Here is a 576,716-nt window from a genome sequence, read left to right as displayed (position 1 = left end):
TCTTTGTATTTAATTTTTGTTAGTTTCATTAATATGTGTCTAGGCCTGTTTCTCCTTGGATTTATCCTGTATGGGACTCTGTGTTCTTCCTGGACTTGATTAACTATTTCCTTTCCCATATTAGGGAAGTTTTCAACTATAATCTCTTCAAATATTTTGTCAGTCCCTTTCTTTTTCTCTTCTTCTTCTGGGACCCCTGTAATTCGAACGTTGGTGCGTTTAATGTTGTCCCAGAGATCTCTGAGACTGTCCTCAATTCTTTTCATTCTTTTTTCTTTATTCTGCTCTGCAGTAATTATTTCCACTATTTTATCTTCCAGGTCACTTATCCGTTCTTCTGCCTCAGTTATTCTGCTATTGATCCCTTCTAGAGAATTTTAAATTTCATTTATTGTGCTGTTTTCACTGTTTGTTTGCTCTTTAGTTCTTCTAAGTCCTTGTTAAACGTTTCTTGTATTTTCTCCATTCTATTTCCAAGATTTTGTATCGTCTTTACTATCATTATTCTGAATTCTTTTTCAGGTAGACTGCCTATTTCCTCTTCATTTGGTAGGTCTGGTGGGTTTTTGCCTTGCTCCTTCACCTGCTGTGTGTTTCTCTGTCTTCTCATTTTGCTTAACTTACTGTGTTTGGGGTCTCCTTTTCACAGGCTGCAGGTTCAGAGTTTCCATTGTTTTCGGTGTCTGTCTCCAGTGGCCAAGGTTGGTTCAGTGGGTTGTGTAGGCTTCCTGGTGGAGGGGACTAGTGCCTGTGTTCTGGTGGATGAGGCTGGATCTTGTCTTTCTGGTGGGCAGGTCCACGTCTGGTGGTGTGTTTTGGGGTGTCTGTGGCCTTATTATGATTTTAGGCAGCCTCTGTGCTAAGGGATGGGGTTGTGTTCCTGTCTTGCTAGTTGTTTGGCATAGGGTGTCCAGCACTGTAGCTTGCTGGTCATCGAGTGGAGTTGGGTCTTGGCGTTGAGTTGGAGATCTCTGGGAGATTTTCGCCATTTGATATTACGTGGAGCTGGGAGGTCTCTTGTGGACCAGTGTCCTGAACTTGGCTCTCCCACCTCAGTGGCACAGCCCTGACGCCTGGCTGGAACACCAAGAGCCTGTCCTCCTCACGGCTCAGAATAAAAGGGAGGAAAAAAAGAAAGAAAGAAAGAAGATGATAAAATAAAATAAAATAAAGTTATTAAAATAAAAAATAATTATTAAGAAAAAAAATTTTTTAAGTAATAAAAAAAAGAAAACAGAGAGAACCCTAGGACAAATGGTAAATGCAAAGCTATAGAGACAAAATCACACACAGAAGCATACACATACACACTCACAAAAAGAGAAAAAGGGAAATATATATATATATATATATATATATATATATATATATATATATCGTTGCTCCCAAAGTCCACCTCCTCAATTTGGGATGATTTTTTGTCTATTCAGGTATTCCACAGATGCAGGGTACATCAAGTTGATTGTGGAGATTTAATCCACTGCTCCTGAGGCTGCTGGTAGAAATTTCCCTTTCTCTTCTTTGTTCGCAAAGCTCCCGGGGTTCAGCTTTGGATTTGGACCCACCTCTGCGTGTAGGTCGCCTGAGGGCGTCTGTTCTTCACTCAGACAGGACGGGGTTAAAGGAACAGCTGATTTGGGGGCTCTGGCTCACTCAGGCCGGGGGGAGGGAGGGGTACGGAGTGCGGGGCGAGCCTGCGGCGGCAGAGGCCAGCGTGACGTTGCACCAACCTGAGGCGCGCCGTGCGTTCTCCCGGGGAAGTTGTCCCTGGATCACAGGACCCTGGCAGTGGCGGGCTGCACAGGCTCCCGGGAGGGGAGGTGTGGATAGTGACCTGTGCTTGCACACAGGCTTCTTGGTGGCTGCAGCAGCAGCCTTAGCGTCTCATGCCCGTTTCTGGGGTCCGCGCTGTTAGCCGCGGCTCACGCCCGTCTCTGCAGCTCCTTTAAGTGGCGCTCTTTATCCCCTCTCCTCGAGCACCAGGAAACAAAGAGGCAAGAAAAAGTCTCTTGCCTCTTCGGCAGCTCCAGACATTTTCCCGGACTCCCTCCCGGCTAGCTGTGGCGCACTAGCCCCCTTCAGGCTGTGTTCATGCAGCCAACCCCAGTCCTCTCCCTGGGATCTGAACTCCGAAGCCTGAACCTCAGCTCCCAGCCCCAATCCGCCCCAGCGGGTGAGCAGACAAGCCTCTCGGGCTGGTGAGTGCTGGTCGGCACCGATCCTCTGTGCGGGAATCTCTCCGCTTTGCCCTCCGCACCCCTGTTGCTGCGCTCTCCTCCGTGGTTCTGAAGTTTCCTCCGCGCCCACACCCCATCTCCGCCCGTGAAGGGGCTTCCTAGTGTGTGGAAACTTTTCCTCCTTCACAGCTCCCTCCCACTGGTGCAGGTCCCATCCCTATTCTTTTGTCTCTGTTTTTTCTTTTGCCCTACCCAGGTACGTGAAGAGTTTCTTGCCTTGTGGGAGGTCTGAGGTCTTCTGCCAGCCTTCAGTAGGTGTTCTGTAGGAGTTGTTCCACACGTAGATGTATTTCTGATGTATTTGTGGGGAGGAAGGTGATCTCCGCGTCTTACTCTTTGGCCATCTTGAAGCTCCTCTCTAGTACAGTATTGAATAGTATTGAAGATAGTGGCCTCTTACTTTGTTCCTGATCTTAGTAGAAATGTCTTTAGTGTTTCCCCATTATATGATACTAACTTTAAAATTAGGTATATAAATTTTATCACGGTAACAAAGTATTCTACTGTTCCTGTTTTCTTGAGCATTTTCATCAGGAATTGGTGTTGAATTTTGTGAAAGACTTCGTCAGCATCTATACAGGTAATCATATGACCTTTTCCTTAGATTTATTAATATGGTGTATGTTATTAATGGATTTTAAAATATTGAACCAAAAAAAATTTTTTTAATTTAAAAGGAATTCCCTGGTGGTCCAGTGGTTAGGACTCCACACTATCATTTTCTTTTGACCTGAAGAACTTTCTTTAGTATTTCTTATAGTGTAGGTTTGCTATTGACAGATTCTCAGTTTTTGGGTTTTTTTAATCAGAAAATATCTTTATTTTGCCTGCATTTTGAAGGATGTTTTCACTGGCTGTAGAATTCTAGATTGATAATTTTCTTTTTTCAGCACTTAAAAGAATCACTTCATTTTTCCTAGTTTCCATTGTTTCTTATGAAAAGTCAGCCATAATTCTTATCATTGTTTCCCTTCTGGGACTTCAATTACATACGTATTAGACTGCTTGACCTTATTGCATAAATCACTGACACTCTGTTTGGTTTTTTTTTTTTTTAATCTTTTTTTCTTTTTGTCTCTGTTTGGATCATTTCTCTAAATGTTTGAACATGTTTATATCAGTTTTTAAAGTCCTGGTCTGCTAATTACACTGTCTGAAGCATCTGTGGATCTACTTCTTATTGTTTTTTTCCCTTCTTATTGTTTTTTCTCTTGATTGCGCATCATATTTTCCTGCTTCTTTACATGTCTCATAATATTTTTTTATATGCCAGACATTGTGCATAGAAAAAGGATAGAGACTGAAGTATATTTTGTTCTGTTCCATTTGATTTTTTCCCCAAGAGGGTTAACTCTTTCTATGTCTGGCATCTGAAGTGAAGAACTGATAACTCAAACTTCACAAGAGGTCAAGTTAATCTGTGACTAAGATACAGCTTTAATAAAGATTCATCTCATCTTGCATAGCCCAATGTTCAATCCCCCTGGGCTGCCTCCACTGAGAAACTAATCCTTTTATCTTATTAGTATTGAGTTTAGAGGGGTATTGCCTACAGTTGCAGCTAATTTCCATTCATCTTTGTATTTAGTTACACCGATGTCCTAGGTTCCAGGCATCTCAAGAATGTAAAAGATTATTCAAATTCTTTATTATTTTAAGCCCTGCCTTCACTGTTGCTCTATCAGCAAAATTTGACTTGGAGGAAGAATTACTATGCCAAGTAAACTAGTAGTGTGTATGGGGCTCCTGCAGACTCCAGTCTGCCCCCATCAGCCCTCATTATTGCTGATAGCTTGATTGGTTTCCTCTTGACCCCACAAAATCTCTCCATTTTTCATAGACTTTTTTTTTTTTTTTTTGCTACTTACCTTTGAAGGATTCCCTTTTTCTTTTTCTTCCTTTCTTTCCATCTTTCTTTCTTTCTTTCTCTGCTTACCTTTGGAATGAATTCATCATGACTACCTTGCATCTACTACTATTCTTATAATTTTAATTTTATCTGTTTTTTTGTTTTTTCTTCTTACCATGGGACAAAGTATAATGAGGTTTATAATTTAGGAAAATTCCCTAACAGTTGTATGGACGCTGGATTAAAGTGGTGAGTGGAAACAGTGAAACTTATTATAAGGTGATTGTTAAAGTGTGACCTAAAGATAATAACCTTAATCAAATCTATTAAGAAAGAATGTGGAAGAATGAGCCAATCTGAGAAATCAGGGTTTATACTTATGGCAATGTGGAAAGTCTGTAGAATGGAAATTGTTAATGGAAAATAAGATCACAAGATTGTCTAGGACCAGCTTATGAATCTAACAGGATTTTTTAAAATTCAGCAGGCCTTGAGAATTTTTGAGGAGAGGAGTTTAGAGATTAAAGTAGTAATTTTAAAATATTAGTCTAGACATGGAAAGGAGAACAGATTAGAGAGGAAAATAAATTTAAGAAAGAGAAAGTCAGATGGGAAGAATGTTGGCATAATACACAGGACTTACTAAATCTCGAAACTAGGGTGGTATAGCAGGAATGGAGATGAAAGAATAATAACGACAAGCAATAATAATCTTAATAAGTTTATTCCTTTTCATATTATGAAGGGGTACACCGTTAACTCTCAAAGCGTTGATTTGAATCTGTGTCACATTTGATCATTTTCAAAGTTACTATGTACTTCTAGCATTTGGTACCACCTTACTAAGTGATTTCTCAATGGACAATAAGAGAATAAAAGGAAAATTAACCAATTTCAATGATTAAGTTTCATAGCATCTGACTACAGTTAGAATCCAAGCTAATAAAGCTTCATAAATTCTAAAAAGTGTTCCCTATTAAAAATAATTTAAATGGGAACAGAATTATGGTTTCAATAATGCAAAAGAATAGTACAATTAAATATACAATTATAAAAGGTAAAGGATTCTAATCCTGATTTTCAGCTATCATGAGAATATTTTTCTAGATATGGTCAAACTGTTTGTAAACAAAGGCCTTCTCCAGTCTGACTGTGAATTCTGGATTATCCTGAAATAGAAAACAATAAGACCGCTACATCTTCCCTCTACAGCAGGGTTTGGCAAACCTTTTTCAAAAAGAGCCAGATAATAAAAGTTTTAGGCTTTATGAGCCATACAGTCTCTGCCATAACTTCTCCATTCTGTCATTGCACCATGAAAGTAGCCATGGACAATGTAAAAGTGTGAACATGGCTGTATTCCAATAAATATTTATTTACAAAAATAGGTGGTGGGCCAAGTTTGGCTTGTGGATCATAGTTTGCCAGCCCCTGCTCTACAGAGTCTGTCTATATGGGAATATCCTGGAGACTTTACTAGTATATTCTGGAGCAGTGCTCTCCAACAGAAATGTAATATAAGCCACAGAAGACCACTAAATTTTCTAATAATTACATTTAAAAAAATTAATTTTAACCATATGTTTTTTAACCCGATATATCCAGAATGTTATCATTTCAACATGTTACATTTATTAATGAGAAACTTACATTCCTTTTTTCAAACTAAGTCTTCAAAATCTGGCATGTATCTTATGCTTACAGTACATCTCAATTCAGAGCAGCCACAATTCAAGTGTGGCTATCAGCTATCATCTTAGACATTTCATTTCCAGAGACTTCATAGTTATCCAAGATCTAATTGCTTCTTTTTTATCCTGGAAATTACCCACTGGTAAGACTGTTTCTCACCCAGCAAGGTGTTCCTGGTACCCTCTTCCTTCCCTAGCCTCAACTTCATCAGCCTCACCACTAGAAACTATCTCAAGCATTGCTTCTCAAACTTTAATATGCATAAGACTTATTGGGAATCTTATTAAACTGCAGATTCTGTTTCAGTAGGTACAGGACAGACCCTGAGATTTTGCGTTTCTAACAAGCTCCCAAGTGGTGCCAATGCTACCAGTCCAAGGACCATACTCTAAGTAGCAAGGATAGAAAATACCACTCCCAAAAGGATATCCATAACTGGAACTGATGTCCTACCTTCCCCTAAGAAGCTATCAGATCTAATCCCAGCATGCCTAATGTCCCTGTTCAGGCCACCACCAGGAGTGAAAGTGTCTAAGGCAGCACCGCCCAATGAGAATATAGTGCGAGCTATTTATGTAATTTACAATTTTCTAGTAGCCACATTTATGTTTTTAAAAAGTGAAATTAATTTTAATAACATATTTTCTTTTTTTAATTTTAAAAAAATATTTATTTATCTTTTTATTGGCTGCACTGGGTCTTAATTGTGGCATGTGGGATCTTTCATTGCAGCATGTGGGCTCTTCGTTGCAGTGCGCAAGCTTCTCTCTAGTTGTGGTGCGTGGGCTCAGTAGTTGCGGCACACAGGCCTAGTTGCCCTGTGGCATGTGGGATCTTAGTTCCTTGAGCAGGGATCAAACTGGAGTCCCCCACATTGCAAGATGGATTCTCAATCACTGGACCACCAGGGAAGTCCCAATAACATATTTTCTTTATCGTAATATGTCCAAAATGTTATTTTAACATTTAATCAATATAAATATATTAATGATGTCTTTTAAATTCTTTTCTTTTTTTTTTCTTTTTTTTTTTGGTATTAAATCTTCAAAATCCAGTGTGTGTTTTATATTTACAGCACATTTTAATTCTGACCAGGCACATGTAGCTAGTGGCAAATGCATTGGACAGTGGAACTATAAGGTCATCGTCATGACCTGTATGCTTATCCCTATGTGGCTCTTTACCTCCCCAAGCCCGACCCACTTTCCCATCCCTTTCTATTCCCATCAAACCCTCCTACTATATTTTTTGGAACTACTTGTCTATCATCAGAAAAAAAAAAAAGCCCTCTATTATTAACCTCATCTCAAAAATGTTCATTTCACCTTCTTGCTCTAACTATAAACTGGTTATCCCTTAAGGTTCTGTTTCTCCTCCTTCCCTTTCAAGTGGTGGCTGCTTTCTTTCACATATCCTCAGGGCTTTGAAGTGGGATAGACGTCCTCCTTCCACTAATATTTTCCTCTGTCCTTTCTCAGATACCCACTATACCACTTCCAAAATCTAGATTTAAGAATTGCACTTCAAAAAACGTTTCCAGCTCACTCAAACTTCAGTATCTATATGCCAACAATTCTTCAAACCATTGTACCCACCCATCAGTTGATTCAGCCTCATATTCACTTTTCTCATACAATCAATCCTCATATCATCAATATTATATTTGGTCCATTACTGTAATCATTATGCTGCATACTGCCTTGCCCCTCTTTTCCTTATTTAACTTGCTGGTAAACCCAATATTGGTAAATCTATCACACCACCTAGTCTCAGCCCTTACCTAAACAGATAAATGTGGTTAGGGAAAACATGATCATGCTGACTGGTCACATTTAAATTTTTTCACTACAAATGTCAAATCATCCTTTATATTACATACTCTTAGTTGATAATTTCATGTCTTATTTCATTGAGAAATTAGAAACTATCAGAAGAGAACTGGTTCCTCCCATAACCAAATCTACTACCTATAACCTCTACCTTCCCTTCTGTTACAATGACTGACTTGTCCTTGCTCCTGTCTAAGGCTAAAGCCTTGACTTAAGGATTGAATCCCATCCCTTCTTTGGTCAAAGTCATGGTTCCTGCAATTATACACTCTCTCTTACACATCATCCTCTTCCTTTTCTGGTAGGATCGTTCTTGATGGTGTACAAACATCCTATGGTTGCCCCCGACCTTCCTTCATCCCAATATAACCCTCCAACTACCACTCCATTTCTTCGCTCTTCTTTCTGAGAAAACTCATCAGTAAAGTTGTCTATATTGCTTACTCGGCATTTTTCACACCCCATTTGTCCATAACTCACTTCAGTCGTTTTTGTCCTTATCACTCCACTGAAATTCTTTTGTCAAGGTGAGCAATGATTTCCATCTTGCCACATCAAATAACCAATTCTCAGTTCTCTTTTCTCTCAAACTCCTGGTGGCATTTTATATTATTAATTACTCCCTCCTTTTTCAAATATGTTTTTTGTTGTTGTTGTTGTTGTTTGGTGATGTTTTCTGGGTTTTTCTCCTATAACACTGGTTACTCCTTTTCATTCTCCTTTGATACCTCCTTTTCTTCTTCCTGACCTCTGTTTTTTGGAATGTCCCAAAGCCATCTTTGGGCCTTTTCTCTGTCTAAAGTTAATCCTGTGATGATCTCATCCAGTTACATGGCTTGAAATGATATTTATAAGTTTGTAATTACAAAATGTTTATCTCTCTTAACTCCAGATTTCTTCTGTGGGCCCCACACTATCTATTCTTGGATATCTAATGGTCATCTCAAATTTAACCTGGCCAGAATGAAGCTTTTTATTTCATTTTCAGTCTGTTCCACTTTACTCTTCTGCCACTCGGTTTAAAGACATCACCATTCTCTTCTTCATCCAATTCCTCAACAAGTTCTATAGCTCTATCTTCAAGATATATCTTGAATCCCACCACCTCTCACCACCTCCATTACCACCTTAAGTTCAAGACACCATAATAATTTCTTGTTTAGACTTCTAAGATAACCTTCTATCTGGTTTCCTTGCTTTCATTCTGCTCCTCTATCTGTACCTTTGAATTTATTCTTTGCAAAACAGCAGGAGTCACCTTAAAGCATAAACATATGACCTTTGATCACTTCCATCGTAGTTAGGATAAAATTCAAACTCCTTATCATGGCCTTTAAGAGTCTACTTCTGGCCACTGCTTATTTGTCCCAGTACTTTCTCCTCTGTCACTCCACTCCAGCCACATCAGCTGTATTTAAATTTTAATATGCCAACTTGTTCTGGTCTCAAGGCCTTTACATTCTGTCTGGAACATTCATCCCCAAGATCTTCAGAGGGCTTGCTCTTTTACATCGTTAATGTCCCAGCTTGAATGTCAACTCTGTAATAGATCACCCTGTTTCAAATAATTCCCCTTAACACTCTATTCTTTTAGATGGCTTCATTTTCCTTCATAGCACTTATAGCTACCTGAAGTTACATTTTTAATTGTCTGTTTACTTTCTGTTTTTTTACTCCTTCAGTAGAAAGTAAGTTCATCCAATGAAGAGATGTCATACTACTCACTATTGTATCTCCTGCATCTAGAACAATACCTGGTACACAGTGAGTACTGAGTAAGTGAGTCTGAAAGATTTCAGGAGACAGGTCAGTTGTCTGACCAAATTAGAATTAGCTGCTTCGCTTGTCTTCTAATGCTGACCTGGGTCATATTAAACCAAAGAGACGTCTAAGAATGAAAGGTTCTAGTATAAACGAATTCCTGTAATCTGCTCCATACCAGGGAGCTTGTTCCAATGCTTGTTAGTAGTTGGATGCAGAAATTCTCAGTGATCCCTGCTAATCAGCTAATTTGCCTCTTTCTATCAATACTTACTAGCTGTTAGTTTCTCCTGGCCAGTCTCCACCTAAATTCCCTTATAAGAGCTTGCTTTTAAATGAGGAATTTTCTTTGCTTGCTTTGCCGTCTCCTTGCTTGGCTTTTCTTTCTTTAACAAGCACAACAGCATGCTGCTGCATCTTCAAAGAGTAAATTAATTCCGTCCGCAAAAGGGTCAAGTGCTAGAAAGTGCATAGCCATGCAGTTTGCATGGCAGGATACAGAAGATATGATGCTAATAAGATTCTAAGATGAGAATAGCAGACTATCTCTGGGGATTCAGATGAAGGGGTCTGTAAATTTTAAAAGAAATAGTCTCCGAAAACTAATGATGTCTGCTTTCCAATTCATTAATAATGTGGAGTGGGGAGATGGGAGTGAGATCCAGGCCATGCTTTGAAATATCAAAATGTAACGAGGAAGAAAACAGTAAGAGCGATCTCAATGGGGTCATAAAGCTGGGAGAAGAAGGCAAGCTGTAAGAAGATGTGGTGGTGCTGGTTGGAGGGGAGGGAATCAATCCACCCCATGTGTGTATATTTATGTGCATATAGTACCTTTATCTATACACGAGTAGATAAAAAGTTCTTCTGCTAGGAAAAAAAACACTGCAACATTGATAAGGCTTTTGCAGTTTTCATATTTAAGGTGACTCAGAATATTTCAAGTATTGTAAAAACACATCTAAGCTGTCTGCCTTTCCATATTTACAAATCCTGCCCTTCACCTCTTTGCATTGCATACAAGGAGCTGAGTAACACAACCTCAACCTTGTTTGCAGTTAATAGTAGAAGAAAAAAACCCTCAGGCAAAGCCTAATGAACCAAGAGCAATTCTGAGCTCTCCTCTCTAATATCTGCCGAGGCAGTGTCTTTCCAAGGGCTGCCTGGACATATCGTGTGACCTTGCTGCTTTACATCATTACAATTTCCCATTACTGGAATGGTGTTTGCATGGAACGGCCGTTGTGCAGATACTATGGCTGAGTTTCTCCCTGCTGCATTCGGAGTTTGTGCTAATAGAAAATGCTTCTCTGCTTGAACAGTTCCCTTGAACTGGGGGGTGTACAGCAGCAGGAGAGTTTAGCTTTGGCTTTTATTTTGACAAAGCTATTACATTTTGCAGATTGAGGTTATGGTCTTTTCTCCTATCTCTGTATTTTATCTGCATGATATTTTCTGATATCCCTTTTAAACCCCCATTAGTTACGATTGAGGCTCTGAGGTGGCAGCCTGCCTTGGAGCCGTGATATCGTCAGCTTTTCTTACAAGCCACTAAATAGACTGACTGGATTCAGTAGTGTTCAGTCATGTGTAACCTTTCTAAGGGGACTAGCTTCAGAAAGGAGACACATATGTGCCAGACAGACACTTGTGTGTTTGTGTGTATGTGTGTGTATGGTTACTGCAACACCAAGGGACCAACAATCTTAAAAATGAAAGTGCATCCTTACTCTCCAGGGCCATGAGTTCCATCGGCCATGTCTGCCTTCTGAGCTTCCCTCTTCTGCCGGTGGCCAACTGCACCATGAAGCTGTGGAGGCTGACAGCATTGATGTCATTTCCAAACTCCAGGCCCACCCTCAGCCTGTTTTACTACCCTCCTAAGAAGCTGCTGTTCTGGCTATTCTTTTCTAAACTTTGTTTCATCCACAGTCATAGTGTTACATGTTCATGCAACTCTAATCTTATAATTTTAGCAGAAAGTTTCACAATAATGAGTGATTTTGCCCAGAGGGAGTAGAAATATTTCACAGTACTGGTTATACAGCCATAAATTGTTTAGAACCAACTGAAAGGGTGAGATTCCTTGGCCAGCCCTCCCAGATCTCTAAGCAAACCATAGCCGATTGAGAGATTTTGAACCCAAAGTTAGTGCTCTAATTTCTAAAGCAAGATAATGTGACCATTTCTTTCCCTATGGCTTTCCTATTTTAAGTAAGCACAGTGAATTCTTCCCAATAAATCCTTCTGAAACTGGGAGCGTAGCACAGCCACATGCCTTAAACACTTCACTTTGTCCACCTTCTCTTGAAAGTGTGGGATGTTGTGGTCTAGAGTGGGGAGTGTCACGGAGAGGGGGTTATAGAGGTGAGGAATTTATTTCCCCAGGAAATCTCATTAGCGATGCAGTGCCTGTTTTTCATTTTCATTGAGGCTTCTGCTCTTCGGCTTTGTTTTCAGCTGAGTAACTGAGCCTGAAAGCCGTCTGGTGACTCACAAAAGGTCACACTGAGAGTCGGGGGCACAGACCGGAGCACACTGCCTACCTGTGATTGATGTGTATTAAAGCTGTCTTGAGCCACTCATAAACACAGCAAGAATCCTGTTCTCTTTTCATCAGTGCTCTTGACCAAGACTTGATTTACTGTTTTGAAATCAGCTGCTCCTTCAGTCCTCTACAATAGCTTCTTTAATAGCTTGTCATAACAGTTGATGACAATTTGGAAAAGCTCACATATTCAATATATTTTTTAAATTGACTTTGTGCTAGTCTAGGTACCAAGGCTTTATAAACAGTCTAATTGTTCCCTGAGTGTTTGCTGACCAAAAGGAAAGTGTTGATGAATCAGACCCTCCTTTTCTATCTATGAAGGTATTGAGATGTGTATTCAATATCGTAGCAAATCACTGCTGAAAATTGGTTCCATGTCCCTGAGGCGACTTACCTCAAAAGGTGAAACAGCAGAAGTACCTGCTAGACAAGACTGACCAGCTCTGCTATTTCTTTCTTTCTTTCTTTTTTTTTTTTTTTTTTGAGATTTCTTGATGATACTCTTTTAAAGTTTGTCCTGACAAGGGATTGAAATTGGATGAGTGTTATAAGAGACAGTACAGTTCTTGTTCTAGTAAAGAATAATAATAATCATTTATACCCATTGAATGTGTTTGTCAGTTTGATACCTATGGCTGTATGATAATGAAGTTTAAGACTGATGTCAGTCTGACTGAGAGATTAGTTGTATAATCTCAGAAGAAATGTGTGCACAGCATATGTAAGATTTAACTGAACACAGCAACAATTTAAAACAAATCTCTATTTCTGATCAGTTGGTTACCTTTTGATGGCCTGGGAAAGTTGAACTGACCTCCGACCTCCCAACAGCCACTTCCACAGCGGTGTCCAGGAATGCCTGCTGGGGTGATCTTCAGAATATCTAATGACCAATTTGGCAAGTACAGCGACCATTCAGAATGGATTACCAGTCACACAGAATAGATGCCGGTGCCGCTGTTCCAGAACATCCAACTGAACATCAGCTCTGCTCCTTATTCCTCTCCACATGTACAGATTCTACCTATCCTTAAATTTCATTTCTTACATGAAGCCTTTTATGTTCCATACAGTTCTATTTCTTGATTCTGAATTCCTGCAATATTACAGCCTGTGCGTCCCACATGTCCCTATACCATGTGCTACGTTCCATTAGTAGTCTATTTTGTACTTCCCCACAGCACAGTGTTGTGCACATACATTTCAAAAATATTTTTGAACATAGAATATTCTGATGAAAATACCCAGAGATGATGTTTGAAAGTGCTACATTTGATATAGACCTAATTTGAATTTCCTTTGTGGACTTGAACTTGGTATCCAAGTGTCCCATTTTCTTTTAGAGGGGCCACCTGAAAAACATTTCAGCAAAGAACTGTAGCATCAAGACACTGTCACCAGTGCCTTTTCCACTGTAAGTTTTATTTTCTCATGTACTCTACCCATTTTCCAGATGTTGAGACACTTTGCTCCATTATGTTGAATTTGGAGTAGAATTGTGGGCACAGCTGCTGTAGCAATGGAAGAGTTTAGTTTTCACCAGAACCTATGGAGGTTTGTACACAGAATAGCTGAATTTATATAAATTAGGTCATAGTTTCAGATTTGAGCAGAATATGTCATTCCTCTAAAGAACAGAAAAAATTGCATATTCAGATAAATTTATAGAAAGTCCCCAAGTATTCGGCTTTTTGTTGAAAGTTTAGTTTGATTATTTGGAACTAGGAACATTTTTTCCCCACATAAATGATATCAAGAGAGTCAAGGTTTCAAGCTAGCCCTACAGTGAATCATTATTAAACCCTCCAGCAAAGAAGGGGGCCTGAATTCTGCCAAGAGGGTTTTGGAAAGAAAGGTGGAGATGGATTCTCTGAGAAAGACTGTGAGGGTAGCACCTCCGAGGCATTGGGTATGTCCCCAGGTGATGGCTAATGTATTTCTTTTGTAAAGCTAGAGTAGGATGTAAGGGCTCAAAAGCAAATGTGAGTAAGTGGAAAATTACGGGTTGCTTCCTGAAAGCAACAGGATAAGCCATGGAGGGCAGTAAAGTGAACATCAGAACAGAATTAGGAGAACTAGTTCTAGTCCTAGCTCTGCTACAACTTCTCTGGTTGACCTTCAGTGTGTCACTGCACCTCTCTGGGCCTGTTTCCTCATCTACAAAATGAAAGGCTTCTTGATACAAGGCTTCTTTCAGCTAGCGCAAACCATGGCAATCATCTTTCCTATAATGTCATCTCTACCCAAATCCTTGTTCTGTCCTCTTCATGTGCTTCCGTATCTTCTTCTATTTATTTCATTCTGCTGAATCCAGCCAGTCCTTCCACTTAACGCACTTCCTCTCACCTTCCTTTCCCCACAGGCTAACCATAATAAAATAGACAGGGCGGAAAAACACCTCCTGGTTATCATAGACCATATTTTATTTATTATAAATATGTCCATGCTTATTCTCTCTCTTAATCTGAAAACCCCTTGGGAACAAAGAATATACCTTCTTTTGTTTATTTCTGTAATATATGTTAAAGCACCTGATGGATGTAGAAAATAAGACAATGATGTTGACATGTTGATGTTGACAGTTTTTTTTAAAAGTATATTTGCAGAGAAAAATGAACAATGATTCCCTGCTAAAATCATTTAGACCAGTGAGGCACTTGGGAAAAACAAGTGGGATTTCAGAGGGGAGAAAGAAAAAAATAAGCTAGTTGGCTTGTTCACATTTGAGGTCTGCATGGCATTCTCCCAGATGAAAAACCTGGCTTACCAGGTGAAACACATCAAGTGGAATTTTGATTCACTTCCAAAATGTTGTATTTGGGGATTACCAAGGGGCATGAGAAAACTTTTTGGGGGGTGGAGGGCTGGTGGAAATATTTGATACCTTGATTCTGGTAGCAGCTATGCAACTGTATAAATTTATAGAACTGTACAACTTAGAAGGGTGAATTTAGTGAATGTAAGTTATGCTTTAATAAACCTGACATAAAATTAAAAGATTATAAAAGATACTTATATCTATGCTAGAACAAAGATAACCAAGTAAAGTGATTTGTAGACTTATTTATTCACTTATTTTAAACTTACAAGAGCAAAGTACAAGAAAAGATATTATATTTTAAAAATTAAACAAATTGACTAGGAAAAAAGTAGTATCCCTTTTTCTATTCTTTTAATATTTCTGAAAGCATAACAGAATATTGCTACTTGTGCATACACTTGTCATTAACTCTGTGCTAGTTCTAGTGGATAAAATTGGTACAAACCAATGCTAATTGCTTTTATGACACTGCTAATTAAAGCCACCTGTAACTATTTGGTTTGAGTTCTATGATTTCACAGTGAATTGAGAAGCCACTGAGTTTTATGCCAGTGTGTATATGTGATTATCCTCCCTTACGGAAATATAGATAGCATTATTGATTCAAGTTGGCTGCTTAGACTGTCAACGGTTACTTGAGTCTGATTGTTGTAGCTCAGGTTTTGGTACTTTTGTCAGATAAGAATGCTGGTGGCATCATCCAATATTTAGATGAATATTTTCAAAGCTCAATTTTTTTTCATATAGGTCCCTTAAGGATTATAGAACAACTTCCAAGCTTGCACTTTCATGAGTAACTGATATTCTTAACTTCTCTGTCATTGTATGTGTGAAAGGTTGCAAGTAATGGCTAATCTATTTTCCAGATCTGTTCTTTTCTTCCTTCATAATAGAGTTATAGCAAGTGATGTGGCTAGTCACATTTCCCAGCCTCCCTCGCAGTTAGTATGATTAAATGAGTAAGTTCTCTCCAATGGTATATGAGTGGGCATGATGTATACCACTTCTAGGGTGGGGCTTTTAAGAAACCAGGTGTGCCTTCTCTGTGCTCTCTTTTTCCTTCTACTAGATGGAAAGAAAGAGTTGGTGTGCGGTTCTCCGTTTTAGTGAGCAGTGGGAAAAAATCTTTCCCAGTGTGCCCGTAGAAGACTTCCTCTTACATCTGGAGGACATGGCCATACCTAGCTCCAAGACTATCTGGGAAATTGGGTATCTAGCTATTTTAGCCTCTACAGTTGGAAGTAGAAAAAGGATAAGGGGGTTAGGAATGGGTAGCCAATAAACAACGCCTGAAATAATGACCTAAGCACACAATACAATAAATTAGAAGAAGTAAAAAAACAATTTGGATGGAGAAAATTAAAAAGTTAAAAAGCAGAAAATAATAATGTAAGCAAAAAGCCTGAAAGGACTACTTAATAAAACCATTACCTGGTTCTTTAAAAGTCCAACATAATTGTACAATCTCTGGAAATTCTGATCAAGAAAAAATAGAGGAGACTAAAATAAACCACAGAAGACAAGTAAGATAAATATAGACATAGAAAAAATTTTCAAGTGTGAAAGAAAGGTAGGTTTGAATTAATGCTAACATATTTGAAATCTAAATTAAAAGGTTGATTTTTCTAGAAAAAAATATGTAACAAAAATTGGCTAAACAAAAGATAGAATAAGGTCATAGAAGAAATTTTAAAAGTAGTCAAAGATATATCCCTTAAGAAAAACCCAGATCAAATGGTATTATGGGTAAATTATATTAAAATTTAAACAGATAATTATTAGGTTAAGAAAAATTTTTCCAGAATATAAAAAGATGGAGAGCTTCCCCACTAACTCTATATGGTTAGCATAATCTTGATTATAAATCCATATAAATAACATTAAATAATAACAGAATAAGCCAATTTAACTGTGAACGTATAAATCCTAAATAAACGAAAGTCTACACTGCTTTCAAAGAAAATAATATATTTCTAACAGATATAAGATTCATGTTTTTGATTAATTAAAATTTATGTCTGGAATGCAAGGATAGTTTAACGTTAAGAAACCTATTAATTTAATACATTACATTATCAAATTAAAGTAGAAAATCACATAATCATATTAAAAGATGCCAAAGAACAGTTTAACACCTATTCCTAATTAAAAGCAGTTTTAAAAATCCTTTGGCAAGCTGAGAAAGATAAAAACAAATACCTTAATCCAATAAATGTTTATTACAGAAATCTGTAATAAACATTATAAAACATTATAATTGAAATGTTTGGCAGAGATGGCTAGCTGTACCCTACTACCAGTTCCGCTCGTCTTCCTTAGTAACGTAACCCAGATTTTTAGCCAGGGTTGTGGTTTCCTGGAATAAAAACCACATTTCTCAGTTTCCCTGGCTACTAGGTGTAGCCATGTGACTGGATTAGCTAAGTTTGACCAATGGATATAAATAAAATACCATGAGCAATTGTCCTTGTCAACAAGGATGAATTTCAAAAGCCCACAGTATCAAGTTACAAAAGGCTACACATGTTTTGATACCAACTATGTAAATGTTAAAAACACACCAGATAATAAATATAACTTATAGCTGCACATTAAAATCATAAAAATGTTTTAAATGTTCTTAAGGGTGAAACACACCAACATCAGAGTGAATGGGAAGGGAAAGGGTTGGTGCTTTAGCTGTGTTTGTAATATTTTATTTCCTTAAAATTAATAAGAACAAAAGGAAAAAAGTCCTGAACCAAATATGGCAAACAAATAGCTATTAAACTTGGGTCATACTAAATGACTCAGCTATTAAATTAAGGTTATATTATTTTATGTGCTTTTCTATGTGCATAATTTTAAAACTTTAGTTGTATAAAACAAAGACTTGAAACAAAAGGAAGTCAAAATAAAGCAGCAGGGGTGAATATGGAAAGAAGAAGCCCCATTGCTTTGTTCTCAGATTCCAGAGTGATTGAACATATATGAGCCTCAGGGTTTGGCCTAATTGCCTCCTCCCTGAGTAAATAAATGTCCCAAAGCAAAAGCTAAAGGTAGTCTCTTTGATTTGTCATATCCCAGAGATTGTTCTGATGAGGGAATCAATTCAGATGCTCTATTGCTAGCAATAAATTATTAAATGACTACAATCAGTGTAAAGCTACCCTTATACCTCTATTTACTGCAGGATTTGGGTTTTTTCTTTTTTTCTGAATTTATCTAATAACGTTAAATCAAGATATTAGAAAATAAAATGTAATACACTCCTTCATAACCAGAAACACAAAGGAAAAAAAGCCTAAGAATAAACTTAACAAGAAATATGCAAGATCTATGTATGTGGAACAAAACTGTAAAAATGTACTGAAAATCATGAAAGGAAATCTAAACAAATGGAAAGATCTATTCTCTAAATGAGAACACTCAATAATTTACCAATGTTAATTCTCCTCAAGTTAATCTATACATTTAAATTAAATCCCAATAAAATGGACCTTGCTAAGCTAATTCTCAGATTCATCTGAAATAGAATCTCCAGGAATATTTTTCAAAAGACAATGAAGAAAAGTGATCCATATCAAGTATCTAAATACACTACAAAGCTTTAATAATTGAAACAGTGTGGTATTGACAGGTAAATAGAAAACAGAACTGAATAGGCAGTCTAGAAACAGATTAATATATATGAACTTTTAATATAATAAATTTTGTATTTCAAATCAGAAAAGGGAGACAAAATAATATATATGCATATATTATATATATGATTATACCTTAACTGTGACATTCACAAATATAAATCCCAAATGGATTAAAGAGCTAAACATAATGAACAACAAATTTATAAAACCATCAGAAGAAAATATAGGAAAATATTTATTTTATGGTAGGGAGGGTCTCCTTAAACTAAAAACAATATCAAGAATTCATAAACAAAATGTACAGGTTGGGTTTCATAAAAATTGAGGCAAATTGGGAGAACATATTTGCAAGACGTATAATTGAAAAAGGCTTAATAAATAATCAGAATATATAAAAATCAATAAGAAAAAAATCCTATCAAATGTGAGAAAAAGATATGAAAATACAAATGTAGAATAAGAACAAAAACGGCCAACATACATGTGAAAAGATTCTCCATCTCATTAGTAATCAGGCAGAATGCAATTTGAAAAGAGTGAGATTTGCCAGTAGATTGGCCAGCACTTTAAAGATGAATGTTCCTTGGTATTAGAAAGAGGCTGGGGAGATGGACACTCTTGTACCTTCATTACCTCTCTCTTCTACTTTCGCCCTTTCTCACTACAGTCCTGCCATACTGGCCTCCTCATTTTTCTTAGTACACACCAGCTTTCTGTCCTCTTCAGTTACTTTTACTTGCTCTTCCCTCTACCTTGATCCTTTTCCCTCAGATATATGTGTGGCTTGCTCCAGTTCTTTCTTCACGCTTTTCTCAGAGATCACCTTTTTTAGCAAGGTACCTGTACCACCTAACTTAAACATGCACCCTGTCCCTTTCACTCCTAATAACTTTTGACCTGCTTTATTTTCCTCCACGTGTTAGATAGGTGGTGGGTGGGTAGCTGGGAGGTAGATAGATAGGTAAGTAGGGAGGTAAGTAAGTAGCCACTGTGCAAATCTTTTTTGAATGACAGAAAAAATACTGCCAGTGGAGAGAGTGTAAATTTGTACAAATTTTTGGAATATTTTGCACTTAATTAAATACTAAAATATGGGTACTCTCTGACCTAGCAATTCCACTTCTACATATCTGTTCTTAATAAATACATTTGTACACAAAGAAACATGCACAAGGATGAGCATGTACATTCAGTGCAACATTGTTTTTAATAATAAAAAAGAAACAACACAAGTAGCCAACAATTGGAAAGAAGTTAAATAAAATGTTGGATATTTATGCAACACAATACTATGCAGCTGTTTTAAAGAACAAGATGGATCTGTACCCATACATAAAGATATTCTAGTGTTATGATGTTATGTGGAAAACAAATCAAAAAAATAGCTAAAGTATAATCTCATTTATGGAAAAATAATCCAGTATGTGTGGATATATAGATATAAAGATACAGATAAACACATGCATACATATGAACATATAAATGCAAATTTAATGTATAAAGGATACACACCAAATTGTTAATAATTTATTAGCTTCTCTCTGTGGAGAGGAGTTTGGGTGTGGGAGAGCTGGTACAGGAGTATATCCTATATATTTCCATATTGCTTAGTCTTTTACAGTGAGAATATATTCATGTATTACATTTTTAATTAAAAATAGAATGTCTCCAAGGTTACCCTCTTTCAATGTCAGTCTCACTCATTTGTATCCTGAAATGCTCTCTTGGGTGGCAGTGAATGAGATGAAGTAATGACCAGTGTGCTGGGAATCGCGTTTAGAAGAGCATCGTGCCAGGGAACGTTAGTCAGCCACGGGTGCCCGCATAGAAAAAAAGGTTGAGAGCTGTGTTCATGCCCCATTGTTTCATTTCCTCCAGCAGCATCTAGAAACAAAAGAAGCTTCATTTTTCCTTTACTGTGGTCACAATGTGTCAAAAGTGCAGAAGAGGGTTTTGTTTTTTCTTTTTTTTTTTTATTTAGACACATTTCATACCTACAGAATAGTTCTTTGTGCTGTATTCTGAGTAATTTTAAATAAAGAAATGCTTCCCTGCTAGCATCAAATACAGTGAAATAAATTGCAGGGCTCAGGGTGCATAAATGAGTATGCTGGCTGTCTCGTCTTTTAACTCTCATGTGTGGATCAGAAAATATAATATATAGCACTCTGACTCACCTTTGCAGGAATTTTTAAATGTTTCCTTATGTGCAATTATTCTCAGTTGTTTTATTGGTTCTTTCCAACTTATACACAAGCATGTGTGTGCTATCACGTGAGAACACATACACACACCCATGCGTGCACACACAGACACACTCACACAGCCAGAACTGCCTGTCTGAATCCCAGGCTTTTTTCTGGATAAGCATTGCTTGACCTTGCGTCTTTTCGCCATCGACATCCTTTTAATGACTACACAAGGTTACAACTCACTGACCCATGGGCCAGTGACAACCTTCTGGGGCAGCTCTGTTTAAATCAGATCCCCTTCTCTTCCTCCTTTTCTCCTTGATTTGACAGGATAGAATTGAGTTGATAGGGTAGGAGAAGGAGGAAAGTGATTTCCATTGAGATGTATTAATAATGATAGAAATAACCAAAATAATAATAGTATTATCGAGCACTTGCTATTTGCTAAGCCCTATTCTAGGCACTTTATGGGTCTCATTTCATCTTCGCGATAACCTACAATTCAGATACTATCATTCGTATTACTATGTCCATTTTACAAATGAAGAAAATAAGGTGTAGATAGATTAAATAACTTGCTCGAAGGTCACACAGCTAGTACAGATATAGTGGCCTATATCCGTATCTCCACACATAGTAGATTATTTTTCCATAAATAAGATTATATTTTAGATAGTTTTCCTTGACTTGCTTTTTTCCATCAGGTTAGTTTTTCATATGTGTACATACAAACACATCTTATTCTTTATTATAGCTGTACCATCTTGTGTTACATAAATATACCATACTATATTTAGCTTCTGGCCATATCCCTCCACTACCATCTCCCTGATGAAATCTGGGGTGTATCTTTCCATGACTTTTTCCTTATTTATACCAACATAAAGGTATACATATACTTACATAGGTGTCTTATTTATGTATGAATTCCCTTCCCTGTATGGTTTTTAGCTAAGATTGGCTACATAGAAATTTGCATGAGATATGAAAGGCAAAAATGAAGCAGCAGGAATGATTAGATTGCGAAGGTTGGTATAGAGTCAGATACTGTAGCAGTTTATACAAATTTTTTGTGGATCTGGTCTCTCACCTTGTTGGCATCAGGTAGCAGCTGAGCCCACAGATTCTCCAGCTCCCACAGGATCTCCTCCTTAAGCTTCTCCTGCTCTTAGGTCACCTGTATGTTCCACTCCATGACTAAGGGCATCATTTCTCCAGCAGGTCACCCATGTCATCAAAGTTGGAGGTTTGAAGGAAGTGAAAGAGCCACTTGAGTTTCAGTTTGTCCTCCTAGGTTCCAATTTATCCTTGGAATGGCATGCGACTTCGTGCCCATCTTTCCCTTCCAACTGCCTATTGTGAAGACTTCAGACCCAACACTGGACACAGAAGCAAGTCATATATAAACTGCTTAACCAGCTCCAACCTTGACCTCGCATGAGGTCAAATCCCTGTGATAAATTCCTCATTCTATACGACACCGAGAAGTTCTCCTTCTCTGATTAAACTTTAATACAGTGTGTCTGTTTTTATCTAAATAGAATCAAATTATACACATTGATCTTTAACTTGCTTTCTTCACTGATAGGCCATAGAGATTCTTACAGGTCGTTACATCTCTTCCCCCACTCCCATACATTTCTCCATATATATTTACACACAATCACACTAAAATATAAATTTTTTTCATTCTAAGAATCTGATTCTGGAAATATGATTCTAGAACATGAATCTGGAAATCATACATTTTAAGTTTGCATGTTGATTTATTATTTTTCTTTTTGTCTCTTTCTTCTCACCAACTCCTGTCTTAAGTCCCACATCCACCCACTAGACAACTTGTGTAACAACTTTATGTATCCTTCTGAATTTTTCTTCATGCTCTTAGATCAATATATGAATTAATACAAACACTATTGCTTATATAAAGTATACTTCCCCCACCAAATTGAGCTACAAATTTTTCATATGTTAAATTCTCATATATATTATGATCTATTTCTGGATTTTCTATTCTGTCAACTTATGTATTCTCATGCTGATACCATATTGATTTGATTACAAAAGCTGTACAATATGTTCTTATATACAGTAAAGAACCCCACACACATACACTGTTCTCTTTCATCTTAATTATTCTAGAATATTTATTCTTACACATGAATTTTAAAGTAATAGGAGCTATTATTTTAAATTCTCTTAGGATCCTAATTGGAGATATACTTTCTTTTATATTAATTTGGGAGAATCACCACTTTATCACCTATTTCTCCTACCCAAGAACATGAAATGTTTTTCCAATTGCTTAAATCTTGTTTCATACCCTTCAATAAGATGGTATAGTTTTCTTCATATAATGCTGTGCCTTTCTAGTAATTTTATTCCTAGTTATTTTATATTTTTTTCAGTGTTGTGAACAAAATACTATTATTTTTATATTTTTATTCCTAGGTCTATATTGCTAAAATACAGAAAATATTTATTTTTAGCATTTATCTTGTATCCAGCCCCCTTAACAGATTATTTTATTAATTCTATCAGTCAGAATTTAGTCAGAGAAGCAGAAGAACTAGTATCATGAAAAGGGGTTTAATTATAGGAACAAGACCTTACATAATTGTGGGAGATGTTAGGAAATAAAGATCTAAAAAAGGAAGTTGGAGAATTAGAGAAAATTCACTACCTAGCCTTTTTAAAGGCTGTGTTAATGGAAATCTGGAAAGCTAGACATATCCATGTGCCAGAGAGGAAACGTGAAAGCAAAGTGGCAGAAAAGTTTCTGGAAATCTGCACCTCTGCATGGCTCCCACTTCTGAAGTCTTCAGTCAAGCATCTGTTGGAGGGCCTGGGGCTACTTTTGGTCAGTGGGTCTAGCAGCCAGAAGGTAGAGTTGAACATGGAGTAGAGGAAAACAATGACAAACTGGAATTCACTGGGCACCTCTGCATCTGTCCTGCATCATATCTGACCAAAAAGAACTTAAGAAATAGTGGCTACTACTCCACTTCCACATTCCAAGTCTCATGTGACTTTAGATTTTGGCCAACTCTTGCATGAAACCACAAAGGGAAAGGCTTCTGAAAAACATAGTCCCCTTTGTAATCTTGTTAATATTAGAACAATCCAGCACACCTGTCTTAGTGGGGTTTTTTCCCAATGCTCATGCATATTACTTATTTTCCTGCCACCTTGCAGTCACTAGAATCTCCAAGACAATGTTAAAATAAGAATTACCGTCAATGGACCTTCCTAAATAGTTCCTAATTTTAATTTAAATAGATTTAGAGTTCTGTTATTTTAGAAAGACATTTTCTTTTGGTTTCTGGAAAACCAACTTTATCATACTTAAGTAGATTCCTTCTGCTTATTACTTATTAGGGCTGACTTTTGAATTGTATTAAGAGTCTTTCAACATCTACATACTGATATAGTAATTTTGTTTTTCCTTTTGGATTTGGTGACACAATGAATTATGTTGATAGATTTTCTGATATTAAAATACTTTCATTCCTGAAATAAACCCTCTTGGTCATAGTGCATTATTATTGCAATGCATTGCTAGATTCCATTTGTTACTCCCTTATAACTTTTGCTTTTGTATTAAAAAATGAGATTACCCTTTTAACTTTTTAAATTTAAAAACGTGTCTTTTTTATTGAAGTATAGTTGCTGTACAATATTATATAAGTTGCAGGTGTACAGTATAGTGATTCACAATTTTTAAAGGTTATACTCCATTTATAGTTATTATAAAATATTGGCTATATTCCCCATCCCGTGTTGTACAGTGTATCCATGTAGCTTATTTTATACCTAATAGTTTGTACCTCTTACTCCCCTACCACTATATTGCCCCTCCCCACTTCCCTCTTCCCACTGGTGACCACTAGTTTGTTCTCTATATCTGTGAGACTGCTTTTTTTTGTTGTTATGCTCACTAGTTTGTTGTATTTTTTAGATTACACATATAAGTGATATCATACAGTACTTGTCCTTCTCTGACTTATTTCACTTCACTTAATGCCCTCCACGTTCATCCATGTGGCCACAAATGGCAAAATTTCATTCTTTTTTATGGTTGAGTAGTATTCTGTTGTATATATGTACTACATCGTCTATATCCATTCCTCTGTCGATGGACATTTAGGTTGCTTCCTTATCTTGGCAATTGTAAATAATGCTGCTATGAACATTGGGGTGCATGTATCTTTTCAAATTAGTGTTTTTCTTTCTGGGGGTGATATACCCAGGAGTGGAATTGCTGGGTTACATGGTAGTTCCATTTTTAGTTTTTTGAGAAAACTCCATACTGTTTTCCACAGCGACTGCACCAATTTACATTTCCACCAACCAACAATGTACAAGGGTTTCCTTTTCTCCACATTCTCGCCAACATTTGTTATTTATGTTCTTTTTTATGATAACCATTCTGACAGGTGTGAGGTGATATCTCATTGTGTTTTTGATTCGCATTTTCCTGATGATTAGTGATATTGAACATCTTTTCGTGTGCCATCTGCATGTCCTCTTTGGAAATATGTCTATTCAGTTCTTTTACCCATTTTATGTTCAGATTGTTTGTTTTTTTGATGTTGAGTTGTATGAGCTGTTTATATACATTGGATATTCATCCTTTGTCAGTCATATCATTTGCAAATATTTTCTCCCATTCAGTAGGTTGTCTTTTTGTTTTGTCGATGGTTTCCTTTGCTGTGCCAAAGCTTTTAAGTTTAATTAGATACCATTTGTTTATTTTTGCTTTTATTTCCTTTACTTTAGGAGACAGATCCAAAAAATATTGCTGCAATTTATGTGAAAGAGTGTTCTGCCTAAGTTTTCCTCTAGGAGTTTTATAGTATCCAGTCTTACATTTAGGTATTTAATCCATTTTGAGTTTATTTTTGTATATGGTGTTAGAGAATGTTCTCATTTCATTCTTTTACATGTAGCTGTCCTTATAACTTTTGCTTGCATATTAAAAAATGAGATTACCCTTTTTAGATTCATCTGTGTGGATTGCAGAGTATTTTTCTGGGACACTTCACAATGAAGACTCAGTAATTTGAATAGATCATCTGAGGAATTTATAGGTGACAAGCAGGATAGGGAAAGAGGAGGAGATTCAATGTTCACTCTCATGACAGCTTTCCTGTTGCTTGACCTCTGAGTTCTGAGATAAATTACTCACTGCACAACTGATATGTAGTCTCTCATGTCTTTCTCTTCAGCATGTTTATTATTTCATTATATGCTCATTAATGGGAAGGACCATCTATGATGTTTTCATATAACATTTAATTAGTCATTCATTTGGTGCTGAGAAGATAAAGGAAGGCATTCAATACAAAATGCTTTTCTAACTATTTTCTCTTATTTCAGTAGGAAATAAGCACTATTTTCTGGTCATCCCTCAATAAAATTAATATTTATACAATGTTAAAAACATAACTTTGATTCCATAAAGACCTCATTAGGAATCCGAGTTTTTTCATATATGTCAACCACAGTGATTTCAATAAGTTTGTATCAAGTTCATTCCATGAGCCTGATGTTGTCATTCAATAAAAAATCCAATCTGCTACTTCACATGTCCTCTAAACATGTAGATTTCCTACTTGAACTACTAAAAAATGCAGGGATCCTTGTACATTTATAATGTGTACAGTCTATTTGATATGAGGGAAAAGGAATAGGTTGCCTTAGTTCTTCTTTCTTGCCTTTGTATAGGGAACAAGTAGATATGGGCTTGTAGGGCAAATGCCAGGCTCACGTTGGAAGGACTCAGAAACAGAGCAAGAACTTTTAGGGGTCCAAGAATCCATAAAGGCAAATTGGTCTGCACCTGCCTCAAGCTGTGGTGTTAATATTAGTAGACAGCATGCTATAGAAATGAGAGGGAGAAAACTATAAAAAGTGATATTTAAATTGCTGTGGAAAGTGAAATTAAGAAAACACTCCCGTTTACCATTGCAACAAAAAGAATAAAATACCTAGGAATAAACCTACCTAAGGAGACAAAAGACCTGTATGCAGAAAATTATAGGACACTGATGAAAGAAATTAAAGATGATACAAATAGATGGAGAGATATACCATGTTCTTGGATTGGAAGAATAAACATTGTGAAAATGACTCTGCTACCCAAAGCAATCTACAGATTCAATGCAATCCCTATCAAACTACCACTGGCATTTTTCACAGAACTAGAACAACAAATTTCACAATTTGTATGGAAACACAAAAGACCCCGAATAGCCAAAGCAATCTTGAGAACGAAAAATGGAGCTGGAGGAATCAGGCTCCCTGACTTCAGACTATATTACAAAGCTACAGTAATCAAGACAGTTTGGTACTGGCACAAAAACAGAAATATAGATCAATGGAACAGGATAGAAAGCCCAGAGATACGCCCACGCACATATGGTCACCTTATCTTTGATAAAGGAGGCAAGCATATACAGTGGAGAAAAGACAGCCTCTTCAATAAGTGGTGCTGGGAAAATTGGACAGGTACATGTAAAAGTATGAAATTAGAACACTCCCTAACACCATACACAAAAATAAACTCAAAACGGATTAAAGACCTAAGTGTAAGGCCAGACACTATCAAACTCTTAGAGGAAAACATAGGCAGAACACTGTATGACATAAGTCACAGCAAGATCCTTTTTGACCCAGGTCCTAGAGAAATGGAAATAAAAACACAAATAAACAAATGGGACCTAATGAAACTTAAAAGCTTTTGCACAGCAAAGGAAACCATAAACAAGACCAAAAGACAACCCTCAGAATGGGAGAAAATATTTGCAAATGAAGCAACGGACAAAGGATTAATCTCCAAGATTTACAAGCAGCTCATGCAGCTCAATAACAAAAAAACAAACAACCCAATCCAAAAATGGGCAGAAGACCTAAATAGACATTTCTCCAAAGAAGAGATACAGATTGCCAACAGACACATGAAAGAATGCTCAACATCATTAATCATTAGAGAAATGCAAATCAAAACTACAATGAGGTATCATCTCACACCGGTCAGAATGGCCATCATCAAAAAATCTAGAAACAATAAATGCTGGAGAGGGTGTGGAGAAAAGGGAACACTCTTGCACTGTTGGTGGGAATGTAAATTGATACAGCCACTATGGAGAACAGTATGGAGGTTCCTTAAAAAACTAAAAATAGAACTACCATATGACCCAGCAATCCCACTACTGGGCATATACCCTGAGAAAACCATAATTCAGAAAGAGTCATGTACCAAAATATTCATTGCAGCTCTGTTTACAATAGCCAGGACATGGAAGCAACCTAGGTGTCCATCATCGGATGAATGGATAAAGAAGATGTGGCACATATATACAATGGAATATTACTCAGCCATAAAAAGAAATGAAATGGAGGTGTTTGTAATGAGGTGGATGGAGTTAGAGTCTGTCATACAGAGTGAAGTAAGTCAGAAAGAGAAAAACAAATACAGTATGCTAACACATATATATGGAATCTAAGGGAAAAAAAAAAAAAAAAAAAAAAGAGGTCATGAAGAACCTAGTGGCAAGATGGGAATAAAGACACAGACCTACTAGAGAATGGACTTGAGGATATGGGGAGGGGGAGGGGTGAGATGTGACAGGGTGAGAGAGTGTCATGGACATATATACACTACCAAATGTAAAATAGATAACTAGTGGGAAGCAGCCGCATAGCACAGGGAGATCAGCTCGGTGCTTTGTGACCACCTAGAGGGGTGGGATAGGGAGGGTGGGAGGGAGGGAGATGCAAGAGGGAAGAGATATGGCAACATATGTATATGTGTAACTGATTCACTTTGTTGTAAAGCAGAAGCTAGCACACCATTGTAAAGCAATTATACTTCAATAAAGATGTTTAAAAAAATAAATAAATAAATAAAGTGCATGTCTCTACTCTGAAAAAAAATAAAAATAAAAAAAAAATAAATTGCTGTGAAGCTTGAATTTGAGCCCTTTTCTACTATTCCAGAATCACTACTAATATGAGGGAAGCAGAGAGACCCAAGCCAATGAAAAGCTGTAGGAAGCTGCAGAACACATGAAAATCCAAGCTGGTGAATAAAATCTATCACGTTGGCAAAACAGTGTGAGTGAAAATCTTTTAAACATGCATCAGCTGCAGGGGCTGGATGTTGAGAAATACAAGGTTAAGATGATGCTGGGGAAAACTGAGGGTCACTCATGCTCACCCCTCTAAGAAAAGCCTGCCTATGCTGTATTGAGTCACACACCATCAGGGTGATAAGGCAAGCTCAGCTGCTTGAGACACATCTTTCCTATAATGTATATATCGAAAAGCACGGCAGAGGTGTTATGGCTCCCTGAATTGAATAATCTCTAAAATGAAGATTCGATATTAAATACTTCTGTTGCTATATTATTAGAGTTATAACAAATCTAAGTGCTAAATTCCCTTAAATATTTTGTCCTTCATATTAAGCTGGCAATACCATAAAGATAATAACTCAGGTAGAATATTTAACAAGTATTTATAGATCACCTACTATGTGCAAAACTACAAAGATAAATCAGAGGTGGTCCTGGACTTCCATGAGTAAAAGCTCATGTTCTAGTGAGGGAAATAGACATACATAAATAAATTTAACACCAAGCCGATTTTAACAAGAATAATAGTAGAGTAGAATTCTATCAGGGTGTGTGGGGGGAGGTGGGGGAGGAAGGGTGAATAAAGATGATAGTTTATATCACATTCCAGTGTGATCTAGGAGTTCTCATCCTGACTGCATTACTAACAAGTTGCATGACCTTCAGCAGGTCTCTGGGCCTTCATTTTCTCACCTGTAAAATGAAGGGGTTATTTTATAATGATCTCTCAGGTCCCACTTCAGAACAAAGTCTCTTTAATTTTATTTTCCTATTCACATAGCAGAATGACATGAGTAAAACTGTTCTCCAAAAAAAGCTTAAAAAAACATTTTGCCATAAAGTAGTTTTGGTAGCAGAGCATTTTACATTTACTTTGTACTGCATGTGTCTTCTTCCTGTACACATGCAAACCTCTCTCAAAGTAGCATATTAGACTCTGGGGTAAGAAATGTCAAAATATAGAAGAGAACAAAGAATAATATCGCAATCACTTATATTACACATTAAAAAATTAAATGTTAATCATAGAGGTAAAGTCCCCATAACCACCATCCCTCTGTCCAAATCTATTCTTCTCACTGTCTAGAGGCAACTACTACAATTTGCTTTAAATCTGTGCTTCAGATTCATTTATCATATCTTAACATACATTTCTATGCACAAATCCATAAGCTATACATAGATTTTCTGGTATGTTTTAAAATATATATAATATACTCTATTATTTTGCTTTTTTTACTACTCAATATTGTATTTTGGACCTGCCTATTTGATAGTTCATTCTTTTTACTGCAATATAAAATTCCATCATATCATTTCCCCCTTTTATGGATTTTGGGGTTATTTTCAAATGTCTGATACTACAGTCATTACAATGCTTCAATGAACATACGTGTATAAGGCTCCTTCTGCACATAAATGAAAGTTTCTCTCAAATATATATCCTGAAATGGAACAACTTGTTATAAGGATGTGCATTTCCAAATTTTATTAGGTATTGCCGTATGCATTCTGAAGTGGTCGTACCAATTTACAATCCCACCAGAGACGCGTGAAGTCCCCATATTCTTACCAGCATTTGGTATTGTCTGACATTTAAATTTCTGACAGTATGGATGAAAATGGTATTGCATTATTGTTTTACTAATGAAACCATATTTCGGTTGTGTGTGTTTGTGTGTGTGTGCCTTCATGAGCATCTTGGTCATTAGTTTGGCTGGTTTTTCTGATAAAACCTGCTTGATATAAACTAGATTTTCTTTTTTTTAATTTATTTTTTATTGAAGTATAATTGATTTACAATGTTGTGTTAATTTCTGCTATACAGCAAAGTGACTCAGTTATACACATATATACATTCTTTTTTATACTCTTTTCCATTATGGTTTATCCCAGGATATTGAATATAGCTCCCAGTGCTATATAGTAGGACCTTGTTGTTTATCATTCTATATGTAATAGTTTGCATCTACTAACCCCAAACTCTAGTCCATCCCTCCCGTCATCCCCCCCACCCTACCGCTTGGCAACCACAAGTGTGTTCTCTATGCCTGTGAGTCTGTTTCTGTTTTGTAGATAGGTTTATTTATGCCATGTTTTAGATTCCACATATAACTGATATTCATATGGTATTTGTCTTTCTCTTTCTGACTTAACTTAGTATGATAATCTCTAGTTGCATCCATGTTGTTGCAAATGGCATTATTTGGTTTTTTATATGACTGAGTAGTATTCCATTATATATATATACCATATCTTCTTTATCCATTTATCTGTCAATGGACATTCAGGTTGTTTCCATTTCTTGGCTATTGTGAATACTGCTGCTATGAACATAGGGGTGCATGTATCTTTTTGAATTATAGTTTTGTCTGGATATATGCCCAGGAGAAGGATTGCTGGATCATAAGGTAATTCTATTTTTAGTTTTCTGAGGAACCTCCATACCGTTTTCCATAGTGGCTGCACCAACTTACATTCCCACCAACAGTGTAGGAGGGTTCCCTTTTCTGCACACCCTCTCCAGCATTTGTTATTTGTAGACTTTATTAATGATGGCTATTCTGACTGGTGTGAGGTGGTACCTCATTGTAGTTTTGATTTGCATTTCTCTAATAATTAGTGATGTTGAGCATCTTTTCATTTGCCTACTGGCCATTGTACGTTTTCTTTGGAGAAATGTCTATTTAGGTCTTCTGCCCATTTTTCAATTGGGTTGTTTGTTTTTTTATTGTTGCTGTTGAATTGTATGAGCTGTTTGTATATTTTGGCAATTAAGTCCTTATTGGTTGTATTCTTCGCAAATATTTTCTCCCATTCCATAGGTTGTCTTTTCGTTAATTTTTTTTAAGGTTTCCTTTGCTGTGCAAAAGCTTGTAAATTTGATTAGGTCCCATTTGTTTATTTTTGTTTTTATTTCTATTACCTGGGGAGACTGACTTAAGAAAACATTGGTACAATTTATGTCAAAGAATGTTTTGCCTATGATCTCTTCTAGGAGTTTTATGGTGTCTTGTCTTACATTTAAGTTTCTAAGCCATTTTAAGTTTATTTTTGTGCATGGTGTGAGGGTGTGTTCTAACTTCACTGATTTACGTGCAGCTGTCCAACTTTCCCAGCACCACTTGCTGAAGAGACTGTCTTTTTCCCATTTATATTCTTGCCTCCTTTGTCAAAGATTAATTGACCACAGGTGTCTGGGTTTATTTCTGGGCTGTCTATTCTGTTCCATTGATCCGTATGTCTGTTTTTGTGCCAATGCCACACTATTTTGATGACTGTAGCATTGTAGTATTGTCTGAAGTCTGGGAGGGTTATGCCTCCTGCTTTGTTCTTTTTACTTAGGATTGCTTTGGCAATTCTGGGTCTTTATGGTTCCATATAAATTTTAGGATTATTTGTCCTAGTTCTGTGAAAAATGTCATGGGTAATTTGATAGGGATCACATTAAATCTGTAGATTGCTTTGGGTGGTATTGCCATTTTAACAATATTAATTCTTCCTATCCAACAGCATGGGATATCTTTCCATTTCTTTGAATCATCTTTAATTTCCTTTATTAATGTTTTATAGTTCTCAGCATATAAGTCTGAAAACATATTTTGGAATATACTTATTAGCCCAGCAGATTTACTCTTCTGTGAGCTGATGCTCCATTCCTTTTGCCATTCTTCTATTGGTAGCTTGTTTTTCCCACTCACTGATGTTTAGGAGATCTATACCTATACCTATACTTATAACTATACCTATTCCTATACCTATATCTGTATCTATATCTATTTTTATTTCTATATCTATATACATACTCTAGTACCAAGCCTTTATCTTTTTATTTACGGTAGAGATATCTTCTAGTCTGTCATGGATCTAGTAACTTTAGATTTTTTTTGTTGTATAGAAGTTTGGAGTTTCAAATTTTCTGGTTTGACCGTATTTTAAAATTCTTCCTTACCTTGAAGTAACTCTAGTAGTTTGAGTTTGTTTTTCTCTTTAGTTCTTCAGTCCATCTGGAAAATATTCTGTGTGGATGTTTAGGTAAAGAATCTATTTTTAGCCTCCTATGGATAGGCAGTTGTCCAAAACTATATACTGAATAATCTGTTCATTCACTCAAAGATTTGTGAAGTCACTTCCTTCAAATACTGAGTTCCCATAGCTGCTTCAGTCTGTCTGTGGGCTCTTTATACTAATCTGTTGATCTAGCTGACTCAATTATATATATATTTTCATTCTTTAGGTGATTGATGATATTTAGTAAAAGGATACTAGGTTAATGAATAGGTCCTTTTTTTTTTTTTAAAGGAATAACTGAACAAGGGAGCCTTTTTTTTTTTTCTTTTTTTGGCTGCATTGGGTTTTCGTTGCTGTGCGCAAGCTTTCTCTAATTGTGGCGAGCAAGGGCTACTCTTCATTGCAGTGCATGGGCTTCTCATTGCAGTGGCTTCTCTTGTTGCAGGGCACAGGCTCTAGGCATGTGGGCTTCAGTAGTTGCAGCACCCGGGCTCTGTAGTTGCATCACGCGGGCCCTAGAGCACGCGGGCTTCAGTAGTTGCGGTGTGTGGGCTCAGTAGTTGCAGCACGTGGGCTCTAGGGTGTGCAGGCTTCAGTAGTTGTGGTGTGCTGGCTCAGTAGTTGTGGCTCGTGGGCTCTAGAGTGCAGGTTCAGTAGTTGTGGTACACAGGCTTAGTTGCTCCACGGCATGTGGGATCTTCCCAGACCAGGGATCGAACCCGTGTCCCCTGCATTGGCAGACGGATTCTTAACCACTGCGCCACCAGGGAAGTCCTGACTATGTCCATTTCTAATACCTCAGTCCAAGGATTTCCCCCCACTCTGCTCTTCTGGGTATCCAAAGTGTCCTGGGGGCTACTGTGGAGAGAAGTCGTCATAAAGTAGGCAAATTATGACAGAACAAAGACTGTAGCACAAGTGGGGCATTGGGCCCACTCGTAAGGTGGCTAGGTGGCTTGTCAGCAAGTTCAGGCTGGAGACTGGACAATTTGAAGACAAAATTCTGATCTAAGGGAGTTCTGGCAGTTGCAGTGTGCTACTATGGGATCCTTCTTTGGTCTTTTCCTGGCAGCTCCTGGGCAGTAGCCCACCCTCAAATCATTCTCCTGGTGTAGGGTCTTTGGGATGGCTTCTCTTTCTTCCTTCATTTTAGTCTCCACTGCTTCCTTGCTGTATCACTCTTTTATCCTCTCCCCAAAGGTTCTGTTCTCTTCTTTTCTTTCACAATAGTCCTTGAGGGACAGTTAGAAAGACCGTCATAAATAGAGCCTTGAACAACCAAATCTCTACAATACAACTAGTTTCCCCTTCCTTGAGGATAATAAAGAAATTTCCTGGAACAAAGCTGCCTGATCTCCATTCCCTGGGGAGGAGAGACAGTGTTTTAACACTTGCTTACAGGATGGTCTAAGTAACTTCTAATTCACAAAAGAAAAGACCAAAGCAACAAAACTGACACATGACAAATAGTTTATATATAAAAAAATAGGTTGAAAATTCATTTTCTGCTCCATGTGGTATAGAAATTTTTCAGGAAGTAGAATGTTTGTTCTGTTGGATATTCTAACCTGTAACACTAATATAGGAAAAACCACTTAATCCTTTTAAGAGAAATTTCTACTCCACTTACACCTCTTACCAAATCCTTTCAAACTCTTGGACCCCACTTTTCTGAAAGGGAGAGTATCTTGATTGACTCCCTTTCCATTCAACAATGCACTTCCTAGAGTCACTTCCAAGAAAGCAAGTCCTAATTGTGCTACTCAATACTATATAACAACCTAAATGGGAAAAGAATTTGAAAAAGAATAGATACATATATGTGTATAACTGAACCACTTTGCTGTACACCTGAAACTAACACAACATTGTTAATCAACTATACTCCAATATAAAATAAAATGTTAAAAAAAAAGATGGAATAAGGAAGTTAAAGTTGTAATGCCTAATAACAGTTGCCGAAAGTTTGTGAAGATCGGCATCCCTGAACAAGTATGACTACAGTAGATTCAACCCCATGCGACATCCAGGGTACAGATGAAAATGTTTACACCTGCTCCCATGATGGTAAAGAGCTGGGCATCAAGATTGTAACATACTTTGGACTTACTGAAAAAAATCACAATTAGAAATTAAAGTACTATTATTACTTTCCCAACTTGAATTATTTAATATATGCTTTATTACAGGATACCCATTTACTTTGTTTCTGTGAATTACTGATTTTACAATACCACATGAAGATGTTGACTTACCAGCAATGGTTTTTTCTTCACTAGTTACAATAATTAAAATAATATTTTCCCTGGAATTGGGAAATATTTTTAAATTGGGAATTGGGAATGGTATATTCTGAATAAATTTTTCATAACTGGGCACCAAATTTGCCATTCCCAGATATGTTTTATTTGTAAAAATAGGTACAAATCATAAACATTTACACTTACTTATTTGAGTCCATTTATACTTAACAGGGTTTTCTTTTAAAAATCATAAATGACAAAATCAAAGACACTTGAGTTAAAATAACATTCCCACCTCTCTCCTTCCAGAGTTCTCTAACTCAGCACAGTGGTGCTTTTCTATATGAGTTTTCCTGGGGTCTGCTTTAAAATAAGTGCGGTAAAAAACATAAGTATGGCCAGCTTATTGCCTGATGGAAATTTTTCTTCATGATAAACATGTTCCCATTGTTCTAGAATTAGGGCAGTATTATAACTTTCTTTCACTCACCATTTTTTAGACTATTCTTGAATCCACCCTATCTTCCATCTTCTTTTTCTCCTTATTATCCTAATTGGCTTTCTAGAAAACTTATAAGAAGCAATTTGAACTCAACAGACTACACATGCACATAAAAAGTCGTTTCAAAGGATTAGAGAAAAGGCATTTTAAGACCTCTGGATAGATTGTTTTTATCAAAACATACTTTTTTGGTTTGTTTTTTGTTTTGCCTTTTTCCCTGTTTGATTTCCAAAACATTTATTGAATTGTTTTTCAGGGCACTTTGCTAAGCACTGTGGGAGATATTAAGTGAACAAGTTGCATTCTCTACCTTTGAAGAACTTTCCACTTATTGGAGAGGTAAAGCATTATATTCTGGCTTCCATTATCTGTATATTAGTGAACTAAGAGAAGCACAAACCAAAGAAATGTATAAAAAATACAAAACTTCTAATTGGGAAAACAAGGGAAAGTGTAATTTAAACTGGGTATTAGGGAGTTTCAAAAAGCAGAAATGATAGAGGAAGAAATGGGATTAGCTAAGATATTGGCAGAATGGAAACGAGGGCTTGCAGGAAACAGGGAATACGGCATTTTGGAGGGTAGGATTCTGCAGAGCAATAAAGGTTTAAGCCATTGGGAGCCCAAGTTCAAGGGAGCCAAGTATAAATCCACAGAAGTTGTAGGCAGGGAATAACAGGTTGGAACTCTGCTGTGGAACAACTGATTGGTAGTGGTGCATGAAGTGGTATGAAGGAGGTTTGGGGACTTTACAATATCTTTGTGTAAGATAATGAGGGTTAGACAAATGGCAGTGTAAGAACAGGGAAAAGAGAGGAAGATTGCATGGGGACCTGTGCCAAGGTGGCAGAAGTAATAAAGCATAATCCAGTTGCCTGATGGGCAAAAATCCTGGATTCTAGTCCCAATTTACTTATAATCTTTGAGTTATGAGTTTTCCTAGGGTCTACTTTGAACAAAGTGTGGTAGAAAATATAGTAGCCATCTAATTGTCTGATAGAAATTTTTTTCATGATAAGAGTAAGAGTTAAAATATTTTCAATAAAATTAGGCACATTAGAATGATTCAAAGAGAAACTTGAAGTAAGAAGTGCTTTGAGAGCAGAAGCAAGAAGAACTACAATCCTGCAGCCTGTGGAACGAAAACCACATTCACAGAAAGAGAGACAAAATGAAAAGGCAGAGGACTATGTACCAGGTGAAGGAACAAGATAAAACCCCAGAAAAACAATTAAATGAAGTGGAGATAGGCAATCCTCCAGAAAAAGAATTCAGAATAATGATAGTGAAGATGATCCAGGACCTCAGAAAAAGAATGGAGGCAAAGATCAAGAAGATGCAAGAAATGTTTAACAAAGACCTAGAAGAATTAAAGAACAAACACCAAGAAAAATTAAAGAACAAACAAACAGAGATGAACAATACAATAACTGAAATGAAAAATACACTAGAAGTAATCAATAGCAGAATAACTGAGGCAGAAGAACGGATAAGTGACCTGGAAGACAGAATGGTGGAATTCACTGCCACAGAACAGAATAAAGAAAAAGGAATGAAAAGAAATGAAGACAACCTAAGAGACCTCTGGGACAACGTTAAACACACCAACATTCACATTATAGGGGTCCCAGAAGGAGAAGAGAGAGAGAAAGGACCCGAGAAAATGTTTGAAGAGATTATAGTCAAAAACTTCCCTAACATGGGTAAGTAAATAACCACCCAAGTCCAGAAAGCGCAGAGAGTCCTAGGTGGGATAAACCCAAAGAGAAACATGCCAAGACAGATAGTAATCAAATTGACAAAAATTAAAGACAAAGAAAAATTATTGAAAGCAGCAAGGGAAAAATGACAAATAACATACAAGGGAGAGTTCCATAAGGTTAACAGCTGATTTCTCAGACTCCTACAAGTCAGAAGAGAGTGGCACGATATATTTAAAGTGATGAAAAGGAAGAACCTAAAACCAAGATTACTCTACCCAGCAAGGATCTCATTCAGATTCAACAGAGAAATCAAAAGCTTTACAGACGAGCAAACACGAAGAGAATTCAGCACCACCAAACCAGCTCTACAGCAAATGCTAAAGGAACTTCTCTAAGTGGGAAACACAAGAGAAGAAAAGGACCTACAAAAACAAACCCATAACAATTAATAAAATGGTAATAAGAACATACATATCGATAATTACCTTAAACATGAATGGATTAACTGCTCCAACCAAAACACACAGGCTTGCTGAATGGATACAAAAACAAGACCCATAGATATGCTGTCTACAAGAGACCCACTTCAAACCTAGGGACACATACAGACTGAAAGTGAGGGGATGGAAAAAGATATTCCATGAAAATGGAAATCAAAAGAAGCTGGAGTAGCAAGACACATATCAGATAAAATAGACTTTAAAATAAAGAATGTTACAAGAGACAAGGAAGGACACTACATAATGATCAAGGGATCAATCCAAGAAGAAGATATAACAAGTATAAATACATATGCACCCAACATAGGGGGACCTCAATACATAAGGCAACTGCTAACAGCTATAAAAGAGGAAATCGACAGTAACACAATAATAGTGGGGGACTTTAAGACCTCACTTACATCAATGGACAGATCATCCAAACAGAAAATTAATAAGGAAACACAAGCTTTAAATGACACAATAGACCTGATAGATTTAATTGATATTTATAGGACATTCCATCCCAAAACAGCAGATTACACTTTCTTCTCAAGTGCACTCAGAACATTCTCCAGGATAAATCACATCTTGGGTCACAAACCAAGCCTTGGTAAATTAAGAATATTGAAATCATATCAAGCATCTTTTCTGACCACAACGCTATGAGATTAGAAATCAATTACAGGAAAAAAGAAAGTAAAAAACACAAACACCTGGAGGCTAAACAATATGTTACTAAATAACCAAGAGATCACTGAAGAAATCAAAGAGGAAATCAAAAAATGCCTAGAGACAAATGACAATGAAAACACGACAACCCAAAACCTATGGGATGCAGCAAAAGCAGTTCTAAGAGGGAATTTTATAGCAGTACAATCCTACCTCAAGAAACATGAAAAATCTCAAATAAACAGTCTAACCTTACACCTAAGGGAACTAGAGAAAGACGAACAAACAAAACCTGAAGTTAGTAGAAGGAAAGAAATCATAAAGATCAGAGCAGAAATAAATGAAAAATAAAAAAACAATAGCAAAGATCAATAAAACTAAAAGCTGGTTCTTTGAGAAGATAAACAAAATTGATAAACCTTCAGCCAGACTCATCAAGAAGAAGAGGGAGAGGACGCAAATCAATAAAATTAGAAATGAAAAAGGAGAAGTTTCAACAGACACTGCAGAAATACAAAGCATCATAGGAGACTACTACAAGCAACTCTATGCCAATAAAATGGACAACCTGGAAGAAATGGATGAATTCTTAGAAAGGTATAACCTTCCAAGACTGAACCAGGAAGAAATAGAAAATGTGAGCAGACCAATCACAAGTAATGAAACTGAAACTGTGATTAAAAATCTTCCAACCAAAGTCCAGGGCCAGATGGCTTCATAGGTGAATTCTATCAAACATTTAGAGAAGAGCTAACACCCATCCTTCTCAAACTATTCCAAAAAATTGCAGAGGAAGGAACACTCCCAAACTCATTCTACAAGGCCACCATCACCCTGACACCAAAACCAGACAGAGATAATACAAAAAAAAAATTACAGACCAATATCACTGATGAATATAGATGCAAAAATCCTCAACAAAATACTAGCAAACAGAATCCAACAACACATTAAGAGGATCATACACCATGATCAAGTGGAATTTATCCCAGGGATGCAAGGATTCTTCAATATACGCAAATCAATCAATGTGATACACCATATTAACAAATTGAAGGAGAAAAACCATCATCTCAATAGATGCAGAAAAACTTTAGACAAAATTCAACACAGATTTGTGGTAAAAACTCTCCAGAAAGTGGGCATAGAGGGAACCCACCTGAACATAATAAAGGCCATATCCAACAAACCCACAGCGAACATCATTCTCAATGATGAAAAACTGAAAGCATTTCCTCTTAGATCAGGAAAAAGACAAGGATGTCCACTCTCACCACTATTATTCAACATAGTTTTGGAAGTCCTAGCCACAGCAATCAGAGAAGAAAAAGAAATAAAATAAATACAAATTGGAAAAGAAGAAGTAAAACTGTCACTGTTTGCAGATGACATGCTACTATACATAGAGAATCCTAAAGATGCCACCAGAAAACTACTAGACCTAATCAATGAATTTGGTAAATTTGCAGGATACAAAATTAATGCACAGAAATCTCTTGCATTCCTGTACACTAACAACAAAAGATCAGAAAGAGAAATTAAGGAAAGAATCCCATTCACCATTGCAACAAAAAGAATAAAATACCTAGGAATAAACCTACCTAAGGAGGTAAAAGACCTGTACTCAGAAAACTATAATCAACAGATAAAGGATTAATCTCCAAAATATATAAACAGCTCATGCAGCTCAATATTAAAAAACAAACAAACCAATCAAAAAATGGGCCTATTTAGAAGACCTAAATAGACATCTCTCCAAAGAAGACATACAGATGGCCAAGAGGCATATGAAAAGCTGCTCAACATCACTAATTATTAGAGAAATGCAAATCAAAACTACAATGAGGTATCACCTCACCCCAGTTAGAATGGGCATCATCAGAAAATCTACAAACAACAAATGCTGGAGAGGGTGTGGAGAAAAGGGAACCCTCTTGCACTGTTGGTGGGAATGCAAATTGATACAGCCACTATGGAGAACAGTACGGAGGTTCCTTAAAAAACTAAAAATAGAATTACCATATGACCCAGCAATCCCACTACTGGGCATATACCCAGAGAAAACCATAATTCAAAAACACACATGCACCCCAATGTTCATTGCAGCACTATTTACAATAGCCATGTCATGGAAGCAACCCAAATGCCATCAACAGACAAATGGATAAAGAAGTTGTGGTACATATATACAATGGAATATTACTCAGCCATAAAAAGGAATGAAATTGGGTCATTTGTAGAGACATGGATGCACCTAGAGACTGTCATACATCATGAAGTTAAGTCAGAAAGAGAAAAACAAATATCATATATTAACGCATATATGTGGAATCTAGAAAAATGGTACAGATGAACCAGTTTGCAAGGCAGAAATAGAGACACAGATGTACAGAACAAATGTATGGACACCAAGGTGGGAAAGTGGGGGGGGGGATGAATTGGGAGATTGGGATTGACATATATACACTAATATGTATAAAATAGATAACTAATAAGAACCTGCTGTATAAAAAATAAATAAATAAAGGCAAAAAAAACTGCTTTGAATCCTAATCTAGAACAAAGTACATAACTTCTCTGAATTTCTGTTTTCTTGTCTGTAAAACAGGACTAATAATACATACTTTATAAGTTATTTGCAAGGGTTTAAGGTCTAATGACATCATGTATAGGAAGTATCAATACAGTGCATAGAGTAAGTGCTTAGTAAGTATTAATGCCCCTTTCCTTTTCCTGGTTACTATTTCCAATCCTTGGCAAGACTGATTTTTTTCTAATTTATTTATTTTATTTTATTTTTTTTGGCTGTGTTGGGTCTTCATTGCTGTGCGTGGGCTTTCTCTAGTTGCGGCGAGTGGGGGCTGCTCTTCGTTGCGGTGCGTGGGCTTCTCATTGCGGTGGCTTCTCTTGTTGCAGAGCACGGGCTCTAGAAGGGCGGGCTTCAGTAGTTGTGGCATGCGGGCTCAGTAGTTGTGGCTCGTGAGCTCTAGAGCGCAGGCTCAGTAGTTGTGGCGCACGGGCTTAGTTGTTCCGCGGCATGTGGGATCTTCCTGGACCAGGGCTCGAACCCGTGTCCCCTGTATTGGCAGGCAGATTCTTAACCACTGTGCCACCAGGGAAGTCCCAAGACTGATTTTTGATGAGAATAACTTAAAGACTTGTACATATATTCTCTGAGGTTATTTACATGGGTTGATCTCTTCTACTTTTCTTGTTTTCACTTCATACTTCATCAATTATTTTTACAATGTATTGTTTGGATGAATTAAAAAGACACTTTAATTGAAAAAATTTTCATTCCAAATAAAAAACTTGATTTGGGTAAAATAAATGTAAGAATCATCAAATTTTGAAAAGAAAGTACCATACCACAATTTATACAATGAGCATGATTCTTAGAATTCTAGATTAACTCAAATTTTATAAATTTAATTCTGAATTTCATCCTTATATTGGTTTAGATTATAATTTCACATTTATTTAATCTGTCTTTTACTGACAATGGTCCCTAATACTTAAGTTTCAGTTTAATCTTCCTTTTATATAATTAATATTCTGTATAAACAAATTTGAATGTATTGGCAAATTAAAGAAAGTCTGTTGAGCTGTTTTTATAATATACAGGATTATTTTGTAATTTTCATGATGAAATTTATATGTTGTATCAGATTAACCATGAGTTAAAAAATTAAAATACACAAAGCAACATGGAGGAAAATAATTTTGAGGCAAGAATTGTGAAACCAGGAAAACAAAAATTAACAAGAGTGGTCAAAATAGTCTTTTTTTTAGGTGTTGAAAAGACAGAGATTTTATTATCCAGAGACCTTCTATGAGATAATTATTCAAGGACATACAACAGCAAAACAAAATGAATATAAGAATGAGGAAGACATGAAATGCAAGAGACTTGTGAGCAAAAGATTATTCAGACCTGGGCTTCCCTGGTTACTCAGTGGTTAAGAATCCGCTTGCCAATGCATGGGACACAAGTTCGAGCCCTGGTCTGGGAAGATCCCATATGCTTTTAAAAATTATTTTTAAAAAAGAGATTATTCAGACTCAACCATAAGTGTAATTTTTTTGTTGTTCACAAGAAATTAACAAATCTCTTATCAGAGTGGGAGATTTTTTAACGCATCTCTCAGAAATCTGTAGCTAACCTAGACAAAAACAAATGAAAACAGAAAGGTTTGAATCAACTTGACCCCAAAGAATTTTCGAGATGACAGCTTTGTGGCAACCAGCCCAGGTTGGAGCAAAAAGGCCAGAGGGCTCCAGAAGAGATGCCCCCTCAAAAAGGAACAAATTGATCAACTGACATATTTGACCCATTTGGGAGGAGAATTACAGCTCTGTCCAAGTTCGAGAGACTATGTCATTGAAAAGTAAACAGATGAAAAATCATATAATTAGTGACTCTAGTAAAAACAAAAACCTGCAGAGGCAAGAAAATATAACCATTGTATACTACATAACTCGGCTCTGAAGAATATTCTCATAGCCATAAAAATGTAAGCAATGAATAATGTTTTAGTAAGAAATTGTTTTATAACCATATTGGGAGGATGGGTGAAGGAGAATATAAGTGTGTGTGTGTGCACATGCACAGCATGTAGGGGAAGTGTAAGAGGTAAATCCTCATCCTCCATTCTACAAAGTCAGGATGTCATGCCTACACTAGAAAAAAATCAAGATGTTGCAAATACCACCATGTGTTGTGTTATTTGGAAATGTGGAGAGAAATATCAGAAGAAACAGCTAAAATATTTGATAGTATTTAGTTAACTCTGAAGAGTGGAACTTGGAGGTTAAGAGAGATGGAACAGGAAGCAAGGCTGCTGTTTTTTATCATAGCTTATAGAATATTTTGATTTCCAAAAACATCTACTTAAAAATACTGATAAGAACAAAAATAAATAAATCAATAAATCTGAAAAAGCAATTGACTAGTGATACCTCATCAGCATAGGAAATGATGTGTAATCAAATTAATTGAAGACCAAGATGTACAAAGAACTCAGCACACAAAAGTGTAGTGAGGAATACAGACCCATAAAACAGCAGACTCTGTGTAACTTGACATGCCCATGATATTTTTCTGTTATGCCAAATATTTTTTAAATGTCTTCTTGCTGTGAGTTAAAAATTACATAAATTGTCAGTGAAATGCTATTGCTATTTAATACATTTTAGTTATCATTTTAACTTCTCTAAGTCTGAGTTTCTTGTAAAATGGGAATAATGATTTTACCTTTCTCGTAAGGTTGTTGTGAGGATGAAATAAGATGATGCATGATACAGTCTGTTACTGTGCCTGGCATTCAGAAAGTGCTTGATGAATATTTCCTATTATTGTTTAATAATAATAATATAGCATTAATATTAGTAGGCTGTTTTCAATATAAAGTCTATTTTTATATTTTCAACAAACAAAAATGATTTATTGAATGTACGTCAAGTTACTTTGGACAATGTCTGCAATTGTTGACTTCATTTGCAGTTATTAATATTGACTAATATAATTTGATCATTATGGGTGATGTTGACACCAAAGTAGTAATTTTAAGTGTTTTTGATGGTAGGTATTGATCTAATCATGTGAACAACACTGATAATAACCTATCATTATGAGTACTGGATGGTTATTTTAACCCATACTTAATAAGGAACAAATAATTTCTGCTTCGCTTTTGTATCAATATCTGGAGTTCTTTTCTGTGTTTTCTAGGTTCTATAAAGGAGGCAAAGGTTTTGAAGACTATCAAAGACATCACAATGGTATCTTCCTAAGGGATTTAGAGGCTCTTCATCAACCAAAGGAAAAGCACCAGTGAGAGTCAGGATGTGATTCCAGGCAGGTGCCGCTGCTTATTTAAAATGTGTCAAGGTAAGGTGCCTGTATATGTTCAGATCTGTGCCAGCAACCATGAAGACGCAGAGACTGCAAGGAAGAAATACAGCAGTTTAGTGAGTACTAAGTGTTTCACATAGGCCATAGCATTTAATCCTGACAATAACCCTGTAAGGCAAGGCTTATTAGGCCCAATAAATGCCAGAAATATGGGTCAAATCCAGGTTCAAAGTTGATACTCTTTCCACAATACATACTCCTTCTCATAACAGGTATACTAATAAGTGCCTTCCTGGAGGGTGTTGTTGCTACATGACCTATTCTCTCAGGCCTGCCAGATTTTCATCTACATGCATGTTATTTCTCACCAAAATAAACATGATTTACAGAGGACTGAGCCTAAGTAATTTTGCTCAGTTACTCTGTATCAGGAGTCGGCAAACTGTTTCTGTAGACAGATGGTCAGTATGTTAAGCTTGGGGACCAAACAGTCTCTATTGCAACCACATAACTCTGACAGCCATAGATAATATGTAAATGATTGGGTGGGCATGGCTACATTCCATAAAACTTCATTTACAAAAACTGACAGTAAGCCATATTTGGCACATAGGCTGTAGTTTGGCCAATCCTTGCTCTATACCAAAGGTAGTCATTTTTTACATCATTCAGTCTATATAGTTTCAGAGTGTCAGAGTGTTCTGTCTCCTATACTCAAAATCTCCTTAGTACTATACCCAGCAGTGATTCCCCAGTGTCCCTCACCATAGAAGCCCTCATGTTTTATTACAATTCATCCTTGGAGAAGGGTGTGAAACAAGGACCCAAGCCTGTGCCCATCACAGTGAAATTTGTGTCATTAGAAGAACATTTATAAAGGCTCTCAGAGAACTCAGAGTTGGTGCCCCGCTGCCAGTATCAGAGCTGGCCCCATGGTAGGAAATCTCATGCAGAGGGTGGGCTCTAATTTCAGAGGATAAGAACCTGGCCTCCCATGGATGTCTCCGTTGGAACTATTGATTATGTAGTAGAACAAGATGAGATTGACAACACTTGAGCCACCAGCATCTAAATTCTGTGTAGGAAATTGTGTGCCAGTCAACTACACTGATATACCTTCCCATGCTAGCATGTGTCTTTAAACACCCCACAACTCTACCAAATTATTCATGTTGGCCTGATTTTTCCACTCTTCCTCCTTTTCTAGCACTTTTTTATTTTATATGCATGCGTAGTTGCTTTAGAGATATTCTGCTATGTTTCTGAACTTGGCTTGATCAGGGGGAGTAGGCAGGCTGTGATTGGAATCTTAATAACCTGTCAAAACAGAGCATTTAAATCCTGTTCATGTTATTTTCTTTCCTTCCCATGGAACACAGATAGCCAGAAAGACAAATAGGAGAGGCCCCTTGGTATTTTCCCCTTGTTTGTGTGATCCTAAGGGTTTTGATGATCTGGCCTTTGCAAGGTTCCTTGAGACTGTTCAAGCCAGCTTCGGCTGGATGTGACTTGCTTAATGATTTGGCAAGGATCTGAGGCATTGGAAATCAAAACAAAACAAAAAAGAAGAAAAAAAACTCGGATCATATCAGCATACATCATAACAATAGAATCATTCAGCATCTTATCTGGTTACTTATTATAGGTTGTGCAGTGATAGAAATGGAAATAATTTACTCTGGCCACTCTGTGTTACTGCTAAATCATTTATGTGCTATGAAAGGGTTTGCAAACTGTCAAGACTCAAAGATTCCCTAACTGCATTCTCCCGAGGAGTTCTCCAACACCATCCCTGGTTCTGTTTCATATTTTAAACATTTTCTTAGAATGTGAGCTTTATTATCCGTGTTCAAGTTCAGCAAGCCCTACTTTTCCAGATAGATCACCACCAAGAGATATGGTAATATAAAATAAAGCTACTTCTGACGTTTTGATGGTGAATGATATATGATATAACATGATATATTATGCTCCTTGTAACAATTTTTAATTTTTGAAATAGCTAATTCTTTGGGGGCCATTTAAACTTACATTTTTTTTTTTAACTTTGAGATACAATCCATTGTACAGATGAGAAAAAGAGGTCCAGAGAAGTTAAGCAACTTGGGCAAGGTTTATAGCTATTAGGTGGTAGTCCTGGGTTCACTAAGCAAGACAGTGAAATGATGAAAGTGCATTCCAATACTGGAGAGATTGTATCAGTAGAGATTTAGAGAGGGAGTCTAGTTAATGGAATATTGTAACAATCCATGAGAAATTAAAAGGCTAGACCAGAGTAGTGGCAATGGGGACAGCAAAGGGTGGAGGATAAAAGAGGATGGGATTTCTGTGAGATTTTTGGAAGAAAGGATCACAAATGGGATTTGGTAACTAGTTTCACAATGCGGAATATAGGAAAAGTGAGTCAAAGATGACTAAAGTGTTTTGAGCTCCAGTGATTAGAAGTAGGGAGGGGAGATGTTAGGGGATTAACCAGAGCACATTGTGCACATTTCTCTTTTCCCAGCCCTCTTTGCATTGTATCTGTAACTATTTGTTCATGGGTCTCTCTCCTCCATTAATTTTGAGCTCCTTATGCCTCATGATTTATATAGGCCCAGCACTCAGAACAGTGCTCCAGACATAGTTAAGTCTTCCGTAAACATTCCTTTGGAATAAACTTTAAACATAGTATTTAGAAGTCCTCATTGAATAGACAAATATGAGTATTTAGTAGGCAGTTGGAAATAAACAAAGGACATTTTAAAATGGTATCAGAGCTGTAGAAGTAGATTTTGACTATCAGAATGAGACAATATTTGAAATCCTGAAAACGGGTTAATACTTTGAATGAGAGTATGAAAGAGACAGCAAACTGAGTAGAACTGAGGGTTAAAGAAAACAGTAGGAGGCAAGAGGAAGACAGGAATCGAAACAGGATTGAAAAAGAGATTTTATTTAAAGGAATGGCTAATCATTAATGTCAAATGCTAAAGCTTCTGATGGTCTGTAAGAATCCAGAGGAAATTCATGTTTTCTTATTACCCATTTTATACTTGCTGTAATGGAATATTATATTTGAAGAGATAGTACAGATGCTATATTAATTAGAAGGCTTATTAGAAGGCTTATTGCTCCCTTTTAATAGATGTGTGTGTACTCCTCAGGGGAAAGGAAAACATTTGCATAGATAATCAGTCAGATGAAAAATAATTAATACATTACATGAGCTCATCATAAGCTATCCCATTTCAAACCACCCTCATTTAATCACCAGATATGGAATAACCATTAACTTAAACTTACTTGAAGTTTACCATTGTGACTTTCATACTGCCTACTATATTGCAATGCCAGATATTCTCCGTTAAAGATCTCTGTTTCTGATCTCTTAGCATTTCCTATACATTTTCCCTTTTAGACAAAAGGATTATATGTTTTGGATGAGTTCTGAAGTCATTTGTTTGGAAGAAATTCAGCAGAGTGACTATTTAAGTCTTGTATTTGCATTTGAAATACTTAAAATGTACTCATCATCCGGCCCACTTAATGTACTGAATTATGAAAACTGACTGCAAACATCCTGCATATATTATTTTGAAAATACAGTTGTTTTGTTGCTGTTCTTTTCAAACAATCACAAAATACCTCATCTTCTTAGTCAGCTATGAACTCAGACCATTAATGAAAAAGAATAAGTAAAGTTATTAGCATTATAAGTATTTTTTTTTTAATTTTATTTATTTATTTATTTATTTATGGCTGTGTTGGGTCTTCGTTTCTGTGCGAGAGCTTTCTCTAGTTGTGGCAAGTGGGGGCCACTCTTCATCGCGGTGCGCGGGCCTCTTCACTATCGTGGCCTCTCTTGTTGCAGAGCACAGGCTCCAGATGCGCAGGCTCAGTAATTGTGGCTCACGGACCCAGTTGCTCTGCGGCATGTGGGATCTTCCCAGACCAGGGCTCGAACCCGTGTCCCCTGCATTAGCAGGCAGATTCTCAACCACTGCGCCACCAGGGAAGCCCAAGTATATTATTCTTATAATATATCATAAGAATAAACAGTAGAGGACTTTATTAGGTAAGATATGAAATATCCACTCAGCTGCGTCTTGTAACATAATTGATACATTATAAGAAATGATCTCTATCCATGCATTCTGGAGTATACATTTCTCCTCAGTCTCAGAATAGAAACCCTAGAATGATTATCTTTTAAAAATCTGTTTTGCATTATAACTAAAATAACATATTAATAGCTATAGATGGAAATTTTAACAACTCAACAGGTGGAGCAAAATCTAGGTTACACACTTCAAAGAAATAATTAGTGATATGTAGGACAGTGGTGAGAAATTCACAGAAAAACAAGGAAATAACATATAGGTAAAAGCAGTTAAGATATAGAGGATATATTGAGAGGCTCCAAGCCACATCTAAAAATAGAACCACAGGAAATGAATAGGAGGAAAGAAGGAAAAAACTATATTTGAAGAGGTAATAACTTGTAAATTTCCAGAATTCAAAAATCAGTGGCCTTCACATTTAAATGTACCTTGAGGGATTTCCCTGGTGGCGCAGTGGTTAAGAATCTGCCTGCCAAAGCAGGGGACACAGGTTTGATCCCTGGTCTGGGAAGATCCATGTGCCACAGAGCAACTAAGCCCATGCCACAACTACTGAGCCTGTGCTCTGGAGCCTGTGAGCCACAACTACTGAGCCCGTGCACCACAACTACTAAAGCCCACACACTCTAGGGCCCGCACGCTGCAACTATTGAAGCCCGCGCACCTAGAGCCCGTGCTCTGCAACAAGAGAAACCACCACAATGAGAAGCCAGTGCACTGCAATGACAAGTAGCCCCCGCTCACCGCAACTAGAGAAAGCCCGCACGCAGCAACAAAGACCCGACACAGCCAAAAATAAATATAAAAATTAAAAAAAAAATGTACCTTGAATAGAGAGCAGGATAAATAAGTGTAAAATCACATCAAGTCACATTATAATGGATCTGTAAAGCATAAAGGATAAAGAAGAATCTTAAAAGCTACAACAGAGAAAAGGTAGATTACCTTAAAAAGGAAAAACAATTTAGACTTACAGAAATCTTCTCAACAGAAACAATAAATGCTAGACTATAATGGTGCTGGGGAGAAATAAACGTTCAATTTAGAATTTTATACTCATCTGTATCAACATTCAAAAAGGAGAGCAAAACTACAGACATTCACTATGCAACCATAAAAAGATACAAGTATATTAAAAACAAAGTTAACCCAGAGGGAGACATGGGATATATGAAAGTACAGCAAGCATAAAAATTGATAAATGTTATTAATGGCCAATCATAGAAAGACTTAGTAATTTTTTAGTTTCAAAAAGCTTAATCCAAAAGTATAGACAATAATAACAAGATGGTGGATGGTTATTGTTTAATGGGTAATTAAAGTACAAAAAGATCTATGTCATATACAAGAGGAAGAGAAACACAGCTAATAACTTGATATTTTAGACCTTAAGACACTTTATTTATAAATTAATGTTATAGTTTTCAAACCTAAAATGGAAAAATTTATCAATATTGTACACAGATAAAAAGGAGAGAAAAGCAAGGCAAATAGAAAACACAAAATACTGCTCAGAAATGTGGTCAGATATATCAGTAATCACAATAAATATGTAACAGGTTTATTGAACATGCTGGACTCAGTAAAATGCCATCAAGAAATAGTCTTGTTTTCCTCTCACTAATTCATTTCAGACTTCTGTCTGATCTGCTTTCTCCTAGATAGATCTCATAGCTTTTTGTCACTTTCAGATGTTAATAGACATGCTTCATTTTCAGTAGTAAAAAAGCCTAGTCTACTCTAAATAGAAACTTCAGTCTCTCATTCAACTTAAAGCTTCTGTCCCTCTGCTATCCCTTCTGCAGCTCAGACCTAACCAAGACATAGGAACTTGCAGTGGGGGAGTAGTCTCATATTTTGTTCTTTTATGATTCCCCTCTGCTCTTGTTCCCCTTCCTTTTCTCTGGGCTACCTTAGCCCCTCCAAGGCTGGAGTGGAAAGATATGGGGAAAGGTAACAGAGAATTCTATTATAGCTGTCATATGCCTGAGCATAAGAGATGTCGGAAGGCTGGCTGGTTGGCTGTCATAGAGTGCAAAACAGAAAACAATTAACAAAATGACAATAGAAAGTATTTTATCTATCAATAATTCCTTTAAATGTAAATGGATTAAACTCCCCACTCAAAAGGTATAAAGTGGCTGAAAGGATTAAAAAACAAGATCCAGTGATATGCTATCTACAAGAGACTCACTTTAGATATAAAGACACACATAACCTGAAAGGGAAGGGATAGAAAGAGATGATTAAAAGCAAAACTACAAAGGAAATTTTAAAATATTTAAATACGAATGCAAATTAAAGTACCATATGTTAAAATTCATGTACTATAGGGACTTCTCTGGTGATCCAGTGGCTAAGACTCCTGGCTCCCAATGCAGTGGGCCTGGGTTCAATCCCTGGTCAGGGAACTAGATCCCACATGCTGCAACTAAGAGTTCACATGCCGCAACTAAAGATCCTGCATGCCACAACAAAGATCCAGCATGCTGCCCGGCACAGCCGAATAAATAAAATAAATAAATAAATATATTTTTTAAATTCATGTACTATAACTAAATGGTAGTCAGATGGAAATGTATGGCTTTAGATGGATTTGTGAATAACAACACAGATTGAAACTAAATGACTTAAGTGTTCCACTCATGAAGCTAGAAGAACAGAATAAACTGAAAGAAAGTAGAAGAAAATAATATAATAGAGATAAAAGCAGAAATTAATACATTAAAAACAAAGAATAAGAGGATCAACAAAACAAAAAATAGTCTTAAAAATACTAAAACAGAAAAACTTATAGCAAGAATAATCAAGAAACCAATAGAAAAAACATAGATTAATAAAAGGATAAAAATAGAACAAAGGTATGGATATATAGAGAATTTTAAAAACACTTATGAATAACTTTATGCCAGTAAATTTGGAAACATTTTGAAACGGACTTTTTTTAGAAAATACAAATTATAAAAATGATTCAAGAAGAAATTAAAGTTCGCATAAACCAATAATCATTAAAGAAATTGAATTGGTAATCAAGGACTCCCCTACAAAAGACTTCAAACCCTGACAGTTTTACCAAATATTTAAGGACAGTTAGTTCCTATTTCATACAAACTTGTCCAGAAAATAGTCAAAATTTAAGGTATGCTAAATTCATCTTATGAAGCTAGAATAATTTCGGTACATAAATGAAAAAGACTGTGTAAGAAAAGAAACTGTTAGTCCAATTGCATTTATGAATATGAATCCAAATCCTAAATAAAACAAAAACAAATCAAATTCAGACAGGCAAAGTAAAGTTTATACCAGGAATACAAGGATTGTATAATATTTGAAAATACAGTGGTGGTGTTTATCATGTAAACCAAATAAAGGATAAAAGCCATACAGTCATCAAAATAAATGCAGGAGAAATGTCTATTTAGGTCTTCTGCCCATTTTAGGATTGGGTTGTTTGTTTTTTTGATATTGAGCTGCATGAGCTGCTTGTAAATTTTGGAGATTAATCCTTTGTCAGTTGCTTCATTTACAAATATTTTCTCCCATTCTGAGGGTTGTCTTTTTGTCTTGTTTATGTTTTCCTAAGCTGTGTAAAAGCTTTTAAGTTTCATTAGGTCCCATTTGTTTATTTTTGTTTTTATTTCCATTTCTCTAGAAGGTGGGTCCAAAAGGATCTTGCTGTGATTTATGTCATAGAATGTTCTGCCTATGTTTTCCTCTATGAGTTTTATAGTGTCTGGCCTTACATTTAGGTCTTTAATCCATTTTGAGTTTATTTTTGTGTATGGTGTTAGGGAGTGTTCTAATTTCATTCTTTTACATGTAGCTGTCCAGTTTTCCCAGCACCACTTATTGAAGAGGCTGTCTTTTCTCCATTGTATATTCTTGCCTCCTTTATCAAAGATAAGGTGACCATATGTGCGTGGGTTTATCTCTGGGCTTTCTATCCTGTTCCATTGATCTATATTTCTGTTTTTGTGCCAGTACCATACCGTCTTGATTACTGTAGCCTTGTAGTAGTATAGTCTGAAGTCCGGGAGCCTGATTCCTCCAGCTCCTTTTTTCTTTCTCAAAGATGCTCAACATCACTAATCATTAGAGAAATGCAAATCAAAACTACAATGAGGTATCACCTCACACCAGTCATAATGGCCATCATCAAAAAATCTACAAACAATAAATGCTGGAGAGGGTATGGAGAAAAGGGAACCCTCTTGCACTGTTGGTGGGAATGTAAATTGATACAGCCACTATGCAGAACAGTATGGATGTTCCTTAAAAAACTAAAAATAGAACTACCATACAACCCAGCAATCCCACTACTGGGCATATACCTTGAGAAAGCCATAATTCAAAAAGAGTCATGTACCAAAATATTCATTGCAGCTCTATTTACAATAGCCAGAACATGGAAGCAACCTAAGTGTCCATCGACAGATGAATGGATAAAGAAGATGTGGCACATATATACAATGGCATATTACTCAGCCATAAAAAGAAACGAAATTGAGTTATTTGTAGTGAGATGGATGGACCTAGAGTCTGTCATACAGAGTGAAGTAAGTCACAAAGAGAAAAACAAATACCGTATGCTAACACATGTATATGGAATCTAAAAAAAAAAAATGGCTCTGAAGAACCTAAGGGCAAGACAGGAATAAAGACGCAGACATAGAGAATGGACTTGAGGACACGGGGAGGAGGAAAGGTAAGCTGGAACCGAAGTGAAAGAGCGGCATGGACATATATACACTACCAAATGTAAAATAGATAGCTAGTGGGAAGCAGCCACATAGCACAGGGAGATCAGCTCAGTGCTTTGTGACCACCTAGAGAGGTGGGATGGAGAGGGTGGGAAGCAGATGCAAGAGGGAGGAGATATGGGGATATATGTATATGTATAGCTGATTCACTTTGTTATAAAGCAGAAACTAACACACGATTGTAAAGCAATTATACTCCTATAAAGATGTTTAAATAAATAAATAAATAAATACAGGAAAAGCATTAAACAAAAATAAAACCCATTCAATTTTTTAAAAATTAGAAGAGGATTTCAGGAATGTCCTGAACCTGATAGAGTATCTGTCAAAACTGGCAGTCAATCACCATGTAAAACAGATCTCCCACCCAAAAAATTATCTCAATAGATGAAGAAAAAGTATTTAACGAAATTCACCTCATTCGTGATTTTTTTAAAAAAGCTCAGCATGTTAGGAATAAAAGGGAATTTCTTCAAACTAATAAAGGGCTCAACTAAAAGTTACAGCTAACCCTATTCTTAATGCTGAAAAACAATGCTGTCCTCTTAAGATCTGTAACAGGATAAGATTTTCCTTCAACATTGTACAGGAGGTACTAGTCAGTGCAATAGGTAAGAATAATAGATTACATGCATACAGATTAGAAAGGAAGGACTAAATTTGCCTTTATTCACAGATGGCATAATAATCTTTACAGAAAATGCCAAAGAATCTTCAAAAAAGCTCTGAAAACTAATAAGTAAGTTTAGTAAGGTCTCATAATACAAGGTCAATATATAAAAATCAAATGCATTTCTATATATAGCAGTCAACAATTGGAAAATGAAATATAAAAACAGTAGTATCAGAAATATGAAATATTCAGGGCTAAGTCTAACAAAATATGTGTAAGATGTATATGCTGAAAATTACAGAGCACTGCTGAGAGAAATTAAAGAAAATATAACTACATGGAGAAATATATCATGATCATGGGCTGGAAGACTTAATATGATAAAATGTCAGTTCTCAAATTGGTCCATAGATTGAATGCAATCTTAATCGCAGCAACTTTTTTTCCCCCTAGAAATCGATAGGCTGTTTCTAATATTTATATAGAAAACCAGAATATCAAGAGTAGACAAAATACTTTTGAAAAAAGGACACAATTGGAAGACTCATACTACCTGATTTCAAGACTTAATATACAGGTGCAGTAATTAAGACAATACTGTATTGGAAAGATGTATAGATCAATAGAACATAATAGAGATTCCAAAAATAGATCTACACATGTGACATCAATTTGATTTTCAACAAAGGTGCTGAAGCCATTCACTGGAGCAAAGATAATCTTTTCAACAAATAGTGCTAGAAAAATTAGACATCCCTATGCAAAAAAACCCTCCTCAGTCCTTACTTCATACCATATACAAAAACTCTTAGATTAAAAAAAGATTTTTAGATAGAGCACCAAAAGCATGAACCACAAAAGAAAAAAGTGATACATTGAACTTCATCAAAATTTTAAAAATTCTACTCTGAAAGACACTTTTGAAAAATGAAGACAAGCCACAGGATGGTAGAAAATGTTTGAAGAACTTATATCTGATAAAGGACTTGTAACCAGAACATGTAAAGAACTTTCAAAACTCAATAATTTAAAAATAAGATTAAAATGGGCATGATTTGGACAGCCACTTTACCAAAGAAGATATACAGGTGGTTAATAAGCACAGGAAAAGATGTTCGACATCTTTAGTCATTAGAGAAATGCAAATTAAAACCACAGTGAGATGCCACCATACTCCTATTAAAATATCTAAAATTAAAAATTGATTATATCTAGTGTTGGCAAGGATTTGCAATAACTGGAACTCTCATAAACTACTGGTTTGGAATATCAACTGCAACAGTCACTTTGGAAGACAATCTGGCAGTTTCTTAAAAAATCAAACATATATCTACCCTATGACCCAACCATTTTAGTCCTAGGTATTTATTCAAGAGAATGAAATAAAAGCATATATCAATATAAAGACTTTTACATGAATGTTAATGGTGGCTTTATTCATAATAGCCTAAACCTGGAAACAACTCAAAAGTCTATCAACAGATGAATGGATAAACAGATTGTGGTATGTCTGTACAATAGAATACTACTCAAAAATAAAAAGGAATGAATTATTGAAATGCAACAACATGCATGAATCTCAAAATAATTATGTTGAGTGAAAAAAAGCCAGACAATAAAGAGTACATATAGTATAATTACATTTATACAAAATTCTAGAAACCACAAACTAGTCTATAGTAATAGAAAGCAGAGCCATTGTTGCCAAGGGCTGGAAGTAGGGAGAAAGAATATACTACAAAAGGTCATGAGAGGGAGTTCCCTGGTAGCACAGTGGTTAAGAATCCACCTGCCAGTGCAAGGGACACGGGTTCACTTGTGGTCCGGGAAGATCCCACATGCCGCGGAGCAACTAAGCCCGTGCACCACAACTACTGAGCCTGCGCTCTAGAGCCCGTGCCCCACAACTACTGAGCCTGTGTGCCACAACTACTGAAGCCCACGCGCCTAGAGCCCGTGCTCCGCAGCAAGAGACGCCACCACAATGAGAAGCCTGCACACTGCAATGAAGAGTAGCCCCTGCTCGCCGCAACTAGAAAAAGCCCGCAGGCAGCAACGAAGACCCAATGCAGCCCAAAAAATTAATTAAATAAATAAATAATTTTTTTTAAAAAAGAAAAAGGTCATGAGAGAATTTTTTGGATGATGGAAATGTTCTGTATTTGATTGTGGTGGTGTTTATACTATTGTATACACTTACCAAAAGTGTATACTTAACGAGTGAAGTTTACTGTATATAAATTACATCTCAGTAAATCTGATTTAGGAAAAAAACTATTGCAGATATACTGAATGGTTAAAGTTTTAGAAGCAATCATATTAAAATTAATCTTTAAAAAGATATCCACTATCACTCTTAATATTCACCATTTACTAACTGATATTAGGACTTACTACAAAGGAATAAGATCACCAATGGGGGAGAGAGAAAGAGAAAGGGAGACGGGAAGAGAGAAAGAGAAAGGGAAACAGAGGGAGAGAAGACATGGAACAAGAGACTAAAAGTACTTTATTTGAAAATGATATAATTATTTAAAAGATCCTATAAAATTTACAGACAAAAATACTGAAACTAAAAAAAAATTCAACAAGTTTGCTGAATACATATACACACAAAAATTAAAAACATTCCCTTTCTTTAGTATTAACTAACTTAAGAAATTGAAAATTAAAGTACTACTTTATCAAATAGAATCAAAAAGAAACTCAAATTATAAGGTGTCTATGAATAATTCTAGCAAGAAATCTCAAAACCTTTATGTATAAAAATGGCAAAGTATTATTGAAGGACATGAGAAGATTTGGATACATAGAAGAATATATCATGTTTATGGATGGAAAGTCCCACAATTATAAAGGTTAAATTTTTCTCCATACATATTAATGTACCCATTTCATGCAATTCCAAGCCAGTTACAAAAAGACCTTTTCATGAAAATTGTCAAGCTGAACTTAAAATCTATATAGAAGAATGCAGAGTCAAGAACAGATAATACTGTTCTGATGAACAAAGTTGTGAGAGTCTTGTCCTAACAGGTATCAGAAATTATTATAAAGCCATATTAATCAACCCAATGTGGTGTTTGCACAGGATCATGGGAACATAATAGAAAGTCCTAAAACAGATTTATCTATACATAGAGACTTGCTATACAGGGAAGGGAAAATCATGGACATTTACATTAATGGTGCTGGAGCAATTAGTAACTCATATGGAAAATAAAATTTGATCTCCACCTCAAATGACAAAAAAAAAAAAAAAAAAAATCCAGAAAGGGGGCTCCCCTGGTGGCACAGTGGTTAAGAATCCGCCTGCCAATGCAGGGGACACGGGTTCGAACCCTGGTCCAGGGAGATCCCACATGCCGCGGAGCAACTAAGCCCGTGAGCCACAACTACTGAGCCTGCGCTCTAGAGCCCGCGAGCCATAACTACTGAGCCCGCGTGCCACAACTACTGAAGCCCATGAGCCTAGAGCCTGTGCTCTGCAACAAGAGAAGCCACCACAATGAGAAGCCCACGCACCGCAATGAAGAGTAGCCCCCGCTCGCCACAACTAGAGAAAGCCCGTGTGCAGCAGCGAAGACCCAATGCAGCCAAAAATAAATAAATTAATTTTTTAAAAAATCCAGAAAGATTGATGACCTACATGTGGGAAGTGGGGTAAGCAAAGCATTAAAATTTATGAAGAAAATATAGGAGGGTAGTGTGGTAAGGGAGAACTTAATAACTAAAATGGAAAAAGCACAAACCAGAAAAGATGTTAATAAACTTGTCCACATTGAAACTTTTAAAATCCTGTTCAACAAAAGATGCCACAAACAAAATTCAAAGATAAGACACAGATGGGGCGTTTACAACGTATACCGTTGATGTATAGTCACAATATACACAAAAGGATTCATAACCACTATATTTAAAATGTAGTGAACAGTTATAGATAAATAAGAAAAAAGACAATTAACAGAAAAGTAAACAAAGGATAGGAATAGACATTTCACAGAAGACTAGACTTAACAGAAGACTAAACTCAAATAGCCACATTAAAATATGTTCAGCCTCAACAAGTAAACCCAGAATTGCAAATTAAGACAATAATGAGAAAATTTTTATTAGATTTTCAAAATATATATAATTTGATAATCACAAGTGTTGGCAAGGATGTGGAGTTAAGAAATAGTGAGCTTATAAATTGGTTACATCAAGTGGAGGAGCCATCTGGTAACATCTAATAAAGATGAGGATTTGTATATCCTATGATACAGTTTTGTTACAAATGGGAATATATTTAGGGTGGTGTTTCTAGCAGTGGACTTATTTGGTTTGGGATGGGACAATTCTTTATGTGTTACCACCCAACACATTGAAGGACATTGAGCATCTCTGGTCCCCAGCACTGTAGCTAGTAGTACTCGTCCTTGTAATTTGACAATCCAGAATGTTCCTACACATTTCCAGGCACTTTTCGGGGTGAGAGGGATACAATATCCTACCTAAGCTGAGAATCACTGCTCCATCGAAACTCTTTCTCACATGCAGAAGGGAACATGTGCAAGACTGTTTGTCTCAGCATTGTTTATAATGGTAAAAACTGGGGAATAAATGAACAACTAATTGACAATAGAAGAATGAGTAGAAAGTGTGGTTTATTCATATAATTAAAAACTTTTCAACTACAGGTATCTATAAGGATAAATCTCAAAAACATCACGTTGCATGAAAAAAGAAAGTTGCAAAATTATATATCTACTGTTATTCCACTCACTTAAAACTTATAAAATGCATAACAGCCCTGTATATAGTTTATATATATATGCACACATATGTGAGCTACATATATGTGTAAAAAGTATAAAAACATGCTTTGAATGATACACACAGGGCAGTGGTCACCAGTGGAGATGGAAGAGGAGATGAATGAGGTCATGGAAGGGTACAGAGTAGGCCTCAACAGTATCTGTAATGTATTATTTATGTAAAAGAAAAGAATGAATGAAATATAACAAAATATTGATTTGTTACGGTTGAGTGCTGAGTGGGCTACAGTTTCCCTGTGATTTCCTTGAGAAGTTATTTTTCCATAAACACTCTTCATTTTTAGCTACACCCCTTTGTTCTTTCTCAGTAGGAGAGAAAGTTACCTGATTGGTGTGTTTGAAGAGGAACTGGACATTCCCAACTTAGCACCTCTCTCCTCCTCTCTGCAGAGAGCTTGTGCTCTGGTCTGCTGTTGGCTACAAGGTAAGCGTAGTGTTGGAAACCAGGGAAAACTGTGTCCACGTGGCTACAGGTGCCTAAGCTGATTGCTACTCCGTACCCAAGCCATGTTTTCCAAACTTACCAGAAAGAAGCTGCTATTTAGAGCCCTATCTGCCTGTCTTTGTCTCTCTTACTTGTCATTTACAAGTTAGAAGGGAAGATGTGTTGTGTGTTTCTGCACATACCTAGGCCATATCCTCCAACATAGACTTTATTGGTTATACAGCACGCTTTATTTCCATTTGCCTGACTTCTTTGTCTCTCTCAATTGAGTCAGAACTTGGGTAGGGAGGATGAGGGATGAAATTTACTTGCCCTCTCAAACCTCAACGGTAAGTACAAAGATGTTTCTTATATTATTCTCTATATTTTAAAATAATGAACAAGTTTTTTAAAACATATATGTCAAGGTTCTAAATAATTGGAGATATATATGTATGTGTATACACACAGAGACACATACTCACTAATACACACACACCTCTCAATAGCTTGCTTTTTAGAATAGATTTCTCACAGTTATTTAAAATCAAGTAGTAATAGTTAATGAATTGGAAAGACCTGGCTGAACAAGTACCGTACTTAAAGCAAAATCAGAAATTCCATGCTGGAGAAATAAGCAACTTCTGCTTTTCTATCCACATGAATCAAATAAAAAGAACACTCTGGAAGCAAAGGCACCCATGTTTTGAGCCAACAAGGACTATGTCTGTATCATTTCTATTGTAAAAATATAAAAGAGGGACTTCCCTGGTGGCGCAGTGGTTGGGAATCCGCCTGCCAATGCAGGGGACAGGGGTTCGAGCCCTGGTCCGGGAAGATGCCACATCCCACGGAGCAACTAAGCCCGTGCGCCACATCTACTGAGCCTGCGCTCTAGAGCCTGTGAGCCACAACTACTGAGCCCACGTGCCACAACTACTGAAGCCCACGTGCCTAGAGCCCGTGTTCCACAACAAGAGAAGCCACTGCAATAAGAAGCCCAGGAGGGAGGGGCAAGATGGCGGAAGAGTAAGACGCGGAGATCACCTTCCTCCCCACAGATACATGAGAAATACATCTACACGTGGAACTGCTCCTACAGAACACCCACTGAACGCTGGCAGAAGACGTCAGACCTCCCAAAAGGCAAGAAAATCCCCACGTACTTGGGTAGGGCAAAAGAAAAAAGAAATAACAGAGACAAAAGAATAGGGACGGGACCTGCACCAGTGGGAGGGAGCTGTGAAGGAGGAAAGGTTTCCACACACTAGGAAGCCCCTTCGTGGGCAGAGACTGCGGGTAGCAGAGGGGGGAAGCTTCGGAGCCACGGAGGAGAGCGCAGCCACATTGGTGCAGAGGGCAAAGCGGAGATTCCCGCACAGAGGAGCGGTGCCGACCAGCACTCACCAGCCCGAGAGGCTTGTCTGCTCAGCCACCGGGGCGGGCGGGGCCTGGGAGCTGGGGCTCGGGCTTCGGTGCTAGCCGGGAGGGAGTCCGGGAAAAAGACTGCAGCTGCCAAAGAGGCAAGAGAATTTTTCTTGCCTCTTTGTTTCGCGGCGCGCAAGGAGAGGGGATTCAGAGCGCCGCCTAAAGGAGCTCCAGAGACGGGCGCGAGCCGCGGCTATCAGCGCGGATCCCACAGCAACAGGGACGCAGAGGGAAAAACGGAGAGATTCCCGCACAGAGGCTCGGCGCCGAGCAGCACTCACCAGCCCGAGAGGCTTGTCTGCTCACCCGCCGGGGCGGGCGGGGGCTGGGAGCTGAGGCGCGGGCTTCGGTCGGATCCCAGGGAGAGGACTGGGGTTGGCTGCGCGAACACAGCCTGAAGGGGCTAGCGCACCACAACTAGCCGGGAGGGTGCACGAGAAAAAGTCTGCAGCTGCCGAAGAGGCAGGAGACTTTTTCTTGCCTCTGTTTCGCGGCGTGCAAGGAGAGGGGATTCAGAGCGCCACTTAAACGAACTCCAGAGACGGGCGCGGGCCGCGGCTATCAGCGCGGACCCCAGAGACGGGCATGAGACGCTGAGGCTGCTGCTGCCGCCACCAAACAGCCTGTGGGCAAGCACAGGTCATTCTCCACACTGGCCCTCCCGGGAGCCTGTGCAGCCCGCCACCGCCAGGCTCCCGTAATCCGGGGACAACTTCCCCGGGAGAGCGCACGGCGCGCCTCAGGCTGCTGCAACGTCACGCCGGCTTCTGCCGCCGCAGGCTCGCCCCGCCTCCTCCGTACCGCTCCCTCCCCCCGGCCTGACTGAGCCAGAGCCCCCGAATCAGCTGCTCCTTTAACCCCGTTCTGTCTGGGCGGGGAACAGACGCCCTCAGGGAACCTACATGCAGAGGCGGGTCCAAATCCAAAGCTGAACCCCGGGAGCTGTACGAACAAAGAAGAGAAAGGGAAATCTCTCCCAGCAGCCTCAGAAGCAGCGGATTAAAGATCCACAAACAACTTGATGTGCCTGCATCTGTTGAATACCTGAATAGACAACGAATCATCCCAAATTTAGGAGATGGACTTTGGGAGCAGGATATATTAACTTTTCCCCTTTTCCTTTTTTTTGTGAGTGTAGATGTGTATGCTTCTGGGTGAGATTTTGTCTGTATAGCTTTGCTCTCACCGTTAGTCCTAGGGTTAGGTCCGTCCGTTTTTTTTGTTTGTTTTTTTTTTTTTTTTTGGCTTAAAAATTTTTTTTTCCCTAATAAATGTTTTCTTAATAATTTTTTCCTTATTTTCTATTTTTAAAAAATTTTTTAATAAGTTTTTTCATATTTTTTATTTTAAAAAATTAAAAAAATTTTTTTTCTTAATAAATTTTTTCTAAATAATTTTTTTCTTATTTTTAGTATAAAAAATTAATAAATCTATTTTTAAAAATTAAAAAAAAATTTTTTTTCTTAATAAATTTACTCTTAATAATTTTTTTTCTTATTTTGTATTATAATTGCCTTATTTTATTTTATTTTATCCTCTTTTTTTCTTTCTTTCCATTTTTTCTCCCTTTTATTCTGAGCCGTGTGGATGAAAGGCTCTTGGTGCTCCAGCCAGGCATCAGGGCTGTGCCTCTGAGGTGGGAGAACCAACTTCAGGACACTGGTCCACAAGAGACCTCCCAGCTCCACGTAATACCAAACGGCGAAAATCTCTCACAGATCTCCATCTCAACATCAAGACCCAGCTTCACTCAAAGACCAGCAAGCTACAGTGCTGGACACCCTATGCCAAACAACTAGCAAGAGAGGAACACAGCCCCATCCATTAACAGAGAGGCTGCCTAAAATCATAATAAGGCCACAGACACCCCAAAACACACCACCAGACGTGGACGAACCCACCAGAAAGACAACATCCAGCCTCATCCACCAGAACACAGGCACTAGTTCCCTCCACCAGGAAACCTACACAACCCACTGAACCAACCTTAGCCACTGGGGACAGATACCAAAAACAACGGGAACTACGAACCTGCAGCCTGTGAAAAGGAGACCCCAAACACAGTAAGATAAGCAAAATGAGAAGACAGAAAAACACACAGCAGATGAAGGAGCAGGGTCAAAACACACCAGACCTAACAAATGAAGAGGAAATAGGTAGTCTACCTGAAAAAGAATTCAGAATAATGATAGTAAGGATGATCCAAAGTCTTGGAAATAGAATAGACAAAATGCAAGAAACATTTAACAAGGACGTAGAAGAACTAAAGAGGAACCAAGAAACGATGACAAGCACAATAAATGAAATTAAAAATACTCTAGATGGGATCAATAGCAGAATAACTGAGGCAGAAGAACGGATAAGTGACCTGGAAGATAAAATGGTGGAAATAACTACTGCAGACCAGAATAAAGAAAAAAGAATGAAAAGAACTGAGGACAGTCTCAGAGACCTCTGGGACAACATTAAACGCACCAACATTCGAATTATAGGGGTCCCAGAAGAAGAAGAGAAAAAGAAAGGGACTGAGAAAATATTTGAAGAGATTATAGTTGAAAACTTCCCTAATATGGGAAAGGAAATAGTTAATCAAGTCCTGGAAGCACAGAGAGTCCCATACAGGATAAATCCAAGGAGAAACACACCAAGACACATATTAATCAAACTATCAAAAATTAAATATAAAGAAAACATATTAAAAGCAGCAAGGGAAAAACAACAGATAACACACAAGGGCATCCCCATAAGGTTAACAGCTGATCTTTCAGCAGAAACGCTGCAAGCCAGAAGGGAGTGGCAGGATATACTTAAAGTGATGAAGGAGAAAAACCTACAACCAAGATTACTCTACCCAGCAAGGATCTCATTCAGATTTGATGGAGAAATTAAAACCTTTACAGACAAGCAAAAGCTGAGAGAGTTCAGCACCACCAAACCAGCTTTACAACAAATGCTAAAGGAACTTCTCTAGGCAAGAAACACAAGAGAAGGAAAACACCTACAATAACAAACCCAAAACATTTAAGAAAATGGGAATAGGAACATACATATCGATAATTACCTTAAATGTAAATGGATTAAATGCTCCCACCAAAAGACACAGACTGGCTGAATGGATACAAAAACAAGACCCATATATATGCTGTCTACAAGAGACCCACTTCAGACCTAGAGACACATACAGACTGAAAGTGAGAGGATGGAAAAAGATATTCCATGCAAATGGAAATCAAAAGAAAGCTGGAGTAGCAATTCTCATATCAGACAAAATAGACTTTAAAATAAAGACAATTACAAGAGACAAAGACGGACACTATATAATGATCAAGGGATCGATCCAAGAGGAAGGTATAACAATTGTAAATATTTATGCACCCAACATAGGAGCACCTCAATACATAAGGCAAATACTAACAGCCATAAAAGGGGAAATCGACAGTAACACAATCATAGTAGGGGACTTTAACACCCCACTTTCACCAATGGACAGATCATCCAAAATGAAAATAAATAAGGAAACACAAGCTTTAAATGATACATTAAACAAGATGGACTTAATTGATATTTATAGGACATTCCACCCAAAAACAACAGAATACACATTTTTCTCAAGTGCTCATGGAACATTCTCCAGGATAGATCATATCTTGGGTCACAAATCAAGCCTTGGTAAATTTAAAAAAATTGAAATCGTATCAAGTATCGTTTCCGACCACAACGCTATGAGACTAGATATCAATTACAGGAAAAGATCTGTAAAAAATACAAACACATGGAGGCTACACAATACACTACTTAATAACGAAGTGATCACTGAAGAAATCAAAGGGGAAATCAAAAAATACCTAGAAACAAATGACAATGGAGACACGACGATCCAAAACCTATGGGATGCAGCAAAAGCAGTTCTAAGAGGGAAGTTTATAGCAATACAAGCCTACATCAAGAAACAGGAAACATCTCGAATAAACAACCTAACCTTGCACCTAAAGCAATTAGAGAAAGAAGAACAAAAAAACCCCAAAGCTAGCAGAAGGAAAGAAATCATAAAGATCAGATCAGAAATAAATGAAAAAGAAATGAAGGAAACAATAGCAAAAATCAATGAAACTAAAAGCTGGTTCTTTGAGAAGATAAACAAAATTGATAAACCATTAGCCAGACTCATCAAGAGAAAAAAGGAGAAGACTCAAATTAATAGAATTAGAAATGAAAAAGGAGAAGTAACCACTGACACTGCAGAAATACAAACGATCATAAGAGATTACTACAAGCAACTCTATGCTAATAAAATGGACAACCTGGAAGAAATGGACAGATTCTTAGAAATGCACAACCTGCCGAGACTGAACCAGGAAGAAATAGAAAATATGAACAGACCAATCACAAGCACTGAAATTGAAACTGTGATTAAAAATCTTCCAACACACAAAAGCCCAGGACCAGATGGCTTCACAGGCGAATTCTATCAAACATTTAGAGAAGAGCTAACACCTATCCTTCTCAAACTCTTCCAAAATATTGCAGAGGGAGGAACACTCCCCAACTCATTCTACGAGGCCACCATCACCCTGATACCAAAACCAGGCAAAGATGTCACAAAGAAAGAAAACTACAGGCCAATATCACTGATGAACATAGATGCAAAAATCCTCAACAAAATACTAGCAAACAGAATCCAACAGCACATTAAAAGGATCATACACCATGATCAAGTGGGGTTTATTCCAGGAATGCAAGGATTCTTCAATATACGCAAATCAATCAACGTGATACATCATATTAACAAATTGAAGGAGAAAAACCATATGATCATCTCAATAGATGCAGAGAAAGCTTTCGACAAAATTCAACACCCATTTATGATAAAAGTCCTGCAGAAAGTAGGCATAGAGGGAACTTTCCTCAACATAATAAAGGCCGTATATGACAAACCCACAGCCAACATTGTCCTCAATGGTGAAAAACTGAAACCATTTCCACTAAGATCAGGAACAAGACAAGGTTGCCCACTCTCACCACTATTATTCAACATAGTTTTGGAAGTGTTAGCCACAGCAATCAGAGACGAAAAAGAAATAAAAGGAATCCAAATCGGAAAAGAAGAAGTAAAGCTGTCACTGTTTGCAGATGACATGATACTATACATAGAGAATCCAAAAGATGCTACCAGAAAACTACTAGAGCTAATCAATGAATTTGGTAAAGTAGCAGGATACAAAATTAATGCACAGAAATCTCTTGCATTCCTGTATACTAATGATGAAAAATCTGAAAGTGAAATTAAGAAAACACTCCCGTTTACCATTGCAACAAAAAGAATAAAATACCTAGGAATAAACCTACCTAAGGAGACAAAAGACCTGTATGCAGAAAATTATAGGACACTGATGAAAGAAATTAAAGATGATACAAATAGATGGAGAGATATACCATGTTCTTGGATTGGAAGAATAAACATTGTGAAAATGACTCTGCTACCCAAAGCAATCTACAGATTCAATGCAATCCCTATCAAACTACCACTGGCATTTTTCACAGAACTAGAACAACAAATTTCACAATTTGTATGGAAACACAAAAGACCCCGAATAGCCAAAGCAATCTTGAGAACGAAAAATGGAGCTGGAGGAATCAGGCTCCCTGACTTCAGACTATATTACAAAGCTACAGTAATCAAGACAGTTTGGTACTGGCACAAAAACAGAAATATAGATCAATGGAACAGGATAGAAAGCCCAGAGATAAGCCCACGCACATATGGTCACCTTATCTTTGATAAAGGAGGCAAGCATATACAGTGGAGAAAAGACAGCCTCTTCAATAAGTGGTGCTGGGAAAACTGGACAGGTACATGTAAAAGTATGAAATTAGAACACTCCCTAACACCATACACAAAAATAAACTCAAAATGGATTAAAGACCTAAGTGTAAGGCCAGACACTATCAAACTCTTAGAGGAAAACATAGGCAGAACACTGTATGACATAAGTCACAGCAAGATCCTTTTTGACCCAGGTCCTAGAGAAATGGAAATAAAAACACAAATAAACAAATGGGACCTAATGAAACTTAAAAGCTTTTGCACAGCAAAGGAAACCATAAACAAGACCAAAAGACAACCCTCAGAATGGGAGAAAATATTTGCAAATGAAGCAACGGACAAAGGATTAATCTCCAAGATTTACAAGCAGCTCATGCAGCTCAATAACAAAAAAACAAACAACCCAATCCAAAAATGGGCAGAAGACCTAAATAGACATTTCTCCAAAGAAGAGATACAGATTGCCAACAGACACATGAAAGAATGCTCAACATCATTAATCATTAGAGAAATGCAAATCAAAACTACAATGAGGTATCATCTCACACCAGTCAGAATGGCCATCATCAAAAAATCTAGAAACAATAAATGCTGGAGAGGGTGTGGAGAAAAGGGAACACTCTTGCACTGTTGGTGGGAATGTAAATTGATACAGCCACTATGGAGAACAGTATGGAGGTTCCTTAAAAAACTAAAAATAGAACTACCATATGACCCAGCAATCCCACTACTGGGCATATACCCTGAGAAAACCATAATTCAGAAAGAGTCATGTACCAAAATATTCATTGCAGCTCTGTTTACAATAGCCAGGACATGGAAGCAACCTAGGTGTCCATCATCGGATGAATGGATAAAGAAGATGTGGCACATATATACAATGGAATATTACTCAGCCATAAAAAGAAATGAAATGGAGGTGTTTGTAATGAGGTGGATGGAGTTAGAGTCTGTCATACAGAGTGAAGTAAGTCAGAAAGAGAAAAACAAATACAGTATGCTAACACATATATATGGAATCTAAGGGAAAAAAAAAAAAAAAAAAAAAGAGGTCATGAAGAACCTAGTGACAAGATGGGAATAAAGACACAGACCTACTAGAGAATGGACTTGAGGATATGGGGAGGGGGAGGGGTGAGATGTGACAGGGTGAGAGAGTGTCATGGACATATATACACTACCAAATGTAAAATAGATAACTAGTGGGAAGCAGCCGCATAGCACAGGGAGATCAGCTCGGTGCTTTGTGACCACCTAGAGGGGTGGGATAGGGAGGGTGGGAGGGAGGGAGATGCAAGAGGGAAGAGATATGGCAACATATGTATATGTGTAACTGATTCACTTTGTTGTAAAGCAGAAGCTAGCACACCATTGTAAAGCAATTATACTTCAATAAAGATGTTTAAAAAAAAAAAAAAAAAAAAAAGAAGCCCGCGCACCGCAACGGAGAGTATCCCCGCTCACCGCAACTAGAGAAAACCCGCGCGCAGCAACAAAGACCCAAGGCAGACAAAAAAAAAAAAAAAAAAAAAAAAAAAAAAAAATATATATATATATATATATATATATATATATATATATATAAAAGAAATGGAAAATGGGTTTTAGAGGTAAAGATTTTAACTTTTTACACATCAGAATTATGGAGTGTAAGAAATTAGTAAAACAGGTATCAAAAGAGGTGCTTGGTTAACATAACATTATACTGGTTAAATTCACCAAACTTATTATCCCTTCAGGTTTGCTAACTCCTTCGCTTCAAGTCTCCTACTTTGTTGTTTTCCTTTTGACCACATTTCTATACTTTCAGGACAAGGGCTTGCCCTGCAGAAAAAGAACTTAGCTGAAATTAGAAGGTTTAATCAAAGCTTTTCTAGACAGCATGAACAATCAACAAACCCTGAACTGGGCAAAATGAAATGCCATTCAAATGGAAACAGCTAGAGCTTGCAGATTTCCCCAACAAAGAACATGATTCCAATCCTAACTCCCCCTCATCTCTTCACTACATACTTTTTTCCAGTGTTAGATGTGAATGAAATGTGGGTTGTTGGCAGAAAGGGGGTTGTGAGGGATGGGGGCTGAATAGGGAAGAGTCACACGACATTGCTTCCTGGTTGCTGCACAGAATGCAAGTCATTATTTTTCAGTGACAGTATACAGAGACAATTTGAATTTGTAGAGGTGCCTCTCTCTTGTGTCTTTTTTTCTTTTTTTTGGCAACAGTTTTCAGTTCCTAGAAATTGGCTCATACTTCAGCCTGTAGACATGTCTCAATGTGTCATTTTTTAACCGCTATGAGAGAAACAAAATGTGCTTCTGACTTTAGAAAGGAAGTCAGAGAAGTAAGAGCATATGTCGGATGGACCTCTGCATCTAGATGAAGAAATGAGCACAAACAGGTTTCTTTCCCAGCAGGTTGGTGTATTGTGTCATATTCTCAGCACTGTGGATTTATTAATTATGATTCATGGATAGGCATTCTATAGATTAAAAAGGCTGAAATATCAATTAAGATGGCCCAATTATACTGCTTCTAGAATAGACTACTTTCAAATAGATTCCCAAATTTTATAGCCAGCAATGGGAAATCCAACAAGAATGTAATAGATGTCAGATTATTTCAATAGTAAAACCACTAATTCTTCTTTTGCAGATGAATTTTGAAGAATAAATCTATATACTTCCACCTGGACTTTAATGCCCGAATGCTCATTAAAATAGAAAATAATCTTTACTCCTGAAAAGGTAGGATATTGTGTTTTTTAGGTTTTTTGTTGTTGTTAAATGAACTTAAACTCACGTTTGCTTACTTCTCAGTCAAATATATTTCACACTTACCATCTTTATTGAGTACAGCAAGGGAACAGGGGTTTATCTTAAAATAATGTAATGAATAGATTAGATGGAGAGGTATGTGCAGGGTTAAAGGAAGCAAGGAGGAATGGTGAGGTACTCAGAAACTAATTACAGTGGAAGCCATGTCCACCCACCCCCAAGCCTGAAGGGACAAAGGGAAGAATGGAGTTTACCAGAGTCCCTTGAGCGCTGAACATAGAAGAAGGGTTGTCAGATGGGAACTTTAGCCATGAAGGACCTAGCCCCTGCCAGAACACCAGAATGCTGGCAAACAAAGATAGAGTAGGAGGAATAAATACCCAGATCTCCTCTTGCCCTTCCACCTCCTGCTGTTGCCTCCATTGCATAAGGAAGTCCAGATGATGCAGTCAATAGAGGTCAGCTTCTCAGACATAGAGCTAGAGAAGAGCAAAGAATGGATCTGAGAGTTACCAGAATAACCAGCACACCACCCTTAGACAATTACATTCATCCATACATACATTCACATCTTTGTTCATGCCAGCGATTGTCTCAAATATTATATGAGAACATCATAAACATAAATCCCATTTCTCATTCATTCTAAACACTATACTCCAGCCACACAGTACATCCCAACATCATACATTTTGGCCTCGACCTACCCATCCAATCTCACCCCTGCTAACAATTTTGAACTTCATTCTCTAGATAATAGACAAAGTCTTTAAAGAGACTTAGGGTTGTTTTTTTGTTTGTTTGGGAAAATGAATCTGGAAACAGTTGAAATATGGACTTGAGTGGAAAGACATTGGTGGCAGGGAGAGTATAGCTGACACTCAGGCAAGAGAGTTCATGAATTCTTCACTAAAGTGGGCTTAGGATGAATGGATTCAGGAGTTGTTGAAATAGATTCTGTATGATTTGGTGACAGATTCGAAATGATGAGGGAGGAAGAAGCAAGAACTGAGAATGAAGCTGATGTTTCTAATTTTGGAGGCTAGATCAATTGTTATAACATTCATCAAGTTAGAGTAAATATAGAAGAACAGGTTTTGGTGAGAGAAGATAATGAATTTAGTCCTAGACATGTTAAATTTGAGATGCCCGAAGGAAATTTCTGAAGACAAATTCAGTGAGGAGAATTCTGGTCAAGATGGCTCTATAGGGACTTCCCTGGTGACACAGTGGTTAAGAATCTGCCAGCCAATGCAGGGGTCACGGGTTTGATCCATGGTCTGGGAAGATCCCACCTGCTGCAGAGCAACTAAGCCCATGCGCCCAAGTACTGAGCCTGTGCTCTAGAGCCCGTGAGCCACAACTACTGAGCCCGCGTGCCACAACTACTGAAGCCCGCGCACCTAGAGTCTGTGCTCTGCAACAAGAGAAGCCACCGCAATTAAAAGCCTGAGCACCAAAACAAAGAGTAGCCCCCGCTCACCACAACTATAGAAAGCCCGCACGCAGCAACGAAGATCCAAAACACAGCCAAAAATAAATAAAATTAAAAAAAAAAAAAGATGGCTCTATAGTTTCTTTTTTTGAGCACCGCCCCCCAACCCCACTCCACACAAAAACAGCAATTAATCAGATATAAAGAGAAAATTAGGGACTTCCCTGGTGATCCAGTGGTAAAGAATCCACCTTCCAACGCAGGGGACACGTGTTCAATCCCTGGTCGGGGAACTAAGATCCCACATGCCGCGGGGCAATTAAGCCCATGCATCACAACTACTGAGCTTGTGCCCCTCAACGAGAGAGCCCGCGTGCCGCAAACTACAGAGCCCACGCGCTCTGGAGCCCACACGCCACAACTAGGGAGAGAAAAACCCTCACGCCACAACTAGATAGAAGCCCGTGCACTGCAACTAGAGAGAAACCCGAGCAGACCGTGCTCTGTAACGAAAAAGATCCCTCATGCCTCAACAAAGATCCCGTGTGCCACAACTAAGACCCAACGCAGCCAAAAAATAAGGAAAATAAATTAAATAAAATAAATATTAAAAAAGAAAAGAAAATTAAGAGATATGGTGTATTCATAAATGAGATAAATACCCTTGAGACCAAAAAATGAAACAGAAACTTAAATTAGTGAGTGGCAAGAAGGGTTTGAATCCATGGATGAGGAGGGCTCTGGGAATGGGGACAATGATGACTGGAAGGCCAGCCCCTAAAATAGTTGTTCCTTGTTGCAGAAGGGAGTGGGAAACAGTAGCCAAACTGGATTTCTGAAACCAGGGACTAAGGTGGGGACTCCCCACAGCCCAAACTGAAGGAAGAGCTGCTGCCAAGTCTTGCCAGGGGCTTCAGGAGAAGCCAGACAACCTCAGTACCAGAAAATAAATGTCTTCTCTCTAGCTCAGTGACTCTATGGTGATGTGCCCAATACCACGGTGGGACAGGGGTCCTCAATCCCAAATTTAAGTCTTGGTTTTGGACTTGGGGCCCTGAGAGCTTGCCTGAAGTCAATTACAAACCATTAGACAGGAAGGAGGAAGGGGAGAGAGAGAGAAGGGAAAAAAAAACAGTTAAAACCCTCCCCACTGAAAGACCTGGCAAACTAAAGTTCAAAAACATAAATTTATGATAAAAAAAATAGAAATAAAATTTAATCAGAACACAAATTAATTCTAAATGATATTGATTTAATAGCCTAGTTGGACAAAGACTTTAAAATACCACTACGTTTATGTATATCCCACCCCCATAGGAAAATGTCCTTTAACGCATGACATAAAACATCCATTCTTCTCCTGATCAGGAATAAAAGGGTTTCCCTTTCTCAGGAGTTTGAAATCTGTTCAGTCTAGTGACCTGTTGGAAGGGCCCTTTGGGAGGGGTATAACTGGGGTCCTGGATTTTTTTCTATGAGTCATAATTGTTGAACCCCTTAGGAGTAGGAGTCTGCTTCTTCATCTGTTGTTCTTTCTACCTTTGTTCCTGGCAAAGGAACTTCTGGGTCTCCAGCATCACCCTGGTGTTGAAGCCATGTACCATTGAAGCCAGGTAGCCATTTCTGGAGCTGGAGAACCTGGGGTTTTCCGTGACATTCTGGAAGCCTTCCCCAGGGGATTAATTGTGCTCCCAAGAATCCTGGGAGACAGAGCTGGCATTTCTCCTGCTTTGCTGAGGAAGAAAATGGATAAATTCCCTTATCCATTTATTGACTGTGTGGCCTTGGACAAGTTGCTTAATCTCTCTGATAATCCAGTTTTCTTAACTCTAAAATGGGAATACTACTACTTACTGTGGCTACTGCCTTCTGGCACATAGTAGGTTTTTCATTAAAGCCTGCACCACATTTTTAAATTTCATCAGTGTTAAGGTTTTCTTTGAGGGAGGATTTGATATTTTTTAAATTGGTAAAATCCACTCATAGAGAAGTCTTGTAACATGGTGAGTGATTAAACTGAGTAATACTGTCTAGGATTTTAAAAAATGGGGTGTTAAGAGGCTTATTTTCTCATATATCTTGTGTGCTGACACTGAGAGCAATTCTGTAAGAGAAATTTCAAAAATGCTTTAGCAGTGATTAGTGCCGGTAGAGTTAGTGTATAATCTCCCAAGGTGACAACTTCGCTGTGTGGCGTGTAAATTCTGATTTCTTGTTCTACATCATGTATTTCACCAAATTTGTATATACCCTCTAAGCTTATGCATACCTACTTCTTTCTTTCTCTTACCAAATATTTTCCCTAATGGATTTTCGTTTGAGGTGGTAATTTTTTTTCTAGCCTAGAAAAGCCACTATACCGCTAAACCCAAGAGACAGAGATAGAGCAGCTGTGTGCTCCTACACTCAGATTCGAAAAGTGTCAGTGGAGAAGGGAGGGGCAGGTCAGAAGATAGGTTGTTATTTCCATTGCTGGCAATTTAGGTTCAGAGGCATTTCATCTGCAGTCCCCTCAAGTGTTGCATTGAATAAAAGTAGTAGCAGAAACAGTGGGAAGGGTGGTTGGGGGAGGGGCTGTGAACACTTCTAGCTAAACGCAAAGAGACAGGCAGCTTGTAGGCATGCATCCTCAGCTTGGAATAAGAGCCACAAGAAGCCTGAGAGCCAGCTTTTATTGAAACAAGATGCTGCTGTAGTGAAACAAAACACAGACTGAAATCCATCTACACTGGCAGAGTAGTATCGTTATTGAGTCTTTGCTCCTCCAGCCAGAAGGGGCTGTGTAGACGACTGCGTGAATGAGAGGAAGAATAAAGCACTGAAGCATTTGCATCTTGCCTAACATGAATGATTTAAGAATAGACATATATCACATGCATCTTTACTAAGAATGTATGTGCCTATAAAGATTTACTGCTTATTTTACATTCGACTCAACCAGCATTCTCATTTGCATTGAGCTAGACACCATGCAATACAGATTGTGTATGGGAAGCTTATTGTTTACAGAGATGTGGTATCCCACATTCCATTTTTAAGCCAGTTTTCCTTAGAAATATTGTTAAAGATGATGGGAAGCATCATAAGCTAGCCCTCAATTGTGTTTTTGACAAATAATATACCTAAAGTAAAAGACCAATACAAGGAAAATGAATTAAAAATAATGCTGCAGGAAAAGTAGAAATTTAAACAGGAAAAATATAATTGGATATTGATTTATTTTTCTTGTTTGTAATCTTGAGAAAATGACTTAATTAGTAAAATGAGGAAAAAGATGAAGACTTGTAAGTCTATGAAGGACATTTTAATGTACTTCAGGGATTGTAGAGTTTCAATGCACTGATGCTTTATTATACCTAATTTACCTCAAAAATATGACTTTCTTTTTCATTGATATAGATTTCAGAGTCATATAATAGATATTGATTAAGCCTGTTATATACAAAAGGTACTGTATTATGTGCTGTAAGAGGTACAAGAATTGTCCAAGACAAGTAACCCTTTATCAAGGTGCTGGCAATTTATTTGGGGAGATAAAACATACATGGTACAAAAGTGTATATAATCAATACCATGTGCAGAAATACAGACCAACAGGGAGATACAACATAGAAGCATGAACCTCAAAGACATAGAGCCTTGGTTTTTAATACAGACTCCACTGCCTCCAGCTAAATAACCATGAGCAAATTTCTTAGAGCTTTGGTGTTCTTACCTATAGAAAGGGGACAAAGTGATTAGGAATGTTAAATGATATAAGGCAAATGGCATACCTAATAAAGACACAAGGTCAGTACTTAATTGGTGTTGGTTCTCACCCTTCCTGTGGTTAACAGAGGAGTGAAAAGACTCACTCTACCTCTACCTGATGGATTAGTGAGGAGTAGATATTTGAATAGGACCTTAAAAACCTGGTAGAATTACAGGTTAGTTTATTTTATATTTATTTTATTTTTTAACTGCCCAGCACCTAAACTCCCTTCTGATAACTGGAGCATTCTCTTCCTTATGAGTTTTGTGGAAAACACCACACACTCATTTTCCAAATCTCTTTCCAGCTAGAGTTGGTCAATCAGCCATTACAACTATTAACAACATTCTCATATTTCGATATTAATGTTTCAACTCTAGGTGATACCTAATAGACTCCAGGCTGAGGTTCTTTATCCATTCCCGCTATATTCTGTCTTGTTATGTACACCTCGTTCCCTACCCACAATTTTCTTTAGCTATATGTCTTAAATTCTTCTGGTGTTTGCCTTTATGATTTTAAGTGATTATTTTTAAAAACTTATTCTTTGATTTATTATCCTATGAAAGTATTTTAAAAAAGGTTGTGAAAATACTGCATCAACCCCTCCTTCCATTGCTTCTCTCCATTGTCCCATCAAATTTTTGGTAGTTGTGTAATTTTTACTTTGTCAATGTTTTAGCATTTATAATCTTAGTCTTACAGGCATTGTGCATAAGGTGACTCTAAAGACACCAGATAAAATGCAGTTTTTACGTGATGATTGTATAGTCACCGTAGAAGCATGCAGCGTGATTGAATCAATAGAGAAAGACATGTAATCCTAGATCATTGAAAGTTTGTTATTCAAACGAGAAATATCTCAAGCACAAAGATCCCTACTCAGTATTCTTCACTTATCTTTCTATCTCCCTTTACTTTTCACTGTCATACTTAGTTTCCATTGTGTGTGGCAGGGGTTTTATTGTATATAATCCTCCTCTTTGGGTTCCTTTGTCATTTACTCAGAATAATCTACTTAAGTAATTTTTAAATATAGGATATGTGGGTGGTAAACTCTCTGAGTGCTTACATGTCCAAAAATTTAATTCCACATTCATATTTAATTGATAGTTTGGCTAAGTACAGATTTTTTTTTCCTCCTAAGGACTTTGAAGACTTTGCTTCAAAGTCTACTAACATCCAATGTTGCTGCTGAGATATTTGATATCAGTCTGCTTTTCATTCTGTTATAGCTAACCTTTCCTCCTTCACCAAAAGCTATCAGAGTTTTCTCTTAATTCTTCAAGTTCTGAAATTTTACAAGGATATGTCTAGGAAATTTACAAGGATAGGTCTAGGAAACAGAAAATAGCTCTGTTTCCTCCAGGATAAGGAGGAATATTTAGATATTTGGTACTTTCTCTTTTGTTAGATATTTGCTACTTTCTCTTTTGTTTTGTCGATTTTATCAAATAGCTATGTTCCTTTCTTGTCCATGCATCATTATGAATCAGGATCGTGGTTTCCTCTGTGGTCGATATATATGTTTGCCCAGTAGGCCTCACCAGTGGAAAAAAAAAAAAGGCTGATTTCCAGTTTCATGTAAGTGGCTGACTAGGTTTTGACTGACAGGTAGGGAGCAGGCAGGCTGGTTGGAAATTCCAGTGATTGTGAAAGGCAGGGAGCCTTTCTACTGGAGGTCAGGCACTTTTGCATGCACCATTTCTGAGTGGAACTGTCCTTTTTTGTTTCCATGTCTCGCTTGGTAATACAGAGGTGCTCAGTCTCTGCTCTGCTTCTCTCTTAATCCCCAGTACCCTCCAAGGAATCATCTCTGAGCAGACAAATAACTTTCTTCAGAGAGTAGATCTCAGGCTTTGACCACAGAGCAAAAGCTTCTGCTAACAATTACTTGATTTGGACAGAGAAAAGAGAAAGGGCCCAACCAAGCTCAGAATGCTGTTCTTTAGTAAATTATCCATCTCCTGCTATCTGTAAATGTTCAAAAGAAGCCCACTTATCTCTGGAACTGTGGGACTTTTTTTTAATCTACCTATCCATCTATTTCTTTTTCTATTTACTTCCATATCTATCTATATATATGTATATATGTATATTCATATATATTTATAACTATTAGCATATGTACCTTTTTATTGTAAAATAAAGCTGAAATACAGAAAACTATATGGAACAAATGTATATCCTAGTGAATTATTATAAGGCAAACACCACCTTGATCAAGAAATAGTACTTTTCCAGCCTCCCAGATGTCCCTCCATGTGCAATCACAATTGAAGCTTTCTTCCTCCCTCCTGACTGTGATGTTAGACATTTGCATTTCTTTATGTTTTTATGACCCATGTATGCATCTCTAGACACTATTGTTTAGTCTGCTCCTTTTTTTACCTTGATATGTCATTGAAGTCTCTATAGATTACTCCTCCTTTCCTTAAAATCTATTTGTTGAAGAACCCGGGCTATTTGACCCATAAAATTTCTTCTTAGTCTGGATTTTGCTGATTTCAGACTCATGGTACAGCTCAACGTGTTCCTCTGTCCCTTGTATTTTCTGCAAAGTTGGCAGTTGGATCCAGAGGCTGACCTCTGGAGATTCAAACCCTTTGACAAGAATTGTGTTCTTCCATCAGTAGACACATATGGCTGGCTTTTTTTGCTTTTGTTTTTGTTTTGTTTTTTGTTTATAAATTTATTTATTTATTTGTTTTTGGCTGCATTGGGTCTTCGTTGCTGCGTGCAGGCTTTCTCTAGTTGTGGTGAGCGGGTGCTACTCTTCGTTGTGGTGTGCAGACTTCTCATTGCGGTGGCTTCTCTTGTTGTGGAGCACAGGCTCTAGGCACATGGGCTTCAGTAGTTGTGGCGCACGGGCTCAGTAGTTGTGGCTCACAGGCTTTAGAGAGCAGGCTCAGTAGTTGTGGCACATAGGCTTAGTTGCTCTGCGGCATGTGGTATCTTCCCAGACCAGGGATCGAACCCGTATACCTTGCGTTGCAGGCGGATTCTTAACCACTGTGCCACCAGAGAAGTCCCCTTACTGTTTCTTAAATATGTCAAGCATGCTCCCATCTTTGGGCTTTGTATTTGCTGTTCTTTTAGCTAGTAATTTTTATTCTGTGAACTGTCTGGCCATGCACTTTGCCTAATTTTCTATTAGGTTGATGGTATTTTTCTTCTGAGTGTTCTATTATAATTGAAACTGCTATTCCAAAAGAAACATCATGAGTGGTGTGTTGGTAATCGACACTGGTGTGCTTTCACTTCTAACACTGGTAGAGAAAGGAGACAGTGAAAGGGACAAGGGCTTAAAGTAGATGAGCCTTAAAGGAGAAATAGAAGAACTCTCCGATTGCAATATCTTTGGGGACTTTCTTTTTTGCATCACTGATTTTCCTTATCCAGATCATTCTTTCAAACCATTTTCCTGCCAATTCTAAAAGGCTTTGAATTTGTTGAGCAACTATTATGTGACCACCACTAGGACTCATCTTCTGCTATTCTTTGTTGTTTTCCCACTCTAGTCACCTGACCTCCTTCTGTTCAATGAATAGAACTGTCCTCCCACAGAATCTTTGCATTTGCTGTTTCCTGTGCCTGGAATGCTCTTCCTCCGACTATCTACATGGCTGTCCTCCATTTAGTCATCTTCCAGTGACATCTTCCCTGACCATCCTACATAAATTTCAACACTTGTCCCCGAAGTTGTCTATTCTCCCTTGATTTATTTCTTCTCCTTAGCCCTTGTCATTATCTAACATTCTAAAATCTTAACTTACTTATTGTTATATCTTTTATCACCTCCTTTAGAGTATAAGCTCCAAGGGGACAGGTATTTTTGTCTGTTATATTCACTGCTCTATCCCTGAAGCCAAGAACAGTGACTGATGCATACTTGGTACAAAAACTCTTTGTTGAATTAATTAATGAATCTAAAAGTGAAGGACAGAGTCTTTGACATTCTACGAGTTTGTACTCTCACTGAAGAGAACACAAACACTAATCCATAAATAAAACACCTAAAGATATAAGTGTCTAGTGATGATGGAATGGAGTACCTAGAGTAATGTAAGAAGAGATTGCTAATTTTGCTTTGGAATTAGTAATGGGCAGGGGGAAGTGATGCCTGAGTTGTGTCATAAGATATTGATAAACCTGGATTGGAAGAGAGACATATGAAGGCATTCCAGAAAGAAAGAGTAATATGAGTTGGGTTAGGTATACAACCAATTACACTGTTCTGATTAGAACAGAGGAACCAGGTAGAAAGTAGTAAGAATTAAGTTTAGCTAATACCTGAATATATCAGTCAGGGTCCCAGCAAGAAACAGCTGTCATACTCAGAGTGAGAATTCGAGGAGGGCATACTGAAACAGCTACTTATAAAGGTTTAGGCAGGGGTGCAGGAAATAGCAAGGAATATTGCAGTATTCTGGAACTGGAGCTAGTAACAGAACAGGGTAGCTGTCACCACCCTAATCTTGAAGGTGAGGAAGAAGAGAGTTGTGTAGACAGGACATCTTGGGAGGTGTTGTGACATTCAATCAAAGGACATAGCTGCCCTCAAGTGATCTACAGAGAGGGAGCAGATCTCCTCCCTCCCACTGATGCCTTAACTGAACCAAGTGGAAGCCAGAGCAAGGGGCCAGTTGATGCATTCAGTTCATAGAGGTCAGGCTCCACAGCACGCAGCCGAGTGAAGAAGGATGCAGAGTAGATCTGGAGGGGCAAATGGAAAGTATCCAGCACCCCGAGGTTAAGATAACCTAAAAACTCTTGCTAGGAAGCCTTGAGAACCACTCACACAGGTCATCATCCCTTTGGTTGAGAAATGTTGCAATTTTTTTCCTGACTGTATACAAATTATATCCTTCTTACAAGACTGTTTTAACCACATCTTCATAATGAAAACATTGCTCAATCTGACATTTGATTAGTACAATACATAACACAAAATTACAGAGGTTCAAAGCATATGAATAAAGAAATTTTTTTAAAAAAAGAAATCAAAGCACCAGCCAATATATAGGTGACTCAATGACCAGTGAACATCTATGAGGCAAAGCCATTTTTAAAAATTGAGTAATAGCCTCAGTAAAAATGAACTATATTCTCTTTTTTGAGCTCTGTTGTTTATATTCTACCTTCTAACGCTCTTCTATTCCAGTAGTCAACTCTGCCGTTTCTTGTTTTACTTTTATTTCTTCAGATCTTCACCTACATTAGCCATTAGTATTTACCTACTTCTGTGTGTATATTTATAGTTATATAAAATAAATATTGATTATGTACATGAAGAAAAAGTAGACTTTAGCTTTACTGAAAGAAACAGACCAGATACCTATAATTCCTTCCAGCCCATACCTATTGTGGAATTCTATGCCAGTTCTTGGTAACCATTCCTTGACAAAACATTGTGTCACAGCTTCACTATCAGGGAACAGAGAGAAAAAAATTGGATACATGCGCAGACAACCACTGTCTTTGGTTCCATAGCTGTCGACCTTGAGTACTTGGAACAGGGTCTCTTTTCTAGCTACACATGTATTTTGACCTAGGCAGTTGTTCAAAATTTATCTGTACTGAAAACATAATTAGCTTATTTACAATAGCAGCTGTAAGCCCTCTCATTATTTAGTGATTCTTAAATTGGCTTAATTCTTATTTTCAGTTTCTTTACTCCTGCAATATTATTTTATTCCTACTGTAGTGCAGGTTAGCCTCAAATAGTTCAGGACCTTAGTACGAATAGTAAATCTTACAGTTATTATATAATAACTGTAAGAATTCAGAATTCTTTCAGAATTCTGGCTCTACCCAGGACAGTATTCCAAACTTTCTAGGAGATACAGATAATTCATGTAACCTTCAGCTCCTTTTTGAGATAAGCCATTTTCTACGGTTATTTTATTTAAATTAATTTGAAGATATTTATTGATGCCTCCGTATGCAAGCATCTGAATGGATCCAAAGATGAACTGTACCCACCCTCTACCCTTAAGGAGCTTACAGTCTAATAGACAGAAAAAAATATCTTTAATACAAATAGTGAATTAGGTTACTCAGACCTGAAACAGTGATGTGGAATTTCAAAGGCTGGGAAGATCACGTGGTTCAAGATTAGCTAAAGCGGTGAGTAGGATTTTAATAAGTAAGGACCAGCTATAGGCAAGAAAGTAACTGCTTTAAGCTCCTGTTTATTCATCTGTAAAACAAAAATAATATTATTTACCTCATTGAGTTTTTGTGAGGATTAAATGAAAGAATGAATATAAGGCACTTTGCAAAGCTCATGAAAAGAGCACAATAAATGTTAGCTTTAAAAATACCCCTCTCATAAAATAGATAGCTAGTGGGAAGCAGCTACATAGCACAGGGAGATCAACTCAGTGCTTTGTGACCACCTAGAGGGGTGGGATAGGGAGGGTGGGAGGAAGTTGCAAGAGGGAGGAGATATGGGGATATATGTATATGTATAGCTGATTCACTTTGTTATAAAGCAGAAACTAACACACCACTGTAAAGCAATTATACTCCAATAAAGATGTTTAAAAAAAAAAAAAGAATACCCCTCTCAAAATTCTAGCAGCAGGAATAGACAGGTGGTGTTGGGAGAGTCTGACACTACACCTGAGCATAGGGTTAGTAGAGAGGAGTAAGGAGAGATAAGGCAGCAGAAGAAATTTGAGTGAGAACTCTCATTCAGCAAACATTTATTAAATACATTTTGCTTCCTGGAAAAATAGGGGGAAATGGGGAAATGGTATTAGAAACTAAAGCTGACCTGTTAGGGCGAAGACTCTCTTTGCTTGTTTCCCACTGTGTCCCCAGTGCCTACAAAACAGAGCCAGGCACACATTTGATGTGGAATGACTATTTGTGGGATAACTTTACCTTGTTGGAGAGATGATGAGAAGAGATTCCATAATCCTCAGCATGAGGAAATCAGACTCCACAGAGACAAGTGGAGGAAGAAGAAGGAAAATACTCAAATCTCAAAGCCTCTGCTAGGAGAGAGAGAGAGAGAGAGAGAGAGTGCGTGTGTGTGTGTGTGTGTGTGTCTGTGTGTGTATGTGTACATATGTAAGTGCATTTCTAAGGACAGTAGATATGCACAATGGGTATGTGGAGGCCGGCTGGAGCAGTGGAGGGGGTAGAGAATGCTATTGCTTTCCGTAATGAAGTAAGCAGAACTAAGTTGATAGGGGAGCCAGCTGAGGAGGCGAGCTGCAGAAATGATAGGGAAGGAATTTTGGAAAACCGAGAAAGGGCCAGGAATATGGTGATGTAAAACCTCTATCCCTCCAAAATTCAAGGTGTTCACACACACACCCTGTGTGTGTGTTTCATACAAACCAAGTGCCAAGTACTTGTGTAGTACCAAGTACCACACCTGGATTGGTACAGACCAGGGGGAACGGACAGGCCAAAAGAAGTTCAATACCAGTGACATCAAATGTGTGGTAGGACCTGGACTTCAAGCCCCTCAAACCCAGGAATTTACAAAAATCTGGAGGAGGGCATTGGACTTCCCATCAAATGAGGTTTAGGGAGATCAAATCACTTGAAAAATTAATGTCAAATGTAAGGTAACTTCGGCTGCTTTGGTCATTGTAACTGATAACCTGCTGGCTAATTTTGGCCCAGGAATCATCTGCTCCAGAACAGGATCCATGTGATTTCCTCCCAGGTTTTGTGCTCCTCCTGGGTATTCCTTCATCACCTTTATTATGGTCTTTCTCCTGTATTGTAATTATTTATGTTTCTGCCTCCCCTATTTGATTGAACATTCAAGACTGGGCAGTGTCCAAGCTCATCAGCATCAGTACAGCTGGGAGGCTACAGCTAGAGTTACACATGTTTGTAAAGAGACACTGAGGCCCATTAGAGAAGGGAGTCAGAAATATAAAATCCAAGCCCAGAATGCACCAGTTAGGAACCAGAACAACCAAAACAAATAAACAAAAACATCAGAGACATTATCAGGGGCTCAGTTGTAATATTTTGACATAGCCATCCACATAGCCACATTTATCTCCAAATCTTTTTTTTTTCATTCAGTCATGTATTCAACAATATGTAGGTTAAAATTTTCTTTCAAGTCATGAAGGATTCCCCCACCCTTCCCCCAATAAGTATTTATAGAGCAAAAAAAAAAAAAATCAGGAAGGATTCACTTTTATAAGAATTGTCCTCCCACTGTAAACAACTAGAAAATAAGATAAAACATGTAAAACAACTGTTTTCAGACATTCTATTTAGGTAGTACAGGAATGTGATCTCTGAGAGACAAAAAACAAAAGAGGTGAGCCCTGTGATTGGTCCAGATAACTGGCTGGAGTTAGTTTCCAAGACACAGTCTGGGAAAAGAGAACCCAAAGAGAGGATGGTAACCTTGCTGAGCTGAGAAGCCTGAGATTGGTATCTCCAAATCTTTAAAATAAGGTGCTTTGGGATCTTTTTTGGTTTGCACTTGGTTTATCTATCACCACCATTTTCTGAAATTTTCAGAAAAAAAATTTTTTTTAATTTCAACAATCACAACAGTGGAAAAAATTTTTATTCCTTTTTCTGAAAGACTGTATTTATTCTTAACTGTCCTAGAAAGGATGGATGTGAGCTTCATGCACACGGTTAACTACTTAATCCACAAAAAGAAAAAGAAAAACTTCTAGTGATTGTAACACAAAGCCAAGTGTATGTGCTCTGCCTTTGTGTGGATGAAAGGGTTTGTGAGGGTATTTTTCCCTGTCTTTACTCTCTTGCCAACAAAGGAGGAACCAATTAGGCCAAATAATAATATTTAAAATCTGACAGCCCTTGGGAGCCTGAAATGAAAACCTAAATCTGCCATGTGGATGCTTTAGAGCCTGTGTTCTAAGTGTGACCAGGGACTCACCCCAGCCTGAAGCCACACGTACTCCCAGTGCCTGGACATAGCAGAACTAATTAGAGAGCTAGGATTCTCTGCATCTGAATGTCACTCTTTATATTTGTTGATGCAAGTTAGAATCCCTCTTCATGTCATATGAGAACAAAAACAGAATAGCCTAGAACACAGTGAATAGTATAGAGTACTCAACTTGTCCTTGTGCCTACAACAAAGCAAAAAGGGCTTGAGAGGGATTTTTAACATGTGAAGTGTTTGTGCAGAGACCTAGGACTTCTGTGACGGTGTGTACAGAAGAATTAAACAACAAAAGCACAAATTGAAGAATTTGTGTATTTTGCTGCTGTGACTTCTCCCTATATCCTCTTCTCTTTTTTTTTTAAAACTTTAGATGTCTCTTTTGATAAAGGAATAAAAATTGTTAAGTCTTTTATAAAGGAAGATAAAAACATAGTTTTTAATGTAAGCCAGATACTGTACATTTTTTTTATTGAATTAGCCAGAGAGTACAGTATTTTGTGTGTGTGTCACAGGCAGCTCTGTGTACATGTACAGGCAACAGGACTAGGGGGTGCATGGATGTTTTTCTGCATTGCCATCATGTGTGTTTGTGTCCTAGCACAGCCATGTGTGTAAGTTTGTGTGTGTCTGAGTGTGGCCGTGTGCAAAGGAAAGGGACTCCTGCTCCATTATTCCAAGCAATTAAACTCCGACAGCACTAGGATGAAGGGGAGGCCCTGATTTTCTTTTCCTCTGCAGTAATTGCCTCAGCAATCATCTTTGATCAGGGAAGAGCAGAGGAGGAGAGTCCTGAAAGTTGACATCCCTGGTATAAATATATACATTTACATACACAGGGGCAGCACAGCTCCACAGCTTTTTACTGACGTCTCTGACCTGAAACCATTGTAGCTCCATTGACACTTCATTTAATTGAATCCTTCCCTAGCAGTGCAGAAGCCAGAGGACTTGAAAGGGGGAGGGGAGAGGAAGGATGGGTAATCAAGGCAGACTCTTCTGCTTGAATGTCTAGAAATGACAGGGAAGTAATTGCTTTCGAAAAGCAAAAAAACAGAAATAGCACAATTTGTTCTATTTAGCAAGATGATAAAAGGGGATAAAGATATGGGGGTTTTGCCCCAAACATACCAAAATCCCTATTCCTGAAAATAAAACTGATTTGGATTTCTGTGCAAATAGGAATGAAATGGTGTTTTTAAAAGAAGAAGAAAGAAAATACAATCCTAAGAAAGAAAAATCCAGAGACTTTCCTCGTTCAAAATGGCCAGAGACAACGGTAAGTTCATTCTGAGCCCAGAGCGACAGCACAGCCCCTTTTGTCAGCTTCAAATCAGTGAGCCGGAGGGTCGAATCAGTTTAACCTGCCTCCGTGAAACATCACCCACCCGCCTGACCCCAGAGCGGCCTCATTTTTATGGATGCAGAAGCTCATGGTGTAATTCATTCCCCTGCACACCCTGCTCGTTCAGTCGTCTGCTTTTACCACAAAGGTACACTGCATATTCTCTGCCGGCTGAACAGATGAGATATCAGTCTGCTTCCTGCTTAATGCAGGAGTTACCCTGCCTTACAGCTGATGAGTAATGTCCCTTACCCGGCATCAATCTGGGGGCCTAGATCAGCCATGCAAATTAGCACATGTCCACAAACTCAGGGTTTTAAAGAAATCAATCTGGATCTGGAGGAATCAGGAAGCAGGTTTAGGAAAAATAAAACGTGAAGGATATTTAATAACCTTTGCCTCCTTTGTCATCAGCTCTCCATGTTTGCTTTTTTGGTTATACGTTAATGAGAACCTGAGAGTGTGTGCACAGCAGGCAGCTGCTTTGCCCTTTGCTTTAGTACATGGTAAGATCTAAAATGAACCAAAACATCCCAACATAATAACAATATGTTTCTAGTATATAGCACCTTTACAAAGCACTCTCACGTACATTGTTAAATTTATCTAGACTTTTCAACAACCTTGAGTAGTAGCAATAGCAGCAGCTTTATGACCCCTTATACAGATGAGGAAACCAAGGCCCACATAATTTAAAAAACTCACACAATTTTTCACTGTTGACAAGGAGGACAGAAGAGATTTCTGAGGTGCAGCAAGAGGGGCCCACTTCTGGACCCCGTATTAGAGGGCTCTGCTCTGGCCCTTCTCTGGCTGCATCTCATTCCTTCCCATTGCTTGAGGATGGGATGAAGGGAGGGTACCCACTCCACTTACCAGTCCTCCCCACCTCCAGATTACACTCCACTACCCAGGACTCTCGAATTTCAAGTGTGCTTCCAAGACCTGTATGGGACTCTTCCCTAGGGCCTTCCTCTTGGTCTGCACCACTAGGCCCAAGGAGTAGCCAAGGATGACTGTTTGCAGGAGCAGGGAATGAATGTTGGATGTGTAGGTAGAGTGTTCACACACATGTTCATGAAATCATTCATAGCAAGGAGCAAAAGCGGGGTAGAAAGAGAAGGGAAATGGGTTGGAGTCTGGGGACTGTGAGCTAATCACAGCTGTGATCTAAAGTCCAAGGATCCCTAACTAGTACCTGGCCTTCCAGAGTGTTATGAAGATATATATGTGTGTGTGTGTGTGTGTGTGTGTGTATGTATATACATATATACACAAATATACAAGTAGGAAGATAGAACATATTTTATGCAACCATTTGATATATAACTTTTAAATATTTAGATATATGGTATGTACACCTCCATTTAATCTTTTACCCCAGATTCTGCAAATGTTAGAGGTAGGCCAGTTGAAGTAGCATTGGTGTATATGGTAGAGATGAATGAAAATTTGGAAGAGATTATGTAATCTAGATTGGCATAAATTTCCATTAACTCTCTTTAAATGCTCAAACAATTTATTGGCCTTCATAATTCCAGCAGTTTTTCCAACAATTCATTAAAATCTGAAGTATCAATGTCTTCAATAATTAAGGGTACTAATGATGGCTCTGATGACAAAGTAAACAAGGATTTTATGTTTTATAAGTGTATTAACACAAGCTTTGGGTTAATTACTTTGCCAAGTTCCTAAATAATACTATATTGCCCTGAAAATGTTAATAATATCTTGGATAAAAGTGAAACATTTCCTCCAGGCAATTATTAATTCATCAGCGAGAGCAGGATTAAAACTTTGCCCCAGATTCTTGACTAAGTTGATCAGCTATCCATTTTCAGCAAGGGAGTCAGTTCTGAGAGATGGAAGGTAGCCCAAAGCAGATGAGAAAATGTGTTCATGTGTCTCCCTTCAGGAGTTCACATTTGGTTTCTATAGAGATCCTCCTGCTAACCTAAGGGACAAGCTAAATCTCATCTCTTCCGTGAAGTTCTCTCTCCTAACACTGAACTTCCATAACACTTTGTATTTTTCCCACATGGAGATTACATGAGGTCACATGTGTAGGCAGAGTCATGAAGCCTCTAGTATGGAATTTGGGTTTTCTTCTGGTTGCAATGATGAGTTCCTGGAGGGTTTTCATCATTGGAAAGATGCTATCCAGTTTACATTTTGTTCATTTCCCCATCTACCTCTTTATGCCAAACCATGAGACCCTTCAAGGGATAAACTGTCTTACTTACCCTCAAATTTTCCAGTGTCTGAGCAAAGGGCCTGTTTCTTAGCAGGCACTTAATAAATAGGTATTGAATGAATGAGCCTCTAATGAATGTCTCCACCTAAGCCTAAGCAAACTGCTTCAAAAAGAGACACAAAAAGTTCGTCAAACAGCTAGATATAGAATTAACTGTATAAGCCAGCAATCCCACTCCTAGGTATATATCCAAAATAATTGGAAAACAGATATTCACACATATATGTGTACACGAATGTTTATAGCAGAACTATTCACAAAGCCAAAAGGTGGAGACAACTCAAATGTCCACCAACTGATGAATGGTTAAAGAAAATGTGGTATAGCCATACAATGGAATATTATTCAGCCATAAAAAGAAATGAAGCACTGATATATGCTACAACATGGATGAACCTTGAAAAAATTATGCTAAGTAAAAGAAACCGGACATCAAAGGTTACACAGGTCATATTCCATTCATATGAAGTATCCAGAATAGGTAAATCCATGGAGACATAAAGATAGAAAATGGTTGCCAGAGGCTGATGAGAGGAGGGAATGGGGAGTGACTGCTTAATGGGTACAACGTCTGCTTTGAGGGTGATGAAAATATTTTATTTATATTTTTTTAATTTATTTATTTTATTTATTCATTTTTGGCTGCATTGGGTCTTCGTTGCTGCACGTGAGCTTTCTCTAGTTGCAGGGAGCGGGGGCTACTCTTCGTTGTGGTGCGCAGGCTTCTCATTGCGGTGGCTTCTCTTGTTGTGGAGCATGGGCTCCAGGCATGCGAGCTTCAGTAGTTGTAGCACGCAGGCTCAGTAGTTGTGGCTTGCGGGCTCTAGAGCGCAGGCTCAGTTGTGGTGCACGGGCTTAGTTGCTCCGCGGCATGTGGGATCCTCCCGGACCAGGGCTCGAACCCGTGTCCCTTGCATTGGCAGGAGGATTCTTAACCACTGCACCGCCAGGGAAGCCCTGAAAATATTTTAGAACTAGATAGAGGTGATAGTTAGACAATATTATGAATGCACTAAATGCCACTAAATTGTACACTTTAAATGGTAATTTAATGTAATGTGAATTTCATAAGAGACAGACACACAAACAGACTTTAAATCATTTAAGAAATTTGGCAGATAAAGGAAAGAGAGAAATGGGAGGAAGAGAGAGCTAAATAAATTAGTGACTCAGAAGGTTTTTGGATAACAGGAAGACTTTTGTGTATTTTAAAGCAAAGAGGAAAAGACTGAGAGCAGGGTAACTCTGGGGTCTTCCCAGGTCTGGGAAGCTGGAGACTCAGACATAACGCGACAGTAAAGAGCTTGATCACACACTCTGGTAAAGAGTGTTGCAACTGGGATACTTCAAGGAGAAATGCAACTGGAAGGAGCATTAGAAATGATCTAGCCCACACTCCCTATTTACTAGTTACTCCCGTTCAAGTGACTTTACCAAGCCCACAGCTGTGTAGTGGAAACCAAGTCTCCAGACTTACTGGGTATAACAACTATGTTTATTTTTACTATATTAATAGTTGGGATTATTCACAAAGACCATTTGCTGTTTAGTCTGTTGTTTATCCTTCAGTTTTCATTTTTTATTCAACAAGTATATGTGGTAAAGTGCTAGGAATTCAGGAGGCAGACATGTTTGGCAGATGAGTCCCACTTAACCCTAATTATAACATGTGTGCCATTAACTCCCAAGGCCCGGTAGCCTAATAATATTGCCAAGAAGCTAGCATGCTGGGGATTTATTTATCTTTGTAGCTCTGAAGTCTGATAGCAAAGGAAGTTTGTTCTGTGTGTGTGTGGTTATGGGTGTGCCTATGTATGAGAGGTATCTTTTATTAATTAATTCACTTTTTAAATAGGAAATCATTCTTAGAATGCAAAAAGTACAAAAGGTACACAGTGAAAATTCTCTTTTTCTGTGTCTCCCACCTACCCAATTCCTTTACCTAATGGCAATCCATGTTATCCAGTTTTTGTGTGTCCTTCTAGAGTTATTTTATGCATACGACAAACAAATACATGTATGCATATACTCCCCTCCCCATTTTTACACAAATAGCATGCTGTATACCCTGGTCTGTACTTTCTTATGACATCATGTTTATAGATATTTATGGTTTTTTCTGGACCTCTCCTGTTATCTATTTTATTTTCCTGAAATGGATACAGAGAAGGAATTTCTATGTAGGAGAGTCCTCAGTCATTTCTATAGCTTCATGATACCCTGTTGTTAGATAAGCCATTATTTTTTTAACTAGTCTCCTACTGAGAGACATTTAGGTAGTTTCTAATATTTTGCTATTAGAAAGCTGTAATGCATAGCCTTTTACATGTGCCATCTTACATGTGTGTGCAGGTATATCTGTAGAATAAATTATAGAACTGGACTAGCTAGGTCAAAGGGTATATACATGTAATTTTAATGTATCTTGGAAAATTGCATCCCATAGAGTTTGGTGCTGGTTTCCACTCCCATTAGCAATATCTGAAAAAATTTGTTTTGCCACATCTTCACCAGTACATTGTGTTGTCAATAATTTTGGAGTTTTGCCAGTATATTAAGGATAAAATGGTGTCTCAGTGAGGATTTAATTTGCGTTTCTCTTGCTTTGAGTGAGATTGTTTTTATATGTTTAAAAGTCATTTTATTTCTTTTCCTATGAACTATTTGCTTGTTTTCCATTAGGTTATTGGACTTTTATGCATTGATTTATAGCAGGTTTTTGTATATTATAGAAATTAGCAATTTGTTTATGATATGAATTACAGAACTTCCCAGTCTATCTCTCTTTTTACTTTGGTTATGATGATTTTTGCCATATAAAATTTTGTTTTATTTTTATTACAGTGACGTTATGTATCCTTATATTATGACTTCTGGGTTTTGTCTCATATTTTGCAAGGACTTCTCTCACTCCAATATTATTCTTTTTAATTCTCTCCTTATTTTTTCTAGTAATTTTGTGGTTTTATTTGTATGCTTTTAATTTATCTGAAATTTATTTTGATGCATTTGGTAAATTGTTGGGTGTTGTCCCAACACCATTTTTCCATCACTGAGCATACAATAAACACAAATGCAATTTGTGTTTATCCCTCCAGTACAACTTGAATCAAAATATGGCTTTGGATTTCCTAATGAATCAATATTGATTGAATTCCTACTATGTGCAAGGCATAATTTCGAAATGTTTTCTTTCTGATTTTCCCTTCGAGAAGAAATGTAGACAGGATTTTAAGCCTTGATATCCAGAAACTTCTTTTAGTAGGTAAAAAAAAAAAAAATCTTCAACAACAAAGGGTCTCTTGCTATCAGTAGGAACTAGTTATAACTCTCCAGTGAGACAGTGAGCTAGTTAAAGCTGCAAGCAAAGAAAACACAAATGGTTCTTTGTAGGTATGAGTCCTCCTCTGTCACTAGGGCAAGAAAATTAAATAGATGACAGGACAGATCTTTAAAACCACAATATCTATGAACATGAGATCCTGCTATGTATATAAAGACAGTGATGATAGACATTATGTAAATATTCACTTGAAATAGGGCTTGTGGGCTCAAAATGCACCAGTACCAAGAGATTCTAAAATAAGGCTTTGTCTTTTAAGTAAACTTTGCTTTAGTATAAGAAAGAATACCATGAAGACTGAAAATCTCAAATCCTGTATTGAAACAATTCTAGTTATATAAACTATTAATAGGAACTCAATGATTTGTTAGAGCTATTGATGAACTGTTCCTCCAGCCTTGCTTTTCTACAGTCTGTAATCACTGGCTATTTACTCTTTGACCTAATAGCCATCATGCTTCTAGCCCAAATCTACTAATTATCTGACATTGGAAACATCATACCCTAGAAAAGATTCTAATAAAAACCAAGTTGTACTCTATATTGCACAGATTCATAATGTGCACATGTGTATGTGTGATTTATCCACGTACAATGTTAAAGAAATATCTGTGGGGAGGGGGCAGGAATAAGAGCCAGGGGGTATGAGTCACAGGCAGAGGAGAGAGCTAAATGCAAGGAGCAAATACAGGGATACCCACTCTTTTAAAGAACATACAGAAACTAAGGGTGAACAGGAAGGAGAGGCATTTACAGTTTGATATTGCCCATCTATATCATAAATAGCCCTGATTGAAAGCAGCTCCAATAATACACCAAATTCTATAAATCATTAATTTTCAAATCTCTCTCTCCCATTGGGGTAAATCTGCATTTGCTACGAGGCGAGAGACAGTTGTTTTATTTTGGCTGCTCAGAGCACAACCTTCTCTGAAAGCACATGAAGAGAGAAATTCCCTATCAGCCCCTGTTCTTCTTAGGGCTATGAATGACTTTGCCTCTATCTAAACCTGCTAAGGAAAGGCTAAGGGCATTTATCTTTTTCTGGTTCTAATATAAAATGAGAAATTTTGGATGATTTCATTTTTTTGTATCTGTCATCAGAGAAGTGGGGATGTTAATGCCCACCCTACAGAGGTTTTCTTATGGTACATCAAATAACATGTGGTCTAGCAGGTAGCTAAACTTCAGTAAAAGGTAATGATGATAGTGATAATGATCAGTGTCTCACGAGCCAGAGGTGAGTGAAAATGACCTGATTCCATCATGCTTGGAATCATCTAGTTCCATCTAAGTCTCTCTACTACCGAAAACCCTTACTGTAGATCGAGCCTGGGTCCATCTGAGGATTTGTGAAGCAACATTGGTTCCTCCAGAGCACCAGCTCAGGCTGACCTGGTAACCTCTTGATGTTACCACATTACTTATTCCTACTTCTTTTGTGAGGCATAGGAATAATTTTTGAAACAGTAGCGATAAAAAAAAGTTTCTGATGAAATAATGAGCCTTCCTTATTTTGAGCTTTCCTTTGATGCTTGCCACCTCCCTCCCATTGTGGCTCTTTGTCCACCATTGAAAAGGCCAGTGTCCTCAATTTGTGCCCAGCTGGAAAGAGAACACTGAGCCGAAGAGTGCAAAGAAGCAAAGAAATCACACTGAGATGATATTTTCCTTTATGAGACATTGCGGCAGTAATAACAGAGAGAATGTCTTATGAGCTGACTATCAGTTTCAAATACGGAAAATGTTTCCTGGCTTTGGGGCAGTCATTATGCCCTTACATTTTAGATGTCACTAACAAAGCAAGTGAGAGGTTTGTCCTATATAAATAACATATTTAACATAAAGAGAGAAAAGAAAAAGATAAAAATGACTGCTTCCTAAATCCTGATATGTACCAAGAGTCCTGCACATTTGGTAAGAGAGTCGCATTCTTGATCCTGATGCTTTATTCTTACCCCTCTCCAGTTCACTTTCTTTTTTTCATAATGTCTTGCTATTTTTGTCTGATTTTGATACCTTCTTTTATGTCTTTAATTACTTTCAGTATACTTATTTTGCAGTCCAGATTGTTCAATCACCTGAAGTTCTCAGAGGTCTAAATCTGCTGTTTGCTTTGTCTACTACTCTCACTCATGGCTTTTAGTTTTGTAACATGTCAGTACATCTTTGGCAGGGCTTTCTCTACAAGAAACCTAGGTGACCTATATGAAGCTGTGGCCCTCCAGCATATTTCTGGATTTGCTCCTGCCCAATGCCACAAGAATATTACCAGCTTGAGACCAAGTTTGATTTTAATTCTTCAGCTTAGAGGTCACTGAACTTGGTGGGTAGTAAATATGATAAACTTCCAAACCTGTAAAGCATAGTCACAAATTCTCAGGGGAGACTTTCTGAGAATTTCCCATCCATGGACCAAGAAAAGACAAGCACCCTGTGATAACAGATAGATTTATTTTCCCTAGGCCATCCTTTTAAGGGTCACAATTTTACATGGGGATTATCCGTTCCAAATTCCTGACTTTCATGGGCCCTGTCCCCATAAGGGGTTAAAACCTAATCCCTACGGTCACTGAGACTGGGAAGTGCTCCTCAAGGCAGATACATTTTCCATGGCTTACTCCTCTCATTTCAGTTCCCTCTTTGTACCTGAAACTTGGGGAGTTCTGTACTTGCAAACTTAGCCGGGTTTTTTTGGCCACGTAACGTGGCTTACAGTATCCCAGTTCCCCGACTAGGGATCGAACCCGGGCCCCAGCAGTAAAAGCGCCAAATCCCAACCACTGGACTGTCAGGGAATTCCCCTTAGCCATTTATTTAAAAGACTGTATGTTCTATTTTATTTGGAACATCTTAACATTTTTGGTGGAAGCGTTTTTCAGATACCTGTTCCACCATATGGCTGGAAATAGAACTATCAATTCATTCTTTGTGCTGCAGCCAGAGAGAATTTTTCAGCATACAAATTTGATTTTGTTATCAGTCTTACTTAAAACTGGAGTTGCTTCCCAATGATCTTAGGGTGGAAACTAAAATTCATAACCTACAAGACCCTGAATGGACATTACCTACTTCCCCATCCTCATGTTGCACCATATCCCTTCTCATTCTCTGTGTTCTACTTACACTAGGGTTCTTTCCAGTCCTAGAATGTACCTCACTTCTTCTTACCATAGCAACTTTGCACATTCTGTTCCCCCTTTCTTGAACACCCTCACGTTCCTCCAGTTCACTCACCCTTTAGATCTCAACGTAAATGTGCAATTGCTGTTGTCTAGGTAAGTTGTCTAGTTGTCTAATATATGTGTATATTGACCCAGGTACCCTCTACTTTATTACACCTATCAAAGTTGTGCTTTTACATTTATTTTTGTAATTATTTATTTAATGTCTTTCTCACCCACTGGACTTCAAGCTCTGTGAAGGCAGGTGTCATGTCTGTTCTTGTTCACCATTTTTATTAGTCAGTAAAAGTAACACTAGCTTCTACCTTCACACTAACACAAAAAAATCCTGAAATCTCAATAATTTCATAACATAAAATTTTACTTCTCATGCCATAGTCAGATGCAGAATAGCCAACTCTTCTCCAGCTGGACCCCAGAGACCCAGATTGTACCACCATCTTCAACATGTTGCCATCAAGGTCACAGTGGAAGGAAAAGAGAACAAAGGATCTTGTGGGAGATTCTTATGAGCCAGACCAGGCATGCATCACTTCCACCCACATTCCATTGGCGGGAACTCAGTCATAAGGCCCTATTACAAAAGAGCTGGGAAATATAGATTACCTATGTATTCAGGAAGAAGAGGAGAAAATGGTTATCAGTGAGGACTCAAGTCTCTGCCACACCATTGTATTTTCAGCAAAGAGCAGTTCCTGACAATAGGAAATTCTCAATAAACACAGATTGAATGAATCAACAAATGGATGAATGAATGGATGGAGGATGGATAGGTGATGGAGGGTGGAGGATGGATGGATGGTTTTGTTGTCAGTGATTCAGCTAGTCTGTAAGTTCTTTAAGCATAGAGACCATATCTATATTGTTCATCATGATAGAGAAGTTTGGGGCATATATTAGGAGCTCACACAAGAATAAATGATCCCCACTAGTTGGGAGATTTCGTGGAAGAGATGGACTCCTAGTGAATCTTTAAAGAGTATGGAAAAAATTGGAAAAGCAATTTAAGAAGTGAATTTATGAAGGAATAGATAGGGGGAAAAGTAGAAGAAAGGTTAATGTGAATATGGTTGAGAGTAAAAAGGGAAGGAATCAGTGGAGAACAGAGAACCTGAGAGGGTAATGCCTCACCAGGCTAGTGTCATCTAAACACCGTGTCTGCCAAGTCCCAGACTCCATCATTTTCTCTTTTGATGTATTATAGCCTTACACCTAGGAATAAGGGTGCCTCTTTAGTGAAATAGCACCTTTTCCCCTCCCATTTCGACCCTTAGTGTTTAAAATGAGTAAAATGTGCTCAGGAAGTATGTATTTGGATTGGTCAGAAGTTGGTACTACAGAAGGCAGTTTGCCCCTAACCATGCAGAATGGTAAACCACACTAGTTCCAGCCCCAGCTGTCAGGCCAGGATTTCGCCCTAGCCCTTCTCCAATCAATACATAGAACTGCCTGGTGCCATCGGGAAGGAGCTGTATTTTAAAAAATGAATGAAGTAGGACAGCCAAAATCTTTCCATTCTTTATGTTCTCCTCTGCTTTCTGCCCAGGAATGGGGACCCTTGAGAGCTGCAGGTGAGCTGTATGAGGGTGCCACCCTCCCCTGACCCGAGAAGGGGCCAGGGCTACAAAAGTAACCAGCCCTACATTACAGCTTCTGAAATGCACTGTCAGAGTTAGTGACAGGGGAGCCGCTCTACCTCTGGGGCTACAGCAGTGCAGTGAGCTTTAGTGGATCAATACTTTAGTCTTGTCATGCTAATTGCTCATTGGTTGACATTCATGATCCTTCCTTGCTCCCTCCCTATGTAAACTCTTTACAGCTGGAACAACGAGATGCAAAAATCCTGAGCCTTCAAAGCCAGCTCCTGAAGAAGAGAGAGGGCCTGGCAGCTGAGGTATGGTGCTCCCCCATTTTCTTGCCCCCCCTTAAAAAAGCTTCATGTGTTTCTGCATGTCATGGTGTGATAGGGAGACGCACGAAAAAATGCCTGGGGTTAACACGCCTGCAACAAGTAAATGGTATTACCTTTTCAGAACAAAACAGTATCTCCTCTCCTTCCACTCCTCTTCCACACCCGTCCCCCTCAAAAAACCCAGAAAATAGAAAAATACCCACCCTTTCTATGAGTTTGGTTTTGGTCCTTCTTCTGTTTTGGTGAATCGTTCACCTTCCACCAGCTCACAATGAACATGTATCTGTACTGTCCTCTTTGCTCCCTGACTAGGGCATGTCAGACCGAGCTGCCGTGTATGTGTGTGTGTGTGTGTGTGTGTGTGTGTGTGTGTGTGTGTGTGTGTGTGTGATCACGCCTACCATATTGGCTTCCTGTCCCTGGAACATCAGCTTTTCTAGCTGGCTGAGCCTGTCCCCACAACCACTGTTGCCACTGAGACCACACCAACTCCTACCCTGTAAGCTTCAGGCCTGTGCTATGCAGGGTTTTGTTAAGCCGTTTAGTATTAATTGATTTTTTTTCCATTTTTTTCTTTCTTTCCCTGGGCGGGTCAATAGCTGGATGCTTCAGGAGCAGAGGATCTATCAGCTGCAGACCAAGCATAGGGAGACGCAGGCAGACCTGGAACAGAAACCCGGCCAGCTCCAGCCGCTCCAACAGTACTTGGTAGCCAGACAGTCGGCAGCAGGAAGTATGCCACGGGCCACGAGGCAGGAAATGACCCAATCCTCGAGGTCTGGTAAGTTTCCTCACTTTTGGAAAGTAAGGCAAATGATAACCAAGCCTGTTTTTCCTTTCTTGAAAGAGTCAGCAGCATTTCTGCTGATTTCAGTTAATGAGTTAAAGATCAAAATCGGGATGCCCCCCACAGATCTGCGAGGATGGAGGGGTTGTGAGGGAAGAATGGGAGTTTGCGGGATAGATGAGGGCTAACCAAACTCTGATCCTATGGTGAGCCACTGCAGCCAAGCAGATGTCCTGAGTATCGATCCCTGCATCTTATTGATTTCCTCTTGGGGCCAAGAATGGGGTGGACCTACGGAGGACAAGAGGAGAACCGACACCCTCCCAGAGGGCCATGCAACCGTAATCAGTGATAACGGTGTTAAGTGGTCAGCCTGGAGATGAGGTTTGCTCAGATCTATTGATCTGCACTCCCCTGAGATATAAATCCTTCTGAATTCGCTTCCGTGGATATAAGTATTTATAATTAAAATAGCCTAGGAGCCTCTTACAGGCACAGGGAGAGTGGCCCATCCCAGGGTGGGGTTTGATATCAGTCTCTTCCCTCTCCCTACTTTGTGCACTCTTCCCACTCTCTTGCATCTGTTTTTACATCTCGTTGTCTCTTTTGAACCCTATTTTGCTCACCCTCTGAGTGACAGGCACAATGTCTCAGACTATCAGAAACTGGGAAAAATCTATTCTTTCTGAATGCAGCCTCCGCCTGAGGAAGGAGTGCCGCTCTCCCCAGTCAAGGCTATAGTTTCTGCATTCAGGAGCCTGGACTCAGAAAGGAATGGGCTGTTTGGGGAGTGGGGACAGTGAGGGGAAGACTTCTTTCGTTGTTGCTTTGTTCTTGCTTTCATTGGGGCATCAGATTGGTTTCAGTAACAAACAGCTTTATCGCCCAAATGTGTTAACCAATGCCAAGACCCTGTGTTGCCTTGCTCGCTATGTTAAATCTGGGAGGATAATTTGAAGGGCCCCACACTCCCGTTTCTCAGCACCTCATAAATCTAAGCTCACATGAAGTGAGCAGAGCATCCCTTACCCAAGGGAAAAAGGAAGGATGCTGAGGACTTATTTAGGAGCAAAGCCCTTGAAGCCAGCCAGCAAGAACAAAACCATTGACCAAATCTTTGTCCACTGAAAGGACAACCTTATAGAGGATTGGAACTATTCAGCTTTAATGTTTAAAAATTTGGGTGGCAAGGAGAATGGTCTTTCAAATCATTTGCTGTGCTCCCTAAACCTACCATCTGCTTTGGTGTCCAGGATACAAATCTGTTCTTTCTGAATCCATCATCTGCTTTGGTGTCCAGGATACAATCTTTTCAGTTTTGGAACTTCTGACTACTTCCATCAGGTGTCTGCCTTGCTTCAGTGCTTAAACCTTGAACTGTGTGTCTTTGTGCTTCTGCCTCAGCAGGTTTCATTAATTTGTAATTGATGCCTACAGAATTGTTTAAGGACTTCTGGATTTTATGCTCGTCGAGGGTGTGTGTTAGGGTGTGTATGCACTGTCTAGGATGTGGGGCGAATTCACTGGGTTTTGCTTCTCCTTATTTTAGAATGTTTAGTCACTCTGGTCCATCTGTGTGAGTTAATAAATGTATGTCTGTGTATCTCTGTGCTGGTGTCTGTACTTGGGAAGCAGTGAACATAAGCAGGTTAGAGCAATGCCCCACATTTCTCTACCATTTGCATTAACTGTGTCTTCCCCAGATACATATTAAGCTTTGCTATTTTTTTCTTTATATTCAGAGGTGGTAGTTTCAGAACTCAAATCTAGCTCATTTGTCTCTTTTAGCAAATGATTGAGGGTTAGGGATTATTCCAATTGGCAGTCAAGGGTCAGTATTTTGGACTCCACTTGGCTTAGATAATTTATATAGAATAAAATCTAATAGGTATAATCACAGTAGCCTTGGCTTAAGAATGTTTCTAAGCATACTTGAGACTGATAAACACTTCAAGCTAAAAATGGAAGAATGTTCCGGTTAGTGACTTGTATGCTTCTGTGGTAATGGAGAGAATTGGAATGCAGTTCTCTTTGTTTGATTTATATGGCAACACCCAGAATGTGAAAGGTGTATTTTACTGTAGAAATAAACTTTCAACATTGACCTAGAGAACAGAAGACCCAGGCTGGTACTTAAATCCTTCTCTGCTAGGTTATAATGAAAAGCATAATTTAAAAGAATAGATTTTTTTTTTAGGAAGAAAAACCCTGACATTGGTGTCTTTCTCCCATTGTTTGCAATATTTGTCAACATGTGCTTGCATGATTTCTCTGAAAAACAAGCTTATTTGGAGAAAATGATCTAAGTTTTAGAATTGAATACGCTTCACTAATTAAATGAGTTTTCTTGTGATCTTAGTGCCACTAAATCTAAATAGCACATAAATTAATTCATTGCTGTCTTGTGCTACTGTTTCTACAGGTCGTATTTGAAAGCTTGTTGCCAGCCATAGGGAAATGATTTTATTATGGAATCATCTAGTGGCTTAGGATAACAATCTTCAGTGTCTGCTCTTGTAGGAATTTAGCCCCTGTGTTATAGATATAGTCATATGCTATATTTGCCTTTTATGTTTTACTACATAATGATATATTTTTCAGTCCCATTTTCCTAATAGGTTTTACATTCAACATATTTTATAATGCAAGGATAGAAATATTTCACTGTTGTTTCTATATTCATTGTGTAGAATATAATGATATCAATATTTCACTGTTATTTCCACGAAACCATGTATGTATCACGTTTCAAGCCTTTCTGAACATCTTGACATACTCATTTGATCCTTAGAGCAAACTTAGGAGACAAGTTAGAGCAAGAGTCATTATCTCCATTTTACCAATAATAAACATGCACAATGTGAGGCAGATATTTGTGTCAGACTTGGGCCTATGACCTGAGGCTATGGGCTCCTGGTCAAGTGCTCTTTGTAAAACTGCCTGCTGCTGCCATTAATGTTTAATAAAATTTTAGCATATTCTGTATTTCCAGCACCTATTACAACCACTGACATGCATATAAGGCAAATGTTGGTCGATCTTAATTGATCATTAGTATTCTACTCATGCAAGAAAAGGTTACAAGTAAGTATTTCAGGCATCTTTCTTCGGCCTTTATCATACCACAAGTAGCTGCAGAATCCAATGTCATGACAAATCTTTTTTGTTAGCCTGAGAAATTCTGTGAATTATTAATATGTCTAATCAATAAGCTTGCTCCCCAGAAACATGCCCCTGTCAAAACATAGTGACTATATATTATTTACTATAAGTCACTGTATTTCACAAAACCATTGCACACATATTTAGTCTTCATACCTACCAACATTTGCTTTTAAAGAAACATTATGTAAAATTTGAAGCATCTAGATGAAGTGCTTAAAGTCAAGCATAAACTTTTCCTCTTCCTGAAGAAAGCACTGCTCCTTCCCTCAACCTTCTCACCAGTTCAGGGATTCTTAACCTTCTCTGTGCCATGAATCCTACTGCCAGTCTGCCATAGACCTGAAGCCTATGGACCTCTTCTCAGAATAATGCCCTTAAATATATGAAATAAACTATATAGAATTACAAAGTAAATTAATTTATATTTAAATTCAGTTATCAAAATATTAAAATCAATTAAATATTAAAAACAATTTTTATGTTATATGTGTACTTTTTATTAACATGTTGATAGTTCCAGTGATGGATCTACAACTATAATTTTAAGGTGGTGATAAGAATAAGAGATATTTTGAGATTACCTACAACAATACATGATATGGCTGTAATATGAAAATAGCTGTAACCATTACTGTGGTTTGTTTCCTACAGTTATAATTGAAGGAAATGGTAAATTGTTCAATATTAGTGAAAATAAAGGTGTGATTTTTTTTCCCCATCCAAGTTCACAGACCCACTGAATTCTATCCATGGACTCTTTAGGAATCAGTGGATGCCAGGTTAGGAACCCCTACTCTAGCCAGTTCCTACTCATTTTTCAAAACTCAACTGAAGCATCATCTCATGTAATGAACTTCACCAACCCTCCCCCAGATGGAGTTAGCTGCCACTCTTCTGTGCCCCAAGAGAACCCACAACCTCTCTAACCCAACACTTAGCACAGCACAGGGTCTGCATCAATTTACTTGTCTGTCCCTCCCAAAGAGTACACATTCTTGAAGCCATGGGTCATGGCTTATATTAACACTACCCAGCACAACGTCTGGCACATGGCAGCGGTTCATTCGATATTGAAAAGGAAGAGGAAGGAAAATTCAATGAGGAGGAAGCCATAAGTCACAGAAAGTTAAAATTAACAAAAAATTAAAGTCAGTAGCTTAAATGTCTGCTTGAATCAAATTTTCCATTAATGGCACCTTCATATCCCAGGTAATAAAGATGTGGATGATGTTCTGCTTCCCTTTTAGTGCAACTCGCAATTTATAGCCTCCTAAAAAATCATAATCCCATACTGAGGGGCTAATAATAATAATATCCCAGTTTCAGACCTGTTTTTTTCCTTTTAGGTTCTCATTAATACAGACAAGGGAAAGAGTCTGTAGGGACATTGAGAGAAAGGACTTTCTTCACACCTTGAGCTTTTAGGGCTTTATCAGTCAAATTTAAAAAGCCAAGAAAAGTGATTTTGATTTTAAGGCACATATACAAATGCGTAAATTCTCCCTAAAACCATGTGTACTTGAAAATGATTGTTAAGATTTCCTTGAAAAATAGAATACTACTAATAAAACCCTCAAGTTCTTAGCACAAATGCTTTGTGTAGGATAAGCATAGATGCTTATTCACAGGAAGGTACCCTTTTAGACATGCACTCAACTTCTTAATATTAATGTCACATAAAAATCAGCATTTATTCATGCATATTAATGTTGTATGCACCTCTTCTTTCCCAATAATAAATACTTGCCGTCCCTACCCAAATGAATGGACATTTACATATCAATGTGAGGCTGCATATTTCTTGGGTACAAGTTGATTTTGATCTACAATGGACTTGTTTATTATAGGAAGAAGAGGATAGAGATCGAAATGGAGATAAAATTGGAAAAAAATTTATAACCATTTTTATTGTCTAGTAGCTGTTTTCCATTCAATATTTTTGTGCACGAATGCATATTGAACCTGAGTCTTTGATTACCAGTTCAATAGCTTTCAATACACCTCTCTCTATAGAATATCTTATTGAAATATACTAGTCAACCCAAAATTTAGATTACAAAATTGAATCTGAGTTAATATAGAGTCCTAAGATCTTGACTCGGATAAAGCTTATATCACACCATCCTTTAAAAAGACACTGACCCATGTGCACTACATGTATTCTACAAGTGATATCTTCTCAGGGTCATTGGTGACTGTCCACAGAGCAGACGCCTAAATATCCTTGTGGACCTGACTCCTATTACAGCATTCACCTACTTTCACCCACTGAAGCAGAAAGCTGAAAAAGTAGTATTCAAAGTCCTTTATTCCTAAACAGAGTGTTGGTGGAGCAAAGGAAAAAGATTGGACAATGACTCTGACGACAGATAGGGAGAAGTAGCTCGCGGTGGAACTAGGGCTCAGAGGATTAGTCTCAAAGCGGCAATCCATATTTGAGCCTCTTCATCTTTTGAAAGGAAGTTCCCACGTAGCCTTAACTGATATTCTTATCTCTAGGTTTCGAAAGATACATTGCTTATTGCATGCTCTTTTAACCTTTACCTACCTGCTTCTCTCTGATATTATCATTCTCCTCTTTCATTATTATTTCTCTCACTTCTGCTCTCCTTACTCTTTTGAAACATTTTATATTTTGAGTTAACTGTTACTTTAAATTTACCGATTTGGCATATAACCCTTGAGCTCTTCAGGAGAAAAGCCTACCCAAATCTAAAAGGGGAGAAATATTTTTAGCAGGCAGATAAATTGCTCTAAATACACAGAAAAACATTTGCTAAGACTTGTTTTGTAAATAAATATAGGCATTCATAGTTGATATGATTATGTTAGAATTACAGCAAGAATTTGATATTTATACTCACCCTTAATTTATGCAATGCCGTCTTCAAGGCAGGAAGGAAAATATGGCTCTCGAAACACAAGTCAAACAAGCAGACTGGGAAAGAAAGCTTAAATAATATACTATATAACAAAAATTTATTTAAAAGAAAGAAAGACCTGGACAAATAGACTGTTAACAGAATCATAGCTTGCAATAAAGAGATTGCATAAAGCAATTGGCTTATGAATTTAATAATCAATAGAAGTTATTTTCAATCATCCACATTTTAAATACTATTTGAAAATTATAAATATTTTAAAAATAGAAAAATATTTTTAAAACAGAACATTGTAAATATTTTCAAAACTATTCTCAGTAATTATCATCTATTAAATGTAAGCTCTGTGTCTAATAATACAATGAATCAGATGTGAAGAGAGAAAAACTGAGAGTATGTAGAGGATAATGGAGTCAAGAGCAGGAAGCAGCTTTGGGGATGGATAAAGGACAAATCATTCCAGACAAATGTGATCACTCTTTTAAATCGCATTATGAGATTAATGGATGAAGGGAATGCACTAGAGGTAATATATATGGATTTTACTAAAGCATTTGATACACTGCTCCATGAATTTCCACTTGCAAAATTAATTCAAATTGGGTAGAATATGTGCATGGTCACATAGATTGAAAATTGGCTGAAGGACCATAAACAAAGGGTAACGACAAATGGTGGTCCCTCACGTTTAGGTGGGAGACAGTGTCCAGGACAACCCTGAGGACTGATGCCCACTTTAGTATCATATAACCACCTCACTAATGATCTGGGGAAAGGGAAGGAAATTAAAGAATGTGCAGAGTTTGACATAGGAAGTGTCACAAACCATGATACAATTAGAGCACAAAAATGAGTTAAAAATAAAAGTGGAGAGTAAAATTAAACATAGGTGATACTTAACCTCTTCTCACAACTAAAAGAACAAAGGATTACTAGGAATATAGTTATATACAATTTTCATTTTAATTGTTAAAACACTGATTAGGGAAAGTCCATTTAAAACCATACTGTCATTAAATAGGGCGGTTCTTTATTCAGTTAGAATGTGAAATGTTATGCTCCTGGTTGCTCCAAATTTGAATTCATATAAAGAATTCATAGATAGGTTGGAGGGACAAGAGATTGATCTCTGAGAAAAGAATTTAATTATATCCACTTAAGTGCAGAACTACTAGGGTATCAGTAATTTCCCCAAATACCTGGTGAGTTCAGAGCAAATAAGCACCTTGAATGAACTTTGGCTCACTATAAGAATTTTTCTGATATAAATGTCTCCAAATACCATTTTGATAACTTCCAGGACAACTTTACTATTATTTCTGATGTTGTAGTTGGAATTGTTGAAACCATATAAAATGTCATTGTTTAGAAACAGAGTGAACTCTTAAAAAGTGGACTGGATGAAACTTGATTTTCCTTTAACACAGAGCAGGATCTTATTTATAATCAAAGCCCTTTCACATTCACCATCTCATCAAATCCTCTTAGCCACACTGGGAAGGGAGGTATTATCATCCCCAAATTACAGATGTGGATATTGAGGCTCAGAAAGGATAAGTGACTTGTCCAAGACTATGCTATTAATAAATGACAGAATCATTTCTAAAGCCCACATTTTGTGGACACCTAGCATTGGGATCTTTCCACTAAACAACACTGTTTCCCACGCGTATACCATGAAAGAGACCATCTCAAAAGCCATATACCAGGATCTGACCTTGACTTTGTTCATCCCGTGCTGAGTTAGAAAACATTATGGAAAGGACCTAGCATGGAATCTGGGACATGGAAGTCAATAATGTTTAGCTCCTTTTCTTTGCTTTTTACCCTATTTACAATTTCTTCCTTCAGCAAAGAGTTATCAAGTACCTAATGGGTGCTGGGCACTGTCCAGCTGTGCACATCTTAGTTTTTCTTCTTAATCATCTTGGTCTTCCTCTTAAGCTCAGGTCTCCCAAGTTCACCAGAAACTCCATGAGAGAAGACCCTGTGTCTGCCTGTTCACTGCAGTGTCCCCAACACCTAGCAAATACTCAAAATATACTTCCTGAGTTAGAGAGAAAACATTCAGCCTCCCGCCTCCAAAGCTCCCCTGAGCTTTGGCGAGGCTTGTGTGCCTGCTTAGTTCCTTCCCACAGCATCAAATAAAATGGCCCACAAGCCACTGCACACACTGAAAGAGTGGGAAAAAAGTCCTGGATAGGGGCATGAGGAAGCTAGATAATGAATGCATTTGTCAAGTTACTTTTTCTTCTCTTGCACCAAATCACCCCAAGGGCCTATATTGCCATGACTGATAACAAGCCAACCACCATGCTAAAGTAGTTGGCTACTGGGACATCCTTTGCTGAATAGTAAGAGACAGACATTCTGCTTCTCCTATGCCCATAGCCCAGCTGCTTCACAGAAAGCCCTGCAGAGGCGTGGCAGGAGCCCACTGCTTTGCAGCTTCTGGATAATCTTCCTTCCTGCAAATTTGGAAGGAAAGCCTTCATTATAGAAACACTTGGCACTTCTTTGGTGAATAGGCCAAGCCAAGGACACAGCAAGGGACACGTAGCCCAGGTAGAGATGCACAACATGGAAGCCCCCATGCATAAAGCCATGGCCAGGGTAAGGACCTGACCAGGGTCACCTCTCCTGCTGTGTCTGCAGTCAGTTCACATTCCCACTAAACAAAGGCAAAAGATGCACATCTGCTCAATGCCTGCCCTTTACCCAACGCTGCCTGGGAATGTATTACATCACAGATATTTCCACCCACAATTGAATTAGTTATATTATTTTCAAAAAGAATACCTTTGTCATTTCTAACCCTCTTCTTCTGCATTAGGCGTATTACAGTTGGGTGAGTGCACCTGAAGTCTTCAGTGAAGTGTCAGGTGTAATTTAGCACTGGGAGATGAATTATGGGATTGCCCTTTAGGAAAAGGCTGGGAGCTCAGCCCTGCCTGTCAAATAGGTCCCTGCCTTCTAGCGGACTCTGCAGGTGAATGAATCAGTACTTGGCATATCAGCATTTCATAGAGCCTCCATGCTAATGTCTTTTTGAAATGAAACCGAGAAAGCTGTTAACCTCAGTTAGCCAAGTGTCCCCTCTGTGACCGGGATAAATCATCAGTGTAGAGGCACAGAACTCTGTTCTTATGCTTTGGGGAATGAGAGCCAGGGCTGTGGAGAAACGGGTGGAGAGGGCCTCCAACTCTCAGAAAACTGAGGATGTTTATCTCCCTTAAAAGGGAAAATGAATATTACTTCTCCTTGCCTCCTGATTTAGCTGTTCTAAAAGTATTTTGAATAATTTGATTCAATTAGATAGCATATCCTTACTTATCCTTTTTCCAAGCCTTTGATCCCTCCTCAGTGAAGCCCCCCAAATATTTATATTATACTGTATATAATTACATTACAATATATGTGTGTATATGTATGTGTGTATATACATATTTATATATAAATGTGTATTAATCATATAATAGAAAATAATATGAGTAATATGTGTTTTATCATAATATATAATAACATATTATATAATTGATATATTAATATTATGTGTATATAGGAACTCCTGGAATCTCTCGCAACTGAAAATCTGGTCTTAACTGCCAGAGTAGCTATGGTCAGGTGACTAGGGATTCTCTATTCCCTACTAATTCTTGACTATTTTTCCATGGTTCAGGTTCAAACAACATCCATACAGAATCCTCACATCAACCTTGTGAGGCAGGAGTCGTTTCTGTTTTTACATTTGAAGAAACTAGGGTGCAGAGAAGTTAAGGGAGGCAAAACTTAGGGTCAAACCCAGGCCTTCTGTCATCTGTTCCTCAGTCAGTAGATGCCGTGCAGCCATCAGTGGCCACCTTCCCTCGTGGTCTAGCGGTTAGGATTCAGTGCTCTCTAGCCATCAGTGGCCAGATGCGGTACTGGAATTCTTTCCCCACAAACAGATACAAATAGATATGACCTAGGCTTGCAGCCTCCTTTTTTTTTTTTTTTTAATTTTTATTTATTTATTTATTTATTTTTGGCTGTGTTGGGTCTTCGTTTCTGTGCAAGGGCTTTCTCTAGTTGTGGCAAGCGGAGGCCACTCTTCATCGCGGTGCGCGGGCCTCTCATTATCGCGGCCTCTCTTGTTGCGGAGCAGAGGCTCCAGACGCGCAGGCTCAGTAGTTGTGGCTCACGGACCTAGTTGCTCCACGGCATGTGGGATCGTCCCAGACCAGGGCTCGAACCCGTGTCCCCTGCATTGGCAGGCAGATTCTCAACCACTGTGCCACCAGGGAAGCCCGCAGCCTCCTTTTTATCTTGAAGGCTCTTGACTGCTTCCTTCTCCAGGTGTCCCTAAAGGAAGGCTATTTGATTACTACATATGTCTTCAGCCCTTGGTATTTACAATCAACTGTACAATTGCTTTTATTAGTTCCAGTGTGCCATTATTCCCCTTCTCACTTCACCTGCCTGAGCTATGTGAGCTAGACGAGGGGGAGATGACTGAAGTTAAGGCCCATGACATTGAGTGTTCCAGAGGAGCATGGAGCAAGATGCTAGGAGGTTTCTCAATCAGCAGAGAAACAAAATAGGTTAAGTGGGCTGGAAGGTTTTTAGAATACTTACAGATTCATGGTAAGATTTACTCTCCAAAATTTCTTGCATCCTAGAAAAAAATTTTAAAGCATAAATTATAAAAATGGTAATAGAATGTTCATAAGCATTCAAGTGTTGTACTTGGAAAAGAAGCTTTCTTGCGTGCTCCCATCAGTCTTTGGTTGGAGAGAGGAGGGATCAGAATGGGAAGGAAACTGGCTTGTGTGGACAGAGTTCAAACATTGATGGGATACAAGATAAAAAAAATGTTTCAAGTCCACCATTGGGTGCAACTGCATCATTTTACAAAAGTGAAAACTGAGTATCTGAAGGGTTAACCAGTTTGCCCAAGGTCACAAAACTTAAGTTGAAGAATTAGGACTTGAATGCAGGTCTTCTGGTGGGAAGCCAGCAGAGGTGGTCTAGAGGCTTGCTTTCCTTTGTTGAAAATCTCACGTGACAGTCCCAAAGGAAAGATGAGACAATGACCATCCAGTGTTACTTATTCTCAAAAGAGGACAGCCTTTATTTCCAGGCCTGTTTTTCACTTTTGTTTACCCAGGCCCAGGCCCTGCCCACCCACTACCATGCCACACCCCCACTAGCCTTCCCTGACCTCCCCAGATAAATTTAACCATGCCTTTCCCCACGCTACATTTCTAACTTTGAGCAAACCTCTGTAGTTGCACATATCCCCAGATTATAATTTATTTATTTGTTTTTTCTACAGGCTGTTAAGTTCATGTGAACTTATTTACCTCTGCATCCTCTTATAGCTGAAAAATGACAGGGACTTCATAAATGTTAGTTATGTTGAATATCATTTTCTTTCTAGCAAACTGAAGTGGTCAGGTAATTTCCATCTGAGTTTCACATAATCTGGCAACGACAAAGATTGATTTCCTGGGCCCTCGTGTTGCGGTTTGAAGGTTCATAACAGCTTCTGCTCATTCCCTTGGCCTCTGTTTAAAGACTGATCAGGATAGAAAATAATTTGCAAGTTTTTCTTATACTTATGACTAAATAGTATTGCCAGTGATTCAGAGACCACCAAAGTGTGGTTTTTTCCTCAAAATTGAGATTACATTAATTTTTATTTCAGATTGAGCTACATCTCCTTGAATTTCCTTGGCATCACTTGAACAATAAAGGGCCAAAGGAAAGGAGGGGAAATATGAGAAAATTCACCATTTGTTTAGAACCTGAATTGCTGAGAGCTGATTATATTCACAAGATTAACACAGGTCTCTCCCCATCACTAATGATGTAGAGAAGTGTATGTTCTCCTAGCCTGCATCCTTGATCCAATAAGAAAACCTATGTTGAGGGAGAAATCTCATACCAACCTCTTCATTCTCCATACAATACATGCTGGGGAAACTTTTCTCCCAAAGGAACTCTACATCCCTTCTCCTTTGGTTTCAGCAGAGGGACCACACTCAGTCTTTTTAAGGATCCCTCAGGTGAAGGATGCAAGAAGAAAAAGAAATTTGACTAACACTGTTGGAGGCTGGGAACCTGCAGAAATTTGGAACTGTTTTTACTTTCTCAGTTGGGCTTTACTAACATCAAAGGTTGGCAAACTACAGCACATGGTCCAACCACCTTTTTTTGGTAAAGCTTTGTTGCAGCCCAGCCATACCCTCTCATTCACATAATGTCTGTGGCTGCTTTCATGATACAATGGCAGAGCTGAGTAGTTGTGACAGAGACATTCTGACCAACAAAGGCTAAAATATTTACTATTTGACCCTTTACGGAGAAGAAGTCTGTTGGTCCCTGCCAAGATTATCAGCCCTGAGCAGAGAAAAGAGGTAAGAAATCTAAATGAAAGCACAATCTGAATAAGGAGTTTATTAAAAGTTGGACCTAAAGCCAGCATTGTAAAATAGTTCAACTACTAGTCAGGACTCTGTTCAGGTGCAGGTGATAGAAACAACAGTGGCCTAAAAGAAATAGGTTTTATTTCCCTCACACAAGAAGTCTAGGTGGTTGCTGGCATTGATTCAGCACCCAACACTATCATCAAAAAACTGGGCCTTTTCTATCTACTTCATCAGAACTAAAGATGCTGAGATCTTGGCTGTTCTTCATATTGGTTGCAAGATGGGTGCTATGGCATCAACCATCATGTCCATGTTCAAAGAAGGAAGAAGAGGCAAAAAGGAAGAAGGATCATGCCCTCTGCCTGTTCCTTTCCACCTGGAAATGAGAGGGTTTCCCAGAAGCCCCTCTCCCACCCTTTCAGCAGATATCTGCTTATACCCCACAGCCAGACAAGTCACATATCCACCCCTTCTGCCTGGAAGGTTGGGAAAGCAAGTACTATCTACCACTCCAGACTCTGTGTTGGGAGGTTGCAAGAGACAGGGGATTGGGAATGGCTTTGGGGTAGCCAATCAACAGTGCCTTCCATAGACAGTTTTTCTCACTTTAGGTCTGTAGGCATGGAAGGGATGATCAATGAAGAATATTTATTAAGTGACTGAACATACAGAAAGTTAAGTTGATTATTTCCTTTCCTCCATATTAAAGAAGCTATATCCAGACAGGAATTGAAAAGCCTTGTCTAAAGATACTCCCAAGGGGGAATTCCCTGGTGGCGCAGTGGTTAAGAACCTGCCTGCCAATGCAGGGGACACGGGTTCAAGCCCTGGTCCAGGAAGATCCCACATGCCGCGGAGCAACTAAGCCCGTGCGCCACAACTACTGAAGCCTGCACGCCTAGAGCCCGTGCTCCGCAACAAGAGAAGCCACCGCAGTGAGAAGCCCGCGCACCGCAAGGAAGAGTAGCCCCCACTCACTGCAACTAGAGAAAGACCATGTGCAGCAACGAAGACCCAATGCAGCCAAAAATAAATAAATAAAATTTAAAAAAATAAAGGTACTCCCAAGGATCTCTCATGATGACAGAAAAAGAGCTGAGAAAAGGGCAGGTGGATGCTATTGGTGAATGGCAGGACAGATGACACCTTTTGTGTTTGCTCACCACATGGTTCTAATTGAACTGGCAAAGGGTAATTTATGGCTCATCTTAGGTACAGGCTCTACCTTGGAATTTGTGTTGGGGTTAAAAAGTGTTTGCCCCATTTCCTATAACAATGTGAACATACCTGCTTGTTGATAAACATTATACTAGTTCCTTTAAATATACCAATAAAATAATGAGATAAGGTCAAAATCTTTAGATTGGCTTAGTCTCATCTAACTATGAAATTGTAAGGAAATCTCTCCTGTTTTTTTAAGCTTACTACTTACAAAGCTATGTATTTGTGGTGTATATTCAAATTTTATTTATAATAGATAACCTCAAGAGTGGAAGAGTTATAAGTTTGAAACACATTGCATCGATACTATCTTAGAGACTTTTGTCATTGTTATAGCCATGTCAGTTTCATCTCTTCATCTATAAACTTAGGAAATGTTGCCAGATCTCACCTCCTACACAGACAACCAGAGGACAGAAATTAATCATAGCTCTACAGGGATTTAGTTCTACCAGGTGAGTTTTTCTGTGATTCTATTAGGGTAATAATTTAAAAAACAAAACAGGTTGCTTGCTTTTTCAGGGTCTAACCAGGAAAATGAAGCACTTCACGTATTTACAACAGAGGGAATTTAATGCAGGGAATTACATGGGGGAGCTGAGCAGCTGGTATGGGTGGTGAAGTTAACAACAGTAGGAAGCCACTACCTTCCCACAGAGACAAGAGGGGAAGGTGGTGCTACCAGAATCCAGGGGCCAGGGTCCCCTCACAGAAACTGGAATCCTGTTAGGCCTACGGGTAGAGCCAGAGCTGCAGAGGAGATAGAGTTGCTGCTGGAATGTATCTCAAAGCAGAGGGAAGGGGGGAAATGTGCCTGGTTTCTCCCTCCCTCTCGCCATTCTCCTTCCAGCTCCTCCCATCGGACAAACCTCGCTGGTAGCCAGTTAACTTTGGAGTCTAGAAATGCAGCCTGCGGGACTTCCCTGGTGGTCCAGCGGTTAAGAATCTGTCTTGCAATGCAGGGGACGCCAGTTCAATGCCTGGTCGGGGGACTAAGATCCCACATGCCATGGGGCAACTAAGCTCACACGCCGCAACTACTGAGTATGCGTGCCACAACTAGAGAGCCCGTGTGCCGCAACTACAGAGCCCACATGCTCTGGAGCCTGCACGCCACAACTAGAGAGAAACCCGCACACAGCTACAAAAAGCCCACGCCCCACAACGAAAGATCCCGTGTGCCGCAACTAAGACCCAACACAGCCAAAAAACAAACAAATAAATAAATAAATAAGAAATGCAGGCTGCAGGGGTTCAGCTCCCAGCCCTACAGAGCAGAACAGGGAAAGAATGAGGAATGGAATTGAAAACAAACACTCCCAGAAACAGCACAGAAGCCTCCCCATTGGTGAAGACCTACACTTTGGCCTCTAGCAATTATTAAGTTGTACCTCTCGTCTATCCAACTTGAGTTCTTCCCAGTGTTGGTTAGAATGGTTATGTCAGTACTGTAACCATCTTTATTGCATATCAGTGGATGATAAACATTACTAGACTTTGTAGGAAATGTAATAAAATCAAAAACAGAATCCCTGATTAGATGTAGTTTACCCTTACATTTATTTTTTTAAGTAATTTTATTTATTTTTTTATATTTATTTATTTTATTTATTTATTTTTATTTTTGGCTGTGTCGGGTCTTAGTTGCGGCACACGGGATCTTCGCTGTGGCATGTGGGATCTTTCATTTCGGCACGTGGACTCTTCATTGCAGCGTGAGGGCTTCTCTTTAGCTGTGGCGCATGGGCTCCAGGGTGTGTGGGCTCTGTAGTTGTGGCGGGCAGGCTCCAGAGCACATGTGCTCTGTAGTTTGCGGCACATGGGCTCTCTAGTTGAGGTGCGCAGACTCAGTAGTTGTAGCTCGCGGGCTTAGTTGCCCCGTGGCACGTGAGATCTTAGTTCCCCCACCAGGGATTGAACCCGCGTCCCCTGCTTTGGAAGGCAGATTCTTTACCACTGGACCACCAGGGAAGTCCCTACCCTTACATTTATAATTAATTGGAGAAGACTTCCTGAAAGAGGTAAATCCTAAAAGAGGAGGTAAAAAATTTCCCAGAAAGGAAGTAGAAAGTGGGAGTAGCCTAAAGAAGTGAGAAGAAAATTTTGCGTGGCACACAATATCTAACTGGAATAGATTCTGGGTGGACTTGGGTAACAAAGAAGTCAATGGAAAATTTTGGAGGACTGACAGAGAACTTTAAATTTGATCAATGGAGAACACAGTAAACTTTCCATGTGAAAAATGGTGTTGGGTTCAGCTGATCCTAGAAAGAGTACTAGGAAGCTGTTGGCATGATCTAGTTACAAGGTAGAGAGCCAGGTGGTTAACTGTGAAGGGGAATCATAGTGGGGTGGATAAGAACATAGGTGCTGCAGCAAGATTTCCTGGGTTCAAATCTCAATTCTACCACTTACTAGCTCCTTCTCTGGGAGACAGTAATAGTACTTACCTTGTAATGTTCCAAGCTTCAGTTTTGTGCCTGACACATGATAAATGTTAGCTATTATTGAAATCATATTAGTGGATGAGCTTACCAAGGAAGGAAGGGGGAAAGAATAAAATACCCTTCAGGCAGCTCCAATGAATATTTGGAACCATTTGTAATCTAAATTGTAGTTGAAATCACTGTGAATGCATAAACTGCCCAAGTGAGTTCAGAGGAAGGAAAAACAGAAAGCCCAGGACAGACAGAGGAGACAATAGAAAAAGTAGTCAGAGAAATAATAAGAGAACTCCGTGGACCAGCATATTAAAACCTCAGAGAGTAATAAAGTCTTATAAAACAATGGTCGCTTTGCAGGATATTGAAAATCCTGGATGGATGTCTTTTCAGTTTGCTGAGTTGGTTCTCTGCTTGCGCTGGCCTAGGCATTACCATCATTTTTGCACATTGCAGCATTTTAAGTGGTATTACTGGAGTAAGAGCCAATCACAATGTTGTATAAGTGTCTCTCATCAATGGGCATTAGAACTAAGTGATACATTATTCTTTCATAGGGAGTTGAGTGTACATCTCTAAATCTTCCAAGGGGACTAATTTGGTGATGATAAGAGCACATTTTTTCATGTGCTCATGTGATCAAGGGTACCAGATCCACCTTGGCTGGTATGAATTTCCTTCCTTCCCACTGAAGGCTAAAGACGTAAGGAGAGGGAGCTCAGGAGATGAAGCCACTACCGACAGCCACAAAGTAGCCAACATTGCTGCAAATGGTCTAGCATTAGCCTGATGCCTGCTCCAGCTGAGGCTGCATGTCTGGATGACATGCAGTTATAATGCCTGAGGTTTGGAGTGAATAATGGAGTGCCGGCCTGGGGTGGAGATAAGGAAGAGAGAGATGGGAAGACAGACTCGCTGTAGGGTTTTGTGTGTTCATTTTCCATTACTGCCTAAAGAATGGATGTGTAGAACTTCAGTTAATGGCAGCTTGGAGAAAGTACCTTTCTGTGTTTCTCCTTTAATTGAAAGTAGTAGGATCAAAGTGCTTAGGGGGACAGAGGCCAGCAGGGATGGGAAAGAAGCTGTGATCTTACCAAGGAGATCAAATAAGCAGGGTTTTGCAGGTCTTGAGGCTGTGTATCATAGCAAGGGAGAACCATTTCATTTATTTTCCTTAAATGCCTTACAGTTCTTTGTCTCTATTCATCACATGAGCCAACAATTAATTGTTTAAAGAAGAAGGCCAGCAACTGTTTAGTTTCTCTTATAATTAGGGTGACCATATAATTTATCCTTCAAACCTTCTGTTGATACAATGAATACTTTCACTGGGACAACAAACATAAAGTGGGTCTGTCCCAGACCGATTGGAATATGTAATCATCCTACTTACAACCCATTTCAAAATCTTTTTAGTTCATGTAGCATAGTGGTTAAGGTACAGACTCTGGAGCCAGACCAAGTTCAAATCCCACTTCTACTGGCAACTAGCTGTGTGACCTTGACAAGTCACTTAGCTTCTCTGCAGTTCAGTATCTTCAGCAGTGACCTGAGGCATAATGATTGTTCCTACACCTGAGGGTTAAAGTACTAAGTGAGTTAGTATGCAGACAGGCACTTAGGACAATTCCTGGTAGATAGTGTAAGCTGAGTTCTTATTGTTCTTGTTATTTCAGACTCTCTAAGATAAGGAACCTAATCTTACAGAACTGACACCTGACTTCTTGCCCCATGCCCTGACATGGATTTGCATTCAGGAAAGGTTTGCTGAATGCATAAATGAGAAGAAAGAAGGAATGAATAAAGGAAGAAAGGAACACAATTTTTATCCTTTACTTCCATTTTTTTCTTGATTCTTTATTCCTTCACTATTTTTAGGTTACTTTGAAGCACAGGGACACTGAAACCCACTCAAAAAATCGTTGAAATGCCTGTCCTAACCTAGCCTTTACTATACCCTGGGATCCCTTGGTTTTGACATTTCCTGTCATCACCTGGCCTATAAGCAACACTGGCCTGTTCTCACAGTCTGCTCTTCCATCTGTCTGACCCTCCCAAGCGCTTAGACCTTGCTCTAGAAACTTACATCTTGTCCAATAAAATTAATTTTGTCAATTAGCACTATTTCTACCACCTCAACGAGGCTTATCAGCAATCCTTTTATTCGCACTCTACATATTCCCCTAAGATATCATCTTTCCCATCCCTTCAAGCTCACAACCCACTCAGCTACACCTCTCTCTCAAGAGTTGACCTGCTTTCTGCTTTATTGAGATGATACTCTCCAACATGAACTCCTTCAACTAGCACGACTAAGTAATGTATAACCCCTCCTATTATCTTTTTGCCTGTCTCAGAAGGGAAAGTGCCTCCAACTCCTTTCCAGAGCTAATTCTTCTCTATCTGCCTTGATCTAAATCCATCCCTCTTCCTTCCAGAGCTCTGCTCCATCAGTTATCCCACTCTGTTTTGATTTTTTACAATTCTCCCAAATCCTTGATTCCTTCCCTTTTACATATTAATATGCTCATGTATTTTTCTACCTTAAAACAGCAAGGACAACCAAAATCCTCTCCTTCTTCCTTCTATTCATTACCAAACCTGAGAAAATAATCTATACACATTAGCCTCTTTCACACCTTAGTCATTACTAAACCCTTTTAAAATGACCTCTCATACCACTAATTTGAAACTGCCTTCTCTTAAGTTACTATTGACATTTTCACCCCTATGTCCAGTGACTTATTCTGAGTCCTTGTCCTCCTCAGTCTCCATATAGCATTTTATGTCGCTGATCACCCTGGCTTTCATGAAATATGTTCCTTGGCTTCCTTGACTTGGGTTCATCTTGGTTACCCTCTTGCCTCTTTAATTTGTCTTGCCTCTTCTTTCTGCCAAAATAGAGGTGCTCCTCCAAAGTTCAACTCTTCCCTTATGCTCACTCAATTCCTTTGATGATCTCAACCATTTCCAAACCCCTGACTATCTCCTCAGTACAGATGGCCCCAAATCTATATTCCTAGCCCAACAAATCTCCCATGCTTCAAGTCTACATTTCTAGCATTCTGCTGGACTTCTTCATTTACTACAAGCTAGACTCTTCTTCTTGACACATACTCCCAAACCAATTCTACCCTCTGGGTTTCCTGTCTCTGATAATAGCATCTTCATCCTCCCATCCCATCCCCCAGACTTCAAAGTTCAAATTACTTTTGTGCACCCTTCACCTAATTAGTCTCCAGATTCCATCAATTCTACCTCTGCCTCTCTCAAATCCATAGCTTCCTTTCCATAACCACTGCTGCTAGCCAGGATGCCACCTCTCATCTCACATATCACAACAGCCTGCTAACTGCTCCCATTTCTTCCAACTTATCCTGAATCTTCCACCACTCCCTTTCCTAATAATGTTTCATAGACTACAGGTAAAGGCACAAAGTCCTCCATCTGGGCACCCTGATTTTCCCAGAAGTAATTCCTACTGTTGGTCTTTACACACACTGCTCTCCAGCTGATCGAAACTTCACCTCTCAGAACAAGTTCCACACTTCCCACCTCTGAACCACATCTTCTTTCTTCTTGTATTAGTTTACTAGGGCTTCCATAACAAAACACCAGAAAATGGGTGGTTTAAGACAACAGAAATGTATACGTTCATGGTACAGGAGGCTAGAAGTCTGAAATCAAGGTATCAGCAGAGCCGTGTTCTCTATGAAGGCTCTAGGGGAAGAATCCTTCCTTGCCTCTTCTAACTTCTGATGGTTGCTGGCAATCCTTCATATTCCTTTAGCTTGTAAGTACTTCACTCCAATCTCTGCCTCCATCTTCATGTGGCCTCCTCCCCTACCCAGGAGGGGGTCCAAATTTCCCTACCCAATCTGTGTCCAAATTTCCTGCTTCTTATAAGGACACCAGTCATCAAATTAGGGCCAGCTCTAATCCAGTTCAATCTCATCTTAACTTGATTACATCTGTAAACTCTCTTTCCAAATGAGGTCATACTCACAGCTTTTGGCGAATAGAACTTCAACATGCTTTCTGAGGAGACACAATTCAACCCATAACACTTCCCCTCAGAGATGGATTTCTCCCTCCATCCAACTCCATCTGTCAAAATCCTTCTACTGCTTCAGAGTCTGGTTGATTTTCACCTCTGTCATCCAGTTGCTCATAATTCCCCCTCACTCCCTCCCTCAAAGTAACGTAGTATTTTGCCCCTTTTATAGCATAGCTATTTCTCCACATCTTCTCTCTGCTGCTAAATTCTAAACCTTTTAAAACATAGGACACATACATCGTTCATCTTTGTATCCCTCAAAATGCCTAGCAGAGGGCCTTTTGCTCATGAACTCACCTAGTTAAATCAAATTAAAATAAATTTCCTTCTAGATATGAAATTTTGACCATTCTCTATTTTTGCCACTTAAAGTAATTTTTCACTTTCATCATTAAATCTAAATGTTGGCCAGGCACAAAGAATTTCTACCTAGACTTACTTTTGCATTGAAATGTTTCAACATTAATAACATCTCTTTTTTTAAAAAAACTCTATAAATTGTTTTCTATAGGTCATTTTTCTATGCATCGATTTCTTCCTCAGATTATTTTGAAGTTAATATTGCAGGTGCCCTGAATTCTGTTGGAATCTAATCATCTGACATTCAGAAGATATATCAGGGAGTGGTCCGGGGAGCCTGGATTGAACATTTGACCTCAGCCTTATACGTAGTACATTGAGAATTGAACCAGCAGAGTCAAACACATGTTCCTTCTTGCCAAATTTTTATATTTTAAATATGTAAATAATTCTTTATTGTAAGGTTGTTAAAAAATATGTCGTATTCCCAATCCCATATTAGTTTATTTTTGATTCCTGAAAATTTTAACTTGGAAAAAGATGGAATAACTCATGAGTACTCATATCTTAATTAGAGTAGGTATGTATTCTAGTTTTTCAGCTAGAGTTGCCAAATATATATTCGTGTGTGTGTGTCTGTGTGTGCATGTATATGTATTCACGCAATGGCTGAAATCTGATTAATCCCCTAAATAGATTGAGCACATGCTCAGTGGGAGCATCCTGACCCTGGGCTTTTAGTCAAGGATATGGTTCTCTTTTTAATGCATATTTGGGACTGACAGACAGAATTACTAAGGATCAGCAGTCATGGGGAGAAAAGGAAAAACAAGTGAAATGGTAGACTGAAGTGGTGTTTAAGGGCCAGTTTCTCTGCATGCGCTTGCTCTACAGAAAAGGTCCTAGGGGCTGTGGGGAAATAGGTGGCCTCGGGGCTGTGAGCTAATGCAGCACCGGCTGCTGTTTGCATAGCTGCACAGCCCTAGGAGAGACCTGGGAAAGCTAGCTTGAATTCTAATGAATATTTACAATTACACTCCTCCGGAGCCGAATGCAATCACAGCGCTCCAGTCTACAAGTTTTATGCATCAAAAGAAAATGAGAGGAGAGCAGCAAAAATGGAGTTGCCTTTGGAGAGACTTATAAACACAGATCTCACCCCTTGTGGCAGAACTAAAATGCTATATTTCTGATAGGAGCAGTTTATTCTTCGGGCACCCTCCTTGATACGGGGTTTTGAAGTGAGAAAGTCTTCAGTAGATGGTTTTTAATTCTGAGCAAGGGAAACGTATGGAAGGAATTATATTACATAATTTTGATTTTGTTTTCTAACAGAAGACCCCAAAGGGAGTGAGAAAATCCCTAAGCCCATCACAAACTCCCTCTTCTTTCAGTTTGTGTTTTTATCCTGGTCTCATAGATTGTCCTTTCTTCCCAGGGCAGCCCTGGGAAAAGTTTCCACCATTTTGTGTCCCCAGTTTAAAGCCTTTGGATATTGATTACCAGTAATGCATGCAACCCCCTCACTCATTTTTTCTCATGAGCTGTTGATCCACACCAAAAATCTGGAGAAAACTGGATGGGAAAAATTAGTCAGAGCCTCTTGGACCCAGTGAGGCAATTTTAACTTTCAGAGGTGCCAGACTGGATGAAATTGAATGTTTTAAAAGGACTCTTATCAGAACCTGGTCTTGTGGTTCAGCTGACTAATCCCTTGGACTGTCGAGATTTATATTGGATTATTTGCTAGCAGGTTGGGTTGCTGCATTAAGCAGAAGTCCTCTCTACTACCCATCCATACTTTTACCTACTTAGCCCATTTTTTCCCGTCAAGATATTACTGTCTCTCATCATTCACCTTCTTGCTGACCCCTTCTACCACTAATCCACACATCCTCTCACATATCTATCTATCCACTTGCTTGTATATATCCAAGCTTGAAGCTAAGGGAGAACAGTCATGTGCCTGTATTTGTGTGACTAGCCATTGGTAAATCTGAGAAAGCATGTTTCCTTCTCAGATTATAATTCCTCAGATTCTTAGTTGGTTCTAGACACAGTGGAATTGCCAAACCACTGCGGGAAAAAAAGAAGCTTTAGGTTCCCATGGTGTCCATCAGCCTTCCCCTATTCTTTTCGTAGATAAATCATATTTTGTCATTCATACATAAGTGCTATGCAGACACAGCTTCAGGGAACTCCTCCTTTTAACTAGATTGCTGCCTCTAAACTTTCCTTGAATGAAAATCTGTAGCCACTATAGTCGTCATTTAGTAAGTCCCTACTGTATGCAAAGCAGCATATGGTCAATGAATGTGCAATACATGTGTAAATATTTGTTGTAAAAATCCATGGATGTAGGATTGCTAAAGTATGACAAAGAATCACCTTAAACTACTGTGCTTGACTGAGTCTTTACTCTTATGGTCAAAGAAGTATTACACTTCAGCTTAGTAACCCCAGGAGGTTAAAGATGCTCAACATTATTACTCTTTAGGGAAATGCAAATCAAAACCAATGAGATACTACTTTATACCCACTAGGATGGTCATAATTTTTCAAAAAGTAGAAAATAATAAGCACTGGCAAAGATATGGAGAAACTGGAACTGTCACATATCACTGATGGGAATGTAAAATGGTGTAGATGCTGTAGAAAACAGTTTGATGGTACCTCAAAAAGTTAAACATAGAATTGCCATATGGTCCAGCAATTCTACTCCTATGTATATGCACAGAAGAATTAAAAACAGTTTTTGTATTTATATACAAAAACTTGTATATAAATGTTCATATCAACACTATTCACAATAGCCAAAAAGTGGAAACAACCCAGATGTCCATCAACAGATGAATGAATAATAAAATGTGGTACATCCATACAATGAAATATTATTTATCCATAAAAAGGAATGATACATGCTACAACATAGCATGAAACCTTGAAAATATTATGTTTCACATCTTGAAAATATTACGTTAAGAAGACACTCACGGGGACTTCCCTGGTGGTGCAGTGGTTAAGAATCAGCCTGCCGGGAGATATGGAGATATATGTATATGTATAGCTGATTCATTTTGTTATAAAGCAGAAACTAACACACTATTGTAAAGCAATTATACTCCAATAAAGATGTTAAAAAATAATAATAATATGGCAACCTAAAAAAATAAATAAATAAAAGAATCTGCCTGCCAATGCAGGGGACACGGGTTCGAGCCCTTGTCTGGGAAGATCCCACATGCCGCGGTGCAACGAAGCCCATGCGCCACAACTACTGAGCCTGGGCTTTAGAGCCCGCGAGGCACAACTACTGAGCCCACGTGCCACAACCACTGAGGCCTGCATGCCTAGAGCCTGTGCTCCGCAACAAGAGAAGCCACCGCAATGAGAAGCCCGCGCACCACAACGAAGAGTAGCCCCCTCTCTCCGCAACTAGAGAAAGCCCACGCGCAGCCACGAAGACCCAACACAACCAAAAATAAATTAATTAATTAAAAAAAATAAAGAAGACACAAAGACCACATATTATATGATTTCATTTATATGAAGTATCCAGAATAGGGAAATCTATAGAAACAGAAAGTAGATTAGTGGTTGCTTAGGGCTGGGGAGAATGGGGTGGGGTGGGAGGAAGTAGAGGAGTGATGGGTAAAGTGTACAGGGTTTCTCTTTGTGGTAATGAAAATATTTTTAAATTACCTGTGATGATGGTTGTACATATCTGTGCATATACTAAAAATCATTGAATTGTACACTTTAAATGAATAAATTTATGGTATGTGAATTATTGCCCAGTAAATCTGCTTACAAAAAAAGAAAAGCAATTTATAAGCCATACTAAAAAACTATTAACTCAGTACTCTATGACTGTACCCAATATTTTTAGATAAAGAATAGTGTCATCCATTGTGTTGACTTTTCAGAAGTTTGTTTCCAACCGACTTTTAGCTATTTTTAGTAGTCCAGTCTACTGTTAAGTGGCGAACATTGGCCAAAAATGTTAATATCCAAAATAATGGCCAGAGGTCATGAAAGAACTGCCCAGAGAAGAGTTCCCAAAATTTTTACTTGCATCTGTGAAATAAATGGATTTTCTCTTTAGATGACTTAAGGGCAATACTTATTTGGAGATATAAATTCTGGTGTGTATGTTTTTAAAAAAAGCCATTCTTCACATATCTATGTATATATTGGTATATACATATAATTGGGAATACGTAAAGTATACAGTGTTTGTGTGCACACGTGTGTGTATGTGTATGTTCAATCTTTGATTTGTAACAGGACAAGTAGAAGGAAATGGAAATAATTTTTTTTCTACTTATTCATTCAACAGACATTTATTAGGCTCCTAATATATGGTACAAAAATCATACGACAAATTTTTCAAGATAATCCCTTATCTGATTCCATAGGGATAATCCAGATTTTTTGTAAATTCCAGAATTTAGACCAGAGACCAAATAACACATCAGTGCTTAAGAGCAAACTTTGTAAGATAACCAGCAGAGACTGGAGAAGTTCTTTGGCAAATATTTTTTAACGCTCCTAAAAGTGCCTTTGACCAGGAGAATATCCAAAGGTGGTATAAATAATTGTCTTGGCAATAATTTATGTATGGTTTCCATTGACCTACAAAGAGGAATCCATCTTCAATTCTTCCATTAGTTTCAGGTCCTCCATAGTACTAGGTACTATGTAACTTTTACCAAAATGCTTCCTGTTGGCCCTATTAACTGATGAAAACTGCATAATAATACAACAGGAGAGGATGTTATAGGTATTGGTGGTATCTTTGAAATCCTGTCCACTGTGCTAATGATCTTTGGATAAAAGAAGTCACGTGTATATTTCTATAGAATTATTTTAAGTTTTTGTCATTTTTCCTTCTGCTAAAAATGTACTAAGTAAAGTCATAATAACTAGCTAACTAATTGCCTCCCCCACTGATGTTCAACTTCTATAGCAACTGGGTTTGAGTGGAAATTTAGCCAGAAAATGATTTCTGTGAACTCAAGTGAAACTAATGATACCACCACATAAGAGTAAAACTGCCACCATCGTATAAAAAAAGTTAGCGCAGAGCAGATTGATATCTAAGAGAGGCCCTTTCAACCCTGCAGGCAGTGGTGTTTTCAAAAGTTTGCAAGCCGACTATTTTATCTGGTATTGTTTGAATGTTCAGATGTCCCCCAGAAGGACAGCTACATATTTTTCTAACCTTGAAATAGACATTCAACGGAAATGGGAAATAATGAGATTTGCCTGTACATTTCTGCTAATATATCAGTTCTCATTAATGGTTCATACAACCAAGATTTAGTTCCTTGGTCAACTTGACTCTCCAACCCACCTTCCAAAACTATTAGTTTGTACTGGTAATATATGACTTTTATTATCGTGGGAAAAAATGTTATTTATATACAAAGCTATAATCTACTTGGATTCCTACCTCTGGGTAACTATTGGTCCAGTCACACCACCCTTTTATGTTTATGTGTACATTTATAAAATACATATAAAATACACAAAATGATACCCAGAGGAATAAAGGAACCAACATTTGTTGCAAACATACTACATGCCAGTTGTTGTACTTGATATTTCATTTTAATCCTCAAAATAACTTTACAGTCAATGAGATTCCCATTTTATAGACAAGAAAATGGAAGTTCAGAGTCATTCAGCCTGTGACCTTTGACGAATGGTGGTACTTTTCCCAAGTGGAAAGTCAAAATCTTTTAAAATGTTCAAGGTCCTACAGGTACATACACACCCCTCCCCACCCCTTTTATCTCGGATCTCATTGTCTCGTCTCCTTCACTGTCCTCCAACCTTGCCAGCCTGTTCCCACCTCAAGGCCTTTGCACTGGCTGTTCTGCGGCCTAAAACCCCCTCCGCCTATATCTAAATGGCTCATCCCCTCATGTTCTCACGTCTTGACTCAAATGTTACCTAATAGGTGAGGTTTCTCCTGATCATCCTATTTAAAACCACCACCCACTCCCCAGTCACAATCTTTCTTACCATGCTATTTTCTTTTCCTGTAGCGTTTTCTACCCTCTAGTGTTATCTTTATTGTTTGCTCCCCTCGCTAGAATGTATGCTCCACTAAGACATAGATTGTTGTCTGTGTTGTTCTTTGATGCTTCCTCAGCAACTAGAGCTGTGCCTAGCATATAGAGGGGACTCATTAAGTATTTGTTACAGTAAATGAGAGACCTGATGACCTCAAAGCCTGTGCTCCTTCCTCAAATGACCCCAGTAATGAGCATCTGGAAATATTTTTAAATATTATTAGTCTAAATCTCTCTTTCTGCTCCCCAGTTTCTCCATCTCATCAAATAATGAGGAACAAACCCTCCCCTCAACTACCTGGCTTGTGTTTATGTGACTGAGGAATGGAAGGAGCAAGACATTATTTCCCTCATAACGTTGGGCCTTTCTGTCATATGTGGGGCTGTGGGAAGATGACCTGCGGTTCTCTGTGTGTGTGTGTGTGTGTGTAAGGACCGAGATTGTCATCTTTATAATTCCCCCAGAAGGGGATTGATAACTCTCTCTGCTAGCTACCCCACAAGCTTGGTGAGTGTGTCATGGTGCTGGGCAAGCATGGAGACCAAAGACCCAGAGGGAAGGAAAGGAGCTCTTTCCCCTCTGCCTGCTTGTAGCCTCCTAGGTCCGAAGAAGAGGTCCGTGCTCTGTTTGGCATTTGCAGTCTTGTTTTTGTTTTTTTAATATATTTATTTATTTATTTATCTTTGGCTGTGTTGGGTCTTCATTGTTGCACATGGGCCTTCTCTAGTTGCAGCGAGTTGGGGCTACTCCATTGTGGTGCATGGGCTTCTCATTGCGGTGGCTTCTGTTGTTGTGGAGCATGGGCTTTAGGCACACGGGCCTCAGTAGTTGTGGCACGTGGGCTCAGTAGTTGTGGCTCAGGGGCTCTAGAGCACAGGCTCAGTAGTTGTGGAGCACGGGCTTAGTTGCTCCACGGCATGTGGTATCTTCCCAGACCAGGGCTCAAACCCGTGTCCCCTGCATTGGCAGGCAGATTCTCAACCACTGCGCCACCAGGGAAGCCTGGCATTTGCAGTCTTGAGGGATGAAAAATAAATCTCAGCTTGGATTACATTTCTAGTTGGTTAAAATTCAGAATTTCATAATGAACAGTCACAAGGCTTAATGGATTTTGTGCTCTGCTCTCACTGTTGGATATTTGTTGAAATTCAACATGGAACTAATTCATCTTTGAAAGCCATCTTAAACTTTCTAATAACCCCTAAGCCTGTTGGAAGAAAAGCAATGACAGAAAAAAAATTCTTGTCATTTCATTGGTGTAGTTCTTTGTAGCCCGGAAATGAACTCATTTTTTTCAGTTTACTAAAAATATATATTTTTTGGCTGACTTGGTATATAATAAGGGAAAATAGGTGGATATAAAACCTTGGAAATGGTTAAATAAGCACACTTTTTTTTTTAATGCACAAGCTATCTCCTTCCAGACTTTTTTTCAATGTGTGTGTGTGTGTGTGTGTGTGTGTGTGTGATTATATACTAGAAGGAAATTTAGTAAGTTGTTATTTCTCAATTGTAAGATTCAGGGTGACCTTTATTTTCTTTATATGTCTGCATATTTTTCAAATTTTTTACCATAAAGTTGTATTGTGTTTATAACCACAAGAGCAATTAATTTTATTAGTCATGTTTAGGAATTTTACATCATTTTCTTTGAAGATCTACAGAAGGTATTCCCTATATTCATTGTGTTGCTTTGAATCTATTTGTTCTTTCTTAAGCCCTGCCATGACACTAAAAGCAACAAAAGTGTTTTATTAATTAAAAGACACTTTAATATTTTTTTCACGCTAAAAAGGCATTTTAAAAACCATGAAACCATTTATTCAGTGAGCTTTTTTTCTTCTGGAACTAATGAAAACACACACCCACACACAATATGTATATTTTTTTTAAACTTTGGAGAATGGATCCATAGAAAATGGTGCCCCCCATCTCCCACCTCCCTACACATTCATCTACTTCAAAATTTTTTAATTTCTTAATATGTTTACCAAAGGTCCTGGGGTCATATCTAAACTACTTATCTCATCAACTTACAGATGAAGAAAACAAAGACCCAGCTGGGAGATGCTGAAATGGAGGCACCTCCTTTTGAGCCCAGGCTTTCAGAGAGGTAAACCACATACCTAATCCTTCCTAATAGATTCCAGAAAGAACACGGATGAAACTTCTCTTGATCTTTTTTTTTCTTACACATATTTAATACTTTGAGCGCTTATAACCAAAAAGCAGTATTTAAAGAAACAGCACAGGTCACTTTTATTATATACAGCACAGTTAGCAAGATACTACCTTGAGTAGCTGTTTAAAGGGATCACACTTCAAAAGGTAATTGACCTAAATTCTCCTTCCTGCTCTGCACTCCAGTGAGTCTTGCCCATGTGCAGCCCTCCCATGCATCTCACACATGCAAGAGATACAGTAGGGTCCTGGGAAGCATGAGAATCTAGGCCACTGTGATTAAAACTAATTCAAACATTATTTTAATGCCTGTGTTTAGTTTGCTAAGAATTCTCAACTTCAGTGGGCGCCTAAGGGCTGACAGCTCCACTCTAGAATGAATCAGAAGTTGATTTATAGAGAAGAACACTTTAAAGTGATTACACCTGCTCTGGTCCCATCTGGTTGGGGGATGATGAAATGGAGTTCTGTGTCTCTGCTTTCAAAGTGTTTGTAATGATTTGATCATAAGCAACATCACTAAACACACATATCTGAAAGACGAAACTGTACCATGAGCAGCCTAATGTTACCTAATTTCTTTTGTTAATCCCACAAAGAACACTAGTGCAAGAACTCTTAGGGGGCGGGGGGGGGACAGATGGTCACAAATTCAGTCACATTATTTGGTGATGTTCGCATTCCAAGGTCGTTTCATTGCTCTGCCCCCATGTTGCATTTTAGCTTGTAAATTATCTGCTAGTAATAGTCTTAGGATAAGTGTGTAACTGGTTAATGTTTTTTACGACCTACAGGAACGCCAGTTTAAAGTTTTAAATATCCAACATATTAACTGGTTGTAGAAATCCTATCAGCATCAACTAACCACTGTTCCAAACATTTTTGGAACAAAATGGAATCAACAAACATCTCTGGTACATGATCTTTCTGGAGTGTTTTTGTGGCTTTCTCCCATTATTTTGGAAAATAATGTTGTTGCTATCATTTCAGAACACTTACAGAAGCAGACTTGGCATTGAAGTTCTGACTCATTTATAAAGCCATATGTTACAAATCACAGCTTTCTGTTTGGTACAAGGTGGATGTTAAGTTGGAAGATTTTTGTATTACCTGAGGTTGTCTGCTAGCAAAGAAAGGCATGGGAACCAATTTCTAACTAATATTCATATTTCTTGTATGTGTCATTGTATTAGCAAGTATCCTCATTGTGTGTTCCTCAAACAAAACCATAGCCATCACCCTTTAAATTATAAAATTAAACAGGATTTAAAAAGAGATGTACACTCAGCCTTTGTTACATAAAGAGTGAAGAAGGCAAAAAAAAAAAAAAAAGGTGAGATAGGTAAATGGCTGGGGGAAGGAAACAAAATCAAGCTCCTTGGAGCCTAGTATTATATGAATATGAGCAAAAACCCATAAGAGGTCACTTAATAATGAGGTCAAGAGTGCTGAATAATTTAACATACCCTTGGATCTTGATTTGTGACTGCCCAAAACTAATATTTCACAAGCCACATTGCACCTTGTCACAGAGTCCTATTTCTCCCTCAAGATAATGCCCAAGTATTAATGGACCCAATTTGGTGGAAATCACCTAATTGGCTGCAGTCACTTCAACTCGAACGTGACATTTTGGATTGTTCTGTAGTCACAGGATAAGTTAGAAGCTTGAGCAGCAGAATTGCTCTTTGTGATAATTGTAGCAGAAGCTTGTGTTATCACCAAAGCTTATTATTTTGCAAGTTGTACACTCAGCTTTTTGTAAAAATTGTACTGTAAGGAAAAATCCCTGAGGATGCTTCTTGTCTCTCCTGGTTCTTCTAACACACCCAGAGGAGGATGACCAAACAAAATGCTATGTGATTGTGTTTAAGCGCACTTAACAACATACCACTTGATAAAATATCTTAGTACCATGAATTAAACAGTTCCTTAATTCTCTGTATTCTTTAGGTTTTGTGCTTATTCAGCTAACCAAATTACTGCTAGTGAATGACATCAGTAAGGGCACTCTTTCTGTCTTAGGGAAATTGTGTACCTACCTCTCCATCAGACAGGTAAATGAGGAGTAAGAAGTCTGCTTCTTGCTAGCACTGTCATTGGCTTCCATTTTGTGCATAAGCATTGTGACTGTGAAAACAGTAAGCTTATTCCTGCACAGGTGAGGGCACCAAACAGTGGACATCTTTCTCTGATTCTTTGTTTTTCTATAATGCTTTATAGTTTCAGGAGGACATATCTTCCATCCTCCCTCTCTTCCTTCCTTCCTTCTATATTCATTGAGTAAATAAGATGATCCAGGCCCTGTGTTGGGCACTGAAGATACAAAGATAAATGAAACATAGTCTCTGTCCTCAAGGAGCTCCCTGGTTAATAAGGGGAGAAAGAAGAATAACCAATTAATTATAATCCTGTGCAATGAGTGCTCTAACCATATGTACTACAGAAAATGCTAAGAAGTCAGGAAGCCTTACAGAGAAGGTAATTCTGGGGCCAGAAAGATGAACAGATTTTTTCAGTTGGAGAGTGGGGAGTGATAAGAGGGGATTGGTGAAATGATTGCCTCAGGCAGAAGGGACAGCAGGTGTTAAGGACATCAAGATGTGGAATATGTGGCAGGTGAGGCCACATCAGAAAGGGATCATATGTGCCTTTGTGAAATAATAGAATATATGTATTCTATTATTTATTATAGAACTTATTATTTCATATATATATATATATATATGCCCCCAGTTCCGCTTCTAAATCCCTTGAAATTTCCTGGGTGATAGGAGTGTCTTTTATTCTAATGAGGTGACTCTTCGTGGGCTCATGGGTACCTTCAGGATGGGGGTTGGTCACCAGAAAGACTAAGCGGTGATTAGAAGCTTGGAACTTTTGGCCCCAGCCTCCATCCTCCAGGAAGGAGAGAGGGGCTGGAGATTGGGTTAATGATTGATCATGTAGTACGTGATGAAGCCTCCATGAAAATCCCAAAAGTATGGGGTTCAAAGAGCTTCCGGGTCAGTGAACACATCTGTGTGCTGGGAAGGTGGTGTATCCCAACTCCATGGGAACAGAAGCTCCTGTGCTCTGGGTCCCTTCCAGACCTCACCCTATGTATCTCTTCATCTGACTGTTCATCTGTATTCTTCATCATATCCTTTATTATATAATAAACCAGTAAACGTGAGTTCTGTGAGCTGTTCTAGCAAATAATTGGACCCGAAGATGGGGTCGTGGAAACCTCCAGTTTGTAGCCAAGTCAGACAGAAGTTGTGAGTAACCTGGGGACCCTCGACTTGCAATTGGCATCTGAAATGGGGAGCAGTCTTTGGGGAATAAGCCCTTGACCTATGGGGCCTGTGCTAACTTTGGTTAGTATCCTAACTGAATTGAATTGTAGGACACCCAGCTAGTGTTAGAGAATTGTTTGGTGTGGAAAACCCACACATCTGGTGTCAGAAGGGTTTGAGAAGTGTTGTGAGTACAAGTAAAGGAAGACAGAAGAGTTTTCCTAGACAGTCTTGTCCAGGTGTCTAGACAAGTCAGCAAGCTTCTTTGAGCTTAGGAGATACGCAGAGCCTATTTAACACTTCTCCATGCAGCAATAATAATGGGCTTTTAGCAACAGTCCATTACATATAGGGTTATATATTTTTCCTAGGCACTGGGTGCTATTAGCCAATGAAAGCTAATGTGACAACTGTAGCCTCCTCTGTCAACCAATGAGCATCAGCTTATCACTCTGCAAACAGTCTTACCCAATGAGCATTCTACCACACTGCCGGAGTTGAGTGTCTTTTGCGATGCTGATGTTTATTCTGCCATGATCTCGCTTTTTGCAATTTGTTTTTGCTCTGAGAAGCAGTTTTGATCCATGTGGCTAACAAAAGGTGTGCAAGTGCTGGTGCTGGAGCAAAGAAATAAAGAGTATCATGCTGGGTGTTCAAATACAAGTGCAATAGCAGCTGCTCAAGTGAATTTCAAGGAAATGGCTGGAGAGAGAGAGTAACAATCAGCAGACAATTAGAGACCCTTGGCAGTCTGACTTTGGGAAGGGCACCGTATAGAGCAGGGCATCTTGGGAAGACTGTGCGAAACCTGGCTGCAGGGACCTTGTGACCTCAGGGAAACTGGAGGGAACAAAGTGGCCATTGCCAGCCATTGCCATGATATTGGGAACACCTCTTTGTAAGGTCTACACTTTCATAACCTTGTGCAGTACTAATTCAGGTGGTACACCCCTTTCCTGAAATGAGTGCACCCCTGTGCAAAAAAAGTAAATGGGGAATTCATGGCTTATTAAGGTGTACCTCTGGGGCCAGGCCATCTGGGTTTCAAACTGAGCTCCACCAATGACCAGCTGTATCATCTTGGATATTAAACCTCACTGACCTCAGTTTCCCTATCTGTAAAATGGGAGTAACAATACTATCTACCAAACGAGGTTATTGTGAAAATAGAATAGTACTTGTAAAGCGCTTAGAATAGTGCCTGGCACATATTAAATGCTTGAAAATATTAACTATTATTATTACTGCGGTTATTGTTATTTAGTTTTCTGTCTGTAAAATGCAGAAAATTGACTAGCTCCCTGAGGTGTCTCCCAGTTCTAACATTACCTGAATTTGCCAATCCCTTTCATCCTAGGAAAAAAACTGTCAACTCAGAGGTTTTTGTTTTTTTTTTTTGGCTGTGTTGGGTCTTCGTTTCTATGCGAGGGCTTTCTCTAGTTGTGGCAAGCGGGGGCCACTCTTCATCGCGGTGCGCGGGCCTTTCACGGTCGCGGCCTCTCTTGTTGCGGGGCACAGGCTCCAGTTGCGCAGGCTCAGTAGTTGTGGCTCACGGGCTCAGTAGTTGTGGCTCACGGGCTCCAGACGTGCAGGCTCAGTAGTTGTGGCTCACCGGCCTAGTTGCTCCGCGGCATGTGGGATCTTCCCAGACCAGGGCTCGAACCCGTGTCCCCTGCATTGGCAGGCAGATTCTCAACCACTGCGCCACCAGGGAAGCCCCAACTCAGAGGTTTTGACTGCCCTCATCAAGATTACATGGGGAGTAAAAAGTAAGATGCAAAACCAGAATTGGAACCCCGGTCTGCCAGCCCCTAATCATGTGCCCTTTGTGCCCCTTGATGTACCAAAAACTAACCAGAGTGTTACCCAGAGGGGCCAGAGGGGCCCCTCACTCTTTAACTTCCCCTTCCCAAGGAGTCACAGAAACTAAGCCACTCATTTGTTTTTGTTTTTGTTTTTTAACCCTTTCCATTCCTCTGCAAATCAAGATGGGAAGTGGCAATCCTGGGGAGCAAAAGGGAATTTGTTGCCTTGGAAGATATACAACTAATGTTAGAATATTCCTCCCAGCATTTACAGCTCAAGCCCCTGCTGTTGGTCCCAGTGCCGTTAGGAGATTGATCATCCTTGCAGGGCAAGTAGTCCACTTTCCATCCAATGCTACAGTCAGTTTGCAGAAAAGACAGATCTTTGGATTTGGTCCTTTGTTCTAACTACCCTTTGCTTTTGTTTTATGTGGCTAGAATCCTAGCCATACTTGTTCCCCTTCTGCCACAATTATGGCCATTCTGCTCAGTGAAGACAGAGAAGAGCAGGGAGAGAGATGAAGGGGGACATACTTCCAGCAAACTGACCTATCCTCTAGTGTCAGTCTTGGTAAATTTTGCTTCTCTTTCCTACACTTATGAAGCCTACTTACATGTAGAAGAGACTCTTGGCTCTCACTCCTGGGAATGAAGCTTTCCTCTTTTGTTTATTCTCTCTCTTTTTCCTTGTCTTTGTCCATTTAAATATTAGAATAATCATTACCCTTTTAACAGCAAAAATATCTGGGCAGATTTTTTTAAATAAGTATTTTTCGTTTGCCTGAACTGATTTTATCAGAGGAGGTTAATGTGATCATTTTAATTTGCAAAATTTCTTCCTCTTTTTGCTTCTTCCACATTGGATTCTGAGCGCACATTTAATAATTTGTGATGGTTTGTATTTCAGCATCAGCTGGATATGCAGAATAGGCTCTCAACAGTCTCAGAATTTGATTATGACCAAGGAACCACTATTCTATAAACACTGAAAATTGGAAATTATCTCTAGAGCTGCTTGTTAACGAAGTCGAAGGCTAACCTTTAGGGCTCATTAAAATTCCACTGATGAAAACTCTCTCACATGTCTCCCTTTCATGAATCCATCCCTGTTACGAGTGCTGGTGTGTGGAAATTGGTTTGGGTCCTCCCCTTTTGCCCTCCCCTTTAATCTCTTGGTCAGGTTTAGGTTGAGATTTTTAAAGTTTATAGGTTTCTCTTTCTCTATATTCAAAGTATGTGTTGTGAATCCAAACAAATACAAATGGGTCTCTGAATGTGTAACTGTTCCTAAACCCCTCTGACCAGGCAGTCCTGCTGAATTTGCCTTCCTCCATAGGTAAAGGAATGAAGTCACCTAAGGGTAATTAAGAGGGGCAAAAAGAAGGATATGTTTTCTGTACCTGACAGTAGAAATAAGTATACAGGCAGGGGAGATAATGACAAACCTCCAAGTATAGTGCACAAGTGGTGGAATGCAATGAGTTGTTTTAATGAATTTATTTTTTAAATGACAGTCAGTTAAAATACAGATTCTTATCAAGAGATCCCTGCACGGTGACAGCAGCCACTGTCCTGTCCTGCTGATGAATAAGACCTTCTAAATCATCCCAAAGTGCTGTAGCATCCATGTTCAAAAGAGCATTTGAATTCACTTGGTACATCTCTGTAAAGGAAGGATGCCATTGATGGCATATAGCATCACTATTAGTATTGCTAAACAGATGGAAAATAATTGTTTATGGAATTTGTGTTTTAATCACATTAATGTATTTGGCAGGGAGATCCACCTAAGTACACAATTCAAAGCCTGCCTTTGATCTGAGCCCCTTAGGGGCATATTCCATGACTGATAAACTGCTCCTCTGAGTTCATAGGCAAATGATAAAAAGAAAAAAGAAGAAGAAGAAAGCCAGGCACCAGCCTCCCATTTGAGCATTTTGTCTCCTTGGAGAATCAGACAAGCTAGCCAGGCTTGCAGTCATGCTGACGATTCAGCACACATCTCACCCGGTTATACACCCACACAGGGCTCAGTATGAATGCCCTCATCTCTCACCTCCCCCTTCTCCAGTTCCCTCCTCTCCCTTGCACACAAACGCACACACATGCTTGATGCAAGAATACATGTGCTCTGTATTTTCAAAGATTCCTATTGCCTTTTATATGAGCCAGTTTAGATGCTTATAAAGTATTTATCAATAATAGCCCTTTTACACATTTTCCCCCCTTACCCGTCACACATTTCTTGGTTAGCACTATAATGTGACATGATAGAAATCAAAAGCTTTCCTTTTAATGAAAATGAATGTTCTAATTATGAAATATTTTGTCTTTTAAATATTCAGCAGTAAATTAGGCTGAGTGCAGCCATAGGCAAAACCAAACCCTGTTATCTTGTCAATTTCCCTCTTACCAAGCCACCAGAAACAGAATCTAGTGTAGAAAATTTGATAGCTACTGAAAGAAAAGGTTCTATGGATTCCCATTTCGGAAGTACAATCCCCATCTTTCCTCCTCTTGAGGAAGTTGATCAGATACTTCCCTCCCTTTAGAATAAAGAGATCTGAGGAGGTTTTAAATTCTTAGGTGGATTTTTTTGTTTGTTTGTTTGGTGGATTTTTCCCTCTCATTCTTTCTCCTCTGCAGAACACAACTAGTAAATGATTGGATCTTTGACAGAACAAAGGTATTTTTGATGGGCTCTGTAATCTAGTGCGCTAATGCACCCAGTCCCCTCATTGTCTTGCTGTCTGATCCCATCCCTTCTGCCAGACAGTCACTGCAGGATGAGTCACTTTTAATGTCTGATAATCAAGGTGAATTTTCAAAAAGCTGCCATTTTGGAATTATGCACTATATCACAGTGTCAGGGACAAGAGGAGGAGGAAGGGTGAAGAAAAGGCTAAGATAGACACCTACTGCTCATTCGGAGAACTGCAGGACACAGCCAGCACTGTGCCAGACAAGATGTGTCTGGAGGGTCTAAGTCGATCAAGGCATCCATAATGAGAAGGAGACTATGTTAATTATAAATTAAAAATAACTTCTATGATAATGAAGGTTATATGCACAGGAGAAAAACGCCTTAGTTAAAACAGACTGGAGGGATGGAATTAAGCACCAACCATTTGGGGGTATGGATTCTGTGGACCAATATAATGTGGTCCATTAAATAACCTAATACAAACTTACATTGGAAAAAGAATAGAAGTGAATTGTGGCTGTCTCCGTGGGTGCTGTATTGTCTGCCATCCTTATTTAAAGCAACATCAGCTGAGGGAGTTTACCTAACAGATGAATACAGCCTCCCTTCAACTAGGGAGACAGGATATTTCTGGAATCACTTAAAGGACTGAAACCTTTTTTCCCCCATGAAATGTCCAGGGAGATATCGGAAACCCCGGGTAAACAAAGGCCAATCTAATATTCTTGCAAGACTTCCACTATTCAAATATACGTTGGTCATTGTCTTCTCTAAGGTAATTAACTAAACCCATTGTTACGTTTTGTGGCTCTGGATTTTTTTTAATTGTTGGCATTGTATTAAATGGTAGGGTAGTTGAAGGAAAATGATATGAGAATAGCCTGCTACTTCTGTTGGTTAGTCAGATAAGTGAACACCTATAAATAGAACCAGGATGTTTTGACTAGGGAAATGCTGTCCTCATTACAGCTGGGAGATGCTGGGGCGATTTAAAGCTGAAGCTTCAAAGCCTGGTCCTGCTTTATACAAGCACGAAGGTTTTCATGGCTGTTTTAGTGGCCGTCAGAATCTGCAGGTGCTTCATCTGTCCTGGGGGAGGGAGGGAATGACATTTCTGAGAATGCTATTTTGTAACCATGATGAATGCTTACATATTTCCTCTGACAGAGGTATTTAAATACCTGCATATCTTCTTCAACACAAGTTATATTTAGATTTTTATACCTTGTTATTCTCTACCAAAGTTAACTAGTCCATTGTCTCCACATTCTCCACTCCCACTTTCACCACTATTATACACACGCGTACACACACACACACACACACACGCCCACACCATACTTAACAGCTGCAAAATAAGCAGAGAAAAGAAAATATTTTACTACCGTACTACTGTTCTCATGTATATAAAAGAAGATTAGACATATGGAGAATATTTGAGATGGAAATGACCCCTTGAAGATCTTTTGGTACAACCCTAATTCTACTAAAACAATAGAGAAATGACTTGTCCTAGGACACTCAGCCAGAGCGTGGCAGATGCCAGGCTAGCATCCAGGTGTCTAACTAGCCGGCTGGCATGCTTTCCATGGCAGCATGCTCTCTTCCCATTAAAAGAATCAGGTTCCTGCAGCTTGGCTAAACAGTGATTAATGCACAGATGTCACAATGAAAAAAAGAAAAACCTGAGGAAGAGATAAGAATCATATACATTTTCAACCATGATACATAGGAATAAAATGGAAAATGGTATAAAATGAAGAAAAGCAAAATATTAATAGAACATCTATCTAACAAAACGATCTGCCTACTCAGGAATTCTATTAGAAGGCAGAATTGTCCTTTGAGGAAAATAGTAGAGACATTTGGAACTAGCCAAGAAAGCAAATGCTGCTTGCAAGAGTCACACTGCTTTATTTCTCTCTATTTTCATCTGAAATATTAGAATAATTCAGTCATATATGAGCATGGATTCTAAGTGTAGTCACTGAGATCCTGCCTAGGCTCTGTAAATTAGTGACACAGCTGAAACTAGGACTAAACCAGCATTTCCTTCTCTGCTAGAATTTAGATCCTTAGAGGGTACAATCCTGCCTTGCTCTCTGAGAAAAGGTCTACCTGATATGACCTGATAGGTACTTTTGCAGCTATAATTTCCTTTTTGTTATATTCGGTCTCTTGCTAGACTAATCTCTGTCTGAAACGTTCTGCACATTTTTATAAAAATATCTCCCTGGTGCATGAGGACCCTGAGGTCCTGACCATGAAACCCTTGCATCCTCGAGTATATCCCCTATTTTAGTGTGAAACCTGATGGATTTTCTTCACAAACACAGTGACAACAAGGACATTCTTGGAGGCACTAGATAATATAATGATAAATCAGACATTATTATAAACCAGAGCAGGTCCTCCCAAGTATCTCTGCTTTTCCTTTAAAAGGACCTAAAGAAAGGCTGCACTAAGAATTTAAAAGGAGAGATAAAATTTATATCAATTGAGAATGTGTTTTAGCGTGATAGAGAATCTTTGGTAGCTAAAGGGAGGATCAAAAGATCAGGTATTGTGTTAAAAATGTTAACAAATAAGATGGAGGATGGTAATGTGATGGTCAACAGACAATGAAAGGGTTTTAAAAAAAACAAACTGTGATTCCTTCAAGTATCAAAACAAGTGGGCTTTCATAGTCTCTCTGATCCTACTTTTTGCTTCTGGGGGAGAAAAAATTGAAGAACATACATCTGGCTGGTGGGGTAAACACAGAAACATGCTGTGTATGTTTGCTCTGGACACCTATCAGGAGTATTAAAGGGACTTCTGTGTCAGTGTCTTGTTAGGAATAGGGAACATTTTGGGCTGGATAATCCTTTGTTGGGGGTAGGGAGTAGAGGCAAGAAGGGAGCTGTCTTGTGTGTTTTATGTTTAGCACCATCCCTGGCCTATACCCACTAGAGGCCAGTAACACCCCTTCCAGTTCTGACAGCTAAAATGTCTTCAGACATTGCCAAATGTCCGTTGGTTGAAAACCACTGGAGTAGAGGGAATGGTTCTCATTTTGGAAAATAGGCTCAGTTGTCCAATGTTTTGGAGACAGTCTACTTACACAATAAGGCCCATGTTTCTGACGATATGTTCAAAACAGAGCAGTCACCTCATGGTCCCTGATGTTGCCCATGGATTGACTGATGGCTGCTTTTCCCACAGAACTCAGAGCTCAAGATACCTCTAGTCAAATCTAGAGGGATGCGTGTCTCCAAAAAATTGAACAATTGGTTATTGACATATAGAGTTGACAGGGATCAAATAGGTACAAAGCCAACTACATTTTTGAAAGAGATATAATGTCAACAAAACATTTTGAAAGTAATCAAAGACCTGAATAAATGGTCATGGATTGGAAGATTTTTTTTTCCACATCTTTATTGGAGTATAATTGCTTTATAATGGTGTGTTAGTTTCTGCTTTATGATTGGAAGATTTCATTTAAGACTGCAACACTTCCCAAAAAGCCACCACCATATTTTTTTTTCATAAATTTATTTATTTATTTTTGACTGCGTTGGGTCTTCATTGCTGCGCCACAGGCTTTCTCTAGTTGTGGTGAGCGGGGGCTACTCGTCGCGGTGCGCAGGCCTCTCATTGTGGTGGCTTCTCTTGTTGTGGAGCACGGGCTCTAGGCGTGCGGGCTTCAGTAGTTGTGGCACGCAGGCTCAGCAGTAGTGGCTCATGGGCTCTAGAGTGCAGGCTCAGTAGTTGTGCTACACGGGCTTAGTTGCTCCGCAGCATGTGGGATCTTCCCGGACCAGGGCTCGAACTCGTGTCCCCTACACTGGCAGGCAGATTCTTAACCACTGCGCCACCAGGGAAGTCCTAGATATTTTTTAATATGACCATTTGAGACAAAAAATGACATTGAAGCCCCCAGTCTTCTATAGAAAGCAGGCTAAGCCACACTAAGAAGCACATTTTTCAATGTCCTTTTCAGATGTGGCCAAGGAGGAGAAAGGGGGAAAAGGGACCCCTCAGAGCCATGGAGAACAATGAACTGGGAAGCTCCCCCAGGGAACAGAACAAGAGCCCAATCAAAACACAGTCCCTACCCCTAAGGCAACCCTTACCATGTCACCCCACAAGGATTTCAGAATTGCTATGAATCAGTGACTATTGCATGATTTCCACTTTCCCTTTCTAAATGGGAGTATTTATTATAGTTACCCTATTCCTCTACCACCACTATATGTTGGGCATGTCAGGTGCAAGTATTGGCTTATTAGTTCATAAGTGAATGGATCAAGAGGAGCCATGTGACATCCAGTGCTTTGAGTTTGAAATGTGATTGAATAAGACTTTGGGGTGTCTTTTTAAAAGAAGAGGTGAAAGTATTTTGCATATAAAATAGGGGAGCAAATATTTGTCAATGAAAGAACAGACTGAGGCAGATTTTATTATTCTCAATTATTGGCTGCCCTTCTCTACAAAATGATGATACATACCACTCGTTTTCACTTGATTTTCAGCACCTATCTGTATGGGTGACTGTCTTTGATATTAGGCTTGACTATAAGACTTTCTTTTGCCAATGAAATGTGGGTAGAAGTAATGTGTACAACTTCCCAGCAGAAGATTAGCCATGTTATTATGTTTCAATCATCACTTCTTTTTCTCCATGTCCAACTGAAAACATTGAATGGGCACCACCAAATCAATTCAGAGATTTCAGCAGAAAGAAAGATAGCCATGATCTTGGTTAGGTCTTAGATGTGAGTCTTTTTAAAAAAATCAACCTTGTTTCTCAAAGCATTTCTCAATTTTATCTTTTGCTGGTTGGAAATGAAAAGTAGTTGCATTTTTCAATCTCATTTACAAATCAGCAAGTTCTTTCCTGAGCACTGTCATTCTTGTATTACCTAGTCAAATGTAGAAAATTGAAACTAAGGTACACTAGTAACATTCTGTTTCTTATCCTCTACACCTAAATCCAGAGCCAGTTAGGTAGATGATCTACCTTCCTGAAAGCCGAACTTAAGCAATGCAATTTTTAAATTCAAAAACAGAGAAATATCTGAAACAGCATTTGACAAAATCCAACACCATTTCATGATAAGAACACTCAGTAAGCTAGAATCAAAAGGAAAATTCTTCAATCTGAAAAAGGGCATTTACAAAACCCCAAAGCTAGTATCATAGTTAGTGGTGAAAGAGTAAATGCTTTCCCCCTAAGATCAGGAACAAGACAGGGATGTCTGCTCTCACCACTTCTAATCAACATTGTACCAGAGGTTCTAATCAGGGCAATTAGACAAGAAAAAGAAAAGCCATCTAGGTTGGAAAGGAAAAAGTAAATCTATCTCTATTTTCAGATGATATGATCTTGTATATAGAAAATCCTAGGCAATCCACAGAAAAAGCAACTATTACAACTATTGCAGGATACAAGATACAAGATCAATATACAAAAAATAAATTGTATTGCTATACACTAGCAACGAAAAATCCCAAAAATGAAACTATGGAAAAAATTTTATTTATAATAGTATTAAAAAGATACTTGGGAATGAACCCCTGAAGGTTTAAGCTAAGTAGAGCTCATTCTTTTCATCCATTATTATTTGCATTTTTGTGGATCCCTCCAGTGCTCCCTCAAAATGGTTCTACTTGAATAAGAATTTTGTTAGGTGTATCAGGTTCAGGGATAGGGGTGTTGATATGTGTACGTATAGTTTTGGGTGGAGGGTAATTATCCTAATGAAGGTATTTTAACCTATGTCCTTACAAGTGGGAGATTTATATGCACACTTAATTGAAGGTGAATTAGACCTTAGGTTTCCCTTTAGCAACTTCTAGTAATGATTTACCTTAACATTTTGGGAGTCACTTTACCAATATAAATAGCTTTGTACCCTTGTATATTTTCTTACCATGATTCTACATGATAGAGTTAATCACTCTGTCATCTGTACAACATCGGTACCTTGTATAGATTCCTATTTCTGCATGTCTCCTACCATTTTGTAATTATTTGTATACATGTCAGCCTCTGACACCAGACCGTGAAAACGAAGACAGCATTTTATTAACTTTGCATCCTCAATACATAGAACATGTTGAATGTGTGCTTGCCATTCTGAACTCCCACTTCCATGGGACTTCAGTTTTTCACCTGCTTGAAGGCTACCTCCCTGAAGTCTTCTTTCCTCCAAACTCTGTATGTCAGTCCCCTCAAAGTACAGGTTGATATATAAATTAATACATATCCTCTTTATGCATTATATCCATCTCCTTATTTCTAAAGTTACCAGTAACCATCATTTCACCATTGGCCGTAATGAGAAACAGCCCATGAGAGTCACATTAAATGTGTCTTCTAATGGGGTTTCAAGCCACAGTATGAGAATAGCTTATCTGTGAACAATATTTTAAAGGTAAGAAATAAAAATCTCTTCCCATCCTTTCTTTTCACTATCCCTCCTTCATTAATATTTCTTAGCCCTTTTAACAATAATAAAACAATAGTAGATCTGAGAAGCTGAGATCTTCCATCTACTGTTTAAGCACAGACTATGCATGTCTTTTCAGAGAGAGACAGCTGCCCTTGTATTTAGAATAAGGACAACAAGAAGCCTGCTTATAGCTCGTGCTTGATGAATATTTATTGTTCAGTACAGGCTAAAGAAACCTGCCCTGTAACTAGTGGTTCTATCACTGTGACTATCAAATCAGACATCGTGATAATTGATTGAGATTTGGGTGGGATGGAGGGACATTCTTAATGGTTGATTGACTGAAAAATCCATCACTAAACAATACAGTCAACATTACAGTCACAGCTTATATATTTCTGGTGAGAGTTTTTAATCCACACAGGCATTGTTTTTCTAGAGGTTGACTTGAAGCTCACTGGATTGACAGGTATTTTCTCATAAAGATCATGTCAACTTGACCTGACCAGAGTTGGAAGTTTTTCCAAGACCCAAACAGCCAAAATGTTTTAGATCTGAAAGAAAGATTATGAACATTAATTAACAGATTAATGTCTTCCCAAGAGTATATCTTTGTGAGAAAAGTCTCTGTCATTTATCTTGAATAAATCCTTTAAAACAGTGCTACTCAAAGTATGGTCCATAGAACAGTACCAGAGAACTGTTTGTTACTGGTTCATGATGAGATAAATAATACAAAAATTAAGAATAAACATTTAGAAAATTTTATAGCAGCTTGACAGAGTAGTTTTATGTCTGAGTAATATAGTCATAAAAAACAGGCATGGTATTTTGTATTTCTTTTATATTTCATTTTTCTGGTATTCATTTTATTGTGTTTTATAAAAGTATTAGTCTATGATGATTTGGATATTTTTAAAAACTGTTCTTTACCATGGATAGTTTGGGAAACACTCATTAAAATACTATGTCTCATTTCTACTAGTTTGCTAGTCTTATTTGCTTTATTCTAATTTCCAGACTTCATTACATTTTGTAGTCATTGCCATTTTCTCTGAACATGCTAAACTTAAGACAGTTTTCTCTCTTTAACTTGCAGGCAGCAGGTGTGTTATAGGCTCATGGTTTAAAGCCCTTAATATTTGGAGGTTTGTTGTGGTCATAAAGCTGAGGAAGCCCCCTACTAGTCCCTTTAACAATGTATTTATCATTTGGGGGGGTAGAAAATTTGTTCCTGTTGGTTGTGACTTTGGCTCCTGGAATTATCAAGCTATAACAGTCTTTAGTAAATGATCCTTTCCCTGCCACATTCACAAAAACCATGTGGCCCTTGCAACACTGGAGAAGTTCATCTTAATCCACCATGCCCTTCCAGCGTTACCAACCTCCACATCATCTCTGCACAATCCAATATATGTCGGTTCTCCATGAGTATTATTTCAAGTGAACTGATATATCGTTCATTGTTATATTTCATTTGATTCTTGTGCTGAGCAGTCAACCTGTCTCCAGAAGAACTATGTTTAACTGATTATGTCTTAACCTATGACATCATATTTTTTAAAGAACATGATTTGAAGACATTGATATCTATTGCCGTTTACAGCTCCTTTTCATCCAGATTGATTATATGCTCATGAAAGGGATGTGAGTGATGGAGTGGAGAGACCAAGACCAGAATCAGGGAGACCAGTTGGAAGGTTACCGCAATAATCCAGGCAAGAAAAATAATGAGGGGCTGATCCAGGACAGTGACAGTGGTGATGGAGAAGAAAGGATGAGCATGAGAAATATTTAGGCATCAGGACAAGAGGATTTGGTGTCTAATTAGATGTAGAGACTGAGAATGAGAAAAAGTTGAAGATGGCTCCCCAGTTTTTGGCTTGGGGTAACTAAGTAGAGGGTAATGAGATAGGAAGATATGAGGAAGAACAAGTTTGGAGAAATATGGGGAGAGAGGAGGTGACAGATTCAGCTTTGAGCATACTGAGTCTACCAGCGTGACGTCCAGGCAGTTGGATGTACAAGTCTGAAACTCAGGAGAGAAGTCTGGGCTACAGATTTGAAGTCATGGATCTATAAGTAATTAGAACCATAGAGTTGAATGAGAACATAGAAATGTGTAACACTTTAAAGTGTCTTTCAACCATTTCAATTTATTCAATTTCCCCTTAAAATTTAAGATTATAATTATGGTTTTTCTATCTTCCATGTGATAAAATAGGGTAAACCTGTTATATCCTAATAGTTTACATATGGGCATTATGGGATTCAATGAAAGGCAAAGCTAATCAAAGAGATCAGTTGAAATACTTCCTAAACTTGGAACTCTACCCATCTCCTGGTGTAGTCCAGATTATCCAACTCCCCCTCAGCCAGCTCTCCTCATTAAAAATTAGTAAAAACACACAAATGTATGTATTAGGATTTTATGTGTCAGCCCATTTGATTCAATTTAATCATCACATAACCCCCTAAGAGATATCAGTAAACTCATTTACAGATGAGAACATGAGCTTAGAGATATTACATGGATAGAAAATGGCTAAAGTCACCATACTTTAGCATTGTGAATCTCCTGCCATCTGGTAACATGGAAAGCAACATATTTAGTGCCCCACTCTGCACTGGTTACTCCAAATGCTGGTACCTCTGTCTGCCTCAATCAAATCAGGCACCAAATTGACTTCTTTAGCTGTACCCCCAAATACAAATAGGAGATACTAACGGACACAGGAGAGAGAGTTGTGTTTCAAATGAATGTCTTACCACTTTTTTGCAATAAATCTTACCAAAAGTGCATCAGGAGGCCTGGAAATATTCATCCCTCTTCACCCAGTAACCTTGCTTATACAAAATATCCTAAGGAAATAATCAGAGAGGCACCCCCAAATTTATTCATAACAAATAATTTTAGTGAGTATCTACCAGTCCCAGACACTATGCTGAGAACTGGGAATACAACTGTTAATAAGACATAGTCTCTGTCTTCCAGGAGCTCACAGTCCAGAGCATCAGGAGGAAGTGGTACCCACAGTGATAGAGAACTTGGCTGGGTATCATGGGAATACGGAAGAGGAGGATCTCACCAGCCTGGGGCAGAGAAGCCTTCCTGGAGGAAGTGGTGTTTAGGCTGAGTTGATCATACGTGTTAGCCTGGAAAATGGAAGGTAAGGACATCCCAGACAGAAGCAACAACATAAGCAAAATGGTTAGAAAAAAAAAACTACATCAGGGTCTTTCAGGAATGGACAGTTTGGTGATGTCATACACTGTGTTCTGGGGCCTCACTTTTACTCTGTAGGTCAGAGGTTCTCCCAGTGTGTCCAGAGCAACCCTAGTGTTCCTCAGAAGCTTCAGGGACCTTTTTCAACAGGGAGGTGGGGTGGGGCTGGGAATTGGTCCAGGCTCTGAACGCCACCCCTAGTTCCCTAGGAAGTTTTACTTAAGATATTTAAAAGAAGGGTTCCACTGCTGAAAAGAAAGTTTGGAAATATTTGATGAGGAGTTGTGGGAAATCTTTAAGCAAGAGAGTGACCAGAACAGATATACATTTCAGGTAGATTACGTTGGTGGCTATGGAGAGGATACCTCTCTCAGTATTTATTTATAACTAGAAACAATCTAAATGTCCAATAATGAGTGTGATAAAATAATAGTAATAATAAATAGCTACCATTTATTGAATGCTTACTGTGCGCAGGCACAATGCTAAGTGCATGTATACTCTATACCATTTAACCTTGATAGAAATCACATGAGGTGAATATTATCAATATTTTACAGATGTGAGAACTGAGGCTTAATGAGGATAAGTAACTGGTTTTGCATCACCCAACTATTAATGTGTGGGGTTGGAATTCCAATGTGTCTGACTCATAAGTGCATGCCATTCTGCTTCCTGAGTATGATAAATCCACATGGAGGAATGTTATTCAACCCTTTAAAATCATGCTTTCGAAGACTTTAAAAAGTTAAAAGTCTTTAAACTTAGTTACCCCAAATTCTATTATCTATAGAATAATGTCAAATAAAAAAACTCAAGTACAAAAAAATATAGAATCATTCCAATTTTATTAAACATATTAAAGTGTTCAAAGTATTTATCCCTGAGTGTTTGAACTGTAGGTAATTTTAATTTTTGTTCTTATATTTTCCTTCCAAATTGTCTAGAATGAGCATGTTTCTTTTATCATTGGAAGCATAGCTAAAAGTTATATATATATATTTTAAAACTTATTCAAGGTGAATTGCTGTCATCACTCATTCTCACCCTAGACGCAAGAGGAAGGATCAGTTAGTTCTTTAACACATCTTTCAGAACAACAATGCAAACTATCATATGTGTAGGATGTAAGGGAAATTGGTCTATGCTAATTACTAGTCATATAACCTTGAAGTTAAATTCTCTGGATCTCAGTTTCTTTGCCTAGGGAATGAGGAAGTTAAGCTAAATAGTCTATACAATTCCTAAAAACACTAAATTTCATATTTTTTTTTAGTACAAGTGAAATCAGATGGGGGCATAAAAGAAATATATTAAACTCTTCTTGCTTTAGTTAACATTTCCATGGGCATTTAGGGTGGGTTCTTTGACTGGGTCTTGGCTATCTGGTAATATAATAATATGCTCAGATGCATTCACCATCTAAGCACCACTCCGTGCTTTCACAAACATTTTTCTCATCTCAACTAACACCTTTCAATGTGAGCATTATTATCCCTATTTTTGCTGATGTAGATCAAGGAGTTAAGGAACTCACAAAAGGTCTCTCATGATATGTTTTGGCCAGATTCAAACCTAAATGCTTCTTTGTGAATTCCTAGAATTTTGTTCATTCAGACATGGAATTATTTGTTTGCTTATTTGTTTGTTTTATCATTTCAACTGCCTACTGTATTGGTTATGAAAAACACAATTCCTGTCCTCAAATATTTTGTATTCTAAAAGAGAGACAAGGTTCTTTTAAAGAAACAATCCTGATATTAAAATTAAGAATGATATGTAATGGGGACAAATGGAGGCTTTCGACAATGTCTCTGTATCCTTTAGTGAGAAGCAAACAAAAGGACATTATTATAAAATTGCAAATGGGGGCAGAAACAGTCACTTGTGATTAGTGTCAGGGTCATTTTAATGAAAATTAACCCCAGAAATGCTTGACTAAGCAGAGGAAACCAAGGCATCATTTGGATCCTGACAGAACCAGGGCAGTTAAATCTTTCCTACCTGCATATGAGCTTAAGAGACTAAATCAGTCCAAAGCCACTGGCCATGCTAATTGCTCTAATTACTATTGCAGGAAATACTAGATAATACCTATGAAGTATACAAGATAACCACAGCCCAAAATAATCTTGTAAACAAAGAATTCCCAGAGGAATACACAGACAGTGCTCACAAAGCCTGGACCAGCCCAGTTGGATAATAAAGCATAAAAACATGTAGTTTGACAGAGAGGATGGATTCCATAGCATAGGCTGTAGTCTCCTGCAGGGGATTACCCTGTTCAGTGAAAACACAGCACTGACAGGAAGAAATTGGGCAGGGCATTTCAGAGAGTCATTACTGGTAGCTTAGAGACACTTTGGCCCCTGAAGATTGCTTCTGCGTGTGTGTGTGTGTGTGTGTGTGTATGCATGTGCACACATGCACATGTAGCCTCAGGTAAAGGAACAAAATGTGGTAATTTGTTCATCTGCAGCCCAGCCTTATTTTGTGAAATGTGACTACTCATCTAGCATTTATGGGCTATGTGCAGAGGATTATGTCCAACTAAGAGTTTCCAGGATTTTGTGAGGGGCTATCGACTTCTTAAATTCCCTGCTGTCCTGAGATGAAAGAGTGAGCCAAGGTGGTAAGCTTGATCTCAGAGACTAAGTGAAAACAAGGTGTTTTGTGCATGATCAGCACTGATTTACCATCTGTACATCATTCGGTGCGTGGAGAAGAGTGTGTGGTTTTTCATTGCTCCTCCAGTAGGTTATCTTCTAGGTAAAGAAGTAACTATTGTGAAGTGCTCTAGTTGTTTGAGGAATGTTGGTATGTGGATAAAGTGGGATGGATAAAAGAGCACTGGACCAGAAGTGGGGAGTTGGCCTCAGCTCCACCACTATGACTCACAAGTAAATTATTCTACAGGTGCCATTAATTCTCCATTATCAAGAGCAGAATTACATGCTTATTTGCATAAGTAACCCAGAACAAATGAAATAATATTTCAAAGCACTTAAATTTCACTGTAAGTAAAGTATAACAAGGAGCCGTTTTACGGAGCCCTATGTGCAACGTACAGGTTCTGTGGGAGACTCAAACAAGATATGGTTCATAACTTTAGGAAGCTTGGAATCTAGTGAGGTGACAGACCAATGCACATACTGCAATCAGTTGAGGAGTAAAAGACGTTGAGATCATTGCTGTAGAAAGTTTACTCAGTCATTCAGCAAGTATTCAAAGGCACTGTGCACACTCTAAAAGTAAATTACTTCTCTCTGAGATTGGAGGAGGCAAAGTCATATAGCTTAATGGAAATGAGCATTTGGACTGGACATTGAATAAAAGGTTAAAATGTCTTAGCCAGAAGTGAATTGAGACAGGTGTGACAAAGGTAGTGAGGGAGTGAAAGGCATGGGAAATATACAGGGTGTGTTTGGGAAACAGTGAGTGGTCTGGTTGCACAAAAGTCAAAAATGTGTAATTAGAAAAGGAGAAAGCAGTGAGAGATATGCCTGAAAAGATCACTTGCGGCTAGATTCAAGGTGACCAAGTTGAGAAGCTTGAACTTTATTCTGTAGCCATCAAAGGCTTGTATCTATGCTATAGGACAATACGTTTGTCAGTGGAGTAAAGCAGGAGACTGGAGGAGAAGGGGACTCAGTAGAAGATTTTTGCAGGAGCTCAGACAAAAGATAGCCAAGCTCAGGCAGAGAGGGATGGAAAAGAGAGATGGATGCAGAGATATGGAGGATGCAGAATCCATAGAACATGGCACCAATTTGGACATGAGGCCAAGGAGAGGACAGAGTTGAAGACAACACTTCTCAAGTGTAGCTATTTGCCTTTTTCTTTTTTTTTTTTTTTGCCTTTTTTTTAAGCTTCAGAGATCTCAGTGCAGTACCCCTCCACTGCTGCCAGGCCATGTGTGCTTACTTCCTTTCCACTGTCAAATTCTGTCATCTGGAAAGGATGTGAAATTCATCCTATTTGGTAAAAGCTTACAATGTTACCCTTCCCAGGTATTTGCCCTTCAACAAATTTCTAAGCTTTAAGGTAGAGATAGAAACCTTTAAAAAAGAAATTTCTAATGTTAGCTAGTAATTTTCCTACTAACTAGGAAGTATTTTATTCTCAAGTTTCATACATTTCAAACTTTGCCTTCGTCCAGCCTTGTTTGTTGGCAGGGGCAATATTCAAAATACTGAATAACTCCTTACAGCCCAGTCACTGATTGGTCCATGAAGAACACAATTAAAAGCAACTGCTGGGACCATATCAGAACATCCAGCTGAGTATCAGCATGGATATTGGCATCTTTTGGGTTATTACAGCCTTACAAATAAGGATGGGCCAGCAGACCTGTAGTCAAGAATTACACTCAATCTTTTGAAAACTAGATTAAAACAGAATGAAAAGTAAACTCTAATTCACTGCACTGTCACTGAATTTCCAAAGCCTACTGATGCCAGTACACTACCTACTGATCCTGTTTCCTAGGCCAGGTAGGGAGGGGTTGTGAAAATTCTGTGACATGACACACCTCCTCAACATTAACCTTTCTCCCCTGCACATGGAGTTTTTTCCCCAGTACCTTTGAGATGCTTTGGAAGAAAAGAAGCAAAGCTGCCACTGTTCCTTGCCCTGCTGTATTCCACTCTTCATTCTGCATCCCAGAACAGCAGACCCCTGGCCCAGTGAAGCTGTCTGTCATGACAGGCTAGCCTGCCTCTTATTATCCACTCAAGATTATTCACTCCCTCTTTTATTTGAAAGACCCAAATAATTTTAAATACCACCCATAAGGCTGCAGCTGTCCCCAGAAATGGAATTCTGATTAAATTCCTACTGCTCCTTTAAGAGCCAACTTAAATGTCACCTCTGAATAATAACTGCTGACATTTACTCAGTGCTTACTCTGAGCCAGGCACTTTGCTAAGGGCGTCTAATGGATTTTCTCATTTCAGCCTCAAAATAAACCTCTGGGGTAAGTATTAGTATTATACCCATTCTACAGATGTGGAAACTGAGAGGTTAAAGAACTTACCCAAGGTCTCATAGCTAGTAAGTGGGAGAGCCAGCAGTCCAACACCTGGGCCCTCAGTGCTGGTACGTGGTAGGCATTCAATAAATGACCCAAATGATGGACAGTCTCTGCTTCCCTTTGCAGTGGTCTCAGTGTATCCTTTATAGCATCCTTCACATTTGCAGTGACTTATTCAGTGCTTGTCTTTCTAAATTCAACAATGCCACCATTATATCCCCCAAGACCTGGTACCGTGCCTGGCGTATTGTGGGTGTACAATAAATATTTGTGGAAGGAGAAGATAAAGGAGGAAGGAAGGGAAGAACAAAAAGCCTTTCTAATTTGAGGGTTGAAAAATACAGTGACCCAATATGTACTTTTGGATGAAAAGAAGCTGTGTCACTGAGGGCTGCATGGGTCTTAGATTTAAAACACCAGGGTTACAATCCCAACTCTGCCATTTCCTGACCAAGTAACTCCCACACATAGAACTTTAAGCCTCAGTTTCTACATCTTGTAAAATGGTTTTCTTCTTTGGAGATATTAAAGTTAAATGAAATCACATACATGAATGAGGTCAGCAAAGTGCCAGCTGCTACTCAGTAATCTTTGGTTGTGTTGTTGCATAAGAGATACACGGAAGGGATTGACATATTTCACATCATATAGCGGAGCATGTAGTCATCACTGATACATAACATATTGCAGGAGACCAATAACTGTTTTGAGTGATTAGGCCAAATGGCCATATGTCTAAACATTAAAATACGATGTATGCAAGTATCATCAGGATCATCTATTTTACGTCTCAATGCCATCTTTACCGAGACATGGATCAGTTTATATTTATAATGCAACTGCATTGTGCTATTCCTGGTCAGAATAGTTCAAACGTCTGTTCTTTTTTCTCCCTTGCCCTTCCTGCCTCCCAACAAGTGTATGTATTCCTTCCCCATGCTCTCCCTCCAATACCCTTCATCTGCCTGTCACTTTTCAAAGACAAGCTCCTCAGAATGAAATCTCTGCTTTCTTTGTTTTCCTGGTTTCCATTTTGTATCCTAAAATATTCACTTCAAGTTCCGCTTGACAGACATCCCTAATCTAATCTCCATGTCTGCTTTCTAATTTTCGCAGTCAGGATAAAACAAATAGGTTGGAGTTAATTGCCGGAGCAGCGGGCCGGAGCTCTGAGCTGTGATTTATGAGCTGAGGGCAGGCGCTCTGCAACACATTTTTCTTAATTTATTTTTAATGAGTCTCTCAATTAATTTTCTTGGAAACATCTTAATGATGTTGGAGGCGGGTGTTAATGAGGTCTGCACCAGCTCCTAATTTTGCGTATTTTAAAGTGCCTAATGTCATCTTGAACCCCTTCTTTCCATTTTAAGAGGAGTAGAGGGAGGGGGGAGATTAGTGTTGAACGGAGAATTTTCACTTTTCATGCCTCAGTCTTTGCTTAACCTTTCAGACTTTATGGGCTTATGGTGTGTCTCAGAGCAATCTCCTGCTTCCTGCTCCCCTCCCCCACCTGCTCTGGGCTGCCTGAGTCTGAGGAGCCACTGCAGGAAACGGAGAAAAGACACAATCCCCAGGAAACTGTGAGTTCTGGAAAACCATCAGTGGCCCTTAGTGAGGATGTCCAGAGGTGATCTAACCTTTCCTAAAGCAGAAAGTGGATAGGGGAAAATACCAGTAGAAGAAACAAATCAAGGGATGTCTTATTAGCATCTGGCCATTTGTTCAGAGAACATGGTCTCCCAAATGTCTCTGCAGAGCTTGGGGCACCAGATCCACCTCCGCATCCTGCAAGACCCAGAGCAAAGTGCCTGAGTACTATCTCTGAGCCCTCTCTACTACCTTTCAATTTCTTTTTTTTTTTTATTAAGTTATTTATTTATTTATTTTTGGCTGCGTTGGGTCTTCATTGCTGCGTGTGGACTTTCTCTAGTTGCGGTGAGCGGCGGCTACTCTTAATTGCCGTGCGCAGGCTTCTCATTGCGGTGGCTTCTCTTGTTGCGGAGCAAGGGCTGTAGGCGCGTGGGCTTCAGTAGCTGTGGCATGCGGCTCAGTAGTTATGACTCGCAGGCTCTAGAGTGCAGGCTCAGTAGATGTGGCGCAGGGGCTTAGGTGCGCCGCAGCATGTGGGATCTCCCAGGGCTCGAACCCGTGTCCCCTGCATTGGCAGGCGGATTCTTAACCACTGGGCCACCAGGGAAGTCCCTACCTTTCAGTTTCAAAAGCAGTCTCCACTAAGTCCTCATCGGTCTTTATTATGTATTTTCTAGTTAGAACTTATTTTTCTGATTAAATAGTCATTAAATGCTTATGATAGAAAATTTGGGAAGCACGAAAGAATGGATCAAATAAGGAAAACCAAATTCTAGTGCCGAAAAACAGCCGCTATTAAAACTGTGGTGTTTCCCTCTAGACGTTGTTCTTTTTCTATTCATGGGCTTTTGGTTTTATTTTATGCAATTGTGATGATGCTGAATATCATTTTTTCCCAGTTAACATAACACAAGTAACAAACTTCTTTCAAGCATAGTTTTTAATGACTGTTTAATATTCCATCTAGCAGATTTGTCATAATTTGAAAAACCATTCCACTGCAACTGGGCATCTAAGCTAATTCTCAAACTGTTATCACACATGCTATTGTGATGAACATCTTTGTACAGAAAGCTTTTTTACATTAGGGATTACTTCCTTTGGAATCGCCTGAGGAATTACTGATTTAAAGACTATAATCCTTTTTAAGACTCTTGATATGTACTTCCAAATTACTTTACAAAGAGTTATGCCAGTTTACTTCCAATAGTAATACATGAGTGTGTCTACTTCTTCAATCTTTCCATAGTATAGAGTATCACAGTTGTAAAAGATCTTATCTGGCAGATTTAAATGTATTTCTTTAATTTCTCCGCCAAGTCCGCTCTTGGGGTAATATTTCAGTTAAACTGAAGGCTGCTTTTACTCGAGGACTAACTAGACCATGAACCCCGATGTGGCCAAAGTTTTTCTCATGACATGTAGTAAAGACTCAAGAAGTGTTTGTTAAATTGACTTATCCACAAAATGGAAAGTTGAGGGTGTATCTCTGAGTGCCCTATTTCCACCTGGATCTGCCCAATGGCCTCTCCAGCTCAGCTTTCCAAAACTGAATGCATGTCTCCTCACCTCACCTTTCCCATCTTGAGTAAAGGTGGCCTCGTTGAGCAGTTCCCATAGGCTCCAGACATGCAAGTCTTCTGCAGTGTAGCCCTGCTCTCACCGCCTCCCAACACATGCACATTCAGTCAGCCATCAAGTCCTGTGGATGTACTCCCCACATGTTCATGGCTGTCTCTCCTCTTCCTTTCCCACAGTCCTGTTTCAGACCCCTGTCTCTCACCTACACTAGTGCTGTCTCTCACCTCCCAACGGTCTTATGCCTCCAGTTTCCCTCTGCATTTTAGCCTTTAATGTGCTGCCTTTTCCAACACAAACAAAAACCCTACAGAGATTCCCTCTTGGTATATAAAATATAGTCCGAAATGTCTATGTCATTAGGGTCTTTCACACAATTTGACCCCCTAGTACTTTACCCACTTCTCAAATATGTCATGCACTTTGTTCAGGCCATTTCTTTAGCCTGGCATGCCCTTTTTCCACTCCCCACATAGCAATTCTGTGCCACCTCTTCCATGAAGGCTTACTCACCACCTTGGCTTCCACCTATGCATCCCTTGCACATGGCAGATGCCTAGTGAATGTCTGGTGAATGAATAAGGCATCTGTAGAAATGTGTTTCCTTCAAAGCTGTTACCCACTGTACTTTCTGGACTGTTTTACACTCTAAGTTAGATGTTTATATTTGAAAGTTTAAAGAACCCTTTAACCTGGGGTTAGATGTTCATGTTTAAAAATTTTAAGAAGTCTTCAGCCTGGGCAAAAAAATAGTTTCTCAGGGCATGTCTGTTTTCTGGTAGACTCCATTGACTTATTGCTGGACATTTCTTATTTCCGTTTAAGTATCTTTTGAGTGCTTTTCCGGATGATTCCTTGTGCTCAGTGTAAGTATTGTCACAATATTCCCTGAGAAAAGACCACAGGTTCTAACTTTAGGGCATAATGGGTTCAGATAAGATTCTGTACCCAGATGCAGACTTTAATATCTAGTGGTCTTACAGTTCAAACAGAATCTCTCAAACATTATCTTAAAGCTGAAGGATTTTTTTTAAGCTTTCTGACCAATAGCAACAATTTACTTACAACTGTAAGATTCTGGTCTTTGACCCTAAGCACTTGTCAAATAAATTAATAATAAGTGAAGCTCTGACATCAGAGGCATTGTTTTTGAGATTCTTTTAGTTCTGGATTTACACAGGGTAAGAACAGAGATCACTAGTGGATGAAAGCCAGGATGAACAGGCAAGGGTAATAGCAATAGTTTAAGATTTGATGTTGGAGATGGCTGGCATTGATTATGTTACATAACATTACTATTGTTTCTAATATTGACCACTATATTTTAGCATTATTTTTAATACTATAATTAAATGAATCCCTCATTTTATTTTATTTTTATTTTTATTTTTTTTATAAATTTATTTACTTACTTATTTTTGGCTGTGTTGGGTCTTCATTGCTGTGCGTGGGCTTTCTCTAGTTGCGGCGAGCGGGGGCCACTCTTCATTGGGGTGCACGGGCTGCTCATTGTGGTGGCTTCTCTTGTTGTGGAGCACAGGATCTAGGGGCATGGGCTTCAGTCATTGTGGCATGCATACTTCAGTAGTTGTGGCTCGCGGGCTCTAGAGCATAGGCTCAGTAGTTGTGGCGTACGGGCTTAGTTGCTTCATGGCATGTGGGATCTTCCCGGACCAGGGTTCGAACCCGTGTCCCCTGCATTGGCAGGTGGATTCTTAACCACTGTGCCACCAAGGAAGTCCTCTCATTTTATTTTTAATGTTTAAAATTTTGTCGCCAAGTGTATCAATCATGTTAGGTTTTGCTATAGCAAACAACCTCAAATTTCAGAGACTTGACACAAACATTTATCTTTTGCTCACACAAAGTTTAAGGTAGATATTTTTAGTAGGATGGCATTTCTGGGCATCTCCCTAGTGAGTCAGGGTTCCAGGCTCTGCTGTCCCTAGGGCATTCTTGGAGTCCTTCAGTGGATCCTCTTCACTGGGCTGGCCAGTGAGTGAGGGGAGGGTATGTGAAGGGTTGCACTGCACATTTTAGAGGTCAGATGTGTAAGTGTCATACTTCATTTCAGGGGTGTGCTGGAGCCAACTCATTACAGCTTGCAGCAGCCACCGGTTCAATTTCCAGGCATTTTGCAAGCTGGTTGTTAAACGCAGACATTATTAAAAATTAAATTATATAAACATACAATTAAATTTTTAAAAACAAATTAAATAAAAAACAAAGGTAATAATTATTCAAACTACCTCTTTTACTACATTTTTCTATTATCTAGGCCTGAGATTATTTATGCCTCTTGTATCAGTAAGTGAGAAATATTATAGAATGGTGGCTTCTGTGCTTCTCTTCCTGACTTCATGTTCAATGACATCATGTTGGTTGTTTGAAATTAGATGATGGTGGGGGTATTTACACCATGGAAATTGGAAAACACTATAAATCAGGGCTTGATTTATTGTTTTGTTGATTGCCTAGAGACTTTTAAAAGTTATAGAGAAAGAAATCTATAGAGAAATCTAAAAATACAGATTAATTAAAATCATGTTGTATCTGTAGCCATTACACTATAAATAGCACAAAACATTGAGGAAATATTCTTCTAGTATTTGATAACCATTAACTGATTCAGCAAATAAGTTGCTGACATTACTAATAAACAAGTAAATTATAACATACGTCTTCATTATTTCACTTACTGAATAATGTAAAAGACAATATCAACCAATATTCGTGTTGGAACTATACTCATTCAACAAATTTGTAACCACAAGTTGGCTACAATACAAGAGTTTGGTAAAAATCAACAAAAGCATTCTGAGAGAATCAATTGGCTATATGGAAATTACAGTGAAGAATACTGCATATTTTAATGTAATGGTTACATTGTTAATTATAAATAATGTACTTCACAACCTTTCTATCAGCAAGTTTATAATAAACTCAAGCACATATGCATACACTGTTTTATGGGGAGCCCGTTGTTAAACAGTTACCAGCACACCACTGCCTCTACTTGTGCTCTATTAGCCAGAACTCAATTACATGGTTTCACCTAGATGCAAGGATTGTGCAGTAATTAGAGTAGCTATGTGTCCATGAAAGAGAAAACTGGATATTCATGAGCATAGAGGTCTGTCCCACAGTCTATCCTTCTGGTCACCAAGTATCAGTTTCTTTCTTCTCCCCACATGTAGGGCACACTCACCTCTCCCCAAGGGGGATGACTCAAAGTCCAGATCTCTCCATCAGGGCAGATGTAACTCTTCTTAGCATGGCAACCAATGAACTAAAAGAAGGAGTTATCTTCTCTCCATCCCACCCCCACCCTATATACTGTAGTGAAGCAGGGGCAAGAATTGCAATTAAAAATTCCTGGTCAGAAAAGGAATGAAAAGGAGGTACACTAAAGTCACTCATTCCTAACAAATGCTGGAGTCCTATGGCACCGGCATTGTGAAGGCCTCCTACCCTGTCAAGGACCCAGTTCTGCTCTCTAGGAAGAAATCCCTTCATCTATGGATCACATCTGAAATGGGTATTGGGAAGCTGTATATATTTAACAGTCTATGGCCTGCTTTCTGCTTATGCTAGGGAGCCTAATGGTGTTTTATGTCTCAAGCAGTTAACAGCTTCTTTAATCCAGACTCGTGGTTTCTTTAGCAGTACAGTTCTCTGAAAAACTAGTATAGGCTTCTGGTTTATTTGCTCCCCATTCAGTCCCATGAGCCAATAATTTCCTAGATATGATTTTCAACCCTGCCTCATATCTCCGCTTCAGTGCCCTCGAGCCAGTCTCCATCAATTCAAAGGCACTGGCTTGAGACCATCTGGAACCATCAATGGGAATGCCATACCTTCAGTCTGGTCTTTGCCACAAGCTGGGTCGTAGTTCACCTGAGAGGTTTCACCAGGCCTCTGTCACATATCCTCTACTGTTTGGGGTCTGGAAGGAGTGAGCTTTTTCAACCTTTTGACTATGCAAATGTCTGGACTTTTTTTTATTCCCATTAGTTTCTGTTTATAGACCTGCCAGTTCTCTCCTGAGTTCATCTCCTTCTTATAATAACAGCTCAGCAAAAGCAGCCAATGAAAATCAACACACATTACAAACAGTCTGTTTTCTACACCCTTCCTCTAGAGCTGCCTTGCTCCATTTTCTTCTAGCATCTAGCATTAAGAAATCTGCTCTCTCATGCCTCTGTAGGTGACCTGTTTTTCTATCCCCTCGGGAAACTTTCAGGATCTTCTCTTTATCCCAGATGTTCTGAAATTTCACAATGATATTCTTTGGTAAAGGCCTAATCTTAATTTCTTGGTCTGGATACTCTGTGCACCTTTTCAGCCTGAGATTCATGTCTTTAAGTTTGGGGAATTGTTTTGTATAATTTATTTGATGAGTTCCTCTTTCCATTTTATCTCTTTTCTTTCTAGAATTCCTATTAGTTGGATGTTGGGACTTCTAGATTAGGGGTCAGCAAATGTTTTTTGAAAAGGGTCAGATAGTAAATATTATAGGCTTCGGGAGCTATATATGGCCTCTGACACATGTTTTTCTTTTTTTGTTTAATGTACAAACTTTTGCAAATGTAAAAAGCATTCTTAGCTTAAGGGACATATAAAAACAGGCCATGGGCTATATTTGGTCTATGGGCCATTAATTGCCAACCTCATCTAGATATAAATATCCTATGTCCCTTATCTGTTCTCTCATATTTTTTATTACTTCTTGCTATAATTTCTGGGAGAGTTTCTTGGTGTTACATTCCAACTCTTCCACCACATTTTTTAATTCAGAAATCCTATTTTTAAATTCTAAGAACTCTTTCTTATTCTCCAAATGTTCTTTTGTATGACAGCTTCTCAAATCTCTCTAAAGATATGAACTAGAGGTTGTTTCTTTTGTTTGTTTTTGGTTTTGTTCTGTACATTATATCTATTTCCTCCATGTTCATTCTTTCTGTTTATCTATTTTTGTTTCTTCCTTTCAGTTTTGGGGTTTTCCTCAAACATCCTTGCCTGTCACTCCTATTTAAATGTGAGATTCTAAATGGGGGGGGGGACTTTATTTGGGTGTGGGAATAAGGCATGCCAACTAATGGGCTTTACTTTAGTGTTACCAGGTACAGAATGCTAGTGTGGGGACGTCTAGTCCTAGGGACCTCTAGTTTATCCAGAGAACAAACTTCTGATCTCCTGCCTGGAGGGCAGATATGTTGCTGCTGCTGTTCTGTGCATTGAGGTTAGGAGGTGGGAGGAAGGTCAGCTGTTCTGGTCACTGATTTTGTCCAGTACCTGTGCCTAAATCCCAAGCCCTTTATCCATATCACCCTCTAAATTAACTTCAAGCTGCGGCTTCCATTATTTGCTAAATGAGCCATCTCATTTAGTCATCTGCTTTCTAACTTCCAAAAATCATTGAACTTTCTTATCTGTTCAGTCACCCCTTTCACTCTCTTTCTATAGTGGGTTTGTATCTTTTTTTTTTCATTTTATTTTATTTTATTTTATTTTTTAACATCTTTATTGGAGTATAATTGCTTTACAATGATGTTAGTTTCTGCTTTATAACAAAGCAAATCAGCTATACATATACATACATCTCCATATCTCCTCCCTCTTGTGTCTCCCTCCCACCCTCCCTATCCCACCCCTCTAGGTGGTCACAAAGCACTGAGCTGATCTCCCTGTGCTATGTGGCTGCTTCCCACTAGCTAGCCATCTTACATTTGGTAGTGTATAAAAGTCCATGCCACTCTCTCACTTCGTCCCAGCTTACCCTTCCCCCTCCCCATGTCCTCAAGTCCATTCTCTATGTCTGCATCTTTATTCCTGTCCTGCCCCTAGGTTCTTCAGACCTTTTTTTTTTTTTAGATTCCATATATATGTGTTAGCATACTGTATTTGTTTTTCTCTTTCTGACTTACTTCACTCTGTATGACAGACTCTAGGTCCATCCACCTCACTACAAATAACTCAATTTCATTTCTTTTCATGGCTGAGTAATATTCCATTGTATATACGTGCCACATCTTCTTTATCCATTCATCTGTCGATGGACACTTAGGTTGCTTCCATGTCCTGGCTATTGTAAATAGAGCTGCAAGGAACATTGTTGTACTTGACTCTTTTTGAATTATGGTTTTCTCAGGGTATATGCCCAGTAGTGGGATTGCTGGGTTGTATGATAGTTCTGTTACAGTGGGTTTGTATCTTTTTAAAACTTCTGTACAATCATTTTAATAAGGTCTCAGATGTAAGCAGAGATAAACACATGTAGTTAATCCACCATATTTAATCAGGAGTCCTATATGTCTTGTTTTAGGATTTAAGATCACCTTGGATGAATGGAATGCCATTTACCGAGATCTGGAAAGCTGAGTACTATTTAGAGTGAGTGATCTGAGTGAGGATATTTACTAGGTAAAAGTGGTTCCTCACTGCCAGGCAAAGCCTTCACCATTGAGTGATACAGTGTAGAACATGTTCTGCTTACCAATAAGACTATCATGAGCAGGAACAGCTAACTGTGACCTAACTATTCTACTTTTTTTTTTTTAATTAATTTATTTATTTGTTTATTTTTGGCTGTGTTGGGTCTTCGTTTCTGTGCGAGGGCTTTCTCTAGTTGCAGCGAGCGGGGGCCACTCTTCATCGCGGTGCGCGGGCCTCTCACTATCACGGCCTCTCTTGTTGCGGAGCACGGCTCCAGACGCGCAGGCTCAGTAGTTGTGGCTCACGGGCCTAGTTGCTCCGCAGCATGTGGGATCTTCCCAGACCAGGGCTCGAACCCGTGTCCCCTGCATTGGCAGGCAGATTCTCAACCACTGCGCCACCAGGGAAGCCCCTATTCTACTTTATACTTGAATCTTCTTTAGTCCACTCCAGCCACATAAGTTGATATTCACATGAACTTCTGATACCACCCTTAGTATTAGAGGAAGTGAATATTTCTTTGCTGAGTTTGCTTTGCAGTGAGATATACTTTCAATATTGCTACCATTTTCATAAAGCACATTTTTTTAGAAGATTGGATGGAGTATTTAGATATCTCATGGTACCCTCTATACAAAAACTTTTGTGAGAATGAAGATATTTAACACTTCAGCCTTTAAAAGGAAGAAAATTCTGACATATGCTACAACATGGATGAACCTTGAGGACATTATGCTAAGTGAAATAAGCCAGTCACAAAAAGATAAATACTGTATGATTCCACTTAGATGAGGTACTTATAGTAGTCAAAATCTCAGAGACAGAAAGTAGAACAGTGGTTGCCAGGGGCTGGGGAGAGGGGGAATGAAGAGTTATTGTTTAAGGGTATAGAGTTTCAGTTTTACAAGATGAAAAGAGCTCTGGAGATGGATGGTGGTGACGGTACCCAACATTATGAATTTATTTAATGCCACTGAACTGTACACTTAAAAACAGTTAAGATGGTAAATTTTATGTTATATGCTTTACTACAAAAAAAATGGAAGAATATTTAACACTGAGCTTTATATTATATCATCATTAAATTCTTTCGGTGAACACCAATTTAGTATCTAGTATGTACCAGGAACTGTGGTAAGCATGGAGGAGTTAACAGCGAACAAAACAGACACAATCTCTTCCCTCCTGGAGCATATATTCCCATTAAAAAAGATAATAAACCAAGTATTTAAAATGAAGCAGGGTTAAGGAAGGTGAGTGACTAGCGTGCTATTTTGTAGGGTAATCAGGGAAATCCTCTCTGATTATGTGGCACTTGAGCAGAGATCTGAATGATTTTCATTTCTTATGCCATTTTTATAGAGAATTTATAATTGTGATTTAACCGAACACCCCCCGCCACACACACACACACACACACACACACACACACTAAAGAACTATACTTGGAGAAAGCTTTTAAATTTCAGTTGCCCCTGTTCCTACAGTTGATGTTTTTGCTATTTGAGTATTCACCTATGCATTCTCTTTGGCTTTTAGCCCACATGCTTTCATTGTTTATATTCACGTTAATAATTGTTATTTCATGACATAGACTGAACTTTTCATCCAAAGAAGTCAATGTGCTTGAGTTGATTATCTCTCACCTATGAGGATGAGGCATTATTTTCATTTTATTTGTAAGGAAACTGAGGCACAGAGACCTAAAATCACACGAGAAGTTTCTGGTGAAGCCACACACAAACGTAAGCCCTCTAGCTTCAAGTCTAGTTTGTTTCATAAGACCTGAGTCACCATGTTACTGTGGGAATTGAATTGACAACTTCTCTGAAAGCACCTAGTACACCCTTAAGTGCGTTGCAAAAATTATTTTTCCTTCGACATCTTTTAACTAATAACTGGCCCCTAGGGTGATAAAACCGCCCCTTGTTACCACTCCCTATCTGGAAAAGGACTTACCTAGCAAAGGATTCACTTGGCAGGCATTTTTCTTTCTTCTTTGATTGTTTCTAGCTTCTTCCAGCATATGGTAGTAGGTATTTTGGTGATTTGGGGAACTGGGAAGAGTTGGCTGCTGGATCATTTTAGTGACAAGTGGCCACGAGACTAACTTAATGTGTCCTTTGGCCTATGGACTCCTGGGGAGCATTGCTCCTGCTGTAGTAGAAAACATTTCACCTCCTCAACACTTTGTTTTGCTTTGGGTCAACCACTGGGAGACTCAGTAGCCATGGGAGTGAAATTGCCCCTGGTTTCCTCACAGCCTGTCAGTCACTGTTAAATCAGAGAAGGCTGAAAAGTGGATTCTTTTTTTGTCCCTGTCCAAACGTGGCAGCTGTTTAATTTCAATTAACAAACCTTGAAAAAGAATATTATGCCAGGACTAATTACAGCAGGAAGGGTTCCTTACTCATCTCCACTCCCCCTCCTAACTGAGGATCTGCAGTGTCCCCCAGCAGGGCTGTGAAGTTTGGGTTCTCAGAAATTCTGGTGCCTGGGGCTTTGATGTAGCTCTCTTTTCAAACGAGTGACATTTTAGGAAGCACAAGCTTCCAGGAAGGATTCATCTAACTTTTTAAAGTCTAAAAATTAGCTGTACAAATCAGACTCGTGTATACCCAAACGCCAACTTGTTCACATCAAACCCTTGCTTTTTCCTCTCTATAAATAGACTGGCTGCTTTCAAAGCTCCTCCTCCTCTCCTGCTGGGGAAGGCTAACCCCCTTCTCCTCCATGAAACAAGTATTTGTTCTGGTTGACACATTAGAATCTCTACCAAGAAGCAAAGCAACCCCTTACCTGCAACTTCTTAAGTGTCATTGCATCAGTCAAGTGTCTCAGCAGGAAACAGAATTCACACACACACACTCCCCCCACAATGGTACAGATGAAGAGAATTTAAGGAAGGGGCTACTGAGAGAGGAGGGGATGGGATTAAAAGAACAGTCAAGGAAGGGTGGGTCGCCCAGAGACTAGCAATAAGGGGAAGCTGTTACTACCCCTACGGTAGAAGGAATAAGGAAGGGACAGAGTCAGTGAGAACTAGGAGAATAGCCCAGCAGAAACTGTAGTCACAGAAGGATGTGATGTTTGCAGAGAGGCTGAATCAGGGAAGAAATCCCCTTCTGCTTCCCAGTCTCCTGCATGTGCCTCCCTGGCCAACCCAGACAGGACAGTTAACTGTTGCTTCTTGTGTATGGAGCTTGTTTTCCCAGTTTGTGTATAGTCAACTGTAGACCACTATTATGTCTTCTATTTGTTATCCCATAGGCCTTAACCTAATACTGAGCACATACATGCTCAATAAATGCTCTTATGTTATCTGAGTATAATTATTATAGTGTAAAAAATATAATTGAAAAAAGAGATATCACTAGATATTATTATTATATCATATGTATAATATATAGTGATATTTCTTCTTTCATCCCTTTGTACCTGCAAGGGGCTGATTCCAGGACCCCCTGCAGGTGCCAAAATCCACCACGCTCAAGTCCCTGATAAAATAAGGCAATATTTGCATATAACATATGCACATCCTCCCCTATACTTTAAATCATCTCCAGATTACCTACAATACCTAATACAATATAAATGCTATGAAAATAGTTGCAAATACAATGTAAATGCTATGTACATAGTTACTTTTTGGAACTTTCTGGAATTTTTGAAATGCAGTTGGTTGAATCTGAGGATGCAGAACCCAGGGAGCCAACTGTATATATTTTTTATTGAGATATACTTGATATGTAACATTCTGTAAGTTTAAGATATACAATGTAGTGATTTGATACATTTATGTATTGCAATATGATTACCACCATAGCATTAGCTAACACCTCCATCATGTCTCATAATTATCATTTCTTTTTTTAAAATATTTATTTATTTATTTATTTGGCTGCACCAGGTCTTAGTTGCGGCACATGGTATCTTAGTAGCAGCATGTGGGATCTTTTTAGTTGCGGCATTCAGGCTCTTAGTTGTGGCATGTGGGATCTAGTTCCCTGACCAGGGATCGAACCCAGGCCCCCTGCATTGGAAGCATGGAGTCTTAACCGCTGGACCACCAGGGAAGTCCCTCATAATTATCATTCCTTTTTTGTGGTAAGAGCATTTAAGATCTTGTTTCTTAGCAATTTTGAAATATATCATACAATATCGTTAACTATAGTCTCTTTTCTTCAATTATATTTTACACTATAACAATTAATTAGGGCTTCCCTGGTAGCGTAGATGGTTAAGAATCCACCTGCCAATGCAGGGGACACGGGTTCTAGCCCTGGTCTGGGAAGATCCGACATGCCGCGGAGCAACTAAGCCCATGCGCCACAACTGCTGAGCCTGCGCTCTAGAGCCCACGAGCCACAACTACTGAAGCCCGTGCACCTAGAGCCCATGCTCCACGACAAGAGAAGCCACCGCAGTGACAAGCCCGGGCAGTGCAACAAAGGGCATCCCCCACTCTCTGCAACCAGAGAAAACCCGCGCAGCAACGAAGACCCAACGCAGCCAAAAATAAATTAAAAAAAAACAATTAATTATACGCAAATAATCTAACAAGAGCATTGATTGAGCACCTATGTGTAATATGATAATAATATAGAGTGATGTGTGAGTTATCAATGTAAACCAACGAGTAGGTCTCAACCAGAGAGGACCCTCTGTTAAATAAAGAAAACAGTGGAATCAGAGAGAAATGACAGTTAAATGGCATGTTGGCCAGGTACACTGTGCACATGACTTTCTGGATGCAAGTGCTATTTGAGAGGCATTTCCGTGGTCTTTTTTAAGAGGATAAGTGATGAGAGGAGAGAAACTCAGTTTCCAGGAAAAAGGCTCAGCAGGGCTGAGTGCCCAGGCCCGAGTGCCCAGGCCCAGCTGGCTATGTGGGATCTATTTAAGAGCAGAGGGGGGGAAGGGGGGCAGCACAGGTGAAACATGGAACTAGGATTCTAGAAAATCATCTAGAAAAGTTCAAAAAGGATTTTGTCACTACTTATCTCTAAGGTATTGCAGAGTCTGAATTCCTTCCTTTTAAGAATTGCGCTCTCTCTCTCTCTTGCTAGATCATTGATTAGATGGGGACAGGTGTAAGGAAATGTCACTGTGCCACTGTCAACTCACCACGTGGTCCAGCTGACAAAACTGCAGATTCCTCTGCTCCTTCTGACCCATCTGACACTAATGCTTGAAATGTGTATTTCCCCGTATTTAAGTAAATGCTAAGGCAGTCGTCCTGCTGTTAAGAAACAGATCCATTTTGCATCAATGATGAAAATCCACAAATATCATGGAAAAATTAACTTTGATTCTTTCAGTATGCTGTGTGCACCTTTATCCACAACACATTTTAGATCATGGGCTGAATTTTTCCTCTGCCCCAGATCATTGCTGAGCCACCTGCTTCTGCCAATAGTTGCCTGCCAAAAAAGCAAAATAACTTAACTTTACCTTTGGTCAAGTATACTTAGAATAGAAAATTGTGTATTCAATTTAATAACCTTCCAGGGCAGTGGGGGTGGGGTGGTGACTGGGGGCAATGAATGTCTGTGTGAATTACCAAAGAGTCAAGTTAAAAAGTCTCCTCCATCACGTAAATAAACCTTGGTTGACCCTGCTGCCCCTTCAGGTTAGCATGTGGTTTTTCTCCTTCGTTTGGCTGCCAGCATTCTCAAGTGGGTGATTATGTCTTCCTGCCTCCTTTCCCCCATCACACATTCGTTATTTAGCTCCCAAAAAGCTGACTTCATGGCACTTGTGATGGTTAATTTTACATCTCAGCTTGACTGGGCCAAGGAGTGCCCAGACATTTGGTTATCCTAGGCATGTGAGGGTGTTTCTAGATGAGATTAACATTTGAATCCATACACTGAGTAAAGCAGATTGCCCTCCCCAATGTGGGTGGGGCTCATCCAACCAACTGAAGGCCTGAATAAACAAAAAGTCTGAGCAAGAGGGAACTCCTCCTGCCTGAGCAGGGACATTGGTCTTTTCCAGCCTTCAGACTCATACAGAAACATCTGCTCTTCTTGGGTCTGGAGCCTGCTGGCTTTCAAATTGGAACTTATACCATCAGCTCTCCTGATTCTCAGGTCTTTGGGCTTGGATTTACACATCAGCTTTTCTCGGGCTCCAGCTTGCCGACTGCAGGTCTTGGGACTTCTTGGCCTCTAATTCCTTATAGTAAATCTCTTTAATACACACATGCACACACACACACACACACACACACTTTTGGTTCTGCTCCTCTGGAGAAGCCTAACACAGCAGCATTGAGGCTATACTTTCAAATGTCACCAGTGCTCTCCCTGTCTGGTTCTATGGGCTGGTCTCCACCCTCACCCTTGTTGATGCTGACATTCACTGTTCTGCCCACCCCTTGGAGGTCCTCCTTCCTCTCTCTGTCTCTTGGTTCTCAGTCCTCCTCTCACAACCTTCCCCAATTCTCACTGCTGCAATTCCCATTTCTCTATGAAATCATAACCCTGAGTTGCCCTCTACCTTTCATCACAGTATCTCCTACCACCTATTAGCCGTTGCTCCTCAATACTCCCATCTCATCTAAACTTCAGTGTCTGAGTCTTCTTTCCCTTAAAATCATCTCTTTCTTCTCTTAATTCTTACTGTGGCTGAACACCTCTGTGTCTGCTTCCCCCACCCCAGGTTCCAATAATCACCAAGTCCTATTGGTTTTTCCTTTCATCTCCAGACACTCCTTCTTTTCATTCTCTCTGCTTCAACCCTAGCCCAGCCCTCATCCCCACATGCAATAGCCTTCCCGTTGGCCTCCCCACCTCAGTCTCTCTTGCTTCTCCTTCACCCTGCACACCACTGCCAGATGGACTGTAGCAGAACATTATTTCATCACATCTGTCCCCTCCTCAGTGACCTCCAGTGACTTAAGGAAAAGCCCAGACTTCCTTCCTGAGCCTCTAAGCCTCACCACCATCTGACCCACCCTTCCAGTGTGGCTCTCAAACAAGACAGAACTCCAGGTATTGGAGCCATGTTGCATAGGACTGCCCACCTGACACACCCTGTACTCCTTCCAACACTGAAAAATATAGAATGTAAATGACTTATTTTCTGATTCAAAATCCCCTTCCTACCTGCATTTTTTTTAACTTTGAGATTACATACAATCTGGGTGAAAATATGATTCACAGGAAGTTCACTATAAAACTTTTAGGGAGATAAATATTTCCTAGCCTGCTTTCAGTTGTTACTATTAGCTACAGTCATCATTGCTGTGCTCAGCTGAGTGAGCTGAGAGCAGTGACTCTTAAACCAAACTCCCTGGGTTTGAATCCCAGCTCTACCACCTACAGGCTGTGTGGACTTCGGCAAATCCCTTAACCTCTTGGGACCTCAGTTTCATCATCTACAAGATAGAAATAGCAATAGTCACACTCATAGGACTGTTGTAAGGCTTTATAGAAAGTGGTTAGACCAGTATAAATGCTCACAATAAAGGCTGAGCTTTAGCATTCATCACATTGTTGTTGCTGATGGTGAGCTACCAATGTACTGAAATTACCCCACGCAGCTGCCCTCCTGCAATGCTGGTATCACAGCCATGAATGAGTGGGCATCCTGATGCCCCCCATCTTGGCTCACCCTCAAAAGTTGTAAATATGTACAGGTCATAGAGGCCCCCTACCTGGAGGTGCCTCTGATTCTGTCTGTTTCTCAGACACTCCATAAGGGCTGTTACATACGTTATCTCATTTCAACCACTCAACCACCCATACAATGAAACTGAGGCTCTCAGAGACTCAGTAATGTGCCTAAGGCTACACAGCTAGAATTTCAGCTCAGATCTAGCTGTGCTTTTTTCTTGTGCCTCTCTGGTTTTGTCCTGTCTCTGCCGTACCCTCCAAGTTACTCTCGCTCACTTCCTCAGACCCCTCCACCCCATCTTCCAATAAATTGTTATCTAGTCAGGACATTTACTTATTTTTAGTTGATTCAAACAGAGGCAAAGCAGTGAGATATCTTTTCTGGCTCTCTGGTTGTTGTAATTGGAGCTTCCACCTTCCTAAGCAATGGAAAAAGAAGAGACTGAGGCCTTCAGAGCACCTGATACTTCTAAAGTTTTCCTGCTTATGTTATGCCATGGGGTGTTGAGCGCGATAGGCAGGACTGACCTGCTATGGCTCCTGCTTAATTGTTCCCATGCCAAGGAGGCTCAGAGTATTGTACTTACCTTTTTTTTGCAGCTCAAATGCATGATTATCACAACGTTAGCAAATGGGAGAGGTTTATAATCATTCCACACAGTGTTACAAGGGCATGCATTGCAGTCTGGGGAAGCCTGTTTCTTATGTGCCTCCAGTGGTTGTACTGTCATTACTGATTTAGTCAGTATAAGATCAACTAAGCTGAAGTAACAAACCCTGAAATCTAGTGGCTTAATACAACAAAAGCTTTTTTCCTTTTCATGCAAAGTCTGAACATTGGGGGTCCTCTGTGCAGTGCCTCAGGGATCTGGCTCCCTCAATTTGGGGCATTGCCATCTCAACAGGAGGCTTCCAGAGTGACCGTGGCAGGAAAGGAGAGAACACAGAGGTGGCACATGGGCTCTTAAACACCTTAGCCTGGAAGTGACACATGTCACATTCACAAATACTTTAGTGGCTATAACTCGTCACATGGCCCTACCTAACTGCAGATGCGCAGAAGAATGTCATCTTCCTGGGTGACTAGGAAGGAGAGGAGAACAGGATATGCAAGCACAATAGTAACCACTACCATAATATTTACATGAGAAACTACCAGAAACATAAAAACAGAGTTCCCCAAACTTGTCCTGATGAGAATACACTTTTTTAAACTATAAAAGTAATACATCTTCATGATAAAAAATAATTCAAAATGCACAGGAAGGTACCAGGTGAAAAGGAATGTTTCCCCTCCTGTCTTATTGTTGCCCTCTCCCTCCCATCCTTCCCAGAAGTTTCTTATATATCCTTCCTGCTGTTCTTTTTTACACAATAATATGTCTTAGTTTCATATCAAAACAACACATAGAGCTACCACCTTCTTTTAAATCCTTACATGAATTTGGTATAAATGGCCAAACAGCCCATTTAGGTTTTTTCTCATTTATTGCTCTCATAAACAATGCTATCTTTGGATAGTTTAGTTGATGTAGTACATCCTAAGAGAAATTTTTACATGTGGAACGCAGAGTCAGAGGGTATAGGCATTTTAAATCTTGAAATCTACTGCCAAATTGCCCTCTCAAAAGGTGATAGGTACCAATTTGTATTTAAACAAAAAATGGTGTACCTGCTATTTAAATATTGGTGACATTAAGAAATTTTCGTGGATTTTGTTAGACATGACAATGATACTTTTTAAGTTCTTATTTGTTAGGGATAATTACTAAAGTATTTATAGGAGAAATGATCTGAAGACTTAAATTTGCTTTTTAAAAAACTTCAAACAAAAACAGATACATAGATCAATGCAACAGAATAGAGAGTCCAGAAATAAATCCATGCTTATATGGTCAATTAATCTGTGACAAAGGGGGCAAGAATATACAATGAGGAAAAAAGAGTCTCTTCAATAAATAGTGTTGGGAAAAGGGAACAGCTACATGCAAAAGAATCAAACTGGACTACTTTCTCAAACGTATATAAAAATAAAATCAAAATGGATCAAAGACTTAAAACATAAGACCTGAAATCATAAAACTCCTAGAAGAAAACATAGGCAGTGTACTCTTTGACTTGGTCTTAGCAATATTTTTTGGATCTGTCTCCTCAGGCAAGGGAAACAAAAGGAAAAACAAACAAATGGGGCTACATCAAACTAAAAAGTTTTTGCACAGCAAAGGAAACCATTGACAAAACAGAAAGGCAGCCTACTGAATGGCAGAAGATATTTGCAAATGATACATCTGATAAGGGGTTAATACCCAAAGTACACAAAGAACACATACAACTCAACATCAAAAAAACAAACACCCGATTAAAAAAATGGACAGAAGACCTGAATAGACATTTTTCCAAAGAAGACATACAGTTGGCCAACAGGCTTGTGAAAAGATGTTCAACATCACTAATCATCAGGTAAATGAAAATCAAAGCCACAATGAGATACCACCTCACACCTGCCAGAATGGCTATTATCAAAAAGGCAACAAATAACAAGTGTTGGCGAGGATGTGGAGAAAAGGGAACCCTCATGCGCTATTGGTGGGATTGTAAATTGGTGCAGCCACTGTGGAAAACAGTATGGCGGTATCTCACAAAATTAAAAATAGGACCACCATATGATCCAGCAACTTCGCTTCTGGGTACTTACTGAAAGAAATCAAAACGCTAATGCAAAAAGATATATGCACACTAATGTTCCTTGCAACATTATTTACAAGAGCCAAGATATGGGATCAACCTAAGTATCCATCAATTGATGAATGGATAAAGAAGATGTGGTATATACATTCAATGGAATATTACTCAGCCATTTTAAAAAATGAAATCTTGCCATTTACGACAACATGGATCGACCTAGAGGGTATCATCTAAGTGAAATAAATCAGACAGAGAAAGACAAATACTGTATGATCTCACTTATATGTGGAATCTAAAAATCAAAACAAAACAAAAACAGACTTACAGATACAGAGAACAAACGGGCGGTTGCCAGAGGGGAGGGTGTTTGGGGGTTCGGCAAATATGTGAAGGGGATTAAGAGGTATAAACCTCCGATTATAAAATAAATAAACGACCAGGATGTAATGTACAGCATAAGGAATATGCTCAATAATATTGTAACAACTTTGAATGGGAACAGATGGTTACTAGACTTATCGTGGTGATCAGTCATTTCCTAATGTATGTAAATGTTGAATCACTATGTAGTTCACCTAAAACTAACATAATATTTTACGTCAAATATATTTCAATTAAATAAATAAATGAATATTTTAAAGATTTAAAAAAACTCAAGCAAAAAAAGTGGAATGGGAATGGATGAAACAAGAATGGCAAACCCTTGATCGTTGTTGAAGTGGGTGATTCATTATACTCTTCTCTGACATTTGTATATATTTTATATTTTCCATAATAAAACGCTAATTCTTTAGGTTTACTCTAAGAGAAGATGTGTGAGACCCTCATCACAGCACATTACCAACTTCCTGATTAAAGTCAGATATGCCCTGGGTGAGAACACTGTCTAATGTGGTCGGTCAGTCGGGAAGAATTGGAGGGAGATGGAGATTTAAGATGAGGAAGAAACTAGAGTTATAAGAGAAACAGGAGGAAGAGGTTGAAGAAGGAGAAGTAGAGAGGTTGCCATCCTCTCCATCCTCCCTTCCCTCCAGGCAAACCACACAGAAGCTCCTGCTTTCGAGGGTGGAATTGCATTTGGGCTTATAAGACTGTGCTCAGCAAGGGAGGGTGCATGGCAGTGGGTAAGGAGAGAGGAGCAGGGTGAGCAGGGGGAAAGAGAGAAGAAAGCTCACCGAGTACGCAGCACCTCCTTTGGTGAAGCCATTTGCCATGATGGGGAAGGCCTTGGGCTTTACATTCAGAATTCCAGATTCACATCCCTCCCTGGGCCAAGCAGGTGTGCTTATCTTCCCAGCAGTGCACCCAAAATTGTTTGCAGATCAGCCAGAATCAAGCCAGTATTTTGATGATTCCCCTAGTGCCCCTAAATTGTGACCATGGATGTACAAGTGTGTCTGTGTGTAAATCTGTGTGCCCAGCAGGAAAAAGAAATAATACCTGTGAGAGAATTCAGAAAGAGAAAACCCTAATTTTTAGGTAAGAACATGAGCACTTAGCAGAGTGAAACCAAGTGTGAGTGTGGTTGGTGATTACGTCCTCCTCTGGCAAGTTCACTGAAGAAATGTCTAATCCAAGAACTGTCTTCTCTTAGGATCTGAAACCCTGATCTCTAAGAATTCTGTGCAAGAGATCACTATAAATGAAAGGTCCCTGCATGGACATTCTTAGAACTTCATGAAAGGAAGGCACTCTGCAGCCAGATGACCACATATGTGTACTGAGCGTATGTACTGCGCTCTGCATCTGCATCATTGATCCCAATCCTGTCCTTGCATCATACCCTCTCGTGTATGTAGCAAGAGCCAGCAAAGTGGCCAAGACTAGGATGTGTTGGGGTCAATATACCCACAGCAATCCAGGATGCCCACAGGAGGTTATTTTCATCCTTGACATCCAGCTGCAGTTTGACATACCCTTGTGGTTGCTATAGAAGATGCCACAGAAAGGGAAAAAATGTCTTGATGAGAAAGTGATTATCCCTTCCAATAGGAGTCATCCATTCAGTGCCGATCCATGGGAGGAAATCCACTCAGCACATAGCCAAACAGTTCTTCTAGTGACTTTCTGCCTCTGTGCTTCCACAGCCCTGCACTTCAATGGGGCAAGAGTTAGAAAGCATCATTTGCTTCTAAAGAGTCAGATCACTTTTTTAAATTACGAAAAAGAGTGTTTGAAAGCTGGTCCCCTGTTTGTAAGGTCTCCTGATGAAGCTTCCACTACTCTGTCTTTCTCCTAAGCTTTAAGGCCTGGTCCTTGGCCAGAAAGGCAAACTCCCAGCCCATAAATACCAGAATGACATCCACAGTGTTCTGGCCTGTGGTGACAGAATGAATAGTAAATACAGACTGGCCCGTGCGCCAGTCAGAATAGTATGTGCCCTGATGTTGCACTCTCTAATACGGCAGCCACTAGCCACTATGGCTCCTTAAAGTTAATTAAAATTAAACAAAATTTGAAATCAGTTCTTCAGCCACACTAGCCACATTTCAAGTGCTCAAAAGTCACCTATGCTAGGGGCTATCACACTGGACAGTACAGATCTAGAACATTTCCATCATCACAGAAAACGGTTGGGCAGCCTTACAGCTCTGATACCATCATTTAAGCTGGCATGACATCTATGAAAGGCCCCAAAACCCATGTGAAGACAAACGACGAAAAAATCGTAGATCAGATGCTAGCCAGGGAGCGTAACTACACATACGTCCTCTCCTCTGTTCTTTCCCTCCTGTCCTGAATGTTATCATGTGTCTATACGTACAGCGTGCTCCCAGGTGTTGGGACTCTCAGGATCGGCCAAAACGATTCAGATTCCATTCCTGCTTTTAAAGGACTAACAGTTTGGTTCAGGAGATAAGAACTGTACGTAAGTAACGATAATACTAGTAGAAAGTGATCGTTTCGTTGGAGAAGTGTGCTGAGTGTTCATGGAGTTCAGAGGAGCAAGAACGACTTCCAGCTCAAGAAAAGGAGTGGCTCTCAGAGCAAGAGGAGCGTGGAGGTGGAAGAAAGACTATCCTGAGCTGGAGGAAGGGCCTGAGCAGAGGCCCAGAGGCAGACAGCTTCTTCCCTGATGGAACAGTGGTCCTCCTCTCTCCCAGCCTCCAGCCTGAGGCTCTGTGCGGGACCCCTGCCGGCTGGCTGATTACCTCTATGCACCCTGCCAAGCAGTGGGGGATGCATGTCTACTCCATTTGCCCTCTGTTTTGATTGAGGGTCAGTCATAGAGAAGAGAATTCACTCTAGCAAGTTAAAGCAGCGTATTACAAAATTACCGGAGAAGCTAAAGACACAGACACTAGGTGGAGCTTTCAAGAGTGACTCTGAGCACCAGACAGTGGAAGAAACTGCTGTCTGGTTTGTGATCAGGAAGCCACCGTGACTGGGAAGCAGTACAGTGAGGAAGTGGCCACCATCAAAAACCGGGACACAGTCACAGTGGTGCCGCGAGAGAAACAGTGGCCCCAGAAAACATGGGCTCCACCCCATGCCACCTTCCGTGTTTCATGCAGGGTCATCTAACTGGCAGAACTTAGATCCCATTCAAAACCCTGGGTGCAAAAGCACCTGGTAAATAAAAGAGAGTATGGAAAATAATGGTTGCTAGCTTTCCAGGCTCCAAAGCACAGGAAGGAATGTTGGAAGAAGTGGGAATCCATTCTGCCTCCAACTTGCCATAGCCTCATACCCCCCAGTGATGGGAGGCTGGAGGGCCAGTCATACTCCAGGCTGGTTAGAACAACTTTCAAAGGTCAGAAACTGAGATCTTTGGGAAGACTGCTAAAAGCAGCAAGCAGGAGACAACACTCATATAATCACATTAACAAAAAAGAAAAATCCAGAAAATATTTTAAAGCGACTGGGAGTCCTTTAAAAATCAAGAGGTCTAGAACTATCCAACCTCTTTCCTTGGATGCAGCCACTGTGATTTCTAGCTTTTTCAAAGAACTTCTGGAGCCAGTGGGGTTGTACAGCATCCCACCCAGGCACACACTGATGAAGACTGAGGGAGGCTATTTTTAGGGTGAATTTCCAAGTCTGAAAAATGCCAGCAGGAAGCTGGCACCCAGCTCCTAGTTTTGTTTGTCATATCAGTCCCTGCTGAGGAAAGCAAACAGCAGGTAACTGTAGAACACACCCGTCTATAGCAGCTGTTTGATGTTAGCAGGCTTTGATTGTCAACTGAGCAATTTGCTTAGGATTTGGAAACAAAGGAAGGCAATTGTGAAGAGCCGGAGGAGCAGGCGACATGCAGCATGCCTACGTGGTCCCAGCAGTCAGGAGCAGAACACAGGGGTGAGAGATTGACACCAGAGGTGGTGCACTTTGGGGGAGTGACAGCCTCCTACGGGGAAGTAATGGGATCGCTGCAACAAAGTGCCAGCTCCCTATTCCAATAAAGCCTCAATGTCACTAAAGACCATGCTACTAGTAAACAATTCTAATGAGTGTCAGGGTGGGACCGAGGGGAGGAAACATGCATAGTTAGAGAAAAACATCAGTAAGGACACCAGAAGGATGCTAGCCAAAATGGTTTATAGTGACAGATTTATTACTTAAAAAAATGTCTAAACCTGCCTGTCTGTCCTTCAAGATCCAGCTCAAATCCCAAATCAATTCATTCACTCACTCATTCATTCATTCATTCATTCATTCAAGGGTATCTATTCAACTTACAACACACCATGCTAATCAGGGTGTCCATAGGGAGATAAGTGAAAGAGACAATCTTCTCTAAAGCAACTTCTCTCTAATAGGGAGATAAGACATGAATAAATAACTCCAGTACAGGGCAACAGGTAAAATGAAGTGATGTGAACCTTTGAGCATGAGACAGTTAACTTCACTTTGGTGAAGGGAAATCAGGAGAACGATCTGGGAGACCTTCCTGGAAGAAGCAGCCTCTGTGAAAGCCTTCATGAGCACCCCATCCGTGGGTGTTCAGTCCCTCCAAACAACCAGAGTACTTTGCCGCTTAGGCAGCACCTACCTTATAAAGTTAGTAGTCTGTCAATATATCTAGTCTTCTAAGTTATAGCTGACCTAAATAATGAACTTTGAAAGTATTTTTTAATGAATTGAGATAATATATATAAAGTAGGGTGTTTATCCATATAGTTGATAATTAATAAATATTAGTCCTTTTCTGGGATGGAAATGGGCCCAGAGGGAAAGGTAAATATTGTAGTTGAATATAAGCTGGAAACGCAGGACAAGCCCTGGACCAACTGCAATGTTAAGGATTGGTATTGGCAGCTTTGCTTGAAGTCTTTATTATTACTTGTTTTAGAGCCAGTCCCTTCTGTATTCTGGAAAAGTGTTCACTGTCACGTCAGGGAGAATTACTCTGAAAATCGCTGTTTGTTTCTAGCTATGATATACAGAGGAGGCATACATAATTCTAACTGAATTAAAAACCAGATGTAATGTGGGAAGTCTTGAAGATCTTTCTAACAACTGTTGGGAATGAGGAGTATCTATAATGAAAATGTGGACATAGTTCTTTTGACTTTTACACCTCTCAAACTCCAATTTAAATTTAAATCCAAATGCCTTGTTCTAAGGATAAAATTATGAACTCAAATTAGCGTCTCATCACCCTCGCAAGGGAAAGCCTGAGAACTGAGGACATTCTGTGAACTGAGAACATTTGGAGCCAAATGTTAGATTTCCCATCAGACACTTCCAGGTCAGCGTTGAAGCACTGCTGGGGAAAGAGCTGGAAAAGCAAAGATGTACTCACAAATTAGGATTCCGTGACGGTCTGGGGGGCTCTGTGAGTCTGTCGCACAGGTGGGGTGGGGACAAGGAGTTCTTCAGTCTGTGAAACAGCAAGTGGAGGAGCAATGAGTGGACAGTCGTCCAGAGGATCGTAACGCAGCTAAAGCACCCAGAGACACCACCGAGGACAGTCTCCATGTAAGTCGCCGGCGGCGTGCAGAATTGGGGCCCATAGGCCACTCCCCTCTTCGCCAGGCAGCCTCCCGTCCCCCAAGGCCTGATCAAGAATGCCCAATTAAGACATGAGCTGTCCCCTTCCAGCAGAGCCCAACACTAAGTGGATAGTTCCTTGCCTCCCCAATACAGAGGAGGTGGGAAAAGAGTGCTGGGTATGGTCAATTCTGGATGTTCACCCAATTTTTATAGGTATTCCACTGAAACTAAAACCCTGTGCTGCCTGAATACAAGAGGGTGTAGCTCAGAGGAAGGTCCCACACATGACTGAAGCCAAGACATACCTAACACTGTGTGCTTCAAAATGCTCACCTAAAATAAAATAAAATAAAATGCTCACCTATTTTTGTCAATTTAGTAAGTCTTCTCATTTGAGCAACGCTTGTCAAACATAGAAGCATTTGTATCACAGGAGACTGTAAGACTCCTTAATCCTTAAATATGAATGTTCTCTCCCTGAGTTGATAGGCGAGGCAAATGAATTGACTTCAATCAAGGGAAACGGTGCCGTGGTCGGGCCTTATAGCAGAGAAACGCTGGGGCTCTGGGAACACAGGGCCTGAGCTCAAATGCTGGCTCTGCTACTTACTAGTGTGCGACCTTTGACGAGTTTCTTAGTCTCGCTGTGCCTCAGTTTCCTCATATGTAAGATGAGGTTGTACCTACTTCATAGGGTAATAGTGAGGATTAAATGAATTAAAATTTATAAAGTGTGTAGAATGGTGTCTGGCACCTAGTAAGCACCATAGAAGAGTTAATTGTTACTACTGCTACTTCTGTTGTTGTTGTTGTTGTTGTTGTTGTTGTTGTCACCTCGTTCCTATAGCAACTGAGTTTGCAACCCTTGGCCTACAATGGTGGCTCTCGACTGGGGACAGTTTTGCCCACCGGGAGATATCTGGCAATATCTGGAGACATTCGAGTTGTTGTGACTGAGGTGGGGTTTCTACTGGCTTCTAGTGAGGAGAGGTAAAGAATGCTGCTGAACATCTTACAACGCACAGGATAGTCCCACAGCAAAGAATTACCTGGCCCGAAATGTCAACTGTGTCAAGGCTGAGAAACCCTAGCCTGGATGCACCATACATGCACACCACTCTGAGGTCTTGCCCCTCATGTAGACATATTGTCATGTCTCAGGGGACAAGTCCCTTCTGCAGTCAGGACTCCCAGACCTTTCTCTACTCCTCCTCTTCCCCTTCCCACTCCTCCCCTTTCACTCTTCCCAACTTTCACTCTTTTAGGACCTCATCCTTTTGCCTTCCTGTTTCTTCAAAACACCATAGACATTTGGTGAAGACAAGTCCTGCCTGTTCATTGTTAGATGTTTATCATCCCCAGCTCCTTAGAGAACAAAATGCCAATGATACCTCCCATTCATTTGAACTACCAGTAAAACTCAGGAGGGGCATACATTTCCAACACCACCTTTTAGGTCTGGTGATACCCCTATGGGAACCATTATCCTAAGAACTTAAGCTTTAGTACTGTGGAAGTCAGAAAGACCTTTGCTCTGCTTGCAACGTGCCTCCCTGGAGGCAGTGACCAAACTACTTGCTTTCAGGAAGAAAAGGAGAAGAAAAAAAGAAAAATTAGATTGATATATCTAAATAATACCTGGCCACATTCAGGATACTTTCTGCAGTAGACATTCAGTGCAAGGATCCCTAGAAACTTGAAGCAGCACAGGGACTTTTTTTGCATCAGCCAGATAGTCATCAAGCTGGATGTTTTCATGGGGCCATTTCCATGAAGCCTCATTCCAACAGCTAGTGTTAAAACTCTGTTTTTTTGTTGCTAGGTAATGTATCTACCAGACATCCCTGACCCTATCCCTGTACCACCAAGGACTGGTAGGGGAGAGGGTGTGGATGGAGTGAGGCACAGGAAGGGTCTGTTTCTTTCGTTACTCAGTAGCTGAAGGTACAGTGGTTTGTATTTTGGCAGAGTCAATATAGCTCCATCAAAACCTCAAATGCCATCTTCACTCTGAGTCCTGCTGCTGCTTAGGCAAATTTGTACAGCAGGCTTCTTGCCAGAAGAACTAGACCTGCCTCCTCATTTTCCACCAGGATTCACGCTTTCCAAAAGAGAAGATTGGATTGGGTTGGGTTGCCTCCAGTCAATCTGTAAAACCCTAATGAGCAGAATCCACACCAAACTTGTGCAGAGGCACTGGCCCCTCATGCTCAACCCACAGATGGTTGCCCTTTGCTAAGGCACCAACCCCTTCCATTCGCCCATGGGCCAGTTCTTTCTGCACATAGGACTATAGCAAATTGTGCAGGGAGGCTCCCCTTTGGCTCAGAAAGGGCAGGCACTCTGGCTCTCAGCCTGGCCAGCACACCATGGGTGGTGGAAAGAACACTGCATCCAGTGTCCTAAGATCTAGATCTTGTCCTTGCTCTGCGTGATTTTGTTCCAGTCCCAACTTTTGTAGATCTTAATCTCTCATCTGAAAAATGTGCCCCACCTACATCATAAGGTTGCTGTGCAGTTCAAATAAGGTAATAGTTATGAAAGTACCTTGAAAAGCTGTAAGAACTGTAATAATGTTATTCCTTGACTATAGATTAATGAACATAATAAAATTGCTATTGCAGGTATTAGCATAATAGCACAGATTGCGTTTCCCTTTAATGAAATTCATCACGGATAAACACTCAGGCTTTTTCTGAACATTCTCTTGTCATCTTTCTTTGGTCAAAGGCCATGAGGTTCAGTGGTCCCCAGCCACGTACCTCTGTATGCTTAAAGTTTCCAAAAGGCCACTCTGCCTAAAGGGACATTGCTTAGATACAGATTAGACATCTTCCTGGAATCTTCCAAGGCTCTGATTGCCTGAACAGCTCTAACAAGAGGATCAGCAAGCATTTTTAACTAGTAAGTGTAGAAATGATGCTTCAGTATAAATCAAACCAATTTTGGTTGCAAAACATGTTCAGTGTTGTGGATAACTGAACATTTTGCCAGTTACAAGGACAGTGCTACCCCTTCCTAGTTAGAAGTAGCTTGATCTTGTTTAAAGTCCCTGATAGAGGCTGGAGGGCTGGCTCTACCTGAGGACACCCTGCTACCCAGCCTTCTGGACGTGCAGGTGTGGGGCGAGGCTGTCTGGCAAAGGCCTTCCAGAGACTTCAGTGCAGTAGGGCAGGCACAGAGCCATGTGTGCTGCCAATAGCTTGGCATGCGGTTTTCTCTCTCCAGATCCAAATGTCACACTACTTCTATAAAATTCATTACAATGCTTCTCTTCATTTCCTCTCTGGCTTCTTTCCTCTCGCAGCCTCCATGGATACATCTCGTCACCAAGCCCTCTGCGTAGAGTCAGCAGCGACTACCAGCAGCTCATCCTAATTCCACACTGCCATTGTCTCTCTTCTCAGTTTCTCTCCATGTTTCCTATCCCAGCGCAGCGTTAGAACAATGGCTTCGTACGAGCTGAGTAAGTGATTTGTGACTACATTTCCGCCCTTATTAGAGGGACCTACCCTCTAAAGGGAGCTACTGCAGAAACTACCCTTTTTATCTCTCAAAAGATCTTTCCAATAATCTCCCTATATTTTTAAGTTTCCTGTTGCTTGACCTTTGATGTGGACTCTCTCAGAGCTGGGCTCTGCCTTGTCTTCATTTGGCTGTTAAAGCAGGCTTTCTGTCTTTTTTTTTTTTAATTTTATTTATTTATTTATTTATTTATTTTTGACTGTGTTGGGTCTTCGTTTCTGTGCGTGGGCTTTCTCTAGCTGCGGCGAGCGGGGGCCACTCTTCATCGCGGTGCGCGGGCCTCTCACTGTTGCGGCCTTTCTTGTTGCGGAGCACAGGCTCCAGACGCGCAGGCTCAGTAGTTGTGGCTCACGGGCCTAGTTGCTCCGTGGCATGTGGGATCTTCCCGGACCAGGGCACAAACCCGTGTCCCCTGCATTGGCAGGCAGATTCTCAACCACTGCGCCACCAGGGAAGCCCATAAAGCAGGCTTTCTGTCTTTTTAAAAGAGACATTCCCAGGCTTCCCTGGTGGCGCAGTGGTTAAGAATCCGCCTGCCAATGCAGGGGACACGGGTTCGAGCCCTGGTCCGGGAAGATCCCATGCGCCGCTGAGCAACTAAGCCCGTGCGCTACAACTACTGAGCCTGCGCTCTAGAGCCCTCAAGCCACAACTACTGAACCCGCATACCACAACTACTGAAGCCCATGTGTCACAACTACTAAAGCCCACGTGCCTAGAGCCCGTGCTCCACAACAAGAGAAGCCACCGCAATGAGAAGCCCGCTCACCACATCGAAGAGTAGCCCCCGCTCGCCGCAACTAGAGAAAGCCTGTGCGCGGCAACGAAGACCCAACTCAGCCAAAAATAAAATAAATTTAAAAAAATAAATTTATTAAAAAAAATAAAAGAGACATTCCTAAAGAGGGAAGGTCATCAGAGGGCTAGGGCCACACGAAGACTGTCAGCCTGGAGAATGCTGCCTCCTGCCTCGGAACACAGGCAGGCTGCTGACAACACCTCAATGCAGGGAGAGGTGACCCTGGGTTGGAAAGCAAGGGCTGGGCCCTGGAAGCAGGCTCCTTAGCCCCTACAACAACACAGCCACTCACCCTGGGAAGAGCAAGGGTACAGAAAACAAAGGCTCATTTGGCATCTCTGATATATTTGAAGTGAATATGACAAATAACTTAGAAGGGGAAGGGGAGATGGATGACGCTGCTAACTTGAGACTGTCCATATGAGAGTCTCTGATTTATCAGCCTTCATAAGAGCGGATAAGCTCTCGAAACGAGTGCTCTGTGATCGGCGGCTATACCTCCTGCTAATCTGTGTGGCTCTCCTGGCTGGGGGTGTATGTGTGGAGGCTGCAGGTGACTGTCACAGGGACTGAAAATACACACTTTGATTCCATTATTCACTGATCCACTGGTTTGCCTTCTTATGCTGGGGCTGTTCATTGTGGCATTCCAAGGTACAACCCAAAGCTGGCGGGAATTATATTTCAGAACAGGTTTGGGGTGGGGAAAAAAGAAAACTATTGCTGAGAGTGGAGCCCTGTCATTTTTTTACCCCTATTATTACGAAAGCTGTGTTCCTTGTATTAGCAGAATGGAGTCAGAGAAACCGTGCAGCCATTCGGAAAGGAGGAGGGGAGTTCTCCCCAGGGCAGGGGGACGTGCAGGACCCCGCAGGGGGAAGGAAGCTATTATTAAAAATAAGAATAAGAAAATAGAGCTGTAAAGTGGGCGAGTAACTGGACTGAATATTGGTGCTGAACAGTGTCTGGGCACTGTCTGGGGCTGCCTGAGTAAGATTAAAATCTGCAGGGAAATTTTGTTCCTTAGCACTGGCAGAAATTAGGAATAAATTCAATTGCATTCTGCACAATAGCTGGAAGCGATTGAGGTTAAGTGGCCTCGCTCTCTGATGTGTTAGTATTACTGAGCACTCTCTGCCCATGTGACTCCCTGCAATCTGCTCTTGAAACACGTCGCCATGGCAACTGATGATTTCTATTACAGTACATTCAAGTTCACATTCTAGGCCTGTCATATGCTTGGAAATTTCCAGTTAAAATATTTATTTATGAAAAAAGCAAAAAAAAAAAAAAAAAAGCCAACCCCAGACTCTCTCACGGATAGAAAACAAAAAGATGCCACGATGCAGCGTGATTTATCTACAGAAGAGAAGAGATTGTTGCATTTTCACTTAGCTGTTTGTTGCCACCAAACAAAAAATTCCCCATGGGGTGGCTGACTTGAAATCTCACCTACTGTGGTTTGTGTGCAGGTGTAATGTTGGTCTGAGTGCAGAGTGACAGAAGTGGCCTGAAAAACCTGCAGATCAGAGTTTCCACTTGGCTCTTTGAGACGCATGGTTCCAATTTCAGCTTCCTTCTAAGGTTCTGCATCTCTTTATCTTAGTCAGCCCTCAGCTGGGAAAGAGCTGCACTCATTCCTCAGCCATGAGGAAGGGGAGGCGGGATCCCTCATTGGGTGGGTCAATATTCTGGGGTCCCCAGGGGTTCTCAAGCTGACCCAGGAGAGGAGGAGGGCAGCCGGGGACATAACAGGGCACACTGCTCTCTCATAGAAGCCATACCGTGTTCCATGATAAAGGTCGACGTGGCTCTCTGTGTACACCTCCCAGGCATTGCCCGCAGGGCCCCAGGGACCCCCAGCTCTTTCAGGAAGACTTCTGTTTAGGCTTGATTATGCCCAGTGATTTCTCCCCAGAGAAAGACAATCAAGGGTTAACTAAACCTTTCCTGAGAAAGAAAACATTGTTTCTTAGCCAGGCATACACAGGGAGGAGTTGCTAACAAGGCCTCCTCTACTTTTTCCCCTTAGTCAAGCACATTAAATATGTTAATAAAAGATTCCCCAATGCTTTCTCTATCAGAAGCTTCCAGGTGGCTGCGATGACCCTAGGTGCCCAATTACCTGGTGAGGGCATCCCACAACTCACAAATGGTTCTCTCCCTAGCTATTAAAATCTCCAGTATCTTTTTTTGCGTTGTGGCTTCTGCTGTGTCTGATTGGAATCATATCCTTGTTCCTAGCTAGAACCCACTTTGTTTAGAGGGCCTGTGTTTTCTTAACTCGATCATAAGAGTCACTGGACTGCTTGTTTAAAATACATATTCCCAAGTGTACCTCAGACTTACTGAGTCAGAATCCCCAGGGAGAGGCCTGGGAATCTGTATCTCACAATCAAGCAAATTTGAGTAGCACTGCACTTGGATTGTGAACATATTGGCAATGTGAGGGCTATCTTTCGAAAATTATCTAGTGACATACTCCTGATGTCTATATATAAGGCAGTGGGCCAGAAGTCTTCTGGGAAATTCCTAACCATTAGTGGTGTAAAATGTGATGAAAAAGATTGGGCAATGTTAAAGAAATGTAAAGAATAGATGGATGGTTGTGGTTCTGGAGAGTCCCCAGTAGAAGCATGAATGAATTCAGTCCTGTTGATACGAAAGTATTTTCTATGCAACAAAATACTCATTCCATGTATAAGAAAATAACTTCTTCTTAAAACTCAGATTAACCAATGTGCCAACCCAGAAGCTCTAAGAAAGGAGTATTGTGCATATATAACAGATAGGACTGTTTGAGAATGAAGTTTGAATTCTAGGGTTAAATTTTTAGTGCCACTCAGCAGCTTTGTCTATGAGGATTTACAGGACAGGTGTTATGTTTACAGATTGCTGACTGCACATGTAAGAAGGTAGGCGAGGCAGCATAAAAGATGGCAACACTAAAGCCAGAAACCTGACCTGGGAGATGCATGTTATGTGTTCAGCAGAGAAGACACCAAGCGTAGAAGTAGCCCCTGCACTCTACACTCCATGCCTCTCCACACTCCTAACACAAGTGAGTGATGCCTGGACGTGCGACTGTGTTGAGAGGCTCTAGATAAAGACTTTGGTGTCGATACCACTCAGATTGATAGTTCTCCCATATTGTTCTTTTGATCCAAAAGGGTAGGTAGTCATTTAAGGTGGCCTGACGGACACTTGGAGAAATTAGAGCAGACATGGTTAGTTTTTTAATCAATTCAAGAGTTCCAGAGAAGAACTCCTTCACACACACACACACACACACACACACATACACACACACACACACACACACATTTCTGCAAGCTCTGAGAGAGAGAGAGAGAGAGATTTGACATGGTCTTCTAGAGCCTGGACTGATGGATCCAGAAATTACCTTTTCAGATTCTGGGGTAGATTACAGACCTGTAGGCCCTATCTAACCAAGGAAACAGCAGGACCCCCAGCCCAGAATGGCTCTGGCCAAGCCTAGCTCAGGCTGTCACCTTTATGTGGGGCAGCAGCGTCACCTAGTGATCCTGTGGTTTAAGTACAAGCTCTTTTCCTGGGAACTATCCAATTTGATCAAACTGTAATGAGATCGATTTTCCATATTAATGAGTGAGAGTAGTTGTATGTATAATCCCAGACTGGAGATGACCCCCAATTCTGTTTCTGTTTGGCTTGGAATGCATTTTATGACTATGTGGCATTTGGATTTTCCATCAAGTAACATAAAAGAGAGCCTGGCTGAGCTCATGCCAGGCAAGATGGGCAGGGGAGGTAGAGGGGTTGGCCAGGTTAAAGGGGGGTTGGGTCCTTGTGTCAGTTCAGTTCTCCAAGAAGCAGATGCTGAGATGGAGTTAGACGTGTAGGAGACTTAGTGAGGTTAACACCTGTGAAAGGAAAAGCGGAGAGGGATCACCAGTCGGCAGGGAGAGCCTTCAGACCACCGTGCAGATCTGACATCTGTGAAAAGAAGATGGGGTAAGAAGAGCCTCAGACTGCAGTGCAGCACAGAGAAGGGGTTGGCCGTCCCAACTGGGAAATCTGGTGCAAAGATCCAGAAAAGGTGGACCCTGCTACCACTGCTGCGACTGGTCATTGATCGGCCTCTGCCTTGGGGACATTCAGAGCAGGAGGCGGCCAGTTACCTGCGCTCCGGGGAGCTGATCCCCTCTTGAAGGGAGACCTGAGCAGCAGGGCTCTATGGCCACCACCGACTGGAAGGGAGACTGTGCCAGGGTCACACACTTGCCAGCCGACCCGCACGCCCACACACAGGCACCATCGGAAACAGAGACTGCAGGAACACTGTGGTCTGATGCATTTAAGTTGATGAGTGTAAACCTAGTACTTGTTCTCATTCCATGAATTAACGTAAACCAGAAAGTGCAACTCCTGGGCAGTGTTTATTAATCCCACCTTTCTAAACAACAAGCTGCTGGCCATCCGCGGTGTGACATTGAAACCAAGTTCAATGTCAACAACGTGGAACACCAACAGCAGCTTAGCTTCTTTGTTGAGGATGGATTTGAGTCTGAAAATGTCTATATCCTGCCCAAGGCGTGAACAATAACCTCACATCTGTGCTGATTCTCTTCTTCCTATAAACGGTCTTTGTTGCTGTTGACCATGAGACACCACTGCCCTGGTGATATGACCTGATCTCTGTATTTAAAAACATTAAGGAACTTGCTCAAGTTCAAAGATTGTCAGAAATCCAATTTGGCTGAATTAAGAAACCCAGATAGCACAACAGGCAAGGGCACAAAGTTTTCAAATAATAGTTAAGCCACAAAGGCCCAGGATACCTTGAATAAAAAATAGAATGAGCACTTGACAAAGAACCTTGGAAAGATCTAAAGGTGGAAGAAAGCCCACTGTGGAAATAGAGAAAAGATGAGGAAGAGCCCCCCTCTGCAAAAAAAATGAATGCACAACTCTTTCTAAGGCTTCTCAAGGAAAGAAAGATAATAGCAGTGGAGAAGGCAGAGTGAGTTAACACCACCAAAGAGGTTAGAGGCGAGGAAAATGGTCTGGGGAGGAGGAAGCCTGGGCAATAAAGTGGCTGGACTAATAAATGAGAAGGGGAGTGAAATTAATGATGACTCTGAGTGGCAGAGATACCGAGCTGCTCTTTTAAACTGGTCCTTAACAAGAAAAATAAAGGAAGGGAGCATAGATAATTAGGAAGTAATGAAGACCTTTAAATATAGATGTTGAAATAAACCAGGTAAGGGAATACTTGAAAACATGGTACAGTATGTAAATCAGCAGGTCCAGATAATGCACATTCCCCAACCTTAAGGGAATTAGTTAATGAACTTGCGGAACTACTGGCCATTATTTTCAAAGGCTCCAAGAGACCAGGGATTATAAAATGAAAATATTTGACCAGTATTTTACCAAATAAAAAAAAAAGTAGCCTTGCTAATTACTATACCTGCCACTATACATTCTCCCCACCTCATAGGGTTGTTGTCATGACAAACGGAATTAGAAATATTAGCTGGTGGTGGTATGGATGATCCCGGCTGATAGACTGGAGCTGGGACATATGATTAGGGGTAATGCAAATATTTGACTTTTTGTTCAATGGAATGTATTTGGAGGTTGTAGAATTATATTTGCGGGGGTTTTTTGGGGGGCTGATATAAAATCAGTTTACATTCCCAGAAAGCAAGGAAGAGAAAGTCTTCATTGTAGGTGCCAATCTATGATGTTAAATTTTCTAAAGATAATCCACAGATAGATAAAGCAATGTAGGCAGTATCAAAAATCTCCAAGTATTCTCTTTAATAAATAGACTGCAACAAGTTATTCTTTATTTTTATCAAGATAAGTAATGCATTATTTTTATAGAAAAAACAAAAAATACAGACAAGCAATCATCATCACCATCATTATCATCACCTAACATCTTTCCACGCACTATTACATGCACATCCTTCCCTCCCTTTAAAATTGCTGCATAGTTATTTAACCAATAACTTTTGGACATTTAGATGATTTCTCCTTCTTTCTTCTTGCTACCAGTAACTCTGCAGCTAACATCTTTAAACAAACATCTTCATATACTTATTCTTCTCTTCCCTTAGAATAAAGTCCTATAAAAGGAATTGCCAAGTCACTTGAAATTTTCTTAGGATTTTTGTTCCATATTGCTAAATTATTTTCAAGAAAGAAGGCAATTAGCGCTCCACAAACAATAAATCAAAATTCCAGATTCTTCATGTTTACACCAATTAGATTTGATACATTTGTTTAATCTTTCAGTTCAATAACATGTTAAACATCCTAAAGCCATTGAATTTGGATCATTGAATAGAACAAAACAACTAAGGAAATATATGTATTTTCTATATTGGCCTTAAACTATTTGGGGATAATTCTCTTTTCTCTCTCTCTTCTCCCTCTCTCTCTCCACCTCTCTTCTTTTCTTTCTCTCCTTCCTTCCTTGCCTGTCTGCCTGCCTTTCTTTTTGAGTCATAGCTGTAGTGACATTTTTTCATTAAGGGGCAAGAACTTCAAATGGCACTGTTGAGAATAACAGTCTGGCTCTATCTTATAAAGTTTAACGTTTGCAAGCCTCTGAACCAGGCATACATGTTGGAGAAACGCTTGCAAAAGAGAGTGAGAATGCCCAAGAATGCACACAGCAGCCCTGTCTGGCATAGCTAAGGAACTGCCAACAGCCCAAATGTACATCCGCAGGAAAAGGGATGAGTAAATTGTGCCATATTCCCACAATGGACTGTCATACAGCAGTGAAATGGATGAACCACGACTAAATGCAATCACATGGATGAATCTTAGAAACAACATTGAATGAAAATAGCAAGCTGCAGAAGATTAAATACAGTACGATACAATTTTTATAAAGCTCAAAAGCAAGCAAACTTAAAAAGCTTATTGCTTAGGGGTACATACATAGGTGATAAAAGCATTTTTTTCGACAGGTAAATAATGAACACAAAATTCAGGACAGTGGTTACCTCTCGGGGGAGACAGGGTCAGAGGAATGAAACAGAAGGAACTCTTAGATGCCACACCGGGAATGGTTCAGCTCCCAGAGGGGTCACACTTATTCATTTTATTGTTCTGTTTTATATGTGTTATAAGCATCTGAGTGTATCAACCACAAGAGGTGGTTATGTATTGCATAGTCACTCGTTAGCAAATTTCATTTGCTAATACGTCAAATAGTGCTGTTATGTCCCCAAAGAACATAAGCAGTTTTTCCACTGCTAAAACCAGGCCCCATACTTTGCCGGCTAGATGCCTGCCACTGAGAATACAGAACAGAGCCTCTCTGCAGGATTCCACAATTCCCCAGAGAAGTGGCTGTGCCCTTGCACCTCAAGTGGAGAATTCCCTTCGCTCTGGAGAATCCAGAAGGGAGGAAAATGAGCTGGCATATACAAGAGGCACAGCTTCTGGAGGAATTCCCTAAGGCTCAGGGCTATGACCTTACCCATTCTCATCTACTTTTCTAAAAATAGATCTCCAATTCTGGTGAACGGTTAGAGGAAAATAGCTTATTTTTAAAGAAGTCCTAAATAGCAAAATCATTTTGCTTAAGCAATGAGCCAAGTCACTTCTAATGAGGTTGTGGCATTACTGGAAATAAGAGATATATTTAAATAAATAATCCATACATTACCCCAATAAATCACTTGAAAAATATTCTCGAATGTACTAAATGTATTTTTAGTGGCATGTGCCTGACCTTTCTGGAAGAAGAAAGATAATGCTGAAACATTTTGAGAATAAACATTTATCCAAATTAGTAGTCAAGACACTAGTGAAATTGTTTCATGTTTTCTTAACACCTTTAACTATATCCTGCGTTTCAGAAACAACTTACTTTTTCTACCTTTAATAAAATACAGAATCTGTCTGTGAAGTAGCAGGAATATGAGAGATGAAACTTCTTTGATGACCCAATGAGAAATCCTATAGTGGTCCTGTTACTTCAAGGCCTCGGGCAGGATGGATACAGGGATCTGCAACATTTCATAAAACGACTCGCAGTCCATAAAATGTGAGTTTTTTATGACTGTGTTTCCAAGTGCTTTATAAGCAGTGTCATATACTTTCTTAATAATATTCACAATAAAAATGTAAATAAGACCCATTTATTCATTTAACAAACACATTCTGAGAACCTGCTCTCTGCCTGACGCTCTGCTAGGGACACACAAGTCTTCTCTCAAAGTCCTCACAGCCCAGGATGTCTTATAAAGCCCCCTGTATTAAATCTGCATCTGAACCTCTTAATATTATTTTCCACTGCCTGAAAAAATAATAATCATATTGACCTTGTTCTCCAGAAAATGCTTCAGATTGAGGTTTGGCGGGAAGAGGTTCCACGCCTCAATCTTACTCATCTCCAGTGCTTCCCCCAACCCCACATCCCTCTCACTCCTCCCTCTGCTTTTCCCCCTTCTCTGATCATTAGCCAAGGATCACTGTCTTCCCTTCCTTTTCCTTTCCTCTCTCTCTCCCCTCTTCTCTTTACTAGAAAACTCCTAGAGAAACATTCACACCACTCTCTTCTCCCAGGAGCTCCTTGTCAACTACAGCGTTAATTTTAGTCCTCTGTTCTACCCACACTGTACTCACAAGGTCAGTGGTGGCCTCCTCATCTCTAAAATAATGGCCTGGTTTTCCTCATCTTACTTGAACTTCTGCTGCAGCTGACACTGTGGACCCTGCCACCATTTCTCTGCCTTCCCTTTGGAGAGGTCCTTCTGCTAGTTTTCCTTCTGTGGGCTCCTTCTCAGCCCTCCTCACCAGCTCCCCTTTCTCTGCCCATCCCTCCAGGATTGGCACTCACACCCCAAACCACACCCCCTCTTATCCTGCTACTATGACCACGAGGGTACTCCTTGTGTGCCACATGTAGTCACACATCAGTGGCCCTGGGCAAGCTTGTCCCTTTGCCTGGAATGCTGAGCCTGAAATTCTCATCTTACCCATTCCCCTTTCCTCCATCTGCCCAAATCCCGCTTATCTTCCAGGGACTGGTTTAAAGGGAAGGCAGCATGTAGTGGGTGGGGGCATGGACTTTGGAGCCAGACGATGGGGGTTCAAATCCTGATTCTGCATTGACAAGCTGTGTGACCTTGTCAGTTAACCTTAACTTCTCTGTGCCTTTATTTCCTTGACTATAGAATGAAGATAACAATAGCACCTGCCTCCGAAGATTGTTATGAGAATTAATGAGTTAATATTTGTAAAGTCCTTAGAGTGGTGTCATTGTAAGTATCATGAATGTTTGTTTAAGGGGGAAAAAGTCAACTCTAAAAGCATTTTCCAAATGTCTGAGCTTTTAATCACCTCTCATTAGCCCACTTATAACCATGTATTGTGTTTTTAGATAAGTATTTCCCCAGTATACTCTGTGCTCCCTTGGTCAGGGACCCTGTCACCTCTGTATTCCAACCTGGCATGAGGCAATTCTCAGGAAATATTTGTTAAATGAGCAAAATTCATAAGGGATGGGTTTTCCAGGCTACTCGATCTTAATGGCAAATCAGAGAGTGTGAGCCTAGAATGTCCTTGGGAGGTATTTTGGCAGGAGATGAGGTCAGGGCACTGTTAGGCACTAGCACTTTCCATTCCCGCAATTTCTTCAGCCCAGTAAACTGATCAGGTGACAGGAGCCATAATAGTGCCAAGCCCAATTAATCTAAACCAGAATGGCACACACTATACCTTTCTGTATCACATCAGTTGACTTTTATTTTCCTTCCTTCATACCTGTTTCCTTCTCTGTGTGTAGCTAATGAGCTTTACATTTAAAACATGAAAAGCCCATAAAACATGAAAATCAGATATCAACAGTGCTTTGTTCAAGAATATCCTATTTAATCAAGAAACTTTCCCAAGTAATGCACTCAATTCAGCCACCAGGTGCCAGGTGGCAATAGGCGCTGTAATGGGAGGGCTAGGAAGAATATAAGAGAAAAGCTGTGCTCCCTTCCCTTGAGTGTGAGGGCTCACAATGCCATAAATGATTAGAACACACCATCCCCCTCCTAGGCGAGCATCTTTAGAAATCAAAGCTATTCCCATAACCTACTAATGCATCTGTACCTTTAATTAGCCCAATCGAGCATATAACTCGGTAAAAATCTCTCACCTTTTTTGCTCCTTTCAAGTAATTTCTGAGCATTTCATTTTCTAGTAAGCTTTTGCTGCATAACAAGCAGTAATGAAATGACCGATATTAACCCATTGTTAGATTAAACAAAGTACATCATTGGCTGATAGCATTCCATAGTATTGAGGCTTGAAATGGGTCCTATCCTATGATGAAAACATTTGGTATTTGTCTAATGAGACCATTCTTGTACCTACAGAGGAAAAAAGACATTGTATTAAAACATTTCATGTTAACGACGCTGTGTTCAGCACTTTCCGCTCCCAGCCACATCTGAGGGTGAGGCAGGTTTCTCGATATTAAATGCTGCAGTTGGGCCCATATTCTTAGCAAGATGTCTGATTGGCTACTCCCCAAATATAACTAAAATTGGCTTAAAATAGAACAATCACATGCTAACCCGTAGCATTAGCAACTCTATTAACAGCCAATTTCACATCCACACCAGAGGGAGTAAAAGGTAATTTGCTCATTATCAACACCCTCTGGCAGTGGAAGGAAACGACTGTTCATCAAAAATTCTTTTCCAGCATAACAATAGCGGTGCCCATATGTAACCACCTCACTCTCCCTTCCCTCCACAACTTGATCACTGGAGAACAGCTACAGGAAAAGGACTTTGAAATATAAATGGTTTTGATATAAATAGCCTACCTGCCCACCCCTTCCAAAATCAGCCCTACCTTCATCTCACCTCGACAACCCTTTAGGGCTACAAATGAAATGTAGCCCTGTAGTGGGATCTACCCCACTGCAACAGAAATTGTTCAGATCGAAAATGTTTCCAAGTCCCCCCTACTTGACTAGTACCTAGGAATACTTTGACCAACCAATTGAGTGTGGACAGATCTTGGAGCCCACTGTAACCAGATCTAATCTGTATACTCATCTAGTAATTGAAGAAAATGAACCATTTAGAAATACGGTATTGTCCCAATAGGGCAATTTTAAATCTCACCCACCACCAATATTTCTTCAGAAGTGAAGTTCATTTGTTTGCTTTTAATTAGTGTTCAGGAAACTTCAGCATGATGTGTTTATGTATTTGGATATAATATTGTACTAGTATAGTGAAAAATTAAAGAAACAGATTTCTTAACCATAATTCAAAAAGAGACATGTACCACAATGTTCATTGCAGCACTGTTTACAATAGCCAGGACACGGAAGCAACCTAAGTGTCCATCGACAGATGAATGGATAAAGAAGATGTGACACATATATACAGTGGAATATTACTCAGCCATAAAAAGAAATGAAATTGAGTTATTTGTAGTGAGGTGGATGGACCTAGAGTCTGTCATACAGAGTGAAGTAAGTCAGAAAGGGAAAAACAAATACCATATGCTAACACATATATATGGAATCTAAAAAAAAAAAAAAGTTCTCATGAACCTAGGGGCAGGACAAGAATAAAGAGGAAGACGTAGAGAATGGACTTGAGGACACGGGGAGGGGGAAGGGTAAGCTAGGACGAAGTGAGAGAGTAACATTGACATATATACACTACCAAATGTAAAATAGATAGCTAGTGGGAAACAGCTGCATAGCACAGGGAGATCAGCTCAGTGCTTTGTGACTACCTAGAGGGGTGGGATAGGGAGGGTGGGAGGGAGACGCAAGAGGGAGGAGATATGGGGATATATGTATACGTATAACTGATTCACTTTGTTATACAGCAGAAACTAACACAACAATTGTAAAGCAATTATACTCCAGTAAAGGTGTTTAAAAAAAAAGAAAAGAAAAGAAAGAAACAGATTTCTTACCTGTCACTCTGCTTAGCTAGCTGATTTTATTTGAAAATAGTCATCTCCTAATTCCAGTCTAGCTCTCTGGGCCTTCTCCTCTTCTTCCTACATCTGTCTACCCTGTCTCCTACACACAGAGTCCAGGCTAAACTGCCTGAAGCAACTCCTGAGGTGTCACTCCCCAGCTCAGAAACTTTCAATGGCTCCCTATTGCCTCTAGATAAATTCCAGATTCTGCATCTTAGCATCTAAAGCTTTTCACAAACCTGCCTCTCCTTCTCTTCTGGCTCTCACTGGAAATTCTCATTTCTCCCCAATATCCTAGAATACAGCCCATCTTCCCTTAGAATCAAATGCAACCACCTCCATAGTCTTTCATGATTGTTCCAGTGGAAAGTGAACCACTGCACCTCTGAACTGCAGTAACCTTTTAGGATACTTTGCCACGTCATAGTGAATTACAGGGGGGCTTACCCCAGAACTTGAAAATGAGACAAAGATTTTTCTGGGAGAGCTGAACCATATCTAGAGTCACCTTAGAGAGACAGAATAGCTTTCATATCTCCAAAATCAGACTGTACCAGAATAGCCTACTTAAGGAAAGAGATTATCAATCTTGAGATGCTTAAAGGGTGGGGGGAACATAGTCACAGAGGGAATGATGTCTGGACCCCTCCTAGTGATGTTCAGGAGACAGAAAGCCTTGGCCAACAGATGATAGTACAAGCTCCATTGGTGAGACCTTTGCAATCTGAGATGGTTATGTGATGCTATCCTAGCCAGTTGCCATTCAATATTGGACTCTTTAGATATCCCTTAGTCCTAATTCTGTCACCCAAAACCCTTTTTGGTTTCTCATGTTGGTCTGCCTATATAGAAAGAGAGTGTGCTGGTCATGTGGACTGAGAGTATTCCAGCTCCTGTGACAGTGATTTCTCACTGTATATTAGTTAGTTGGCTATTCATTCTTTCAATAAATATTACTGAGCATCTACTATGTGTCAGGCACTTATCTACTCATTTGAGATAAGATGGTGAACAAAACAGTCCTTCAATCTACTGAGTTTACAGTCTAGAGGGAGATATAGACAAGTATGCCCACAATTCTAATAGAGTGTGATGACTGCCTTGTTAGGGATGTTCACGGGATTAGGGTGGGAGCACATTCTCAAGAAAGAACCCAGGCTCGAAGAGCCAGATAAGGCTTTGTAGAGGAAATAATATTTACCTGAATCCTGAGGCATCAGCTGGAGTTAACCTGAAGACGATAGGAGGAGGGAAATAGAATGATGCACATAGCACAGGCAGCATGAAAAAGATTCAGGGTATGTCTGAGAAACTGAACATAGTTCAATGGTGCTATAGTGGGGCATGTGAGTAAGGGCAGGCAGGAGGGTCAGGAGAGCTGCACACAGATCAAGGAGGGCCCATATACCATTTTAAGAGTCTGTACTCTATCATGAGAGCAGTGCAGAATTATTGAAAGGTTTTAAGCAAGTGAATGACATGCTCATATCTCTGGTTGCTGGAGGAACGGGCAGTATCATTGGAGATGAAGAGAAGAGGACCAATAGAAGATTTATTTAGAAGATACAATAGGCAGGACTTGGTGAGTAATGGGATAAAGGGACTGGGGGTGGAAGTAAGCAAGAGAGAGAGAGAGAGAGAAGAATCAAGATGGTGCTCGAATTTCTGGGCTTGAATAAATGGTGTGGGTGGTGGTGCCTTTCACTGAGGCAGTGTGTAATAGTGGTTAAGAGCACAAGCTCCAGAGCTGGGCTACCTGGGTTTGAATCCCTGCTTTACCACTGACTACTGTGTAGTTTTGAGCAAGTTACTTAACCTCTCTGTGCCTCATTTTCTCATCTGTAATGAAGACAACCAGAGTACCTACATCAGAGTTGTTATGTAGATTACGTGGGTTAATAGTGGCATGCTCAGAACAATTCCCGCCATATAACAAGTGTTATATGTGTTTGTTAAATAAACAAAATAGATGACAAAGGAGGAGTAGCAGGTTTGGAGTAGAGGATTATGAGTTTCGTTTTGGAGATACTGAATCGCAGAAATCTGTGGAGCAGTCAAGACTAGCTCTCTAGATGGCAGTTGCATATATAGACCTGGAGCTCCAAATGGAGATCTGTGCTGGGGATTTTGTCCTGGGAACAATCCTCATATGAGTAGTAACTGAAATCAGTTACCTTCAAGCCTGGGTTCTTCCTCCAAGCATGTACTCCCATCCTGATCCCCTGAACATCCCTAACAAGGCAGTCATCACACTCTATTAGAATTGCAGGAATACTTGTCTATATATCCCTCTAGACTGTTCACCATCTTATCTCAAGTGAGTAGACAAGTCCCTGACACCTAGTAGATGATCAGTAATATATATTGAAAGAATGAATAGCCAACTAACTAATACACAGTGAGCAATCACTGTCACGGGAGCTGAAATACTCTTAGTCCATATGACCAGCATAGGAAGACCCACATGAGAAACCAAAGAGGTTTTTGGGCGACAGAATAGATGGAACAGACCACAGAGGATGTAGGATGAGAAGAGAGGACAAGACAAGAGAGAACCTTTGAGACCATTTCAGGAATGGGCAGAAGGAGAAGTACTTGCCAAGGAAATTGAGGAGCAGTCAAAAAGCAAAAGGAAAACCAAGACCAGAAAGTGTTTCTAGAAGGAGGAAGTAGCCATTGGTGTCAAGTTTGTCAAATACAATAAGGACCAAAGAGAGCCCACTGGATCTGACAACAAAAGTTTGACTGCCGCCTATCAGAGTTGCTGCTGTCAGGGTGGGGGTGAGAGGAAGGTGGCAGAGGAAATATAAGGAGACAGTAAATGCAAACAATTCGTTCATGAAGATGCGTGAGTAGCAGGGAAGTGGGAGAGCAGACAATAGATGGCGGTCAGGAGAGGCTTTTTTGGTATAATAGAAGATACTTGAGTGTTTTTAACTGATGTTAATATGGGTTGAATTGTGCCCCCTGAAATTCATACACTGAAGTCCTAACCCCCAGTACCTGAGAATGTGACCTTATTTGGATATAGGGTCATTGCAGATGTAATTAGTTAAGATACGGTCATACTGGAGAAGGACAAGCCCCTAATCCAGCATGACTGGTGTCCTTATAAAAGAGAAATTTGGAGACAAATAGGCACACGAAGAGAAGGCCATGTGAGCACAAAGGCAGAGGTGGGAGGGATGGGGGCAAACTACCGGAAGCTAGGTGAGAGCATAGCCCTCAGAAGGAACCAACCCTGCCCACACCTTGATCTCAAACTTCTAGCCTCCAGAAGTGTGAGACAATAAATTTCTGTTGCTTAAGCCACCCAGTTTGTGGTACTATGTTATGCCAGCCCTAGCAAACCAATATGATTGCTAATGGGACTTTCCACCATTTATCATATTAATCAGGAAGTAGATGGCATGCTCCAGCTGAGTAATTCATGGAATGGTTCATAAAGGGACTAGGCATAAAGGTGTGGGCAGGATGTAAGGAAGCTATAAGGTATGTGCAGTGCCCAGGTAGAGTAAGAATGGGCCTTGACCATCCCCAGAACTCAAGGGCCATGGGAGGGAGCAGACCTACGTGAAAGGGGTGACAGAGCAACTGGGTGGAAGGGCCTGTGACAGAAGTGTGACTGGAGCCTCAGTCACTCCCAGGGACCTGCCAGGGCTGGATCTAAGGACACACGTGCAAATATGGCACAGTCCTCCCTCCCTATGATCTCCTGCAGTTGCTCTGTATCAGCCAAGCCATCCAGAGGCCTGAGGGTCAGGGAGCTGGTTGATGCAGCACCCACAGGTCCACCTCATGGGGCACAGAGCAGAGGAGAGAGGAGTAGAAAGTAAGGGACAAACAGGAACCTGGCCCAATGCCTGTTCCCATTTTGGAGCCACTTGACTACATTACATATTCAAATGTTTAAACTTTTAACTTGCTAATAAAAAGAATCATAGAGAGGGAGAAGCTACAGAACAAGGCTGCACACTGTGTGAGGCCCCTTACAGGAGGGAAGTGGACTATTTTATGGCACCAGTATTCTCATAGTTATATTTGTCTTTGTTCATTTCTGCTTCACCAGACACATACTGGGTTCTTGGCACTTTTTAATTGCTGAATAAATTTTTATGTTTTCTATTTCTCTTGTTTCATCTTTGGAAGTATCCATTGAGAGGGACTTTTTCTGCTATCACCTAACCTCTTGATTATTTAAAGTGACTGAGGTGTATCTCTCTTCTCCTAGAATACCTTTCAGATATGCCAGTGACTGTAAGGAGAACAGGTCTGGTTTACGGTGTGGGCACATAAGAGGCAGGAAGTGACTCCAAGAAAAGCTTCTGTTTATAGCATAATCGGTAAGAATCATTTCTTTTATCTCTGACTACAAACATTTATTTAACTAAACTTACCACAAAAATTATATTATCTAAGCTAGTATATGTTGACATGCTATCATTTTTATATGTTTCTATATTAGATTTAGCCAGTGCTTTATTTCAAATAGAATCTTAATTCATTACAGAAGTTAGCATGATAATCATCGATAAGAATAACAAGTCTTTTATAATAAAGGCCGACATTCACATGTTCATAGCAGTTCATCTTCGGGTTTTGCAACCTGAATACTTTTTTAATCCCACAAAGTAGCACCAGCTATGTGATAGTCTTTTGAGCCCTTGGGTTGGCTTTTCCAAGTGAAATTAAGGAACTGAGTTGTGACAATCCATCTCAGAAGTCTTCAGCTTCTCACGCCATAAGTAGGGCTACAGTCCATCAGTTCCCTCCTTCTTGAAACAGAAAGACCAAATATGGAAGTCAGTCTAATGCCTAGACTATCCACGTAAATATCTGCACACTGTATTATTTATCTATGGCAGAAAAAAAAAAGGATGTAATAAAATACAGAAATTTTTATAATGGAAGGAGAAGATTGCTCCTGGGTAAATCATTTGAGGAAAATCAGAATTGAGCTTTGACACAATTTCTCCCTCATATGAATAACGGGATTAAGGGGAGGAGAGAGAGCGGGCCTCAGAGAACATCAGTGATGGCAAATGAGGAACCCAGGTGAGTCAGAGAAATGACCATGAAGGCAACCCAGAAAAGCAGCATTCAGAATCTTCCTGGGGAAAAGATGTTTGAGAGCTGGACAGCACTGTGGGAAGGAAACCTGTGAAGCAATGAGGAAAAGCCATAGATAGCCAAAAACTTTAATTTAAAAAAAAATTAAAATTAAAAAAGCAAAGACAAAACGGAGAGGAAGTGTGGAGTACCCCACAGCCCAAGCTGTCTTCAAATAAAATGCACTTCCATGAATGGTCCTGACTATTCCTAATTTTTTTTAAAGTCACGCCCGCATGCTGCAATGCACAGTAATCTTTTTATTTTTCCCTTCATCTGGGGGACAGAAATTCCCTTTGAAGCCTCTTTGTGATCGGAAGTGAGGGAGCACCGGGGTTCACGGGGCCAGGCGGCTCTCCTCCCTCACTGCCACCTGTGCAGTTGATGCACCCTTAGTTACAGAGCCTTGGACTGCTGCTGCCTTCAGTCAATCCGTTTAGCCGAAGGCCTCTGATTTGTTCACATTTACTACAACACATACAGAGGGCTGGAGGATTTTTTTTTTTTTTTTTTTTTTTTTTTTTTTTTTTACTATTGATCTGGTGCTTTAAGAGGGGAAAAAATCTCCTTGGCTGTCTAAACACTATTGATCCCTGCTTGGGAGTCGCAGCAGAAGTGTAGAAAGGGCGTGGATGAATTGAAATTTCATTTCCGACAACTTGTTCCTGTTATTTTTACCCTTTTGCACGGGGAGAAACAAGTTGCTGCGGCTTCAGTCAATGTGGTCGATAGCTCCACTGAGAAACTCAACACGGCTTCTGCCAGAGGTTTGGCAATGAGACATGATGTTGGATTTAGAGTGTATGAAGCTGAAGGATGCGGGTGAAAATCACGAGGTCTTAACGGCAACCAGAGGCAGAGCAACTGGCTTTGGGCTCGCTGAGACCCAGGGGGCTTGTGGCTTTGAAGGAAAGAAGGCTTACAGAGACTAATGACACCCCCGTTTGGGAAAGGCCCTGAGTAGTCACACAAGAAGCTTCACCGATTACAGGGTCCTCACTTCTGACTCGTGGATGGCTGTATGTTATAACCAAAGGAGAGGTACTCTCTAGCTGAAGCTAAATTTCAGACTTCAAAGAAGAGCGTTAGGTTGAGCTATTCCAGGAGGTTGCCCGGGACCTGTCCAGGAAAGGACCAGCGCAGAAACTGGAGCTGCAGGCCCGCAAGGAACTAGGGGATGACACTGGGTCTGCAAGGCCACGCATCTGCAGCCAGCGGCCTCAGGAAGCCCGCCTAGCCTGGAGCACGCTGAGTAGGTGTGGTTTGGTGACAACAACACCAGCTTTGTTCTTACCTTTATTAGATGCTCAAAGAATACAGGAGAGAACCAGGCTCCTTCTTCCTAATGGCAACATCTGGCATTTATGCAGCCATGCACCTTTGATCCTTAAGGATCCCAAAGCCCTTTACAACCTGCTGTAGTGCTAATGGCCAGAGCAACGATCTCACAGTAAACGTGCCAAGTTTTCCCCACACTGGCTCCCTTTTCTCAGTTTTGCAGTGTATAGAACAGTTCTCCACTCTGGGAGGGAAGAGTCCAGTTTGGATCCCAAACACCTCTTTTGTCACGTTTTTTGCAAAGTTTGTCCTCCCCTTTTTTAACTAAAAGTACTTCATCACCATTCTTAATAAACAGTACTTTATTTACATTTCCAATTATTTTACAGGCCCATTTCTGCCCCTATCCCCATCCCTCCCATTCCAGAAAAAGATGGAAATTTTCTTCTCTCCTGGGAGCCAAGAATCTGCATTGCCTACGAGGTTGCAAATTCAGACACAATAAACAGAATTAAGAAAAACTGAGCTGGCATTTGACAGAAATTGTAAAATGACACTCAGAAATGTTGCTCTTGTGGAAATTACTGATATTAAAATATAAATCAGTGTCTTGTGTTTCCCGAAGCACCAGGGGCTCTATTAGGTTATGCGGTTTGATTGCTGAGCTGAACCTAAGAGACTTGGCAGTTCAGTGCTGAAGTTATCCCAAAGAATTTAACCCCTCTCCTGCTGGAGAGCAGGCACCCAGGCAAATGCCTATTGATCATAGCATCTCCAAAAAGCCTTTGCTTTTCCATTGAACCCTTTGAAAACTGCAAGAAGGTGGAGGGGGCTAACATGGGGAGAGAAGGTAAAGGAATTTGGAAAATCCTTTCTCAGGATAACAGTCTTACTGCGTAGTATCAGGAAGAAGGCAGCAGAGGGCAACTCAAGAAGCAGATTCTATGAAATTTTTTATTAGTTATAATGGGGAAAATAGTAACTCGGTAGACACCAGCATGACCAAGTGACCAGGGTCAATATCATTGGTAATAAGACATACTGATAGTATGTAAGATGCTAGCACTGGGGAAGTTGAGGAACGGGTATATAGGAGCTCTCTGTACTATGTTTGCAACTTTTCTGGAAATCTAGCATTATTTCAGAAAGGTCTGTATGCTCCTGTTTTTTCACCAGAGTCAACCACTGCTACCTTTGTAGAGAGACAAAGCAAATCACAAAAAAACCATAATAAAGGCAGATTGTGTTGTTTTAAAAGGTGAATAGATAAAGTGCCATAGGAGTCTGAGGGGTTAGCTACCTGGCAAGGCTGCTGTGAGGATTATTGTTCTTTTATGTTTAGAACCGAACAGTACCTGACATATAGTAGCTGCCACACAAGTGTTAATTAGCACATGTGGTTGGAAGGAAGATGAGACATGGCTATTGAGTTGGGTCTTGAAAGTGTATGTTTTTTGGACAGAGAGACAGATACCTCATTTTTAAAAAAAGAAAGATACTGAGAAATCAGGTGGGAGAGTTCTCAGTATGTCGGTTGATCCTAATGGCAACCAAGATGAAATGGAGTGTGTACTTCAAAAGAGGAAATTTTACTAAATGGCATGGGAATAATGATGGTGGCAGTAGGAGGGCTAAGTATGTTGCTCCCTTCCCTACCCTGAATCTTCCTACTCCATACCTCAAGTGGAGAAAGAGAAAGAGTGAATGCAATGAGCTGATGTATCAAGAGAAAACGAAGTCAAATCAAGGCAGAGAAAGGAGCATTTCAGAAAAATGTTTGTAGGATCAAAGAGTTGGTCCACAATGAAACAGGGGTTCCAGAACCTATAGTAGAAGCAGCTAGTGGAGGTCCTAGAAATGAAGAGTGAATTGTAAAGAGGTCTCTTGAGGAGGACTATAATTAAGGGTACTTTATCCCTTTGCATTAGATCTAGCTGCATAAAACAGAGAAAATCCAAAACAGTGACTTAAGATAGAAGTCACTTACGATAGAAATTGCTCTCTCTGGGGAATTCCCTGGCCATCCAGTGGTTAGGACTCCACAGTTCCACTGCAGGGGACACAGGTTCGATCCCTGGTCGGGGAATCCCTCATGCCACGTGGTGCGGAAATAAATAAATAAACAAATAAACAAATATGTAAGAAATTGCTCTCTCTCTCCAGGGCTGGCATGGTGGTTCCATACCATCAGAGACATAGGTTCTACCTCTATGAGCATCACGTCATGTTCCAAATGGTTGCTGGAGCACCAGCCACTAAATCAGCATTCAAAACAATCAGGAAGGAGGAAAGAACAAAGAACTGCACATTACTCTTTAGGATTTCCAGGAAGTTCCCACAATATTTCCTCTTACATCTTACTGGCCAAAACTTAGACATATAGCCATACTTGGCTACCAGAGAGGCTGGGATAGGTAGTCTTTTGGATAAGTACATAGACACCCCAATAAAATTATGGTTCTGTTACTATGAACGATTAAAAGTATGGATATTGGAACAGGCAACTGACAGCCTCTGTGAAAAGTACCAAAAGAGATAGCCATGGGGAGAGATTTTCACCCGCAGCAGTGAGTCTGATAAATCCTGGGACCCCTTCTCTTGTTCCTTCTAGACACTTATTTCTTCGGCCATTCCAAAGTCTCCTTTAGGAAGACCCAACGGGCCCTGCTTCCTCTCCAGAAAAGCCTCAGTCCTGGGGTTGGACTATGACCCAGTCAGTAACCTTGGGATCAGGTTCCTATCACTCAGTTATGGTGCAGAGCCCCAAGCCCTGGCAAAACCACCCCCTCCTACCACCTCCCCCTATCAGGTATGCGCTACATGACCAGGGACTTTTTTCCTTTTGAACTGGATTTGGATCCAAAGAAGTAGATTGTTCATGCCAGGCCTCCACACAGTATGGCTCTGTCCATGCATTCTTGGCAGAAGTAATTTATTGTACAAGGAGCATCCTGTCAATTCATGGTGTTCACATATTTTTAAATGGAAGAAACATTGAACATCCTTTCATCATGTCAATAATTAAGACCCCTAGGAGGGGCTTCCCTGGTGGCGCAGTGGTTGAGAATCTGCCTGCCAATGCAGGGGACACGGGTTCGAGCCCTAGTCTGGGAGGATCCCACATGCCGCGGAGCAACTGGGCCCATGAGCCACAATTGCTGAACCTGCGCGTCTGGAGCCTGTGCTCCATAACAAGAGAGGCCGCGATAGTGAGGGGCCCGCGCGCTGCGATGAAGAGTGGCCCCCGCTTGCCGCAACTGGAGAAAGCCCTTGCACAGAAACGAAGACCCAACACAGCCATAAATAATAAATAAATAAATAAATAAATAAAAATTAAAAAAAAAAAAAAGACCCCTAGGGCTCATCACCCTTTTTTCATTGGTAGGAGATGGAACATTGGAGATAAATCTAAAACCTAGCAAAAGTAAAGAAAGGCTCATGGCTAAGTGTAAGTAAACCTGTTATTTTGATTAATCCCCAAGGATAGCTTTAACTTTAAACTAAATAGCATCTCTTTCTGTGAAAACCTAGAAACATGTTGTAGATGAGAAAAATAGGTCCTTGATATTCTTCTGTCTAGGTCATGAAGGAAAAGGAACAGATGGTGTGGCTTTAAGGCCAGTAGTCCCTCCATATACCCAAGCAGTTACCAGTTCCTTGGGGAGAGAGCTAGCATCAGTAATCTGTGATGATGGCATTTGTGTAACCTAACGAAGGTAGATGGTGTATGAAGTACAAACATGTGTTTTCCATCCTGCCCCTGCTCAACCTGTGTTTCACTGAACTGTTCACTTCTACTTTTTTCCTTCTTCCCCCACAAATAAACAAAGTCTCTCTGAGTTAAGAAAGGGGAGGGAGGGACTTCCCTGGTGGCACAGTGGTTAAGAATCCGCCTGCCAATATGGGGGACATGGGTTCAATCCCTGGTCAGGGAAGGTCCCACATGCCACAGAGCAACTAAGCCCGTGCGCCACAACTACTGAGCCTGCGCTCTACAGCCCACGAACCACAACTACTGAGCCTGCGTGCCACAACTACTGAAGCCCGCGTGCCTAGAGCCCGTGCTCCACAGCAAGAGAAGCCACCGCAGTGAGAAGCCTGCGCACCACAACAAAGAGTAGCCCCCACTCGCCGCAACTAGAGAAAGCCCACGTGCAGCAATTAAGACCCAACACAGCCAAAAATAAAAATAAAAGAAAGAAAGGAAAAAAAAAAGAGGAAGAAGAGAATTTGAACATAAGTAAGAGAATTTGACCCTGGTGAAATCAATGAAATGGGCACAAATGGGGAAAACAATAGGACCCCAGGTAGGTTTAGCAATCCAGGGGCAGAAAGGACTTTTGACAAATACCAGGAATGGGGGACAGAGAAGTAAACAAAATCTTAAGATCCTATCCCCTTCCTCTCAACACCTTTCTAGAGAATGGTGGAAATGATGGTAGGTACAATGATGGTAGAGCAGGTCCAAGAGGCGAGGGCCTGAGACCAATCTCACGTGTGTGTGTGTGTCTCTCTCTCCTTCTGCATTAGGAGCTTCCTCAGAGGATGAAAAAGGGCAGAAGACCCAAAGCCTACAGTAAGACGAAGATGCAATCTATGCAGCCTGATGACCAGGACACAGACATCTCAGCACACTTCAGCTGGGAGAGATGCCCATGACCATGGAGCAGGAGCCACCCCTGATGCCAGGATGCATCCTAGGACCTCAGAAATTAGGCACACTCTGGAGAGACCTAAATAGGTGGAAGGAATCATGAACTGCTTCATTTTTAACCTAAAAATGATGGAGTTTTCTCAGAAATAACTAAGATTCTGTTTTCTGCCATTTGGTGGAAATGGGGTTTAACAAAGGGGTTGAGTAATAGAAAAATAGTTACCTTTTCTTTGCACACCTGAGTTCATACCTGCTACACTAGTCACCCATGTGAGATGCAGTGTTAGGTGTTTCTCGGGAATCTGTGAAGTGCTCTATGTGGGGGCGGAGGCCAACTTCAGGGGCACAAAACATCACTAGATCCCCTGACCAAGTTTTTGTTGTCACTACAATTTTTTTTTTTTTCCTGCTCACAACTGTCACCAAGAAAAAGCCTGCTAGAAAGGCAGATGGCAGAACTTTTGAATACAAAAGGAGTAGTTCCCTGGGCAGTTGCAACCGAATTGGAGGTGCTGGTGGAGGAGATGAGGCACGAGGATGTGAAGGTCTCAACAGTGATGCAGGAGACAGCAGCACAGAAGATGTAGAATCAGAGTTTGAGAAGAGAGAAGACATTCAAGTCCTGGGCCCAGAGATCAGTATCCACTGATCAGGTAGGGGACCCCTCCCTCTGTGATGAGTTCTTTCCTCTACAAAATATTTGTCCAGCCACACTCCTCAGAGGGCATTGTGAAGGTTCCCATGTTCATTTTATGAAGTATTTGAGGCTCCCTCAAAGCACTCTTCCTTATCCATCTGGCAAACATTACTGTCAAATGCTTCGAAAATTTATCATATAACCCTTCCCTTTTTTTCATCATAAACACTTCCAAATTTCCCACTGCTGTTGTTAATGACTCACAGGATTCCCATGTCTCCTTCATGGAACACAATTCAGCTCTCTATTTTTCCTCTGACTTATTTTACTTAGTAAATATATTTTCATGCAAATAGGAGAGCCTGTTCCTGCCACTTTTCCTTCCAAATGCTCTTGGCCTTTGCAACGATAGCTGTGTAACTCTGTAGTAGATGAAACCAGCACAAGTTAGACAATCATTTTTCTGTCTTTGAGACAAAATTTCATTTGATTTAAGAATCATCTCCTGACTATCCAGTAAGTCTACCTCTAGAGGAATATTATTCTCAAGGATATGTTTACTCCATTCCAACTTTTGTGTGATGCTTGGGTTAAGTTCACGATTCCTATTAAAGAAGAATGTCCGTCAAGGTAGAACCCGAACCAGTAAACTTTAGAGCTAAGAAAGAAAACAGTCATTTAGGACAACTCCTCAGTTTACAGAGGGAGAAACAAAGGCTTGGAGAGGTGAGTGCCTTTCCAAAGGCTACTCCTTGACCTAGGTGCTGGGTCAGGATTAGCAGTTTACTGGCCTAGAGACCTATTCAGTGTTCTTTTAGGTCATGCTATTTTTAATCTTCTCATTTGCCTAACACTGTAGAGTAAATGTTTGTGTCCCCTCAAAATTCATGTGTTGAAATCCTAACCGCCAAGGTGATAGTGTTAGAAGGTCGAGTCTTTGGGAGGTGTTTAGGTCATGAGGATGAAGCCGTCATGAATGAGATTAGTGCCCTTATAAAAGAGACCCCAGAGCCCTTATCCCTTCCACCATGTGAATTTACAGCAAAAAAAGAAACAGCCATCTCTGAACTGGGTCCTCACCAAACACCTAATCTGCTGGCACCTTAATCGTGAACTTCTCAACCTCCAGAACTGTGAGAAAAAAATTTTTCTGTTGTTTATAAGATATGCAGTCTGTGATATTTTGTTGCAGCAGCCCAACCAGCTAAGACACCTTGCATGGAAATGATTTGTAACATTCACCATATTTCCTCTTGGGGGTAAAGGAAGAAGGTAGGCATAGCCATATGACTTGTTTTGGCCAGTGAAATGTGAGCAGAAGTGAAGTGTGTCACTTCTACTTTAAGAACCTGTATGTGATTCACCTAGTTCCTTTCCTGCTGGAATGGCAACAGGCAACATACTAGATGACAGATTCTACTAGCTTAGGACAATAAAGAGCAGAGCCCCAGCTGACTCATAAATGACGTGTAGCACAAATGAAAAATAAACCTTCATGGTTTTAAGTCACTGAGATTTGTGGATTGTTTGTTACTGCAACATCACCTAGCCTCTCCCTACTGGGTAAGCCCAAGCTACATCACCATTCCCATGATGCATCTCTCTGCATGAAGACGTAAGAGGGTAAACAATGCAGCAGATCAGAATACAACCCCATAAAACATTCCAAATTCTCACCGGCATTCTTTCTTCCTCTTGGTTTATATTAGGGATGGGGTATGTGGTTCATTACAAAGAATGAGTATTTTGATAGCTTCTCATTCTTGGAACTATTCTTCAGGTAAGTGCTTGGTGGAAACTTCCTCTAGTCTTAGAGTTTAAAACATAATGAATTAGATTGTTTTAATAAGTGCAGTGCATTATGACCTCATATGCATCATCCTATACTTACACACATACATGTGCACAAATCTTTGGTTTTCCTTGAGGCTTTTTATTTAGATAATTCTCAGCACTTTACAAGTTTCCTAACTTTACAAGCGCCAACATTACAGTAACTTGGTGCTGCAAAAAAATCACATTATCAGATATTTCCAAATTAATAGTTAGAAATTAATGGAAGGGAAGCTCCCCATGGAGTAGTAAGAGAGCCTGCCTGGCCTTGGGTAAGTCACTTAGCCTCTCTGGGCTTCAGTTTCCTCCCCTGTAAAATGGGGACAGTAATAGTATCTACCTACCAGGGTTATCATGAGAATGAAGTTGGTGTGCACATCACATTTGATTCATAATTAGTAGTTAACTATATTTGAGCCATTGAATACTTAGAAATCTAGAAAGTAAAATCATTTCAGACCTTCTACTTTCCAAGAAGGATGTATTCAGAAACTATTTAGCCTACCAAGTGGTGATTTTTGGGAAAAGATGTAAAACCACGGTCCTGTCTTCCTAGGAAAGGCTTTAACACACTTTTGAAAACACAGATGGGTAGGCAAGTAGGTATTGCTAACAGTTCGGAAATTTTTCCAAACTCCCTGCTCAGAGCACACATCCAAGTGGGAAAATCTTTAAAGGGCCAGACACATTTATGCTTTTTCCATCTTAAATTCTTGGACTTTTTCAGGTTTATAACAAAGCTCAGGAAATGCTAAAGCTTAAAGGAGAATTGAGAGGTGCCCAGGAAATGAAAGATGAGGTAAGCATCCTCACTCCTCTATGTACGTAGAGTTGAAACTTTGCTACAAGGGACATCTTTTCCAGTTTCATGATTCAAAATTCCAATAACAACATCCCAAAATGTCACAGACAGAGGTGGGCAGCAAAGCATAACATTTAAGAGCCCAGACTTGAGCTAGGTGAGTCTGGGTCCATATCTAATAGCGGTGTGATATTGGGCATGTTACTTACCCTCTCTGAGCTTCCTTTGCCTTACCTAGAAAATATGAATAATGAGCACCTATTTCAAAGGCTTGCTGTGAGGATTAAGTAAGATACTGCATGTAAAACACCAGTGCTTGGGACTTAAGCACTTATTAAATATTGTTGCCGACATTTTCTCTTTATCTGGAATGATATGGAAGTGGAGTGCTCTGATGAGTCTATTATTTTGGTCAAACTGTGTTTATGTATTCCCTGACTTGTTCCAGAAAGGACTTAAAGGGGATGTTTTGGTTAGTATAGGGTTGTCCCACATGACATATGCTTTTTAACAGACCTCCTACTAAGAGGTCAGCAGCTTCTAAAAGAGGTGTTTCAGCTCCTTTCCCGCTGGATTACTAGTGGGAGCCATTGAGGATTCGCTGAAAGTTCTGCAGGGAACGAGGATCTGGTATGGATTTTCTAGAAGGGCATTTCTTCATTCAGCTGATATCTTTCGGGCGCCTTCGCTGTGCCAGGCATTGTTCTAGGTCCTGGGGATAAATCAGTGGACAAAATCGACAAAGATACCTGTTCTTGTGGAGGTTACTTTCTAGTGAAATAATTTCTCCAAGGATATGATGGAGAAAAGTATGTGGCAGTTGCCCAAGTACCAACAAGAATTGGCCCATATTCCAAGGTGGTGGACCGCCTGCCATATGCCATGGGTATCCTAAGCCATATACTTTCTACAGTGTGCCAATTTTTAAAGAATTTAGAACACAATGAAATATACTCAGTCTTCACTATATGATCATAATTGGCTCCAAAATTTTTGCTCACAGGCAAAACCTCATGTAAGTGCCCATTAATTCCCATCATAAGTAAACAAAAACTGTAATGTTTTTATAGATGGAAAAGTAAGCTCAGGAATCAAGTTAGTAATATCAATAACAATGTTTCAATTTACTGTAGGTAACTTTAAACTCTTATTACACAAGTAAACTGTAAAAATTCCTGTAGCAATGTTAATTTTTAAGATTTCCTGCTTTTAATGTAAAATAGATAGCTAGTGGGAAGCAGCCACATAGCACAGGGAGATCAGCTTGGTGCTTTGTGACCACCTAGAGGAGTGGGATAGGGAGGGTGGGAGGGAGACGCAAGAGGGAGGAGATATGGGGATATACGTATATGTATAGCTGATTCACTTTGTTATAAAGCAGAAACTAACACACCATTGTAAAGCAATTATACTCCAATAAAGGTGTTAAAAATAAATAAATTTAAAAACTGAAATTGTTGGTAGAACAAAGAAAAAAGAAGATTTCCTGCTTTTTCTTTTTTTTTTCAATTTATTTATTTATTTTTGGCTGTGTTGGGTCTTCGTTGCTGTGCACGGGCTTTCTCTAGTTGCGGTGAGCGGGGGCTACTCTTCGTTTCGGTGCTCGGGCTTCTCACTGTCTTGGCTTCTCTTGTTGCGGAGCACGGGCTGTAGGCACACAGGCTTCAGTAGTTGTGGCTCGCAGGCTCTAGAGCGCAGGCTCAGAAGTTGTGGTGCTCGGGCTTAGCTGCTCCATGGCATGTGGGATCTTCCTGGACCAGGGGTCGAACCCGTGTCCCCTAGAAGTGGCAGGCGGATTCTTAACCACTGTGCCGCGAGGGAAGCCCAGATTTCCTGCTTTTTAAAACATAAGTCTCACTAGAAACTGATATATTTTGAATGGTAGTCGTGGCTAAAGGTGGTTTTCCATTGTTTATTGAAGATTTGTCCTTATCCTCACAAAGGTAATTTCCCAAAGATGATGAATTTTATGGTATTGTTGGTGGACTCCAGTATTACTCTGGAAAGTGCCACCCAAGCTCTCTTGTTCAAGTGCCAAATCCTGGGAAATGCTGCCATCTTGAAGGTCTGTAATGCTCCTAGGGCCTGAGGGTGCTACTGAATCACAAGCTTCAGTTTAACATCAGCTCCCCACAAGAAGCAGCACGAGACTATCTGTCAGTACTTTGAAGCCTAGAGCAAAATTTCTTCCTGTCTTTTGAAATACATGTTCGAGAAGCCATGCTCTTTGGAAAAAAGGCCCTTTAATCAATACAGAAAATTTGCTTCAGTAAATAACCTATTTTCCAATCACTATCATCATGCATCTGGTAGCAACTGCAGCCTCAGCACTCACCATTTTGCCTGTGGTTGGCAGCTGCTGCAGATGCCACATGCCCTCAAATAAAGTGACCAGGTTCCAACCCCATATAAGCAAAACTGGGTACAGGCACACTTCCTTTTATTGAGCTTCACTTTATTGCACTCCGCAAATATTACACTTTTTACAAATTGAAGATTTGTGGCAACCCTATGTCGAGCAAGTCTATCGACGCCATTTTCAATAGCATTTGCTCACTTTGTGCCTCTGTGTCACGTTTTAGTAATTCTTGCACATTTCACGCTTTTTCATTATTATATTTGTTATGGTGATCTGTGATCAGTGACCTTTTTTAAATTTTTATTGGAGTAGAGTTGCTTTACAATATTGTTGATCAGTGATCTTTGATGTTACTTTTGCAAAAAGATTGCGACTCACTAAAGGTTCAGATGATGGTTACCATTTTTTAGCAATAAAGTGTTTTTAAATTAAGGTATGTAATTTTTTAGCTATAATGCTTTTGCAAACTTAATAGACTACAGTATAGTGAAAACATAACTTCTATATGCACTGGGAAACCAGAAAATTTGTGTGACTTGATTTACTGTGATATTTGCTTTATCTCAGTGGTCTGGAAGCACACCCACAACATCGTCGAGGTATGCCTGTATCTAAGTGCACGGCTTATGTAAGTGAAACTCACCTAGCAGCGGAGGCTTGTGATTTCGGCCATTGTTGAAGACTTCAGATCTAGGACAGGATCAGATGGTGCCTGAGGGTCAGCATTAGACTCTCAGTTCTTCTCATGCCCCAGTACTGGTTACAGAGCTTTGAATGATGAAATGTCAGATTAAATCAATTCCTACTACATATTGATACTCAAAAGGCATCTGCCTGGAATTTAGCGTTCATAAAGTACGTAAGATTAGAAATAGTGTACCGTGACCTCTGTGCACAATATTAGCAAGAAATTAAGTTTACTGGAACCTCAGAAACACTTGCCTTTATGGAGTTCTGAGGTGAGCAGCAGCCTCTTCTTACAACTACCTACAGTAAAAATAATACATGGTTCATGGAAATCACCTTATAACTCTCCCAGGATTTTCATTCTGTTCTGATGAATAAAAACCCTTGTGTAATTTGGCCTTCAGGAGCGAATGGTTAGGTTCTGATTTCAAAAGCAAATTTCATTTGACATCCAGCAAAATACATTTGTTATTCAACTGGTTTAGGGCATCCTCAAAGAAAGGATTATTTATTCCAAACCTCAAAGAAATCGCCTCAGAGACTCTGAGTCAATGCTAATGTCCAAATTAGATGAGATCATCTACATTAAAGATCCAATTCTGAAACCCTGGTGGTGCAACAATATTGGGCTAGCAGGCCTGCTGCTCAGAGGACATCTAAAACTAGAAGGAGTGGGGGTTTTTTATTTGGCCTGAGAGAGAGGACATTGAGCTTTTAACATAGAGAGGCTCAAGTTGTATATCACCGGTACTTTGTTAATAAGTCCTCAGTGTGCCAGGTTTCATATGCAACAATCTGGTGACGTGGTCCTTACCTTAGGATGCATATATTCAGCATCAAGGCAAGAGTATAGGGCATTTGACACTTCCATAGAGTAGGCATTGTATTGTCACCTAATCTGCTCATAGATGCGAAAGACAGTCCTGTGGCAAGGGGGGAGGGGATCCCTAGGGCCCCACTCCCCAGTGAGTCTCCATACTCTATTCCCAGTATGGCAGCTATGAGAAAAGGGATTTAACGCACTAGAATCAAACTACTGCTCCTTGTCAGGTCAAGGATTTTGTTTTCTATTTAGAGAACAGTGTCTGTACCCCATTTTTTAGCCGCTCTACACATATTCTCTTAAGAGAGTCCCTGGTAATTGTCTTAATGGTAATTACATGCTTGGGGCAGTTGACATGCACTGTTATTTTTCAGAAAGTTTGGAACAAGGGACAGGAGCAGGAGAGGAAGAGGGAGAGTTTTGAGATAATGAAATGCTTTTAATGACAGAGCCACACCGTTAACCTAATTAAACTGTAAAGTGGTTTTAAAAAAATCCAGGTACTAAATGGAAATGAAGGAATAAATCAGCTGAGACAGCGGCACTTCTGGGAAACCTTCTGAATTCTGAATACTCTGACATTGCCGTGTCGGATTCTCGTGGTTATTCTCTGTCCCGCCCCCTCCCCGGCCTTGTGCAGAGGTCTCTTAAACTGACCCGTCCAGTAGGCTTGATTTATGATGTCCATATCCGGTCTCCAGCTCCCCCTGGGAGTGTGCGTTGTATAGCTCATCTATTCAAGAAGCCAGCGCAATCAGTGGGATACGGTGGCAGAGCGCTGGCTACAGGGTCAGGGGAGCAGAGCTCTCCTCATTCTGCTGCTAACCGCCTATGGGACTTCGGACACTGTCACTTGGATCACTTTGCCATTTCTGTGCACTCATGGCTTCTGTGTGCTTTTGCACCTGCAACTCTCTTAGAAGAATTGCCCTTGGGCTTTTGGGTTCACTTTGCTCATAAGAGCAGAAAGCTGGAAGTCCTTGGGAGCTTACATCCCATGAGGCAGCCCTTAGCCATTGACTGGCTGATGCTGAGGCTGACAGCCCAGCTTTCATTGCATCTAATCAAGACAGACTCTGAGGTGTAACTTACACTCTGGAGTTTCCTGTGGAATTAGGCTGAAGCCACTCCCGCAAAACTTTGTCTGAAATCGTGCCCCTGCTTAGTTTCTTCCTCTTCCCTGTCCTGCTTCCCCCACCTCCTTGCTGATTTCTCTTGGGAGTGTTTCTTTAATAGATGCCATGAATCCTCACCTAAGAGCCTTCTCTGGGTAAGTTAACAGAAGCAAGCACCTACTATAAAAGCACCAGCCTCAGTTCCAATATCTAAAACTTGGAGGTGGTAGTGCTTGTCCTCAAGAGTGTTACAAAAGGTTTGCACAGTGATAGGACTAAAGCACTGGACAGGTTCACAGAGGGCTTCTTGCTAATTTCTTTTTACACCGTTGTCACCCACAACACTGGGAGTGGAAGGTGGCGTCCTCTATGACAGGGCACCCACCCTCTTCCCACAGCTGTACACCCCCAACCCCACCCAAGCTACTGTGCTCCCCATTCTCTATTTTGATCTTGATCTCTAATTTCCATCTGACCTGGCAGTAATTAACAAATCTTTTTCTCTCATAATCAAAGACAGGGATCTTATGCAATCAGCCCAGGGATTTTACTTTTATTCCCATTGGTGTACGTCTCCAAAGAAAAGCACTAGGTGTATAGGTGAGGGAGGTCTTTGGTTTAGTGGGTAGAAGGGAAAGTTAAGAGACTTTTCAGATGCCACATCAGCTCCATCACTGATTCACAATAGTCTTGACAAGTCCATTTGACATCTTACTATGTACATCTCATCAGTGACAGAGCCATTAATATTTATAGACAGTCCACTAGGTACCTGAAATTATTCTAGGCACTGACTTTCTCTTGAAAAGCAGGGGAAGTGTCTATGATGCACCCACAGTAGTGGGTGAAGATTAATTAATGTAAATAAGTAATTGTCTGAATAATGCAGAGCACCCAGACACCTCACAAATGGATACTGTGTAAACATTACACTGGATGAGTAATGACAGCTAAGGGTTGATGGACAAATTTCCAGCAAATTTAAAGTCTCTGTCAACCAGTGAATGAAAGGAAGCATTTTCTTGATAGTTCATAATTGATGCTTTTGTTTTTCTGACTGCTGAGGCGGGGGAGAGAGACAGAGAAGTGAGCAGCCTGAACAGCAAGCTCTTGAGCCTGCAAGCTGACATCAAGAATCTACACGATGTCTGCAAGAGACAGGGGAAGACCTTGCAGGAGAATCAGCTCTGTGTGGAGGAGGAGATGATGAACAGCAGCCACGTAAGGGATTCAACATCCGTTTCCCACCTCTGCCCCCTCCGCTTCCACCTCTGCCCCCTTGGGCAGGACCAATAATAGAAAGTTCTTCCACTGGTCATTCAAGAGCATTTATTGAGCAAGCAATGAGAAAGAATTAAACACACACACCCTAACACACACACACACACACACACACACACCCTCACACACACACAAATGCCATCCCTGCCCTCAGGATTTTTCAATCTAGCTATCTCCAAGGTCATCTACATCTGAGCCTCTGTCTTTTCCTTATCTGGCCTTTCACACCTGGATTTGCAGCATCTGAGGCCCATTGCCCTGAAAAGACCAGATCATAGTTATATAAAGAGAGTAGCATCTCTTAATGGATTTTAGACAAACTTCTAAATCACCCATGAAAATAACAACCATCCCACTTGCTCCAAGGTGTCACTTCCTATCGGTGCAGCAGGAGCTCTTTATTGCCACACCTGCAGCTCTCTGCCTACAAGCTTTTCTTCTGGATGCAGGAACCCAATCATAGGACAAACTGAAGTACAGAAGGGTTAATACCCCTAGAAGCAGTCCTCAACCAATGACTGATGGGGAGATGGTTGATTAAATAACCTACCTCCCTTGCCCTATCTCACTGGAGATAACTCCAGGCATGCTCTTTGCTCTGTCCCAGAGTTCCTCAGTGGGGCCCAGCACCAGTTGCCCAACACTGGTAACTAGGTTGGTAACACACCCTTTCACAGTTTCCTTCCCTGCCTTGTTCATTTCCCCGCTCCCCCTACCTGAGTTTCCTAAAATCACCTTCCACATAAACTACTACTTGACATCTGGTTCCTTGCCATAGGACTTGCTTCCAGAGGTGCCCAAGCCAAGATACTCAGTAACACCTGTCCTGAACAGGAGGACCTCCTGGCATGATCATCTTTCTTGAGACTGTGATTTTGAACTAATACTTATCCATAGCCTAGGCAGTTCATCAGCTGAGGCAACTTCATTTCACCCTGAGGTTTCCTCCCTTTGGAAACTCTAGCTCTAAGCTCTTTAAGCCAGCCTCTAAATTTATCCACACAAGCTGGGGAGCCAGCTGGGAGATATTTTCCCATAGCTCTGTAAACACTTTGGGTTGCCAAGAACTCCTAACCTGCAGTCTTCATTTCTGCTTAGGGACTTGAGTCCTTGGCAAACATAAGGTAGGTACTTGTTCCACAGACCTGTTGTTAGACCTCCAAGTTAGCCTCTTAGGTGCTGTGTAAACATTCACCATCATCTTCAACATTTGCCGTCAAGGACCTGGTCTCTCTTAATTGTGTCTGTTAGAGTTCTCCCAGGACTTACCACCTCCATATAAGAACCACAAATTGTTCCTCTGCAACGCCCTAAAAATGCTAACAACAAAATAATTCTACCTTATCTTACTGAGCACTACTGTCCTTTCTGTAGGAAGTCACAAATATAGAAAAATCCATTGGTTTTCCTAAATGGATCCCAGGAAGAATATTACCATAATTTATTTTCTTTCAACGTTTTAGGATATTTTCACCATTGCTGTTGCAAGTTTATTTATTCCCCCAGTCAGGGAAAGCCATGTGGCAAATAAATGTACCTGGCAACCTGCCCAGAAGAAGGTCGAACAGCTTGAAACAAGCTTTAAAACATGCTCTTTTTTCCCCAGCACTTAGTGCAGAATTTAAATTGCAGACTACGAATACAAATACACAATTAGATGTAGACTTAACACTCATCTACTCAGAAAATCCATGCAAGATCTGCCTTCCACAAGGAAATATAATATGGGAACAAAGGGGGAACCCAAGACTTCCTGAAATTTTGACTAATATCTGACAAGGAGCTGGAGAAATAAGCAGGAGGTCATAGTTCAGGACACAGTTGTGTGAAAAAATCAAAATATTATATCAGATGTTATGTGTAACTAAAGGAGTGGCAGGCAGAGGGTAGGTGACCTTGTAAATCAAGAATACGTTGTGCTCCAAATCCCACGAACAGAGAGAGCTGTACCTAGGGAAAACCAAGTGAGGTGCCTAGGGTGCAAAAAGTGCCAACCCTGTACTTGCTCAACCCTGAGACTGAATGCCTCCTTTAAATTTGCGCATCACTTGCCTCACTCTAGTCCCAACCCTGCTCACATATCAAAAGTGCCTCAATTAAAGTGAAAGGAGAAAAGAACAACAGAGATATCATAGTAAAACGATGATCAAACCAGAAAAAGAGCAGTTTCCCAGGCTCCTTTGGCCCTGGTGGTGGCATGGAGAGAATACCCTGATATTCAGTAGAGTTTGGATTGCCAAACTCATCTTTGCAGTGGACTGAGGAATTATTTTTAGCATAAAACTGTAAGAAATTTGATTTCTGCAGATAAAAGTAATTCATTGAATATATAAAGATTAATACACTCAATGGAAATTATCACACAAAGATATCATTTTGAATCATTGGGAATAAAAAAAATCTAAGAGAAATTGCTAAATGCAAAGTGGGATCTAGGATTGGCTCCTGGAACAGAAAAAAAAAATAGTAGAAGAACTGATAAAATCCAAATAAAGTATGTAGTATAGGTAATAGCAATTTACCAATGTTAACTTCCTAGTTGGACAAATGTACCATGGTTATGTAAAATGTTAACATTAGGGGAAGGTGGGTGAAGAGTATATGGGAACATTCTGTACTACTTTTGGAATTTTTCTGTAAATCTAAAATTATTCCAGAATAAAGAGGTTATTTTTAAGTGAATCTCTGGTAAATAGAGATCACTGATAAGAAAAATGTCTAAACCATGAAGATGTGTCCAAAAGAAATGGATGTCACTTAAACACACAGTTCTACACTCTACCAATACAAGAAAGTAAAAGAAATGCAATTTGTAGAAGATATAAAAAGTAATAGGTGAACCTATCTAGTGATATAAGGCTAAACCAGACTTACATGGGAAATATCTCACTTCCTACCTCAAAAATAGGGAAAGAAGTTCTGACAATGACTGGCAAAAGATGGGGCTTTTCCTCTTAAATGAAGAAAAATAAAAATTATCAGGGATTCAGTTTTCAGAGCAATGCTAACCTGAGCAGAAGAGAGTCAGCACAAACTAGGAGAGAGAATAAAATGGTTTAAAAGTATTTTGAAAAGCCGGCTTTAGGTAAAGCAGCAGGGCCTGATGACATACTTCGAAGAGTACTTAAGGAATTGGCAGGTGTTATTACATAGCTGCTAGCGATTATTTTTGAGAACTCAAGGGGATAAAGAAAGTACCTGTAGACTGAAAAAGGGTAAATGCAGTGCTCATCTTTTTAAAAAGGGGAAAAGGACAATCCCGGTAATTATAGACCTGTCAGCTTAACTTCAATATCAGGGAAAATATAGAACTTAACATCAATCAATTAGCATCAACTTGAAAAGCACAAAGTATTGGGTGGAAACCAACATGACTTTTCAAAAGGCGAATCATGCCAGGCCAATTAATTTCCTTCTGTGATCAAGTGGCCACATAGGCAAGGAGGGAGCAGTAGCTATAATCTCTTTGACCATAAGTAGGGCTGAAAAGTAGTCTAAATATGGCAGCAGGTTCCTACAGGTGGCCAAGTCCTCTATCTTTTAAGACAACTGAGGCCTGGACAGAAATCTATCTGAGAAACACTGGTAGACCAGATGGCCCCCGGAATCATGTCCAACCCTGGATGGTCATTTTAGGAACTAATCTTACTTCCATGAGACTATTTCCAACTTGCTCATTTTCTCCAGATCTCAGTTTAAAGGTCAAAGCAGAATCTAGTAAAATATCTATGTCTTCACTATAAAGAAAACTTTTTTAAAAAAGAAGACAAAGAAGCAGTAGAAAATGCATTGATGCCTTTGTGACACTGCTTTTTGGTACAAATGTAAGTGAAATTCAGGCTTAATCCATAGTATGTCATTTTCTATTCATGTAGAATTAAGAAAAATAATCTTTTGAATACTTAAGGATAAGTAAGTAGAAATTTAATAGGTCTCAGATAAGCCTAGGCATTTCTCCAAGTCTTTGAAATTTGATTCCTAAGCCCATAGGTATCTATAGTATGCAAATGTTTAATTCTCATCCAAGAAAACTCTAGTTTCTCTGCAGGTATGAGCAGTTCTTGGATCTTTATAACCAGGCAAATTAGATCAGGTGCTACCTTTGCCCTGTACTGAAAGATTTTAGTGAACTCTTATCATCTGGTTGGTCTCTTATATTACCTCAAACCAAAATTAAACCCAGAAGTTTTAACATGTCCTCTGAGGAAGAGATGATTAACAGTTTGCCAGTATCACTGCCAGGTTACTAAGCTTTATACTAGGAAAAGACATTCTTTACCCACAGGAGGCTTTAAAGTCAAAGAACAATTATGAACACACCAAAGTATAGATGATGTACTTGGAGGGGAAGCCCTAAGGAAAGAGTTTGGCTTCTTTAAAAGAAGAGCATTTCTCTCATTCTTTTGGGTAATGAAGAGACAGTGGGGACATGGAAATAAGGGGAAGCAGAGGAAGAATATAATGAGGAGACTAGTCAGTTTTCAACTGGGTCATACACATCCAGCAGTGGAGAGGCAGGTCCAAATCAATACTTGTACACAAGCACTAGAAGGACCAGGAATCCTGTTTCTTAATTTTCAGAGATCAAGTCACTTTCAACAAAGCCAAGAGAAACAGGATTGGAGCAAAATTTGGTAAGGATTTTATTGGGTATTAGCTTTACTAAAATAAGCCCTTCTGCAATAACCATACCCCAGATGTTCACTCCTTTGCTTTAGTTCTACCCACATTAAGTATTTATTCGTGACCATGTATTTTTCCAATTAGCTCCCCACCCCACAGTTTACCTGTATAGACAGGGGACTTGGGCTCTTGAGAACCTCCCCCATATATGTTTGTGTGCATGCACACCTGAGCACACACACACCACTCCCAAGTCCCTTCTCTCTGAACCTCATTCACAGATGAGTTGTAAGAATAGCACAATTCTTTTCTTGAAAAGAGTGAAAGCACTTAACTAAAAACATTTATTATAAATGTTGGCAATTGTAGCTACACAGAGTAAATACAAAATTCAGCTTTGTTTGGCCTAGGAAAGAATTCTCTCAGGCCAAGGATTCAGCTTGTCTTTGCCTGGTGACCACTGTGGTGCATTTTCTGTCTTCTCTTTCAGATTGAACTGACACAGTCAGCTGTTGTCTTTCTGGTTCTGAGCTGGGCTGAGCCTCCCTGATCTTATCTGTGCTGCCTCCACCCACTCTCACTACAGAAGATTTTCTCTCTTTTGGGTCCCAGCTCTTACTGAATTAATCTCTTTAACACTCCATCTCTCCAGTTACTCAGAGCAAAACCATGGAGTTATCCTGCCTTGGATGACCATTATCTCCCACCATCCCACATCTAATGCAGAAGCAAATCCTGTGGAGTCTACTTTCAAATATACATCTAAAATCCAGCCATTTCTCCCAACTCCTACCTTGGTCCATGCCGCCGTCACTTCTCCCCTGGATTCTTGCAGTAGCCCCCTCGCTGGTCTCCCTGCTTCTATCTTTGGCTCCCTACAGTTCGTTTTCAATCTAACAGCCAGTGTGTCCTTTGTGACATCTACAGGAGATCACATCACTTCTCTGCTCAGTACACTCCAATGGCCTTTCACCTCCCTAAAAGGAAAAGTTAAAATTTTCAGAAAGGCCTACACGGTCCTAGAGGACCTCACCTCCCTTTCCTTTCTCACCTCATCTGGTACCATTCTCCCCCTTACTGTCTCTGCTCCAGCCAGAACAAAGTGGCTCCTCAAACACCACCAGGCACCTCCCACCTCCAGGCCTTAGCACCTGCTGTTACCTCTCACTGGAGTGTTCCCATTGTAGATTCCCACCAGGTTCCTTCCCTGCCTCCTCCAAGTCTAGACTCAGATGTCACCTTCTCAAAGCGATCTTCCATGAGAACAAAATTAATTCAAAATTACAACTTCCTCCATCCTGGCATTCCTCATCTCCCTCCCCTGCTTTACTCTCCTCCACAGCACTTTTTCCTCTTAATAAACTACGTAATTTACTTCTGTAATTTGCTACCTCTCTCTCTCCCTCTCATTCCCTCTCTCCGTCTCTCTCTCCCTCCACACATTCCCCCCAATAGATGCAAAATTCTTGAAGGCAGAGATTCTGTTTTATATACTTCTGTATCCCCACTGCCTAGTAGAGTGCTTGGCACATAGCTGGTATTCCCTTAATATTTGCTAAACAAATTAACTAAATGAAAATATATTCACACAATAGCTACCATGTTAATGTTCATAGCAGCATTACTCATAATAGAAACCAAAGCAATCCAGCTATCTATTAACTGGTGAACAGATAAACAAAATATGGTATATTCATACTATTCAGCAGTAAAAATCAGTATTCAGAACAGAATCCTGATTCTTGCTACAGCCTGGATGAACCTCAAAAACATTATACTAAGTGAAAGAAGCCAGACACAAAATATGACATATTATTACAATTCCACTTACATGAAATGTCTGGAAAGGGCAAATCTATAGAGGCAGAAAGCAGATTAGTGGTTGCCTGGAGCTGGGGTAGAAATGGGAGTGACAAATGGGCATGAGGGAATTTTCAAGGTGATGGAAACATTCCAAAACTGGATTGCAATAATGGCTGCCCAACTCTATAAATTTGCTACAAATCATTGAATTGTACACTTACAATAGTGAATTTTATGATATATAGAGAATACTTCAATAAAACGATTAAAAAAAAGTTTATTTTAAAAAAGTTTGAAATTACTCTGTTAATGAGGCCAAGGCCACAAGCTCAAATTCTTGGGAGCCAATGAGTTTGCTTATTCTCTATTTTGTTTCTTTCTTTCCTTCAATACCTAGCTGTGTATGAATCTATAATCTAGGCCCTATAGGAGTAGACATAACCCCTGCCCTTTGGAAATTTATAATCTAATTAAAAGATAAGATGCACAGAGATCATTACAATGCAAGGCAGAATATGAAATGCCACATTAAGGACATGGCAGAAAAGTGTTAAGTAGGAAGACAGTAAGCAGAGAAGGGAGCTAAGGAGTGCCTACAGGCCACCCTCTTCATCCACCTCTCTTCCACATGTCACCATGTTACTGAAAGTGGGATCTGACTGCTCGCTACTCTAAAGCCAATACTCGAGAGGCAATGTTGGTAAAAGGAAAGTTTGCTTTATTTCAGAGGCTGGCAACTGGGGAGGAGGGCAGACTCACATCCAAAGGCTGACTCCCCCCACTGACAATCAGTGGGCAAGAGCTTTTAAAGCGGAGTTTCAGGGGTGTATATGTGGAGGGAGGGGGTTACATGCAGAAACAGCACAGTCAGCCCTGACAGTCATCTTGAAATTGGTCATCGGTGGGTCTGATCAGCGTCATCTTGATTGTTTTAAGTGCAGTTAATCTTCAGTTCCAGGGTGGGTTTGTTCCCATTTCTTTGAGACCATTTCTCAGAATTGTGGCAGCTTATGTCATGGCTACAGTCTGGTCATCATGTCATTAACTTCTTTCACCTGGGAGTTTCAGTATCTACAAGACAGCTCAAGGGATATGGCTCAGAATATTATCTATAGCCCTTGAGGAGGAACTAAAGGTCCTTGACTTTGTTTAATGACTAAACTATTATTATTTGGTCTTGTTTGACTGCTTTACTTTGCTTCTGCATTTTCTCACTTCTCTGATTAAACTTATTCTTTGGCTAAAGGTTTTCTACAGACAAAAGGCAGGCAGAGGACATGGAGGGGAGGACCATAGGGTCCTGCTCCATTTCAACCAGGAATATTGGGCAAGAAAATATAGAAGCATCAGTGCAAAGATCTCAACTGTACTAGAATAAACAACTCAGGGATGTGTCCTATTAGCAGAATACCTGATACAATGTAGGTGTTCAACATGTGCTTATTGAATGAATGAATGAAAATGTAGGTGGGGTGTAGCAGCATTTCGGTTGATTGTAGACTGGTAGGGAGAGATCTCACACACACACATACACACACACACACACACACACTCAGCATCTGCAAGGTCACATCTGCCTTCAGAAGGAGACAGAGTCAGTGCCCAGATGTGCCTGAACAATATCTCTGCCTCCCGTTTCCCAGCATTCCAGAAAGCTATTTCCCCAAGAGTTTGTCCTTTTATCTGGGCATTTTTAATAATCAAGTTTAGTCCAAGAACCATAACCAGAAATTCATTCCCTTCCAGGTCAATTGTGTTATCTTTTTTTTTTTTTTTCCACACACACACACTGTATTTTATTTTTACAAGAGATAAATAGACTGACGTCAAGCATTGTACATGGATGACCACAACAAAAGCAACAATGATTGCATCAATTGTGTTATCTTTATACGTGAAGCAAAACATAAGCATATTATCAAGTGTATCTTTATACTACTCTCTAGGTCCTTTATGTGAATGTTTTTTCTTCTGACCTACATAATAGGAATGGTAGATCTAAATAGTAGGAAGGAACTATGGTTTTTTCCTTCTTTTCAATCCTTCCTATAGAGTGAAAGTGAAAAGTGATGTTTAATTGTGAATAGAGTGAAATGTTTCATAAGTGCTCTGGAGTTGAAAAGATAAATGGATGGATAGATGGATGTGAATGGTTGAACAAATGAAAAAAATCAAAGAATGAATGCCTATTTGGTGACAATCTAAAGCCTTTCTGTATATTCAATCTCAATTGCAGAATAAGAAGCAAGTATCAGCATTTGAGGAGTCACACATGGAGTCTGAGCCCAATAAACAGTGTCATCTGAGACAACTCCAGCAACTCAAGAAAAAGTTGCTGGCCCTTCAGCAAGAACTGGAGTTTCGCACCGAGGAGCTGCAGACTTCTTACTCCTCGCTCCTGCAGTATCAGTCCATCCTGGAGAAGGAGACTTCCGACCTGGTTATTCTCCACCATCACTGCAAGATGAAAGAAGATGAGGTATAGATAAAGTAACTATGGAAATGTCCCATATGCCCATGTACCTACAGAAATCAGACCAAAGCTACTAGAAAGCAAGCATTGGACTTAGAGAAGAGCTTCACAACATCTTGAGCAGGTTTTATCAACTTTCCCTCTTTAATTCTTGATTTTTTTTGAAGCTGAACAGAGGGAACTAAACAGAATGGCATAATTGGGTGAAAGCTGCAGTATTAATGCACATGGGGTATGTGGTATGTGTGTACGTGTGTGGGAGGTGTGTGTGTGCACGCACATATATGTGTATGGTGTGCATGTAGGTTTATCATCTCCATTCTATTACCATGGCAATTTAAATGCAAAAGACTCTGGGTCTCTGAGGGTTATGAAGGAGGTATAAGGTCCATTAAATCAATCATTTTTAGAAAAATCAGGTTTTGGTCATATATAAATTCCTGGCACTTGCACAGTTGATAAGATAACCAGACACTGAGTCTGAGTCAATCACTGGCAGTACCAGATCAGTCATTTTTTTCAGACTGGAGTTTTAGATCACATAGACTTAGCGTAAGTACGTTCTGGACATTCATTTCTATTCATGTCCGAGGATAATATATTTTTTTAAACCAGAGAGTATCATCCTTGTAGAATCCCAAGTAAATTCCAAAGACCAAAGCCATAGATCTAAAATCAGTTGGGAAGTGATAGCACTTGCAGTAGTAAAACTATGGGTTCAAAGGAATGGGACAGGGACTTCCCTGGTGGTGCAGTGGTTAAGAATCCGCCTGCCAATGCAGGGGACACAGGTTCGAGCTCTGGTCCGGGAAGATCCCACATGCCATGGAGCAACTAAGCCCGTGTGCCACAACTACTGAGCCTGCTCTCTAGAGCCCGCGAGCCATAACTACTGAGCCTGCATGCCACAACTACTGAAGCCCGCACGCCTAGAGCCTGTGCTCCGCCAACAAGAGAAGCCACCGCAATGAGAAGCCCTCGCACCGCAACGAAGAGCAGCCCCTGCTCGCCACAACTAGAGAAAGCCCGTGCGCAGCAACGAAGACCCAACGCAGCCAAAAATAAATAAATAAATAAATACATTTATTAAAAAAAAAAAAAAAGGAATGGGACAGGCAGCTTCCTCTGGCATTTTCTTCCTCTGCCTTTAAAGATAAAATTCCAAGGGCTGGGCTTCCCTGGTGGCGCAGTGGTTGAGAATCTGCCTGCCAATGCAGGGGACACGGGTTCGAGCCCTGGTCTGGGAAGATCCCACATGCTGCGGAGCAACTGGGCCCGTGAGCCACAACTACTGAGCCTGCGCATCTGGAGCCTGTGCTCCACAACAAGAGAGGCCGCGATAGTGAGAGGCCTGCGCACCACGATGAAGAGTGGCCCCCGTTCGCCGCAACTAGAGAAAGCCCTCGCACAGAAATGAAGACCCAACACAGCTAAAAATAAATTAATTAATTAATTAACTGATTTAAAAAAAAAAAAAATCCAAGATCTATCTTGAATGCTGCTGTTTTAAGAACTAACTCCAGGGGTTTTATGAAGGGCCTTAAAGAACATGGAATTTTTTTTAAAGGAAATATTATGGCCAATAAGAATTTGCTGAAAAGGACTGGGAGGGAAAGGAACAAAGAAAGGTTATCCTACATAATATAATCTGGGACAAAGCCTGTGAGCATAAACCATGGTTTAATAAAGCTAATGCAGGGCTGTGTTAAAACTGTCTGGTTCATCTTAACTTAAACAAGAGTCCAGCCTAGATAAAGTGACCCTGAATTAGTTGGGATTCTATTTGGCTGCATATAACAGAAAACCCCATAGTAATAGTGTCTTAAATAAGATAGTTTATTTCTATGACATATAAAAGAAGGTCAGAGAGAGGTAGTCTAGGACTGTTACGGTAACTACATGTGTCATCAGGTACATAGGGTTCCGTCTTTCAGCACCACCATCATCAGCCCAAGGCTTCCATTTTCTAGGCCGCCTAAGACAGCTGCTGGAGCTCCAACCATCACATCTTCATTCCAAATAATCAGGTGGGAGGTGGGGTGGGGAGAGAAAGGCACACTCCTCCCTTTTAAGGACACTTTCCAGAAGCCGCACACAACACTTTCACTTATATACCATTGGCGAGAATTAGTCACATGGCTACGGCTAGTTCTTAGGAAGGCAAGGAAATGCAGTGTTTTAGTGAGGCTCACTATTGTCCCAAATAAAGTCAAGGTGTGGGATTCGGCAAGCAGCAGTCACTGAGACAGAGCCCCAAATGGGAAAAATTACTTTAGGCATTCTGCCAAGTTCCCCCAATATTTTGTTCACAGAAGTATCAAACTTCTGTCTAATGTTGGGTTTCCCAAAAACAGATCTTAAGACAAGGAGATGAATATAAATACTAGTTAATTCAGGAGGTGATCCCAGGAAGCATGGTGGGAGAATAGGGAAGTGAGTCAAACAAAGGCGGAAAGCCCATAAAGAAAATCACTATTAAGAAGATCACCGCTATGGGAAACTGGGGTTCAATCCCTCTGGAGAACTCTGGGAGATAATGTAGAACACACCTCAGACTGATCCCAGCCAACCACCCCAGTCATTGGTTGAGGGTTGCACCTGAGGGTATTAAACTCCCCAGTACTTGTCACTTGCCTTGTCTTGCTCCTCTGCTTGAGTGGACTCCTGGGGCCAGAGCAACCCTCAGGCAAAGAGTTGAAGATGCTTGTGGTTGGAATGGGGTTAGCATGCAAAGGGATGGTGAGTGTCAAGGGGATATGAGCTTCCGTTATAAACGTTTGAATATAAACTATTCCTTTCCTCTTTTTCTTACCAAATAAACACCTCAAACTAAATGATCTTTTTCCAAGATGAATCTCAAATGACAGGCAGCAAATATATTAGCTTAGACCAATAAAATGTGTTCTGTCTGAATTCTACTGAACTATTTGAACCCAGATGAAGCCTTCCTGATGACCCTCCTGCTCTTAACTTTTTCAACACATATAATTCAAGCTATATAATTTAGCTCACTCAACAGTTGTTTGCTAATTTTAAATCGTCTCTCTCCCCGATTTGTAAGAGTTTGTAAATTCTTTGAGGGAGGAGCCTATGTTATATAGGTATACATACCCCTATGCACCCAAAACAGTGCTCGTGAGCATTCAATAAATATCTGTCAGTTGGTTGCCTAATAAATTGATTAGGAAGAAAAAGAACCTAAATAAGGATGCTGCAAATCCCAGAGGAACTTCGGGTCATGTTCTCCCACTGTCTCTAGGGAACTTGGCTGACATGGGCCTGTGTGCACGGGGGGCTCCACATTTTCTAAATTAGACCTCTAGAGAATACATAGGAAAGAAAGAATACTGGCATTTTAAGCCCTTAAAAAATGGAGCTATACATTCATTCTTATTAATCAACTAACAAGTCTTTATTGAATTAACTACATACCAGACAGAATGGGAAATAGAAATGGTCCCTGCCTTTAAGAAGCTTACCATCTAAACAGGACAAACTTTTTAAAAAAAATTTCTAATCATTAACATTCTGATTTTATGTATTGTAGTTTTTAGATCTGAGCTGGGCCTATTCTTTGCATCTGGGTTTCTAGTTAAGATATGAGACTCCTCTGCATGTGGTCTTATAGCAATATCCTTTCCTCATTAGATGCTTCCATGGGTTCAGTGTTGTTGTTTTTTCCTACACCAACAGGTGATTCTCTATGAGGAGGAAATGGGAAATCATAATGAGAAAACAAGGGAGAAGCTCCATTTGGCCCAGGAGCAACTCGCCTTGGCCGGGGACAAAATCCTCTCCCTAGAAAGGAGCTTAAACCTCTACAGGGATAAATACCAGACTTCCCTGAGCAACATCGAGTTACTGGAGTGCCAAGTGAAGATGTTGGAGGGGGAGCTCAGCAGGATCGTCGGTCAGGTAGGACTTAAACCAAACCACTCAGACCAGGAGCTCCCAGGTGGTCCCTGTAACAGTCCCAGCCTCTCTGCCAGAAACCCAAACCTTCAACCAGTTGTCATTCCTTCCCTTGAATTTTGTAGCCCTCAGCTTTGAACTTCCAGCCTTCACATCTCCTGTAAGATTGCTCCTTAGGAATTTTAAGGCTCCTTAATTAATATAAGGAGCCACCACTTCAAATAAGGCAGAAAGTGAATTACCAAATGAGCTCTCAAATCTTCCATGTTGCCATGGGGGTCCGGCAGGGGGCTATTCCAGGTCACAGGACTCATGGAAACCATAGCTTCAGGATCAAATAGGAGGAGAAAGCTACAAAACATAGCAAAGAAGTGACTGAACTTGTTTCTTTTTTCTTTCAATTGCTTTTTAAAATTACACAAGTAATACAACAGTATAGGCTCTCTAGACAGAATTATGGAGATCAAATGTAAAAGTCCACCTTCAGCCTTCTCCACCCCACTCTTCTCCCCCTAGGCAATGACTCGAAATGTTCTGGCAATCTTCCCCATCCTATTGCTATGTAAAAAGTTAGAGTCTTCTTTTTACATAAATGAGTCATTTTATAAATATGGTTCTACACTTTGCTTTTTAAATGTATATCTTGATGATTTCTTCTAGTTACTACCTTGTATTCTGTAGTATGACTGTACCCTGTACCATCTACTGACCTGTTTGTCTACTACAAACAGGCTGTAATGAACATCCTTATCTCTATGGGGTTAATTCCTGAAGTGGGGTTTTGCTGGGTCAAAGGAAATGCTTATTTTTAATGTTTAAAGATACTCCTAAATTGAACACCAAAAAGGTTCTACCAGTTTACACTTTTACCAACAGTAATTTCCCTACACTCACAGGGTATGTTTTCAGTCTTTTTAAGTTGTGCTAAACTGATGGATGGGGAAAAAAATAGATTTTCTCATTTTCTCAGTTTTTATTTCCTTTAGTTCTAATAGCTGTGGGTTGGGCTCCCCAGGAAGCAGACTCTGAGACAGACTGGTATGCAGGATGTTTTTAGAGAAAGCTCTTGGCATCAACACCTGTGAAGGGGAAGGAAGCAGGGTTGGGCAGATGGAGAAGCTGGGCTCTGATGGTCCCAGCAAAGGCCTCAGCCAACCTCATGGGGAGCTCTGGGGCTGGAAGGGCCTTGAGAGCAATTCTAAATTGGGGAGAAGGGAGCTGGCCTTTATACCTCCATGTTGATCAGTGATTGGATGTGAGCTGTCTTCCTAGGGCGAGACATGACCTTGGGCAAAAGTTCTCTTCAGCCCAGGCAATCCCCAAAAGGGCTGACAGCTGAGGCTATCTTAGGGCATCACCCCCAGCAGCTGGAGGAGTAAGTCCTTCACTGCTGAAGGGGACCTGGGAGGCCCATCACAGCGCCCCCCTTGTGAATGAAGTAGCGAGCCTGTTCATAGTGTATCCGTCCTGTGGATTTCTGTTTCACGAATTGCTTTTAAATCCTTAACCAGTGTTTTATTGGGTTGTTAGTCTTTTTTGTGTTGACTTATAGGAGGTTCTTAATATATTACAGGTAATAATGCTTCATTATGTAAGTTATAAATATTTTCTCCCAGTTTGTAACTTTTCATTTTCTCTTATTAATGGTATTTTTCAACATACAAAACTTTTTAATTTTTATGAAGTTAAATCTCTTAGCTCTTCTTTATAGATTCTAGGTTTTATGTCTTGTTTAGGTAGGCCTTCACTACCCCCAAAATTGCAAAAGTTTATCTTATATTGTCTTTTAGCACTTTTTAAAAACTTATTTATTTTATTTATTTATTTTTAGCTGCATTGGGTCTTCGTTGCTGCGCGTGGGCTTTTCTCTAGTTGCGGTGAGCGGGGGCTACTCTTCGTTGCGGTGCGCAGGCTTCTCATTGCGGTGGCTTCCCTTGTTGCGGAGCACGGGCTCTAGGTGCACGGGCCTCAGTAGTTGTGGCACGTGGGCTCAGTAGTTGTGGCACGTGAGCTTAGTTGCTCCACAGCATGTGGGATCTTCCTGGACCAGGGCTCGAACCCGTGTCCCCTGCGTTGGTAGGCGGATTCTTAACCACTGCGCCACCAGGGAAGCCCTAGCACTTTTATAATTTTGTATTTTTATGTTTTTAGCTTTAGTCCACCTGGAATATACATATATATATAATGCACACACACATATATATATTTTTTATATATAATAATGAGAGTATCATCTTACTGTTTCTTAACTTTTTTATTGTTTTCCATTCCTTTTTCCACATAGACACTGAATTATTTATACACTCATGGGCAGCTTTCATGCTCAGTGAACATGAACTATTTCTAACTTTGCCTGAAAAAGCCCAGTTAGGGAGACAGTTTAATGGAGAAAGTATCTACCATCCAAACTAGGACTTTTTGCTCTTTTTTGCCTGTCTGCATCAGTTCACCCCATTATTAGTGCAGACCAGTGAACAGGTAGTAACCTTCATGCATGATTTCAGATGATCTAGAGAAAGACATTTTTTTAAAAAACGCACTTCTAGGAAGACAGCCATATTCATGTTGATGAGAGTATCAATTGGTGTGTTTTCTTTGAAGGACAATCGTGCAATATCAAAGTTTTAAATAGATCCAATTTAAATAGATTACTACTTCTACAAATTTAACCTACACATAAACTAGAATAGGTACTCAAAGATTTATGTGCAAAAATATTCATTTCAGCTTCGATTTAGAAAAAACTTGGAAGCAACATATATTCCCATCAATAGAAGACTGGATAAACATATTTAAAAGCAATTTAAAAGAGCAAGATAAAAGCACATGTACTAACAAGGATAAATTTCTAAGGCATCTTGTTGAGAAAAAAATGTTTCAAAAAGACAAACTAATATATGTATTCTACAATATTCATTTATATGTATGTAAATGTATAGATAAAGTTCTAGAAGGATATGCACAAATTGTCATCTCTGGAGAATGCAGCAAGTATGGGATTAGAGGTGGTGGTCAAAGAGAAATTTAGACTTGCCTGTAATATTACAATGTTTTAGAAAGATTATATATATGTGTGTGTGTGTTACTCGTGCAGTTTGAAATTAATTTTAAAAGAAGAGTAAGATAGATCCACAAATAGCAATATGGAAAATATCCTAAATTGCCAAGTGAAAACCCAATGTTTAGAATAGTATGCAGAAGACTTTCATTTGGTAGGGGAAGAGTAGGGCGTTATATACTTATACATATACGCATATATAAATATGCATAAATTATCCCCAGAAGGACATACAAAAAACTGGTAACACAGACCGTCATGGAAAAGGGGACCTGTGTCATGGAGGTTCAAGACTGACTTTTCAGTGTATTCTCTTGTGAACTCTTTGAACTTTTTACTGTGTGTGCACTTAATTTTTTTCTTTTGTTAAGGAAGCTCTGATTCACATATATGAATATAAACTTTTAGAATATAGGTCTAGAGATTTTCCATGCTCATGGCATTCTGAAATTGACTCGAAAATTATGAACAAAATCAACCTATTATTTTTAAATATCCCAGGAGCCCAAGAACAAGGGTGATCATTCAAAGGTGCATATATACACTTCTCCCTGCATGATTCAAGAGCATCAGGAGACCCTGAAACGACTATCTGAAGTCTGGCAGAAGGTCTCTGAACAGGATGATCTAATAAAGGAACTTCGAAATAAGCTAGCCTGCAGTAACGCTTTGGTAAGTGTCTCCTTCTAGAACATTTTCCCAAGAGACCCAAAATAAAGCCATGAGGAAAGAGAGGAGGGGAAAAGAGTCACCTAAAGTAATCTCTTTGCCAGTACTCCTCAAATGTCTTACATATTCATGTCCCTGCCTCTTGTTCATATTCTCCATGGTAGGCATCCCCCAACCCACACTAAGTTTGAGATTCTAAAGAGACTTAAAATCTCACACAACAACCAGGGTGTCCATCAGTAGGGAAATAGTTAAAGAGATTAAGAGAAATTATTAAAGAGCTATCCATATTATGGAATAATACACAGCCAAGGAAAAAGATTAAGCAGATCTGTAAGGGCTGCATGGAAGATATTTGCGATACACTGTTGAGAAAATGTTGCAGAATCTTATGTATAGTTCAATCCCACTTTTGTTTTTTAAAGTCTTTGATCGTAATACAGAAGTATATACTGTAAATTGCCAATAGTGCCCCCTCCCCCTTAGTAGAAGTGAGAGAGGGGAGAATAAGTGGATAGGAGAGTCTCACTTCTTATTTTCAGTGCTTGGGTTCTATTTGAATTACTTTCAACAAACAAGAACAAAAGTGTCATGTTTTTTTTTTTAATTTTAAAAAACGTGTACACATTCACCCACTCCAAAAGAAACTTCCTTCTTTATTTCTTGAACTTTGAATCCTATCTTCTGAGAGGTTCAGTACATCTTTCCATCACAGCCTCCAAAGAACCTTCTTCTGCCTCATAAACTGGACTGCACAGAGGATCAAGAGGGAGTCCAAAATGTGGCCATTGACGGACTCGAGACAAATCACTGTCTATGCCTTAGTGAAACTTGATATAAGATTGAGAACATAATTCCTTCTCCTTAGTTTATATAATATGAATTATATAATGCTGCAACAAACTTGGGCTGAAAAAGGAACACCCTACAAAAATAGCACTAGTAATAAGCCAGTTGCGTTAATCATCCAGCATAACTGACTTGTGCTGGGTTGCAGGTTCTGGAGCGTGAAGAGGCTTTGATAAAATTACAAGCAGACTTTGCTTCCTATACAGCCACCCACCGACATCCCCCTAGCTCCTCAGAAGATTGTGAAGACATCAAAAAGGTGGGAGAACTTTTGCTTATGTGTGCCTGGTAGGATTGGGCTGAGTTGGGTTTGATTCTGGGTTCTCCTACTTTTTAAAATTTTTATAGTACATTTTATATTTTATTTTATATTTGTGTCATTTTGGTTAGCCCTGCCACAAGGATAGTGTATATAATGTATGCCAAGCCCCCAAGGAGTGTGTCTGGCATGATTAGATTTTGGAATTGAATTTTGGAATTGCACCTGTCTCTTAACTCACATCCAATGGTACATCTAAACAAGACAGAGGCTCCTTTTGGCTTGCTAGCTTCAAAAGAACCATACAGCCTTCTAGTTTCTGGCTGGAGTTGAAAAGCAACAAATTTAGGGATGGTTATTAATTCAAATCCACTCCCTTTTAAAAAAACTCTTATGTTTTCAAAATTCAAAGCCATCTCAAAAGTTGATTCTAATAATGAATAAGCATTTAAACCATGTAAACAAATTGCAAGATTTGACCAACAAATATGACAGTGAAAACTAGGTTAGGGTCCCTTCTAGGAGGTCTGAAGTCAGTCATGCCTGAACTTGAGGTACAAGGCAAAGCCAGCCACATGAGGCCATGCTGATGCTGAAATAGTGGCAAAGCGGAGTGGCAGAGAGAGTCAACACATCAGCTCTCCAAGGGATCCTCTAGTTGGGGAGTGGAGATGCTTCTTTTTCCAGGACTTTCTGATCCCACAAGCTTTGGATGAACTTTGGAGCTCTTCCTTGTACATCTGTCAATATTTATTTTAAAAGTCAGTCCCATGTTATTCACATCCTGACCTACAGCAAGATCTCATACACTCCATGTTTGTTTTCTTTTTGTCTGAGAAATGTCTTTATTTCTCCCTCACTTTTTAATTTTTTATAGTGGTAAAAAACACATAACATTAAATTGACCATCTTAACCATTTTTAAGTATACAGTTAGTTGTGTTAAGTATATTCTCATTGTTGTGCAATAAATCTCTAGAACTTTTTCATCTTGCAGAACTGAAACTCTGTATCTACTAAACACAAATTCTTCTTTGACACTCCATTTTTTAAAATGATACAGACTTCCTCAAGAAACAGAATCCACTTTCACCCACCATTATGTATATCCTACCCAAAGCCTTCACATTATGTGAACATTCTATTCGTACTAGAACTACCCACATCACAGTTAGTGCCAGCCGTCCTCTCCTCCCTCAGCTGGCCTGGCATACACTGGGCCTTTGAGTCCCTGTAGGGCCCACACCCAGGTCAGATGGTGATTGCCCTGCATTTCTCCAGCTGTCCCCCTCTGTCTTCATGCTGCAACCCTCCTTCACTGTCAACTGTGAAATCACATAACTATCTCCCCAGCATCCCCTGATGCCCATATAACTAATTGTTCCTCCTTGGCCACATGTACATGTTCCTTCCTGCCTTCTCTGGTTACAGCCCCTTCCCCTCTCCTTGAGGGTAGAAGCCAAAGTTCTTGCCGAGGGACTAAGAGCCCTATGTGATGTGACTGCCCCCTAACTTCCTCACCTCCTCCTCTCCCGATCACTCACTCCACTCTAACCACATGGCCTCCTCCATGTTCTCCCCCCAGGGCCTTGTCATCAGCCAGCACCGCCCCCACCCCCATCTGCAGAGCTCGTCCCTCAGACACCTCAACATGGCTCATGCCTCACCTCCAGCAAGTGCCTGCTCAGAGGCCACCTTCTCAGTGAGGCCAACCCATCTATCCTATTTAAAATTGTAACCCACAGCCTCGCCCCTGCCCGCCCCATACATCTCCATTCCCCTTTTGCTGTTCTGGTTCTTCCATAGCACTTATCAACTTTTGTTTTCTGTAAGTCACTACTTTATGCCCTTTGTCTGTCTCATGCCACCAGGAGGTCAGCTCCCTGGGGGTAAGAATTGGTGTCTGTGTTGTTTGCAGCACCTACAGTGCTGCACACGGTGCCTGGCACACAGTAGGTGCCTTATCAATGACACTGAGTGTTGCAAGGAGGAAGAGGTGGCTGCTTTTGTGCACATTCCATTCCGTGTGAGCATGAGAAGTCTGCCATGTCCTTTCTTTTTTAACTCTTTTTACTTTTTTAAATTGAGATATAATTGACATACCAGAAAACTCACCATTTAAAGTGTACAATCAGAATGGACTTGAGGACACGGGGAGGGGGAAGGGTAAGCTGGGACGAACTGAGAGAGTGGCATTGACATATATACACTACCAAATGTAAAATAGATAGTTAGTGGGAAGCAGCCGCATAGCACAGGGAGATCAGCTCAGTGCTTTGTGACTACCTAGAGGGGTGGGATAGGGAGGGTGGGAGGGAGGCTCAAGAGGGAGGAGATATGGGGATATACGTATACATATAGCTGATTCACTTTGTTATACAGCAGCAACTAACACAACATTGTAAAGCAATTATACTCCAATAAAGATGTTTTTAAAAATAAAATAAAAATAAAGTGTACAATCATTGGTTTTTAGTGTATTCACAAAGTTGGGCAACAGCACCACTAATTCCAGAACATTTTCATCACTCCAAAAAGAAACCCATATCCATGAGCAGTCACCCCCCCCCCCATCCTCCCTGCCCCAAACCCTGGCAACCACTATTCTACTTTCCGTCCCTACGGATTTGCCTGTTCTGGACACTCAGAATTCTATAAAGCTTTCTTTCCCCATGTCCTCACCCTGCCCTGCTCTTCTTCCATCTGCCCAGATACTGAAGCACCTGCAGGAACAGAAAGACAGCGAGTGCCTGCGTGTGGAGGAGTACCAGAACCTCGTGAAGGATTTGCGCATGGAGCTAGAAGCCGTGTCGGAACAGAAGAAAAACATCATGAAGGGTAAACCGCGGGCCAGCGGGCTGCGGCAGAGGGTAGGGAGCCAAGGAAGCCGGAGCCCCGCTCTGAGCAAGAAGCACTCTGTCTCGTCCCGCTGCAGACATGATGAAGCTGGAGCTGGACCTGCACGGGCTGCGGGAAGAGACATCTGCCCACGTGGAGAGGAAGGACAAGGAGGTCGTCATCCTGCAACGGCGACTGCAGGAGCTGCAGGTGCAGTTCACTGAGACCCAGAAGCTTGGTTTGAAGAAAGACAAGGTAAGGCGAGGAGCTCCGTGGTTGGAACTGCCAGCAGGGCACGGTGAGGCCAGGTCTTGGCAGGAGCGGGTTCTGTGGCCCCGCACTCGCTGTGATTGCTTGGGGAGCACCCACACATGCGCAGTGAGACTGCGGTGCTTCAGGCCCAGGGGCAATTCTGAGCTCTTCCTTGGAATTTCTCATGGCACGTAATAAATAAATAAAATATCAGGGGCCTTAATAGAGATGCGGACTCTGTAAGAAAGGGGTTCTTCCTCAGCCCTGCAATAGAGAGTTTGGGACACACTCGTATTATTCCCTTATGCTTTTGTTTATGCCTAATAGTAGAAAGAAATGCTATAAAATAATATGTAGCCTTATTCACAATTTCATGTGAATTTCCATTTTTTAATTACAAATAACTTACAAATATGCAGACCATGCAGTTTGAAAATATTCGTGGAACTATGCCCTAGAAGATCTGTAGTTACCAACGTAAATCAAGCTCCTAGAAAAGCCTAAGAATGGAACCAAGGGCAGAAAGACTCTGAAACCAGCGCAAGTTTTTGTAGTCAGTACTGTTTCAACTCTAAACTTTTATCAGAGCTAGTAGAAATAATCCAATTGATTTGACTGGCTGGTCATTCAAACTTCCTGTTTCAAGGTCTGGAGGTGATTCACCAGTCAAAATGGAGGTATTTGGAGAGATGATGTAGAAGAAGCAAGGAGTCTGGATAAGCAGCTTCGAGTCACTCATATATTCATTCAACAGATATTTTTGAGCTCCTGTTATATGCCAAGCACTCTTCTAGGCATGAAGAATATAATAAAACATGTGCCGTCCCTATTTTCATGGAGCTTACATTCCAGTCTTTAGAGACAAACAAATAAAACTAATATACAATAAAATGTTAGGTACTAATGAATTCCTAAAACAGCTTGCTGGCTGTTTTCCCCAGAGTGGTCGGGGAAGGCCTCTTTGATAAGGTGACATTTGGGCAGACATTTGAATGAAGTAAGGGGGCCACCCAGGCCGAAGTCTTGAAGAATATTCCAGGCAGAGGCAATAGCAAGGGCAAGTGCCCTCAGGTGGGAGTCAGCTCGGAAGCAGAGAGGGTGGGGCGGCAAGAGGTGAGGTCAGACAGGTAGCCAAGTACCAGATCGTGAGCATCCCGGGACGTTGTTGTAAGGACTTCGGCCTTTTTCTAAGTGAGATGGACCCAGTGGAGGTTTTGAACAGAGGCATAACAAGATCTGACTTGCATTTGTAAAAGCCCATCTCTGACTGCTACAGGGAGGCAGGGAGCCCAGGTGGAGGCTATTGCAACATCCAGGCAAGAGAAGATGGTGGCTGGAAAAGGGCTCAAGACAATCTCTAACTGACTTCGCCCTGCCGCTCCTCAGGCCTCTATCAGCATTAACACTTTGCTTTCCTCAGGTCCTCCAGGAGAACGATGAAATGCTGCACGAGCTAGAGAAGGACCTGGCGCAGGTTAAGAACACCCTCATAAAAAAGGAGATGGAGTTGGAGAAGCAGCAATGCATGACAAGTCAACTCGAAATTGCCATCCAGGAGGAGAGACAGGATAAGTGCAAGGCCGAGTGTGGGCACCTGGGAGCTGAGATCAAGAAGCTGAAGGACTGTCTCGAAGATGCCAAACAGCAGCACAGGCTGGCTGGTGAGGCCCCCGGGCAAGCACTGTCCCCACACACTCCAACCCACGGGGCCAGAGCAGCCCCCTCCTTTCCCCAAATGGCCGTGTCCCTCTCCCTCACCACTTTCTCACTCCAATCTCTTCATGATCTCATCTCATCTCACAGCAGTTAGGACCGCCCTCTAAGCTCCTTCCCTCACCCCAACCTTACCCTCTCTCTGAAGCCCCCATCACACAGCAGGTGCTCGGGTTGGGAAGGCGGACCGCTGCTCTCACACGCCCACCGTTTTCTCGGCAGCCTCAGCTGAAGGTCCTCTCCTTTCCTCACCACGGAGAGCACAGGGCTCTGTACCTTGCTTCGTTGCACCACATTCCTCTCCACCGTCTCTGGGACCTTTGTCACACCATTCACTTCTTCCTTCCCTGGTTTTTAACACTCTCCTTTTTTGGTCTCCACACACATTCACTTGCAGTGTGGGTTGTGTCCTTGCTCCTCTGCCAAAAGTGCTTTCTCAGAGGTCACCAGTGACTTCTTGCCTTGGAAATGGGGTTGCCTTTGAGTGATAAAAATGTTCTGGAATTAGATGTTGATGGTTGCACAACTTTGTGAGTCTACCGGAAACCACTGTACTGTACACTTTAAAAGGATAAATTTTATGTTATGTGAGTGATGTATCAATTTGGAAAAAAAAGAAGGTCCAAAGCACATCTTCCTTCCTCGCCCTCCTCTAACTCTCTGGGTGTTCACACTGTTGGTCCCCCGCACCTCAACGGTTGTTTATTAGCTTTGGAGACAAAACAGGTCCCTTGTTCTTCCATAAATCTCACCATTGTTTCCTCTTTTCCCTCCTGCCCTGACAGTGGTCACCCATCTCTAAGACTGCCCTCTCCTCTCCCTCTACACTCATTCCTTGATGAGCGCCTCTGCTCCTTGTAGCTGCATTTCTCTGCAGGTGACTCCAATGCCTAGAGGCCCAGCCCTGACTTGGCACCTGGTCAGTCTTGTCTTTAGAGACTAGCTCCACCTGACCAACCCACCTTCCCCACTAACCCAACATTCCCAAGGCTGAACCTACTCTCTTCCCTATTAAAAAAAATCCTCCTCCCTTCTTCCGGGTGTATAATTCTTTCCATAGTGACACCATCTTTCTTCCAGTATCCCAGGCTGAAAAAAACGGAGAGAAAAGTGATATTTAAGTAGAAATGATAGGAGAAGCTACAGGAAGTGGGGAGATATTTGGTGTAGAGAAACCCCAGTAAGCAGCTTACTCCTTCATACCCAGTGGAGGCAAGGACGTGGGCTAAAAGGATATTGTCAGAAGTCTTTCTCCATTCGAATCCATTCCAATTTTCCTAAAGCACTCTTTCCTTTATGGCAGGTCCCTGCTCAAGAACCCACTAAATCATGTCTAACATTTCTCTCAGGCTTTCAACGTCCTCCAAAACCCCCTCTAGTCCACGCACTTCCTCAGTTCTGTCTCTCACCATTCCTTCCCACTTTCCTTTCCAGTTAAGCTGATATCTTCCCATCATCTTCCCACATGCCCTCCCCATTCCCTTAACTGTGCCCCCCACCCCGAGAATTCCCTTTCTCCTCCTTCTTCTAAGGCCCAGCTCAGCCTCTGTTCCTCCATAAGTCCATCTTCAACTGTACTTACCCGCTTTGGTCTTGCTTCCTGAGTTCACAGTCAGTGTGAGTTTAACATTACTGTGTTCTCTATGTCAGGTGAACCAATTACAGCTCCCTTACTAGACTCTAAACTCCATGAGGGTCAGGATTTGTCCTCAATGACAGGATGAGTCACAGAAGAGATACCAAGCAATTTCGACCTATTTGTTTAATTTTAGTCAAGAAGGAGTTCACGGCTGGTGGGTAGTTGAAGACAGATAATTTATCAGAGCTCCTTAGGAATGATAATGAAATAGAGATGAGGACAGATTGGAAATTAAAGTAAGTCACAGAATGAAGGAACAGACTTTTGGTTTTTTTTGGCTGCGTTGGGTCTTTGTTGCTGCGCACAGGCTTTCTCTAGTTGCGGCGAGCGGGGGCTACTCTTCATTGTGGTGCGCGGGCTTCTCATTGCGGTGGTTTCTCTTGTTGTGGAGCACGGGCTCTAGGAGCACGGGCTTCAGTAGTTGTGGCATGCGGGCTTAGTAGTTGTGGCACTCAGGCTCAGTAGTTGTGGCTCACAGGCTCTAGAGCTCAGGCTCAGTAGTTGTGGCACACGGGCTTAGTTGCTCCACGGCATGTGGGATCTTCCTGGACCAGGGCTCGAACCCATGTCCCCTACATTGGCAGGCAGATTCTTAACCACTGCACCACCAGGGAAGCCCCAAGGAACAGACTTTTTAACTGGTCTCATTTGAGAGTCCGATCTTCACACATACTCCCTTCACACATGGACATGCCCTGGGTTATCTCCTGTCTTCTGCAGCTCAGCAAGCAGCCCAATATAAAGAAGAGGCCATTCTGGCAAAGGGTAACCTGGAGGATTGCCATAGGAAGCTGCAGAAGGATTCCCTAATGGCTGAGGAGGAACTCGCACTCAGCAGGTACCACAGGTTCCCCTCCAGACAGAGGCTCTGTCCCTCATAAGCCAGTTGGGACCCTGTGGGCTGCTGCCCAGGAATTGGGTAGCAAGCCCCGGGCAGCCAGCCCACAGTCCACCAACATGGACCCTGAAGTCCATCCACCTGTTTTTGCCATTTTGCTTTAGGAAACGGATAGAAGAGCTGACATCAGAATTATCTGAGTTCTCGAGAAAACTTGAAATTTCAGAGAAGGAAAAGAGGCAGCTTCAGAAGACAGTGACTGAGCAGGGTGTAAAACTGAATGACCTGCTAGATCGTATAAATCACATTCAACACCAGGTATGGAGGGCAAGTAGGCAGCCAGCTCAAGCATTTGCTCTGTTTCAGATTAAATGCATTGCTCTTGGGAATTCCCTGGCGGTCCAGTGGTTAGGACTCCGAGCTCTCACTGCAAAGGGTCCGGGTCAATCCCTGGTTGGGGAACTAAGATCCCACAAGCCGAGCGGTGTGGCCAAAAAAAAAAAATTGCATTGCTCCTTATTTGGGAAGATGCCACCACCAATCCATTGCAAACTACTCGTCCAGAATTTGTTTTAGAATGCTAAGCCAGCCAGTCAGCTCCAGTTCCCACGACCAATAAGCATTTTCAGGGGCTAAGCTTAAAAACAGTCAAAGAAGAGTATTATTTCTTTTTCTAGGACTCAAAAGCTATCCTTCTCAGTCGATTTAAAGTTTTTTAACTTTGAATTATTCTTTTTGTGCTTTTCTAAGATTTTTTAAAATTTATTCAAAGAGTATTTTATGTGGAAAGACTTGGTAAGTAAGTGGGACCTGGATCTATAAATAAAATAAGTTGGTATTTCTAATTGAACAAAGAAAAACTGTTGCTGAACCTACGAGGAAACTTTTCTTGTTAAACACACTAAATAACCAAGGAGTTGTCCTCATATTTATTTCAGCCATCCCTGTGCACAATTGTCTGGGTTGGGCTTTTTCTCCCCAAAAATATGGTGCCTGACTTTCAGCCCCGTGTTTTTGTTTTTTCAGAACAGGAAGCAAGCCTCCTCCAAATGCAGTCTAGAAGAACAGCTCCAGGAGGAAACCAGGCTGCTGGAGGAGAAACGGGAGCAGTTGAAAAAGAGTAAAGAGCAGGAGAAGCTACTGGAGCAAGAGCTCGAGATATTCCGACAGGAAGAAAAAAAGAAAGAAAAGATGGTGAGGAGAATCTGGGAAGCCTCGGGATTAAGAATCCAGGGCCAGACCTGAGCCCAGCTGGGCCTCGTGGGATACAGAGGCTGAGGGTGCTCAGACTTCAGGAGAGAAGGGAGGGAGGGTAAGAAAGACAAGTGAGGAGGGGAGAGAAGGCCTGAGATACACGGGGTGCAAAGTGGAGCTGGGCGTGAGGGCAGAAGGAGGGGCTTCTGCAGGAGTCTGAGGTAACACCTCCGTTCTGGGCTTTGTTTCCTTAATCGGGGGGGAGCAGTCAAAGGAGAATTTGAGAAAGTTGGAGGAGGAAAATGATAATCTCAAATCACAGTTAAAGCAATGTTCTGCACAACTGGATTCCTCTCTCTGCAAACAAAACAGCACCCAGCAAATCAACCAGGAGCTGACTCGTAAGGTGCGTAGACAGAAACCCCAAGGGGGTGAGAAATTTGAACCCTCTGACCCTTGACCTGAAGTTGGCACCTAGCTCTCCTCCATCACAGAAATGCCACTAACTGCCCAGCCCATGTGCATTCTGGGGCACCGGAGCCCCCACTTCCCTCCTGAAGTGCCACCCACTTGCTGGCCGAGACGTATTTCTTCCACATGTGGAAGATCTTATTTAATATCTGGTGGAGCCCCAAACCATCTGGGCTTTGGCATCAAGTCTTCCAGAGTTGCATTTTAGACCAGAGTTGAGTGAGCCCATTGTTTGGGGCAATTTGCTAGGGAACACTTCCAAAAATAGTCCCAAAGCACAAAAATGGGATGAAAGGGGACATGGTTATATTTCATTACACGAATAAAGACAAAAGGAGTAAATGGCATCTAATGTATGTGAAGCACTGTGCTCACATTCAGTCATCATTTATTGACTGTCTGCTTAAGTCCTTGGCATGCCTTCCATCTGCTGGTTTACAGAGGAGAGGAAGGCTGAGGCCCAGGCTGACTCATTGGTAGGTGATGGGACGGAGCAGTATTTGAACCTGGGTCATCTGGCTCTTACACCAAACCTCTTTTCCCTTCACCACGAATGGCAATACTTGCCCCAGATGAATCCATTGCATCTTTCTGGATGGACAAGAAAAAAATACAGCATCTTGATTAGGTAGTCTCTTGAATTATAAATGAGAGACCAAGCAGCTCTGATTCCTTCATAATAAAGAGTTCATCTTAAAATACTATGACCATTCTAAGTGTAAGAATAGCACTACGCAATAGAACTCTCTGTGATGATGGAAAAGTTCTAAATTAGAGTTACCTGACACTATATGCACTAGCCACATATGGCTATTGAGTGCTCGAAATATGGCTTAGTATGACTAAGGAACTGAATTTATAAGTTTAATTTTAGTTTTATTGAAATGTAAATAGTCTCATGTGCCTAGTGGCTGCCATATTAAACAGCAAAGGTCTGAGGCACTGATGTTTCTGGAGTTTTGTCACTCAGAGATATAAATCTCTCCTCTAGTGTGATCCAGAGTTGAGGTCTGAATCACTCAAATCCCCAAGGAACTGCTTTCAATATAAGGAATACTGCCTAAGTATTTAATATAGGCCTGTTATCGCATTTGCCAAAAGAAAGGTAGTTATGTAAATGTGCAACTAGCAGCACTAATATCAGAATTCCTTTGATGGGAATCCAGAGGCTGGAGGAGTTTATATGTGTGTAAGCATGTTCAATTTTTTAAAAGCATGCCCCACATATAACAAACCTTTTGAATCAATGGAAACAGCCGTTAGAGAGAGGCTTAGTTTTGCATTCTAAACTGCATTTCCTTTCATCAGTAGTCCATATTTCAATTTTAAACACACTCTGTCAGAACTATATGTCCAATTCATCCCTAGTATTGCCCAATGCACTATTTCATTCAGTCCAAATAAATCATTTAGTATATTTAGTGAGCACCTATTATATGCCATGCTCTGAGCTACAGGTAGTGGGGATACAGCAATGAAGAAAGCACACACAGTCCTGCTTTCATGGTGCATCAAGTCTAGTGGATTATGTCAGGAGTTGAGGCATAATGCACACCACTGAAATGTTGCATCATATTTCCTAACCTAGAATTGGATTCCAGGTTAACACTAATCCTAACCCTAACCCTAACCATGAGACAGTTAACTATTAACAGAAACCATCCAGTTATAAATGTAGGACCCGTGCTTGGCTGGCACGCATCAAAGGCTGCGGAGTCTGTGGAAGGGACTTTTCGTGTATTTGACACATCATGGCCCAGTACTCCTTGTATTGGGAGGACATGCTATCTAGAAAGGAAGTGTGGAAGAGGGGTGCAGAAGAGCCTGGAAAGGCAGCTCTTCCTCTTCCAACAGTGAGGGGAAGTGGGCATTGTCACAGGCTACTGGGCAGGTAGTTCGTGCAGAGAGGAGAGAGCCCAGTGCTCGTCCATCTTCTGTGGACACAGAGAATGCCTCTGTGGCCATGAGCCTTGACAGTGATGTTCCCCTCCCTAAAGATAACCCTTCAGAAGGAGACCATGGCGAGTCTGCAGATTCAGCTGGACAAGGCTGCGGCGAAAGAGAAGCAATACCTCCAGACCACGGTCAGTAAAGAAGTCTATGAGGAGGTATGCCGGAAGTCAGCCTCCTGCCAAGACGACCTAACACAGGCCCTGGAGAAGGTGGGCTACACCCTCTCATCTCCAGGGCTGTTTAATATCCAAGTTATCCCAGCAGCACGAAAGGTGAAGGAGTCGATTTCCTGCATGGCTGGCTGTCACCAAGGCCACCTGCAAACCCTTGCATCGGCTGGGATGTCTGTCCAGAGAAGGCCTGCTTCTCCTTAGTGAGGCTTTGGGGAAGAGGGGGATAGAGGCCAAATCTAACAAGTCTTTCTGTCCATGGGTGACCCAGGGGCAAGGTTTTCCCAAGACCTGGATTTTTCAGGGAAATTCATGCCCCATCCCTGTGCTAATCATGCCTGGCTGATGAGCTCATAGAATTGGAAAGAGAGGAAACGGGAGAGGGGCAGGGGAGATGCAGAAGACTGACCGCTGTCACTTCTCACCACTCCCTGGGACACTAGGCGAGGTGACCAGGACCAGGTGTGTCTGTGCCACCCTGGGCAGAAGAGAGTAGGGGCTGTGGGACTGGTGGAACCCTTCTGCATTCAGGACTCATAAGAGAGGCCCAAGCGCAATGACAGCCGTTCTCCCCCCAACCCTTTGTCTTTACCAAAGCTCAATCATTCGACCTCAGAGACAAACAGTCTTCACCGAAGTCTGACACAGGCCCAAGACAGGAAGATTCAGCTGGAAGAGGAAGTCATTGCTTACGAGGAGAGGATGAAAAAGCTGAATGTGGAGTTAAAAAAACTGCAGGGCTTCCAGCAGCAGAGTGAGCTAGAGGTGAGGAGCAGCCCGGGCTCCGGCTGCTGTCCTGCCCAGGGCCCCCAGGTCTCTTCTTGCCCCACAGCTGTGTACTTCGCCCTGAGCCGTTCCCTGCGGCTAACAGGTGCCCTCCCTTTTGCTGGGCTCTGGGAGCTCCGGGAAGGCGGCAACTATCAGAGCAGGGGCGCCCTCTGCTGGCCGCTGGAAATAAAACACTCCCTCATGAACCTCCCAGAGAAAGCGCCCTCCCGCCTTGTCGTGGGTCCTCCAGGGTCAGGGTGGCAAGCCGGGGTCTCCCTCCTCACTGTGCGCTACCGAGCAGGTGCAGGCCTTCGACAAAAAGCTGGAGGACATGAGCAACCAGGTGCTGCAGTGGCAGAAGCAGCACCAGAGCGACCTCAAGATGCTGGCCGCTAAAGAGGAGCAGCTCAGGGCGTTCCAGGAGGAAATGCGCGCCCTGAGAGAGAACCTCCTCGCGGACGAGAGGGAGGTGGGCACTCCTCAACCCCCAGTCGCTTCCTCCCAGTGCCCCCAGAACATCCCACGACCGCCTGGATGACAGGCACCCTTTGGTGGGGGTGTGGGTGGCTGGGAGCAAGGAAAGGACACCCCCCTCTATTCAGTACAAAGCGGGGTCTGGGTGTTCCAGGCCCACAGCGGCTGTCTCGACCCAACCATCTTCCCGTGACTTTGTTGGTAGAGATATTGAACAGAACAAAGGTCCCAATCCAGAGGAGAGAGAGTGCCATCTCCATGTCAGGTACACCAGCAGCCCCGACTTAGATAATCCACTGCTCAGTCACCCTCCGGAGCCCCTCCTGACACTTTCAATTACCCTGCAGTAGAATCGGCTAAGAGCTCTTCGGGCATGCCCAGCTCTCTGAGCAGTGAAGTTTGTAGCAGGAGGCTCCCGGATATCCTTGGGGTGGCCACAGGGCCTTTGCCCAAATTAGAAAAAAAGCCCTCCCTTTCCACCAGATATTTTTTCTTTTATCTGTTTTTTAAAAAGCTTAACGTATTGCTTTTTTAGAATAAGTCACTTTGCTACCTTTGGCCTGAAAATCATTATTATAAATGTACAAACCTACTTTGTCTCTACTATAAGTGGTGTCTGCTCACAGATGTCACCTTTGTGATAATGCACTGCTGGAGGTGGAGGCCTGCAATGGCAATTCCAACTCTGGCCTCGGGGTTGGACAGCAGAGTCAATGTTTCTTCTCCCAGGAAGAGAGGAGACCTGATTTGGGAGAAGGGAGGTGACAGGCCTGTGCTCCCACCCCTTACTATATCATTTACTTCTTGTACCAAAGTCCTGTTGCCTGCCCCAGCGGTCTGCGCCCAAAGATACCTGCACGCTGCACCGAGAGAATGATCAGATTATGTCCAATATGGAGCAATGGGCAAAAGAGCAGAAGTAAGTGAGGAAGAAAACAGTAAGGCAGGGTTCCAAGGGCTGGAATCACACATGTGCCAGAGAATAGTGTCGTACACACACGCACACAGCCCTCCTGGGAAACTGATCCAGTCTCAGCCCACACCCAAATGTTGGGAATAAGATGAAGGGGCCGCAACCCTTCAGGCAGGTTCAGAAAGCCCCGCGCACTTGGAAATGGAGCAGCTTCCAGACAGAAGGGATACTCCTGTGGATCAGATTTCCTCTTCCCAGCCTGGTGTCGGGCTTCACTGCCTGGATCCCCTGAACTCACTTGGGATCACAGTGATTTTGCATGGGAGTGTAGAGAGTCCTCTTAATTGCCAGCTGCTAGGAGGGCTCTAGCTCTGGGGGCTGGGGGATGAGCGGGGGGTCTGGGCCCGGAAGAGGCCTTGCCAGGAGCACCCAATGTCCTTTTCAGCCAACCCGTGCTCTTGCTCACAGGGGTCTGGGGAACTCTTTTCTTCTGTGAATTTTATTACAGGATCGCCAATGAGAAACTAGGAAACAAGCTCCGTGAACAGGTCAAATATATCACCAAGCTGACTGGTGAAAAGGAGTAAGTCATCCCACGCCCCCCTGGCTGGAGCTTGGGCCACAGGGAAAGGAGTCAGCCAGGAACCAGGGCTGGCTTTTTCACTGGATATGTGGAGAAAGACCCCGAGTCCCGAATCTGCATCTGTGTGACCTTGGGCGTACCACTTGACCTCTTTGGGCCTTAGTGCCCTCACCAACAATAAAACAGGGGGTTAATAGTCTCTATGTCCCTCTCCACTGTCACCTTCCACAGTTCTCAGAAGTCAGAAAGAATGCTGAGAAGGAAACAGAAACTGAAAAGCAGACTGTATTAGTTAGGGTAGTGGCTAAGCTGTGGTAACGGAGAGCTCTCCAAACAAAGGGACATAGAACATAGAAGGAACATCTCTATGAGGTGAGCAGTCAAGGTTGGTGGGGTCCTTCTGTCCCATGTTGTCATTTGGGTCCATCTACTTGCAGCCTTGGTTCACCCTCATGGTCAAAGCTGGGTCAGCATAGAGTGTGGTACGGGAGGAGTGTTGGAAGTTTGGGAACAGAGGCAAAAGTATGGATGTCTAAAACTGAGATTTCAGAGGTGGCATAGTAACAGGTAATGACAAGCTCCAGGGCAGTGTTTCCCAACCTTTTGTCAGGGAACACTTAGAAAATGACCACATTTGTTTGGCACACTGGGAGGGTCTTGGATGGGGTTGCTTATGGTAAAGGTGACCAACCAGCAGCTGTGCCAAACCCTGCTCCAAGGGCTGAGGTATCGCAGCACACCTGGGACCCATTCATGCAGCCCCAGTTAGAAAGCTGTGTCCTGAGCTTGGACCATAGGAAAGTGTCTGGGTTGAAGGAGAGGAAAAGATCACTGGAATAAGGAGGTCAAGGAACTGAGGGGCCAGGTCTTGGATGAAAAGTACAGGATGCTGAAAGCATCAGGGATGCTGACAGGAGTGGACCAGAGAGAGTGGCAGAGAGCCAGGGAATGAGGGCATTCGAGGACCCCACCTCCAGGCCCAGTGGCACAAGGAGCGTGGCAACAACATGAAGAGCTACAAGGGAAGGGGTGTCTTCACGGCCAGCCAGATTTATACAGAGCAAGAGGGCAAAGAATACGCCCAGAGGAGCAGTTGAGGATGAATTCTCTATTTGATTTCCTCTAGAAAAGATCATAAAATATTTCACTAGTACAGAAACATTTTCTGAAAGGATTTAACTAAAGGAGAAATTGTCAGAATCTGAAGGTAGCCGGGCACTTCAGGCTTTTTCTTATATTGTGCCAAGTTCTGGAAAGTTTTTTGGGTTTTTTTTGTTTGTTTGTTTCACAAAGAACTCATTCTTGAGTTTGCTTGATCCTATTTGAAGGAACACCATCTTTTAATCATAATAACAAGAGCTCAACTAATATTTATTGCTTACTCATGAGGAGCACTGTTTCAACTGCTTTACATGTGTTAACTTATTTAATCTTCATAAGACCTCACATGTTCAGTGCACGTATAATCCCCATTTAAGGATGAAGAAAGGGAGAAACTCAGGCTACATAATTTGCCCATGGTCTCATGACCAGTAAGTGGCAGAGTCAGAATCCCAACTTGGGAAGCCTGGTTCCAGAGCCCACTGTCACTCACTTCTGTCAACACTGGTTTGGAGAAATAAGGCTGTTAGTATTAACAGTTGCCATTTATTGAGCCACAGGAGGTATGCTCAGTTACCTTTCCCCTCACCTACATTGGAGCTGCCATTTCTTCCATAAAACGGGGACAAGTAACTTGCCCAAGCTCTCAACAGAGCCGGGAGCCCCTGTGTTCTCAACCTTTCAGCAAAGGGAGGCAAAAGAACTTGGGCTTTGGCATCAGAATTGGATGTGAGTGTTTCCTAGGCATGGCTGTGAGAAACTGAGGACACGTGATCAGAGTTGTTCTGGCTCTTTGAATCAAATTTCTATCATTTGTCAAACTGGATTTTTATATGAACCCCAGAAGGCAGATCAGACTCAACGGTCCCCATCTAACAGATAAGAAAACTAGCCCAGAGCTGACATGACACAGTGGGTCAGGAGTGCTGATTCTGGGTCCACCCCAACCCCAGGCCTGGGCTTCTTCCCGGGGATGCACATAGGCCTCCATTTCCACAGAACATGCGTGAGAGCACCAGCTCCGGAAGGAACTGGGCGTCCACGGAACTGAAGCAGACCAAACACCCACCTGTCCTTCCCTCTCCTTCCCCAGCCACCTCCACGATGTACTGGTCCATCTGCAAAAGGAAAACACGAAACTAAAGAATGAAATAGAGGAGAAGAAGCTGAAAGCTGGGCCCTCAAGGGTATATACCAAAGCCCTATGCCCAAGCAAAACAGACCCCACATCAAGGGGGAAAGTGTACGGCACCTTGGGCTGGAGGGGGATAACCCAAGCTGTGAGCCAAAGAATGGACATCACCAAGTCTGTCGGGATGCCCCACTGCTCAGGTATGTCCACCATGTGGCTTTTGCTACTTACTATGGTGCTGTCTTTCTTAGTCCATTGGGTCAAAAAAAAAAAAAGCGTACTTTGAAGAGATCACTGGATTGGAAATTCAAATAGGGGAAAAAAACAAATCTTTTGCTTAGCTATTCTGGACCAGAGATCATCGTTTTCTCCTCTGTAAAGGGGGAGGCAAATGAATTAAGGCTCATCCTGATTTAAGAATCTTTGATGATACCCAAGTGCCTCCTATCTCAGACCTATCCCTTCCCCTGACCCAGTCCCTTTTGGGAGGTGTGAGGATAAGAAGGGAACAGGCAGAATAGGCATTTTTCTCCTCTAACGTGTTTTGGAAACCTCACAAGAATGCCCTGGTCTCCTGTACAGCCTGGGTCCAAGGCTACCTTTTCTGCCACCTGTAGACTCCATGGTACCCCCAAGGGAAGAAGTCACCTGCAACAGAGCTGCCTGGCCACGAGACTAGTCCTTGAGGAATCACTTCATTAATTTCTCCTCAAATCAAGATTGTCATTTCCTCCCTGTTCCCTCAGGTTCCTCATATTGCTAGAATCAGCGCCTTGCTCTGAGCATCATTTCCACGCATGTTTTTCAGAGGACAGTGAGTTCCTATTCCTCTCTCTTGACTTGGATCAGCTCTAACCGGAATATGTCAAGGTCCCAGCCTATTCTGCAAGATGCTAATGTTTTATTGAGTTTTGTCTACTTCCTGCGGCAGAGTGAGCCTTGGAACCATACTACCATCTCCAGGCCCAAACTCTAAAATAAAGACATGAGCACAGCAGCCTCAGTGAGCTCGTGGCGTCTTGCAGACAATTCTGCCCCCTCAGGTCCCCAGCAATGTGTTCATCCCTATTTTCCCTAAATTCTAAAACATATAGTTCTCTTTCACGTATATAGGGGAGCTGTAATTCCCAAAGCAAGCTTCTGGATTATCTGGATTAGTTTTTAAACCAACAAGAGATAATTAGTTCCTTTTTTATTCCTTCCATCTCTGTCTGGAATTTAAGAAGAAAAAGAAATATCTAAAAACCTCCAAAAGGAAAGTAATCCTGAGACCCAAAAGAGAGGAAGAGAAATAAATGATGCATTTTCCAAAGGCAGGAGGGAGAGATAGCCATCTGCTTTCTCCCTGGCTGCCATATTCCTTCTTTTAACAATTTTATTTTTCTCCGCAGCCAGCTCAGTACAAGTAAAATTCCATTATAACAAACTCCAAGGACAGCTAAACTATTTTATTGTGGCTGGATTTTGTTAAACTAAGTACATGTCCAGAATTTATATTTCTAGTCTATAGAAAATTGAGAGAAATAGCTAAAGGTAAAGTAAGAGAAAGAAATGAAAGAGCTTGCATTTCTGGAAGAGGGGAAAGGAAAAGTGAAGGAAGAAACCCACTAGTTGATAGCAGTTCTTAAATATCTTGCCTCCCTCCCCAGCCAAACAAAAGCCAAGAAAATTTTCTGCTAATAGCAGCAACGTGTTACATAGGATGCCCCTGCTAGGACTTGGGAAGGACAAATTCTGGAAATGCAGTGTGAGGCAGGAGTGATGGGCACGTCTGGTGGTTTCTGTTGTGATGGTCAGTGTCTGGTTTTTTATGCTCTTTTGACTGTGTTCCTTCATTTGGTTTAGAATAAGGATATGTCTTCTAGAGAAAACAAAGACTGAAGGGTCTGGTACTAATGAAATGGCGTCTAGTTCTAGCCTGTGGCCCATTTATTCAAGCAAAAGTTCAATGTCATTAAAATCCCCGGTACAGTCTACTAAAAAGGCATTTTGTCTCTTTAATTTACAAAAAGTTTTCATATATGTTGGCCAAAGGGACAGTATCTGGGTACTTTGTTTTTTTTTTGTTTTTTTTTTTTTGTTTTTTTTTAAACATCTTTATTGAAGTATAATTGCTTTACAATGGTGTGCTAGCTTCTGCTTTACAACAAAGTGAATCAGTTACACATATACATATGTTGCCATATCTCTTCCCTCTTGCATCTCCCTCCCTCCCACCCTCCCTATCCCACCCCTCTAGGTGGTCACAAAGCACCGAGCTGATCTCCCTGTGCTATGCGGCTGCTTCCCACTAGTTATCTATTTTACATTTGGTAGTGTATATATGTCCATGACACTCTCTCACCCTGTCACATCTCACCCCTCCCCCTCCCCATATCCTCAAGTCCATTCTCTAGTAGGTCTGTGTCTTTATTCCCATCTTGCCACTAGGTTCTTCATGACCTCTTTTTTTTTTTTTTTTTTTTTCCCTTAGATTCCATATATATGTGTTAGCATACTGTATTTGTTTTTCTCTTTCTGACTTACTTCACTCTGTATGACAGACTCTAACTCCATCCACCTCATTACAAACACCTCCATTTCATTTCTTTTTATGGCTGAGTAATATTCCATTGTATATATGTGCCACATCTTCTTTATCCATTCATCCGATGATGGACACCTAGGTTGCTTCCATGTCCTGGCTATTGTAAACAGAGCTGCAATGAATATTTTGGTACATGACTCTTTCTGAATTATGGTTTTCTCAGGGTATATGCCCAGTAGTGGGATTGCTGGGTCATATGGTAGTTCTATTTTTAGTTTTTTAAGGAACCTCCATACTGTTCTCCATAGTGGCTGTATCAATTTACATTCCCACCAACAGTGCAAGAGTGTTCCCTTTTCTCCACACCCTCTCCAGCATTTATTGTTTCTAGATTTTTTGATGATGGCCATTCTGACCGGTGTGAGATGATACCTCATTGTAGTTTTGATTTGCATTTCTCTAATGATTAATGATGTTGAGCATTCTTTCATGTGTCTGTTGGCAATCTGTATCTCTTCTTTGGAGAAATGTCTATTTAGGTCTTCTGCCCATTTTTGGATTGGGTTGTTTGTTTTTTTGTTATTGAGCTGCATGAGCTGCTTGTAAATCTTGGAGATTAATCCTTTGTCCGTTGCTTCATTTGCAAATATTTTCTCCCATTCTGAGGGTTGTCTTTTGGTCTTGTTTATGGTTTCCTTTGCTGTGCAAAAGCTTTTAAGTTTCATTAGGTCCCATTTGTTTATTTGTGTTTTTACTTCCATTTCTCTAGGACCTGGGACAAAAAGGATCTTGCTGTGACTTATGTCATACAGTGTTCTGCCTATGTTTTCCTCTAAGAGTTTGATAGTGTCTGGCCTTACACTTAGGTCTTTAATCCATTTTGAGTTTATTTTTGTGTATGGTGTCAGGGAGTGTTCTAATTTCATACTTTTACATGTACCTGTCCAATTTTCCCAGCACCACTTATTGAAGAGGCTGTCTTTTCTCCACTGTATATGCTTGCCTCCTTTATCAAAGATAAGGTGACCATATGTGCGTGGGCTTATCTCTGGGCTTTCTATCCTGTTCCATTGATCTATATTTCTGTTTTTGTGCCAGTACCAAACTGTCTTGATTACTGTAGCTTTGTAATATAGTCTGAAGTCAGGGAGCCTGATTCCTCCAGCTCCATTTTTCGTTCTCAAGATTGCTTTGGCTATTCGGGGTCTTTTGTGTTTCCATACAAATTGTGAAATTTTTTGTTCTAGTTCTGTGAAAAATGCCAGTGGTAGTTTGATAGGGATTGCATTGAATCTGTAGATTGCTTTGGGTAGCAGAGTCATTTTCACAATGTTTATTCTTCCAATCCAAGAACATGGTATATCTCTCCATCTATTTGTATCATCTTTAATTTCTTTCATCAGTGTCCTATAATTTTCCGCATACAGGTCTTTTGTCTCCTTAGGTAGGTTTATTCCTAGGTATTTTATTCTTTTTGTTGCAATGGTAAACGGGAGTGTTTTCTTAATTTCACTTTCAGATTTTTCATCATTAGTATACAGGAATGCAAGAGATTTCTGTGCATTAATTTTGTATCCTGCTACTTTACCAAATTCATTGATTAGCTCTAGTAGTTTTCTGGTAGCATCTTTTGGATTCTCTATGTATAGTATCATGTCATCTGCAAACAGTGACAGCTTTACTTCTTCTTTTCCGATTTGGATTCCTTTTATTTCTTTTTCGTCTCTGATTGCTGTGGCTAACACTTCCAAAACTATGTTGAATAATAGTGGTGAGAGTGGGCAACCTTGCCTTGTTCCTGATCTTAGTGGAAATGGTTTCACTTTTTCACCATTGAGGACAATGTTGGCTGTGGGTTTGTCATATACGGCCTTTATTATGTTGAGGAAAGTTCCCTCTATGCCTACTTTCTGCAGGACTTTTATCATAAATGGGTGTTGAATTTTGTCGAAAGCTTTCTCTGCATCTATTGAGATGATCATATGGTTTTTCTCCTTCAATTTGTTAATATGATGTATCACGTTGATTGATTTGCGTATATTGAAGAATCCTTGCATTCCTGGAATAAACCCCACTTGATCATGGTGTATGATCCTTTTAATGTGCTGTTGGATTCTGTTTGCTAGTATTTTGTTGAGGATTTTTGCATCTATGTTCATCAGTGATATTGGCCTGTAGTTTTCTTTCTTTGTGACATCTTTGCCTGGTTTTGGTATCAGGGTGATGGTGGCCTCGTAGAATGAGTTGGGGAGTGTTCCTCCCTCTGCAATATTTTGGAAGAGTTTGAGAAGGATAGGTGTTAGCTCTTCTCTAAATGTTTGATAGAATTCGCCTGTGAAGCCATCTGGTCCTGGGCTTTTGTGTGTTGGAAGATTTTTAATCACAGTTTCAATTTCAGTGCTTGTGATTGGTCTGTTCATATTTTCTATTTCTTCCTGGTTCAGTCTCGGCAGGTTGTGCATTTCTAAGAATCTGTCCATTTCTTCCAGGTTGTCCATTTTATTAGCATAGAGTTGCTTGTAGTAATCTCTTATGATCGTTTGTATTTCTGCAGTGTCAGTGGTTACTTCTCCTTTTTCATTTCTAATTCTATTAATTTGAGTCTTCTCCCTTTTTCTCTTGATGAGTCTGGCTAATGGTTTATCAATTTTGTTTATCTTCTCAAAGAACCAGCTTTTAGTTTCATTGATTTTTGCTATTGTTTCCTTCATTTCTTTTTCATTTATTTCTGATCTGATCTTTATGATTTCTTTCCTTCTGCTAGCTTTGGGGTTTTTTTGTTCTTCTTTCTCTAATTGCTTTAGGTGCAAGGTTAGATTGTTTATTCGAGATGTTTCCTGTTTCTTGATGTAGGCTTGTATTGCTATAAACTTCCCTCTTAGAACTGCTTTTGCTGCATCCCATAGGTTTTGGATCGTCGTGTCTCCATTGTCATTTGTTTCTAGGTATTTTTTGATTTCCCCTTTGATTTCTTCAGTGATCACTTCGTTATTAAGTAGTGTATTGTGTAGCCTCCATGTGTTTGTATTTTTTACAGATCTTTTCCTGTAATTGATATCTAGTCTCATAGCGTTGTGGTCGGAAAAGATACTTGATACGATTTCAATTTTTTTAAATTTACCAAGGCTTGATTTGTGACCCAAGATATGATCTATCCTGGAGAATGTTCCATGAGCACTTGAGAAAAATGTGTATTCTGTTGTTTTTGGGTGGAATGTCGTATAAATATCAATTAAGTCCATCTTGTTTAATGTATCATTTAAAGCTTGTGTTTCCTTATTTATTTTCATTTTGGATGATCTGTCCATTGGTGAAAGTGGGGTGTTAAAGTCCCCTACTATGATTGTGTTACTGTCGATTTCCCCTTTTATGGCTGTTAGTATTTGCCTTATGTATTGAGGTGCTCCTATGTTGGGTGCATAAATATTTACAATTGTTATACCTTCCTCTTGGATCGATCCCTTGATCATTATATAGTGTCCGTCTTTGTCTCTTGTAATTGTCTTTATTTTAAAGTCTATTTTGTCTGATATGAGAATTGCTACTCCAGCTTTCTTTTGATTTCCACTTGCATGGAATATCTTTTTCCATCCTCTCACTTTCAGTCTGTATGTGTCTCTAGGTCTGAAGTGGGTCTCTTGTAGACAGCATATATATGGGTCTTGTTTTTGTATCCATTCAGCCAGTCTGTGTCTTTTGGTGGGAGCATTTAATCCATTTACATTTAAGGTAATTATCGATACGTATGTTCCTATTCCCATTTTCTTAAATGTTTTGGGTTTGTTATTGTAGGTGTTTTCCTTCTCTTGTGTTTCTTGCCTAGAGAAGTTCCTTTAGCATTTGTTGTAAAGCTGGTTTGGTGGTGCTGAACTCTCTCAGCTTTTGCTTGTCTGTAAAGGTTTTAATTTCTCCATCAAATCTGAATGAGATCCTTGCTGGGTAGAGTAATCTTGGTTGTAGGTTTTTCTCCTTCATCACTTTAAGTATATCCTGCCACTCCCTTCTGGCTTGCAGCGTTTCTGCTGAAAGATCAGCTGTTAACCTTATGGGGATGCCCTTGTGTGTTATCTGTTGTTTTTCCCTTGCTGCTTTTAATATGTTTTCTTTATATTTAATTTTTGATAGTTTGATTAATATGTGTCTTGGTGTGTTTCTCCTTGGATTTATCCTGTATGGGACTCTCTGTGCTTCCAGGACTTGATTAACTATTTCCTTTCCCATATTAGGGAAGTTTTCAACTATAATCTCTTCAAATATTTTCTCAGTCCCTTTCTTTTTCTCTTCTTCTTCTGGGAGCCCTATAATTCGAATGTTGGTGCGTTTAATGTTGTCCCAGAGGTCTCTGAGACTGTCCTCAGTTCTTTTCATTCTTTTTTCTTTATTCTGGTCTGCAGTAGTTATTTCCACCATTTTATCTTCCAGGTCACTTATCCGTTCTTCTGCCTCAGTTATTCTGCTATTGATCCCATCTAGAGTATTTTTAATTTCATTTATTGTGCTTGTCATCGTTTCTTGGTTCCTCTTTAGTTCTTCTACGTCCTTGTTAAATGTTTCTTGCATTTTGTCTATTCTATTTCCAAGACTTTGGATCATCCTTACTATCATTATTCTGAATTCTTTTTCAGGTAGACTACCTATTTCCTCTTCATTTGTTAGGTCTGGTGTGTTTTGACCCTGCTCCTTCATCTGCTGTGTGTTTTTCTGTCTTCTCATTTTGCTTATCTTACTGTGTTTGGGGTCTCCTTTTCACAGGCTGCAGGTTCGTAGTTCCCGTTGTTTTTGGTATCTGTCCCCAGTGGCTAAGGTTGGTTCAGTGGGTTGTGTAGGTTTCCTGGTGGAGGGAACTAGTGCCTGTGTTCTGGTGGATGAGGCTGGATGTTGTCTTTCTGGTGGGTTCGTCCACGTCTGGTGGTGTGTTTTGGGGTGTCTGTGGCCTTATTATGATTTTAGGCAGCCTCTCTGTTAATGGATGGGGCTGTGTTCCTCTCTTGCTAGTTGTTTGGCATAGGGTGTCCAGCACTGTAGCTTGCTGGTCTTTGAGTGAAGCTGGGTCTTGATGTTGAGATGGAGATCTGTGAGAGATTTTCGCCGTTTGGTATTACGTGGAGCTGGGAGGTCTCTTGTGGACCAGTGTCCTGAAGTTGGCTCTCCCACCTCAGAGGCACAGCCCTGATGCCTGGCTGGAGCACCAAGAGCCTTTCATCCACACGGCTCAGAATAAAAGGGAGAAAAAATGGAAAGAAAGAAAAAAAGAGGATAAAATAAAATAAAATAAAGCAATTATAATAAAAAATAAGAAAAAAAATTATTAAGAGTAAATTTATTAAGAAAAAAAATTTTTTTTTAATTTTTAAAAATAGATTTATTAATTTTTTATACCAAAAATAAGAAAAAAATTATTTAGAAAAAATTTATTAAGAAAAAAAATTTTTTAATTTTTTAAAATAAAAAATATGAAAAAACTTATTAAAAATTTTTTTTAAAAATAGAAAATAAGGAAAAAATTATTAAGAAAACATTTATTAGGGAAAAAAAATTTTTTAAGCCAAAAAAAAAAAAAAAAAAAACGGACGGACCTAACCCTAGGACTAACGGTGAGAGCAAAGCTATACAGACAAAATCTCACCCAGAAGCATACACATCTACACTCACAAAAAAAAGGAAAAGGGGAAAAGTTAATATATCCTGCTCCCAAAGTCCATCTCCTAAATTTGGGATGATTCGTTGTCTATTCAGGTATTCAACAGATGCAGGCACATCAAGTTGTTTGTGGAGCTTTAATCCGCTGCTTCTGAGGCTGCTGGGAGAGATTTCCCTTTCTCTTCTTTGTTCGTACAGCTCCCGGGGTTCAGCTTTGGATTTGGACCCGCCTCTGCATGTAGGTCCCCTGAGGGCATCTGTTCCCCGCCCAGACAGAACGGGGTTAAAGGAGCAGCTGATTCGGGGGCTCTGGCTCAGTCAGGCCGGGGGGAGGGAGCGGTACGGAGGAGGCGGGGCGAGCCTGCGGCGGCAGAAGCCGGCGTGACGTTGCAGCAGCCTGAGGCGCGCCGTGCGCTCTCCCGGGGAAGTTGTCCCCGGATTACGGGAGCCTGGCGGTGGCGGGCTGCACAGGCTCCCGGGAGGGGCGGTGTGGAGAATGACCTGTGCTCGCCCACAGGCTGTTTGGTGGCGGCAGCAGCAGCCTTAGCGTCTCATGCCCGTCTCTGGGGTCCGCGCTGATAGCCGCGGCTCGCGCCCGTCTCTGGAGTTCGTTTAAGTGGCGCTCTGAATCCCCTCTCCTTGCACGCCGCGAAACAAAGAGGCAAGAAAAAGTCTCCTGCCTCTTCGGCAGCTGCAGACTTTTTCTCGTGCACCCTCCCGGCTAGCTGTGGTGCGCTAGCCCCTTCAGGCTGTGTTCACGCAGCCAACCCCAGTCCTCTCCCCGGGATCCGACCGAAGCCCGCGCCTCAGCTCCCAGCCCCCGCCCGCCCCGGCGGGTGAGCAGACAAGCCTCTCGGGCTGGTGAGTGCTGCTCGGCGCCGAGCCTCTGTGCGGGAATCTCTCCGTTTTTCCCTCTGCGTCCCTGTTGCTGTGGGATCCGCGCTGATAGCCGCGGCTCGCGCCCGTCTCTGGAGCTCGTTTAGGCGGCGCTCTGAATCCCCTCTCCTTGCGCGCCGCGAAACAAAGAGGCAAGAAAAATTCTCTTGCCTCTTTGGCAGCCGCAGTCTTTTTCCCGGACTCCCTCCCGGCCAGCACCGAAGCCCGAGCCCCAGCTCCCAGGCCCCGCCCGCCCCGGCGGCTGAGCAGACAAGCCTCTCGGGCTGGTGAGTGCTGGTCGGCACCGATCCTCTGTGCGGGAATCTCCGCTTTGCCCTCCGCACCAATGTGGCTGCGCTCTCCTCCGTGGCTCCGAAGCTTCCCCCCTCTGCTACCCGCAGTCTCTGCCCACGAAGGGGCTTCCTAGTGTGTGGAAACCTTTCCTCCTTCACAGCTCCCTCCCACTGGTGCAGGTCCCGTCCCTATTCTTTTGTCTCTGTTATTTCTTTTTTCTTTTGCCCTACCCAAGTACGTGGGGATTTTCTTGCCTTTTGGGAGGTCTGACGTCTTCTGCCAGCGTTCAGTGGGTGTTCTGTAGGAGCAGTTCCACGTGTAGATGTATTTCTCATGTATCTGTGGGGAGGAAGGTGATCTCCGCGTCTTACTCTTCCGCCATCTTGCCCCTCCCTCTGGGTACTTTGAATGTTGTACTTTTTCCAAAGTTGTCTTTCACTTCCTATGGGGTGATTACACCAGAGGAAAGCAGGTAGCAAGCTATGGGGAGCAAAGGCTCAGCAGAGCCAGAACCATGTCAATACATCACCCAGCCGTGTGGCCTTGCAAGCCCAGCCAGGCAGGAGACCCAGCTGAGTGGAGGGGCTGGGCTTGGAGAAGTGCAGCAAGGTAGGAGAAAGGGCAGGGAGCCCGAATGTTGCCTGCCTCTAATGCTTTAAGAAATAACCAAAGAAGTGAGTTCTTTAAAAGTTGACATTAAAAAGACATGGTCTCTGTATGAAACTATAATGGTGGATACATTTGTCCCGACCCATAGAATGTACAGACACCAAGGGTGACCCCTAATGTAAACTACGGACTTCAGGGGATAATGATGTGTCAGCGCAGGTTCATCAGTTGTAACAATCGAGCCACTGCGGTGGGGGATGCTGATAGTGGGGAGGCTGTGCAGGTCGGGGGCAGGGGAAGCAGGTACAGGAGAAATCTCTGTACCTCCTGCTCAGTTTTGCTGTGCACCTGAAGCCACGCTAAAAACATAACAAAAAAGAAACGATTATAAAGCTAGGACTTAGCCGAGGGGATTATAAATAAAGTGCTTCAGCCACCCAGTCGGAGGGTGTCACTCAGATTCTGATACCTTGGGGGCCGCAGAATCCTTTGTGACAGATCCTCTTCTACCCACCTGGAGTATAATTCTTCTCCCCCTGAGCTAAAGGAACCCAGACCAAACCCCAGCCGCCGCCTTACTAAAGGGAAGGGGGAGCTCCCTAGAACCACCATGTGGCCACGTACACTTGCCTTTGAGCCCCCTCCGCACAGCCCATATGAGGAGGAAGCTTCCTGCCATAGGCAGGGCCCAGCAAGCTAGCCCTGGGGTCCCCAGAATGAGCCCCCTATCTCAGCCTGAGCCCCTCAACTGCTGATATTTCTAAGATGTCTAAAGTATCCTGCTCCTCTCAACTAGGCATTAAAGGGTAGACGCACATGGCTGAGAGCAAGGTGGGGGACCCCTGTCCAGTTCAACAACCTTACTGTTCTCTCACACCAAATCGGAAAACCAGTCTCAGGAATCCACTTCCGGGTCGGTGCCAAGAAATGCTTTTGTACCTCTAGAAAAAGAATCAGTTATCATCTGAGGAAGAAATGGTGAAAAGCAGAGGAGTATTAAATCAGAATATTGAAGCTGGAAGGAACTTGAAGGTAAATCTGAATGGAAAGGGTCCATAGTTAAAAAGAAAGCATTGGAGACAGAAGTGCAAACAGATTCTTGGGCAGAAGTCCAGAAGCCAAAACAGATTCGGGTACAGCTGCTGGGGGCGGGGAGCCTCCCCACTTATCTTGTGGCATCTGTGTGTGTATGCCACATGTGCCTCACTAGGCGTTCCTTACTTTAAAATTAGATTTTCAAAACCTCTCTGGCCTCATTTTTCTTATCTAAGGAACTTGAAGGTGAGTTTGTGACCAAGGTCACAGCCTGTTTGTTAGTAGTAAAGGCATCAACTGGAACCTCAATCTTCTTCCTGTTTTGTTGCATCCTGAGCCCAAGTCTGTAAATAGATCACATACCCAGCTTACATCTCTCCGCAGGGTGGGTAGACACCTTCTCCTAGCCCTTCAACCCAGGGCCAAGATTAGAAGCCTTCCCAGGCCAGCAGCTGGAAGCCCTCTCTTCACTCCAGAGCTGTGAAAGTCAGTTTCTACCTGCATTCCCAGGAAAGGCGGTTAGAGGTAAAAAGAATGGAAGTAGAGGTGGAAGCTGATGCTGGCTGGCAAAGCCTGGCTTCCAAACCTACCCATAAAATTGGCTTTAATTTAACTTATATTGATTTATAACAGAAATTCAAATCCCAGGAACAGAGTGAGAAACAGAGTGGAACTAACAAACAGTGGTGTGAGCCGGGCACCAAGGACCTCACGCTGAGCCCTGGCCCAGTATGCAGGTGCTTCTGAGCCCCGAGCCTGATGGGGTCTCAGCCCCAACACAGGACCTCCCACCCAGCACACCTGGCAGAAGCCCAGCCCTAGGGCGTCACTAAATAAGGACCAGAGGTGCCCAAGACGTCGCCTCAGCAGACTGTTGAGGCTGCTTAACAACAGAAAAGACTAGTGATTCTAGTGTAAGGCTCATCTTTTATGTGAAAACCAATAAGCAACATTTTACACTATTTTCCATCAATACACTACACATCATAACGGTAGAAACTTGGGCCATTCTGAGCAGCAGAGCAGCCAACCCGCCCACAGGAAAGGACAGAGGGTGCACGGCTGCTCACCTTCCTCCCACTTCCCAGCCACTGTGGCCAGCCTTGCCCCAGCCCTGCCAGGTGCTGGTGCCCCGGGCCATTCTCCTTCCCTGTCAGCTGAGTCCCACCCCATCAACCCCTCCTCTAAGAGGCACTGCCTGGAGAACAGAAATAAGGGCGAGCTAAGGTTCTAGAAGGATCCATCCAAGGAAAGGCAGCGTTCTGCCTGTTCTCTAGTGTGTGATTTAGGGCAGTTAGGGGAAAAGAAGAGTCAGAAATACAATAACATTTTACAAACAATAAATTTATTTCCAAATCCTGAATTATAACCAAATTATAATTCCCTCTAGGTCTATTGTGCTGTTTTACACAAGAATTTTAAAAAACATAGTCACAGCCGTGTCATTTATACACCAAGTGTCCCGGGGACAGTTTATTTGAATACGGTGGGTCCGGCCACCTCTCGTGGTCCTGGCAGCTGCTCTGCGGCCCCGCGCCTTCACCAAGAAACTCCCACCTCCTCCAGGGCAGAGCCTGGCCTCAACAGGTGCCCCCAGGGCCATGATGTACACAAATGAAAGCACACAGATGAAAGGGTTTTGTCGGCAGGCCTGGGCGCTCCAGCCACGGGGCTCAGGACTCAACACCTGGCCCCCCTCCTGTCCAGGGACAGCCTCAGCTCAGAGCCCAAAGCGGGCTGGTGTGCGGCGAGGGGTCATGGGTTCCCCTTGCTCTTTCCGACCTGGGGTGTAGATCTTTGTAGACCTGGAGACACAGAAGAGGGGTTAGGAATCGCACTGCTGTTCACTCCGGCCAGGACACACAGAGGGATGAGGAGCCTGAGGTCTTGCTGTTTCTGTGTGCGAGCAGGCTTTGGGGCTGCAGGGTTTCTCCCCTAGCACACTTCCACTCCCCTTGCCCTCCCTATTTGTGATCGGGAGCAGAATGAGATAGCACCTCTTTCTGATATCCACTGAGGCAGGTTATGAGATTTTTTAACAATTCCATTCATATCCCCTAGGTGAGCTATGGAGGTCGTCTTCCCTCCACCTCACCAGGCCGCCACTCCAGCTGTGGCTGGGCTTTGTCCCCAGTTCCTGGAGGTATCTCTAGACCCTTGGAATTTCCCAAGGGACTGGAGTGTCTCTGTTATTCACGGCGGGCCCCTCGGACCACATCTGATAGTTTATGCAAATGAGATGACTCAGGATGGTGGCTGCCCTGCCAGAAAAACCAACCTGTGATTAGAGGGCTGTGCTTTGAGCCTCGTGCTATTAGCCCAGCCTCTGGGGAGGGAAAAGGGGCTGGAGACTCAGTCAACACATGGGTCCTGCCCAATAAAACTCTGGGCACCAAAGCTCGGGTAAGCTTCCCTGGTGACAATACTCTGTGTAATGTGCCAGGAAGGTAACATGACCCCAAGGACAATGGAAGACTTCACATCTAAGACCCTCTCAGACCTCACTTTATACATCTCTCCCTTTGGCTGGTTCTGTGTCCTTTTGCTATAATAAAACTGTAATACGTATAGTACTTTCCTGAGTTCTGCGAGGTGTTCTAGCAAATTATCAAACCTGAGGGAGTCCATGGGGATCCCCAAATTTGTAACAAGTTGGTGAGAAAGGAGGGTGACCCTGGGTACCCCCCAACTTGCAGGTGGTGATTGAGGTGAGGGCAGTCTTGCAGGGACTGTGCCCTTCACCTGTGCGGTCTAACTCCAGGCACCAGGGCAGACGCAGGTGCCCAAGGCTCTCCCCGCCTTGCCTCTCTACTGTGGTGTCCAAGCCCTAGCCTGTTGGTAAAGCCGTGAGACCTACTCTGCCGCTCCAGCCCTCCTTGGGCCCCATCACAACATAACAAACAACGACCAGGAGTTGCAGCTGTATCACCACCCCTTGAAAGTATGTCCGAAACCCCCCCCGTCTCCACGTGACCACAGTCAACTTGTCACCAATTCACCTCTGCACATTTAACTTCTCTTAAATTGCGACCCTGCCTCAGGGCCTGGTCAGTCCAGCTGGTGGGCTCCATCAGGACCAGAGTCCCGAGACCACAGCTCACCTGACACTACCCAGGGGGCTGCGCTTTTCCTGCTCCTGCCGCCGGGCCCGCAGCTGCTCCTCAGCCAGTGCCATCTCCTCCTCCATGGCAGAGGCTTCCTCTTTGGCCCGTCGGCGGTTCTCCTAGAGAAGGGAGAGGTACTGGGGTCACTGGGGATTGGCGGGTGAGGAGGCCCGGCCTGCACCCATCTCCCTGCTGCAAGCCAGGTGCTGAGCAGACCTTGCCAGCTCCCTGCCCCAGCACTAAGGCCTGCTTTTCTCACTGATCCAAGACAGACATTGGATGATTGAGTCCTCACCCTGTCATGCCTCAGCCCTCCACTCAATTTGCTAAGTGCTTACATGCTCTAACCAAGTTCATAACCATGCCAGGAAGTACAGGAAATAGAGAAGACATGACATCTGGCTGGAGAGGACAGACATAGGAAGATGTGTGCAGGCCCGGTGCGGGGAGAACTATGCTGAGAAGGGAGGAAGCTAAAGTCCACAACATTCTGCAGCCCTAACTCCAGGTGGTAGCCACCAATGGACACCAAGACTGTCAGGAGACCGAGAAGTAGGTAGAGAATTTATAATGGAGGGATCAGGTGGAACCACTGAGCAATCTTAGTGTCTTCAAAAGTGGCACCACCAGACCTTATGTGCCTCCTGACTGGATCTAAAAGGAGGTTCGCAGCACCACATGCATTTATGCATCCTTACCCAAAACAGCTGAATCTGAATCTAACCAAGGCTTTAGATTAATGACTAGCTTACAGAAAGTACATGGGATAGAGGCAAAAGTTAAACACCTTGAGGAAGCAATCAGCTCAAAACAGAACGTGGAACATTCTACAGAATGACCAACAGATGACCAACCTGTTTTCTCCAATAAGTCAATGCCATAAAAAATGAGTGCGGGCAGAGCTTGTTCCAGAATAAAAGACTTAATATATATATAATGACAAATTTCAACACCTGGCTCCGAATTCAAGCAAATCAATTATAAAAAATTATCTTTGGAATAAAAAAGGAAATATGAACAAGAACTGGAAACTTTAGCAACATTAAGGATTAATTCTGTTGAGTAAGATTTGCATGGAGGTTATGTTTGAATTTTTGAAAGTCCTTTTAGAGACATATTCAAGTATTTATGGGTGAAAAAACACAATGTCTGAGGTATGCTTTAAAATATTCCAGGAAAACACTCAATATGTATGGAGCGGGGTGGAAATAAGAGAAACAAGGTTGGGCAGAATGTTGATAATTATGGAAGCTAAGTGAGGAACTCGTGGCTCATTATACTGTTTTTGTCCACTTTTATGAGTATTTGTACTTTTCAATAATAAGTTGTTTTTTTTTTTTAAGGCTCAGCAGACCAAGCAAATGGAGTGGGTGGGGGGAGATCAGACAGACTAACCTGCCTGGATCACAACTTTTATGTTTGACAGAGAAGTGAAGGGAAGCCAGATGATGATGTGTCTTTAATACCAGGCTGAGGGGAAAGCGGATCCCAGAGACAAACAGATCCTCCACAGAGAAGCACAGGACCCTTACCTGCCGAGACTTTCCTGCCTGCTTCACGCTGTAGAACATGGGGCCCAGCTCTGCCAGCCACTCTCCGTCCACAGCAGTCACACACTGCATGTACTCCTGCAGGCAGAAGGGCCACAAAGCGGTGGTCACAGAAGGACCAATGCTTTGAGCTGTCCCTCCCAGAGCGGTTCCACAATTAGGAGCTATATGGGAAGGGGCCTACCCCTAGCGCTGTGAGGCTGAAAAAGGCAAGGAACAGCCGCAGACACTGGGATTCTAATCCCTTCTCCCATCCAAATTCCTCCATGCTTGAGACAAAGGCCCCTATTGTCCAACAGAAAAGGCCCAGCCCCTCAGAAAACCCTTTTAACAACACCAAAAGGGCTTGCTTGTCCCAGGCAGCAAGTAGGAAACAATCCTGCTGGCACAGCCGAGGCCACTGGAATCTAGAGGTTAACTGTGTATCTATATAAACTTCCCCAAACCCCCAACTGAAAACCAACCTCAATTTCCCTCCAAGCAACGCATGTGGCCTTAAGCCTCCCAAGCTCAAAACCCATCCCAGAAGGCGGCAAAGGGTTATTACAAAGGCCTGGCCCAGCCAAGTGGGCCTACAGTCATGCAAGCTGCCTTGGAAAAGACTCACCTTGGTGGTCATGACCAACTCGTGATACACAATGTAGTCTGGGGTGTAGCCCATTCCAAAGAGGGAGCTGGTGGGATGCAGGTGGCAGGGCATGCCTGTCCGGATATTCACATACTCCCCAATTCCCTAGGGAAGAGATGCCACAGGTGGCTACATAGCAAAACACTGCACATCTGGGCAGCTACCCAGTCCAATACTGTCTTGACACAGGCTTTTGGGGGAAGCCCAGATCTGCAGGACTGTACAATGAGACAGGAGACCTCTGCCCTCGAAAGAAGTATCAGGCCCAGAGGGGCCATAGCTCCACTGGGCTCACCTTGAGCTTGGCTGCCTGGTGGAAATAGGCAGCACAGATACACTTCCTGACAATGTCCCAGTCGGTGCCACACGAGGCCAGGCTCATCCGCTGCTGCACCATGATGTCCTTGAGCTGAGCCCGCACCTCCCGGACCTAGAGCAGGACACAGGGAGACAAGGATGGAGCCCTCCTTCCCTGCATCCCACCCCTCCTCCCAACATGCTGCTTCTCTCGGCCACTGCCCCCACCTTCCGCATGGCCTTGGCATGGATGAAATGATCGTTACACCAGATGGTAGAGTAATTGTTGTTCTTCCACTGCAGGTAGACATTCAGGTAGGTCAGGTGGTCGCTCTCAGGGACTGCGAACTTCTCCCGGATTTGATCGCTCTCCTCCTCTCGGCCCTAGGAAGGAAAAAGGGAAGTCCAGGTCCAATGAGAAGAGCTATCTCACACTATCATCTACCCTCACCACAGCTAAAAACACATCAACGTAGTGCCCTGACAATATAGGAAAAATAAATTAGTTTACAACAAAATATTTATTCTAAAATGTGAGGGCTCAGGCACAGCCATCCTAGAAAAAACTGCAAAACACTCCCTGAGAACCATGGATCTAGCCCATCCCTTCCCCTACCCCAACCTGCTTAACATAAAACAGCAAAACCACTCTTTGGAAACTGATTCCTGCCCCTCCCTCCACTCCGTCTTAACAACACAGAGAGAAACTACCCCCCTCTCTCAACCTTCCTTGAGCCCATAACCTCCCGAGCTCCCTGGGAGGAGAGGAGCCGGACAGCATCTCCCACCTTGGGCCTGTAGAAGATGGCTGGGACCGACAGCATGGAGACGATGAGCAGGATCTCGGAGCTGCAGCCCATGTCACAGGACACAATGAGCATCTTGGACAGGGCCGGGTCCAGCGGGAACTCCACCATCAGCCGCCCGGTCGAGGTCAGACCGCCTGGGAGAGAGGAGCCAATCCGCACGGTCAGTGGACACAGTGCCATAAGAGGGAGCACCCAGGCGCCAGAGCCCACGGGGCCCTGCCCGGCTCCCGGGGCCACGGCACCTGTGTTGTCCAGGGCCCCGAGGATCCAGAGCTGATACATGGAGTTGAGCATGTTGTCCTCCGGGGGCGGGTCCATGAAGTGGAACTGCAGCAGGTCCTGCACCCCCAGGGACTTGAGCAGCAGCACCACGTTGGCCAGGTTGGTCCGCTGGATCTCGGGCACCGTGGTGGTCAGGAGCTCATTCTTGTAGGCGCTCTGGGTGTAGAGCCTGCGGGGGAGAAGACGCAGTCCTGCCGCACTTCCCACCATGCTGCCCGGCTGAGCCCCTCAAATATGCCCGGCTGTCTACACGGGGACCAACACTGGGCTTGTGCACCCAGAAGAGCCAGTGCAGATGAAAGCCACGGGTAAGGAGGAGAAGTCCTCATTTCTTCCCCCCACCTCCCCCTTTCCCTTACAATCACAAATCTCCACCTACTCAAAACTCAGTCCTGCCAATTCACCATTCTGCTGGAGTCTCCTATGTACTTGTTTCATTTCTGGAACCAATGAGCCTGGGACTAGAATTATGGCTGGGATTTTTTTTCTTTATATTTTTCTAGATTTTCTGAATTTCTATAGTTAATACATTATTTTTAACAATCGGAACAAAAAAGAGAGAGAGAGTAATTGGAGGAGGAAAAAAAAGAACCGGTGCTCTAATTTGTTCACATTTATCTTCCGGGAGGAGGCACACCGTAATCGCTGGTCATCCGCTGCAGGTACCTTCAACACAGGTCTTCCTAAAACCCAAGGCTGCTCAGACTTCAGGGCTGCCTGCGAAGGCAGCTTCCTCCACTCAGCAGCACGTGACGAGAGAAGCAACAAGCGGCAGCCCCGCCACTGGTTCCCAGCCTCAGGGGTCACCTCTCTGCAGGGTCACAGTCCAAGCCTTCCCACCCCAGCCGGGGCTCCACCCCAGAGAGCAGGCTAGCGCAGGGCTCCTACCTGAAACACTGACCTGGGCCCGTCCTGCCGGCTCGCCCCGACCTCTGGTTGGCATTGGCCTGGCTGATGGGGTAGATCTGCAGAGCATCCATGCCAATCCTGGGGTTGAAGACCTAGGAGGGGACAGCAAAGACCTGACTAAGGACAGAGTGAGGGTAAAAAGGGAGGCAGGCTTGAGACAAAGACAGACCCTGGGTGCTACACGTTACAGAAGGAAGTGTCTTAGCGATGTAAGCAGCCATCTTTCGGAACCAGGAACCTCAAGAAATTTCCCCTAAACACCAGCTCCGCGATCTCTATCGAGTTATGTAAACTGTCTACCTCGAGTTATCACAAGGATGGAATGAATCAAGCACATGGCAAAACCAGCACTCAATAAACACCACCACCACTTCCATGAGCAATCGTCGTTTGAGGGCCAAGGACCCAGGGCCTGCCTTCCCACCCCCTTGGCTGAGTTAGCTTTGGGTGAAGGCCCAGGGCCCCGGTGCCTGTGTCTCCTCTTACCTTTAATTTACAATAACCAGAATCGATAACAAACATGATGCCATCGACAGTCAGAGAGGTCTCAGCAATGTTGGTGGCGACAATACACTTCCGAACGCCATCCGGAGCCTGGAGCCGGACAGGACACTCATGGAGCGAAGGCTGTAGGCCTTCAGGTAGGAAAAACCCCACAAGGAGAAAAGTACACCCCACCCGTGCCAGAAAACTAACACCCTCCCTCTTGCCCTCCTTTCGGGGAGTCTGGGGGAATCCCAAGGTGGGGACCCATCTCACCTTCTGGAAGATTTTGGCCTGGAGGTCAGAAGGCAGCTGGGAATAGATGGGCAGCACAGCCAAGGCGGGCGCGTTCTCCAGTTCTTCCAGATGCTCCACAATCTGGTCTGAGGTCACCTGAGGGCACAGAGAGGAGCTGTGAGACACGAGATCCCCCAGTTCTCACACGAAGGACACACCCGTTCACCCCAGTCATGACCGAGGCACGCACCTCGATGTCCTCTTGGCCAGGCATGAAGATAAGGATGTCCCCGGGGGCCCCCGACAGATGCACCTGCAGAGACTGCTTCACTGCGGCCTCCACATAATCCTCCTGGGGGGTCTGCAAACCAGTGAGGGACACCGTCAGAGGGAATGCAGGCCGAGCCCCCACTGGGAACCGGAGACCCAGTTCCTGGTCAGGGGCTAGAGCCGATGAACTCTCAGGGCTGCCGCACCTGCAGACAGGCCTGATGGCCCTCCCTGAGCCCTGCACGTCCACTCCAAAGAAACAATCAAGCGAAACCTCCCCAGAGCACAGTCCTTCGCCTTCAAGCCCTATAGCTGCAGGCTCGCAGGGTCCCCACAAAACCTCTCCCGACTCAGTATGCCATTCCACATCCCCCAACCAGTTCCTCATCAAAGGTCAGGTCAGTTCCGAAACAGGGCCTCAGTACCTTGCTGAAGAGGATGTCAACAGGGAAGGTACGACCAGGGATGTGGAAGATGGGGACATTCCCAAAAAAGGAAGCAAATTTCTCTGCATCCATGGTGGCCGACGTGACAATGAGCTTCAGGTCTGAGCGCCGAGCCACCACCTAAGAGAAGAAGTCAGTCAGAGGCTTCCCCACAGTTTTGGGACCCTTGGCTTCTGCCCTCCAGTCTCATCAGCATCACTACCAAATGAAACAGAAGTCAAAGCTGACGGATGGCTCATTAGATTCATAACAATCCTGAACTGAATCGGTGGAGCCACAGTCGGGAGAACCATGAGGCACTCAGCTGAGCAAGAACAGAGTAAACCACCACCAGGTCTGAACCCCGCGGCCAGGGGCCTCCGGGGCAACTCAGCCTGTCAAAGACCCCCTCAGCTTCCCCAGGCTAGACCCCAGCCCGCCTGGAGTGCCTCGTCACTAACTCCTGGCAGGGCGGTGGTCCAAGCCCCACAGGCACAGAGGCTGGACCCGCAGCCCTCACCTCCCGGAGCAGCCCAAAGAGCACGTCGGTGTTGAGGGAGCGCTCATGGGCCTCGTCCATGATGATGGCGCTGTAGTGATCCAGGTCCGCTTCCCGCAGGGACTCTCGCAGCAGGATTCCATCGGTCATGTACTTGATCAAGGTGCTTTCTGAAGTGCAGTCTTCGAAACGGATGGCATAACCCACCTGGAGGCCAGAGAGACCGCTCAGAAAGCTCTGGGCGCCCACTCGCCACTGCACACCCCGAGCTGGGTCCAGGCCTCAGCAGATCAGCCCAAATGACAGAAGCTACCGGGCAAGAACTACACAGCTGAGCCCTTGCGCCCACTCACCTCCTCACCAAGGCTGCCCCCCATCTCTTCACTGACTCTCTTGGCCACCGACATGGCAGCCACACGGCGGGGCTGGGTGCACCCGATCATCCCATAGTCCGTGTAACCGTCTTCGTGCAGGTACTGGGTCAGCTGAGTGGTCTTACCACTCCCTGTCTCCCCAACCACGATCACGATGCTATTATCTCTGCAAGGAAGAGAAGATAACGGGTGAATCAGCCCGAGTGGAAGGCGACCTCCTACCCCCACCTGTAGCTATCCAAGGAGCGTGCCTGCGCAGGGAGGAGGATTTCCCTGGGAAAACGGTCTCATACTGAAACACCCTCTAAAAAGTCTGGAAGACAGTACAGTTTAAACAAATGAACTAAAACAAAGCGATGCCATCTTGCTTACTTCAAGCAGGGTAGCCCAGGGCACCTAGGTGAGGGGGAAAAATCCTTTCCCTTCTCCATCGGATGTCATACCCAAAAGAAAAAGAGCTATAGAGTACACACAGGAGAAAATGGGACACCTGATTCAGCAGTGGAAGCCCGACCCGGGGTGGACGCAGTTACCTGATAATCGTGAGCAGCTCCTGCTGCACAGCAAAGATGGGCAGGTACTGCCTCTGCTCCAGAATAGACTTCTTCTTTGCGAATTCACTGCTGGCTTCGCTCTTCTTCTTCATGTGGTCTGCAAACTTCTGCTCTGCCCTGAGAACACACAGCAGCCTTAGTGCCCTGCACGGTTTCCCACATCTGCCTTCCTGACTGGGTTACTGCCCTGCTTCCTACACCCAAAAGTGAGCACTGCTTCAAATGTGCAGTAAATCTTTGAGACGCTAGAGCTGCCAGGTGCTGCTCATCTCCTCTGTCCTAAGGGACCAGACGGCTGTCTGAGAATCCATCATCCAAAACCTACTCAACGCCCCCAGGACAGACAGCTGCAGGGGGCTCAGAGGAGCTACAGATTAGCAAGTGGCAAATCCTCTGCCCTGAAAGAGTTCAACCAGAAGAGGAGCTGAAATCCACAGGTCATTACCTTATATGGAACAACCTTGGGCAATTTCAGCACCACACTTAACAGGCTGAAAGGAGGAGCTGACCAAGGTCAGACTCCCTCCCACCTCTTGGTGGGACAGCAGAGTCCATAAGGCTTTATTTTTAAAGAACTGTGAGAACAGTCCCACTTGATGTTTACCTACAGCTTCCACTGAAAGCGCTCAAGTATCCGACACACGTACATCCCCAGGCTGCAGAGCAAAAAGGTACCAGTCCTACCTTACCTACATTAGTCTACAGTCTCCACCCATCCCTTCCCCAAGAGACTTTTCCTCCATCAGATTGAGCCCACGCTCTGTCAAGCTTCCTGTTTCTAACATCCCAGTCACTCCCGCTCAGCTAACAATTAACACCTATGGGATTAAATTAACTAGAAACTAACAAGGGCTGATCAATAGCACCAACTTCTCACTTCTCACAGGGTTACAGAGAATTATTAACTGAGATGACAGTTTTGTAGGATTTCAGAGTGTTCAATGAGATTCAGAAGGGACATCTGAGTTCAGCCACCTACACAATGAGGAAAGCCCAATAAGCAGTTATCCAACATCTGCTTAAATACCTCTATGAATGGGGAAGTCACTACCTGAGAAGACAACCCTTTCTATTTTCAAACCTCTGTTAAAAATAGTTCTTCCTTAGATTGAACTAAAATCTAAGGGTGCAAAGCACACTTTCCCACACTGAGCATCTGAAAGGCACTCTAGCAGAGCGGCTGAGAGTGTGGGCTCCGAGACTAGACTGTCTGGGTGTGATCCTCACCCCACCGTTTACCAGCTGGACCACCTCAAACAAGCTACTTAACCTCCCTGGGCCGCCTCCTCCTCCTCACGTGAAAAACGGGGAAGATTACACCTGTCCCATGGGACTGTCGTGAGAATCCAATGACTGAGTATCTGTGAGTTCTGTGGTGCTGCCTGGCACAGAAGAAGCTCCTGCAGTATCAGGGGCGGCAGTAGGAATGTTATCTCAGAAAAGTTGAAAAGACCAGGAGGAAGGGACCAGAGACTCCAAATGACATCGTTTTCCTATTCGTGAGTGCCGAATCCTATCGGCCCCCTTGAGGCCCCGTCTGCAGAGACCCCCGCTGCTGGCGAGACTCCTACCTGTAGTCCACTTTACCGTCCTCTGTCAGAGCTTTATCCGGCTCTTCCTCTTTTTTGACGCCCATTATATCTCCCAGTTTGGTTCCAGCCAGTTCCCAGTGTTTGTGCTGAGCCTGAAAAAGACACAAAAAGTCAATCTGCTCCATCCCGTGACACAACTGTGGTCCACGGAAAATCAATCCCGTCTGACAACAGGCTTCATCTAGCAGGCAGTAAATTCCCACAAGGCAGCAGTGGCACCGAGCCGTGCCTCCCAATCTTATGCCTGAAGCTCCTGCGACACCAGGCCCCGGATTATCTTAACTGAGGCCCTGGAGGAGGAATGCAATACCCTCCCACAAGGGCTGTTTCTTGCTCTGTGAGTTTCCTCTAACTGCCAATAGGAACCCTACCTGTGAGGTGGAATGTGATCTTTAAAAAGAAGAAAAAAAAAAAAAAATACGCAGATACTCTCTGGCCCTAGAAGACAAGAAACCAACCTTTTTGCGTTCCTTTTGCTCCCTGTGCTTCCGCACTGTTTGACTGCCTTTTCTAGCGATAATGGCCAGGTCAGAAGTGGCGTCCTTGACTGGAATCACAGGCTCTGGCTGCAAGAGGTTGAGGAAAAAGAGAAATTCTGCGCTGACCATTAAACTCAACACGAAGGTCCACTTCGTACTGGCCCTAGTAAACGAAGGGTTGCTACCCTACCCCTATCGTGATGGGGCTTTTTTCCTCTCCTTTCCTTTCCCTTTCTTTCTTTTTCCGTTTCAGGCTTCTCTGAGCGGCCTTCTCTCTGACAACAGGGACCCTCACCTGCTTGGTGAAGACGATGCGCCCGTCCAGAAAGGGAGGCACCAGGTTATGCACCATCAGATGGACCTTGGCTGCACTGTCCTCTTCAAAGTCGTCGTCCACCTCCAGCCGATGCACCACCCCGCTGGTGAGCATGCGGTTGGTCTCCCAGCGTTCGTTATCCTGTGAGGACACAACGGGAGGCCACGTTAAGACTGCAACTGCAAGGCCATCCTGAAAGGTCCCCGGCGAGGCCACGCAGAGGGTCCTGACAGAAGGGCCATAGGGGCTGCAGAGATGTCACGGGCCGCTCTACCCTGCAGCTCCTTAGACAGAAGAATCGCTCATCCCAAATCACCTGCAGTACTCTTCCCAGAAGCAACCCATTATATCTAAGGCAGAACCTCTGTATGGATACACAAATGGTGACTGTCTCTGGCCCCGCTCAGAGACACAAAGGACACACCACAGAGCCGGGGCCTGACCTCCCAGTTCCCATCAACAGCACCCCTCCAGAACTACTGCAGAAGACGGAAGTCATGATTTGGGTTGGGTTTTTCTTAAGTTACTGAGAAGTTCCCTGCCCACCCTCTGCCTCTGGAGGAATCGCTAAGTCTGTGACTTCAGCAGCGGGAGACGAGCTGTGCCGCCGGCAGGCGCATGTGACCTGCCGCTTCTCCAGCTGAATCTGCCCCACCTGCTGCGGGCAGCCTCACCTCATTGATCTGCCTCCGCTGGGCCGAAATGCGCTTCTGCTTCTGTTTGTGCAGATGCTGCTCCCGCCTCCTCACGTAGTCCTCGGAGGAGTAGGCCAGCGGGTTGTGGAACTCATCATATCCCTCATCCATCATGTACCAATCCCGGTCAGCTTGCTGCGGCACAAGAGACAAAGCAGTAAGAACAAGGCGCAGATCCAGTTTCTGCGCAAGACGTGGCCAGAAGGGCAGGAGGTGTTTGGTAAGAAGTCACTGGTGCGGCATAGCAGCCCTCGTGAGAGGCGCAAGAGAGGCTGTAAGACGAGCCACCTAGAGGAGAAGCCCAGTGTACAGCGCAGCCCACCATGACGGCACTTCTTACATTTACCACACGGTGGCACCAGCACACAGCCAAAAAAGTTAAGTCTGACCTGCATTTGGTGAGAAGTTTCACCACAAAGCCTTTGCCTGGAAAGAGATTCCACGGCTTCGAGACTGAACGTGGCTCAACGTCCGGTTCCACTACAGTGTAACCCATGACCCTTGTGCTCGGACACCCCCGGTCACCCACTCACCGACAGAGGTGACCCACCACCCCTCATTCAGTCCCTCGAAGATGTAGTTTTTACCCTCTGGTCGTCCTCCCATTGCTGCCGTTCCTCTTCTGTGTCAAATGAAATTCCTTCTTCGCCATCCTCACGTCTCCCTGCGGAAGAACACGTAGCAGGTCAGTCTGCACAGTCCCAGCTCATCCCCAGTGGCCTCACACAGACCTGCCAGGCAGCACAGCCCCAGCCCGGCTTCGTCCAGCCCCACCAGGATGAGCGACCCTGCGTCCTGCTTCCCACTTCCACCCTGCCTTACCTCGGCCCCTGGACAGACGTGGGGTGGACCCCAGATGTCTTCTGTCATCGGCCCACTCGTTGTATTTGTAGGACGGGGTTGGCAGAGGCGTGTCGTCTGCGTACCTGCTCCTCACAGACCTGGGAAACAGCACAACCAGCCTCACTAAAGAGTCACTAAGCTGAGACGTGTTCCCCAGCCACCATCTGCCCTCCCAGCCCCAGTCACGCCCACCCTGTGCCGCCCACCCAGAACGTCACCTGTCCCTATCTCGACTGGACAGCCGATGACTCCGCTCAGAATCCCGATAGGAAGGCGTCGGGGAGGGCGATTCCCACTGTGAGCGCTTTGAGGAGCCATAGCCACTGTCCTCTTCATCCCAGGTAGACCTTGAAGGGGTGGCTGCATCTGGGCCACAAAAGACACATCCACAGGAAACGTCTAAGACATGGCTATAGAGCCATTAGATGAAAGTCAATTCACCAAATTTCTTTCTTTTACTATTTGTAAACTTTGCACCTATTTGCAATGGATAAGATGGTTTTGACAGCTTTTAAAGATATCTGAATTTTAATGGTCCAGTTTTCATCTGTGCTCATAACAACACTTCAAGGAATATCCAATTTATCTCTGCAAGCATATCCCTCTTGAATGTACATATTTCTTTGTAATAAAACCTTTTTCTGCCCCTATCCCACCCACCCCCAGCTCCCTATTCTTTCCTACCACTTGGAAAACTGGCCGCTCAGCAAACTGGCAAATCATGTTAAGGGAGCATATCTGTCTCCACAGAGAAGTCCACGGCCTTCCCAACTGAATCAACGGACTCAGAACCAAGTATTCCCAGAATTTCATGGTGGAATCAGGAATTCCAACCCAGTTCCACTGAGGATGAGAGTCACTCACCCTGCCTCTCATACACTTGGCTCTCACAAACCACCACAAGCAACAGCTCAGACTACCTTTAGGCCGGTGTCGGGGGCTCTCAGGTTCGTTTCTTCTGCCGCTGCGCTCTGACCCTCCATCTCGCTCCGATCTGCTGCTGTGCCTGTTTCTATCCCGCTCATCTGTGAGGAGTCACCGGCAGAACTTAGAAAACAGGTGTCCCATCCTAACTTCCACCCATCTTCACCTTCACCCCCACTCACTCACAGGTGCAACCTCACTGCTCTAATGTGATCCTTGGGCTCCTGAAACTTACATATCCCCATTCTTTCAAAGGCAAAAATTAGTTACTGGCTAGAAAGTTTCAAACTCACAGTAACAGTTATTTTCCTGCAAGAATTCAAAAAAGAATAGTTATAAGCCTATAATGAATAGTTATTTAATAGTTACAAGCCTACAAGCTACAGAACTCAGACAACACTGAGGAAAGCCAGTATTGGATTTTATGTCTAGCTTTGCTCCACAGCACCATCCTTTTTCTCTCGCCAACACTAGTGTCAACTGGTTTCTCAAACATACTACCCATTTTCACCTTTATCACCAATTTTCAGGATAAAGTGAGGACCACACACTCAAGCAAAGCAGCTATGTTGCATGTAACAGCTCTTTTCTTAAACTGCCTGCTAATCCCAATACCAACAGGGTCAAAACCAACCAGGCTGACATGAAAATGGAGTTCCCTAATTAACAGGTGTTATAAAAACCCCCCCAACAGGAAAAAGGCCGACATGTTAACTGAGGTGCTTAGCAGGCACTAGGAACTCTGCTGGGCAGTTTACCTCTGTCTCTCTTGCGGTCACAGTCTCGATCCCTCGACCTCTCCTTCTTCCGATCCTTTTCTTCTTTGGACGAGGCGTAGACACCATGTTCCCGCCACTCCCGCTCTCTCTGCCGACTGCGTTCCCAGAACTCTTCACTCACACCACCAGGATGGGATGGAGTCTCTACCCGAGCAGATCGATAATGTCTGAAACAGGGAGGGCAGCTGGTAAAGGGCTCATCCATGGAAGAAAAACCTGCCCCAAACCTTTGGCCAGGCCAAACATGCAACCTGGCCTTTTCCACTTTATCTCCCTGGTACGGCAGGTTTGCATATGGCAACAACCATAAGCGCTTCTAACCTCCATCATCCACTCTTTAGGTGCCTTTGAATGTTCCCCCAAATCTGAAGAAAATACCAATTCCTATCTAGCCTCAATGTTATAGAATCATAGTAAAATCATAAAGTCCTAAATGTCCAACAAGAAAACTGAGAGATAAACATGAGATGCTATTTTCTGGCCTCCATTTTCATTCCCTTTGGGGCAATCCACCCAAAGGCTCTTACCTGTCTTTTCGGCTACTGCGGCCAGCCTGGTCACCGCCCTCCTCCTCAGCGTCCCTCTGGTCATCCTTGCTCTCTTCCCAGTCCTTATAGGAAGAGACTCTGGACTTCTTCTTGTCCTCCCCGTCATCCTTCTCCTCTCTCTCCCTCCTTTTCAGGGAAGCCAACAAGTCTAGTCCCAGCAATGAAGGGCGGGGAGCAGGGGCCTTGAAGACATGCTGCTCACTAGATGCACTTTTGGTCTTGAAAATAAGACCGCCAACCTGGGAGTCCACCTCAGTGCCTTCCAATCGATGGATCGAGGCATCCTCGCTGGTGTCCTCCATGGCAGGCTCTGGGATTTCTCTGGAAGGAAAACAAACCATTTGATATCAGACATAAGAAGGGAAAAGGCTTGGCTCTGCTACATCCCAGAATAACTGTAGGTATATGGATCTCTGGGGGGTTGACCTCCCCCTCAAGATCAGAATTCCTTTAGTTACCTCTTACCAAGACGTGTCCATCAAGTCATCGACAATCGCAAAAGATCTTCCTACTCCTACCCCAACACACGTCAGAAACAGATACACACACACACACACACACACACACACACATACACACACACACACCCCAGGATCCAAGAGGGTATCATCCAGGCAAGAACAGACCTCACTAAGGGACACTTACTAGAGCATTATGGCATCTATAAAGGGAGTTTAGGGAAAACACCACTAGATTTTAAATCAGAAACCTCAATCAGAACCCAGGCTCTTGACATTTTCTACCTGTATGATTGTAAGCAATAACTTAATCTTTGGTTAGACATAATTTCTACATCTGCAAAGTGGAAGTACTTTTTGCTCTATCTAATCCATGGAGTTATTGTGAGAATCAAACAAAAAAGTGTTTGTGAAATCACTCTGTAACCATAAAGAGTTACATAAATGTCATCGTTACATTATTTCATTTGCTGTGCTCCAAGGTATTGATTTGGGTCCCTCACCATTTTTTTACACAAGTTCTTCCTCCTCTCCCTTCCTTTAAACTACAGATACAGCAGAGTTGTTGACGTATAAGACTACCATCCATGTGATCCATACTTTAATGGATTGTGTTTTGTAGAAAAGACTTACCTCACAGCAGTCGAAATCTGTTTAATAACAATTCAAGTTCACCAAAAAAAAAAAATGGATGAGAATCACCAGGCTAGGAAATGATATTTCTGAAAAGTAGGTAACTGTAGGATTTTCTGGCACTCAACTTATAACAAATTCCTCTTTACCTCCCACTATACACAATCTACTTATAAACATATCCCATTCTGAGTGCTTGAATAATTTCCCTCATTCTAACAAGCCAGTAAAGCAAAGAACTGTCAAGGGATAGGGTACTACCAGAATCCAGAATGTTTCACCCAGCTCTAATTAACATATACAGCTCTACAGAAGAATAGTGCTAAACAGACTGAACATATAGTATGAACAACAGCTGCATTTTGAAAAATGCCATCAGGCAGAAGAGAAAAGGGAAAGCTACCTATTGGTGACATCTGTATTCATGTGAGGAAATCTAAACAGGAAGGTAGGATTTACATGCTCTGCTCAGTAGTCTGAACTAGAAAATATACTTCTAGAACGTCATTTTATGCAGGAGAGAGAACCTTGTCTGTCTTGTTGACTGCTTTGCCCAGTGCCTAGCAAAATAAACGTTTGAGGAATAAATGAATGAATGAGTTTAAACTGATTAAAGGAAACAGGGAGCCAGAAATTTCTAGGGACAACAAAGAAAGATGCCAGCAGCACAGGAAAAGGAGTCTGACAAACAGGACAACTAACAGCTGAGAAAAGTAAATAAGAAGCTAAGCGTTGGCTTGTGAAGAATAATTAGTGGCAAAGAAACCACAAGAGGTACAAGAAAAATAATGAAGAAAAAACTGGATACATTCGTTCAACAATTACTGAGTGCTTTCTGTGAGCCAATCGCTGTTCTGGGCATTAGAGATAAAGAAGAGAACAAAACAGACAAAAATCCCAACCTTTTTGGAGTTGACATTCTAGTAAAAGATATCACCTGGTAGAGATACCACTGTGACAGAGAAGAGGAAGACAAAAGGAGCCCTGCTGGGCTCGGTGTCCGTCTGGGAGTGGGCTAATAGGAAGGTCTAAGGAAGTGAGCAGGGTGACCCCCCGGGCAGCATCCCTGGACCTCTGCGAGGCCACGCCAGGAAGCTGGATCTGACCTGAGAAAGGAGAAAGGCCGGTCTTGCAGGACCTAGGCAGCATCCCTAAGGTGAGCAACGCAAGTTGGGTGACAGGAACAAGACTTTCCAAACCTGGGCCCGAACCTGAGCGAGGGGCCGATATCCGCCGCTTGGAGCCGCCACGATTGGCGAAGAAAAGGTCGGAAAGGAAGAAGGGACACTCACCTCACCGAGCCCGACTCTCGGGACCTTCTGTCCCGGATTCTGGGGCGCTGGCGCCGCCACTCCTCACTCACACCGCCTTAGAGAACCAAAACCCGCACCTTGAAAGCGGCCATTATTGTCCCACAAGACTTTGCGCGGCCCCCTCTATCCGTCCAAAGATACCATCGAGAGCAGCCCGAAAAACGCCCGTTCCTAGTGCGGGACAGAACGCTTGCAAGGCTAGACTGTCTTTCTCTGCGGCTCTGATCAGAGACACTTCCGAGTCTCCTGGCGACCAATCACGCTTAGTCTAAGAGGCGACGCCCCGCCTCTAGTTGGGATGTGGAAAGGAGAAGTTAAAGAGATCGGTCATATTTAATAAGGGCGGAAGTGACCCTAGGGCTTCCGGTCAGAGCCGGGGAAGGTGGGCGGTGACTAGAATAGCCTCTTCTGCTTATTTGAGCGGGGCCTAATGCGAGTTCATCACTGCGCCTGTGCGTTTTCTTTTTCCGTTTCCGTCCCCTTAAAGTGGTCCGCCACAGTTGCTAGGCAACTGTAGCCCGTGGGTTACTTTGTTTTGGGGTCGCCTCCGCCGTTGCGGAAGGAGGAAAGAGCCTCCCCAGTCGGCTTTTTGGAGAAAGGGTGGGGGTTGCCGACATCCCTGAAGTGGAGGAGAGGGAGCTGACGTGTACAAATAAGTAAGTATCGTTTTCCCTGGCAGTTGTGGGCCAGGAGTAGCCCAACCACTGGCATCATTAAAAGTATGTCGGACTTCCCTGGTGGCGCAGTGGTTAAGAATCTGCCAGGCAATGCAGGGGACAGGGGTTTAAGCCCTGGTCCGGGAAGATCCCACATGCGCAGAGCAACTAAGCCCGTGCGCCACAACTACTGAGCCTGCGCTCTAGAGCCCGTGCTCCGCAACAAAAGAAGCCACCACCCCAAGGAGAAGCCCACACACCGCAACGAAGAATAGACCCTGCTCGCCACAGTTAGAGAAAGCCCGCTCGCAGCAACGAAGACCCAACGCAGCCAAAAATAAATTTTAAAAAAAAGTATGTATGTCGGATATTTGGGGAAAATAAAGACGCGCACCCCAGTGTAAGTAAAAGTCACTCGTCTGTTCACACGCAGAGATAACCTTTGATGGTCTTTGGGGATATTCATTTCTAGTTATTTTTCTATGTGAATATGTACATGTGTATTATAGTTAGGTTTTGTGCAAAAGTGGGATCACACTTTATATACTGTTGTTTTATAACTTTTTTTTCTTTATCATGAGGATTTTTCATTATTCATCTCTAACCCGGTATATAATGACAGTGCTAGTACGTTGCAGTGGCTATACTATCATTTATTTCCTCAGTCCCCTACTGATGGCTATTTAGGTTGTTTGCAGTTTTTCACCGTTATAAATGTACATTGCTCTTTGTGCATATGTCTATTTATTTACTCGGAATAAATTCTCAGAAATGGAATTGTTGGTCAAAGAGTATTCAGGTTTCTTTCTAGAAAAGTTTTGCTTCTCTGCATTCCAGCAGGGACTCTGAATGCCTGCCCCTTCACTCACACTCTTGCCGTTATCATTTAATCTTTGCCAAATTAATGGATTTGAAAATATATCGTTTAACTTGCTTTCCTTTGCTTACTGGTAAAGCTTACCTTTCCCAGTATATTTGTCCATTTTTACCTCTTCTTTTGTGAATTTTCTGTTGGTATCATTTGCTGTGGACATTTTCTTAGCCCGTTGACAGCTTTGCTCTCCCACCACTTCCTCCTCTTTATCAGTAACTTACAGAAGTTGCTGTTTGTTTGAATTCTAGTGGTGGGACAGATCCATCTTCTCTCTGACTTTCCCTTTCGTCAGGAATTTGTTCTGCCACTCCGATTTGAAGAAGTCCTTTCTGGCAGTCATCTTCTCTATTTAAAGCATGACCTATTGGGACTTCCCTGGTGGCGCAGTGGTAAAGAATCCACCTGCCAATGCAGGGGACATGGGTTTGAGCCCTGGTCCGGGAAGATCCCACATGCCGCGGAGCAACTAAGCCCGTGCGCCACAACTACTGAGCCTGCACTCTAGAGCCCGCAAGCCACAACTGCTGGAGCCTGCACACCTAGAACACGTGCTCCGCAACAAGAGAAGCCACCGCAATGAGAAGCCCACGCACCGCAACGAAGAGTAGCCCCTGCTCACCTCAACTAGAGAAAGCCTGTGTGCAACAAGTGACCCAACACAGCCAAAAATTAATTAATTTAAAAAAATAAAATGTGACCTATTACTGGAACAATTTCACTTCCTATGTGAATTTTTAGTAATTCATATCTTAAAATGTGACTTGTCACCAAAAAAAGAGAGAGAAAGAAATCCTCCCTTTTCGTAGCATAAGACACATTTGGGACTGAATTCAAAATATTAAGTATCTCAATGGAGCCTCTCATGGATGGATCAAAAGTAAAGCTCCTTGATCATAGCGTTTCCCAATCATAAAAATAGGACTTGTTGCAGTAGAAGGAACACTGGACTAGAAATTGGATGGCGTGGATTCTAGTCCTTTTTTTTGTAGCTAGAAGTGTAACTATGAGCAAACTAGTCTGGAAATGAGAGGCCCCTTCTATCTCAGTATTTTACTGTTTGTTTTGTGTGTGTGTGTGTGGTTTTTACACACTCTTAATTGATCTGTTTGCCATGTGATGAGGTATACTCAGTAAGATATACACCAAGGATCTTTAAACCAGGACTCATAATAAAAATGTCCATCAATAAAAGACTGTTTAAAAAGGATGGAATGGGCATGAAATAGTATGGCACTGTGACAAAAAATGTGTGAGTTTTCTACACAGAGATATGTGATGGTCTTCCACCCTTCCTGCTTCTCTAGACTGCTCCGGGACAAGGAGGCTTGTTTGCCTCTGCAACTCGCCTGCCCTCTTTGTTCCAGGTGGAGTCAGCTAGTGGGAGCATTAGCAGATCAGAGAGAGGGTGGGAGGAGAGCATCTGCATCCCTTAACTGCAGGCTGACCTCTTATACAGCAGCCCTCTCCGTCCAGCAATCTCAGCCACACGGTTCTGGTAACTACTCCCTCCCATGGCTCCTTCTGGCCTGCGGGTGAGAACAGCGCCCTGTCCTGCTACTAGCCCAGGGTCCTGCACTACACCCTGCTGTTTTCCTATACGTTTCCTTAATGAAAGTCTTCAGATTTGAGGATGTCATCTCTTTCCTGCTGGAACACTGACTGAAAGAATACACTCTCTTTTGAGTAAAAAAGGGAGAAAACGTTGGAACATGTTTGTATTTTCTTGTGAATGCATAACAAGACTCTGGAAGATACATGAGAAACTAATGAAAGTTGTTACCTTGTAACTACTTACAGGGCACTGGGAACTAAGCCAGTTGAGGGGAGACAATATACCTTTCTATATTGTTTCTTTTTAACTGGTGGACTTACTTGCCACCAGTTTGTGCATTTAGTGTGTTCCTTTTTGTTGTTACTGTGTTGTATGAAACCTTTTTTCCTCTGGAAAAAAAATATGTATACACGTTACCTACTACAAAAATTAAAAATGTTTTAAAATTAGGACTCATGCACTTAATGTCTTTAAACATTTCAACTTTCAGGACTGACAGTGAGGATTGATATTTGGATTATTTCAGCATGAGCTTCCTGTTACCCAAGCTGAGTAGCAAAAAAGAAGTGGACCAGGCGATAAAAAGTACTGCAGAGAAGGTGCTGGTTCTCAGGTTCGGGAGAGACGAGGATCCTGTCTGTCTGCAACTAGATGATATTGTAAGTGAATTTTTTAAGTAAATGGGTTTTATTAAAAACCTGTACATTCTCACTTCCACATCTGCAAAATGAATGAAAGGGAGTAGGTAGGGCCCAGGGATATAGCTGTTCATTTGTTAGCACACTTTCACTAAGAGCCGATCGTGTGCCTGCCCTGAGCTGAACCCCCAAATCTGTGATTGTGCTGAATCTGCCCTGGAAGCCCTTCCCCAGTAGCAGCTGCCGAAGCTCAGTTTCACCAACAATTCAGTGGAAGACCAGGAACATTATTAACAAGAGTCTATGAACATTGTCTTACTCAATGCTCACAGCAGTGGGATAATTGCTATTACTGTTCCCAAGGGGGGAGGTGAATGCCAGGAAGGTCAGGTGACTTCCCACAGGCACAGCACCACTAAATTGCAGAGCTGGGATTTGAACTTTGTTTTCTCTGCCTGCAAATACGCTTTTCGAGTGTGCTGCCTCCAGTGTGTGCCTGATGATAATCTCTGATTTCACATCAAATCTTCACAGTCTGATGAGTAGGAAGGGGAGTATGGGACAGAGTAAGTTTATCCTTGTCTCTGTTTATTGTGGAGAGAGACTTACCCAGGACTAAGACCTCACCCACCATTTCTACTGCTGCCACCCTCAGTGTGGATACAGTGTAAGAAACCCCACTTCTGTGGTTAAAAATGAGTGTGTGATGTGTTAATCTGGGGGGAAGGGGCCACAGCATTTTACCCTCAACTACAGAGGGTGTGGAATATCACAGAGGTCAAGAGTATAGACTCTGAAGCCAAGCTGTCCGAGTTCAAATCCTAGCCTTACTGCGTACAGCCGTGTGACCAGGGGCATATTACCTGCCTGTACCTCGGTTTCCTCGTCTGTGAAATGGTGACTGTAGCAGTGCATACCTCATAGGAATGTTGTAAGGATTAAAGGAGCCAACAAGTGTAAAGCACTTAGAACACGTAGCACATAACAAGTGCCATGTAAGTGTTTGCTATTTTTATCATAATTATCATCTATGGGGAGATTGGAAGGAAGAGATGTGGGGGAATTCCATTGTCTGTAGTACATATTTCTGAGTTGTTTTGTTTTTTATTTAAGCGAGTATGGATTTTATAAATCCATAAAAAGTTTATAAAAACTTTTTACAATCAAAAATAGAAGAAAAAAAAAAAAGCAGAAATATACTCACACAATTTGCCTAGGGCCCTTTCATTACCCTGCCAACAGTGATTCAGACTCTGAATGATAAGGTTACACTGTGTCTAATGTGGAACTCATAGGTTCTTGGCCCAGGAATTTTTTTCAAACAGAAAATTCTGTTCCAGTAAAAAGGTTCACAGAAGAAACGTTGCTGCCCTCAAGTTGTAACCCACATCTCTCTCTTCATTTGCAGCTTTCTAAGACCTCTTCTGACTTAAGTAAAATGGCTGCTATATATCTGGTAGACGTGGACCAAACCCCAGTTTATACACACTATTTTGACATCAGTTATATTCCATCTACTGTGTTTTTCTTCAATGGGCAGCATATGAAAGTGGATTATGGGTAAGTTATATTGACGTGAAGTTATTATAGTCTTAAAAGATTCTTTTATCCAGGCAGTTTCAGTAGCTCACCTATTTGCATGTGATGGGGGCTTTGTGAGTCTTACGCTGGTACTGTTTCCTGAGTTGATGCACTCTCTAATTTTTTTATGTGGAACTTTGGTGCAAAATGAGAGTGTTTCCAGTATGAGTGGTGAATTTTAACTTACTAAGTGTGAGAGAATAGTACAGTTTGTGAAGCACTCGCCATCTTTCAGTGTAGAAAATACAGAACAGCTTTTTTAGAAGTTTCCCAGGAATTTTATTTAAAACAAAGTAAGTCATTTGTTCTTAACCTTTTGAAACTCATAGGCTGCATCTATAAAAGAAGTAATCCTTCAGCAAATTAAGACATGCTTTTCTCTTGCCAAGTTTCGTGTCTTCTTTCACTCAGAGAATTTTGAAGTCTTTCTTCGACAAAGTCTGTCAAGAATAAGTAACATGAGGGACTTCCCTGGTGGTCCAGTGGTTAAGGCTTCGCCTTGCAACGCAGGGGGTGCAGGTTCGATCCCTGGTCAGGGAGCTAAGATCCCATAAGCCTCGAGGCCAAAAAATCAAAACAAAACAGAAGCGATATTGCAACAAATTCAGTAAAGACTTTAAAAATGGTCCACATCAAAAAAAAAAATCTTAAAAAAAAAATAATAATAAGTAACATGAAATCTTTAACGCCTTCCTCTCCATCCAGTCGGCATCCCAATACTTATTAATTTTGAATGTATCCGTAATAATCCTATCATTTCTTACTGTGGTCAAGGAGTCCACTTGTCTAGATCTGTGTGCCTGCTTTGTCATCATTTATTTGAAAGTGTATTAAATATAATCTGTTTTAAGTGTTTTATAGCTATTTATTCTCCTAGAATACAGTTGATATATGTATTAGTTTGGTGAATATTTTCAGAGGGTGATTTATGATATTACTTACCACCTTAAAATGTGTACAATTTTTAACCCAGCAATTGCATTTCCAGGAATTTATCTGAAGGAAAATAGTCATGAAAGTGGCCAGAATTGGCTACATGGATGCTCATTCATCCCACCATTATTTAGAAAACAAAATACTTAGAAAGAAGCTAGATGTCCACAGAAGGATACTAGAAATTAATTTAATATGGTATGGGAGATGCATGTTTAATGACTTTGAAAGAAATATGTTATATATTCGTTGAAAAAAGCACTTTACAAGATAGTTTACATGATATGATTCCCGTGACTGTGAAAAAAAGAAATGCATACACACACACACACACACACACACACACACACACAAACACAAGCTTGAAAGGGTATATACCAAAATGTGGCCTCTGGCCTCATTTTTTTTTTTTCCTGAACTCTTTCTACAGTAAACATACTTGATACTTGAAAAGTAAAAAAAAAAAGGTAATATTGCACCTACCACTCAGAAGTATAAGTGACTAGAACTCAGAGACAGCGACAAGTTAATGGACTTTGCACAGTGTCTAGTCAACAACAGCAACAACAAACTAAGCCCATGCTAACACCCAGGGAATACTACTTGATGATGAGTTGAGAAGTGATTAAATAGGTTTTGAAGCAGAAGCTTTGCACCTGGTAGGGCTTACGTGCTCTCCCAGCGGCCCACAGCACTGGTTTTAGTCGTATATCAAATGGGCCCTGTAATCGCAAAGGGAAAATCAGTGTCAGGCTTTGTGTCTAAAGGCTCCCTGATCAGAAGAAAATAACAGAGCTGCTATTTATTTTGTTAATCCTGAAGGTCTGACAAGTAATTATGAAAAGTTTTGAGCGAGGTTGTTTCTCTCCTATGCTGTTTAGGTCTCCAGATCACACTAAGTTCGTGGGAAGTTTCAAAACCAAACAAGACTTCATAGATTTGATTGAAGTAATTTATCGAGGCGCAATGAGGGGAAAACTTATTGTTCAAAGTCCTATTGATCCCAAGAATATTCCCAAATATGACCTCCTCTATCAAGACATTTAGCACTTTCACTACTGTCAAAGTTGAAGAGACAGGCCCATCGTGAAACAGTGCCTGGCGCCAGCTGTGCTGTTTTTCTGGGGTCTTTCGGAAATGTGGTCAGCATCCCGGCGGAGAAGAGGTTTGACGTGTACAGAAAATACCGGCCCCCAAGTAAAAGACCACACTGGTGCTGTGACAATTGGGAATGCCCAAGTGTCTACTCCCTGCAGACCTCAGAGCAGTCAAGTCAGCCGTGGTCAATTTCCCCAGTGTGGTTATTTTAATTTCTCTTTATATTATAGTTTTCTTTATTCTTTAAGATAATACAGAATCCTTCTAAACCTTGGCTAGTACAATTTGATTTAACTATGTTTATTTGATACACAAGTAAAATAGAAAGTCAATTCCCATAAGAGCAAAAATACTTCTTTTCTACCCTATGTGTACACACCCACCCCTTCCATCTTCCTCAGCCTCGCCACTCCTCCACTCGTGTACTTATCTCGTGCTCACCTATTATTCCAGTTCTTTTGGAATAAATCATTCTTTACTGAGAGCAGGCAAGTTTGTTTTATCTTCGAGCCTTTCTGGCTCAGACTTTTAAAGGTATCCTGGCTTGCTCATTTTATCAGCTTTTCTATTATTAAGTTGCCCAAGAAGTGAAAACTTGAACCTTTACCATCCAGCACCCAATTTGAGCTAAACAAAGAATTAACTACCCTTAGTAAGTAAGAGCTGATCTCTCCCAGAGCTCCATCTCTTTCTGAGGAGAAAACTGTACTTCAAGGACTCAAGACTGGAAAGAGATCTCAGAATTGCTAGAAAGAAGTATCATGTTTATAGGACTTGCCTGTGTTAATAACTTTATGAAGAACTCTCCCAGGGTCCTCTGGCACAGTCTGCCACCACTTGGGCAAGTTCCTGCTCCTCTCAAAACCTCGGGGGGCTAAGGGTACTGACTTTCTAGAATAAGAGAATAGATGCAGAGCCAGAGGGCAGTGTGCCAGGCAGCACGTTACCTGCTTGGCAGCTTTTTGCCACCTTGATGACAGAAACCCAGTTCTGTGCAGGGCAGCACTGTCACTGCAAGTCTGTCCCCCTTTGCCAGGTGCTTCCTGCCCAAGCCTTCTCTGACAAATGTGGCATCGAAGGAAGGCTGCTGGGCACCTTTGTGGCCTTCATTGATAAAGGAGAGAGCCACTCCAGGAAGGAGACAACAAAACCCTTTCACCACCACCTCCGTCTTCTGGCCCCCACTTCCTGCTTTCATGGTGATCGTGCTGCATGGAACTGCACCAGCTGTCTTAGGACCACAAGGCAACCAGCACTGGGATGAAAAATGAACACGCTGAGAAGAACAGTGAAAAGAGCCTGGGTCCTTGATAACAATACTGAGCTACTGAGTGGACTCCAGACATGCCTCCCTTAAGACTTCTATGAAAGAATAAAATGTCTTCACTGCCTGTCACTGTTCATTGGATTTTCTGTCCCTCATAGCCTAAGTCACAGAGCACTTGAGGTGCGGGAAGTGCTCAGATAACAGCAAAACCTCAAAACTTTCATGCGTAAGATTCTCATATCTTCTCTCCTCCTGAGGGCTTTAGGGAATGTTTCTCTCAAGTCCTGGTTTGTGTTTTTGTTCCCATCTTGGCTGCTGTCCATTCCACAAGTATTTTTTAAGTACATACTGTGTGCCCCGTCCTGTGCCAGATGCTACATAAAGACAAATGACTCCTGGATGGAAGAAAGGCTGCTTAGAAGAGACAGTGCCTGAGCCTTAAAGGAGAGTAGGAGGTACTCGTGGAGAAAGGGGAGGGCTTTTCAGGAGAGGGCACCGGGGGAGGAAGGCCCAGGGGCTGGAGACGGCACGCGTGTTGAGAGGGCTCCACGGAGTCCAGTGTCACTGGAACCCGAGGGGGAGGCCAGGCGGGTGAGAGGTGCTGCTGGGAGGAAGGCAGAGGAGATAAGGGAACTGGGAAAATGCCAGAGGTTTTCTTCTGTGTTCCTCCTGAGGGGTGAGCAGGAGCCCCTTAATCAGATTGCTCTTCAAGAAAACTGGGATGGTTTATTCTTTAAGAAAACTTAGTGCTGAAGGTACGATTAGAAGAAATAGGTGCCTCCTGAGAGGCATCATTTCACGTGTTTGTATTATTTTTTAGTTTCTAGCGATTGTCTCTTCCACACGCTCTAGAATACAGGTCTAAGTCCTTCACTGGCCTACGAGCTGTAACCTGTCGAAAATTATTGATGGATCTGGAGAGTGCATGTGAGGAGAACGTCACAGGGAAGGGCAGAACCTAGTGAGGAATAGTGACATTTTAAGCCATGAGCAGGAGAGGCCCTGTTTTGGGATGACAGGACGGTATATTGGTGAAGGGCCAGCATACTGAATAAAGGCTTATCGCTCACTTAGAACTTTTCTTCTTCAGTTAGAAGAGCTTCATGTGCTGGGTTCTAGAACCTTTTTTCTGGGAAACCCTTAATAACGAGACCCTTATCTTTGTGAAATGAAAGACTCAGATGGCTTGCGTTTGACTCCTGGTAAAGGGTAGGTTTCTTCCAAGTGGGAAAAGCAGCCCCTACTAAGGAAGAGACGTCTAACTTTACCCGGGCCCAGAATGTTATTACTGATGGGCACTTTAGAGATCGTCTGGGTTAAGCCCCCTCATAGGAGAGACCAGAGGACTGATGGGCAGGGAGCTTAAGGAACTTGGCAGATTTGTCGTCGAGCTGTGATTTGGACCCAGCAAGTCCAGAAATCCTGCCTTTATACCATCTTACTTTGCCACCTGAAGCACTGGTGTGTTGGAGCACAAACAACAAAGAACTGTCTGTGTTAAAGCCCTTGTTTTCATGCCACTTGGAGCTAGCGTCTTCCTCACCAGCCTCCACTCTTTCTCCTCCTTTACTCTGAAGAAGCAAAAGGATGCGGTGAAAAGAGCTCGGGATTTGTATTTAGACAGACCTAGGTTCAAGGTTCAGCTTCACTATTTGATAGCTGTGTAACCTTAAGCAAATCACTTAACTTCTCTGAGTCTCTATTTCCTTGTCTGTAAAACAAGGATAACAGTGACCTCTGAGGCCTGCCATTGGATAGGCACTCATTCAGTGGTCATGAGCCCCGCAGTGGGGCAGTTTAGGGATTTTCAGTTGCCCTGGGGGTTTTTCTGCCACACTCCCAGTAAACTCTAGAGCAGTTGGCTGCTGCCGTACTACAAATGAGAGAATTTTAAAAGGCCCAAGGCTAAAAACAGCACAGCAATGAGTCAAAGGAAGCTCTTTATTGATCGACTCAGCAATGCAGGGCTGAAACCCATCAGCTTCATACCACGTTTTTGTCCCCTCTGCTTCTGTCCAGTTTTCCCTCGGCCTTTCAGGCAAAGGCTTCCAGCCAGCCTTGCATTAGTTGTCAGCTATGGTTTTCTGAACCCAGTCCAGAATGGAGGACACCTTCACATACACACCATACTCGGCAGTAGCACAGCTCTTGTCAAAGCTCAGGATCCCAGCCGCATACCAGGTGTCGTCAGCCTTATCGTGAATGGCAAAGGCGCTGCCGGCATCGCCATAGCAGGTGTCTTCCTGATGCTTGGACAAGCCAGCACAGAAGGTGTGCTCGTTCAGTATCGGCTGCACCCCCACAGGGCTCTTTGGTGTCTTCTTTTCGGGTACTGTGCTGCCTTCGTAGTGCTTTACACACGTGTCTTGGTCAGCCACTGGCAGCATGATGTACTTCAGATGCTCAGTAAAAATGAAGTTGGCATTTCGCCCCCAGCCAGACACATAACCCACACGCCCCACTTCCACATAATCTTTTGAAGGTAGGCAGATGGGCATTACTGTCTCATCAGTGGGCACCTTCTCTCTGAGTTTGATGAGCCCAATGTCTACCTCGGAGTAGTCAGGGTGGAGAAGAACCTTCTCAATCTCCACAAGCTGCTTTCTCCCCACATAGAGTCTTAAAGTAGGAGCAATGTCTTTTGCTTTTGTTTTATTGTCATGACCCAAGAAGAGATTTTTAGCCGTGGTCAGCAACCATTGTTCATTGATCAGCGTGGCCCCTGAGGTGAGATTATTGTGGGAGACCATCTTAGCCTGCCAGGGAAAGCTGCCTTTGGCATCCAGTGAGCCACCAATGATCCTTTGCACCTGAACCACTGGATGCTTGGGCTTTCCGCATGCTGTTGAGGAGAGTAAGAAAATTATGAGCAGAATGTGACCATCTCCCAGTCTTTCCCAGGGAAGGATAAAATGATCGACTCTTGCTGCTGTCTGAACGATCACTGTTCATTTCTTCAGAGCTAGAAATGTTTACATGCTTTGCCCTTACCTTCTGCTCCTCTTGTTCCCAGTGTTTACAGTTTAAAATGATTCTTTTTTTTTTTTTTTTAATGTTTACGTCACTAAAGCAGAGTTCTATTTCCTGCTTTTCTAACTCACAAAGAAACAAGTAGCCCTGAAGTTTTCAAACTCTGGCTGCTGAACTCTCTGTATATTTAAACAGTCTATCACAGCAAGATGTCCACAGTTCCCTTGAATTCATTGTAAGGACAGGGAGCTACCATGATTCATTCTCTCTGAATAAAGAGGGATGTGATATTGTATTTAATAACAGGCAGGTCAGCAGTTCCGCATCCCTGGTAGCAGAAGAGGGTAGGCAAGATCCTCGTGTTCCAAGAGGTTAAGGAGAGAGCATCAGCTCTTCCTAGTAACAACGGAGTCCTAACCCACCTCCAGCCTCTTGTATCATATTCCCACGGATTAAGGTTTTGTTATGCCCTCCCTTGACCTGTTCTTCTGGAGCTTGCTTTACCCTTGGCCCAGGGCTCTCTAGGTGGGCTATATGTACACACAGAGTTTCCTGATCCTCTGTGGGCAGTGTAGACAGTGGATTCAGTCAATGCCCCACAGGCCAAATGAACAAATCCTTAGTGAACTTTATGGGGAAGTATTACCTGCCTGTGCACTTCTCTGCCCAGCCACCTGCCCAGAGGGAACCACACAGGGAGGATGTGCCTCTAGGACATTTCAATCCCTGCTGGCGCACCAACCCCTCAATACCCACTTTCCATCTGCTTCCCAGGACCCATGATTTCCTACCTGCTTCACATTCAGGGAGTTGCTCTCCAAGGTCCTTATTTAGCCACTGCTTCTCCCTGTTTAAGGTGTACACTCCTGAAACAAAAAAAAAATGAGCCAAAAGGGAAATTGTATCTGGACCTGGCGTGGGGAGAGAAGGTATTTAAAGAGCAGAGTCAGAGAAGCAGGAAGGGGGAGGGCAGGGGAGGAGGAGGAAGGGAGGAGCGCTGTGCTAGAAGCTAAGCGCTGGGGCCACAGTGAAGCCCAGCGGGGCAGAACAACGGTCAAGGTGACCGTGGTGACCATAGTGATCGTGGCAAGGCGGTACGGGGTCGGAATTGGGGTTCAAATCCTGACTCTCCCTATTACAGGCTACCTGAACTTGGGCAAATTACTCAACCTTTCTGTGCTTCAGTTTCAGCAGCAACAAAGTGAGAGTAATAACAGTATCTCTTGGGAATCCCCTGGCGGTCCAGTGGTTAGGACTCTGTACTTCCAATGCAAGGAGCAGGGTTCGATCGCTGGTCGGGGAACTAAGGTCCCACAAGCAGTGCAGGGCAACCAAAATAAATAATAGTATCTTTGCGGAGGGGTGTTGTGAGGACCTAGTGAGCAAGTCCGTGTAGAGCACTTAGAACAGTTCCAGGAGTGCAGTGTTCACTAGGTAAGGGCTCCCTGTCGTCATCACCGTCACCGTCATTTTGTCGACGTAGACGTCACTCTGAGAGGGTAGGCTACATGGCATCACCTCCCTCCCCTTAACAAAGGAGAAAACTTGAGGCTGAGAAAAGTTAATTTGCCCAAAAGGCCACAGCTACCAGTGACAAAACCCTTGTTAGAATCTCAATCGCCCGGCTCCAGAGAACACGGGCACTCTCTGGACAGTCACCCTGGCTCCACTCCTTGTGGAAATGGTGGGACGGAGGAGGGCCCAGAGACATTCGTCCCGGCCTTACCATCGCCAGCGCGTAGTTTGTAGTGGGTTTTACACCGATAGCGAACCAAGTGTTCCAGGTAGCCATTGGCAATCTCGGGGGGCTTTAAGCAGCTGTCATCTGCGAAGAAAAACAGGAAGAGAAGGTTCGTAGTCAGAAGCTGCCCCTAGAGACCCAAAAAGTCAGAGGAGAAGAAGCTGCTTTGCACATCAATCTCCCTCCACCCCAAATGGAAACCCTGGGGAGGGCAATCTCCCCTTATTTCTGGCCGGCTCCCCAATTTTCTTCATGATACTGAAAGACCAGAGATTAGGATGAGAAGGAGCAATTGGCTGTTCCCCAAGAGCGGGTGCAGGTCTGATGGGGTGAAAGTGGATGCAGCACTGCTGGGAGGTACAGCTCTTGTCCAAACACAGAGACCTACCTGTGGCAGTTGTGGTCTCATTGCTGATTCCCACTGCGAAAAGCTGCCAGCAGACCAGGAGGGCAACAACAGCTTGCAGGGCGCTGCAGAGAAGACGGAAAGGAGCACACAGCTCATCTCCCCGCTTCACCACACACACACACACACACACACACACACACACCCCTCCCATTAGGCGCGCGCACACACACACACACACACACACACACACACACACACACACCCCCCTCCCATTAGGCAGCCAGAAAAAATAGATATGGAAGTGCTAGGACCTAGAAGCCCTTCACCCACCCACATGCATAGTTTAGCAGCTTCCCAGTCACCCAGGTTCCAGCATGTTCTGTGCTGCTAGGAATTCTACAGAAGCTTCAGAGAAGAACAACCAAGATAGGAAGGCACATGGGGATTGGGCCTCAGTTTCTGGCAGCATTCAGGAAACATTAAATTGTTAATATATGAGCTCTGCAGCAGAGAGAAATCTCACTTGGGCACCCTAAGGTGCTGGGCTACAAGGATACTGCCAATGAAATGTGGATAACTGGAAGATGGGGAAGTGGGGATTTATTATGCTCTTCTCTCTACTTTTTGAAATTTTCCATAATAAGAGGTTTTTTTAAATATATAATTTAAAACACTGATATAGTTTTTTCTATTACTTTATAATTTGACTTCAGGAAATGGTATAGCAAACCCCAGGATTCCAGGTTACCTGGAAGATAACTGGCTCCCTGAAAGGTCGACTGTGCACGTGGGCATCAATGCACAGGCCATACTCACCAGTTAACCATCTCCCTGAAAGATGTCAGCTACTCAAATATTGCTTGGTTAAGTTTCTAGTCTCGTTACTTCAACATTTCAAAAAAATTTTTTTATTTTGTTCAAATCTGAGTGCCTGAATTGTGTCACTCAAATGTGTCACTATTGATCTTTCTTATTATACATTTTTAAAAAGAAAAAAAAAATCTGCTAATAGGCATATTCAAAATGCCAGGGGGAATTCCCTGGTGGTCCAGTGGTTAGGACTCAGCACTCTCATTGCCAAGGGCCCAGGTTCAATCCCTGGTTGGGGAACTAAGATCCCACAAGCCATGTGGCATGGCCCAAAAAAGAAAAAAATGCCAGGAAGCCTACCACAGGAGCTGCTGGCATCCCCCGTGAAGGTGAAAACTTCATAACCTCGAGGAAGAAGCTATTCCTTAGAGAAAGTCACGTCTCATGGGAAAGACAGCACCGTCTGAAAGCATTACCCTTTATGGACACGGAAAAGCAGAGGATTTAACACAGAAAACACTTTATTCACTATAATTTAGCCCATTTGCCTTATTCCTTTGTTATATTTTTGCATCTCTCCTGTAGGCCTCTCCTGTACCTGGGCTGTCATGTAGATAAAAGATATATACAAAGAAGGATGAAATAATCCAGAGAAAGGGGGGACAGGGCTGAACTGTGGACTCACCTCATCTTTGGTGTGTCTGCCTCTGGAAGAGCAGTGCTGTGGGGCACCTTCTGATGCTTTTATGCCTCCGGTATCTCACTCCACCCCCTTCTCGATTTCATAATCCCTGTGTCTACACGCTTTGGCCTTGCTAAGGTCACTCGCATTTTCTGGTAACAAAGCCACAAAAAACATGTCTGTTAAGAGTCGAGCTCTTGCTTCACGCTTGAGTTTCCCCTGGTGTTCTTCATGCTTGAGCCAAAGAAACCTGGCCACGTCATGACCCCATGTAGCTGCCAAAGTGTTTCCCGAAATCAACCACTGTGCAGGACTGGGGGAGGAACCGTCAATCTGTGTCTCTTTGTTTTGGATGATTTTCAGCACTGAACAGAGCCTTTCTTGGGGTTATTTCAGATCCCTTAGAGACACTCCTGCAACCCGGCTGAGATAGGGCTCTAAAGTAAGCATGTCCTTTTCAGAATCATTTTCCCCACTCTGTGTTGCCATCTCCTTATTGCTGCAAAGCTCTCCAACCTGAAATCAGTAAAATGTATTTATTGTATCTTCTCTGATCTCTTTTTCCAAGAAATCACACAAAATTGTTAAAGCTATAGTGTAGACGCAAACTATACTCAATGGCAGTGGTTATCGTGGTTTTATAGTCCAGTGATCAGTCCAAATAGGCAGGTGAGAAAAATAGATGTGCTTTAGTCAGATGTCTGCAGCTGTGTATCCCAAGTACTGTTCAACTGAAATTTAATAACAACTCAATTCATTTATAAAAAGCCAGTGGTTCTTAAATTAGAGTGTGCAGAAGAATCCCTTTGGGATATTTAAGGTGGCACTGATGTAATAGCAAAATAACTGGAAACAGCACAAATGTCTATCAATAGGAGAATGGCTAAATAATGTTGGTATATTTGTATAACAGGACATTATACAGCCATGAGAATGAATGAACTATGAAAGAACATGGATAGTGTTATAAACATAATTTTTAAAGACAACTTCAAGTTTCAGGAGATTATATTAAGAATGATACCACTTTTATAGAGCTCAAAATCAGGCAAACTCAGTAATGGATTCTAAGATATGACACCAAAATCACAAGCAATAAAAGGAAAAATGGATAAATTGAGCTTCACCAAAATTAAAAACTTCTGTGCATCAAAGGATAATATCAAGAAAGTGAAAAGATAATCTATGAATAGGAGAAAATATTTATAAATCATATATCTGATAAGGATTTAATATCCAGAATATATAAAGAACTCTTACAGCAACAAAATAAAAAACAAACAACCCAATTAAACATGGGCAAATGATGTGAATAAACATTTTTCCAAAGAAGATATACAAAAATGGTCAACAAGTACATGAAAAGATGATCAACATTGCTGGAAAATGTCATTAGGGAAATGCAAGTCAAAACCGCAAGACATCACCTTACACCTGCAAGTATGACTACAATTACAAGAAAAAAAAATATAATAAGTCTTGGCAAGGATGTGGAGAAATTGGAACTCCCATACATTGCCGGTGGGAATGTAAAATGGAGTAGTATCTGCAAAACGGTATGATGGTTCCTCAAAAAGCTAAACTAGAATTGCCATATGACCCAGCAATTCCGCTTCTAGGTATTTAACCCAAAATAATTGAAAAGGGACTCAAACAGATTCTTTTTTGTAAAAAATAAATTTATTTATTTATTTTTGGCTGTGTTGGGTCTTCGTTGCTGCAAGTGCGGGCTTTCTCTAGTTGTGGCGAGCGGGGGCTACTCTTCGTTGCGGTGCATGGGCTTCTCATTGCAGTGGCTTCTCTTGTTGCAGAGCATGGGCTCAGTAGTTGTGGCGCACAGGCTTAGTTGCTCCACAGCATGTGGGATCTTCCTGGACCAGGGCTCAAACCCGTGTCCCCTGCATTGGCAGGTGGATTCTTAACCCCTGTGCCACCAGGGAAGTCCTCAAGCAGATTCTTGTACACTGATGTTCATTGCAGCATTATTCACAATATCCAAAGGTAGAAACAACCCAAATGTCCTTCAACAGATTAGTGGATAGATATACATACAGTGGAATATTATTCACCTATAAGAAGTTCTGATACATGCTGCAACATGAAACTTTGAAAACATTATGCTAAGTGAAAGAAACCAGAAACAAAGAGACAAATATTATGTGGTTCCACTTGTATGAAATGTTTAGACAGAAAGTAGAATAGAGGCTCCCTGGGGCCGGGGGAAGGGAGGAAAGGGGAGTTATTGCTTAATTGGTACAGAGTTTCTGCTTGGAATGATGAAAAAGTTTTGCAAACAGTGGTGATGGTTGCACAATGTTGCAAATATAATTAATGCCACTGAGTTGTATACTTTAAAATTGTTAAAATCAGAAATTTCATGTTATATATATTTTATCACAATAAAAAAGTTCAAAAAAAATAAACTTTTTCTTAGCCAAAGAAAACTTTTTAAAAACAAACAAGACTGAACAATATAATGTATAGGCATAGATGCCAAGAAGACAAAAACTTTATTTTTTAAAATTTTAATAGAACGGAAAACACAAAATATAAAATGTTACCTCTCATAGGGAGGCAGAAGGAAGGCATAAGAGAGAAGCACATAGGTAAATATAAACATAATAAATTATTGTTAATGATCCAACTTTTGGGCTGGGTAATAGGTTCATGAAAGTACACTTTATTGTGCTTTATTTTTAAAAAGACATATCACACATACACATATACATGTCACATATAATATTTATAGGTATCAAATAACATTTAAAAATATGAAGGAGGGGGAAATCACGTGATAGATTTATTAAGAAGCCAAACCCAGGCCCCTCCTTCCAGAGATTTTGATTCGATGGGTCTGAGCAGGGTCTACAAATCTGCGTTTTAAATGGCCATAACTTCTCCCAGCCCCGTATGCACGCTACTGTGCGACGGTGCAGCTCCATGGTCCTATGAAATGGAGGGGGAGGCTTTCTCTTTGGGCTGCAGCTACCCCTACTAAGGGATCTAAAATGAAACATTTCTGGGGACATCTCTGGTGGCACAGTGGTTAAGACTCCGCACTCCCAATGCAGGGAGCCAGGGTTCAATCCCTGGTCAGGGAACTAGATCCCACATGCATGCTGCAACTAAGAGTTCGTATGCCACAACTAAGGAGCCCGCAAGCCGCAACTAAGACCCAGCGCAACTAAATAAATAACTTTTTAAAAATAAAATAAAATGAAACATTTCTGACCACCACTACAGAATAAAAATTCAGGTGCACAAAAATTTGCATTTCTCTTTCCAGCAAAACCTGAACTCTATTACACCAACCCCTGCTCTTGGGCAACGAGGGAAATTTACAGCCTCCCTGCCCTGGGCATCATTTATTAGCTTGACAATAAAAAGTGTCCAGCCCAAAGGCCTTCGCTCTTAATTGGGAATTACGATGGGTCAAGATGAGGAGATGGAAAGCGAGAAGCCTCCGTGTAGCCGGCCATAGGAAGTAGTGAATACATTTTATAGGGAGAACAGAAAGCAGAAAAGTTTAAAAGATCAATAAGTCAGGACAGCAATTAGTGGAGGAGCTCAAAGGGCAAAGTTTTGACTTTGGAAGAAAAAATTATTTTTAAAAGTTTGTTCCGCCAATATGGAAGTCTTGAAATTTTGTAAGCTACAGAAAAATAAAAATAAGAAAAAGTCCTCCCATTATTTCACCACCCCAAGACCCAAGACAGCCAGTAACTAACCACTATTAACACTTTAGTGTCACTTCCTTCCAGGCTTTTCTCTGTACACATTTTTACATGGTTTTGATAATTCTTTATACAGAAATTTTGCATGGTCTGCCTTTTTCACCCAATGTTATAGGCATTTTCCATCTTGCAGCAAATCTCTTTAAACCATTTTTAATGCCATATTATATTTCTAACTTAAATATCCCCTCATTGTTGCAAATTTAAGGTGATTCTAATTTGTCTTTTATGAATATCTTATATAAACTCAGGGAAGTGAGGTAGGAGGCCAGGCTCACTTTATTCCATATGGATATACAATTGATTCCGGCATCATTTACTAAAAATCTTAAGTGTTTAGCTTGATGAATCTTTATATAACTCCTGTGTAATCAACACTCAGATCAAGATTTAGAATATTTCCAGCCCCCAAGAAGCCTGCTTTGGGTTCCTTCCAGTCAACACCCAACCCCCAAAAAGCAACCATTGTTCTGACTTCTCTATCTTGATAGAATAAGTTTGCCTGTTCTTGAACTTCATATAAGTAAAAGCAAATAGTAGTCATTCTTTGTTTCTGGCTTCTTTTGCCCATCATTATGTATGTGAGAATCATCCATGTTGTCATATTAGTTTACTTCTTTTTTTTTCTTTCATTGCTGAGAAGTATTCCACTGTATGAATAAACGACAATTGATTTATCCATTCTCCTGTTTATGGATGTTTGAACTTATTCCAGTTCAGGGCTATTATAAATAAAGCTGCTTTGAACATTCTTGCATGTCTTTTGGTGGATGCATGCACTCATTTCTCTTGGATAAATACTTTGTTGTGTCAACGGTAGGCATATATTTAGCTTTGATAGATACTACCAAATGGTTCTCCAATATACACTCCCAGCAGCAATATGGCAAAGTTCCAGTTGATCCATATCCTCGCCAATGCATTATAATTTTAGCCATTCTGGTGCATATGCAGTAAAATATAATAATGACTTTATTTGCATTTCCCAGACATCAAATGATATGTGGAGCACTTTTTATATCCTGTTGGTCCATTTAGATATTCTCTCTATGAAATGTCTTTTCCTTGTTGATTTGTTAGGAGCTGGGTTTTTTTGTTTTTTTTTTAAAGATACTTTGAACACTAATCTTTTGTTAGGTAAATTTATTGTCAACATCTCACATTCTAAGGCTTGTCTTTCACTCTCTTAATCGTGTATTTTGATGAACAGAAGTACAGTATTTTTTTTTTAATTTATTTATTTTATTTATTTTTTAGTTTTGGCTGCGTTGGGTCTTCGTTGCTGCACATGGGCTTTCTCTAGTTGCAGCGAGCGGGGGCTACTCTTCGTTGCGGTGCGTGGGCTTCTCATTGCTGTGGCTTCTCTTGTTGTGGAGCACAGGCTCTAGGCGCGCAGGCTTCAGTTGTGGTGCACGGGCCTAGTTGCTCCACGGCATGTGGGATCTTCCTGGACCAGGGCTCGAATCCATGTCCCCTGCGTTGACAGGCTGATTCTTAACCACTGCGCCAGCAGGGAAGCCCCGAATTACAGTAGTTCTGAATTTTAATGTCCTAATTTATCAGCTTTTTAAATTTTATGGTTAGTGTTTTTTGTCCTGATTAAGAAATCTTTGCCTATAAGATTATGACAACATTCTCTTAAATTTTATTCTAGAAGTCTATCTTCACATTTAGGTCTATGATCCATATCGAATTAATGTTCATGTATGATGTGAGATAAAAGTTCAGGTTCATTTTTTTCCATATAGATAAGCAATTGCTCCAGTACCATTTACTATAATGATCATCCTTTGCTCCTAATTTGCAGTGGTATCTTTGTTAGAAGTTAAATGACCATATATGTGTTGGTCTCTTTCTGTGTTTTTTATTCTGTTCCATGAATCTATTTGTTTAATCTTAGGCCAATGCCACAGTCTTAATAAGGAGTAGTTAATAGTAAATCTTGCTATCTGGTATTTCAGGTGTTCCAAATATATTCTTCTTCCTCAAGATTGGTCTGACTGACTACTCTAGGTCCTTTGCATTTCGTCCTCATATAAATTTTATTTTTTAATTAATTTTTATTGGACTATAGTTGATTTACAATGTTGTGTTATTTTCTGCTGTACAGCAAAGTGAATCAGTTATACATATACATATATCCACTCTTTTTTAGATTCTTTTCCCATATAGGCCATTACAGAGTATTGAGTAGAGTTCCCTGTGCTATACAGTAGGTCCTTATTAGTTATCTATTTTATATATAGTAGTGTGTATATTTCAGTCCCAATCTCCTAATTCATCCCTCCCCCCCCTTACCCCCTGGTAACCATAAGTTTGTTTTATACATCTGTAACTCTATTTTTATCTTGTAGGTAAGTTCATTTGTACCCTTTTTTTTAAACTTTTTTTTTTTTTAATTTACTTATTTATTTATTTATTTTTGGCTGTGTTGGGTCTTCGTTTCTGTGCGAGGGCTTTCTCTAGTTGTGGCAAGCGGGGGCCACTCTTCATCGCGGTGCGCGGGCCTCTCACTATCGTGGCCTCTCTTGTTGAGGAGCACAGGCTCCAGACGCGCAGGCTCAGTAGTTGTGGCTCACGGGCCCAGTTGCTCCGCGGCATGTGGGATCCTCCCAGACCAGGGCTCGAACCCGTGTCCCCTGCATTAGCAGGCAGATTCTCAACCACTGTACCACCAGGGAAGCCCTGTACCCTTTTTTTTAGATTCCACATATAAGCAATATCATATGATATTTGTCTTTCTCTGTCTGACTTATTTCACTTAGTATGACAATCTCTAGGTCCATCCATGTTGCTGCAAATGGCATTATTTCTTTTTTTATGACCGAGTAATATTCCATTGTGTGTGTGTGTGTGTGTGTGTGTATGTGTGTGTATATATATATAGAGACATATATATATGTCTATATATATGTCTATATATGTATATACACCACATCTTCTTTATCCATTCCTCTGTTGATGGACATTTAGGTTGCTTCCATGTCCTGGCTGTTGTAAATAGTGCTGCAATAAACATTGGGGTGCATGTATCTTTTTGAATTATGGTTTTCTCTGGATATATGCCCAGGAGTGGGATTGCTGGATCATATGGTAGCACTGTTTTCAGTTTTTTAAGGAACCTCTATACTGTACCAACTTACATTCCCACCAACAGTGTAGAAGGGTTCCTTTTTCTCCTCACCCTCTCCAGCATTTATTGTTTATAGATTTTTTGATGATGGCCATTCTGACTGGTGTGAGGTAATACTTCATTGTAGTTTTGATTTGCAATTCTCTAATAATTAGTCATGTTGAACATCTTTTCATGTGCCTCTTGGCCATCTGTATGTCTTCTTTGGAGAAATGTCTATTTAGATCTTCTGCCCATTTATTGATTGGGTTGTTTGTTTTGTTTTGTTTTGTTTTGTTTTATATTGAGCTGCATGAGCTGTTTGTATATTTTAGAGATTAATCCCTTGTCAAATATTTATCAAGTGTCTACAATGTGCCTACATGTCCTAAGTGCTGAGGACATAACAGAGAACAAATCAAACAAAACCCCTGCCGTCCTGGAGCTGACATTCTAATGGGAATATAATGGATGATTAGTGGTTGGAGTTAAAAAGACATCATTAATTGAGACAGAGGAATATGCAGTATATAAGCAGAATCTGTAAAGATGCTGTCCATGAAACCTAGGAGTTGAAGAAAAGCTTGAATAAGGCAGAAATACCGTACTTCAATGGCTCCCAAACTTTGCTGTAATTTAGAGTCTCCTGGGGAGCTTTTAAAAATCCTGATGCCCAGGTCATACCCCATCCCTGTTACATCCGAATGCATGGGTGTAGGCGCCAGGCACCAGCATTTTTTAAAGATAGCCAGGTGATTCCAAATGCAGCAAAGTTTGGGAACCACTGTCATATTTCATCGAATTTAATATGCTATGAATTGTAAGAAAGAGAAAATTCTGCCAATTAAACTCTGACAAAATGCTTAAGATACCATCAATGCAAGATGCATCTCAATTTCAGAAGTGTTATAATGGAACAATAATCAGCATCTTAGAATTGATGAGACTCTCTGGTCACAAGTGCATGGGCAGCCATGGAATGAGACCATTGGATTTTCCCAGGAGTGCACATGACCTTAGAACAGAATGACTAGTTGGGTGTTGAATTCAGAACAGCACATGTTGTTCAAAATTTCAGTTCGTCTTGATAAGAAAATTAAACAAAGACATTCCTGCTGTTATGCCTTTTTCTAGGTTATCTCCAAATTTCAGTTCGTCTTGATAAGAAAATTAAACAAAGACGTTCCTGCTGTTATGCCTCTTTCTAGGTTATCTCCCTTTTCCTAGGGACCAGGAACTACGAAATCCTAGTGTGCCCGGAACATGGACATTGGTTCCCAGAGATACTTCCTTAGTGCCAGCAATTCTCTTTGCAAAAACTGGGCCACTGGCAGACATACAAACAGATATTTTAAGCCTTTTAAAAAGCTTCTCTAAACTAGCACCAACCCTGACACTTTATAAATGAGGAACTTCCAAGTTTCAGACTTCTAAATCAAATATTATCCTCAGACCAGCTTCCTATCAGTAAAGACAGCCAACCAGAGATGGTAAACCCACAGTCTGTCAAAACTTCAAACATAATCTGCCTTCCCCAGGATGAAATTGGTCAGAAGTCAGAGTGTAAGGATCTTAGGATAAGTTTTAAAAACTATATTCCAAAGAGTTCATATAAACTTTCCTCAGTTTCTCCAACTGCATTCATAGGACAGAAAGCAAGGACTTCTTCTAGGTCCTAGGAAACAGGTAGGGGCCAGGTTGGCATTTGTTTTTCACCTTAATCACTACACCCAGCAGTGCCCGACACACACACACACACACACACACCACACACACACGCACACTCAGTTCAGTTTGCTGAATTGAACGGGTGATAAACAGAGCCTCTGCCCTCAAAGAGTTCAGAGTGGCGGAGAAATGAGTACTGCAACATAATTAAATGCTGCCTGTCACATCAGCTTCTATCTGCAGTAACGAGCAGGCCCTCAGACGCGTGAAAGCTGTTGGTAGAACCAGCCCTCCAAGTGCCTCAGGAGAGTGGGCACCCGCCGCGTGATAGTAACAGCTAACGTTGTCAGAGTCCTTCCTGTGTGCCAGGCACTGCTGGGTGAGCTTTCTGTGTGTTTGTTCATGTAATTCTTCAGCAGCACCTAAGCAGTAGATCCTTTTATTATCTAATAACCCCATTTTTACAACTGGGTACAGAGAAGAGAAGGAACTTGCTCGAGGTAACACAGCTACCTTGAGGCAGGATTCAAACCTGGGCGGAGCCCTCGGCCACCTTAAGGTACTCCCTCCCCTACACGAGGGACCTTACTGGATTTTCAAGGCCCCTCACATAACCAGCCTTGAGTTCTCACAATTAGAGTCACTTTTAAGGGTCGACTAGGGACAAATCCTGTACTGAATTAAGACATTATTACCTGGAAGGGATAACAAACTTGCTAGCTAACCTCACTAGTCAGGGTAAGGATATCAGTTCTGAGTGGCTATCAAAGCCCATTAAGAACCGTGTGTATCATTAAAACCAGGACCCTGGCAGTGATACCCAGCAGAGAGGGCAGGGAAGACCCTAAAGCACTGGCACCCAAAGCTGGAGAAGCCTGATGCTGCAAAGAGGTGAGCCCCCGTCCAGGCCCTGAGAGCACCACAGCGGGCAAGCAGGAAGAGCCACGCGGGCCTTGGCTGTGAAACGCATTAGGAAATAGACCAAGGAAACTGCCTGGCAAGCATTTGGGAACAGTCACCCCTGGGTGCCAGCCACATTCTGGGTGGAGTTGAGCCATCCACCCCAGTCCCATGACAGATCTCTCTAGATGGAATGGTGTTAAAATGGAGCTCTGCTTTTGAATCAGTGCAAGAAATCAGGAGTTTGCGTAATTATGGCTCCAGGAAATAGTATGAAACTAGTCCTGGCCACAGAGAAATTAGCATAGCTGTAAACTGCTAAGCCTCCAGGTGGCCCTCCTCTCTGCTAGGGAAGCCCTGGGCTCCTTCCTCTGTTGTTGGGTGTAACCCAGTGGATTCCGGCCAGTTGTGTTTGTACAGTTGACCCTTGAATAAGGGTTTGAACGGTGTGGGTCCACTTATACACAGATTTTTTTCAATAAACATGTACTACAGTACTGCACGATCTGTGTTTGGTTGAATCCGGGGACCATAAAGTTATACACAGATTTTTGACTGCACAGAGGTCAGTGCCCCAACCCCTGCGTTGTTCAAGAGTCAACGGAATTTGTGTCTTCTGAGATTTGGAAAGATGGTGGAAAACTCAGCTATCTTCATCCCCAACACATGACATGGCCACCGGCAGGAAGTAGGATCTCAATAAATGATTCTTGGAAGAATGAGTGAGTGAAAGAACAAATGAATAAGGGTATTCACACACACATATGTGTATACATACATGTGTGTATGTGTGCATATAAATATATATTTGTATGGTTGTGTGTTTGTTTTTTAATGGTTATGTTAGAGTCTCAACTGTAGTTGAAATTCTCATCTAACCAGAGTGAATTTTTTAGGATCCAAGACATGGATTCCACACTTTTTGCTCTGTTGAGGTAGGAAGGTGTCACTAGATCCAGTAACCCTACAAATTCCACATCCAGTAGAATGGACGAAGCTCGGCAGGCTAGCCGGCTTCTCACATAACCAAGGGCTGAAATGGCAGCACCTCAGTTATAGCTTGTGCTTGTCTGGCAGGAAGGGGGTTGTGCTGCCCCAGGAGACCTTCTGACCCTCCAGGCACAGCTTTTTTCCTGGACCCAACCAAGTCGACCCTAGCGATTAAAGGGGTGGCAGGTGGTGTGGGCAGGTTGCGTTCACGTGCTGTAACTCTTTCTGTTTCCTGTGGGACATTTGCCAAATGTGGCTTTCAACACCCAGCAAGCCTCTCCCTGGCTGGCAAGAATGTGGGGAGTTTTCATGTTAATTGCATTTCCTCCCCAAAAGGCCCTGCCCTTCGGAGCCTGGCCCCTGTGTTGCTGCCCAGGTATTTCACAAACACCCCCTGTCTGCCGGTGCTGGGTCATTCCCACCCTGCCCCTGCACACACACCTCTCGGCCCTGTCCACCGGTGTCCTCTTAGCTGTGACAGCCACACTAACTTCATTTCCCACATTTACAACCACAAGTTTCTTACAAAAAATGTCCCTGACTGCCAAGATTCCACAGGTAACATGATAGTCTGAGCACATTCTCACACTGTGCTAGCACCAGAGATCTGCACCTGGAGGAAAGAGAAATCTTGACATGGGTCTTAGCCAAGTAGAAAGCAGATAACATATCTTCCAGGCAAGTACAAGACTACAGTAAGTCTCAATCTGGCTTCTTTATTAGCTGGGATTAAATTTGGCTAAATATGAGGGAAAACCCCAATTGAGAGTGACTTAAGCACGCAAGGTTTTATTTTCTCAAATAAAAGAGGTAGGGAAATAAGCAGACAGAGCTGGTATGAAGCCCTTTCCAACTTATGCCTCTGGGATGACCTTGATCCTCAGGTCTAAAAAGGCTGCCAAAGCTCCAGACATCATGATCCGGGCAGCGGCAGACTTCTCAGAAGTTGCACACAGTACTTTCATACGTATCTCACTGAGTAGAATTTGGTCATATATCCACATGCAGCTACAGCAGAGATCAAAGGCTAAAGGAAATATAGCCTCTATTCTGGGAATCCAGAATGTAGAACCGTTTATAAGACAACTCGCCTGGTGTCTTCAGAGGTGACGGCTTCAGATTTAAAAAGACTAAAGAAACATACAGGTGAGCCTTGATTGACTCTAGAAGTTATTTTTAGGACAATGGGGAAACTTGGAATATGGACTAAATGTTAGATGATATTAGGAAATCATGGCTGTCTTCTTAGGTGGGATCATAGAGTTATGTTTTCATAGGAACATATCCTTATTTTTAGCAGATGCAGGCTATGAAGTACTTAGGAGTGAAGTGTCCTGACATCTACCGTTTCCTTCAAAATGGTTCATCAAAATACTGTATATAAATAGATTAAAAAGATTTGTAAGAAAAGCATGGAAAAGATAGAAAGAATTAATGAGTCTAGGTGGAGGGGGTATAGATGTTTGTTACACTATTCTTTCAACTCTTCTTATGTCTAAATGTCTTATAATAAAAATTGGGGGAGAGTAATTCTCTATTTGGTTTAGCTGTTCCACAGTCTTTTTCACATAAGGTTGACTACCTCCTGATGAACAGAAATGCTGTTCCTGTCGGCACTCTGGAGCCAGTCAGTTCAGAGGGTCTGAGGGTAGTGGGTTGAATCCTGAGTCTTAGCCGGGGTGGATCTCAGAGTTTGTGGGTGTGGAGAGAGAAGACGGCATCTTGGCCCTCAACTTCTCCAAGGGTGTCCCCTATCACCGAGATTGCAGCACAGCAGCAAGGATCCACAAGTCCCATCACCTATCTGAGAAAACAAATAGACAGAAAATGAATCCAAGACATCTTGTATAGCGGAGGGCTCAGTGGTATATCAGGATACTACTGGGTAGAGTAGAGCAAGTGCTAGACTTGAAATTAGGAGACTCTGTGCTCCCTCTGCCGTTTCTGCCCGTATCACCTTGGGGCAGGCACTTAACTTCAGTTTCCTCATCTGTAAAATGCGGATCATAATCTCTACCTCACCTACCTCACACAAAGCTGTCTGAAGATCAAAGAAGACACTGTGTGTGATTTGCTGTAATTTGTGATTTGCTGGCTGGCACTGTGGTCCCTACAGAATGTCCCCCACTTCTATGGGGCTCTGAGCTTCGATCACTAGATCCCATTTGACCACCTTATTTCAGACCAATCAAGTGCCCAGGGCAAGTATCTATGAAAGCTTTTTTATAAAAAGCAATGGCACACAGGAAGTCTATATGTTAAAAGAAGATGAACTTTTGAGGGAGAAGAGAAGGGAAAAGGGACTAATAATACTTCTCAGAGGTCCTGTAAGGCCCTTTACCTTCATCAGAAGGAGATACTCAGGCCCTGGGGCCCAGTTCCGCTGATTCCCAGCTGCCTGGTTTGGGGAGGTTATTTAATCTCTCAAAGCCCTCATTTTATCTGTGAATACAAGCACAGTAATACCTTTTTGCAGGACTTTTTTGATGATTAGAAACATTAAAAATATTGTTTATTAAGAGATTAGGATGTGCTGAGCCATATTGCCCTTAGTATTTAATCCTCAGAACAGCCCTTTGAGATGGGTCTGTCCTTCTCCCCATTTTACACATTAGGAGACTGAGGCCCACAAAAGTTACATGATGCCCACAGCAGGAGGAAAGACATGCAGGGTCGCCTGAAACAAGTGAGAATGGGTGAACCCAGGGAAAGCTACACCCCTTCCGTTGCCCTTCCCTGCGGGGGTTTTGTTTTTTTTTTTTTAACATTTATTTGTTTATTTATTTGGCTGCGTCGGGTCTTAGTTGCGACACGCGGGATCTAGTTACCTGACCAGGGATCGAACCCGGGACCCCTGCAGTGGGAGTGCGGAGTCTTAGCCACTGGACCACCAGGGAAGTCCCCCTGTGGGTCTTATTTGAAGTCTCTTCTCTCTCTCTCCCAGATACACAAACACACACACACACACAAATGGATGTGGCAATCACACTGGCTGCAGCCCAAAGTGGCTTGCTAAACCCACAGTTCCTTTTTTCTTTTTCCACCAAGGAAGAGACATAATGGAAGCTATCTCCAGTGAGAAAGTGGAGAAGGAACAAGTTTATTCCAGGGCAGTACTTGAAAATTCCAGTGTGGAGCAGCCTAAGAGGAAAGGGGCCCTCTCTTACAAAGTTGTAGAGAAAGTATAAACTGAACAACCCCCTCTAACGGCAATCTGGAGGTAACTATCAACATTTTAAGTGCACATAACCTTTGCCTGAGCGATACCATTTCTGGGAATCTATTCCACAGAAGTTCTACTGGAAGAGCACAAAGATACATAAACCAAGAGACTCGCTGATGTACTGTTTGTGATGTGAAAAACAAACAGCCTACACGTCTAGCCATAAGCAAATACTGATATATCTGAGCTGCGGAAAACCAAAGGGCTGTTAGAAAGAGCAAGGTAGATTGAAGGGACGGACATTGAAAGACTCCATGATTATATGGGGAAAAAAAGCAAGTTGTGAAATAAGATTTAACTTACTACTTATATTTGACTAATGTGAAATTGGCAGGGGATGCACACAACACAAAATGCAAGAGTCAATAATGTAAATCATATTAGCAATTCTACACACTAATCCACCCAACAGTCCTGGGCCTCACGGGGCATTGGCAACCTGGGCCTCCTCCCATGTGTCTCCCAGCATTGAGCTTCTCTGGGCTGAGTGTAGTTTCCAGCGTTAAGAAAAACAGGTACTCCTTGCACCACAGGGCCCCTGAACGCAAGCCAACTACTCACGCTGGTGCCCAAGAGAAACAGCAGCCCGATAAAGCGGTGCTAAAAGACAGGTTATCAGTCTCCAACAGAGAACCTTCCAAAGGGTAACTCTTCCCCTTTCCTTCCCCCTTTCCCTGAACAGTTCAGTCATAAAGCCATTAGTTGGCACAGAGCAAGGTAGGTGCCTGCAATGGCAGCACAAGAGGAGCAAGGGGCTCAAAGTAGAATATCAACACCCATACAGAACGAAGAGGGTGCCCACAAAGTGTGTGTGTGTGTGTGTGTGTGTGTGTAAGCATTTGGTGAGGAGCATCAGGGTCCTAGCTTATAAGGAAAGTGACCATGCAGCGGGACAGGCCAGCAAAAAAGTCAGAGCCTAAATGAGGTGAGGGGGATGTCTGCCCCCGGGAGCAGCCTGGGGCAGGTATCAGAGCTGTACAAAGTGAGGAGAGTGCCCAAGGGGTAAGGGATGGTGAAAGAGGTCAGCACCCAAGCAAGGAAAAAGGATGCCAGCACGTGGTAGGGGGTGGAAACCAGAGATTACTTACATATGAGAGGACTGATCAAATAAGAAAATAGAGTAAGTATAAAGGTAGTCAGGGTTTCCACAGTCAGAGAAGAGAGTTACAAATATGGGAAGGGAAGAAACTAGAATGAAACTTATGGTTTGGGATTGGAATTGAAGGTATCAGTCTGAACTCATGGTTTTCAACATAGAGAGATATAGAAATATAGATGTATGTGTACATGTATATTCCCTAGCTCTGTCCCTGGTCAGGGCACTAAGATCCTGCAGGCCGTGCGGTGTGGCCAAAAAAAAAAAAAAATAGTTCTTTGTACTATTCTTCTTGAAACACTTTTATATGTGTGTGATAGATTTTTTAAAAAAGACAGAATAGCTATGGGTATGTGCTTGCATATACAAAGAAAACTGACTGGAAAAATCTAGATGGATACAAAAGTTAACTGTGACTACCTCTGATATGTGGGATTGTTTGAGGAGGGAAGGAGGTAGACAACATTTATTTGGGGGCTATACTGTTTAATTCATGAATAGGTATTATTTTCATACTAAGATTTTTTTTTAAGAGATTATTTATTACCTCTATTTTTTATTATTTATTTATTTATTTATTTTTGGTTGCACCAGGTCTTAGTTGCTGCATGTGGACTCCTTAGTTGCGGCTCCAGGGCTCCGTAGTTGTGGCTCACCAGCTCCTTAGTTGCGGCACATGGGCTCCTTAGTTGTGGCATGCAAACTCTTAGTTGCAGCATGCATGTGGAATCTAGTTCCCTGACCACCGATCGAACCCGGGCCCCCTGCATCGGGAGCACAGAGTCTTATCCACTGCACCACCAAGGAAGTCCCTAAGATTCTTTTTTAAGAAACAGGAAAAAGATCTTGGTAAAAGACAGCAGGAGACTGACTGTTGGCTTCTTGGCAGAGGCAGTGGGCAGAGGCTGAGGGCTGAGGCCGAGATTCAACAATGAGACAAGGACATATTACCTCTACAGCAGCTACAGGCCTCTCCACAGAGCTACCGAGAAATTTTAAAATCAAACCTGCACTGAGGTAAAGGGAATAAAGGCAATTTCCTGTTGGCTGCGAAGGCGTACTGACATCTACAGCACTTCCCAGCCGAGGTTTTCAACCTCCCATCACCATTTGCTTTTCAGTTTTGAAAAGGTTAGCGTTTCTCTGTTTCTTTAGTTAATGACTAGACCTCTTGAGCCTCTTGTCTAGTGTCTTCAAGCACCTCGAGAACCTGCCTGCCCAATGGCCCACAAGTCACAGATTTTTAAAGCAGGGGGACAACAAGCCCATTTTCTGAACTGTGTCTCTCCAAAATTGCCATGTTGAAATCCAGACTGGCAGTATCTCAAAATGTGACCTTGTTTGGAGACAGGGCCTTTACAGAAGTAATCAAGTTAAAATGACCAGCATGACCAGTGTCCCTCTAAGAAGAGGTCAGGACCCAGACACACAGAGGGAAGACCATGTGCAGACACGGAGAGGACGGCCATCCACAGCCCTATTCTTGCAACTTTTATCTAAGTTTGAAATATTTTCAAAATACAGTTAAAATTTTAAATAAAAATAAAGATAGAATGAAAGAGAGTCAAGCTCCTGGGAAGCCCACTACAGATCCCGGGGGAGCAGAGGCCTGGAAGGACCTACAGGATCTGGGCAAGAGGGCTGGGATTTAAATCCAGTTTTTAAATGACTTTACCATGATTTTCCCTCCAAATGTCTAATGTCCTTGTAATATTAAAGGATCCTGGGATTTGAATCTAGAAAGAATCATGGATGCAGTTCCTGTCGGACAAGTGATTGAAGAAAGCCTTGCATTGCTTCTGGTGACCCTCATGCTTGGCTTTTACAGTCCAGCCGGAGGAGGGGCCCCTGTGGTTTGGGGATGTGGTCTCCTCTCTCCATCAGCCACAAAGGCTCGCTTGATTTAGCGGGACGGTTCCAGATCAGGCTTCCCACCGACCCATCCTCACCTCCGATGATCTGCTCCAATGGCATCTGTGACTCTGGTAAAACCCTGCTCCCTGGAAAAAGAAAACAAAGCAATTTCAGCAAATGGTAAAGGAAAGGCCTGGCTCTTACTGGAAGCCCACATTCAACCAGGCTCTATCTAGTCCGTAACTGCACCTGCCTCGCTCTCCCAAATGCATGCTCGTGCCCTGTACACTGTCTTCACCCTGGAATCTACCCAGGTCTTCAGGCCAGGGAGGGAATCAATTTTAAGTACTGACAGCTCCTGACATCAAGCCAGTGTTACTGAATTAACAGGAATGCCACCAGAACTCCTCGGCCCATAAACACCATTGCCTTGGAAGTTAATCTTGAATTCCTTGGCACTGTTTGACCTTTGTGAAAAGAGCAACAGGGTAAGTTTCCCCTGCGTTTGGGGTGTACCCCTCAAATGCATTTTCAATGAAGAATAAAGACAGATGAATAGCATCCCCTTGATTTGAGTCATTCTGAGTTGGTACCACATTAACTTTGCCTGGTTCAAGCCACAGGTGGCCCCACTCACTTCAAAAGGGCCTCCAGGTCCCGCTTGACTCTGCCCACCAGGGGCGGCCCCCGGTAGGTGAGGGCTGTGTACAGCTGCACCAGGGATGCCCCCGCCCGGATCTTCTCCAGCACATCCTGCCCGCTGCTGACACCGCCAACCCCGATGATGGGAACTCTGCCTGCAGAGAAGCACACAGCACACTGTGAGGAAGGCTGGGCGACAGGAGAGCCAGGAGCTGTTTGGCTGCAGCCCCGGCCCCCTGCTGAGTGCGGCAGTTCAGGAACCCCGATACCATCACAGACCCGGCGCCTGAGCCACACGTAGATCTGAAGACAGGGACACCAAATTCTTGCCTTGGGTGAGTGCATACATCTCCCTGATGGTTTGCGTTGATAAATCTCGGAGGGGCTTCCCGCTCAGCCCTCCCATTTCAGAGCGCAGGGCCCCCTGGAGGCTGGCAGGGCGACTCACTGTGGTGTTCGTGACAATCAGTCCATCGATGCCCAACTGCAGTGTGAGACAGAGAAAGAGCCCCTCAGTCAGGGCACAGCGGACTTGGAGAAGCTTCCCTGGGGGTCTGAGAGAGCAGCCGGGCTGGGCGCCCACACCTAAGGCCCCGGCAGCAAGAGCTAGACCAGGCCTCACTCACTGCTTTCTGGGCAAGTGTCAGAGTGAGCCTCCACATGATAGTAGCAGCCATCGCGTACCAACCACCCGTACGGTTCCCCCAGGACACGGTTTAATCCTTAGAACAACTCAATCTAGAGTGTCGTGTCCAAAGCCTCCAGGGAGTAAGTGGTGGAACCAGGATTTCAACCCCGGACTGCCGGGCTCAGTCTGTGTTTGCGCTACTCTCCTATGACACAGAGACCCAGGGTTAGACTGGAGAAAGACAGAACACTGCAGTCTGACCAAGACCGAAGGATGCACAGCCTTAAAGCCCTTGCTGAAGGAAGATGAGGGAAGAGGAGGGAAGAGGCAGGAGAAAAGGACCCATTCAAACATTTATTGAAACATTTACTTTTTATTTCAGGCATACCTCATTTTATTGCACTTCACTTTATTGTGCTTCACAGATAACTGGTTTTTTTACAAGTTTCTGGCAACCCTGCACTGTCAGATGATGGTGAGCATATTTTCAGCAATAGTTTTTTTTTTTTTAATCTGGATTATTACACCTCAAATGTTTTAATAAAACAGAAAATAAGAATAAAGTATTTTTTAATTAAGGTATGTACATTGTTTTTTTAGATGTAATGCTATTGTGCACTGAACAGACTACAGTATAGTGTAAACATAACTTTTATATGCACTGGGAAACCAAAAAGTTCATGTGACTTGCTTTATTGCAGTGGTCTGGAACTGAACCCGCAATATCTCCAAGGTCTGCCTGTATATGATAAATTACATCCTGACAGCCCTCCATATAACAGAAAGGAGACCACAAAGACTGCCATCTGGGCTAACCCAGCTGGCCAGGTGGCCTCTACAGGCAATGAAGGGCGTCCCCCAGGCACCGACCCTCACCTCTCTCACCACACTGGCAATATCCTCCTTGTCCTGGGCTGTGAGGTCAGGAGCGATCTTCACCAGCACGGCTGGCTTGTGCGCTACCTTCAGGGCATCCCTCTCCTGCAGCACCTAGGGCAACATGGGGCCAGAGATGGGGACCCCCGAGACTGCAGTTGACAGTATAACCGTGACCTGCAGCCGCAGATCAGTGTGTTTTCACACTAGCTGTCAGAATAAATCACCAGCAATTTCTCCTTTGCAGGAAACACCGCTCTCAATTTATGCAAAAGACCCCATCAAGTCAGAGCTGATTCCACTCTCTTGAACCAAGGGATCCCCAAGAGTGAGTCCCTAATGTCACTGGCATTGGGTAATATATCAAGGTTTATTTAGACTTTTGTTCCTAAAAGAGACAGCAGATACTGTCACAAGCACGGTTTAGTGAAACGTCATTCTATTCATTCATTCAGTGTGCTAGATGCCAGGGACAGGGTGGTAAATGAGAGATGCGGTCCCTGCTCTCACGGACGTTGTGGGTTAACAGCAGGGATAGATGACTGAGCAGCTGGCTAATACGGAGCACAATCAGTGTTATACAGGGAATCAGAGGGAAGCGAGGGGTCCTAACTGGTCCAGGTCTTAAGGACAACTCCTCGATAGTGGATAGCAACGTTGAAGCTTTGCTCTAGAGGATGAGCAGGTAGGACAGGCTGGTGGAGCGGGATGTAATTGCCCACCTTGGTCAGCAGGCGGCGCAGCTCAGCCTTTCCCTGAAGGCTCCTCAGCCCAGCCGTGTTGGGACTGGACACATTCACTACCAGGTAGTCAGCCAAGGGGCCCAGGACTCGAACCCCCTCTGCGTAGTCCGAGGCAGCGTCCACCGAGGTCTTATTCTTCCCCAGGTTTATTCCCAGTGGCAGCCCATCTGTAAATATCACTGGTCAGGATTTTGTCCCCACTCACGGTTTCCTGTGCAACATTTTGAAGCCGTCCTTGACCGAAGAGGCCACGAACAGCCTCCCAGGCTTTCCAACTCCAAATGTGACCTTTCCCGCGCCAGCTGACAAACGCTGACCTACGCACGGCGCTGTTGCCTGCGGACCAAGAACCGCGCCCTCCACCTTCACCTGCGCAGCCGTGTTTGGGCAGCTCCTAGGATGTTTTACCGCTTTGTGCCCTTTTTCTTTTTTAAAATTTAATGGAAAATGGAGAAATTAGGAGTGCAAATACTAGTGTTTAAAAAGGTAGGGCTCGTAAATGAAATACAACTGAGAAGAGACATAAGTCAACAGCATGCCACAGGGGCAACTGTTTACTCTCAAGGGCTGCTTGTTAGACTTGGGTCACGTGACTGGGTGTGCAGTCGTGAAGAAAAAGCAAAATTAAAGGATATGTATAAAATACTGGAAAATATTTTCGATTCTCATGCCTAAAATGTAGAGGCATAACGGTTTTATAATTTCCATTCTCTGAGAAGGGACTCCCCCTTGTAACTGGGGTGACCACACATCTCAGTGCTCCCAGGACAGCCCTGAATACTCCTGTAGCCTGGGCATAATTATCCATGCCTGCATCCCTTCCACTCTCAAAAGTGTTGTCTCAATTTGCACAGTAAGTAATATGGTCACCTTACTTTAAAATCCAGGGAATTATCACCTGACTTTTATTTTCGACTTTCAGTGTGTTTCTGAAATGTATTTTTCTATGTGTGAAAGCAAGGGCTTGTCTGTACTTGACTTCTCCTAAGATACTACCTTATCTGCAAAGGCTAAAGTATATCCATGGTACCACCTGCTTTTTCCAGCTAACTGGGACGTCCAGTTAGCTCACAAAATGTACGTCAGGTCAGGGAGGATCAAAGAACAACATCCAGTACTGCTAACTACCTTCTCATACCTTAAATGCAGTCACTTGTTTTATCATCAGCTTGAAAGTAAATGAGATTCGTGTCACTCACTTCATGGGTGGAAGGGAGGCGAGGGGATTAGCATCCAGTTAGACAAATTATATAACAAGGTCTCCAAGCTTCCCAAATCAAGCGAAGATGGTTTGGAAACTGTAATTCTTTTCCACACAGGTAAACCGGCTTAATAGAGAATATCACTTTCATGTAGCCAGTGGATCTTTCATTAGTAGTCATTTGCCCCAAATGACAAGATTTTGGAGTTAGACAAAAATTGCTGAATTACTCTATCCGCAAAGGGCACCATAGCTCTTAACAACTCATGTTGCTTGGCATGATGCTAGCAATAAGCTGTCTTCAAGGCTTCCAGCTGCTGGTAAACACTATGTGCAGAGCTCTGCTATGGGATTTTGTCTCACTCCAAATGTTAGCACCAGAGTGGCGGGTGAGGGAACGGGCAAGGGAGAACAGGGGAGAAAAGTGGTATAAGGGGCACTGTGAACAGTTAAAAGAAGGAAAGGGAGACAAGAAGGCAGGAGAGTATCACAAACCATGAAAGTCCTATCATGACCTTCAAAGCCCACAAGTGGCAAGGTTTACAGTATAGCAGGGTCTGGTTCTGCCAAAGCCAGGGAATTCCAAACAAGGTCATTTCCTACTCCCCAAGTCAGAGATTGCTAACTGCCTCGGCCCTTTCAATCTCGTGTTCAGAAATGAATCCAATACCGCAAGTTTTTCTCATTTCACCACCAGGACATCTAATGAGGCTAAACTCCTGGAAGGAGTTCCAGAAAGGCCCACCAAGGAAGATGGCCGCAACCCTAGAGGACACCTGGGAAGGTACAGTGAGGATGGCATGGCGCCAAGACCACTATGTTCACCCCAAGGGACAGCAAGGCAGAGAGCCCCAGGGAATAAGCATCAGCACCTCCGAAGGCAGCCTTCAAAAATGCATGGTGTGGACTTCCCTGGTGGCACAGTGGTTAAGAATCCGCCTGCCAATGCAGGGGACACCGGCTCGAGCCCTGGTCCAGGAAGATCCCACATGCTGCATAGCAACTAAGCCCATGTGCCACGACTACTGAGCCCGCGTGCTGCACCTACTGAAGCCCACGCGCCTAGAGCCGGTGCTCCGTGACAAGAGAAGCCACTGCAATGAGAAGCCCGTGCAATGCAACGAAGAGTAGCCCCTGCTCGCTGCAACTAGAGAAAGCCCTAGTGCAGCAACAAAGACCCAATGCAGACAAAAATAAATTAATTAATTAAAAAAAAAAATGCATGGTGTTTCCAAATAAGTCATGAAGGATATTTTCCCCAATGCCGGGAGAAGTTATCTCTGAGTAGGGAAGAGTGTGAGTAATTTTAATGTTCTTCTTTATGCTTCCCTGCATTTACTAACACTTCTATAATTAGCATGCATTATTTATATAATGGACAAAAGGACAACAGAACAGGATGTACGAAGACGGCGCCCAAGCCCTGCTCGCATCTTAACTGCCTACGTGATCACAGAGCAGCCACTCTGCACTGCTTACTTCCAAGCTGTCCCAGTTTGACACAGGTTACATAACGAGGCAGGAACTAAGTGTATCTTTGCTCAATTGCGAAATTCAGTTAAGAGCTTGGAGGGTGTGGTGGAGCCAGGAAAATTCCTCTAGCAGAGGAGCCCTGAGTTCCATGCTGTTTTTTCCTATTGTTCAATCACGTTCATTTCACTAGGAACGTTCCTGACTTTCTCCCACAAGTTTCCTTCCAACAACTGAAGAACAGCCCTCTGAGGCAGGCCCCCTTTACCTTCTGTGAGCCTGGCCTGTGTCTGCTGTCTGGCCCGTAACCTGTGTTCCACCACTGAGAGTCCGTGACTGTTGAATCCGTATCTGTAGCACAGAAGAGCGTTAGGGAGGAGATAAGGTTAGAGCCCTCAGGCAGAAAGCAAAGACTCTGGAGAGACGGCTCCATGGCCATTTTCAACATATACTTATGATGTAAAAACCAAAGAAAAAAATCAGAGTCAGTTCTTAGACTTCTAAAGTCTAAACACCCCTGGAAGTCCTAGAGAACTTGCCAGAACACCATCAAATACAAAGGGAAAGATTAAAATTTGCCAACAAGCCACTTCGCCAACTAGCACTGTAGACAGCCTGGACCTGTCTGGATCCAGCCCACTCCTCCTTCCCACCCACCGCTCCCGCCCAGCGGCGCCCTCACCACTCTGATGACCCATCTTCCCACCTCCTGCCTGTGCCCCACGAACACGCCTCCTGGAACCCATCCTGCCGCTCCATTCCCCCATCCTTTCTACCTATTACGTCACCCTCTTCCTGGCCCAAGTCAAATGCACCCTCTCCTCCTTGCATAAAGCTCCCAGCCACAAATGATCCCTCACCTCCTGGCATTCATGGAGTGCTTTGTACCTACCTTTCTCCTAGCTTGGGATGTATGTTTATGCTTCAGTTCCCCTACTGGGTTACAGTCTTCTCGAGGACAAGGGACACATCTCCTCCCTCACCTGCCACTAGACACTCCACAAAGGCTGGGCCTCGTCTCTCTTGCTCATCTCTATGTCCCCAGCCCCACTGTGGGTTGTTGGCCTAATGGCCATCCCCACTCCCTTCCTCCTTGCCTGTGGAACCCAGCCCGCCTGACACAGGGTGAAAATGCCAATGACTCCTTTCCCAGCCTCGCTGGCAACTCAAGCATGAACTTGAGACGGGGCTTGGTCACTGAGACACAAGGTGATGCCTACCAGGGAGCTTCTGGGAAAATATCTCCCCCCATATCCATACTTCCTTTCCCTTTCTGTTCTCTGATGTCCTCATGCGAGGACGTATGCTTGCAGCTGGGGTAGGCATCTTACAGACGAGAAGGGAAGGCCCACAGAGGTTGGACCAGAGTACTGACGCCACCCTGCTGCTCAACCAACCCTAAAACTGCCTACTTCACGCGTTAGGAGAAGAAAATAACAAACGCCTATTGTTTAAGCCACTTTGTTACTTGCAGCCAAAAACACCTAACAGATACATGTAGTTGTTGACTCATGTTCATTCAGCACCCACCCTGTGCCAGGCAGAGCAGGGAGCCTAGGCACACAAGTGCTTGCGGCTCAGGCCCGGCTCTCTTGTGCCACTTCTCACTCTGCCAGGCACTGTCATCCTAGTACCTGCAGTTATTTGTGGCAGCCGAATCATAAACAAAAATTTTTTGCCCGAACATTCTGAAGATATTGATCCCAGCCTACAGGGGAAAGGTCAATAACTCGATGTCTAATGCTGGAAAATTTCCCCGAAACAAGCACGATAAAGCAGGACGTGCAGCCGAATAAACCTTCCACACGTCAGTCTCCCAGAAGGCCCTTCATGATCCCAAAGGTGCCTACCAACGCCCCCAACAAGGCTCTCAAAATTCTGTTACCGAAAAGAAGGAACTTCTTCACCCTCTGGGTTAGCCGTAGTGAAAACTGCCCAGGGATTACAAAGAGAAGGGCTTTACACAGTCTAGAAGGACCTCTCTTCCTAAAAGCAGCTGTCTATGGTGATTATTAAATTTCCCAGTTACTAAAGGCTGGAGCTGTGCTGTCAGGTGCAAGAGCCACTAGCCATATGTGGCCACTGAGAGCGAAGCCTGGCCAGTCCAAAGCAAGAGTGCTGTAAGGAAAACATGCTGGATTTCGAAGACTTGGTACAAGTGAAAGAAGGTAAATAGCCAGTCATTTTTATATTGCTTATATATTAAAATTATGATAGAGTATATTAAGTATTTATAATTAAGTAGTATAATAAATAACTTACAAATAATAATTAAATAGAATATATTATTAAAGTTAATTTCACCTGTTTCTTTTTGCTATTTTATTGTGGCTACTAGAATATTTTAAATTACATATAGGGCTCATATGATATTTCTACTGGACAGAGGTGGGCTAGGACACTGGAGTAACAATGTGGAAAAAGCACAAACTCTAAAGTCAGATAAGCCAACATCCGTTCCCAAGTTCTCCCGCTTCTGATCTCGTGACTGTAGCTAAGTCGTGTAGCTCTCTTAACCTCATCGTGTATATGCGTTAAACTGAAATCATAAAACCTGCTTTTACGCCCGCACAGAGTAGATGCTCAACATGGTTCCAGAACATTCCAAATGACAGAAAAATGTCCACACTGTATGGCAGAAAAAACACCCTGAGTGTCCTGCTGGGAAGAAGGCTGCTCACCTACCTGTTAATGACGGCTTGGTCCTCAGGGAGGCGGAAGACCCTGGGTCTGGGGTTTCCTTCCTGAGGTTTTGGGGTAACACTGCCTATCTCAACAAAACCAAAGCCCATCTTGTAAAGTCCATCCACAGCTTCCCCGTGCTTGTCAAATCCTGCAGCGATTCCTACTGGATTTCGGAATTTATGGCCCAGGACTCTCACTTCCTAGGGAGAAGGAGACAAAGTCACAGGCACACAAGGCTATGTTGGTGTTTCTCAAAGCGTGGTCCGCGGCACACCTACGTCAGAATCACCTGCTTGTTAAACGTCAGATCCCGGGGCCCATCCCTGGACTAAGGAATCAGAATCTTTGGGGGAGGGTGGGGAAGAATGGAACTCTTTGGGAATCTATTTTTAACAGTGCTCTCCAGGTAATTCTGATGCCAGCCAGAGTTTGAGAACCGTCGGGCTTTATCATCACTGAGGAGAAAAACAGCGTTTCCACCATGGGTTGGGCAGGAGATAGGTGCTGCCTTTTCCAATTACGGTGAAGAACTGTACCTTCTTAGCCACTATTTAGCCCCTAGATGGTGCTATTGTGAAACAGTCAGGCAGCAAAATCCTTTAATCTTAGTAAGCCAGCCCCCCTGTGTCCCTCCTCAGCCAGGTGATACCAAGGCCCAGCGGTGTCCTCACGACTCCTGTGCTCGACCGAGCAGCACTGATGGCTGGGCCCCAGAACCAGGCTGGGCTGGAAGCAGGTTCTTCCCTGGCAGACATGGGGCGGATTCCTGATTGTCCTCTATAATGAAAGCGACTGGGGCCTAATTACTGTCAGGTCTAGCCTAACTCCTGAGTGACTTAGTATTCGCACCCTGATCTAGCCAACAAATCTAGAAGCAAGACAAATACGTTAAAATGTGGGAAAGGAATCGGGATATCATAAAGTCAGCAGTTGCCAACAGAATCGTCACTGCCAGCTGATATGGCAGGAAAGCCTTTGCCAGGACTAGCAAGGACCTCCAAGGGTGGCACCATCTGGTCCTGGAAGCGGGAGGAAGCAAGGCTGCCCCAAGGAGGGGAAGAAGAGATGGCAGTGAGTGTGTGCACGCGGTGCCTCGGGGACTGGGAGGCTGGGAGGGAGGCCGCACTGGGGGCCCCGGGGGCCGTGCTCCAGGACGGGCCCCTCAGCCCCGGCTGCTCGACAGGCTCCCTGGGCAGCCTTCAGTCCTCATGCCCAGAGATGACGGTCAAATGGGGCTGGCACCAAACCGGAGCATCTGCGTGCAGGTCTCCCCCGCTCTTCCGAAGTTCTCTTTATGCCACTTTGCTTTTACGAAAGACCTACATTTGTACCTGTTTTCTCTAACCAATAGGAATCCGAAGAGGATTTTCACTTTTACAGAAAAAGGTGCCACATGTGCTCAAAACTGCAGGATGGGAAGTGAAAGGGATTCTAAGACAAAAAGGGAAAATGTAGAGAAGGCCCCTTTGATTGATAACAGTGACCCTTCCCCAGAGAGGTCTGAGTGCTTCTTGTTTGTGTTTTCTTCATGTTCACATCATTCTAATGTCCCCCATTTGGTAAGAAGTCTCCTAAATGGAAACTGTCTGGGCTTGCACGAGGATGTAGATTCTAGGAGGATGTGGATTCTTGCACTTTGTTCGCTGCGGAAACCCCAGCACACAGAAGAGTAAGGGGACACGGTGGGGCCCCTGTGTTGAATGCAGGACGGAATGAGGCTGGGACAGGAGTCGTATGCTTTCCTCAAAGGGCTTGGCTAGACATGCCTACATCACATTAGATGTTAGTGATGCTGGCATGCTTCCCTTTTCAGCAGAGGTGAACACTGAGCTACCTGAGACCTCCACGAGGCAGGATGGTGGCTAACGGACGGATGCTGAGCCAGACTCCATGGGTTTGATTCCTGGCTCAGCCACTTCCTAGCTGTGTGCATTTGGGTAAGTCACTTAACTACTCTGCACTTCAGTGTTCCTGATCTGTAGATGGGGATGACGGTTTGGGGTGGGGGGCTAATTTGGGACTCTGGTTTTCAAAAGGATCAGCCCCAGCTAAATAAATTAGGGAACTTTGACCTTGACCCTCGTATCTATCGCACAAGGTGTTACAGGAGTACCTACCAGCATGTCAGAGTCTTGAAACGTGGCACGAGGAAGGAGCCCCAGGGAGGTGACGTGAACAGCCAGCCTGTGGGCTGCCTCGGGGTCCAGCAGCCCCTGCAGAGCCGGCATCAAGTGGTCCGCGTAGAAACGTTCATCCCCCGTGGCCGTCAGGTAGGAGGCGAAGAGAAGTCCTCCGCCCCCCAGGATCACCATGGCATCCTGGGCCCGCTTCTGGAAAAAAAGAGCCAATGGGGCCCCCTCAAGGCCAGGCTGTAGCACCTTCTCTGAACCCTTTACACGATTTACACACACACAGAGGACATAACATGCAGTGATGTCCGTGGCCTTCTGCTAACGCTGGTCTCCTTGGGTTCTTGCTCACGTATTGCCTCTACAGTCAGAGGCTGTATCTGCACTTCTGCTGACATGCACTCCTCTAGCCCTGAAGGACTCCAGGCCAGGAATTTCAAGAGGGGCAAGGCTTCCCTGGTGGCGCAGTGGTTAAGAATCCACCTGCCAATGCAGGGGACATGGGTTCGATCCCTGGTGCGGGAAGACCCCACATGTCGCAGAGCAACTAAGCCCGTTTGCCACAACTACTGAAGCCCGCACGCCTAGAGCCCGTGCCCTGCAACGAGAAGCCACCGCAATGAGAAGCCCGCGCACTGCAACGAAGAGTAGCCCCCGCTCGTCGCAACTAGAGAAAACCCGCGAGCAGCAACGAAGACCCAACGCAGCCAAAAATAAATAAATTAAATTAAATTTTAAAATTAAAAAAAAAAAATCTTTAAGAGGGGCAGTACTGCCCCCTAGGGACATGTGGTGGGCACCCGGAGGAGAATGTTAATAGATTTAGTGAGCAGGAAGTCAGTAAAGTCAGAATTGTCCCTATCGTGTGTGACTTTTGAACATCCTACTGACATTCACTAGGTAAAAATATCTGTTCATATTATCTGAGCCTAGAAATGCAAACTCTATTTCCCCACATAAACACAATCTCCTGTGTGGTTTTCATCTGTATTGACTTTCCAGGAATGCAATTACCTTGTAGATTGAGGGATGACTATATTGTTTTGCACAGAACATTACCAAGAATCACTCACTGTTTCAGAAAATCCATGTGGAATGGTTCAGTGCTTTGCTTGAGGTGTTTGACAGTAAAACATTCCTGTGGCACTAGAATTTCTAAGTAGAGGCTTAAACACCTGACTCACTACCTAGGTGACTCATGCCCTAATATTTATGGGTTGAAATACATATTATTTTATTATAAATTTATTTCTCCTTTATATTCCAGTTAGGACATTATGTTGACTTTTTAAAATTACATATAGAAAGATTACATTATACATAAATTCCACTTCAGGATAATAAAGAGGGTTGCAAAAAAAATTTTTTTTAAAGGAGCATCAGGTCTTTTTTTTTAATTTTATTGAAGTATCATTGATTTACAATGTTGTGTTAATTTCTGCTGTACAGCAAAGTGATTCAGTTATACATGTATATATTCTGTTTCATATTCTTTTCCATTATGGTTTATCACAGGATATTGAATATAGTTCCCTGTGCTATACAGCAGGACTTGCTGTTTATCCATTCTACATATAAATAATAGTTTGCATCTGCTAGTCCCAAACTCCCAATCTTTCCCTCCCCCACCCCCCTCCCCCTTGGCAACCACAGGTCTGTTCTCTAGAGAGCATCAGGTCTTCTTGGATCAAGCTCAAACATTGCTCATAATATTTTTCTCTAATTATCACTGCCCGATGCTGAGTCCCTCACTCATTCATTCATTCAATCATTCAGCACATAGTGACTGTGCACTCAAGGATGGGCTACAGACCGAGTCCCGGCCTTCACGAGGAGTACAACCTCAGGAGGAGACTGAAATCAATGATCATGCAAACATATAACTGTGACAAAGCTATGAAGAAAAAAGTGAGAGAAGAACCTAACTTAATCAGAGAGGTAGAGAAAGGCTTCCTTGACCAAGTGCCTTAAAGCTGATATTCAAAGGATAAATAGAAGTTAACTAGGCGGCAGGGCGGGGCGGTGTAAATGCTCTCTCTCTTGGCTGCAGAGGAGAATGAGATGCACCCAGGTGATCTGAGTTTTGTTCCCTGAACAAGGAAGTGACCTGATCGGATTTGCCTTTAGGGTCACTCCTAGCCGTCAACATAGATATAGTATTCATTTTTCTCGCTTCTCCTCCAGGAGATTGTAGGAATGCCCCTTATGTTGATCAACAGATTTCTGAGCGCCATTACAAAGACCCTGCCCTAAACTTTCATCTAAAAGGGTTGGCACCATGTTTTACTGTAATTTCATTCCAGGTTGGATGCTGCACACACTGCTAGGCGATCCTGTGTTCACTAAGCGCCCTGTGCCTGGCTCAATAAAGGCCCACGTGCGCTGACACAGATCGGCATCTACTCCGTTTACACGTGCCGTTTACACAGTGACCACGTACATGTGTAAATGCACACGCATGATCATTTGCAGGTGTCCCCAAAGACACACAAACGTGCCAAAGAGGCCCACCCTCTCGGAGCCGCCTCCCGTCCACACCTCGCCCAGGCTAGCCCTCCCTCTACTCTCCCCCCGGCTGCCTTCCCGCAAGTTCTCTTCCTCGCCGCTGCAGGGCCGCAGCAGCTGAACTCACTTTGAGCTGTCTCCACGCCATGCTCCTTCCGCCACTGGGCCCGCCTCTGTCTCGTTTCCATTGGAGAAGATGGCGGTGACTCCTCTAGTCTCCGCCCCTCCAGCTGCCGACTCACCAATCGCTGGGCAGGAGGGTGGGGCGGGGCGGGGCGGGGCCCCCGGGCGGGGCGCCCTCCGCGGAGGGAAAGGCCCCGCTCCCCGCTCCGCCCCGAGAGTCTGTTTGGGCGTTCACGCGCGCGCGCAATCCACGTGTGCACGCCTTTTCAGTCCGCCCGCCCGCCCGCCTGCCTGCCTCCTGGCGTCTTTGCTGCGCTTTGCAGAGGCTCAGCCGAATCTGGTTGGGTCGCTGCGCAGAGCTTTCCCGCATCCTGCAGTCTGGAGAGAAGACTAACTGTATGTTGATTCTTCGATTCTAAGCAACACTCTCACCAGTTTTTTGATCATTTAAGTTAAACATGCTATTGATAGTGTTTGTGCTTTAGATAAAGCATGGATTGAGTATATACCGGGCACTAAAAAGGGTTGAAATGATTTACAGCGCTGTGTAAGATACCTGAGTTGACTTTAAAAGAAGATTCCTTGAACATCAGGTTTCACTTTTTTAAAATGCCTAAAACATATGTATGTATGTTTGTAAGGATATTGGGAAATTAAGACTGTGAACTTCGAAAAGTGAAAGTGTCGTGCACCCAAACAGTTCCACTGCAGCCCAGACTTGGACTCCTCTGCTCAGAAATCTTCCCCCCAAATTGCAAACTCTTATTTTCTTGGCGTTTGAAACAATTCAGTTTTCTAGTTTCAGTTCCCACTACTGTCCCTCTAGCCGCCCCCCCCCCACCCACACAGAGAGCATTGTTTCTTTCTCTGTATAAATGCCTTCCACCGTCTCACCTCCATGCATTTACTCTCGTGGACGCCTCTGCCAAGATGCCTGTTCCGTCTTCCTAGACATGGACACCCTTATATGTTCAAGTGCTGGAAATACATCTTTTTCATCTGAACCTTCACAGATTTAAGCTATACCTCTGTAGTGGAACTTTATTAACTACACTTGTTATGTCTTTTCCCTAATTAGACTGTAAACTGAAAGTAGGGACCATAGTATATTTCATCGTACCAGTTGTTTGATTATTGCAGTGGTTTCCAAACTGAGGGATGTGTTCTTGGGGTTTACACTTAAGAGAATTTTTGATTTTGGTGTCCACTTCCACAATGATTTTTTAAAGTAATGTAAGCGTCATTTGGACCATTTGGATAACCAACTGAACCCTGAAAGCTGCCAGGCAATTTCAGTGCCCACATTTATTTGTATTTGTGATCTCATTTTGGTGCCAAGAAAGAGAACTGGCTAAAATACATAGATGATGGATGTGCTACAGGTGAAGATCAAATGACATGCTGAATGAACAAAGGTTTTTTTTATTTATTTATTTATTTTATGTATTTATTTTTGGCTGCGTTGGGTCTTCGTTGCTGCATGCGGGCTTTCTCTAGTTGCCGTGAGTGGGGGCTACTCTTCGTTGTGGTGCACGGGCTTCTCATTGCGGTGGCTTCTCTTGTTGCGGAGCAGGAGCTCTAGGCGCGCAGGCTTCAGTAGTTGTGGCTCGTGAGCTCTAGAGCGCAGGCTCAGTAGTTGTGGTGCACGGGCTTAGTTGCTCCGCGGCATGTGGGATCTTCCCGGACCAGGGCTCGAACCCATTTCCCCTACATTGGCAGGCGGATTCTTAACCACTGCGCCACCAGGGAAGCCCTGAACAAAGGTTTTTCAGCAAATTAATTAAAAGTCGTGAGAGAATTGATTCTTCCCTACAGCACGAAGTAGCGTGAATGACAAAATCAAAAGAACCTGTGCAGTCGTAGGCCAGAACTGTGTTTATCTGCTAAGTGGCTATTTAGTTTGGCAAAATTTGAATTTCATTGGTTTTCAGTTTTGTTTCTATTTAATTTGTATTCATTCTTTCATCAAATATTTATTCTTTGGCTTCTATGATTATGTAAGAGCTTTAGGAGAGAGATTACGCCTGGTTTTGTGTATAAATGTATTTAAGAAACAATACAATAATTTAAATCCATCGTAGGGGTCTGCAAGAATGGTTTTCTTTTAAAAAAAATACAGTACTCAATTTTTAGCAACACTGACTTAGATATTCATCGTCCTCTATCCCCTTACAGCTTAGACTTAGCAAATAAAGATCTATTATAAAGCTAAAGGCATAGCCGGTTGTGTAGACACAGGTGGTGTGCCCTAGCTATGAAGGCCCATTGCTTTATTGATCTCCGGCATTTGTTTTCAGGTTATAGGAACTCCACCTGGGTCCTTAAAACAAAACCTTTTGTCTCCTTGACAAATTATTACCAATTTCTAAAAGAATAATACTAATAAGATAAACCCACCAAGAATGTATTTAAAGGACCAGGCAGCTGCTGAGCCCCAACACGTTTTTTTAATTTATTTTATTTATTTTTTATTTTTGGCTGCGTTGGGTCTTCGTTGCTGCGCGTGGGCTTTCTCTAGTTGCGGCGAGCGGGGCCTACTCTTCGTTGTGGTGTGCGGGCTTCTCATTGCGGTGGCTTCTCTTGTTGCAGAGCACGGGCTCTAGGCACGTGGGCTTCAGTAGTTGTGGCTCGTGGGCTCTAGAGCGCAGGCTCAGTAGTTGTGGCTCACGGGCTTAGTTGCTCCACGGCATGTGGGATCTTCCCGGACCAGGGCTCGAACCCGTTTCCCCTACATTGGCAGGCGGATTCTTAACCACTGCGCCGCCAGGGAAGCCCTGAACAAAGGTTTTTCAGCAAATTAATTAAAAGTGGTGAGAGAATTGATTCTTCCCTACAGCATGAAGTAGCGTGAATGACAAAATCAAAAGAACCTGTGCAGTCGTAGGCCAGAACTGTGTTTATCTGCTAAGTGGCTATTTAGTTTGGCAAAATTTGAATTTAATTGGTTTTCAGTTTTGTTTCTATTTAATTTGTATTCATTCTTTCATCAAATATTTATTCTTTGGCTTCTGTGATTATGTAAGAGCTTTAGGAGAGAGATTACACCTAGTTTTGTGTATAAATGTATTTAAGAAACAATACAATAATTTAAATCCATCGTAGGGGTCTGCAAGAATGGTTTTCTTTAAAAAAAAATACATTACTCAATTTTTAGCAATACTGACTTAGATATTCATCGTCCTCTATCCCCTTACAGCTTAGACTTAGCAAATAAAGATCTATTATAAAGCTAAAGGCATAGCCGGTTGTGTAGACACAGGTGGTGTGCCCTAGCTATGAAGGCCCATTGCTTTATTGATCTCCGGCATTTGTTTTCAGGTTATAGGAACTCCACCTGGGTCCTTAAAACAAAACCTTTTGTCTCCTTGACAAATTATTACCAATTTCTAAAAGAATAATACGAATAAGATAAACCCACCAAGAATGTATTTAAAGGACCAGGCAGCTGCTGAGCCCCAACACGTTTTTTTAATTTATTTTATTTTATTTATTTTTTATTTTTGGCTGCGTTGGGTCTTCGTCGCTGCGCGTGGGCTTTCTCTAGTTGCGGCGAGCGGGGGCTACTCTTCGTCGCGGTGCGCGGGCTTCTCATCGCGGTGGCTTCTCTCGTCGCGGAGCACGGGCTGTAGGCGCGCAGACTTCAGCAGCTGTGTAAGTCGCTACACTTTTCGTGCTCGCGCTGTACAGAGAAAATGTTCTTCGAAGGAAGAACCTGGCTTTGGTTATACATCACAACAGGTATCATTCTAGGAAGTGAGCTGGATAGCCCAGAGCAACATGGAGAACATAATTGTTACCAGCTTAACAGGTTTCATTGCAGCTTTCAGGAAGCAGAAGATTACTGTCATGCTCAGGGAGGACACCCTGCTTTCACTTGGAACCAGGAGGTTCAAGACCTCCTCCGGGACTTTCTGGAAGAAGGAAAGAAGTGGTGGGTTGGGGAAAATTTAGCGCTGCTGGGAAAACATCAAGAAAAAAACAACCCAGGTAAGGCTTTGAGGTTTAGTGTTTATGAAGGAAACTTCCTTACTTTTACGCTGAGACAAGAGAAGGAAAAAAATTTAAATCTTTCTCCTTTTGTATACAGAAAAAGCAATCACTTCACTTTGTTACCATCATTCCTCTGAAATATCTCCACTTTTGTGCTACAGCCTTTGATTTGTCTGTGTCAGAAAAATGATGAGATTTTTCTCAGAGCCGCTCAAAAGTTAACTTACCTGCTATTTCACTAAAAGTGTTGCGTGAGATTCTGAAATGGGAATCCTTTTACGGTCACTTTTTTTTCCTGGTAAATATCTCTTTATCATTCTCTGCCCCACGTTTCCTAACACAGAACCTTGGAGAGAAATTATTTGCCTCTTGTCTTTCTTACACAGATATTTTCAAAATTATGCACCATAATCCTGTGGTCTTAGAGAAAAATCCAAGGCACTATTATATCATCATCATCTTCATTGAAGTCTAGGTAAATTAATACTAAGCCTTGTGATAATGCATAATATGAAAAAATAAACAATCTATAATTTGTTGGGGGGCAATCCTAAATTTCCATCTATTGGAAGCTAGCAGGATTTGGTCTTCATATTTATATTTTTCTAAATGTTCGACTTTTGAGTATGAGCCTCATCTGGGTCTGGTCTCCCTGCAGCAGATGTCACAGCCCACTGGGCCCCCACGCCCACCTGCATTTACCTGTTCCGAAACCCCAGTCGGATCTCATCAAAAGTGGACTTGTGCTCACTGGGGCATTAGTTCATTTGCCAGACTGGTAAGTGATGAGACCACATGCTGCCAAAGACCTAATTGTCAGAAACTGATTGTAAACAAGGAGAGCGTGTGAGAGCAGTAGGTAAAGAGTCTGTGAGTGATGGACGGTAGTGGCTTCCTCCTGCAGCCCCTCTGGTAGTTGGGCAGAGCCATTCCTTGATGTTCCCTTCACTTCCTGACTTGGTGGACTGTGGGAGAAAGTGTACTGATAAACCCCATTTCCCACATGTACCCCTCCAGCCCTTTTAGCACTTGGGCTTTAGGGGGGAGAACAGGAAGCAAAGGAGGAAAACAGAATATGGTGGAATATAGGGGAGCTTGTTATCATTTAGAGGTTTGCTTCTTCAGAGGTAGGAGGTGAGAATTAAGTGGAGGGTGTGCGTAGTTGGGGTGTTTTTTTTTCAATTAACCTTCTTCACGCGGTAGTCACATAAAGCATTTGTTCATAGCTCAGTGAATTGACAGAGAATTCTGAGAATTCTCAATGATGTCTCAGACTGTCTAGGTAAAAATTTTGTTGCACTTTTTAAAAAAAAAATCACAAATACATTCTTATTAAAATATACAGCAGCTCTGGATGCTTCATAAAACAGAATACATTGCAATATTTCTCTGTTACAAGAAAAAAAAAAGATCACCTTCTTCAAATACTGGCTATTGAAAGGACCCAGTATTTCAAAGTAATATATTTCTGGCTTCAGACCTCTCCTTCGTCACCTTTTCAAGCTCTTTGTGATATTTTTGTCCCTTTTGCCATGATAACATGCATGCTATTTTTTAAAAATTAATTTGTATTGGAGTATAGTGGCCTTACAATGTTGTGTTAGTTTCTGCTGTAAGCATGCTATTGTTAAGAGGCCAAGGCTGTGAGCCTAATCTCTGCACGAGTCAAGTGCCCAAGTGTTCCGTTCTTACAAGCTGCATCCCTAGAACTGGCAGCCATCTTACAATTGTGCACTTTTCTCATCATCACAGGAGTTTATTTCACCTATCCCATCTCCAGGATTGGAAAAACAACCCGTAATATAGTCTAAATAGTGTTGATTATCCATCCATTTTTCACTCTCCAAGAGTTGAGCTTTTAGACTTTCTCAGTTACTCTTGGTTTTGGAGTGAAGATGCATTTCCCGATATTATTTTTCATGTACTGGCAAGAGATTTCTGCTGTAGAACATAGAATGTTTGTGCAGAAGAAAATCTTGGACAAAAAGAATTCTGTTCGATTTACCCAAGCCAGTTCTGTAAATTCTGAGTCTATGTTCCGATAATGAGAGGAAGTAGGTCACTGCGGTGAAGAGCTGGAGCTGTGGAGTCGGGCTTCCTGGGTTCCCATCTTGTTTCTGCGACCCTGGGCCAGCAGCTTAACCTCCATGCAGCCCAGTGTCCTTCCAAGGATTGTTATGAGGATTAAGTAAGACAATAAAAATAAGGTATTAGAACAATTCACGGCATACTATAGCAATTATTACTGTTAATGTTACTGTGCAATTTCAATTTTTTGTTCAAAGTTTACCTTCTGCTTCTAGATAGCTTCACATTCATGTCAAAGGTAAAAACACTTTTGGAGATTCAATATTGGTATTAACTATTATTGTCAGAGTGTTTATACATCTTATTATGAATTTAAGAAATGCCTCTTCCAAAATAGCATGCCGGTAGGAGAAGTATTTGTAAATGTTCACATACTTAACTTTCAAAAAAGAAGTCTGATGCTTCATATTGTTGTACAATGTCACTTCAGATACTTACTGACTTTTTCAATATTTGAATAGTTGAACTCATTTTTCTTCATTTACTTTAAAAATAAAAACACTTAAAGCTCACATATAAGAGCATTAAGAAATTGGAACAGTAAACAAGTTGGAATAAAAAGTAACAGTTTGTGTTAAAAGTGGTGTTGTAATACGGTTAATATTCCTCATGTAAGTGCCAAGACAGCCGTACTGGTTGTGAGAACTTTGAAATACTTCCATGCCATTGGTAAAGTAAAGTAATATTATAAACTCATTACTTCAAACTAACGATCATAGGATGATATGACAGCCATTGATAAATGGAGATCTATCCTAGGGACATCTGGAAAATATTTTTAGACCTATCTGCCATTCTGGCTAAGGTCACAGCATTGCACATCCTTTGAAACACTCTGTGCTTTAGGAGAAGCATCAGCATATCATTAGCCTCAAATTACAGACTTGCTACTACTTCTGAATAATTTAGCTTTGACTTTGGTTTTATTGTTAGTGTGTTACAGCTCTTGTTTAAGTAGTACATGCGTGATGTTTTGATATTTATAAATTCAATAGTTTGTAATAAAATATGAAACACAAGTTCCCACAATCCCTAATGAAAAAACGGATCTATGGAATAATCACCAATGGCTGCTAGACTAATAAAGATAGTTATTAGTTATCACACAGACATTATGTGACTCCTGATGGAAGTACTTGACACCACCTACTAAGTATTCTTATAGAAAGTAGAACTTGAATCTGATTAAGCCTCTAGAGCCAACCAGTTTATAAAAAGTCAGAGAACTGAGGAACATGTGAGGTGGCACCATGGGAATGCAGTCATCAAAATCCAGAATTGGGAAGCTTTACAGGATAAACAACTCAGGTTTTACAATAAAGACATGGCAAGATTGAGGGGAGAGAATGAGGAGGAAGTGGGAAAGGGCCACCCAGGAGAGTGGAAGCGAGAATAGACTAGGGAAATACTTTGATTACCAGGCAGTGTGAAGGCAGGCCCCTCGTGGTTCATGATCCTGAATTTAAGCTGAGATGTAATCAATGGGGTTGTATGATTTCTCCAGCCACGTTCAGCAGCGTGATAAGAAACAGCAAATATACGCAGGGAGGCACATTCAAGAATGCTGTTGCCCACCTTCTGAACTCTTTTATCTCTACCAATAAGAATTATCGAATACAAAGGAGACTCTTATGCTTAGAATGTAATTTCCTAAAGTAAACTTAATTCTCTGTCTGTTCACTGTTGACCCAATTGGTGGACCTAATTTTGAGATGTTGTGACTGTGCTCCAGAGCAAAAGACCTACTTCAGAATTCTTACGTTGTTGTTCTTTTTAAAAAAACAACTGGATAGTTATCTTTAATTTGTTTTCTTGATTATCACATATGTGCGTGTAGTGATTATTTTATAGACTTCCACCTAGCGTTTTATCCTATAAGTTAACTTTTGCATTGGCCTCCAGATAGATGCCTTTTCAGACCAAGATGCCAGCTATGAAAGAAATGGGAATAATTCTCATTCACATTGGAAACCCAAGAGGGCAAAAAGAGAAGTCACAATACCACGAAACAAAATGACCTCAGGTAATGTGTAGTGAAATCAATTCCACCCTTAAAGGATGCACAAGACTTAATTAATGCCGAAATGTGTCATCATCACGGGTACTCAGTAAATATTCTTTACATTCTATTTTGTCTGATCTTAATATTGCAGTCTTTGCTTTCATTATTTTTAAATTTATTTATTTTTATTTTTGGCTGCGTTGGGTCATTGTTGCTGTGCGCGGGCTTTCTCTAGTTGTGACGAGCGGGGGCTACTCTTCGTTGCGGTGCGCGGGCTTCTCATTGCGGTAGCTTCTCTTATTGCAGAACATGGGCTCTAGGCGCGCGGGCTTCAGTAGTTGTGACGCGCAGGCTTAGTTGCTCCGCGGCATGTGGGATCTTCCTGGACCAGGGCTCGAACCCGTGTCCCCTGCATTGGCAGGCGGATTCTTAACCACTGAGCCACCAGGGAAGCCCTAAGACAATTTTTTTTCCCACATAAGTTTCCATCAGAAAAGAGTTGTGTTAAAGCCCTTGCAAAGTCTTTCATATCGTGGTATTCTCCCTTTTTTTTTTTTAAATTTTGAAAAACAAATACTATTTGGGAAAAATGCATGAGTATGAAATGACCTCAATCAATATCAGTGTTGGCTAATTATAGAGATCACCTGACAGAATGGGTGAAAAAAGAGACAAATTTAAAGTGGATCTAGGGCTTCCCTGGTGGCGCAGTGGTTAAGAATCCGCCTGCCAATGCAGGGGACACGGGTTTGAGCCCTGGTCCAGGAAGATCCCATATGCCACGGAGCAACTAAGCCCGTGCGCCACAACTACTGAGCCTGCGATCTAGAGCCCACGAGCCACAACTACTGAGCCCGCATGCTACAACTACTGAAGCCCACACGCCCTAGAGCCCGTGCTCCGCAACAAGAGAAGCCACCACAATGAGAAGCCCGTGCACCACAACGAAGAGTAGCCCCCACTCGCCGCAACTAGAGAAAGCCCTTGCACAGCAACAAAGACCCAATGCAGCCAAAAATAAATAAATTTTTTTTTAAAAACCCTTTAAAAAAATAAAATAATAAAAATAAAGTGGATCTAGTGACATTCTTAGGGGTGGCAGCTCACAACTTCGAGGGTTGGGTGTCCTTGTCAACAAGCCCCTTAAGTATACTTTAAAAAAGCAATTTAGAAAGTGTTATTGTTGCAGAGACATTCTCTCATCTAGAGGGAATATATATCTAAAGAACAAATGTAAAAATCAGCTTTTCTGAATGCTTTGTAAATGAGTACTTGTGAGTTGGGGAAAAAGATAGTGATAGAATTAGATGGAAGTAAAGATGAGGTATTTTGGAAAACCTAAATAATTCTGAAATTTCTTCTGGTTATAATGAAAGCAGTGATGTTGAAGATGCATTTGACAATTTTGAATAAAGCTATGTCGTGAAATTGAGTTTCAGAAGAGCAAAGCTTCTAAATTAATATACTACTTTGTATAACGTGATTTTAATTATGCCTTTGTAAAACTGAATTACTGAATTAAATAAGTAGACATTTGTTTCACATACATCCTTCAGGTTTATATAGTCAAATTTGCTCAAAAATAACTTTTAAAAAATCTCCTCATTGAGAAAGGAGGTCACCTTATATTTATGTATGTGTGGTCCTTTAAAAAAATTTTGTGTCACTTTGCTTTAGGTGTGTGCCTACTAAATTTCATGTAAATGCATCTAATTATTTCACTCACTCTGAGAATATTTTTATAGTAGAGTTTATCATATTCAACTTTATTTTAATAACATGTCATTCCTTGCCTTGTTCTGTGCTTTCTGGTTCTAATGCTTCCTTGCTTTTGTCTTTTGTTGAAATTTTGTTCTTCAGTAGTCTTGTGTTAATTATTCACCTTCAAGAAGTTTTTTGGTTTTTGTTGTTGTTGTTTTTTTAAACACATTCTTATACCTATGTTTTTCTAGTTGTCGGGCTCAGGAATGAAACAGTCTCTCTTGAAATCCCCTCATCTGGTTATAGAATTATAGCACAGATTAGTTTTTTCGCCTCCCCACCCTCACTCGCTAGATCTTGTTAGTATATTCTGTGGGTTTTATTCAGGTTATTGTTATATTAAATAATTATTTTTATACTATACAACTTCTCTTAAGAATACTTTTTTCATGCTTTTATCAAAGCCAGATTTCCAACAATAATTTAGAATTTATTTCTGTTTTAACTGGTTTCATATTTATTACCAACCACTTTGTACCATAACTTCCCACTTCCGAGTTCTTAATTTCGTTTTATCTCTATTCCAATTGTTTTTTCAAGAAAAATCTATTGGTGGAAATATTTTGGGAGCTTGTGAATTATCAAAAGGGGTCTTTGTTGTCCCTTCCTAATGTTAAAGGAAAACTTTCCCCAGACAATTTACTGATCTAGTAAGCTTTTATTCAGTGACTCATGAGTTGGGCAACATCCACTCTAGCAGACAGGAAGGAGCTCTTAAGAGCTGTACAAGGGGAGAGATTTTTATAGACAAAGATGAGCAGGAGCAAGGAGGTTATACTGGGCATTTACCAATTGGTTAAAGCAAAGTTACTTCTCTTATAAGGAGCAAAGGGAAGTGATGGAGCTGGGTTATGTAACTTGTACTGGGCAGGCAAGCACTGACTGGTTGACTTTGGCCTTCCTTTCCTGGGAGAGCCGTTTGCTGATGCGGGGCTTAGCATGAGTGACTCCATCTTGGGCCTGATCTGGTTACTTTAACACCAGTGAGCCATATGTTAGCAGGGTGTACAGTTAAAAGGTAGGATCAGTTGCTGTAACAAAGGCCAAAATGGTAGCTTAAACAAAATAGAAGTTCATTTCTCTTTTACATAACAGTCTGAGTAAGAGGTCTAAGGCTGAAAGGATAGATCAGTGGTTTACAGGACCCAAGCTCTTCCTTGTTCTGCCATCATCAACTTGTAGCATCCATCTCAGGTCTATAAAAGCTGTTTTATCACCCTGCACTCTATGTTCACATTCCAGCAAGTGGGAAACAGAGAGGGGTGGGGTGGGGGCTGATCCTTTTTTTTTTTTTTTTTTTAAGGGCACAGCCTGGAAATTGCATCTATTACTTCTCATATCCCATTGGCCAGGACCTGATCACATGTCCACACCACTGCAAGCAAGGCGGGCTGGGAAACGTAGTCCTTAGCTGGGCTACCATGTTCCCATGGAAGGAAGGGAGCCATAGTAGAGAATAACAACACTCTCTGCAATGAAAGTGATACAATTCTTTCCTCACAGTCTTCCCCCTCAAAACTCTGCAGATATCACTGTCTTTTGGCACTTAATGCTATAGTGGAAAAGACTAAGGCTAGCCACCCCCCCTTTTTTTTTCTGGTAGCCTTTTTTTCCATATCGGATTGCTTGTAGAATTTTTTAATCCTTGTGCTACAGAAACTTTTTTAGCATGCATCTAGGTTACTTTTCACTGATTTTGCCTAGAATGTGATGTGGCATGTATACATCTTTCTTGGCTTATGAAAGTTTTATTCTGTTCTACCCATTTATCCCTTCTGTTTCATTTGCTCTGGTTTTGTCCCTGAGAAATACCAGTTATCTATGTGCTATCCTGCTGGCTTCTGTCCTCCATATTTTTCCTGTCATTCTTTTAAGTGAAACGATGGTTTCCTATTTATCACTCTTTCTGGTACATTCTGAAAGAACTCCTGACATTTATCCTGCGTACCACTGATTTGACTTTTGCACCTCAGTTCTGTTCTGTATTACATCCAACATGGATCTTAATTTTTCTGTAGCGTTTTTGGTTTTCTTGAAATCCTCTAATTCATTTATTTCTCTTTTAATCTCATTCTTATGCATATTAGCTTCAGTTGGTTTATCTTTAAGATTCTCTGTTTCGCGGTACAGCCAAAAAAAAACTTTATTTCAATTAAGGATGTTAAACAGCTTTCTGAAATATTCTTCTGGATTTTGCTGTTGATGATTTTCAGAGCTACACTTTCCTCTGTGTCCTTTGGAGTCCATTCCCAGGTTCTAAAGTGCTATTCATAGGCTCCCTTTTATTTGTTTTTTTCCTTATCTTTTAAGGCAAGATCTGTCAAAACACATTTGTCTAAGACTAAGAAATTGTATCACCCTAAGTTCAGCAGCCTGTTGGCTTATTTAGTGGCCATAACCCCTTCTCAGACCGACAGTTGAAGTTCTGGGTTAGTTTGCTGTTCCCAGCAAGCTGTCAACCTAATGACCCTAATCTGAGGTGAGGTTTTACTCAGCTCTACATACATTGCTTTAATTTTCACATCGTTGGATATTATTACACCAGTTCTCAAGATGAGAAAACTAAGAGGTTAAGTCATTTGCTCAAGGCTTCACAGTTACAGTAAAAGGCAAACCAGCTTTGGACCCCAGATTTTTGACTTTTAGAATCCAGTTTCTGTTTTCAGTCCTCCATCCTGTTAGTCTCCTGGCTTGTCTACAGATGTATCAACAGTGGGAAATGATCACTTTGGTTTCCTATATAAAACAATTTGTGTTGCTTTTAGCCGTGAATAATTCTCAAGTAAAATAGAAAGAAACATTTCTATCCTAAGACTTTTCCTTGAGCTTCATTGACTTTCCTATAGTAGCCACTCATCTTTCAACCACATGCCACCAACCTGCTCATGCTAGTCTTGTAAGTACTGACCTTCACAGTGCACATCTTGGAATATTATTCTTTTTGTCATTCTTGGTGGGTCCTGGCAGAACTCTACTCTGTCTCGTAGAGGGCTCTGGATATAATTTTTGAAGGAGGAAAGGAAAGTACTTAAGTGCAGGAAAGAATCAGGTTTGGTGGATGCTTTATTAAAGAAAATTTTAAAGCCTCTGTTTGGCTTTCATGTTGGTATAATTAGCATTTGTTGGTTGGTTGTTGGTTTATTCCCTGCTTCAGCCCAAAAAAGGACTTGTGACATCTTACCAAAATATATGCAAAGCAATAAAATTTAATAATTTTTTTAAACAGGGAAAAAGAAAGAAATCTGAGTGAAAGGAAAATAAGGGTAGGACCTCTGCATAATCTATAAATTTCACCTTCAAGAGAATTCCCTGGCAGACCAGTGGTTAGGGCTCCATGCTTCCACTGTAGGGGACATGGGTTCAATCCCTGGTCAGGGAATTAAGATCCCACAAGCCACTCAGCATGGCCAAAAAAAAAAAAAATTTCACCTTCAAGAAATTTCTCAGCCTTCTTGCCTCTGTGTCCTGCATAGAAACCTTTTAGTGGATGTCTAAGTATAGATGCACATTTATTTGATCCAACATTAACTGCAAAATATAAGTTTTCTAGCAACATAAAAGAGAACAGGGGTGAAATAAATACCCCTGAAAGCAGCATTTCCCAAGTGATACTCTGTAAGATAACAACCAACATTCTTAAAACGTTGCCAGAAGGAAAGAAAACAAAAGTTTTTGACCTTAGGACTTCTCAGAGCCTTTCATGTGCCGAAGCCTAACCACTGCTCACCGTCTCCGAGCGAGCGACCATCTCCCATCTAAGCTGTGCATCTGCCTCCTCCTGATCTCCCTGCTTCAAGTCCTGGCCCCTTGCTGCCCATTCTCAACCCAGCAGTCCGAGGGGTCCTTCACAGCAGGATCAGATCATGCTCCTCAAAGCCCCCAAGTATCTTCCCATCTCATGCAGAGTAAAATCATACTCTTCTTGATTGCCTGACATGACATGCTCTCTCCACCCCCATCCCTTCCTCCCACCCCACCCCAGGATCTTCCTGGTCTCCCCCAATTCCCCCTTTTGCTCATCTAGCCTCCTCGTTCCTCAAACAAAGCCAGCAGGCTGTGGCCTCAGGGCCTTTGCACACCTCAAATATCCATCTCCAATGTATTGGCAGAGCTTTCTCTCTCCCTATAGCCAACTGTCAGCAAATATGCCCTCTCCTGATAGCTGAGCACCCTTTCTCTTCATCTGCTTACCTTTTTGTTTTTTTATGTTTTTTACTTTACTTTATTCAGTACACGATATAATTTGTGTATCTGGCACCACCACAAAAATGGAGGCTCCGTGAGGGCAAGAACTTGGCTTATTTTGTTCATTGCTGTATCCTCAGTTCCCCAGAACATTGCTTCACATAGTAGATGTTTAATTATAATTTAGTGAATGGTTGACAGTAAGCACAATAATATAAATTGTGAATTTTAAAGAGGGTACTATGGTATGCCACTTTCTCAAAACTGTTAGTGCACAGGATCTTTTTGAGAGAAAGGCCTATTACTACCTCACAGGGCATGGGAGTTCTAGAACAATTTTAGAAATACTGCCTTAATTATTCATCATTGGGTAAAATCATATTCAGCCTTTTCCTTTGCATATTTTAATCTTTTAGTCCAAGACCCCACTCCATTCCATCAGCCCATTTCCTTCAATACCACCTGGAGTCACACAGCAGGGAGTATCAGTCATGCCTGTACCTACCAGCCAGCCTCTCCCTGTGCCACCAGAGCTCACCAAGCCTGGATCTGTAACACATGCTGGAAAAGCTCCGGTAGAAATAACTTCAAGCCCCAAAGAGGACTCACATTCCAGGTGTCTTCACCACTCATCCACAAGCATCATTTCAGAACACATCTGATCGGGTAAATATGGAAAATTGAAGTCACAACTTGGGTACCCTTGTGACCCTGAAAAAGCACTTTTACTCTTTCCTTCTAATATGGTGATGTTTCAAGAAAATGATGCTAGGAAGGAGCCGGGTTCACCCTTTACCTCTGAGCAGAACCTAAGAATGCCTGACAGATGATGGGGTTCAGGGAAGACTGCCCCAGAATGTACCACTGTGGCACGAGGATTATTTCAAGCCGAAGATGATGAAGACCCAACAAACTCAAGAAGAGCTTTTTACCTCCCTCTTAATTGCTGAAAAGAAATTAGGTAGGGAGTCTGTACCAGGAAGAGAGCTATTACCAAAGATAACTTTTCTTACATTAGAAACACATCTCCGCATGGCGTGGCAAACATTTGTTTAACAGACCTTTCCTCTTCTCATCTTCTGTGAACTGTCTTCCTCCCCTTTGATGTCCCAGACCCCTACCCCCTTCTCCTTAGCTCAGGATGGCAGCTAAACCTCAATAGCCTGTCTTTGAGTATCCCATCTTTGGGACTCCCATACATACGTAATTAAATTTGTTTTTCTCTTGTTAATCTGTCTTACGTCAACTTAAAAATTATTAGACCAACCAAAGAACCTGGAAGGGAAGAAGGGAAAAGTGTTCCTCCCCTAACAGACAAGCCTATATCCCAATTAAAAGCAAAAACTAAACAAGTCCATGAAAATATTCCACAATGGGATTTATACCCATTTCAGGATTTAATGTCTTCTTATTTTTTTTTAATTTAATTTTACTTATTTTTTTATACAGCAGGTCCTTATTAGTCATCAGTTTTATGCACATCAGTGTATACATGTCAATCCCAATCGCCCAATTCATCACACCACCACCACCACCACCCCGCCCGCCGCTCTCCCCCCTTGGTGTCCATACATTTGTTCTCTACATCTGTGTCTCAATTTCTGCTCTGCAAACCGGTTCAGCTGTACGATTTTTCTAGGTTCCACATATATGCGTTAATATACGATATTTGTTTTTCTCTTTCTGACTTACTTCACTCTGTATGACAGACTCTAGATCCATCCACATCTCTACAAATGACCCAATTTCATTTCTTTTTATGGCTGAGTAATATGCCATTGTATATATGTACCACATCTTCTTTATCCATTCGTCTGTCGATGGGCATTTAGGTTGCTTCCATGACCTGGCTATTGTAAATAGTGCTACAATGAACATTGGGGTGCATGTGTCTTTTTGAATTATGGTTTTCTCTGGGTATATGCCCAGTAGTGGGATTGCTGGGTCATACGGTAATTCTATTTTTAGTTTTTTAAGGAGCCTCCATACTGTTCTCCATAGTGGCTGTATCAATTTACATTCCCACCAAGAGTGCAAGAGGGTTCCCTTTTCTCCACACCCTCTCCAGCATTTGTTGTTTGTATATTTTCTGATGATGGCCATTCTGACCGGTGTGAGGTGATACCTCATTGTAGTTTTGATTTGCATTTCTCTAATAATTAATGACGTTGAGCAGCTTTTCATGTGCTTCTTGGCCATCTGTATGTCTTCTTTGGAGAAATGTCTATTTAGGTCTTCTGCCTATTTTTGGACTGGGTTGTTTGTTTTTTTAATATTGAGCTGCATGAGCTGTTTGTATATTTTGGAGATTAATCCTTTGTCCATTGATTCGTTTGCAAATATTTTCTCCCATTCTGAGGGTTGTCTTTTCGTCTTGTTTATGGTTTCCTTTGCTGTGCAAAAGCTTTGAAGTTTCATTAGGTCCCATTTGTTTATTTTTGTTTTTATTTCCAGTACTCTAGGAGGTGGATCAAAAAAGATCTTGCTGTGATTTATGTCAAAGAGTGTTCTTGCTATGTTTTCCTCTAAGAGTTTTATAATGTCCAATCTTACATTTAGGTCTCGAATCCATTTTGAGTTTATTTTTGTGTATGGTGTTAGGGTGTGTTCTAATTTCATTCTTTTACATGTAGCTGTCCAGTTTTCCCAGCACCACTTATTGAAGAGACTGTCTTTTCTCCATTGTATATCCTTGCCTCCTTTGTCATAGATTAGTTGACCATAAGTGCGTGGGTTTATCTCTGGTCTTTCTATCTTGTTCCATTGGTCTATGTTTCTCTTTTTGTGCCAGTGCCATATTGTCTTGATTACTGTAGCCTTGTAGTATAGTCTGAAGTCAGGGAGTCTGATTCCTCCAGCTCTGTTTTTTTCCCTCAAGACTGCTTTGGCTATTCGGGGTCTTTTGTGTCTCCATACAAATTTTAAGATTTTTTGTTCTAGTTCCATAAAACATGCCATTGGTAATTTGATAGGGATTGCATTGAATCTGTAGATTGCTTTGGGTAGTATAGTCATTTTCACAATATTGATTCTTCCAATCCAAGAACATGGTATATCTCTCCATCTGTTGGTATCATCTTTAATTTCTTTCATCAGTGTCTTATAGTTTTCTGCATACAGGTCTTTTGTCTCCCTAGGTAGGTTTATTCCTAGGTATTTGATTCTTTTTGCTGCAATGGTAAATGGGAGTGTTTCCTTAATTTCTTTTTCAGATATTTCATCATTAGTGTATAGGAATGCAAGAGATTTCTGTGCATTAATTTTGTATCCTGCAACTTTACCAAATTCATTGATTAGCTCTAGTAGTTTTCTGGTAGCATCTTTAGGATTCCCTATGTATAGTATCATGTCATCTGCAAACAGTGACAGTTTTACTTCTTCTTTTCTGATTTGGATTCCTTTTATTTCTTTTTCGTCTCTGATTGCTGTGGCTAAAACTTCCAAAACTATGTTGAATAATAGTGGTGAGAGTGGGCAACCTTGTCTTGTTGCTGATCTTAGAGGCAATGGTTTCAGTCTTTCACCATTGAGAACGATGTTGGCTGTGGGTTTGTCATATATGGACTTTATTATGTTGAGGTAGGGTCCCTCTGTGCCTACTTTCTGGAGAGTTTTTATCGTAAATGGGTGTTGAATTTTGTCAAAAGCTTTTTCTGCATCTATTGAGATTATCATACGGTTTTTATCCTTCAATTTGTTAATGTGATGTAGTACATTGATTGATTTGCATATATTGAAGAATCCTTGCATTCCTGGGATAAACCCCACTTGATCATGGTGTATGATCCTTTTAATGTGCTGTTGGATTCTGTTTGCTAGTATTTTGTTGAGGATTTTTGCATCTATGTTTATCAGAGATATTGGCCTGTAGTTTTCTTTTTTTGTGACATCTTCGTCTGGTTTTGGTATCAGGGTGATGGTGGCCTCATAGAATGAGTTTGGGAGTGTCCCTCCCTCTGCTATATTTTGGAAGAGTTTGAGAAGGATAGGTGTTAGCTCTTCTCTAAATGTTTGATAGAATTCACCTGTGAAACCATCTGGTCCTGGGCTTTTGTTTGTTGGAAGACTTTTTAATCACAGTTTCCATTTCAGTGCTTGTGATTGGTCTGTTTATATTTTCTGTTTCTTCCTGGTTCAGTCTCGGAAGGTTGTACTTTTCTAAGAATTTCTCCATTTCTTCCAGGTTGTCCATTTTATTGACATATAGTTGCTTGTAGTAATCTCTCATGATCTTTTGTATTTCTGCAGTGTCAGTTGTTACTTCTCCGTTTTCATTTCTAATTTTGTTGATTTGAGTCTTCTCCCTTTTTTTCTTGATGAGTCTGGCTAATGGTTTATCAATTTTGTCTTCTTAAAGAACAAGCTTTTAGTTTTATTGATCTTTGCTATTGTTTCCTTCATTTCTTTTTCATTTATTTCTGATCTTATCTTTATGGTTTCTTTCCTTCTGCTAACTTTGGGTTTTTTTGTTCTTCTTTCTCTAATTGCTTTAGGTGTAAGGTTAGGTTGTTTATTTGAGATTTTTCTTGTTTCTTGAGGTAGGATTGTATGCTAGAAACTTCCCTGTTAGGGCTGCTTTTACTGCATCCCATAGGTTTTGGGTCATCGTGTTTTCATTGTCATTTGTTTCTAGGTATTTTTTTGATTTCTTCAGTGATCTCTTGGTTATTTAGTAGCATATGGTTTAGCCTCCGTGTGTTTGTATATTTCACATATTTTTTTCCTGTAATTGTTATCTAGTCTCATAGCGTTGTGTTCAGAAAATATACTTGATACGATTTCAATTTTCTTAAATTTACCAAGGCTTGATTTGTGACCCAAGATATGATCTATCCTGGAGAATGTTCCATGAGCACTTGAGAAGAAAGTGTATTCTGTTGTTTTTGGATGGAATGTCCTATAAATATCAATTAAGTCCATCTTGTTTAATGTGTCATTTAAAGCTTGTGTTTCCTTATTTGTTTTCATTTTGGATGATCTGTTCATTGATGAAAGTGGGGTGTTAAAGTCCCCTACTATGATTGTGTTACTGTCGATTTCCCCTTTTATGGCTGTTAGCATTTGCCTTATGTATTCAGGTGCTCCTATGTTGGGTGCATAAATATTTACAATTGTTATATCTTCTTTTTGGATTGATCCCTTGATCATTCTGTAGTGTCCTTCTTTGTCTCTTGTAATAGTCTTTATTTTAAAGTCTATTTTGTCTGATATGAGAATTGCTACTCTAGCTTTCTTTTTTTTTTCCTTTTTAAAATTAATTTTTTAATTGAGGTATAGTTGATTTACAATGCTGTATTAATTTCTGCTGTACAGCAAAGTGACTCAGTTATACATATGTATATACATTCTTCCCTATATTCTTTTTTTTTTCACACACACACTGTATTTTATTTTTACAAGAGATAAATAGACTGACACCAAGCATTGTACATGGATGACCACAACAAAAGCAACAATGATTGCAATTACCAAACATGAAACACACTCATACTATGTCATAATATTGACATTCAGTCCAGTAATCCTCCACTGTAACAGCTCCTTTACTTTGCAGTGAAAATTGATTTGTATATTCTTTGCCTCTGAGTCCTTGTGGGATTTTTTCTTTTTTTAAATTCAAACAGAAAGTCACAAAAATTATACTCGTCCTCATCAGTTCACTCAGTCCCATGTAATTAATTTTTTTTTCTTCATCTTGATCTTTTGTTAGCACTTTTATGAGCTCATCAGTTTTTCATTAGAGTTCTGAAAATGCTTATTCATTCAGTTCAGCAGTACAGTCATGTACCAGAAACCTGTACTTGTCAGAGTCTTTTCCATGAATTTCCTGAAGATGAAACCCTTTTATAGGAACATATTTACAAAAGCATCAGAGTACACCCAGAACTGTCTGTAAATGACAAAAGACTTAAAAATGACCACGGTTGAAGATTTGATGAAAGTTCATAATAATGCAGTTGACAAGAAAATTAGTTATTTCTGAGATATACATTTTAAAGTAATAACTAGGATTATGACTTATAACATTATACCAGAACATATAAGATTTTTAGAAATTTCATGTAATGTCTGAAACATTTATATTAACATATTTCCATACAAATAACACAATGAAAGTTTAGTATTAGTTGTTTTGTTTGTTTGTTTATACTGCAGGTTCTTATTAGTCATCAGTTTTATACACATCAGTGTATACATGTCAATCCCAATCGCCCAATTCAGCACACCACCATCCCCACCCCACCGCAGTTTTCCCCCCTTGGTGTCCATATGTCTGTTCTCTACATCTGTGTCTCAACTTCTGCCCTGCAAACCGGCTCATCTGTACCATTTTTCTAGGTTCCACATACATGCGTTAATATACGATATTTGTTTTTCTCTTTCTGACTTACTTCACTCTGTATGACAGTCTCTAGATCCATCCACGTCTCAACAAATGACTCAATTTCGTTCCTTTTTATGGCTGAGTAATATTCCATTGTATATATGTACCACATCTTCTTTATCCATTCGTCTGTTGATGGGCATTTAGGTTGCTTCCATGACCTGGCTATTGTAAATAGTGCTGCAATGAACATTGGGGTGCATGTGTCTTTTTGAATTACGGTTTTCTCTGGGTATATGCCCAGTAGTGGGATTGCTGGGTCATACGGTAATTCTATTTTTAGTTTTTTAAGGAACCTCCATATTGTTCTCCATAGTGGCTGTATCAATTTACATTCCCACCAAGAGTGCAAGAGGGTTCCCTTTTCTCCACACCCTCTCCAGCATTTGTTGTTTGTAGATTTTCTGATGATGCCCATTCTAACTGGTGTGAGGTGATACCTCATTGTAGTTTTGATTTGCATTTCTCTAATAATTAGTGATGTTGAGCATCTTTTCATGTGCTTCGTGGTCGTCTGTATGTCTTCTTTGGAGAAATGTCTATTTAGGTCTTCTGCCTATTTTTGGACTGGGGTGTTTGTTTCTTTAATATTGAGCTGAATGAGCTGTTTATATATTTTGGAGATTAATCCTTTGTCCATTGATTCGTTTGCAAATATTTTCTCCCATTCTGAGGGTTGTCTTTTCGTCTTGTTTATGGTTTCCTTTGCTGTGCAAAAGCTTTGAAGTTTCATTAGGTCCCATTTGTTTATTTTTGTTTTTATTTCCAGTACTCTAGGAGGTGGATCAAAAAAGATCTTGCTGTGATTTATGTCAGAGAGTGTTCTTCCTATGTTTTCCTCTAAGAGTTTTATAGTGTCCAATCTTACATTTAGGTCTCTAATCCATTTTGAGTTTATTTTTGTGTATGGTGTTAGGGAGTATTCTAATTTCATTCTTTTACATGTAGCTGTCCAGTTTTCCCAGCACCACTTATTGAAGAGACTGTCTTTTCTCCATTGTATATCTTTGCCTCCTTTGTCATAGATTAGTTGACCATAGGTGCGTGGGTTTATCTCTGGGCTTTCTATCTTGTTCCATTGGTCTATGTTTCTCTTTTTGTGCCAGTACCATATTGTCTTGATTACTGTAGCTTTGTAGTATAGGTTGAAGTCAGGGAGTCTGATTCCTCCAGCTCCGTTTTTTTCCCTCAAGACTGCTTTGGCTATTCGGCGTCTTTTGTGTCTCCATACAAATTTTAAGATGATTTGTTCTAGCTCCATAAAAAATGCCATTGGTAATTTGATAGGGATTGCATTGAATCTGTAGATTGCTTTGGGTAGTATAGTCATTTTCACAATGTTGATTCTTCCAATCCAAGAACATGGTATATCTCTCCATCTGTTGGTATCATCTTTAATTTCTTTCATCAGTGTCTTATAGTTTTCTGCATACAGGTCTTTTGTCTCCCTAGGTAGGTTTATTCCTAGGTATTTGATTCTTTTTGTTGCAATGGTAAATGGGAGTGTTTCCATAATTTCTCTTTCATATTTTTCATCATTAGTGTATAGGAATGCAAGAGATTTCTGTGCATTAATTTTGTATCCTGCAACTTTACCATATTCATTAATTAGCTCTAGCAGTTTTCTGGTGGCAGTTTTAGGATTCTCTATGTATAGTATCATGTCATCTGCAAACAGTGACAGTTTTACTTCTTCTTTTCCAATTTGTATTCCTTTTATTTCTTTTTCTTCTCTGATTGCCATGGCTAGGACTTCCAGAACTATGTTGAATAATAGTGGTGAGAGAGGACATCCTTGTCTCGTTCCTGATCTTAGAGGAAATGCTTTCAGTTTTTCACCGTTGAGAATGATGTTTGCTGTGGGTTTGTCATATATGGCCTTTATTATGTTGAGGTAGGTTCCCTCTATGCCCACTTTCTGGAGAGTTTTTATCATAAATGGGTGTTGAATTTTGTCAAAAGCTTTTTCTGCATCTATTGAGATGATCATATGGTTTTTATTCTTCAATTTGTTAATATGGTGTATCACATTGATTGATTTGCGTATATTGAAGAATCCTTGCATCCCTGGGATAAATCCCACTTGATCGTGGTGTATGATCCTTTTGATGTGTTGTTGGATTCTGTTTGCTAGTATTTTGTTGAGGATTTTTGCATCTATATTCATCAGTGATATTGGTCTGTAATATTCTTTTTTTGTAGTGTCTTTGTCTGGTTTTGGTATCAGGGTGATGGTGGCCTCATAGAATGAGTTTGGGAGTGTTCCTTCCTCTGCAATTTTTTGGAAGAGTTTGAGAAGGATAGGTGTTAGCTCTTCTCTACATGTTTGATAGAATTCACCTGTGAAGCCATCTGGTCCTGAACTTCTGTTTGTTGGAAGATTTTTAATCACAGTTTCAATTTCATTACTTGTGATTGGTCTGTTCATATTTTCTGCTTCTTCCTGGTTCAGTCTTGGAAGGTTATACCTTTCTAAGAATGTGTCCATTTCTTCCAGGTTGTCCATTTTATTGGCATAAAGTTGCTTGTAGTAGTCTCTTAGGATGCTTTGAATTTCTGCGGTGTCTGTTGTAACTTCTCCTTTTTCATTTCTGATTTTATTGATTTGAGTCCTCTCCCTCTTTTTCTTGATGAGTCTGGCTAATGGCTTATCAATTTTGTTTATCTTCTCAAAGAACCAGCTTTTAGTTTTATTGATCTTTGCTATTGTTTTCTTTGTTTCTATTTCATTTATTTCTGATCTGATCTTTATGCTTTCTTTCGTTCTGCTAACCTTTGGGTTTTTTTGTTCTTCTTTCTCTACTTTCTTTAGGTGTAAGGTTAGATTGTTTACTTGAGATTTTTCTTGTTTCTTTAGGTAGGCTTGTATAGCTATAAACTTCCCTCTTAGAACTGCTTTTGCTGCATCCCATAGGTTTTGGGTCGTCGTGTTTTCATTGTCATTTGTCTCTAGGTATTTTTTGATTTCCTCTTTGATTTCTTCAGTGATCTCTTGGTTATTTAGTAACGTATTGTTTAGCCTCCATGTGTTTGTGTTTTTTACGTTTTTTCCCCTGTAATTCATTTCTAATCTCATAGCATTGTGGTCAGAAAAGATGCTTGATATGATTTCAATTTTCTTAAATTTACTGAGGCTTGATTTGTGACCCAAGATGTGATCTATCCTGGAGAATGTTCCGTGCGCACTTGAGAAGAACGTGTAATCTGCTGTTTTTGGATGGAATGTCCTATAAATATCAATTAAATCTATCTGGTCTATTGTGTCATTTAAAGCTTCTGTTTCCTTATTTATTTTCATTTTGGATGATCTGTCCATTGGTGTAAGTGAGGTGTTAAAGTCCCCCACTATTATTGTGTTACTGTCGATTTCCTCTTTTATAGCTGTTAGCAGTTGCCTTATGTATTGAGGTGCTCCTATGTTGGGTGCCTATATATTTATAATTGTTATATCTTCTTCTTGGATTGATCCCTTGATCATTATGTAGTGTCCTTCCTTGTCTCTTGTAACATTCTTTATTTTAAAGTCTATTTTATCTGATATGAGTATAGCTACTCCAGCTTTCTTTTGATTTCCTTTTGCATGGAATATCTTTTTCCATCCCCTCACTTTCAGTCTGTATGTGTCCCTAGGTCTAAAGTGGGTCTCTTGTAGACAGCATATATATGGGTCTTGTTTTTGTATCCATTCAGCAAGCCTGTGTCTTTTGGCTGGAGCATTTAATCCATTCACGTTTAAGGTAATTATCGATATGTATGTTCCTATGACCATTTTCTTAATTGTTTTGGGTTTGTTTTTGTAGGTCCTTTTCTTCTCTTGTGTTTCCCACGTAGAGAAGTTCCTTTAACATTTGTTGTAGAGCTGGTTTGGTGGTGCTGAATTCTCTTAGCTTTTGCTTGTCTGTAAAGCTTTTGATTTCTCCATCAAATCTAAATGAGATCCTTGCCGGGTAGAGTAATCTTGGTTGTAGGTTCTTCCCTTTCATCACTTTAAGTATATCATGCCACTCCCTTCTGGCTTGTAGAGTTTCTGCTGAGAAATCAGCTGTTAACCTTATGGGAGTTCCCTTGTATGTTATTTGTTGTTTTTCCCTTGCTGCTTTCAATAATTTCTCTTTGTCTTTAATTTTTGCCACTTTGATTACTATGTGTCTTGGCGTGCTTCTCCTTGGGTTTATCCTGTATGGGACTCTCTGCGCTTCCTGGACTTGGGTGGCTATTTCCTTTCCCATGTTAGGGAAGTTTTCGACTATAATCTCTTCAAATATTTTCTCTGGTCCTTTCTCTCTCTCTTCTCCTTCTGGGACCCCTATAATGCGAATGTTGTTGCGTTTAATGTTGTCCCAGAGGTCTCTTAGGCTGTCTTCATTTCTTTTCATTCTTTTTTCTTTATTCTGTTCCGCAGCAGTGAATTCCACCATTCTGTCTTCCAGGTCACTTATCCGTTCTTCTGCCTCAGTTATTCTACTATTGATTCCTTCTAGTGTAGTTTTCATTTCAGTTATTGTATTGGTCATCTTTGTTTGTTTGTTCTTTAATTCTTCTAGGTCTTTGTTAATCATTTCTTGCATCTTCTCAATCTTTGCCTCCATTCTTATTCCAAGGTCCTGGATCATCTTCACTATCATTATTCTGAATTCTTTTTCTGGAAGGTTGCCTATCTCCACTTCATTTAGTTGTTTTTCTGGGGTTTTTTCTTGTTCCTTCATCTGGTATATAGCCCTCTGCCTTTTCATCTTGTCTATCTTTCTGTAAATGTGGTTTCTGTTCCACAGGCTGCAGGGCTGTAGTTTTTATTGCTTCTGCTGTCTGCCCTCTGGTGGTTGAGGCTATCTAAGAGGCTTGATGGGAGGCTCTGGAGGTGGGTAGAGCTGACTGTTGCTGTGGCAGTCAGAGCTCTGTAAAACTTTAATCCACTTGACTGTTGATGGGTGGGGCTGGGTTCCCTCCCTGTTGGTTGTTTTGCCTGAGGCAACCCAACACTGGAGCCTACCTGGGCTCTTTGGTGGGGCTAATGGCAGACTCTGGGAGGGCTCACGCCAAGGAGTACTTCCCAGAACCTCCACTGCCAGTGTCCTTGTCCCCACGGTGAAACAGAGCCAGCCCCCGCCTCTGCAGGAGACCCCCCAACACCAGCAGGTATGTTTGGTTCAGTCTCCCCCAGGGTCACTGCTCCTTCCCCTGGGTCCCAATGCACACACTATTTTGTGTGCGCCCTCCAAGAGTGGGGTCTCTGTTTCCCCCAGTCCTGTCGAAGTCCTGCAATCAATTCCCACTAGGCTTCAAAGTCTGATTCTCTATGAATTCCTCCTCCCATTGCCGGACCCCCAGGTTGGGAAGCCTGACGTGGGGCTCAGAACGTTCACTCCAGTGGGTGGACTTCTGTGGTATAAGTGCTCGCCAGTCTGTGAGTCACCCACCCAGCAGTTATGAGATTTGATTTTACTCTGATTGCGCCCCTCCTACCGTCTCACTGTGGCTTCTCCTCTGTCCTTGGACGTGGGGTATCCTCCTTGGTGAAGTCCAGTGTCTTCCTGTTGATGATTGTCCAGCAGCCAGTTGTGATTCTGGTGCTCTCGCAAGAGGGAGTGAGAGCACGTCCTTCTACTCCGCCATCTTGGTTAATCCTCTCTAGCTTTCTTTTGATTTCCATTTGCATGGAATATCTTTTTCCATCCCCTCACTTTCAGTCTGTATGTGTCCCTAGGTCTGAAGTGGGTCTCTTGTAGACAGCATATGTAGGGGTCTTGTTTTTGTATCCATTCAGCCAGTCTATGTCTTTTGGTTCGAACATTTAATCCATTTATATTTAAGGTAATTATCGATATGTATGTTCCTATGACCATTTTCTTAATTGTTTTGGGTTTGTTTTTGTAGGTCTTTTCCTTCTCTTGTGTTTCCTGCCTAGAGAAGTTCCGTTAGCATTTCTTGTATAGCTGGTTTGGTGGTGCTGAATTCTCTTAACTTTTGCTTATCTGTAAAGGTTTTAATTTCTCCATCAAATCTGAATGAGATCCTTGCTGGGTAGAGTAATCTTGGTTGTAGGTTTTTCCCTTTCATCACTTTAAATATGTCCTGGCAGGCCGATTTTTAACCACTGCGCCACCAGGGAAGTCCCAGGATTAGTGAGAATTTTAATTTCCATTTTTCCATTTCCTATATTTTCAGATATTTTGCTATAGCATATAGGTGCAATCTGGGTTCATTTATTTGGACTTTTTAATTACAGAAATAATACATGCTTCTTATTCAAAAATCAGAACAAAAGCATATAAAGTAAAAACAGAAGCCCTCACCATCTTGGTCCTTCTTGCCAATCCCATTCTCTAGATGAAATCACTGTTATTAATTTATTCTTAATTTGCTATGCATAACCCTCCAGACTTTTTTCCATACACACACAAGTTTGTTGTTTGGTGTTAACAAAAATCAGGTTAAATTACACAAATTTTTCTGCTCCTTGATTTTTTTACTTAATACTGTGTCATAGATATCTTTTCATGGTAGTACACAGACATGAACTCACTATTCTTAGTGTTCATTTGAATATTTTTCATTTGTTTACTCTTGCAGACATCATCCATGAACATCCATGTACCTACATCTTTGAGTACTTGTACAAATATTCCTGTGGGAAAGAGAGGTAGAAATAGAATTGATGGGCTCTTAAATTTTTAAACAATGGAAAAATTACCCTCCTAAAAGGCATTATTTTAAATTCCCACCAACCACTTCCTCACCCTCTCACTTTTGCCAATTTCAAAAGCAAGAAAAGAAAAGAAAGAAAAGCATTTTATTGGTCATTAAAGAGGTCAAACATCATTTTATATAATTATTGACAATTTTTTTTTGTCTTCTGAATTGCTTGTATATATCCATCATTCGTTTTTCCCCCTTGGGTTTTTTGGTCATTTTCTTATTTGTTTGTAAGACAGCTTTATTTATTATTGATGTTAACTTTTTGTTATGTATGTTGCTAATACTTTATGCCCCTGTCTTTTTAACTTTGTTTTTTGTATCTTTTATTTTGCAGAGGTTTTTAACACATGTAACTTTGAAAATAACATTTGAAAACAAAAATAGTTGTAACTGCAGTGGATATTCACTAAATATCTGTCAACTGGCTTCACCTTCTATTTCAACTTGTTTTACTTGTGAACAACCCACAGAAAGGAGAGTTGGTGTTTTCTGTTTCATGTAGAACTTCTCCTTGATCTTTCTTTTTAGTCTATCTTGAATACTTTTGGGACCCTAAATATAAAAGGATAGTCTACTCAGTATTTCAGTCAGCATTGCTCTTTTCCTCAGCACTCCTTTTTTTTTTTTTTTTAGCTTAGTTATGTTAATTAGATTTTTGATCTGCTTATCACTCAAAAAGGGTCATTGTCAGTTCCTTAGAATAACCTGAACCACGCATCCTCCCCATAAGTAATGTGTAACAATATATGTTCCTTCCCTGCCAAGTTGTAATATTGCTTCTTATAAAAATGCATAAGACCTACTAGAGAATGGAGTTGAGGATATGGGGAGGGGGAAGGGTAAGATGGGACAAAGTGAGAGAGTGGCATGGACATATATACACTACCAAATGTAAAATAGATAGCTAGTGGGAAGCAGCCACATAGCACAGGGAGATCAGCTCTGTGCTTTGTGACCACCTAGAGGGGTGGGATAGGGAGGGTGGGAGGGAGGGAGATGCAAGAGGGAAGAGATATGAGGATATATGCATATGTATAACTGATTCACTTTGTTATAAAGCAGAAACTAACACACCATTGTAAAGCAATTATACTCCAATAAAGATGTTTAAAAAAAATGCATAAAGAATAGATACATGTATATGTATAACTGAATCACTTTGTTGTACACCTGAAACTAACAGGACATTGTTAATCAACTATACCCCACTATAAAATTAAAAGTTTTAAAAGATGCATTCAAAATGTGTTAAGAACACAGAACTCCTTATGAGAAGAACACAAATTTAAAGCAGCCTTAAGCAGGAAATTCCCTGGCAGTCCAGTGGTTAAGACTCCACGCTTCCAATGCAGGGAGCTCGGGTTCGATCCCTGGCCGGGGAACTAAGATACCACATGCCTCTCGGCCAAAAAAAAAAAAAAAAAAAAAAAGCAGTTGTAAGCAGTTCAGGGATGTGTGTTTGCTCTCTAAAATTCCAGGTGGGTGTCATCGATGCACTTATTGACCTGAATGAGCAGCTACTGCAGAGCCCATTTCCGAACAGCAGCAACCTGAGCTCCAGAATGCCTGTGACTGTCTGCCTCTTTCACTCCCTCAACAACATAATGAAAACTAGTGAAGCAAGTCGGCAAAGACCCAAGGACGACACTGAGCAGGTAGGTACAGTATGTGCTGGTGGCCAACTCCATTCGGAGACGTTTTCCTCTTGACAGATCAGGTATCACACAGCCTCTCCCTAGACCTCTAGAGAACCCAGCAAAGTAGGCACCACTGAGGAGACCCCTCTGTCAAGCCTGCTTCAGGCTCTTCCTCTCAACCCCACTCCAGGCTCTTCCTCTCAACCCCATCCGTGAGCTGAGACCACCTGTTGCTGAAATCCAGTAAAAAGAATTCAGTAACGTGGTAGGTACATAATAAATACTCCACTAAATGAATTATATTTACTATTCACATAGAAAGATGTTCAACATCACTAGTCACTAGGCAAGTGCAAATCAAACTACCATGAGATCCCACTTCACATTCAAAAAGACAGACAATTACAAGTGTTGGCAGGGAGACAGAGAAACTGGAACACTCGTATGTTGTTGGATTGTAAAATGATGATACAGCCACTTTGGAAAAGAGTTTGACAGTTTTGCAAAATGTTAAAAATAGAATTATCATGAGGCCTAGCCATTCCACTCCTTGGTATATACCCACATATGTCCACACAAAGACTTGTACACTTATGTTCATAGCAACGTTATTCAAACAGTCAGATAGCCAAAAAGTAGAAACAATGCAGGTGTCCATGATCGGATGAATGAATAAGTAAAGTGTAGTATGTCCTTACAATGGAATATTATTTGGCAACAAAAAAGGAATGAACTACTATGCAAGCTACAACATGGATGAACCTTGAAAACACTGTGCTAAGTGAAAGAAGCCAAACGTAAAAGACCATATATTATGATTCCGTTTATATGAAATGTCCAGAAGAGGCAGATCTATTGACACAAAATGTAGATTAGTAGTTGCCTAGGGCTGGGGACAGGAGAATGGATAGTGACTGCTACTGGTTTCTGGGTTTATTTTAGGGAAGATGAAAATGTTCTAAAATTAGATTGTGGTGATAGTAGCACAACCCTGTGAATACACTAAAAATCATTGAATTGTATACTCTAAACCTGTGAATTGTATGTGTGAATTTCATTGCCAAAAAAGCTGTTTTTAAAAAATCATTCGTCGTAAGCAGGTCTAGGGCAGCTTATATCATGGGGCAAAGAAATATTTCCCTGGGTGGCCGTCTTAGTTGATACAAAGGATGAGGAGTCTTTAGCCAGACTGCAAGTACTTTCCATGGATCCTTCCAATGAATGTCACCTTTCATTACATCACTGTCAAGATCCTTGTCCCCTTTTCTGCCCTCTCAAACCATTATTTCACTAACAATACCCTGAGGTTACACAAGTCACCTGGTATTTCCCTCTAAATGCAGGTAGAAAATACACTGAAAATGTCCTTGCTGAGCCTCAGGAGGATCCAGGAAGCATTTCTACAGCAGAATTGGTATTCTGAGTCTGCAGTGACTCTGACCTCTTTCGCAGCTACCCTGTTGCTGAGCAGGTAACAGGAGGAAGGAACGGGGAGAGTTTTGTTTTAGGTTTTTGATCTTTAGAGAACACACAGAAATTGATTTTCATTTAACTTCTTTTTCATTAGGCAAAACATATCAACTTTGCCTCTGAGCTCTTACACCTTCAGTTCCCCAGCACCTCTGAGGTTAGGCTTTCCATCAGCATCAGTCTTGGAGCAGCTCTTGAATAAACACCCAGGAGTTAACATCCAAGTGAGTGTGAAATTGATTCTGATCAGAATGAACATGGGATTTGATGGCTGTAGGCATTTGGGTGAAAATGTAAGCTGACCAGACCCAATGAGAGAAGGGTGTGTGCGTTAAGTTCTGTTTCGCACTGGCGGGAATGGAGGCCTCTTAAAAATGACCCACTATAGAGGTTGGGAGTATTAACAGACTTCTAGATATAACTAAGCTTCTGGGTTATGATTTGAATTGGTCTCAATTCTTCACTATTTATACAAAGCTGGAAATCTCTGAATAATCATCAACTCAATATACCAACCTGGTTACATCAGTATATTTAATTTCTTTCAGCAACTACCTAACAAATAGAAGTAAGATTGTTGCCTTATCCTGGAGAACAGAATTCTTACTTCCTAGTAAAATGAATCCTCCAGGTATAAAGATAAAAAATAATAATTATGAGGGTCATAAGTAAATGACTCATCTTTCTTTTTTATTTTTAATTAATTAATTAATTATTTATTTATTTTTGGCTGCATTGGGTATCAATTTTTTTTTAATTTTTTTTATATTTCATCTTTCATTAACTAATTCTTCTTTGTATGATGTTATAATGAGAAATATTATTTCACTTTAAATATTAGTGGAGAATTTGCTGGCAGTCCAATGATTAGGACTCCGTGGTTCCACTGCAGGGGGCACGAGTTTGATCCCTGGTCTTAGAACTAAGATCCCACATGCCTCACAGTGTGGCCAAACAAATATGTGTACGTATTAGCAAGGGGAAATCCCAACATTTACTGTATGATATCTGATACCTTATTACCTATCAGGGTGTTATTTATAAATATTTCGGCAATTGATGAAACTAGAGTGTTCTTGTCTCTAAGTAACAGGACTAGCTTTCAATCCCTTCAGAGATTTTGATGACAAGAAGTTTGTTGGAAGCATCGGAAGTGTGTTACTAAGCTCTAATCATAAATTGCTCCAAGTCCATGATTTAATGGAAGATATCAATGTATGACTTGATTATTAGGGAATAAAATAGAAGGGCATAGGAATTCCTGGAGAATAGGATGGAAGTCTGCAACAACTTGAAATCATTTTAGATTTATGGGCGTGCCATTGTTTTGTTACTCATGTCATTACTTAGGAACTTCTACAAAGAGATCTACCTTACCCTTAGGAGAACGTCTTAGTTCTGAGACTATATACTCTCCCTTAACGCCTGGCACTGCTAACATTCACAGAGGAAGACCTAGCAAGTTGCATTCCATTATCACTAAAAGGAGGCTGAAAGGCATCAATGGATGGACCATCTTAAACTTGAAGATTGATGAACTGTCTCTTATTCTAGATCGTGCTATGGAGAAACGCGAGCACGGGCACCCATCCCACCAACCTCAACGTGAGTGCAGACTATTTTACTATCACAGTGAATGTCACTTCCCTGGAGAAATCCCTCATAGTGTGTGTGGAGCCTGAAAGACCCCTTTCAATGACGCTCTACCTGGGATTCCAGCACCAGCCTAACCACACACACTTCCACCCGAACGTCTCCCTGCCAAAGGAGAGGGTGTCACAGAAAGGTAAACCCCAGCAAGATGTCAGAAACTTACTTTAAAATGCATGCTTTTCTTTTTTTTTTTAACTTTTTATTTTGAGATAATCGTGCAATTGTAAATTCACATGCAATTGTAAAAAGCAAAACACAGAGCTCTCACATAGCTTCCACCCAGTTTCCCCTAATCTTGCATCTGTAGTACAGTGTCACAACCCGGAAGTGAAACTGACACAATGCACTGATCTTATTCGGATTTCTCCAGTTTTACAAGCACTCTTGTAATCACTTTTTAAGTGATTCTTCCTGTTTAGCAAAGCTACTGAGACAGCAGCTGTCACTGCTGGGCTGCCAGCTACGAATTCTGTCTGCATTACCGGCAGGCTCTTTCCTGATTCAGAACATGCACTCTGTCCTACCTACTGATCTTGGCAATAATGTCATGTCATTTGGAGCTGGAAGGGATCTTAGAGGTGCTTTGGTCCAGATTTTGTGTTTGAGAGATGAGAAAACTACATCGACTGGGTGACTTGCCTCAGCCCTCAGCAGCAACCTGACAGAGCCGGGCCTGAAAGCAGGCCTCTGACACGCAGACCTGGAACCACTCTGTGCCTGCCTCTGCATCACTCTTGGGTTTCTTTTGTTACCTAGGTCTTCTAGCTACTCATTTTGATGTGTGATTATTTCGTTTTTCTATAACTCATAATACATTCTAATTCATTAGCCCTAAGTCTTCATTTATCAAAAGCATATGATTTTTTTTTTTTTTTTTTTTTTTACTGGAACAGGAGTCATCCAAAGCCCCAGACTATATCACCGGTCGTTTTCTTTAAAACCATTTGTGATTCTAGGCTTATCATTTCCCCATTTGTAAAATAAAATAATGATAATAATAGACCCTTCTGAAGAAAGGTTCTAATGGTATTTTTATCCCCTTTGAAAGGCAGCTAAGTTCTCTTGTTTGTTCTCAGATGCGCAGTATACATGGGTGCTGACTCCAGAGAGCCTGCAGTATGGGGTTGGCACCTACTACATAAAACCCCTGTTGAATAGAAGCAAGGAGGGTGCCCAGCAGACGCCCGCCCTGTTCTCCGTGGTCACTGCCGTCACCCAGTGTTATTTCTGGGACAGCGGCAACAGCACGTGGGGGAGCAGCGATGCCAGGTCAGAAGCTGCCCACTCCTGCCTCTCTCCCACCTCAGCTGGCAGTAAACTCAGTGCTCTGTCGTCTCATTTGGGGTGGCCCAGAAAGAAAAAGCATTGGAAGGGAAATAAATCAGCCTGGTTAAAAGGAGGAGGCGTGTTGTGTGGTGGGCTGAGAGAACGTGTCTCTTTGGAGCAGCCTTGTGCTTTAGATTTGTCATTTTTTCCCCAAACATTAGTCCAGGGTGAATCTGACAATCTACATAAAGTAAGACAAGTGGTATATGGAAGCTGATCAATTCTACAAGTACTAAATACGCGGAGGGTAAAATGAGGCCGACTTTCTGCTACATAAAAGAGAACTTTTACTGCTTCTCGGCCTTTTGGCTAAGATCAAGTGTAGTATCTATTTATATCAATTTAATATCTGATACATCCTCTATTCAAGGACAATATAGCAACTGGATTTTTGGAGCAGGGAGTTGGAATAGGAGCTTGCTCCGTTCACTCCAAAAAAAAAAAAACTTTTGTACTTAAAAATAAGCTAATAGATTACTGTATATTCTAAGCCAGGTGGGGACAGACTGTCACTCCTGCAATTACTGCCTCGTTCCGGGTGTCTGTCCACTTTAAAAGGGCACTATACATTTTCACACTAGTGATCCTGTGAGATGCTGTCTGGTTTCATGTGCACAAAGAATGTGCTGTAAGCGTCTGGAAATCCTGAGGCAGCTCTTCCTAAAAGATCTGATAGGGCTTCCCTGGTGGCTCAGTGGTTAAGAATCCGCCTGCCAATGCAGGGGACATGGGTTTGATCCCTGGCCGGGGAAGATCCCACATGCCACGGAGCAGCTAAGCCTGTGCACCACAACTACTGAGCCTGCACGCCTAGAGCCCATGCTCCGCAACAAGAGAAGCCACTGCAGTGAGAAGCCAGCGCACCACAACGAAGAGTAACCCCTGCTCGCCGCAACTAGAGAAAGCCCATGCGCAGCAATGAAGACCAAACACAGCCAAAAATAAAAACAAATAAATTTATTAAAAAAAAAATAGAGAGTGTTATCCAGATTGAGAACAGAAGGAAAGAGGATTCCCTGGAAGGCTTCCGCACCATTCATGCAACCCCTCAGACTGGGAGCTTGTTAAAATGCAAAGTCTGTTGCAGTAAATTGGGGCGGGCCTGAGAGTCTGCCTTCTGACAAGCGTCCAGTGCTGCTCGGCAGGGAAACCCCACGGAGTAGCGAGGTGGGGGAGATTTTCTTCTTTCCCAGCAGTGGCCACTGACTGCAAAAGGCGTCAGGACATTTCCTGCCTCCTTGAAGCCTTTGTTATTCGGACTCCATGAAAGTATCAGAGCTCAGAGTGCACGATGAGAATTCCTCCAACGGCCAAAAGTGGAATGGGCAACCAGAACTTAACCTTGTTCTGTGGAAAGAAGTCAGTCATCCTGACAGCATTTTAGACTTTTCATCTACAAAAGCAGGTGTGGAATTGGTACCTTCCATTCATTTGCTTAGTGACATTTTAAAAGATACTTTTTATAAAGAAATGTTACAATATATGAAAAGTTATAGGGAATAATATGATTAAAAAATTAAAGACACCACTCAGCTTTATCACAAAGTTTGTATTTTGCTGTATTTAGTTCAGGTATTTTAAAATTTTAAAAAAACAGTGGGATAATGGAAGACCTGGGTCTATCCCTCTCCAACCTCATTTCCTCGCTCTTACCAAAGGGTCACCCCTGTCCAGAATTTGGTATATGTGTTCATTCTGTTGTTTTTTTTTTTTTAAAGGATCAATCTTTTTTTTTTTTTTTTAAATGTATTTATTTATTTGGCTGCATTGGGTCTTCGTTGCTGCACGCGGGCTTTTTCTAGTTGTGGCAAGCGGGGGCTAATCTTCATTGCGGTGCACAGGCCTCTCATTGCGGTAGGTTCTCGCTGCATAACACTGGTTCTAGGCATGCAGGCTTCAGTAGTTGTGGCACGCAGGCTCAGTAGTTGTGGCTTGTAGGCTCTAGAGCGCAGGCTCAGTAGTTGTGGCGTACGGGTGCAGTAGTGTGGCTCGCAGGATCTAGAGTACAGGCTTAGTAGTTGTGGCGCACGGGCTTAGTTGCTCCACGGCATGTGGGATCTTCCCGGACCAGGGCTCGAACCCACGTCCCCTGCATTGGCAGGCGGATTCTTAACCACTGCGCCACCAGGGAAGTCCTATGTGTTCATTCTTTCAGCAGATATTTATTGAGCATCTAATACATTCCAGACCCACGTATAGGAACTAGTGATGGACAAGAGTGTCCTCACGAGCTTACTTTCCAGTGAGGGAGGCTGACAAACTGGATTCATGAATGGTGGTTTGCGCACTTTTGGTCTTTGTGCAAATGGTACCATGCTATTATATCCTTTTTTTTCTTTTTAAGTTTATTTATTTTTTGGCTGTGCCTCACGGCATGCAGGATCTTGGTTCCCTGACCAGGGATTGAACCCGTGCCCCCTGCAGTGGAAGCACGGAGTTCTAACCACTGGACCACTGGGCAAGTCCCTATTATATCCTTTTTTAACTTGCTTTGTTCGTTCAGCATTTATCCACATTGATGAATCCAGCTTCAATTCATTCATTTTTAACTGCTGTATAGCAGTCCATCAGTTGTGGGTTTTTAAAATTATTTTATTTATTTTATGTTTGGCTGCGTTGGGTCTTCGTTGCTGCTCGCGGGCTTTCTCTAGTTGCGGCGAGCGGGGGTTACTCTTCGTTGCGGTGCGAGGGCTTCTCATTGCGGTGGCTTCTCTTGTTGCAGAGCACGGGCTCTAGGCACCTGGGCTTCAGTAGTTGTGGCGTACGGGCGCAGTAGTTGTGGCTCGCGGGCTCTAGAGCACAGGCTCAGTAGTTGTGGCGTATGGGCTTAGTTGCTCCGTGGCATGTGGGATCTTCCCTGACCAGGGATCTAACCCGTGTCCCCTGCATTGGCAGGTGGATTCTTAACCACTGTGCCACCAGGGAAGTCCAGCAGTCCAGTTAGTTTGCCTCTACTTACTTATTTGTTTGTTTGTATGTTCTGCTGTTACTGGACACACAGGTTGTTTTGATTTCTCCTAGTTGTAAACAGTGTTGACAGAGACATCCTTTTTCACATTTCCTTGTGCACATGTGCAAAATTCCCCCAGGATATACATTCAGAACTGGAATCACAGGATTCAAGGAGTTTTGCTTCTTCCGTTTTACTAGATGTTGCCAAGCTGCTGTGCCCATCAGTTGTCCCGGTTTACGCTAGCACCAGCAGGGAATAAGCGATCGGACCTTGTTTCCCAAATCTAAATGCCTACGTTTGTTTTACATGTGTCCCTTTCTTAGCACACCAATTAGAATCAATGTCTTGACTGTTACTCCAGGTTGGGCCACAGAGCACACTTTTGAGGACACAGTGTCTGTGTAACCACCTGACCTACTTGGGCGGCGATTTCTTCATTGTGCCTCGGACAGTGAATGTGGAAGACACAGTTGAGCTGTTCCTTCGCGTGACCAGCAACACCATCGGGGTGTCCCTGCTGGCCAGCCTTATTGGAGTCTATATGCTCATATTTGTGTGGGCTTGGAGAAAGGACCAAGCATATATGCAGATGGTGATGAGACTTTGATTCCAAAAGCTTTGCCACAATGTCTTAAATATGTGGAACGAGATGAAAAAACGAACAAAAACCCTTCATCAAAAGAGGCAGGTAGGGACTTCCCTGGTGGCGCAGTGGTTAAGAACCCACCTGCCAATGCAGGGGACACGGGTTTGATCCCTGGTCCGGGAAGATCCCACATGCCACAGAGCAACAAAGCCCATGCACCACAGCTACTGAGCCTGCGCTCTAGAGCCCGTGAGCCACAACTACTGAAGCCCGTGTGCCACAACTACTGAAGCCCGTGTGCCTAGAGCCTGTGCTCCACAACAAGAGAAGCCACCGCAATGAGAAGCCCGCACACCGCAACGAAGAGTAGCCCCCGCTCACCACAACTAGAGAAAAGCCCGCGAGCAGCAACGAAGACCCAATGCAGCAAAAAATAAATTAATTAAATTAAATTAATTAAAAAAAAAAAAAGAGGCAGGTAGCATGTTACTCGGTAGTGTAAGAATTCAAGTGGGGCTTCTCTTAAATTTCTCTTCATATCTTCTGGCTCAAGGCCCAGGGACTTAACTCTTTTTTTTTTAAACAATGATCAGACATTGATTCTTTTTTTTTTTTAATTAATTAATTTATTTATTTTTGGCTGTGTTGGGTCTTCGTTTCTGTGCGAGGGCTTTCTCTAGTTGTGGCAAGCGGGGCCACTCTTCATCGCGGTGCGTGAGCCTCTCACTATCGCGGCCTCTCTTGTTGCGGAGCACAGGCTCCAGACGCACAGGCTCAGTAGTTGTGGCTCACGGGCCTAGTTGCTCCGCGGCATGTGGGATCTTCCCAGACCAGGGCTCGAACCCGTGTCCCCTGCATTAGCAGGCAGATTCTCAACCACTGCGCCACCAGGGAAGCCCCAAACTCTTTATCTCCATTTTTTTTTTTTAGCCATGGTTGAACCCTCATATGATTCATTTAGGCCCGGAATAAGCCAAAAGAAAACACCCAGAGAACTTAACTATAATCAAATGCAAGTTTATCTCACTTAATACATTGGATATGAAAATTATGTGTAAGTCAAGTTATAATTTAATGTAACGGCAATATATAGGAAACCTGTAAGTAATCTTTATTTAATTTTTTATTTATTTATTTATTTATTTATTTTTGGCTGCATTGAATGTAACAGCAATATATAGGACACCTGTAAGTAATCTTTATTTAATTTTTTAAAATTTATTTATTTATTTATTTTTCAGTAGTCGTGGCACGCGGGCTCAGTAGTTGTGGCTCGCGGGCTCTAGAGTGCAGGCTCAGTAGTCGTGGCAAACGGGCTTAGTTGCTCCGCAGCACGTGGGATCTTCCTGGATCACGGCTCGAACCCATGTCCCCTGCATTGGCAGGCAGATTCTTAGCCACTGCACCACCAGGGACACCCAGAATCTTTATTTTGAAACAAAAAAAAATCCTTTGATGACAGCTTCTTTCTAATTTCTGTTCTATATCTTTCTTATTCTTATATTTTCATACATGTGGAAATTCTAGAATACACAAAGTGTCCATTTCTTTAGGGCTCTTGGTCTAGAATTACCATTTTTAGTAAATAAAAATACAAGACAGTTAAATTTGAATTTCAAATAAATAGTGAATGCATTTTTAGTATAAGTATGACCCCAAATTATTCATCATTTGTCTGAAATTCACAGTTACCTGCGTGTCCTGTATGTTATCTGATAACCCTTTCTGGGTGGGTGGGTGCGAGGTGGAGAGATTTAGAGGTCCAAGACCCGATCAGTTGATTCCATAAATATTTCATTTTAGAGTCATAAACCCTGGACTGTCAGCCCTTATTCCCCCCTTCTGTCACTTAACTTAGGTCTATTTATCTGTACATCTTCTCCCCACACCTCACCCTTTCTTTCCACAGAGCTGCCAAAGCTGCCGCAGTGCATCCTCCTGTTTCTAGCTGGAGGATGCAGGGGTCTATACTAAGTGAAGATCTGCTAGTTTTCTTGGTTCTGCTTTTTCCTGCAGGTGAGGGTCACTGTCCTGGCTGATAATGACCCCAGCTCTCAATTCCACTACCTCATTGAGGTCTCCACGGGCTGTCGAAGAAGGGCTGCTACAACAGCTAACGTTAGTGAAATAAATGTCCCTCATTTGTTGCTTGGTGTCTTCTGCCATGTGAGGTACAGTCTGACTTGGTAATATCCCTGCGTCCAATTGTCCTTTACAGGGATCCCAGACAGTGATCTTTCCCGGTTCTAAACTGTACACCTGAAGAGCTCTTTATGCTTGTCTCAGATCCCAAGACTTCATTTAATTGCAGTTTTCTCTGTCCTCATCTTTCTCCTTAGAGATAAACCAAAAGAATCACGTTATAACTTCCTATACTGTATCTTTCGTTGTCACGTTTTAGGTGGTTATCACCCTTTATGGATCAGAGGGGCAGAGCGAGCCCCATCATCTTTGTGACTCCCAGAAAGCAGTCTTTGAACGAGGGGGACTGGATGTCTTCCTCCTGGGCACTCCGTCTTCTCTGCGGGAATTACACAGCCTGCAGCTCTGGCATGACAGCTCTGGCGTCAGCCCTTCTTTGTAAGTACCCGTATCGGGCTGGCGTGTTGCTTCTTCTCTGTGAATCTTTAACATTCTGGGGAAAGACCTGCATGGCTTTACGATAAATAACTATAATGCTTTGGGCCAAATAGTAACAAATGACTGTTAGATTTTAGTTTCAGAGCTGTCTACAAAGAAGAAACCCTGGAAGGAAATATAGAAAATTAACAATATGATTTTTTACGGGTGGTAGAATGATAGATTTTTTTTCCCATTAAATGTTGTCATGATGGTGAACAGCAAATAATAACAATGAAATATTGCCCAGAAGTACCATAAATTGAAAGTATCTCTAAATATGAAAACTATCTTCAAAGTAAATTTAGTAAATGACTATATACTGAATATACTTTGGGTCAAAATGAAGAGCTTAAGGAGAGGGGAAGGAATGGAATTACGATGTGGGATGTGCCTGGAGAGTTAGAGAGAGAAACAGTCAGGGATAAGTGCGTGCACCTTCCCTGTGCTAGATCCAGATGATTCTGCATCTTCCTTCAGCATCACCCTAAGAATTAGGAGAGGTGGGTGGAGAAATTGTTGAATAGATGATGAAAATTAATTAAGGTTGAGGATTATTGGCTTGTTGGGATTAGAAAAAAGAAGGGAGTGAAGTCAAAGATCTCAGGCCGGTATTCAAACAAGTCAGTTGCTGAATATTGGCCACCTGAAAAGAGTATGCTGCTTGCCTAAAATCAATAGCAAGAGAAGTCCTTCCCTGCTAGGCTAGATACACCAACCACTAGGCCAGGATAGCCTGATAATTTGCTTGCTGCTTCCATTCTGTTCAGGTATCTACAAAGCAGTTTGTTGCACTATCATTCCACTGTCATTTATAAAGGTAAATAATGTATGATAAGCACTTGAAAGATACTCAGCATCATTAGTCATCAGGAAATGCAAATTAAAACCACAAGGATAGCACTAAACACCCACCAGAATGACTGAAATTAAAAAGTCTAACAAAACCAGGATTTGGTGGGGGTGGGGAGCAGTTAGAGCTCTCACACACCGCTGGTGGGATGTAAAATGGTATAGCTGTGGTGGAAGACAGTTTGGCAGTTTCTTGTAAGGTTAAACATACATTGACCATATGACCCAGAAATTCCACTCCTAGTTATTTACCCAAGGTAAATGAAAACATATGTCCATTCCGACACATATGTTCATAGCAGCTTTATGAATAATGGCCCCAAACTGGAAACAACACAAATGTCCATCCGGTGAATGAATAAACAAATGTTAGTATGTTCATTCAATGGAATACTACTCACGACAAAAAAGAGCAATCTGCTGAGACACACAGCAACATGGGTGAATCTCAGAAAACATTATGCTGAGCAAAAGAAGCCAGACACAGAAGGAGACATACTGTACGATTCCACATATATGAAATTCTAATAAAAGCAAATTAATCTATAGAGACAGAAAGCAGATCAGTGGTCACCTGAAGCCAAGGGTGAGCCTGAGGGGGGCTGACTGGAAAAGGCACAAGGGAACTTTTCAGGGTGATGATGGTGGTGCTTAGTACACAAGTGTATACATTTGTCAAAATGCATTGAATTTTGTACATTTTAAATGGGTGCCCTTTATCATTTGTAAATTATACCACAACAAAGTTGATTTTTTTTAAAGTGTGTGTATAGGAAAAAGTCTAGAGCTATAGACACTAAATTATTACCAATAGTTATTGCTTGGTAGTAGGGTTATGAATTTTTAAGTTTTTCTTCAGGGTACTTTTAGGTATTTCCAAAATTTTTTAACAGTAAATTTGTATTATTTTATAATTATTGGAAGTACATTTTTAAATTTAAGTAGCTATTTCTCGTGGGTGGTGCCATATAATTCTGTCAAGAGAGTTGCAAGCAAGTGACACATGGTTGCTTTGTCGTTCTGAGTCCCTAAGTAGCTGCAATGAGCAGAACCACACCATCAAAAACCCCTCCCACCACCAATTAACCCATGATATGCATGTAACATGAAGAAGAAATAAACCTTTGTTTTTTTTTTAAGAAAAGCTATTTCTCTTAGAGGAAACACTTAAAGGAATTCACACCTGTATAATATTTTCCACTTTTCTTACTCTTATCACTGGTTTATATCAGTTCTAATTTTATATGTGGTCTTTAATTATAATATTTTTTTAACTCATAATGACTATGCTCCTCAGGGATAGAGATGCTGTCTTATTCATATTTGTATTCTCAAAAGCTCATACAGTGCCAAAATTATACTAGGACTCAATAAATATTTGTTACAATTGATAATTACAGTCAATATTGTAACAAATATCAGTTACAATTAAATTCTCAGAGTTACCTGTTCACCTCTAGAGCTTCATATCAGCTTGTTATTAAGGCTCTTTTGAAGACTTTCTTTAGTCAACATTTGCTTTTCTTTCTTTAATTGCAAAAGTAATAGATGTTTGAATACAAAAAACTTGGAAAACACAGAAAAGCAAAAGAACTACCCACCCCCAATAAAAAACGGACGGCCAGTATTTTTTCTTAGGAAATGATAATGCTTTCTATATCTTTCTACTGGTCATACTGAATGCATTAACTAGATTTTTCTAACACACATTAGAGTCTCTGTTTCTCTTCTGTATGAAAGAATAAGAGAATAAAAGCACAAAAAAACCGTGACTAGTTTCTCACCAATCAGAAAATGAGTATTTTCTCCTTTTTTATACTTTGCTCTTAAATGAAAGCTTTAACAGTAGCTAAATTTATCTTTCTGTGAATGTGGTTTTCGGTCCACAGGCTGCAGGATTGTAGTTCTTGCTTCTGCTGTCTGCCCTCTGGTGGTTGAGGCTATCTAAGAGGCTTGTGCAAGTTTCCTGATGGGAGGGACTGGTGGTGGGTAGAGTTGGGTGTTGCTCTGGTGGGCAGAGCTCATTAAAACTTGACTTGGCTTGACTGTTGATGAGTGGGGCTGGGTTCCCTCCCTGTTGGTTGTTTGGCTTGAGACGACCCAGCACTGGAGTCTACCCGGGCTCTTTGGTGGGGCTAATGGCGGACTCTGGGAGGGCTCACACCGAGGAGTACTTCCCAGAACTTCTGCTGCCAGTGTCCTTGTCCTCACAGTGAGACACAGCCACCCCCCGCCTCTGCAGGAGACCCTCCAACAGCAGCAGGTAGGTGTGGTTCAGTCTCCTATGGAGTCACCGCTCCTTCCCCTCGGTCCCGATGCGCACACTACTTTGTGTGTGCCCTCCAAGAGTGGAGTCTCTGTTTCCCCCAGTCCTGTCGAAGTCCTGCAATCAAATCCCGCTAGCCTTCAAAGTCTGATTCTCTAGGAATTCCTCCTCCCGTTGCCAGACCCCCAGGTTGGGAAGCCTGACGTGGGGCTCAGAACCTTCACTCCAGTGGGTGGACTTCTGTGGTATAAGTGTTCTCCAGTCTGTGAGTCACCCACCCAGCAGTTATGGGACTTGATTTTATTGTGATTGCACCCCTCCTACCGTCTCATTGTGGCTTCTCCTTTGTCTTTGGATGTGGGGTATCTTTTTTGGTGAGTTCCAGTGTCTTCCTGTCGATGATGATCGTTCAGCAGTTAGTTGTGATCCCTGTGCTCTCACAAGAAGGAGTGAGCGCACGTCCTTCTACTCCACCATCTAGGAGTAGCTAAGTTTAAATCAAATGCAACTTAGTCACCTGTGATTTTATAAACTGCCTTAGTAAGAGAGTCCCAGAAATATTTTAGCTTTAAAGCAATCTGTACTCCTTGCACAGAAAATAATTTCCAACTAAAATTAAGCAAGACTTTTGACCAGAGAGATTTGAATGGTTTCATATAGACTCTTGGGGAAGTAGCATCCTTACAGTAAAGGAGGAGATTAGCTGACTAGGTACAGATGAAGTCAAACAGGCTGAACAATTAGGGGTCCCCAAGGACAAGTTTGTTGATGGTTGAAATTAGGGGAGAAGGTAGACACATGGTAAAATGCTGTGGTTGGAAAGAGGATGCAAATTCAGGGCCTGTGGCTCTGAAGCCAAGATGAAGGCACAGACCCAAATAGGACAAGTCATTAATATAAACATTAAAGCCCACTCCCCACCTCACCCCCAAAAGACACCCCCTCAAACCCTGGTGATTAAAGACAGAGGCAGATAGGATGCTTACAGAGGTGGCAGGGCACTGTCACATGTGGAACAAGAAAACTTAAGGAATACAAACACACACTGAACTATTCCTAGGTTGTGGAAGTCTGCATTCTGGTGTCTGGTACATGAACTCCCTTAGAGGTTGGGAAGGAAAAAATGGGATCAGCTCTGGTTTCTTTCTTTAGTTCTTGCCCCATGATGAAACAGAATCCATTTACTTGGACACTCACGGTCAGTGAAAAATTACTTCTTTTTTAAATTAATTTTTATTGCAGTATGATTGACATACAACTTTATATTAGTTTCAGGTCTACAACATAATGATTCGATGTTTGTATATATTGTGAAATGACCACCACCATAAGTCTAGTTAACAACCGTCACCATACATAGTTAACAGAATTTTGTTTTTCTTGTGCTGAAAGCTCTTAAGATCTACTCTTGTAGCAACTTTCAAATATGCAACACAGTATTATTAACTATAGTCACTATGCTGTACCTTACATCCCCATGACTTGATAATATTATAACTGGAAGTTTGTACCTTTTGACTCCCTTCCACTGGTTCACCCAGCCCTCTGCCCCCCACCCCCCCACCTCTGGCAACCACTAATCTGTTCTCTGTATCTATGAGCTCGGTTCTGGTTTTGTTTTTATTTTCTTTAAGCGTATTTGATGAACTCTGGTGTTTTGTTTATTTATTTATTTATTTATTTATTTTTGGCTGCACTGGTTCTTAGTTGCAGTATGCAGACTTCTTAGTTGCGGCACGTGGGATCTAGTTCCCTGACCAGGGATTGAACCTGGGCCCCCTGCATCTTACCCACTGGACCACCAGGGATGTCCCTGGTTTTGGTTTTTTGTTTGTGTTTTGCTTTGTTTTTACATTCTACATATAAGTGAGATCATACAGTATTTATTTGTCTTTCTCTGCCTGACTTATTTCACTTAGCATAATGCCCTCTATTCACGTTGTCGCAAATGGCGAAATGTCATTCTTTTTCTATGGCTGAATGATATTCCATTGTACATATACCACATTTTCTTTATCCACTCAGCCATCAGTGGACATTTAGGTTGTTTCCCTAAGATTACTTCTTATTACAGCAACTGATTCATGCCCACCTCCCTAACATGATTGTCTTTATTTTACTATAGGCATGTAAATTGTCACTGACATGGCAGGTAAAAGGAAATGGCATTTCCTGTGCAATTGTTGGCTGGCCATGGACCTTGGAGACTGTGAGCGTGACTGGATCTTCATACCGGTCTCAAAGAAGGAGCTCTTTTCTTTTAGGTACTGTTGAGAAATTATGGTGTGCTACATGTCTCTGAGGCTCTGTTCATTTTCTTCACTCCTTTTTCTTTCTGTTCCTCAGACAAGATAATTTTCAATTGACCTATCTTCAAGTTTGCTGATTCTTTCTCCTGCCTGCTCACATCTGCTGCTGAGCCTCTAGTGAATTTTTCATTTCACTTATTGTATTTTTCAGCTGCAGTCTTTTTATTTTTCCAGCTGCAGACTTTCTATTTGGTTCTTTTTAAAAATAATTTCTGTACTTCATTGATACTCTCTGTTTATCAAGACAGCATTCTCATTTACTTTCCTTTAGTTCTTTGATATGATTTCCTTTATAGTTCTTTGAAGATATTTAAAATAGCTGATTTGAAATCTTTATCTAGTAAACCCAGTGTCTTGGCTTCCTCAACAGTAATCTATTGACTTGGGCGGGGGTGGGTGTGTGTGTGAGAGAGAGAGAGAGACTTTCTTGTTTCTTTTCATGTCTTTTGATCTTCTGCTGAAAACTGGACATTTTAAATAATAGAATGTGGCAACTCTGAAGATCAGATTTCCTTCTTCTCCCCCAGTATTTGTTGTTCTTAGTGTTTGTTGTTGTCTAGTGTCTGTTTCTAACTAATTCTGTAACGTCTGTATTCTTTGTCATGTGTGACAACTGAAGTTTCTGCTCAGTTAGCTTAGTGGTCAGCTAATAACTAGACAGAGACTTCTTTAAACGCCTGAACCAGTAAGTCTCCCAGTCTTTGCCGAGGGGTTTTGCATGCATGTTGTGCCATGCCTTTAGCACTCAGCAAGGCAACTGACAGCTCTGCCTCAGCCTTCACTTCCTGCTTGCTGAGAGCTTCAGGGTCATCCAGGGGTGAAAGCGTAGGGCCTTCTCAGGTATTTCCCGAGCATGCATACAGCCCTGGGCATGCATGTGGCCTTCTAGATTCCCAGGACTGTGTCAGAGCTTTTCAAAACTCCTGTGGACTTCTCATTTGCCAGCTTTTCCATTTAAGCTTTTTGGTTAGCCTGTTGTTTGCCTACCATATCAGGCAGCTGTGAAGTTAAACAGTCGCCTCTGAATATTTTTGACAGTGCCCTCAGGGAAAAAGCATTTTTCACTGGATGAGCCTCCAGTCACATCAAATAAGGACAGCCTTGCAAGTGGAGTTTTCCAGGGAACTATCAGACAAATCACATAATGACAGCTCTCTGGGAAAGGAGGCTTTTAAGGAGCTCCAGCCCCATTCTCCTCCCTCTAGTGACTGCCAGGCTGCTGGTTTTCACTGTGATCGAAGGCTGTTGGTTTTCAAGGTTACCATGGAGCTAGAGAAAGGGAGCTGGGAAAATAGGGCAATTTAAAATGCCCCAAAATTCACTGTTCTTACTAATATTTAGCCATTTTTCTTGAGTAAACACTCCCAGGTTAATACAAACCTTTGGTTATTTACCTGAAAACTTTGATTCTGGCTTTTTAAGAGAAGTTTTATCATTGCTTTTATGGGGGAATTTTCAGAGGTGTTTACTCCACCATTTCCACTGACCCAAATGGATTTAGACAATTTACTACTTATAGCAGTAGTAGCAATCAGAGCAATATTTTGTGTCAGTTCCCAGATTCGACAGGGTGATGTAATGAGAGCCAGGTGTTAACTGCAGATGCAGTGGAGGTGCATCACAAAAGAGGAACCTCAAGATTAGGAGACTCTGATCTGATATACGAGCTGCTAGAAAACCTACCTATCCTTCCCTGTAGAATGAGACATTATCTTTATTAGCCTGGAATGTAAGGAAATCTCTCAAGGGGTGAGAAGAGGGCATTTCTATCTTTATTACCCTAGAATGTCTCTGGGGAGTAGGATGTCTCTATCTTTACGATCTGGAAATGTAAATAAGTTGGCTCCAAAGAGAGTTCCTGACTCTCTGTTTTCAGGGCTGTCTGCTTATACAAAGATACTTGAAAAGATAATCCAGGAGCAAAGTTTTTATTAATGCCTAAATGGGAAGCATTCATGGAGAATTGCCTTCCAACACTGCCTCTGTTATGTCAGTCTAGCTGTTATTCTGCTAAAGTATGTTGTCTTTTCTCTTTTTAATATTTTCTCTTTATCCTTGATGTTCCAAATTTTACCATAATTCTTTTCACTGTAGATTCACTGTTTATACTGTTTAGTACTCAGAATGTAGTTAAAAATTTTTTTGTTGTGGTAAAATACACATAACATAACATGTACTGTTGATATACAGAATCATGTCTTCAATTCGCAGAAATTCTCAGAGGTCACTTCTGAATATATTGCTCCTCTGACATTGCCTTACTCTACGCTGGAGCCTCTCAAACTATCCTCCACGTTTTTAAGGTGCTCTTGCATGCATATCTTTTTTGTCTCTCTGTGATGTGTTCTGGGTGAATTCTTTCATACTACATTTCAGTTCACTAATTTTCTCTTTAACCAGGTCCCTTTCTGCTAATTTTTTTGTTTTGAGGACCATATTTTTCAGTTTCAAGCGTTCTAATTTATTTCTGTTTTTCATAATTTTTTATTATTTTAAAGTGAACATTATTCCTTTACTTGTATCTTTGAGCAACCTGAAATCTTAAAGTCTTTGTCAGACTGTCCCACGAAATTAATTTCTTCTGGACTGAATTATTGATTGTGTTGGCTGCCTTTCTTAGCATTAGATTTCTTCATGTGTTTAGGAATTTGGGGTTGTAGGTTGGTTTCATTTTTAAATCTCAACCTCTCTCTCTCTTTCTCTCCACACATCCCTGACTAGTACTTTTTTGATGTTTTCATCCAACCCTTCACATCACTAATCTAGAACTAGGTCTTATTATATTATACCATTTTGGAGCTCCTATTCCTCCGTGAAATTAATGAAACCAGATCTGTTGCACGTCTTGTCATGAGCCAGTGGATCTCTTGGCTCAATTCCTGGTCCTGGGGCTGTCCATTCTCACCCACCTCCCTACCTATAAATGTGTAGCCCTGTGGCAGTTTTTTGTTTTGCAGAATTCTTCCATGAGCTCCAGCCTGAACCCTGGCTTCAGGCAGTGAAGTTGGCTTTACTCTCCCTTTCCCCACTCCATGAATCACTTTCAATTCCAGCTACTCTATGGGAATCAAACTTTGACCTGTGTATGCCTTCTTCCAGACCTGGAGCACAGAATCCTGTGGCTTCTTCCCCACCTACCATCTTGTTTCTCATTCCAGTCCTCTTCCTCAGAGACTTTTATTTTGTTTTTAAGCCCAGCCAGTGTTTTGGGTTCTTTCTTTTTATATCATATTATAGTTCCTTTTGGAGTAGAGAAGGTGCTCCAAGTATGAATTTACCAAACTATCTTGAGTGGAAGCTTAACGCAAACTTTCTAAGAGTAAAAGATTTATCGAAACTCTGATAAAGCTAAAGCAAGTTTTGGTTTTAAAATCTCATGCAATAAAATTACCCTTATCTTCAAAAACATTTTACCCCAAAATAACGAAAACATCATATCATCAAGTCATCTGAAAGCTTCTTCACGGAGGTGTTGAACAGTGGCCGAGTTGTTGCTGTGCAGCTTGCTGCCAGGCAAACCACATTCTAGACTAGGGCACTTTCAGAATGAAATCTCATGCCTTTCCTGTTCTAATTTATCTTGTTAGACACCTGTTCTCCTCCATGATTGTAGAAAATTTCACCCAGGATTGTCTGTGGCTCTCAGTCACAGCTTGACATCCCTGGAACCAGTTTACAAGAGTCCAGCGGCTCACCTGCTGCATGACCCTCCTTCTCTGCAACACGGTCACCTATGTCATGTTCTAGAAGATGAACAGCACCACCACCAAGAGACGTGAGCAAGCTGTGGGTGAGCCCCTATGTGTGCTGTTTGTGGCACGTAGTCCTTTGACTACTCCACTCTCCTTCCTTCCAAAGTTAGAAACAGAATCAGTATGTGCCTTCGTTTTTCCTCTGCTGCCCTCACATTAGAATACTCATTTAATTCTACTCTTAAAGGAGAATAATCATTTATTCTAACATTGGAGTACACATTTCCCCACAGATCTCATTCATTAACAAATGATCAGGATCTTTACTGCCATGATAACTTGCTATCCTTAGATAATCATAGTTAAATTGCTAAATAAATACTTAAACCTGGAAGAGGAATGCCTTGGAGATGATTTTAATTGTTGAGGATGAGGGTTGATGTCATGCTTGTCTTTCAGTGGGCCCACGTGCTGTGACCTGGTCTGAACTGCTCGTCAGCATCCAAACTGCTGTCATCCTTTTCCCCGTCAGTCTTGGGATTGGGCGGCTTTTCCCATTGATTCAACCACAGGAACCTCTACCTCTCTTTCCTCCCATCCAGGCCTCCTGCCTCTCAGATGCTTCTTTTGAGCCTCTCTCTCTCTCACAGAGATAGTTGAGGTAAGCTGGGTATCAAATTTGACAGGTAAACGTCATGCTCCCTCCCCCATGTAGTGGAAAAGGTCAGTGGAAAGGATCTCCTGCAAGGCTCCTGAGGTCCTGTTAAACTTAATAGTTTTTCTCTAATTCCTGTCCCCCGAGTCGTCACTGTGCCTCTGGTTTTTTTCTCTTCATTATGGAGTGATGTGAGCACTGATGTGAGTGCAGAATGTACTACTCTGGCGGTGTTTTAGTTTTCAACGTTTGAGCAAATGGTCTCTTCTTCTTTCATCCTAGATTCTCTCATAAAACTAGTTCTGAAGCTACTGTGAAAAAGGAGAGAGAAAGTGAAAAACTGAGGTTCTTTACACTAAGCATATGCCCTCCAAGTAGAGAAACAGCCTTCCTACCATCTGTAATTGCTACCAGTCCTGGGTTTAATGTAAAACTAACTTTTCTCATCTTGGTTCTACATTCAGGAATTAAAGGAAACTGTGGGATTCCTGCTCAGGAGAAATACGTACCTACTCTGAGTGTGAACAGTCTTCATGGAGTTCTTTCTTACAACATTAACCAGCTGGTGAAGCTTGTATCCAGCCTGTTCTTACTTAGAGGGTCAAGGCCGTCACCAGTGGGCGGGACCCTACCGGGCAAATGGTAAAGTTCAGTAAGCTTCCGTATCTAATCTTTTATCTGCCTCCCACTCTCTTACTTTCGTATTCATTCTTACCTCTCAGCATAACCAACAGGCATGGTACGACCTTCTGCTTGTTTTAATTTCCTTAAACTTCCAGTATGGAGCTGATAGCTTTGATCCCTCTGATGGCTTCTGAGACAATATATCTGGTCTTACAAAATAAAGGATTAAGGAAAACGCACAAAAAATGTCCTCTGTCTCAGACCCCCATATTTCATCTACTTTGTCGGGGGCTATTGAAACGTGTCCTTCTTTTTCTTCTATGGAATGATGAGATTATGGGATTTATGGATTCTTGAATATAGTTTGGGCCTTCTGAGCACTTATAGTTTACATGTACTGCAGTTCTGATGAAAAAGTGTAATTAGCTTTACAATTTTTTTGATTCTGTATCAAAGTATAGAATTTTACAAATTGTTGTGAATTCACCAGCGTGCTCAGAGAAGACAATAATTCTGCAGGTGTTGGGTCCAGTCTCCAGTGACTGGGAAAATTTAACCTCATCATCAGTTAATGAGTTGCTAATTTCTACCAGGAATTACTATTTATTGAAATCTTCCACTTGTTCAAGTGTCAACCTGGAATGTACTTTCAGTGGTTCCTGAAAACCACCATCATTTCCACAGTTACCTGCTCAGAGTTCTGTGGAGGCTCCAATCTCACTTAGGCACACTGGGTCCCGCCCAGGCCCATCAGCCTTGTGACTTCCTAGATGCAGTCAGCCAACTGCAAAAACTCCAGGAACTGTTGGAAACGTGCATTCTTCCCACAGAGCAAGGGCCATCCAGGTAATGCATCACACCAGGCTTTCTTTATCACCTGTAATCTTCCTAAACCTGTCTCTCAGCTGTTGGCTATGAGGTCATTCCTTCAACTTCTGTTCCTCAGGGACGCAACCAGAGCCCTTCCCCATCCTGAGCCCAGAAGGGAAGCAGCCCATCTCTAATGCCCGGCTCAGATGGTTGACTTACTTCTGCTGGCTCCTTCTGGATGTCACTAGCCTGGCCGCAGCCTTTTTTACAGCACTTTATACCCTGGAACTGAACAAAGACCAAGCCACCAGCTGTGTTATTTCAGTATTATCATTGCTTCAGAACATGTTCATCACCAGTAAAGGTACGTGAGAAACAGTGACACCGGCATGGGAGGAAACATTGTAATTGCAGGAAGCTTGGGAAACCGAGGTCTGTGGGTGTCAATCCAAGGTGTCTAATGATTCTTACAACTTGACAAAAACAAAAAAACAAAACAGAAATTAGCAGAGTGAAATTTGTTAGGGGTATGTGTGCAGTAGTCACAGAAAAAACTAACAAGAACTGATGGACTAGTTGAAGTTTAGCAAAAAAGGATTGGGGAGTTAAGAGGGACAAGTGAAAAATCAACAATAAACTACCTTAAAAAAAAAAAAAAACAGAAAACTTACTTTTTAAAAATCTTCCCTTTCCTGGGCTTCCTTGGTGGCACAGTGGTTAAGAATCCACCTGCCAATGTAGGGGACACGAGTTCGAGCCCTGGTCCGGGAAGATCCCACATGTCGTGGAGCAACTAAGCCCTGCGCCACAACTACTGAGCCTGTGCTTTAGAGCCCACAAGCCACAACTACTGAGCCCCCGTGCCACAACTACTGAGCCCCCGTGCCATAACTACTGAAGCCCATGCACCTAGAGCCTGTGCTCCACAACAAGAGAAGCCACAGCAATGAGAAGCCCGCACACCGCAATAAAGAGTAGCCCCCGCTCACCGCAACTAGAGAAAGCCCGCGTGCAGCAACCAAAGACCCAACACAGTGAAAAATTAATTATTTTAAAAAGATGGTTTTTTGTTATGTGTATTTTACTACATTTTTAAATTTATTTACTTTATTTATTTTTGGCTGTGTTGGGTCTTCATTTCTGTGCAAGGGCTTTCTCTAGTTGCGGTGAGCGGGAGCCACTCTTCATCGCGGTGCGCGGGCCTTTCACTGTCGCAGCCTCTCTTGTTGTGGGGCACAGGCTCCAGACATGCAGGCTCAGTAGTTGTGGCTCACAGGCCTAGTTGCTCCGCAGCATGTGGGATCTTCCCAGACCAGGGCTCAAACCCGTGTCCCCTGCATTGGCAGGCAGATTCTCAACCACTGCGCCACCAGGGAAACCCAATGAGCCATTTTTAATATGGATCAGATACTATACTAGGAAATTATTGATAATTTCCTTAAGTGTGATAATGATATGAAAATAGCCTGATTTTTAGGAGACATGCTTGAAAACAGGAAGCCCTTGCCTTCCACTGTTTCAGTTTGTACATGAATTTCATTTACTCTGGTTCAGTTGAATCACACCAGTTTCCCAGCAACACAGTTCAAATCTCAGTTACCAGGACTTCCCTGGTGGTACAGTGGTTAAGAATCCGCCTGCCAGTGCAGGGGACACGGGTTCGATCCCGGTCCGGGAAGGTCCCACATGCCACCAAGCAACTAAGCTCGCGTGCCACAGCTACTGAGCCTGCACTGTAGGGCCAACAAGCCACAACTACTGAAGCCCATGCCCTAGAGCCCGAGCTCCGCAACAAGAGAAGCCACTGCAATGAGAAGACCACGCACCGCAACGAAGAGTAGCCCCTGCTCGCCGCAACTAGAGAAAGCCCGCATGCAGCAATGAAGACCCAATGCAGCCAAAAATAAAAAATTAAATTAAATGGATAACCAACAAGGACCTACTGTGTAGCAAAAAAAAATTCTCAGTTATCATGGTATATCAACTGTGAGTGATTGCATAAAGTACCAACTGCTGCTAGCCCTTTAGCCCATAATTCACTACATAAATTAACAGGTGTACATCATGATCAGTGACCAATCATGTTACTTCTCAAAGTCTGGGTGATTGGTCACCTGTTATCCCGTTTATGTACAGACAGCAAATTGTGTAGTTGTGTTATTTCTTTGTCTCCCAGTCATAAACTCTGTGACATTTTACCATAAAATGGATAATTGAAAGAGGACCTTGGCCAAAAAAGATGAAAATGCAGCAAATTAACAAAATAACACTGAAAGTGAAATTTGAATATAATGTAAATGGAGTTATACAAGAAGCCGCTGACCATGGGAAGGTGGCCTGTGTTCAAGAAACTGTAGATACGCAGCCAGGGTAACTTAGTAAAGTCAAAGTTACCAACATAAATGGAGAAATTGGTTATGAAGAAAAGGATGATGATGTCCCAGAGGAAGTAACACTGGCAAAAAACTAACATTAAAGGGACTCTTGGAGATATTTCACAGCATTGAAAGCATAAAGGATAAGACGCTGGAAGCCAATGCAAACTTAGAACAGTATGACAATTCACCAAAGGCACAGACAAAATGCTCTCCCTGTATCCTAAGTTATACAACAAGAGGAAGGCCAGCACTGTTCAAATTATTCTTGATAAATTTTCTACAAAGAAGTAACTTTAATTCTCAACGTTTCTAATATTTTAAATTACATATTCGTTTTACTACTTCTAAATTTTTCCTTGTACCTTTATAACCAACAATAAGAGATTTTAATGTTTTGACACAAATCTTTAAATGTCACAGAACGATCATAATTTTTCCCCACTGATGATTAAGATCACTTTGCACAGTTTCAGCTTGCTAGGTCATTTGTATGATCCCACACTACCATGTAAAGTGAGAATTACCTTTAATTAGGTGTGAAATGTCATGTCTGTTATTTTCAAGTGCTTCAGAAAAAAAAGCAAAACAAATACGGTGAAATGTTAACTTTTGTATCTTCCAATTTTTATGTATATTTTAAAAATTTAATAATAAAATGTCGGATAAAAATAACTCAATGGGGACTTCCCTGGTGGTCCAGTGGTTAAGACTCCACACTCCCAATGCAGGGGGCCTGGGTTCGATCCCTGGTCGGGGAACTAGATCCCACATGCTGCAACTAAGAGTTCACATGCTGCAGCTACGAAGCCCGCATGCTGCGATTAAATATCCCGTGTGCCACAACTAAGACCCGGTGCAGCCAAACAAATGAATAAAATAAATAAATATTTAAAAAAATAGTAACTCAGTGGATCATATACTCAAATGTAAAATTATAAATCTTTTAGAAGGAAACATAGGTGAAAATCTTCGAAACCTTAGGCTAGGCAAAGAGTTCTTATATACATACATTACCAGAAGCACAATCCAGGAAAGAAAAAATGGATAAATTGGACTTCATCAAAATTAAACATTTTGCTCTACGAAAGACACTTTTTTTATTGAAGTGTAGTTGATTTACAATGTTGTGTTAGTTTCTGGTGTACAGCAATTGATTGAGTTATATGTATATGTATTCTTTTTCATATTCTTTTCCATTATGGTTTATTAGGGAATAATGAATATCCCTGTGCTATACAGTAGGACCTTATTGTTTATTTTTTATATAGTAGTTTGTATCTACTAATCCCAAAGTCCTAATTTATCCCTTCCCCACCTCCTTTCCCCTTTGGTAACCATAAGTTTGTTTTCTATGTCTATGAGTCTGTTTCCGTTTTGCAGATAAGTTCATTTGTATTATTTTTTAGATTCCACATATAAGTGATATAATGGTATTTGTCTTTCTCTTTCTTACTTCACTTAGTATGATAATCTCTGGGTCCATCCATGTTGCTGCAAATGGCATTGTTTCATTCTTTTTTATGGCTAAGTAGCATTCCATGGTATATATGTACCTCATCTTCTTTATCCATTCATCTGTTGATGGACATTTAGGTTGTTTCCGTGTCTTGGCTATTGTAAATAGTGACACCCCTATGACGTAGGGGTGCATGTTTCTTTTCAAATTACAGTTTTGTCCGGATATATGCTTAGGAGTGGGATTGCTGGATCACATGGCAACTCTATTTTTAGTTTTTTGAGGAACCTCCATACTGTTTTCCATAGTGGCTGCACCAATTTACATTCCCACCAACAGTGTAGGAGGGTTCCCTTTTCTCCACACACTCTAGATCATTTGTTATTTGTAGACTTTTTAATGATAGCCATTCTGACCGGTGTGAGGTGATACCTCATTGTAGTTTTGATTTGCATTTCTCTAATAATAACAGTGATGAGCATCTTTTCATGTGCCTGTTGGCCATATGTATGTCTTCTTTGGAGAAATGTCTATTAAGGTCTTCTGCCCATTTTTTGATTAGGTTGTTTGTTTTTTTGTTATTGAGTTGTATGAGCTGCTTGTATATTTTGGAAATTAAGCCCTTGTCAGTTGTATCATTTGCAAATATTTTCTCCCAATCCATAGATTGTCTTTTCATTTGATTTATGGTTTCCTTTGCTGTGCAAAAGTGTATAAGTTTGATTAAGTCCCATTTGGTTTTTTTTTTTTTTTTTTGCTTTTAATTCTGTTTCCTTGGGAGAGTGACCTAAGAAAACATTGGTATGATTTATGTCAGAGAATGTTTTGTCTATGTTCTCTTCTAGGAGTTTTATGGTGTCATGTCATATTTTTAAGCCATTTTGAGCTTATTTTTGTGTGAGGGTGTGTTCTAACTCACTGATTTACATGCTACAGTCCAACTTTCCCAGCACCACTTGCTGAAGAGACTGTCTTTTCTCCATTGGATATTCTTGCCACCTTTGTGAGAGATTAATCGACCATAGGTGTGTGGGTTTATTTCTGGGCTCTCTATTCTGTTCTATTAAGCCATATGTCTGTTTTTGTGCCAATACCATGCTGTTTTGATTACTGTAGCTTTGTAGTATTGTCTGAAGTAGAATGACTAAAATATCGATAATACTAAATACTGGTGAGGACGCAGAGTAACTGGGAACTCTCATTCATTGGTGGTAGAAATGAAAAAATGGCATAGCCACTTTGGAAAGCAGTTTACCAGTTTCCTACAAAGTTATACAGTTACCATATAACTTAGTAATTGCACTCCCAGGTATTTACCCAAAAGAAATAAAAACCGGGACTTCCCTGGTGGTCCAGTGGTAAAGAATCTGCCTTCTAATGCAGGGGATGCGGGTTCAATCCCTGGTCAGGGAACTAAGATTCCCACATGCTGCAGGGCAGCTAACCCCGTGCGCCACAACTACTGAGCTCATGCGCCTCGATGAGAGAGCCTGCATGCTGCAAATTACAGAGCCCACGCACCCTGAAGCCTGCGTGCCACAACTAGAGAAGAGAAAACCCTCATGCCACAACTAGAGAGAAGCCCACATGCCTCAACAAAGACCCCGAGTGCCGCAACTAAGACCCGACACAGCCAAAAATAAATAAGTAGAAATAAAAACCTATGTTCACACAGAATTGTGTGAATATTTGTAGCAGCTTTATTCATAATTGCCAAGGATGGGACTTCCCTGGCAGTCCAGTGGTAAGACTCTGTGCTTCCACTGCAGGGGGAACGGGTTTGATCCCTGGTCAGGGAACTAAGATCCCACATGCCACATGGTGTGGCCAATAATAATAATTATAATAATAATAATTGCCAAGGATGGAACCAACCCAAATGCCCATCAGCTGGTGAATGGATAAGCTGTGGTACATCCATACAGTAGACTACTCAGCAATGAAAAAGAACAAACTACTGGTACATGTAGTGACATGGATGAATCTCAGATGTATTATTGTAAGTGAAAGAAGCCAGTACCAAAAGCATACTTTATGATTCCATTTATATGACATTCTGCAAAAAGCAAAAACTACATGGATGAAGAATCTATCAGTGGTTCCCAAAGATGGAGGTAGTAAAAAGGGCTGATCACAAAGGGGCAGCATCAGGGAATTTTTTGGGGTGATGAAACTGTAAGGTATCTTGATTATAGTGGTGGATACTCTGTGTATTTGTCAACACATAGAATTATACACCAAAAGGAGTGTGTCTTTTTAATGTGTGTAAATACATTTTTTTAAAGCTAAAAAAACCTTTGTTATTACAATGGCTAAAAAAACCGGTAAAAAGTTCCTCTTCACTGGTCAAATAACTTAGAATAGTAAGAGTAAATTTTGCTTTTAAAAATGGCAAAGGAAAACAAATGATAATACACAGTGATGCCAGGGAAAATGGGCACTTAACGCTGGTTGAGGAAAATCTGGCAGTATACAGTAAAAGCCTTCAAATTCTGCATCCCTTTGCTGAGTAAGTTTCATTTCTAAGGATCTAGTCTGAGAAAATTCAGAGTGGTTTATAATAATAAAATAAATTGGCAACAATTTAAATGTTCAAAAATAGGACATTGCTTAATATAAGACAGCCATATCTGTGTAATGGGATACTGAGCAGCCATTTAAAATGTTATAGAAAATGTAAGGATGTGGAAAACTGGTCCAGATATATTAAGACAAAATGATTAATGGATATATTCCAAATTTTTTAAGTTTCTTAAAAATCTCTAATTTTTTTGAAAATTTTTATAATAAATGTATATAAGTTTTTAAAAGTTGGAAAGTATAAAAAGAGGAACAGAAGAGATGGAAACCAATGTGTTAGCTTAGCTATCGATATTGCTAAAGTGCAGTTTGGTTGAACTCATGGCCAAGTGTACTTTTTAGTAATTTCCCCTCAAATGTAATCCTTGGGACAATCCACGAGAGGGCGACTTTAGGTCTGCAAAGAAGACACACCTGGAATTGCCACATCACAATAGGGGTGTGTGGCAACGGGCTGGAAATACTACTCTTGTCCTTTGTTCTCCGAGAACTGGAGCACTTTCCTCCCCTCCAAGGAAATTTAAGGAGCGGGGGCTACTTGTTTCCCCTAACAGAGGTTTAAGGTCTTACTCAATTTTAGGATTCCATGCCTGCTTCAGCAAAGCTGGCACTTTCAAAAATGTAGCTTCTTCAGTCTAGCACATCAAAGTTGTTCCAAAAACAGGTGTTAGTGAACAACTTATGCAGATCCTCACAAATCATTTAATAGTTTAAACTTTCCTAGCCAAGCAGATTAAGGACTACAAGCAAAAATACAAAGATTAACATTATATCAACCACATCCTCATGGTTATGCAAAAATAATTATGAATTTACTTAATTCTCAGTTTTCCATAAAAATAAAGGGCCAAGTCACTGAAATGTATTAATCATACCCACCTTCACCTTTACCTAATGGCGCCACCTTCTTGGTTCCTGTAATATCTGCTCATTAAGTTTCTCCCCTGACTTTCCTGTCCAGGTGATCTTCCTCACATTGTTTTACTCACTGCTGCTGAACAGGATGCTGTGGCTTCACAAAGAGAAGGAACATCAAACCAAGAGGATCTTGGCAGCCTTGGGTAATTCAAGTAGTTCTAACTAATGTCTAATGTTGCAAATAGCAAATTGTATCAGAACAGTGGACTCCTAGCCGCCTCACTGACTCGGAGGAATCTATCCATTCAGGATCTTGTCTCTGACCAGCTGTTGCCATCCCTCCCTAGATCTCTCAATGCTTCTACTCTTCCCTATATTCTAGATTCCTTCCTAGTGTTTCTAGCTTTGAGCCCCAAGTGCTGTTTCCAAATGCTCACCCTCTGTATCTGAATGCCTGCAGGTATCTCAAATTAAACATGCCCCAAGCAGAATTATTTGCCTGCCCCACAAATTCACTTCTTTACTCTGTTTTCTCATTTCAATTAATAGCATCACCATTCTCTAAAAACATAAGAATAATCCTAAATCCCACCCCCTATTCAGTCACCAAACCTGAGGGAGTCTACCCTCTAAATAACTGACTAAAGCCACTCATATCACATGGATGAAACGCACAAACACAAAGATGGCCGAAAAGCAAACTGCAGAAAAATTAACACATTTTTTTTAACATCTTTATTGGAGTATAATTGCTTTACAATAGTGTGTTAGTTTCTGCCTTATAACAAAGTGAATCAGCTATACATATACATATATCCACATATCTCTTCCCTCTTGCATTTCCCTCCCTCCCACCCTCCCTATCCCACCCCTCTAGGTGGTCACAAAGCACCGAGCTGATCTCCCTGTGCCATGCGGCTGCTTCCCACTAGCTATCTATTTTACATTTGGTAGTGTATGTATGTCCATGCCACTCTCTCACTTTGTCCCAGCTTATCCTTCCCCCTCCCCGTGTCCTCAAGTCCATTCTCTACGTCTGCGTCTTTATTCCCATCCTGCCCCTAGGTTCTTCATGACCATTTTTTTTTTAACACAACATTTTAATCATGCAAAACAATGCATGTCTTGCTTAGAGACGTATTTTTTAATGAAGAAATGCATAGGATGATACACTCCAAAATTTAGGAGAGGATTAGCTGTCTGAAGGAAAGAAGGGATACCATCACAGAGGTACACAGTGGATTTTATCTTGGCAATCACTTATTTCTTAAACTGAGTGGTGGGCACGCTGCTAAGGGGTTGGCATCTTCTTCCTTATGAGATTAAAAAATTAGTAATCTGACTACAAACCGCCTAGCCCTCGTTTCATCTCTCCATCTCTGGAATTGCTGTTCCTTTTGCTAAAATGACATTTTTCTTGTCCTTATCCTTGTCCATCTAGAGAATTCTTTCTGACTCATCATTCAAAACAGATGTCACATGTCACTGCCTCTGGGCCACCTTCTCTGAATTCCTCAGGGAGGTTTGTTTTTCTTTTCAGTGATCCCTCAGCATTTGGCTCCTACAGGCTGACAAGTTTTAGGTCATATTCTAACTCCCTTTCTCTCTCCGTCTTGATTTATGTGTCTCTAGATTCTTCTGCTCACAGTGTGGTCTGGAGACCAGCAGCAGTGGCATCTCCTGGAACTGTCAGATACGCAGAATCTTAGGCCTCACCCCAGAAACTGCATTTTAACAAAATTCCAGGTGATCCCCTTGCACATTAAACTTTGAGAAACACCACTCTGGAACAGTGCTCCCATCGGGTGGTCCACTGACTAAAACTGTGTTTCTAGTCCAAGATAAGTACAGAAATTGAGAATAAGCATTTAGAAACTTTTAGAGCAATTGGGCAGACTAATTTTAGGCCTATTGAATCTAATTTTCAAAATGGGGCTTGTATTTTGTAGGCCTCTGTTCTATGTCATTTTTCTAGTAATTCGTTTTTACCGTATTTTACAAAAGTATCAGTCCCTGATGGATTGGAAATTTTTTTTTAAGTCTTTCATGATAGTTTGGGAAGGGCTGCTTAGATAGCTTTATTCTCTATTTCAACATTTAACAGGAGGTACTCATAGTAGATGCTCAACAAATGTTGATGAATAACTACTTAATGAAATATACCCTTTTTTGGCCTATATTTGAATTTTTGACAGCAAGATGTCCTTCATCATTACCCGGTTCAAGAGATGAAAACAACCCCATCTACGTAGCCCCAGCTATGAATGGTCCAGTTAAGCGCCCAGAAAGAACCCTGAAAGAGAAGAAATTCTTCAAGTTGACAGGAGATATTTTGGGTATGGAGAGAAAATGGTAACCTGTTGATACAGCAACACATTTCCCAGCAAGGAAAGGGGGAGTGAGAATAAAATGGAAAATATAGAAGAAAGGTGGAAAACTATTTTAAAATATTCACCTCGAAAAATTCTGGATTCCCTTAAGGCTGTAAGGTGAATGGAAGGACTCCTGAACTTGGAATCTTGAGATCTAATTGTGTGTTTCAGTAAGTCACTTTCTCTACCTGCAGAATGTAACAATGAAACTTGATCTACATCACATGGTGGAGGGAAAATGAATATGCTTTGAAAAATAGATGTCCTGGGAATTCCCTGGTGGTCCAGTGGTTAGGACTCCGCACTTCCACTGCAGGGGGCACGGGTTCGATCCCTGATGGGGGAACTAAGATCCCACATGTCACGCAGCATGGCCAAAAAAAAAAAACAATACTGCTGTCCTGTAAGTGCAAGGTAACTGGTTCAACACGTCTAGTGTTTGGGTTATTGGATTCTCTGGACCAAAGAAGACAAATTCTGTTTTTATCATGCCTTCCCTTCTTGTGAACACAGACAGTCTATAGATAACTGGAGAGGGGAAGGGGAGGGGATGAAAGGAGTGGTCTGGGGGGACATTTAGACCTAAGAACTAAAATACAACACTTTTTGTGTGAGATTTTATGTATCTTATTTTTAAGTAAAATTTCTGATCAGTGGCAGAATAATTCTGGGAAGGAATATGTAAATATCTATAGATATATAGAGATATCACTAAGAGCCAAATGCTTTTGCTTATCTGTTTACAATTATTAGGTTGAACCATATCAAATTGCCAACTTTTGACTGTTTTTGACCTGTAAAAGTCTGTAAGCTTAGGAAGAAATGAAGAAAAACATACAGAGGCTTTCTAAGCTAACTATTCACCTATGATTTTCTCTTCTAATACTAGTACAAGTACTTTTCCTTATCCTATTGATGACCGCAGTCTACTCAGCACACAACTCCAATAGATTTCACCTCCGTCAAGCTATCCGCCAGAGCTTTCCTTACCGTTTCTCGGAGATCAAACTTCTTAAGCAGTTCTACTCCTGGGCCAGTAGCACCCTCCTTCCTAACCTGTACAGGGATTACAGAGGTAAGAACACAGTCCTGGGGCCCAGCCCTGCACATGTGGGGTGCAGTTGGTTTTTCAAACGCCCCTGCAGTAACCCATTAGAACACTGGAGAAAGGTCCGCTGGCTTTTTCAATATGACTGCACCTCTGTGGGCACCCAAAGGTCCACTCCCAGGGCCCCATCTAAGCAGGTTCAGGTTTATGTCTGTTCACCCAAGGGTGATCAGGCCCATGAAGGCTGATTCCCACTGATGAGTTTCACAAGAGGCTGATGAACAAAATTGAGAATTTATTCACTAACAACATGAAAAGTAACTGAAGTGATCCCTGGGACTGGTTGCCTCCTTGTGAAGGAGGGAACCACATGTAGCTGAGAAGTTTGTTCTATAAGCACAGAACCATGAAAACAGTGTAACCAGAAAGATCTCCACACCAGATGATATTCTGATATATTGCCTGATGTGCAGTCATTCCCAAGTCTGTGATGTGTCTGTGTAACTTTTCTTGGTTGGTTATCCAGTTCAGTTCCACGAATATGTAGTGAACACCTAGTATGCTGGGAACTGTCCTAGGAGCTAATAAAATGATGGACATTATATGGTTTGTACCCTCAAAGAACCTCACCATCAAGAGGAGTTAGTATGGGGACTTCCCTGGTGGTGCAGTGGGTGACAATCCGCCTGCCAATGCAGGGGACACAGGTTCAAGCCCTGGTCCGGGAAGATCCCACATGCCACGGAGCAACTAAGCCCGTGCGCCACAACTACTGAGCCTGTGCTCTAGAGCCTGCGAGCCACAACTACTGAGCCCACATGCCACAACTACTGAAGCTCGTGCGCCTAGAGCCCGTGCTTCACAACAAGAGAAGCCACAGCAATGAGAAGCCCGCGCACCACTACGAAGAGTAGCCTCCGCTCACCACAGCTAAAGAAAGCCCGCGCACAGCAACGAAGACCCAAACGCAGTCAAAAAAAAAAAAAAGAGTTAGTATGAATGCTTGTTTTTTTTTTTTTAATAATTTTTTATTTTATTTTTTTCATTTGGCTGCATCGGGTCTTAGTTGCAGCACACAGGATCTTTTCATTGCAGTGCACAGGCTCTCTAGTTGTGGCGCACGGGCTCAGTAGTTGCCACGCTTGGGCTTAGTTGCCCCACGGCATGTGGGATCTTTGTTCCCTGACCAGGGATCGAACTCACGTCCCTTGCATTGGAAGGCGGATTCTTAACCACTGAACCACCAGGGAAGTCCCAGTATGAATGCTTCTTGTTCAGTATCTTTCACCAGTTACCAGCACTTTGCCATATTATAACTTTATATCTTATTAAGCTGTATTCTGGAAATTGCATTCATTAATCTCAGGATTGGTGGCTTTCTGTTGGGATTTGGAACATCTCCTAGGTTCCTGAAAAAAATCTGAATGATATGTTCATCTCAGCAAACATGTATAGTCCTTTTTTTAAAATTAATTTTTATTGGAGTATAGTTGATTTACAATGTTGTCTTAGTTTCTGCTGTACAGCAAAGTGAATCAGTTATACATATACATATACCCACTCTTTTTTAGATTCTATTCCCATATAGGTCATTACAGAGTATTGAGTAGAGTTCCCCGTGCTATACAGCAGGTTCTTATTAGTTATCTATTTTATATATAATAGTGTGTATATGTCAATCCCAATCTTCCAATTTATCCCTCCCCCACTTTCCCCCTTGGTAAGCATGGGTTCGTTTTCTACATCTGTATAATCTTTTCTTAAACGTGTACTTGTTGCATTTAAGAGTTTTTACAGATGGCAACTTCTGTACATTGCATGTTGATTTTTTCTAGTTGAGTTTTAAACGGTGACAGTTCTAGGTTGAGGGCACATTCTGTTTGCAGTCAGTAACTGTCTATACTGACTTAAATAAAAAGTGAATCAGACCCTGGGTGGCTAAGGCTAGTGCCATCACAATAGGCATGTTCTCCTCTTAGACTCCTTCACTCTACGGTATAGTGTCGTGGTCCAAAGGCGCAGACTCAGAAGGATGCCCAGACTGCCCAGGTTCACATCCTTGCTCTCCACTTACCAGCAGTGTGTTCTTGGGTAAATTACTCAACCTCCTGTGCCTCAGTTTCCCCATCTGTACAATGGGGATAATCTTAGGACCTACCCTGTAAGATAGACGTGAAGATTAAAACCTTAGTAGATCTAAGTGCTTAGAACAGTGTCGGGCACATACTGTTCACTCGATGGGTGTTAGCTATTGTTATTAACTGGGGCAGTTGGAGCTCTGGTTGTACTAGAACCACAGAGTTTACATGAGTTACCTGGACATACTAAGGAAGAGCAACAGCAATCTGTAGATGTAGATAATGAAACAGAATTAAGTAGATATGGGGTAAACAGCAGTAAAAATTGTAACATTTTTTAACTCTTCAATTGCTAAAAAATGTTTGCTTTCAGAATTGATGTAGCCCAGTCCCATTAGTCCACTTGTTTTCAGGAATATTGAAGCCCAGGCCATTCATGGCAGGTAATCTGTATCCTATAAATAAATCTGTATCCTATAAATACAGGACTTTCCTAAATAGCCTAGTCCAATGTTGAAACACATTTAGGGAAGAATTTTTTTTGTAGGATTTAATTAAAATTCCTCTTGCAGCAATTTAAACTTTTTCTCTTTTGACTTTCTTCTGAGGTGAAAAAACACTAATCACAATTCTACAATTGCATGGTTTTCATTTAAGAAATACAAAGTAAGGCCATCTTTGAAGGTTAAGTCACCCTTTACCTTTCTCTTTTATCTTCTGCAGGACTCTGGGTCCTTTAATAACCTACTGCAAAGCTCTCCCTGCCAAATTTTGTAACATAATCTTTTTCTTTCATGTTAAAACATTTTTTCATAATTAAAACATGAATATGTAGAAAATCCATATGTACCACGATGTATATTGTGCAACTCTCCTTTATCCTCTGATCCCCCTTCTCTCTTTCCTAGAGGCAACTACATTCCCAATTGATTATACAGACATACCTCACTTTATTGCATTTCACTTTACTGCACTTCGCAGATACTGCATGTTTTCTTTAACAAATTGAAGATTTGCCAACCCTGTGTCAAGCAGATTCATTGGTGCCATTTCTCCAATAGCATTTGCTCACTTCGTGTCTCTGTGTCACATTTTGGTAACTCTCGAAATATTTCAAACTTTTTCACTATTATATTTGTTACGGTGACTTGTGATCAGTGATCTTGGATGTTACTATTGCTAAAAGAAGGCTCAGATGATGGTTAGCATTTTTTAGCAATAAAGTATTTTTTTTAGCAATAAAGTATTTTTAATTTAGGTGTATGTACATTGTTTTTTTTAGACATAATGGTATTGTACACTTAATAGACTATAATACAATGTAAACATAACTTTTTTTTTTTTTTGGCCACACCGCACGGCCTGCAGGATCTTAGTTCCCCAACCAGGGATTGAACCCGGGTCCCAGCAGTGAAAGCACCGAGTCCTAACCACTGGATAGCCAGGGAATTCCCTAAACATAACTTTTACATGCACTGGGAAACCAAAAAATTCATGTGACTTGCTTTATTGCAGTGGTCTAGAACCGAACCCATAGTATCTCCAAGGTATACTTGTAAATTCTTTCAGAGGTAATCTATACATTTGCAAATACATTTGATGATAAACAGCAGCATACTATAAACATTGTCATGCCTTTTTGCCTTTTACCCTTGATTTGCCTGGAGATTGTTCCATCGGCATATATAAAGCTGTCCCTTTTTATGTTTTATTCATTTACTATATAGTATGCCATTGCGTGTATGTACCATAAGTTATATAACCAGTTCCCTATTAATAGACATTTAGATTGTTTCCACTCTTCTACTGTTAACAATAATACTACCATTTATACCCTTTTACATATGTAATTTCACTCATGTGCAAATATATCTGTAAGATAAGTACCTTGAAAAGACTTGCTAAAAATGTATATCCATTTTTCATTTAGAAAGATATTGCCAAATTGTTCTCCTCAATTGTACCAGTTAATGTTCCCATGAGCAATGTATTATTAGATCTGCCCACATCGCCAACAGTTCAGTGAACATTGGTGTTTTCATACAATACAGGTAACTCTGAAATATACAAAAGGTTTGCAACTGCACTCTTGAGAAAATGCAAGTTTAAACTAAGGAACCATTTTTCACCTCTCATATGGACAAAACTTGCCTCTGCTCTTGCCCTTCTTCATTCCATCTTCCCCATATTATTTTTTTACAACATAAATGTGTTTTGTCCCTGTTCAAAACCTCCCAATGGATTCCATCACACTTAAAATAAAAGCCCAAACCCTTTCTAAAGCTTACTCTAGGGCCTTCCCTGTCCAGAGCTATAGATACATCTGTTACTTCTCCTACCCTCATTCTGACCCTCATTCACTCTAATTCAGCCACACAAGCTTCTGTGCTCTCCTTAAACACGATGCACATGCTCTTGCCTTGGCCTTGGAACTTGCTGTTGCCCTGACTGACGTTTGCATTGGGAGCTCCAAACTTTATTAGGGTCTCTCTCATAAGCCACCTCCTCTGAGAAACCTCTAATCATCCTGTAAATAAATAGCACTGCTCCCTCCTCACAGAACACTCTCTAGCCCCTCTTCCTACTCAGTTTTTTTTTTAATTTATTTTTTAAAATTTATTTATTCATTTTTGGCTGTGTTGGGTCTTCGTTGCTGTGCGTGGGCTTTCTCTAGTTGCAGTGAGCAGGGGCTACTCTTCGTTGCAGTGCACGAGCTTCTCATTGTGGTGGCTTCTCTTGTTGCCGGAGCATGGGCTCTGGGCACGCACGCTTCAGTAGTTGTAGCACACGGGCTTAGTTGCTCCGCGGCTCAGTTTTTCTTCATAGGACTATTATTACCTGAATATTGTTTGGTTATTGCCTGTCTCCCTCCCTCCTCAAATGTGAATGCTCTGTGGACAGGGACTCTTGTCCACTGCTGTGTTCCCAGCACCTAGAACAGGACCTGGTGTATGTGAGAGAAAGAATGAATGAATGTCATTCTATAATTTTTGCCCATTTTTCATTGGGCTGCTTGGTTTTGTTTGCTTGTTTTGATAAATGGGAGCTTTTTATGTATTAAGAGCTTGTTCAGTTGTAGAGATTTAGATGTTTATACAGAAACAAAATAAGGATTTATAAAAATTAATTTAGGGAATTGGTAGCTTATGATATTCTATCTGGGAGTGTGGTATGCTTTTTCTATTCTCATCTGCATTTGTATCCCTCAGTAATATTAAATTCTCTTCATATAATTCTTGCACATCTCTTGTTAGGTTTATCTTTTGTGGTCTATTGTGAATGAGATTTTATTTCAGTATAGTTTCTAAGTAAATATTGTTTGAATATATGAAGGCTATTGATTTTATTATATTTAGTACCCAGCCAGCTTGCTGAATATTTTGTTAAGTAATAGTTTTTAGGCTGATTCTCTTTTCTCCCCAGCTTTATTGAGGTACAATGGAGAAATTAAAATTGTATATATTTAAGGTGCAACTTGATGTTTTGATATATGAATACATTGTGAAATGTTTACACAAACTAATATATCCATCACCTCACATGGTTACATGTTTTGTTTTTAGTGATAAGAACGCTTATTCTCTAAGCAAATTTCAAGTATACAATATATTACTATTAACTATAATCTATAAACTATAATCATGCTATACATTAGATCTCCAGGACTTATTGATTTTTAAAACTCTAAGTTTGTATACTCTGACATCCACCCATCCCCCTCCCCACCCCAGCCCCTGGTAACCACCATTCTACCCTCTGGTTCTGTAAGTTCGACTTTTTAAAATTGCACTTATAAAAGATCATACATGTTTCTTTGTTTGGCTTATTTCATATCTTCACTTTTGTGAATAATCCTGCTATGAACATGGGAGTGCAGATATCTCTTCAAGATGCTGATTTCATTTCCTGTCAATATATAGCCAGTAGTAGGATTACTGGATCATCTAGTAGCTCTATTTTTAATTTTTTGAGGAACCTCCATGCTGTTTTCCATAATGGCTGTACCAATTTACATTCCTATCAACAGGGCTCCTTTCTCCAAACCCTCACCAACATTTGTTATTTCTTGTCTTCTTGATAATAGCCATCCTAACAGTCGTAAGGTGATATCACATTGCAGTTTTGGTTTGTTATTTCCTTGATGATTAGTGATTTTTACATATACCTGTTGGTCATTTGTATTTCTTTAGAAAAATGTGTATTCAGGTCCTTTGCCCATTTTTTAATCAGGTTGTTTTTTTTTTTTTTTTTTTGGTATTGATTTGTATGAGTTCTTTATGGATTTTGGATTTTAACCCCGTATCAGATATATAGTTTGCAAATATTTTCTCCCATTTCATAGGTTGCCTTTTCATTTTGTTTATTGTTTCATTTGCTGTGCAGAAACTTTTTAGTTTGATGTAGTCCCACTTGTTTGTTTTAGCTTTTGTTGCCTGTGCATTTAGTGTCATATCCAAAAAATTGCCAAGACCAGTGTCAAGAAGCTTTTTCTGTTTTCTCATAGGAATTTTGCAGTTTCAGGTCTAAGGTTTAAGCTGTTAATCCATTTGGAGTTCATTTTTTGAATATGGCAAAATAAAAGTGTCCAATTGCATTCTTCTGCATGTGGAAATCCAGTTTTCCTAGCATTATTTGTTGAAGAGACTAGCCCCATTGTGTATTCTTGGCACCCTTGTCATAGATTAGTTGGCCGAATCTATGGGTGTGGGTTTAATTCTGGGTTCTCTATTCAGTTCTATCGTTCTATGTATCTGTTTTTATCCCAATACCATAGTATTTTGATTACTATAGTTTTGCAATATAGTTTGAAATCAGGAAGTGTGATGCTTCAGCTTTGTTCATCTTTCTCAAGATTATTTTGGCTAATCACGGTATTTTTGTGGTTCCATACAAATTTTAGGATTGTTTTCTCTATTTCTGGGGAAAATGCCACTGGAATTTTGATGGAGATTGCATTGAATCTGTAGATCACTTTGTGTAGTATGGACATTTTAACAATATTAACTCTTCCAATCCATGAATGTGGGAAATCTTCCCATTTACTTTTGTCTTTTTCATATCTTTCATCAATCTCTTATAGTTTTCATTGGACAGATTTTTCACTTCGGTTAAATTTATTCCTAAGTGTATTATTCGTTTTGATGTTATTGTAAATGAGATTGTTTTCTTAATTCCTTTTTCAGCTAGTTGTTAGTGTAACAAAATGCAACTGATTTTTGTATTTTGATTTTTTATTCTGTAGCGTTACTGAATTCATTTTAACAGGTTTTTGGTGGAGTCTTTAGGGTTTCTATATATAAGACCATGTCATCTGCAAAGACAGTTTTACTTCCTCCTTTCTTATTTGGATGCCTTTTATTTATTTTCCTTACCTAACTTTTCTGGCAAGGACTTCCAGTACTGTGTTGAATAGACGTGGTGAGAGTTGGCATCCTTGTCTTGTTCCTTATCTTAGAGGAAGAGCTTTTAGCTTTTCACAATTGAGTATGATGTTAGCTGTGAGCTTGACATATATGGCCTTTATTATGTTGAAGTACATTCCTTCTTGCCTAATTTGTTGAGAGTTTTTATCGTGAAAGTTTGTTAAATTTTGTTGAATGCTCTTTCTGCATCTGTTGAGATATGTTTTTAATCCTTCATTCTTTTAATATGGTGTATCACATTTATTGACTTACATGGGATCTTAGTTTCCTGACCAGGGATCGAACCCACCCCCCCCCCTGCAGTGGAAATACAGAGTCCTAACCACTGGACCACCAAGGAAGTCCGAGAATTTAAACGTTTAAATATTTGATAGAATTCACCCATGAAGCTATCTGGTCCTGGGCTTTTCTTTGTTGAGAGGTTTTTGATTACTGCTTCAGTCTCCTTACTTATACTTCGTATGTTCAGGTTTTCTGTTTATTCATTATTCAGTTGTATGTTTCTAGGAATTTATCCGTTTTTCTAGGTTATCCAGTTTGTTGGCATGTAATTATTCCTAGTAGTCTCTTATGATCCTTTGTATTTTTGTGATATCAGTTGTAATGTCTCTTTCGTTTATATAATTTTATTTATTAGAATCCTCTTTTTTTTCTTGGTTAGTCTAGCTAAAGGCTTGTCACTTTTATTGTTCAAAAAAGCTAACTTTTTTTTCTATTGTCTTTCTAGTCTCTATTTCTGCTCTAATCTTTATTATTTCATTTCTTCTTGTAACTTTAGGCTCAGTTCTTTTTTTATTAGTTCCTTGAGAAGTAAAGCTAGGTTCTTTGAGATCTTTTTTCTTAATATAAGCATTTATTGCTATAAACTTCCCTCTTAGAACTGCTTTTGCTGCGCCTAGCATCTGTCTTTTCCTAAGTGCTGTAGTCTTGGAATCACATTGCCTCCCTTAGAAAAGGTCACTAAATGGAAAACCATCAGTTCAAGTTGGCACAGAGTTTTGGAGAAGACAGTGGAGCTGGTTTAAGTTGTGTAGGTCCATACTTAACTAGCAGTATGATAAACTCAAGACATTTGTTTCATCTCTAAAATGGGGATAACATTTAGTTCAGAGGATGAACTATATGAAAGTCAAATTTATATGAAAACACTGTAATTACAGAAGAATTCTGTGTAGTTTTTAGGCATAGCAATTTGAATGGCCACTAAGGAACTTCCTTAATTCCATTCCATTGGTTCTACCTTGACCTCACCATTATCAAGCACCTCAGGACCCAAAGAAGTGCAGTCCCCTCTACTGCTCTCTACCCCCATCTGACTGTTCTCTCTTTTTCAGTTTAACCTGCTGTGTGGATGGAGCATCTCTGACTACCGAACTTTTCTCAGTTCAGCAGTGACTGTTGTTGGTCTCCTGATGGGAATCTCTCATCACAAGGAGGTAAAAACCCTCTTCCTCGTTTCCCTGCAGAATTCTATTTGGTTTAATATATCAAACAAGAGGAGAATTGCTTATAAAAGCAGCCCCTACTGTACCACTGCATACTGGAAAAGGGAGAAACTTAGTTCCTTTGCCATTATTTTATGGTATTACCTATAGATACTGTATAGCTTTTGAGTGGCTGTTACCTTCAGAAATCCTTCCTTTCCTAAGCACATATAGTCCCACCTTTCTCACTTCTTCTATCCTTAATCTTACTGCCAAAGACACTGGGCCTGAACTTGGGTTCTCATATCTGGCCAGATTAACATGATTTCTGCTGCTTTCTCAATGGCCCTTTGAAGGGTGCAATTGGAAGTGACTTAAAAAAGAAAAATTAGGGAGGTACAATTCCAGAAAGAACTGCAGTTATTTCTGTTTATAAATAGTAATTTCAGAGAGGCTGTTATTTTCTCCCAGGAACTACCTACACAAATCCCTTTCTGTTCAACATAAAAAATAAAGTAGGAAACCGAGGTGAGGTTTTTGGGTCCCAAACACTAGCATATATAGATTTGATAAGAAAAAAACTGCAATTCAAATTAGTGAAACTGGCAAGATTTTCATCAAAGCTCATCATTCTGATACTCTAGAAATCAAAGGTTACTAATTAAAATGGGTAAATTAACATAGTTTCTAACGTGCAAAGTTACCACCACCTTCCTAAAATCTAAGAAAGATTAACGTAACTGCTATTTTGGATGGAATGTTTTGTTGTGGTTCCAGCCCCAATCACTAGGGAATGAAGTCCTCACCCCTGGAACACTTTATATACTAAAGCTCTTAAAGAAGTAACAATCAGGGCTTCCCTGGTGGCGCAGTGGTTGAGAATCCGCCTGCCAATGCAGGGGACACGGGTTCGAGCCCTGGTCTGGGATGATCCCACGTGCCGCGGAGCGGCTGGGCCCGTGAGCCATAATTACTGAGCCTGCGCGTCTGGAGCCTGTGCTCCACAACAAGAGAGGCCGCGATAGTGAGAGGCCCGCGCACCGCGATGAAGAGTGGCCCCCGCTTGCCACAACTAGGGAAAGCCCTCGCACAGAAACGAAGACCCAACACAGCCATAAATAAATAAAAATTTTAAAAAAAATAGAGCAATACTTAAAAAAAAAAAAAAGGTTCTAAAAAGAAGTAACAATCATAATAAACTTTTGCTAACACCTACTTTTTGACTTAAAAGGGAAAATGGAGTATACTTACTGGGAAGAGTCTTGCATCACAAACTCAGCGTTTGCCCAAACTGTTTGGTTGACCTGGAGTTATGATTAAGCTCTTTTAAAATAAGTAGATATAAGCTGGCAGCCATTACAATATCTGTCACAGAGATTTCCATCACAATAGTATTTATTGCAAGTATTCATCCTCTAAGTTGTTGGGTGTTTTTTTTTTTTAAACAGTGCCCAGTGGCAATAATGAATGAGCCAATACCAAAGGAAAATAATCATTTTTAAAAGGAACACCTAAATTAAAAGAATTTGGAAACCAAATTTTATTGGAAACCATTCTAGTAAGCCCTACATTTGAGAAAGATCTCTTTGTGCTGAAAAGGCAAGAATGGCAAAACTCAGTAATTATACTTTTAAAGATAACGATTTAAAAAAATCTAAAAAAAAGCATTAAAAGCCAGTTTTCTGTGGCTAACCTTTTAAACTGTATTGGAATGGTCCTATGTTCAGAGTAGAAAGTGCTTGGAATGGCAGAGACAGTTTTCATTATCATTGCTGGTATCTATGTATTCTTTCAACACACTTTTGGTATTCCTTGAAGCTTCCATGTTTAGAAATATTTTCTGGAATTGCCAACAACTCACAAGGGCTTTGAGTCACTTATAATTCCATTACAACTTTCTTCTTGTGAAAGCCCTGAAGGCACAATTATTTACACTCTTAGAGTCAGTCACTCTTGCTTTTCTGTCCACTCAAAAGTATTTTCCTTTTTAATATTTTTGTTTTTCTAGTTTCCACCAGACATAAGTGTTTCCTTATGTGAATATATCCCAAATGTTAGCATATATCTTACATTTTTAAAGTAGATATTAAACTGTCAGTGTTTAAACTCGAAGTGTCCTATTGTCTTTCCAGGTTATTGCTTTAAACCCAGTCCTGGGCTCCTTTCTTATCCTCCTCACCAGTGTCGTTTTGATGGTACTTGTGATCATTAACCTTTTTGTTTCTGCCATTTTAATGGCCTTTGGTAAAGAAAGAAAGTCCTTTAAGGTAAGTAACTCTGACTCAGTAACTGAAATATAAACCGTATCATGATTTTATCACTGGAAAAGCTCAATTTTAGCTGCTCTTAAGATTACAGACTGACATAACGCACAGTATCAGCATACTCCCTTTATTAGTCTCCACAGCTCTGCCAACCATTTTCCTAGGAAACCCAATTTACCAAAAGTACATTATGTTCTACATCCACTGTCCTATAAATAGCTGGCCCTCCACTGTTAAGTAGCAGAAACACTCCAAGGCCTGACAGTAAACCATTAAAGGAAACAGTATCTTTACACTTTATATCTACTTTTTAAAAAATATATCTTTGGTACTTTTTTCCTCCACCATTAGCAGCAATTTCGATTTCCTTGCTTTTCTCTTTTTGTCTTCCAACAGACTCAGAAAGAAGCTGCACTGATGGATATGCTGCTACTGAAGCTCTCAAGTTTGTTAGGAAAACAGCAGCACCAGAACACATGTAAGTAAGCAAACAGCTATAACAGCAATGGCCACTGACAAATGAAGTTTCAAGAAATTAATCCTGTTACCTCCTCACTTGGCTTATTACTTCTTAGTATATTAACACTGATCCTTGCATGGTGTACTTTAGAAAATTATAGATGTTTATAATATACATAGTTAATTTTGTTAGTCAGTGAAGAATCAAAATCCCCTTGGCTGCAGATTCTTCTGTTTATGGAACTTGGCACTATCAGAGGGTTAACACTGCAGGAGTGGTGCAGGATAAACCAGCTCTGCTGCCAAACAAACACCACGTAACATCATTCATGTTCCAGGAGGACTGTGGGAAATATGAGTCAGAAGTAAGCTCACTGCAACTTTAATTGAAGATACAAGCATGAGATGTGGCTAAGGGGGAGCCCTGTCACAGAGAAGTAACCAAGCCAACTCACAGGTAACTATCTGGGCTTAAATACTGAGATCGAAATGGGCCCCTTACTCCCCAGGGAGCCAATAAGGTCTGGCTTGTGCCCAGTATGGGTCACTTGCTTAAATACTTGTCACTAAAATCTTGCCCCTCGTCATTTGACCAAAACAATGGAGAAAGCGGGGCACAGAATTTTTAACTTTATTAGCAGCTACTGAGCCATGACATACAAATCAATCAAAAACATTAAAGTTGCTTGAAACAAGTGTGTACAGATACACCACACAGAAGCCGAAGTCGTATCTTCCAATCCCAAAGCCATCCTTGTGGGGAAGGACGGCCTTAGCTAGGGGGCAAAACAGTAAGAGTCTCATCCGTCAAGGGAAGGAGCAAAACACCTACAGCCACACGGGCACCAAAAATTTATCTGAGATAAGTTTTTAAAGGTTCTCTTGATCATAACGTTTTCAAATGAAAACAGGAACCCCTCTTCACCTGTAGGCTTTCCAGCTCACTACTCCAGACCCTTGAATATTTCTATTAAGGCTACTGGAAGCCCACCTTAGCCTTGAATGGTGACTTCTGCCCAGTATGTGGCCAGTAATGCAATCCAACAGAACATGCCATGGGGGAAAACAGGAATTTATATACAGTGCTGCCCTCTATTAAAAGGGAAACATGGCACTCAAAATAAAGCAAAAGGCCACAGAGGGCTCCCTGAGAATCCAGTAGAACTAAGAGGCCTTCAACTTTCCAAAGTTTGCAACTGGATCCAGGTGGAACAGTGCCCTGCAGCAAGGAGTAGTGTATATGTCAATGAGAAGACCCAGCTTCTAAGAATTGTTACAATGGCTTCCTGGGCCATTTTCTCTCTCTCCCATTCTTATCAGAGCGAGAAAATACACAACTTGGCCTTGAATCTCACTCACCACCAATCCCTGTGTACGGAGGGGTTTGTTTCTAAGTCTAGAACCTCAGCACAGAGCTGAGACACTTCATGAAGTACTCTCCTCCACCATCCGGCCATCGTTGACAGCGCTCCCCTTCTCACTCCCCTGTGGAGGGATGGTGGGACAGGAAGGAGAGAAATGGGACCACACTGACAGGAAACGGACAAGCAAGGCTGCCAGGAGCCAGCTGCTCCAACCTCACAATCTCCAGTTGTTAGTCTCAGGAGCAGTGGAGAACCGGAAAGCAGCAGAGTGTGTCAGAGCAGGAAGAGAGCCCCGAGGAAGAGTGTACTCAGTGATAGTTAACAGATGAAGCAGAATTTCATGGAGATTCTTTGTTACAAGGAGAAACTGCTCAGTCTCAATTCCCAGAACTTGGACCTTGCCTGGTTTAGGAAGCCTATGTTTTCTTTTTCAACTCTTCAAATCTCCGGGAAAGATCATCAAAGTCAATGTCTTCAGAGGCTGAGGTGTTGGCACCAGCAGATGCAGTTGGTAGTGTGTCTGGCACAGATGGCAATTCTGGCAGTACAAAATTGTCATAGGTATCCATGGGTCTGGAAGGGGGCTTTGCAGAAGCTTCTGGCTTGGGTCCAGGACCTAATTAAATTAGAGCAAGGAGCACAGTGTTAAAAACGCCAGTGGCTCAGATCCTCAAACCCCACAATCCCCCCTGGCAGAAACAATAAACAAAATACTGGAGAAAGCATTGTTTTTTAAAAAATAATTATTATTTAATTCTAAAGGTCAATAAAAATTTTCAGGACAATTAACAGCTACATTTTCTAATTATGGCTGAATATATGTTTTACTTTCCTACAGTGAGAAAAAAGTTTAAGGGAAAGTCAAAGTGTGGTGCATGGGGCTTAGGTACAGAGCATTCATTTAAACGGACTGTCCCCTTTCACAAAGGTCTACTCCCATTAATAGGAAAGTCCAAGGAATGGTACTAGGATTCTACTGGGATGAGCTACTCTTTAAGGCTTATGGGCAAAAAATTTTCTATGGAATGTTAACATCCATACCATTTGATGTAATAGAATGTGATCTGTATTTCTAGTCCTCCGTCTTCCGTTTTATATCTTACAAGTTAAAATCATCGCCCTCTCTACCTACTGTATGTTTCCATTTATATCTAAGTTCTAGAACAGGCAACCTAAACCATAGTTTTAGAAAATAAGAACAGTGCTTGCCTCTGGGATGGAACTGACTAGAAAGGAACACAAGGTAACTTTCTGGCGTGATAGAAATGTTTTGTATCTTAACTGAGGTGGCGGTTACATAATGTATGTGTGTGGAGATAGATACACATCAAAACTCATCACAATATACACTTCTGTGTATTTTTTGTATGTAAATTATACCTCAATGAAACTGTCCCAATTTTAAAAAATATTCCCCTCTGGGTTTCTGGAGTGCTGGTAGTGTTTTAATTTTTCAGTGAATGGCTACATGAGCATGCTTGCTTTGTGAAAAGTCACTGAGCTATACACTTATGATTTATGCCTGTTTCCCCCTCTTTAATGCCCAAATTTTTAAAAAATTTTGGTATTTCCAGGCACAGTGGAAGTGGAAGCGGCAGGAACATACAGAACTTGAGGATGACTGAAAACTACAAGGTGAAAAGGAATAATGATACCACTAACAGAAACAGGGAACTTGGGAGATTCTTTGGAGCCAGGAAAGATCTTTTCTTTTTGGAAGTGGGAAATCCTGAGTTCTGTTTCTACCATACTGCATTTGGGTAGAATGCCACAAGCATAAAAACAATCTGAGGGAGGAACAGTGATGAGAAAACAGCGAAGGGTTCAGTACTGAGAAACTCTCAAGAGGGTTTCTGACTCACCAACGATCTGTGCAGAAGAGACATTCTTATCAGCATTAATGTCATCAACCTGAAACACAAAGATCACATGACCAGAGGAGAAAGCAATGGCATCACTGGTGAAAGTAATGGTATAAGCCCATGTGTGTCGCAAAAGCGAAGCTGCTCAGCAAAAGCAACAGAAACTGCTCCAAAGAAACTGCCCCTCCGCCCCCTGTACTGCTTTCCTGATCATCTTCCAACCAGATAGATACCATGTTGAACTCATAACTGCCAAGCAGAGGAAAAGAAAATTCTTACCACACCATAACATCTCTCTTTAATCTGATACCTTCACCTTCCAGGCAGAGAGAAAGCATTCTAAACCACCGCATTCATCTCCAAGAACCAAGTCCTCAAATACTAACGAAGATCTTCTACCTCATCCCTAGAAACAGTTGTGGGCAATGCTTCAATGCGTGCAAAACCAAAACATAAAAATTCAGGCTCAATGTAAAAACCAAAGGAAAGAACACTAAGCAAGCTCAGGGACAGGGCGATCTCCCTAGATGAGCAAACAAGGCTGGCAGAAAAGTCATCTAATTCTGAACCAAAACTGTTACGACCACCTACAGTTCAAGGCATCATTACCATATTAGCAATAATAGCAAGCTTTAACTATAAGAGTAAAATGTAAAATTAATGCTAGAGGCTGAAATTTACTAGACACTTATCTGTTTAAGACAAAAATCTGGTTCTTATTCCTTTACACAGTGTTGAGAATTTATAAAACTGGTATTTTAATTATTATATTCTGGCACCGAGACTGTACCAGCTCAATATGATTCTCTGCCTAGTCTAAAAAAGAGTCTGATCAAGTGCCCTACCAGAACTTTCCAGAATCTGCAGCTCCTTCCTGCATTTCTTAACTGCAGACAAAGCATTGCCACCACCGATGCTGCCACCACCACCACCACCACCACTCCGTTTCCAGGGTAATATTAAAGCAACATAAGAATCCAAAGCATAGAGCAATGCCAGTACTAGGAGTGATCAAAACTTTGCCTTCCCTGTGGCCATTATTTTGCTCTCTCTTCATGGGATTCACTCTCCTGCTGCTTATAAAAGAGGCTCAGGCACTTACAGATTCATACGATGGGGGAGTTGCTGGTATCTGAGGTGGATGAATATTGGGAAAGGCCTGATAATTTCCCATTGGCAATCCATTGAAATCCGACTGCAAGAGGAGAAAGGCAACATCAGAGACATTGCCCCTGATCTGCAATTTCTGAAGTGTGTAAATGGGAAGGGAGAAATAAATATGTGTGTGTATACAACTATTTTCTCAATGTGAATATATTCACATTGAATACATATATATATATTCAAGATATATATTTAATACATGTATTCAAGAGCCCCAAAAGAAAAAAAGGTGCCTAAAAGGACCACATGTGATCAGGAGGAATCCAGATTTTTAAGATCTGTACCCAAAGGCTATTCTTCAAATTACTAAATTGCCTCAGTGTCTACAAGGGAAGCTTCTTACCAGACTTTCTTTTTGGGGGGAGAGGAGACGACTGCACTGCACAACACGTGGGATCTTAGTTCCCTGACCAGGGATCGAACCCACGCCCCATGCAGTGGAAGCATGGAGTCTTAACCACTGGACCGCCAGGGAATTCCCCAGACTTTCTTACTAGCAATGACTTTCATCTTCTTGTCTACAAAGGAGGTAGACCCGGTAATAAGTATTGGTTATTCATTTTTGGAAAAAGCTACTAGTATACCTACAAGTCCCAAAGGTTCAAGAAACCTACATGAAGAGTTTTTCTAGTACCATCTCTCCAGATTTTCCCACTTCATTACCTACAGGTGAACCAAAAGACTTTTTCCAAATCCCAATGCTATTTTTTCCACAATATGATCAATAAACTAATACCAAATATTCTTACTGCTAAATCCTCTTGATAACCTACAATTCCTGAGTGTATTCACAGAGCCAACTTGTCATCTTCTGTAACATTTTCTAGAGCTTATATCCATATTTATTTGTATGTGTACTTACTGGTCCCTTTGGAAGAGGGTATGAGAAAGGAGTGTTTGGAGATGGCATGGGCATGGGCATGGGCATTGGCACTGTTCCATCAGGTCCACCAGCTGGTACTGTGAATCCGCCCCCACCTCCTCTTCCAGGGCCCCCTTTCTTCACATCATCTGTGAATCCAACATCAATAAGATCTGTATCTACTCCAGGAGGAGCTTCTCCCTAAGAAAAAGAGAGAAACCCATATCATTAGGCCCTGTCACCAGCTAGGTTCCCCAGGAAGCTGACTCTGAGATGGAGATTAGCGTGACAGAAGTTTACTGGAGAGGTCTCTTGGGATAGACACCTGTGGGGACATGAAGGAAGCAGGGCTGGGCAAAGGAAAAAGGTGGGCTGCCGTGCATTCACAACAAAGGGGGGGGGGGTGGCCAGCTAATCCCCCAGGGAGTTCTGGAGCTAGGATGGGCCTACAGCAGGTGCTCCCAACTGGGGACAAAGGGGCAGAGTCTTTAATCCCCTGCAGTGACCAGTTACCAAATACAAGCTGCCCCCAGGAAAGACCCTGGGTAAGGAAGCTCTCTTCTGAGGGCCATTGCTGGAGGGACACTCAGCTGCGTGAGCCACCAGTCATCAATACTCTCAAGAGGTGGGAGAGGGGCTTCCCTGGTGGCGCAGTGGTTAAGAATCTGCCTGCCAGGGCAGGGGACACGGGTTCAAGCCCTGGTCCAGGAAGATCCCACATGCCGCGGAGCAACTAAGCCTGCGCGCCACAACTACTAAAGCCCGTGCACCTAGAGCCCATGCTCCGCAACAAGAAAAGCCACTGCAATGAGAAGCCCACATACCACAACGAAGACCCAATGCAGCCAAAAATAAATTTATTTATTAAAAAAAAAAAAGAGCTGGCGGAATAAATGCTTGTGTCCTGAAGTGTTTGAGTATTTCAGGCAGGGGGAGGGTTGTCTGAGCAGCACACCAGAACATATACTATACCCAGTCAACATTAACTGCTGATTTACTATTTGCATATCTGCCCTTCTTTCATTGTAAGCCTCTTTAGGACAGGGACCTTGTTTATATATTTTCTGTATTCTCAGCTTTCTGGGGCACATGGCAGGCACACAACAGATGTTTCAGGATCTGTTCTGGGTCTTGGGGCTTTTCTTGCTACCCATAGGGGCCTCTCAATTCCTTGAACTTCACTGAAAAGTAGCAATAATGCCACTTTATATTTGTATCAAAGTTTGTACCTTTTCAAAGTGTTTTCAGTCATTCATCTCATCTGATCCCTAAATACTCTGAGAGATGCAGGCATATTTATTGTTACCCCAGAGGCATTAACTGGACAAAGGCTTAAACTCCCACATGCAAACTTGAGTGCAAAGAAAATGGTTATTTTTCGAAAACAGTGGTATCGAGAGACTCATTTTCCTTTGTATTCTAAAAGACTCTAAACGTACCATGACCACAGAGTCAGGCTCATAGGGCACATTGTAGTTCTTGGCAATTTCAATCAGGTATCTCTCCACCAGGATTTTGGGTGGGGCCTCCACACTCAGTTTGTGCATTAGCTGTAAGTAAAAGATCCAGGGTTAAGATGCATATGCATCAACCAGCCTAAGCCTAACCTGTATCAATTTTAAACTTTGTTCCTCACATTTCAAATTGAGAGGAAAAAAGGAAGCTCCAACCAGTTAAATTACTTTTTTCAATCACAAAGCACAAGACCCGTGTATCTCTCACATTCTCTGGTTACATATGCCTCAAAGACTGATATTGCTGCCTTCCACATTTGAAATCATCTACCCTTCTCCCCACCTCACTTCTACCTCCATAAATCACAAGTGGCACAAAGGATAGGATACAAAATCAGGAATGACACAGGATGACGGAAAGCTTCACAATCAGAAGTGTAGGACAGGGGTAAGGAGCTGACTGCACTGCCAGACAGCGTTCTTCTCTCTCTCACTATGAAATGTGCAATCCCAGATTAACCCTACATTACAGTGGTACCCACTAGACTCACTGCAGGCAATAAAAATAACCTGCCCCCACCCCACCCATTGCTTCATGTTTAACAATTATGTTCATTACCCGGTCATTCACAGTTCCAATCTGGTTGGTCCTACATAACTTGCCATATTCCTTGCTATACTTGGCACAGAGTTGATCAGCAACCTACAGAGAAAAAGAACAGTAAATAAAAATGGAAACCACTCCTACAGAGGGCTTCAAGCTTCCTCCTATTAACAGTAAACAGGATTTCCAAAAGACTAGGTCTGTAAAGCCTGAAGGGGTACATATTAATTCATTTAGTTGTTTGTTTTATCCAGCCATCCACTGAGCTGCAACTATGTGCCAAACTCTATTGTAAGCATTATGTTATACACTACAAATGATGAACAAAAACAGACATTGTTCCTACTCTTATAGAATCTTACAGTCTCTGGGTAAAAATAATCATTACTCAAATAATCACAAAGATAAAGGTACAAATGCAGCTGTGATAAGGGGAAAGGAAAAGTCCACTAAACTATCTGCTTACAACAGTAGAATCAGACCTGATCAGAAAAGTCAGATAAAGTGATGCTTCACTGAGATGTAAAGGATGATCAGGAGTTAACTAAACATGGAGGGAAGGAAGAACATTCCAGGAAAAGAAAACAGCATGTGCAAAGGCCTCTGCTGGAAAAACAGGGCCAATCCTCAAGCCAAAATAAAATCAGTGAGCCTCTTGTGCAGAGCCCAAAGGAAGAGTGTGGTAGGAAATGAAGAAAGGCAGATGGGGGCCAGACAGTGCAGGGCCGTGTAGGCTTTATTAGTTTTGTTTCTATCACAAGAACAACAGGAAACCACTAAAGGACTTTAAAGCAAGGGGTAGTGACAGGATCAGATCAGTGTTTTGAACAGAACCCTTAGTTGTTCTGATGGAATGGTGAACAGGCTAAAGGAAGCCAAAGTAGATGTAGAAAAAACTTTCAAGAAGTTACTACAATAGTACAGGCAGGAGATGACAGTGCTATTGGACCAGAGTGGTCCCAAGACCTGGAAGTTCAGTGAGGGGGCACTCAGTGTTAGGTAGACTTTCAGGGGTACTGGGTACTTACAAGTTTGTTATTTGTCTTTTAACAATGGTTTTTGTTTTGCTTTATACTATGCAGAAATCTTTAATTTTTACTTATATTATCACTCTTTGTTTATGGCTTTTAGGTTTTGTGGCATGTTTATGCCTTTTCCACTATGAGATTATTTTTTTTAATGCCTAACTTTCTTGTTTCTTTAAGGTTTCATTTATTTAAAAAAACATGTAAATCTTTTCGTCTGGAATTAATCTTGATATAAAGGAGGAGTATAAGAGAGACTATAAACAAGATTTACATTAAAAGTAGAAGCAGTTGCCTCTACTCTCCCATTCCCCTACCCACAAAACTGTATAACCACCCTCCCTACCCTATCAGAATACAGGAGGCTTACTCTCTGGGGAGGTTAAACTAAAGGAACTCTGGGCACCATGCACAGCAGAGAGCAGAGATACTGGCAACAAGAGAATTAAGTGTAAGTCTTCTCTAAGAGAGGAATGATACCTTTGGCTTCCTTCTCCCTGTGCTCTCAAAAATGCAGCCAGCTTATACCTTCCAGGTAGAAGACAGAACTCCTCTCTGAGGAAAATGACCAATCCAAGGAAAGAAAACTAGTTCCTGACAGTCTGGAGTTCCCTCAAGAAAGGGCTTAGATCATTCAACAATGAGTTGGTGCTGGAGGTATCATGCTCCCTGATTTCAAGCTATACTAAAAAAGCTGCAGTCATCAAAACAGTATGGTACTGGCACAAAAACAGACAAATCAATGAAACAGAATAGAGAGCCCAAAAATGAACCCATAGTTATATGGGCAATTATTCTACAACAAAGGAGGCAAGAATATACAATGGGGAAAAGATAGCCTCTTCAATAAATGGTGTTGGGAAAATTGGACAACTCTCTCAACACATACACAAAAATAAATTCAAAACGGATTAAAGACTTAAACGTAAGCTATGAAACCATAAGACTTCTAGGAAAAAATATAGGCAGTACACTCTTTGACACTGGTCTTAGTAATACTCTTTTGGGTATGTCTCAGGCACGGGAAACAAAAGCAACAATAAACAAATGGGACTACATCCAACTAAAAAGCTTTTGTACAGTGAAGGAAACTATCAACAAAATGAAAAGGCCACCTATTGAATGGGAGAAGATATTTGCAAACAATATATCTGATAAGGGGTCAATATCCAAAATATACAAAAAACTCATACAACTCAACACCAAGAAACAATCCAATTAGAAAACTGGCAGAAGAGCTGAACAGACATTTTTCCAAAGACGACAAACAGATGGCCAACAGGCACATGAAAAGATGCTCAATATCACTAATTAAGGAACTGCAAATCAAAACCACAATGAGATATCCCCTCACACCTGTCAGAATGGCTATCATAAAGAAAAGACCACAAATAACAAGTGTTGGTGATGATGTGGAGAAAAAGGAACACTTGTGCACTGTTAGTGGGAATGTAAATTGGTGTAGCCACTATGGAAAACAGTATGGAGATTTCTCAAAAGATTAAAAACAGAACTAACATCTGATCCAGCAATTCCACTCCTGGGTGTTTATCCAAAGAAAACAAAAACACTAATTAGAAAAAACATATGCACACCTATTCTCACTGCAGCATTATTTACAACCACCAAGATATGGAAGCAACCCAAGTGCCCATCCATAGATGAATGAAAATGCGGTACATATATACAATGGAATATTACCCATAAAAAAGAATGAAATCTTGCCATTTGCAACAACATGGACAGACCTAGAGGGCATTATGCTAAGTGAAATAAGTCAGAGAAAGAAAAATATCATATGATCTCACTTATAAGTGGAATCTAGAAAATAAAACATATGAACAAACAAAAACAGAAACAGAATTACAGATACAGAGAACAATCAGGTGGTTACAAGAGGTGGGTGGGAGGAGGAAATAGGTGAGGGAGATTAAGTGGTACAAAGTTCCAGCTGCAAAATAAATGAGTCACAAGTATGAAATGTACAGTGTGGGGAATACAGTCAATAACTAAGAAATGTGTTTGTATGGTGACATATCATAACTAGATTTATCGTGATCATTTTGAAATGTATAGAAAAAAATCACTATGTTGTATAACAGGAACAACATAATGTTGTAGGTCAATTACACTTCAAAAACAAACAAACATGCAACAAACTCACAGAAAAAGATCAGATTTGTGGTTACCAGAGTCAGGGAGTGGGAGGGAAGGGGGAATTGGATGAGAGCACTCAAAAGGTACTACAAATTTCCAGTTGTAAGGTAAGTAAGTACTAGAGATGTAATGCACAACATGATAAATATAATTAACACTGCTGTATGTTATATATGAAAACTGCTGAGAGTAAATCGTAAGAGTTCTCATTACAAAGATAGATTTTTCTATTTCTTTAATTTTGTATCTATATGAGGTGATGGATGTTCACTAAAATTATTGTGATAATCATTTCATGACGTATGTAAGTCAAGTCATTATGCTGTACATCTTATACAGTGCTGTATGTCAATTACATCTCAATGAAACTGGAAGGAAAAAAAGAGAAAAAAACAAACAATGAATTGGCATCTGGCAATAAGCCCACCCAAGCACACAAGAGGTTCCAATCCACTTTTTAGTACCTCACTCTTAAATATGAACAGCCAAGGGCCACGAAACCTTTCAGAAAAGCCTCTATTATAAAAATAGTTTAAATCTAAGAAATAGATAGAAGGAAACAATACAGAAACAAGAAAAGGTAAAAAGGGACTATAATATTCTCAGAGAGTTAGAAGACATTGTAGCCATGAAACAAAAATAGACTATTAAAAAAAATACATATTCAGAGACTTAAAAAGAGTTCTCAAAAAATAAAAACACACAGAAGACAAGGAAATCTCGTAAGATAGGTTGGGAGATAAGACTGAGACAATCTCCTAGTGAATAACTGGCAAAGATGTAGAAAATAGAAGAGAAAACAACTCAACTAAATTGGTACCTGAGCAGTCAGTACCATATCCACGTTGTGGCAGGCAATTTCTCAGTGAATTTTTCTGTCTCTTCTACCAGACTCTAAGCTACAAGAGTAGGGCTGGTGTCATATTTTGCTCACCACTGTGCTCTCAGTACCCACCCAAGTCACAACATCTGCTCAATAAATATTTGTGGAATGAATCAATGAGCAAAACATCCATTCCCTTAAATTAATGTTATTTTAACTTTACTGGTTTACAGTTGTATAAAAACTCTTCTATTTTTATATACTTAAATAACGTTACAATAAAAATAATTTAAGACAAAACTGGGGGGTATTTGTAACTTTGCCCCTTAGAAAAATTACTCAAGTTGGGAAAACACTGTTCTGTTCCATGATATAAGGCCTGAAAAGGAGAAAGAAACAAGTTTACAAAGCCTTTTTCAAAGGCAGCATGAGAAGGGTACAAAAATACGTGGTCAAAAAAGCAGAAGTGGCTTATGTTAACCAACCTTTCTAATAGGAAAAACTACATGCATCACTGGAACTGGTTGTACTCACAATTTTCAACTCAGCCACTTCTGACTGGAGTCGAGGAGCAGCCCAAATCAGTGTAGACACAGATTCAGCCAGACCAGAATCTAACTCCCTAATTAAGGGAAAAAAAATAAATAAAATTTAACATTCTTTCAAACAAACAAAACCCCATCATCTGTATCACATACTTGATAGCCTCTAAGGCAATTTCACAAATATCACTGGATTCTCACAATAACTCTAGGCTTCAAGCCATTTCTGTCATCCTATTTTGGAGGGGGAAACACAAACTAAGTAACAAGCCCAAGGTCACAAAGTCAGGAAATGGTTGAGCCAAGACTCAAACTTAGGCCTCTTGATTTCAGATTCCAAATTTTCTTTTCAACAGTTGTCTACATTGAGATCAGGCCTTCAAGTGAATAGCAGGAAGGATGTTGTTGGGTATGTGAAGTGGTAGTCCCTTAGTGCTATCGTCCTATGTGTAGGAAGAGACCAGTATTACTACTCCTTTCTCAAATTCCAGAAGTGATTTGACTTAGGTCTTCAAATCAAAATACCTTACTTCATTACAGTTATACAAGATGAAAAAGTTCTAGAGGTCTGCTGAACAACACTGTGCCTACAGTTAAACAATACTGTATTGAGTGCTTTAAAATGTTTAAGGCAGATCTCATGTTAAGTGTTCTTATCAAAAAAAAAAGGGGGATACAAGGAAATTTCTGGAGGTGATGACTGTTTTCTAACTTGATTGTGATGATGGTGTACAGGTGTATGCCTATGTCCAAACTCGTCAAATTGTACACATTAAATATGTGAAGTTTTTTCCTAAATCAACTATACCTCAATGAAGCTTAAAAAAAAAAAAAAGACAAACCAGCTTACTTCATAGACTGGATGAGGCCAAACCGAGCCAGCAGCAGGTCACAGTACAGCTCCAGGATCTCCATGGCCTCCACAAGGTAGTCTTCTCGAATAATGTGCTCCACTCGGATTCGAGCTCGTTCATCTTTCCCAGCAGCCAGATAGTCAGCAATCTCTTTCCTTGCTTTCTGCGCCAGTTCCGCTAAAGCACAAATCACACTCCAGTCACAAAGTAGTAGTATACTGGGCCCTGGCCTGCAGGCAGACATCCACCCCAAAACAGAAAAGTGGGTGTTTCTACTATATCCTAGCTCACCCTCCTTTAGCAAATTTAGTCTCATCTCATCTAGTCTAGAATTTGCTACCTCGTCTAGATGAGAATATTGTTTGTGTAGCCAGAAATTTCCACCTATGGAGTCACCTTACCTATTCCATAGCAAGAGTATGTTCCTTTCCCTGCAACAAAGTGATTCAGTCTAACTAGTCACAAAGGACAGCAGAAATGTATCCAAAACCTAAAGGATATGGGATCCTTAAGACTTCATAGTGCTAGCCTGAAAGAGCCAATATTGAGGTGCTAGGACTCAGTGATGTATTTTGGGAAAGAAAATACAATGCAATCATGCATAACTCACTTTTTTTTTTCTCCAATAATTTAAGACGGTTTATGACTAATCTCAAATTGACTCGTAAACGCTCAGCTTTAAATCCAGAGCCCAGCATGCTGTGCTGTTCCTCCTGGAAAAAGATAAGAAGCACAATGACTACTTTCAAGTTAAAATTAGTTCAGGAACTAAGACCAGTTAGAGGGTGGATTATTTGACATTATAAACCAGAGTAGTTTTCTAATACAGGTAAATAACATGATCTAACTCACATTTTTTAAAGGTCATTTGGCTGTTGAGTGGAGAACTGACTGGGGAGAGATAACAATGGAAGCAAAAGAACCAAGAACAAGGCTATTACAACAGTCCAAACAAAAAATGAAAATAGCTTAGACTGGGATAGTTAGCAGTGGTGATGGTAGAAGTGATTGGATTTGAGATCTATTTTGAGCACAGAGATGAAAGAACTTGGTGATGGATAAAATGAGTATCTATCTCTGTACTGGTGTAGGAGTGGGCTGATAAAAACAAAGAAGCAGGAAGGCCTCCTACTTCTCCCCTAAAAATGATAAGAGGCAGTGATAAGAAAAGATTATCAAATTTAGAACTAAATTCAAAAATATTATCACCTTAATTCCTCAAATCCTCCTACTAAGTCTTAGCCTTTGGAAAAAGCTACTGCCCAAGATCACAGAAATATCATTAACATCCACCCACATACAAAGAAATATACAAAGAGGTAAAAAAGTTAAAAAAAACTGCTCTATAAAATTCAACAACAGGGATAAACAACAAGGTCCTACTGTATAGCACAAAGAACTAAATTCAATATACTATGATAAACCATAATGGAAAAGAATATTTTTTAAAAAAAGAATGTATACACATATATAACTGAATCACATTGCTCTATAGCAGAAATTAACACAACACTGTAAACAACTATACTTCAGTAAAAAAAATTTAAGAACAAAAAGCAAAATAAAATAAAATTCGACAACAGAAGGCTATTATTTACTAAGACTTTTACTGAACAGCAGAGTTATAGTCAACAAAACTACTCCCTCCACCCATAAGACTTTAGGGTATAACACTGTGCATTGACCACTGTGCACTCTGTATCAAGACAGCACTACTTCTCTCTATTAATTATGGACCTGAACTTCAAATCATGTAATATCCAAACAAAAGCTAGACCTAACAAAGTAACCGAAGGACAGACAAACCAAAAAACATACCCAATGTAAGGACAAACACTAGGAATAGTATGTCTGCCTGTGCATAAACCACTAATAGAAAACATCAAATATATTTTCCTTTTGTGAAACTGCCTGCAGAATCCTTTATACCTCATTTAATAATTAACCCAAGTCCCAGTTTACAATGGTAAATATCTGGGATCCATTATAATACTAAATTATGTTCAATCCATTTAACAAATATTTGCTGATTATCTCTATGACAGACAATGGCTAGATGCTGGAGATAAAAAAATTTGGAAGGCACAGTCCTTGTGATCAAAAGAACTTATATTCTATTGGGAAAAAAACAGCTAAGAATATCTGGCAACTACATTACTATTTGCTAAGAACTAGAATTCTAGAGTAGTTCTCAACTGGAAGTGATTTTGCCTAGAGGGGACATTTGGGAATGACTGGAGACATTTTGGTTTGTCGTGATTTCAGGAGATGCTACTAGCATATATAGCAGGCATCCAGGGATGCTGCCTACATCCTACAATGAACAGGACAACACCCCCGCCCCAAACAAAAAAAAATCCAGCCCAAAATGTCAATAGTGTCAAGATTAAAAAACCTATTCTAGAGAAAAGACATGCAACCTGCTCAGGGATGTTACAGAATTCTTTCTAGGAGAAGGAAAAGCCTAAGCCAAGTCCTGAAGGACAAGCAAGATATTCGTAAGGTAAAAAGGTGTGACTATCCCGGGCAGAGGGAGTGATGTGTGTAAAATCCAGGTACCAGAGAGAATAAGAAGTTTTGTGAGAACACAAGTTCAGTACAGCTGAAGCATGGCATTAATTACAGCTTATACCACATGTCTCATAATCCTAAATTCAAAACTTCAATTCAAAAATTATTTAGATGACGTCAGGTGCTATAGTAGGTTCTGGTGCTGACTAGATCCATACAGTATTCCTGTTCTGAAGGCATTCATAACCAGAGATAGATGGGAATTAGAAAAACAGCCAGGAAAACAGTAACTAGTACTAACATTTACTCTACCAGGCACTTGCCCAAGATCAGCCAGCAACTAAGTGGTAGAGCTAAGAATAACACCTAAGTGCATCTGAATTCAAAATCCAATTGAACAATCCTAATGATACACTACTACATCATTTTTGGTACTAACAATTGTGATACAATATATATTTTTAACCCCCTTCAACAAATATTTATTGAATGCCTACTATGCTGTGACAGGCCCTGGAGATAATATTGGTAAGGAAAAACAGACATGGTTACTGCCCTTATGGAAGTTTATAGTCTCGTTAGAGAAACGTATCACATCAGTAACTAAAATAACAACTGCAGTAAGGGCCACAAAGAAATAATGGTTTTCTGGAGTTTATTATTATGGGATTTGAATTCTTCAGTGGATACTATCTCATAGATAAAAGATAACAATACTGGGGGTCTGATACAGTTATAAGTTATTACAGAAAAACGTCAAGATTTCTCAGTGGTTCTTAAGTTGTCTATAATCATCAGATGCCATCAATACTTGCAAACAAAATTTTAGTCACATCTGTACTTTAAATATTTTCAGGAGGCTTAAAAACATATACATTTTGACCGAGTAATTCTACTCCTAGAAACTTAACCTAAGGAAATAATCAGCGCTTCATGCACAGAATTTTATACAAAAATATTTATCAGCACATTTTAAGACCAAAAAATTGAAATAATGAACCATATGAATAATGAAATACTGTTCTTACTAGTTAAACAAATTATATATATATTTATGATGGAATTTTAAGTAGCCACTAAAATATTTTTTAAAAAGCATTTACTGGGACTTCCCTGCTGGCGCAGTGGTTAAGAATCCGCCTGCCAATTCAGGGGACATGGGTTCAATCCCTGGTCCAGGAAGATCCCACATGCCATGGAGCAACTAAGGCTGTGCACCACAACTGCTGAGCCTGTGCTCTAGAGCCCACGCACGGCAACTATTGAGCCCATGCGCCGCAACTACTGAAGCCCACGTGCTCTAGGGCCTGTGTGCCGCAACTACTGAGCCCACGTGCTGCAACTACTGAAGCCTGCAAGCCTAGAGCCCGTGCTCTGCAACAAGAGAAGCCACTGCAATGAGAAGTCTGCACACCACAACGAAGAGTAACCCCCACTCGCTGCAACTAGAGAAAGCCCGCACACAGCAACGAAGACCAAACGCAGCCAAATAAATAAATAAAAAGCATTTATTAACATATTTATTAATGATATTAGTTTAAAAAGCATGACTATATATGCAGGATGACTCCAAACTCTGAGTTCTAAAAAAAACACATATGTAAAGACAAAGGCTAGACTAAAACAACAAACAAAAACAGATTTAGTTTTTCCTATATGTAAAACTCTTTTCAAATCCAAGGAATTTGGACTAACATTAAAGCTAACACTAAAAACGAAATCTACCTCAGAAAGTATATAATTTGGAATTTCTATCAAAAGACAAAGAATAATATAAATAAATTCATTTGCCTCCTTAGAAAAGCAAAATGTTAATTCATCAGTAAACATTAAGAACAACTTATCAGAATAGGTATCTAAAGTGGCTAGACACTGAAAGACACAAAAGTGTTAATGGAAGAGACAAGTTATAAGGGGGTAGCTTTAGCAACATGAAGAAACTCTGGAGGGTGTAAAGACATCTCTATTTCACATATTTGCCTAAAATGGGTCAGCATCCACAAATGCTAGTTTGGGACCATACTGAAACAGCTTGGAAAAGAAAGGAACCCAAACAATCATAAGAATAGGGACTCTGAAGAAGGAAAGTGCTAAAATTCTCTGAAAGAAGAGCTTAAAAATATTTTATGCTGCAAATATAAATCGAACTCTGTGAAGGAAGTTGAAAATACTGAAGTGAGGTCTGTATTTCACTGTTAATCTTTTGGCTGGGAATGTGTGGGGGAGTTTGTCTCCCCCCAAAACCCTACTGTAAACCTACTGTAGAAAGCAGATAAAAATAAACCTAAATTACTAATCTTACGATTCAGTAATAGTATTTGTTCAATTTTACAAAAGTAAGTAAAATCACAGGGCCCCTTTAAAGGAGTCTACAATCAGGGTGCCAGCTGGAAACACACAGTATCCACACCTGGGTAATGTGAGGAGACTTTAATAAAGAGACTACTTACAGGACTTCCCTGGTGGTCCAGGGGTTAAGACTCTGAGCTCCCAATGCAGGGGGCCCAGGTTCAATCCCTGGTCGGGGAACTAGATCCTGCATTCATGCTGCAACTAAGAGTCCGCATGCCCCAACTAAAGATCACGCGCGCCGCAACGAAGATCCCACATGCCACAACTAAGACCCAGTGCAGCCAAATAAATAAATAAATATTTTTAAAAAGAGAGACTACTTACAAAGGTGTGGGTAAGATTTAGAGAAACCAACAAAGGACAGTGAATTGCCCCAGAACCATTAACACATCTAGGCCTGAAGGGGCAAGATGAGGAAGTAGAACCTGGAGAGGGCAGCTATATGGGAAGGGCCACCAGACAGGAATCAGGTAGAGGTATGCAGACCACTTGCAGCAACCTGGAAGGGAAGCAGCAGGGGAATAAATACCTAGCCCTCATTCCTCCTGCCCATCCATCTACCCTACAACTGGAAGCCAGAAAGCAAAGGGGCCCACAGACACGGTACACGTGAATGAGCCTCCAGGGATGTAGATCAGAGAGAAAAGGATAGTATGTGGCTCTGAAGGAGGAAACAGAAGGTATCCAGCCCAGAGACTATTATTTTTCCACAAGACCAAAGAAGCCAGAACCTACATCCACCAAAGCAACCTCAGGTTTACACCGTACTAAGACTTCAGTTAACCAAGCTAGAAAATTGAAGCTAAATGGCCTTTCTACAATAATAAGTACGGTATAGTGAATATAATTTCAGTTCTTACAGTATAATCTCTAAAGTCCTTTTCAACCCTATGATTCTGCAGGACACTAAATATCCCATTGTACTGAATTATATGAAATAGGCAAAAAGGCATAGACAATTGAGATTAATCCTCAAGACATCTCTTGCAAATCTTACTTCTTAAAAGTAACATAATCTGCACACCCATGTTCATAGCAGCATTATTCACTATAGTCAAGCAGTGGAAACAATCTGTCCATTGACAGATGAATGGATAAACAAAATGTATATACATGTGTGTATACATACACACACAATAGAGTACTAATAATAGTACACTCCAATAGTCCATGTTGTAGCACATGAGTTTCTTCCATTGAAGATTAAATAATACTCTATTCATCTATCAGTATTCTAGCAGTATTAGTCTATCAGTATTTAATAATATATATAAATGGTAAACGTATGCGTATACCTTAGGATCCAGCAGTCCCAATCCTGGACATATACCCCGAAAGAAATCTGTGCAGAAGACCATGAAGACACATGTATACAGATTCTGTGGTAGTAAGGAGATGGAGGAATGCTAAGTGTCTATTACAAGAAGACAGATAAAATGTAACAGAAACATGACAGAATACTATCCAGAAATCAGAATTAATGAACTAGCTATACTTAGAACAACATGAATAGTCCTTAAAAAACAGAAGTAAAGAACAGGGTTCTAGGTTCAGTATTCCTTTCACTGAATGAAGCTATAAATCCTGAAGAGCATGTATGGAGCAGCTCTTTGAGGATTCTGAAAAGTAAATAATAGAAACTGGATGGAGACCAGAATTTGGCATGCCAATAAAGTGGCAGTGAGTTTATCACTTTTTTTCCTCTTATATTCACTGGCCTAGATGCAAGGCAGCCTGAAACCCAGAAGTGAGCACTCATAGAGAAAGGAAGAATATCAAGAGAAGCTCTCTAGTCCTGCCTTGAGAGACCAGAAAGGGGACCCCTGGTGTGGACAGAGTGGGTGAAATACACCAAGCAAGGAAAGTCAACTCACTGAAAAGACAACATACATCAATGCTGAGATTATACAGACGTTGGAACTGACAAAACTTTAAAGCAGCTACTATAAAAATGTTGCAGCAATTCAACTATACTTCAATAAAAAAAAAATTTTTTTTTAAGTTGCAACAGGTAAGGCCAAATACTCTTGAAATGAATAACAGAAAATCTCAGTAAAGAAACAAAAGACATAAAGAGGAAACAAACTTTTTTTTTTGGCTGCGTGGAACCCAGCCCCGGCAGTGAAAGCCACGAGTCCTAACCACTGGACCACCAGGGAATTCCCGAAGAAACAAACTTTAGAACTGAAAAATACATCAAGAATAAGAAACTTACTGTATGAGCTAGAGAGCAGAAAGGAAATGACAGCAGAAAAAGCCAATACACTTCAAGATAGGTCAATACTACGTAACCAATCTGAAAAACAGAGATAAAAAACATTGAAAAAAGTGATCAAAGCCTCAGATATCTGTAGAACAAACAGCAAAGGATCTAATGTTTGCATTGTCAGAATCCCAGAAGGATGGGAGAAACAGTTTGGTACCAAACAACTTTTGAAAAAATACTGGCTTGAAAACCCCAAATTTAGCAAAAGACATAGATCTACAGACTGAAAGAGCTCAGAGAGCTCCAAAGAAATGTATGCCTGGACTCATCTTAATCAAATTGAACACTAAAGACAAATTTTTTTAAATACTGAAAGCAGTCAGAGAAAAACATGTTACCTATAGATGACCTATTCAAATAATAGATTTCACATCAGAAACAATGGAGGCCAAAAAGTGCCAAAAGAAAAGAACTGTCAACCCAGAATTCTATATCCAGAGACAATATCCTTCAGAAATAAAGGTGAAATAAGTCATTCTCAGATGAGGGAAAATTAATAAGAAAACTTGGAAAACTAAAAAAAGGAAAAAATAGCAAATATTTATATCTTATATTACAGAAATGGCAAATATCTGGGTAAATATAATAGATGGTTCTTCTCTTGAGTCTCCTAAAACGTATTTGAGGGACACTTCCCTGGTGGTCCAGTGGTTGGGATTCCGCGCTTCCACTGCAGGGTGCGTGGGTTCGATCCCTGGTTGGGGATCCTGCATGCCAAGTGGCATGGCCAAAAAAAAAAAATTTTTATTTGACAGTTAAAAGCAAAACTAATAACACTGTCTGACGGGTTTTTTTCAATGTATGTAGATGTAATACATAAGAAAACCACAACATAATAGTATAAAGGGGGGCAGGGCAAAGGGACCTATATGTTTCTATATTCCACAATAAGTGATAAAATACTGATTCTAAGTAGATTGTGAAAAGTTAAGTACATCCACTGTAATCCCTAGAGTGACCAGTAAAACATACTGTATCAAAAAATAGACTAAAAAACTTGACAGATTTTAAATTTGATACTGAAGTGTTCAAATAACCCAAAATAAGGCAGGAAAGCAAAAACAGAAATGAAAAACAGAAAACAAATAATAAAATGGTAGACCTAAAGTCAAATATACTAATGATTACATAATTAAATAGAAATGATCTAAACACAAAACACAGAGAACTGTAACTATGTATGGTGACAGATGTTAACTAGACCTTCTAGAATGGTTCAAAAAATGATCCAACTATATACTGACAAGAAGAAACTCACGTCAATACAATAATGTAGGTAGGTTAAAAGTAAAGGATGAGAAGATGGCGGAAGAGTAAGACGCGGAGATCACTTTCCTTCCCACAGATACATTAGAAATACATCTACACGTGGAACTGCTCCTACAGAACACCCGCTGAACGCTGGCAGAAGACGTCAGACCTCCCAAAAGGCAAGAAACTCCCCACGTACTTGGGTAGGGCAAAAGAAAAAAGAAATAACAGAGACAAAAGAATAGGGACAGGACCTGCACCAGTGGGAGGGAGCTGTGAAGGAGGAAAGGTTTCCACGCACTAGGAAGCCCCTTCGCAGGCGGAGACTGCGGTGGCGGGGGGGGGGGGAAGCTTCGGAGCCACGGAGGAGAGCGCAGCCACAGGGGTGCGGAGGGCAAAGAGGAGAGATTCCCGCACAGAGGATCGGTGCCGAGCAGCACTCACCAGCCCGAGAGGCTTGTCTGCTCACCCGCAGGGGCGGGCGGGGGCTGGGAGCCGAGGCTCGGGCAGGGAGAGGACTGGGGTTGGCTGCGTGAACACAGCCTGAAGGGGTTAGTGCACCACAGCTAGCCAGGAGGAAGTCCGGGAAAAAGTCTGCAGCTGCCGAAGAGGCAAGAGACTTTTTCTTGCTTCTTTGTTTCACGGTGCGCAAGGAGAGGGGATTCAGAGCGCCGCCTAAACGAGCTCCAGAGACGGGCGCGAGCCGCGGCTATCAGCAAGGACCCCAGAGACGGGCATGAGACGCTAAGGCTGCTGCTGCCGCCACCAAGAAGCCTGTGTGCGAGCGCAGGTCACTATCCACACCTCCCCTCCTGGGAGCCTGTGCAGCCCGCCACGGCCAGGTCCAGGGACAACTTCCCCGGAGAACGCGCGGCGCGCCTCAGGCTGCTGCAACGTCATGCTGGCCGCTGCCGCTGCAGGCTCGCCCCGCATCCGTACCCCTCCCTCCCTCCGGCCTGAGTGAGCCAGAGCCCCCGAAGCAGCTGCTCCTTTAACCCCGTCCTGTGTGAGCGAAGAACAGACGCCCTCAGGCGACCTACACGCAGAGGCGGGTCCAAATCCAAAGCTGAACCCCAGGAGCTGTACGAACAAAGAAGAGAAAGGGAAATTTCTCCCAGCAGCCTCAGAAGCAGCAGATTAAAGCTGCACAAACAACTTGATGTACCTGCATCTGTTGAATACCTGAATAGACAACGAATCATCCCAAATTCAGAGGGTGAACTTTGGGAGCAGGATATATTAATTTTTCCCCTTTTCCTCTTTTTGTGAGTGTATATGTGTATGCTTCTGGGTGAGATTTTGTCTGTAGAGCTTTGCTTTCACCATTAGTCCTAGGATTCGGTCCGTCCGTTTTTTTTTTTAACTTAAATTTTTTTTTCTTAATAAATTTTTTCTTAATAATTTTCTTATTTTTTATTTTAAAAACTTAAAAATTTTCTTAAATTTTTTCTTAATTTTTTTTTATTTTAAAAAATTAATAAATTTATTTTAAAAACTTAAAAAAAATTTTTTTCTTAATTTTTTTCTTACTTTTTATTATAATAGCTTTATTTTATTTTATTTTATTCCCTTTCTATTTTTTCTCCCTTTTATTCTGAGCCGTGTGGATGAAAGGCTCTTGGTGCTCCAGCCAGGCATCAGGGCTGTGCCTCTGAGGTGGGAGAGCCAAGTTCAGGACACTAGTCCACAAGAGACCTCCCAGCTCCACGTAATACCAAACGGCGAAAATCTCTCAGAGATCTCCATCTCAACATCCAGACCCAGCTTCACTCAACGACCAGCAAGCTACAGTGCTGGACACCCTATGCCAAACAACTAGCAAGACAGGAACACAGCCCCATCCATTAGCAGAGAGGCTGCCTAAAATCATAATAAGGCCACAGACACCCCAAAACACACCACCAGACGTGGACGTGCCCACCAGAAAGACAAGATCCAGCCTCATCCACCAGAACACAGGCACTAGTCCCCTCCACCAGGAAGCCTACACAACCCACTGAACCAACCTTAGCCACTGGGGACAGATACCAAAAACAACGGGAACTACGAACCTGCAGCCTGTGAAAAGGAGACCCCAAACACAGTAAGATAAGCAAAATGAGAAGACAGAAAAACACACAGCAGATGAAGGAGCAGGGTCAAAACCCACCAGACCTAACAAATGAAGAGGAAATAGGCAGCCTACCTGAAAGAGAATTCAGAATAATGATAGTAAAGATGATCCAAAGTCTTGAAAATAGAATAGACAAAATGCAAGAAACATTTAACAAGAATGTAGAAGAACTAAAGAGGAACCAAGCAACGATGAAAAACACAATAAATGAAATTAAAAATACTCTAGAAGGGATCAATAGCAGAATAACTGAGGCAGAAGAACGGGTAAGTGACCTGGAAGATAAAATAGTGGAAATAACTACTGCAGAGCAGAATAAAGAAAAAAGAATGAAAAGAACTGAGGACAGTCTCAGAGACCTCTGGGACAACATTAAACGCACCAACATTCGAATTATAGGGGTCCCAGAAGAAGAAGAGAAAAAGAAAGGGACTGAGAAAATATTTGAAGAGATTATAGTTGAAAACTTCCCTAATATGGGAAAGGAAATAGTTAATGAAGTCCTGGAAGCACAGAGAGTCCCATACAGGATAAATCCAAGGAGAAACACGCCAAGACACATATTAATCAAACTCTCAAAAATTAAATACAAAGAAAAAATATTAAAAGCAGCAAGGGAAAAATAACAACACATAAGGGAATCCCCATAAAGTTAACAGCTGATCTTTCAGCAGAAACTCTACAAGCCAGAAGGGAGTGGCAGGACATATTTAAAGTGATGAAGGAGAAAAACCTACAACCAAGATTACTCTACCCAGCACGGATCTCATTCAGATTTGATGGAGAAATTAAAACCTTTACAGACAAGCAAAAGCTGAGAGAGTTCAGCACCACCAAACCAGCTTTACAACAAATGCTAAAGGAACTTCTCTAGGCAAGAAACACAAGAGAAGGAAAACACCTACAATAACAAACCCAAAACATTTAAGAAAATGGGAATAGGAACATACATATTGATAATTACCTTAAATGTAAATGGATTAAATGCTCCCACCAAAAGACACAAACTGGCTGAATGGATACAAAAACAAGACCCGTATATATGCTGTCTACAAGAGACCCACTTCACACCTAGGGACACATACAGACTGAAAGTGAGGGGATGGAAAAAGATATTCCATGCAAATGGAAATCAAAAGAAAGCTGGAGTAGCAATTCTCATATCAGATAAAATAGACTTTAAAATAAAGACTATTACAAGAAACAAAGAAGGACACTATATAACGATCAAGAAATAGATCCAAGAAAAAGGTATAACAATTGTAAATATTTATGCACCCAACATAGGAGGACCTCAAAACATAAGACAAATACTAACAGCCATAAAAGGGGAAATTGACAGTAACACAATCATAGTAGGGGACTTTAACACCCCACTTTCACCAATGGACAGATCATCCAAAATGAAAATAAATAAGGAAACACAAGCTTTAAATGATACATTAGGGCTTCCCTGGTGGCGCAGTGGTTAGGAATCCGCCTGCCAATGCAGGGGACACGGGTTCGAGCCCTGGTCTGGGAAGATCCCACATGCCACGGAGCAACTAAGCCCATGAGCCACAACTACTGAGCCTGCGCATCTGGAGCCTGTGCTCCACAACGGGAGAGGCCGCGACAGTGAGAGGCCCATGCATCGCGATGAAGAGTGGCCCCTGCTTGCCGCAACTGGAGAAAGCCCTTGCACAGAAACAAAGACCCAACACAGCCAAAAATAAAAATAAATAAATAAACTTTAAAAAAAATTATACATTAAACAAGACGGATTTAATTGATATTTGGACATTCCACCCAAAAACAACAGAACACACATTTTTCTCAAGTACTCATGGAACATCCTCCAGGATAGATCATATCTTGGGTCACAAATCAAGCCTTCGTAAATTTAAGAAAACTGAAATCGTATCAAGTATCTTTTCTGACCACAACGTTATGAGACTAGATATCAATTACAGGAAAACATCTGTAAAAAATACAAACACATGGAGGCTACACAATACACTACTTAATAACGAAGTGATCACTGAAGAAACCAAAGGGGAAATCAAAAAATACCTAGAAACAAATGACAATGGAGACACGACGACCCAAAACCTATAGGATGCAGCAAAAGCAGTTCTAAGAGGGAAGTTTATAGCAATACAAGCCTACATCAAGAAACAGGAAACATCTCGAATAAACAACCTAACCTTGCACCTAAAGCAATTAGAGACAGAAGAACAAAAAAACCCCAAAGCTAGCAGAAGGAAAGAAATCATAAAGATCAGATCAAAAATAAATGAAAAAGAAATGAAGGAAACAATAGCAAAGATCAATAAAACTAAAAGCTGGTTCTTTGAGAAGATAAACAAAGTTGATAAACCATTAGCCAGACTCATCAAGAGAAAAAGGGAGAAGACTCAAATCAATAGAATTAGAAATTAAAAAGGAAAAGTAACGACTGACACTGCAGAAATACAAACGATCATGAGAGATTACTACAAGCAACTCTATGCCAATAAAATGGACAACCTGGAAGAAACGGACAAATTCTTAGAAATGCACAACCTGCCGAGACTGAACCAGGAAGAAATAGAAAATATGAACAGACCAATCACAAGCACTGAAATTGAGACTGTCATTAAAAATCTTCCAACACACAAAAGCCCAGGACCAGATGGCTTCACAGGCGAATTCTATCAAACATTTAGAGAAGAGCTAACACCTATCCTTCTCAAACTCTTTCAAAATATTGCAGAGGGAGGAACACTCCCCAACTCATTCTACGAGGCCACCATCATCCTGATACCAAAACCAGATAAAGATGTCACAAAGAAAACTACAGGCCAATATCACTGATGAACATAGATGCAAAAATCCTCAACAAAATACTAGCAAACAGAATCCAACAGCACATTAAAAGGATCATACACCATGATCAAGTGGGGTTTATTCCAGGAATGCAAGGATTCTTCAATACACGCAAATCAATCAACGTGATACACCATATTAACAAATTGAAGGAGAAAAACCATATGATCATCTCAATAGATGCAGAGAAAGCTTTCAACAAAATTCAACACCCATTTATGATAAAAGCCCTGCAGAAAGTAGGCATAGAGGGAACTTTCCTCAACATAATAAAGGCCATATATGACAAACCCGCAGCCAACATTGTCCTCAATGGTGAAAAACTGAAACCACTTCCACTAAGATCAGGAACAAGACAAGGTTGCCCACTCTCACCACTATTATTCAACATAGTTTTGGAAGTGTTAGCCACAGCAATCAGAGAAGAAAAAGAAATAAAAGGAATCCAAATCGGAAAAGAAGAAGTAAAGCTGTCACTGTTTGCAGATGACATGATACTATACATACAGAATCCTAAAAATGCTACCAGAAAACTACTAGAGCTAATCAATGAATTTGGTAAAGTAGCCGGATACAAAATTAATGCACAGAAATCTCTTGCATTTCTATACACTAATGATGAAAAATCTGAAAGTGAAATTAAGAAAACACTCCCATTTACCATTGCAACAAAAAGAATAAAATATCTAGGAATAAACCTACCTAAGGAGACAAAAGACCTGTATGCAGAAAATTATAAGACACTGATGAAAGAAATTAAAGATGATACAAATAGATGGAGAGATATACCATGTTCTTGGATTGGAAGAATCAACATTGTGAAAATGACTCTGCTACCCAAAGCAATCTACAGATTCAATGCAATCCCTATCAAACTACCACTGGCATTTTTCACAGAACTAGAACAAAAAATTTCACAATTTGTATGGAAACACAAAAGACCCCGAATAGCCAAAGCAATCTTGAGAACGAAAAATGGAGCTGGAGGAATCAGGCTCCCTGACTTCAGACTATATTACAAAGCTACAGTAATCAAAACAGTTTGGTACTGGCACAAAAACAGAAATATAGATCAATGGAACAGGATAGAAAGCCCAGAGATAAGCCCACGCACATATGGTCACCTTATCTTTGATAAAGGAGGCAAGCATATACAGTGGAGAAAAGACAGCCTCTTCAATAAGTGGTGCTGGGAAAATTGGACAGGTACATGTAAAAGTATGAAATTAGAACACTCCCTAACACCATACACAAAAATAAACTCAAAATGGATTAAAGACCTAAGTGTAAGGCCAGACACTATCAAACTCTTAGAGGAAAACATAGGCAGAACACTGTATGACATAAGTCACAGCAAGATCCTTTTTGACCCAGCTCCTAGAGAAATGGAAATAAAAACACAAATAAACAAATGGGACCTAATGAAACTTAAAAGCTTTTGCACAGCAAAGGAAACCATAAACAAGACCAAAAGACAACCCTCAGAATGGGAGAAAATATTTGCAAATGAAGCAACGGACAAAGGATTAATCTCCAAGATTTACAAGCAGCTCATGCAGCTCAATAACAAAAAAACAAACAACCCAATCCAAAAATGGGCAGAAGACCTAAATAGACATTTCTCCAAAGAAGAGATACAGATTGCCAACAGACACATGAAAGAATGCTCAACATCATTAATCATTAGAGAAATGCAAATCAAAACTACAATGAGGTATCATCTCACACCGGTCAGAATGGCCATCATCAAAAAATCTAGAAACAATAAATGCTGGAGAGGGTGTGGAGAAAAGGGAACACTCTTGCACTGCTGGTGGGAATGTAAATTGATACAGCCACTATGGAGAACAGTATGGAGGTTCCTTAAAAAACTAAAAATAGAACTACCATACGACCCAGCAATCCCACTACTGGGCATATACCCTGAGAAAACCATAATTCAAAAAGAGTCATGTACCAAAATGTTCATTGCAGCTCTATTTACAATAGCCAGGACATGGAAGCAACCTAAGTGGCCATCATCGGATGAATGGATAAAGAAGATGTGGCACATATATACAATGGAATATTACTCAGCCACAAAAAGAAACAAAATGGAGGTATTTGTAGTGAGGTGGATGGAGTTAGAGTCTGTCATACAGAGTGAAGTAAGTCAGAAAGAGAAAAACAAATACAGTATGCTAACACATATATATGGAATCTAAGGGGAAAAAAAATAAAGGTCATGAAGAACCTAGTGGCAAGACGGGAATAAAGACACAGACCTACTAGAGAATGGACTTGAGAATATGGGGAGGGGGAGGGGTAAGATGTGACAGGGTGAGAGAGTGGCACGGACATATATACACTACAAAATGTAAAATAGATAGCTAGTGGGAAGCAGCCGCATAGCACAGGGTGATCAGCTCGGTGCTTTGTGACCACCTAGAAGGGTGGGATACGGAGGGTGGGAGGGAGGCAGACGCAAGAGAGAAGAGATATGGGAACATATGTATATGTATAACTGATTCACTTTGTTATAAAGCAGAAACTGACACACCATTGTAAAGCAATTATACTCCAATAAAGATGTTAAAAAAAAAAAAGTAAAGGATGAAAAAAAGTAGATCACGCAAACACTAATCAAAAGAAAGCTGGAAGTTGTACCCTTCGACCCCCTCTACCCATTTCGTTACAAACTTCCAGTTATAAAATAAATGAGTCATGGGATGTAATGTACAATGTGGTGTAGTGACTATGGTTAATACTGTACTGCATATTTGAAAGTTGCTAAGAAAATAAATCTTTTTTATTTTTTTATTTCTTAATTTTCTGGCTGTGCCACATGGCATGTGGGATATGGGATCTTAGTTCCCTGACCAGGAATTGAACCCACGCTTCCTGCAGTGGAAGCGTGGAGTCTTAATCACTGGACTGCAAGGGAAGTCCCAAGAGAATAAATCTTAAAAGTTCTCATCAAAAGAGAAAGAATTGTAACTCGGTATGGTGATAGATATCTGTTAACTAGACTTACTGTTGTGATCATTTCGCAATACATACAAATATCAAATCATGTTGTACACCTGAAACTAATAAAATGTTATACATCAATTATATCTCAACTTAAAAAAAAAGCTGAAGGGGCTATATTGTTAAACAAAGTAGACTTCAAGAAGGATAACCAGGGATACAAAGGAATATTATATAATCATTAAAGGGTGAATTCACCAAGAAAATGTAACAATACTAATAGTGAATTCACGGAACAACGGAGCTTCAAAATACAAGAAGACAGGACAGGACAAAGAAACAAATCCCTAATTGTAGTTGGAGACTTCAACTGTACTTCCCTCTGTAATTCATCAAACTAGTAGACAGAATATCAGGATATAGAAGAAGTGAACACCAATTGTATCTTACTGACATTTATATAGAACACTCCACTCAACACAGCAAAGCACAGGGAACGTTCATGAATATAGACCATATCCTGAGGTACAAAACAAACCTTAACAAATTAAACAGAACTTAAGTCACCCAAAGTATATTCTTTAACTGCAATGGAAATTAACCAAAAATCAGTAACAAGAAAGATAACAAAATCTCCAAACACTTGGAAATTAAACACCATTACTTCTAAATAATCCATGTTAAAGAGGAAGCTTTAAGTGGAAATTATTTCTAAAGGTTTAAACTGCAAGAAAATGAAAATTAAAATACACCACCAAATTTGTGGTTGAAGCTAAAGCAGTGCTTAGGGCAAAATTCACAACTCTAAATGTTTACATTAGGAAAGAAGAAAAGTCTCGGGACTTCCCTGGCGGTGCAGTGATTAAGAATTCACCTGCCAATGCAGGAACACGGGTTCGAGCCCTGGTCCGGGAAGATCCCACATGCCGCGGAGCAACTACTGAGCCTGCACTCTAGAGCCCGCATGCCACAACTACTGAAGCCTGCGCACCTAGAGCCCGTGCTCCGCAACAAGAGAAGCCACCACAATGAGAAGCCCGCGCAGGGCAACGAAGAGTAGCCCCTGCTCACCGCAACCAGAGAAAGTCCGAGCGCAGCGAGATGAAGACCCAACACAGCTGAAAATAAATAAATAAATAAACTTATATTAAAAAAGAAGGTAGGTCTCAAATTAGTAATCTAAGCTTCCACCACAAGTAACGATAAAAAGAGCAAAACTAACCCAAAGCAAGCAGAAGGAAACAATAAAAACAAGGCAAAAACCAATGAAACAGAAAAGAGGAAAATCAATAAAACCAAATGCAGGTTCTTTTGAAAAGAGGAATGAGGGAAGGAGGGAGAGAGGGGGAGGGAGAGAGAGAGAGAGGAGACACAAATTACCAGTGTCAGTACGAAAAGAGACGGATATCATTACAGATCCTACAAATATTAGAAGGGAACATTATTACTAATCTACACCTATAAATTCAACCATGAGACAAAATGGACAAATCTGTTAGAAACGCAATTTACCAAAACTGACACAAAGAGAAACTATATTCAACATCTTGTAATAACCTATAATGGAAAAGAATCTGAAAACGAAGAAATATACATGTATAACTTAATCACTTTGCTGTACATCCAAAGCTAACACAACACTGTAAATCAACTATACTTCAATTAAAAAAAAAAAAAAACTTACACAAAGAAATCGAAAATGTAATTGCCCCTAAACATTACAAAAATTGAATATAAAATTAGGAACCATTCCAGAAGAAAATCCAGGCCCAGGTAGCTTCTCTGTCAAACATTTAAGGAAAATTAGCACAAATATTTACATGAACCCTCACACCTCAAAAGGCTGGTATGAGGATTAAATGAAAATCTGTGGAGTTTAGGGAATTCCCCGGTTGTCCAGTGGTTAGGACTCCGTGCTTTCACTGGCGAGGGCCTGGAATCAATCCCTGGTTGGGGAACTAATATCCCGCAAGCCTTGCGGTATGGCCAAAAAAAAAAAAAAAAAAATTGTGGCATTTAGAACAGTGCCTAGAACATACGTACACAATAAGCACCATATAAACATTAGTTAAAAAAAAAACTCTGGGGGACTTCCCTGGTGGTCCAGTGGTGAAGAATCCACCTTCCAATGCAGAGGACGCGGGTTCGATCCCTGGTCGGGGAACTAGGATCCCACATGCCGCGGGGCAACTAAGCCTGCGCGCCACAACTACTGAGCTCACATGCCTCAACGAGAGAGCCTGTGTGCCGCAAACTACAGAGCCCACGCGCTATGGAACCTGCGGGCCACAACTAAAAAAGAGAAAACCCGCACACCGCAACTAGAGAGAAGCCTGCACACTGCAACGAAAGATCCCAAATGCCTCAACAAAGATCCTGCCTGCCGCAACTAAGACATGACACAGCCAAAAATAAATTAAATAAATAAATTAATTTAAAAAAAAAAAAGAAAACTCTAGGGACTTCCCTGGTGGCCCAGTGGTTAGGATTCTGGACTTTCACTGCTGTGGCCCAGGTTCGATGCCTGGTTGGGGAACTGAGATCCCGCAAGCCAAGGGGTGTGGCCAAAAAATAAACAAAATAAAGTAAAATAAAATATACTCTAGTCAACAGACCCATACTCTGGGCTTCTCTGGTGACGCAGTGGTTAAGAATCCACCTGCCAATGCAGGAGACACGGGTTCGAGCCCTGGTCTGGGAAGATCCCACATGCCGCGGAGCAACTGGACCTGTGCACCACAACTACTGAGCCTGCGCTCTAGAGCCTGCGAGCCACAACTACTGAGCTTGCGTGGTACAACTACTGAAGCCTGCACGCCTAGAGCCGGTGCTCCGCAACAAGAGAAGCCACCGCAATGAGAAGCCTGCGCACCGCAACGAGGAGTGGCCCCCGCTCGCTGCCAACTAGAGAAGGCCCGAGCGCAACAACGAAGATCCAACGCAGCTAGAAATTAAAAAAAAAAAAAAAAAGACCCATACTCAAAGAAGAAGTCTAATAATCTAAAGATCAGCTGATAAATAAAACTTAAAAACTGAATAGTTGATGTACAATATTATATAAGCTATAATATTGATTGTTAAACAATACAGTGATTCACAACTTTTAAAGGTTACGCTCCATTATTAAATGGAATTTCGTATGTGTCTTAGGTTAAAATAAAAAGTTAAAGGTATGCTTTGTATCTTTTTTCCCCTGCTTTAACTTTTTTGATTAACTGTTTTGACCTCACTGGAGGATTTCAACTGTATATAATCAGTATAGCTCTTCTTCAAGGCAAACACTATTTCTGAGGTTCCACTGTTATTCTCACACTGCCTTACAGTACTTAGTACAAAGCTGTCACTCATTCATTATGTTAATTAGTGGAAATTTAACTAAAAGTAACATTTTTTTTTCGAATTGCACAAACTTACAGAAACTAGTTTTGTTTTAGATTTAAGGAAAGGAAAATAATTTGCCAAAACACTTTGTCAACTTGAGTTCTGAGGATTTTCAGCTTTCAGAAATTAGATTCCTGGACTTCCCTGGTTGCCCAGTGGTTAAGACTCCGTGCTTCCAATGCAGGGGGCACAGGTCCTAAATAATTACCAATATATTTTAAAAATCATTAGACCCAAAACTTATCTAATACAAAAGATCAATTTAATTACCATTTCAGGATTTTTTGGGGGGGGCCATGCAGCACAGCTTGCAGGGATCTTAGTTCCCTAACCAGGGACGGAACCTGGGCCCCAGCAGTGAAAGTGCCAAGTCCTAATCACTGGACCTCCAGGGAATTCCCACATTTCAGGATTTGAACCTGTGTTTCCAAAGCTAACTACCATAAACTTTGTATCTTGCATGATTAGGAATATTAATTTTAGGAATAACCTAAAAGTTAATAAACTATTCTGGTCAACAGTTACTGTTTTATACATATACAAACATTTATACACATAAAACAAACACATACACATTACCACATACTAATATTGTCCAATACCTAATTTAAAATTCTCTTCTGATTTAGAGGTTATTCCGAGATCATTTTGTGCCTCAACATTTTTACTGTCATTCATCCACTCACCAAACATTTGTTGAGTGCTATTCTATCAAGTACTGTGCTAAGCCAACAGAGACAAGAAACATTTAAGTAAGATGTGACCCGGGTGTTTCAAGGAGTTCACAATCTAATGGGGACAACTGACACAAAAACAACTATAAGATATATAAACAACTATAACATAAACCTTATAAAAGGTTTATGAACCAGTGATTGCAAATCTAGTGCTCAGTATTCTAACTACTATATTTATTAGTGTAACACCATTATGTCACACACTAGTCAGCAACCTCATGTTCCCTTCTTGGCTCTTTCCGATCCCTCACTTTACCCCAGACCTTAACATTGGAACAACAAACTGATCTAGTCCCTCTTTTATCACTCAGCTCCAGGAGCCTTTTAAAACTGGATAATCTCTCCATCGTGAATAAGGGAAAATGTAAAACCATGGATTGGCTCATTCCTCATGTTACTTGGGGGGAGAAGGGAAAGACTGCTGCAGCTCAGAACAGCTACCCAAATTAGTGAAGCTGCCCAGAGGCACTAATCCTGAAAACTTTAGCTAGAAATAGCAAAACAGACCCTCATGTCCTAAGAAACCAACTTTAGAGTCCTGTAGCTCCAAAAGAACCAAGCTGTGAAGGGAGGCAACAGAGTCAACAGTGGATAGAATGATATTTTGTAGTACATAGGAAAACTTCTGTATTTGACATGTATTATTTTATTTATCCTGAATACTTCTTTCTTATAAAATAAGTGATGTAAACAGATTTAGGTATGATTTAGGTATTGCAGACATGAAGATGTGACATAAAAGTACAAGCAAGCTAGAAGGCATTTCCAAGATAATATAGCCCAATTCTTAAAACCATTTCATTTACAGAATGCCAAGTTTACGTATTTTCACACTATAATCAAATCTCCAGTGACCAAACTAATCAAGATTGAAAATCTAATAAAATAAAGGACCACAAAACTAGTAGCATCATGTACAACTCACAAGAAAAGTACAGGCTTCAGAATTCAGAGACCATCAAGATTTTCTGGAAGGAGCTATAAATACCGAAATATGTAGGCATTATAAAAGGATTTTTATCTTGTTTCTCAATAAAAGTAACATTAAAAAATTCTTTGGGCATACTTTTACCAAGAGTTTCTCTTAAGGCATATTTTTACAAAGTTGTAATGATGGACTCTGATCACTAGTGAATCCTTTTATCACTTAACAGCATTATCTGCTACAGCCTTTAGAACCTTATTTTAATGGCCGCCTAATACCACACTGAGTAATCATTTTTAATTAATTCCCCAACCTTTTTATATTTGCCATATAAAATAATGCTTAAATTAGTATTCATGTGCATACTACTTTTCCTGTATTTTAAATTACTTCATTAGACTACACTCTTTTCTAGTTTTATTTTTAAGTCAAAAGAGACTACACATCATTGGGACTTGATTCTGATTTTAAAGGAATGAGAGCTTAAACTAAGTAGACTAGAGTTGGGGATTCTGGAACTCCTATCACTGAGAAGCCAGAGGCACACGAAGAGAGGGAGAAGGAAAACAATTTGGACAGAACAATAACACTACCTTAAAAATGAGAAAACTTGAGAAACTGGGTGGCTTTAAAATGTAATACTGGGCTTCCCTGGTGGCGCTGTGGTTAAGAATCCGCCTGCCGGCCCGCCGACTGCTCCCGGCTCCCGGGGACTGAGGTGGAGCCGTGGACCCCGGCTCGGCCGCGGGTGAGCCGCATCCTCCTCTGAGCGCGCGCCTGGTGTCGGCTTGGGCGTCGGGGAAGCCGGAATATAGTATTTAATGAAAAGTCCATGCTTAAGTGGTGAAAATGTCAGGCTTCCTAGATAATTTCCGTTGGCCAGAATGTGAATGTATCGACTGGAGTGAGAGAAGAAATGCAGTGGCTTCTGTAGTAGCAGGTATATTGTTTTTTACAGGTTGGTGTATAATGATTGATGCAGCTGTGGTGTATCCTAAGCCAGAACAGCTGAACCATGCTTTTCACACATGTGGTGTGTTTTCCACATTGGCTTTCTTCATGATAAATGCCGTGTCCAATGCTCAGGTGAGAGGTGACAGCTATGAAAGCGGCTGTTTAGGAAGAACAGGTGCTCGAGTTTGGCTCTTCATTGGTTTCATGTTGATGTTTGGGTCACTTATTGCTTCTATGTGGATTCTTTTTGGTGCATATGTTACCCAAAATACTGATGTTTATCCAGGACTAGCTGTGTTTTTTCAAAATGCCCTTATATTTTTTAGCACTCTGATCTATAAATTTGGAAGAACTGAAGAGCTATGGACCTGAGATCACTTCTCAAATCACATTTTCCTTTTGTTATATTCTATTTGTAGACAAGTTTTTATCTCTCAATATAATTTACACATTGCCAAATGGAATAGATTGTACATTAAATGTTTTGTTTCTTTACACTTTTATGCTCTGAGTTTTGAAATAGTTTTATGAAATTTCTGTCCTTTTTTTTTTCATTGAATAGATTGTTAATATGTACATAGTATAAGACTATATAGATGAGATGATCTGTGTCGGTATTTTTATTCTTGAAGACTTAAAGCTTAATCTGTTCCCTGAGCCAGGGTTGTATCATCATCTAATTGTAGAGTTAACTACTTTGTCTCAGTATCTCTAATTTTCAAAATGTGCAAAAAATACAGCTCCATATATCTGAAATAAGCACTGAGCCATTAAAAAAGGTATTTCAGCAAGTTGTAATTTATTTTGGCTTAAAAATGAGATTTTGTTTTTAAAGGAAAAATGTTTGTTCTTATGTATACAGTGGACTTTTATATGAAGATTTTAAAAAATGCCTGAAGGACTAGTTTGAAAGCCTCTTTTAAAAACAATTCCTCTCATATGACTTTATTTGAGAAGGGTTAATACATGATCAGATAAGCTCAGTTTTATATGGTTGATGTAAAAAGACTGTAAGGCAGCTCAGCAACACGCTTCTTACAAAAACAGCTTAAATGGTTCTCTTTTGACAGCCTACTATTATCTGACATAACAAAATTCTGTATCAAGCAAGTTTGAGACAACTACAGCTTAAAAGCATGAACCATGTAACAAAAAGTGGAATAATCAGTTTCAAGATAAAGCACTTCTTCCCAAAGGGGATTATTATGACCTAGTGAAAAATTAGGCATTTCATCCACTCAGTTACTGACTGCAAGTCTCTTTTTGCTCTAGCTCTCAAGCTTTAGGTGAACTCTTCTTGCAGAATACATCTTTAACCTGAAAGGTCTTACTCCAGTCAAAAACTTATTTTGCTGAGTTTGAAATACTGTATTTGCACTGAGTGTATTCCCGTGAGAGATTTCAGAGGGATAGTTGGGTCTTTATTTCTACTTTTGCTTTCCTTTGTTATACAGGTTTTGTGTTGCACTTTTTTCCTCCAGAGGGATTTTTCTAGAGCCTTTTGTTGTAAGACAGAATAATATCAGTGGTATTATATGCAGCTTCTAATATAAGCCTTATTTTGCTTAATGTCTCTCCTCTCTGAGGATCTACTGTGCACAGAGTATGAAGCAGTTGTGGAATGCTGTGCCTTTGTCTAGATACCATCTTGTTTAATTACTTCTTTCTTTGTTGTTTTTTCCTCAAAAAAACTGTGTCTTGCTTCCAACAAGTTTTAAGACTGCTTACTTGTTTCCACTCCCTTCTAACCTCTTGCAATAAATATTACTTCTCACAAAAAAAAAAAAAAAAAAAAAAAAAGAATCCGCCTGCCAATGCAGGGGACACGGGTTTGAACCCTGGTCCAGGAAGATCCCACATGCCGCGGAGCAACTAAGCCCGTGCGCCACAGCTACTGAACCTGCGCTCTAGAGCCCGCGAGCCACAAGTACTGAGCCCAAGTGCCACAACTACTGAAGCCCATGCACCTAGAGCCCGTGCTCCGCAACGAGAAGCCTCCGCAACGAGAAGCCACCGCAATGAGAAGCCCGCGCACCACAATGAAGAGTAGCCCCTGCTCGCTGCAACTAGAGAAAGCCCGCATACAGCAACGAAGACCCAACAGCCAAAAATAAATTTAAAAAAAAAAGTAATACTAACATTGAGGTTTCAAAACAATCTTTTATCCTCTAATAAAAGGATATTACTAAGTCCTCCTATCCCAGAAGATGAGGTTCTAAGGAAGCTGTAAAAACAGAATTTCCCGTGGAAATTTCTCCGTAGGTAAAGGAGTCAAAGGGGGGAAGGGGGGAGGTGGAAGAAACATATATATATCAACCATTACTTTATTAAATAAATACACAACGGGGGTATAAACGAAACAAGATTGGACATGAACTGATCGTTGTTGAAGCTGGATTAGGAGGGATTTCATTAGTCTTTACCTTTGTCTGTTTGCAATGTTCATAATAAAAAGTTAAAAAATAATGAATACGCAAGCATAATAGAAAAACTATGACCAGCTCTTAATTTCAATCTTACTACTTCAGAGAGTGGAAGTGGCTGTCTCTCCTATTACCTAATCATTAAACCGGACGCTCTTCGGTCCCGATCCCGGTAAAACTTTATGCAGGTCGAGTTTCAAGTCCTCTCACCTCCAGCACCGCGCAAGAGGAGCAATGAGAACAGAAGAGGAAGGGGGCAAGGACAGGGCTACAGGCTCCTCACAAGATTGCTCAGCAGACAGGCAAGGGTCTCCGAAAGGGGGTCAGAGGTCGCTTTTTGTTTCCGCTGAAGAAAAACTCAGTTTCTTCCGGGGCCCCCAGGTACCTTCCCAGGAGGCCGCCCTGCCCGGGGGGAAACTGCCGGGCTCGGAGGCTCACAGACTCCCGCAGGCACCGAGGACACAACCTTACCGAAGTCTCCCTGGGCCAGAAGGGACTGGGTAAGGGAGTCTCCGAGAGCGCCGGCCCGGCTCTGTCCCTGTCGGGTGCCGAAGCCCAAGCCGCGGCGTTTCCGCCCCGGGGAAGTGACGCCTCGGAGCAGGGAGGACAACAAGAAAGTTTGGCGGCGTCAAGTATTCGGGACCAACGGTCTCCAAGTTGCCCGCGACCCTGCCACGCCCCCGGGCCCGGCCTTGGGCGGCCTTCCGGGCCCGGCCTTGGGCGGCCTTCCGCGCCGCAGCCCTTCCGGCCCGACCTCCAGCCTGACCCTCACATCCAGGATCCTTCTCTTTCTCCTCACCTGCCACCTCAGGGTCCTCTGAATCCCGGGCTAGGGACTTCTAAATCCGGAGCGCAGTGTGAGGAGGAAAACAAAGATCCTTGACGCTGAAGAAGCCACACTCACCTGACCGAATCCGGACCTGAAAACGGAAGAGACAGACCTGGGGATGAAACCGCAGCATCCAAAATGGCGGCTAACTAGGCCTCAGCACAATGGGCAGGGCGGAGGGATCCGCGGGGCCGAGCTAGCCACGCCCTCTTTCCAGGGATTGGCTGCGCGCCCTCCGCTCGGGACTCACGCCCCGAGGGCGTCCGGGCTCCCCCGCCCAGCTCCCTTCGGAGCTAGCGCGGCCGGGGACTACTTCCAGCGGCGGAGGCATGGACGGCAGCGGAATACACGTCACGTCGCCAGAGTCATCTGCTGGGGCGCTCCTTGAATTTTGCTGGTGTTGACCCGGGCGCAGGGAGGCTGGCGGAGGAGGCTTGTTTTCCGAATCCGCGCCCAGTGCCATGTTAGCGTTGTTCCAGTCTCTGGAAAAACCGGCTTCAGCACCGCCTCCCAAACACCCTGAGTTACTCTCTGAGATTTGCTCTCGTCCCTCGCTCGACTCCACTCGCCATGGAGGCTTTCCTCCTGCGTTTCGGTTTCTTTCATCAAATGACCTGCTGAGCAGGATTCCACCCTCCTCTGGCAACACAACGCTCTTTATCCGACTCTAAGCACTCTTCCCTTAGGCCACCCACCCTCTCTCCTAACCACTCTGAATACTCCTGCCCCGCTTTGAAACCAAGTGTGATTGCTCTTGCAATCAGAATATCTACAGTATTACTTATTTAAGATGTTTCCTCAGCACCACATTGTCTGGGAATTTACTTTATCTCTGGATTCCGAGGAAACTTTTTCATTTAGTTATCTTTCAACTTGAAAACCATTCTCTCTGCTTAACGTTGGAAGGGGATTCCTGAGCTCTTGGCTTCCAGAAGGAGGTAATCCTACCCCCTGCTGTACAGGCTGCATCTACCAAGACCAAAATTGTGGTTTGCTAAATTGTGATGTGGTCATATGACAAGGATGGAGCTACGTGTATCCATAAGAGGATCATATGGATTTAGAAATAATGTGTCTGTATAACCACTTGCAGTATTTCTAAATTAAAACCAGCTTTCAGAACCTCAAAATACACTGTACTTTTTTCATTTAATATGTGGTGGATTTTTTTTTTTTGGTAAATGCGGGCATATATGAATTGAGTCCATTTTGCAATAAAGTAATAGCATCTTAAAAAAAAGAGAGCAAATTGCTCGAATTTAAAGAGCCTTAGAAACACAACAACCAAATGTTACCTGTGTGGACCTTGTTTAGATACTGATTCAAACCAATTTATAGTTTTTTTTGTTTTTTTTTTTTGGCCGCACCTAGCGGCAAGCGGGATCTTAGTTCCCCCACCAGGGAAGAAACCCGTGTCCCCTGCGTTGGGAGCTCGGAGTCTTAACCACTGGACCGCAAGGGAAGTCCCCCTATAGTCTTTTATAAAGATATTATTTTAGACAATTGGGAAAATTAGATGATGGACCAGGTATTATATGGTACCAACTAACCAAAGAATTGTTACTTTCTTAAGCATGAAAATAGCACTGAGATTTTGTAAGAAGAGGTCCTTTTTTTATATATAAATTTATTTTGTTTATTTATTTATTTTTGGCTGCGTTGGGTCTTCATTGCAGCACACGGGCTTTCTCTAGTTGTGGCATGTGGTGGGGGGGAGGCTACTTTTCGTTGTGGTGCCCGGGCTTCTCGTTGCGGTGGCTTCTCTTGTTGCAGAGTACGGGCTCTAGGTGCACAGAAGAAAAACAACTGAGGCCACCAGAGAAGGATGCACCATCCAGAAACAGAGCAGGGCTTCTGACACATTGCGCCACCAGGGAAGCCCAAGAAGAGGTCCTTTTTAAATTGTTTAAGAAATGCATACTGGGAGGGACTTCCCTGGTGGCACAGTGGTTAAGAATCCGCCTGCCAACGCTAGGGGACACGGGTTCGAGCCCTGGTCCGGGAAGAGCCCGCATGCCACGGAGCAACTAAGCCCGTGCGCCACAACTACTGAGCCCGCGTGCCACAACTACTGAAGCCTGTGCACCTAGAGCCCGTACTCTGCAACAAGAGAAGCCACCGCAACGAGGAGCTCGGGCACCACAACGAAAAGTAGCCCCCCACCACCACATGCCACAACTAGAGAAAGCCCGTGTGCTGCAATGAAGACCCAACGCAGCCAAAAATAAATAAATTAATTAAAAAAAAAAAAAGAAATGCATATTGTAGGTAGGGGCAAAAATTTTGATAAATATTGAATTGGATGACAGTTATTATTGTACTATCTTCTCTATATTTAAGTATTTTTTTTACCTTTACTGACTTTATTTCAGCATAACCAGTTAGTTAAAAAGGAAAAAAAATTTTTTTTTAATTGAAGTATAGTTGATTTACAATATTGTGTTAGTTTTCGGTGTACAACATAGCAATTCAGGTGTTTTTTTGCAGGTAATATTCCATTATAGGTTATTACAAGATATTGGGTATAATTCCCTGTGCTAGTAGTTTGTATCTGTTAATCCCATATCCCTAATTTGTCCCACCCCCTGCCCCGCCCCGTCCCTCTCCCCTCTGGTAACCATAAGTTTGTTTTCTACATCTGTGACTCTGCTTCTGATTTGTATATACATTCATTTGTATTATTTTTTATATTCCACTTATAAGTGATATCATATGGTATTTGTTTTTCTCTGACTTATTTCACTAAGCATAATACTCTCCAGGTCCATCCACATTGCTGCAATATTTCATCCTTTTTATAGCTGAATGATATTCCTGTGTGTGTGAGTGTGTGTGTGTGTGTCACATCTCTTTTTTTTTGGCTGCGCCGTGAGGCATGTGGGATCTTAGTTCCCTGACCAGGGATTGAACCTGCACTCCCTGCAGTGGAAGCACGGAGTCTTTTTTTTTTTTTGGCTGTGTCAGGTCTTAGTTGCACCATGCAGGATCTTCATTGAGGCGCGCAGGCTTCTCTCTCTAGTTGTGGCTCGTGTGCTCAGTAGTTGCGGCATGTGGGATCCTAGTTCACCCACCAGAGATCAGATCCACATCCCCTGCATTGGAAGGCAGATTCCTAACCACTGGACCACCAGAGAAGTCCCCAGAAGCACGGAGTCTTAACCACTGGACCACCAGGGAAGTCTTCACATCTTCTTAATCCAGTTGTCTGTTGATTGGCACTACGGTTGCTTCCATGTCTTGGCTATTGTAAATAGTACTGCTGTGAACATTGGGGTGCAAGTATCTTTTCGAATTAGTGTTTCATTTTCTCTGGATAGCTGGATTATATGGTAGTTCTATTTTTAGTTTTTCAAGGAAGCTTCATAGTGTTTTCCATAGTGGCTGCACCAATTTACCTTCCCACCAACAGTGCAGGAGGGTTCCCTTTTCTCCACATCCTGTCTGACATTTATTGTTTGTAGACTTTTTGATGATAGCCATTCTGACAGGTATGAGGTGATACCTCAGTGATTTGCATTTCTCTGATAATTAGCGATGTTGAGCATTTTTTCATGTGCCTGTTAGCCATCTGTTTGTCTTCTTTAGAAAAATGACTATTCAAGTCTTCTGCCCATGTTTTGATTGGGTTGTTTTTTTAGGGGGGGGGGTTGGGTTTTTTTGTTTTGATATTGAGTTGTGTGAGCTGTTGGTATGTTTTGGATATTAACCTCTTGCCAGTCGCATCATTTGCAAGTATTTTCTCCCATTCCATAGGTTGTCTTTTTGTTTTGTTGATGGTTTCCTTTGCTATGCAAAAGGTTTTAAGCTTAATTAGGTCCCATTTATTTCTTTTGGCTTTTATTTCTTTTGCCTTGGGAGACTGATCTAAGAAAATATTGCTGCGATTTATGTCAAAGATTTATGTTCTGCCTATGTTTTCCTCTAGGAGTTTTATAGTATCTGGCCTTATATTTACCTCTTTAATCCATTTTGGTTTTGTTTTAATTAATTAATTTTTTTATTTATTTGGCTGCGTCGGGTCTTAGTTGTGGCACATGGGCTCTTTGTTGCAGTGCATGGGCTTCTCTCTAGTTGTGGAATGCGGGTTTTCTCTCTCTAGTTGTGGCACACGGGCTCCAGAGCACGTGGGTTCTGTAGTTTCTGACACGTGGGCTGTCTCATTGAGGTGCGCAAGCTCAGTAGTTGTGGCGCGCGGGCTTAGTTGCCTCGTGGCATGTGGGATCCTAGTTCCCCAACCAGGATTTGAACCTGCGTCCCCTGCATTGGAAGGCAGACTCCCCACCACTGGACCACCAGAGTAGTCCCTCTTTAATCTGACAGGTATGAGGTGATACCTCATTTATTGTATGGTGGATACCTCATATTTTTGTGTATGGTGTTAGAGAATGTTCTAATTTCATTCTTTTACAGGTAGCTGTCCAGTTTTCCCAGTACCACTTGTTGAAGAGACTGTCTTTTCTCCATTGTATATTCTTGCCTCCTTTGTCGAAGATTAATTAACCATAGGTGCGTGGGTTTGTTTCTGGGCTCTCTATTCTCTTCCCTTGATCTATGTGTCTGTTTTTGTGCCAATACCATGCTGTTTTGATTATTGTAGCTTTGTAGTATAGTCTAAGGTCTGGGAGGGTTATCCAGCTTTGTTCTTTTTTCTCAGGATTGCTTTGGCAATTCAGGGTCTTTTGTGGTTCCACATAAATTTTAGGATTATTTGTTCTATTTCTGTGAAAAATGTCCTGGGTATTTTGATGGGGATTACATTAAATCTATAGATTGCTTTAGGTAATATGGCCATTTTAATAGAATTGATTCTTCCAATCCAAGAGCACGGGATATCTTTCCATTTCTTTGAATCATCTTTAATTTCCTTTATCAGTGTTTTATAGTTTTCATAAGTATGTTTTAAAATGTTCATAGTCAGGGAACTTCCCCAGTGGTGCAGTGGTTAAGAATCCGCCTGCCAATGCAGGGGACACGGGTTCGAACCCTGGTCCGGGAAGATCCCACATGTCGCAGAGCAACTAAGCCTGTGTGCTACAACTACTGAGCCTGCGATCTAGAGCCTGTGAGACACAACTACTGAGCCCACATGCCACAACTACTGAAGCCCGCGCGCCTAGAGCCTGCACTCTGCAAAAAGAGAAGCCACCGCAATAAGAAGCCCGTTCACCACAACAAAGAGTAGCCCCCACTCGCCACAACTAGAGAAAGCCCACGTGCAGCAACGAAGATCCAACGCAGCCAAAAATAAATAAAATAAAATTTTAAAAAGATAGTAATAAAATGAAGGAAATTCTGACACATGCTACAATGTGGATGAACATTGAAGACATTATGGTAAGTGAAATAAACCAGTCACCAAAACACATGTACCGCAGGATTCCAGTTCTACGAGATACTTAGAGGTCAAATTCAGAGACAGAAAGTAGAATGGTGGTTGCCAGGGGGGCTGGGGGAAGGGAGAGTGGGGAGTTATTGTTTAACGGGTACAGAATTTTAGTTTGGGAAGATGGAAAATGTTCCGGTGATGGGTGGTGATGATGGTTACATAACAGTGTGAATGTACTTAATGCCACTGAACTGTACAACTAAAAATTATTAAAATGGTAGCTTTTATATTATGTGTATTTTACCACAATAAAAAAAATATTCACAGTAAAAAATTTCAAATTAAGTCTATGTCATGGGGGAGAATTAAATAAACAGTATATATACTAATAATTCAATGCAAAATGTGGAATCTTCTACAAGAAAACTGGCTCTACATTAAAAGAGAGATATAATAACCAAATGAAATTCAACTGGATCCTGATTAGAAAAAATAGATATTTGGGGGAACAACTTGGGAAATTTGAATGTGTACTAGATATTAGATACTATGGAATTATTGTTAATTTTCATTGGTGTAATAATATAGTTGAGTAGGAGAATGCTCTTATTCTTAGAAGATGCATGCTGAACTGTGTAGAACTGAAGGATCATGATGTCTGCAACTTACTTTCATATAGTTCAGAAAACAAAAAGTGTGTGTGTGCATACTAGGCTATTATATATCTCAATGGGAAGTGGTAGTTTTCCCCCAGAAACTACCAGACTAAGCCAAGATCCCAGCAGTTAAGTATATTCTGATTCTGTTCTGCATTGAGTTTAAAAGCAAAATAAAAGGGACTGAGTTCAATACCTTCTTTTTGTTTTTTGAGGAGAGAAAAATGTTTATTGTTTTTACTAATTTGAGAATATATATATGTAGAGTATAATGAAAGAAAAGCCTATGTAACACTCCCCATGCCATTATTAATTTTTAGAATATATTATTCCAAAATTTTATTTATTTAAAATTTAACACAAATAGGATAATATACACTCTGTTCAGTAAACCTGCTTTTTATACTTTATATATTCTGCGTATCTTTTTATGTCAATAAATATAGATCCACATTATCTTTAACAATGGAAGAAGGTATATCATTATTTAGCCAATCTTTTATTGATATTTAGGTAGATTCCAATATATTCTGTAATACGCCATTGTGAATATCCTTCTAAGAATATCTGTGCATATTTTCAGATTATTTCTTAAGGACAGATTCCCATAAGTGGTATTGCAAGTTTAGGGAGTATGCATGTATGAAATTTTGATAACCATGTTATTTATGGGTTGAATTGTACCCCACAGATACATGCGTTGAAGTTCTAACCCCCAGTGTCTCAGAATGTGACTTTATTTGGAGACTTTGTTATGGCACCACATGCAAACTAGCAAAACCCATCACCGGACTTCTCTCCCAGAAGGTTCTATGACTTTATCCTCCTAGTGTCCAGCTCCTCATACTCCCCAACTGCAGGCATTATCAACCTTTCTAATCCTTTTGAAACTAAGCAGTTATTTTAATTTGTATATCTTTCAAAATTAGTAAGATTTGCATATCTTTGAAAATTAGTAAGATTGACTCTCTTGTCAATAGCACTCATGATAGTCTTTTGCCCATTTTCCTAATGGTGCAGATAAACTTTTAAAAATAATTTTTAAAGTAGGACATAAATATGGCAAAACACACACACACACAACTGAAAAAGATGTACAATGAAAATTAAGTCTCCTTCCTCAGACCCTTAGTCCTTCAGTCCCTTGCTCTAGAAGTAAAATAACCATTGCTACCAGATTCTTGTGCCTTTGAGCAAGTTACTTAATCTCTCTGTGCTTCAGTTTCTTCATTTGTAAAATGGGAATAATATCACCTACCTTAATAAAGTTGTTAGGAGGATTAAATGTGTTAATTATGAAAAACTCTTAGAACAGTGTCTGACAATGTTTAATGCTATCGAAATCCTTCCAGTGATATTATCTGCATGTGAAACTATATGTATAAATATGCCTTTTTTTTACACATATAGTAGCATACTATACATACTACAGTTGTCTCTCAGTATCAGCAAGGGATTGGTTCCAGGATCCCCCAAGGATACCAAAATCTCAAGTCCCTTGCATAAAATGCTGTAGTATTTGCATATAACCTATGCACATTCTCCAGTATACTTCAAATCATCCCAATACAACGTAAATGCTATGTAAATAGTTGCCAGTGAGCAGAAAATTCAATTTTTGCTTTTTGGAACTTTCTGGAATTTTCCTTCCCAGTGGTTTCAATCTGAGGTTGATTGAATCCATGGATGTAGAAATGTCGGATATGGAAGGCTGACCGTATACTGTAACTTGTCTAGTACTATAACTTGCTTTAAGATACATATCTCGGAGACTGTTCCTTATCAGTAGTTATCAATAATTCTCATTCTTTTAAAGAGCTGCATAATATTCCATTGTATATGTGTACCATAGTTTTAAAGTACTGCTCTATTGATGGCATTTAGGTTATTTCCAATATTTTGCCTATATAAACAATGCTGCAATGACTAGATATTTGCCTATATGGATTGTACGAATTGGGTACAAATTCCCAGAAGCAGAAGAACTGGTGAAAGGGTAGGTATATCTTTAATGCTGATAGATGTTGCCAAATCACCCTACAACGAGGAAGTATTGTTTTACACCACCACCACCAATATATGAGAGTTTCTATCTCCCCATGCCCTCAGTAACACAGTGTGTTTAGATAACTTTTGGAATCCTTGACATTATTGCACCCTTGAACAAACCATGAAAGTAAAGATGAGTGAAAAGTGTCACTGAGTCCATGTCTTGCTAAAAATGACATGATTCATTTAGAAAAATTGCTTCCAACTCAGTAGTTTCTTGGATTCAGCAATCATCACCTGTGTCTTTTCCCATCTAGTTATTTAGATCCGATAATATATCAATGTGAATTGTACCACAACCAGCCAATTATTCAAAACAGTATCTCTATCCCTGGCTGAACAGACCAGTTTCAATCAGAGCTAAACATAATCCAAAGAAACAAACTGACTCACACTGTTTCACTTGAAAATCCTGTTTTGCTCTTAGGATAAAAATTAACACAAAACATTCTTTGGTTAACTAACAAGTAACCCTTTTTTATGTACGCAATTATAACTAGTGGCTGTAAGGAAAACCTGATATAATGCTTAAACCCAATAATATAAGAGTCTTACAAGTCTGTAGGACAAAATTAGTCAGGCCTGTTTTTGTACAGCCCTTTCAGATGAGAATGTTTTTTTTTTACATTGTTAACAGGTTGTAAAGAAACAAAACCAAAAAAGGGAAGAACATGTGACAGAACCCTTATATTGCCCACAAAGCCTATTTGTAAAGGGCCAAATATTTGCTATTGGACCCTTTACAGAAAAAGTTAGCTGACTCCTGCAATAGAAGAAAGTACTACACATTGTGTGAGAGAGAAGGGAAAGATGATGGGCATTGAGTAATTTGCCTTTTTTTTTTTTTTTTTAAAGTACTAACATTTAGAAAGGGGAAAGTCTCAGAAAGCTTTTAGGCTAGAAATTATAAAACGAAATAGAAACTGCTCTGGATATCTTCCTAAGGCCTAGAAAAAAATCAAGAGCATTTTTTAGAGCACCTATGAAATGATTCCTCAGAGAACTTATTAACATCAATAATTAGGGCTATATACAAATATTAAATATCTCCATGGCATTTTGCAATTTACAGGGCAACTACAAGCACATGACCTCAGTCTGAGGCTCACAACATTCCTGTGAAGCAGCTGTAGGTCAGAAATGTCTATTAGTTTTTACAGGAAGAAAGTGAAGCTTAGAGCTGTAAAGTGAGCAATCCAAGATCAACAGCAATAAGTGCCAGGATCAGATCTTGAACCCAGATCTTGAGACTTGACATGATATAATTTTCATATGTCCATATTTCCATAATAATTTGCATCCTGGATTTACCTTCAATTTGTGTATGTTGAATTTATCAACAAATAAAAAGAAAAATGCATTAAATCACAGTTATAAACTGTGATTTTGATCTGATATGGGTTCACATATCAGATCAAAAGAGAGTTCTCAAATCAGATTTTTTTCATGACATTTATCATGATTGCAATCATCCTAGTAAACGTAATTTTTCCTTAAATGAATTCAAAGAAATGAAAACTTATAAGTCTAGATTCTAAATATAAACTCAAAAGTTTAAACTATCTCCTTAAAATATGAGGTTCCTATCAAGACCATACGAATCTGGCATAAGGATACACATACAGGTCAATAAAATAGAACTCAGAATCTAGAAATAAACCAATATATTTATGGTCACTTGCTTTTGAACAGGGATAACAAGACAGTTCAATGGTGAAAGAATAGACTTTCAACGAACAGTACTGAGAAAACTGGATATCTGCATGCAAAAGAATAAATTTGAACTTCCCTGCCTAATACCTATACAAAAATTAACTCAAAATTAATCAAGGAGTAAAATATAAGAGCTAAAACTATAAAACTCTTAGAAGAAAATATAGGTGTAAATCTTCATGACTGTGGACTAGGAGATGGTTTCTTAGATATGACACCTAAATCACAAGCAACCAAAGAAAAAAATATATAAAAACTTTGGTGCTTCAAAGGACACTATCAAGAAAGTGAAAATACAGCCTACAGAATAGAAGAAAATTTTTGCAAATCATATGTGCTATAACAGTCTAGTATCCAGAATATTTTAAAAAAACAACACCTATAAAACAACAATAATTCAAAAATGGACAAAGGATTTGTATAGACATTCTCCAAATGGTCACTAATAAGCACACGAGAAGATGTTCAACATCCTTAGTCATCAGGGAAATGCAAATCAAATCCACAGTGAGATATCACTTCACACCCACTACAATATCTATAATAAAAAAGACAAACAATAACAAGTGTAGCACAGGATGTGGAGAAACTGGAACTCTCATACATTGCTGGTAGGAATATAAAATGATGCAGGCTCTTTGGGCAAAAGTTTGACAGTTCCTCAAAATGTTAAACACAGAGTTACCATATGAACCAACAATTCCACTCCTAGGTGTATACTTGAGAGAACTGAAAACATAATCACACAAAAATTGTACACAAATGTTCACAGCAACATTATTCAGAAGAGCCAAAAAGTGGAAACAACAGAAATATCCATCAACTGGTGAATGGAAGTAAAATGTGGTATATCCGTACAATGGAATATTATTTGGCCATAAAAAGGAATGAAGTACTGATACACACACTGCAACATTCATGAACCTTGAAAACATCATGCTAAGTGAAAGGAGCCAGACACAAAGGCCCCATATTGTATGATTTCATTTATGTGAAATGTTCAGAACAGGTAAATGCATAGAGACAGAAAGATTAGTGATTGCCAGGGGCTGGAAGGAGGAAGAATGGGGAGTGACTGCTAATGGGTATGGGGTTTCTTTTCAAGGTGATAAAAATGTTTTGGAATTAGATACTTGTGATGTTGCACAACCTTGTGAATATATTGTACTAAAAACCAATGAGGGGCTTCCCTGGTGGCACAGTGGTTAGGAATCCGCCTGCCAGTGCAGGGTACACAGGTTCGAGCCCTGGTCCGGGAAGATCCCACATGCCACGGAGCAACTAAGCCCGTGTGCCACAACTACTGAGCCTGCACTCTGGAGCCCGTGAGCCACAACTACTGAGCCCACGTGCCACAACTACTGAAGGCTGGGCACCTAGAGCCTGTGCTCTGCAACAAGAAGCCACCACAGTGAGAAGCCCGCGCACCACAACAAAGAGCAGCCCCCGCTTGCCGCAACCAGAGAAAGCCCACGTGCAGTAACGAAGACCCAATGCAGCCAAAAATAAAAATAAGTAAATTTATAAAAACAAACAAACAAACAAAAAAAACGAAAAAAAAAACCCAATGAGTTATACACTTCAAAAGGGTGAATTTTGGGCTTCCCTGGTGGCGCAGTGGTTGAGAATCCGCCTGCCAATGCAGGGGACACGGGTTCGAGCCCTGGTCTGGGAAGATCCCACATGCCGCGGAGCAACTAGGCCCGTGAGCCACAACTACTGAGCCTGTGCGTCTGGAGCCTGTGCTCCGCAACAAGAGAGGCCGCGATAGTGAGAGGCCTGCGCACCGTGATGAAGAGTGGCCCCCACTTGCCACAACTAGAGAAAAGCCCTCGCACAGAAACGAAGACCCAACACAGCCAAAAATAAATAAATAAATAAATAAATAAATAAATAAAAGTGCTTTAAAAAAAAAAGGGTGAATTTCATGGTAAGTGAATTATATCATAATAAATTTTTAAACGGAGTTCTTTAAATTACCCTACCAATACTGTTGTAATGAAAAGCCCTAACAGGGTCTTGGTAAGAGCCAATAAATATAAACCAGAGGATATTTCAAGGGAAAGTTAATATACTTAAAATGGCAAAATAATTGCATAAATCCATGAGTAGACCAGAAAAGTAGAAATAAAAAGTGACGCTGAAAAAAAATCCATGATTAAAGAAAAAGTCTTGTAGCTCCAGAACAAGTTTAGGTGAGAGCAAAAATAAACTAATTCCTTATTTAATAATTTTTACCTTATTTGACTATAACCCTGAATCACAACACCTCAGAGACATTTCTAGGACTCATGAAGGTTTTAAGAATAGCATTATTATGATCCCATTTTATTTGCAGCTCAAGGAGATGAAACAAGATGCCCAGTATTACACATTATTATTTGATGAAGCCAAGGAATTTCACTGGAGGCTCTCTCCTAATACTTTACCTGCTAGCTATTTTCATGTTGAAAATGTCAACTACATCAACTTTAAAGTGGCATAATAAAGCCATCTTTGTATCCCTCAGTCTAAACTCATCAAGAATTACTGTTAAGTACAAAAGCCAGTGCTTATTCCAGCTTGCATTCTTACACTGACTAAAAACCTTCTGATTGGTTGAGAATATTCCATTTTCTGGCTACCTACCCAAGAATTAAAATTTTAAATGAAATTTAAAAGTTTCCTTAACTGAACTGAAGTTAAATAATAATAATTCCTACCTTGGGCTTCCCTGGTGGCGCAGTGGTTGAGAGTCCACCTGCCAATGCAGGGGACACGGGTTAGAGACCTGGTCCGGGAGGATCCCACATGCCACGGAGCGGCTAGGCCAGTGCGCCACAACTACTGAGCCTGCACTCTAGAGTCCGCGAGCCACAACTACTGAAGCCCGCGTGCCTAGAGCCCGTGCTCGACAACAAGAGAAGCCTGCGCACTGCAACAAAGAGTAGCCCCCGCTCACCGCAACTAGAGAAAGCCTGTGCACAGCAATGAAGACCCAACGCAGCCAAAAGTAAATAAATAAAATAAATAAATTTATTTAAAAAAGAATAATTCCTACCTCATATCCCAGCCACAAAGAATGAATGAATGAATGAATGAATGAATGAGCCATCTACCACAGAATTGTGAAGGACCAAGGTCCTCTTACATTAAACACAAGATGCAGACAATGATATCATCTTGTTAGAGATTTCTGGAAAGGACAGTTTGCAAGAGCGCTTTATGCAAATACCAAGACTTGTTGCTTTATAAGCAATGATCAGCATCCTCATTAGCTCCATCTTTGTGGGGCCAGTGATCATAAGGGATATTTACATAACTCTTTCATATATTCATTTTACTTAATCAGCACAACAACCCTATGAGAGTAGAGACCAGGAATTATTGCATTATTAACCATTTTACATTTTTAGGAAGCAGGGATTCAGAATAGGGAAGTGACTTGCCCAAAGTAACCAGGCTGGTCAGCAGCAGACTCAAAGCTGGATCTTCTAATGTCAGATCTCATCTTTCCACCGCATGCCCTACTTCTCCAAGTGAGCTATGTCAAAGGCAGGCTTAGGCATTCTACAGGATGAGAGAATGAGAGGAAAGGAAGGAAAGCGGTGAGGAAATAGAAGGGGATGATGAGAGGGGAAGGAGGTGTTTTATTAGGAAGTGAGTCTAACCACTTTCAATTGCCCCAAATGCCCCTTAAGCGGCAACAGTGCCACAAGTTACCCTTCTCTAAATTAATTCTATGCCCCAGGGTCTACAGCTACTGTTGTTTTATTAGTTGAGAATCATGTTGGAGACTTAAATGTCTAAACGAAGCTAAAGATTTTTCTCCTCTGAGGTTCTCACAGCCGAATTTAGCCCCTCCCACAAAGGTCCGTGGCCCCTAGATCTCGGTCACATTAAACGCCGTGGGGACCGAAGAAACTGTGAGATGTGGGGAAATAAACGGAAGAGGGTTTGGGTTGGGGAAAGCGGGAGACTAAGGTTGGGCTAAGGAGAGGGGGAGCCTGCGGTGGAGCTGTGGTTGGGGGATGTGGGCTTTGTGGCTGAACTCGAAGGTGGGGTAGGAAACCAGGATCAGAGCTGACAGTCAGGTTAGAGTTTAAAGGTTCAGGAGAGTATAGGGGAGCTGAGGAGTTGACAGAACCAGAAAGAGACCTAGGAGGGTGCGAGGCTGGGTGGTCTCCAGAGCGCGAGAACCGAGGCGAGGCCCCTCTCGAATGTCTGTGATTGGATGCTCCCTTAAGTCCTGCCTCCCCGGACCCCTCGCCCCTTAAGCCCCGCCCATGCCTCCGGGCGCGCGCCTGGGGAGCGAGGAGGGGGACGAAGCTTGCGAAGGGGGGAGGGGGGATAGGAGAGACTCATGCACGCGCCCCACTCGCTGCGGGTGTGCGAGCAGCGCGCTCCCGCCGCCCGCGTCGCCATCTTTTCCCCCTCCGTCTGTCTGTCTGCCGTTGGCTTTGTCCGTCTGCAGCGCCGCCCCTGGGCTCCCCGCCACCAGCTCGGCCCGGAGCTGCCCTCTGCCCGCCGGGGCCCAGTCCCGGAGAGCCCCGGCCCGGCCGGCCCGAGCTGCGGCCCAGGGCCCATTGTCCGGCGGTCCGTCTGTCCGGAGGCGGGGCCCAGGGACCCGGAGCGCCGCGGAGCGCCGAGGCGCCGGGTAAAAAGACCCCCGACTCTTTCCCTCCGGGACCAGGCTGAGGATGCAGGGGCTCCTCGCCCCCTCCCTTGGTCGCCGGCTGTCGGTCCTTTTGTCAGTCTGTGTCTGGGGAGGGGAACAGGGGCTCGCTCTGGCCTGGGGGGCGGGGGCCGCCTTGGCTCTGACCCTCCCCCTGCCCCGGGTTCCCGCGACGAGGCCGGACCGGGCTGGCTCCCCACAGCGGCCGTTCCTCTTTCCGTCCCTCTGGAGGTCTCGGGCGCGGCAGGGGCGTCCGCGTCGCCGCCCTCCCCGCGTGGGCCCAGGTCGGGCTCAGCCGGGCAGCGCCGGGACGGCCCCGGCGTCTGACAGGCTGGGCTGGAGCTGGGGGAGGGGGAGGATGGGCGTGGGGGCGCCGACCCGGGTGTCAGTGCCGAGTCGCCTTCTCGCAGAAGGGCTTCTAAATTTAGATTTCTGAGAAGACTGTATTGTCTGAGGGTTTGTCTGAGCCGCCTCGGAAGACCTCTGGCTCTTGTTTGATAATTCCCGGGAATCTACCTGTGCTCATGCCTCAGGAAGCCAGAGGGACCGTCTCGGCTGGTTATACACACGCTCCAGACCGAGCAGAAGCGGGAACAGGGTGACCTGTGAGGTGGCTACGTGACCAGCTTGCTTGTCCTCTCGTTTTTGGCAGATACAGATACCTGGGATTCAGGCGAGTTTACTTTGCTCCGTGGGAACTGCACCAGAGCTGGAGGTGGGAGTGCACCCTCTTTTCTTAAAGCTTGGATTTCACCCGTGTTTTCTTGCTAAAGTCTGTGGTGTGTCCTGGAAGCTGCAACCTAACACCTGTGGGAGAGCAGGGACAGTGTTAAGGGGAGACGTTGTCCCCCCTCCCAAGTATTCTTAACCTCATTCTAAAGATGGACAAAACTGCCTCCCTTTTTAAATAGAATCCCTTGTAGACCTGAATCTCACCGGTTACCTTTCTTCCCATCCTGTTTTTCTTCCAGATGGTGATGTTCAGGCTATCCTTTTACATTTTTGTATCGGTTTCAGATTCAGGCTTGGGAACTGAGGCAGTGTTGAAAGTAAAACTGAGTTAGTGAATTTTACGGCAATGTGTCTATGGATTTTATTAGCTTTTACTGCTGTAAAACAATTATCTAACCTCTGAGATCTTGTTGTGCAGTCAAGAATGTATCTGCTAGTGCTAGTTTTTTATTGTTAATTAATTACATAATTAATTAACTTACTTATTTTCAAGAGTCCACGACCCCACAGGCTTTCTTTTTTTGAGGGAGGAAGAGTATTTGCTTATGTTTTCCCCTTAATCCCTCAGGTGTGAAGTCCCATTGGGTACCATCTGGTTGGTTCCCCATTTGGCCACTAGGAGGATTGTGAGATGCAGTGGACACTGGTGATTTAAATATGCCAGATGTTGATTTCTGTTTCTGACTTGTAGCTTTAGTATTGAGCTGTTGCCTCACCAAGATGATCTGAACAGAGCCTGTGTCATATTATTTGTCCTTCATTCAGAAGGATCTTTATTACCTTTATCTCACAGTTTCAATTTCTGATCTTAATAGGAAGAAAATTTAAAGATTAGTAAAGGTTTCATTTTCTTTCGTATACAATAGAGAGTTATAGCTCTGCAAATTTTAGAAAAAAAAAAATGATAGGCAACCTGCATTTTATTCAACTTTCCACTTTGTGATTCCACAGACTTATAGGAAAAGATCCAAAGTGTAATATTCATTCACTGCTTCAATTTGTAAAATAACTACTTGATTAGAAAGAAATGATCTACACAAACAAAACTTAGAGAACACGTTTCATTAGCATTAGCACTCAACATACTACCTTAAAATTGATTTTTACTGTATACATTTGGAGTTTGTTGTTTTTTTTTTTAATTAAAGGTCTGAAAAAGAACTGTGTTTGATATGCAGATATGATAGAAGACTGCCTGAAAGCTGCTTCCTTTGCCACTTCCTGTGGAGGCCTGTCTTTGCCATTTGCGGTTTCTTTCTTCTTTTGGTAAGGGGAGGCAGGATCTGATTACAGGTCTGAGGTCCTTTCTAGCTACATAGAGGAGTTAGTTGGCATTAACAGGAGGTGAGTCTTCACTAACTGGAGTGCAAAGTGTAGATGGTAGTAAGTAGCCTCTCATAATGCCTCCTAAGGCAATAAACTACAATTTTATATTTGCTTATTAGTGTGAGTACAATCTGAGAAGGCAGGAACTGAAAGTTAGAGGGTGACCAGATCCATGTTCTCATCTTTGGTAGGAAAGAGAGTATCTCTTTTTAATCTATGTCTGTTTATTCACTCTGTCTTTCAAAGAAAATTCACAGCTTCCACTACTAATCCATTTCGGACTCTCTAACAACACTTAATGCTGGGAAAGCCTTTCTTACAACTAACCAGGAAACTCTAGGCTTAAGTATCTGTTCTCTCCTATTTCAGGGAAGCAGGTGCATGTCTCTGCAGCACTTCTCATTTGGGGACCTTTTCTCTTTGTTCTTCCCACTCTTTGCTACAAGAGGCTGGATTGAGAAGAGGCACTAAAGTTATTAACTTTGACCACCACTCGGGAGCATGTGAGCAGGGCCAGGTTGATGTTCCACATTGAGGTATTGAATTAGTACTCAACAATGTGTATGGCACCTGGCTCCTCTGGTAAAAGCCCATCTTCAACATGAAGTCTGATTTGCTTTAGTGCCCTGTCATCCACAGTGCCTAGCACTGTGCCTGCATCCCTAGGTAGAGGCTCTGTTTCCCATGTTTCATTTACAGATGCCCAGGAGTTTTGAGATATTTCCTGTCTCACAGGGATGTGGTGCCTTTGTCACCTCCAGGAGAGATAACTTCTTGAAAAAAACATCTGGAGGCTCTCATTGGTGCGGATTGCAGGGCTTGACTTCCAGAGGGCATGTGACATATGAGCTGCCACCCTCTTTAGCTTCCTTTGCTTCCTTTTACAATTCATGAGGGTTATCCCTTTGAGCCCATGGTGCTTCTAACGCTGGTTGCCTGAGTTTTTTTGCTTCCTTTTCTACCCTCTGAGCTTGATCATGATCACTTAACAGCATTATGGATTACAGAGTTGGATTTAGAGTGGAATTCTCTAAATCCTTTGGAATTCTCTCTGAAACTTCTTGGGACCTTAAAGTTGTGCTAGAGATTTATTCATTTCTTTCTTTCTTTAAGAAGTTCAATGATTTATAACTGGTGAGTTTTATATACTCAAAAACTATTTTTAAAAGTCTTTCATCTTTTAGTTGTGTATAATTTATGAGCAAAATGACATGTGCTAACATTATCCTTTTTTTTGTAGGTCAGCACCTTGCAAGGAGGTAGTAACATCCAGTCGTGAAACTGGGAAAAGCCAGAGCTCTTGGATCAGGGAAACATGTCCCGTCGGAAACAGACAAATCCAAATAAAGTTCACTGTGAGTACTGGGCTTTTTCTTCTGGAACCTGAGAATGCTGAGGGTTGGAAAGGAAGAGTAATCTGAATTTAGGTGATCGACTCACACTAATTTGTGAAGAAAAAAGGGTTAAAGGTGTCGAACATGATGGATTTAAAGTGTTTCTGTGCTGGAGGAGGTCTTAGAAACCTGTCTTAGGAATAGGTGCTCTTGATTCATCCTTAGTATTCACATTAACAGACATTTATAGGATTCCTACTCTGTGCAAAGCCTTGTGCTAGATGCCAAGGCCGTAAAACAATATAAAGATATATAAGACTATAATGTAGCCACAGATATAGATAGATAGATAGATAAGCATATAGCAAGATAATATATGCTAAGTGCCAAATAGGGATGCTGCAGACTGTGTGTACTACAGAAATTAAGAGGAGGGAGAGGGACTTCCCTTGCGGTCCAGTGGGTAAGACTGTCCTTCCACTGCAGAGGCCACGGATTTGAGCCATGGGTTTGATCCATAGTCGGGGAACTAAAATCCCACATGCCCTGAGGCCAAAAAAAAAAAAAGGAGGGAGAGAGCTCCATGGACTGAGATAGCCAGGGAATGCTTGATGGAAGAGGCCTTAGACTATGAACTTGAACTGGACCTTGGAAGGTAGAAAGTGGATTCTTTAAAAAAAAGAGGAAAGGAGAGGTAAAATCAGGTAGGGGAAAGCAAAGAAACAAAGAGGGAATGCACGTGGTATGTTCAGGGGACAAGGAGACTTTGTATGAAGCAGAAGTTGCATTTGTCCAGAAGCCATAGAACATGACGTTGGAGATGTTTAACTCTACATTGTAGAGGCCTGAAGGCCAGGCCAAGTTCACACTTCATCCTGACTGTAAGGAGCTACTGAAGGTTTTTAAGCAGGGAGAATGGAGTGACATTTAGAATACAGTGTTTTGGGACTACAAAATAGTGTGTGGGATGGATCACATGAAGGAGAGACTGGTAACAAGAACCAGCTATGCACTATTGCCTTGCATTATTTCTCAGCAGGTTCATATATATGTTTTATTTTAGTAATTGGATTGTAAACTTCTGGAGGGCAGACACTATGTCCCATATATAATTCCTGCTATCCCTCTCTACTTCTAGCACTGCTCATAGTGGGTTTTCAAAAGTGCCTCATTAAATTAACACTAATATATCTATGTAGATTTGAGACAATTAACCAGTTTCCTATGATCTGGGGAGATAAGCATCTTCATTCAAATGTTAAAAAGAGACAAATAGCTCCGTGTTCTTATGGAGGACTGACTAAAGTACAGCAACATTTGAAGGGAATTCAGTGGTATAACATATGAAAGTTTGGTTTTTTTTAAGGAAAAAAACCTACATTTGAGAGGATAGATCAGTCATGGAGTTAGGATAAGAGGACTAAAATTTATTAAAAACATACCGTATGCCAGACAGTATGTACCTTATTTTATTTTATTGCGTAATTTCAAGAGTAGGAGAGAAACCAGTAGGGACAGAGGGATTAAGAGGACTTTAGCATTTTATAGATTAAATGAGATTAGGGTAGCAAACTTTCATATACAATTAATTCTTCAAGTCCTAGAAAAGTTTTATAAGACAGAGCAAGTTGGATACTTCTAGGAGTGTATTCTGGAGTAGGTGGATATGGAAGGCTGCCTAATATAAAGGTGAGTGGTTCAGGAAGGATTTAGAAACTGCTGCTAAAACAGTGAAATTTAGTGGGCCTGAATGTGAGGATTTTCAAGAGAGATAAAATGAAGTATCTCTACCATAGGTAATACAACACAGAGGTTCAGAAGGATTGTCTTCTCCTCTCTGGTTGAAGGTGGATATTGATAAAAGACACAGATGTGACCCCAAGAAGGCAGGGCAGGAAAGGAACTCTTAGTAGAGTGATGGGTTCACAAATAAGGCAATCACTGGAGTTGGGCATTTACCTCTAAAAGCCACCTGTCCAAAGAGAGTTTGAGGAAAGTAGCTGGTGGGGATGATAGTATGATTAAGTACAGGGAAGCCAGTAAATGCTTGTGTGGCCAATGCCTGCACCCACATAGCATAAGTCCATAGCTGCATCTCCTCTCACCGTAATGAGTCAAAGCCAAGATGAGCTGGTACTGGAGTTGGAAAACAGATGGACAAACAGACCACAGAGAAGGAGGGAATATCATATCCACAGCTGCAGAAATGCAGTTTCTAGAGTTGAGCTAGTGAACCTTGTAGTATTGTGGTGGAGCGGATGGGACTTTGCAGTGGTGACCATTAAGAGGGCTGTGAACGGAAATGTTCGGGTGCAACTAAAAAGCAGACCCGCAGGGAGGGGCTGTTTTCAGTGATGCATTTGGGCAGGGAATTGTGAAGGCATCTCACGTGATGGACTAAGAAAGAAGAAAGACACTGAGATTTGCTGGTCTCTGAGGACCTTCTACTTATTTACTATTTGGGGACTGAAGCTGGTCCTACATTTTTTGAAAGGTCATCTTCTCATTGCCCACAATAATGCCAAGTAGAAATAGGTAATTTCAGTCTTCTGACCACGTGCGTCTCCTAACCCCTTGCAGTGAAATACAACCAATCAAATGTATTGAATTTAATGCTGCTCATCTATTTAAAGTAAACAGAATGAACTCAAGGTCTGGGAGGCAGGAAGGTCTGCAGAAGCTTTGCTTAAATGTCAAAGCCAATGGCATTTGAGCAGAGTAATGGCTGAGCTCCATTAGATCTGCCTTCTGGGAACAAGAGGATTGTGTAGCAGGCAGCTCCTAAAAGAATATATTAAGAAGCCCTCCTAAAAGAATATATTAAGAATCCCATTGCTGTAGCCTGGCAGCATCTGTCAGATCCACTTTAGAAGTCAATGGGCAGGCTGCTCTGGCATATACTTGGCTTTCCTCAGGATTGTCTCTGTATCTAAATTACCGTCATGATCTCTCCTTTACCCAGAAACGTCCAGGCAGACTCTTGTGTTTTGCCCAGTTCCTTAATAGACTTGATGCAGAGCTTTTGGAATAAAAGTCCAGAATTGTTGTTAGTCACAGAGGAACTGCATATGGGTTGAAATCTCTGTAGACCTCTTCCCTCCCTCCTTCCTCATCTCACCCCCTTCTGAATACAAATTTCTATAAATTGTTTCTAGAGAGGTTGAAAATACAATCCTTTGCACACTTTCATTTGGTGCTTTTGTACCAAGCAAACCACTAAGTAAAGGAAAACTTCCGTTTCTTAAGAGACTTTTGTTTTCAGATTATATATGAGACTAAAAACTTTCAACTTCAATTAAAGTTTTCAGCTTTTACAGAGAAGTAGGAAAAAGAAGCCTTTAAAGTCCCTTCTCTTCTAAAAAGTATAATTTGTTTTGTCTTCATTCATTGTCAGCATCCTTATGAGGTAAATGGTTCTGTTCCCAATATGTGATAGCACCTCGGATTACGGAGACTGTCAGCTAGAAAAGGAATCCTAAGTGCCTCACTCCCAGTACTAGCTCATTTTATTCTGAATTTGACATCTGCTCTCTTAGAATATGTCTCAGCTGCTTTACTTAAGTCAGCCAGACATTGCATTTATTTAACTGCACCAAAGACTCAAGAAAGAGAATTGTAAAATCTTTGTCTTCCAGTAACTTTCATCTCAGGCTTCTCATCTGTTCTACAGGCTTGTTTGCATGGCTTTGTTCTTATCTGGTCTAAAAAACCTTAGCCAAATCAGACCAACAGTATCTTGATTTCATACCACAAAAAGGAGAGGTAGTACCTTGCTTTTTACTGTTGAACTTAGATGACTTTTTCTCAACTATTAATAGACAAATAAATACCCATGTTAAAGAAGATGGTTGCCCTACATTAATATCTAGAAGCCAGAGGATTTTTTTTAACCTACTCCAACAGTCTCAAGATAGAAGGAAATAATAATGCTACATTGTAAAAGCAGGCAACTGTATAACACTTCTTAATCACTAGTATCTCTATGGATCACATTATACTTGAGTTAATATGACATACTTTTAGCAATTATCACTACCTTCTTATGAAAGGATAATTCTGGACAGTCAGATTTAGGGATTAGGTAAATAATGACTACTGGGAGATCATTCACATATCTTTTTCTATGAGGTCTGCCAGAATCCCTCTTTATGGTCTTTATATATTTTGCTTTATGTTGGTATTTAGATAAGAATAGCCCTAAGGAGTAAAGTTTACCTTAGCCTTTTTCCCAAGTCAGGAATGGAATAAAATAGAGGAGCATAGCTTTTCTTTCCAAACTGCCAAAAAAGGAATGACAGAATTAATATAGCCCAACTATCCTAGGTGAGAAGGCTCCCAAAAGTCCTAGATAGGGCAGCTGTATTGAACTGACTCTTCTCTGTTCTGGGAAGGCTGAAATATTTAGACAACTTCAATAGGAATAAATTTTTAGCTCAAGTTTGATGGAGACTAGACTGAATTACTAGCTGATCTTGAAAATTACATATCCTTATAGATGTCCTTCTAATACAGTGGTGATTCCTCATTAAGAAAGGCGGGGGGGGGGGACTTCCCTGGTGGCGCAGTGGTTAAGAATCCACCTGCCAGTGCAGGGGACACGGGTTTGATCCCTGGTCCGGGAAGATCCCACCTGCCACGGAGCAAACTAAGCCTGTGCACCACAACTACTGAAGCCCGAGTGCCACAACTACTGAGCCTGCGCTGTAGAACCTGCGAGCCACAACTACTGAAGCCCGTGCGCCTAGAGCCCATGCTCCGCAACAAGAGAAGCCACTGCAGTGAGAAGCACGCACACCACAATGAAGACCCAACACAGCCAAAAATAAAATAAATAAATTTAAAAAAAAAAAAGAAAGGGGGGGAAGTGTAGATTCTTAGTATGTTATAAACCTAGCTGGTTTCTGGATAGGTTTCTTTAGAGATGTCATTGATGAGAATGGTCTGCCCTTGATAATTATATGCTGGTACATAACTTGTTCCTTAGTGTCATATCTGCCCACGGCCACCAGGTCCAAAAACATGCGTTTACCCAGAAGAATTCAGTAACTATTCCAGTTAGCCATGGTCTTGTGGTTACAGAGGAACCAACGTGGAGAAATTAAATATTTTACTCCTGCAAAGAGGGAAGAGGAGGCGCTATAACACAGAATTCATTTTTTGCTCTCCCTAGCGGTAATTTATATCCAGTGTGTCATCTTGTATATTATGAAAGTGGACTTAAAGCAGGTTATTTTTTATTTACTTGAGGGCTGTGTGGCTAGAAGTACACTTGGACTCTTAGCACCTCTATTCCCACTCATAGTGTCAGTCAGAATAGCCATAATATTACTCTAACCCAGGCATGGTAACTCATCACATGGAATCAGAACCATAAAAATGATGGTTCCTTCCATCAGTCCTGGCCTTGAGAACATTATTTTGGTATTTGAGTTGTATATCAGTTTCTGATGGTAGGAAGGTAACACTAACACTAGGATCAGAGCTATTCTTGTCGCACAGAGACAAGCGTTTATTTTCAGTAAAATTGCTCTAATGAACTGCTTAAAATTCTGTTTACAACTCTGCTAGAAAGCAACTGAAAAATATGGTAATTAAGGGTTGGACAGACTGGGGTCTGAATACTTAGTTCTACCATAGATCTTAGTTTTCTCCTAAGTAAAATATGGATAGTAATAACTACCACATAGAGTTTTGCAGAGAATTAAGGTGAGGTAGCAACTATAATGCACTTAACGTAGAGCCTGGAACTAGGAAGTGCCAAATAATCACTATTTTTAGCATTTGGCACTTAGCATATAGTAGATGTTCAATGAATATTTGCTGAACAAATACCTAAGTGAATCACACGAAGCCTACTTCACATCAGTTCTTTCATTGCCCAAGGACTAGTTGTACAGGTCAACTGACCAGTTCATTCTTCCTACATCATTGTATCAGCCTCGGAACCTGAGCCTGTTTAATTTCCTCTCTCTCTTCATTAAGAAAGCGCCTGGTCTATTGTCAGACATTTCACTAGGGCTTTTTATTATTCTCTCTTGATGGCTGGAGAATGGGGACTGTAGTTTCCACTCTGACTGAGACAATGGAAACCTCAAGAAACCCAATTCTCTTTTCTCCTTATGCCTGGCCTCTTGGAAATAAAAGAGCACTTAAATGTTAACTCTTCAATAACCACATAGATCCCAGGCAGAGTTCCTCACAGTAAATGCATAATCAAGGATGGGTCCGGGGCTTTTGGATACTGCATACAAAGAAGAAAAAAAAAAGACCACACTAAACCAAGGAGACTAGATGAAATATTACTTGTTGCAAATTGGTTGGCATGTTTCAGGAAGTTTGTTCCTCAGCAGAAATGAGTTCACATATTATCTGTTTTCCTTTTAATCCATTATTCAACCAATTTTTGATTTGCTTGTGGCTAATTCTAATAGATGTGAGAGAGTAAAGGAAGAACTTCTAGAGTATGTCTTGTAAGGAGAATGGATGAAAGATGGGGTCATAGATACTGTTTCAGATGGATTATTTGAAGCACTTGTTTATAGTCAGAGGCAGACAGAATCAGGACCATATTGCTAATACATTGAGATTCAGAGGTTGTGCCCAGATTTTTTGCCCCATCTTCATTCCATCACTTTGCCTCTTGCCTCTGTCTCCCCAGTCCTGATGGAAGATTATAAATAGAATTGAGATTTTGATGTTAAATTGGTAAAGTAGCAATTGATCACCTTTAAAAGGAGTCATTATTAGGAGGATTTAAGAGAAGCAAATGATGCTTTCTAGAGCATCTGGCTTGTTGCCCAAGAAGAGTAGCTGTGCCCGGAAACCACTGGAGGCAACAAGTTGACTTGGAGATGAATGACCCCACCACAGGGTACCTGCCTGTCTCCTACCTTTGAATGGTCTGACTTTCCAACCAGCTTGCCTGGGGATGTACTGCCCAGCTGGTGGCCTGACTATTTTTCCTTGTGACCACCAGGGGATCAAGTATTTGCTGGGCTAGAAGAGCAAGCCCGCCAGGCGATGATGAAAACTGATTTTCCTGGAGACCTTGGCAGTCAGCGACAAGCTATCCAACAACTAAGAGATCAGGACTCCAGTAGCAGTGAGTTCTGCACCTTCTGGTAATGACTCAGGGCAATGGGAGAAGAATTATCAGAGTGTGTGTGCTCTGGGGATTATGCATGGGGGTTGGGAGGAAGACATGAAGAAGGAGATTTGTGGATCCTCAGTGTTCCCAAAGGTGTTCTAAGGTGTATGGGCATATGCTTGTCCAGAGAAAGAACAGGTTTGGCATTATATATATATTTTTTTGTTAACTCAAGGACTGCAGTACTTGGCATAGTGCCATACACAGATAGATTTGTGATGACTGTGATAGACAGGGGCATAGGAATAATGAGTGCTCAAGCAGCCCCTGGGCTAGGTCAAATGAAAAGAAAAAACTTCCTGTCTCCTAGGATCTATTTAATCATAATTAATAAAATGTAAGAGTGGTATTAATGAAAGTTTTGCTTGAGGACCCAGTTTTAATGTTTTATAAGAGGACTTGCTTACCAGTGAGATTATGCAGCATGTAAAATGCTAATGTCGAGGTCTTCCCACACCAAGTCCTGAGTAGATCCCTTTGGTTAAGAGATTGAAAAGACAGTGGCTGGTAACTGGTTGAGCCTCATGGATTGTCTGTTCTGTGACTTGCTTGAACAAATACACTTTGAGATGTGTTATTTCCTAGGATGATTTTCACATCTGATCCATCTGATTTTGGTTATTATTAGTGTCAATTCATATTGACATTTCTGATTTTTCTCCACGTTCGGGGTTGGAAAAGAAAGAAGAGGGAGAGAGTTCTGTACCTTCCAGGAACTACATTGTCTATTTAAACTAATACTCTAGCAATAAATATAATAATTTAGCAAGTAATTGCTCAGGTACAGAAAAGTGAACCAAATATTTCTAGAAAATCTGTGGGAGCCACCAGTTTGAGTAATAGGTAGGAATGGCAATATCTATAGATGTCTGATAGGTTTCCATTCTGGAAAAGTTGCATCATCCCTCTGCATGGCATACTTATTCTTTTTTTAATCTTTCTAGTAGAGAGATATATTTGGATTTTTGATGAATTACAAAAAGTGTTTGATACAGTGTTGTCTTAGACTACAAGTATTCCAAATAAGCTGGTGAGAAAATATAGTATGATTTAATCTGTGCCAACCCTTATTACTGAGATGGATTCACACTAAAGCTTTGGACCAAGGAATAAGGCATACTGTAGATCTTTCCCGGGCCCAAATCCAGTCTACCAACCAAGTGAAGTATCTAACAGAGACACATGTATCTACTAGCAGATGATTTGGTTAGATTTTCTTTTGAAGAAAGGGAATGTAACCAGTTTTGCCCAGTTACTGGTAGATTTAGAAATTATGTAAGGGATAGGAGAGAGAAGATAAGAAGCACTGTTAGCTAGGAAAGCTGAGTCTCACTGCTGATGCTGAGAGCCTGGTGAAACTCTATCCTGTATTTCTCTTGCTGACAGTCAGGCCCAGGAGTCCAGGATCTAGGTGGTGTTAGGATGGGACTGGAGTCTGACAGCTTCCCTAGGTTTGGCTTCCTCTTGTGATCTTCAAAGTACTAGCACTTTTTTTTCCTTTCAGAAAGAACTCCCTATGTTATTGTGTTTTTTAAAAATCATTTCTTTTCCAATTTTATAAGTAATAGAGAAAAAAAATCAGCTCACACAAACCTTGCAGATCCCCTAGCCACAGGCAGACCTCTGCACGGCCACATCTTGCACCCTGAACTAAAACAAATCAATTCTTACTTTAGCCACAAGAAATTATATTTCATCCTAAAGTAAAGAATGTCCTGTTCCCTCCACTTGATGCATTCAATAATCCATCAGATAATCCAAAGAACCAACAGAAACAATGGACTTATTTAACGTAGAATGCTGCGTTACTAGCAGGGTAAGAACACTGTGAGTCAAATACCACTACAGAATGCCCGAGGTTTGTTGTTGTGCTAACTTTTCCACTGTACTGAGCAGCTTTTTCCCTATAAAGTGACATTTTTACCTAATTTCCTACTGCCTCCTTTATTGATAAGAGGAAAGAAAAACTTGTTGGTGTTTCTGTAATCATGCCTTGGGGTTTGTTGGGAGAGAACAGATTAGTGGGTCTCAGAATAGAATAGTGTATGCGACACCATGGAGAAATTGCGCAGGGAGGTTACGGAGAAAAGTAAGTAATAAAATCAGTGATAAGCGTTGGTAAGTCAGAAGTGGTGTGTTGGAATGAGCATGGTGTGAGGTGCATGGGAGGTGTGATTTGAAAGTGTGAGATATTTGGGAACCCTGTGTAAGAAATTATCATTTTTATGATAATATACGGGACCTAATAACCATTTTCCAATACAGTTTTGCCTCCGATTTTCTCTTTAGTGTGTATATGGCAATATAAACAATTATAGCTGGCTTCCACTTAACGTGATTTGTACCCAAATAAGCACTGATACAAACTATATTATGGAAGATCTGAGAATGTTTTCCATTTTAGCTGCAAACTGTAGGGTGGAAAGCAACGTAAGATGTATTCATGCAAAAATCAGAACAAGTGACCAGTTTGTGTGTTCCAGGTGACAGTGAGGGTGATGAAGAGGAGACCACACAAGATGAAGTCTCTTCCCACACATCAGAGGAAGACGGAGGGGTGGTCAAAGTGGAAAAAGAGTTAGAAAATGCAGAACAGCCTGTTGGTGGGAACAATGTGGTAGAGCATGAGGCAAGTGACAAATGGCTCCTGAGTCCGGGAACCTCCTTACCCTTCTACTCTGCCCAGATGCCTCTCTTCCACATGTAACACTCTTGCCTCTGAGGGTCTCCTGGGCTTCATATGAAGCCTCTCTTCCTTCCCAGCATGAGTTACCCAAACCTCAGACACACAGTTCTCTTCACACCCAGCTTTCCTTTTCCACCCACATATCACTTCACTCCCACACAGCTCTTCTTCCTAAAGCTCCCCACTTCTTCCCAGCAGAACATCCGTCTTTGCAAAACTATTAGCTGACTTCCTCAGGTGTACTCTTGAATATGCTTGCAAATTTCAGTCAAAGTGTTAACTGAGGTGCCATCTTTTCACTAAACTGTTTTCCTAAGGATTCCTGCAAGAGGCATGGCAGTAGGGAAAGCTAATCTTCTCTCTACAGAGTTTACCTTAGGGAAAAAAAAAATAGATAAGCTCTCTCTGGAGTAATACTATGTCTTCATGGCAGGAAGCCTTGGAGAAAATGAAGATGGGAGCAAATTTAATTCCCTTTCCCCTATCACTTTTTCCTTCGACCCACAATGGGAACCTAATAATAACGTATGATAAGAGGTTGTGTTCCTTTTAACAGGATACCCTTTTAAAAGAAGTAGGGGCAGGGAAGAGACTGGTAAACTGTGTTCAAAGGGGCAGGGAAGAGACTGGTAAACTGTGTTCATGAATCGCCTACTTGTTAAATTGCAGGTCACGGAGAATTTGAATTCTGACCCCTTACTTGGACTCTGCCAGTGTCCCCTCTGCCAGCTAGACTGTGGGAGTCGGGGGCAGCTGATTGCGCATGTGTACCAGGTATGGCGTGCGGAGCCGCATGCTCCAGAACACGGGCGCCAACAACTTGTTTAGCCTTTGCCTCCAACCCCGGAAAGAACCTTGGGTTGTTGCTTCCACCAAGACTCCACTCCAATCCTCAGAACATTGTAGAGAATAAGTGGGATATGTTGAGTGAATATGTTCTGGGTTCCCAGGCAGACACACTGTGAAAATTAAGTATCATTTTTTTCTAAATTACTTAAGGCATATTTTAAATAGTGAAATAGAAACTGGGCTTTGTTTTAAAGAAGAAAAAATGAGTTAACATAGGTGTTTCTGAAGTATTGGAGAAAGATAGTGTAAACCAGGGGGTCAGAACTAGACAAACTTTTGTTTCCTTTTTTTCCCTGATCCAGTCACAGAACACGTGCCTTATGCTCTGTATTGACCAGGCATCAGCACGCATGGCAGCGTGAGTTTTACCATAAAGATAATTGGTTCATGAGGAGAAGTGTTTCTTCAGAAGACTGATTTTAAAAGACTGAAGGAAAGGCAGTGCATTTAAATACCTTTTGGATATCAGTCTTTCCAGCCAGCTTCTAGACTTGACCTTCAACGCTCCTTTAAAATGCACTTGTACCTACACAGCATGTGGCAAGCAGGCCGTGAGAAATTATCCTGAGCAAGAATTCTTCTCAGGCTCTGGAGTCCCATTGTTCCCCAAGCCAGCCACATGTCCCAGTACATAGTCAGAACTCAAACTAATGAAATCCGAGCAATGGTCTGGATGGCCTTGCCCTTCTGAAGGCCCTTTAACACAAGAGACTCTTACTTTTCCAGGTGCTAGATAGGGAGAATAGTTGCAAGTCCTTGTTCTAAGACTAAGGAAAGGGGACATTTCCCAGAAAGTAGTTCCTAAGTGGGTACAGATTGTCCTGGAGCTGGTGTGAGTTGACAGATTAAGGCTCTCTTTTACAGCACACTGCAGCAGTGGTGAGCGCCAAGAGCTACATGTGTCCTGTCTGTGGCCGGGCCCTTAGCTCCCCCGGGTCATTGGGTCGCCACCTCTTAATCCACTCGGAGGACCAGCGGTCTAACTGTGCTGTGTGTGGAGCCCGTTTTACTAGCCATGCCACGTTTAACAGGTTAGCCGGGCAACTAACCCTCTGTGCTGGGAACAAATTACTGGGTGTGGGTTCTGCTTTCCCAAGTCGAAGTGAAGGTTAGAGATGGGCAATGCAAAGGCAACTGACTCTTGACTCTTTGGAAATATGAGTAATGAGGCTAGTAAATATGTCCATTCCATTAGACATCCCCAAAGGGAAATGAATTCTCATTTCTTTCCTCGATCAGAATATCTTCAACTAGAAAGAGATGTGGGGAAGACCAAGAACATTCATGATAAAGCATGGAGAAAGAAGTTACAGGGTGCTGAGAGGACCCTAATGTGAGGACAGAGTCTCCACTGTGTCCCAGGAAGACTGGAACTGTGTAAACTGTGTCTGAGTCCCATTTGCTAGTGTACAACGCAGGGTCGGCTGGGGGGAGGTGGAGCCAGTGGACTGGCCCTCCCCTGAAGGCAGCCTCCACCTCGAGGAGGACTGCCCTGCACAGTTCCTACAAACACCATCAGTCCGGCTTGAATGCAGCTGCACATTGTAAGGGCTCATCTGATTTCTGGTGGCTTGCTATGGCGGTTGGCTCAGCCCCTAACTCCAGGTGGGCTTTAAGACTTGGTAGACAACCTAGCCCAAAGAAGGGCAAGGGTGGAAAGGTAGAGGAGGTCTCCCAAGCACTCATACTGACCCCTAGTGGTGAACTTGGAGCAACTGGCCTGGTAGGACAGAGTAAGTCAGGGCTGGATACCTGAGCCTTGTTAGACCGTGGCATTAACCATCTAAAATTTTTGCTTTCCAGTGAGAAACTTCCTGAAGTCCTTAATATGGAATCCCTACCGCCAGCCCACAGTGAGGGCCCCTCTAGTGCTGAGGGGAAGGACATTGCCTTTAGTCCTCCAGTGTACCCTGCTGGAATTCTGCTTGTGTGCAACAACTGTGCTGCCTACCGGAAACTGCTAGAAGCCCAGACCCCCAGTGTACGCAAGTGGGCCCTGCGTCGACAGAACGAGCCTTTGGAAGTCCGGCTGCAGCGGCTGGAACGAGAGCGCACAGCCAAGAAGAGCCGGCGGGACAATGAGACCCCCGAGGAGCGGGAGGTAAGGCGCATGAGGGACCGAGAAGCCAAGCGCCTGCAGCGCATGCAGGAGACAGACGAGCAGCGGGCACGCCGGCTGCAGCGAGATCGGGAGGCCATGAGGCTGAAGCGGGCCAATGAAACACCGGAGAAGCGGCAGGCCCGGCTCATCCGGGAGCGGGAGGCCAAGCGGCTCAAGAGGAGGCTGGAGAAAATGGACATGATGTTGCGAGCTCAGTTTGGCCAGGACCCTTCTGCCATGGCAGCCTTAGCAGCCGAAATGAACTTCTTCCAGCTACCTGTGAGTGGGGTGGAGTTGGACAGCCAGCTCCTGGGCAAGATGGCCTTTGAAGAGCAGAACAGCAGCTCTCTGCACTGAACCACACCCTCCTGCCTGCCTTCCCACTCAGCCGTCCCCAGGGTCCTGTCCTTGCTGCCGGAGGCAGGCCCGAGTTTGTTGCAGGTGGACCTGTGTACCCCTCGCATATGGGAGCAGGATGATGGGGTCAGGAGGGACCCAGCTCAAGGCAGCTCTGGATGAGGGAGCAGGCACTCCAGACACCTCGACTCCCCAGCCCACTGCTGCAGGGCATGCGCAGAGGACTCTGGGGCCCCAGTGTGGCCCACGCCCACCCCACGGAGTTGTGAGGGCAAATAAATTAATTTTATCTTTACTGGCCCTTTCCTGCTTTTCTCTCGATTTCATTCTAGCAAATCTAGGGGAGACGTGGATGGAAGTTTTCAGGCAGGGACGTCTAGCCATTGTCTTTTGCCGAGGGAGGGTGCTCCTCAACAAAGGCTCTCCCAGCAGAGATCCCGTATCTGGCCCTTCACAAGTTAATGACGACATTAAGGAAGAACCGATGCTGACTTTGTGAGGGTGCATGCCCACAACACTAATGAAGATCACCTGTGGTCCCAAGCGCTATTTCAACCCGGCTTACCTTTTCCAAACTCAGAAGTAGACGCCTTTCCTTATAACTGGCATTTGCTAAAGAGGATGCAGTATTTAGACCAGGTACCAGCTACTTTTCCCAGCAGAATTCAGTCTGCCAAACTTTTAAAAATTCTACCCTAGACAGCACTCAGTTGCATTCAGGAATACATTCATAGAAATAGCTGCAATATTAAGGTTCATAGTGCCGAGGAACTCATGTTTGAGAGAAGAGGTAAAAACCCATGTTTTTATTTATTCCTCAGAGCCAAGGTAGGATAATAAAACCCATTGAGGAAAATCCAGAATTAAGGTGCCATGAGAGCTCAAGTCAGTAGCGGTCAAGGCCAGAGCAAAATGACTACTCTGGCAGTTTGTATGGCTGCCAAACCATGGAGGAGACAAGAGCTGAGGTCATTTCTAAAAAGCTTCTGTGGTGGTACACAACAAGCACAGAACTTTCCTTAGCCTGCACCAAAGGTTGTATACAGTTTAGATAATTACAGATCTTGAAGTCCAGAAGGAAGTGCCCTAGTTAAGTTGTAGCCAGAAAAATAACTATGCCAGGAATGTGGACCTCTTCCAATATCATAACAAGGAAACTGGACTCCTCTCTGACCTCCACAGCTTCAAGGCTATTTAAGAGTGTTAACTGACCCCCCACCAAACTAGGGTTAATTCCCACCAGGCAGGCTGAAGTATTTGTCTTGAAAAATACAAAAATATTAATAAGCTTATTACAAAATACTGGACGTTTAAAAGAAAATATTTAATTGAGCCAAATGGCTTTTTCTCACAGAGCCCCACATGGAAGTCCTACTTGGGATGTTTTTCAAAATGGTTGAGCACTCATTATGTGTCAAAGATTGTTCTGAGCACTTTCGTGGATTATCTCATATAATTTTTACAATGAACTGTGAGTTAACGCAAACTCAGGAATTAGGTGCCTGGATTTAACATTCTGTACTGCTAATTAATAGCTGTGTAACTTTGGGTAAGTTACTTAAACCTCTTGGTTTCCCCACCCACAAAATGAAAATAATAGTACTAGCAACAAACAGTTGTTAATATATAATGCACCTAGGCTATTTTGTGGCATGTAGCAAGTGCTCAATAAATGTATGAGTAACTATCATGTATCTGAGTGCTTCACCTCTTACTAGTGGCAAGCTAAGTTCTGGAGCTGACTTACTCCAGAAATTTCTGGCAGTATTCCTGAGAAAAGAATTGGAGAAAAGGCCAGCAGTGAGGGCATCTACAGGTCCTTGTGACTGATTGTGCTAGAACAGTATCTGAGTCTACAGGTAGATTTCTGGGTCCCTGAAATACACACAACAGAACACACAGACCATGCTTCAGGACTAGCTCGTGCAATCTGCCCCCAGCCCACCACATGAAGATGGGCACCATTTGCTCTCTATTACAAGCTCTGCCACATAGGCCTTCTATCCCCCACCCCATGGCCACCATCTAAGGCTGGGATACGAAGAAGGCGCAAACACCAAAAGGAAAAGCTAGTAGTTTATATAGATAGATATATAGATATATAGATATTGATATATATTGTGTTTACATAGTCCACAAGTTAAATGCAGGTATCCATAAGAAGAGCATTAACAATAAAAATACAATCTGTGTGTAGCCAAGTACAGAGACTTAAAATGGTAAAACAGCAAAAAGGATCTCACAAAAGTACAAATATACAGTACAAATTGATTTATTTAAAACAGTTACAAAAAAGCACAACAAAATAGAGATTATCCTTAGAATTATTAATGCTTTGTTAAAGATCAGGTAGGATTAGAGGGTAAGAAATGGTATCGGGTGGGGGGAGCACCTGACTAGTTCTAAGGCTTTAGATACAATGCAGTTGATTACATATTAATTTAGCCATTACATACTGGGGATAGTAGTTGGGGGATCAGTAATTTATCTACAGGGAACTCCTACACAAATCAGATCCATCCATCAGACCTCCCCAGTGCCATCCTTCTCTACTACTCCTGAGGACCCTAAAGCCACCTGGATGACAACATTTCCATCCTTTCTCCACCCCATTCCCTATCCATATATTCTTCCCTCCCCTAAGGTGCTGTGCGAGCTGAGAGCAGTCCGCTCTCTGCAGCTGGAACATATACTGTTTTGGCTACAGGGATCCTGTGTGTGACGAGGAAGGTTGTAGGGGACAGCCTTATTTTTAATACTTCAAGTTTGCCACGAGTACTGTCAGTCTCTTCCCCGACACAAGCTTCTCTTGAATGCGAGTGTCACGCAAATGAGGGATGAGCCCTGCCTTCAGCAACATCAGCAATGCACTAACCACTCACAGCTCACAACTATGTGCATACTCCCTGTCTGGGGAGTGGGTGTAAAACCACTGTGTCATCAGCTTGCTCACACTCGCGCTCGCTCTCTCTCTCTGAAGAACCTCAGTCCCCATGACAGTCATAAAGACAGAAATAAATGCTTGAAAGTTTGACAATAGGTAAAGGCACATGGGCTGCCGCCACACACACTGTAGACAGGAACCCAGTTTGAGGCCATCTTCACTGCTGGGCATTTGCAGCAGAATGGCTTGGGGGATCACACAGACTTTGAATTTGCAGTCTACCAGGGGAGGATCTAGGCTTAACAGGAGAATGAATAAAGAAACCTTAGTGTGAAAAGTGCATTTATTACTACTGTTCCTGCTGGGGAGGCTCAGCAGGGTAAACCGCACCACCTCTCCTCCTTCCGCCCCAGGCACTGTGCATAGTCTGCAGGTAAGGAGAGAGTGCAGTCAACTCTAGCATCTCAAGGGCCAGTGTCATCCTAGGCCCAGACCAGGATTCTGGCCCAAAGATGGATCCTAGAGTTGAAAGAGCAACTGACAGCTGCAAGGACCCAGACGCTTATTTTATTATTGCATAATGTGGGAGGCCTTCCCTCTCCCAGGGAAGCTGGACGGTGAAGGCTTCCCGGCAAAGGGCTAACAGGTTCCTGGTCAACATCCAACCTAACACGGTTCAGCTCTTCAACTGTAGTGTACACTTTTTCCCATCTGGAAAGTATTGTAGCTTCAGTGTGGTTTAGTAAACTTAGCCCTAGGAGGCCAAGACGTCTCCCTAAAGCTTGGCCTCTGCCCTATTTGCTTTGCTTTTAAGACTGTGACTTAATCTCCCATGGCCAATTCAACCAGTCTGGTTATCCTTACTCCAATGGACCCAAGCCCTTGCCCAGTGAACCCATGTCCACCCTTTATCTCCAGTGTGATCACTCAACTCTTCAACATGCCTGCTTGCTGCAGGTTTAAATCATACCACCACCCTGTGCATCTTCTATGGCGCCCAGTGGTAAAAATAAAACTAAACCCCACCTGAGGGTCTATTTCAAACTTCAAACGCTCCCCCAACCCCAGAATCCATTTAACTGGAGCCAGATGAACCTCCCTGGGATGCTGACACAGGCCCTAATCTGGTTTCCCATCATTTAATTTTTAAAACAGGACACAAGATATCATAAAGGAAAGTTAATACAAAGAAAACACCCATTTATAGGACCTGCTTGTCTCTCCCTCAAGACAGTCAGATATTTGGAGCCAAAGGGCTCCCAACAAGCACTGAAGCCATATCCCTTTGGATTCACCAGCCCACCAGCAGCATTTCATACTATCCCTACTCAAGATGACTTTGTTATAAAGTAACCCTTGCACATGTAAGGATGGACAGGATGCCTGGATTTCACCTATATAGCCGAAGACACAGAAAGACAGAGAGCTATAAAGGGCAGCAAGCAGGACAGTGAGTAGACAGCAGCAGTGGCAAAGCAGCACAGACCAAAGCCCTTGGTGTTACGACCAACTGGGACCAAGAGTGTAGAAGGGTCAGTCCAGATCTACTGGGGTCCCTCCCCCTTGGGTACGAGTGCTCAGCTCTGACCTCCCAGTTTCCCCTTCCCCCATGCCACTCCCCCTCCTCTGTGTACACTAATCTTGATAGGAATGATGATCCAAGACTTGGATGTATTACCATCCTTCACCTGGTTCCCCTACTCCCAAACTGGTATAGGCATTTCTGTTTAATGCCAGAGTTAGCCATCTTCCTTTCTACCCCTAAGCTCTGGGACTGTCCTACTAATGACATTGGCGTTCTTTAACTGCCCATTCCCCCAAAAGCTGACAGCTTCCCACCAAAATGCTGTCTCAAAACTGCTCTTAGGTCTCTTATAATAACTTATGAAATCTTTAAAAGGAAGAATGGACACACCATAGGTTACTCTCATTCCTCATGCCTGGAAGAAAAGACTGAAACAGAGGGAAAAGGTAAGGGGAATGCCTCAGCTCTGACCAAGATTCAGAGCACAGAACTTCTTTCCCTGGGAGACCATACTTTACAAAAGACACCTCTGCAGCTCAACAAAATCAAGTATTAATATATTACATATGCATGGCATAGTATCAGAGGAAGTGCCAGTGTTGCTTCACCAGCAAGACAGAAGAGGAACAGCAGCAGAAAGTTCAGGGCCCAACTTGCCAAGGTGCACAAGATTTTCTCTTTCCAGGATTAAGGGGAAGTTACCAGGCTGGGCAGTGAGGGTTTCTTGTATTTAAACTACTTGGCCTGTATCTGGTTAGATATAGGTTTGCTCCCGTAAGGAGGAAGCTCGGTTGGTACCCTTGGTGGATATTTCTTTAGTGTCCACTGTGTGCCTGTCGCTATATTCAGTTGATGAGCCTTCCTAATGAGGAAGGATGTTTCTGAGAAACCCGTGCATGAGAAACTAGGAATGAGTTGCTCATGGAACAGCCAGAAACAAGGCCTTCTCCGAGGGCCGTCCTCTGAGAGGATTCCTCGAGACTCAGCCCCACAGGCCCCCAACTGTGGGAAACAAGCCAGAGAAAGCAGCATTCAGAGAGAATGGGGACAGAGAAGGGAAAAGACATGATCCCAAATGTGTACAAGGTTGAGTGTTCACCAGACACGGTTGGTATTTGGTTCTGAGGTGAACTGGAGACTTACATACTTGTGGTCAGGTCAGCAGCTTCCTCTGGACGGGCCTCCAAAAGCTGACTGACCAGGTAACTGCTCTCAAGGAACGAAACAGTGGAGTGTAGGGCTTGCAGCAAACAAGCCAGTCTCAGTCACTTTGTTCCCCCAGGAGAACAACCTTTAGCACCTGAACACTAAGAAGGACTCCATTCTCAGAACTCCCCCTCCCCCCAGGAGGTAGGTAAGATTATTTATCCCCATTTGGCAGCTGGGGAGGAAGTGAAAGAGCGAGAGGTCACAAGACGTGCCTAAAGTCTTTGACAGAGCAGAGATCAGACCTCAGAGGTTTGGGACTCCTGACAACAGGCTAGGCCTTGGCCAGTCCATCTTGAAAGGAAATGCCAGGGTCATACCCCAGGAGAAGCCTCGTAAGAGAGCTGAGTGGACAATACCCTGAGTTGTTCAAGAGTCTAAAGACCCCCAAAAAACAAACAAAAAACCCACCCACCCACCTGAAAGCTGATGGGGGAAGCCTAATTCTCAACACCCACTGGAATCCCACAGTCCGAGGTGATGCTGAAAGTCGTGAAGAAAAAGTGGGCTTAAGACACAGGGGGCAAATGCAACTAAGATTGAAAATACTCTTTGCAGAGGAATACTCCACCATGAAATGGAATCTAGGAGACTTTTCAGGTATTGAAACATTATCAAGACTATTCCAGGGAATTCCCTGGTGGTCCAGTGGTTAGGACTCTGTGCTTTCACTGCTGAGGGCCCAGGTTCAGTCCCTGGTCGGGGAACTAAGATCCCACATGCCACATGGTATGGCCAAAATTAAAAAAAAAAAAAAAAAAAAAGAGTATCCCAAAACCTTAGAGCTGGCTATGGGAGGAGACAGCCTGGAGAAGCCTGAATGCTGGGAGAAGGAGTGGAGTAAGATGGGAGGGACTCTGTAAAAACGCAAGGATGGGCACTGCCCAGCCAGCTGTACTGGTCCCGACCCGGGGCATAGTTCCATTCGTTTCTCCACCAACTGGTTCAACTGCAGAAGAGAAGAGGACATGATTCTGAGTTTTTAAAAATAGAGAATAGAACTGAAAGGGAAACCAGAGAGACCCCTACACATCAAAAACTAGAGGTCTTGGTCAGAGTGGACAAAATCAGTTTTGCAGAAGGGGAAAGGCAGTGCAGCTACAAATAGGCCCAGGTCAAGACACCATGCAGACAGGTTAGGTCAGCGGAAGGGTGGGGGCAGTGCAGGCACTTAGGCACAACATAGACAGACAGAGGACCGGGTGTAGGGGCCTAGGGAAAAGGGTCCACTGGTTCTTTCAAAAGTCACCATTACCAACTAGAGATTCAGTACAATTTCAAAGTGGGTCTGGCATGCTGAGTAGGAGGAGCCTTGTTAGGTCAGCTACCTTTCCAGAAGCCCTGCCTAGAGCCCGGTCAGTCTGGCCATCGGGTCTTTCTCCCAAAGTCCCGTGACTGGGTCCCCACCAAGGCAGTACTTCACTCTGAACCCTGGAGCGGCTTCTCTCTCCTAATGCTAGAAGCCTTGTGGGAGGAATGATGGGGAGAGATGGGAAAGGGCTGAAGCAGAGGATCAAGCAGAGTCCCCTGCACACCCAGCCTTAGACATCTATAACAAAACTACCCTTTAAAGTGCACAGCTCTCAAAAGAAGAGTTCTGGGTGGGAACCCTCTTATTTCCAAGCATGGGGCCTCCTGCCCTCCCATCACAAAAAAGAAAGGAAAAAAAAAACTTCAGATAGCTGAACTGCTACTATAAGCTGTGGATCATCATTTTTGGCTCTTTCTTTGCTCCCTCCCTCTGCACCTGCTCCCAAAGCCTGACTCTCTCCTTGCAGGAGCTAGGGATGAGGAGGAAAGAACAGGGAGGCCCTGATATTTGGAATGTTTCTTATCCTGCGTGCACCCCCTTCCTTCCTTGGCCCAGGCCTGCTGCTCCCCATCACAAGCACCCTCTGGGGCTGTTCTGAAAAGATGCCATGGGGTAATGGGCAACAGACCCTGCCTTGGGAGGCTGCCTTCACGCCTCCTCTTCCCCACTAACCTCACTGCCAAGAGAGCCATCCCCTGCTCGGCATGTGCAAATCCTCTGCTTGCTCACGGTGAGGCCCAGCTCTGGGGTAGCATCCCAGTCTGGGTCTGGGAGAGGTTCATTTTCCTGCATTGGAACGCCCTTCAATGGACAGCTTTACCTCCTGTGGAATGAAAGAGGGACGGAGCAGCGCAGCCCGTGCCTCCTCCCCTTGCATGCCGTATCTTTGGAAGCTCGGGGCTGGCCAGCAGGCCTGAGCACCAGGCTCTGGCTGCAAGGGCTCTACCATTCGGGAGCCCTCGCCTAACGGCTGGCTTTTCCCATCACTGTCACATTGCTCTCGGGGTCCCAAGACTGTCCTCTCAGGCCTTTCTCGGGGAGGAACCAGCTGGCCTGGGGGAGCACAGCTGGACTGAGAAACTGAGTGACTGTTCAAGCTCTGTAAACTGATAGAGATGCAGACATCTCCCACCTGTAGCCGATGGCAGGGCAGAGAGAAGAGCTGTGCAGTCCGCCCAGGGCTGCAGGAGGACCAACCCTGGCCATATACAAAGAAGGGGTGCTCGGGGGGCACCTCGATGCTCACTTTGCTCTGCTGCTCACCCACCACGAAATGCAGCATGACAAATCCAGGCCACTGGCTCTCCTGAATGTCCACGACTGTGCTAGAGTCAATCTTCAGCCCCCCGCTCACTTCGGCACTGCGCACAAAATCCTGGGTCTGGAGGTCCTCCACCCGCTTCAGCTCCCCTGTAGCCAGCTGGATGATGGCGCCTTTCATGAAATGGGAGGGCAAGTGGGAAGAGGTAAAGGGGGGTGGCGTTGACTCCTTGTCTGGGAAGGCGGCTCTGGCCTGCATGTCCAAACTTGACGCCACCAGGATCTCCGAGCCCATGGGTAGCAGGCTTGGGTCAGTTCCAGTGGGCACCAGGTTGCCATTGGCTACAACCATTGCTTTGGGTAAAGGTCTATGTTTCAGGGGCTCCTGATGGGATTGAGGGTAGAACCCTCGGGCCTGATTTTTCTCGGCCATCTCTGCTGCGTTCCTGGCTGACCCTCGCCCCTCACCCTGATGGTCGGGGTTATGATGGGACAGGTTGAGGGGGCTGGGCTCACCCTTCCTCTGAGCTGCCACCACACGATAGTCCTGAGAAGCTAAAGCACCAACCACCCGCTGGACCTCGAGGTCGGTGTCTGGGGTCCCTCGGTGTGCTGGCACTGCCACCTCTACCCGCGCAGTCTGAGAACCTGAAAACAACTGTCCATCCACCACACATTCTACCACTGGCACCAGTCCCTGGCCCTCACCCTTGCTGTTGGGGGAGTCGAGGGCTTCGCTTTCCCGTCTCACTAAATTTCTCTCTCGTTGTCTCTGTCCATTGGCAGCAGCTGCTTCCAGAGCAGACTGGCCCTCCTGAGGGGTAAGAACTGGGCTGGCACCTACTGGAGGGGTTTCATGCATGGTGTACCCAGCAGGTAGCCTGGACATCTGATAATAAATGGGCATCCGGCCTGGAGCGAGGTCCAGTGGCTGAGTACTCGAGTGATGTGGCAACTGCCCAGGTGGGGAGGTGGCAGAGGGGGCTTTGTTGAATGAATGGGCCGGGGATGAAGCCTGGGGGGGAGGAGTGGCTCCTTCTGCCAGGAGTGAGGCATATGGCACAAAGTGTGGAAGGTGAGAGGTGGCGAGGTTGGCAGAAGGAGAAAGGAGGGGACTCGGTAGGAAATTAGGTGGCACAGCATAGGGAAGGCTATAAGGAGACCCGACAAACTGCAGAGAGGTGGACGGGAGCTGAGCATAGTGGATTGGGGGATAGTGGATTCCTGGATGTTGAATCAGTGAAGACGCTACATTAAATGTGGGGGGCAAGGGGCTCATGTTCACCACAGACGGGAGGCCAGTTGGGGAGAAGGTGGCAGGTGGCACAGCCACCTTATACAGCATGCCATACTGGTCCACCGTCAGACCAGAGATGGCCTCAGCTCCATCACCCCCCAGGCTGACTCTGGCTCCTGCCTGGCTCTGCCCGGCCACCACCACCCCTCGGGACCATTCAGAGGCATCACTGGAGGGTGTGTGGTTAGTTGAGCAGCTGGTAGTTCTCCCCATATCCTCGCTGGTCACGGGGAGGTCTCGTTTCTTTGGTGGAAGGCATTCCTGACTCCTCTCATGAACAGGTTTCATATTGCTTTGTGGTGTTCCTGGAGCCTGGAAGGGGTCGGCTTGCTCCTTGGGGCATCAGAAGGGGCTTCTTTGTGGCTCCCCTGCACCCCTCTCTGCTGCTGGCTGGGGCGCCCACATCTGCTAGGGAACAAATCAGAGGCAAAGAAAAGTAACCTAGGGGTAAACCAAGTCAAAGGAAAGCAGGAACTGTGTCCACGGAGGAAGATGTAACAAAGGGGACTGCTGGAAAAAAGGAGGAATGAGAAAGGAGCAGACAAGGATGCTACCCTTCTCGCTCATCCAGCCTAGGACATGAAAGAAAGAATCACGGAAACCACAAAGAGCTACAAGGACAAGCATTCAACAATGCATAAATAACCTGTGGGCTCCACAACCCCAGGGAAACCGACAGCTTCATGATTAGCTGTTCCTCTGATGGGGACCTTGACTATTCTAAGCCTTTTTCCTTAAGGGGGATTTGGTCTTTGCTGCTGGCTCCTTTTCCTAAGTTTCTCCTTTTGCCACCAAACACTACTGTGCTATCTTCTTTCCTGAACATATGACCTCATCCTTGCTTCCTTTCCCCAGCCTAATTTGGGTTATTATCTCACCTATCCCCATCCCCCCCAGCCCAGGCCTGCCTAAACTCTCATCCTCCTTTGCCTCATATCACCACTACCCCAAGGACCCAGGGGTCAGTCAATAGGTCCTAAGGTCTGCGCGTCTTGTTTTTTTTTTAAAACGTTGTTCCCTAAACATGCTATGAAAGTATCGTCTTCATCCCATGAAATACTACATTCAAACTTGGGCCCTATGGGGAGGGTGATTGTACTGGTGTTTTCTACAGTTTATTTATTTCTTCTCTCCAAAGGGCAACAAAACTCTTCTGACCTCACATAGACTTTGTGTTCCCTAGTTTGGCAAGACTTCTTTTCTTCCCATTGACCACCTTCAATTTGCCTTCTTCATGCATTCCCTTTCTTTTTTTCTTTTGCCAATGGCTCCTTTTCCATTGTAGGTCTGCTCTAGGCACCACTTCTTAAAATTCTGGTTCTATTCCTCCAAACACGCCTGTTTATTGCTATCTCAGGTCTATATGATTCATAAGAAAGTTCTCTCTCCCCTTTCTCTATCACCTTTCACACATGCTTTTGTCCATTTCCATAAAGTATCTTTTTGGTCTGAACATTTCAACACATACGAAATTTGTCACCTATTTCTTCCTATCAAGCTTCAGTTCTTTGGATCTGAAATGAGATTTCTATGATATTACACTCTGTTCTGTTTTTCCACTGCTGAATTCCAGATGTTTTTCCACAACAAGGTATCCAAAGCGCCTGTATTACCTGAGCTTCCAGTGGTGCTTCTGAGCAGCTGTAATAAGAAGCAGTGTCCTCCCCACTGGCTTGGGAGCCTATAGGAGACACAAATAGGAATAGAGTAAGCAGGAATCTAGCCTCTAATCCTCCCCAGGATCATCAAGAAAGGTAATTCCAAAACCACAAAGACATTAAAGTCCAGGAGTCCCTGCCTCCTACTCTTCTCCAGAGGTAACAACACATTAAATTCTAATTTGTAGGAAGACATCTCTGGAAAAAAATTTCCATGTGTCAAACTTCATTGTTTTCCTTAACATCATATTCTTTGTTCTCTACCTGTACCTATTCCCCAAAGGTTAAATTTACTTCCAATCCCAATTTCAGGTAAATGCACAAATAAAAGTGGAAGACTCAACATTGTCCCCATGTGAACAAAGGGAAGCAGGAAAAATCAGCCTCATGGATTTCACTTTTATTCAGGGCTGATGAAAACACAGATGTGGTGGTTATTTAAATGAGGTAAGAGGCACTAGAGGAAAAAGAACAATTATTTATGTTTCTGGGGCAGAAAAAGAGGTCAAGGGGGAGTCACTCAAAGGGAAGCCTTATTAGCAGATCTCCGGGGTAAAAAAACAGGCTCGTGCGTGTGTGTGTGTAAAATTTTCTAAGTGACAACTTTGTACCACGTGCTGAATTAGGTGTGACAGAAACTGAAAACATTCCCTTCGTCCTCATGTAGCCTACCAGTGGGAAACAAAACTCATGCTAAACTGTCAATATCTGAATCTACACATGCCAGAAACGTTAAGCACTGAAGAACAGAGCCTTAATCTCTAAAAACAGAGAAAGTACTACTGACCAGTACTCAGAGAAACTACTACCCACTGTGCTGTCCAAGTCCTAAAGAACACTGCAAGCCTCAAACCAAACTGAAGACACTTCTCTCTCAAGATCAGCAAGGTGCAGATGTACAAAAAGAAAAAAGTGACAAGATAGGAAAACAAGGTGGAAAGACAAATTCTTGGTTCCATAAACACAAATTTACACAGTGGGCACAAGTCTTGCATCCCTTCTTTGCCAGCAGTTCCAGTGACGGAAAAGCAGTTAGATTTCTCTCTCATTCCCAACAGAAAATGGGGTCACAACTTCAATTTCAGAATGATACTTGCTTCTCACAACTAAAGCATTAAAGAAAACCTGCCTCTAGGTCACAGAGGGGTTAGCCATACACAGGCTAATAAAAGGACTGAAAGAGGCAAAAGGTCTGCAGGAACAACAAAGAGCCAAGCCTGTGCACCAGGTTCCCACAACGCAAAACACATTTCGGAATCTGAAACTTCGGCCTCTGAAGAAGCTCAATGAGGATTTCTCCAGGGGAAGACGCAGCTTGTGACCCCAACCGAGCTAACGGGAAAGGAGGACCATTCCGGAGAGCTGCCAGCGCTGGCAGCACAGCCCGGAATCAAGAGGTTGAACCCAGCCTCAGACTCGAATTCGCTGAGGGCGAGAGGTGCGCCCGCCAGAAAGACAGGAGCTTAGAAGAGACAGGGGTTATGGCTTCCCTTGATCCCGCAATCCTTGCCCCAAAAGGGGTAGGGCCCGAAATTGGTAACTCTGTATTTAGAGAGTGGGGGGTCGACCTTTCAAGCAGAGGGGTAAGGGCGAGGCCCCGCAGGCGCTGCTTCCTTGTTTGGGGGCCCCTTCCCGCCCCGAGGACTCGGACACCCCGGCCCGCCAGGACACAGTCGCGGGGGAGCAGGAACCTGAGGCCTCTCTCTGGGCCGGGCCGGTGAGAAGCGATCGGGGGTCTAGGCGCGGCCTCTTTCGCTCCCTCGGTCCGCGGGGCAACGGGCTCTGGGGGGCCACTTCCTCCAGAGCTCCGAGCCCAGGCCTGCTTGGCCCCAGTGAGGCCGACTCGGCGTCCTCCACTCCCGGCGACACTCACCGGCCCATCTCACGGCGCTCCCCGGGCTCCTCCCGCTGGTCCCGGAGCCGCCGCAACGGCGGCCGCCGCCATCCCCGGCCCCGGAGCCGCCCCACACCCAACGCCCCCCCAGACGGGCGCCCGAAGATGGCGTCAAGCGCGTACCGCCCCCGGCGCGGGGAGATTGCGTCACGGCCCAGGGCCGGAGAGCGACGCCCAGGAGTACCCGGGAGAGGACTGTGCAGGCTGTCCGACCGTCGCCCCCAGCGCCCCCCTCTGGTGGGAAAACGAACTCCTCTCCCTGCGGCTGGGTCACGTAAATAGGACTGGGCCCGGCCCCCTCACCCTGACCCCACAAGGACCCTGATATCTGTCTACTCCAGTAAATTCTGGGGGTTCCCAAACACAGCCCTGAGGCGTGGCCATCATTTCCTGGACTTGGGGACCTGACTTTGTGAAGACTTGTTTTGGGAACCTCGGAAAGCTCCGAGGCGACCCCGGCCCAGGAGGGTAATGAGATCCCCCTAGAAACCCAGGATGGAGATGGAGCTTTTTAAGAGTTAAGAAATGGCTCTGAGGGGGATGAGAATGGGCCGGAACCAGGATCTAGGGGAAAGTGAAGCTAGTGTCTTGAAAGTCTGTGAGGAATGAGAGGATGGGGGTTAGTACAGTGGGAAGCAGCTTAGTTTAGAGGGAAGAGGGCTTGACTACTTGATGAACTATGAGGTCACCATTCATTGCCAATAAACTAGTCGACTTTATAGTAATATGAACATCTGATTAACTTAAATGAAAAAAGGGAATTCCCTGGCGGTCCAGTGGTTAGGACCCGGCGCTTTCACTGCTGGTGCCAGGTTCAATCCCTGATCAGGGAACTAAAATTCCACATCCCTGCAAGCCCCACAGCTCAGCCAAAATAGAAGGAAAAAAAAAAAAAAGCTAAGTAAAAAAAAATGAACACCAATTGAATTTATGCTTTGATTACAACTATGTAAAAAAGTAGTTCTGCATACAGACAAAAACTAAACTGAGAAAAAAGCAACTTTAACTATTGGAGAGATTGGATTCTGAGCAGATTTTTCCCTTTTCAGTTTCTGCAAACTTTGTTCAATAAATAATCATTGATTTTTGTTCGATTTTGAAAGTACTACTGGCTGGGCTCTAGCTATACAGCCTTTGGAAAATCATTTTACTACTTTATACTTGGGTTTCCACTTCTGTGAAATGAGGAACTTGAACTGAATGAAGGGGTGGGGGTGAAATGTAGATAGGAGAGCTCTCAAAACATTTTAAGTGAAAAAATAAGCAGATATATAGTGTGAGATCACGTATTTGTTGTTAAAAGACATGTAATGTTACAGTTGCATATATTTATGTATTTGTACAGAAAAGGAGTGGAAGGATATGTAACAACTAGCTAACATTTGTTATCTCGGGAGAGGAAAGTGGAATTGGGTGGTGGCGAAGAGGAACAAAAGGGACTTATGTTACTGTTTGGATTTTTTAATGAGAATATTACCTTAGAAATACTAAAATGAGTAAGTTAAAATACAAATAAAGTATATGATCTCTAAGATTCTTTCTAGAGAACCCTTAGACCTCAACTTTGATATTTTCTCACTTGGGTGGGAACAGGGAATTATCAAAATTATTGAACACCACACACACAGACACACACACCTTGCACCAGTGGGTAAAATATAGTGACACTACTGATTTGTAGCCATCTAAATCAATAGAGAACTTTGCTTTGTGAATATTAATATTATTCATGACAGTTGTCTTCTCAGTTTGGCCAAGAAGGAAGTCCTGTGGTCGCTCAGTGGCCCCATTTTAGTACTAACTGGCAGAATGGTTTCTAGTTCATTGCTTAGCTCACTAAACCGGCATTAAAACTGCCAAGATAGAGACCATCCAGGTGTATTCAAGGATAACCAGTTTCTCCCAGATCAAGATACACCCTCAGAGAGCTGGTTTTCAGGCAAAATTGAAAGAGCAGACACTGGTAGATGCAAACAAAAAGTTTTTTGGCTACCAGACAGTAACATAATGACTTGGCACAAAGGTGTGTCTAATTTTTTTTAAAAAAGGATGTTCTGATTGGTGAAACACTGGTGATTTCCTGGTTTGGTGCTGCAGTCCCAAGAGGGTGGGTCATATCTGCTGTATCCTCTTCTAGAACTCTTTACTCCAAGCCATCCTCATGTCTTTGGTTGTACATATTGATGGTAGGAAGCCCCATAGTGACAGTTTGACAGGAATGTTAGTGATAAGTAAACTAATCCAGTTTTAAATTTAAGATACTTAAATAACCAAAAGTTACCTCACTTCTCTAAAAATCTGTATTATTCTCTGGAATATGGACAATTCCCTATTAACGTTTTTTATATTAAGTCAACTCAGGGTTTTAAAAACTGTAATTGGCTCAATAAATAGTTGTTGAATGAAATTTCACAAAGATATCCCCAAATGGGAGACTTCCCTTGCTAATTCTTTTGCTCTCATTTCCTTATTTCTATTCTCATCTATTTCGCCTATTGGCTGTTTTCAGTCTCATCTGAAAATCCTTCCTTTTCTTTCACAGTTTTTTTTTCTTAAATTTCGACAGAATTTTAAGAACTGATAAAGTGAAAAGAGATTTTTTAAAGGTATTTGGGACATTTCAGGACTGAAAAATTAAATTTTAGTCTGCTTTGTCCACCTCTTCCATTTCCCTGGATTCCTATTAAATTTCTTTGATGTGTGTAGGTTGAATTTGTATGATGAGAGAGCTTGAGCTACTCTGCTGGACAGAAAATAACAAGGACAAAACCCTGCCATGCTAGTTACTCTCCCTAAAAGCAAGCAGGAGTTTCAAACCAGCTCTATGTTTGCTTAGTTCCTAGTTGGTGATTTTTCTAGACATGTAGTACAGGCAGGGTAAGCTCAGACAACTACCCCAAGGTTTTTTGACATTAAGGGATCAAACCAGAGAGAAGTGCTGTTAACTTGGGAAACCATGTGTGTCATAAGAGGAGTAGGTGGCTTTTTTCATACTGTCATGTCTTCCTGCTTGTATGCTTTAGCATGCCAAGGTATCATTTTAGGAAAGGAACTTTTATCTTTATATTATTATTTTTTTAATTTTATTATTATTTATTTTATTTGTTTAGTTTTGGCTGCGTTGGGTCTTTGCTGCTGTGCACGTGAGCAGGGGCTACTCTTCGTTGCAGTGAGCAGGGGCTACTAGTTGCAGTGAGCAGGGGCTACTCTTCGTTGCGGTGCACTCATTGTGGTGGCTTCTCTTGTTGCAGAGCACGGGCTCTAGGCGCCAGGGCTTCAGGAGTTGTGGCTCACGGGCTTAGTTGCTCCGCGGCACGTGGGATCTTCCCAGACCAGGGCTCGAACCCGTGTCCCCTGCACTGGCAGGCGGATTCTTAACCACTGCGCCACCAGGGAAGCCCCTGGGACTTTTATCTTTAGATCCAATGGCAGAAACAACAACTAATCTCAAGCATACATAGAAATTATAGAAATCCTTAGCAGATTTAGCTTTCCCTAGAAACGTGTTGGTTCCTGGTATTAAACTATTTTTCAAAAGTTTTCTAGCTGGCCAAACATAGGAATGTGCAATTTTCAAGCTTCTGTTTTATCTACTTCTCTGTGTTCTCATTTGCACATGCTTTTAACGTTATGCAACCTCTCCAGATTCCAATGGGGATTTCCCTTTCAAATTCATAAATATTTTATTTAGAAGGAGGTTTTATAATTTCTCCGTAAGTGACTATTATGTTCGTTGGGGAGGGGAATCTCCCTCTGTTGTCTACTTCCTCAGACATTTGCCAAAGACTTTCATTTTTGTCAGAAACTTCCTGCAGAACTCTCAAAAGTTGCAGTAAAAACACTGACAATTGGAATAAACTGAAGGAGATCTAACCCTTATTTGAATCACAAGGGTTGTATCTGGAGAATTGGTGCACAGAGAAACAAGTGCATTAAGGCCAGTACTAAGCAGCCAGGAATTCCTTACACGGGATTTGTTGAATAAATAAAGTGGATGTGGAAAAATTAGAGCCTCTGATAACTCTCTCTTTGGCTGGGGAACTTCTCAGCAAGGTGATTTGCGAGCTGCTGTGCCTTGTGGTGAAATCATTTCAGCTCTTCCTTCAAAGCTGATCCCCTTTGCGTCAACTTGCAACTGGTTGTCAATCGCTTAAAATTCCTGGAAAAAAAAGATAAATGAGTAAATTCTCCAGGCAGCACAGCAAGCTGCCTCTCAGATTCCTGTGCAATCCTCTGTGCCACCACCTCCCAGCCCCATGACATATCTCCTAAGACCTTACTTAGCAACTCTGGAATTTAAAGGAGTGTTTCTGAATTGTGGGAATGATTATTATAGTGATCAAATCATTTTAAAGTTTCCAAACACAGTTCTGTATCTTGACATTCTGTATCTTGACAGTTCTGTGTCAATACCAATATCTTGGTTTTGCAAGATATTACCACCAGGGAAAACTGGGTAAAGGGTACCCTGGGTGGTTCTGTATTACTTCTTACAAGCTGCATGTGAATCTACAATTATCTCAAAATAAAAAGTTTAATTTTAAAAGAGGTTTCTAGGGAATTCCCTGGCCGCCCAATGGTTAGGACTCCATGCTTCCACTGCAGGGGGCACGGGTTCTATCCCTGCTCAAGGAACTAAGATCCTGAGTGCTGCCTGCTGTGGCCAAAAAAAAAAAAGAAAGGAAAAGTCTCCAAAGGTTTAAATTGTAGCATTATGTCCAAATTACTGGACTTCTCTCCACCAAAGCATAGAACTTTATCTAGCCAAGCCTTTTTAGATGTGCAGTAGCTATTAAGTTTGAGCTCCCGGGCAAATTTTTCTGAAAGAGCTTCCTTAGCTTTTTTCAAACACACACACAAAATGCTATTTCTTCTATCACATGACAGCTCAAGTAGTGTTATACCCATGAGCAGGAGTAGTAGCTGATGCCTGTTGTCTTCTTTCTATAAGTCCAACTTATCTTACGTTGCCTTTTTCTCTTTCCTTATTCCACTGGATCACATGTGCGATGGACCACTCAATAAACTGAGAAACATGATCTCTGATTATGAGGAGGGTTCAGGTGAAATAAGTATTGTATATAAGCACAGTTTTCCTAGTGCTCCGTAAATAGCACTATTTATTATTGAATTACTATAGCCTATTAGATTATAGAAGTAGAGAGGCAGATGTTACCCAAACTTCCAAACTGATTTTGGGGCATTCTTTAGCCAAATCTTGCAGAGGGTGTTTGGGCATTACTTAGATAACAGGAGCCTAAGGAAAGTACCCCAAACAAATGAAATTTAGGGGAAACCAGTGGTACCCATTATGGTTACCATGAACAAAGAGGATGACATTGATGGTGTACATAGAACTTGTGAATTTTTTTTAAAAAATTAATTATTTATTTATTTATATTTATTTTTGGCTGTGTTGGGTCTTCGTTTCTGTGCGAGGGCTCTCTCTAGTTGCGGCGAGCGGGGGCCACTCTTCATCGCGGTGTGCGGGCCTCTCACTGTCGCAGCCTCTCTTGTTGCCGAGCACAGGCTCCAGACGCGCAGGCTCAGTAGTTGTGGCTCACGGGCCTAGTTGCTCCGCGGCATGTGGGATCTTCCCAGACCAGGGCTCTGGACCCCTGTCCCCTGCATTGGCAAGCAGATTCTCAACCACTGCACCGCCAGGGAAGCCCCAGAACTTGTGAATTTTAAACTGCATGCCCATGTGTTCTTTTCTTCGATTTTGACAATCAGTGATACATATTATTATTCAGATACATTTTATCCTCTTTTTACAAATAGAGAGATTTAAACGTGGAATGCCTGAGTGATTTGAGATAAATAAAGCTAATGAGTGCTGTCTTACCTAAATATATTCTTTTTTAAAGGGAGATAATAATCTTGACCTTCTATCACTCCAGGGTTCTATTTGTAATACAGACTATAACCTGGGCACCCAATAAATGTTTGCCAATATTAGCACTTGTGTAACAACAGTTCAGCATTTATCTGAAACAGTCCAGTTTTACTGTGATTTCTCTTCTCTGTGATGTCCAGGGCAAAGGCCATTTTCGTACTTTGAACTTAGCGAAGCAACCTTCCAAGTACTGAGCTTTGCATTTATTTCAGATTCAAATGCAGTCGCAAGTCAAGATTTTTTGCAGTGACAGAGTAACTCTTTCTATTCATGATTAGAAGGTGAGCATCACTTTTAGGGTATGGCAGACAGGCAGAGTGTATGATTTGCAGGCTCAGGTTTCCCTGAGTCATGAAAAGCCCATTTCCCCAGGCTCAGTCATCAGTTGATAGCTCAAGGTAGTAAGACTTACCTTATCGCAGTGGATTAATCTGGGACAGGTTACATTTGTTACATCTCCAACATGACTCGACTTGTTCATTCTATGGCATAATGTGGTGGAAAAGCATAGGAATTTGCAGCCTGAAGATTTAGTTTTGCGTTCCAATTTGACCAGTTACTCCTAGTCATGTGAACATGGGCAAGCCATTTAATCTCTCAGAATCCCAATTTTTCTCAGCTGTAAAATGCAGATAACGTGGAAACCTCACACAGGTGTTACTCAGATCAAATGGAACTGTATATAAGAAAACATTTTTTAAAATGCAAACCATGACATGCACTCTCATTTTGAAAATAACTACTCTTTTTATTACAAAAATAATAAATGTTCAGTATGGAACATTTTAGAACATAAAAGTAACCTGAAAGGATAAAATAAAGATCACCTGTTGAAGGACCACCCCCCCACACACACACACACCCCCCACCCCCACCCCACCCCCCGCCAGAGCAGTGGTTCACAACCTGTAACAGGTGTCAGAATCCGGAGGGCTTCTTCAAACATAGATCGCTGGGCTCCACTTTCAGTTTCTGATTTAGTATTTATTTCTGGGGTGGGCCCATGACTCTTCATTTCTAACAAGTTCCCAGGCGATGCTGATGTTGCTGATCTAGGGCTGACGCTTTGATAAAGACCAATCTAGAACTTCCCTGGCAGTCCAGTGGTTAAGACTCTGTGCTCCCAACGCAGGGGGCACGGGTTTGATCCCTGGTTGCAGAAGATACTGCATGCCAAAAAAAAAAAAAAAAAGGTAATGACAAACCTAGTTCAAAACACTGATAACTTTATGCACATATGGTATATCTTGTATATTTTTAAAAATTATTTATTTATTAAAAAAAATTTTTTTTTTGGCCGCGCTGTGCGACTTGTGGGATCTCAGTTCCCCGACCAGGGATTCAACCTGGGCCACGGCAGTGAAAGCCCGGAATCCTAACCACTAGGCCACCAGGGAATTCCCTGTCTTTTTAAAATAAAAACATTATTTCACACTATCGTGTAACCTGCCTGATTTATTCAACAAACTCCTCTTTGCCCATTCATTTTTCTATATGCATGCTTTGTGCTGCAGCTGAGCAGGCCCAGAAAACAAGGAAGGAAGTGGCTGACCACCCGGCTGCTGTGAAAGATGAACAAGCTGGGATCTGAGTGGAACACATTATTGGAGAAGACTACCTCGTGGAGGCCGTGGAGATCCTGGAGCTGTACTGTGACCTGCTGCTGGCTCGGTTTAGCTTGATCCAGGCCACAAAGTGAGACCTATTGAACTTGCATCATTTGCAGGCTCAAAGGAATGACAAGGCATCCCTGCCACCTAGTGAGGGAGGGGGTGGGCTCTACCTTGTTGGGACTGTGTCAAAGAACACTGTCTCTACTTAATAGAGAACTAGTCCTGCTTGACAAGAATATGTCAGTCCACAGAGCCATTTTTAAAACCAAATAGTTGTATTTTTCCCCCTGAGCTGTAAAGACGTAGCATAAATGTGTAGAAAAGTTGGGAAATACAAAAAAGAGTCCATAATCACCAAATCTAGAGGTAAGAATTTTAGTATATTCCTTTCAGTCTATATGTCTGTATGTATCTATGTGTGTGTATATATACAGATATATACATATAGGTTTGTATTCTAATTTAAGTTTTAAAAAATTTTTTATTTAACATTATATTTTGAGTATTGTCCGTGGGGAAAGAGGGAAACATAAAACCCTGAGATTTTTATGTTTCCTTTAGGGAACTGGATTCTGGTCTGTCTGAATCTGTATCTACACTAATCTGGGTAGCTTCTCACCTCCAGTCAGAGGTGCCTGAGTTGAAAATAGTTGTTTGACTGTTTTTAACTGCCTGTGTCACAACGTAGGTGAGGGTATCACTAGTGTTACTTGCTTGGTGTTTCAGGATCAATTGGAGGATCCTTTTTTCTCCTAAGGGTTAACCAAAGAAATATTTTCTTCTGTTGGTCTTTAAGTGAAAAATACTTTTTTTTTAAAAATGGCAATGGTGACAAATAAAACAAAATAAAACAAAACTTGAAACTGGGGGGGGGCTTCCCTGGTGGTGCAGTGGTTAAGAATCCACCTGCCAACGCAGGGACACAGGTTCAAGCCCTGGTCTGGAAAGATCCCACATGCGCGGAGCAACTAAGCTCGTGCACCACAGCTACTGAGCCCGCGTGCCACAACTACTGAAGCCCATGCGCCTAGAGCTTGTGCTCCGCAACAAGAGAAGCCACCGCAATAAGAAGCCCGTGCACCGCAACGAAGAGTAGCCCCCGCTCGCCACAACTAGAGGAAGCCCGCGCCCAGCAACGAAGACCCAACGCAGCCAAAAATAGGTAAATAAATAAATTTATAAAAAAACAAAAAACTTGAAACTGGGTTTCTTTTGCGAGGGTTGGGGTGTTATAATTTATCAGGTGTTTAGAAATAGAGGTTTTAAGTTTCACATTTATCAGATACTTAAAAGCAAAGCACTTGTTTTATTGTTATTGTTGTTTTGAAGCTAAAAGAATATAATTCCAATGAGGTAACATGAAATTGGTTTTGCTATTTTGGTGGTTCTTCATCTAAAGCAAATTTGCCATAACTTGATGAATTTTGCCTTTATTTCTTTCTCGATGATTGTTTGCTGCAGGTATCTAATCGGCTGTGTAAAAAGTACAGCTGAGAATTATGGTCAGCTGTGTCAAAGCAATGAGATTGGAAGTGTCAGCTCTTGGGTAGTACCATTTCCAGAGACACACATTATTTTTTAAACCAAGAAGTCTGGGAAAAGCAAATATGAGCAAACTCAGAACATATAATTTTGTGCAGACTGAAAGATGTTTAGAAATAAGTTTTGCATTAGAGGCAGCACAACTTTGAATAAAGCTTTTGGACTAGAAAACTCAGATCTTTATCAAAAAGCTAGAGTCAAGAAAACTGAGCTGGGCTTCCCTAGTGGCGCAGTGGTTGAGAATCTGCCTGCCAGTGCAGGGGACACGGGTTCGAGCCCTGGTCTAGGAAGATCCCACATGCCGCGGAGCAACTAGGCCCGTGAGCCACCACTACTGAGCCTGCGCGTCTGGAGCTTGTGCTCCGCAACAAGAGAGGCCGCGATAGTGAAGAGGCCCGCGCACCGTGATGAACAGTGGCCCCCGCTTGCCGCAACTAGAGAAAGCCGTTGCACAGAAACGAAGACCCAACACAGCCAAAAATAAATTAAAAAATAAATAAATAAAAATAAAGGAATTCCTTTAAAAAAAAAAAAAAGAAAAAGAAAACTGAGCTGGTTTCTTTATCAAGAAAGCATACATTTTCCTAAATGTAACTGGCCTAGTAATATGAAGGAAGTTAATCCAACTTAGAAGTTTCAACTTTTGAACATCTTAATCATGACCACATACATAATTCAGACAGACATTCAGCTGGGACACGGGGATGTGGCCACAGTAGCTGTTTCCGGCTGGTGGGCACTCTTCATCATTCAGGGTGTCCATTCTGATTGGATAGTGCCTTGTTGAATACGTTGACTATTACCTCTGACATAATTCAAAATGTTTATCCCGAAATCAGAATTCTTACCTCTAAATACTTTTTCTTGTGTTTATATTCTTCCTCTTATTCTACTTGGTTCCTTTGCCCTAGGACAAGGCTGTCTTATGATACAAGCAGGGCCCCTCCTTTTTGTTGCTAAATTATACATCTTTTAAAAATTATACATCTTGGGACTTCCCTGGTGGTTAAGAATCCGCCTTCCAACGCAGGGGACGCGGGTTTGATCCCTGGTCAGGGAACTAAGATCCCACATGCCACGGGGCAACTAAGCCTGCGCGCCACAACTACTGAGCCCGCGTGCTCTGGAGCCTGCACACCACACCTAGAGAGAAGCCCGGGCGCCACAACAAAAGACCCCGCATGCCACAACTAAGACCCGACACAGCCAAATAAATAATAAATAAAAAATAAAATAAAATAAAAACAAAAACTATACATCTTACATAACAGAGACTAGAAAAATGAAGTACTATGATTCAAAATTGAAAGACCACTTAAACTCTTTTTGTTTCTTATGCTCTTTATTTTGCAGCTAATGTGTAAATTGAACGTGAACACTCTACCCCAGGTTCTAGTGGAACAATACCTGATAGAAATGGCTAAGAACTATAATGGCCCGTATAAATCCAAAGCAACCTTTATGGTCAGTACTTTCAAGAAGAGAGAATTTACTTAAAGCAATGATTCTTACCGTGCACCAGATTTTTTTTTTAACTTAGGTATGTGGCTTCCAGAGTAGCTCTGGCAGGATTGTAAACAGGTGACATCTGCACCTTTTCTCCACCCACATACTTTTTCTAGCAGAGCTGGACTTCTGTGGTCAGATGACCCTTTTAAGTTGTTAGCAATAGAGTGGAAAACAAAGATGAAGTTACCTAGTGTTATACCTAGAAGCGTATAAAATGTTTTTAGTTCTTAAGATATCAGCTTTATCCGAGGGTTATTTTGCATTTTAATAAAGAGCTCTTGGAATAAAGGCTACAAGATCCAAAGGCACAAGGCACCATCATTTAGCCTTGTTTCACAGTTTGAGTTCAGTAGTGAAACAACCCATATTCAGATCCTAGCTCCACCATTTATTAACTGTGAGACTTCAGGCAAGTGACTTACCCTCTCAAAGACTCAGTTCTCTGGACTGTAAGAAGGGGGTTAATAACAGTTAAGAGTTATTAACAAATCTTATAAATTTGTTGAGATGATTAAATGAGCTAATACATATAAGGAATTTATATGCAGTACCTGGCACATAGCAAACATAATCAAGTTTTGCTTTTCATCCTCATCATTATCACAGAGGATGGATGAAGCTTCCAAAAGTGGTCATGAATTGTTTTAGGGCAAGAGAAATTTCTCCCTAATGCCCTCAAATTGGCAGCATGTACCATGTTGGATTGTGATTAAAGGGCACACCTGTCTTTTCTGATGCTTTTCTCTTGATGGTTTCCTGAAAGGGACTCTTTTTTTCTTTTCCAAAGAATATGTGGTTTGTTGAAAAATGACATGTTGTAAAAAATATTTAGACAATACAGAAAGGGACTAAGAAGAAGTAAAAGCCATATGAAATGCCTCCAGAGTTGTGCCTAAGAGCTCAGTCTCTGGACCACTTCTTCTTCCCTATTCTCTAGGTGATTTCATCCAACATTGTAGTTTTTAATCCCATCTTTGTGGTGAGGACTTCCACACGTTTATCACTAGCTAAGGCCTCTAGGCTTATATGAACTCCAGGCTGATGCATTCACCTGCCTTTTTTTTTCTTCTTCTTCTTTTTGGCCATGAAGCACGGCCCGCGGGATCTTAGTTCCCCGACCAGGGATGGAACCCGCGCCCCCTGCATTGGAAGTGCGGGAGTCTTAACCACTGCACCGCCAGGGAAGTCCCTCGCCTGCCTTCTTGATATCTTCACTAGGATGTTTCAGATGCATCTCAAACTTACCATGTCCAAAAGTGCTCTCACCCTTTCCAAGAACGTACTCATACTATAGTTAGTGGTAATTCTATGCTAGGGGAAAATCTTGATATCTTCCCTTTCTCTCAGCCCCTAGCCCAACCAATCTTCAACAAATCCTGGTTACTCTACCTTCCAGAATTCTGCCACTTCTCACCATCTCCACTGACAGTACCACGATCTAACCTGCAATAGTCTCTGGTCTGGATGATTGCAGTACCCTCTTAACTGGTTTTTCTTCTTCTACCCCTTTTCCCCATTAACTGATGTTCAATGCAGCAGTCAGAGATCTGGTTAGTACCCAGGTCAGATCATGTAACTCCTCTGCTTTTAAAACCCTCCAATGGCTTTTTATTTCACTTAGGATAATAGGCAACGGCTTTCCTATGACTGAGGAGGCCACCCACATCTACTCTCACCTCTCCTCTCTCGCCTCATTCCCTCTACTCTCCGCTTGTTTACTCTGCCTCAGCCGCACTGGCCTCCTCCTGCTTCTTCAAACACACACCTGCTCCCTCCTCAGGACCTTTGTACTTTGGGACTCTGTGTTCTCTAGCTCTCCGCCTGGTCCCTCCCTCACTTTCTTCAGGTCTGTATTTGAATGCTCTCTTCTCTGCAAAGCGCTTCCCAGCTACCTTCTCTTCCCTCTTCACTGTTTTATATTTTTTCTCTATCAATCTTATCTCTATCTAACACACTGCTATCGTTCACTTAGTGATCTTGTTTCTTATCTGTCTCTCCCCCTGCAATATCAGATCCACGAGGACAGGGACTTTTGTCTGTTTTGTTCACTGTGGCATTCCCAGCACTATGCCTGGTTTATATTACAAGGTCAATAGATTTTGTCAAATGAACAGATACATCCAGAGTTTACCACTGCTTAAAGTATGATAAACTTCCTTGTAGACATATCTATGCATATTGACATCTAGCTCTTTTTTTTGACATCTAGCTCTTAATCACTGGTGTACCACAGTGTCTGACCTCATAAGCACTCAAAACACAGCCACTGAAACAGAGAGAAAGAAGAAGTATGTGGGCCAGAAAGCCTGAAGTTTGCTGTAACTGTCATTGACTTACCCTGGACTCTAAACTTCATGAGGGCAGAAACCATGTGTCCTTGCTCGCTGTTTCTTCCCCCGGGTTTCCAAGAGTGCTTGGAGTGTAGTAGGTATGCAGTGAACAAATGTGTAGTAAATTGAGAAGCCAATGTGATTCTTGCCTCAGGCTGAAGCCCCAGCAGGCCTGGTTAATACTGAATTCACCGAGGATGTCAAGAAAAGTGCTCTTCGCAGAGGAGGTGGAACTGTAGCAGGAACGGGTGATCCACTTGGGGCATCGCCAGTATTAGCAGCAGGTCCCTCACCTGTGTCATCTCCAGCCCCTTATTTCTCATCCCTTTCTCCTGAAAGACAGGTCAGTATGGTTAGAGAAACTGAATCTGGAATGGGACTCCAAGCAGCGCTAGAACATACTTCTAAATGGGCTTTTGAATAGTAAAATGATCTTTGTGAAGTTTTTTTTAAGGCCAGGGAGCATATTTGCAATCATTTAGCTGATATTTGATGTGTTTTTATGATGAATTCATGAGAAAATAGGGCTATAGTCTTATATCGACCTCTTGACAATACCACAGTGTAGACTGCAAAGAACATTTTTAAGAGCTGGTCAATTTTGAAAGTCTTTAATGTGTAGTGATTTAGAGTAGATATATTTAATTACTATGTAGTGAAAACAATTTTCTCTTATGTTGAAAATAGTATAAAAATCTCATAACTTTGTGTACATAATTCTGGAGAAGTCAAAAAAAAACCCACTAAAGAACCATATGCATTAATTATTTTTACTCTTTGTTCCTTCGGTATGAAGTAAAGAGAAATTGTTTTATTCTTTTTGCCTTGCTAAGCATTTCTGACCTCATGAAGCTCTTTTTTAAAAGATTTTATATTTCAGACATAATTTTTTTTTTTAATTTATTTTTGGCTGCGTTGGGTCTTCGTTGCTGTGCGCGGGCTTTCTCTAGTTCCAGCGAGCGGGGGCTACTCTTGGTTGCGGTGCGCGGGCTTCTCATTGCGGTGGTTTCTCTTGTTGCGGAGCACGGGCTCTAGGCGCGCGGGGTTCAGTAGTTGTGGCACGTGGGGTCAGTAGTTGTGGTTCGCGGGCTCTAGAGCGCAGGCTCAGTAGTTGTGGCGCACAGGCTTAGTTGCTCCGCAGCATGTGGGATCTTCCCGGACCAGGGCTCCAACCCATGTCCCCTGACTTGGCAGGCGGATTCTTAACCACTGCGCCACCAGGGAAGCCCTCAGACATAATTTGACTCTGATTTTCCTTGCTGAAATTTTTGTCTGAACCACCTTGTGTATTGCTCAGCTTCTAGGAATTAAAGTCCTCTGCTCAAAAATAAAACAAAGAAAACTTTATTGTGAAAATTTTAAACATATACAAAATTAGAGCGAATAATATAATGAACTTTCATGTAACCATCCCTCAGTTTCAACAGTTATCAATATTGTGCTGCTTTTATTTCATCTACCTATCTCTTCCTCTTTTTTTTTTTTTTGAGAGAGAAGGAATTTAAAGTAAATCTCAAACATTATGCCTATAATTTCATCTGTAAATACTTCAGTATATATGTGTAACACATACCCTTTACTTTCATAATATAAAACAATGTCATTATGGTTCTGAGGAAGTCGATTTTGAAGCTCTTAACCGAGACTTGAAATGCTGATGAAACCACCTAATTCCTTAGTCCTGGATCGACTATTTGTTTGGGAATCAGGGCTCCTGGACACCAATTTTAATATGGCCACCTGTGTGTGGGTCTGAAGTTTTCTCATTTACAATCTCTTCCATCTCTTAAACTTTATGGTTCTCTGTCTGCCTCTCCTTGGGATAAGGCACCTCACCCTGGCACCTGGTCAAGTCCTAGATCATCCTCTGGCATGTGTGAATAGCTTGGCGGAGGAGTTTGGTGTTCCCTGAACTGGGTACCAGGAACTGGCTGCCCCAGTTACTGTGGATGTCCCAATACTTCTTGGACTTCCCAGGCTAATTTTTTTTTTAATTTATTTATTTATTCATTTATTTTTGGCTGCATTGCGTCTTTGTTGCTGCGCGTGGGCTTTCTCTAGTTGCGGCGAGTGGGGGCTACTCTTCGTTGTAGTGGGTGGGCTTCTCATTACGGTGGTTTCTCTTGTTGAGGAGCACGGGCTCTAGGCGCGCGGGTTTCAGTAGTTGTGGCACGTGGGCTCAGTAGTTGTGGCTCGTGGGCTCTAGAGTGCAGGCTCAGTAGTTGTGGCGCACGGGCTTAGTTGCTCCATGGCATATGGGATCTTCCTGGACCAGGGCTCAAACCCGTGTCCCCTGCATTGGCAGGCGGATTCTTAACCACTGCGCCACCAGGGAAGCCCCCAGGCTAATTTTAAAGCAACTTGTAGGACTGACTGATTTTAAAAGAACAAGGATGGGGCTATGCACTTAAGGGAAATGTAAACCATTTTACCGTGAATCCTTCCAGGGAAATGACGGTGCCCATACTAAGGAAATAAAATTACTTGAGTAGGAAACAATGAGTCAGAAGCCCTGCTCTGTTTCTGGATGGTGCATCCTTCTCTGGCGGCCTCAGTTGTTTTTCTTCTTCCAGTTTATTGAGACATAATTGACACACAGCACTGTATAAGAATAAGGTGTACAGCATGATGATCTGACTTACATGCATCATGAAGTGATTATCACAAGCTTAGTGAGCACCCAGCATCTCAAATAGGTACAAAATTAAATTTTTTTTTCTTGTGATGAGAACTCTTAGGATTTATTCTCTTAGCAACTTTCATTATCATGTCGTACATAACATCCCTAGTACTTATTTATCTTATAACTGGAAGTTTGTACCTTTCGACTGCCTTCATTCCCCCCTCCCCTAAGTCCCCCTCCTCAGTTTTGTCTTCCTAAACAGGAAACTGGCACCATTTCCTCAAGTTGGGGTTTGAGGTGGTTGCAGTCTCATATCTGGTAAGATTCTTCACTCCAAAGGTGCCAGCATAGTATAGAATCATTTACACACCAAGTACAGCTACTCTAGAAAAAACAAAATATTGTGACATAGGGACTTCCCTGGTGGCGCAGTGGTTAAGAATCCGCCTGCCAATGTAGGGAACATGGGTTCGAGCCCTGGTCCGGGAAGATCCCACATGCCGCGGAGCAACTAAGCCCGTGCACCACAACTACTGAGCCTGTGCTCTAGAGCCCGCGGGCCACAACTACTGAGCCTGCGTGCCACAACTACTGCAGCCCGCGCGCCGAGAGCCCGTGCTCCGCAACAAGAGAAGCCACCGCAATAGAGTACCCCCTGGTCGCCACAACTAGAGAAAGCCCGTGTGCAACAACGAAAACCCAACGCAGCCAAAAATCAAATTAATTAATTAATTAATTTAAAAAATATTGTGATGTAAAACATCTCAGGTGGCACTTTGGGTTGCCTCTTTTTTTTTTTTTTTTTTTTTTTAAATACAGCAGGTTCTTATTAGTTATGGGTTTCCTCTTTTTAAAAAGTCTTTAGGGCTTCCCTGGTGGCGCAGTGGTTGAGAGTCTGCCTGCCAATGCAGGGGACATGGGTTTGAGCCCTGGTCTGGGAAGATCCCACATGCCGCGGAGCAACTAAGCCCGTGCACCACAACTACTGAGCCTGCGCGTCTGGAGCCTGTGCTCCGCAACAAGAGAGGCCACGATAGTAAGAGGCCCGCGCACCGCGATGAAGAGTGGCCCCCGCTTGCCGCAACTAGAGAAAGCCCTCGCACAGAAACGAAGACCCAACACAGCCATAAGTAAATAAATAAATAAATAAAAATTAAAAAAAAAAAAAAAGCTACAAAATAAGAAGTCTTTAAAAAGCTAAGAGGAAGCTTGTCAGAGCCTCGTATCCTCTGGGCTTTGGTCTTTACTTTGAAGGAACATATAGCAGATTTCTAATGCTTTTGGTAGGAGGTCAAAGCGTGTATGGAGTTAGCTGTTGGAATATTAATTTTTACATCATTTCTGGTTTTTGTTATAACTGTAGGATTGATTCCTAAAACCTTTTCTCAGGCCAGGATAAATTGTGCTTAGGGGCCACCCTTAAAAGAATTGTAAAAATGCTTTTTGTGAAAACATTATATAGACAACAGAGGGACTAATTTTACTCCGTCTCTCAGGCTTATTTATAGATTCAGGTGACTCAAAGGATAGCAAAACAGGCCAGTGGAACTGCCTCTTTGACTCACGTCAGTGTATTTCCTCCAGGGTTGCATTCCCTCTTTCCTTTCCTTTCTAGGCTGAGGGCTCTGGCACGTGGAGAGGCAGGAAGAGTTCCTTGTGAAAGACGCTGACCACGTTTCCGTAGTGAGAGCTTTCCCGATGCGCTGCAAAGGTCATATGGCTTCAGCTGCTGATACCGAGTCACTTAAGAATCCTGCTGCATCTAGGCCCAAGAGAACAGGTCCCCTTCTAGTACCACAGATTCCAACTGACATGCCATGTCTTCCAAAAACCATCTTTCACTGCTCTGGCGCCCAGTGACCTCTCATATTTCTGATTTTGGGGAACTAGGACTTATCTGCTGAGTAATAATATCACTGATATTTTTCTGGATTAAAAAAAAATCCAGTTTTCCTCAATGAGATTATAATAATCTGCAGAGTAGGGACTATCTCTTTTGCATTGTCTATTACATATTCTGTGCACCCAGGGCAGTGTGGTGTAGTGTAAAGACTCAGGCAGCACATTCATTGAATGATTATTGTATGGACTAAAAGATACATCCAAAGTTGGACGATCTAGATTTGAATCTGATCTCTGCTGTTTGAAGCTGTGACAAATCATTTAATTTCCCTGAGCTTCTGTTTCCTTGTATCTAAAATAGGGATGATAATATTTATCCTAAAGAGAGCTAATATCTATTGAGCCCTTACTTAGTGCCACCTGCTGTTTCTAAATACTTTAAATGTATCAGCTCATTTAATGATCATATCAGCCTTAAGATGCTGATGGTACTTTTTTTTTTTGGCCATGCCATGTGGCATGTGGGACCTTAGTTCTCCAACCAGGGATCAACCCCATGCTCTCTGCAGTGGAAACGTGGAGTTGTAACCACTGGACTGTCAGGGAAGTCCCAAGATGCTGGTGCTACTATTAACTCCATTTTACAGACGGGTACACTGAGGTTCAGAAATGCTCAGAGTTGTTAGGTAACTTGCTGAAGGCCACACAATGAAGAGAGGAAGAGCAAGTTTAAATCCAGGCAGTCTAGCACCAGAAAACAGCACTTTTAACTACTATGCTATAGTGCCTGCATGGTTTACAAGCTCATGGTGGGTGAGGAGCAAATGAATCAATATATATGAAAATATTTTTGTAAATTGTAAGGCAGAACACACTACTGCACCAGTAGTAGGCAATCAGTAAATGCTTTGGTTGAATTGTGAGGTGGCACAAAAAGTGTTTATACTTATATTCTCATGATGCTTGATACTTTTCAAAGTGCTTTCACACATTTGATCCCTCTGGATAATAAGCCACTTAGAATCCATTTTGGAATAAAGCAAGTCATAAATAAATATTGGACAGCTGAGGAAACAGGTTCAGAGATATTAAACACTTTGCTCAGGGCACAAAGTCAGTTAAACCCAGCCAGGACTGACATCTGAGTGGTCTGACTCCTGGAGATGCCTCTTCAGTTTTGTTTTTGGTTTTTGTTGTTATTATTTGTTAAATTGAAGCATACAAGTTATCAATAATAAACAAAACCATTAAAACAATGATCTTTTTCCCCCAGCCATTATCTATTGCTAGAAGTTTGTTGAATCCTTTCTGGCTGTTGCTGTTTTCAAAACAAAAATCTGGGACTTCTCTGGTGATGCAGTGGTTAAGAATCCGCCTGCCAATGCAGGGGACACGGGTTCAAGCCCTGGTCCGGGAAGATCCCACATGCCGCGAAGCAACTAAGCCTGTGTGCCACAACTACTGAGCCTGTGCTCTAGAGACCACGAGCCACAACTGCTGGGCCCATGCGCCTGGAGCCCGTGCTCCGCAACAGAAGCCGCCACAATGAGAGGCCCGTAAACCGCAACAAGGAGTGGCCCCCCACTCGCTGCAACTAGGGGAAGCCCACGCACAGCAACAAAGACCCAACACAGCCAAAAATAAATAAAATAAAATAAATTAAAACAAATAAAAACAAAAATCTCCTTTAGTATTTGGATCCATAAAACTACATTATCTTATAAGGACTTTTTTCCCCCCAAAATGTGAAAGTCTTTTTTTCCAAATAAAAATACAGTATGCTTATTGCAAAAAACAAAACGTAATAAAGAAAATAAAAGTCCTCTATAATCCCACCATCCAAAGATAATCATTTTTACATTTTAGTTTTTTTTTTTAATTTTTTATTTATTATTTATTTATTATTTTTATTTTTGGCTGTGTTGGGTCTTTGTTGCTGTGCGTGGGCTTTCCCTAGTTGCAGCGAGTGGGGGCCACTCCTTGTTGCGGTTCACGGGCCTCTCATTGTGGCGGCTTCTGTTGCGGAGCACGGGCTCCAGGCGCATGGGCCCAGTAGTTGTGGCTCGTGGTCTCTAGAGCACAGGCTCAGTAGTTGTGGCTCACGGGCCCAGTTGCTCCGCGGCATGTGGGATCTTCCCAGACCAGGGCTCGAACCCGTGTCCCCTGCATTGGCAGGTGGATTCTCAACCACTGCACCACCAGGGAAGCCCCCTACATTTTAGTTTTATCCTTCAACATTTTTTCTATGTATACATACACTTTTTACAATCTCATTTTATAATACTATTTTTAAAAATTTTATTTTATTTATTTAGTGCTGCGTTGGGTCTTTGTTGCTGCGTGCGGGCTTTCTCTAGTTGTGGCGAGCGGGAGCGACTCCTCATTGCGGTGCGCGGGCTTCTCATTGCGGTGACTTCTCTTGTTGTGGAGCACGGCCTTTAGGTGCGTGGGCTTCAGTAGTTGTGGCTCCCGGGCTCTAGAGCGCAGGCTCAGTAGTTGTAGCGCACGGGCTTAGTTGCTCGGCAGCATGTGGGATCTTCCCGGACCAGGGCTTGAACCTGTGTCCCCTGCATTGGCCGGTGGATTCTTAACCACTGCGCCACCAGGGAAGCCCTATAATACTATTTTGTAATATGTTTTTAAAAATCTGCCATACCCTGCTAATAAAGATAGAGGTATAGCTTCATTTTTATTGGCAGCATAGTATTCTACTTTATTGATGTGCTGTAATTTATTTATCTGAAATTTGAGGTTATGTTTGAGTAGATGGGCAGTAAGTTTTCCCAAACATTAATAGCCAGCCACAGAAACCAAAGATCCCAGGATAATGATGATTATGCTATATATTGGGTCAATTGCTTTTAATTTTCAGTTGCATTACGAGAGGAGCTTGGTAATTATAAAGATAAATATAAGTAAAAAAATACATGAAGAGGGTTTACATTTTATAATGTCTGTCATTTTCTCTTTAATGTTCTGCCACTTGGCATGGTAGAATCCAAGCTTCTTCCTGTTTCTTAAGAAGATAGTTTAACTTTTCTTTTGTGGTTTGCAATGGTAAACACTTAAATTCGACTTCTAAGCAAATTTTTGTGACTTGCAAACAGAATGCTGTAGGTAACTGCTTTGGAACCTGCAAACTCCTTACTTTTACGGGAGCCCCATACTGTACTTTAGCATGTATAGCTATACCTCAGTGAAATCTGCATTATGGCATTATTATGGTGTTCTAGTTTTACACTTTACTTGCCCTGTGGTCAAGAGCTGCACTATACAGTAGTGCATGGAGGGGATAGGAGGTGACTGAATTCCATAAGCATTCTGCTCCCCAAATCATTTGCTCTCGGTTGATACCACTCTGAGTGTGGGGGAGGGTGAGTGGGTACCTACAATTTTCTAACTCGTAAGGTGGTACCACATAGACAACCCCAGTGGGGGAGGGGAGAGGGAGGGTCGTTTAGCAAGTTACAGCTTCTCTGAGCCTCAGTCTCCTTATTTGTAAAACTAAATTACTTATGCTTGTCTAGTCTGACTCAGGAGGTTGTCGCGAGGGTCAAATTAGATTACATATATGAAAATGCTTTTATAAACAATGATATCAATATTTAATAATGAAAAATAATAATTACTATTATTACGCCCTTGGCCTCCTTTCTTTACTGCCACTTGGCATGCCCCAGTAGTTCAAGAACGAAATAGTACAGGTGGGCCTACTCAATTCAGTTTTTGTAAACTGTTTTGAAATCCCCTGAATGAAACCAGCAAAGTAAAAAAGTACAACCTCCTGCCGATGACAGGTCCTAAACTCAAGATTTGTGGTTAGTTCAGTTCTCTTTGTCATCCAACTAAGTGCTCTGCTTTATTCACTTTCAGGGATACTTTATTGCCATTTCATCTGAAGGAATGGAGGGTCACCTTTCCTTTAAACGGGCCAAGATATCTTGGCTCTCTTTACATAAACATGGAAAATATTCGTGTCAGGTGTTAGTGATTATTTATCAAGCCAGGACCTGTATGGTTGGACTGTTTTTGGCTCAGGTCATTAGTGCATGGAATCACAGTCAGAAAGCCCATTCTGGAATGGTTTTAGCTATCACTAGTCCAAATCCTCTCTTTTTACATTTGAGGAAATTGAAGCCCAGAGAGTTTAAATATCTTTTTCAATGCACAGGTTGAAAGGTGATACCGGGCTTGGAATCTATTCTTCTGTGTCATCCTCTCTTTTTATTTTTATAAAATACATTGCAAAGATGCCATAAAAACCTCAGAATCCAAGACCCCTTGGAGCATGTTCCTGAAGTTAACCTAAAGAGAAAGCTAAGGTCTCAAACGTGATAGGTGAGAATTTGGGGCTCTGGTGGATTAGGACCGGCACAGCCTGGTTCAGTGTTCTTCGCCCCCACCTGCCTCGCCTCCCCACTTCCTTCGCTACCTTGCTAGCCCCACCCTCTTCAGGTGGCCCCGCCACTTCCTGGTAGCCCAGCCCACCCCAACCCCCCCCAAAGCGGAACCAATGTCCATGGGCTCTGGGGTCGACCGGATCTTTCTCGCTCAGACTCTTCGCAGCGGTGACTCGGCAGCAGCGTCTCGCGTCATCAGTGACAGCCCCGATCCATACTACGCTTTGCGTCGCTCTGCCAGGAGCAGTCACCTCCTCCTTGGCAAATAGTCCTCGGCGGGGTCCCAGTTCTTGGATAATAGGAGAGGGGAGGCACGAGAAGTTGCGGTCAGGAGACGCGGGATCGACAAGCAGAGGGAGATAGGGACCGAAGTTTCTGCGATAGTGTGCAAAGTTAGTTAAAAACTCCTTCCGACCTAAGGATCCCTCCGCCTGCAGTAGCGGTGGTGAGGCCGAGGGAGCCGCCATTTTGGATGTTCGGTTCCTGCTGCCACTGCTGCCGCCGCCCCCGGAGCTGCAGGTTTCATTCGAGGTTTCGGGCCGGTGAGTGTCACTCGCGGCGCTAAGAGCATACTGCCTTTTTTACCCCGCGCCTGCCGGGAGCGCTCGGCCAGAAGCTTCCTGTCAATCCCAGGTGTCCGGTCCCAGACCGTGGTGGGGGGGGGGGGGGAAGAGAGGACAGAAGCTGGGCCAGGAGGGGCCCGGAGCTCAGGGGTTGTTACGACTTCTTGAGCGCCGACCCCAAAGCGTCGGACCTGGAGGGTCCGCGCGCGGCTGCGTTCCTTGCTGTGGCGTTGCCCGGCCGGTGCGGGCCTCCTTGGACCCATTGACTTTCTCAGGCTGCGCTCCTCCTTCTGGGGCTCATTCAGAGAGCCTGGGGTTTGCGGGGCGGGTCTCACCCCCGCGTGTCTTCTCTATGCCACGTATCAGCGTTCTTGTATCTTGTACCTGGGTCAGGTCTTTCGTGGATCTCTCTTAAGCACTTGCAAATGCTCAGTTAAACGTCGTCTGCGCCTGCATTGCCGTTCTCTTCAAACTGGACATTGGCCTCGCTTCTCTCTAGCCTTCCCACCAACTTCTTTCCCAATTTTCCGGGCTTTTTTTTTTTTTTTCCTCCTCTATTTTCTTAAACTCACCTGCGAATACACTGCTTACCCTTCTCGCAAACTCCTGATCCTGCAGGCGTCGATAACTAATAATTCTCCCGGTCTTCTTGACCGCTTGACAGAGTCGGGACGTTGGTTGTGTTCCCTTGTCAGGTGTAGGAGATTCGTCGAACCACTCGCTCAGAGTGTACTTCAACAGTAAATGTTTATAAAGCTCATTAAAGGGCTTTTGGGGGGAAGGTGGTAGGGAGAGGCTGTCAAATGTTTTCTCATTTGTGGATTCCCTTCCTATGCTGAACACTTAGCTTTTGGGTACTTTTTGACACTTAGTATTTTTCTTGATGTTGTATATCCCTGCCCATGGAAATCTGCCTGTGAAAAATAATTTTTTTTTTTTTTTGAAAAAGAATCTTAATCTGACATTGGTAGAAAGGAAAGTAACTTTTTTGGGTACTGTAGGGATTAGTTAACAGAAGAGAGGAGTGAATGAAAATTTCTTAGTGATTTTAACTTTCAAGTGGTTTGTACAGTAGTGTTCTTCGTTGACTAACTCTAAAGACACTTGGATTGACTTCGAGTATCGGATTTTTCTGGGGATAGTTGGATTTTAAATACTCACTTTTACTGTTCTCCATAGTGCTTGTCAGACTGTATACCCCTTAACTTTTGTTTTAAAAATATAGACTCTCCAGGTACCCATAATTTCACCACTTTTATTCTACTCTTAACGTATGTTTTGCAGTATAGCATGCTTGAATAAAAAGCATTTCACTGCAGTTCACTGATTATTTCTTACATTTCAAGTTAGGTGTGATTGAGTCACCTCTATTTCACCTCAGCCTGCGTTTTAACATCTGCAAAAGAGAAATAACTTATTTGAGATTGTAGCCTAGTGACTGCTGAAACTTAAATTTATAACTTGAACTGGATCAAATCTTTTAATACTTCTAATCCATGTAAAAGTGCGTTGTTCTTATCAGGTTATTATCAGGTAGATAAATTCCTGTACTAGTCCTATGATGTCTTAGTAGAAGAGTGAATGTTTTCATTGTAAATAGTGTTCTTGTTATTCGTTTTAAGGAGACTTTTCAAAAATATATTTACTATTTGTGTATTTACTCCGAAGCTATGGAGTTTCTCTTTTGGTTTAAAGAACTGTCAAACAGAACATATATGGAATCCTCACTCATTTACTAAGTATCCCCTTGTAGTTGTTACTGAAATGTTCCATTTCTGAGATACACTTTTATATATATATTTTATTTTATTTATTTTTTAAATAAATAAATAAATTTATTTATTTATTTATCTTTGGCTGCGTTGAGCCTTCTTTGCTGCGCACGGGCTTTCTCTAGTTGCAGTGAGCAGGGGCTACTCTTGGTTGCGGTGTGCGGGCTTCTCACTGGGGTGGCTTGTCTTTGTTAAGGAGCATGGGCTCTAGGTGTGCGGGCTTCAGTAGTTGTGCACACGGGCCCAGTAGTTGTGGCTCGCGGGCTCTAGAGCGCAGGCTCAGTAGTTGTGGCGCACGGGCTTAGTTGCTCCACGGCATGTGGGATCTTCCCGGACCAGGGCTCGAACTGTGTCCCCTGCCTTGGCAGGCGGATTCTTAACCACTGCGCCACCAGGGAAGTCTCTGAGATACGCTTTTAAAACAAGGTATTGGAAGAGCTATCAGATACGTGCTATTTACTCAGTTCATTTCATGGTATTATGTACTGGTATTTAAATGTCATTCATTCTTAGGTAGTTTGCATTCAATTGGAGAAAGCGTCCTTTGCCTTGCAAATGATAAGTAAAGTGTTTATTTTAGTGCACACTTAAAAAAAATTTTATTATTTTATTTATTTTTGGCTGCGTTGGGTCTTTGTTGCTGTGTGCGGGCTTTCTCTAGTTGCGGTGAGCAGGGGCTACTCTTCATTGCGGTGCGCGGGCTTCTCATTGTGGTGGCTTCTCTTGTTGCAGAGCATGGGCTCCAGGTGCCCGGGCTTCAGGAGTTGTGGCCCGCGGGCTCTTGAATGCAGGCCCAGTTGCTTAGTTGCTTAGTGCAGGCTTAGTTGCTAAGCGGCACGTGGGATCTTCCCGGACCAGGGCTCGAACCCGTGTACCCTGTACTGGCCGGCGGATTCTTAACCACTGGGCCACCAGGGAAGCCCCTATTTTAGTGCACCTTTGATTGATCAGCACATACTTGAATGTCTACTTTGTCTAAGGGGTTGTTGGGATTATACTTGAAATAAACATTGTTTAGGAAACCTCAGTGTATTTTCTTTTGGAGCAGTTGCTTGTTCTTTGATCTGTTTCACTGATAGCAGTTCTAGATTTGAAGATGAATTTTAGAGTGAAACTATAAAGTACGAAAATTGTCAGCAATGCATTGGTGATATTTCGTCTTACTATTTTTAAAGTAGTCTTGAAATCAGTCGGGTACAAAAACAAAAACTCAGGTTTTTATGTGATTTGTAACAACTCTTTATGCAAATTGAAAAAGTTGAATGAATATTTTCCAAAAGATTATTTTTTAATTAAAAAAATTGAATTGGGAAAATACATACCAAAACAGATTTTCAAAATGCTTAATCCCCTTATTTGCATTTGCTGAGGATTTAAAATTTTTGTGTATACAGCAGGATTTGATATCAAAACTTTAAAACTCTTATTTAGATTTAGCTTCAGAAAATCTAAAGCTATTACCTTTCTTCAAACTGCAGCAACTTGTTTATCTGTCTTAGGTGCTTGTCATTCAGTCTTCCTTTATGAATCGTTCTCAGTTGATTTTGGCATTCTTTCATCCCGTTGTTACTTACATTCAGTTTCTTTCATGCAGGATGGTATTAAAGTAGCAAGCAGTTTTAAAATTAAGGGAACATATAGATTTATCTAAGCTCTTATGTTTCTTGGCTTATAGGTTTTGAAAATCATCTTTGTTAGAAAGTATTAGGATTTTTCCATTTGCTTTTTTTAAAATTAATTTTTGGCTGCATTAGGTTTTCATTGCTGCATGTGGGCTTTCTTTAGTTGCGTCGAGCGGGGGCTACTCTTCGTTGCGGTGCGTGCGCTTCTCATTGTGGTGGCTTCTCTTGTTGCGGAGCATGGGCTCTAGGTGCGTGGGCTTCAGTAGTCGTGGCACGTGGGCTCAGTAGTTGTGGCTCGCGGGCTCTAGAGCGCAGGCTCAGTAGTTGTGGCGCACAGGCTTAGTTGCTCCGTGGCATGTGGGATCTTCCCGGACCAGGGCTCGAACCCATGTCCCCTGCATTGGCTGGCGGATTCGTAACCACTGCGCCACCAGGGAAGCCCTTCATTTGCTTTTTGTATAGAAAATTTTGTATCAGTAAAAGAGTCATTTCTACCTTCAAAGTACATGTAAGGTTTTTCTTCACTGAAGGAGTAACATAAAACACTTAATTTGCCATGAATTCTGGTTACTGGAACAATCTCTTGTCAAAGTTTGAAGAGTCCAAAAGTGGAAGAAAAAAAAAAACCCACACTTGCCAAACTTGTTGAGTCAGTATTAACTAACACTTTTGTACAAAAAAGGGCAAGGGTTAGGATAATATGATTAAAACGAGAAATGCTTTTTTCACTAGGTACTTGGAAATTTTGCCTTTTTTGGGGGGGCCTTGTTTTGGCCTACTCAGACCATTGGAGAGAGACAATGAGTTGTAAGTATTACCAGTGAAAAACAGTCTTAGAAGGAAAAAAAATTGTTTTTTCTCTTTTTAAAGATGGAGAAAACATATGTGACCTTTGTACTTTATTAATAATTAAAGACATCTTAAAGGCAAGTAGTTTTTACCCTCCTTTCTCTGTTGTTACAGCAGTCACAGTGTAACCTGATATGCAGTTGCTTTGCTCACTCCAGTTTGCATGTTGTAGCTGACTGTGTTGGGCTGAGCATCCCAGGCTTTGCAGCTTATCTGGCTTTGAGGTTAATGTTATGGATTCTTGGGAAGAGCAAATATGAGAAAGACATGAACTTAGATCTTTGGAACTGTAAAGTATTTGCACTCCCCTCCTTATAAGCCTTTGGGTTAAAATTAAGACTATCATAGCATAGATGATGTACACTACTTGGTTATAAGATGTAACTTTCGTAAATGATCACACAGTTGAACAACTCAAATTAAAAGAAGTTCCATCAGTGTTTTTACAGCTCAGTTTAGTAGCTACTTACTAAACCTCACTGTTGGGAAATTGTTCAGTTTCAAGCTGAAGAAAAGGAAGGGAAGTTAATTTTTTTAATTCCTTTTTGAAGTCTGCACGAGCGATTCCCTTCCCACTTTTTGAAATTTTTCAAAACTTGATACTTTTAAAATATGGTGAAAATACTGGTTTGAAATGAATGGGGAAACTAACTGAAAAAATAGGTACACTGTATAGAGTTAATTGAATCTTTGTAGATATTAGGGTTTTTTGGGTATGATTACTGAAGGAAAACTGTCGTAAGAAGAAGCAGTCTTGGGCCTTCCCTGGCGGTCCAGTGGTTAAGACTGCGTGCTTCCACTGCAGGGGGCGTGGGTTCGATCCCTGGTCAGGGAACTAAGATCCTGCATGCCGCTCTGTGTGGCCAAAAATTAAAAAAACAAACAACCAAACAAAAAAGAGTCTCTTTCTCTTTTTCAAAAATATTTATTTATTTATTTGGCTGCATCGGGTCTTAGTTGCGGCATCTTAAGTCGCAGCATCTGAAGTTGCGGCATGAGGCTCTCTGTTGCAGCACATGGGATCCATCTCCCTGACCAGGGGTCGAACCCTGGCCCCTTGCATTGGGAGCATGGAGTCCCAGCCACTGGACCACCAGGGAAGTCCCTGAGCCTCTTTTTCTGATAGTACTCAATAAATGTATTTGATTTTTTAAAATGTGTATTTCTCTCTGTCAGTGAAGGCATGACCTCTGTATTTTCTTTAGGAACTTTACATGATGAAAGCTTAATAGATGGTGTTGATTATTTAAGAAAGTAGAATGAGGAAGTTGCTTACAATTTGACTTTACTAGCACTTGGTTGTATTATTCTGTTTACACACACTGAACTTTTTGCTGTTCCTTGAATACTCCATGTTCTTTCATCCATTGCACCTGTTCTGCTTATACCTGGAATGCTTTTCTTTCTCCCTTCCATCTGGTGAACCTATTCCTTCCTCTCTACACCAGGCAAAGGAGTATAGTACTTTTTTTTTTTTTTAGTATTTGTTGAATTGTTTACTTTTCCTGAGCTTCAGAGGACAAGAACTATCTAATTGATGGCATCCCTAGTACATAGCACAGTGCCTGGCACTTAGTAGCTACTCTGCAGAATAGATGATGTGAATGAAAATAATACGGAAACATGTTCAGGTCCTCAGATATATGGTAATTGGTCAAGCCAAAAGCAGTCAGGGTCCTGAGTGAGCTATGGAAGTTTACTACAGGTCATTTACTTGTGACCGATAGAGTTTATGTCAGTGAAGTTTATTTTCAGGTTTAGAACATATACAAAACCTTATCTCTGTGTCTTTGAAAATATTATTTAGATGTTTAATTCTAAAATTGATATTATCCTTTTCTCTTTGCAATTTGCTCAGACTCTTTCTTATGCAAAAGCTTCAAGTGACAGCAGAGAAATCTACTCTTCCTGCCATCTTTTTTCTTTCTTTTGAATACCTGTTATGTAATTCATTATGCTGAAGAAACTAATAGTAAGTTGAGAACTTCAGTCTTTTCCCCCAAAATGGAAATATGTTGATAGTTCAGTGATTTGTTACTGACTCTCCCTTTGTGTTTTGTTTTGTTTTGTTTTGTTTTGTTTTTTAGCATCTTTATTGGAGTGTAATTGCTTTACAATGTTGTGTTAGTTTCTGCTGTATAACAGTGAATTTTTAAAAAATATTTATTTGGTTGCACTGGGTCTTAGTTGTGGCATGCGGGCTCCTTAGTTGTGGCATGTGAACTCTTAGTTGTGGCATGCATGTGGGATCTAGTTCCCTGATCAGGGCTTGAACCCAGGCCCCCTGCATTGGGAGCAAGGAGTCTTAACCACTGCGCCACCAGGGAAGTCCCTCTCCCCTTGTGTTTGAATAATCTACTTTAATAGTGCTGAGGATTTTTTAAAAGTCTTTAATCTATTTAATTTACAACATCATAGACGTCCATCGTAATAAATGAAAAAAATCTAAAGACATACTTCGAAAAAAGCTGTTCATTTCCCTAATCCCTTTGTTATTACTTCCCAGCCATTTTACCAGGTTATGGGTATACTTCAACATTTCTCTCCATGCTTGGTCAAGTACTATATATACAACATAAATGTGCATATATAGGGATTCTTTGTTTTTACAAAAGGTAGAGCATACCTTTTTTTTTTTTTTTTTTGATCATACTTTTTATGTTACTCTGTAGCAAGGTTTTCTTAACACATCATGGTCAGTAAATATAATTCTATCTTGTTCTTTTAAGTATCCCTATCATGTCTCACAGTATGGATGTACTCTACATAATTTATTCAGTTGTTTTCTTGTGGACATTTGGGCTGTTTCTAGATTTTGCCACTACAAACAGCGCTACAGTAAACATCCTTGTACATGTCTCCTTATTTGCTGATGCTATTATTACTACAGGCTAGAATCTCCAAGGTGGGATTTCTGAGTTAAAAGAATTATATTTTAAATGTTATTATTGCCAGATTACTCTCTAAATAGGTTGTCATAATTTCCATCTCCACCAGCAGTGGGTTCTCCATAACATCACATCATTAGACGTAATTACTTAATTTAATTTTTGCTGCTCTGCTAGTTGGTAAATGGTTTCTCAGTTTCATCTTAATTTTAATTTCCTTGACTATTGCTGGAGCTAGCCTCTTTTGATATGATTTTTGGCCTTTTGGATTTCCTTTACTGAGAATTGTCTATGTCCTTGGTTCATTTTTCTTTCAAGTTGCTTTTCTCCTTATCTTGTAGGAACATCTTATGGTACATTAATTCTTTGTTGTATAACACATGCGTTTATTAATCTGGAGTTAATTTTTATATAATGTGAAGGGGTCTTATATGGTTTTCCTTTGTATAAAGAGCCAACTATGTTTAGACTAAATAAACCATCCTTTCCTCAATGAATTAAATACCACCGTATCATATGTTAAGTTCCCATATATGTTTGCTCTATTTCTGGATGTTCTGTTTTACTCTTCCTGTACCATTATTTTACTGTTCTGAATATCATAACTTTATAGAAACTTACACTCTGTTAAGAATAGCTCTTGTCACTGTAGTTTTCCATTTTCTTGACTGTTCTTAAACATTTATTCTTATATCTGTATGGGTTGAAAATAATTCTGTTGAGTTCAGAAAACCTCAAAAAAGCCCAGTGTGTTTTTATTTTTAATTAATTAATTTTTAAAAATTTATTTTATTTTTGTCTGTGTTAGGTCTTCATTGCTGTGTGCGGGCTTTCTTTAGTTGCAGCGAGTGGGGGCTACTCTGCGGTGCGCGGGCTTCTCATTGCGGTGGCTTCTCTTGTTGAGAGGCATGGGCTCTAGGTGCGCGGGCTTCAGTAGTTGTGGCACGTGGGCTCAGTAGTTGTGGCACGCGGGCTCTAGAGCACAGGCTCAGTAGTTGTGGCAGACGGGCTTAATTGCTTCGCAGCATGTGGGATCTTTCCGGACCAGGGCTGGATCCCGCGTCCTCTGCATTGGCAGATGGATTCTTAACCACTGTGCCACCAGGGAAGCCCAAGCCCAGTGTTTGGAATTGCACTGTATTCATATATTAATTTTGGGAGGCCTGACATTTTTTAATGAGGACAACTTTTCCTTATTATGATGTTTCTATTTATTGAGGTCTTATTTTAGTTTTAGGTTCTTCAGTAAAGATTTCATAGATTTAATACCTGTCTTCATCTAGTTCATGTACCTTTCTTGCTAAATTTATTCCTAGATATTTTATAGTTTTCGGCACTGTTGTCAGTGGGACTTCCCCCTCCCCATTTCTAACTAATGTCAAATATAGGTTAAAAATGAATCTTTCATTTATTATAGACCAGAGCCCCTCATCCCCACCCCCTTCTTGCTATCCCAAATTAACAGAACTTGGATTCATGAAGAATATGCTAGGGAAAACTTGTTATTTTAGCATTAAATCATTTTCTCGGAACTTTCTAATGTCACCCTGTAGAAAAATGCCCATAGATAACTGTGACTCTGTCCTTTTAGGATGAATACCATCTTATTATTTTGGAAGGTTGCAGTTTTGCTTTATTTATCCATTCTTGTAGTTTTTGTTAATTTGTTTGAATCTTCAAAGCAAGAATTCTCAAATTATGCATGTTCATTATATGAAAAATGTCAAAATATACAGAAGTTAAAAATGTATCTATATTCTCACTAGGCACAGATATTTCCCTTAAAATTTATCTTATCCTTTGGAGCATATCTTTAAGAAAATTAAGATTTTATTTGGAGAATTTTGTGACAGGTTTTGATTATTGAGGACTCTAGGATATCTTTGCTAAAATCAGGGTTAGGAGAGTGAAAAATTGCTTTTTATTTTATTTGTGTCAAATTTGATGTTGATCATGTTCATCTATCATTGTTTATTTGGCCTTTTTAAAAAATGAATTTATTTATTTATTTATTTTTGGCTGCATTGGGTCTTTGTTGCTGCACGCGGGCTTTCCTCTAGTTGCGGTGAGCAGGGGCTACTCTTTGTAGTGCGCGGACTTCTCATTGCGGGGGCTTCTCGTTGCAGAGCATGGGCTCTAGGCGCATGGGCTTCAGGAGTTGTGGCTCGTGGGTTCTACAGCGCAGGCTCAGTAGTCGTGGCACACAGGCTTAGTTGATCCACGGCATGTGAGATCTTCCCAGACTAGGGTTCGAACCCGTGTTTCCTGCATTGGCAGGCGGATTCTTAACCACTGCGCCACCAGGGAAGCCCCTATTCGGCCTTTATTGCTTTTCATGAGAATTAATGTGATCGAATCGTTCAGTAGACATTTGCATTTACATACATCCATTTTTAAAATCTCAGTTTTGGTTATGGATAATTAAGCATGAAAGAAGATTCCTGGGCTTCCCTGGTGGTGCAGTGGTTGAGAATCCGCCTGCCAATGCAGGGGACACGGGTTCGAGCCCTGGTCTGGGAAGATCCCACATGCCGCAGAGCAACTGGGCCCGTGAGCCACAACTACTGAGCCTGCGCGTCTGGAGCCTGTGCTCCGCAACAAGAGAGGCCGCGACAGTGAGAGGCCCGCGCACCGCGATGAAGAGTGGCCCCCGCTTGCCGCAACTAGAGAAAGCCCTGCACAGAAACGAAGACCCAACACAGTCAAAAATAAATAAATTAAATTAAAAAAAAAAAAAAGATTCCTGTAACACTGTGGCATTTTAGGGAGAATTGAGCTTAAGATCTCTCAGAGAGATGCCAACTGGCTGCCTCGACAGGTTGTGGTGGTATCTTAATGTGGTCACTCGTTTCACAGCCTTAGCCTTGAAGATCCAGAAATTCCATTTTAGTATTTCACCTAGGAATGATTCATCCTGATGGAACTCACTGATGTGTAAGTTAAAATAACAGTGTTGTAATTCGTAAGGGGTTATGCTTTTCTACTGAATTACCTGTGTCTACTTTCAGGGCATTCTGTTCCTTGTATGGAGGTGTTTGGGAGGCAAGGTACTTAAGAAGGTGATTAATAATCAGAAAGCTGCATTGTGAAAGCTGCATTGTGAGCCTGAAACCAGAGCATATAAAGTTGGCTGGTCTTGAGTGTTTCATCATTCTAGGCCACTGTGAAACTTGATGAAAGAACTATCCCTGTCCCACAATGGTGTTTGCCTCTCCAGAGACCAAAATACTTATCCCCAGATTTAATCTCTTTTATTCAAACAATGATTTACTAACACTGGTCTCTCCTTTTTCTTCACTCTGTAGAACATTCCCTTCTATGAATACATTCTTCATACAGGAGAAATAGATGTGCACTGCCTCCCCCTCCCCGCCCACTTTCCCCAAAAGAAAGAAAACCATAAAAACACAGTGAGAAAACTCAGCTAAGTCATATTAATGACAGGTGGTGTCTCTAAGATATATTGGAAAGTAAAAGTCTGATTGAAGCATAATACTGTTGATCAATTTGGTTTAAGTTTCTTACTATTAAGCATTCTTACTATTTTGGTCAGAGTATTTTGCAAGTTTTAAATGCACTAAAGCAATTCAAATATACATACAAGATAAAAATCTGAAATAAAGGTTCTGTGGGGAGCATAATTTGAAAGTATAGGCCATATGGAGAGTATGAGAGAGAAAGCACAGTAACTTCTTTTGGAGGGTTTTGCCCAGTGTTAACTTAGGTCCCTTAAGTATTTTCAGCCATACTTACAAATCTGTGTCTGGATTGTTACACAGTAATGAGTGGTAAAGTTAACTGAGATCTAATTTCTTATTGTTTAGCAAGAAAGACTTCAAGTATAGTGAGTGGATAGAAAAGGAGATAATTTTAATATTGAAAATCGCTTTTAATTTAGGATTTCTTTTCAGATTTAGAGCTCAAATCTAAGGTTTAAGTTTAGAGGAAGAAGAACCAAATAGCAAGCAGGAGCCCCAGCCTCTTGGTTATATGTTTTTTTTAAAATAAATAAATAAAAAATAAATAAATAAACAAGTACATTTTTTTTTTTATGGCTGCGTTGGGTCTTCGTTGCTGCACGCAGGCTTTCTCTAGTTGCGGCGAGTGGGGGCTACTCTTCCTTGCAGTGCGCGGACTTCTCATTGCCGGGCTCTCTTATTGTGGAGCACAGGCTCTAGGTGCCCAGGCTTGAGTAGTTGTGGCTCAGGGGCTCTAGAGCGCAGGCTCAGTAGTTGTGGCGCACGGGCTTAGTTGCTCTGCTGCATGTGGGATCTTCCTGGACCAGGGCTCGAACCCATGTCCCCTGCATTGGCAGGCGGATTCTTGACCACTGTGCCACCAGGGAAGTCCTGGTTATGTGTTTTTGACTGTTGGCTGTCAGCTCAGAGCTTACAGCCCGGGAGTGAGGTCATAAGTAGGAAGAAAGTTAACTGAGCAGGGTAGAATAGAGGACTGGGTTGAGTCCTTTCCCATAGCTGTTAGCAGTGCACTTTATTTTGTATGCTTTGGAAAGGACAAGTATATTTTCTTTAGATAAGATTCTTCTAGCCTTTAGAATTCAATAAATACAGTATTTAGTGAGTTCCTACTCTTTTAGGCAAGAGGAATACAAGGATGAATAAAACAAATAAGGATCAGGCTTTAGGGAACTTACATTTGAGTGGGAGAAATAGGTATTTCAAAGGAAAAAAAGAGGAGATTATGGCTTGGAGGTGGTATTGATGTATGAGGAAAATCTTTATCCCACAAAGGGATTTGTGGAGATTTTGGAAAATAACCATTTTCTCCATTTTGGGGATAAAATTTAAGAGAATTGGAACATATACAGTCATTTTTTTTTTGTGGTCTCTTCTACTGTTTAAAATTTTTCTTTCCTATGTGAAGCATTTATAATTTTGACTACTTTGGGTATGTAAAGTAATCTAATTTAGTTTAAGCTCCAAAACCTAATTTTGTTTAACCATTTTGGATAGAAATTTTTCCAAAATGAATTTCACACTTCCTTTTTTCTCTATATTTTTCATCATTATTTATCAAATAACCATTAATTAAATAGAATATATTTATCCACAGTCCCTGTACCTTAACAAGTCAGACTTTTAATTTTTCTGTTTCCTTTCTATCCTTGTCCTAGTGTTTTACTTTTTATTATTAGTTTTATAAAAGATGACAAAGAGGGACATTTTATTTTGAAAAAGTGTACAAGCATGTACATATAAAATATATAGACATTTAATCATTGGCTGAAACCATTGAAATACTAAATGTAGGTTGTTAGATGTAAAAGGAGAAGTTGACAGACACACAGTCATGGTAATAGACTTAAATATATCTTTCTCAGTCTTTGATGGGTCAGGTAGTTAAATTAATAAGAACAGATAGTATCTGAACTATATAATTTTTAGAAATTGGTTATTCGATGGATACTCTTTTTATTTTCATGTAATTGTTACCTTTATTTTTTAAACAGCTTTATTGAGGTATAATAGACAAAAAATTGCACATATTTAATGTATAATTTGATGAGTTAGGATATAGTTTTATATTCAGTGTTTTCTACCTTCTGCTTTAAATGTTAAATGTTGATCTTTTTGAACCATTCCTTGATGAATCAGGGTCTTATTATAAAAATGGATTATGGTACTGTTTGTAATTTGTTAATACCCTTAGGACTGTAGGGAGACTTGAAGACTTTTTGCTAGCACACTTAAGTATCATCAGACTACTATGCTCTGTGTGTGTGTGTGTGTGTGTGTGTGTGTGTGTGTGTGTAAGATAAATGCTTTAATTGTGGATATTTTTTAAAAAGCTGTAAATTAAGGTAATTATTGTGAAAGTCAAAGGCAGAGATTTACCAGTGATTTGATCTTTTCCTTTTTGATTAATCATTTAACTTTTTTTAATAGTATAGAAGTCAAGTAAGGGCACAAACTTTATTTTTTAAACTGTGGTAAGAATACAATAAGAGCTATCCTCTTGACAAATTTTCAGTTGCACAATATAATATTGTATAGGCACAGTGTTGTTATAGCAGATCTCTAGAATTTATTAGTCTTGCTACTATGCTTTTGAACGCTTGTTTCTGTTATATGTAAGTTTTATTTGTTTGTTTTGCTACCGTTTTTGTTTTTTCCCTTGCTGTTAGGTGACACTTTAACTACCATCAGTGTCCTTTTCCAAAACAGCTTCTTTCTCCTGGCCCCCACTCTCTTCAGTTTCTCTAGTTTTCTGATTCTATTCTGGAAAAGGCTGAATAAGAACCTGCAAATAGAGTAAAGTAGATATTCTGTGTAGATGTGTGTTGATGTGATGCTCTCTATTGGCTGCACGAGATTATGAAAATGTGTTTTGGATTCTCAGCTGTGTTCCATATAGCTGAGTCATTACTATATACATTATATTCTTACCAAATTTTTTTAAAAAGCATAGAGTTTATTGTTTTTTATGATAGGTGTTTAAGCTGTTGTATTTTAAGGAATCTCGTGGTTTTTGGGTATTTTGAAAAGCAAGTAAAAACTTTCAAAAAATAAGGAAATCCTCAACATTGTAATAAAAGTATGTTACGTAGTCTACAACATTCATTACATAGATTAGATGTATTTGAATCTAATTTTTAGAAATGTTTCAGATGTAAAGCATATGGAAAATAATAATAAACCTTCACTTACCTACCACCTAGTCTAAGAAATAAAACATCACTAGTATAGCTGAAGTTTCCTGTGGATCACTGCCCCTGATCATATTCCCCTCTCTCCCAGATGTGCCACTGTGTTGGATTTGACTGTTATCTTTTACATTCATGTTCTTTCTTATTCCCTTACTGCATTTTTAAAATTGAAGTATAGTTGATTTACAGTGTTTCAGGTATACAGCAAAGTGATTCAGTTATACATGTACTCTTACTGCATTTTTATAGTATCTCTAAAGAGTAGGTACTTTCATGTGTTTTAAACCTTTGTAAGTATTGATACTGTGTATCTTTCTTCAACTTGTTTTTGCTCAAAATTATTTTATGCAAGAATAATTTGTTCATATAGCCAACATTATGGCCAACATTTGTTTAGTGATTACTGGGTGCCAGGCACTTTGCTAAGAATTTTACATGTATTCTAATTTAATTCTTGTAACAATCCATTGAGGTAGGTACTTCACACCCCCCCTCCCCCATTTTGCAGATGAGGACACAACTCTGAGAGGTTAAGCTATTTACACAAGGACACACAGCTAATAAGTGGTGGAGCTGGGATTCAAACCTAGGTAATTTTACTCCAGGGTCATCATTTTAAACAATGATAGGGTCATTGGATAAGGATAAGGGTGCACAATCTCTTATCAGTTCTGAAATCCCCAAAATACTGAAAACCAGATGTTCTTCATAATTCTTTTGGTGTTAAAGTCTGATCTGACCAGATATGAGGCTGTTTGTAATATTTATTTCTCTCATTTGGTGTGAATATTCTTATGTGTTACTGCAGAAATATTGTTTGATAATGGAACTGCTGCTCCAGACATAGTGGGCAAATTATGACGTACAGTGTAGGTACTGTATTACCTTTCTAAAATTCAGGAAATTCTCAGTTTTCCCGTAAAGGTTTTGGATGAGTAATTGTGTACTGGTACTGTGCTACAAATATCTTTCTGTATGGGATTTTGGATTTGTTCGGCTGATCCAGAAATCACTAAATTTCACAAAAGAAAAAATTTCTAATTATATTGAGTTAGTTTGGCCCTGACAAAATTTGGCTTATCATAAATACAATTTTCTGTTCTGTCATTGATTAGCAATTCCTGCTTTTTATTGTGTGGCTAGAATTTAAAAATCTGTTTTCCTCAGTAGACTGAGATCTTAAGGACAGAGACTGTGTCCTTGCCAGTCCCCAGCACCTATTGCAATGCCTGGCATAGAGAATGCTCAGCAAATATTTGTTGAATGAGTGATTGGCACTTACTGGTATAACGTGTTTCCCTGTTACTTAGGTCATCTCTGGGGTAGTGTGACTAATTGAATTGAACAAAGAGGAAAAAGAAGAGGTGCATGAAGCTAACTTCTGATTCCAAAGTTTTTACATTCTCCCTTTCCATTTTGAAATGGATTTAAATGATGCTTATGTTGATGTTATTTATGATGTTGTATTCTCTGTTTTATAACTGTAGTCTAATGGGCCCTGAACTGTTAAACTTTTTTTTTCATTTTCTGATTAAAGACCTTGATCCTGCTGCTTTCTGAATTCAAGATTCTCAAACTTAATGGCTGTATTTCAGTTAAGTATAGTATATGATATTTTGCTCCTTATTGAAGTTTGGTTTAGTTTATTTTTTCCTTGTACAGAGATGCTTGTACAGATGCTTTGACTGTACAAGCAGTCAAATGAAGGCAGTACCTTTGATTTATAAATAATGATACTTTTAAAATTGACAAACTGAGAATAGGATGATATGTAATGTGATCATAAATGTTTGTTCTCATAGATTTTTTTTTTGAAAGAGTTGTGAATTTTCTCCAACAGCTCTTTTTTTTTTTTTTTAATTTATTTTTGGCTGCATTGGGTCTTCATTGCTGCATGCGCGCTTTCTCTACTTGTGGCGAATGGGGCTACTGTTCTTTGCGGTGTGCGGGCTTCTCATTGTGGTGGCTTCTCTTGTTGCGGAGCACAGGCTCTAGGCAGCTTCAGTAGTTGCAGCACGTGGGCTCAATAGTTGTGGCTCGTGGGCTCTAGAGCGCAGGCTCAGTAGTTGTGGCACACGGGCTTAGTTGCTCTGCAGCATGTGGGATCTTCCCGGACCAGGGCTCTGACCCATGTCCCCTGCATTGGCAGGCAGATTCTTAACCACTGCACCACCAGGGAAGTCCCTCACAGATTTTTAAAGCTGATTCGATACCCTTATTTTTTAGTTGATGGAACAGAGGCTTGGAGAAGTCAGGCGGCTTTGCCCTAGGTAGCTTGGCCGACAATGGTGGTTGATTATTAGGATCTTTCTTTTATTGTTCTGATGCTAACATTTCTTTTAAATGTGTTCTTTTCTTTGTAGAAACTGTGAGGGATATTTAACATGTTAAGAGTATGTATTTGAAAGATTTAAGAACTTTGTCATTCAAAGTCTTCAGAATATAAAACCATAATCTCTAAGGTTTATTAATGTAAGAAGACTTGGGGAGGAGGCCAGAGGAGAGGCTAGCTTACTAGGCCCAATTTTGTAGCCCAGTGATTTTTCCTTCCATTTGTAATTCTTTGACTTTAATTGCTACTACTTCCAATGCATAGTTCCTGTGGTGTTCCTCCCTCTTTTCAGTGCTTTGGCCAAAACATAGATGCAAGCTTTTTGATTTTCTCTTTTGCAGGATTTGAAATGGCTGGAATTTTAGAATAGACTTTCTTACATATCTAAGGTAGAAATATAATTTTGTTTATTTATTTTTGGTTGTGTCTTTGTTGCTGCACGCGGGCTTTCTCTAGTTGCGGGGAGCGGGGGCTACTCATAGTTGTGGTGTGCGGGCGTCTCATTATAATGGCTTCTCTTTTGTGGAGCACGGGCTCTAGGCGTGCAGGCTTCAGTAGTTGTGGCATGCGGGCTCAGTAGTTGTGGCTCGTGAGCTCTAGAGCACAGGCTCAGTAGTTGTGGCGCACGGGCTTAGTTGCTCCGCGGCATGTGGAGTCTTCCCGGACCAGGGCTCGAACCCGTGTACCCTGCATTGGCAGGCGGATTCTTAACCACTGCACCACCAGGGAAGCCCTAAGGTTGAAATAAAGAAAAATACAAGTTCTCAAAGATTTGTCATTGTCCTTCTCCACGTAATTAAAGCATTATCCTCTCTTTTAGTCTCAGTTCACCTGTTTAGAAGTCCAAAAGGGATATAGCTTAACAGGCACCTTTTCTGACCTGCCTGTGTTTGGAAAGCACTACGTTTCAACATGCCACTCAGGAACTCCTTTCTAGACAGCTTGACACCTTCATGGGGGTTAGCTCAGCAGAGCCCCTTTTAGTTCCCTGTCACCCATCCCTGCTTTACTGGCAAAGAACATGACTTCATCTTTCAGGTGAGACCTGCCTTCAGTCATCCCTTAAATAAGGGTTTGCTAGTATCTTTTATAGGCTGAACAGTTTTGTTTTACTAGTGGTTAAATGTGTCTTAAAGCAGGTTGGAACAATTAGTAACTTTCTCACTAGCCTACTTAATATCCAAAGTGTATATTACTGTACCTGGTCAAATAGGTCTAAATTGTTTAATTGAAGGCTTTTTTGTTTACTTTTTAAAAACTCTAATTTTTAAGTTAACATACAGTAAAATCGACCTTTTTTGGAGTGTACAGTCCTGTGAACTTTAACACATGTATAGATTTATGTAATAACCACCACAATTAGCATACAGTTCTATCATCTCAGAAAAACTTCCACAGGCTGTCCCTTTTTAGTCTCCCCAACCTTAACCTCTGGCAACCATTGATCTGTTCTCCATCACAATAGTTTTGTCTTCTTGAGAATTTCATATAAATGGAATCATTCAATATGTAACCTTTTCTGAGACAGTTTTCTTTCATTAGGCATAATACCTTAGAGCTGTGTAATGCCATGTAGCAATAGTTTGTTCCCTTTTAAATTGCTACATAGTGTTCCATTTTTATGGATTTACTGCATTTTATTTCCAGTTTTTGGCAATTATGAACAGAGCTGCTATAAACATTCATATATAGGTTTTTGTGTGAACAAAAGTTTTCATTTTTCTATGATAAATTCCAAGTTGTGGGATTGCTGGGTCATATGGTAAGCGTATGTTTTAACTTCATAAGAAGCTGTCAAACTGTTTAACAGAATGGCAGTACCATTTTGCATCCCCTCCAGCGGTGTATGAGAGTTCCATTTGCTCTGCATCCTCCCCAGCACTTGGTGTTTTAGCCATTCTAATTCTAGGTGTGTAGAAGTATCTTACTGTGGTTTTAATTTGTATTTCTCTAATGCCTAATGTAGTTGAGCATCTTTTAAATATGCTTATTTATTATCCTTATACCTTTTTGGTAAAGTATCCATTTTAATCTTTTGCCTGTTTTAAAAAATTGGGTTGGTTTGTTTTAACTGTTGTGTTTTTAAGAGTTCTTTATATGTTCTGAATACATACATGTCCTTTGTTGATATGTGATTTGGAAATATCCCAGTCTCTGTAACTTGTCTTTTCATTTTCTTAGTAGTGTTTTTCATAGCACAGAAGTTTGTACTTTTTATGAAAAAAAAAGTACAGTTTTATCATTTTTTTCTTTTATGGGTTGTGCCTTTGGTATAATGTCTAAGAATTCTGCCTAACCCCAGGTCATGAAGGTTTTCTCCTATATTTTCTTCTAAAAGTTTTATAGTTGTATGTTTTACATTTAGATCTATGATCCATTTTGAGTTAATAGGTGTGAAATTTAGGTCAAGGTTCTTTTTTTTTTTTTTTTTTTTTTTTTTTGGCATATGGATGTCCAGTTGTGATGTGCATTGAGTTGTTCATACTATTACCTAATTATCCTTTTAATGTTTGTGGTGATATCCCCTCTTTCATTCCTAATAATTGGTAATTTGTATTCTTTCTCTTTTATCATCTGGCCAGAGGTTCATCAATTTTATTGGTCTTTTCAAAGAGCCAGGTTTTGGTTTCATTGACTTGATGTATTTTTTTGTTTTTAACTTAATTGATTTCTGGGTTCTTTTTATTATTTGCTTTTTTCTAGTTCTTTTGGGTTTATTTTGCTATTTTTCTAGTTTTTTGTTTGTTTGTTTGTTTTTGCTGTGCCACACAGCTCACGGGATCTTAGTTCCCCGACCAGGGTTGACCACGGATGACCCGGATTGAACCCGTACCCTCAGCAGTGAAAGCTTCGAGTCCTAACCACTGGACTGCCAGGGAGTTCCCTCTAGTTTCTTAAAGTAGAACCTTAGATTGTCAGATTGTTGACATGTTTCTTCTGTTCTTACACAAGCACCACTAAGCACTGCTTTAGTGTATAACTCAGATTTTGATGTGTGTTTATGTTTTTGTTCACTGTATTTACGAATTTCCCTTGATATTTCCTCTTTTACCCATGGATTATTTCGGAACGTATTGTTTAATTTCCAAGTACACAGAGAGTTTTACAGTTAGCTTTCTGTTACTGATTTCTAGTTTAATTCCCTTATGGTCAGAGACCATATTTTGTATAATTTCCATTCGTTTAGATTTATTTATTTATTTATTTTGTCTGCGTGGCTTGCGGAATCTCAGTTCCCCAACCAGGGATTGAACGCCGGCCACGGCAGTGAAAGCACCGACTCTTAACCACTGGACCACCTGGGAATTCCCTAACTTTTTTTTTTTAATGGCCCAGGACATGGTCTATCTTGGTGAATGTTCTGTAATTGAGAAAAATGTATATTCTGTTGTTGTTGGTTGGGGTGTTCTATAGGTATTGGTTAGATCCAGTTAGTTGACAATGGCATTCACATCTTTTACACCTTTGCTGATACTCTGTCTATAGTTCTATTCTTAGAAAGCATGTTGAAGTCTCTAACTATAATTGAGTGGTGGTTTATTTTTCCTTTCATATCCGTCAATTTTTGCCACATATATGTTTTAGCACTACTGTCAAATACGTTTGCAATTAGGATTGTTGTATTTTCTTGGCTAATTCAACCTTTATCGAGCAGTGGGAGGATAGGGAGTGATTTACACCATGCTCTTAGGATCACAGCTCCTCTGGTCAGAAGAGAAGAGTCTCCCATTCCCCGTTTCTAGGTGCCTGCCTGGCTGCTACTGCCATTGCTTTTCTGCTGCAGCCAGCACCGTTGCAGTATTGCCTGGGGGCACGGGTGGAGCGAAGGACAAAACTAAACAAAAGAGAGCCTTTTCCTCCATTGTCCTTTATCTTTCTTTCCCTGCTCCTTGGACCAGAAAGAGAGGGTTTTTCTTAGAGTTCCTTCTCTGTACCCAGTGAGCACTTCTGGGTTTTGAGCTGCCCTTGGGTACAGGCTGGGCAATACTGGAGGAAAATGATAGCTTCTTGCCAGTTTGAGGGAACTTCAAATTCTGCTCTCTTTCTCCAGGTTGCTCGCTGTCATTTATTTTTCAGAGTCCTCGGGTAGCTGTGGCATGCATTTTGTCGAGGATTTTAGTTGCATTCAGAGGAGAGGCAGGAGTCTCCATGGAGTGTTGTTTATACCCGTCTTCACTGGAACCAGAACTTTTTGTTTAGTTTTGATCTTAGAATATATTCTGAAATATACCAAATTGTGTACTATGTAAATAAACTTTTGTTTTTCATTCATGCCTATGTGGACAAAAAAAAAAATGTTGCCTGCCATTTCAGTAAACAAAGAGTGTTGCCCGCCATCAAGCCATCAGCCACTGCTGCCCCTGCAGCCCCCCCAGTGGTGCACCTTGAAGGGAATTCAGGATGGAGAAAAACAGGATACCGGCCCTCAGTAGTTAAGATGCATATCAAAGGAATCGTTTCGGTAAACCTAGACTCTTGCATTTTCCCATACATAGAAAAGCACTAAAATCATTAACTTGAGATGTCTGTTTTTTTGTGATTAACATCTTTTGATGTTTGACTACATGTTTCTTTTTGTTTTGTTTTGTTTCCCACAAAAACTCATATGTGTCCTGGCTCCTCCGTTACCTCTTTGGAGCAGTCCCTCAGAGCTGTCTGAGAGGCTCTGTCCCGGGCTATAGTCTCCAGTATTGCCCGGAATAAAACGAATTCTCAACTTCCATGTGCAGTTTTTTAGTTGACACCTATTAAGATATTTTCCTGTGATATATAAAGAAGTCAAGTAGTAGTAAGTTGTCATAGCCCAAGGAAAAAAGATTACTGGTTTTCTCTAAGCTAGAGGCAGCCTGGTATTAGAGGAAGAGTGCTGAATGGGGGAATCATGAGACATGAGTCGGGCTAGCAACTAATTCTGTGACCTTGTACGAGGTAGTTAACATCCTGCATCCTCAGTTTCTTCCGTAAAAAGGTAGTGGCTTTGAGACTTCCCTGGTGGTCCAGTGGTTAAGACTCTGTGCTTCCAGTGCAAGGCCCGCAGGTTTGATCCCTGGTCGGGGAACTAAGATCCCACATGCCGCATGGTGCGGCCAAAAAAAAAAAAAAGCTAGTGGAATAAACTATACTTCTGTGATTCTGAGGCTGGTAGCTGAGCAATTGCTCCAGGTAACTTCTTTTTCTCTCAGCTGGCTTAAACTTTTGTGATTTTTCCCATTGGACTACACGTTTTGGGACTAGATTTAGGCTTTTTCTGATAGTCTTTGTTTGCTCTGTAGAATCATTGAGGTCTTCCTAGAGAGAAGTTATTTCTTAGCAGAGTATTACCATTGATCTCGATTGATTTTTAGATTTCCCTTGTTCCCCACACACCAAGTTAGGGTTGATAATAAATAAGATTCTCTTTGAAAGTACAGGGACTTCCCTGGCAGTCCAGTGGTTAAGACTCCGTGCTTCCAGTGCAGGGGGCATGGGTTCGATCCCTGGTCAGGGAATAAGCCCCCACATCTGCACAGAATGGCCAAAAGATTAAAAAAAAAAAAAAAAAAAGAAGAAGGAAAAAAAGTACAGTGACTGGGCTTTAGACAGTCAAAAACTGATTTTATATTTAGTTCTTGATCTCTGAGAGCTGTAGTAGCTTTATGCTTTTATTTCACTATGTTGAAAGAATATAGAGTATATTGGTTTTGCTTACCCTTAAATTTTGTTTTATCCTGAAGTCCGTGGTATTTATGGTTATTGTGAAAAGTAGTTCTTTATTTAGATCTCTATTAATATTTTTTATTATTTATGAAAAATTTTAAGGATTGAAATGTCTTGTTTGTCGAGGCTTTTTGACTTTTAAAAAGCTTTTGGTTATGAACAATTTCTACTACACATGAAAATAGAGAATAATATAATGTACCATCATGTATTTATCATATACCTTCATCAGTGATCAATATTTTGCCCAGGGGCTTCCCTGGTGGCGCAGTGGTTGGGAGTCCGCCTGCCAATGCAGGGGACACGGGTTAGAGCCCTGGTCCGGGAAGATCCCATATGCCGCGGAGCAACTAAGCCCGTGTGCCACAACTACTGAGCCTGTGCTCTAGAGCCTGCGAGCCATAACTGCTGAAGCCCACGTGCCTAGAGCCCGTGCTCCGCAACAAGAGAAGCCACCACAATGAGAAGCCCGCGCACTGCTTGCCGCAACTAGAGAAAACCCGCGCACAGCAACTAAGACCCAGTGCAACCAAAAATAAATAAATTGTTTAAAAAATATATATTTTGCCCGTTTTGTTGCATTTTTTTTCTCTCCTATTTTCCTTCCTCAATGTTTTTTCCCCCGGGAGTATTTTTTTTTTTTTAATATTTATTTATTTATTTATTGCTGCGTTGGGTCTTAGTTGTGGCACTCGGGATCTTCATTGCGGCATGCGGGATCCTTCTTTGCATGCGGGCTCTTTGTTGCGGTGCGCGGGCTTCTCTCTAGTTGTGGCACATGGGCTTAGTTCCCCGACCAGGGATCGAATGCACGTCCCCTGCATTGGAAGGTGGATTCTTAACCACTGGACCACCAGGGAAGTTCCTCCCCCGGGAGTATTTTAAAACAAATCCTAGCAATCATATAATTTCATGTATATATAATTTTTATTTATTTATTAAAAAAAAATTTTTTTTTTTTGGCCGCACCGCACGGCATGTGGGATCTTATGTTCCCCTGCATTGGAAGTGCGGAGTCTTAACCACTGGACTACTGGGGAAGTCCAATATAATGTTTATCTTTGAAGTACTGGGAAGAACTCTTGGAGTTTTAATACCAGGTTCAGGTGCTAACTCTGTCAGCTACCGCCTTTGTGACCTTAAGCAAGTTGAATAGTTGCTCTAAGACCAAGTTTCCTCAAACGCAAAGTGGGGATAATGATTTTCTGCCCTTACTTCAAAATGATCTAAGGGACAAATGAGATGATGAAGATAATAAATGTAAAAGTGCTTTGTAAACTACAAACCCTAGACCCTTGAATAGTTCTGTTAAAAAGTAACAAAACAGGGGCTTCCCTGGTGGTGCAGTGGTTAAGAATCTGCCTGCCAGTGTAAGGGACACGGGTTCGAGCCCTGGTCCAGGAAGATCCCACATGCCGTGGAGCAAGTAAGCCCGTGCGCCCCAACTACTGAGCTCTGCACTCTAGAGCCCGTGAGCCACAACTAGTGAGCCTGCGTGCCACAGCTACTGTAGCCCACGCGTCTAGAGCCCGTGTCTGCAACAAGAGAAGCCACTGCAATGAGAAGCTCGCGCACTGCAACAAAGAGTAGCCCCTGCTCACCCCAACTAGAGAAAGCCCGCACGCAGCAACGAAGACCCAACACAGCCAAAAATAAATAAAGTAAATTTATAAAAAAAAAAAGTAACAAAACAGCCTTATACAGGTAGCTTTGCATAGTTTAGGACACACAGTCTTAAGAGGGCCAATATACCAGAGCATATCAATACCTAGGGAACTTTTCTAAATTCCTAATGTACTATCCCTACCTTGAGGATTGATATCATAGTGAACGATTGGAGTGGGACATCCTCCTGGTATATTAGATTAGAACAACATTGAAAATCATTGGTTTAGGATTCCACAGCTAATATGTACTGAAGGTGATTGTAATGATTATCTAATTCTATCATTTTTCTTAACTTTGAGGTATAATATGTATAAAATAAAATGCAACTGTTTTAAGAATACAGTTTGGTGAATTTCAAGAAGTGCATATATCCATTTCTATCACCCCAGAAGGTTTCCTTGCATCCCAGTCCAGTCCCTATCTTTATCCTCTCAGGTAATCATTGATCTCTTTGCCATCACTGTAGATGAGACTTGTCTTTCTTAGAGTTTCATATAAGTGAAATCATACAATATGTACTCTCTTGTTCTTGTTTCTTTTGCTCAGCAGAATGTTTTTGAGACTCTTGTATGTTGTGTATTGGTTCTGTTTTATTCTGAGAAGTATTCTTTTATAGGGGTATACTGATTATGATTCACCTGTTTATGGACATTTGGGTTGTTTCCAGTTTTTGGCAATTATAAATGAAGCTTCTTTGAACATTTGTGTACATGTCTTGGTGAGAATATATATTTTCATTTCTCTTGGGTAAATATGGAGTGGATTTGCTGAATCATATGCCAAGTATATATTTAACTTTATATGAAGTTGCCAAACTGTTTTCCAAAGTATTTGAACCATTTTACATTCCCACGAGCAGTCTGTGAAAGTTCATTTGTTCTATATTTTTGCCTACAATTTTAGCCATTCTAATGGTGTGGAGTGATATCTCTTTATAGTTTTAATTTGCCTTTCCCTGCTGACTGATGATGTTAGCATCTTTTCATGTGCTTACGGCCATTCATATATCTTCTTTTGAGAAGTGTCTATTCAAATCTTTTCCCCATTTTTAAGTAAGATTGTTTTATTTTTGAGTTGTAGAACTTTATATTCTAAATACAAGTCCTTTGTAGGATAGGAATTGTATTATTTCTCTTTCTGTGGCTTGCCTTATTTTTATAATGACATCTTTTGAAGGGTAAAAGTTTAAAATTTTTATAAAATCCGATGTATTAATTTTTTCTTTTGTATTTTTGGCTTGTGTATGAAATGATTGCTTAACTCACGTTTCCAAAGATTTCCTTCTGTGTCCCATTTTGAGTTAATTTTTGTATATTGTGTGAGGTTAGGGTCCAGGGTTAATTTTTTTCTTCTCATGTAGATATCCAGTTGTGCCAGCTCCATTTGTTGAAAGACTATCCTTCCTCCTATTGAATAACCTTGGCCCCTTTGTTGAAAATCAGTTGAACATATTTGTGTAGGTCTATTCCTAAACTTTCTGTTTTGCTCCATTATTCTCTGTCTGTCCTTAAATTCAGTTCCATAGTGTCCGAATTACTTTAGCTTTGTAGTATTTCTTGAAATTAGGTAGTGCAAATTCTCCACCTGTGGGTTTTTTTTTTTCATAATTGTTTTGTCTATTATAGGTCCTCTGTTGTTGTTATTATTATTTTTACTTTTTAAAATATTCATGAGAATATGACACCAGTAGTCTTCTGGACAAAAAATTGTCACCTGCCATTTCAGTAAAGAAAGGATGTTGTAGCTGTGAAGCCATCAGCCACTGCAGCTGTCCCCCATGGTGCACCTTGAGGGGAATTCTGGATGGAGAAAAACAGGATACGGGCCCTAGATAGTTAAGATGCATATCAAAGGAAAGATTTCAGTCAGCCCAGACTCTTGCATCTTCTCCTATGTAGAAAAGTACTAAAATCATTACCTTGAGACGTCTATTTTTGTGATTAGCAGTCATCTTTTGATGTTCGACTACATGTTTTTTTTCCACAGCAAAAACCTCCTATATATCCTGGCTCCTCCCTTACTTCTTTGGAAGAGCTATCTGAGATGCTGTATCCTGGGCTTCAGTAATGCCCTGAATAAAACATAGTTCTCAGCTTTTAGGTTGTGCGTTTTTTTCACTTGACAGTTTTGTATGCTGAGATCAGTTTATTATTTTTTTCCTCATCACATTTTCAAAGAGTACCTAGGATACTGAGATGATTATGCTTCTTGGAAAGGTGTTTAAATCTGATATTTGGTCTTTTCTCCTAATCTTTCATTTTGTTGAATTGAGCTTTGATTATGATCATATTCAGTATTCATCTGATACGTTGTTGAGCTTTGTTGAGTTTAACAACAGTTGAGCAGAAAATACCTATCTTCTTAAAGGTTAGGCATAGGCCTTTCCTTAATTTAAGGATTGCCTAAAGATTTGGGTTGAGTTAGTTCCTAAGATATTTTGATATTAGTGATAGGCTTTACATCATTGGTGTATTTTATGTCTTATTTTGCTTTAGTTAATACTTAAAATTTTTATTTGTGTTCTTTCCAGAGGTTTAATGAATTGAGGGGTTTGTATGTAATAGCTTTGCTGGAACTTTGTATTACTGGACTCAGCAAGTCTTAAATTCTTAAAAATCAGAAATGTGTGTGGCAAGTTGTGTGAATGGTTTTGGTAGTAAAAAATGTGAACGTCTTTATTTAATGTCTTTCCATATCCAGAGGATGCCAGCCCCCATCAGATTGCGGGAGCTGATCCGGACCATCCGGACAGCCCGAACCCAAGCCGAAGAACGAGAAATGATCCAGAAAGAATGTGCTGCAATTCGGTCATCTTTTAGAGAAGAAGACAATACATACCGGTGTCGGAATGTGGCAAAATTACTATATATGCACATGCTGGGCTACCCTGCTCACTTTGGACAGGTAGGCTGGGCTGAGACCACATCTAGCAAGGGTACTCTTATTTTAATGTCAATAGGTCAGGGATTGTCAGTCTTTCCTGTTGGGGAGGACAGGCTATTTTTGATGTTTGTAGTCTGATTATTGTGGACTGAGGGTAGAATTGAGAGAGAAGGCTGCAGACCTGGGAAGGCATGATATTGCCATCAATTGTCCTTTCCATTGGGAATCTCTCATTATGTGGATTAGGGTATGTTTTGATGGTGGCAGTGAGTTTAAAAATTGACCGGGATTAACCAGTAGATTGTGATTGTTCTGTCAGAGGGCCTGGACTATAATGAGTATACATTTAAGAAAAGTTTGCTAAATGTTTTCTTAATTATTTCCTCAGTGCAGTGATATTATGAGGAACACCCCCAACAGATGTTTTTAAGTAAAAGAAATTAGGTGGTTGCCAAGTAATAGCATTGAAGGATTTTGTCCTAATTACCTCATTCCTTGATAGCTATAACCACTGTGCAGGTCTGCCTCTTGATTTGCTCCCACATACAGCCAGTCTGGGCATGATATTCTTGGTGATAAGTGCTTTCTTCTTTCCACGTTTGTATGTGGTAAGGGAGATTGAGTCACAGAGAAGGGTATAGTGGGTTGTTTTTTAATTCTTATGAATGCTATTAAATTTTATTTCACTTAAGAATTTAATTATATGCTAAGTAGTATTTTTATTGCAAAGACTGCAAAATTAAAAGAAAGAATGTGCAGTATTAGGTACAAGTAGAAAAAAATACTACCCATATTTGCATTATTCAAAGATAATATTGTTAATGTTTTGATATATTTATCAGGAAAGATGGTCATCAGTTTATCTTCTGTTCAGCTCATTAACTTCAGTGGAAGGAGATGCCCTCACCCTTAGGTTAAAACAAAAAAGTAATGGGATTGAATCTTACCAGGCTGACTTGGGTTACTTTTATGCTCATTTTGGGGCAGGAAATGAGATCAGCCTCTCTAGAAATACATGTTTGAGAGTGGGAGAGCATTAATTCCCCAAAGGAAAATTGAGTTGTTAATATCAGAGGAAAGGACCAGATACTAGGCAGTCAAAAACAACAGCTGTCTTCTATAAATAAACGTCATATGCTTTTACTATATCAGAAATGGATCTAGGTGTGGTTATCCATGTAGTACGTGACATAATTAGTATAAAGCAAATAGATGTTCATATATTCTTTTTGGTTGATTTTAAGTAGACTCATTAAGTTAGATAGTCAAGTGAAGGGAAGACTCCTAATCCTTCTATTCAGAGAGTACTACTGTTAACATCATGGGAACAGTAGATTTATATACTCCAAAGGGTGTACTTTAAAGACGAACTCTGGAATTTAAAATCATAGGATAGACTTTGGTGATATTTCATTTTGTAAAGGAGCTTTCTCTATATATATCTCTAAGATTTATTTTTATAACATGTTTAAATAAAACTGCTTTTCAAGTCTGTCTAGGTGTTTTGGAACTTAATTAGATAAAACATTTAAGTCTTAGGCGGAGAGTGTTCATACTCAAGGAAAGTACTAAAATTTTGATACGAAAAAATAAAGATTTTTCTGAGTGGGAATAGGAATCATAATTTTAAGGCCCTCATTCTGTTCCCTCTGTTTGAATAAGTCACGGCCCTATCCATATGAGTAATTTGGTACCCTACCCATTGGAATTGCCTTTATAATGTACCCATAAAAAGGTTCCTATCAAGATTCTCTCTCCTGCATGTATGAATCACAGTGTCATTTTCATTTAATTATGTGTAAAAACAGCCAGCCTTTAATTGCATTTTATTTGTTAGATGTGCACTGTATATTATGATAGCCACTAGCTGTGTAGCCACTGGTCTTTGGAAATGTGGCTAGTTCAACTGAGGTGAATATTAAAGGAAAATAAATTTTGGGTGGGTACTTGATGCAGTTATTGGAAAACTTTTAAATATGTTTTAAAACTTGGGTATGTGAATCTATTTTATCAATTGTAAGTTTTATGAAATCTAAATACAGTTCACATATTTCTGATGGATATGTAGTGTACAAATTAAGATGTGCTGTAAGTGTAAAATACATACTGTGTTTAGAAACCTTAGTACAAAAGAAAGATGTAAAATAGCTAACTAATAATTTATATGCTGATTATATGTTGAAATGATATTTTAGATATATTGGGCTGAATAAAATATATTATTAAAGCTAATTTCACCTGTTTCTTTTTCTTTTTTACTGCAGTATCTAACATGATACTGTACAACAGAAATTAAATATGAGCCAGATGTATAATTTAAAAATTTCTAGTAACCATATTTTAAAAGTCTTATTTAAATTTTACAATAAAACCCATGAGGTAGGTAGTATCCTCATAGTACAGATGAGGAAACTGAAATTTAGAGTTTAAGTGACTTGTTTAAACTGAAATTTAGAGTTTAAGTGACTTAAGTGACTCAACCTTGTATAACTCTAAAACCTATTCATTCTTTGTGTTTAGTTTAAATCTATAAATAGCTATTTGCATTAAGTTAATTAATTATTTTAGCCCTGCCTTGCAGTAAAAAAGATTTGAGATGGCATATGTTACCAGCATCTATTTAAAAGGGAAAAAGAATAGTAGAAGGTAAGAGTTAGGAGAAGGAAGAATTCAGAACACAAGGCCTGTGTAGTTGCTGTTGGGGAGGCAGCTCAGGCAAGAAAAAAAAGATTCAGTTATGTGGTTGTTACTACTAGAATTTAAGAGCACAGCTGCGGGAACCAGACTGCCTCGATGTGAATTGGCTTTGCTACTTTACTGTCTGTGTGGTTTTGAGCAAGACCCTTATTAACCTTTCTTGTTTCCTCATATGTAAAACGGGGATATTCGTAATACTACTTTATAGGGTTATTCTAAAGTTTAATTAAATTAATAAATGTTAAACATTTGTTTTGTTCTTAAAAAACTGTCAGACATTACCAATTTTACCATTTCCTAAGGGACAGCAAACAAAATTTAGGAAAAGCACTGAATTCTAAAAGGGATGTTCTTTCATGGGTCTTTTATTTAGGGGTCTTTTAGTAATGTAAGAGACAATATCCTCAACATTTTTGCAACAAAAGCAATGATAGATTTCCTGTAGGGTGTGTAACCTTTCACGTGTCTGGCTTAAACACAACCCAGAAATAAAGTTGAATACCTGAAGAAGTGGGTAGATTGCAGGAGTAGAAAATGGTGGCTCAGGGCCCAAATTCTTCACAGATGTATTTTGTTTGTCCTGCACAGTACTTAAAATTGTTTTGAGTTTGCTGCCTACATATAAAAATCAAAGAACTTCTCATGGAAATCTGGATTTCTAGTTTCTCTGAGAAAGTCAAGAGGATTTGGCAACACTGGATCCACATTTTCACATGGTAGTAGTAGGCTGGGGACCTTCTCCAGGCTGGGCATGCGTTCTCTTTCTCCCCAGTTCCATCCTGGCCTGCTGTACCCAATTACCTGTCTGCAATAGTTTTCCTCTCCATCCATATAGTATAGTATAGCATTTCACTTCCTTAGGTTCTCTAAAGTTTTACAGTATTCTCCATAAGGTCTTACACATCTTTGGTGAAACTTATTGCTAGGTTCCCTGGAGCTCTTGTTCCTATTGTAAATAGCATTCTTTAAAATTTTTAATAATTATGTTGTAGGTATATAGAAATATAATTGATTTTTGTCTGTTTATCTGCCTAGCAACATTACTTAGTTCTAAGAGTCCCTGTGGACTCCATTGTTTCCATATGGTCAACAATACTGTCTGCAAATGATGGCAGTTCCCTTCCTTTTCCATCCTTAAACATTTTCTTATTTCCTTACTATACTGTACACGGAGAACAATATTGAAAAGAAGAGGTGATAGTAGGCATCCTTGCCTCGAGCACACTTAAGCTCAGATTGTGGTCTCCAAATACCCTTTTATTCTAAAAGGGTCAGGCCCATTAGAAAGATGGCTGATCCCAAATCTGGGGCAGGAAATGTACAGAATAAGCTTGGACTGTTGTACTGTATCAGAAGTCAAGAAAAACTACAGAGGTCATTTTAAAAGGATATGGTAGCCACAGGAGGAGGTTGTCATGCCTCAAAATGAGAAAGTTTGAGCTTTTAATAAAAGTAATAATTGTAGTTGAAACATACCAAGTAAGTTTATATCAATGAGTTCATAATAATTAAAAAATTTTTTGAAAATTTCATTGGTCATCTTTGGAGGATACTAGGGAACTGACTCATTATTTTGAAAACTGATAAATAAAAGGAAAGAAACAAACATTTATCTTGCCTTTCCTTACCAGTAGTTCCTTGTAAAGGAATTATTGCTAAGTTCCTTCTGAAGGAACTATTGGTGATCCAATGGTATATACAGAGAAATTGCTCCTTAGAGGAATAATCCAGCTAATGAAGAAGGAATGGAAGAATTAGGATATTACCATTTTGCAACCCCTGATGATCATCGGTGCTGCTAATGTCACAAGAGAGACAACCACCAGAAATAATTATATGCCTCCTGATGAAAGTTCATACCACCACCTGTGAATTATATTTGCTAAATCAAAACAAAAGAAAAACTGATAAACCTGAATCTGATCAAGCCTCCTTGTCTGTTTAAAAAGAGACGTTTTATAAGTGTTCATTGTAGTTTTGTTTCTGTTAGGAAAGCATTGGGAACAATCTGTATCCCCACAAAAAGAATAGGTAAGTTGGGCTTCCCTGGTGGTGCAGTGGTTAAGAATCTGCCTGCCAAGGCAGGGGACATGGGTTTGAGCCCTGCTCTGGGAAGATCCCACATGCCACGTAGCAGCTAAGCCTGTGAGCCACAACTACTGAGCCCGTGTGCCACAACTACTGAAGCCTTCGCGCCTAGAGCCTGTGCTCTGCAACAAGAGAACCCACTGCAATGAGAAGCCTGCTCACTGCAACGAAGAGTAGCCCCCGCTCCCCACAACTAGAGAAAGCCCGTGTGCAGCAACGAAGACCCAACGCAGCCAAAAATAAAATAAATAAAATAAATAAATTTATTAAAAAAAAAGAATAGGTAAGTTGTAGTATATTCATACATGGGATACTCTATAGCAATGAATATGACCGAATTGGAGCTTCTTGTCTGGATGTGAGTAATGCTCAAAAGATGTTGAGTGAAAAGAGCAGGAATACACTATGATACTTTGTGTAAAGTTTAAAACATTCAAAAACAGTTGTCTCTACATGTATAGCTAAGGACATATGACATGACAATGATCAACAGCAGTTTTGAGTTTTGGTTACTCCTGGGATAGAGGGAACAGATTGAGGCAGAATATTCAGAGGGATTCAGTTGAATTTGTAATATTAAATTTATTAAAATAAATAGGGTAAAATTAAGATTTGATAAAGCTCGTTGGTGGGTCAAATTTTTGAGTAAAATATTTCATAATAAATTTTCTCAAGAGAAAAAAAAAAGGGATACAATAAGAATGTTAATGCCAGAAGAATGAGAAAACAGGCTCTGGTCCATATAGATTTTATGTTGCCAAGCTACATAGTGGTAAAGCAGTTATAATCTTGTTCTTCAAAAATGTGTGTGTGTGTGAGAGAGAGTGTGTGTGTGTGTGTGTGTGTGTATAAACTAGAAAGTTATTTCTGAGTATTAAAATGAAATACAAGTAACTAAGACCTAACCAATCAGTTGCAAATCCGTTAATGTTTACAATATTTTAATTGCATCTTTTCATCAGGATGATTGTTCACATCATAAAGCTCAGTGTTAAATTAAAAGCAAATGTATATGTGCATTTGACCTTTTGGGAAATTGTTCTAAAAGCTAACAAAACGAGTGCAGCTTTTTTCTAAAGGGCAACCAGATTAATGCTGATAAAAGGCAGTATTTGTACTTGCTTCAGAAAAATGTAACAAGGCCAGAAACTTGGTAAAGTTCTCCTTTTAAAAATTGCTTTGAAATTCAAGGAAAATTGGAGCATTGAGTCATCTAGGAAAAGTATGTAAAAGTTAAGTTGTTAGGCTTTCTCTCAAATCTACTCCATCAGAATATCCTGGGGGTGACCTATATATATATATATATCGTAGAACCCTCCCAGGTGATTTTGATTAGCGATTTTTAAGGCACTGTATTTGTTCTAAAGGAGGCTGATAACTTCAGTCCCTTAAGGCTTGTTGCTCATGGCTCTCTGGAATGCTTCTGCTGAGAAAATATTCTGAGAAAAATTCAAGGATCAGCTGGAGAGAATTAGGGACTATTTGCCTTGAAGACATGGAGTGTAGGACAACTGTTAGGACACTGTCTTACATGATGTGGCTCAGTTACCTTAGTGATAAGGAAACTAGGCCCAGATTGTTGAAATAACTCACTTAGGTCTCTTAGCTAGAACCAGGATAAGAGAGGCAAAGCTCCTAACTGGTTTCTTTCTGTTCCACTAAGTGTTTTGTAAAGAGGTAGAAACCTTTCTCAGATGTTTTCTTAGTTTCTGAATTGGGTGGCCTTCCTACTTTGTTTTCACAGTAGCTTGTGCATGACTGTCACGGTATATATATATCATATTTTATGATAAATATTCAAATGCTGATTTTCTTTTATGTGTCCTTCTAACTGTGTATCAGAATGACTAGCACATTGGTTTGGACACAGCAGGAGCTTTCTAAATTAAAGGAAAACCACAGTGTCTCAAAACACTTGGAAAATAAATATAAAAAAATCAGTGAGTAGCAAAGGGTTACCACAGTCAACCCTTTGGGATGTAGGTCGGGGGAGAGGGAGAAGCTTGCTGTGGATAAGCAAGTATCAGTGTATTAAGAGCGTTGTTAAGGAAGAAATTGATAGTAGGTGAAGAATACAAAATAACTGTCAGCAGAAAAGAGCACAGCCCTTGTGGGGAATAGAGATAAGAAGGGAGCATACTTCTTAACACGTTCCTGCGGCATCACAGGTATGATAGAATAGCACAGTAAGTGCTCATTATGAATTTAAGTTATCTTTAAAAGGTTGATTGTTTCCATTTACTGAGTTATATTTTCATATGATTTTGTTCTTAAATTTTTCAAGGGCTTTTTCATGAAATGATTCCAAGACTCAAATGCTTTTTTGCTATTTTTTGAAATATATGTTGTTTAACTTTGGAGGGGGAACAAATGATTTCAGTTGTTTTTTTCCTTTTTAATTATAATATTATTGTATTAGCTTTTCTAACTACAAGTTAGATGTAAGTTCTCTTTATCCTGCAGTTTTTTCTCTCCCAGCCCAATATTATTTATCTTTGAAATAAATAATGACAGTTCATCGATGCAAAATTTAAAGGATACAAAAGGATATACGATGAAAACTCTGCTTTCTATCCTCTTCCAGTCACTTAGTTTCCCTCCTTATAGGCAACTTGTGGTATTCATTTCTTGACTATACTTCCAGAGACATTTTATACATCTCCAGGCAATGGACATATATATTCTCGCCTCTTCCAAAAATATATTGTAACATACTGTATGCACTGTCCACTTATTAATCTGTCTTGAAGATTAACCCATACCAATATATAAAGAGCTTCTTTGTACTTATTTTTTTCCAACTTTATTGACATGCTCATGGTAGTAAATACAGCATAGTATTCTGTTATATGTGTGAATCAATTTACTTAACTTATGTCTTATTAACGGACATTTATTTCCAATCTTACTGTTTAAAGTAATACTACAATGGAATAATATCCATTATTTTGCTCATGTGTGAATATAAATGCATTGTAAGTTCCTAAAAGTGGATTTGTTGAGTCAAAGGATATGTGTGTTTGTAATTTAGATAGACCAAATCTTTCTTACTACATCTTGTGCAAGTTTATACTGCCATTACTAATGTCCTTGCACTGTTACGACAGTTTTTTATCTTTGCTAATAGGTTAAAAAGTAGTATCTCAATATGGTTTTGATTTGCATTGCTTTTTCTTTTTTAATAACTTCATTGAATCATATTTTGCATATCATATAACACACCCTTTTCAGGTGTACAGGTCAATGATTTTTTAGTAAATTTTCCTCGATGGGTTTGCATTTGTTTTATGAGGAGATTGAACTTCATTTTGTATGTTTGAATTATTTCTTAGTTTGAACTGTCTGTTCAAATTCTTTGACTTTTTATATTCATTGTTGGTCTTTTTAAAAATAAGTTTGTAGAATCCTGTTGTATAGGATTTTGTGTCTGTGAAATGAGTTGCAAATATTTTTTCCAAGTTTGTCATTTGTCTTTTGACTTTTGCTCACAGAGTTTGGGGTAAAAGCAAAAGTTTTCTGTTACATTGGTGGTGGACTGTTTATGGTGGATTTAAAGCCAGATTTGTGGGTTAGCAGTGTTTCAGGTGGCAGTTTCAAGTAGCTTTAAGTGAGGAGCAGTAGTTCTCGATGGAAGTTGAGGTTGTTGTCTAAGGGGTGGATACATTTAATTGGTTACTATTTTTTTTCTGTTCTGTAACTCATGTAAGTGTTGAGTTGTGTTTTTAGTGATTGCTGCTCAAAAGTGGATGCCCTCTCCTCACATTTACCCACATCCCATTGTATTCCCCTCCAGTCATTTTCTTTTTCAACATTTGAAAACCTTGATAACACTTTTAATGATGACACGTGGTACAGTCTGAGCTCTATTTGCTGGCCACTGTAAGTGTGAAGTGTGATCAGAGTTAATCCTTCACTGGAGTATGTATTTCAGAGGCCATTTCCAGTATATAATCTTGTATTTTCCCCTCAAATTTGTCACCTTAAAAAAAAAAAACACAGCAGCTCATTCTTAGAGCAAAGTCACTGTACCAACAGGAAATATTAAAAAAGAATTAATTTAGTATTTGTCCCTTTAATTTTAGTTTTTCTTTTGGCTATTTAGTTATTAGGTAAGTTTTAACAGCTGCCACAAAAAGCAACAAATTGTACTCACCAGTCATCAATAACTTTTGGTGTGACTATCTTAAAACTTGATCTTTAAAAATATGAAGTAATATTAATGCCTGAGTGTCCTTTTCATTAGTTCACCTTAAGAAAAAAAATTTGGGTAGTTTGTGTAATGCTTGCTGTTTGCCTGAAGCATGATTCAGTAAGGATGATAAACATTTTAGTGATACCTGGTTCTTAGAACATTTTCTTTTACTGCTAAAATATTTATTTATAGAATGATTAAATGGAAAGATTTAAAGTCCTTCAGTTTGAAAAAGAGATTTTTCTAATAACATTTTAACTTGTATTTTCTCATTCACCTCAGCAGTAATTTTTCTGCTGACATTGTAAGAATGACTGTAAACATCTTCTATTTCAGAAATTGTTTTTGAAATTTAAATTGAATGTGTAGATGGAAGGGAAGGGTTGTTAGATAATCTTTGTTGATCTCAGAGGCATTTCAGTTTTCCTTGGGATCCTGGTTATTCTCCCTTTGAGGCTTCTTTGATTTGCTCATGATGGTGTAGTCATCCCACAACATTTACGTGTTTTTATTGTAGGTACGTTGAGAGAGCAGTTTTTAAATAGCTCGAAACAGGTTTATTTGTAAACTCTTTTACATTTCTCAGTTTGACTTTCATACTTACAGGCAGATTCATATGGGAAGTAGTCTCATGTGATCTTACATTCCTGTCTACACCAGTCTGCATCTGAGCCCCTTTCCTTGGAATGCAGTGATTCTAAATGGGAGCATAGTTTGAAAAACCCCTCTTGAAGAGTCTAACTTGTGTATACCCTTTGTAAACCACTGCCCGAGAGGGAATGTTTGGCCTCTTCCATGTTAGTCAAGATGGAATGATAAAGTATATCAGAGTGACTGTGATGTTCAAGAAAGGCTAAGTAGAGAGACAAACTGTTTAAATACAAGGACTCTTTTTTTTTTTTTTAATTGAAGTATTGTTGATTTACAATATTGTCTGTTTCAGGTGTATAGCAAAGTGATTGAGTTTTTTATATATATATATTTTTCAGATTATTTTCCATTATAAGTTATTATAAGATATTGAATATAGTTTCTTGTGCTATACAGTAAATCCTTGTTCCTTATCTATTTTATGTATAGTAGTTTGTATCTGTTAATTACTCCTAATTTATCCCTCTCCCTCTCTCTTTCCCCTTTGGTAACCGTAAGTTTTCTATTTCCTGAGTCTGTTTCTGTTTTGTAAATAGATTCATTTGTATTATTTTTTAGATTCCACATGTAAGTGATATCATATAACGTTCGTCTTTCTCTGACTTACTTCACTTAATATGATAATCTCTAGGTCCATCCATGTTGCTGCAAATGGTGCTATTTCATTCTTTTTTATGACTAATATTCCATTATATGTATATATGTATATATACATATATATATTTTTATACACATACACACCACATCTTAAACCAATCATCTGTTGATGGGCACTTGGCTTGTTTCCATGTCTTGGCTATTGTAAATAACTACACGGATTCTTAAGCTCTGAGGATTGTGTAAAGAAGAATTATGTAAAGAAGAAGTCATATAAAACATTTTAGGTTAATTCCATTACTGGGTTTTCCTCTGGCTTGTGTGTGTTTGTTTACTTCTGTATTTGATTCCTAAAACCTCACCTCTCCATAGTACTTGGTTCGAGCTCTAAATGTAGCACTTTCCACATTATGTTAAAGTTAGTTATTGTCTATCTCTTCTTCAGTTGTACATTCCTGGTGTTTAGGACACTGTTTGGCACTTTGGTATGTTTCCAGTTACTGAGTTTTTGATATTCAAAATAGGAACCAGACATTAAATACACACATGAGCTTGGTGCTCGTTTAATATAACCTGGGAATTAAATTAGGAATTAGGTTTATTAAAACTTTATGACAACCCTTTAGTAGTTTGTATGAATATGTAGATCTAAGGTAAACTTCACAGATTATTTGGATGGCAAATACCATAGGACCTTGACAAGATGATCTGTTCCAGAACTTGATTATTATTATCAAGATATTGAACGATCTTAAACCTTTGCCTTTTATTTAGGTGGTTTGATTATACAGGTTATACCTATGTACTTTAGTTAACCATTGACTCTGGGTTAAAAACATTGCTTTCCTGATTATGGTAGCAATTTCTTAATTTTTTTCTTTTTTAAAATTATTTATTTATTTATTTATTTTTTATTTGTAGTTGGAGTGCCTCAAGCTTATCGCCTCTCAAAAATTCACAGACAAACGCATTGGCTATTTAGGGGCAATGCTGCTGTTAGATGAAAGACAAGATGTCCATCTTCTCATGACCAACTGTATCAAGAAGTAAGTCTTAATTTCTTTTTTCCAATAACTACTTTGTACTTTTAGGTCTTTTTTATAATAAGACATCAAAAGCTTCTATTTATTGATTTTATATTTACTGTCTAGAATGTATTTGAGCTGCTTTTGGTTCTATAGCTTATATGTAAAGAGGCTAAGCAAACGATTAAAACTTCTGTAGGGGATAATTTAACTAAATGAAAGTATTGCTGTACATCTTGAGTCATAGCAACTATTTAGCCATGAATAAGCATTTGGACTTTCATAGAATAGAAAGAGCATTGGTAAATCTGAGCTTTCTTATCATATATTTTTTTGAATACCACGAATAATGAAACACTGTGTTTATTAAATAATTACCAGTGTATATTCTTAATAAATACCATTTAAAGGTAAAAAGAGAGGTCTTGCTTGTCAGCAGTCTAATCCCAGACTTCAGTTGCTGGGAATTATATTTAGCCCTGTGAATTTTTGTGAATAAGTCCTTTTTTTCTCTAATGGGTGCTTTACTGATTTACTAGTCCAGTTATGTGTTTAACTTACAAAGTTAATGCTTGCCATTCTGGAGAAATTAGAGGACCTGTGAGTAGGGAATTAATAGTTCTCAGTATCTCTCTTATAATAAATTTCTGTTAGAAAGTTACGGAAGTTTTAGGGTTTCCCTGGTGGCGCAGTGGTTAAGAGTCCGCCTGCCAGTGCAGGGGAAATGGGTTCGAGCCCTGGTCCGGGAAGATCCCACATGCCGCAGAGCAACTAAGCCCGTGCGCCACAACTACTGAGCTTGCGCTCTAGGGCCCGCGAGCCACAACTACTGAAGCCCCCGTGCCTAGAGCCCATGCTCTGCAACTAAGGAAGCCACCGCAATGAGAAGCCAGCACACCATAACGAAGAGTAGCCCCTGCTCACCGCAACTAGAGAAAAAGCCTGCGTGCAGCAAAAAAGACCCAACGCAGCCAAAAATAAATAAATTAAATAAATAAATTTTTTTTAAAAAAAGAAAGAAAGTTATGGAAGTTCTGATGGCCATATTGGTTAAAGGTACTTTTTGGTTTGTTTTGATTTGGTTTTGGTTTGTCTATTGGTTTAATCTCCTTTTTTAGATTTCTTTTTCATTTATAGTATTTCTGTATTTGACAGAAAGTAGAATCAGGGGGATATAGGTGATCAATTTGAAGACACTGAACTCATACATTTTGCTGTGGTAAAAATTATAATTTAAAATTTCCCAATGGATAATGAAAAATTTCAAAATGAGAATTATGATTGCTTGTAAATATAGTGTGTCATGTAAATACATTGACTCTGTGACTTAATTTGGGAGAATCTTGTTTTTTTTGGCCTTGAAATAAATATTAATAATGAAAATACTAAGTTGGTTCATTTATTCAACAAATATTTATTGTATACCTGTTGTATGCCAGGAGGTGTTATGAGCTTTGGGGATGGAGAATGAAAAAAATGGACAGAAATCCTTGGTGTCATGGAGGTTACGTTTTAGATGTTTAATGTGACTTTACACATTTATTCTGGACAGGCCTCTGAAAGTTTCTTTAATTTTTGTACTTGCATGCTCTGTGCCCTTATTATTCAAGCCTTCAATCATATGCTGATAATTTGGCAGTTCTGCCTAGCAGCAAGTTCATATTAGAGACTTAATACCAAACTCAAGTATAGGTTTGTAGCTTGATAAAAATTGAAGAATAGGCATACAGGCAAAGAAGGAATCTTTGTGTTTAATTTTCATGAGACCCAGCTAAGCCCCAAGTGAATTTAGGAGAGAGCTAATAATATTTGGGAATTGATCTGGCACTTCAGTTTAAGCTCAGTTAAAGGACTTTGGATAATTCAGTTTTTTTTTTTTTTAATTTATTTTCTTTAGTTTTTTGGCTGCGTCGGGTCTTAACTTGTGGCACGTGGGGTCTTTGTTGAGGCATGCGGGATCTTTCATTGTGGTGCGGGATCTTTGTTGTGGCGTGTGGTCTTCTCTAGTTGTGGCCTATGGGTTTTCTCTCTCTTTCTCTCTTTAGTTGTGGTGCATGGGCTCCAGGGTGCCTGGGCTGTGTAGTTTGCGGCACGTGGGCTCTCTCATTGAGGCACGTGAGCTCAGTAGTTGTGGTGCATGAGCTTAGTTGCCCTGCGGCATGTGGGATCTTAGTTCCCCAACCAGGGATTGAACCCGCGTCCCCTGCATTGGAAGGCGGATTCTTTACCACTGGACCACGGGGAAGTCCCCTGTGTGTTTTTTTAATCTGTTAATGAATGGGTTTTTTTGTTTATTTGTGAGGTTTTTTGCATTTCGATTACGGGGCATCATATGTACCAACAGTTTTTCTGTTTAATGATGAATGTTTACCTCATTGTTCATTGGCCTAGAAAAACTCTGACATTAATGATCTTGGAATTAAATCTTTAAAAATTAAATATAATACTTTAAGAGCTTGCATTATGCAAATATTCTTAATCATTGAAAAATGACTGAAGAGTCAACTAAATACTCTTGGGAACTAGGACACTAAATGGTAAAGCCATAGTTAAGTTAAACTTTATTTTATCAGTAATTTTTATCTTAAATATTCAAATTGGTAGACAATAGCAAACCTGACTGATTGACACTTTACCTTCTGTTTCCTTTCCTTTCTTTGTTTTTCAGGGAAGCCTAAAACCATTTATTAGTTCATTTAAAATTACCAAAATAAATAAATAAATAAAAATAAAATGACCAATAATGAACCCATTACAATGTTAACAGAAATAAATTTTTTTATGAAAAACTATTTTCCAGAACAAGAACAATTTCAGTGAGAAGAATGGCATTATTTTACAATTTTGTAAATCTCTTTAATATCTAACCTAATGGAAGCTAGAAGCTAGATGCTCATATTTGCTTCTGCATTCAGTTTCTTATGTTACGTTTTGATTAAGTATATGAAGAAGAGCTAGCCTTTCACAGATAATGTAGTTTGAAAAAGAAAGAGGACTTTAATAACCTTTCAGATAACTATGGATAATGTTCTATGATAGTATATCAAAACTCCACAAGTGGTAGTTTCTTTAGGGTTATTTACAATGTGGAGTCTGAAACCATATCAGTGAAGTTTGGTTCTTTGTTATATTAAAACCCATTGGTCTGTCTTACACTTCGAATGAATCTTTTACTCTTGCATGCTTTTTAAACATCATGCTTAAGGCATTTGGAGAAAATTGGTTCACTGAGTTTTAAAGTATTGATAGACTGTCAGGTTCATGGTGGCAATACAAATATTCCAAAATTCTAATTTTCACTTCAAAGCTTAGATTTTATCATTGGCAACAAATATTGTCACTTGTTGCTCTTGAAGTGATAAGCTTACTTGGCTCTTCTTCCAGAAGATGTTTGGCAGATAATCACATCTTAATAATTATAGTTGTCAGTTATTTTTCAAATAAGAATGATGTTCATTTTATTTATTTAAATTTTATTTATTTATTTATTTATTTTTATGGCTGTGTTGGGTCTTTATTTCTGTGCGAGGGCTTTCTCTAGTTGCGACAAGTGGGGGCCACTCTTCATCGCGGTGCGCGGGCCTTTCACTATCGCGGCTTCTCTGTTGCGGAGCACAGGCTCCAGACACGCAGGCTCAGCAATTGTGACCCACGGGCCTAGTCGCTCCGCGGCATGTGGGATCTTCCCAGACCAGGGCTCGAACCCGTGTCCCCTGCATTGGCAGGCAGATTCTCAACCACTGCGCCACCAAGGAAGCCCCTGATGTTCATTTTAAAAGTAACTAGTTTGTAGTTTAGCTTGCAAATGAAACAAATACACAAGTGCTTTTCTCTGAGATTGCCACTTTACTCCAGTATGCATCAGAAGTACTTTATGCATACTTTCCATTTTGTCACGCAGAATGTTAAAAAATGTGCACTCAAGAGTCAAGGTATATGGGAGTTCCCTGGTGGCCTAGTGGTTAGGATTCTGGGCTTTCACTGCAGTGGCCCGGGTTCAATCCCTGATCAGGGAGCTGAGATCCTGCAAGCCGTGTGGCGTGGCTTTAAAAAAAAAAAAAAAAAAGAGTCGAGGTATAATAAAACTTATCATTTTTACTGCTTTGTCATGGGCAGTATTAAGTGAAACTCCCTCCCTCCCTTCTTTCACTATAAGTGTGTGGCAGTGTATTCAGTGACTACTATTATAGTTTGGTGCCTCTGCCCTGATTTGTGTTAACGTGCCATAGTTTTTCCCACCATTGCCTTTGCACTATCAGTGCGGGTGTCAATAAAGCTGACAAATAATGAGTTAGTATTGTGAAAATAGTTTGTATTTCGTGGACCCTCTGAAACAGTCTTGGGGACTTCCAGAGATTCTTTAATCACAGTTTGAGAACCACTGAGCTAAACGATTTTAAAATGCTCTTAAAGCTGGTGGAAGTAGCATAACTCAACATAATAATTCAGCTTCTGAATGGTAAGAGTTGGTTATAATATATAAATGATTTTACTGGTTCAAGCTTTTAATATTTCAGCTTTTCTGGAAGTATACTTCAGGCTGGTTTAGAAATAATTCTGTACAGTAATCAATGCCTGTTAGAAACAGAATTCTTTGTATCTGTATCACTAGATACTGAGCCTCACTGTAAACATCTAGCTTAGTTTATGATGGTTTAATTAGCTGTCTTTTTAGTTACTAATTTTTTCTTCTTTTGAATAAGTAAAAGTGTAAAAATTAATGTAACGTCAAGGTTAATACTATATCATAATATCAAAGACCTTATGGTATAGTATTTAGAGTATAGAGTGTTTAAGTATAGAGTATATAGTATAGAGTGTTTCTGTTGTGATGTTTATTTAAGTCATCTTAAATGCTCTAGCAGTAGAGATTGTTTTCTGATTTTTTTTTAAGGTTTTCGTTACTGTATTACTTTTTTTTGTAGTTAGTAATAGAGCATATTAAAATCTTTTAAATATACAGTTGTGCTTCATATTCTGTCATTGCTAGTTTTTACTTTCAGTGGTTTGCTGAGTTTCCTAAAGAGAGTTGTCTTTTAACATCCAACAGATAGCATGTTGTCCAGTTTATGTTGCTTTGGTATTTGGAAACATTGGGTTGCAAGCATGTAGAACAGACTGTCAGTCAGTTTGCTGTGTTGTAATTTGTAATAAAGTTAGAATAAACACTTTTTTCAAAAATAATCCTAATAAATACTTTCCGTATTAGAGAAATCATGAATCGTTCAGAGCTACCTCGTTAGACTGTGAAGCTTCTTCATGGGGAGCACCAGGCAGGGCATGTTCATTTCTGCCCCCTTCTTTCTTTTGCAGTGATCTTAATCATAGCACGCAATATGTACAGGGGCTAGCACTTTGTACCCTCGGCTGCATGGGCTCCTCAGAGATGTGCAGAGATCTTGCAGGAGAGGTAGAGAAACTCCTGAAAACCTCCAACTCTTACTTAAGAAAAAAGGTAACTTTCCATGAAACCGAATGTCTGCGTTTGGATTAGAGAGTATTATGGAGATGAGAAGGCAGGTTATTCATTTTTGAAAGCTCAAATGATAATATAACTTTCTTTCCCTGTGCAGTAAATGTATTTTAAATGATTATATATGAATCAGTTGTTTATGAATCAAAATCTTTTTTTATACTAATTTTGGAGGTGTTTTTTTAATTGCTATTTAACTCTCCAATTAGTAAGTGATTGTGAACACTTTAATTCTCTTAATTCGTCATTTTTCAAGGAAATGATTTATAAACAAGCAAATGTTATTGGACCCTAGATGGTATACCTAATTACTTCCTAAATTACCTGATTCTAAACAGTATTAAACAAAGTGATAATGAACAGATCTTTGCGAATTTATTTTAGTGCCCATGTCTTTGTATTAGGGCCTTTGAATCTTGGAAGTGCAGTTCCACTGGGGCCTAGATAATTATTAGGGAATGCTTTAGAACATACTTCCTAAAATTGATATATCTAAATGGAATAGTAATGGAAGACAGTGATCTTATTCACTTATTTGCTTTTATTTGTTGATATAAACATTTTGTTGTTATTTTATTGTGCTTGAATCCTAAAACCTTCATAAACAAAGGGTAAAATTTAGGACTTTAGAAGTGAGTCACATAATATCGTCTGGTTGGCATTTATTGTGCCTCTGTATTAATGGTGTGAGACAAAGCCGTTGAAAGGGCCAAGCTGTTTTCCAGGATCATGCACTGTTAATGATGGCTATAGACCAAAGCCAGTCTTTTCTCTTAAAAAACGTGTGGGCTGCTCTTGTTCAGAAAGATTAAATAAATATTAATAAAGATTAATAATTATTAAATAAAATAATTCCTACAGATTAGAAAAAAAAATTGTTTCCCCCAACTGTAGCATGGAAAGAATTAGCTGAAATCTTTTCTTGTTAATGTATCTGAACTTTTATGTTATTCAATTCCAACAAATAATAGTTATGGTTCCTTCTGCCAGGGGTGGGGGCGTTTAACCAAAATCAGTCTTTGAATGTCTTTCTTTCCTGTGAACAAGTTTCTTCAGTAGAGACTAGCTAACTGAGAGGCGTTTAACTAAGATCCTAAGTAACTTTCAAATGATTTTCTTGATTTCAGTAGAGAGTGAATTGGGGAAAGTATAGGTATTATTAAAAGCAGCAGCAGATTTAAAGCATCTGCAGTATATATATCTTTCAATTGCATAATGTTTTTATAAAACCTTTTGGTCTTTTTACTCAGAAGAATGATTATCACAGGTGGAAGTCTTTATTTTTTACTTTGCAAAACTCCACGTAAATTATGTTTAGCATGTTTGATAAGTTTGTGTTAACCATGGTCTAGTCGAGAAAGCTTTTGTCCACTTATTTGGTAATATATGACCGAAGAGACAGGTGAGTTAGAAGTTCTCGTTAATGCAGTAAGTGTAAGTTGGAAAGCCCTAACCAGTTAATAACTAGTAAGTCTGATAATAATAAATAATAAATTTGATACCTAACTCCTTTCTTTTTTCATGTAGGTGAACTAGTTGATAAGGTTTTGTTGTTTATAAGATTGGTTGTCCTGACTTAATTGAAATAAATCTTCTTTTGTCCTTTTTATGTTTTTTATAGGCAGCACTTTGTGCTGTTCATGTCATCAGGAAGGTTCCTGAACTTATGGAGATGTTCTTACCAGCAACAAAAAATTTATTGAATGAAAAGAACCATGGTAATGTGATTTAGATGCACTCATGAAGTACTGAGGGAGAAGGGGAAAGAGAACAGGCTTCAGGCAGTGTTGGCCTTCTGTCTCATGCAGTGGACTCACCTTTCTACTGTGCTTGGACAGTTTTCCAGGAAGGGCTAATGGGTTGAATCTCTCTTCTACTCCCATATCCTAGTTTTTGTAATTAGAGATTGATTCCTTTACAGTAAGCTTGTTTTTCATTTCTGGTCCTCTTTTACTATATTAAAAATACTATATTAAGTAATAGTGTAATTACAAATGATCCTAGCCTTGATTTTCATGTGTAAAACCCTTTGATTTCCTGGCTATTTTATAATAGAAGAAAAAGTTATTTCTTTATTGCTTTGCTGTAGTAGTGTAAGATTTGTGAAACTACTTTTAGGTTACTTGTAACAGGAATTTGTAATGGGTACCCAGATATATTTTTATAAAGCTTGAGAGAAATTAAATGAAATGTGGCAGTTCTTTACCGAGCATTTTATTCTTATTTTGAAGTCAGTGAAACAAGTTCTGAGTGAAGAAAATTCTTGTGTCCTAAATGCTAAGAGAAAAAATGGTAACGTGTATTTAATTTGATTAATGCAGTCCTGTGCCTAGAAGACTCAAAATATACTTGTTGAACAAATGAATGTTTAGGGTACTTATTTATTATTTAGTGAAAAGTATGGTGTGATTCTTTTCACTCACTCTTGACCAAGCAAATTTACTTTGTCATTCACAACTACCTTAGGTTTTTCATATATTTTATCTGGAAATTTAAAATCTTAGTAAGATTTTTCTTCTTGACATATCTATCAAAACTCAGCTAAGAGCTTATTAAGTCTGGAGCAGGTAATATCCAGTTTATATTGACTAGGAGCATGTCTTTATGGATGTTCTCAAATGTAGAGACATGTGTATTGGTTCTCATTTTTTAGCAATTATTCTGGTCATACAACTTTAGAATATTCTGTTTTGATTGACATCACCAGTATTAAATCAGCAGGTATCTATTAATACCTCCTTTGTATTCACCTCAATGCTTAGATTCTTTGAGAGATTAAAAAACAAAAATAGCAGCTGTCCTTTTGGAATTGACCTTTAGAACTCAAAGCCCTGTTCTATGAAGTTGAATAATATAGCCTCATTTTTAGTTTTCATTGGTTCTTTTCTTTCAGGTGTCCTTCACACTTCTGTAGTCCTCCTCACAGAAATGTGTGAGCGAAGCCCAGACATGCTTGCACATTTCAGAAAGGTAGGTGCCATTCTGTATATCTAAGCCTTTCTTGATTGAAAATGGTTTTCCTGAAAAGTACATGATTTTCTCACCTATGAATTTTCTTTTGAAAGAAAGCTGTGGAGCTGAATAAAGGACTTAAACAGCCCTGCTGTGTGGTAGGGCTGGAAGCCAGATTTAGGCATATAAGAACTGGCAATAGTGCAGTGTTTTCCCTTTCATAATAGAAGTCTTCTCTCATTGTTGGCAGACACACCAGTCTCTCACGTGCTTTATCTGCTGTTTTCACATTGAAGTTAGGAAATGTAACCTGAGGTCAAATTACACATAGGAAATGTGTGTGTGTGTGTGTGTGTGTAGTTTAAGGCACGTAATTTTTTTTTTTAAAGGTGAAAACTGCAAACTGAAATTTGACATTACTTTTACCTAACATAGGGTCCCCCACTATTCATTTTACGCTGTGGTGACTCCAGTGATGGAAGTCTCTAGCTTTCTTAAGTCCCTCCCTCCCTTTCTTAGAGCGTTCTGAAGTGGAAATTTTTTTCTCCACTTACGTTTAGAAGGCACTAGTAAGGAGGACTCAGAGAAAGACTGTTCTTTGGGTAATTACATGCATTCAGTTCCTTTTATAGGGTGCTGATCACTCCATAAATTGGGCTTACTTTGTACTTTAGATCTAATGAAGCTCTAATAGCAGCTCTTTTTTGGGGGGCTTTTTTGCCCCTTTAGATGTTCATGTATTGATTAAATTATTATAAAATAGTATGAGGCCCGTATCTGTCCCTAATGCTTGCTTTGTATGTTTTGTTCCTGTTGTCTGTTTGGAATCCTGCTGTATGTTAGAATGAAAAGGTAAGAATTAACCCTCTTTTAGATGGTGCATGCTGGCATTAGGTCCTTAGTGGCTTTTGTGTATCCATCCACAAATGTGGCTTTTAAAAATATACTAATGCTGAAGCTGTGCTTAATACTGTGTTATTTGTCCTAGCATTTTTGGCTAACTTCCTAGTCCAGGTTTTGTCTTGTCACTTAAACTCCTGACTCCAAAGTCAGCCTTGGATTTCAGTTGCAGCCTTTCCTGATTTGTAAGCCTCCTTCTCTGCCTTTCCTTTGTCTTCACTTGAGAAACTTTGAGCAGTTTCCCAGTGGCATTGGTGATGGCAGTTCCAGATCAGTTTGGATCCTTGACGCCAAACACTGCTTCTTCTTGAAGCAGATATTTTAGAGCCGTGTGGGTAACCTCATACTTTAAAAAGCTCCGTACGTACTTCTGAACTTTCAGTTCAGACTTAGAGCTTTAATTTCCCCCTTACTTGCCGTCAATCTTGCCTTGAAACTTTGGAATATTAAAAGTTTTTTGAGGTAGAGTGGGTGGGCATCAACTGATTTTCATGGCTGCAGCCTTTCCCTTTGTCATTTTATTTTGTTTGTCTTGTCATCAGTTTTAGTAACTTGAATTTTTGTCTGAAAAATAAAGCTGGGTTCCAAGAATTTGTATGCTGAACACTTAGACATTTGTGCTTTTTGTCCCGGGGTGCTCTTATGTGGTATGAGTTTAGTAGCTGAAGGAAAAAGGACTTCTCTGAGACAGAAACCAGATTTTTTTAAAAATAATTAATTAATTAATTAATTAATTAATTATTTTGGCTGCGTCAGGTCTTAGTTGCGGCATGCGGGATCTTTCTTTGCGGTGCGCTGTCTCTTCATTGCGGTGCATGGGCTTTTCTCTAGTTGTGGTGTGCGGGTTTTTCTCTCTCTAGTTGTGGCACGCGGGCTCCAGGCTGCATGGGCTCTGTAGTTTGCGGCATGCGGGCTCTCTCATTGAGGCACGTGAGCTCAGTAGTTGTGGCGCAGGCTTAGTTGCCCTGCGGCATGAAGGATCTTGGTTCCCTGACCAGGGATCGAACCCGTGTCCCCTGCATTGGAAGGCAGATTCCTTACCACTGGACCACCAGGGAAGTCCCCAGAAACCAGATTTTAAAAAGTAATTGAGGATATGGGTAGTACAAAAAAGGAGACCATTGGGAAGTATGCAAGGCGAGCTACTTTTTGTGCGGAGTTTGGTAACTAGATGATCCCGGTTTTATTACATTTTAAAGCAGTTTATACAGTTATATTATTCTGACCTCTAATATGAATCTGTCCACAGTTGACAGATTTAATGAGGATTCTGTTTAGAATTTACAGGTCATTATAGCTTAGATTTGTTTTAATCTTGGAGTTGTCCAAATTAGATTTTTGTTTAGGTGACTTATGAAGTGCTTAATTGAAGTGTTATGGCCAAACTTATTTAAATTCCCACAGATTATGTTGTCTTGTATTTAGCAGTAGACTTAGTGTTGTAAATGTTTTGAGTGTGTACCTTGGGCAGAGCTTGGCTTTTGTTTCAGTCTTGATCCCCTTTTAGAATTGGAGAGTAGGGAGGAATCCAAATACGATGAGAAAAAAATAATTGAGTTGCAGCAAAGTTGGGGCTGTTTTGACTGCCTCCAAAAGAGATATGGTTCAGTTCACTTTGGACACTTCTTTTCTTAATGTTAGATGATTAGAGTTGTTTATATAGCTAAATTGAGTTTGTAGTTAGAGACTGGAAATGTTCTTATTGTGGCAAACATTTTGGAATAGGGTTTTAACCTTAAATGATTGATCAACAGAGTTTGAAATGAATGATAATATTTAAAGCATTTTTAAGTTCAGCTTGGCAGTAAAATTGCCTCTACTATGTGCTGTAAGTCAGTCTAATGGACAGAGTAAAAAGAAGGGCATTCTGACCATAAGGAATGTATAGTTTCATTAGTAAGATAAGACAGGCAACAAATGTATAATTAGGTGCTGAAATTAAATTTTACCTAAAATTGTGTCATATGAGTTAAGAATAGGAAAAGGACATTATTCATGGCCTTGCTGTCTTCCTAAAGTGAAGGATACAGTTTTTCATGTGTCTTTTCCACTTAGTCAATGTTGGAGGCTTTTTGTATTCCCTGTTGTTTGTTGGAAAAGGATATAACTAGCCAAATATTAAGAGGAGAGAATTTTTTTCTCTATTTGAGATAGTTTGTTTTAAGACTGTAATTTTAATAAAATCACCAGTATTTTGGGTGTGATAACATTTTATATCCACATGTGTTGAATGTATTAAAAACTGAATATATTTGTGCAACCTAGGTGTGTCAAGTCCTATAGAAGTAGAAATGCAATATGCCCCATAGGTACCTGTTTTACTTGGTTCTCAGAGGCTTTCTAACCTACTGTTATTTATAGTGCCTTTGCATATATAACTCTGGAGTAAAAATATCTGGTTTGTTTTTAATTCAGATATTCCTTCTTGAGTTCTTGGCCAAAATACTCCTAAGTTATATTTATCAAACATCAACAGTATACTAGTATATTGTATCAGTAGAATTTGCTTGGACTCAGACCCTTGCATCCTTTTTCTAAGTCAAATTACCTGCCTATTCATGAGAAATTCTTTGATGTTCACTGTTTTTTGATGCATCTCTCTTCCCCGCAGCTCGTGCCCCAGTTAGTTCGTATTCTAAAGAACCTCATCATGTCCGGATATTCACCAGAACATGATGTTTCTGGGATCAGTGACCCCTTTTTGCAGGTGAGGTTGAAAGAAAGTTTTGGATAAATGATATATTTTGGAACAGATTTTTCCTTCCTCTTTTGTTTGTGTTGGGTAGAGATTTGGTAGTTAATTGATTAAACTAATTACATTAACAAATGAATAGTGACACAATTCTGTATGAGATTAATAGGATAAAATTATAGTTGTAATAGTCAAATCATATACTACATAGAAACTTGATTTACCAATATAATACAGCTCTGCAGGTGGTGGTATCCTTTGGCTGTGAAGTGTCAAATGGTGGGTTGTCTAATAACTTCATTAAGACATAGAACCATGTATAACTTCTCTAAAGATAATGTTTAAATTTCTTCTGTTTGAATTTTACCATTTCTATTGGGATCTAAGACTTCATTTAAGTTATTTGAATTTCATATCAAGCGAAGTTCCTTTGTGCCAGGCGGAATTTGTTGACATTTGTCATATTTTGCACATTAGGTACGAATTTTGCGGTTATTGAGAATTTTAGGACGAAATGATGATGACTCAAGTGAAGCTATGAATGATATATTAGCACAGGTGAGTAGACCAAAACTTACATTTAAGTAAACACTCATTTTAGTAAAGCAGGGAGTAGAATGATTGTGATTATATGGAGCAATTTTTGTATTTTCTCATTGGTGGCTGTAATCAGTTACAAAATGTCTCCTGTTACCTCTGGATATTTTTTGGAAGCATTGTTTTGTCACTTTTATAACACCCTCTGTGTCTTTTCAGGTTGCTACTAATACGGAGACTAGTAAAAATGTAGGAAATGCTATTCTTTATGAAACGGTTTTGACTATCATGGATATTAAGTCAGAGAGTGGACTGCGAGTAAGTCTTTTTAATCTTTTCTTCTCTAAATATTTTATTTAAAATAATTGACTTGGATTTTGGAAATGAATTCTATTTGGAAATTAACTTTAGTAAAGAATGATGCAGAATGTATAGTGTTTTTTTTGGTATCTGAAGTATCATTTTCTCCACTGAAGGCTTAATATTGATTATAATAGAAATTGGAAGAGCTTAGGTATGGTTAGATACATAATGTTAAGTGAAGGAAAAATTTCTTTCTTCCTTTCTTTCTCTTTTTTTTTTCTTTTTTGACCACACCATGCGGCATATGGGATCTTAGTTCTCCGACCAGGGATCGAACCCATGTCCCCTGCATTGGAAGCAGGGAGTCTTAACCACTGGACTGCCAGGGAAGTCCCAAGGAAGCATTTCTGAATGAGCTTTTTTTTAGAGCCATGATTTGAGTTGGGCTCAGTCACTTCAAATAAGACATCTTATTTGAGTTAATTCATTTCTCTAAATATTTATTTTTATTTGAGAAATAAACACAAAGTAAAAGAATTCAAACAGTACAAAAGGTATGCAGGGAGGAAGATGTCTGTCTGTAGCTTTCATGTGTAGACTCTCAATTTTTCTAGTGGGAAATATGGTTACCATTTTCTTTTTTTTTTTTTAACATCTTTATTGGAGTATAATTGCTTTACAATATGGTGTTAGTTTCTGCTGTTTAACAGTGTGAATCAGCTATATGTATACATGTATGCCCTCCCTCTTGCGTCTCCCTCCTACCCTCCCTACCCCACGCCTCTAGGTGGTCACAAAGCACCAAGCTGATGCAGCTGCTTCCCACTAGCTATCTGTTTTACATTTGGTAGTGTAAATATGTCAATGCTACTCTCACCATTTTCTAAGGTACTTTTTTTTGGAGATATTTTATCCATATTTAAATGTGTCTGTACATGTGTATTTCTTGTCTTCCCCACTTTTAAAAACTTTTTATTTAAAATAATTTTAGACTTACACAAAAGTTTCAGAAGTAGTTCAGAGTTCCAATATTACCGTTCGCTCAGCTTCCCCTAATGTTAGTATCTTGTATAACTGTAGTATAATTATCAAAACTAAGAAGTTAATATTGGTTCAGTACCATTAACCATATTACAGACTTTATTCAGATTTCACCAGTTTTTCTACTGATGACTAATCCTTGATCCCACATTGCATTTATTGTCATGTCTCCTTAGTCTCCTCCAATCTGTGACATTTCCTTCGTCTTTCCTTCGTTTTTTGTGACTTTGACACTTTTGAGGAGTACTGATCAGTTACCTTGTAGAATGTCCCTCAATTTGGCTCTGTCTGATATAGTCTTTTTTTTTTTTTAATATTTATTTATTTATTTGGTTGTGCCAGGTCTTAGTTGTGGCATGCGGGCTCCTTAGTTGTGGCATGTGAACTCTTAGTTGTGGCATGCGTGTGGGATCTAGTTCTCTGATCAGGGATTGAACCTGGGCCCCCTGCATTGGGAACACGGAGTCTTAACCACTGCACCACCAGGGAAGTCCCTGATATATCCTTTTTTTAAAAAAATTTTTTCTAAATTTATTTTTGGGCTGCTTTGGGTCTTTGTTGCTGCATGCGGGCTTTCTCTAGTTGCGGCGAGCAGGGGCTACTCTTCGTTGCGGTGTGCAGGCTTCTTATTGCAGTGGCTTCTCTTGTTCGGAGCACGGGCTCTAGGCACGGGGCTTCAGTAGTTGTGGCTTGCGGGCTCTAGAGCGCAGGCTCAGTAGTTGTGGCAAACGGGCTTAGTTGCTCCGCGGCATGTGGGATCTTCTGGACCAAGGCTCGAACCCATGTCCCCTGTATTGGCAGGCGGATTCCTAACCACTGTGTCACCAGGGAAGTCCCCCCACCCCGATATATTCTTATAATTAGTTTGAGGTTATGCTTTTTTGGCAAGACTACCACAGAAGTGGTGTGCCCTTCTTAGCTTCGTATCAGGAGGTACATGCTATCTGTTTGTCTCATTACTGGTGATATTAACCTTGATCTTTTGGTTAAGGTGGTGTCTGCTGTGTCTCTCCACTGTATAATTGTTTTTTTTCCCTTTGTAATTATAATATTTTGGAGGAAACACTTTGACACTATGCAGATATTCTGTTCTCCTCAGACTTTTACCCACCATTTTAGTACCCATCAGAGGATCTTGTCTGCAACAGCTATTAGGGTGGTGTTCTCATGATACCTTTCTATTTCCCTCATTTTTTCCTCATTAAATAATTGGAATTCTTCTATAAGGAAGAACTCTCCCTCAAGAATTTATTCATTCTTTCAACCATTTATTAGTATAATAATTGCTAACCCATAGCTTTGTAAGAAACAAATTTACTAACTACACTACAGTATTTATGTATAGTTCTTTTTGTCATCTAGGTTGTTCTGCACCTTACACATTTCATGTTAGGTGAAAACATTATGTTGGAGCTAGTTTATATTCATGTATAGAGACCATTCTCATTTTAAAAAAGGTTGTACTAGAATATTCATAACATAAAATTTATCATTTTAACCATTTCTAACTCTGTGGTTCAGTGGCATTAAGCACATTCACATTGTTTTGCAACCTACACAACCATTTATCTTCAGAACTATTTGGTCTTCTGAAACTGAATCTATGTACCTATTAAACAATACCTCCCCCTTATCCCCTGTCCCCAACCCCTGGCAACCACCATTCTACCTTCTGTCTCTATGGATTTGCCTATTCAGGACATTCCACATAAATGGAATCATATAACATGGGGTGTTTGTATCTGGCTTATTTCACTTAGTATAATGTCTTCAAGGTACATCCATTTCGCAGCATGTGTCAGGATTTATTCTTTTTAATGGTCGCATACTATTCCGTTGTATGGATGTGCCATAGTACATGTAGCAAATTTGCTATTAATGGACTCTCCTATCATTTGTGATTATAGATAGTGTTGCAGTAGATTTTTGTGCATATGTACAAGTATATTTGTCAGCTAAATTCCTAGAAGTGAAATTGTTGAAGCAGAGGATATAGTTTCATTTTGTAGCTTTTATTTATTTATTTATTTATTTGGCCGCACCATGTGGCATGCGGGATCTTAGTTCCCCAACCAGGGATCAAACCCATGCCCCCTGCAGTGGTAGCACAGAGTCCTAATCACTGGACCACCAGGGAATTCCTAATTTTAAATATTTATAGTTACTGCCAGATTTCCCTCCAGTGAGGCTGTAACAATATTATTTTTCTGCTAATGATATAAAAACTTTAAAACAATCTTTCAGCAGAAGTAAAATATGGTTTTAGGAGTTTGCCTTCAGAATTTTTTTTTTTTTTTTGGCTTGCAATCTATAGAAGTACTAACTAAACTACCACCTTTAAATAGTTTGCACCTATCAGAGGCCAGAAAGTGACCCTTAAGCAATATAGATATTTGATTTTCCTAAATTTTTAAGCTATGCTGTTTCTCTATAGGTCCTAGCCATAAATATCCTGGGTCGTTTCTTATTGAACAACGACAAGAATATTAGGTAAGTCAACTGAAAAATGTCTTGTATCTGGCTATTATAAACTCAGTGTATTCAGGAGTGACTTTGTTCAAGATCACACATGTATTGAGTGACATATCTAGAACTTCAACTCAGGATTTTTATTTTTAGTCTGGTCTTAAAACCGTTTTGATAAGAAATTGAGTATTTGCCTCATGAGTTAATTTTTAGTCCTGTTTATACTTTAGCATTAGGAGTCAGCAAACTTTTTCTGTAAGGGACCAGATAGATGGTCAGTATTTTAGACTCCATGGGCCTTAGGGTCTATTTGGCAACTACTCACCTCTGCCTCTTGGTGTGAAAGCAGCCATAGACTGTGTAAATGATGAGCATGGCTGTATTGCAATAAAAATTGATTTACCAAACCAGACAGCAGAGGGCTGGGTTTTTGCAGATAGGCTGTAGTTTGCTGACCCCTGCTCTAAATTAAGAAGAAAAATATAACATTTCAGTTGCAAACCTGGAACATGTTTGTGAACTCCAGCTACTTTTTTAAAGTAGATGAATTTATCAGTATTATCTTCTATTCTTTCTTGTCATGTTACGATTGAAAAAATGTGGAAATAATCATTATGGTACCCTGAATTATCTTCTCCTTCCAGAAGAATTTTTAAATACTTGGATCATAAACTCAAATTTTTGCAGGGATGGTTTTGGTACTGGTATCAAACAAAAGCAGAGGAAATATAAATGGTAAAATTGAAATAATTTCCTCTTGTGTTTTGGGGCTCAGGCAGCCTGAAAAGGCATACTATATACTTATTTTGTTGTACTATTTGAAAGAGTTTGGAAGAATCAAGTCAGTCACTTTTAGAAGTTTAAATGGAATTGACCATGAATACAAATCTAAATCCAAGGCTTCTGGTTGCCACAGCTTTAGATTATAGTGTTTTTTATGGCTTTACTGTGTTTCCATTTTACTCACTAATCTGTCTTGTCTTTTAAATATGTCTTTTAACAATGTATGCTTTCCCTTAGTCATTGGACATCTTCTTTGTCGTTAAGCAGAGAACTATCCTGAATTTTACATTTTAATTCTGTTCTTCTGCAACTTTATGTCATCCAGATACGTAGCTTTAACATCTTTGTTGAAGACTGTGCAGACAGATCATAACGCAGTACAGAGGCACAGAAGTACCATTGTGGACTGTCTAAAAGATTTGGATGTCTCAATAAAACGGTAACAGATTATTGAAAATTCTGCTCCCCACCCATCACCTGATAACTTTGTAATAGTTTTGAGAGGGAGAATGTTGACATTTATGTATTTAGTCATTATTTTCACAGAGTAAATCCTTTTTTCGAAAGGATTGGCAGGGAGAAGTTTAGATTAATGAAAGAGGCCAGTACGGAATACTGAAGTGCACACTGAAGTTGTCCTTGGTTCTTTGATGAGTAAAACAGGTACAGATAAGCTGGGCATATGTTTACTCAACAGAGGTACTGTGTTCTGTGTGTTGGAGGATGAAAATACGGAGTGATCCATCGGCTGAGTGTTTTATCACAATGCTGAAACTCAAATTGCTGACAGCACACGTTTTCTCACAGTACTTCAAGATACTAGAGGCGGCCGTGTTTCTTAGAACAGTGCATCTAGGAATGACTTCTGGCAGCACACAGGACTTTGAAAAAGCATGTATATTTTTTCCTTGATGTAGTAATTCTACTGGTTCTCTTCTTAGAATAACTGTAGTTGTTTGTAAAACCTAGTTATAGTTGGCCTCAGTGAACTTTTGGTTTACTGTTCAAACCAGAAAAAATTAGATTTGAAATGATCTCTGAAACTATTCACTTAACAAACATTCATTGATAATTGTGTTCCTTTTATTTGCAGAGAACAGGTGCTAAGTGCTTGGGCAAACTAAAGATAAGACCTAGAGTCAGTAATAACAACTTTTACATAGTGCTTTGCAAAGGATTTATAAGCACCCTCTCAGTTGGTTCTCAGAGCAAGCCAGTAAGAGAGACTAGGCAATTACTTCTATTCCCAATTAACAGATTAAAATACAGTACCAAAGGAATCAAATGACTTACACCAAACCTTACCCCTTGGACATGGCAGACCTGGGAATAGAAATGAGACTTTCTGACTTCTGTTGTGTTGTTTCTCTATAGCTCGTGACTGGGCTTTGCATTTCAAAAGTAAAACCTGGGTCTCTTTGACAGGTTATATAACAGTAGGAGCTTAGACTCTGGAGCCAGAAAGCCTCATTTCAAATCCTAGCTCTGCCCTTAATAAACTTTGTCTAGTTACTTAGCCTTTCTGTGCTTCAGTTGTCCCATATGCAAAATGTGGATAAAAAAGCACCCACTTCAAAAGGTTATATGCAGGATTAACTGGATTAACATATGTAAAGTACTTAAGCACTGTGTAAGAATTAGTTATTATTGCATTTCTGTAAGGATTGAGTTTTTGTTGCTTGTAGATTAACTAAGATGAAAGTATTATTAAATTGGTATTTTTGAAAGTTAATTATATGCCATGTTTGACATTATTGACCAAATGTGAAAAGATGCCTGTAGTAACCTTATAACTTTTATATGTAAAACATGTCCATATTTGCCTTCAATGCCAAATTTGATAGGCGGTTTTAGCTCCTATTTGCTCTCATAGCACATACCCTTTTTTTCCTTTTCATGGCTCTTATTCTCTTTTTCGTTTTTTTTCCCAGCTTTATTGAGATATAATTGTGTAAGTTAAAGACGTCCATCACATTGACTTGTCACACTTATCTATTGCAAAATGATTATCACCGTAGCATTAGTTAACACCTGCATCCTATCACATACTTACCATTTCTTTTTCATGGTGAGAATATTTAAGATCTATTCTCTTAGCAACTTTCAAGTATATAATACATTGTTATTAACAATAGCCATCATGCTATACATTAAATCTCCAGAACTTATTCATCTTCTAGGTGGAAGTTTGTGCTCTTTGACCAACATCTCCCCATTTTTCCCACCCCTCAGACCCTGGTAACCACCATTCTAGTCCCTGTTTCTATGCATTCAGCTTTTTTTAGCTTCCACATATGAGCGATACTGTACAATATTTGTCTTTCTCTAACTTATTTCACTTAGCCCTCAAGGTTTGTTTTTATTCTACTCCTCTGTGTACCTTTTGATGTAACCTATGTTAGATCATCTTTGGACTAAAGTGGATGTAATAAAAGGAGAGTATGGTGACTATATATCATGTTTTTAATGAATAACGCAGAAGTATCATTGGGTAATAATTTTGTTGCCTCTCTTTTTGAGCCTTTTAAGTATTCTAAATTTCAGCTTCATAGAATAGATTGCTGAACTCAAACTGCATTTTTGGTCTTTAGTAGTATATCTCTTGGGGATTTTTGAAGAAAAGTGTTGATGAACGTTCAAAATAAATTTGATAACTTTGGTTATCTCATGTGCAAAGATTGGGATCATAAGATCATGCAAAGACATCAATACATCCACTAGTGCTTGGTGTTCAGAGGCAACATACGTGGGTCTTTGTTTCATTCCCACTGTAAATATCATAACTTTTTTTCCCTCCCCCCTGCAAGGCGTGCAATGGAATTGAGTTTTGCCCTGGTAAATGGGAATAATATTCGAGGCATGATGAAGGAATTGCTTTATTTTCTGGATTCATGTGAGCCAGAATTTAAAGCAGACTGTGCATCTGGAATCTTCCTTGCTGCAGAAAAGTAAGGTTTTATTTTTATATTCATTGGTAAAAAATGCTTGGAACTTTTTGGAAAGCATCTTTAAAACATGGGGGAAATGTTGTAAACATGTTTAAACATGTGACATTTATTTCAGGCTTCCCATTAGAGATTAGGTTTGAGAAGGCCATTCTAGCCAGTATCTAATGTTAAGTATTATGCTAAGACCAAACTAATCCCACTTTTATAAAATCTCCTCTTTTATCTGTTCTTTAACCTCTCATCTATGATGTCCTTTTGATGAAGAGAATAGAAAAGTTACAGTGTCTGGATGGTGGTTCTGTGTAAAACTTTTAGGAAGAGGTACCTCAAGATTTTGGTAGTATGGTTGTTTCTCCTCTTTTCACTGTGAATTTAAGGGAGCAAGTTTCTAGTCCTGGTGTGCCTGGGTCTCGGAAGAGTCCCTTTTCTTCTTTCTTCTCTATCCCCTCCTGTCCTGACTTTATGATTTATTTTCTGAAAAACTGGAGACAGAGTCCCCAGTTCTCAGCTCAGCAACTCCTATTGCATATTACGTGGAACATCTGAATTTGACTATGTACCATTTCATCACCCTTTGAAATGGGAATTGCTGCTAGTTTTGAAGGTGAAATGGGTCCAGATATAATCACTTAACCTGTGAACCTAAAAAATGCCGTAGGACAGGATTTTTGAAAGTCACTGAGCAGAGCTTAGTTTATAGGTTCCAGTGTTTTCACCTAGTGCCATTATTTTCTCAGGTATGCACCTTCCAAACGGTGGCATATAGACACAATTATGCGCGTTCTGACAACGGTAAGTAGTGTTCTTAAGTCAACATATACTAAGGGCTGGATGTGTCGATTAACGAGTCAGACAAAGCCCTTGTTCTCATGAAGCTTATGTTCTAGTGGGGGAGATAGGAAATTCATGGGGAAATATGTAACACTCTCTTGTCAGGCAGGGGAAAACGCTATGAAAAATACTAAAGTAGCATATGGGACTATATTGATGGCAGAGGAAGATAGGATATGGGGCAGTGGGCCAGGTGTCTTAGGTAGAATAGGGCAGGTCACTCAGAGGAGGTAACATTTGAGTAGAGAACTTGGTTAAATGAGCTGTGCAAAGATTTGGGCGAAGAGTGTACAAATCAGAGGGAACAGTAAGTGTTGCAAAGCCCTAGGGTAGCAAACAAGCTTGACCTGTCTGGAGAGCATCAAGAAGGCCAGTGAAGCCAGTAGAGTGAGAGAGGCAGAGAATGGTAAGATTGATGCAGGGGCTAGATTCTATAAGGCCTCACAGGGGTTAGGATTTTATTTTGAATATGATAGGAAATCACTGGAAAGTTTTGAATGGCTAAATTCTGGATTTTAAATTATGGTTTTATAGAATATCCTTTCTTTGGTAGTCTTCCAGAATTTTGGAGCTTCTCAGTCGATCATTCAATTAATAGACAGGGATTAGAGATTTAAGAGGAAAAATGAAAATGTAGTGGCATAACTATCTATGTCTAATTATGTCACCGGAAGTAAAAAACATTGACAAAGTTGACCACATTAAAATTTAAAACTTGTATAGCAGAAGGAAAAAAAAAATCTACAAAGTTAAAAGGCAAATGACAATTAGGGGAAAAACCATTGTAACATATGACAGTGTGTTAATATTTTTAATCTATAAATACTTCACAATTAATAGGAAAAAGTAAAACACTGATGGAAAAACTGGCATTTGAACAGACATTTGACAAAAGAAGAAATGGCTAGTTAACACTGAAAAATACCCTTACTCTTAAAGAGATAGTAAATAAAGTAAAAGTGAGGTGTCATTTTTCACTTGTCATACTTTTTAATCTAATTCCTAGTGCTAGTTAGAAAATAGAGAACAGGCAGTACTTTATTAATTCTGTTTTTAGGACTTTCTCTTGGAAAAATAAAAGGTCATTGTACAAAAATGTATATACAGAAGTGTTCATCCTAATCTTATTTATAATAGGGGAAAGCTGGAAACAACTAGGAGTCTCCAGATGGGCATGGGTTAAGTAAATTATGAAACATCTGTAGGAGGGAATGATACCATTGAAATTTTTAAAATTTCAATTAAATAGTTTACCTACAATGAATTAATTTTGTAAAAGTTTAAAAGTCAGTATACTTAATCGGGAAATTATATTCTAACAAAAGAGACGATGGTTTTTATAAGGCTCAAAAGAAGGGAAAAATTAGAGCTCCTGAAGAAAAATGTTTATCAAAATCAAAACCTTTTTAAAAAAATTGCTCCAACTTTTCAGTTTTCCAATCAATTTATGTTCTCTTTTTATATGATCATATGATTTTTCTTCTTCAGCCTATTGATGTGCTAGGTTAAGTTAATTGATTTTTTAAAAAATTATTTATTTAATTGAAGTATAGTTGGCTTACATTAATTGAATTTTGAATGCTGAATCAGCCTTCCATATCAGGAATAAATCCCACATGGTTGTGCCATATAGTTTTTTTAATACATTATTGTTGTATTTGATTTTCTAATTTTTTTAAGGATATTTGCATCTGTGTTCATGAGAGATATTGGTCCATAGTTTTCTGTTCCTGATGTTTTCTTTGATCCATGTGTTATTTAGTAGTGTGTTATTTAATTTCCAAATATTTGGGGACTTTTCAGCCATCTTTATATTACTTATTTCTAGTTTAATTTTGCATGATTTCTATTCTTTTATTTATTTATTTTAGAATATTTATTTTATTTATTTATTTTTATCTTTGGCTGCGTTGGGTCTTCATTGTGGCATGCGGGATCTTTTTGTTGTGGCGCAGGATCTCTTCGTTGCGGAGCATGGGCTTCTCTCTAGTTGTGGCACGGAAGCTTCTCTCTAGTTGTGACGTTTGGGTTTTTCTCTCTCTAGTTGTGGCGCGTGGGCTCCAGAGCGCGTGGGCTCTGTAGTTTGTGGCACTCAGGCTCTCTAGTTGAGGTGTGCGGGTTCAGTAGTTGTGGTGCGTGGGCTTAGTTGCCACGCGGCATGTGGGATCTTAGTTCCCCGACTAGGGATCGAACCCGTGTCCCCTGCATTGGAAGGCGGATTCTTTACCACTGGACCACCAAGGAAGTCCCTGTGTTCTTTTAAATTTATTTTTAATGGCCCAGAATGTGATCTGTCTTGAGGAATGTTCTGTGTGAGCTTGAGAAGAATGTGTATTCTGCTGTTGTTGAATGGCGTGGTCTATAAATGTCAGTTAGATCATGTTGATGCTTTCTCTTATTTAAAACACTCTGCTTGTGCTTCCCTGGTGGCACAGTGGTTAAGAATCTGCCTGCCAATTCAGGGGGACACGGGTTCGAGCCCTGGTCCGGGAAGATCCCACATGCCATGGAGCAACTAAGCCCGTGCGCCACAACTACTGAGCCTGTGCTCTAGAGCCCGCGAGCCACAACTACTGAAGCCCGTGCACCTAGAGCCTGCGCTCTGCAACAAGAGAAGCCACCGCAATGAGAAGCCCGCGCACCACAACGAAGAGTAGCCCCACTCACTGCAACTGGAGAAAGCCGGCGCGCAGCAACGAAGACCCAACGCAGCCAAAAATAACAAATAAATACAATAAATAAATTTATTTAAAAAAATAAAAAATAATAAAACACTCTGCTTTTTCCTACTAGGGAAGAATGTAAATATCTAAGTCACACCACTAATTACCTGCTTTTTAGCTTCTCACCTTTCCTTTTTGACCATTTCCCCAAACTTCTCCCTCTGTCTTTGTGTTTCTTAACAGGAGTGGGTATCCCAGCCACCTGGGATTTTTTCTTTGTCTTTTTCCTCTCTAAAGTACACATGGGTAGGCCTGGTCTCAGTCTTGTAAATCAGATCAACTCTTCTGTCCAGTAATGGGAGATTGACCAAGGTGGGCTGATATTAGGCACAGGTTCCACTGTTTGTATGTCTTGTGCAGCCTGGTTATCGTCATGCTCTGATAAGGCCAAAATTTAGTTTCCTCATAGGTTAAATAGCTGTATTTTGTTTTTGTGGTTGTAAATCTCAAGATTTCCACTAGTCAAGAGGACAATAAAGAGATCAAGGTTTTCTTTTTCTTTTTTTTTTTTTTAAGAGTGGATAATTAAATACAAAATATTTCCTATTCCTGGGACTACTTATTGGTTCTATAATATTTATAAACTCTAGTTTTTAAAGGAGTGTGAATAAACTCAGGTTTTTTATTTGTTTGTTTGCTTATTTATTTATTTATTTGGCTGCGTCAGGTCTTAGTTGCGGCATGCAGGATCTTCCTTGAGGCACTCGGGATCTTTCGTTGCGACGTGTGGGCTCTTCATTGTGGTGCATGGGCTTCTCTCTAGTTGTGGTGTGCGGGTTTTCTCTCTCTAGTTGTGGCACGCAGGCTCCAGAGTGCGTGGGCTCTGTAGTTTGCAGCATGTGGGGTGTCTGGTTGAGGCGCACGGGCTTAGTTTTCTAAGCCCTGCATCATGTGAGATCTTAGTTCCCCGACCAGGGATCAAACCCACGTCCCCTGCATTGGAAGGCGGATTCTTTATCACTGGACCACCAAAGAAGTCCCCTAAACTCAGGTTTTTTAAAAGTTACTATTTATTTCAGTCTCATTTTATTTAACAAGCCTTTTTGAACTGTTCATGTACACTCCTTTCTCTGTCCCCCAGAGTAGCGTGACTACTATAGCTAGCTCATGTGATTTTAACCCTGTGTTGGGGAGTTGTGGGAAGGGAGAGGTTGTTGTAATTAAGTTCCCAGTGAATGTATTTCTTAAATTTTTGTAATCGTAGACCTTACCTGTTTTGAGTAGAGAAGGCCTTTCTTAAATTTTAAACCTTTTTTTTTTTTTACTTTGGACGAAGAGAAGATTTTATTTTTTATAAAATCTTAAAACTTTAGAATATTCATTTAAATAAGACTTTAAGGGGGAGAGGGATAAATTGGGAGATTGGGATTGACATATACACACTACTATATATAAAATAGGTAACTAATAAGAACCTACTGTAGAGCATAGGGAACTGTACTCAATACTCTGAAATGGCCTGTATGGGAAGAGAATCTAAAAAAAGAGTGGATATATGTGTATTTATAACTGATTCACTTTGCCATACACCTGAAAGTAACACAACATTGTAAATCAACTATACTCCAGTAAAAAAAAAGACTTTGAAGTTTGAACTGCTTATGAACATGAGAATTGGAAACAACTTTATCTTTGAGGGTGTTTTGTAGTAGTCTCCTTTGAATAGCAACGATACTAGCTAACATTTCTTATTATTACTGTGTGTTTCTAGGGGTAACTGTCCTCATTTCCTTTTAGGCAGGAAGCTATGTTCGTGATGATGCCGTTCCCAACTTGATCCAGTTAATAACCAATAGCGTGGAGATGCATGCCTATACTGTCCAGCGCTTGTACAAAGCAATTCTTGGTGATTATTCTCAGGTAAGTACTTTCACTTTTGGGGGGAAATTGCCCTTTATTTTCCTGATATGCTCTTACTACTGTCACTCTAGAGGTGCCTCAGTTTTGACCTTTATGGTTAGATGACCTGTGATTTGTATTAATCCTTTAAAGGACTGAAATCTTTGACAAACGGTGACTTTCTTTTGACAGCAACCTTTGGTGCAAGTAGCTGCCTGGTGTATAGGTGAATATGGAGATCTTCTTGTGTCTGGCCAATGTGAAGAGGAAGAGCCTATTCAGGTACCCTTTGTTACTCTTGGTTAAGGAGGGGGAAAAACAATGTTTTTGGTTTTAAGAGAGTAGTGTTTAATGAGTTGAGATTGATTCCTTGAAAACCTTTTAAAGAAGCAATTCCAGAATTACATTGGAAAACCTGCTGATTTTTGAGTTGGAACTTACTGGGCCATTGTGAGATATTAAAACTGCCTTTAGGACCTACCCCCCATCCCATCAGACTGACTTACATTGTTTCTCTTACCCTCTGGCTGATAAGAAGAAATGAGAGTGTATCCATGTTTCCATTTGCTCATTAAAGGACTGGATTTCAGAGAAGTTGTGGCAACAGCACTTTAACTCTATGTATCTTTTTCCTTTCTTCCTCTCCTTCTGCCTCTGAAAGTCATAAAATGCCTCTCAGCCCCCAATGGGTATTTTCCATCCTTTTTACCTCCCTCCTACATGCTTCTGGTTGGTGGGTTAGGTTGTACAGTTACCCTGGCAAAGCACAGATTGTGTTAGAAGCTTTGGTAATGATGGCAGGATTGTCTTTCTGGTGGCATCCTGTGACTTAATATCAGATGTAGATATTTACAGTTAAAATTCATCTTACATGGTCTTTTTTTTTTTCTGCACAGGTAACAGAGGATGAAGTGTTGGATATTTTAGAAAGTGTCCTAATCTCTAATATGTCCACCTCTGTGACACGAGGTTATGCCCTCACTGCCATTATGAAGCTTTCTACTCGATTCACCTGTACTGTAAAGTGAGTATGGAGAAAAAGTAGGGTGAACATGTTTTGTAATTTTTAAAAACTTCATTATGGAAAATTTCAAGCAAAAGCAAAAGTAGAATAGTAAAATCAATTGCATATACCTTTATTCCTCAATAACAATCATCATTTCATGGTTAATCCTTATTTTATCTATACTTTGCTCCCTGTCATCCCCCTATCCCACCATTGCTTATTTTGGAGGTAAAAAGTAATGTTTTTAAAATCAGGTTTCTGATGCCTGTTTTCTCTTTTAAAGTAGCAAAGTTATTTTCCCATATAAGGGTTCTGGTTTATTATAATATTTTGAGATGTCTGAATAGGAAGAAAATTGTGAAGGTTTTGGTGTTTAACTCTTTAAAATTTTGCTTTTTTTTTTTTTTTTTTTTTTTTTTACTATTTTGACTAAAAGTCAATTCTTGGATCAGTCTCCCAGCCAAGCATATTTAAACTTAGTTCTCTTAGACCTTCTGCTTTAATTTTTAATGTTAAGCTTCGTGAAGAATGGTATTTTTTACTATTTGAATTGTGAAGTAGAAGAATTTGGTGTCAGGTAATGACCTTTTGTTGAAAGAAGTCTGATGCCATGACCCATTTGTTGATAAAAGCTTATTTTAAAGTTATTAAAGAAGAGAATGAACACTATAAATTTATTCTTTTGTAGCAAATTAATAATCGGTACTTTTGTCTAGCAAATTTTAGGGTATGAGATATTTAACAGACAAAATCTAGCATTACAACTAGAATAAGTATGATGGTAATAAGTATGATGGTCTTGAGCTATATGTCAGATGAATGAACATAAAGGAAAAGTGTTTTGTTTTTGAAAAGTTACGTACATTAAGAAAAGAGCATTTCAAAATTTTAACCAGAAACCTCTGTTTCAAACATTATTCTCTCTGCTTGTTTATGAACTTTCTTTTGGGTATTTGCATTTGTTTGTCATTTTATCCCAAAGCCGAATTAAGAAAGTGGTTTCCATCTATGGAAGCAGCATTGATGTGGAGCTCCAGCAGAGGGCAGTAGAATATAATGCACTTTTTAAGAAATATGACCATATGAGGTAAGTAAAAGAAAGTAAACAATGCATGTGCCTCTTAGCATCTCAAACAAATTGTCACGATAAACCCGTAAAGGAGATTCATCCCTCATGCTTTATTAGCCAGACTTCACAACTCTGTTTAGTTCTAACTGCTTGGCCCCTTGTGTTTTGTCCATCTTCTATTCTGCCTAGCCTCTAAAGAAATAAGTGAACTATGTTCCTTTAGTCCCCTTCTCACCTTTCTTTTGGTAAAGAAAGTTTGCTTCATTTTCCATTTTATTTGGTGAAGAAGTGGGAGTTGTTTTTTTCTCAAGAGAATCACATTCAGATATCATTACTATTAACATTTTGGTGTGCAGTGTCTTCTGTTATGCAGTATCTTTTTTCCCTCTTCTGTTATGCAGTATCTTCTTGATTGGAAACTGCTAATACGTACTTATTTGCCTTTCTTTCATTCCAGTTTCTCTATCACTGAGAATTCCCAGTCTCTCGGGATTTAGAGGGACAGTTTGTCCATTCAGTGTTTGTTGCCTGCCCTTAATCCAGCCAGGAATTTAGGTCATGTATTCTTGTAATCCAGCTTCTAATTTAGTGTCTGTGTTGGGATGTGGGGAGGGGAGATGTCTCTACATGTTTGGCTCCAATATAGTTACAGTGATTGTTTTGGGTAGGGAAGGTAGGTTAACTGCGTAGAATTTAACCACTTCAGATTCTTTCAGGTCTGCCCTGCTTGAGAGAATGCCTGTCATGGAAAAAGTGACCACAAATGGCCCTACTGAGATCGTGCAGACAAATGGAGAGACAGAACCAGCTCCTCTAGAGACCAAGCCACCACCCTCTGGGCCACAGCCCACCAGCCAGGTAGCGTTTCCCTTGCTTATCTGGGGATCCTCATGATCTTATAGTTCCTTAGAACCTATCTCTTAGCTGATTCCCTTCAATGTTCCTGGATTGATTGATGGTTCTCTTCCTTATTTTTAAGTGTTGAAAGGGCTTTGTATCAGATACAGATTAGGCAATGACTAATGAATAAGATTTTATTTCCTTGTTTAGGCCAATGATTTATTGGATTTGTTGGGAGGAAATGACATAACACCTGTTATTCCAACTGCACCTACAAGCAAACCAGCTTCTGCTGGTGGAGAACTTCTTGATTTGCTGGGAGACATCAACCTTACAGGTGAGGCCAGACGAGTTATTTCATGCTTGGTTAGGGATAAGGGCCTTAGGGAAAAACTACACTGAACATAGCCTTTCTATCTAGCACATGAAACAGTTGAAGATGGGAGAGGCTAAATGAAAAGGAAGAGTCTTCACAACATCTGGGATATGTTGCCATACTAATACTCTAGAGATAATTAATAGGGATTCCTTAAAGTCTAATTTTTAATTTTTTGGAGAATAAATTATTCATAGCATTTTAAGATAGCAAGGACTGTCTCAGGTTAGAAAAGAAATACATCCCAAGAAATACATTACTTCTTCTAGGTTTCTTTCTACTCATGGTTAGTTTCCAAGAACTGTGGCCATTTGTGGAGAGTGGAGAGATGTCAACCTGTTTTCCTCCTTCCCTCTCTCCCCCTCTCTGTCTCCTTGGTATTAAAGCAATGGAAGGAGAAAGTCATCCATGGTTATAATATTCAAACATAACTTTTCATTTGGGAATATCTTATCTTTATTTATATGTAGTAGACATTTGTAATTAATGTGTTCACAGTATCTCTGAACACATTAGAGTTCAAGAGTTCAAGAGAGTCCAAGAGGGCTTCCCTGGTGGCGCAGTGGTTAAGAATCCGCCTGCCAATGCAGGGGACATGGGTTCGAGCCCTGGTCCGGGAAGATCCCACATGCTGCAGAGCAACTAAGCCCGTGCGCCACAACTACTGAGCCTGCGCTCTAGAGCCCGCGAGCTACAACTACTGAACCCGTGTGCCACAACTACTGAAGCCTGCATGCCTAGAGACCATGCTCCACAACAAGAGAAGCCACCGCAACGAGAAGCCTGCGCACCGCAACAAAGAGTAGCCCCCACTCACCGCAATTAGAGAAAGCCCGTGTGCAGCAACGAAGACCCAACACGGCCAAAAATAAATAAATTAAATAAATAAATTTTAAAAAAACAAAAGAAAGAGTCCAAGAGTATCACTGTAGCATATAATTTCTATCTTAAGTGACTTCTTTAAAAGTATAATGGAGAGTTACAGCATACGTGACCTTACATAGAAAACAGCCATAGGATAAAGATGTTGAATGCTCATCTAGACTGGCTACCACAAGCTAAATGATTTTTTTTCCTAACATAGCAGCCTCCCAGAGCTTATGGTTTATATTTGTCTTAACAAAATTTCAAAATGTTACGTGTCATGTACTTAGAGCCATTTACAAATAGTCAATTTCAAATCTTGAGATGCCAAAGCTATCCTAGATATATGGAAAAACAAAAACAATCCCATGTTTAAAACATAGTGTATGGGGAATTCCGTGGCAGTCCAGTGGTTAGGACTACACGCTTTCACTGCTTAGGGCCTGGGTTCAATCCCTGGTCAGGGAACTAGGATCCTGCAAGCTGTGCGGCATGGCCAAAACAAACAAACAAACCATAGTGTATAGATGATATGCTTTATTTATTAACATAATAGCATTTCCATGTTAGTACATAATCTTACCAATTATAATTTTAAATGGTTGTCTAATATTTCATTAAGAAGTTTGAACCATTATTTATTCAATTCCTTACTATTGGGCATTTTGTTTGTTTCCAGATTTTTCTTGTCATAACTGATGCCTCAACAAATATCGTTATTACATAAATTTGTCCAAATTTATTTTGGGTTTACATTCTTAGGCTAAGTTAAGTTAGGCTTAATCTGTCTGAATCTGTTTAAAGTAAGAAGGATAAATACTAAACATCCTAGGGTATTGTGAGGAATAGTGACTTAGTACATGCATGACACATAGTAGGCACTTGGTAAATGTTATTTATTGTTTCCTCAATGTATATGGCCATGAGTTTCACTGTGTAGTCATAAATATTATAATATTTTTTAAAAAGCCCTAACAGTTGAAAGGTTGATGCTATCATTTTGTTAATTTTTATTTATTCAATCAAGGGAATGTTTTATATTTATCCATATGTGCATTATACATGAATTTCCTTTTTGTACATTCCTTTTGTATCCTTTAACTCATTTATCATGGGGTCTTAATGTTTTGTTTTTGTTCTGACTTTCTTGTTTTTCTAGTGTTAAATGAAAAAGTAAAATGATAAAATGTTAAAAAGCCTAGATTTTCCTTTCCTTATTCATAATGAGTTTAAACACGTTTTCCCATTTTTTTTATTTTTAAGTAAAAAAATTTTGAGTTCTAGATTCTTTAAGCCATCATTACAGTCATATAGTAATGCACAGTAATTTAAATCAGTAGAAAGTAGGAAATAAATTTAGTACGAGCTTTTAGAGGAACTGGAGCAGTGAGTTTCTTTTGTTTCCCAAAACTACCTATTGTACCATTGCAGGAGAAAAAAAGCTAAAATTTGAGGGACTTAGGGACTCATATGTTGCCTATGTGTCTTGGGTAGCCTATGATTTTCCATGGGAACACGTTTCTAAAATTGTTTTGAAAATGGAAATTATGGGAAAATTACTAGATTAGATTTATAAAAACTAGGATAACTATATGAATATTTGTTTATATTCTTCATTGGTAATCTGCTTGACTGCACATCCTGTGGTGTCCACATTTGTTTTAGCTCCTTGTGCTTTGCTTAGCCATATGTATTTCTACCTTCCTTGCTAATTTTTAGTATGTGATTTTTTTTCGAGTGTACTTGGGTATTATTTTTTTAAGCTAATTCAGCCTTTCTTTATTTCATTTTGTGAATTTTTTAAATGGTGTAATTTCAGTTAATTTTATAAGTAGTTTGAAATCTATTTAAGCATAAAATGCATTCTCTTCCTTTTGCTGAATTTTCTTATGCCTCTTCTTAGAATCTTGATTTCTGTCAGTTCATGGTCATGTTCTATCCCTGGCCCTCCTTAACTTGTTCTTATTTGGAAGGATCAAATAAATATGATAATCTGATGATTTCTTTCCCCCACTCCACACCACCTCTCCCAGGGTGTGTGTGTGTGTGTTAAAATTAATAAATGCCTTGATCTACTTAGCTTGTAAAATAAAATGTTACTAAGAGAGTTGACATTCCCTGTGTACTGCCCCCTTATCTCCTTCCCTCTTGATCCCAGAGGTAACTACTATCTATTCTAAAATAGTGTTAGCTTTGGTGTTTACCATTCATGTGTATTTCTAGAATGATGCAGTGTGTAGTATTGTTTTGCCATTTTTTGCCTTTTTAGAACTGGTATCCAACTGCATGTGTACTTTTATACCTTGCTTTTTTTTGCTAAACATTGTATTTATGAATAATCCATGTTAAGTGCATTTCTAGTGCATTCACATTTTTACTGCTGTATATGTATAGTATTTTATTTTGTCAGTGTACCACAATTTACTTACCCATTATTTTGAGGATGGACATTTTGTTTCCAGAATTTCATTGTTAGAAATTATCTTGCTATGCACACTTTTTGTAACATGTCTCCCTGTGTAAATATGCAAGAATTAATCAAAGCATTCCTTCTTTTGTGAAATGCTTTTTCATTTTTCTTACCACTTTTAAATTAGGTTATCTTTTTTCCTTATTGATTTGTAAAAGATATTTATAGTTCTAGGTACTCACCCATTTGTTATTTTGTAGCATACATTTTCTTCTGCCTTTGGTCTATTTTTTAATGGTATTTTTTAATGAACAGAAGTTATTTTAAAGTATTTGAATTTTTAGTTATTTTTATGGTTTATGATTTTTGCATCTTGTTTAAGGCATCCTTCCCTTAATTTGAGATCACGATAATTTTCTTCCGTATTTTCTTGGTGAGATTTGTCATTCTGGCTGAGATTGACCTAACTTTGGGGTGTTTCATTTAGGTGCTCCAGCTGCTGCTCCCGCCCCTGCCTCAGTCCCACAGATATCCCAGCCCCCCTTCTTGTTGGATGGGCTTTCATCACAGCCTCTCTTCAATGACATTGCTACAGGTACGATCATCATTAGAGCAATGAGAGGTAGTTGTTGAAGAAAGGAAGTAATAATTTTGCAAGCATTAGGCGACTGATCTCCCTGTGCTTTCCCAGGCATCCCCTCCATCACAGCATACAGTAAGAATGGCTTGAAGATAGAATTCACCTTTGAACGGTCAAACACCAACCCCAGTGTCACAGTGATAACGATACAGGCCTCCAACAGCACAGAGCTGGACATGACGGACTTTGTTTTCCAGGCTGCAGTACCAAAGGTACTATAATTGTCTTCTTGGCCTTTTTCCTTGAATTAAAAATTGGCTGATTATTTTTTATGTATTTGGTAAGGGATATATTTTAATGTTCAGAGATTAAACTAAATTTGAAGATTTAACTCAAACTAACAGTAATGTAACTATTATGGTTCATTGAAGCATGTCTTTTTTTTTTTTAACTAAGCATGTCATTTTTAATGAATACTTTCTGCTTAGTCAAAAATATTCTTACAGTTAGTATTGTAGGATAAAGGAAGGGCAGCCTAATAGTGACAGAGCAGAATTCTACAAGGTGATTCATTAATGCTCAGGGCACTGAGGATAGGTTGGGGTTCAGTAGTACAGTGGTAAAGACCTAAAAAACACAAATTGTAACGTGGAATTAAAGTTCAATCAAGATGAGAGACTTCATGTATTTGATATTCTCTTCTAGTCACTGGATCAGAATTAAAAGTTTTTGCCTCTTGATAATGTGAGAGAAACATGCCTCCTTCATTAACATCTAGTTTACTATTGATGCAATGACTGCTTGTTTTTATAAATTGAAGTTTTGTTTATACCAAATCTTAGTTTAAGGAGTGTTTATGTTCATCATTGAATAATGAAAAGTTTTGAAAAAGGAAAATTTAGAATGAGGAGTGAGCAAAATTTTTCTGTAAAAGACGAGATAGTAAGTATTTTAGGCTATATGCTGTCATAGTGCCAAAACTGTCATGGGCGATATATAAAGGTGGTGGCTCTGTTGCAATAAAACACTTGCAAAAAGAGGTGTCAGTTCATTCTTGGCCCATGGACCATATTTTACCAACCCCTGGAATAGATTAGGCTAATCTGATCTTTTCAGTGACATGTGAAGTATGACATTCAGACAACACAATTTTGGAAATTGAAGACCTTTTACTTGTGGTTACTGCTGACTTTGCAAGCTTCTTTACTTGCATTTTTAGGAGTCAGAATAATGTAGATGTTTTAGAAGCAGTAGAGTTAGTGGTTTCAATACTAGTTGTATGACATTAAGCAGGTTACTTAATCTCTATGCCTGTTTCTTCATTTGCAAAGGGGGTGTGTCATCATGATATCTACTTCATAGGGTTCCTTTGAGGAATAAATGAGTTTTATGTGCCAGGTACTGTTTTAAGCACTTTTCATATGTTCGGTGCTCAGTAAATGTTAGCTGCTACAACTTAGAGTTTTATACTTATTATTTTATGCTGCTGTTCTAGCAACATACCGTCTCTGCTTTAAAGTATGGCCTTCTTCTTGGTGTTGTACTCTACAATGCCTATTTGCATATCATGATGTATCTTGAACTTCAAAACGTTCTATTTCGTAGATTCTACTGTTTTTACTTTTTGTTATTTCTGAAATTGAGGTACATTTTAAAATTGATACCCTTGTCATAGTTTCATCGGCAGCCTATTTTCTTTCTCAGTGGTATATAAAATAATGGTGTGAATTACAATTGATGCCATCTAACATTTAATGAAATAAATGTAAATAAATGAATGATATTTTAGCTTACATAATTTATCTTGACAGTAGACTTATGAATAAGTCCCAAAGTAACAAACCTGTGCATTGAGATTAAATTTCTGCTTTGTAATTTTTGGCCTTAGAGAAGACCTAGACCCATGAACCTCCTTCCCTCCTTTCTTCCTTCCCTCCCTCTCTTTCTCTCCCCTTTGCCCTTCTCTCTTTTCTCTCCCTCCATCCCCTTCTTTCTCTGTTCCCCTCTTCTCTTCTTTCTCTTTCTCTCTCTCTGATTCTCCTCTCTCTCTAATATTTTAGGAGACTAAACTTTCAGGAAAAATTTTTTTAATCCTAGTCTGTAAAATAGCTACATACATACTATATTGTGCTAACTATGACTTACCTATCTTGCTCATAGCACTTTTATCTCTCTTCCCTGTAAACAAACAAACAAAATCCACCAGCACTCAACAAATTATGGTGTTTGGCTTTTCCAGGTCTTTTGCTGTATGGGTTAGTTCTGCACATAATTTTTCTGTTAGGGCTTTGTGTCCCCAGTGTAGAGATCCTGATGTGTTCCACATACGTTAGCAAGCTGGCTTTTTTCAGCTTTTCCTTCACCTCTGTCCTGTAGGAGTAACCCTTGACACATTCCAGATTATATAGGCTTTAGAAAACAAAGGTTCAAGTCTCTGATCCCAACCGTCCAAATACACAAAAGTTTGAAGGCGTGTAGTTGGTGACTAGTGTGCTGGTTTACTATTTTTAGAAAGCTTTTCATTTCTTTCTAGTTTTTTTTAACCACAGGCACCCGTTTTTTTTTTTTGCTGTTGTTTGTTTTGTTTTGTTTTTTTACCTACATAGTTGATCAGTTACTATTAAGTGAGGTTGCCAGAACAAGAATTGGTTACCTTTTGAAAAGTGGTAGGCTAAAGTTGCTTCTACCAGGAAGGAAAGAGTAGCTCATTGCTAGAAACAGTGGCGTTTTATAAATGCCATGAAGTGATAGCCCACATGCTGTGAATTGCTGATATCTGAAAAACAAATAGAATTTAGTAGTAGGTAAATCTGGTAATTGAACCATCATCTGCGTGTCTGACTGTATTTGTTGACATCTCTGACATAGTGTTAAGTGTATTTTTCTGAAGAGTGCCCTTTGTTCCCCCCAGACATTCCAGCTGCAGCTTCTGTCTCCTAGCAGCAGCATCGTCCCAGCATTTAATACGGGGACCATCACACAAGTCATTAAAGTTCTGAACCCACAGAAGGTGAGTAGCACATTTGAAGACATTATCTGAGCAAGGTGTAAGCATATTCCCTGAAATAAAATTTGCTTTGTTTCTCAAAGGTTTTTCTGACTCACAGCAGAAAAGAAATCTTTTAAAATGTCTGGTCTAACCTCCTTGTTCTTTTGTAGATAATAAGTGAAGCCCAGACACACAAAATGGTTTAGCGGCATCTTATTAAAATGCACACTTAGAGGACTTCCCCACGGTCCAGTGGTTAAGACTTCACCTTCCAATGCAGGGGGTGCAGGTTTGATCCCTGGTCGGGGAGCTAAGATCCCAAATGCCTCATGGCCAAAAAACCAAAACATAAAACAGAAGCAATATTATAATAAATTCAATAAAGACTTTAAAAATGGTCCACATCAAAAAAAAAATCTTTAAAATGCACATTTAAGGGGGCTTCCCTGATGGCGCAGTGGTTGAGAATCTGCCTGCCAATGCAGGGGACACGGGTTCGAGCCCTGGTCTGGGAGGATCCCACATGCCGCAGAGCAACTAGGCCCGTGAGCCACAACTACTGAGCCTGCGCGTCTGGAGCCTGTGCTCCGCAACAAGAGAGGCCGCGATAGTGAGAGGCCCGCGCACCGCGATGAAGAGTGGCCCCCGCTCGCCGCAACTAGAGAAAGCCCTCGCACAGAAACGAAGACCCAACACAGCCAAAAAATAAATAAATTAATTAATTAAAAAAAAAAAATGCACATTTAAAGATTTCTCTATTTAGAGGCTTAAAAGTCTAGTTTTTTGCATGGGGAGGGGGACAAAGCAACCAGTGTATCTGAATGTAGAGCATAAGATGAGTACGTTTACCTCATTTTTCTAGAAAATTGGATACAAGGGTTGAATCTTTGAGAAAAGCACTTAGCAAATGTTACTGTGAAAATGCTCCTGAGTGGTTCTGTCCTGTTAATGTGGTTCTAGGATTGAAGCCAACAGTGAGTTCTGGAGCTGCATTTTCTCTACTTGACTGCATGATGTTGGCTAATAGCTAGAGTACTAGGTGGTTTTTGTTGTTGTTGTTTTTTGCCTGTGTTTCATTTTTAAGAGAGTTCTGCTTTAAAATAATATGTGTTTTCTAAGATTAAAAGTCTATTTGTAGACTGTACAGATTCTAAAGATTTTATTTCAGTGTGTAATTTTTTATTCTCTTTTCTTCTCACAGCAACAGCTGCGAATGCGGATCAAGCTCACATATAATCACAAGGGCTCAGCAATGCAAGATCTAGCAGAGGTGAACAACTTTCCCCCTCAGTCCTGGCAATGAGGGTCCAGCACCATTCTCATTCTTATCCCACTCAATCAAAGGAACTCTGGGAAGGAGATTATGATCGCTGCAAGTCCCCCCCAACTGTACCATGGGCATGAGGAGCTGAAGAGAACTGTTGAGGAGGATTTTCCTAAAGTTATTGCTGACCTTGAAGCGTTGTTAAAGACTAATCTCCTCTCCTCCACTGTTGAGGCCGGCTGCTTCTGGAGGCTACTTTGCACTCTTCCTCCTCCTCTCCTTTTTCTGCACTTCTCCACCCCTCCTACATTTACAGCCAGAATCAACATTCCCTGAGCCCCTGAGGAAATCAGCAGCTGGTCTGGAGGAGAGGACTGGAATTCATGGCAAGAAGACACTCACTCTGTCTCTGCAGCAAGGAGTTGCCCCTTCTTTTTACTGTGTTTCTCTGTGGACTGGGCGAGGTGGGGTATTTACTCCTCACTAGCTGGGTTACCATCTTCAGGCGCTTTTTACATCTGGCATTGAGAACGGAAATGTAACAGTGGACATGAGGGAGCCCTGCCTTTTTCTACTGGTTCCCCCAATGTTTGAAAGAGGCATTAGGCTCCTGGTAGCCTTTTCTGTGCATTGCTGTATACACACAGACACACACATGTATGTATGTTTGTTACCAAGAACTGGTCAGACCTTGAAAGGTTATTTGTAAACACTGGACAGATGCAGTTAAAAAGAGCTTTTGTTTAGATTTGGCATGAAGGATATGGTGCTCTATTTGTAATAGAAACTTCAAAGGCTCTTCCAGCCCCCCTTTCTCTGCATTCTTTAGCTGTAGTCATGAGTACTCTCCATGATTTTCAAAATTGAGTCCCCTTAAAGTGCAAAGTGGACATTTTACAAAAGATATATTAATAGTTATTAATGCCCCTATTCCCACCACAAATTTTAAAGTTTCTCCTAAACCCATAACTTGCCTGAACTATGGTAAATGGGTGGAAAGAGGAGTTCGCCACTTTTAAAGTACAGACTCCTTAACAAAAGCACCTTTGCCCACAGGAAGAGTGAGTATCTGATTCACTCTAGAGCATATTGGAGTCATCTTCTCCATTACTCCAAATCTCCCTTTTTATTTCCTGAGCCTGGCTTGGACCTTGGCATTCCGTTTGACTTCCTTCTTCTAACTGGAACATTTGTGTTGTATCTGTAACACTGGCACTGAAATAAAGACCACACAGTTAAAGAAATCTTTTCCTATATCGTACTTTATGGTGTTGGAATGAAGCCTTGCAGCTTCCTTGCCCCCTGTGTCAGAGGAAGTCTTATGGACACCATAGGGTAGGAATATCCTTTCCTGAGTGTGAGAAGTTGGTCTCTCAAGAGAGGCCAATCTTATGAGTATCTGCATCAAAGACTTGAGATCTGGAGCTTTTTAAACTAGTGAGAGTGCCGAGTGCTTTTAGAAAGGACGCTCATGTTATCAAACCTTAACACTGAGTTGCTGGCATGAGGTAAGGTGACTCTCCTGTGGCACATGTTGAATGTACTGGGTACGTTTGGGTGCACAGGTGCTATGTCTGATGTACTAAAGAAAAGGAAAAGTCAGGCCCACCTTGCTCTTAAAATATTTGCAATCATTACTGTATTGAGTACAGTACAAGGACCACTTTGGCTTTGGCCTTAAAACTGGATACAGATATCCATTTTTTCCCCCTCCATTTCACCAAGCCTTTACTTAAAATCTTCAGTGTCTTGTCAAATCTAGGTCTGTATCAGATGCTAGATTATTCCTAACATTTGACAAACTGGAGTTGAACTAAAGGCTCCGAAGGGGGAACTTTCTGGTCTTATTTTAGTCTTTAAGAGCAAGATTTGCTAAAACTTATTCTAGTGGGTAAATGGTTGACTGAGTCAAGAACAGGATATTATCTTGTGCATAGTTTTCAGTAAAGTAAGTGTGGTCTAGTGTGTGTTTCAAACAACTGCTCTGCCTGTGCGATGAAAAATAGTCTTTGAAGGTTTCTTTGCAGACTGATTTCATTGGATGGATACTTAATGCTGTGAAACGTGATAGGATTAACATAATATTGGTGGATTTCTTGAATAGAATTTGTCTAACATTCCTCTTGTGGCTGAGGCTTTATTTTCTCTCTCACGTTTATAGTTAGCCAGCTCAAGTTTCTTTAGTTGAACTGATTTGAATCTCAGAAATCTGCTGAAGATCATTCTATGAGACAGTGCTAGCTAATGGGGCTGGAAAGGGTCTACTCTCGGAACAAAGTGTCTCCTTGGGTGAATGTAGTTTTGAGGTAGAGTTATGTGATCATCCATAGCTTTGTCTAGACAGAGTAAAAATCATGGCCTTAACACAAAGGGTGCTGTGTAGAATATGAAATGATTCCAGAGAGTGAACCTGAGCACCGTATTAAAGGACTAGCGGCCAGGTAACTAACTGCCTAGGATACTGATGGTTGTGAAGACTGTTTCAAATGATTGGATCTTTGAAAGCTTCAGCGTGCCTTAGTTTCTAGGATCAGAATTCGTTCTCCTCTCATTTGGCAGTGCTGCTAAAGGAGGAATCTCTTAATTTCTATGAATACTTGCACATTTCAGTTATTTCTTTCCCTAGTATAACCATTCAAGGGGGAGCAAATTTGTTTAGATTTACAACTTCAGAGCCATTGTGAGGAAAGGGTGATTTCCATGGCTGTTTTCATAACTCCAGGGTGATAAGCAGTGAGCCTAAACACACTTACTTGGACAATTTCACATGCACTTTTACCTCATTTTTTCCCCTCTTCCAGAGTAGTTTTTATTCTATACTCCCTCCCCACCCCCACAGTAATCCTAAGGGAGAATTCGTCTAAGTAATCTCAGAAATCTGTAGGAAGGGTGCTCTACCCGAGAAGCTTCTCCCACTATGCTCCGGTGCTGTTACCTCGAGGTAATTTGGACAGCCATGGAATGTTTCATGCTTTGTATAGTGATCATCTGTTCATTTTAAGGTCTTTCTAATTTAAAGAAACATTCCTCAGTGTAACATTTGGGAGGGGATTCTTCCCTCTTGTTAGGTAAAAGATGTGCTTTGTACCCCTTGTTTGTCCCATTTGTATAAGAAAACTGTCCAGCACTAACGGTTTGAGTATTTCCGTCTACTATATAACATGCTTTCCATTTTTATGTTGTTCTGAGAGGTTGGAAATTAGGGGATACTGTTTTCGAGGTTCAACTTCATTATCTTCTGCATTGGAAAATATTTGGGCTATGAGAACTAGGGGAAGGAAAGTTTGAATGCGTATGTTTTTTTCTAGTGAATGTGTATTACCCACATTGTCCTAAACAGAGAGTGAGCTAGAGAGCAAAAAGTGGATACTCACGAGCTTTGTGGTTGGTGGAGAGGTGGTACATGTCTGTGCACTCAGGAGTTTGGGAATGGGGAGGATCACTGAAAAGAGACATGCTCAGAAAGTTCTGAAGTTTAAAACGCTTTGACCAGCTCTGGCTCGGGAGGGTGGGCCTGCTTGTAGAGCTGGAAGTGAATAACTCTTCTTCAAGCCATAGCAGTGAGTGGGTCCCATCTACAGGGTTCCAGGACCTGGAACATTCAAACAGAAGAAAAGGCTGAAGCAGCTTGCACAGTTGCTTCTTGAACTTCCACGAGGCTGATTCTGGCTTCAAGATGGAACATTGGAGTTTTGTTTTTGTTTTTGTTTTTGGAACCTGCTGTTGCGCTTTGTGTGTTTTGTTGTTTTCTCTTTGGGGGCCTCATGGGAAAGAGCTTCTGAACTCTTTCCTTTGTGAACTCCCACTGTGTCCCTGTATAGTCCCTTTTCTTTCATAATGTTGTAAGTTACATTTTCATTAAGCCCCATCACATCTTCTTTACTGTAAAAATATTAAAAGGCTGTTTCCAAGTGGGACGGCTAATGAAGTTCTAATTATTGCAGACATATTTTTGAGATGTAAAAAAAATTTAAAATTAAATGATAAGTCTTAGAGGCGAGTGAGGAATAAAATGGATGTAAACATTTACATGGGATGCATTATAATTCTGCTGTGTGTATTGTCTTTTGGTTGAAACAAATTATGAACAGTGACTAATAAAAAGTCAATACTCAATGATTTAAATTTTGCTTCCTCACTTCTTACAAGTGGATTAGAGAAGCCTTTGATGAGTTCTTATTCCAGAGCTTTGAGCTAAACTTACTGACCTGTTAATGTTCCTTTTACACAGAAATCTCACCAAGAGAGGAACTTGAACAAATTTTTAAAAACTTGAAGTTATAGACAGTGAAAAGTGCAATTGGAAATTTTAACTAGTGATTGTTTCCATGCTGGTATTCTCCACATGGGTGAATTCTCACACAAGGCAAGGAAATCATGTCAAGATGAATTGTATGTTAGAGGTGGTCATGAGCTTTTAGTTAAAAGCGTCTATTTGTGACTTGTTCAAGTTTATCTGTGACTAAGAAGAGGAAGGCTTGACCAGCCAAATAAATTCTGTTTCATGATCTATTTTATATGAACTCTTCCATAGAAGTGAGAGTGGTTGAAAGTTGGGAGCTTATGTGTTCTAGTACTCAGATGATCCCTGATAGTCCCTTATTGAGAAGAGGGAGAGTGTGATAGTCCCCTAACTGAGAAGTAGAAGGAAGTAGGCCTTGGCAATTATCTAGTTTATGCAGAAGTGCCCTTTGGTGCTGTTTGATAAGTGACATTTCTATAATCTTTTCTTATATGTGGCTTAGTTAAAATTCATCTTTGTTTCTAATATTAAATTTACTTGACACCTTCATCTCCATGTAATGAGATGAAAATATAAAAGCTGCAGTAGAAAACGTTAGCCAGTAATAGACTCCAGACATTTACTTAACAATACAGTGAATAGTGTTCAGATTTGAACTTCCATCCAGAAGGACCAAATTAATTTTTATCACTTTTTTAAAGTATTTTTCATGCTATTTCCTTCCCTAGTTCAGTTGTCCCCATATTCAACAATACAAAAATGTTCAAGGAAAAAAAAATCCTTCAAACCTGGGAGCCAGGTAAATACAGCCTGTTTATTTGAAACTAAAATAAGGAATATCTAAATCTGCTCAATCTGTGGTAGAAATAACAAAGGATTTAGGCCTAAAGGTGACCTGTGATCATCAAAGGAGTGGGAACTAGCTATAAAGAAGAAAATGTAGTAAGCTCTTATGGCTCCTCTACCAAAATCTTACAGACGTGAACTCTCCTTCTCCAGACCTTCTTTCCATTTTGTAGTGAAGATTAGGAAGAGCTCCTGGGATAAAGTGTGTGTGTGTGTCCCTCCCCAACCCCTTCCAGGTGGAAAGAGAGAGGTATGCACAGCTGCTTACAGGAAGGATACAGAGAGGAGGGAGTCTAATGACTTCTCTGTCTCTTGGCTTGATTCAAACTGATTTTTGTAATGATGAACCTGCAGTGAGGGCAGATGGATATTTGCACAAAAAATCCCAGAGGAATTTATTTTTAGGGTTAGTCTCAGCTGTTTACCATTTCTAGAAATTGTAGTTACATAACCCTTGGCATACATAATGCACACTGCCTTGAACTGGGGGAGAACATGAATATGTGACCTTTGAAACAGTATAAAATGTTAATGGCAATACATGATCTGAAAAGAAAACTCAGAATCAACTGTTTGTCACCACTTAACTGAATTGGATCTTAAACCATGGAGACCTTTAAAGAGAGCTGCGTCACAAATTATCCCCTGCAATACCTGGGCTTGTAGCTTTTTTGTTCTCTTTTTGAAAGAGGTACTACTGTTGTTGAAGAAATAGTAAATACATAACTTTTAGCATATGCTTGTATTCTGAATTGATGCTTTAGCCCACTCTCCCATTAATTAAATAAAAAAAAAAATCATCTACCACTGCTGTTCCCCAGCATGAACTCAAATGCTGGTCGTGTGACAGGATCCTTCCCCTTCAGATGATAAACTAATAAAGAGCTTCTGCTCATGAGATCTGGAAAAGGTAATGTGTAGTACCTCAAGAAACAGGCTTTTAGAAGCACTTAATTCTGAACCACATTTTCATTCTTTTCTCTGCCTGTCTGCCCTTGGTCAAGTCCACTTCTGTCTCCATATTGGTGCTTATCCCTTACATACCAGTGTTCTTGCTGGAAGAAGTTACCCAATAAGCACTGAAATGGGAATCCAACTACTTTGAGTAGCTTTCTTGAAAGTAATTTCAGGGTAGAAGGAAAACCCAGGAGGTAGACAACTTAAAGAGTTTTTTTCACTTTACACCAGACTCACAGAGACATCATTTTAAATTCACTAAAATGAGACAAAGAAATGAAGATGACTGGAGATTGGAATTTTGGTATATACAAAGTAACTCATGAGAGGGGAGAAAGTAGTGACCAAACTTTCACAGAAGAAATAACTTGTACAGAGTTAGAATCTTTGTAAGAGTCAAATTTTGTCTTGGAATTTAAAATATCTATAAATGCATACATAGAAGAGGGGAACAGACTGCACTGATAGATGTCAAACTCTTGTTCTAAATCTACAATTAAAATATTCTTAACATATAGTTGGTCTGGACTAGGCAAGCTGAAGCAATGGTTAATAGGTGATACCATTTATACCAATT

General features: G+C 40.8%; 11 protein-coding genes, 1 long non-coding RNA gene, 1 other non-coding gene and 1 pseudogene across 32 annotated transcripts; 9 read left to right on the top strand and 5 right to left on the bottom strand.

Annotated features, from left to right (window-relative positions):
- The first annotated feature begins 222,349 nt into the window (after window positions 1-222,349).
- Window positions 222,350-244,198, top strand: PMFBP1 (polyamine modulated factor 1 binding protein 1). The gene is made up of 17 exons (XM_061172422.1): window positions 222,350-222,565; window positions 226,122-226,292; window positions 227,287-227,397; window positions 230,108-230,234; window positions 230,332-230,489; window positions 231,907-232,147; window positions 234,559-234,676; window positions 234,841-234,994; window positions 235,703-235,870; window positions 236,139-236,276; window positions 238,339-238,503; window positions 239,062-239,229; window positions 239,534-239,701; window positions 240,522-240,625; window positions 241,128-241,202; window positions 243,397-243,635; window positions 244,182-244,198. The coding sequence occupies exons 1-17, from the start codon at window positions 222,365-222,367 to the stop codon at window positions 244,196-244,198; spliced, it is 2,523 nt and encodes an 840-aa protein (XP_061028405.1). The 5' UTR covers window positions 222,350-222,364.
- An 11,546-nt stretch (window positions 244,199-255,744) lies between these two features.
- Window positions 255,745-273,643, bottom strand: DHX38 (DEAH-box helicase 38). Of its 2 annotated transcripts, XM_061172794.1 has the most exons (27): window positions 273,397-273,642; window positions 270,993-271,334; window positions 270,445-270,632; window positions 269,683-269,787; window positions 268,981-269,128; window positions 268,742-268,860; window positions 268,507-268,583; window positions 267,899-268,054; window positions 267,204-267,365; window positions 266,888-266,995; window positions 266,409-266,521; window positions 264,817-264,954; window positions 264,263-264,449; window positions 263,931-264,116; window positions 263,411-263,551; window positions 262,966-263,076; window positions 262,755-262,871; window positions 262,482-262,589; window positions 261,975-262,087; window positions 261,047-261,255; window positions 260,784-260,938; window positions 260,224-260,379; window positions 259,994-260,128; window positions 259,678-259,803; window positions 259,053-259,148; window positions 257,518-257,639; window positions 255,745-256,221 (listed from the first exon to the last, which is right to left on the bottom strand). In XM_061172794.1, exons 2-27 carry the CDS (start codon window positions 271,313-271,315, stop codon window positions 256,137-256,139), a joined length of 3,684 nt encoding a protein of 1,227 aa, XP_061028777.1. In that variant the 5' UTR covers window positions 271,316-271,334; window positions 273,397-273,642; the 3' UTR covers window positions 255,745-256,136. The 2 variants fall into 2 exon arrangements, with proteins under 2 accessions (XP_061028777.1, XP_061028778.1); XM_061172795.1 differs by lacking the exon at window positions 257,518-257,639 and having other exon boundaries at window positions 273,397-273,643.
- A 156-nt stretch (window positions 273,644-273,799) lies between these two features.
- On the top strand, window positions 273,800-282,140 carry TXNL4B (thioredoxin like 4B). Of its 6 annotated transcripts, none has more exons than XM_061172983.1 (4): window positions 273,800-274,073; window positions 277,026-277,158; window positions 278,546-278,697; window positions 281,786-282,140. In XM_061172983.1, exons 2-4 carry the CDS (start codon window positions 277,027-277,029, stop codon window positions 282,018-282,020), a joined length of 519 nt encoding a protein of 172 aa, XP_061028966.1. In that variant the 5' UTR covers window positions 273,800-274,073; window position 277,026; the 3' UTR covers window positions 282,021-282,140. The 6 variants fall into 6 exon arrangements, with proteins under 6 accessions (XP_061028966.1, XP_061028963.1, XP_061028967.1 ...); XM_061172980.1 differs by having other exon boundaries at window positions 276,990-277,158; XM_061172984.1 differs by lacking the exon at window positions 273,800-274,073 and adding an exon at window positions 274,080-274,427.
- Window positions 282,141-283,939: 1,799 nt separating this feature from the next.
- Window positions 283,940-288,649, bottom strand: LOC133077910 (haptoglobin-like). Its single transcript, XM_061172702.1, has 5 exons — window positions 288,572-288,649; window positions 287,116-287,198; window positions 286,713-286,811; window positions 285,778-285,852; window positions 283,940-284,858 (listed from the first exon to the last, which is right to left on the bottom strand). Exons 1-5 carry the CDS (start codon window positions 288,574-288,576, stop codon window positions 284,080-284,082), a joined length of 1,041 nt encoding a protein of 346 aa, XP_061028685.1. The 5' UTR covers window positions 288,577-288,649; the 3' UTR covers window positions 283,940-284,079.
- A 27-nt stretch (window positions 288,650-288,676) lies between these two features.
- DHODH (dihydroorotate dehydrogenase (quinone)) lies at window positions 288,677-318,185 on the bottom strand. Of its 6 annotated transcripts, XR_009697804.1 has the most exons (11): window positions 318,152-318,185; window positions 315,508-315,720; window positions 313,391-313,590; window positions 310,974-311,056; window positions 308,014-308,201; window positions 307,292-307,405; window positions 306,118-306,271; window positions 305,783-305,942; window positions 305,241-305,291; window positions 300,555-300,776; window positions 288,677-288,720 (listed from the first exon to the last, which is right to left on the bottom strand). XR_009697804.1 is itself a non-coding variant. In XM_061172699.1 (10 exons), exons 1-10 carry the CDS (start codon window positions 318,170-318,172, stop codon window positions 300,773-300,775), a joined length of 1,188 nt encoding a protein of 395 aa, XP_061028682.1. In that variant the 5' UTR covers window positions 318,173-318,185; the 3' UTR covers window positions 299,721-300,772. The 6 variants fall into 6 exon arrangements, 4 of the variants coding, with proteins under 4 accessions (XP_061028682.1, XP_061028683.1, XP_061028681.1 ...); XR_009697805.1 differs by lacking the exon at window positions 288,677-288,720 and having other exon boundaries at window positions 299,721-300,776; window positions 306,236-306,271; XM_061172699.1 differs by lacking the exon at window positions 288,677-288,720 and having other exon boundaries at window positions 299,721-300,776.
- A 3,654-nt stretch (window positions 318,186-321,839) lies between these two features.
- Window positions 321,840-391,459, top strand: PKD1L3 (polycystin 1 like 3, transient receptor potential channel interacting). The gene is given in 35 exon segments (XM_061172421.1): window positions 321,840-322,134; window positions 322,796-322,915; window positions 326,132-326,248; window positions 330,754-330,770; window positions 332,590-332,789; window positions 345,046-345,058; window positions 346,733-346,909; window positions 348,235-348,362; window positions 348,459-348,589; window positions 349,449-349,576; window positions 349,916-350,147; window positions 351,091-351,283; window positions 352,585-352,756; window positions 354,655-354,885; window positions 356,896-356,997; window positions 357,281-357,459; window positions 362,749-362,880; window positions 366,513-366,715; window positions 367,077-367,265; window positions 367,726-367,783; window positions 367,785-367,815; window positions 367,817-367,857; window positions 367,859-367,914; window positions 368,550-368,747; window positions 368,843-369,053; window positions 376,057-376,181; window positions 378,174-378,314; window positions 379,240-379,449; window positions 379,452-379,715; window positions 383,718-383,771; window positions 385,543-385,595; window positions 388,234-388,335; window positions 390,456-390,590; window positions 390,990-391,065; window positions 391,385-391,459. Coding segments are annotated over 35 exon segments (4,716 nt in total). The 3' UTR covers window positions 391,387-391,459.
- Window positions 351,630-351,800, top strand: LOC133079214 (U2 spliceosomal RNA; annotated as a pseudogene).
- A 202-nt stretch (window positions 391,460-391,661) lies between the features above and the next one.
- Window positions 391,662-429,446, bottom strand: IST1 (IST1 factor associated with ESCRT-III). 3 transcript variants are annotated; one of them, XM_061174430.1, is made up of 10 exons: window positions 429,371-429,446; window positions 404,368-404,470; window positions 403,754-403,934; window positions 402,896-402,983; window positions 398,372-398,455; window positions 397,738-397,848; window positions 396,299-396,499; window positions 395,375-395,467; window positions 394,273-394,321; window positions 391,662-393,026 (listed from the first exon to the last, which is right to left on the bottom strand). In XM_061174430.1, exons 2-10 carry the CDS (start codon window positions 404,453-404,455, stop codon window positions 392,827-392,829), a joined length of 1,095 nt encoding a protein of 364 aa, XP_061030413.1. In that variant the 5' UTR covers window positions 404,456-404,470; window positions 429,371-429,446; the 3' UTR covers window positions 391,662-392,826. The 3 variants fall into 3 exon arrangements, with proteins under 3 accessions (XP_061030413.1, XP_061030412.1, XP_061030414.1); XM_061174429.1 differs by having other exon boundaries at window positions 429,266-429,440; XM_061174431.1 differs by lacking the exon at window positions 395,375-395,467 and having other exon boundaries at window positions 429,266-429,442.
- Window positions 425,805-426,538, top strand: LOC133078378 (transmembrane protein 50B-like). Its single transcript, XM_061173400.1, has one exon. The coding sequence runs from the start codon at window positions 425,939-425,941 to the stop codon at window positions 426,413-426,415; it is 477 nt and encodes a 158-aa protein (XP_061029383.1). The 5' UTR covers window positions 425,805-425,938; the 3' UTR covers window positions 426,416-426,538.
- A 13,967-nt stretch (window positions 429,447-443,413) lies between the features above and the next one.
- Window positions 443,414-460,520, top strand: ZNF821 (zinc finger protein 821). Of its 4 annotated transcripts, none has more exons than XM_061172951.1 (9): window positions 443,414-443,675; window positions 444,346-444,408; window positions 445,604-445,691; window positions 446,992-447,106; window positions 454,062-454,187; window positions 456,716-456,861; window positions 457,588-457,692; window positions 458,632-458,798; window positions 459,571-460,520. In XM_061172951.1, the coding sequence occupies exons 4-9, from the start codon at window positions 447,067-447,069 to the stop codon at window positions 460,223-460,225; spliced, it is 1,239 nt and encodes a 412-aa protein (XP_061028934.1). In that variant the 5' UTR covers window positions 443,414-443,675; window positions 444,346-444,408; window positions 445,604-445,691; window positions 446,992-447,066; the 3' UTR covers window positions 460,226-460,520. The 4 variants fall into 4 exon arrangements, with proteins under 4 accessions (XP_061028934.1, XP_061028933.1, XP_061028935.1 ...); XM_061172950.1 differs by having other exon boundaries at window positions 445,574-445,691; XM_061172952.1 differs by lacking the exon at window positions 445,604-445,691.
- Window positions 460,521-464,735: 4,215 nt separating this feature from the next.
- Window positions 464,736-473,342, bottom strand: ATXN1L (ataxin 1 like). Of its 2 annotated transcripts, none has more exons than XM_061173098.1 (3): window positions 473,241-473,342; window positions 471,323-471,390; window positions 464,736-470,117 (listed from the first exon to the last, which is right to left on the bottom strand). In XM_061173098.1, exon 3 carries the CDS (start codon window positions 469,995-469,997, stop codon window positions 467,931-467,933), a length of 2,067 nt encoding a protein of 688 aa, XP_061029081.1. In that variant the 5' UTR covers window positions 469,998-470,117; window positions 471,323-471,390; window positions 473,241-473,342; the 3' UTR covers window positions 464,736-467,930. The 2 variants fall into 2 exon arrangements, with proteins under 2 accessions (XP_061029081.1, XP_061029080.1); XM_061173097.1 differs by having other exon boundaries at window positions 464,736-470,114.
- An 89-nt stretch (window positions 473,343-473,431) lies between these two features.
- Window positions 473,432-481,724, top strand: LOC133079112 (uncharacterized). The gene is made up of 3 exons (XR_009698049.1): window positions 473,432-473,498; window positions 480,672-480,852; window positions 481,689-481,724. It is a non-coding gene; the product is annotated as an uncharacterized LOC133079112 (long non-coding RNA).
- Window positions 481,725-495,163: 13,439 nt separating this feature from the next.
- Window positions 495,164-574,154, top strand: AP1G1 (adaptor related protein complex 1 subunit gamma 1). Of its 3 annotated transcripts, XM_061174556.1 has the most exons (23): window positions 495,173-495,558; window positions 521,775-521,978; window positions 533,104-533,228; window positions 538,521-538,662; window positions 540,302-540,398; window positions 541,574-541,650; window positions 545,144-545,239; window positions 545,702-545,782; window positions 545,981-546,079; window positions 549,540-549,595; window positions 550,680-550,793; window positions 553,162-553,302; window positions 554,040-554,094; window positions 558,594-558,716; window positions 558,888-558,977; window positions 559,592-559,719; window positions 560,684-560,788; window positions 561,487-561,628; window positions 561,821-561,947; window positions 565,748-565,855; window positions 565,952-566,112; window positions 568,752-568,850; window positions 570,031-574,154. In XM_061174556.1, the coding sequence occupies exons 2-23, from the start codon at window positions 521,778-521,780 to the stop codon at window positions 570,130-570,132; spliced, it is 2,469 nt and encodes an 822-aa protein (XP_061030539.1). In that variant the 5' UTR covers window positions 495,173-495,558; window positions 521,775-521,777; the 3' UTR covers window positions 570,133-574,154. The 3 variants fall into 3 exon arrangements, with proteins under 3 accessions (XP_061030540.1, XP_061030539.1, XP_061030541.1); XM_061174557.1 differs by lacking the exons at window positions 565,748-565,855; window positions 565,952-566,112; window positions 568,752-568,850; window positions 570,031-574,154 and adding an exon at window positions 562,485-562,842 and having other exon boundaries at window positions 495,164-495,558; XM_061174558.1 differs by lacking the exons at window positions 549,540-549,595; window positions 550,680-550,793; window positions 553,162-553,302; window positions 554,040-554,094 and having other exon boundaries at window positions 495,175-495,558.
- LOC133079206 (small nucleolar RNA SNORD71) lies at window positions 551,065-551,150 on the top strand. Its single transcript, XR_009698088.1, has one exon. It is a non-coding gene; the product is annotated as a small nucleolar RNA SNORD71 (small nucleolar RNA).
- Window positions 574,155-576,716: the final 2,562 nt, after the last annotated feature.

The sequence above is a fragment of the Eubalaena glacialis genome, chromosome 18 (genome assembly GCF_028564815.1).
Source record: "Eubalaena glacialis isolate mEubGla1 chromosome 18, mEubGla1.1.hap2.+ XY, whole genome shotgun sequence".
NCBI classification, from domain to species: Eukaryota; Metazoa; Chordata; class Mammalia; order Artiodactyla; family Balaenidae; genus Eubalaena; species Eubalaena glacialis.
This window is presented reverse-complemented; position numbering and strand designations above follow the sequence as displayed.

Bases quoted from the DNA above. Each gene is read 5' to 3' on its own strand.
- TXNL4B (XM_061172983.1), top strand. From the start codon at position 277,027: ATGAGCTTCCTGTTACCCAAGCTGAGTAGCAAAAAAGAAGTGGACCAG. The intron at 277,159-278,545 runs GTAAGTGAATTT...CTTCATTTGCAG, and splicing joins GTCTGCAACTAGATGATATT to CTTTCTAAGACCTCTTCTGA. The intron at 278,698-281,785 runs GTAAGTTATATT...CCCCTTTGCCAG, and splicing joins CATATGAAAGTGGATTATGG to GTGCTTCCTGCCCAAGCCTT.
- PMFBP1 (XM_061172422.1), top strand. From the start codon at position 222,365: ATGGGAAATCATAATGAGAAAACAAGGGAGAAGCTCCATTTGGCCCAG. The intron at 236,277-238,338 runs GTGCGTAGACAG...CCCTCCCTAAAG, and splicing joins ACCAGGAGCTGACTCGTAAG to ATAACCCTTCAGAAGGAGAC. The intron at 239,230-239,533 runs GTGAGGAGCAGC...GCTACCGAGCAG, and splicing joins AGCAGCAGAGTGAGCTAGAG to GTGCAGGCCTTCGACAAAAA.
- AP1G1 (XM_061174556.1), top strand. From the start codon at position 521,778: ATGCCAGCCCCCATCAGATTGCGGGAGCTGATCCGGACCATCCGGACA. The intron at 549,596-550,679 runs GTAAGTCAACTG...TATGTCATCCAG, and splicing joins AACAACGACAAGAATATTAG to ATACGTAGCTTTAACATCTT. The intron at 558,717-558,887 runs GTAAGTACTTTC...TTCTTTTGACAG, and splicing joins TTCTTGGTGATTATTCTCAG to CAACCTTTGGTGCAAGTAGC.
- ATXN1L (XM_061173098.1), bottom strand. From the start codon at position 469,997: ATGAAACCTGTTCATGAGAGGAGTCAGGAATGCCTTCCACCAAAGAAA.
- DHX38 (XM_061172794.1), bottom strand. From the start codon at position 271,315: ATGGAGGACACCAGCGAGGATGCCTCGATCCATCGATTGGAAGGCACT. The intron at 263,552-263,930 runs GTGAGGGCTGCG...TTCTTCTCTTAG, and splicing joins TCTTTGGGCTGCTCCGGGAG to GTGGTGGCTCGGCGCTCAGA. The intron at 262,872-262,965 runs GTGCGTGCCTCG...CTGTGCCCTCAG, and splicing joins CTGGCCAAGAGGACATCGAG to GTGACCTCAGACCAGATTGT.
- DHODH (XM_061172699.1), bottom strand. From the start codon at position 318,172: ATGGCGTGGAGACAGCTCAAA. The intron at 313,591-315,507 runs GTAGGTACTCCT...CCTTCTCCCTAG, and splicing joins TTCAAGACTCTGACATGCTG to GAAGTGAGAGTCCTGGGCCA. The intron at 308,202-310,973 runs GTAAAGGGGGCC...TGATATTTACAG, and splicing joins ACAGGCCAGGCTCACAGAAG to ATGGGCTGCCACTGGGAATA.
- LOC133077910 (XM_061172702.1), bottom strand. The intron at 286,812-287,115 runs GTAGGTCTCTGT...TTTTCTTCGCAG, and splicing joins TGAGACCACAACTGCCACAG to ATGACAGCTGCTTAAAGCCC. The intron at 284,859-285,777 runs GTAGGAAATCAT...TCTCCTCAACAG, and splicing joins ACTCCCTGAATGTGAAGCAG to CATGCGGAAAGCCCAAGCAT.
- LOC133078378 (XM_061173400.1), top strand. From the start codon at position 425,939: ATGTCAGGCTTCCTAGATAATTTCCGTTGGCCAGAATGTGAATGTATC.
- ZNF821 (XM_061172952.1), top strand. From the start codon at position 447,067: ATGTCCCGTCGGAAACAGACAAATCCAAATAAAGTTCACT. The intron at 447,107-454,061 runs GTGAGTACTGGG...TGTGACCACCAG, and splicing joins AAATCCAAATAAAGTTCACT to GGGATCAAGTATTTGCTGGG. The intron at 457,693-458,631 runs GTATGGCGTGCG...TCTCTTTTACAG, and splicing joins TGATTGCGCATGTGTACCAG to CACACTGCAGCAGTGGTGAG.
- IST1 (XM_061174430.1), bottom strand. From the start codon at position 404,455: ATGCTGGGCTCTGGATTTAAAGCTGAGCGTTTACGAGTCAATTTGAGA. The intron at 402,984-403,753 runs GTAAGCTGGTTT...TCCCTTAATTAG, and splicing joins GGCCTCATCCAGTCTATGAA to GGAGTTAGATTCTGGTCTGG. The intron at 397,849-398,371 runs GTAATGAACATA...TTTTACTTACAG, and splicing joins TTGGAACTGTGAATGACCGG to CTAATGCACAAACTGAGTGT.